The sequence below is a fragment of the Vicugna pacos genome, chromosome 16 (assembly GCF_048564905.1).
Source record: "Vicugna pacos chromosome 16, VicPac4, whole genome shotgun sequence".
Classification (NCBI taxonomy): Eukaryota; Metazoa; Chordata; class Mammalia; order Artiodactyla; family Camelidae; genus Vicugna; species Vicugna pacos.
Genome location: NC_133002.1, coordinates 39,396,366 through 39,973,081, shown reverse-complemented (window position 1 = coordinate 39,973,081; position 576,716 = coordinate 39,396,366). Strand labels below are relative to the sequence as shown.

Sequence of the window (576,716 nt, the reverse complement as noted above, 5' to 3'; positions counted from 1 at the left end):
TCTTTTAAAATCTGTTTTACTGAGGAAAGAGATAAAAGATGCTGGACAAACTTGTTTTCAGAGTCAAGGATCAGAAATATATTGGTTAGCATTTTTCTTTTCTTCAGTCCTGAAAATTTAGGTTTTTTGTTTGTTTGCTTGTTTTTGGTTTGTTTGTTTTGGAGGGGAAGTAATTAGGTTTATTTCTTCCTTTATTTTTAGAGGAGGTACTGGGGATTGAACCCAGGACCTTGTGCATGCTAAGCATGTGCTCTACCACTGAGCTGTTACCCTCCCCCTGTACCTAAGTTTTATAGGCTGTTTTTAGCTTAAAATAAAATAGTTTTTCTAAGTTTTAGGTTCTGTTTGTTTAACAATAAACCCAGTGTCACCCCAAAATAGGAGACTGCTTTGCTATAGGATGCCTCTATCACACCCCAGGAAAGTGGGCTTTTCAGGAAGGTGACTTCCCAAGATCTGGCCTTTGAGTCTTTGGCCTTTTCTCTTCACTTCTTCAGTGGTGGATTAATTTTTCTTTTTATGTATTTTTTTTTTTTACTGAAGTGTAGTCAGTTTACAATGTTGTGTCAATTTCTGGTGTACAGCACAGTGCTTCAGTCATACATGAACATACATAAATTCGTTTTCATATTCTTTTTCACCATAAGTGACTAAAAGGTATTGAATATAGTTCCGTGTGCTATACAGCATGAACGTGCTATCTATTTTATGTATATTAGTATCTGCAAATCTCGAACTCCCCATTTATCCCCACCCCCTTCCCCTACTGGTGACTGTAATTTGTTTTCTATGTCTGTGAGTCTGTTTCTGTTAATTTTTCTTTTTAATTTTTAGTATAGCATTGCTAGCTATCCACATAAGGGTTCAGAAAAGCTTTGTTGTTGTTTTTTCCTTGCCTATCATTGAAGAAGCAAAGTTTTTTTCTGGTTGGATTCCTGGTCCATTAATTAGCTCTAAGTTGAAACTTCCTTTGTCATGGTTATTAAATCTTGGCTCAAGTATTTATCAGATTTTTCAATAAACATATATTGAATGAATGAATTTGTCCCAGATCATGTTCGTCCAGTTTTCTTTTCTGTGCCATTTATAGTGGGTAGATGAATTCTGCAGTATGTTGCTTGTTGCTTTCTAAAAGCATGACAATGAGGAAACTCCATCTTTTATGGTTTTGTGACCTACGCAAAGATCTCTTTTCATTTATTTATGTACTGTGCCTTTGATTTTCTGCAAAATAGCCCGCCCCTTCAGAGCCACCACTTGAATCTTTCTGGCCTTCTTATTAAACTCTCTGCCACTGTCCTTCACACTGCTGCTAGATTAACAGATACACAAGCACGGATTGGGCCCTGTCACTTTCCCTTCAAGGTGGGATAAATCCCAAGCTTCTTAAGCTGGTGTCAGAGGTCACTCATGATCTGCTGTGCCCTGGCTCACCCCCTGCCTTCATTCTGGAGGTAAACCCCAGACCGTTTCTAGTCCGCCTGTCAGGTATCGTTTCCCACTCCAAGCTTTTGCCCGTGATGTTTTCACTCTCTTCCTCCCTCTCCCTCCAACCTAGTTCTTGCTTCTTAACTTTCAAGTCTCAAGTCAGGTGGCAGTGTCTCTCAGCAGTGCTGACACGTTCCCATCCCCAGGCCAGAGGTGTTCCCTTTCACACAGGCTCTCCCAGCATCCTTGGTTTACTGATACTCAGCAGTTGCCGCATTCTCTTGAGATAGTGAGGTTATCTGTTTTGTGATCTGTCTCCAGCTTGGATGTGTTCCTTAGAGGTAGGGGGCCTATCTTGTTTTTATGTCCCTCATACCTCAGTGCATTTGATATGTGTTTATTGAATGGGATTGAGGCTGTGTCAGAGGTCAAATCAGGCAAAAGTTACATCTCTTCACATCATTTTCAAATCATTACAATGTTGATATTTTATGTAGCTCATAATTTTGACTAATAATTGGTTTATAGGAAGAGCAACGCATTACAGTTTAATCAGTGTTATTTGTAAAAAAAAAAAAACTGGGGGGGAGATAATTAAGTTTACTTATTAATTTTTAGAGGAGGTGCTCGGAATTGAACCCAGGATCTTGTGTGTGCTAAGCATGCGCTCTGCCGCTTGTGCTATACCTTCCCCCCTTATAGTTGTAAAATGTAAAACTTTTAACACAACCTGCCCTTCAGATATTTAAGAAAACTGTTTATGTGCCCTTGGAATGAGCACTGTTACGACTCTTCTGAGGATTGCCGTACCACTCCAATGGCTTTTCCCTGGGAAAGTCTAAATGGCTGCAGCAGACATATCTCTGTCATCCTACAAAGAGACTTGTCGCAGTTTCATATTCATTTGTTAAATTTTAGTATTTGTTTAATGGTTTGTTTTACTTTCTTTTTTTTCATCAACAGGCTAAAAATACCTCCTGATTGCACTACTGAATTAAATCATCATGCATATTTGTTTCTCCAGAGTACTTTTGACAAGCACGATTTGGTAAGCTTTTAGCTGCTGTTTTCCATGGTACCTGGTGAAGTACTTTCTTGTGAATGATACAGCTCTTTTCCCTGAGCTCTGGGGGCTCATGTCACATAGCCAGAAACTACTCAACCTCTCTTAACTTCTACTAGCAAAAATACTTTTATTATTGACTTAATTGTTTTCTCAAGATGAAAAAATATAGTTTCTGATAGACTTACATAGGTTGCTTATATATGTGTAAGGGATTTTCCTGACAAAATGTAAAGATTTCTTTTCATTTGCTAGTTTGTAGAAGCGTCTTCACTCTATTTGGGGGCTCTTGTGCTGGGAGTTACTCTCTCGGGTATTTAACACCATGTGTACTTCCTTGTGTGTCTGCAGGACAGAGACTGTGCTTTGTCACCTGATGAGCTTAAAGATTTGTTTAAAGTTTTCCCTTACATACCTTGGGGGCCAGATGTGAATAACACAGTTTGTACAAATGAAAGAGGCTGGATCACCTACCAGGGATTCCTTTCCCAGTGGACGTGAGTACAGAGCTTGCTGCTTTCCTCCCAGGTCACAGCTAGTTTAAACTTACGGTGCATTAGATTCATTATTTTTTACGTTTGTCAGATCTTACGAAATGCTTCAACATAAGTGCCTGTGAGCAGGATTTACAGTGCCGCTATCTCTGACATGAACTATAGGTGTTCTATAAATTTACCAGGAAGAGATGTGTTTGCTTTGGGGTACTATACAGGGAAATATTAATAAGTCATATCAAAATGGAACTAAATTCTAATGCAGTTTTGATTAAGGGAGTTGGAAACATTGTTATCACACAATTATTGTATCTTCGTACAGGGAGAGCGTATTTTACTTGACACTGCAGACGTATTTTGAGGGTTTGCTGTTGTTTGTTTTTAATGCAGTCCTAGACTTAGTGAGGGTGGTGTCTACAATCTAGTTACAGCCAAGTTGACCTTTTTTCTAGGGTGCTAAGGAAATCCTCTGGTTGTGCATAAATGACTTAATTACTTTAGCCTTGGTGAGACTAACTTTCTCAGCACTGGGATCTATGCTTTTTTCAAATCATGAGGTGCCATTCAGTTATTTTTACACCCTTCTTAGACCTTTTCAGATTTAACTAGCCAGTATTTGCAGTACAATATATAACTTGGGAAGCAGAAAATATAAAATATCCCTGCTCTGGATCTTACCAGTATCTCACTGTGCATGTGCTTGGGTTTGTTCTCTCCCGGCAGATGGAGTAGTTACAGAAATTCCCCCCGCCCCCACCTGCGTTCTCCTCCCTTTCTTCTCTGCCATGAGAATGTCAGTGTAGGAAAAAGAAAAGTCATAGTTAGGCACATGGGAAATTAAAGGAGTCTGACAAAAATTATCTGGGTCTGGTAGCAAACTATTTGAGCTGTTATAATTTTTTTTGTATAAAAATATTCACTTAGGAACTTTCCACATTTTAAACTCTTCCCTTTCCTAGGCTCACAACCTATTTAGATGTGCAGCGATGCCTGGAGTATTTGGGTTACCTTGGCTATTCAATATTGACTGAACAAGAGTCTCAAGCTTCAGCGATCACAGGTAAGTATCTGAGTACCATTCAGTTTGTAATTAGAAAATTTTTTAAGATTCAGTTGCATACGTAAAAAGAGTGAAAGAAAACTCATCTTCATACTCTGTTTGCCCACGATTTGGTAATTTTTCTTGAGTTGAGATGTTTATCAAAAAAGGAAGAGTAGAGGTTTTACTTCCACTCTGCCCATGATGGTTCTGCACTGATGAAAATCTGGGAGGGCTGTGGGCATTAAAAGAATTTACCAGTCTACCTTGCATTTTAATTTTCTTTAAACATTAAAAGCAATGCCTGTTAACTCATGATCCTGATACTGAACTGACTGTACATCTCTCATTTTCATAACCTGTCTCCACATTAATAAATTTTTCACAGGTGTTGTAATGTTAACCAGGCATCCTTGCCAAGGAATGTGCTCCACTTAAAGAAAACCCATAGAAACACTAGGAAACAGCAAATAAGGGGACTGATCATTTCAAAGAGTTCTTATATCCTAATTGGTGGGAAAAAATGCCATATCTTACAGGAAACCCCATAACAAGAAGATAGCCAGTGTTAAACTGACAGAGCAAGTACCCCTTAAAGTACTTAACCAATTAGTGTTTAATTCAGCACCAAAGAGTAAGGAACTAATTACTAGACAGCATGAGGTTCTTTTACTCCACAAAATATGGTGAACATCTTTCTGTATCAACAAGTATACTTTATATATTGTTAGTATTAGATAATGTGTCATCATATGGTTACTCTATAACTTAATTAACTATCGTACAATTATTTTGTGTTTTTTTTTTTTTAATCACTTTCAGTTTTTTGCTACTATAGTGTCTCTGGTGAGTCTTCTTGTGGTTGAATCTTTGGGTACATCTTAATGAGGCCTCTTGACCTCAGGAAGAGATGCCCCATTGCTCTGCTGGTACAACATTGTTTTCAGGGTTGCCTTTTACAGATTTACATTTGAAAGGCCAGTTAACCCTAGAGTGCCTATCCCTTCCCATTTGTAGACCTAAGAAAGTGCAGTTTTGAGATAAGATCTTTCAGTTTATAATTTGTTATGACAGTAATTTATAACTGAAAAGATAGATGGGATATAGTGTTGGCTATATATATTGCAATTTTTGTTCATTTTCGGGAATATCATTTTCCTTACAAAAAGGTACTAATTTTATGATGAAATGAATATCATTTAGTTACCAGTTTAATTTACAGCCGATTGTCAGAAATGCATCTTTTCCAGTAAGTGAGGCTCTTCTGTATTATATTTTGTACTTTATTTCACACACAGCTTGACTGTTGCACAGTGTGTTTATTGATCAAACACTTTGTAAAAATGATAAATAGCAATTGCCTATTTTGCAGAAGGTGAAATGACGGTTCAGTAGGTCCAAATAGTACATAATTAACTTTTTTTTTCTTTTTAGTAACGAGAGATAAAAAAATAGACCTTCAGAAAAAACAGACTCAAAGAAATGTATTCAGATGTAATGTAATTGGGGTGAAAAACTGTGGGAAGAGTGGAGTTCTTCAGGCTCTTCTTGGGAGAAACTTAACGGTGAGAGTTCTCAGAAAATAGAACTTTAACCTGACAGATTTTTATAGTCATCAGTTTACATGATTTTTTCATAACCATTAACCTTTTTAGATGGTTGCTAGAACTGAGTGACCTATGGATAATAGTACAGCTAAAGTGTAACAGTAATCTCATTGAGCTGGCTTTGTCTTTGCTTCACTGATGTTAGCTATCATCTGTCTTTTTTTTTAACCAGTGTTTCGATGGGGATTAAATAAATACACATATGACAGCATCAAATACAGTGCTTGGTATGAAGTAAATGTACAGTAAATATTTTGAAGTGATACTGATTCTAATTCTGACTACTGCCTTAAGTAAAGAGACTGACATTTTTCCAGATGAAATAGCAGACCAAATTACAGTGTAGTGAGAATTGCCAGCAGGTGGCTCTGGAATACACTTTCCATAAAACAGTTCACTTCCTTTCCAGCTACTGCTTTCCTTTCATGCAGAATGAATGCATCTTTTGTTTTAGACCTTAAGAACTAAGAAACAAAATCAATATCCCCTTTGTACTGATAAATAATACATAGCGTAGGAAAGAATGTCCTTTCTTTTTTCTCCTGTAAAACACCCACACATATACACAGAGTGCGTGTGTTGATGAAAACTAGTTACTGTAATTTCTTACTGTAAGCACTGAAATTTTTGGTTATTTTCAGAGGCAGAAGAAGATCCGTGATGATCATAAGTCTTACTATGCGATTAACACTGTTTATGTGTATGGACAGGAGAAATACTTGTTGGTAAGAAATTTTCTGGCATATAAAGATGATTAATTATTGGATACATTTTTAAATGACTCTTTGAAAACAGGATTGGATTTAATTTAATGGCTTGTGTGATTTTTTTTTCCACCTGGTTTATTCTTTGAAATTAATTTTAATTCCCTTGATCTGTATGGTGATAACATGGGTATAGATATAAGTGAAAAATTGTCTATTTGTCTGCTTAATTGTATGTTATACCACCATAAGAAAGTTAAAAAAAAATTAAATACTCTTTACCCTCTTTTCTACGTCTATTTTTAAAAATTATGTCCTCTACTGTTGACTAGAAATTAATAATGAAAACCTTAGTGCAGGTGTGTGGTAGTTTATCTGTAATCTGAATCAAGTTTTATCTATTTAGCAAGGAGGAGTATAGTTAACAAATCTGTTAGCCTAAAAAACGATTGAAAGAAGGGTATGACTGAAAACATAATATGAAATAGTACAAAGAAATTTATGTTCTTTTTGGATCCAGTCTGATTTTGGTTTGAACCCTGGTCCACCACTGATTAGCTATGTGGCAAGTTGCTTATTCTCTCTGAGCCTGAGTTTCTCAGTTAGCTAATATGAGACGCTCCAGACAAATAATGGGTACTAAAGAAAATTCATTCCCTTCCTCTTTCTTTTTGGAAATATTTATTCTGCTAGACAGATGATCACGTTGAATTTTATGTATACTTTGCTCTTTATGATAAAAGTTCTTTGTCAGTTTCTTTTCTTTTTTCTTTTTGCAAATAACAAAAGAATTTACTTGGCGGAGTTTTAAGAATTGGGAGACACAGATTTGGGTAAACCCAAAGGAGTATTTGAGAGAACAGAGTCAGTGGCTGATCAGTTTCTTGTTAAACCTGTTTAGCTCCCATCTTTCTCCTCTAAGTGGAATTCTGCATATTGGGTGTGTAGTGATTCTTGCTGATTGTTCATTTCCCTGCTTTTATTTATACAACCACTCTTTGCAAATTGATTCTTTCATGTCTCTGAATATTCATGCTGTAGTAGTGTTTTACTTGGAATATGCTGAGTCACCTCTGACTTCACACTTCCCCGTTCCTCTCCTCAACGAAGATTCACTCTTATGTAGCTCAGTACTGAAGTTTACTCATGTTGGATCATTATCATATCATAGATGGGATATTTCTTTAGAGGTGTTATAATAAACATTGAAAAAGAGTAGGCAGTGAAGTAGAACAAAATAACCTTAATGTACGGTCCTTTGCTTTGTGTTTTTGATTGGTAGGGAGAAAAGGTGATGTGGTAGAAAGAAAAAAGACTTGGGAATCATATCCGAGTTCAAATTTTGGTTTGATGATTAGTTAGAGATTAGTTAGATGTGTTATCTTTGGCAGTTGACCTAGTCTCTAGCTTGTTTTCTTGTTTATAGTATGTAGAGAATTCATGTAAAGGGCCTGCCCAGCACACTTGAGTCGCTCACTAAATGCTACTTTCTGTAGAACCTTCGTCACCATTTTTCATTTACAAAAACCGGAAGCTACTTATGTATCTATACTTCTGACTTCTAAAAAACAGTCTGAAATTATGCTTAACTAGTACTTTTTAATTAAGAAGTCAAATTAGGCAAGTGATAAAACATGATGACTTTAATTATATATGAATATTATGCTTATGTTTCTCATTATCTTTCTTTTTACAAGTTGCATGATATCTCAGAGTCGGAATTTCTAACTGAGGCTGAGATCCTTTGTGATGTTGTATGCCTGGTATACGATGTCAGTAACCCCAAATCCTTTGAATACTGTGCCAGGATTTTTAAGGTTTGTTGTTCTTTTCGTCTGAGTTTAATTTTATAAAGGGTTTAATGGAATTGTAATGTGTTTTCTAACCAGGGAAATACAAGAAAATTATTTACGGAACTTTTTGTAAAGTACCTGTGTGTCCTATACCTAAAGGGTCTGGTTTCATTCTGAGGTGATAGAGTCCCAGACAATTTTAAAAACACTTTTTTCTGCACATGACTCTGATGTGCAGTCCTGGTTAAGAACCTCTGCATTAATGGAGGGTCTTCTTGGCTGTTAGGACTGCACACCAAGAATAATAATAGAGCAAGGGAATAAACCTAAACCAGAGGCTTGGAAAGTTACCAGTTACTTTGAGATCATCAACACAATTCAATAAGAGTAAAAAACTATATGTACAAAGGAATTTGTTCTAGCAGTGTTTTTAATAGCAAAAACCTGGAGATAATCCAAATGTCTAACAATAGGAGGACGGTTTACCAAATTAAGATAAAATAATCCCATGAAATTTCAAGTAGCCATTAAAAATAATAGTTTTGAATTCTGAAAACATGGAAAATTCAGTATTATATTTTTAAATGATTATATCCAGCATGACTGCAACTATATAAACATATATATATATATATATATACACACACACACATATATATATAAAAACATAGGTGCTTAAGGACTAGAGGTAATATCAAAAAATGAAAACAGTGTGCTTTAAGATAGAGGAATGTAAGTGGGTTTCTTTTTATTTCAGAGTATTGTTTCTTTTTAATAATTTCTTTTTCAAATTGTAGTGAATCTGAAGAATTGTTACAGGTTTATATTGTTTCCAGCATTGGAAAAGTGGCCCTGGTCTTACTATGCTGCTGACCTGGACCACTGCGCATCCTTGCCTCTTAGTTCACTTTCTCTTTGAAACGATTGATGCTTTGCCTATCCAGAGAAAATTTTTAGTGCACATTTAATTAAATTTAGTAATTTCTGAACTTACCATATTTTGATTTCATTTTTTATTCTATAGCAACACTTTATGGACAGCAGAATACCTTGCTTAATCGTAGCTGCAAAGTCAGACCTGCATGAAGTTAAACAAGAATATAGTATTTCACCGACTGATTTCTGCAGGAAACACAAAATGCCTCCACCACAAGCCTTCACTTGCAATACTACTGATGCACCCAGTAAAGATATCTTTGTTAAGTTGACAACCATGGCCATGTACCCGTAAGTACTTGCTCTGCCATCATTTTCATGTTGCATGGTTCATGATAACACTGCATGCCATTATTAGCCATGAGGGTGGAATCTCCGTCACATAGAAGTTGTTCAGCAACAGAAAGAGACTTTGTAATGAGAAGGTACAAGTTTGAGTAAATGCAAGTTCGGTCTGGGTACCATAATAAAATTATGTAAATGGTGATTCTGACCATATTTGAATATGTTTGAGCAGGCTGTAACTATCCTAATAGGATAGTACAATAAAACTCAGCCCCTCACCCAGCATTAAAAAAAAAGTGTTAACTGCAATAAAATGGGGTTGACGTCATGTTGTTTTATGCTTATAAGGCATTTTCATATGAACAAAAAGTTCATTTTTGCATTTTTCTGTTGATTAATTGACCTTGAGTATGTGAAAGATTCTAAAATCTTTTATTTTTAATTTATGTTTAAATTATGGGTATGTTTGAGTTCAGGATATAATGTCTTTTTTAAGTGCCATAAAAAGTAGTTGTAACTGGAATTCCCTCTATCATAAACGTTTTACATGAATGTTATGAGCCACAAATTTTATGTACATTTATTGTATATCTATACATGCGTATGCACAAGCACGTAACTGTGGTCATCGTCATAGTTTACTAACTGTCTTAAAATTGCATGGTTCTTAATGGCATTCTCCTCAAGTACTGTGTTTGTACAAATTCTGTTTTGCAACAAGATAGTTTTTCAGGCAGTGCGTTTCTCAGGACTTTATCGTTTATTCTGTGTATTATTATGCTATTCTCTAAATTATTTTTCTTATGAAAACTACAGTATAAAATAGAGTAATACTCAAAAATTGCTATAAACTGAGGTTTCTCAGAAGGGTGTTAATTTGTACAGATTTTTCAAATCAGAGTTAACTTTATTGGTATTCCTTTAATACTTGTTTTAAAAAAATGCAGCAAACCCTTGAAATTCTATTTGTGTTGGAAAAGAAGTCATATCTATTATTATAAGATAAGAAAAATCTTCTTTATGTTTTGACCTTTGCTTTAAAACTCTCGTGTATGTTATCTACAGAGAGGATCATTACAGAGACAGACTCTCCCGAGACACGGGCAACACTGATAGAATAGAGAATTTGAGAAAAATCTGGGTCTTTCTAAAAACTGCTTTGTAAGTTACTTTTTCTTTGTGGCTTCTGTGGGATTTTAATGACATTTTCTTATAGATGACCAAATCTCCTTTCGTGCCATAATTAACACTTTGTAACTATCCAGAAACGCACTGCTTGGTCAGGCTCACTGCCTCCATGTATATCACAGTGTCTTTTTTTTACTATGTAAACTCTCTTAATCTTATACATAACTAACTGCAACTGTGTTTTTAGATCTGCATCTTTAAAACATTTTTACTGCAACGTGTGCGAGTGTGTGTGCGTGTGTGTGTATATGATAAATGTACATACATGGACACTTGTTTACATGGTTAATCCAAAACTACTTCTCTTACGAAGCATCTCCCTGTTGCTAAGCATACTTTGCATCCCTCCTCTTTGGTGGGTGGCGCCTGTGTGTGTTGAAGAGTCAGATTCAACTTATAAAATAACAGATGGATTCCAGTATGACAGCTGGCAGGAACGTAGTAGCAGTGATATGTTCATCGTCACAAGTCAGATTTTAAAAAGGAATGTCTTGAGCCTAGAAGAGTCTTTTTAAAAATTAATTCTTGTTTTTCTTCATGTCGGGATTAGGCATTATTGGGATGCTGCTAATCTCCACAACCATGCCACCGTGTGCTGTGGTCTCATCAGATCTCACAAGCTGAGCCAAGTCAGATTGGGCCAGTCCTTTGACTGAGAAGCCTCTAAAAAATGTTCAGGTGTTACAGGAAGTGATGGCCTTGATTCATCAGAGGGCGCTCTTCTGAGTGGGTTCTGTGCCAGTACCTCTTCAGGGGTGGTGTGATGGCCTTGTATGTCTGAGTGGCTCTGACCACTGAGCAGTCATTGGAGACCCCCTGCTTTGGTCATTAGAGCAGAGATGAAATGGGTTGGCCCATGTGCCTGTTCTAACTAGTGCAACTCCACTCAACCAGAAAGGAGTCAGAAAGCATCCCTAAATTTCACATCTAATATCAATTGGATCCATTGTTGATTTTTACATCCTTACTCAGAGTTTCATTCTGTCATACTTATGCTGTGTTTTGGTAGCAGATGAAATTAACCCTATATTTTGGGTTCAAGTAGAATCTTACAAAGCACTTTGATTTCCTTTTGGAGCCATGGTGCTTAATGAATTAAAGACGATGTTGTTCATATCTCCCCAGGGTTGAATATACTCGTCTTTTGATTCTTGTGTGTATTTGTCTCTCTTCTCCTTCCTGGTTTTCAGGCATGTGTGTATGCTGAGGGAGGAGGAGGAGGGAATGGCTATTTAAATGCTAGCAAACTTTGACCTTTTGGTGGGTGCTGTGGCTTACTCAGTTTTTCTTTTATTAATTTAGATGAGGGTGTCATCTATTGCTGTGCATATTTATTCCACGAAAACTCTTGTAATAATAATTCCATCCCCCCTCCAAAAAAGCAAAAGTGTTAGCTAATTTTCCAGATTTTCTATAGGGTGGGAGGAGGGATCTGTTGCTGTTGAATATATTTTTGGTAAATGTGGAATTCTGCACAACTTTAGCATGCCCCACACTGTCCTTTCCTTAGTGTTGCTTATGCCTAAATCTTTTTTTTTTAAGTTGGCACACTCTGACTTGTGCCATATTTGTAAGTAAGAACTCAACTCCTGTCCTTCTGTGTGTTTTCGCAGCCATGCCCGGTTACGCTGTATGTGCACCTGCAACAGGTGTACATTTTGCATCTGTCAGAACTTCCTCAACTCAGACTTGCTGCAATCTGTAAAGAACAAAATCTTCACTGCAGTTCTTAACAGGTTCTTAACTTTATTTACTGGGTACCAGGCGTTCTGTTCAAATACAAAAGAAAAAAGCGGATAACTATTTATTATACAGATACTCACTACAAAGACAACAAGCCGACTGATGCCCAACTAACTTCCACTAAAATCCTCACTGTAGTGACGTTTAGTTTTGGAGTCTTTCTTAATGTTAAAAATTAATAGATACATTTAGGGGACTGAAAGATTTTGCCTTTTGTTTTTCCATTAAGGAGGTTAAAGTATTTTTTATATTAGAGGATAATATGTGTAGGGAGATTAAAATCTTTGGCTGAGAGTTGTAGAAATAGATGAGGACTTTGGTAAGGAAAAGACACATTGATCCCAAATGTTACGCTGTGCTCAGCTTTTATTCAAATAGTACAACTTACCAAACCATACTAATATGAACAGTATCTTGGGTTTGAAAAACTTCTCTATTTTTGTAATCGCTTACAGTTATAATTTACTTTTAAGTATCTGGAATGTTTATTTGAAATAATATGATTTCTGGAAATGAAGATAATAATCAATATTAAGGATTCAAAGGAATATGGAAAAGAAAAGCAAATCTTTAGGGCTAGTTTTTGAAGTCTTTATAATTGAGTCCAAAACATAAAGTATGCCTAGAAAATAACACACTTTTAAAAAGTAAGAGAAACAAAAACAACCAAAAGATAGGTTATATACATTCCCTCAAAGCAATGAACTTGGAAGGTTATGTTCTTATTCCAGTCATGCTACCTTTGTTCAAATTGATTTTACATTCTGGGGCATTGAAGAGCCTATGTAATATTAATTTGTATCTGATGTCAAATTTTTATGTGTCTAAGTATGAATCAGATTTTTGAAGTCATTCAAATATCATTGAGAACAGAGCTTGATTAAGACAGATGATCAAGCTAAATAGATTTTGGTTAGAAATGGATCCATTATTTGGACTCTCACTGGAGGCTAGGCTCTGGCTGTACCAAATGGGTAGGGTAGTTTGTGTCCACCAGCATGATAGGAGACGTGGCTGTGAAACAGAGAGATCATGTTTTATGTGAGTCAGAAACTAACTTCGAAGACATTCTGAAAGAGTTGCAGTGATGCTTTGAGCGCTGGCAGCTCTGGAATAAGAAAGCAGCCATCTCAGGTGATTGCTTTGAAGGGATCCCCCCACTCATTTGGTGGTAAAGTTCTGCCTCTGTCCTTTGAATGGCATCTTACAAAGAGTAACACAGACAGATTCTCTCACGACAACCGTGAGAAAATGCAAGGCTAGTTCAAACCAAACAACGTTCAGGAGCTCCGGTGTCAGAAATGGTAGAGTTGGAAGAGGTTCTAGAATTCCTCTGGCCTAATCTTCTATGAGAATGCCTTCCTGCAAGCCTTCCTGAGAGCGAGTGCTGTGTATCTGCTGATGGCTTTCCTCGTTGGAGAGGGTTTTTGCTTTTGCTTTCTTTTTTTTTTTTTTTTAACTAAAATGATTTCCCTGTAACTTTCTCTCCTTTAGTTTTAGTTCTACCCTTTAGAACAACATACGACTCTTCTACTCCCTCCTCAGCCTAGCAATCCTTCAGACATTTGAAGACGGCCATCATGTCTCCCCTAATTTTCTCTTCTCCAGGTAGAACATCCCCATTTCTTTCAGCCTTTTCTTGAATTAGATAGCTTAGTGACCTCATCATTCCTGGTTGTCCTCATCTGAAAGCCCCTTAGTGTTTGGAGTACCTTTTAAAAAGTGCCACTGAGAATGGAGAACAGTGCTCCAGGTGTGATCTGACTAGTCCGGAGCAGTGGGCAGTCATGTTCCAGAGTTAGGACAGCACCTGTCTACTAACGTGATGTTAACTTTTTAGCAGCCGCATCCCGCTGTTGATGCAAATTAATCTCAGGGTAAATTGAAATCAAATTTTTTTCATATGAACTGCTATTAAGGCAGTGTCCCTTCCTCTTTAATTGTGCATTTGATATTTTTAGTTGGCTCTTTGAATATAAATGCTGATACATATATATCTCTATTAAACCTCATATTCTTCTTTTCTATCCATTTGTTCTAGCTCAGTCATTTCAAACATTATTTCTGTCACCTGTCCCATTGTATATCTTTCTCAGCACTGTGTCATTTGCAAATTTGGTAGATATGTCTTCTTTATCTTTCAAGTAATTGATAAAAAACAATGTCAAATATCCAGAGACTGGAGAGAGAGCAAGCTCAAGCATGCAAGCCAGCCCCTTAGTGTTCCCCTGGAGAACTCTTTTCCCAATGACACAGTTTAGAATTCTTGGGGAAAGATTATTTTGTCAATTAAAAATATTTTATTATCCAGCCCACATTTTATCTGATTATCTTACAAGAGATTTCATAGGGGGCTCTTTTGAAACCAATATGTAACTTATATCACATTCCTCTGATCTACCAATGTAGTAATTTCATCCAAATAGAAAGTGACATCTATTTGGTGTCTTATTCTTGGTGAACTCACCTTGGCTCTTACTAATTGCTGATCACAAACCATCTATTTTATTCTGGAAGCTCTTGATTGTCCATAATTGCAGACTGATTCATTGTCTGCATCTTGAGTGACAGTTTTAGTTGTAGGTTGGTTTAGTCAGCTCCCCAATGAAATAGGTGGGGTTTGCATTAATGGATGAGATTGCTCATAGGAAAGTACTCTGTATGTTGATCCTCGAAGAGAAATCGGTGCATTTTGGCATACCTATTTATAAACTAGAAGTAATTTGATGGTAATGTCAGCATACATCGCTGACATCTGATAATCGAGAATGGAAAGAATGAAAAAGAGGAGGAGGGAAACCAGCATACTCCTTCCTGTTCCCTGGTAGTATTTCAGTAATTTTTTTTATTGCAGTACAGTGGAAATTTAAGAGTTCTGTACTGAAGTTTCTTTAGTTTGCAAAAGGATTGTAGATGAGATAGATGAGGGTGGAGGCCAGAAACTTAAGTGCCTACTGGGTCTGGATGGATAATGTAAGTGAAAGAAGGTGGCCAAGGATAGGAAATAAAAGAGGTGGGAACTACGACACGTCCTGTCCAAAAGAGGCAGCCACCACTTGGCTCTGGCCATTGGCTGTTGTCCAGGCCTGGTGTTCCCAGGATTTGTGATTCTCTGAGACACTACAAGTCAGGATATTTATATGCAATTTACTGATCTTTAAATAATGATAATTAAATTTTTAAAGTTGGAAGTACTAATCAAAACAAAGAAAGCATGTTTACAGGCCACAAGTTTGCACCTTCAGTCTTAAGATATAGCTTAGAGTTCTGAAAATGCAGGCAAAAAAAAAAAGTATACCTAAGCAATGAAAATGTCTCCTCTAAACACCCCCACATACAATTTTACCTTTTTCTCTTCAAAAACTTGAGTAAGTTGTGAGGTGATGGGGTGAGAATGGAACCACTTACCCTATTATTTTTTGGGTTCTGGCAACCTTTGGTGGTTGGTCACCATTGGTTTGCCATGCTAGGTATGCCTTAATGTTACATAAACTGAAAAAGGATTCATTGATTGAGTAAAAGTCATTTAAGAATTTTTCAGTGTAAATCAATGGGGAGGATTCTTACTCAACAATAAGTCTTAAGTCTTTAGTTTTAGAAATCTGCCATGCCTAGTGTTTGATTTAGAAGTATAAATGAGCAGTTTCATTAAATGTCTGCAAATAAATTAATAGGCAAATATTGGTACCTCCATGTTGGTCTCAAATTAGTACGTTGTCTTAGTGTGCTTATAAAAGATTTTGGTCACCTAAATAGAAATTACTTCCAGAGATAAAACATAATTTGGGGCCACATTCCCCTCTTTATGTCATCTTCCCACCACTTTGGTTCATGCACTCAAGTACTCAAGTACCTACTTTAGATAGGATCCTGCTTTGAGTGGGGGCAAAATATAGATGAAAAAGATACAGACTGTATTTAAATACCTTGCTAAATATTATGTTAAATTTTTTTTTAAACTTTGGTTATATTTCCGTGACATTATGCTAACAAAGGAAGTGCTATATAACCTGATCATGAGAGGATTTATGCCTAATCAATTAATTATACTTAAACATTTTCAACAGTTCCAACATATCTGAAATTGTACATTTTTCCCCTGGCTATCTGTTTTTGACCAGAAGAGGCTGACTTTGTTTTTAGCTTATTTACTGACACTACATATTTTAAGCAGAAAGTAGTAATACATTTTTTTCTTTCGAGTTTAATTGAATGTATATTGATTTCAACATGTGAGAGAAGTGTTCACTTACATATCTGACATGTAACTTTTTCTTTGGTAATTATGGTCCTAGCCTTTAGATCTGGATAGGTTTATGTTTTTCTTTAGAATAATGTATAAATAGCTGGAATTATTTGAATTTAAATACATTTGGAGGATGATTAATCTGTGGCCAGATGATTTAACCTTTGGCAATGCTTTCATTTGAAAAAGTGTAATTCATGTAATTGGAGAAAAATACCTTTTGATTATATTTTAATTTTCAAATACCTTTTAAATCTGAACGGTGTTAAAATGATTTTGTAGGAGTGGGCTTGATTGTTGGTTTGAACTACCCAGAAATTTTAGTTTATTAAGTATTTATTATTTTGACTTCAGAACACTCCGACTTTGCATGAGGATGTTACTATACTGTAGTGTGCTATGGCTTTAATTTGTCCCTTCCTTTAGATGTTCATTTTCATTTGTTTGTGCCACTTAGTCATTTTTTTTAAACTCCTCTTGATCCCTTTCCCAGCTAGGTTTCAGTGTATAACCCTTCCACTTCTAACCTAGCATTTCATCAGCACTGTTTATTTTACAATGTATTATTTTGATGTGGTTTCCTTTGGCGCATATTTTGGTTTTAGGATTTCTTTCACCACGTTTTTGCATTTGCACTAGCCGTATAAATTATTTGTTCATGTTACTCCTTAAGTTTGGCAATAGCATTTTTACTTTAGCAACAAAGTGTGTAGTTGACACTGAGTATTTACAGAGATCCAAAGTTATGATGGACGGTCATCATACCCATTGTATTTTTTATTCCTATTTTTAATGTATTTTTTAAAATTAGATGATGTGACACTTATTTTAATCCATTGATTAATGATGTCATTTGCTCATATTGCTTTAATAATCACCTAAGTTCCTCTACATAGTTTCAGATCACATTATTTAACACAGGAGCTCTTTTTTTTTTGAAGAAGGGATTTTGTTGTTGTTACACCAAAATGAACTGTCTTTTCACAGGATTGCCTTATAAAGAGGATAGGTTCCTAGAAATCTTAACGTTATAGAGATTCTCTTGGGAATGTTGAGTGCTTAGGATATTAAGTTACAGTAAAATATTGTATTTTAAGGAAGTGCATCCCGTGTTTTACTTTCATATGAAATGTCTATGTTCATGTGGAAGATCCTTACAAGGCTTTTCTTTGAATTTGGATACATAATACATAGTTGTACATTTAAAATTACACTAGAGCTTGTGTTACAGAGTCTCATTATGTAAGCTGCTGCTGCTTATAATTTAAAACTTTTTTGCTATTTGGTTAGTATATTAAAGGACACAACAGGGTGGAGTTTACCTATTCTGACCTTTAAGTATCAGTAGTTAACGTATAGATATTGTGTGTTTCCCATGTATCTGCAATCATCTATAGGTTTTTATTATTCTGATGCTTAGTGAAGCATTAGCTTGACATTGATGCACACCTGTGTCCTTTTCCTAAGTATGTTACTATTCAGGCATGCTCAGTTAACAGCTTTCTTACGATTTGTGTTGCAATTCATCTTAGTTGGATAATGTGTTGATTTCTTGACCTATTTTGAGGACTATATTATTAAAATATTTCATGCCTACTAGTTCAATTAAGAGAATTGTCATTGTTAAAATTATTATTAGCAGTAATGGCATTATTATTAGAAATAAATATTTTATAAAGCTTCACCAGGTAGAAACTTTGAAAGAAATAAAATTAGGGAGATCCAGAAGACTTAAAACAAAAATTTGAAAACAGAAAACTTAACTATAGCTTTGGTGACCGCAGTACAATTTTCAACTTGAGATATGTAATTGCAACTAGGGAAAAGCTATGTATGATATCTATAAGCCCTAGTAACTTTGTTATTTGCATATACTGTTTCAAAGTATTATGTTACCTGGGAGGACTGATAAAGGTGACTGGGTGGAACTGCTCCTCCTGCAGTCTCTAACTTCCCTGCTTTTGAGTATGTTCTGAGCTTTGTTTCCTCTGCATAACAGCCTGCAGTCTGAGGCGAGGCTAATAGATGTCTGGAGCTCTCTGAATGCCCCCTCTTCCTCAGATTCTGACTTTTACAGGCGCTTAGGGCTCTGCAGTGCAGGCAGACCTCATTGTATTGTGCTTCACTTCATTGCGCTTTGAGGATATGACGGTTTTTACACATTGAAGGTTTGTGGCAACTCTGCATTTTCAGATGAAGCTTAGCATTTTAAAGCAATATTTGTAGTATTTTTTAATTAAGGTGTGTATGTTGGGGTTTTTTTAAACATAATGCTATTGTACACGTAATAGACTACAGTATAGTATGAACATAACTTTTCTGTGCAGTGGGGAACCAGAATATTCACATGACTCACTTTATTGCAGTATTCACTTTATTATGAAACTGACCCCATGGTATCTTTGAGGTATGCCTGTGTCGTTTCTATATCCCATGTATAAAGTGTTGTAACACATTATATAGAACAGTATTAAAATAGCTATTTGGGACTAGCTAGAATGGGTTTAATTACATTGAACCCTTTAGACCAATTATTTTGTTTCTAGATGTTGCAATTGACAACATTCCCTTTATTTGTTACTGGTTAAATACACTGAACCAACAAAGATTTTAGTTCATGTTCTTATATTTGCCATAAATTGCAGAGTTCATCAAAGCATCTTGTATACCTTCTTTAAGGCATTCTCTGCAAAGTACATAGGAATTTTGGCCACTCTGTTACATACCTTACGTGACCTTCGCACAAAGTTTTAATTTTCCTCTTTATTGCCTGAATTTTGAAGCGTTTCCTTCTCTCTGCCTTAATAAGTAGCAACCTCAGTAACACCCAGGCCCTGGCATGTTGATTGACTCCCACACCTGTGTCAGGAAGCACTTGTCATTCGATCACTGTCTGGGCCCTCGGCACTTCTGAGACGGAAAGCCAGCATCCAGTACACAGAAATTTCTACCTAAGAACTCAAAAGCTCTGACAAGCTTCTCGTGATTAATTAAGGTTATATTTCAGCGTCTAGTTGTTCTTTCTTATGTTCTAAAAAGAGATACTGCTGAACCTAAATTATCTTATTCCACATAGAGTGGGGAAATGTGATTCTGATACATCAGTAGATCAGGAAAAAAGAACCTTTATACACACACACCCACATAAACACACATACACACATTTTTGACCTTATAATACTCATTTTGGGGAAGTCTATCTTAAGGAAACTTATTTTATTTTATTTTTTTTAATGGAGATACTGGGATTGACCCCAGGACCTCATGCATGCTCAGCACGCGCTCTACCACTGACCTATACCCACCCTCCTCCGTGAAACTATTTTAAATATAGAGAAAAATCTTATGTAGAAAGGTATTCATCACTTCAGTTTCAGCCAGCAGTAAATGGAGATAGCCACCAATAGGAGGATGGAATATAATGCAGCTATTTAAAGTGGCATTTCTATGATTTATAGATACGTCCTTAGTTTTTAAAAGGATATAAAATTATGTAAGTAACACACATTGTGTTTGCAGCTATGTCAGACATACATAAATACCCCAAATTTTAATTAGTTGCCTTTAAGTGACTTTAATTAGGTGACTCTAGGTGATTTTTTTCCTTCCTACTTTTATTTTCCATGTGTAATATGTTTATATTTTTTAATAGTCAAAAAAAACAACTTAAGGAGAAGAATAATATGCAATAAGATATTAAAATTTACTCTAAGATAGTTTATGTGAGTCATTTGGAAAGAATTATACTTTTGAATTGTGGGCGAGTTACTTTTGCTTGAGTTTAGACATGAACTAGGAAGCAGCTTTATGAAACTGTTACTCTGCTTCTGCTTGAGACCTGAGATGACAGCTGTGACTCAGTTCTTAATACGTAGGAGGTACAACTAAGACCACACTATGCTCCATTCAGGCATTGTCAGTTGAGCAGTGACAAATGTGCCGTTCATTATAAATGCATTCTCTTTGGTAAGGAGAGCCTGGTTAGTGTAGCTCTTCAATGCATATGGTGAAGGTATAAAATAATTCTCTAAGTAGCTTCCTGTCTAAAAGTAGTTTTCCATATCTAAAAGTATCTTAGCTACCGTGACATGGATGGAGTCATTGAAATATGATTTATGAGTTAATAGTTGCCTCGAGTTTTAAACTAGCTGTATCTTGAACACATACCTATATTGTTTCTCATCAATAAATATGAACCACTGTTATGCCTATTGAAGACTATTCTATAACTTGGGGAAATAATACTTACTGTCTTTAAATGCAGAAGAAAGCTAAGCAGTAAAGTCAGGCAGAATACATTATTTCATGACTGGTAATACTGTCTCAAAATACAGCAAGGGGAGCTGTGTGGAACAGATTCCATACCTGAAGAGTATTTATGAGAAATCATCTCAACTGATGTTATTGCCATTATAGTTAACATTAATCCTAACTAACCCCTTTCTTCCCTAAATTAAGAAATAAGTGTAAAAAAAATTCTCCATCAGTGAAGATGCAGAAAACCACAGAGACACCAAAGCTGATGCAAAACTCTAATGCACTTTTAGCCTGTGCACTTCATAGCACTTTAAGTTCTTATGTCTCTGCTGACTTGGAGTTGTAAACTTTGACACTCTCAGCCTAGGTCCATGACAGTCTCTGAGTTTGGGATGTTGAACTCACTTGTTTTTTACAGATGTGTGTTTGCAGTTTTTAGTAGTCTGAAATTAGAAGCATCTCTACACTTCATGACTAATAGTTGTTAGCCTCGTTTTGAGTGAGGACTTCTGGTCACCACGTATTGCCAGGTACTGGGCTTCTCTTAGTGTTTCAGATATACCGAGACCAGCCTCTGGGGGGCATGTGGAGAACGTATATAACGGCCTTAGGTTTTTTGCCTGGTATGTGAGTGTTTTTAAAAGAGTATATATTTATAGGTAGATTTTTTTAAGTTTGGTACTTTTCTATAGAATACATTTATTTTAAATATGTAGAAAGCATGAGATGCCTCAAAGAGGGTGGCAGCTCTATTTATGTGTGGGATGTTTAATTGAGAGATCCTATTTTCAGTCCCCTTCTTTTGTGAGCTGTGCTGTGAACTACAAACTGTGCATGTGTACAAAAGGTTAAGAGCCCGGGTAGCTGAGTGGGGTGCCGTGCTGTTAGCAGACGACGAAGGCAGTGTTACTCACCAGGTGCACGCCGTCAGCTCTGTAGAAGATTCCATCTTCATGGAGTCATCTCATGGTCCACTTTTTCTTGAAGCCAGGTAACAGCTCCCACAACCAGTGGGTTGGCCTTGTTGGAGTTTTTCCAAGTGGAAAAACTAAAAACCTAAGCTCTTTTCTTCCCTAACTTTTTTTTTTTTTTAATGAAACATTGCCTGTTGGAAGAACTAACTTGCAAGGTGGAATGAACCTGTGTTATTACTTTGCTCTGTAAAATAATAATTATATAAGGAATGATTTTTTTGTTTGTATTTTTGGCTAGAAACTGGGGAGGATAAGAAGTTGAAGTGCTGTGTGTCGTTTAACTGTGGTGATAAGCATGGAGCACTCTGCTTGTGTTATAGACTTAATTCTTAGGGAGGTACTGAGTGCACCTTTTGTGATAACTAATCTGATTGTTCACTCTGACCTTTACAGAGGCAAAGTAGTTTTGTACAGTTTATATTCTTGGCTCTTAACTCTTTTGCATATGTCAGTGTCTTGGCCTTTTAATGATGCCTGACTCTTGCTTCAAATCTGTTTAACATAGTTGTAAAATAAACTAGACAGGCTCTCTAAGCTCTTAACTCTGTAAGTTTTCTACATCACCTCAGTTGCGTTCACTTAACTAAAGTGTCAGTGACACTTGCTCTAAAGCTTTTTCCTCTTCATGGTAAGCTGTCATACTTGAGGCCCTTGAGGGTGCTTAGCAGCGTTATTAACTGAGCATGCTCACAAACTCAGTTTGTGGTACAGGCTGTCCCTGTTCTTGTCATGCATAGTATGGCTTCTTTTATGTCATGACCTTTCAGTCCATCATGTTACATTATGTCCTTTAGTTGGTACCATCATCACTGCCTGTCTGACTAATACCAGAGTTTGGTTTGGTTGGTTTTTTTTTCTTCTTCTTTCTTTAATCAGCAGTAACCAAATTACATGCGAACTGGTAAATCTTCCCCCCTCCCCCTCTGGAATTTTTTTGGTAAACTTTTATGGGGCTCAGTGTTTCCAAAGTCGAATTTAAGCATTGCTCTTGGAAAAGTATTGTCACTTGTCACTTAACTGCTTACAAGATAGCTTTTGGTTGGTTCCTGGGGGGCAGGAGGTTGCACATCAAGTTCCATAAGATTGACTCTCAAAATTGTGAAGTCTCAGTCTTACCTCTCATTTTGAAGGACCATGGTGGTATTAAAAATTGGCAGTTTGATTTGTCTAAGTTCCATTTCCCATGTGAAGAAAATGTCTAACATTTTAGATGTCGCTTCCTCTCAAATAATAACTAATTGTAAAGACATTTGTCTTTATTAATGTGTAAGATAATGGTTATCTAAGCAATGTACATGTGGCTTTATTGATACATGTTTTTGAGGAACAGTACTGTATGCAATTAGCCTGACAAGTGTGCTAATACTTCCCTAAAAATAGACTGTTAATATAACTTTTTTTTCATACTAATCTTGTTTTAAACATTAATTATATTTTTTGACTACAGGCACGTGACACAAGCTGACCTCAAGAGCTCCACGTTTTGGCTTCGAGCAAGTTTTGGTGCTACCGTTTTTGCAGTTTTGGGCTTTGCTATGTACAAAGCATTATTGAAACAGCGATGATTTGAGAAAAAAAATGCTGGCCCTACCAAAAACAAATACTTTTATGTACATTCTGAATGCTTTAAATTCCGCTAGAAATACTGAGATATTTATACATGCAGAGTTACTTTATTAATATTTGTAATTCATGCATAAGAGTATTTTAATGCTAGTTATAACTGCAGTATTGGCTGGCATATGGAAAGAAACAGCTAAACAGCCAAACTAAGGTGGCTGAATTTCAGAGGCCAAAAGGGAATCTTTTGTAAATAATGTACATATTCAGACAAGATATGGTCTCCCAAACTGAGTTCTAGGAATGACGTTTCTAGACGTTTCCACGTGATGGTGTTCGCGCTCAAGTTGGCTCACTCTCCTAGGTTTAAGTCAGCTCAGAGATTGTATTTACTCATTGATCACTTATTTATTTCACATTTACTCAGAATGATCTTTGGGTACTTTCAGTACACGAGGCACAATTTGCCATTTTCTCTCCAGTTTTAAAAAACACAACTTTCTTTCAGTGCCGTCCCTCGCGGTAGTCCGGCCTCAAAGCCATTGTGCGGTCTAGAAAATTGTTCAGCTGAGCTGTGAGGCTCTCCTCGAGGGAAGGAGTAAGCTGAAGGCAGTTAGCAGAGGCGTCACCTGTGCGATTCTGTGGCTTCCTTTGTCAGGACGTTGAATTTTATAGCCCTTTCAATCAAATGAGAAAAAAAGATTTGTATATTATCAATGTTTTTAGTTTAAATAAACAGTCGCCATTATTACTATTGAATTTCCTCCCAAAGTGTAAATCATCCTATAATGGCCCTGTCTGTTAACAGCGTATTACAGTAGCTGCATGTGCCATGAAGTGTGCTCCCTCTGGCTAGGATAACCTAGAAGCAGCCCTTTTTTAAATGGTAAAATAAATCTAATGAATATAAACTCTCATGATAAACCTATTTTTTTCCATCATTGACCTTTTCAAGTATTTAAATAAATAACTGCTGTGTACTGTGATCTTGAGTTTTTTTGTCTTACGAAAGTAAATGTTTCCGTACAGATGTGAATGAAATCCTCTGGTTTTTGTCTTTCTTATATTGCAAATTTTTTTATACAGAAAGATAAGACTCACTAGGAAAAGAAGACCAGTGTGATTTGTACATATAAGAGGAAATCTGTTTTAAAGTTGTGGGGAAATCTATTCTTAGAAAAGGCCAGTTGTTTTTTCCTACACATACGTAACCAGTGTGGTTTTTGCTGTGATTTACATGTTTAATTTCTCCTGTAACGTGGTTTTTTTCCCCTCTGCTGTTCTGAGGGACGTTTTCTCCTAAGACCACATTCCTTGAGCAGCTAGGAAGAGCATGATTTACTAACTATAAGCTTGTCAAATAGTATGTGCCATGTTTACTTGCGTACTTCCCTGCCTCCCTCCCTCCCATTTTCATTCAGAATTTGAGAAGGAAAACTAGGCAAACATGGGGTGACTCCTCATTTTCATTATTTTTTGAGAGTTACCTCATTTACCAGACAAATTTCAGGTACCCAGCATCCAATGACAGTTAATTCTTTCCTTCCAAGTTCTTCCCTGTTCAGACTGAAATATTGTTTTAAGTGAGTATGCCTTGTAGATTGTTGTGGTTGTGAGAACCAGAGCAAGAAGGTGGTTTCTCCAAGAGGAGAAAAGCAGCGTGTTCACACATTTAGATTTTTTTCTCTTCATCTTTTCATCGGAAACTTACGAGTCTGATTCACAGGAAGACAGATTGGCAGCGGCCCTGTTTCTCACCTGCTCTTGACACGCCCCCTCCCTGGAGGCAGCCTGCAGAGGGAATGCCCGCCGGATTCTCCTCTTTAACCCCCAGGCTCCTGCCGATCTTTTTCTTTATTTCGCATCCACTTGAGGGACTGGTTAACGTGGGGAAGCGTGTGGATCAGTACAGTGATGGGCTTCTTCTCATTTCTACCAGTTACTCAGAAGATGCAAGCTGTAAGAGCACTAAGGAAAAATGGGAACGGGAGGACTGAGGGGAACCCTTTCACTTTGTACCAGTTGCGTTATCTTTTAAATGAATAATTCGGAGACTGCTTGCTACAGTGTTTTAATGAATTTTGAGGTGGTCCTGTGAAGAAACATCACTTTGAAGGTTTGTAGTCCCTTGGCAGAATGTAGTAACTTAGCCTTAATTAGCACGTCAAGGGTCCGTTGCTTCTTACCATTCGTACGTCTTTCTCTTTCACAATTTGACCAAAGAATGATCCACGTCGCACATCATCAGAGCTTACGAGTGCGATAGAGCAGTGGGTTCTGATGGTAGGAGTCTGGGGAGCACAGAGCCATCCTGACATGGCCCATGAAAGAAGAGCTAGGCAGGTGGTGGGGATCTGTTTGCCCAGATCTCTACATCACCTGTCAGGGAAAGGCACCAAAGAGGACGCACCCTGCTGAGCCAGTCCTGAATGAAAGCAGAAATTTTCCTGACCTGAGGGAAGGCAGCTGGATGATGACTAGCAGGGGGGAAACGGAGGTAAGTGCTCAAACTGCTTAGAGCATAATCCTTTCCTAAACAGGCCCTCACAATGCGACTCGTGTTAGCTTTGATGCTCCTTTTGGCTGAATTGTAAACGTCAGTGTGAAAGTGTCTCTAAAATAAATGAGCAAATCTTAAAAATGGATATATGACCTAATTTTCATTAGTACACTTATTTATTTGGCATCATCCTCAAATTTTTAATAGTCCATGTGTTTTCAGGAAGCTAATTCGAGACTAGATGCTTTCTGAGAAATACCACGTGTCAAGATGCTAAGTTCAAATTTAACATTTATAGCATGAGAATGCTCCAGGCAGGTAGCCTGACCGTTCCAAAAACCTCGATCCCCAGATTCAGTCCCAGTAGCCCACTTATTAAAACCTCCAAGCTTGCCAACGAATTCTTGTCTTTTTAACTCTATTTATCAAAAGTCTCCATCAATGAGAGCGAATGTCTGTTACCTGTTTGGCTCTCAGCTCTGTGGAGGTCTCTGACCTGTGAGTATCACAGTTACATGTCTCAGATCTCTCTTAGCGCATCCCAAATTCAGAACCTATGTCCCCTTGCCTCCCGTGGCACACTCACACTTGTCACACCATTTGTCCCAGTTATTTTGGATTCAGAAAGCACCGAGCACCTTACTAGAAGGTGAGATTTTGACATCATTAGGAAACACTTCCTACCTTCTGGTTCCTAGCAATTTTTTACAACAATGGTGTTTTGCTCTGCGGATTTTCTCTTCTCCTTTAGCGTAGTCAGTTGCAGAAGTCAGACAGTGAAATCGACAGATTGTCATTCCTTCTGGTTTTGAAAGCAGCGTGTCCGATGCACGCACACAAGGAGGCGTTGCCAGTATTATCTTCACACATTGAAAAATCCAAATTCCGTAAGAACACTTTTCCTCTTCCAGTATTTTCCTATTCATAGTTTATGTGTATGTATTTTATGATCAGATAACCCTTGGAAGTGTTTGTTACTGAATCATATGGGTCTATGTGCTTTGATGTAACTTAGAGGGTCACAAACTTTTTTTGTAAAAGATCTGATAGTACATAGTTGAGACTTTTTCAGCTGCTCAACTGTGTCATTGTAGGAAAGCAGCCATAAACGTTATGTAAACAGGTGGGCATGATTGCATTCCAATAAAACTTTATTTATAGGCACTGAGGTGTGAATTTTGTATAATTTTTACTTGTCAGAAAATATTCTTATTTTGATTATTTTAGCCACTTAAAAATGTAGAAACTATTCTTATTTCACAGGCTGTGAGCCAGATTTGACCAACTCCTGGTGTAACTGATGAAAGCATTAGTAATAAATGCATAGCAGTGGGGGCGGGTACGGCTCAGTGGTAGAGCCCATGCTTAGCATACAGGAGGTCCTGGATTCAATCCCTAGTACCTCCTTTAGGAGAGAAAAATACACATATGGTGGTGCCTAGACCTGCCTTTCAGCAGAGCCTATGAGTAGGGGAATTCCAAGAGCAGGTACCTGTGGGCTTTGCAGGAACCCCAGAACAGTAATAAACGCACAGCAGATTTTTTTAAATTACCTGTAGTTTTGGAATTTGAAAAAGCGTCATACTAGGAAGAACTTAAAACTACTGTAGTCTTGTTTTATTGTAGGGAAACTAAGATTGGAGCTGCAAGAAGTGTTTATCTCACTTTTGCTGATGGTACTGTTCACCAGAACTTGGTGCTCTGGCTGAGCCGGAGGGCAATGTGGCGTCAGAAGGTAAAGGGAGCGTGGATCCCGCTTCCTCGGAGCATTCAGCTGTGCTTTTGGTACTTTGTCCTTGTGTGTTTCCCATTTGTGCGGTTGTGTAATTGACATGCCCAGAAGGTAAAACAATCCCACAAGAGTGTTTAGTTTAAAGTCTGGTTTTCTGGGGACTGTCCCCTTGTGTGCATGACAATGAGATAATGCTTCTTATTTCTTTAGATTTTAAAGTCAAAATTTCAGAGCTTAAATAGACCACAAAGACCATCTGTCCAACTTCATGCTTTTATAGTGTAAACTGAGGACAAAGCCACACTGTTAGTCTGTGCCTGAGCTAGGCCCGGGTACCCAGATGTCCTGGCCCCAGTTCAGCACTCCTTCCACCGTAGGAGCCAGCCTCCACAACTTGCCTGGGCTTTATACTGTTAGTAAATATGCTGGATGTTCTGAGTAAAAAAAAAAAGCCAGGCCTGGGGGAAAAAAGAGAGAGAGAGAGAAGAAAGAAAAAAAAACAGTGAAGAGTTTTGACATTTCTATTACTAAGAAGGGTTAAAGTTGGCAAAGCAAATTTTCTGGACGCCTTTCAGTTCCTCCGAGGCATTTTGCCTTCCCTTCTGGGAGCTGTCACCGGGTAATTGATGGTGTCTATTTAGAGGAGTGCAGGCTTGGCAGTTAGGTTTATTTCAGGTAGAGATAATTGAGGGAGGTACGGATGTTAACTATTCTTTTAAAGGCACTGTTTTATGATTTTTATTTAATTGTTCTAAAATTGTTTATTTTGAAAAAAAATACAGTTTCACTTCTTATTTGTAAATGGAAAAGTACCTTGGAACAGGGGCTTTAGAAGAGGGAAAAGCTCCTAGTTTCTGATTAACTTAACTGTTTTTGTCACTGCTTCTCCTGTCTGCCTCTGGGATTTCTATAATTGCAGCCTCTTTTATCCCAGCCGGTTCTGTAGCCTGTCTAGAGCATAAGGGGCTGACTGTGTCTACATACACTTACTTACTCTTTTGTTCCTGATTCTCTCGGATCTCTTACTTTCCCCCCAGATTCTCAAACTGTGATCACAATGCCTGGAAACTTGAAAGGAATACAGTTTTCAGGCCCCACTCCAGACCTACTGAATCAGAAACTTGGAGACTGGGGCCCAGCAAAATGTGTGCTAACAACCCCCACCCTGTGATTCCTGCAAAAGTTGGAGATCCGCCTCACTGGATGCTGAGTTAGAGGTAGTTCAGTACAACGTCTTTTCCCTCGAAGAAATTACAGTCTGTTTGGATAACTAAGTTAACAATGGTTATGTTTTTTTTCTTTAAGACAATAATTTAATTACGTATAAGTATAATGTTGATTTCAAAAGGGAACACACTTGATGTCTTCCTTTTCCTCTTGTGATAAAATTCAAATCTTCAGGTAGTTTACAAAGCCTAGCAGACCTGGCCCCACACCTTCTTTGCAGCCAAATCTACACTCCCGTCCAACTACACGCTAGTCAAAGAGGTCTTCTTTCTGTTCTAAGAATGCACCTTGGTCACTCTCTGTTGAGTGCTTTGCCACTTGCTGCCTCCGTCTAAGACCCTGTCCTCCGAGCTTCTCGTCACTGCGTCTTGGAGGGTCAAGGCCCTTCACAAGTCCAGTGTCCAGGGGCTGAGTCTTGGTCCACTTCATCCTCCTGTTGGCAGCACAAACACCCTGCCCTTACCTCTGCTTTGTCCGGATACTATTTCTTTTTCCCTCTCTGGAGATTCCATTAAAGGGGTTTAAGCAGTGGGGCGATGTACTAGGCAGGTCTCAACAAACTGCCTTTCCTCTGTCCCTGAGGAGGACCTAGGGTAGCTGACCAGTCTCTGTCCTGCCCAGCTGTGCCCTACTGGCAGTGAACTGAGTCCTGATTTTGCGCCACAACCCCTCCTCCTCTCCCCCTACCATTGTGTGCCTGCCTAGGAGGATACACATCAGTCTGCTTGGGTCTAACTTAATTTTCTTGATTTATGCAACCCTTTCTTGAGAAGCAGCTTTACTCAGTCACTGCAGCCCTTGTGGAAACACTGACTAGCAGCCCTGGAGACGAAATGATCTTTTAATGGTACTGGAAATTCACTACGTTGCTAGGGGAAAAGTAGAAAAGCATGGACTTAGAGCTAAGAGTTTGAATCACAACTTCGCTGCATTCATCGTGCGAATTGCTTGACTTTTCTGGTTCTGTTTCCCTCTCTCTAAAATGAAGACTAGGAACTTTGTGCACATTCACTGAGGTCTGTCCCCAGTGGCATTTCATCGTCCCCCTGCCCCAGGAGAACAGATCTGTGTCCCTACAGCAAGCACCACTGGGGGGCAAGCCTCTGCCGCGCCTGCACTTGAGCAGAGCTGAGCCATTGCTTCGGGGCAAACTGCAGAGGCTTGGGTAACAGCCAGTTTTTGTTCCTACATGTGTCTGACGAATGTCTTGATTAAACTATCTTGAGTATTGGGGCCAATAAAATGTCCTTCACCCCTGTTGTCTTGGCAGGCAGCGCAGAATAGATGACTTCCCTATCTTGATGGCTGCTTTCTCTTTCTCGGTCCCTTGCTGGCTGTTCAACCTCTGTTCAGCCTTTAAAGTGTTAGCATAGCCCATGGTTCTGTCCTGAGCTTCCTTATCCCCTCCATCCATACTGTCTCTGGGTGATCTCACCCTGATTTTATTTTTTCAACTTTTTATTTTGAAATAATTTGAAACATTTTAAAAGTTGCCATAATCATAATAGGGTTTGCCTGTTCTGGGGATTTCATATAAATAGAATCATACAAGGTGTGGTCTTTTGTGACTGGCTTCTTTCTTTTTAGCATAATATTTTCAAGATTCGTTCATCTTGCAGGATGTATCAGTACTTTGTTCCTTTTTTTTTTTTGGAGGGAAGCTGAGTAATATTTCATTGTATGGAAATGCAGGCATACCTTGGCGATATTGCGGGTTCAGTTCCAGACCACCGCAGTAAAGCAAATACTGCAATAAAGTGAATCACTCAAACCTTTTGCTTTCCCAGTGCATATATTAAGGTTATGTGTATACTATACTGTGGTCTAGTAAGTGTGCCATAGCACTATGTCTTAAAAAAAACAAGGTCCATACCTTAATTTAAAAATACTTTATTGTTGAAAAACAATGCTAACCATCATCTGAGCCTTCACTGAGTTGCAATTTTGTGGCTGGTGGAGGATCTTGTCTTGCCTCAGTGTTGATGGCTACTGATTGATTAGGGTGGTGGTTGCTGAAGGTTGGGGTGGCTGTAGCAATTTCTTAAAATAAGACAACAATGAAGTTTGCGGTATTTGTTCACAGATGATTTCTCGTGGCATGCAATACTGTTTCACAGCATTTTACCCACCGTAGCAATTCTTTTATAATTGGAGTCAGTCATCTCAAACGTTGCCACTGCTTTATCAAGTAAGTTTACGTGATATTCTAAGTCCTTTGTTGTCATTTCAACAGTCTTCATGGCATCTTCACCAGGAGTAGACTCCAACGCAGGAACCCACTTCTTTGCTCATCCGTGAGAAGCAGCTTCTCATCTTTGGAAGTTTGCTCACAGATGGTAGCAGTTCTGTCCCTTCTTCAGGCTCCACCTCTAATTCTAGTTCTCTCACTATTTCCATCACATCTGCAGTTACTTCTTCCGTTGAAGTCTTAAACCTCTCAAAGTCATCCATGAGGGTTGGAATAAACTTCTTCCAGATTCCTGTTGATATTTTGACCCCTTCCTCGATAAGCACAAATGTTCTTGCTGGCATCTAGAACGGTGAATTGTTTCCAGAAGGTTTTCAACTTATTTGCCCAGATCTTTCAGAGAAAGCACTGTCTATGGCAGTTCTGGCCTTATGAAATGTATTTCTTAAATAATAAGACTTGAAAGTTGAAATTACTCCTTTATCTGTGGGCTACAGAATGGATGTTGCATCAAGCAGGCAAAAAAAAAAAACACATCACTGGGATTTCAAAATTGTAGAATAAATAAACAAGATTACACTGTATAGCACAGGGAAATATACACAAAATGTTATGATAAATCACAGAGAAAAAAATGTGACAATGAGTGTGTATATGTCCATGAATGACTGAAAAATTGTGCTGAACACTGGAATTTGACACAACACTGTAAAATGATTATGAATCAATAAAAAATGTAAAAAAAAAAAACACATCAATCTCATTGTACATCTCCATCCGAGCTCTTAGGTGACCAGAGCTTGGGTGCATTGTTAATGAGCAGTACTATTTTGAAAGGAATTTATTTTTTCCTGAGCAGTAGTTCTCAACAGTGGACTTAAGATATTCAGTAAATCACGTTGTAAATAGATATGCTGTTACCCAGGCTTTGTTGTTCCATTTATAGAGCACATTCTTTAGGGCCCTTGGATTTTTGGAATGGTAAATAAGTGTATGGCTTCAACTTGGAGTCACCAGCTGCATTAGCTCCTAATGAGTTAGCTTGTCCTTTGATGCTTTGAAGCCAGGCACTGACGAGCCTCTAACTATGAAAAGTCCTAGATGGCGTCTTCTTCCAGCATAGACTTTCATCTACACTGGAAATCTGTCGTGTGACGTAGCCACTTCCATTAATTATCTCAGCTGGGTCTTCTGGGTAACTTGCTGCAGCTTCTCCATCAGCATTTGCTGCTTCACCTTGCGCTTTTATGTTGTGGAGATGACTTCCTTCCTTAAACCTCATGAGCCAGCCTCAGCTAGCTTCCGACTTTTCTTCTGCAGCTTCCTCCCCTCTCTCAGCCTTTATAGAGTCGAAGAGAGCTGGGGCTTTGCTCTGGGTCAGGCTTTGGTTTAAGGGAATGTTGGCTGGTTCGATCCTCTGTCCAGACCACTGAAACTTACTCCACATCAGCAATAGGCTGCTTCGCCTTCTTATCATTCGTGTGTTCACTGGAGTGGCACTTTTAATTTCCTTCAAGAACCTTTCCTTTGCATTCACAACTTGGCTAGATGTTTGGCCAAAGAGGCCCAGCTTGCAGGCTCTCTTAGCTTTTGACATGCCTTTTCTCACTAAGCTTAATCATGTCTAACTTTTGACTTAAAGAGAGATGTGCAATTCTTCCTTTCACTTGAACACTTAGAGGCCACTGTAGGGATTAATTGGCCTTATTTCAATATTGTTGTGTCTTGGAGAATAGGGAGGTCTGAGGAGAGGGAGAGCCGGGAGCAGCCAGTTGGTGGAGCAGACGGAACGCACACATTTATTGATTATGTGTGCTGTCTTACATGGTGCAGTTCGTGGTGCCCCAAAACAATTAAAATAGTAACATCAAAGATCACTGATAATACATCGCTACAACAAATTATAATAATAATGAAAAAGTTTGAATATTGTGAAAATTACCAAAATGTGACAGAGACACATAGTGAGCAAATACTGTTGGAAAAAATGGCGCCAATAGACTTGCTCAACACAGGGTTGCCACAGTCCTTCAATTTGTTAAAAAAAAAAAAAAGAGAATATCTGTGAAGTGCAATAAAACAAGGTATGCCTGTAGCATATTTTATTTTATCTGTTCATCAGCTGATGGACATTTGGACTGTTTCTACTTTTTGACTAGTATGAATAATGCTTCTATGAACATTTGTGTACAAGTTTTTGTGTGGACATGTATTTTCGTTTCCCTTGGGTGTATACCTGGGAGTGGAATCGCAGGGTCACTTGGTAACTCTGTTTTGATATTTTGAGTTACTGCCGAAGTGTTTTCTAAAGTAGCTGCACCATTTTGCGTTCTCACCAGCAGCACTGAAGTTTCTTGTTCGTCTACATCCTTGTCAACACTTATCATTATCTTTTTTTATTGTAACCATTCAACCATTTATTGTAATATTCAACGCCAACCAGTGTGAAGTGGTATCCCATTGTGATTTTGACTATTACTGTTCTTGCCCAGAATAGTTACTACTATGATACTCACCATTCCTACCTCTGTCATTTCTTCTTCATTTATTAGTTGCTATGTAAGGGAGAACAATGCCTTTTCCCAGATACATTTGTTCAGTGACTTATGTGTATCAGTATGTTTCCATATCTTGGCTACTGTGAGTAACAATGTAATGATGAACATGGTGTTACATCTATCTTTTCAAGTTAGTGTTTTTGTTTTCTTCAGACAAATACCAAGAAGTTGAATTGCTGGGTTGTATGGCAGTTCTATCTTTAATTTTCTGAGGAACCTCCATACTATTTTCCATAGTGGCTGCACCAGTTTATATTTCTACCATTAGTGCACAAGGATTGCCTTTTCCCCATATCCTTGCCATCATTTATTTCTTGTCTTTTTTTTTTAATTAAAAAAAAGTCAGTTTACAGTGTTGTGTCAGTTTCTGGCATACAGCATAATAGTTCATGCATATACGTACATATATTCCTTTTCATATTCTTCTTCACTAATATTTCTTGTCTTTTTGATAATAGCCTTTCTAACAGGTGTGAGGTGATAGTCCTTGTGGTTTTGATGTGCATTTCCTTGATGATTAGTGATATTTGAGCATCTTTCCATGTACCTGTTGGCCACCTGTATGCCTTCTTTGGAAAAATGTCCATATAGATCTTCTGCCCATTTTTAATCATGTTTTAATTTGTTGTTTTGCTGTTGAGTTTTATGAGTTCTTTATATATTTTGAACATTTATCTCTTATCAGATGTGTGATTTGCAAATATTTTCTCCCATTCAGTAGGTTGCCTTTTCATTTTGTTGATGATTTCCTGTGCTGTGCAGAAGCTTTTTAGTTTGATACAGTCCCACTTGTTTGTTTTTGCTTTTGTTGCCTTTGCTTTTGGAGTCAGATCCAAAATATCATCATCAAGACTGATGTCAAGGTGTCTTAATCACCACTGAATACTCAGAGCCTAGAACAATACTTGACACATAGCTAGTGCTCAATAAATATATTTTGGGGGGACGAGGGAGGTAATTAAGTTTTTAATGTATTTTTAACGGAGGTACTGGGGATTGAACCCAGGACCTTGTGCCTGCTAAGCACACTCTACTACTGAGCTATACTCTTCCCACTCAATAAATATTTTTTGAATGAATGAGTAAATAGGCAAATAAACGAACTTAGGCTACATGCCTTAAAACTCCAGGGAAGTCATTGCAACTTATTGGACTGAGTGAGGAAATAAAACTAAAGGGAAATCCAAATATTTTCTGCTGAGATGGCTCTGCCAGCAGAGATGCTGGGGGGAGGGGCCTTGGGAAAATCAACTACAGAATGGCACGCACGGACTTAGGTAATTCGGACCCAGTGGCCACAGGTCTCGGAATTGGGGTCTAAGCTTTTCTTTGGGTCATCTGGTCAACTATCCTCCTTCACCTGAGCGCAGCAGTCTCTCCTACGAGACTGTAGTAAGTTTTAGCCGGAGGGATTCCGTACTGCTTGGTCGGCCATTCATTCACAAATGTGTATTTGGAGGCTTCTGTGTATAAAGTGCTGGGCTTTGGTGCTGTGGGAAACAAAGGTGAGATAGTTATGGTGAGGGAAGGCTCTAGTATTCAAAAGATTTTTATCTTCCAAGAGGTAATATGTAAGTGTCTGCTACAAATAGAAAATCAATGGGAACTATAAGAAAGAAAATCAGGTGCAATGGGAATTCAAGCAAAGGGGGAATTGTCCCAAGCTGAGGCACTCCCAAAACACTTTGGGGAGGAGGTCATGTTCAGTTTGGACCTTGAACAGTTGATGCATAAAAAGTATTTAGTGACTATAACTAAATTAAAAAAAGTTAAAAAAAGTATTTAGTCAGTTTCACTCAGGCTGAAGGAGCTAAGTTCCTGTGTGCCTCGTACTTCTGGGGCTGGAGGTCAGCAGTCACCTCTTGGAAGGAATTTCCATCAATGTGGTATATGAAAAAATTTTGACAGACACTTGTATAAAAAAAATGTCAGAGTAGCAGCTGAGTTTGAAACATAGTGTATAATAATGCACTTAAAATGGGCGTTCACATCAAGCAGCATGAGAGCAGTGTTCATACCTGTTAGGTTTAAGTGGCAGCTGAAACACGTGCCAGGTCATGTATCTGCCAGGCGCAGATACAGCATCTTACATTGTAATCAGGATTCTCCCACGTCTTGGGATTCACATTTTGGGAGTGAGAGTTAACTGTTTACCAGAAATGTCATTCAAAGTCCAAATGAAGAAGCTCTGGCTTGCCCAGCAGTTGGTGAGAAAGAATTAAGAGAGGCTGTCACCTGCCAGAGAGCCCTCCTTGTGTGGCCAGGACCGTGGAGTTCCCAAATCCAAGGCAGCTGGGGGGTCGGACGAGGAAGCTTGCCTTTAGGTGTCTCTGGGCTGGTTTCTCTTTGCTGGTGGAGCCACCTATCTTTAGAGCTCCCTGCTGCTCCATCTCTGCTGAGCTGATCTTTATGCTAAATCAAAAATTTTAACTGGCTTTCTCTTTGTGAATCATAAATTCTAGAACAGAAAACGTGTGTCGTTCTGGAAAGTGTGAGAAACGGGGACAGACGTATGTGTTGCTTCACTGGGTGCTCGTTTAGAGAAGGAAGACACTGTCCTCTGGTTGTGCACCAGCCCAGTATGGCTCCTGGTCTTTGCACAGCACCCCTGTGAGGATTAATGTCCACCTGCTACCTCTGAGGAACAGTTCAGGTGCTGCTTGAATTGTATTTTCACTAAAGATCTCAAGAACAAAATGGAAATCCCTAGATTCTGATACTCCAAGCAAACCTAGTTCTGGGAGAACTGACAGATAAGGCTTTAGGTGAGCAGACAGTCCATCATCACCTTGCCTCACCTTAGATCAGGTCACATGTACAGGGATGCTTGGTGGGTGGTGGTCATGTCTTTCCTCTGCGTGTGATATTTAAGAGGTGCTTACATTAAGGGAGCACCCCGTCTGCATATCTTTACCCACTCATCAACACGAGTTCTTAAATTCCCCTCCAGCAGGTTGGATTCCCCTTCATTTTGTGGTTAGGATGGCTCTGTTAGGGTAACTCGTCTCCAAAAACAGAAACAACAAAAAAGGCAACAGACCCTTCTGAGAGAGGGTATGGGGCTGTAGCAGACAAGGGTACAATGTCTGTCACAAACGGTAACCTCTTTTGTTCGTCAATGAGTCGTTTGTGCTTTGACTTCTCAAGGTCCTGGCGAAACAGGAGCCCAGCCGGCAGTGAGCTGCGCGGACCCCTCCATGCACTTCCAGCAGTGGGCAGTTTTGGGTAGAGGGCAGTGCAGCATAGGAAACCCTGGGCTGCAAGATGAAAATGTGGACTAGCGTGCTTCTGCTTTCAGGATCCAGTCTGAGGCCCCAGGGATGGTGGGATCCTCAAGCACTTTGACCTTTTGCCAGGATGGGAACAGAGAAGTGGCTCGAAGCATCAGGATTTGGTAGGTCTCGTTTTCCTACCCCACCCCATGCCCCTCTCCCCACACAAAGCCCCAGAAAGAAGGAGCAAGTTAGCCCCCTTCCCAGCAATGCTGGAGCATCTCCCCCACCCACCTCAGGGCCCCCCGCCTCCGGGCTGTGTGGGAACCCTGACCCTTGAAGAAAAACTGCTGCCCTGTGAACTGCCCCCATTCTCCTCAGATGCACCCAGGGCTGCGCTTTGACTGAACTCATCAATCCTTCCTTTGGAACCTGTTCTTCCAGCTTCATTTTCCTTCCCTTGTTTCCTTTCTTTCTAGAATTCTGAGAGCTGTACTGTTCATTGTTTCTACCCATCATTATTAAGGGAGAGAGATGGAAACATTCCCATGGTAACAGTTTCATCTCAAAATATCTGAATGCCATTAGCTGCTTTCCCACTCCAGGGAGAAGACTAGATTCTTTCTCTTTTCCTTCCTCACCCTCAGAGTGCAGTTGACAGATCTTCTCTGCACTGCAGGGAGGCCTGCCCAGGTCAGGAAAAGAGGCAGGAAAGCCCAGAAAGCCAGATAGATCTGTTTCTTAGCTGACTTCACTTTCTGAACAAAGTGGAAACATTTCAAAAACTTAAAATTATATGGCGCTCACACGGACCCAGAGAATTGCTGGGGGAAGAAGCACTGATGAAAATACTGACTTCTCTGGGGGAAAATCATCACCTGAGCACACGTGAGCAGGTCCAGCACAGACCGAGTTCAGAGCCCGCAGTGCCACACTGTCTTTCTCACTGCAGAGCAGCGTGGTTTGAGCCAATTCAGATGTATACGCTGATCATCACTGGAGAGGCGGGGAGAGAGAGAGTGGGACGAGAGAGCAGTATGCTTTATAGTCACGACAGGCTTTGTGGCTGATGAGGTTTTCGTATTAAAATGGGATGAAATGGGCTAGGAGGATATAGAACACTTTTGTCTTATTTTATGTATATTTGTGGGGTTTTTATCTTTTAAGAAAGTTTTATTTTGAAATAATTATAGGTTCACAGGAAGTTACAAAAATAGTACAAAGAGGAATACAGTTAAGTGGCAGGATACAAAATGAATATACAAAAATCTGTTGCATTTCTATACACTAACAATGAGCTACAGAAAGAGAAATTAAGACTCTCATTTACAATTGCAACAAAAAGAATAAAATACCTGGGGATAAATTTAACCAAGGAAGTGAAAGACTTGTTCACTGAAAGCTGTATTGACACTGTTGAAAAAAAACTGAAGAAGACATTTTATCATACAGAGTCTTTTTGGGTCTTTCTCTGCCATCTGTCATTGGTTTTTGTGGTTTTTTTCTTAATTTTGGGGGGTGCGGGGGGAGGTTTTTTTGTTGTTTTTTTTTTTCAGTGGAGGTGCTGGGGATTGAACCCAGGACCTTGTGCATGCTAAGCATGCACTCTAGCATTTGAGCTACACCCTCCCCCCATAGTCGCTGAATCTTTTCTCACAATGCCTTCCCATCATGAGTGGCTGTTGGATTTTGCCTGCTGCTTCTTCTGTATCTGTCGATATGGTCATCTGATTTTCCTCCTTTAGCTCACTCATGAAACATGTATATTTGTTATCTCACCATTTAGATGGGCCAGAAATTGAGGAGCAGTTTAGTCAGGTGGTTCTGGTTCACCGTCTCTTGTGGTCATCTGAAGGCTGCGGTCGGGCCTCAGGACCCCTTTACAGGACGGCTCGCGCCTACTGCTGTTGGCAGGAGGCCTCAGTCCTCACCACAGGGGCCTCTTCCCACAGGGCTGCTTGAGTTACATGACATCTCCCTTCACCACAAGAGCAAGCAATTCAAGAGATGGAGAACGAGGAGGAAGCTGCATTTTCTTTCATGACCTCAGAGGAGGCATACGTTGCTTCTGCCATATTCTGGTTGTTTTTTGTTGTTGGTGGTGGGGGGGTGTAATTAGGTTTGTTTGTTTGTTTATTTAATGGAGCTACTGGGGATTGAACCCAGGACTTCGTGCATGCTAAGCACACGTTCTACCACTGAGCTATACTCTCCCCCTTGCCATACTCTGTTTATTAGAAGTGAGTCACTAAGTCCAGCCCACACTTAGGGGAAGGGAATCAAACTCCACCTCCTGAAGGAAGGAATACCAAAGACTTGAGAACATACTTTAAAATCTATTGCATCATGGTAGTTATGGAAAAGAATGAGGCAGCGCATCGTGTACTGATACGAAACAATCTCTAGAATACATACCCAGTGAAAACAGCAAGATGCAGAGCAGTGAGTAAGTCTGGATGCCATTTGTGGTTTAAAAAAGCAATGAGGGATATATATGCAAATATACACACACATGGTTCCATATACTGTTACCTCTTAGACCATCTATCTTAGATTATTAACGTCAGATTACCTCTTAGAGAATACACAATAAGCTGGCCTCGAGGTAGGGGGGAGATGCGCTTCTGTCTGAATTTTATTTGTGCAAGTATTACTCTTCTATAATAAAATAAAATTTAATTTAAAAAATAGATGAAAATAACACAGAAATGAATGACATTACTGAAAGAATTCAGAGTAGAAGGATGACCAGTTTGGGTGGTATTAATTGGAAAAAGCTACCAGGGTGGGACATTTTCTGGGGGACTGGTTTACTTGCTTGCTTGCGTGTTTTCTTTGAAGCTTTCCTCGAAGCTATGTGTTGAGACAGGAGGCTGTAAGCAAGATGTTCCAGGAAAATAGACTGAGCTCTCTGGAGGAGGGCACTTGGGAGAGGGCTTCCTCAGGCTCCCACGCCAGGTATACCTGCATTTGTATGTATCTGTTGTACTTTCTCTCCTGTTACTAGGGATAAACTGTCTACAGGGCAGCCCCATTACTTCAGCACTAGATTCCCGCCCCTCTGTCTACATCCTCCAGCAATTCTCTCTGTCTCTGTCTCTCTTCCCACACACACTTTCTCTCTCTCCCTGTCACCCCTGGAAACTTCAACTTTTTTTTTTTCTTTCTCCCGGATATTTCCATACAAATATATTGCTGTTTTTAACACCTGAAAAAATTATCTTGTCCTCATTCTTCTGTTCCCTTTTTTTACAATAGCATTGCTGGAAAGTCTCTCCAATGTTTTCTCCTGTTCTTTTTTTTTTCCCATATCTATAGTTTATTTTTCATGCAAGTGTAATTGATTTATAAGTTGTCTCTTTTTAAAACTTGAGATGTGATTCACCCACCATGAAACTCACCTGTCTAAAGTGTATAATTCTTTGGTGTTTAATGTAGTCACAGAGCTGCACAACTGACTATCACCACTGTTTAATTCAAGAACACTTCATTTATGGGCATTAGGGAGCCAACTGCATTCTTTTGCATGGGTATATTCAGTTTTCCCAGCACCATTTGTTGAAAAAGCTATCCTTTTCCTATTGAATGGTCTTCTCTAGATCCATCCATGTTGCTGCAGATGGCAATATTTCATTCCTTTTTTATAGCTGAGTAGGATTCCATTGTGTGCCTGTGCGTGTGTGTGTGTGTGTGTGTGTGTGTGTGTGTGTGTGTGACATCTTAAGCCAATCGTCTGTTGATGGGCACTTGAGTTGTTTCCATGTCTTGGCTATTGTAAACAATGCTGCTGTGAACATTGAGGTCCATGTGTCTTTTTGATTTAGAATTTTCATTTTTCTGGATATCGGCCCAGGAGTGGGATTGCTGGGTCACAAGGTAGCTTTCCTATCCTGAATCCTTGCTTTATTTTTCTCTGTACCTCTTATCACTATCTTGTATACTTTTTGTATCACTAATTTTGTTAGCTGTTAGTCTCCCCAGCACTGTCAGCTCAGTGAGGGCGGAACTTTTATTTGTGGTGTTCACCACTTTACTCTCAGCTCCTTGCACAGTACCTGGCACATAGCAAACACTCAAGACATTTGTTTACTGAGTGCGTAAAGAGAGTCTGTTTGCACAGTGGTGGGTGGGAGAGTGTAAAAACAGGAGGGGAAATTAGCACATTTTATAGAGCTATTTCCAAAGTCCTTTCCACATATCATTTAATTCTCGTATCCAAGAGGTATAGTATTATTATCATCCCCATTAAAAACAGAACTTTTGCTAAAGGAGTTTGGGTAACCAGTCACAGACCCGGTTAAGTAGCAGGACTGAGACTTGAACCAACGCCCTCTGTCAGTTACCTGGATTGAGGCTGGTACCCCGTTACCTTAAGCTCCTTTCGGCTTTGATTTTGCTCCTGAGCATTCCGCAAAAGAAGGAGCAGAGCTTTTGCCACGGACTTGGTAGAAGCACTTACACATTTCCGAGTTACAGCATCCTATGAAAACTCCAGCCTGACAGAGTGAGCACAGCACCTGCAGATGCCCAGGAGAGCCCGAGACTTATTTTTAGCCAGAATAGGGAAAATGCCGAATATCTTCCAGGAGAGTTGGCAGCTGGCGGACTGCTGATACAGCTGTGTTTATGTAAGCTGGTGGCAGAGGAGAGTACGAGGGTTAGAAAGGAGGCCGGAGGTGCTGAATCCACCTATACGCTCGTTCTGACGTCCAGTGCCTTTCCTTTTTGCAGGAAAGTGGTGGGTGGTTGCCAGGGGTTGAGGGTTGCACAGATAATTTGGAGATTGCAGGGCGCGTGGGCACAGCTGGCTCCCCCTGTGTCAGAGCACTCGTCAGAGCGGTCCCTTAGGAGATCTGTCCACCGGTTCCTGGCCTCTTCCCACCCTGTTATCCAGGAGTAAATAAAAGAACAGAAGCTCATTCAGATGGTACAGCTGTAAAGCACAGTTCGTCTGACTGTGACCGTGTTTCTCAGATGTTCCAGATGAAAGTGATCCCTAACACTCCATCCTACAGAAGTTGTCAAACAGTGGGCTCCTGTTTTCTCATAGAGGCAGAGAAGGAAGCTTTAAAAGAGTCGTCTGCAGGCTCTATTAAGGAGAATCAAGATTGAAGCTTTTTCTAGTAGAGATTTTTTTACCTTTAATTATGAAAATGTTCAAATAGAAACAGAAATAAAGCAAACAGCATAATGAACCCTCATGTACCCATCAGCCACCTTTCACAATTATCAACATGGCCAGTTTTATTTCATCTGTTCCCCCACCCACTCTGAAGTTATTTTGAACTAATCCCAGACAGCACATCATTTCTTCTGAAAATGTTTCAGTGTGTACCGCTAAAATACAGGGAATAAAAAAAAAAACCCACGATACCATTTTCACACTTTAAAAAAATAAACAATTTCTTAAGATCAAAATACAGTGTTCAGCTATCCCCAATTGTCTAAACAAGTTTTTTTTTTTCCCACTTTGTTTAAACCAGGATCCAAAAAAAGATTCATCTCTTTCCCTTTCTCCTTTGCAATTTACTGCTGAAGAAACGAGGTCATTTGTCCTGTAGAGTGTTCCACGGTCTGAATTTCTCTGATCGCATCCCTGTGGTGGTGGTCAACATATTCCTCTGTAAATTTATTTGTTAACTACCAATTTGTTTCCTGTAAATTGGTGGTTAGATCTAGAGACTGGATCAGGCTCAGATTCAGTTCTGTGGCAAAAATACTTCATAGATGGTGCTGTGTACTTCATCAGAGGCAGCGAATGCCTGGTTTCCTTTTGTGATGTTGGCAACCTAGAATCATTGCCTAGACCCCATTAATTGACTAATGAGTGCCTAGTGCATTTTAAGGAACAAGTGTGGCTGCAATGGCTGTCTCTGAGTAATACAGTCAGAAAAGCATTTCCTGGAAAATGCGTTGTTTGTTTCATTGGTATTTCCCAGTCATGAGGACAGCCCTGGACGTCCTGGTGGCTGCACCACGGTGCTGGTCCGGAGCCCCTTAGGGAACCGCCTGCCCTAGGCTTTGTGTGCCTTGGTTGGCTCTGCGTGGTGTTGTGGCTGTTTTCCCCCACTAGAGGACACTGTGGCTCCGAGACTTCATGTGGTTCCCAGCCAGTCTTGGCAACTCTCAGAATCCAAGCCATTGGCGTGCATTTATTCGGCACCAACTGTGTGCCTCGTGTGTCAAGGAGAGAAAGAGGTCAAACACGAAGTCTGATGACACTGTTTCTCAAGCTAGTTTTCTTTGTATTTAGGTACTTCTCCATCTGTTGGAAACCACTTTATCCCCCGACAGGGTGGCTGCCTCCTGCTGTAAACTGCAAATTTGGTTCCTTGGTGTTGGATTTAAAAAAAAAAAAAACCTGCAATAACCAGTATATGAGCTTTTTGGAATGTGAATGTATCCAAGAAAGATGCCAAAGTGTATTCATTTCTGAAATAATATATTCATTTATTCAACACCATGTATTGAAGATCCAAGGGGAAGGGGAGGGGCACTGATGTTGACTGAGAGGTACTCTGTGCCAGGCCCTGTGTCATTCTTCTCACCTACATGCTGGCGAGCTGGGTCACATTAGCCTCGTTCAAGTCCACCGAATCTGAGGCTCACTGAGCCTAAGTGAACTAACCTGCTGGAGGTTATCCTGCCAGATACAAAAGGAGGTCTGTATGAATAAAAATATATGCTTTCCACTAAACCCCTGGATATCAGGCTGACAGGCATGGTTCTAAGTGGTAGAGAGTGTGGGGCAATTCCAAAGGCATCCTGTCCTCTGGGGGCCATGATACAGCACAGAAGTTACAGCAAATGGACAATTACAAGTTCCCTAATAAGTGGTCATCCTCACGACAGGCAGACTCTGCTGCTCTGATGCTGTTCTTAGGCAGGAGGAGGCCAGTAACCACTAGTAAATGAGCATCACTGGGTGCTGCAGTAGGAATGCCTTTGTGTTGACTGCCCACTGCCCTGCGACCAAGGCTTTCGGGGGCATCCATGTGGTTCAGGCAATGACCAACCAATCGACCTGAAATATGTAGCAAAGCCAAGACAGACATACCCCCCTACTGCTCACAGTCTAGTTTGACAGAGGAAGACAAAGGCAGACATGTGTTATCGGGGGAAAGCAATGGCTCTTGAAAATTCTGTGCTGATGTAGCAAATAATTTCAAATGCCCTTCCCATTATTCATATTTTCAAACCCACTCCCAGCCTCATCCCGATTACCTCACAGTTCAGCTCTGCCAGTGCAACCAAACTCACATCGTGGGAACCTAAGCTGTGTAATTGACTAAACACGGTGAGTTACATTAAGGAGAGAGAATGGCAGCTGGCAGTTGGGAAAGTGGACTGGCTTAAGCTGGGAAAGAAGATACAGGTGGCAGGTGTCTAAAGAAAGAGAGCTAGGAGTGCTTGGAGAGGCTCCACCGTGATCACCACATCAACCTCAGGCAATCAGAGCTTCAGGGTTCTTGGGGGAGAGGACGGGCGTGGGTGTGCTCCTCCAGACAAGCCCCAGGATAATGAATGAGCCATCAGCCAGCGCCTTTGCTCTCCAGTGAACGGACCTCCCCCTGCAGACCGTGCCTCTGCAGATACAATTGTGCCCCAGGAGCCATCTGGCAAATGTTCCCACTCCTTCGGCGTTTCTGGTATTTCCCTGACTCGCAGCCCCTTTCTCTTGGATACAAATTGTTGCAGCAAGCCAAGCCTGCAGAATGCCTCACAGGCTTTCCCTGAGCCTGGTTAACCCCATGGCTCACAGCCTATGAGGCTGTTCACAGCTAACCGATGCTTGGATGCGTGCGTTTCTCCTCTGTGCTGTTCTTGTGTATTTGGGAGTATGCAGAGCAGGCATCCAAGCTGCAGACCGGAGCTGCAGCAACCAGATTGAGAGGCTGGGGGAAAAGCGCATTTCCGCTGCAGGACGTCCTTCACGGAGAAGGGACAGGTTAACTCCATCTCTCTGCAGAGGACTCGGACAGCTCCCCGAGGAGCCACAACAGGCCACCACAGCTGTAGGACAGATCACGTGCTCCAGCTGCACGCGGGAGGCTGCCCAGCAAACCCAGACTCCCCACGCCAGCCAGCCACCGGGCCCCATTTTGCACAAAGCCACGTTCTGCCTCTGATCCAGCTCTGGATGGTGTGCAAGGCTAGAGAATTGTGGGTCACCTTGGAGCCACTCAAGCCAGCCCCCTATTTCCACCTGCGTTACTGATCCTAATTTAGAGAACAGATAAAGGCAGGAAATGGAAAGGGAGACTCTTGCTAGTCTCATCTCCTTGGTAATGTGCTTTTATGGACAGGGAGGCTGAGTTGAGCCATCAACCATAAGTCCCTCACCCCCATCCAGGGAGTACCAGATTGTCCCAAAGGGATGTGAGAGGAAGCAGCCAATGCAAAGACTCCCAGAATATCACCATCGCCTGAACAACGAGCGGGCAGTTTCCATGCAGATTCACACCTTCCTGCCTTAGTACACACAGTTCCCTTCGTCTTTGAACGCGTCAAGCCTCATCCACCTGGCCAGCTTCTACTTGGTCTTTTAAGATTCAGCTCCAGCATCATTTGCTTGGACCCCCTTTCTATCGCCACCTGCTTTGCATACATCTCTGCCCAGTACCCGTCATATTATACCTGCAGATTTTTTTTAGCATGTATCCTCCACCCGACTTAGACTTCACTGAGGCCGGAGGCTATGTCTTATTCATCTCTGTATCTGGAGCCTCAGTCCATAAAGATGTTTATCAGCGGGGTTTTGGAAGGAAAAATCAGAGATTATGAAATTTCCAGATAGATTCTTCTGCTGAAATCTCCTAGTCCCAATGCCCTACATGTTTCACAAAGGATAAAACTGAGGCTAGGAAACTGTGCCCTCCCCAGAGCCACATGGCTGAATAGTGACAGAGCTGGAACAGGAACCAGGTCTGCTGAAAGGAATCACGTCCTGACCTGTATTCCCCCATCCAGCCTGGGTGGAAGGGCTGATCTGAAATGAACAGGCTTCTGGGCAAGCGGCTGGAGGGCAAAGGATTAGAGTGATAACAATTGAATTTTAGAGCTGGAAGCGGTGTCACAAGTCATCTAGTCTGACCTCTGCATTTGCAGATGAGAACATGGAGGCCCACGGGGTTGAGCTGCTTTGCCCAAGGTCACACCACAAGCTGGTGGCAGAACCAGGACGAGAATTCCCTAACCCCCGGGAGAGCCAGCCTCCCACCCAAGAAAGCCGCTGGACAAAGCCCCCGCAACCAGCTGCTCTCCGAGGGGCATTTCCCTGGAGTCCTTGACTCTTCTGGGCTTTTCTTTCCCTCTCTTGGTGGCACAGGGCTTAAGTAGGGTGCATTCTGCATAAATAATAAAGCCTGCTTCCCTTCCAGGGAGGAAGGCCACGTCTGGGCGGGCAGTGTGACAGATGGTATTTACAACGTGTGCCGAGAAGTTCTCACACAGCCTCACTCGGGCTGTGTGACTGAGAGATGCAGGAAACAGATTTGAGTGCCCACTGTCTCACTCCTCTGCCTGGCGTTCCCAGGCAGCTGCTGCCGCCGCCGCTGGTTTCTGTTCTGTCTCCCTGCGCTGGGGGCCTCTTGCTGTTCTGGATACAGAGATCCAGGTGGTTTTGCGGCTGCTGCTGCTGCTGCATTCTCATCAGCAGAGAGCCTGCTTCATGGACCTCACGGCATTTCCCACCGTAGCCCCTCGCCAGAGTAGGTGCCAGATGAATTGACATTCTTCCTAAAGGAGGCCAAGGAAGCCCTCTGAGGCCAAACACCGGGCAGAGTTCCCAGGAACTGTGACAGCTGGGGGCTCTTCCCCAGGCCTGGACAAGAGTAGCGTTGGGAGACAGGTTTGCTCATTGAGCAGATAAATGCTGTGAACCTGCTCTGTGCCAGGACTCATTCTAGGAGTCAAAGATTCTGCGGTAAGCAAACAAAACCAAGTCCTCATGGAGTGGAGTGGACACTCGAGCAGGAAGGTTTACCATGGGCCTCATGGCAAATTGCCTCCAGACTCTCCCCGTCCCTTTTGCTCCACGCTGGGCATCCTCATGTCTGGCTCTGGGTGGTGGGGAAGGGCAGCCAACCATTGCCCCTCCTCCCGGCGACACCGATTGCACACGTCGCTTAAGACAGACGAAGCAGAAAAACAATCCAATGGCTTTTGCGCCACAGCCAGAGACACCCCCAGAGTTCTGGCTCACATCAGCCTGGACCGGCCCCACCTGGGCGCCCTGATTTAGCCCCACCCGCTTGCCCTGGGAGAAGAGAAGCCCGCTGCGGGCAGAGGTCTGGGCCAAGTGCTCTCACCACCACAGGGGCTTTTGTCTTTCACTCTTGAAATAAGAAATTTGGTGAGGGGAATGGAGAATCAAACCTGCTCTGGGCCCAGGGATTTTACCTTCCCCGTTTGTCCCTGTTCTGCTATCCAGAAAAGGCCGGCGTTTTGAGGATGAAATGAAATGACAGATGTGTAAGTGCTTTGAAATAAAGGCAGCAGGGATACAACTGTATTTTTATTATGCAGAAGAATCCTTTCTCCATAACATAAAACTTGTTTCCTGTTGAGGGCTGAGAGTAATAACTATGTAATTAGACTCCATGTCAGATCAAGAGACATGCTCTATTTCTCGTTAAACATTTGCTCACCACCTACAGTGTACAATGTTGTGTATTGTGAGAGGTGCAAAACTGAATAATAATCTCACCTTCAAGGAATATATATTCTCGTACAAGGAAGCTAAAACTTAGATAATATAATGCAAGATCAAAAGAAAAAAGTGATCCAGAGGAAGGAGTGGTCCTATCCGGGCACGGAGGGTTGAGGAAAGGCTTCTGTAGGAAAAAGCATTCATCAGAGAGATGCACACGGTTGAACTGGGACGTGCTGTTCACCAAGGACACAGGACCTATCTATGACATAACTAAAGGTCACACAGAGTGTTGGGGGCTCACAGAGAATCCAGAAATGGGGCCCTGGGGACAGCCTAGCCCCAAGGAGCCGGCAGACAAGGAAAATGAGGCCTGGCAAGGCAGCTGAGTGTTTCTCTGAATATGGGGTTGGCTAAATCTTGGACCTGGGAACGTTTCCTCTGTGCTTTTCTGAGCTTCACTCTTGGGTGCCCACGCCTCTCTTTGAAAGGGTTTGGTGTCTATGAACCTAGACGTCTTTCAGTAATGATTTAAGTTCCTCAGAAAACTGGGGGCCCCGGAGTGAGAGAGGAAGAGACTAAAGGAAAGGAGGGAGAAAAAGTCCGTTTAGCAGTCTTGTTCCGTTTGATCTCAGAGGCAGCGGGCAATGATGGAAGAATGCTGGAGCCGGGGATGGAGGGCGGTTGGATTCCAAGTGGCGGTCTCCTCCCCGGGCTGCGCCCGCTGTTCGGACTTGCCGACTTCAAACAGGACTGGGGGATTCCTGGAAGACAGAAGAATTCAGGGCCGGGGCTTGGATCTCAGTCAAAAATAACTCCGGTCTTCATCCCAGGCAGCTTGGGGCTGTTTGCAGGCTTCTCAGAAGATGGAACTCCACGTGGGGGGAGGGGACTGTTAGGGTCAGAAGGGTGTGGGCCTGGCCGAGGGAGACATCGGAATGGGAAGCTGGGCTTAAAGAAGAGGCCCAAGCACAAAGGTTCTGGAGAAAAAGTCACTCCCATTACCCCCCCCCCCGCCCCGGTGCTGCCATTGCTGTGAGTGGTAATTATAGCCCTGAATGTTTCTTCCCTGGTTTCTCATTAGCTCATGATGTCCACAGACAAACTCCTGGGCCCCCCTCACCCCCTCTTCCCTCTCCCAGCGGTTCCTCCTGGCTTTCCTGGCTCACCAATGGCAACCCCATTGTCCTCGCCCCACAAGGTTCAGAACATCAGATCCATAAAGAAATTTCCTGCCTTTCTTGGTAGATGCATCTTAGACACTCAGCCCCCAAGCAGCTCTCCCCTCTCCCTTCCTCTATCCCACTGGTCTGTAATTAGAGGATTATCTAATTTTCTCCCAGGAGGCCAGGGCCTGGGTCCTATTTCCTTTGTATTCTCAGCACCTCAGCCAGGGTCTGGCAAAGAATGGACACTCGCAATGTGTTAGCAGAATTGCTCTCTTGAGCTACTGCCAACTTAATCTTCCTAAAATGCGGCTCCAATTAGAAGCTACCACTGCTTCTCCATCTCCCATTAAGCAAGGTCCAACCTCCCCAGACAGGCACTCAGACTCCGGCTGCGTGGTTCTCGCCCACCTGGCCATCCCTGCTTCGTGCTTACCCACAGAGTTGTTCCCAAGACAGTCAGTGGCTTTCCCAACTCTGTACCTTTACTGCAGTGGTCCTTCCACCAAGAAGCCCTTCCACACTCTACCCAGAAGCTGCCTTCTCAAAGTTCATCTCAATAGCACACTCCTGCCCCTCTGGACTGAGTTTGACCCATCAGAATCTGAACTGCTCTCTCCCAGGCTCTAACCCTGTCCTGCACTGACTTAGTGTCTTGTTAGGAACTTTACAAGAGGTCCTGGATGGAGAGCACTTACAAAATGAAGAGCAGGGTATGAATGCCAATCAGCCCATCAGCAGGTAGCCCCAGGGTACGAACATACAGGAATGCCTGGCCAGGGAGCGTTCAGCATAAGTGAGCATGCCCTTTCTCTCCTCTGTCCCCAGTATGGCACAAAATGTGCTGGCCCACAGGCTGTCTAGATTGGAGTGGGACAAAAGCTATCAGATATCCTGGCCACTCCCACCCCTTAGAGGTTTCAGGCCTTGGGACCCAGGCCCCGGGTCCCACTGCCTGCTGGGAGTGGGCTGTTCCTAGTTGCAGATGCCCCTGGGGCTGAGGGGTTCGGTGGGCTGGCTGGCTGGTGAGGCTGAGGCAATGCTGAGGGCAAAAGGTGAGAGTGTGGCCTCAGGTTCACAGAGAATGTTGAATGTCACAACTTGTCAGAGAGTCCAGATGGCCGTGCTCCTTCCAGCAGGGGCCAGGGAAAGGGAAGCGGTCTCCTGAAGGGAGGATTCTGGCTAGAGGTCAGGAATTCTTCCCAAAGAGACTTTTGGGAACACTGTCTGCCGAGGTGGGGTGAAATGTTCCTAGGGCAGATGGAGGAGTAGGAGACCCTTCTGGATTCTACCCAGAGCCCCCCCCCCTTTATTCTAACCGCTACTGTCCTCATGAACCCATCTTTGGATGGCACCTCCCATGTCCCTGTGCTCAGGCCAACCTCCCTCATGTCTCCTGCACTACAGCTGGAGGGATCTTTTTATTATTACTCTCCTGCTCACAGTCCTTCGATAGCTCCCCATTGCCCTTAGAGTAAAGTCCAAGCCCCTTTCTCAGGAAGCACACAGCCCTTCACACCCTCCCCTCCAGGCTGGGCTCTTTACTTTGAGCACCTTGCTCTGATTTCCAGCCTGCCAGATTGCATACAGTTCCCCTCCCAAACCATGCTGCCTCCCAAGTATGTACTGTTCTCTCTGCCTGGAATGTCTCCCCTCCAGCTTTTCCACTTTGCCTGGTTCTGGGGCATGCCCTTTGGGAAGCCTTCTTGGACACACAGGAACCCCCTCCTTTGGGTTTCTATAACCCTGGACTTCCCTGGCTGTCACCCTCAGCTGAACAGTTTCTGGAGGTCAGGGTCTGGATCCTGTATACCTCTGTATTCCCAAAGCTCTGTTACTGGCACTTAGTAGGAGCACAAGAAATGTTCAGGGAACTGAACTGAGCCTCCTGAGGTCCCTTCTGCTGGAGGGAATGACAGAGTTGGATCGTTTGATAAGCGCTGTCTCTGGGCTGGAGAGAAGGCAAAATTCAAAGGGCAGCTGGGGTCAGAACACTGCCCAGGGCTGCTGGGCACCTCACAGAGGCCAAGACCTTCCTGGGTTCTTCTCCTCCCCTCCCCTGGAACTGCCCATTTCCTGGCCCACTTCACCAGTCCCAAAGATCTAAGTGTAACACAGCCAGCACCCATGCAGGTCCTGTAAGTGATATGGGGTGCGGAAGGCGGGGGGAGGCAGTGACACTGACCTTAGGGCCCCCAGCCACCCCATGTCCTTCTGGGCTTCATTCTGCAAAGGAGTCGATCAGCCTCTCTTCTGTCCCCTGAAGGCTGTTTTCAAAATCACACCCTATGCAGACAGTTTTATTTACAAGAAAATCTTGGCAGGATCTTGACTTGTTAGTAGAGTAGGGATGGGGGGAGGGTGGTGAGAAACAAAAATAGTTGGAATGATCACACTTTCTGAAACCGAGATGAAAATTGGTGTCTGTAGCAAACTCACCTAATTAGAACGGAGTTAATTTCCTTCTCTGCGTTTAGGAGGAACAGTCATTGTCGGGTGGGATGGTCACAGGTTGGATCCTGGGGCCGGGGTTCTGTGTTCACTTTATGAAGATGAGAGCATTAATTGCAACTTTCACCAATGGAAATGAGCATCAGTTTCTGAGAGACAGAACAAAGGCCAGTAAGGGGAGTGGAAGGAGACAGCCTTGGTGTGGGCTGGGGACTGACGGTTGGACAGCACCATAAATGAATCCCTGAGCCCCCTGGGAGAGACCAGCACCTGTCCCAGCCCGCCACTGGCACCGCCTACAGGCAGAGCCTCTGCTTAAGGGAGACTCTCTCCTGGGAGTTCTCTCCTGCAAGGAAGCAGGACCGATTTTGCTTTTTTTCTTTAAAAGATTCCCTACTCCTCTGCTCTAACTTGATTCCTACTTGCTATAGCCCCTCTCCCAGGTAGGGCACTTCCCTGGTCTTACCTTTGCCACCTGGTCAAGTAAAGCCAGGGCACTGTCACACAGCTCTGGGTGTTGGGAGGCCAAGGTTCAGGGTTTGGGGTCTGGGATTCTTCTGACTTCTTCCATCCCTAAACTACTGGGCTACCTGGACCCCCCCCCCCCAGGATCTGAGACCGAAGTGAAGAGAAATAGGGTGGTCGAGGGACGCCGTCCTCCCAGCATCCTGACCCCAATCTATTCGCAGTTAACCCCGACATTGCCAACTTAGTGAGTATCTCGCCCCTGCCTCCTTCACGAGTCTGCTGCCTCCAAGTCATCGTTAACCCGGTGGGTCTCGGCAAGTGGACACTGCACCCTCCAGCCGGGTGCGGAGAGGCAAATCCGGACCCGGAGAGGAAGCAGCTGGTGATGTGGCCGGGCATAGCACAGCCCCATCCCCGCCCTGGGCCGTGCGGCTACTTTGCCCAGCCCGCAGCAGCCCTTCTCCTCCCCGGGCCGCGGCGCTCTGACCGAGTCGGCCCGGGTGGTGGCGCCCGGGGGGGTGGGGGCGGGGGCGGGGGCGGGGGCGGCGGTCCCCCGGAGCAGCCCCGCCCCCGCCTGCGCGCCGCCCCCGAGGAGTCCGCGGGGAGGAGGAGACTCGCGCGCAGAGCGGGGGCCGCGGGAAGCGGGAAGGGAGCGTGGGGAGCCGTGGGGCCGGGGCCGGCCCAAGGGCGCCCTCGCCTCAGAGCCAGGCGTAGGGGCCGCGACGGAGGCGGAGGCCGGCGGCGCAGCGGGCGCCGAGAAGTTTGCGGCTGAGGGCCCGGCGTCCTGGGGTCGCGAGGCGGCGGCGCGGGGGCCGGGGCCATGGGGGCGGGCGCGGAGGCGGCGCGGCGCGCGCAGAGTCCCCCGAGCCGCACGGCCGCCGCGGCGCAAAGTTAGCCCGGCGCCCCAGGAAGAGCCCCGCAGCCGCGGCTGGCCCCGGACGCCGCCTCGGCATGGGCGAGCACCCCAGCCCGGGCCCCGCAGTGGCCGCCTGCGCCGAGGCGGAGCGCATCGAGGAGCTGGAACCCGAGGCGGAGGAGCGGCCGCCACCGGCGCCGGAGGACGTGAGTGCCCCCTCCCCGGCCTGGGCAAACTTTCTAGGGGGCGTCAGGGGAGACCTGCCCCTCCCCCCGGCTTGCCCCTCGCGGGGCAACTGGGAGGTTTCAAGGTGACGCGGAAGCGCCCCGGATTGGCCGGGTCCCCGCGGGCGGGAGGGGGCGGAGGGACCGGTCTCCCCGAAACGCGCGCGCGTCACCCCCTGCTCGGGCTCCCAGGGCTTTCCTGCGGAACGCAGCGCCCGCTGCTGCGCTGGGGACCCGTCGGCCGCCAGAGCCCCCTCCTCGCGGCTGGTGCAGTGCCCGGGACACGGCGTTTTCCCGCAGAGGCGGCCTCGTCACAGCAGTGGCTCCCCTCCCCTCCCACTCGCGACCCGGGGGCTCTCGGAACCCAGGGAGGGGTCGGGCGCCGCAGAGTCCCCGGAACCCAGCGGCGCAGATCGTTCTGGCGACCCCCTTCTCTGCTATCGGATTAGTCCGCACCCGGCACCTGTCCTGTCGCAACGCTGATTAAAATTCCAGCTGGCCCTTGTCCCTGAGCCCCGCCGGAGGAGGGAGAGGAGTGCTGGGAGCGGTTTTGCTCCCAGAGGGGGGTCAGGAGTCCCAGACCGCGTGGTTGCCAGCGACGGCCCCCTGGGTGAGGATAGGGAGGGGCTGCTCCAGAGGGCTCCCTGCCATCTGCTGCCTGAGTCTCCCTTGCTCTGGTCCCGGGAGCCATCGGCAGAGCCAGCCCTGGGGAGTCCTGGGAACTGAAGTTTCTTAAGCTTCTCCCTCCCGAGGTTAACCTGCTAACGGAGATGAAGAACTGGGCAGACGCTCTGCCCTGCCCCTTCCCTCTCAGGGTGGGGACGGGGAAGTGAAGCCTGGCCCGCACAACCTACCAAACCTCAGCCGGAAAGTCTGAATGGGGTTGTGTGCCCCCTTTGGCTCCTGTGCTTGAACCCCTCACTTGTTTCTGGTCCCCTCGTTCTAGCAGAACTCTTGTACTCATCACTTAGACTCAGACTGAAAGAGACTGGGTGGGCTTCAGTGTATTTAGGAGCCCCCGCCTCCCAAATTTCAGGCAAAACGTTAGTGCTTATGCAGGGGTGGGATTTCCTGAGTAGGGCTCTCTGGCTGCCAGCAGGTTGAGACAGCTGCAGCAGCTCTGCTGGAATTGCACCTGGGTGTGCATTCCAGGCCTGGGAGTAGACACACAGATAAGCTTTAGGCAGCAGAAGTTATTAAAGGCTGTTGGACAGAGTTGGACATCTTTAGTAATTGTTGAAAATTACCCTTCTGCTCATTCCTCCTCCTGCCTATCCCAGAATGAGGGACGCTTTCCCTCTCAACCTGAGTTCCCCCAGCTTTGCTATTTGTAGACTTCGTTCGGGAAGCTCTTCCCAGATGTTCCCTGGCCTCTTGTCAGTGGGTGCCTGAATGTGGGCAGCAGTTGGGAGGCTAGGTCAGAAACAGCAGGGGGCTGCAGAGGCCTTGGTGATAAGTGTGTTTCTTTCTTTCTCTCCTCTTCCTCCTCTCCTGCATGGCCTTCCTCTCTACCAGCACTGGAAAGTCCTGTTTGATCAGGTATGTGAGCAGTTAAATGCCCCCCTCCTTCCTTCCAATCCTCCCGGCAATCAGTCTTCCTGCTTGCGTGGGCTTCCCTAGCTCTGCACTCCTGAGATGGTGACGTGGGGTGGGGGTGTGGCTTAACGCATCTCTGGGACCAAAGGAACAGCAATGCTCTCCACTGCTCTCCAGGTTTCAGGAGGAGGTGGAGGGGGCTCCCCTGAGAGATCTTTCCCTCCCTCCTCCTCCCAACTCCACTTCACCAGAGCCGGCTTTATACCATGGAGAAATCGGACAATATGTAGTATTGAAGCCTGGGACCTTCTCCATATGCCAGGGGATTGCAGTTGGGGCTGGGAAGGTGGGGGAAGGGCCTATGTTAACATCCCCTCTCCTTTTCTACCTCCACCACCAAAGATCCACGGCCACCACTGAAGTAAAATCTCTGCCATCCTTGGAGGGTGACTCACAATATGAGCATTTTTTTTAAATTGAAGTTTAGTTGATTTACAACGTGTGTTAGTTTCTGGTGTAAAGCATACCCATTCAGTCATATATATATATATATATATATATGCATACTCTTTTTCATTATAGGTTATTACAAGATATTGAATATAGTTCCCTGTGCTATACTTTTAAGACCTTGTTTATCTTTTTTATATGTAGTAGTCTGTATCTGCTAATCCCAAACTCCTAATTTATCCCTCCCTCTCCCTCTTCCCCTTGGTAACCATAAGTTTGTTTTCTATGTCTGCGAGTCTGTTTCTGTTTCATAAATAAGTTCATTTGTCACAATATGAGCACTTATGAAAGCTGACTCTAATTTTGCCGCAGGGATGCGAGATTTATAGATGGAAAATGGTACATGATTGTTTACAATGCCTAGAGTCTAGGTGTGGGGAATGGAGTTGGAAGTGCCACATGTTGGCTTTGGAACCTGAAGATGGACATTTGACCTTCAGCAAAGAAATGGTTTTCTTCTTTGCTTGGTACTCCTGTTGCATGCAGTTGTGTGTTTCTTTCTCCCTCCCGGGTTCGTGATACAGAAGGAGAGGAGGCAAGAGCTGTCTCAGTGCAGGGGAGGAATGAACGCTGAGGTCCTGGGGTGAGAATGATTACACCAAGAAGCTTGTGTGACTTTAAGAGACCAGTCTGGTTGAGCCAGAGGAAATGTACTGGGTTGGAGAGAGAGATAAAGCTGAAAAAGTACCATTGGAGGTAGGAGAAGCCTCTGAAGGTTTTTTAGCAGGTTTGTTACAAGAGCCAGGCACTGCTTTGGGTAGATCCTGAGTGAGTGGGATAGAAGTCAGGTGGGTTGCAGGGAAGAGAGAAATTAGCCAGGAGCCTGTGGCTATGATTGGATACAAGCACCTTGACTTGGAAGATGATGGTAGGAAAGGAAGGAAAGAGGGACATGGCAGTGGGAGGACTGGAAGCCCTTATTAGACCCTAATAGATGAAAGGACCCGTTCTGAGATTCTGAACCAAGGAGGAAAAGGAAAATTCAGGGTCGGGGTTGGGGGAGGTTGCAAAATTCGGTTTCAGAGCAGTTCAGCTTGAGGAGCCCCCTAAATGCGGATGGCCAAGTGGGACTGAAAACACGGAATTCAGCTTGAAAGACATGCTGGACCTGGGGCGTCATCCACCCTAACATGAGGCCCGGCAGTGGCTTGGGAAGCATCCAGCATCTCCTGTCCCTCTGGGGTGGCGCACCTCTCCCTGGCTCCCGAGTGCCACCCACTCTCCCTCCGGCTCCTAAGAGTGCAGCAGCGGCTGGCCTGACGCCCCGAGGCAGGAGGGGGCCGCCTGCTGCCTCTGATACCACGACCAGCAAGCTGCCAGCCCTTCACACCTCCTGCCAGATTTAGCACCGAAACCTAGAACAAAGTGTATCATTCTTCTTTCCCTCTGTCTGTGTCTGTCTTTCTCATTTGATTCATTTTCTTTGCCAGTCCCTGTGTGTGTGTTTACATTTTAAAAGGAACTATTTGGGTGAACGGAGGAAAACTTTCAGTTGGAAGAATTTGGAACTTGAGGGAGCAGAGAGTATATGTAGCCCCTGATATCCCTGGGTGATCTATGAAATCCAGTTTTTCCCTCTCGAGGGAGACCCTGGGTGTCACATGGAGCACCCCCCGGCTTCTGGGAAGGGCTACCCAGAAACCATTCTGGACAGACAAAATCAATTCTGGGAAAGGAACTCCCGAAACTTACTCTGGACAGTTTTTTCTCACGATTGGTTCCGCCTTGTGTCTGTACTGCCCACCCCTCAAGAGGCATTAGAAGCCTCTTTCTATTATCTTCTTGACCTCTGGGAGATATCCACTCTGTGTCTGTTCCCCTACTTTCTGGAGCCACTCTGGACCGTTCCCCTGATAGGGCTGAATGAAGAGAAGGTATGAAGCCTCACAAATGGACGCACAACTTCAAACAGACGCCGGGTTATTCAGAAAATGGAAGGTTTCGTCCTCTCTGCCTCTTCCTTTGGGCTTATTTAAAGGAAAGATTTGGTGATGGCAAACTTGGTGCACTCAGGAAAGCATGTTTGGCCGGAGGTTGCAGGCAGCCTCCCCACAATTTCTTGCAGACGTTGATGGCTCTGATGGGGCGAACTGTGCTGAATGGAGTGGGATTCACATGACACCTGTCAGAATCCCTGCAAGTTAATGTGGCCCCGGAGCTCACCTTCCAGAGGCCATTGGGTTGGGAGGCTATCCCCAGTCGGTCTTCCTTCCCTTCCTGGGTCAAGATGACGGATACCAGCGGTTGTGGTTTCAAACTGGGGTCTGCTGGGACCTTTTCCCAGGTGTTAGGGATGGAATTGGGCCAGTTCTTCTGTGCTCTCTGATTCTTCAGCATGTAGAGTAGCTTTGACCCAACAGGAAGCTAATTGGACCCAAGGACTAGAAGCTATGACCTTGGTCTTTTGGTCCTATGTGGTCATCCCTCATCTGAATGGCCACATTGCCTTTTGAGAAGTTGGAGGTGAAGAAAACAGGTGACCCCAGCCCCTTGGAAGTTTACCTGGCCGCCCCCTTCCACCCTCCCCAGCATCCTGGGCATTTGTCAGGTCTGCTTAAGCAGGGGTGTAACACGCCACCCTCCTCACCCCCCTCCCTGTGCTTCCACACCAGTCCCAGAAGTCACAGCAGGCAGAAAACCAAAAGCTCATCACTTCGGCCCCCAGATGTTCCAGGGGCTTGTTTCCTGTTTGAACTTCTCCTTGAGGAAATTGTCTTCCCACATCCTTGGGATCTTAATGGTTTTCCTAAGTACTGGATTTTAAAGTTACCGTAAATACTAACCTGTTGTTAGTGTAATTTCGTGGTTAAAAAGGTCCTCTTTGCCTATAGTTGAATCTGTTGGGCTTTTCCTTCACGATTCCTTCTGTTGCTTCGGAGCTAAGACAGTTCTCTTTCCTCTCCAGATCTCATAAATATGCGCCTCTATTTTCTACCACTTTTTCTCTGATTAAAAAAAAAATCGTCTAATCTTTTAGTCCATCCAGATCCTATTCCAAACCAGTTACACTAGCATCACCGATTAAGAAACCCTTCCTTCCTTTATATATTGTTTGAGAAATTTTATCATTTGGTAAATCTTTGTGTGTGGTTGAGTTTATTTTTGATTTCTCATCTATTCCCCGATATTTACCATTTTGCTCAGGTAGCATGTCCTTTGGTTATTGCTCTATATTTGTTCTGCAAGCTCCTCTTTTTCAGGTTATGCTTTGATAGTCTCACTCTCAGTCCCTTCCAGAACTCCAGGGAGGTGCCCTCAAGAGCCCAAGGTCAAATAGCAGATAAGAGACTGGAGCCCATTAACCCTTACAGGGCTTCCGGGGTTGGAAAACCATTTCCAGGTTCACACTTAAAAATGCCTTCAAGATCTCTGAATGTTTAGTGAGCAAGAGGGCTTGGAGCAGAGTTCTGTTAAGTCAACAAAGCACAATTGTTTTCCAAGCTCCAACAAACAGGAGGGAAAAGGGAGAATGAAAGGACCTTGATCGTATCTCCCTTTCCCCTTTCCTTGGGAGCATGCATTTCCCAGACTCCAAGAAGAGACCCTAGCTTCACAAATCTCCCGGAAGTCTTGACTGTCCCTCCAAAATTATGATCGTGCTATGACCACAACCTGGGTCTGCTTAGGTGGGCTGAGGGGGAGAACCCTGGCTGTGGGGTCAGATAGACCGGCGTTCAGGACTTACTGGCTTTGTGATAGGAGTCAAGTGACATTAGCTCTCTGAGCCTCAATTTCTTCATCTCTAAAATGGGGATAATCATCTTTAACTTCTGTGGGAGTTAAATAGAAGTGGAAACTCTTCGTAGTGTCTGATACCCAGTGGACTTTTCACAGCTGTCATTTGACTGGGAATCAGAATTTAGTGGAAGAGACACAGGGCCACTTCTGAGACCCGGGCTTCCCTGGGGAAGGTGGCTGTCTCTCTAAACCAGCTCCTTCCGAGTCCCGGCTCCTGGAGAAAGCCACTCCTGCACCCAGAGGGTTTTTCTGCTTGCTTTCCCTTAGTGTCTCCCCTGTCCAACCCCCTTGTCTCCAGCCTGAGGAAGGTCTTCCCTTAGCCTGACCCTAAGGTCTACCTCATTTACAGTGCTGGAGGCTGGCTTAAGAGGGTTCTGGGAGCTGAAAGGAGGTTGACATAAGACCGCTGAACGGCTTAGTGAGAAAACACCTGCCCCAGAGACGGGGCATTGGTGGTGCCCTCATATCACAGGATTAACCAGCAGAGAGGGGTTCCCTTGCTCGTGCTCTGCACCTCCAACCCCTTCTCTGGTGGCCTCCAGACTTGAGAGTCTATGGACTTGCTTCCACCACAAAGCCAGCTTTGCTGCCCTGCTCCTGCCCCAGTGACCCCAGCAGTCAGGCTGAATTAACCCTTTTATCCCCAACACTGACCACTCCCACAAATACATTCGATGGCAGTTGAGCAGTGGGGCCGTGGGCTCTGAGACTGTATGCTGCCTGGCTGCCTGCCTGACACACACATGCTGGAATGAACAAGTAAGACGACATCCCTGCACACGTTGTCTTGGGTTCCAATGTCCTCCCCAGGAGCAGGCCCTGACTGTGGGGCTGCCTCGCCTGGGTCAGCCCTTCTGGGGCTGCTGCCACGAGGATCATGGATCATTAGGTGGTTAGAAGCATCTTGTCCAATCTGCTCATTTTGCAAATGAGGAAACAGAGGTCAGTGACCTCCTGAGGTCACTTGACGCAGTAGTATCAGAGCTGGTGGCCCAGCTCTGCCCTCTCTCTCCCTCTCTGACCTGTGTTCCTGCCACTGGGCCTTGCAGACCTTCGTCTGCTTCCTTGGCGCCCTCAGGGACTAAGGCAGTGGTGAGGACCCACATCTGGCTCAGGTCCCAGCTCTGCTCCTCCTAGCTGTGTGACAGTGGGGAGGCCAGGTCACCTCTCTGAGCCTCCGTTTTCTCATCTGGAAGCTGCCTGCCCTCAGGGCTGTTGCGAGGCCTGATGGGACAGCGTGTGGCTAGCACTTGGCATGGTCTGTAGCGAGCCCCTCATAAATGTGGTGTTGTTACCCCGTCACTGGGATTTCAAGACGTTAACATCGGTTTGAAGATAGTTCTAGGTCCAGACCCCCTTCTACCATGTCAGGCTGGCTTCTTCAGGGCAGGAGCTGGAAACCCACCTCCCCCCAGACTTTCACAGAGAAAGGAGACAAGCTTTTGGATGGAGGCTCTCCGGGGGAGCCTGGCTGCCCGAGCATTTCCCTTCTGCTCACTCTCTCCACCTGCATGGCCAAGGGCGAGGGCGAGAACCGGAGCGCAGAGCAGGCCTCCTCCACCCAGTCTTCCGACTTGGCAGTTCCTGTAGGTCGGTTGTGAGATTGCACCCAGAGCACTATTCCATGTTATGGCAATGAGCTGCCGTGTGTCTCGGATCGTGTCGAACTAGGGGTAGCAGCCAGCCTCATCCTACCAGCTTCTTTGAAGCAAGGTACAGGTTTGAGTCAGAAAGTGTTCCTTTGAGAGAGCAAGCATTGAGTGTCTGCTGTGTACCTTTATGTCCTCGTCTGGTTTGGTCTCTCCATAGCCCAGTGAGGTGAGTGGTGCTACCCTCTCTTTACAGAGGTGGAAACTGAGGCCCCGGGGGACAGGGCTTGCCCGAAGACACAAAGCAGACGGGGACCCTCTGCAGAGGGGTCTGTGTGTGTGTTTGTACACAAGGCTCCTAGGGGGCTTATGAAACGGGACAGAGGGCCACAGGAGGTGAAGGAGTTTGGTAGCCCTTTATCCTGCCCACTCTGCTCCTGAGCAGAGGTCTGCGTCCCCCTCCCCTCCTTCTCCCTGGGTCTCTCTTTTTTTGGGAAACAGAGGGACCCACTGGCGGCCTCCAGGAGTAGCAGCAGGAGGAAGTGGGTTTAGGCTGAAGGGGGTGGGATGGGGTAGATGGAAAACCCCCTCCTCCCTGCTTGCACACACTCCCTGCTCCCTTCTCCTGGCTCCCCTGGGGCTCCTGCCCTTGTGGCTGTGACTCGGCTCCAGTCCCCGGGCTCCAGTCCCCAGGCAGCCCCGGTGAGTCAGCGCAGGCATCACAGCTGCTCCTGGGACCCAAGGGGCCTCCCTCTGAGTCACAGCACCCGGTGCCCCCTCTAAGTCTGGGCATCTGCACAGCCTTCATCAGGGTGGGAGGCTCTGAAGGGGGAGAAGCAGCATCTTCCAGGAGACTCTCTCTCCAGGTGGAGATGGACAGGGCCTGGAGGAAAGAGGCACCCTACCCTTCACTGCCCACCTGAACTCAGCTTCCTGCGGTCCAGAGAAAGTTTGAGAGCTCTTCCACTCACGGCCCAGGTGTTCAGAGAGCCAGGTAGTTTTCTGGAAATATGCCAACTGTCCAGCGGCTCAGCCTGGATTCAGGCCAGGATGTCCTCTGCTCCTCTGCTGAGGGAAGTGTGCTTTAGCTTTCTAAACAGCCTGCCAACCTCAGATCCTGGGATTCAGCTGTTTGACTTATGGGGGGTGTTCAGGAGCCTGGGTTGGAGCTTCTGGGAGAAGCCCCTTGAGAGGCATAAGCTGCCTCCCTCAAGCCCCTGGGGTGGCAGCTGGAAGGACAGGAATAATATAACCAGGAATCCTAGAATTGCTGTGGCTTCTCCAGCTGTCAGGTGCCTGGTCAAACCCCGGGGAGCATCAGAGCCCCTTGTGTGTCCATGTGGGGAGATGGGGACAGGAGGGGTCAGAACTTGGTTTTTAGACACCACTCTTGCTTCCTCCCAGAGAGGCTTGGTCTTTCAAAATCCACTCCTAGCTTCAGCTTAAAGCCGGCCAGGTGGTGCCCTGTTTTACTTCCTGAATTGCCTCTCGGCAATTTGGTCCTCTCTTTGTGCCTCAGTTCTCGTATCTGTTAAATGGGACAAATCACACTTACTCTAGGGTTGGTGTGAGAATAATAGCAATCAAACATTCGTGAAAATGAGTATTTCAGGTCGGGGGGACAGTCAGGGGATGGTGTGAGGCGCGTTTTCTCTATGGGACAAATTAGCATCCTCATTTGCAAGGCAGGGAACTGCTAGAGAAAGCTGCTACTCCTGTAACCTTGCCTCCTGACCTCAGCAGCTGCAGGCCTGGACCTAATTTATAGGGCTGTAAATATCCATGGTGGGCTCTGGCTGTTAGGTGGGGACTGCTCTCTGCTGAGCCGTAAACCCCTGGGCAGCCTTGTTAATTCCACTCTGCTCAGAAGCCTGGTAAGGATGCAGGGAGCCAGTGGATGAACCATGGTAACTCCCAGTTGGGAGGGGGGCAGCTGCCTGCACCCTCCTCTGCCCCAGCATGCACACCATGTGGTCCTTTACCAGGGCTTTCTGTCTTGGCAGGGATGGGAGCCTTCCTTAGGTTCCAGGTCCCGATTTTCCAGACCTGAGAGGTCTTCACCAGGAGGGCACCCCAGGTGCTGCCTTTGAGCTCTTTGAAAGTGCCCACACCCCTCACTGAGCACCTGGACTTATGTCAGTCAAGGAGAGGGAGAAGGTCCTTCTGGGAGAGAGAAGGGACTGGACGTGTAATTATCCTGGATAGGAGTTTGTACAGATCACACGAACATAATTGATATAAAATAGACTTGTTCCTTTTTTCGTTCTCTTACGCTTTGCTGCCCCTGGGTGGATTATGAAGCCTTGGCCCTGAGGCAGGGAGGGGAAAAGTGGTGCCGCTGTCCTGGGTGCTGAGCAGGCAGATTCCCAGCCCCGTGGGGCTGGTCCCTGAGAGCTCAGCTCAGCAGCCCCTTAAGCCAGTCACTGCTTCCTCGGCCTCTCCAGGGGCCTGGCCCCCTCCTCAACTGGCTGGAGCTTGGATCTGGCAGGCTTTTAGTTTTGCTGGAGGACTCCGGATAAAATGTCAGCTGCCTGGAGGACCAGAGCCACTCATGAGATGGGGGTGAAAGGCTGGTTCAGAATCACCAACAAAGGGGCCAGGTTTTACAAAGGGGAAAAATGACTCTACTGTGGATTCATGCGTTTTTCCCAAAAAGTGTTCCATGGAATGCTGCTGTGAAAAAATACTGTGATCAAAGATCCAGTAAGTTTGGGAAATGCTGGGCTGAACAAAATCAGGAAGGCTTCTCCACTGTAAGATCTTGAAGAACCCTTCATATGTTTTTTGTTTGTTTTTGTGTGTGTGTTTTTAAAAAATATTTTATTTATTTATTATTGCACTATTTAATTATTTTATTTTGGCAGGGATGGGGGAAGTAATTAGGTTTATTTATTTTTAGAGGAGGTCCTGGGGATTGAACCCAGGACCTCATGCATGCTAAGCATGCGCTCTACCACTTGGGCTATACCCTCCCCTCGCCATGTGGTTTTATGCATCATACCCTTCCAAAAGGGTTCCCCAAACTTGTGGGACTGCAGAACTCTTTATTTCAATGCCCCATCTTGGGCCTGGTGTTCCACAAAACACACATTGAGAGACCCTGGGCCAGTTCTATTTTGTATAACTGAACAGGACAGAGAAAAACAAGAAAGAGCAAGGCTGGACCAGCCAACCCCAGTGGAGGAACCCTGAACTGTTCCCATCTTGACCACTAACTTGCCCTTTGTACCTGTTTCCCCGTCCGTAAAATGAGCGTGATGCCTCATACACAGTCACTCCTTAGTAAATACGTGTTAAGTGAACGGATGGGAGGACTGAACTGGGAGTCTCTCAAACTCTTGCCTCCTAATGATGGGAGAGTGCAGGCCCCTGCACCTGGATGTAAACCCATCTGCACCAGTTACCAGCTCTTCAAACTTGGGCAGCTCGGCTCTTGATGCCTCGTTTTTCTCCCATGTAAACAGCACCTACCTCATAGGGTTGTTGTGAGGTTTAAATGGGGGACCATGTAATTTATTATCCAAATTGGGGCAGTATGGGGTGGGGGAAAGGGGCACTGTTAATAGTCATGCTCAGACAGTAGGTGTAAACCATGACTGTCTCAGACAAATCAGGACATAGGGGGACCTGAGGTTTCAGTGAGGTGGCACCTGACACCTAGCAGGCGTTCTACATATAAAGCTACTGTTGTGTTGCTGTTCAGCTGGGTGGGATGCGGAAGGCTAGTACATAGAACACTTCAGAAAGCAGCTGCTCTGGCTGAGGACCAAGGAGGGCTGCTTGGCGACCCCCTCCCCACCTCTCTGGATGTCCCCCACCACCTAGGACTCTGCAGAGCAGCTTAAAAACCACTGAGTTCCTTTCAGCTCTCCTGGACCATGAGTTATCATTTCCTGACCTGCTGCCCTTCTCTGTGGTGTCACCAGCTCCCTCTGACAGCACAGACCTCACCGCTGTAAGTGAGCTGCCTCATCCTGATCCCGAGTTTCCCATCAGCCCTTTGACTGAGCGAGGATGCAAAATTGAAGATCGACTGCCCTCCGTGGGCTGTCTGGGTTGTGGATTTCTCTTCCCCAAACCCCGTTTGCATATGGGGGGTGCTTGTGTGTGCAGAGCTGGGGGTGGACCCCCTTCCGTCTCCCCGAGAAGGGAGAGTTCCTACCATGTGATTGATGAAGAAACTGAGGCAACGTGGTTAATGATCTGCCCAAGATGGCATAATAGCTGGGTGGGGGGGATCTTTCCAGAACTCTCCCCCAAATCCTCCCCCTGGCTGGCAATAATGCAGAATTTGGTGGGTCCTTTCTGAGCCAAGGTCAAAAGTGCGCCAGGAGGGGGCCCAGGCTGGGAGATGGGGTATACAGCAGAGCCTGTGTGGGGCCCCGGGCAGGAGGAAACTGGTGACCTAGAGGATTAAGGGGCCAGAGGGCTGGGTGCTGGTGGGATTAAGCGGCCCAGAGCCTCAGTCTCACAGCTCTTTTCAAGGCCGAGTCAGGTGGGCAGGAGCTGTGGGAGGGTCATTCCTAACTTTGTGCCTTCCTCCTCTTCTGCGCCAGCAGCTCCAGAGGCTGAATGTGGACTTGCCCCCCCCCCCACTCCCCTGACAGCCCTGGGAGGCAGCTATTCAGGAGGCAGCTGCGAGGATGCTCCCGACTCTTGGCTCCCCTCCGCGGGGCCCCTGCCTGCCTGTCTGAGGCCCTTTCAGCCCCATTCCTCCTGCTGCCCTACCACCCCCAGATTAACCCCAGTCAGGCTGTCTCCAGCCCACCCAGCCTAGACCTCATCCTGAGAGCATCCTCCTGTCCAAAGTGGGTGAATTCAGGGCATGGAGCACCCAAGACGGGGAGCTTCAGGGCCTTCAGCACATCATTAATGAGGAAATTACATTTGTAAGGTTTGTTTCCCCCAAAGTTCCAAACAAACCATGGTGCTAGTGTGATCCTGTCCCCATGGCTGCCCTTGAGGGGGCCCAAAGGTGTGTCCCGGAGGGTCTGCTAAGCCTCCATGACATCAGTGCTCCCTCCAGGCTTTAATGAGGCAAGTGGAACCGGACAGAGTCCGGGCGTCCTCAGTGGTAAGTGGCTGAGACATGAATGGGGTTTACCTTGCTCCTTGCAGCCTCGTATAGAAGCTCTCAGCTTCCTCTGGGGCAGTGGGACCCACCTTTCTCCACCTTCTGCACGAATCCTCTCTCCGTGTTTCTTTTTGTCTCCCCATCCTTCTCTCTGTCCACCTCCCTCCACCCCCAACCCCACCCTGGCCAGCTTCTGCTCTTGCCCTCAACTTTCCAGGTGTTGGGGGGGATGGAAGGTGTCCTGTGTACCGCTGTGGAGCCCAGACAGCTGGCCCCTCTCTGCCTCCCACTACCCCCAGTCACCCTCCTTCATCCCTGAGGCCTCATTATTAGGGTAGCGATGACCCTCCATTGTCTGGCCTGTCTGGCCCTGGCATGAAAGGTGGAGTTTTGGCAGAGAAGGGAGGCTCGGCCTGATTCCAGCTCCTTCTCTGCAGTCTGGAGCCTGAGATGTGCTTGGGGCAGGACTGGCAGGCCCTGGTGGGGGGCGGGAGGAGGAGCCACAGCGCGGGCCCCTGTCACTCGGAAGACAGCAGGGAGCCCTGGAGGGGGCGGGAGAGCAGGGGAGCAGGTGGTTCTTTGTCTGGAGCTGGAATGAGGGAGAGGGGCCCTTGCCTGATCCCGGCCCCTCCACCCCGCTGCCCCCCTGAGCCTCCAACGGCCCCTAGGAGCGCATTGGCTTCCTCCCCCAGGCTGGGGCAGGAGAGGCTCCCTGCTGTGTGAAGCCTACTGTCCCCTGTGGTGCTCACCAGGGGACGGCTGGGGAGGCGTGGATTTTCCCAGGGCTCCAGGCTGCTTCTCTACCTCCACCCCCATCAGCGCCCCACCAGTACAAAGGCCACGTGGGACCAGAAGAGGCCAGGCTGGGGAGTCCCCATGGCCAGTGCCAGTGCCAGCCTGTGGGATGGGAGGGGTCCCAGGCACCAGAGAAGGAGACTTCCTGGCTTCCGGGACCACTTTGCCTCTCCAGGTGTCATTTCCTTACCTGAGGAAGGAGATCAGAACCATTGCTGTCTGAGGCTCTTTCCTGCTTTAAAAATCTGTTTAGAGTGGGCCTGTGGGGCTCCCGGAGCCCCCTCCTCTTCTGGGTCTGCACGCACGTCTTCAATCCTGACATTTTGCTTCTGAGCAGCAGAGCAGGCCCTGACGCTGGGGTCAGCAGCAGCCGGCGGGCTGGGAGGCTGTGCAGGCTTGTCACTTAACCTCTCTGTGCCCATTTTCCTGGGCCTCCACTTCCTCATCTGTAGCATGGGCACAATCATAGGACCGACTCATGAGGTTGCTGTCAGGGGTCAAAGAAATCATTTACGTAAAAAGTGCTTGGAATGGTATTTGGCCCCATGAAAACACTCAGCAAATATTTGATGTTTTTACTCTTCAGAATCTTTCTGGAGCAGGGGTAGGTGAGTTTCTTGAAATGCTCAATGGCGTGAACCAAATCGGTGTCATCCCTGAAGTTTGTCATTTTTGCTGGAGCGTGGGGGACACATGCAGGTTCCTCAACAGGCCTCCTTAGAGATGGCTTCTCAGGTCGAGTTCTGGGGAGAATTGAAATGGTCAGGACTTGTGACTCTTGGCTGTTTCTCCTGGATTGTCTTTGAGAGGCTGCACCCAGAATCAGCCTAAAATAGTCTTCACTGACCTTATCCAGAAAAGGGGGAGACGTTGGTTTGGCCTTCCGGGCTCCCTTGTCATGCACACTTGGACGTTGGCAGTGTCTGTTTGCCTTTAAAAACCTAAGCAACCCACAGCAGCGTCTCCAAGTGTGGTGAGTGCGTGGGGAAGCACTTTACAAGGAGGACCAGCCTTGGCATCGCTGGGAGACCGCTTGCGTCTTTTTCTAGCAGGGTGTGTGCTGGGGTGGGGAGGGGAAGTCAGGTGGGTGCTGTGAGGAAAGAGGGGCTATGGAAGAGGGGCAGAGTGGTGCGGGTTGCTCTGGGAGAGATGAGTAAGCCCCTTTTCTCGCTGAACCCATGAGCCTTTCTCTGTAAAATGAGTACCTGCCTCTTCACCTGAACCTGCACTTACTCACTCCACAAATCTCAACTAAGTGACAGTTACGCCGGTCTCTGTGCTAAGGCCTGGGGACAAGCTGTGATGCCAGCCTTCAGGGAACGGGCAGTCCAGAGAGGTGCTGAAAATAATCAGAGGACAGTGCAGGGCGGAGGCCGGAGGGCTGTCCGAGGTCCGGGGCGGGCAGACCGCGTGTGAGGGAAGGCTTCCTGGAGGCCCGACACCTGGTTTAGTTGGAAAGTGTGATCGTGATCGGAGTCTCCCAGGGAGACGCGCGGCAGGGAAGTGAGCCCTAGGCAGAGGCTCCCACGTGTGCAGAGCTGCACAGGGCAAAAGGGCAAAGTCAAAAACCGACCAAACACCCCGAGCCCGCGTCTTCGGGGGGCGCCCCGCGCGGCGGTGTGCGCAGGGCTGTGGGGTGTGCGTGGGTGGAGCCCGCAGCCAGATGTGGAAGGACCGCCCCGGGCTGTGCTCCCAGCTCCCCGGGGTCTCGTGCCTTCCCCACTCGGCCCCTCCGGACCAGGCCTCAGATTTCCTTATCTTCCTCCACTCATCACTTCTTCATTCCTGCTTTCCTCTTGCCCAGGGTCGGCAGTAAGGGCAGAGATTAACCTCTCTGAGCCTGCGTTTCCTTCCCTACGCGGGAGACAGTTGGGCTGGGCAATCTCAAAGGTCTCCGGGGCTTTCTAGGGTTGTAAGTGGTTGTCCCCGCTATTTGGATGTTTCTCATGGGCGCCTTGGAAACATCCCAGATGCCGCCTGGGCCTCTGTTGGCAGAGGGGATGGGAGCCCTAAGTGGTGATGGAGGCGGGGCATGCGCATGCGGCAGTGCGGGGGGAGGGGCGGAGCCCTGCTGACCCCACTGCTGTGTGTGTTTCTCCCTCAGTTTGACCCTGGGAACACGGGCTACATCAGCACAGGCAAGTTCCGGAGCCTCCTGGAGAGCCACAGCTCCAAGCTGGACCCGCACAAGAGGGAGGTGCTCCTGGCTCTCGCCGACAGCCAGGCCAATGGGCAGATCTGCTACCAGGATTTTGTGAACCTGGTGAGCACTCTGGGGCCCTCGCCTCTGGGAGGGGCCTGTTTGGGGTGTGGCTTAGAGGGCTCTTTTGGATAATTAAAGGCATCCGTTGGCCTGCAGCATTGAAAAAGTCCAGGCTTCGGCAGTTGAAAGGTAATCACCAAGAAAAAGAAGCTTCTGGCAATTCCAGACCCCCCATTGTAGCAGCAAAGTGGCTGCAGCTGTTCCAGCCCTCAGCAGGAGGCCTGGGATTTCCCACCTCCCATTGGCCTCGATTAGGTCAGTGGGATGTGCTGATTGGCTCAAACCAATCAGTGCCCACCCCTGGAGCTGCCAGTGGGGTCAGTTCCACCTAAATGAAAGGCTGGGAGTGGGAGGTGGGAGGTTATTGTTGGCAGGAGAGGAGCTGGGGAGCGGATGTTGGGAGGATAAGACCAGACCTTTCAGGAGTGATGGGGCTTGTGGGTTAAGGCTGGAGCTCATCAGACATGCTGGCAGATGTCCTGGGTTGGTGGAGGGGCTGGAGGCAGGAGGCCCGTGAATCCTGCACAGTAGTCTGGTGTCTTGGAGATAGGACTTCTTCCTCACTGGGGGTTCCTGCTATGCTGTTCTGGGGGCTACAGCAGCGGGATTGGAATGGGGATCAGTGGGGTTAAGCAGGAATCATCCCACTCTGGGACAGATGGGGTATGTGTGGAAGCTTCGTGAACCAGCAGGATGAACACAAGGCCAGAAGTCTCCACTCAGTTTCCCTATTGGTGGTACGGAGACTGTCATCTCTCTTCTTGTCACCCATTAAGTGACTGATGTGAAGTCCCCAGGCGCCTAGAATTCGGAGGTATCAGTGATGGAGGACCCAGGACCTGCCATTGTGCTGGGTTTGGGGTTATTTTCATTGCCTCTTGACTAAGGATCTGCCTTTGCCCAGAGGTTAGCATGATTGCAGGGAGCAGCTGTAGAGCTTTTAGTGGTGAAGGAATCTGCTGTTCTGAGTGGATCCAGGGAGCAAACCTCCTCGAAGGTGGGGGACAGAGCTCAGTTAAGCAGGGGGACTGGCAGGATTCAGGGGTGGGCACTGGAGGTGAGCCCTGTGGCTGGACCAGGCCACGGGTTTGAGCCTGCATCGGCTCATCCACAGCCCCAGCACCAGCATGTTCGCTGCGTGCCCTGCTGCAGGGCTCTGTGCGTGAGCTGCTTCTCCAGCCGGGGGTCCGTGGAGTCTTCTGTGGGAACTCACAACAGCAGATTACTTGTTACCATCGAGATTACAGTGTTTGAATTCTGAGCTGGAATGGGCAGTCATGGCCTGGGTTCCTGTGGGCAGGGCTGCCCTGGAGACCAGCACTAAGAGGGGGATCTCCTGGGAGAAGCTCTGGGCCGGGTGGAGAGCTCACGGGCTGGAGTTGGGGGAACCTGTCCTGCTCCAGGCTCCTCCTTTGCCACTGAGTGAGAAGGAGCCTGTGTTTTCCATTTGTGAAATGAAGCCAAAGGATACCCTCTTCAGGGTTGTGGCAAGGATTAAATAAGATGAAGTATTTGAAAGTTTTTGTTGTCTCTGATGTTCTTTTACCAGATTAACTCCTCTGCATCGTTTGTGAGCCCCTCCCCATCCCAACCCAGACAGAACAAACCAACCTTATCCAGAGACCACATAGTGCTTTGTGCAAGCCTCTCTCATAACAGAGACCACTTTGTTACAGCTGAGTGGCCAGGGTTATCATGTACGGGTATGCAGGTTGTGGACTATACAAGAAGGATACTGGGCAGAGATGAATGAGAACTGGAATGTGGCCTGAGCTTTGTTCAGCAAGGCCTGGAAAAGGTGTATCCACCTGGAAGAATAGACTCCCTTATCTAATTGGCACAAAAGCGCCATCTGGGTTTGAATCCTGACTCTGATTTACTAACTATGGGTCCTTGAGAAAATTACTTTCCCTCTCCAAGCTCTTGTCCCCATCTTTATAACGTGGGGATAATATTATGCACCAAATAACAAAGATGATGTCCTCTTTTGCTGCTGTTTATACATCTGTTTGTCTTGTAAGCTCCATGAGGCCAGAGACCATGGATGCTACTGTGCCCAGCACAGTTCTGGGCACACCAAGGGCGCAGGTGAAGGGTGAGTGTGCATGTGCACGCACTGCTTCTCCTGTACTCATGCTGAGCTCCTCCCCACCATGGGTCTTCTGGGTGTGTGTTTGTGAGTGTGTGTGCAGTGCAGGCCTGTGAGCACGTGCATACCTGGGGACTAGGGGACCGGATGGAAAGAGTGGCTACAGACTAATTTGACGACGTGATCCTGTCTCGGGCTTGCAGTGAACGTGGAGCTCCAAGCCCTGCCTGCATTTCCAGAACCACCAAGCCACTAAGAATCAGATGCAAGCTTTGCAGGCATGGGGTGGGGGTGGGGGGTGAGAATAGGGAGTCATTGGAAGGGGTCATCCGGGAAGGCCTGCTGGAGAGGCGAGCCTTTGGCTGGATTTTGAAGGTGCTTACAGAACCCAGGAAAAGGGAGGGGATGCTGCAGATGGAGGCTTATTCCACTTGGCCTGGTCTGAACCCAGCTTCTCCCCAGCTCCCTTCCCCCGTCAGGGCTTCAAAGCCCTGTGCTTTGGTCTGCCTGGCTCACCTCCCCAGCCCGGTCTGGACTCCTGCCTTCAGGTGAATGCAGCCTGATGTCACAGCTGAGCCCACAGTCTCAGGAATACATTGGCAATCCACACCCAGAGATCATGAGACAGCCATCCAAGCAGCACAGTGGGCTCTGGAGCTGGGAGAGCCACATCTCTAGGACATCTCCCCGTTAGAAGGGTCTAGAATGTGGTCACGGAGGGCAGGTGGAAGGTAACGGAGGCCTCGGGAGGCTGAAAGTCAGCAGGGCTGCCTCTGGTCTCCGGGAGTTAGGCTGACCACTGGGCGAGGCAGCCAGGACTCTGCTGGGGGTGAGGTTAGTCCTTGGGCCCCCTGAGCCTCGCAACTCCCTTGAAGGCACTCAGGAGGGATGACCTTCCACAAGCACAGCCTTAGGTTCTGGCTCTGGGGACCTCCCTGCAAACTCGCTTATCTAACCAAGGGCTGCCTGCCTCTTCCCAAGCTAGTGTCTGAGGACATTGACTGCTACTTATCCTTCAGTTCTCACTCATACCACCTCCTCCAGAAAGCCCTCCCTGACCACCGTGGGCCAGGGTTGGGCTCCCTCCTGTGTGTTCCAGTGGCACCTTCACTTGGAACCATGACTGCTGGTTGTTTATCTGTCTTGAGCACCACTGGGTCCCCTGTGTTGGCAGTGTGCCTGACACTTAGCAGTTGCTCAGGAAATGATGATGGGTGATGGAGGGGTATGGTGAACATGAGTACAGGCCCTGGAGCCTTACTGGGTTTGGACTTGATGGATTCCTGAAACTCTGTTCTTCGGTCTCCTCACCAAGAGAACAGAGATGTTCATGGTCTGTATCTAGCAGGTGGAGTAGTTGCATCAAATGAGTGAAGCTGCAAAGTGCTTATGACAACCCCTGACACTGAAGGGCTCTGTGAATACTGCTTCCTGTAACTATGACAGAAGAAAGAGGAAGGTGGGATGAGGCCTGGCTGACCTCAGGAATGGGCTGGCTGGGAAATGGGTCGGGGCTCTCCCCAGACCCCAGTGCTGACCCCTCCTCCTCCCTGTTCCCGGTGTAGATGAGCAACAAGCGGTCCAACAGCTTCCGCCAGGCCATCCTGCAGGGGAACCGCCGGCTCTGCAGCAAGGCCCTGCTGGAGGAGAAGGGGCTGAACCTCTCCCAGCGGCTGATCCGCCACGTGGCCTATGAGACCCTGCCCCGGGAGATTGACCGGAAGTGGTACTACGACAGCTACACCTGCTGCCCCCCGCCCTGGTTCATGATCACAGTCACACTGCTGGAGGCAAGGACAAGGGTGGGGAAGGGCTGCTTGGTCTTGGGGGGACCTGGGGGGGGTCAAGAGGATATCTGAGATCATGAGAGGGACAGGCAGCGTCTTCTCCACCGAAAGGCGATGATTGAGGACCAAACGGCAGTTGTCACTGCAAGTCAGGCCCTGTTACGGTGCGTGCAAGTGTTGTTAAAACCCCTGGACCACAGAGAGATGGCAAAGATGATAGCTTCAAGCCATATTCGCTGCAACCGAATCCCCATGTGACCACCCCCGCCAGAAACAACGGCAAGAAAAACAGTGTCATAAGTTCACTGATTTGGGGGATTTAGCCAGGCTAACTCATTAAAACAATCTATTTTAGTTCCTCCCTGAGTGAGTAACGTGGACAAGTCATTTGCTCCGCAGGAACTCCCCTCTTCCACCTGTAAAGTAGGAATAAGCAGACCTGCCCTCCTTCTCCCACAGGACTCCTCAGTTTAGACCACCAGAACGGCTGGTGGTGCTTTCTGAACACAAAAGCGTTACACAAATACATACGGGAGGGAGTGTTTACCAACAGGCAAATGTGGGCTTAACGTATTTTGCAAGAACATTCTCCCCTTAGGGAATCCTCCATGCCTATTGTTATTCTAAAAGTCTAAGCTTATGCAACAGAATCCAAAGTGCCACTTTCTGAATCAGTGCCCATGTGCGAGGGACTCAGAATTCTTCCTGCTCTTCAGCCCAAGAACCTGTGTGCCGCCCACCTCCCCCCAGCCCCAGCTCTTGAACGGACGCTTGGCCTCCCTTTGGCGTTGATAATCACCGTTTCTCTTCCAGAGCCAGGGGCCTAATTACCACCCCTGCTTATGTTCTTATAACATTCCTGCCGAATCAAACGGCAGGATCGTTAAGCTTCATAGCATCCTTCTTCTTTTTTTCTAAATCAGAATATCTAATCTGCAGGCTAGAGCCTCTCTGTGTTGTTACGGCTTCACCCAAGTACCTGTTGGACTTGTGATTTTGCTGAGATGTTCTTGGACTTGTTCTCCAAGCACTTACTGTGTTGGTCTATTTATTAACTTCTATTTGAGGGCCAATAATAACAAGCTGGCTTGGAAGCTGGATTTGCTGCCAGGCCACCCGCATGCATGGTGTTAGGTGGACAGAACAGCTCCCAGAGACCCCAGGGAGTCCAGCTGCCGTTCCCAGGCCCAGCCCAGGAGGTCTGAGCCCTACCCTGATTCCAGCTGCCTTCCCTGAGTGCATGCCGCACACAGGGCTGGCTTCTCCTGTGCACTTTATCATTTTCAAACCTCACGATCACTGTGGAAGTATGGGCATTCATATCCTCGTTTCTAGATGGAGAAGCTGAAGACCAGTGAATGAAAATAATTTGTCCAAGGTCATCCAGAGGAACCAGATCTTGCGTCCAGATTTGTTATGAATTTTCAAAAACCTCAGCTATGTAAACCCAAACCACCAATCTAAAACTGACAAATGATGAAATAACTGTTTCAGAGACCTCATACGAAAGCTCAAGGCTTTTATTTTACATACAGGTCTAGTCACCTGGTTTTCTGATTCCATAATGGAGTGAAAATAGAAGGAATGTGGTGGGAAGCGACAAGAAGGGGCCCCCACCAGCAGTCGGAAGTAAGAACCTGGTTGTGATACCTGGTTAACAACATGCTGACAACCTGGCAGTGCAGGAGAGGACAAAAGAAAATGTCAGAGCACACCTGACTCATAAAGAAACACAAGAATTTGGGGTCATTTAGTATAGGAGCGAAAACACCATCAGTTGCTGGAGAAGACATCACTCCTCTAGCCTAGACCAACACCTGAGGCATCCTTAAGATTAGAACAAAGGGACATGAATTATGCATTCTAGAACGAGTTCCAGGAAAAAAAATGTAGTTAAAATAAACACCCTTTTTAGGGCTTAAACAAATATGCTCAGTCATCTTCAAAATCAGCTTATGCGGAGTGTTGGTGAGAATGCAGGGAAGTGGGAGTCCTTGGGCGCTGTTGGCGGGAATGTAAAATGGTTCAGCACTGTGAGAAACAGCGTGGCAGGTCCTCAAGATATTAAACCTAGAATGACCACATGATCCCACAATTCCACTTCTGGGCATATAGCCCAAAGAATTGAAAGCAGAGAAGGGTTCGAAGAGATAGTTGTACACCCATATTCATTGCAGCATTATTCACAATAGCTAAAAGGTGGAAGCAACCCCAGTGTCCATCGACAGATGGATAAACAAAAAGAGGCAGATACGTACAATGGAATATTAGTCAGCCTTCAAAAGGAAGGAAATCCCGACATGTTACAGGGATGTACCTTGATGACATTATGCTAAGTGAAATAAACCAATCACAAAAGACAAGTACTGTATGATCCCACTTACATGCAGTCCCTAGAGGAGTCAAATTCATAGAGACACAAAGTAGAATGGTGGTTGCAGGGGGCTGGGAGGTGGGGGGGAGTTGGAATTAATGTTTAACAAGTATAGAGTTTCTTTCAGTTTTACAAGATTAAAAAAAGTTGTCCGAATGGATGGTGGTGATGGTTACACATTATGAATGTATTTACTACCTCTGAACTGGGCACTTAGAAATGGTTAAGATGGTAAATTTTTTGTGTATTTTACTACAGGTTTTTTTTTTTTTAAATCAACCTAGGTGCAATGGCTTCACCCCTCAAGTGGGTATGTGAGTTATTACTGAAATTAAAGTTTAAAATCCTGCAAATTCTTCCTGCTTAGCACCAAGGTAATGTGGAGAGAGACCATGAGACCATTTTGTGAAATTTTAACACTAAATAATCAAACAGAAGTGGGGTGAGAGATGGTGGAACACTCGCTTGGGTGCTGGTCATGGGAGTGTCCCTCATTCTCCGCGAAGGAAAGGCGACAGCTTCTGTCGGGATTCCAGGTGTTAGCGTAAGAGGCATCCGTGGGCGGTTCTGCACCTAGTAATGGGCTCTCTTCCTCCTGCGTTTTCATCCAGGTTGCCTTTTTCCTCTATAATGGGGTGTCGCTGGACCAATTTGTGCTGCAGGTCACCCACCCACGATACCTGAAGAACTCACTGGTTTACCATCCACAGCTCCGAGCACAGGCTTGGCGTTACCTGACGTACATCTTCATGCATGCAGGGTGAGTGCCTGTCTTCTTTCACTCTGTCAGGAGTCCCTATGGGAAAATAAGTGGTCCAGCTAGCCTGGATTGAAATACATTTTTTAGTTTATTTTTACTCTACCCGGACACAGGATTTGAGCAGCTCCTTGAAACTCATCTAATACCAAAACATATGAGTAAATTACGAAGAGGGTATGGGCAAAGGGAAACAGAAGGAGGAGGAGGATGCTAAAAGCCAGCAGTGAAATCAGCTCACACATACACATGTAATTCTGTATACTTGCTAAAAGTGGGTTACAGATTTATTCTGAGCTTCCTAGTGGCCAAAGCAAAGAGGGAAATGTGGTCAGCCACCAGATTCATTGTCCATAAACTGTGTGTGTGACTGCCCCCATAATTATTGAAACCACCTCCCTCGCAAGGAGATCTCCATATATGGTGACGTTAGTCTTCTTGAGGCACTCTGGCAATGCTTATTGCTTCTGTTTATGGAGCCACGTGGCCTCTTTTGGGGCCTAGAGTGCAGTCAGTTCTCACTGGTGCCTTTTACCCCACGATAAGGACCTCCTGGCTGGCCAGGTGCCCACCCAGCTCCAAGTCCCTTGAAGAGCATGGTCTTGGCTGGAGACTGTTTTTATGTAGCAGAAGCCTGGAGTTCGGATATCAGAGTCCTCAGACACGAGAGCTCTCCATTGTTTTCTACCGAGTCTCTAGAGAAGTGAAGGAGCTCACTGTCAGCCTGGGAAAAGCCCTGGGGGTGCCTGTTCCTGGGGTTGCAAATGGGCAGAGGGTCACCCTGGCCCCCATGGCTCCATCACTCCCTTTCCTTGGCAGAAAGACCTATAGTGGCCAAGAAGAAGCTCCACTGTGAGACTCCCTTCCCACTGAGCCTCTAAAGCGGGCACAAGAGCCACCCCCAATTGGCTGCACCTGCTGGGGAGGGGGCTTTGGGTGAGGAGACATCGCGATGGTTGCCGATGGATGTCTCCACTCTGAGCCTAAGGGGATGGTGGGGCCCGGGGTGTTTGCCTTGCCTTCTGTGTCCTGGCCTTTACCTCACGGGGCTTAGGAGTGGAGGTGGGGGGCCACTTCATGCTTTCATTTTCTCCTCTGGATGCAGCAGGAACTGGGGGACAACTTTGATTTACTAAGTTGTACGAGGTATCTTTCATGCCTGCACTTGTTTGGAAAACATCTTTCTCTTTAAATATCAGTAGCTCTTACAAATATAGTAGCAAGCCAGAGTGACCGAGTGGCCTGGATAATGGAGCAGGTCCTGCACATCAGAGACCTGGGCCATGGCCCCAGCCCAGCCACTACCCAGCTGTGTGACTTTACACTGGTCAGTGCCCCTCTCTGAGCCTTAGCTTCTCTTGTGTCAACTGATGGAGTTGCTGGATCTTGCCCATGGTTGGCCCCCTCACTCTGGCAAGTGCAGACACTGCCAGTCACCACCCTGGCCCCATACCTGTGTTCCTGTCCCGACTGGCAGGGAGGGTGTGGAAGGAACCCTCTTTCCAAGATGATCTGTCTGCATTGTAATTCCTCCCCTCCCTTTTCCACCGCCACCCAGACTGTGAGCTTCTCAAAGGCAGGTGTAAGGTCTTCTTCACTACTAGGTCTGCAGCGTCTTGGCGTGCTGAATGAATGCATGCATGCATGCATGCATGTGGTCTCTCCATACAGGATAGAACATCTGGGACTCAACGTGGTACTGCAGCTCCTGGTGGGGGTGCCCCTGGAAATGGTGCACGGAGCAACCCGCATCGGGCTTGTGTACGTGGCCGGCGTTGTGGCAGGTAGGCAGCTGGGCCCCGTGTCCACAGGGGTAAACTTCCCCAGGGCAGGTGGGAAAGCCCATGGGGTTGAGCAAGCCCCAGGCTGCCAGAGGACCCTCATCACCCAGGCTTCTGATGACTAGAGTTGACCTCTATGCACATCTCCCCGCCTCCCAGGGGGGGCTGGAAAGGGGACCGCCACACAGAGAGGGAGGCGTGTAGCAGCAAAGGAGGACAGAGCACAGGGTTTGGAACAGACAGACTGGAGTTTCAGTCTTTACACTTCTGCGTTGTCGCTGTGTGAGCTTGGGGAAATGCCTTAACTTCTGTTGGCCCCGTTAAGCTTTAGGAGGAAAGTAATGAGACCTGCATGTCGACTGTGGGAGGGTGGGGTGAGGTAAAGAGTGAATTAAGCCATCCTAGGGCAGTGAGATCCCTGTGAGGACATCCAAGGGGTAGGTGGAGCCAGGTACCTCCCCTGGCCAGGCTGGCAACTGTCCCTGAAGGGGGACCTAGCATCTGCCCAGGCTGGCCCTTGAGGAACCCGCTGCCTGGCAGGAGGCAGTGAGCACCCAGGCCAGCTGGACAAGTCTGGGGTCCTGGCTGACCCAGCTCACGTGGCGCGTGATCACAGCAGTCGCTGTGGCCTTGAGGAGCGCGGCCGGCCCCCAGCCCCCGCCCCCCAGGGAGGGGAGGCGGGCTGCGATGAGCTGGGGGAGCAGAGCTCTGCAGGAAAAGTCTGCACCAACTGGGCTTCTCCACAGAGGGATCTCCCTCGTGATGTTTCCAACTTTTTTGCTGGCTTTTTTTTTTTTAACAAGGCTTGCCGCCTCAGCTCTTTACCTTGACAGCTGTGCCCAAGGGAGCTTTGTGTGTATGTTTAAGTAAGATCTTAATCCTTTCTGAGTGGCATTAAAGTTGTCATCAGGAGAGCAGGGTAGCATCGGCCTTGTAAACAGTGGGCAGACAGGGACTCTGGGCGTCAGTGAAGTGGCTTCAGGAATCAAAGAGGGAAGGGTCCCACCCCCCACCCCCCCACCCCACCCCATGAGAGGCTGGTCTGCTAATTTGTGAACCCTCAGCCTGGGAGGTTGGCCCAGTGCCCTTTCCTTCTCTCCTTCTGTGCGGAGGTTAAAAACTTAGACCTTGCACACCTTGGACAGCACCCACGCCAGCTTCTCCCAGAATCCAGCACCTTCTGCATCCTTGAACAATGGTCTTATGCGCATCTCTGTGTGCCAGACTTACTCAGCCACCCACACACACTCTGAGTGTCTGCATCTGGGGGTTTATAGCCACATTTTCCGCACCTACATACTCAGAGCCCCAGATGGTTAATGGCGAGGAACAGGAAAGATGCTCGTAACACTTGCAGTTAGTAGTCAATTAGATGGGAGTGCCAGTAGCCTCGAAGAGAAACGTAAGATTCAAGATGACTCAGGCCTTGAACTAGATGATACCCAGGGGGGAGACCTGATACCCAGTGCAGGCATCCCTTCCCAGTGATATCAGCGCAGAAGGGGATGGCGTACAGGCAGAGGGGGCTCGCCATCTAAGCCTGAGGGTGTGGGGCTGCATTGCAAAGCAAATGACGTGCACCGCTCTACCTGAGTCACTCTGCCTTCAGAGCAGAGGGCATTCTGGTCACCACATGTCATACCATTGATCTCCAGGATTGAGTTGATTGATCTGCCTGCACCCTTTCCTCCTTCTCCTCTCCATGTGCGTCCCCCCTCAAAAGGGGGGCCCATTCAGATAGCCAGACCCTGACCGAGAGCCAGTAGTTACCAAGTGCCTGCCCTGTGTGGGCCAAATTTAATCCTCACAACAACCCCCTGAGGCAGGTACTCTTCCTCTCCACCTGTTGCAGATACAGGAACCAAGGCTTTAGAGAAGCTAAGTGACTTATTCCAGAAGACACAGTCATAAGGGGTGGAGCTGGGCTTAATCCCAGACTGTCTGACCCCAAAGGCTGTGCTCTAAACCACCGCCACGGTATTACAAGAACCAAAAGGCAGACATTATCCTTGGTGTGGAAAGGTGTCAGAAACCTAAGGGAGGTCTTAATAGACATCGGGCACAGGAGGTCTTAATAGACAGGAATGAGAGAGGCAAATCTCCCCGCATCCCAGGGTGAAAATATTCCAAATCCAAGGCCGTCGCGTTTTGTCACAACAATAACTGACCTCTGCCGAGCACGTCCGGTAGTCCAGGCATGTGGTAAAGGGGTCACGTGTGCGATCTCCTCTTCTCATCACAACAGTCTTATCAGGGTGCCAACACCCTCATTTTATAGATGGTTCAGGGGTCAAATCACCAGCTGCCCAGCCAAGAAATCCTAGGACTGCAGTGGAAACCCTTCCTCCGCCCCGTGCTTGAAGCCAATATGTATGTATCTCACTTCCGGCTAACAGTTACAGGGCTGACAGCTGAAATACCTTAAAAACCAGTATCTTCACTGCTCTGCCAGGCTTTTATCCTAAGCTACATAGCTTATAAGCTACGAGTGCATCCCCAAGCCTGGCTCAGGGTTTGGCACATGTTAAGCAACAAACAGTTGCAGACTAAATGAAAGAAAACATACATAAGTAAAGTTACATTGCTTAAAGGTAGATGTTCTGCTGACGTTTATTTGGATTTTTTTTTTTTAATGGCCAAGGGAGATGCTGAAGAACACCTGCTTTTAATATCCCAGGCTGGACATTATGGGCATTACGGCAAAGTCACCAATCTAGCCCCGTCCTGGCGCGGATCCAGGGTTTTGGTGGGGTGATTCACAGCCCGGACCAGCACCGGTCCTTTGATCTGCTGCTGTGCAGAGGTGTGGCGCGCCACACTGGCTTGCCTTTCTCTCCTCTTCCTTTGCCCCGACCAGCTCTGTGGGTCACACTGGCCTTTGCTGAACGTCATCCATTAGATGCATCAGGAGTCACGCCTGGCCCAAGCTTCCTGCCCTGGGGTGGCCTGTCTCACTCTGTTGATACGTGTATATGCCCACATTTACACTTGACTCTCCCAGTCCCTCTAGGCCAGGGCTAACCTGCAGTCACTTTAGGAAGGTCTTCCTGTCGCAAATGGAGGGCAGGTGGGTCCCGATGGTTACCTTCCAGATTCTGGAACCAGGATCCGAACCTCAGGCCCTGGATCTTAGGCCAAGGCTTGGATTATTGTATTCTGATCTGGAAGGAACCTTGAGGTCCCCTCCAGTGGGTGGCAAACTTTATTCCCAGGCCCCCCTCCCATTCAGCCAGAATGACTCTCTGTGCTCTGCTCCGTGGGGTAAGGATTGGGGGTCAGGTTTCCTTTGAAAAGAGGGTCTCACTGCTCAAAATTCAGAAAGCCTTAGACCTCGTCATTTCACAAATGTGAAAACTGAAGCCCAAAGAATTCAGGAGCTGTACCCGAGATCACACTGCTAGCCAGTCACGCCCTCGTTCCGTACTCCTGCCATGATCCCTGCTGACCTCTGGCCCTAGGGTCAGGACTCCCATCCATGGGTAGGGTGATGGAAAGGTCAGTGTGTGGAGGCTGGACCCTGGGGGCTTCCCTGATGCCAGGGAGGCTGAGGGAGCAGAATCCTGGCCGGTTTGTAGGGACTCACATGGAGGAGAGAGGCCAGCCCAGGGAGGCTGGGGCTTCCTCTGTCCAGACATTAATTAACGAGGAGAGGCTGGGCAGCCAGCCCTCTGCAGCCCCGCAGTGCAGCCTTCTCAGCCAGCCCCGCCAGGAGAGCGTGGGAATCCTTTGTCATGCAGATCCCGTGGCCTGCCTGTTTGCCACCCTGGGATTTTTTTTCCCTGTTATATATGGCTGACCCGGTGGCTAGTCAGTTAAAAAAAAAGTTATCTGACAATAGATCAATACCTAATTAAAGCCAGAGGCAAGGCATGAAAGGGGAGAAGAAAGATTTATAGCTGCCCTGGGAGGGGAGAAAGACTTGGGATTTCTTAGTTCATGACAGTTTGTATTTTCCTGAGAGATGACATCCCCCGCCTTGAAGCTAAGAATCTGTTGTGAGGACCTCTTCCTGGAAGGAGCTCCATGAGTTGAGGAGCCTTGAGAGCTGTCTGTGGGGGCTTGGGGAGGGGGGGTGGCAAGGTGGGGAGAAAGTAGATGACCTTGCAGGGGTTCCCCAGGCCCAGGGTGTCGGGTACCTGGTTCCCAGGCTGGGCTCAGCTTCTTGCTAAGTAGTGGATCCTCCGGCCCTACAGAACCTGCAGCATCTGGCCTTCTGCCTGTTCCTCTCTCCACCCAGGCAGCGGCTAATTGGCTCATGAGCCTGCGGGCATTTTCCAGTGGTGATTTCTGCACACTCACCCAGGCCAGCCACCTCTCATCCTCTGAGCCCTGGGTTCTATCTCCCAGTTATTTTTAGTCTCCCATGTCTTTCCCTGGAAGCCAAAGCATTGATCACACTTAAATGAGACCAGAACAATACATTTCCCATCTCCTCTTTGCCCGGCTTCCCTCCCAGGACAAAAGTTTGTCATCCCCCGATCAACAGTCTGTACCCTTCCTTTCCCCCAGAGAGGGTGACATCATCTTTTTCTCTTCCCTGGGACTTTTCAAGGACATTTTCCCTCCAGCTGTGGAGATCCCATTGGCCTCTTGTAATTTCACTCTGTTGGACATGGTGCTCAGCAGGTTTCTGGATGCTGTTGAGCAGAGGAGGTTGACCTCGGTCCCAGCTTGGGGCGTGGCTGCTACAGAGCCTAAGAGCACAGGGGCTCCGTGTCAGGCAGACCTGGACTCACATCCTGGCTCCAGCCCTTCCTCCCCATGACTCGGGGCTCAGCCTTCTCATCTGTGCAGTGAGACTGCTAGTGCTGGCCTCAGAGGGCGGTCTTGAGGGTCAAAGGGAAGGATGGACGTAAGACCAATGTCTGGCGCACAGTGCCCCGCAAGCAGTGGCTGTTTCTGCTGTAACTACTACTACTGTTGTTGCTGCTGCTCGAAACTCTGAGAGAGCCCAAGGCAAGGCAGAGCTGGGCGGCCAGGCAGGTGAGCTGGGCTGCAGTCCCAGCTCCACTTTGGGCAAGTCCCTTCCCTCCTTTGCTTCTCGTCTGTAGAAGGAGAAGTTTGCACCAAACGGTTCTTTCAGCCGTAAATGAATCTTCCAGGAGGCTCCAAGGTGACAGGGAATCAAGGGAGAAAGAGAGGGAGCCTTTGCTCTGGGGTCTCAGCCCTGAGGTTGCAGCATCTGAGGGCCTGACTTGGGGTGGGGAGCTGACTCCAGCATCCCTGAGTTCTCCATCTCTCTCTGCACCAGGGTCCTTGGCGGTGTCTGTGGCTGACATGACCGCGCCAGTCGTGGGCTCGTCTGGAGGGGTATATGCTCTCGTCTCTGCTCATCTGGCCAACATCGTGATGGTGAGCACTTCCTGTCCCGGCGGGCCTTTCTTGGCCTCCCCTCTGCCATCACTGGGCCCGGGCATTAATCCGCTGGAGCTTGGTTTTAGATCCTCATCCACACTCCAGCTCAGGCTCGGCAAGCCCCGGACGGCCCTAGCTGATAGCCAAGTTCAAGGACACTCCTCACACTCTGCTGGCCTACTTCCAGTGCAGTCTTTCCATATATGATTCGTATTTTCTCCAGCCATGGCTTTGCCTATGAATTTGCCCAACTCCCTATTTCAACTCTTTCCTATTCACTGGCTTGAAAAAGTTAAACTTCTGGAGCACTAGCACGCATCATAATTGTAATTCAATTATGAATTGAAAATTGTTGTTTGTCATAGATTGTTCAAAGTAAAAGGACCTTAGAGATGACTTTATCAGAATTCTCAAATAGGAAAGAAGGCTCTGAGAACTTAAGTGATGTGTCCAAAGTCACAAGCAAGTTTGTGGCCAAATCGGGTCTTGAACCCACATCTCCCGGTAACCACTGAAGTGTGGAAGGTTCACTACAGTGGGGCACCGTCATTCCCTGTCTCATGCCCTTCCCTACCTGTTCCTGAAAGGTAGTCTTGCTTAAAAGCTAAGAGTGGGGCTGTCATTCAGCCTAGATCTGAACCCCAGCTACCCACTTCCTAGAGAGTGAACTGGGGCAAATGACTTCACTGCTTTGTGCCTCAGTTTCTCTATCTGTGAAATGGGATGAGTTGGGATAAATGAGATAAAGTGAAAATAACCACTCAGTATAAGTGTTACCTTAATTCCCTGCTCCTTGCAGAAGAGTACGGGGTAGACGCAGAGTGGGGACAGGATCTTCAAGGCAAGAAATTGGAAGCAATCTGATAATCTCGGAGGAGGCCAAGGAAAACTGTTCCCTTCTTTTGGAAGCAGTCTGAAGTTTGGAGGCCGAAAGAGGAGTCACTGGCAGCGCTTGACTAACCCTGCTGATTGCGCCCACTGGCCCAGGAGCCTCCAGGCAGGGCCCAGGTCTTCCTCTTCTGTTTCTCCAGTGCCTGGCATAGGGCTGGACACCCGGCAGATGGCGCCCCCTAAATTCTGATGGAGGAAGGGAGGGAGGGGGAGAGAGAGGGACAATGTCCGGAAAAGGCATAACTTCTCTTTGGGGTCCTCTTGCTCTCACCTCCCTCCTCCGTCCCATGGCCCCCCACGTGGCGGGTGTGCGAGTGCTCAGTTACAGCAGTCTGTGGGCTTCCCAACTTCTCCCGTTTCTTCTTTATTATTGCCACTCTCACCTGGCCTGCTCCTCAGCACCAGCCCCTTTCTTTTCACCAAAGTCCCCTTTGTACACTGAGAGAGAGCATGAGAGGGACAGACAGAAAGGGAGAGAGAGGGGAGACAGACAGACACTGAAGATGCTTTCTGCTTGCCTGAATTTTGGCATCTTCAAGCGAGCGCGTGGAGAGCTACAGCAGGGGTGGGGAAGCCCACGTGAGGGTTGTGTGTGTGTGTGTCTGTGCGCGTGAGTGTTTACACACAGGCGTGTACGGCTCGGTCTGCTGAGCACCTGGGAGCCCAGGGCCGCCTCACATGGCCCTTTAAATGGGTCATTCTGTATCAGTGCCACAGCTTTCCCCAGACACAGCGTTTCCTCTGAATTCTGCCTCCTCCACTCCTCCCTCCCCCTGCCCCAATTCCCTTCTGCAGGGGGAGGAAATGCCAGCCCGCCCCTTCCCCTTCCCCTCAAGAGGTGTCTGCATGTTGAAGGGGTCAGAGCAGTACAAGTCCAAGAACGCGGGGAAGAAGAGACCGACAGGGGTTTATAACGGGCCCCGTTTCCAGCCCTTCCCACCGCCTGGGAAGCAGCCCTGGTGTCGCAGAAGTCCCCGTGGTGAGGGCAGACCACCCCAAGGACCCAGGACTGTGGGGTGAAGCAGTGGGTGGAGGAGAGGGGTGTGAGAGCAGTTTTGTTCCTATTTGTGCTTCTTTCTGCAAGAAGCCCGTGGCCTGTGGCGGTGGAGATCAGCTGTCCCGTCCAGGAGCCCGGCGCTCTTCCAGAAGGATGTGGCTTCCCATGGCGTCCCCCTCCCCTAGAAAGCTGTGTAGTGCCTACTGGACAGTGAAACACACCCATTTTCTCGTTAAAAAGGTCAGTTTCCTTTCCTCAAGAGGCTGCCTTTCCCCAGACTAGCTCAGCGCCCAGCAATTCAGAGATCCATTAGGACAGAGCACGTGAAGCGGCCATGTCTGTGGGTTGGAAGCGCGGAAGCACTGGCAACTGCGTGTGGTTCAACCTCATTCTTAATTCCAAAGTGAAGATTTGGTCTGCGTGTGTGTACACAATAAAGCACCTCATTGAATCAAAAAGGAGAAAAAACATGGACTCGATTGCCAGAAAATCTGGATGTGAGGACTGGTGTCACCATCTTATTAGTGAATTCCTTAACTTCTCAGAGGCTCCCTTCTCTCATCTGTAGTCCCTTCTTCGCAAGGTAGTTGAAAGACGTGAAAAGAAATGAATGTGAAAATGTTTTTCACGTGGCAAATCATACAGCAGGGAGATCCTGTATGTATGTGTGTGTTTAGATATTTTATACATATAATTTTTATCCTTATAAATCCCACCTGATGTCTGAGGAGAGAAACATCAGAAGAATCTGTCCTTTTCTGTGTCCTTTTTGACATAGAAAATGTTGAACACTTCTGTTCTCAGGACTCTATTTAAATGAGAGATTCTGCCTTAAATGAAAGTATGTCTTATTTTTCGTAAAAAACATTTTGAGTTTCAAAAAGCTTGTCATTTACATGAGGGGATTAAATCAAGAAACTATTTTATGGATGGCATAAAAGGCCAGCAATCAAGACTTCTTATTTTAAACACTGGAAGTATAAAGACACACATAACTGAATAATTTATTAATTGCCTTTTGCCGGGGCCCCTGGGGCAGTGTTCATTTTTAAATATACAAGATAGTTTCTCATACTTTGCCCCATACGATAGATGTTTTTCTAAACTGTTTGAGATCTAAATTGTCACAGATTGAACCATACCATCACAAAGCACAAGGAAGGATTCTTGTCTAAAAGACACAGAAGACTTCTGTGTGATAAGATTCATTTTATTAAGTAAAAATCCTTCTGTAGGACAAGTCATCACTCCCAAGTTATCTGTGTCATGTTCTCGTGTTTCCTGTGATGGGTTTTCTTGAAGTGATTTGACAAGAAATTGTTTCCACTGGGGATGTGTGAAGCTGCACTAGGACGGAGTATCCTGCCTTGGTTTCAGCCTCTGAGCCCTTCACTGGTTGGGTGAGGAAGACGCCAAGGGGACTGGTTACTACTGCCTTGTTTGCTGAGGTTGAGTTACCGTCTCACCCTGCTAGGCTCTGGGAGAGAATGAAAGTAAAGGACCTGAAAAAAAAAGTCTCTGTTCCCCAGGGGCTCTCAGGCTTTTCAACATTTATAGCTGCAGCAGTGCTGGCTTCGTGTGAGATTTTTTTCCTTCTCCCCTGTTGTTTCACTGTGCTTATTTTATTGGAGGAATCATGGGGATGGGGGGATGAGGCAGCTGGTGGAAAGGAGTGACTGGCTGGTTGTTAACCCCTCAGCTGCTGGGAGGCTGGTCATCTCCTGATGTTCGCTTAGCTCTAGGAGCTGCTGTGGCAGCCAGCAGGGGCAGACAGCACAGATAGACTGTGGCCTGGCCTCGGATGTGTGGGCGGACAGAGCCCTGGATGGGAACCCTATCGAGCTTAACATTAACTTACTGTGATCTTGCACGAGCCCTCCTGGACCCTCAGTCTCTTTTTCCCTCAAGTGCAGATCAGAGGGTGTGACTGGATCAGCTTGGCAAACTCCAGTGCCTTCCAGTGCCTGGCAGGTGTAGTAGGGGAAGCCGGCCTGGGGAGCAGTGGGGCAAAACTGGAGCTCCCCAGCCTCATCCAAGGTCATTGAGAGTCCAAAGATTGAAGTCCACTCTGCAGGGCAAACTCACCATCTTTTCCCCAGGTCTAGATACTGTCACTTACATGACTCCTACCACATGCCAGGCAGCGTTCCTAGTGCTTTACACATATTAATTCACGAATTCATTTCACCTTCACAACAAACCGCAAGGTAGGGAATTGAGACGGATACCGTTGTCATCAAATTTTCAAACGAGGGCGCTAGAAAGAAGGAATTCTGAGCCACCCACCCGTGGTCTTGCCAGACCCAAAATACAGACAGTGCTTTTTAAGACAGGTCCCAGATAGGGCCCAGAGGGGGCCTGGACCTCGGCTGAAGGAGAGAGCAGTAAATGCGATCTAGGCTTACTTTGCCCACCGTGTTATCACTCGGAACACAGTGAGAGATGCCGTCTTCTGGTAACTCTTTTGCTTTTAAGTGTGGTCAGTACATTCATATTGTGCAACCGTCATCACCATCTGTCCACACAACTCTTTCCATTTTTGCAAAACTAAAATGCTCCCCATGTAGCAACTCCCATTCTTCCCTGCCCCCAGCTCCTGGCAGCCTCTGTTCTACTTCTGTCTCTATGACTTTGACTACTCGGTATCTCGTATAAGTGGAATCAAACGTTATTTGTCCTTTTGTGAGTGGCTTAGTTCACTTAACGTCATGTCTTCAAGGTTCGAGCATGCTGTAGAAACTTCCCTTTTGAAGGCTGAGTAATATTCCATTGTATGCATATCCCACCTTTCGTTTCTCCATTTATCCATCCATGGTTACTTGGCTGGCTTCCACTTTGGGGGCCATCGTGAATCACACTGCTGTGAACGTGGGTGTCACTTCTAAGGAGAATGAAGGCCTGTGGATGGACATCAAAGGGAGGCAGAGCCTGGCGGGACAGTAGCAGGAAGAGCTTTTCAGTGATGAGAGCCCCTTCAAAGGGCTGCCCCAAGAGGCAGTGAGCTCCCTGTCATAGGGGCTGGAAGGCCATTTTGTCAGCTTCTTGGCAAAAGTGTCCCCATTAGGGGAAGATGGACTATCAGGTGACTCCCAAAGACTTTCTCTTCCCTAGAGCTTCACCCTGGGGAGGAACTGAGGGGCCACCCACTGTCAGAAAACTGAGCTCTCTCGCACTGGGTTGCCAGATCCAGTGGAGGACACTAACACCCGTTCTGCTCCCTGTCTCCTGGCGAGGCTCCTCTGTGGGCAAATGCCAGCAGGTGACAACGTTGTCCCGCCATCTACTTCTTAGCACAGAACACGTAAGCCAGCAAAGCTTAGACTTTCCCACCTAAAGAGGGGCCGTGTGTCACCCACCTTGCCTTTTGTGCTGAAGGATGTGCAGGTCACTGAGGAATCACGGGGAGAAGGGAGGCGATGGGCACGGAGCCCAGTGCGGCAGGATTTCTCCCTCTTTGGGCAGCTTCCCTGCATCCCACTTGGTCCACCGAAGCATCCATAGGCATTATTGTTGCGTTCAGGGCCTCTGTGAAGTTTCACACGTGTCCTTCAGCGTCAGAGGACTTTGAGACGTGCCCCTGAGCTGGGCTGGGGCCAGGCAGGGGAGGCAGGTGGTGGGGGGACAGAAGCCCCGGCTGTCCCCACTTGCCTCTTTCTGTAGGACTCACGTGTTCCAGGGAGATTCCAGGCTCCTTTCTGCTTCTGGGTAAATGGAATCGTGCTTTGAAAGCACTGCAGGAGTGCCCCTCAAAGGGATCCTGTGGCGAAGTCTTTTGTAAAGCCAACAGGCCTTTTGTAAGGTGAATAATTGTACTCTGATTATCTGCCTTGGAGGTTCAGAGTGTTCGGAGATTCTCAGGGGAAAGAGGGATTCGTCTGAAGACCATCTGCGCCCCCTCTTTCCAATGCCCAATTCTCTAAAGCATCCCCCCGGAGGGACACGTAGCCCTCGTTTGAAGCCTTGAATGATGGGAAACTCACTACCCCCCCCCCCACATAGCTCATTCCATCCTTGGACAGCTCTGCTTATTAGAAATGGAAGCTTATCCTGAACCATAAAAAAAAAAATCTCTCTGAAGTTTTCATCCATTGAGTCTTCCTCTATCAGGTTACACTGAATGTGCCCTTTCTTCGCCGTGACCCACTTGATAGGGCCAACAATGAACTTGACCCCCGAGGCTTCTCTTCACTCATCCCTCTGATGCAGGGCTTTGAGTTCTTGTATCGTCGTCATGGTTCTTCTTGGACTTGGCTTGGTTTGCGATCCCGCCTCCCTGTGCGACCATGGGACCCAGCAGTTGATGCCGCCGTCAGGTGTCTGTCCGGATAGAGGAGGCGGGACTCTCCTCTCGCAGGAGCTAGGTTCCTGTCCTCTGTTAGTGCAGCTCAAGAGCTTTTGTGCCAGTAATAAACCTTCCATTGCCTAACATCTCAAAGCCATGCTGGTGTGACCTGCAATTAAGCCACAGTCGCCTCACTCAGGACTTCATGGACATGATTTTCTTTCTTTTCTTTTTTTTTTTTTTTAATGTCGGGTTTCCCTAAGCGGGATGCATCTGCAGAGGAGTGGTCTGATCTGGAACTAATGGAACTCTCTCTCCTTTTTCCCTAGAACTGGTCAGGCATGAAGTGTCAATTCAAGCTGCTGCGAATGGCTGTGGCCTTGATCTGTAGTAAGTTCTGACGGGGCCGGCTGGAGGCGGGAGCCCTGTCCTGGGCCTGGGGTCGTGGAGCGGGTGGGGATGGCACAGTCCTTGCTCTTCAGGGCCTTGTGGTCAAAAAGCAAAGGGAGACGTGTCCACAGGGTGCAACAAAGTGGGGCTGTTATGAGACAGTCTGGCCTACAGTGCTGCTTCCTAACCTTTCTTCAACTTTTCACTGACCTGTAATGTGCAGACAGAAAAGCACACACAGGGGAAGTGTCCAGCTTAATGGTCGGGCTAAGAAGAAAATAACCTCTTTTTTTGCTCTTATTTGTTTTTTACTTAAAAAAATTTTCTTTGGTGTCAGTATTTTTATTTAAAAAAATGTTTTCCATCCAGTTTTATTGAGGTGTAATTGGCATACAGCCCTGTGGCACAATGACTGGACTTAAACACATCATGACATGGTTAGGACTGTATGTTTAGCAAGCATCCATCGTCTCCTACATATACCAAATGAAAGAAATAGAAAAAATATTTTTTCCTTGTAAGAAAAATAACTTCTTAATAAGCTTTTCAGTCATGGAGTCGATCCTTTGAGATCTCCTGTTGGAGGCTCAGGATGCCTTCCCAGAAAAAGGCTCACGCGCACACACACACACACTCTCTCTCTCTCTCTCTCTAAAACTTACAGTTTAGCAGACTCACAAGCCATAGCTAATCCATGAGCCCCTAGGAACAACTGCAATGGGGCCTTTGCTGGGAGAAGTCAGTCTACCTACAGAGGGTGTTTTGAGTGTGAAAGAGGCGGGTGTTCACCTGGTAGACAGGGTGTTAAGGGGGCATTTCGGGTGCAGCATGAACAAAGACACGGGGGGTGAAGGGTCATGGCTGGCAAGTCGGTTCACCAAACTGACCCATGAGGTTCAGGTCTGTGTATGATTGTATAAGCGATCATAAGAGTCAGATCACGGAGAGCTTTAAACACGTAAGAGAAAGATTGGATTTCATCCTGAAGGCAATGGGAGGCCACTAGAGGGCTGTAAACAAGAGAGGTGCTGACAGCTTTGAGTTTGAGGTGACTGGTCAGGCCGCAGTGTGAAGGAGTTGAGCGGGGGCGGGGTAAGACCTAAGGCCAAGGGGCTCATTCTGAGATGAGTCCGAACAGAAGAGAGAAGAGGGGACGCAGATCACCGTCAGTCCCCGGAACACGGCTCTGAAGAGCGGATTATCGTCAGGATTAACTTACAGCCTCAGAGCGCGAAGTTCTTTGCCCTGGTCACCTCACCTTGAGATGGTAGCGCCAGAATTCAGATCCAGCCTGTACCGTGTCTAATGCCCAGTACTTTAGCCAGGCTGGGCAGGAGCTCCTGGACTGTCACTGCCGCAGTCAGCCACCTGCTACGTGGGGAAGAGGGAGATTGAGCGAGAACAAACGTGGGATGGAGGAGGGGCCTGGGTGGGCCCCACTCACATCCGCTCTCACATCCCTTATAGCCCATGGCTTCCAGGGCCCTCTGATCTCAGTTTCCTGGATGGGGTTGGAGTATCTCTAATCCCAGAGAGGACCCTCCTGCCCTAAAATTCACAGACTCTTTGAGCCAGGGCAGTGGTGGGGGGCAATGGAGGGGCGCATGGCTTCCTTGTCTGCTTAGACTCATTTGTCTGTTTGCAAGGAAGGGAACAGAAGCAGAAGTCTTGCTGTTTAAAAGAATCCAACTCCAAGTATCATAAAAACTAAAATGCTGTTTCAGAGCCGGGACCAGTGCCTTTCAGCCTTCCCTTGTGGACCCCCAGGACCTGGAAAACAAAGGCAGGAAGATAGCCCGGGCCATGGGAGGTGCTGTGGGGAGGGCACGGTGTCCGTCCCTGGCTGCTCCTTTTCCGCCATCTATCGGCCATCCCTGGACTCGCAGGGCCCAGGCCAGGAGCTTAGGCAATTCCCAGGGGAGTGGTGTCCCTGGAGGTGCTAGCACCTCTGGCGTGGTCAGGGTGGAGAGGGGCGCACTGGCTAATTAAACGGTAACTGAGTAAGTGCAGAATTCCCCTCGCAGGCTTTCAGTCTTTCAGATTTGCCTTGGTTTCCTCATCTGTCACGTGGGAATGAGTTTGGGTGGTGGGTGATGAGATGGCCCAGCTCCCCAGCATCTGTCCTCTCAAGAGAGAACATCCCCATTGGATTGGCGACCCAAGAAGTTCGTGCCGGAAGGACGGATTGGAGAGCGGGATGGGGGCGTTTTAGAATCTCTTAAGATTGAATTCTAGCTCCTTGTTGGGACCATTTATTTCCATTTCTTCCTTGCCCTTCGCCCCTTTCATCCCTTCCTTCCACAGAAGCGCTGCTTCTGAGGGTCTTGAGATAGCACAGGAGGCCACTTGATAAACTGTTAAGAACTAACACACACTGAGGTTATTATTGAGTTTCCCAAAGTGCAGCCCGGTTCAGAGGGGCTGAGACCTGATACAGGTGAGGGAACTCAGCCTCTGAGGTTCCGGCCGCAGGGGTGTGAGGGGCCTTTGGGCTTCTGCACGAGAGCTGTTCCCTGCCTGGCATGCTCTTCTTAGCATCTTCTCTCTCTCTCTCTTTTTTTTTTTTTCCGTGGGGGGAGGTAATTAGGGTTTATTTATTTTAATAGGGGTGCTGGAGATTCAACCCAGGACCTTGTGCATGCTAAGCACACGCTCTACCACTGAGCTATACCTTCCCCTCTCTCTTTTTTTTTTAATGAAAGTGTAGTTGATTTACAATGTTGTGTTAGTTTCCTTAGGGTCCTCTCCTGATATTCAAATGTCACCGCTTTAGCAAGATCGGGCCTGATTCCCCAAACTAAAGAATCCCCCTTCTTTAAAGCCGGCATTGATTTTAAATCACCATTCCCCCCCCCCAATAGAATTTCTTTTACTGAAATTATCTTATGTGCTTAATTGTATGCTGGTCGATTGCCAGGCCCTGTAAGCTCTGGGAGAACAGAACATCTCTGTCGTCTCCATGATGACATCTCCAGCGCATCTAGCAAACGCTGCTTGGCCTGATGGGGAGTGAATGAGTTAGTGGGTGGATGGATGGAGAGAGTGCAAGGCTGCCCCCTCAGCCCCCAGCCCCTGGCCCTCCTGTGACTTCTCTGTGCTTCCTCCCCTTGCAGTGAGCATGGAGTTTGGGCGGGCTGTGTGGCTGCGGTTCCACCCATCAGCCTATCCCCCGTGCCCTCACCCGAGCTTCGTGGCGCACCTGGGTGGCGTGGCTGTGGGCATCACCCTGGGCGTGGTGGTCCTGAGGAACTACGAGCAGAGGCTGCAGGACCAGTCGCTGTGGTGGATTTTTGTGGCCATGTACACCGTCTTCGTGCTGTTCGCTGTCTTCTGGAACATCTTTGCCTACACCCTGCTGGACTTAAAGCTGCCGCCACCCCCCTAAGGGACTGGAGGACCCTGGCAGGGGAGGGGAGGGAGACGCTGCATCAGCGAGAAGCAGTTGCTTCTTTTTCTCATCACCAGCGCAGTGAGGCCGGGAGGAGAGCACAGGAGGCGCTGGGCCCCTGTGATATTTGTGTTCAGATTTGCACAGACAGTGGAGCCATTTTTCTGAAAGGCACCTGCTGGAGGAGTTGGATGTGGCTTCCACAGTCTTTCTGGACTGTTCTGAAGACATTGGGCCAGGTCAAAGGCCTGGGGCGGGGTGAGAGTGGCCGTGCGCTTGGGCTGGGTGTGTCCTGTGTGTCCAGGAGTCCCCTCCCTTGTCACAGATTGGGCAGCAGCCTTCTCCCCCATCCCCCACCCTGAGAGACCCTAAGAATGAAGGGAGGCCCGAGGCCGTGGTGGCCAGGCGGGCCCTTGTCCAGCCCAGAGGTAAGTGCTGGCCGGGAAGTGATCCCTCCATAGCTGTTGGGTCTGGAGCTCCGGAGTAGAAAGGGGCCTGGGGAGGCCCAGGGCGTCCTTTCGCGCCTGTTGGTGGGCACTGGGGTGTGGCCTCTAGTGCCTGGGGTGGGCAGAGGAGGGAGATTCTATAACTCCAGGCCCCACCCTTTCCCTGGGGGTACCCAGCAAAAGGATCCCACGTAGGAGGGAAGAATGAACTTCACCCCAAGTTCCGCCCTGGGGAAGGGCGTCAACTGTGGACTTCCCCCGGAGTGCTGACATCTCACGCCAGTGCCCCAGCATCCCTGCCCTGCTTTACCTTTAGGGTCTTTTCCTTCCCTTCCAGTGCCCTGACCCCACTGTGTCCCTGTCCTTTGCTTACAGAGACGATGTTCAAGTATGTGTGCGCGTGCGTGTTTGTGCGTGTGTGTGCATGTGGTTTGGTGGGCAGATGCACACGTGATGGGAAAAACAATGTGAGGCCAGTTGGAGGCTGCAGAGGAGGCCCGGAGGGGCAGTGAGGGGGTGTGGGGGAGTCTGTGTGAGAAGAGGGAGGGCGCTGGAGTGGGGGTTGCTTCCCGAGGATCCTTGCTTTGAGCAAAGCTGGCCCCTTCTTTCCCATCCCCGTGCCTCCACTTCCCAGGCGCTTCCCTGAGAATCGCTGACCAGTGGGAGACTAGCTGTCGGGGAGGGAGACCTGGAGCCCTTCTGGGGACCCTCAGGCTGCTGAGGTTTTCCTTGCCTTTGCCAGGTTCCATTCTGATTCCAATCCAGAATAGCCTTCCTTTCTGAGAAGATTCTGTTCTGTCTCCCCTAGGAGGGAAGGGGCTTTGGGGGTGCAGGAGAGGCTGGAGCAGGAAGGTTGAGGCCAAGCGTTCTTCTGAGTCGGGGGCACAGGAGACTGCAGTGAAAGGAATTCCGATTCAGAGAGTAAACTGCTTCTGGAGAATTGTTGGGTACTTGGATGAGTGTCAGAGGTGAGGGCAGCCTGCAGACTCAGGTGCTCAGAGTTGGGAGGGAACTTGGAGATGATCAAATCCAGCCCCCTACCCATTGCATAAGTGGGGAAACAAGGCCAAGGGAACGACCCTGATGGGAGGGTGTGGGGAGGACACATGACAAACTCTGCCATTCCTGCTCTGGAAACCACTGGCAGCTCAGGAGGACCACAGCCTGGGGGGCAGAGGGACTGGTCTGGGCAGGAACGAGGGCAGGAGTTACCTCCTGCCAGCCACATATCTGTTGGAGCCCTTACATATACTTAGCTCCAGAGTCAGCCGGGCCAGGCATTCGGGGATCTTGGGCCACTGCGTCTTCTTGGCCCCAGTAATCACCTGAAGATGAGCAGAGTTTTCCTACCCAGGGACACCCCCATCACCCCCAGGCTATACCAAGACTTTCCCTGTCTTTGCCCAACGAGAAACAGATTGTCCTGGTCCCTGCACATGGCTCTTGAGGTCACAGTGCACTTGTGCCAATGCTGTGCCAATGACAGCCAGCCCTGGCGGCTGGGCCCAGGTCTCTGGCTGAGCTGCTCCAATGGGGGCATCTTGTCTGTGCCCTGCCAGCCTTTCTCTGCCCTACTGAGAGAAAGGTGTGCTGGAAGGGTCCACTTCTTAGGAGAGGGGGCTGAGATGGAATCGGGGCCAGGGAGACCTGGGTGAGGATGGAGAATGGGGCCTGGGCCGTGGGCTGCTGCCACGCTAACCCTGAGTCATGCTGTCCCCTTTTGGAGGGACAGGGGCAGCTGGTGCCAGATCCTTCTCCTGGCACCCGAGAGTTTTGTCCAGTGCAGCCTGGAGAGGGGCTTTCCTCTCTCAGGGGTGAGAAGACTTAGAACCAGAAGGTTCTAGAAAGCCCTCAGAAAAGCACCCAGTTCTGTCAGGGCTTCAGATGGAAGCCTGTTATGGAGAAGGACTGCCTGAGGCAGAAGTCCCACCTCCCATCCTATTAAGCCTGCCCTGCAAGGTCTGGGATGAGCTAAGGGAGCCTCCTCTGCAGCTCAGGCCACCAGCCCCGGCTGCTCCCTGTCCAAAAGCAACCTTGAAGCCCACCTCCACCGCCCTCTCCCTGTATCCCTGCCTAGTTGGGAAAACAGTTTCTGTGTTTTGGAGACAGCGCTACCTATATATATATATAAGGGGAGGCATTGTCTCAAACTCAGATTTACTGCACAAACTGCTTTGCCTATAAACCGGCTCTAGGAAACATGCTGAGAAATCAGCATAAATGTTTCTATGACGTCTAAGCAGGGCCACACAGTGGTGACATCAGCCACTTCACATGATCCAGGTCTCCAACTGAGGGCCAGGAGACAGCTGTCTGGTAAGGAAGGTTTACTCTTTGGGGCCTGGCTTGCTCCTCAGCAGGTCCCTTTGTGCCCAGCACCTGCCAGAACTCCATCCCCATCCACCCTCCTGCCTCAGCCAGTATTCTCCACCCCTCAACCTCCCCTCTGAACCCCCATGGCCAGCGTGCTGGGAAGCAGAGGGTGGAGTGAATCTTGTAAAGGCCAGCCGGCCTTTCGTCCACTGGATACAGAGATTGAAAGCTGGGGATTCCCTAGTCAGCAAGCCTAGACTCACTCCCTCCTCAAATGGAACAGGAATCACAGAAACGGGCGGAAAGGGAAACAAACCTTCAAAGGAGAAATTTCATTTTAATGACACCATTAATCACTCGTTTTTTAATTAGGAAAAGGTCCCTAATGAGACGCTTTTGCCAGCTAATAGGATTCTCCATTTCCATGAGAACCACGCTTGCCCGGAGGATTAGGGGAGTCGCTGCTCACCAAGCCAGGATCCTCCCCCAGTGTCCAATTTTGTTTGCAAATAATGCTGATTCCCAGGTGCGGCGGACGCCCTTTCCTGGCATCACTTGCGTTGCTCCCTGTGCTGGCTGGAAAGCGCCAACACTCCTCTGCCTTAAAAGACTGCCAGACACAGATCTTCCCCCCCAGGACTTGAGTAAGTGGGAGAACACAACAAAACACAAGCTGCAATGTTTGTTTCTAAGTATTTTTGTATTGTGTACATTCTGTATATTTTTGTTGTAACATATTATTTGAGCACAGATTCCATTAAAGATTCTTTTTTTCTTTAAGCCATCGGTCATTCAGGAAGTGACCTGGAGGGCTGGCATTGGAGCCTGTTTCATCTGGGGCCGGGTCAGGGCGGGTGGGAGAGGGCTGACGGCAGTGGGGGTGGCGCTCTGATTTACGCGCTACAGATGGGGCGTCCATGCTCAGTGCTGGTGTTTCCAGCTTGGTGGCTCTTAACCTTTCGTGAATTGCTGAATTCTCTTGAGTGGTTGCTGAAAGCTGTGATTTCTCTTCCGATAAAAATGCACAAGTAGACAATGTTGCATACGACTTAGGGAGAGAAGGCTGGGAAATAAGGAAGCTCATCCACAGTTTCAGGTCAGGAATCTCTGTGCCAGCGGTCCTGGTGGGTGCCCCGCCTTCCCCTCCCACTTTACACTGTACTCCGATGAGAGATCAATATTTTCACTGTTATCATTGGAGAAGTCTTCTTCAAAATACCCTAGGTACTTCCTTTTTTACCCCAGTAGCCTCGTGTTTAGGTCTTTCTCGGGGCCGTCTGCACTGTGGTCTTGAGGAAGGGATGGGAATGTTCTCAGGGTAAAAGGGCATGGACAGTTCATACAAAAGGGGACGATAAGAGGAGCGTAAATGTGAAAGGTGGAGCCTGGTGCTTGGTGAGTGGGCTTTGGCTGGGTGAAGCCTGGGAAAGTGAACTTGTGCTCACCAGTTTTCTAAGCTCATGGCGGTGTGCTGTCATTTTGCCATTCATTTCTGTCACTTGAGGATTAAACCACCCTGTTAAGTTCGCAGTGGGAGTTATTTCCTCTAATGTTTTCATATCAGCTTCCTGTGTAGCATTTAAAAATATTTCTAAACGCTGCAGAAGTCATCCCAGAACAGACTTCAGAGCACAGTGCAGGCAAAACGTCCGAGAACCCAGTTCTGTTTGGAGTGTGACGAACCGGCTCCCCTAGAAGGGAAGTGGGGACCCTGTGGGAGCATCAGTGCTCCTGCACGTCTGCTCCAGGCTCCGACACCCAAAGGCAGTTGAAGGTAAGCTTCCTGGCAGCCAGAAGCTGTTTCTTTACCTTGCCTTTGGCCTCCTGCACTTCCCTCTTCACTCTTCTGCTTCCTCCCTTCTACCAGATTCTCATTCTTACCATAACTTAATGAGTTGTTTTCCAATAATGCGATAATTATGAAGACAATCTACTGGGTTCCTACTATGGGCTAGGGCCCTGGCATATCTTACTCTCATTCAATTGCACAGGAACTTGGTGCGAAACGGGGAGAAGTACACCCATAGTTAACACACGAGGGGATGGCTTAGAGAAGTTTAGCAGCTTGCTAGTAGGATATGGCATGGCTGGATTCGTACCCAAGACTGCCTGGCTCCACGTTCTCAGCCCTCAGGTATTTGTATGTGACTTTAAGGACACAAAGTCTGTAGACACATCAGGGTGGTGGTTTAGAGACCCAGTCTCGTTGCGCTGGGCCTAGGCCCATTCGGCCATAGTCGTGAACCTCGGAACATTCATCCGGTGTTCACTTAACAGGATCTCCGCTTTGTCAGCCCTCTCAGAAGCAGCTGATGAGAAAATCCACAGGTATCGATTCATTACTGCTCCCTATCACCCCCGATTTCCAGAATCTAGCATTTATGCCAATTCAGAGTGATTTAAAGTCTGTAAGACACATTTAGGAAGTTTAGCAGATCAAGGACTTGGAGCTGCCGTCCTAGACCTCCAAGTGGAAGGACTTCATTGAAACCAGCGGGGTTTCCATGGCTGAGAAGATACGTGGTTGGGAAACTTTAGTCCTAGTAACTGAATCCTATTTCTGAGAAGCCTGCAGGCTTTCTTGGCAATCTAGTGTAAGTGATCCTCTGGTCAAGGACAGACATTCTGTCATCGTTAATAATGAATGAGAGAGAAAGGAATTGACTTGGGTTATTGAGTTTGACACGTGTAAATTTACTGGACAATGAATAAAACATCGTGATGGAAATTGCTCTTACCCTCTTGCCTGATGCCTCCTGCAAGAGGCAGAAAGGTGTACCCCAGCAGGTGATTGATTTCCTTCAACAAATTCCTCAGCAGAATAAGTACAATTGCCCCATAAACTTGTGAATTAATAAAAATGTCAGGTTGGAGAATTGAGCTCACTGAGTAAAAATGACCACGTTGGTGAGAAGCTAAGATGTTTTATTATTACTATTAAAAATATAATTACAGGTAAACTGAGACCAACTGAGATGCATGACAGACATTTCCTTTGTACGTACAGCACACAAAGAGTACGTAATGTATTCCACACCTGAACAAATCCTTTGTAAAACTTTAAAAGTTAATGTATTAGCTTATTAAAATGTCAGTACAGTGCATGTTTCTAGTCATGAGCTCTTTGAGTCTCTTCTCAGGGCCTGCAGGATGTTCACCTCCGTCTCACTAGTCGCCTCACCTGCAGTAGTGATGCAGCAACCCTTTTAAAATGAGGCTGTACTGTATACAAGTGTGTCATGTAGTGAGCCGACATTACAAAAAATAGAAAAGTACATATAAAGAGTATGTAGTTACGCCTTGACTCGATCCACAAGTGACTGGAAGCAGGTAATACATTTGTCTTCAAATGCTATTTACAACATGGATCCTTGAATGATATGTGGATTTGAAGATGAAAAATATGTTTTCCAGACTCAAAATGTTGATGTCCTAATGTTGTTTATTTAAAAAATTGATTTCCAAGTGAGCAACCCTACATCAGAAAAGGTCAGATTCGAGGGTTGTGCCATAAAATTGCTTGTTTCCCATAGTCATTCTGAGTTTAATACTATAAAAAAGATGCTACTTGGACTTTTTTTCCTACACTGACTACAATCCAAGTTATTAAAGTTTAAAACCACATGAAAGCCTTTCTGAGGATCCTGAATTGTATTTCTCGTTAAAAGAAAAGAAGTGGCTTGGTGAGTCATGTCTCCAGACTTCTACAGAAGAGAAAGCAGAATCCTGTTGTCAGTCATTTTGAAAGTTAAAACTCAGCACTTAATGTGAATTTAGATGAGTTTAGGAGAGGATTTTTACAAGCTTGTGTTCCACGGAGCAGTCGGGGTGGGTCTCCCGAGGGCAGTGAGAACACAAGACTTCTGATCTTCTAAACAAAAATCATTATCAAATGGATTTATTAAAGAGCTCTGCAGAACAAACTGCAGCTGTATGTGTGCAGCTACGGTCGGCTTCTGTGGGAATTATTATAAATGGCTCTAACGGAGGGCACTTTCGATTGATTCAGAGTAAAACAATATAAGGCTTATAACAAATGTACAAAAAACTAAAATCAATGAGTAAGTCTGACATGAAGAATCTCTGTTTGCTTTATGTAATAGTTTGCTTGTAAAATTTAAGTACTTTGTTTCTTTCTTTAACATTCTGCTTAAAAATTCCAGCATTTCCATATAACAGAAAAAAGAAAATACAGGCTGTTGGCAAACACCTGTGAACAAATGAATGAAGGAAAGTGATGGGGCCAATTCTGCAGTAGTTTTCCATCAGAGATGTTTTACCTTAAACTAGTGTGTCTATTTTTAAAGCTCATTTCATTCCTTACACATTCATGATTTATTTGCATATTGACATCAAAGCTGGCCTCATCATCCATGCCATTATCAATCAGACCAAAAAAGTCTATCAAGCACCCACAGGATGCACAGATCTGTCTTTGAAACGATGTCTTATTGTTAATTTGTCCTAAAATTAGGAATACATTTTTTTAGAAGAGGCTATAGAACATTGAGAAAGAAGTATCATGATCTTTCTGGGAAGAAAAGTTGCTAAATATTGCAGCAAACTCCTCAGAGAAGCCACAAAATCACCTCTGAAGTTTTTTAAACAATAGCTCTCTGAAGTCTAGAATTTATGGGTCCAGCAAATGTAGAAACTTCACAACTTGAATGCACACCTCTCTAAGACTCACTGAAGACGTTCCTCAGATTCTTATGTCTAATTAAGTTCAATCTTAAAAGTACAAAAGAAAAGCTAGAATGTTTCAAATAATCTTAAATAGCAGTCCTACGACAACTGTAACAATTGCAGTTTCGAACACCAAGGCTTGGGTAACTTCACAATACAATTTTCTCAAAACATGTGATCAGAAACTTTGGGCAAGAGCTTCCTTCATAAATTCTTCAAGGACGGCTACCACATTTTTGGCTTCAGGCATTTCTTCATGTTCCACCTTAACAATCTTCAAAAGGATGTCTCCACTACCACAGTTCTTTAGGAACAGGAAACACTTAAACAAAGCGTAATGATTCGTTTCTGCCTGCCGGATAAATCTCTTCAAATTATTTATGTCTTGTATGGCCTAGAGAAAGATTACCCAGTTAAATATGTATTTAGTGAGGTAATAAAGCCTGAAAAAGATCTCCTATCTAGCTGAGAACTCAACATATGTTGCTGAGATTTTTGCTTTTTATTTTAAATATTTTCATCATTTTTTTTCTGCTAATATGCTTTGCCCTTGGGAGAACAAAATCCCTTATATAAAGTGAAAATAGTTTATAGATCTCCTAAGGTGACAACATGCCTCCCCACCAGAATTTTGAACCCTTAGGCACAGAACCTCTTTTTTTATGCTTTCCAACGAGGATATGTTACAAATTATAAGCCTGATGTTCCTGAGAATTGGAAATGCAATGATACGTATGCAGGATCCACTGAAAAATATAAATAAATGCCTTCTAATGATTCTAGTTTTTGTTCTATTTAAATTAGAAAATTATTTTAATTATTATGAATAAAACTTATGGTACAAAATAGATACAGAATAATGCAAATTTATGGTTAAGATCTGGACCCTATTTGACAATTTATCAAAAAAAAAGATATTGTTTACATATAAAGAATGACAGGTAACATCTTTCATTAGCATTGCCTTTACAATTTATAATGTCATTATATCATCATAGTGGATAGATTTGCTCCATCTAAATGTCTATGTTTATTTACAAATAGTAAACTAACTTGAAAAAGTGTTCAGCCTGAATAATAAAGACATACAGATTTGAACAGCTATGGAGTGCCAATACTGAATTAATAAAAATAAATAAGATGGATAAAAACTGTTATATTAGGTTCTGCATAGAAAAGCCCCACACATTGCTAGCCATTCTGGAATTTGCTCCTATCTTTCTGAAGTACAAGCTGGCAATTTGCAATAGAAACCAAAACATTCATATCCTTTGACTCTGTAATCCCACTTTGGGGAATATACTCTACAGTGATAATCCAAGTGAAAAAAATATGATGCAGCAATGTCCCTTCTGAACATCTATCTGAAGAAAACAAAAATACCTACTCAAAAAGGTATCTGCACCCCCATGTTGACTGCGGCATCACCTACAACAGCCAAGACATGGAAGCAACCCAGGTGTCCACTGATGGATGAGTGGACAAAGAAACTGGTATATACACACAATGGAATACCACTCAACCATAAAAAAGAATGAAATCCTGCCATCTGCGACAATGTGGAAAGACCTCAAGGGCACCATGCTAAGTGCCAAATGAAACAAGTCAGGCAGAGAAAGACAAATACCACATGATCTCTCCTACATGTGAAATCCAAATAAATAAATAAAAACATGCTCCTAGACTCAGAGAACAGACTGATGGCCACCAGAGGCAAGAGGTATGGAGTGGGAGAAATGGGTGAGCTGTTTGGTTTTGGTTTAAATAACTGTATGGGGGGGGAATGTACTTTATTTGTTATTTATTTTTGGTGGAGGTACCAGGGATTGAACCCAGGACCTCAGGCCTGCTAAGTTCGTGCTCTACCACTGGAGCTATACTCTACCCTACCCCCGTAAATAAACTGAATTTTTTTAATGCACATAAAAACAGTGATATACCATTGTCACCTGTCAGATCAGCAAAGATAAAATGTTTTGATACCCAGTGGACTGGGTGTGAGGAAACTGGCACTCTCAATGCTGTTGGTATGAATGGAAATTGAGGATTCTAATTTTGAGAACGTCCTAGTTAATAGACGTCATAGCTGTACAGCAGATCTGTTACTCGGTCACTAGTACCAACCGAAATTTAGACAAAGATTGTATGTGGCACTTGGCAGACAGCCCATTAGTTACCTTTAGTTTAAAGTTCTCCAGGACTTGTCGAAAAAGAAAAGGGTTACCTCCTTCAGCACCATTCAAAAAAGCCTGCATCCAATCCTCACAAAACCGATTGCTTCCTAGAAAATATTTTAGAAAAATTACATAAATGAAAATGAAATCCTACAAAGCAGAAGACATTTATTCTTCCTTTTTATTTATTTTCTTTTTTAATTGAGGTATAAGAGACATATAACATTATATTAGTTTCAGGTGTACAACATAGTGATGCAGTATGGGTATACATTGTGCTATTCTTTCCTCCTTTAAAAAAAACACTTGTAATGAATTATTTAAGACTTCTATAATGGTCTAAAACAAGTGTACTCACCACCAAAATGGTCGCAGCTCCCGTGTGCCTCTCTTCCCAGGTGCATCCCCCTCCCTTCCCATCAGAAAGGTGTATCATACCCATGTCTTTCTTTAAACTTCTGCCACACACTTTTTTTCATCTCTAAGCCCTATATAGTATTGTTTTGCATATGTCAGAACTATGTATTTTTCTTTAATGGCTCTTTCACTATGTAGTAGGTTTGTGAGCTATCCTGGGACATGTGGCTCCGGTTCCCTCATTTCATGGCTACGTAGTATCCTATTGTGTGAATACAGCAGTTTGTCAATTTTCCTGTTCATGGACATTTAAGTTGCTTCCAGTTCTTCGCTATTTCAAAGTGTCCTTATGAACATCTTGTATCTGTCTCCTTATGTACCTATACAAGTGTTTCTCTCTATACCTAGGAGTGGAATTGTCAGGCAAGGCGTGATTTCCATGTTTCTAGAATAGCTATTGTTTTTGGCGATTCGGGGATAAACATGTAACACTGCACAAGGCAGGAAGGGTAAGTTTGTATTGCTGTTCTCAGGGCGAAAGCTGAGATCCACAGGCGCGCCAGGAAGGCTGCTTCCGAGGTCGTGGCTCACCTGCATTGTGGAACTGAGGCCGGGAGCCACTGCAGTCGATGATCACAGACCTATGCTGCTCCTCCGTCATGGCCATGCACAAAGATGTCATGGTGCCTTCGTGAATAAGGCCTTGGAGACTGGCCACACTCAGAAACCTGCCATACACACAGTCCTTTTCCACAAACAGGAAGGGAGGGAGAAGCAAATTTATTCTGCACTAGGGGACATTTAACAATGTATGTATCAGGCTTGCCGTGGAAAGGGTCTCTCTCGGCGAAACTGTTCTTTACCTGTTAATGTCTCTCTTTGTTTTTTCATCTGATTCTTTAACCTCAACAGGAGTATAACTCAGAGCCTATGAGAGAAAAATAAAGCCTAGTTCATCCCTGTATCCCACTTTTTCTTGTTGAGCAGCTACTTGTGACTAAACGTCACCTCCCCCAGTAACCACCAGGCTAAACGATGCTTGCCGGGCATGGCCCTGGAGCTCTCCAGGGCCTCGTCCCCCTGTTGCTCACTGATAGTCTGAAACCTGGCTTTACCCCCGATCTCACGAATCATCCAGCCTTACTGCATCTACCCGCCACGCATATCTGAATGAAAAGCCTGACCATTTACTCAAGCCTTCCCCATTGTCTGGATATTTTAGTGAATTTTCCATTTTTCATTGGCACATTTTGAATATAGTTAAAGTCAGTTTGAATTTTTGTTTTCCTTCACAAATTGTTTTGGAAATTACACCTCTCCCAGATCACTTCAAAAAGTACTTTAGAATGTTTCCTCCTATTAGGAAGACTCAGTATTTGCAATTCCCCCTCAGTAGTGCAGCTTCCTAGATCTGAGTAAATAGAGTGTGGTCCATCCTGATTGCAAGCATGGTCTGAATGAATATTCAGAGGAGGGAAAGTAATGTTTAGAGAAAATAAGTATGTCTTTAAATAATCCAAACTCTGCCAAAGTGATTCTCAATTAAGGAAGTGCTTTTGTTTGGGCAATACTTACAGCATGGAGCAGAAAGCTAAGCTTCTCCTGAAAGAGAAGAACCACCCTTTGGATTGGGCATACAACATCCTCAAACCAGCTGCTCAGGTAGGACTGTGTGTGGTTCTCCCCGGCCCTTTCCTAGACCAAGAGAGAACGTCATTTGCTTTAATATAAGCCTTCACCTTAGTGGACTTCACATTTCCTTCATGATACTCTTGACAGTGATTTCAGAACTGGAGACAGACATCCCCTTCTTTTAAACTAACACCACCAATTCACAAAAAGGAATTGTGATTTAACTTTGCTGGGCTTGTTGGGCAGAATGAGGATTTATTCGGTACTGCATTTCTTAAGAACACACTAAGAAACACATCATATAAAATGAAGAGATGGAACTGATAGGGTTCCGTGCTATTTCTTCACCGAGAGGAGTTGGGCATTTGCACGCGCCTCTCCTCCCACTGTACTTCGTACTCTTGGAGATACTCTCTCTCTGATTCTCGTCTCCCCAGCACTGGTGCAGTGTCTGAAGCAGCCATGTGTGAGCTTATAAAGTGCCTGTTGAATGACTGAAGGAATGCAGACAGATGTGAACAGGGAAGGACACAAGTCCAAGCATCAGAGTACTCAGCCCATTCCAGGTGTCAGAACCGCTGCCTTGCGCTCACCTGGCTCCCTGGGCGGTGCTGCTCGCCCTTGAACCCATATCCCCCGCTCACTCCTATGCTATCCTTTCTTCTCCTGCAGTGTCTTATAAGCACGTGCATGACAAGTAAAAGGAATTATTACCACATGTAATGGGTAGAAAATTTATAAGAATTGTGACTTAAGCTACTGCCACAAACTGTGTAGTTTTTAAAAGGTACGGATAGAGGAATCGATATGGATTGTATCCAATTCATAAAAGATTGATTAATGAAAAATGGTATGTTTCTGAGAATCTTTTTTGTTGTGTTCAAGGACAGTCATACCACTGCATAGCATGTCTCTGGTGCCAGTGACCTCATGGGCCATTAGTCTGACCAAACTATAAATCTCACGTGTCTAGAAATCAGGAGAAGAGCACCCTCTTCCTCACTTGGCCTCAAATTCAATGAATTGAATTTTTCATGGATACAAAACAACAGAAGCAATCTTGTGAAACTTAACAGCACTTATAGGACTATGTTCCCTGCTTCCCTTAACAAGCACCTTTCTACTAGCCCTCAGAGTAGCACATTTTCAGAATTTAAGTGTCTGTGTCCACCTGGATGATTCGACAAGTACAGCAGTTACATAATGTTAGTCACCTCAGTCTTTAAAAATATTAATGCAATCATCTTACCTCACAGTTCATGATTTTCAGCCCTTGAATGTACTTGTCCAATTCAAGCCTGAAAGTATGTTCTTAAGGAAGCAATAAAGGATGAATCAAGACAGGGTTTTATCTCTCAAAAGGTAATATAAAATCTCTCAAATAATTGTCAGTTCAAACAAGCCGAGACAAACTGGTCATCTGAAGGAATGAAATTCAAGTAATAATCCTCCACTTGCCTTCCAGCATTTTCTCACCTGCTATCCTTAAAGACCAAAGAAAGGATATAGCTCAAGTCCTTTTTCAGACCCTCCTAAAAAACAGACCACGTACTCTGAAGAATTATGCTCCAAGTCCATTGTTGCTGTTTCAGGAAGCAGTTTTTCTTGTTGGAAAAGGCAGTAGTAACAACCGACTCGGTAACCTGGAATTCTAGAAAAGGGAAAAAAGAGGTAAAATGTATTACTTTGATAATTCATGCCTGTAATTTTGTAGACTGCTCTGAGCCCTGGTCATCTTGCCCGGGCAGCACCATTGCACTGCTCAGCAGGTCAGAGCTTCTCAGGCTTTGTGGTTTAGTCATAACAGCAGAGGAAAACGAACAGACACCACCACGGGCTTCAGCTAAAGCAGCACCCAACTAACATGGAATGTCTTTGAATCCTCCTGTCTTACGTGAAACATTCATGTAAATTTCAGTCTTGTTCATAGTTTATCCATGTTCACATAAATATAATCATCTTTTCTCCCTCCCTCAAAACTTCATGAATCACAGAAGCCCTAGGCAGATGGGCCATGTTCACCCTGTGGCTTTATCTTTGGGATGTGGTCTTATACTCCTGAATTGACTTGATGCCAATATCATGGTCTGAAGTGAACTACAAGCAAGGGGTGTAATGGAAGTGTGGCTGGAATGCAACTGAGAACACCTATATTTAAACCTGAGTTCCATCAAGGTGACCAGCCTTGGGACCTGAGGGCGGGACCCACCTCCTTGGGTAAGGTAAGTATGATCCACTTCATCTGTTCAAAGCAGTCCTAGCTTTACAGCTTATTCTCCCTAGTCTTCTGACTCCTCTGGGACCCCAGTCCACTGACCTTACCTCTTTTTACAGTCCCTCAAGAAGGAGTTTATTTCCTCACCCGAAAATGGGATTAAGACTGTCTGCTCTCTCACCCCTTTGCAAGGAGAATGGCATCAAAGTTTGTGCATGCACTTTACAAACTGTAAAGTATACAATTCGAGTTTTGCCAGTGAACTCTTTTCTTCCGAGTACAAGAATACATAAGTACACTGAGGAGGCAGAGTCCCTGTCATTCATTTAATTCCATTCCACAAATGCTTGCGTATGAGGCCCAGTGCTCAGCTGCCAGGGAACAAAGATGAACTCGCAGGTCCAGCAGGAGCTGATCTTTTGGGGTTTCTCATCATTTCTCATATTCAGCTCAGAAATAAAATCTCAGGGCATAGCACATTTTACACTTACCTCAGCTCCACAGATGCAACATTACCCAGCCCTTCAAAGACGGCTCCCTTAGAAAGACGCTTAGCAATGAAACTGCGCAGCTCTGGCTCCACTTCAGATGGTAGATTAGTATCCGCCAAGGAGAGGCTTGACGAAGGAAAGACACACATTCCTTACCAGTGGACACTGCATTCACACTCCGTAAGTCAGACAGGATGTCGCTAAAAGTCCTCTTTAAGGACCTGAAAAAGCTCCCTATCTGACTTCTGCTGGTGAGGCTCCTAGGAATGTTTGTCACCCAATATGATCTACCTCATCTGTTCAATAATCTTTCCAGCTTTTTCTCTCTAGTATTAGGACTCCACTGCGCCTTACCTCCCTTTCACAGTCCCTCTAGTTTCTCATTCTCACTTCCCTCCTTATCTAGCTGAAATTCCACAGTCAGTCATTATAATCACACCCCTGCATACATTCTCAGTCAGCCTGTTTATTTTCACCTCCCTGTACTTGCTCAGCAAAACTTCAGCCCTGCTTAGTCCGGCTTTCTCCCTACTCTGCACCAGCACCTATGCAGGTGAAAGTAGCTGGACAAAAACCTACATTCACAGTGTCTAGTCTCATTTTACTTACTTTTTTTTTGAAGGGAAGGGAATTAGGTTTATTTATTATTTTTAGTGGCGGTACTGGGGATTCAACCCAGGACCTGTACATACACTCTACCACGAACTGTACCCTCCTCCTTCTAGTCTCATTTTAAATTAATGACCACTGACCTCAAGTGGGCCCTCACTGCTGCCCAGCTATCACTACCTTGCCTGGTTCACTGTCTTCTACTCTCCTAGATCACTATTTCACACCTCTTCTTCTCTCCTCAGTCCTCCCACTACCTACTACCCATGAGTAACCACACCAGCTTAGTGATCATTTTTATGAGCTAAAAATAACAATTTCAGCTTGGTTTAGATTAGAAAATAAACAGAAACTATAATTTGAATATGCAGGAAAAAAAAGATCTTCTAGCACCAAACTTCCCAATAGAGAATCTGAACTTCTCACATCTTCGGTTTCATATTATGGAAAGTTTCAAACATATAGAAAGTAGAGAGAATAGTATAATGAACCCACATGTACCACCCAGTTTTGACAATTATCAGCTTATGGCCAGTGTTGTTCCACATGTACACCCCTGCATTGTGCATACCCTCTCACCTCTCAGAGTTATTTTGAAGCAAAGTTCCAGGCATCGTATTATTTCATCCCTAAATTTGCATCAAGTGTTAAGGTTCATTCATTCACTTATTTAATAAATATATATGAAATGTCTACCCTATGCCTGGTACCACTCAAGGTACTAGGTAGAGAGAGATCAATTAACAAAAGAAAGAGCAGTCTCTGTTGTCTTGGAGTTTACATTCTAGTGTGAAGCAGAGAAGCTATGAAAGGATATTAACAGGGAGAAAAAAGGAGGATATTAAATTTCTTGATCCCCATATGATATTGAATATTTACTGGAGTCCCAATCAGGAAGCTCAGAATAACTGGCTGGCTAATGGCCAGGGGCACTATCAGTATCAGGATCTGCCCCAGCCTCGAATGAATGAACTAATGAGGAAAGCGAGATGAGGTCCCTAGGGGGCAGGTGGGCTTGATGGATTGACTCAGGAAAAGCTGAGTGGGGATAGGGTACCCACTGACATCTGCAGGCCAGAGATACCCTCAAGATGAAAGCACATACACGGGTTACGGCCAAACTGTTTTTACCTGAAATCATCACCAGATGGAGTTTCTGCGTTTGTGCCGCTAGGGCTTCCATCATCACTGTCCGCTCGCTGCTGTGCCAATCTGCACGCCACAGAAGCAATTCAGCTATTAACTATGGGCTCTAACTCAAGTGGGGTATGGGGAGCCCCGCAAACAGTCAACTAAAAATGCTGCAAGACAGAAGTGCGTGAACCCTCCAGTGCCTATTTTCATTGACAGGGAAAACCCACAGAACAGTGCTGACCAGAGTCCCTTCTCTCTCTCGGCCACCTAAGGGGTGGAGGAAAGGCTTAATCAAATATTGGGAAGATTCAAGGAAATTTTCTGTTAAAAACAGACTTTACAGGGCCAAAAGAGCCCCAAGAAGTCTGCCCGGGTGGAGGGAAAAGAGGCCGCAAGGACAGAGGGTAAAGAAAAGGTGAGGGTGGCGGTACGGATGTGGGGACTGGAGATGGAGGGAAGAGGGGGAGACAACGACAGGAAGGACAGGCGACGGGAATCGACATTATTGAGCATGCAAGACTGAGCTAAATAAAGGGCAGGGGCGACAGAAAGGGGCCGAAAAGATGACAGGGAAGCACAGAGCGAAGAGGCATGGGAGGGCACAAAAGTCCGGGACGGGGGCGGGGAAGTACGGCGTGAGGCAAGGACTGCCCTGAGGGCCAGAGCTCTTGGCCCGGAGGGAAGAAGACGGCGTTCCGGAGCCGCCAGGCTGCGGGGCTGGGGGTGGGCTGCGGGGCCGGGGCGGGGCCACACGGGCGGCCGGGCGCTGCACCTGCTTCCGCGGTAGCTGTAGAGACAGTAGTGGCTGCTGGGCGGCGGCTCGAGTCTCCGCTCCTCAGCGGAGCCACCCTCCTCGCTGCTCTCTAGTTCCTTTTCATCCCCATCCAGCGATTCCCGCAAAGAGGGGAGCATCGCGGCGGCCTCGGCGGCCTCCGAGCGGCCGTGTGTCCCCGCCAAACCGCTCCCCCGCTGCCGTACAGTCCTCGGTGGCCGGGCCCGTCCGGCTCCCGGCCCTCGCGCACGTGCGTTCCGTTGGTTTCCCGGGCCTCAGGCGAGGAAGCTAGTCTGCGGGGTGTTTCTCCCGGCCCGGGGCCAGTGGGGTGTTAACTTACCTCTGCAGAAAGACTTTACCACTTCTGTTTTATCTTCTTCTTTTCTGCCTCCAGTTTCAGACGTCTAGGTGACTCTGTGTGTGATAAAAGTGGTGCAACTAACCAGCCGCCTGGAAAGGAGTAAAGCTTCTTTCCTCTTCCTTCCCGGCGCGCGAATACACAAGCACCTACGCCAGTTTGAGGAAAGATGGAAGAATTTACGTTCTTAAATCTCACCCTCAACACACACACAAAAGAGGTGAAAACATGGGAGACTTAAAAAAAAAAAAAACTTTTGAAGGAGGCCTTTCTAAACATTAACGAAACACTTAGAAAACCCCAGGAAAAGATTAATAAATCTGACTAGTAAAAAACTCTTCTGTGTGGCCCAAAGTCAAAACACGAACAACAAACTGGGAAAAATATTTGCAACTTACATGATAGATGAAGGGCCATCATTTGTCAATAAACAGAAAAAAAATAAGCAACAGGCAGTTCACAGAAGAAGAAATAAAATGAAGGATACATTAACTTCAACTAAAACTGTACAACTTTTCACCTAGCAGATTAGCAAAGATTTTAAAGTCTGATAATATTCTGCACTGGGATATGTAAGGAAGGAGTCATTCTCAAAAACAGTTCATAGGAATAAGATTAATGCACATGCTTTAGAAAGGAATTTGAAAATATCTATCAATATTTTATTATTTATTTTTATTGAAGTATAATTGATTTACAGTGTGTTAGTTTCTGGTCTACAGCACAGTGATTCAGTTGTACATATATATCCTTTTTCATTATAGGTTATTACAAGTTATTGAATACAGTTACCTGTGCTATACAGTAGAACCTTGTCATTTATTGTGGGAGCACAATCATGGGCAAATAAATTGTAGGGTCGCATTGCACGTTGCTTAAAACAGCAGGGCATGCTTCGCTTATCTAGAACAGGCTGTCTTTGATTCCTGAGATTCCTACGCTTCCCTTTTATTATCTCTTAGCATATCTTGAGCATGCGAGACTGTTTAACCTTTTACTTAAATTGCTTAAGATTTGTGACTTATGCCTTGCTTTGTTCAAATTCCAATTACGTATGTTACTCTGATTGTTTGAAGAATCATGCTCGGTAAATTTGAGAGTCTAAGAGGGTCTCGCAGAGTTGATCTAATCAAGATGTCAGCCATCCTGCTGTGGTTCCTTCTTTATGTTTCCAGTTGCAGAAGATCTTTTTTGCTAGGTTCCAGTCTTTTTTCGATGGTTATTTAGCAGTCAGTTGTGGTTTCATTGTAGTCACGAGGAGAGGCAAGCTCGTGATCCTACCACTCTGCCCTCTTGACCGGAAATCTATTCAAACCTGCTTTAAATGTGGCCAAACAGGTCATTTTCAGAGGAAATGCCACCAATCTAAAAAAGGAATAATTAATAAGCCTCCTACCAAAGACTGCCCTTGATGTAGCAAAGGAAAGCATTGGGCCAACCAATGCCATTCTAAATTTGATAAGGAGAGGAAACCCCTTTCTGGAAACAAGAAGAGGGGTGCCAGCTCCTGTGCCCCCAACCCCAAGTGGAGTGGTGCCATAACGAAAACCCCATCTCAGACATTCCTAACTCAGGCCACAAAAGGGTCTCTGACCTGTGAGCCTCCATCTCAGGGAGCTCCAAACTGGACCTGTACACTACCTCAGAATTAATTTTAAAGGAACAGGACAATATATACACTGTCCCCATAGGAATTTGGAGCCCTCTGCCACCTAATTCCAAGGTTCTTATCTTGGGAAAATTAAACCTTACAAAAAAGGGAATTATAGTTCTTCCCCACATTATTAACTCTGATTACATGGGTGAAATTCAAGTTTTATTAAAAGCATCTGGGTTGCGTGTTATACCCCACCCCAAACCCAGATAGCACAGTTACTCTTAACTTCCTCTTACATTCCTGATTCTCTCCTGAGTAAAAGGGAAAACAAAGACTTACATTAAGTCAAATAAACCTTTGTTAACTATCTCAATTAAAGGTAAATTCTTCCAAGGTCTTATTGACACTGGAGCTGATGTTTTTGTTACTGCTTCACATGAATGGCCCAAACATTGGGAAAAGATTTCAGGCCTTATGACCGTTACAGGGGTTGGAAGGACCCACCTACCATTACAAAGGAAAAGACCTCTTAAATGTGTGGCCCAGAGGGACAAATAGGTTATATCCAACTTTTTATCCTACTCATACCTGTTTCTCTATGGGGCAGAGACCTTTTCCAACAATGGAAAGTAATTATACAGTCTAGATAATGTACCTTAGATTCTCCCCGAAGCTTGACTTAGGAAGCTAAAAAGAAAATAGCTCTCATTGAAGAGGCCATCCAACACAGGCAGTTGCACAGAAGGCAACCAGGCTATCCCATGTTTTATTTCTATTTCCTACCTTCCGTACCCCCACAGGGTTATTAGGACGATTCATTGATGGTATTGAATGTTTAGAATGGATATTTTTATCTCATTCCCTTAAAAAAGCTCTTACTTCATACACTCAACAACTTGTTGATCTACTGTATAAAGGCCGATACCTTTGTCAACAATTAACTGGTTCTGACCCATAATTTGTCCAGGAATATCTTTAGAAGACTCCCAACACTTACTCACACAATCTTTAGATTTCCAGGCCACCATAGCTGAATTTACAGGACAATATATATATATTCATTACCCTCTGATAAATTACTTCAACAGTTAGCCCTTATTAATGTCACTATACCTCAGAAGGCTGTGTCTACACCTACTCATAGTGCTATTACAGTCTTCACTGATGGCTCTGAAGAAACAACTAAATCTGCCACGATTTGGTTTGACCAAAAATGGCACAAGGTAGTTTCTACAGGACAAACCTCTACACAAAGAGCAGAACTTAAGGCTGCCATTATGGCACTCCAACATGTCTCTCACCAGCCTATTAACCTGGTCACTGATTCACAACACGTAGTTTATGTTATTCAAAACATAGAACAAGCCTCCATCAAAGGATTAACTGATTCTTCCCTCCTTTCCCTTTCCCTTACTTTGCAGTCTCTTATAGACAAACGACAACACTCTCTCCTGTTTACACATATTAGATCTCATGCAAATTTACCTGGTCCCTTAACCACTGGTAATGCCATTGCAGATCACTTTGTCGGTTATAGCTTAGCTTTTAAAGCAGCTCAACAATCACATGAGTTCTTTCATCAAAATTATAAATCTCTTGATAAACAATTCTAGTTAATTGTACCTCAGGCAAAACAAATCGTTTTAGCCTGTCCAGAGTGTCAATTATTATCTGGAGGACAAAAATCTTGGCTGGCATAAAGCCCAATCAAATCCAGCAAACTGATGTAACCCATTATACTCCTTTAGTCGACACCTTCTCCAGATATATCTCTGCCTCCATTCACACTGGAGGAAAAACAAAACGTGTCATCAGTCACCTCTTACATGCTTTCGCACACGTGGGAAAGCCACAACAAATAAAAACTGGTATTGGATCTAGTTATATCTCCTCCAGATTCAAACTTTTCTGACAAAACTGGGAATTACAACATACTGCAGGTATCCCTTACAATCCTACTGGACAGGCCATTATAAAACATGCTCACTCTACATTAAAATCTGTGATTAAAAAACAAAAAAGGGGGAATACACCTGGCATGTCCTTCTCAGATATATTACACAAAGCAGTATATACTTTAAATTTTCTGAATTGCGATTCTCAAGTCCTCACAGCGGCAGATCACCATTTTAATATAATTATCAGCAGCCTCTATAAGAGCAAAAATATTAGTAAAAAATGTGACACATGAAAACAATTCCTGGGAAGGACGTTATGAGTTAATCACCTGGGGGCGAGGCTACGCTTGTGTTCTCTTACCTACAGGACGACATTGGACACCAGCCCGTTTTGTCAAGCCCTACCATGAGCTGGAAAGATCAGCCCTGCAATTCTCTTCCTCAGATGGCCAATCTCTCCTTCCAAGACCATCGACTGAAACCCTGTCAGAGAACAGCCAAAGCTGCAGATGTGATCTGGGGACAACTTAAAAGACTCGATCAACAAGCCACTGAAGTCATGCAATGAGTTGGAGCACCTCCCATTCCAGATAACATGTTCACAGCATACTTAGCAGTGGTAAGGTAATACCGTTCCTGCTCTTTGCTTTTCTTTTTATTCCCTCGGCACAAGCCCACTTATACTGGACACACATTATCAACCCTCCTCTCTTCAGACCTGTTTCCTTGTGGGGTGCTGATCCTCCTCTAAGCAGCAATGACACCTGGTGCACAGAAGGCACTTGGCTCCCACCTCAAGGACCCCTTCTGGAACAACGTGATTGGTTAACTCTAAATGATTCTCTTTCCCTTTTTAATGCCCTTCCTCCAGTATGTTTTACAACCACCTATACACCTAATTGTCAGTCTGTCAAATCTCGAACCTATTTACATTATCTCCCCAAAATTAATAACCAAGAGGCCAACCTTACCTTTATTTTTGCAGCAGCAGTAGATGAGAACATTCCGTCCAATCGTTCGACCCCTCCACCTGTAAACCATTGTCAGATGACTAGGGTCTGGTCTCCTAACAGTCAATCCATCTCAACAATGTAGATCCTCTGTTGCTTACGAGCAGCCCCTTTCTCCCAACTACACCCTTTTTGATTGGGGCCCTCAAAGTTATCTATCTTCTATGGGGAAAAGATTAAATTTTACAGACTCAAGTAACTCTTCCATCTATTGGACTAATCGGGGCCATTCTGGCCCCATTTTAAGAACTTCTAACAGTCTTATACATAGCCCTTGGCATTCCACTTTGTGGCACGTTGCCCTTCCCTTTCTTCCTCGGAATACTTCTCATGGCTTACATAATAACCATAGCAGTAAATTTGCTGTTAATCTCACCTCTCATATTTCTGATCACATTCTATCTTGTACTCCACATCCTTATTTTTTTTAATGTCTTCTCAAAAGATCAATATTACCTTTGATAACAATCTTTATGTTCTAAAAGTACATTCCTCTGCCTGGTATACATCATGCGTAAGTTATTTAAATGCTACCAAATTAAATATCTCTCATGTTGTCATGTTAAAGCAACAGCCCCAAGTGTGGCTACCTGCTAATCTAACCCGTCCCTGGGAATGAACCAACAGTCTCACTAGATTAACTCAAGCCATTTCCAAATGGAGATCTAAATGTTCATTGGATGGCTCATTGCTTTTGTCATTTCCGCAGTAATTATTCTTGCCACTGCTTCTGTAGCCGCAGTTTCCCTTACTAAATCTATACATACAGCAAAAATTGTAAATCATGTCATGACAAACATTACTCATGCTATGCTTGCTCAAACCCAAATAGATAATGGCATTATGCAAAGAGTACAAGCAGTTGAAGCATCCCTTGAATGGCTTGGAGACAGACAACAAGCCCTGACTGACAGACAACTCATACAGTGTGATTGGCAACATGATAAAATATGCGTCATCCCCTTGCTCTACAACAAGTTGCAACATTCCTGGGATTTGGGTCAAAGGCATTTACAGGGAGCTTTCTCCTCTAACCTTCAGTCCAGTATCGAGACACTGTCTACCCAGTTACATCAACAATTGGTTTACATACAAAAGGAAATTCAAAAAAATATTGAGTAAGAAATGTCTGATAATTTAAAATGGCTAAACCCCACCAACTGGTTTCATGGCATCAACCTACCTATTGGATTATCGGAGCTTTTTGCTTGTTAATCCTTTTTGTTTTCTCTATAGTCTGCAAGTTGATCTTCTCTGCAATTACTGCCTTAAAGCATCAAAATCAACTGATGATCGCCCTTCTATTTATCTATTATGTATATAGTAGTTTGTATCTTCTAATCCCAAACTCCTAATTTACCCCTCCAACCCCCACTGGTAACCATAAATTTGTTTTCTATGTCTGTGAATTTCTGTTTTGTAAATAAGCTCATTTCTGTCATTTTTTAAGATTGCACATGTAAGTGATATTTGTCTTTCTCTATCTGATTTAGTTCACTTAGTCTGATAATCTCTAGGGCTATCCATGTTGCTACAAATGGCATTATTTCAATCTTTTTTATGGCTGAGTAGTATTGAGCATATATATCACACATACACACCACATCGTCTTTATCCAGTCATCTGTTGATGGACACTAAAGTTGCTTCCGTATCTTGGCTATTGTAAATAGTACTGCTGTGAACACTGGGGTGCATGTGTCTTTTGAATTGGAGTTTTCTCTGAATATACGTCCAGGTGTAGGACTGCTGTATCATAAGATAAATCTATTCTTAGTTTTTTAAGGAATCTGTATAGTGTTTCCAGAGTGGCTGCAACAAATGACATTCCCACTGACAGTGGAGTGGTCCCTTTTCTCTACACCCTCTCCAGAATTTATTGTTTACGGGCTTGTTAAGGATGGCCATCCTGACTGGTGTGAAGTAATACCTCACTAGAATTTTGATTTGTATTTCTCTGATAATTAGTGTCTATCAATATGTTAAATGCATATACCCTTTGACTATCAATGCAATACTACGACATCATCAAATAGATACCTTCATGTAAGTGTGAAAATACGTAAGTCCAAAGATACTCCTTGCAGCATGGTTTGTAATGATGAAAAATTTGACACAATCTGAATGTTCGACAATGGAGGACTAATGAAATAAGTTAAGGTACATGTGATGGCAGGCAGAATAATGAGCCCTCTCCAAGCACTTTCACATCCTAGTCTTTGAAACCTGAGAATGTTACCTCAAGTAGCAAAAGGGACTTTGCAGGTGTGATTAAATGAAGGATCTTGAAATGAGATTATCTTGGATTACTCAAGTGGGCCCAATGTAACCAAAAAAGTCTTTATAAGAGGGAGGCAGATCAGAAAGAAGGCAATTATGATATCTAAAGCATAGATTGGAGTGATTTGGGACCACAAGCCAGGAATTGGGTGTCCTCTAGAAGCTAGACAAGGTAGTAAACAGATTCTCTCCTTTAGCCACAGACAGAATGCAGCTCAGCCAACCCATTTCATACATTTTTTTTTTTTTGGTTTCCATTACTTTATTTTTTTATATATATAAACTTTTTTATTGAATTATAGTCATTTTACAATGTTGTGTCAAATTCCAGTGTAGAGCACAATTTTTTAGTTATACATGAATATACATACATTCATTGTCACATTTTCTTTCACTGTGAGGTTTTTTAATTTAAAATATTTATTTATTTATTTATTTATTTATTTATTTATTTATTTATTTTTTTGTTGGGGTAGCTAATTAGGTTTGTTTTCTTTTTTAATTTTAGAAGACGTACTGGGGATTGAGCCCAGGACCTTGCATTTCAGACTTCTGAACTTCAATACTGTAATATAAATTTGTATTGTTTTAATCCACTGAGTTTGTGGTAATTTGTTATAGCAGCAAGAGGAGACTAATACACATATGTACCAGAAAATTATGCAGCTGTTTTAAAAGGATGAATTAGAACATGTGCACATTTAGAAAAACAACCCAGTATTTAAGTTTTTGTTCTAAAGGAGCTGGCAACCCAACTTAGGAGACAAGGCATGCACATGGGAAAGGGAAGAATGTAATTACTACCAAGAAAGTAATGTGGAAACCTAAAATGAGCTTAGACGTCTCATTACTGGCCTCTTTACTACGAACATAATCTGAAAACATTCATCTTTGGAAGTTGGTCTATAAAATGCCAACAGAAATAAACATCAAAATAGCATTTATAGTTTTAGTATTGCCATTTATTTAGCAGTAATCGTAGGTCAGGATATTTACCTATTTTATTTCATTTATCTTTGGACCAGATCTGTCGATGAGGTTTGTCCTTGTTTTACAGCTGAGGAAATTGAGGCTCAGTCAACATAAGTGATCAAACTATGTCTATCTGACCCCCAAATGCATACTCTTAACTGTTATTTTAAATTGTATTCTGCTTGGGTCTCAGAAACAACTCTGAATAAAAGACTATGATGGTGAGTTGTAGAGGGGCTTTATAATCTATCTTCTATCTCCTTCTGACTTCGTTTCCTATCACCTGCCCCCTTGTTCACTCTGTTCAGGTCACATTTCTTGGTGTTTCTCAAAAGCTCTAATTTTTTTCTAATTTAATAATTTTCTAATTGCTCTTCTCTCTCTGCTTGGAATGCTCCCTGATTTTTATGTCTTATTCCCTCACATCATTCAGATCGCTGCATAAATGTCAGTTCTTCAGAGTGAACTTCTTGACTGCCTAACACAAAACACATCCCATAAGCACCTCCACTGCAGTCCCATTAATGACTCTATCCTGTCCCCTTAGACTGTTCAGTCCTTCATTTGCACTTGTTACCTCTGATGTTAGGTATTTATTTTCTGTCTGCCTCCCTCAGTAGAATGTCAGCTTGTTCACTGCTATATCCTCTGGCCTAACACATGGCCTATAGTGCTCAATGACTGTTTGCTGAATTCGTTTTAAGACTTTTTAACGCCTAGGCATCTCTTTCTTGCTTGTTTCACCTTACACTATATTAAAGATATCAAAGTACACCTACATCCCATGTTAACGTCATACAGAAAAATAGCTAACATTTATTGAGCACTTATTTTGTTTGAGGGCTCTTCTTAGTGCTTTACAAATACTTGTTTAATTCTCACAACCCCATGAGGTAGATATTATTGTCCCACGCTACAGATGAGTAAGCCAAGGCCAGATTTTCTTAACTTGTCCATGGTAAAATAGCTAGTAAGTGACAGAGTGGCATTCAAACCCAAACACTCTGACACTAGAACTCCTAATACCACAAAATTGAGTTGAGGATGACTTGTTGACCTAGAATTATGCATTGTAAACCATTTATTTGAATAGTTATTAATCTCAGGGTTGTTTTGTTTGTTTTTTGTCTTCACTTCTTTAGAGCTCCTTTAATTTCTTACAATGTTTTGGCTTTTCAGAATATAAATTTTGAACTTCTTTTGTTAAATTTATTCCTAATTTTTATTCTTTTTGATGCTAGTGTAAATGGAATTGTTTTCTTAATTTTATTTTCAAATTGCTCATTGCTAGTGTATAAAGTACAATTGATTTTTGTTCATTAATCTTGTATTGTGAGCCTTATTGTGCTCTAACTAGCACTAGATTTTTAAAAATATATATATTCCTCAAAATTTTCTATATACAAATGTATTAGTTCTCTAGGGTTGCTGTTAACAAAGTACCACAAACTGAGTTGTTTAAACTACAGAATTTATTGTCTCACAGTTCTAGAAGTTAGAAGTCCAAGGTCAAGGTGTCGGCAGGGTTGGACCCTTCTGAGGGCTGCAGAAGAGTCTGTTCCAGGTTCCTCTCCTTGATGTATAGTGGTCTCCTTTCTATGTCTCTTCATATTGTCTCTGCATGCAAATTTCCTCTTTTTTTAAGGAATCAGTCATATTGGGTCAACCCTAAAGATCTCACCTTAGCTTGATTACCTCTGTAAAGACTGTTTGCAAATAAGGCCACATCGTGTAGTGCTCAAGAATAGGATTTCAATATATTAATTTTTCTTTGTGGGCTTTTTCTTTTATTCAATCATGCCATCTATGAATAGAAATGGTTTTACTTCTTCCTCTCCAACCTGGATTCCTTTTATTTCTTTTTCTTGCCTAATCACCCTGATAGACGTGCAGTACAGTGTTGAATAAAAGTGGCAAGAGTGGACATCCTTACATTATTCTATCACCTTCCTCCTACATTTTTGGTTTTGGTAGAGCACCGGGCACCATCTAAAATTATCTTAAGTAAACAAATAAACCGAATTACCCCCCCCCAAAAGAAACAGAAAAGGAAAACGGAAACACAAGTTCATGCTGTATAACACACGGAACTCTGATATCTTGTAGTAACTTACGGTGAAAAAGAATATGAAAACAAATATATGTAAGTTCAAGTATGACTGAAGCAATGTGGTGTACACTAGAAATTGAATCATTGTAAACTGACTATACTTCAATAAAAATATATAAATTTAAAGTAAAAAAATTATTTATTATTTATTTTAGGAAGAATGAATAAATAACTTCTTAGGATCACTGCCCCACTTCAGACCAGTTTCACCTCTCACCCAGATTACTGTCACATTCTCTATGACTTGCCTCTAAGCTTCCACCAATCCACTGTTCACCCTGGAGCCAAAGTGATTCTTCTAAAATTTAAATCTAATTTAGCTCCATATTTACACCTCTGTGACCTTGGGGGTAAAGTACCTCAACTCCCTTAAGCCGCCTTTTCTTCAGCTATATTAACAGGGTGATGATAATGGCAGTAAGTCACATGTTAGTAGAGATAAGCGATGTAAAACCTAGTACCTCGTCTGGTACTCAATAAATGCTCCGTGGATGTCTGCTATTATTTTTTCCTTTTAATAGTAGCATAATAATAGTAATAACTTAACATTACTAGTAACTTCTATATGCCAAGCTGTGTTTTAAGTGCAGCCAGTGGAAGTTTGAGCCTTGTCCAAAGACATGCAAGTAGGCAGTGGCGCTGATGGAAAATGAACCCAAGCACTGGGTTCTTAACCACCTATACTCTTATTTGCGTTATTCTCTAATCGCCCTTTTAAAACTCTCCTGTTGCTTCCCAGAGACTTCAGCATGAAATCCAATCCCTCAGACTGCTCTAGAATCTCCAGAAGTCGCCTTTGCCAGCCGCCCTAGGATTCTCTCTTGCTACCAGCCCCTTCACTACGAGCTCCAACACTACTACCTCTAGCTTTTTTCCGGTGCTCAGCCTCAAAGACTTGCACTTCTTGCGCCCTTGGTGAGGCGCCTTCTCCACTTCCCTTGTTCCCACTGACGCTTTAGGAAACTTCCTTGATACCCCCAAAGACCGCCAAATTCCTGTAATCCGTTCCCCTCCTCTGAGGTCCCCCAGCACCTCGTAAATCACCATTTAAAATTAAAAAAAATTTTTCCATCACCGCGCTGACCACGATGCATCGTCTGTTTATCTGTCACCAATATGTGAGTTACAAGGCAGACTGCGACTTCTTTGACTTAATAGTAGACAAACGTTCAGCACTTACTACAGAAAGGAGTAATCCGGCATGAAAACCTGGGGGCTGTCTCAATTATCCTTTACTTGTGGTTAATTGTTTGTACTTAATTACGCTGATAAACTTTAAAGTTTTGGGATTTTTTTCCCATCAATTCGGGAGTGTCTTGGCGTACCGAGGTCACCCGTCCTTTACGAAGGAAACAAAACCGGAGGGATTAGCGTCCTTTACGAAAGAAACAAAACCGGAGGGATTAGCACGCCCAGCGAGCGAGAGCCGAGACTACTCGCACCAACAAGATGGCGATCCCCGCTCCCCCCCGCCCCGTAGCCGCTAGTCTCCACCCACTCAAGGCGGAGGCCTGCGTCATGTGACCCTGCCCTGCCTGGCACCGCCTCCGAGCCGCAGTGCCTGACGGGAGACAGAGCAGCGAGCGAGAGCGTCGGCCATTTTGTGGCTGTTTCCTGTGGGACGCGGTGGTGGCGGTTGGATCGGAGGAGTGAGCGAATTTCGACTCGTTTTTTCTGCTTGTTTTATCCTCCTTTTTTTTTCTTTTTTCGGTAGAGGGCAGTTATGGGACGCAAAAAGAAGAAGCAGCTGAAGCCGTGGTGCTGATATCCTTTGTCGGTTTGAAGTCGAGGCCGAGCGGGGGCGCCGGTTGGTGGTGACTGGGACGGGGAGGCCTGGCTTGGGCCTATGGCGGCGGGTGTCCGGGATCTAGGCCTTGGGTTTGGTGGCTGGAGGTGGGTTTGGGAAGGCTTTTCGGAAAACGGAGTCCCTTGGGCGGGAGATTCTGGCCGTTGAGGGTCGTGGGACTCCGTGACTCAGGAGGTTCTTGCTTCGGTGCGAGCGTTGACTCTCCGGGAGGCGGCTTGGACCCTTTTCAGCAAGGACAGTGTCCCTGAGGACTTTTGCCACACTCCGTTGTTTTGGTGACGATTCAACAAAGGGACTTTTCCTCGAGCAAAATATGCTAATTGACTTTGGAGGATTAGGGGAGAGCTTCCGGAGTCACTCACTTTTTCCGTTCTTTGTAGAATCGGTGGTTTAGTAAAGGCTTACGTTGGTTAACCCTGAGTTAGACCCCCCCCCGGCCTTTTTTTTGGGGGGGGGCGGTGGATGGGAGTTAGCTTCCGCGTCTCACCCACTGGCGCCTTGATTTCAAGGAGCGTTCTCTTACAGGGTGGGGTTTCTTGCTATCTTTTTACCTGGCTTTGTTAGACTGAAAAAAATGCCTCCTGTTACTTAGTAAAATAAAACGTGGCGTCCTCTTAATACTTTTTTTCCCCCAGAGTCGGTAATATACGTTAAAATTGATTTTATTTACTGTCTTGTACCTAAAAACGGTTTATTACAGAACTGCGTTTATTTCTATAATAGTTGAAAAGTGATTACGGATTTTGTACTTTAAAAAAAATGACTATCGAGGTAAGAATTCTCAGAATCATTAATGTAACTCGTCTCTGAGTTGAAATACATTGCTTGGCAGCATACATTCATACGGAATTGCAACCAACTTTATGGATTGTTAATAGAAAATTGTCTTTTTTTTTTTTTACTATGAACTTATTTTCAGATTCTAATAATGTAAATGTTAAGTTTTAAATATGAGGTAAATTTTTACTATATCTAATTCTTGAAATTTTGTTAACATAAACTTTGGTTTTGTTTTATCAGTGAACCCTTCCAGTTAACAGTATGCGTTTGTAAATGTTGAAATAATGAACTAAAGAAACGTTAATTTCACAAAAATTTCTGTTAAACGTGGGAGTTTGACAACTACATTGCTTACTATGGTGGTTATTTAGGAGTGGTGAAGCTGTATTATGGGCCTCCAGGACATTGAAGATTCTGAAATTATGTGGCAGGTTAATCCGTAGTGAGTATAATAAATATAAACAGCGAAGTTTATATAAAGTATTCAAAGAGGTTTTAGCTGTTCCCATTTTTAGTGTTACCATTATTCTCTTTCATGATTTATTTTTTTATACAGTGTCATTATTTTGCGATTTTTATGCCTTAACAGTAGTGATTAGGTATTGTAATAGAGATTTTGATGATGAGAAGATCCTTATACAGCACCAAAAAGCAAAGCATTTTAAATGCCATATATGTCATAAGAAATTGTATACAGGACCTGGCTTAGCTATTCATTGCATGCAGGTAAGGAGTTTTCTTCTGTATTTAATTTTTGCTTTCTTGTTTGGAAACAAGGTGTGTGCCCGGGTTGGGGGGAGTCTTGAATTTCTCTTTGATAGCTGTAGGGTTTTTTTGTTGCTTATTGCAAAGGATTAGATAAGATAACCAGTCAGCTTTAAAAATAAGAAAACCTGTTTCTTAGCCATTGAAATAAACAGTTGATTTTTAATGTTTACAGAGAATTTATATCAATATCTTTCAATTATGGATAAGGTCTTTCATCCTAGGTTAGGTGGATGACAGTTTGGTTGAGATCATAAAGTATTTCCTCGGTACTTGGAATACAGAACAAGGATCAGTGATTAAATTTTGTGGGCTGTGTGACCAATTCTAATCCCATAAGAATTAATCCATAATTAACTGCTATTACTCACTGCCTTTTTCAAGGATTTGTTATTACCAGTTGCCTGGGGCTAGGCTTATTTCAAGCATCTATTTTATGGACCTCTTTTGGAATGGTAGCATGGTGTCTCGTTGAATAATTTCTAGGTTTCTTGAGTTCTTTACTACGTAGGGAGAGCTTTGTAATTTATACTTTTAAAGATCAAATAGGTACGTTTATATCTTACTCAACATTGTTCTACTTTTGTGAGTCCCTGAGCTGCCTGAATTTTTGCCTAATTGAACCCTAGAGAGCTGTGAGATGGGCAAATCCTTATTCATTGAAAACTACTGTTGGTAGGAGGCAGGGAGGTAAATTTAAAACCAGACATTGCTTCCCCAAGTTTAAAAGGAAGTTTATTTAGATCTTTTTCACTCCAGTAATTTTACTATAACAACAATTTAATATCCATGCAGAAATATGACAGGCTGCTGCATGCTGGACCCACAGTTTTCCACTGTGGCAGTCACTAGTTACATGTGGGTATTTAAGAGAAAATTTAAAAATTCAGTTCCTCAGTCACATAGCCACATTACCAGTGCTCAGCCACATGTGGCTGGTGGATGACTATTGAATAGTAAAGATAACAGAACATGACCATTTACCAAAGGAAGTTTCTGTGAGTGTTTTAGGAACTGATTATACAGCAGTGAATAAAACAGTTACCTTTGTGGAGTTTAGATTTGCATTGTGGAGGAAAATAACCTATAAATATTTAGTTTGTCTTACATTGATAGTAATAGAGAAAACTAAAACTAGGTAGGGGGTGTAGGGGAGGGCCACAGCATAGTTAGGAAAGGCCTGAATGAGAAGCTGACATGTGAGCAGAGAGCTGAGAGGAAGTGAGGGAGAGATTTCTGGGAAGAGCCAATGAAAGACCTTCACATCAGGAGCATTCTCCCATATTGAGGGAAAGCAATGTGCTACTTTTATATAGGAGGGCTTGCAGGCTATTGTAGGCCATTTTCTTTACATTTGAATGAAATGGGAGTTTTAATTGAGATATATAGCATGCTTTGGTACATTTTACAGTCATTTTGGCTGCAGGGTTGAGAGTAGACTGTAGAGTGCAGTAAGACCACTTAGGAGACTGGAGTATTCCATCTTACGGGTGAAAGTTGATGGTGGCAGAAACCAGAGTTTGCTCATGGGTTAGATGTGGAGTATGAGAGAAAGTGAGTGAAGAATCTAAAGGTTTTTGGTTTGAGCAATATGAAAAGTGAGTTACCTCGTCTGTGTCTGTGGATTCAACCAACTGCAGTTGAAATTCTGATTGAAGTTCGATTGGTTGAATCCACTGGTGTGAAATCTGTCGATCGAGAGGGCTAACTATACTATGCCCTTTTATATAAGGGACTTGAGCATCCTTGGGATTTGGTATGGAAGGGTATTCCTGGAACCAGTACCCCATTAATAGGGAGGGACGACTATATGGAAATGTGGAAAGCTACGGGAAGAATAGGCTTAGGGATGAGGATATCAAGATCATTTTATGTTAATTTTGAGGGTGAGTATGTCAGTTTGGAGACTGTTGAATATCCAGATGGAGATGTCATATAAGCAACTGAATCTACAAGTCTGTAGTTCAGAGAGGTTGAAACTGAAGATAGAGATTTGGAAGGATACAGTATAAGGATAGTATTTTAAACTAAGATACTAGATATCCTTCTTAGGGAGTAAAATATAGATGAAAAAGAGATGCAGGAACTCTGCCTTGGGCCACTCCCAGCATTTAGAGGTCCAAAGATGAAAAGAAACCTATCAAGGAGATTGAAAATGTGGGCAAACCAATTCAGTAAGCGCAGCTAACAAGTAAGCGCAGAACTAAGATTGGATCAAAGTGGAGGTCATTGGTCACTTGCCAAGAGTGATTTCCTAGAATGATGAGGCTGATTGGAGTGCTTTCAAGAGAAAATGGGTGGGAAAGTAGAGGCGCCCTTTCAAGGAGTTGTACTGTAGGGAAGTGCAGAGAAATAGGGTGGAAGCTAGAAGGAGATTAAACAACGTCTTAACTTTATTTTTATGTTCTTAATATAACTTCACAGCAACCTGTGAGATAGGCATGGCTGTTAAGTCATGTTAACATGTTAAGACGTGCTCCAGTTCTATATTTGATTAGCCTAGGGCATTAGTAATTTAGATGTTTCACATCAGTACTAGCTCCTATCTTTTCAACCAGGACTGTATTTTTACTAGGCAAGATTCTAAGAAATCTAACTCTGGCTGTACCATAGTGTTGGGACGATTTTAAGTAAATTGTTATTTTCCTTCTCTTTCCAGTATCTTTTAATTAATTTAATCCCGTTCTTACCACTTAGAAATGTAATGAAAACTAATGTGTATGTGAATGTAATTATTTCTTTAAAGGACATATGAGTTACTTCATCTGAGTTTATCAGGAAAAGTAATACTTAAAAGTATCAAGAAAAGTTTTTTTTCCCAAAAAACTTAGGAATTGGTGATTAAGTCTCTTGTTGAATAACTGTTCATGGATCTTTTAATCACAGTAAGATAATTTCTAAATTTTTGATTTGCATGTCGCTGTTTAAAATCTTTGAGGTACATCTCTAAGAAGAAAACAGTTTTCTTTAGTTACCTGTTTTTTCCATGAAAGTGTCTAGGAAGGAAAGAAAAATTGAGTATTACTTTGACAGATACATCCAAGTCATTACGCTAAATAAGTGGTTCTCAAGCTTGAGCAGGCATCAAAATCACCTTGAAGGCTTGTTAGGTAGATTCCTGTTTCTACCCAAGAGTTTCCAATTCAGTAGGGCTCACGTGTAGCCTGAGAATTAGCATTTCTGATAAGCTTCCAGGGGTTGCTGATATTCTAGGCAAAATATTTGGACATACTTTAACCTAAGTTAATGCTTTTTGCTGAAGAAGCCCAAGACTGACAGGGATTTTACCATATTGACAAAAGTTACCTACATTTGAGGGAACGTTAGATCTAACAAAAAACATACAGTGAAAAAAGTCCTAGATCTCCAGGTTTCAAGAACTTCTTTTCATGACCTACCAAATAAATTCAGCTAGATAGTGACAGGATCACTATTGTGGTAATGTTAAGCACCTCAGATGATTATGGGTAATGAAATTGTAAATGTCACTTTTATGATTTGTAACCTCAGGCTTGTTTCAAAATCCATTCTTGGAAAATTTACTTTATTCCAGTACTTAATAAAACTTCATAAGCTTTACTTAATTGAGGAACTTCTTGGGACTTAATTTCTGATTTGTGGAGCACTATGAGTTTGTTGCTAATAATTTAAGCAAGTGAGATTATATGGTAAACTTGAAATAATGTTTATTGAGTCCTATGTATTACTCATTGCCAAATGCTTTTTATGCACACAGTATTTTATTTAATCCTAAAAAGGACCCCAGAATTTAGGTAATATATAGGTGGAGTAAATTGAGGCTTAGAGAGGTCAAATGATTGGCTCAATCTCACATAGCTAGTAAGCTGTAAAGCTGTGGGGGTTGAATCCATGTAGTCTCACTATAGAACCAGTCATTCTTAACCATTATACTAAGTGGTCTCTGAGTAATTTGAAGTTACTCTTTAAAAGACGCTGTCTTTCATGAAGCGCTTTTGTCTTTCTAATGGAAGTTTTTTGTTTGTGTGGGTTTTTTTTGTTTGTTTTTTACTGTTAGGTGCATAAAGAGACAATAGATGCTGTGCCAAATGCAATACCTGGGAGAACAGACATAGAACTGGAAATATATGGTATGGAAGGTATTCCAGAAAAAGACATGGATGAACGAAGAAGACTTCTTGAGCAAAAAACACAAGGTAGGTACTAAGATGTATTTTTTTTTTTAATATAGCTTCACTAGTAAGAGTATTATTACTACTTTCAAGTATAAATTTAATGGTAGATACTAGATGTATTCATATTTCCAATTTTGAATTTTATTTTTCTTTATATTATGCTATAAGTTATATATTTGATTTGTGTATATGATACTATTTGGATCGTTCTGTACATTTTATTTTATTTTTACTTATAACTGAATTCCAGATGGATTTAGCAAGTGTTGAGGCCTTTGAAAATGAAGGTAGCTTGTTTAGATTTATGAAACCACTGATTGTAAATTTTTTTTAGTACTGTATTTGATTTGGGATTTACAGCCCTGTTCTATCCAGATAATAGAAACTGTTATTAATTGCCTATTAAATTTTTTGTTTTGAAAAGGATTACAGAGAGGTCAGATTGGTTTATCATAATTTACCTTTTGGGGTGAAATAGAAAGCTGTTTTTTACTTTTTTAAATTTATTTTTAGTTTTTAAATTTTGGGGATAAAGGGCTTTTTTTTTAATTAAATTTTTATCCTTAATTGTGGTACTGGGGGTTGAACCCAGGACCTTGTGCATACTAGGCATGCACTCTATTGCTGAGCGATACCCTTCTGCCTCAAAAACTGTTTCCTAAAATAAAACTGACTTAGGAAAATTATTTTTACTTGCCATAGAATAGGAGAAGGATGTTGTCCTTCTTGCTTAATATAGAGTGAAAAAACATTTGAAGAGAACAGTGTTAACTGCATTTTTTGGGAAGAAAACTCTCAGGCACTAATTGCACTGAAATAAATTTTTTGAATGCTGGATGTCTTAAACTTGCTTAGTTTTTCTTTCTTTTCACTCTATTAGAAAAACTAATTAAAACTTTTTTAGCAGAGAGTCAAAAAAAGAAACAACAAGATGATTCTGATGAATATGATGATGATGACTCTGCAGCTTCAACTTCATTTCAACCACAGCCAGTTCAACCTCAGCAAGGTTATATCCCCCCAATGGCACAACCAGGACTACCACCAGTTCCGGGAGCACCAGGAATGCCTCCAGGTAGCCCATCAGGTTTCTTACAATTTAATAGATTCTTTGGTCTTTATTGATACAGTTCAGAAGTACTAATTTTTTCTTCTTAACCCCCCCTCTTTTTGGCTGAAATTCTTGTTTATAGGCATACCTCCATTAATGCCAGGTGTTCCTCCTCTGATGCCAGGAATGCCACCAGTTATGCCAGGCATGCCACCTGGGTAAGAAAACTCTTAATTGGCTTGTGGGCTTGTGCCTGGTAATCTTTTTCATCTTGGGTGTTACATGAATTAAATGTTGCTTTGTACTTTTTGCTTCTAAAAGGTATGGGCTCTATAAATATTAAGCTTATCTAATAAAGGGGTCTACTAATAAATTTAAGGAATATAAATTTGCCTCTGAAAAGAATAGAATTTGGGGTTTTAGGGTGTATGTAGGCAGCCATCTACTTCAATTGCACCTGGTGTAATTAAAGCAGTTGGTTGTAGGTTTTGAGTTTCTGAGATTCAGAACTGTCCATAACACTTTATAGTTGTGACAAGAAGCAAACTCTGTAAATGATTTATTTGTCAAATCATCAAGAACTAAAATGAATATGAGGTGCCCGTGCCCATCACTTTTACTTAAATATTGTTGGATATGAGAGGTATACAGTACACTTTCCCACTGTATTTTGAAAATCACAGTTAGATTTTGATTTTGTCATACATTTTCACAGATTGCATCATCAGAGAAAATACACCCAGTCATTTTGCGGTGAAAACATGTAAGCATCTCATTCATAATGTAATTCAGGAGGTATAATCATAATGTCATTTTCTTGTGTGTTTAATGGTATCTATTCAGTTTACTTCAGAAGTTTTCTAACTTTCCTTACTAAAACTTCTAAAATTTGCAGACTGATAGACACAGATCTCTTGAGGGAACTAAAACATCTGTGAGGAAATAGTAATAGACCCATATAAATAAGGCATTTTCTAAGTGTGCAGCTGTTTTCCTCAAACTGCTGAAAGTAATGGGACTTAGTAAAAAGGATTGGTATTAAGAAAGAATGTATATTCTTTTGCCAAATTACATACTTTATTATTATAGAAGGTAATTGAATTTTTTCTAATAAAATCTATATATAGAAGTTATTCTTCTGGTAAGGGTACTTAAGAATTCACTAACTTGTAATTTTTTAAGTGAATTGGACACTGATAATTGAAGGTGAGATTTTTTTAAGGGAAGAAAGATAAATTGGGTTATGTTTTTAAGTCATGATTTAGTGTTAGATAGCTTTCTGCTGTAAAAGGAGGCAGTCTGAGTTTACTTTTGATTATCTTTAATTATGATGGTAGTCTTCTGTGCCCCTCCAAAAAAGAAATCTTTATTCCACGGAGTACATTCAATATTTTCCTTTTGAAAAATCTGACAACTCTAAAATAGTTCTTTTTTTGTATTCTGTGGATATTTTCCAAGTGAGACAAAAGGTGATTTTGCTTTCCAATTACACATGTTTTAGATAAAATCTCTTATTTATATTGAGAGTATAATTTTTGTCCTCAATGGCTTTAAATGTATTAAAATGCACTGTTAACAAAGATTGAATTTTTTCCCCCATTTTACTGGTAAACCCAAGAGTTTGCTGGTTTTTAAGGAATTTATTTTGATAGGATTATCCTAGTGTGTTGTGTTCTTTCAGTATTAGAGGTCACATTCAAGTCTTACCTATTGTTTCAGGCTTTAGCCAAAATACTTTCTAATGTTTCATACTGTTAATTAACTTTAGTTGTCTCTTGAAATTTGCTTTCTAATAGAATGATGCCAATGGGTGGAATGATGCCACCTGGACCAGGAATACCACCACTGATGCCTGGTATGCCACCAGGTATGAAATGTTAGATAATTGCCTTTTTAATAAGGCAGGCATGTTTTATTCTTAAGTATTTTGGACAGTAGGTTTGTAGGCATTGGAACAGTGTAATTATAAAATTCCCATAGGTCAGTGACTTCTTTTTAAAAATACTGTGAGAAGTGTTATGATGGACTTCTTTCTTTTTTCTTTTTTTGTTTTGAAATAGATAGTAAAAGTACTCTTCCAAGCAACTGGAATGAGCCTATGCACAGAGCCTGTGCACTGAGGCTCACATATTTAAGGGTGGTTGTTGTATCTGTTAGGAATATTTTAGATGAGTAATGGAGACTCTTAGCAAGTAATAGAGAAATCCAACGAACTATATTAAACAATGTAGGCATTTATTATCTCACTCAGTGTAGGAGTGGTAGATTCAGTGGTTCTAGTGATAATCAAGAACCTGTGCTTGCTTAATTTTCGCTTTGCCGACTTTAGCTTTTTTCTCCTTCGTACGTGTCACTCAGTGGTTACAAGATGACTTAAGAAAGGATGTCAGCAGTGTACACTCCTTTTAGGGAGCAAAGTAACTTTCTAGAAGCTCCTTAGCTTCTTATACATCATTGACCGGAAGTAGGTCTCATGAACCCTCTTAAGTGCAAAGGTGCCTGGGAAATAAAGTATATTGACTTTATAGCCTGTAATATGGGGAAAGGGATTTGGTTAGCCCAGTAAGTGTGCCACAAAGGCCTTCATGAGGCGCTCTGAGCCCATTGCCTAGTTTTTAATCCTAGCAAGTTTGGTTTGGAATCCATAATGGAGTTGGATGTACTCAAGTGATAGTTGGTGTAAAAGGAACAGGAAAAATAAGGTAGCAGCAAAATTTGAATCATTGCCAGTGTAGCCATTAATTTGTAGACAGCTTTACATACGTTGTGCTCTGAGATGATTTTAGGCATTTGAAGGAATACAGAAAAATAACCAATGTTCATTTGATAATGTGAAGTCAGTAAGAGTTTTAACTTACGTTGAGGAAGTTTAAAGCATACACTAGTGGTGCATTTTAGGAAAATTTATTTAGTGTTTAAAGGAATAGCTTAGTTTCTGGATTAATATTTATAGCTGTATGTATTTATTACAGTTTTTACTATAATTTGCATTAGTTCAGGAAACATCTATCTGGTAGGTGATTGAAATAATTATCTTACATGTTTCAAAAGTTTGCTGCATCAGTAATACCAACAAGCTTAAGTGTTGCTTTACCTGTGCATGGGGTCTCAAGTGGTGTATTTCACTTCCCCAAATTCTGAAGAGACATGAAGGAATACAAAGTTTGAGGCAAAATTGTTTCAAGGGGCAAATGTCTGGAGTTCTTTGGGTTTCATGCAGTTCAGCAGTCAATTGTAGTATAGAATCTTTTTTAATACAGTACATTTTAATGGCAAAGTTTGGGGGAAATATTTTTTTCTGAACTAAATGTGTAAACAACTGGGTCCCTCTCCAATATTTCTTCTCTGCAGGTATGCCACCTCCTGTTCCACGTCCTGGAATTCCTCCAATGACTCAAGCTCAGGCTGTTTCAGCACCAGGTATTCTTAACAGACCACCTGCACCAACAGCAACAGTTCCTGCTCCGCAGCCTCCAGTTACTAAGCCTCTTTTCCCTAGTGCAGGACAGGTAAGGTGAAATTCCTGAAAAGGGGTGCACTTATATTTAAAGGTAAAGTACAGTTGTTTACTAAAATCTTTGAAATCATCATAGGTCGATTTTTTTAAATTTGTAATCTTTTTAATACAACTTATTAAATATTACTAAGAAGTGGCTCTTCTATTCCATGTCTGCACATGTTGATTTCCTCTACTCATAAAAGATTGACTGGAACCAGAGATAGTGTAGTAGGTTATTTTTCATAGTTGTGAACTCTGGTTATTTTTATCTTCAGTTAGAAATGAATGTTTAATTTCTGGGAACTTCAATACATGTTTTTAGAGACCTTCCTTTACCTAATGGACTATTGAGTGGAAAGAAACCAAAGCCAGTGATGAAAATCCTGAGACCTTAGCAAATAATTTTTGGGCTCTTCCTTTAGTCTAGACTAGTGACAAACAATGCTGCACTGTTACTGGAAGGGCATCATTTAATGGCTTTTGACCTAGTCACACTTGTATTTCCTACTGGTCTTTTTTTTCCCTCAGAACTCAGAAGCGAAGATGCTTCTTTTATATATAGTATGTACGTGACTGTTGCTTTTGCTTTTTTTTTTCCAGTTTCATTCAGAATTAAGGGGATCAGGATGTATGTTCTTTGTTGTTCACCTTACAGTTACTCCTTAGATGTTTTCTTCCATTTTTTTTCTTTGTAGTTGCTAAATTAAAAGCATTACTTTTAAGTGCCTTTTAAGCACATTAACTTACGTTTTCGAGGTGGTGTGGGGGATCTGTTTATTGAGAGACGATCTTGGCAAAAATTGTATTCATTGATAGAGAATTGGATTGAAATGTCAGTAAGAATGCATCATCATTCTCAGTTTAAGATAATCAGTTTTGAAGTATCATAGTGCAGAACACATTAGTTTTAGGGGGAAAAAACCTGTGGTTAATTAGATTTATTGGTGTAGAATTGAAAAACAACTTTCTGAGGCTCATACTGTCACTCTGTTTATTGTAAAAGCAATAACTGCCTCTATATATAAAACGGATTTGATTGCATTGTATTTTGCCTTTACAAAAATGCAATCTATACTGAAAAAAAGTCTACCACATGGCTTATTTTCACCCATTTGTTTGGAGACTTTTCATTGTTTCCTTTCTTTTATGCTACAGATGGGGACACCTGTAACAAGCTCAAGTACAGCTTCATCCAATTCAGAAAGTCTGTCTGCATCTTCTAAAGCTCTGTTTCCTAGCACAGCACAAGTACGCAGGAAGTTGCAGTTTAAAATTGTTGAAATGGCTTTATAACTTAACCCTTTGGACCCTACTTTAAAACAAAATCTTTTCCCAAAAATACACTATTTAATTTTTTTAAGTACAATTAATGGCATATAAATCAATGGTTTTTGAAAATTTGAACCTCATACTAATAGAAAAAAATGTACCCCAAACTCCTATGGTTCTAAAGGGTTAAAAGCATGTAAGCAGTAAATGCATTATAGTGGCCAATGGTTAGCTTGATGCATGATTAAGCTATTCTGTTTTTTGCTGTTTAATCTAATGCATCAGATAATAACGTAAGGAAATTTAGTACTCTGCATTTGGTTCTAAAAGTTGGCCTAATTTACATGTTTCAGATGTTTGGTGTTACGAAAGGTTAACACTTTTATTACCTATAACTTTATACTTAAAAGCTCTACTAAACCCTTTTGTCCATCATAATCATCCAGCCATTGTTAATTGGGAGGGCATTGTATTAGTATATAAGGGATACTTCTGAAGGATGTGTCACCATTGATAATTGTTTATGCTATTCTTAGTAACTGAAATTCATCCAAACATTTGTATTCTGTAACTTTTTTTTTTGAGTTGGTTGATTAAACAATTTAGAGTAATAAAAATAGAACATATGCTGTTCCATTATATGATACTATATTTCATCAATTGGGAATAAATACAAAGCTTTGTAAATTGAGTAATTTTTGGCAGGGAGATAGATGACATCTGAGAAGTTACATAAGCAGTTCTTGTTTCTACTGCTGTATTTTGGATGTGCTTAAAAAGACTTCAGCATCCTTTAATAGTATTTGTTACCTTGAATTTTGTGGATTGTTTATGATGTTAACTTTGTTTTAATTTCAAGTTTGCTGTCTTGTTGAATGTTGGTGTCTTAAGTTATATTGGTAGTAAATAAATTCAGTTTTGGGTTTTGAAGTTTTGTTGATGAAAGATTGTGTTTTACAGGCTCAGGCAGCTGTCCAAGGACCTGTTGGTACAGATTTCAAGCCCTTAAATAGTACCCCTGCAACAACTACAGAACCCCCAAAGCCTACATTCCCTGCATATACACAGTCTACAGCTTCAACCACTAGTACAACAAATAGCACTGCAGCTAAACCAGCAGCTTCAATAACAAGTAAGCCTGCTACACTTACGACAACCAGTGCAACCAGTAAGTTGATCCATCCAGATGAGGATATATCGCTGGTAAGTTGTTTACATTTTTTTGCTAACAGAGTTTGAGTACTGTTGTAGCAGTGTACCCATTTAAAAAGTTGTGATTTGTATAGTGATGGTCTTATGATCTGACTGAATGCTTGCTAAGTGATATTTACTATTCTGATTTTTAAGAACCACCAAACAAAGTGAATATTGCATGTTTTGATCTTAGATACGTTCTCCCCCTTCCCTCCAGACTATTTGTGAAAGAAGACAGTAAGTTGGGTTCTTACTCTCTTAAGAATTATTTTTGTTAGACATAAATTTGGTAAATTAATTGAAGAAACAGTGAAGTGTGAGGTAGAATCTGCAGATCACTAACAGTCCGTATGCTTTCTTCATTAGACACTTTTCTTGCTGAAGCAGTTTATAATTCCTGGAATGTTGTTCAGATATCCCATGCTTCAAGTATAAAAATAGGTGAAATTTTTTTAAGGCGTCAAGATTTTAAGTAGTTGGACTGGTTTGTGGGATAAAAGTAACTGGGGTGTAACGGTACATTTAAAAATTTAGGCTTACTCATAAATTATAAAGACTTTAGATGCTTGCATTATGGTTAATGAGCCTCTGCATTCAAGTGTTTCACATTTTGCTTATTTTTATTCCTAGGAAGAGAGAAGAGCGCAGTTACCTAAATATCAACGTAATCTTCCTCGACCAGGACAGGCTCCCATTGGTAATCCACCCGTTGGACCAATTGGAGGTATGATGCCACCACAGCCAGGCATCCCACAGCAGCAAGGAATGAGACCCCCAATGCCGCCTCATGGTATTCCTCTTTTTATGTTTTTTATTATATTTAGTGGATTTTCTCAGTATACACGTAGTATTTATCTGCAAAATACATTGCAGTTAAAAGTACCACGCACAGACCAACTCAATCTGTTTTTATGTTTTAAATGTGTTTTTTAGGTCAGTATGGTGGTCATCATCAAGGCATGCCAGGTTACCTTCCTGGTGCAATGCCTCCGTATGGGCAGGGACCGCCAATGGTGCCCCCTTACCAAGGTGGGCCTCCTCGACCTCCGATGGGAATGAGACCTCCCGTAATGTCGCAAGGTGGCCGTTACTGATCTTGCTTCATCCAGTCTAATAGGTTTGGAGATTAAACCTTTTCTCAACTTGTGCTGTTTATATAGCCAAGCTTCCGTCAATAAGGCTTCATTGTGACTTTAACACATATTATCTTCCCACATACCAGGAACTATTGGACATTTATTTTACATGGGAAAAATTATTTGGAATAATAAAGCAGGAACTTTTCCTGAAGTTGCAATTTATACTGTATGGCTTCTTTTTCATGTTTCATCTAGGTTTTTAGAAGTGAAGTATAGTAAATTTGGTTCGTTATATTGTGAAGGCGCTGGAATTACATGAACATACCACCTTAATAAAGGCAAGTTCTGTAAGCTTACATTGCTATTTGTAAAGTTATGCCTTCACAGCATTTCATATGCTGTTGGACTTCATGTCCCCAACCTTGCTTGGTGAGGGCTGTAACTGTCTCCAAGTACCTGTACATTGGAAGTCTGAATGTGTAACAATATTTAATGTATTTAGAGTTCCTCATGTTGCAGGGTTTAAGAAATCTGACCCACCAAGGTCATGTGACTTTTCTGTACTGTTAAACTTCATTGTAATAAAATGAGAGAAAAATTTATGCCTTTTTATTCATAACCCAGCTGTGGACCACTGCCTGCAAGGTTTGTACAGATGCATGCCACAGTAGATGTCCACATAATAAAATTCAGTTACCAATGCAGTTTTGATATATCATTGGATTCTGTCTTTGAATTGTAGGTTCCTTAGCTGCATGTTTTAAACTGGATAGTGTATGTAGAATTGTATGTTAGTCTTATACTTGACGGAAAAACTTAGATATACATATGAGTCACTACATGGGTATGAAATCTTTATAATGTGTCACCTTTCTACCCCCTTGGTGTCAATACGTGTTAGATACCATAGATGTTTAAGATGTAAACCCTGATACTCCCTCCCTGCTGATGATGTTTAGAGCCTAGTGCCAGACCCACTCATTTCTTGTTGATTGTTTTTGAGACTGCAGTACTTTGTGGACCTCAGAAGCTTGTCAGGTGCAAAATTCTAGAAGCTTAGGTGCATGCAGTAATAATAGCCTTTTGTGCTGTTAATGATTAGCATATATTCTAAGTGTATTGACAAGAATCTAAATGTGCCTCTCTTAGGATGGTTAACTGATGGATTTGAAATTTATTTGGTTTCTGGAAGATTACATTATTTCTTTGATTAAATGGCTACCTTTTGTTCCTGTTCAGCCTAGATGGCTTTCCTGTTAACCTTTTCATCCTTGGAAATTCAAATGTTAAACTGTGTTCCTGTGAAGAACTTTTCTGTAGAGATGACTACTATTATTCAGTATCTTGTGTTGCAGGTGTCATTTAATAGCTCTTGTTGACCTCTTTTTTTGCATCCATTTTTTTATCTTTTGCAGAGTAGTTTTATTATTAAGTATCAAATGGCCTGTACAAAGTATAATAATATAATGAATTCAAGTTCCTTGGTGTAAAGTTAAGACTTCTAAGAAAATAATGTTTTTTTGTAACCTTTTTGGGAAGGTGTAGATAGGAGATATAGAATCTGAAGTTTTGTTAAAAGAAAAGCTTTAACTTTAAAAGAAAATATTGAAAAATATTTTAATCGTAAAAATGTCTGTGTATAAACGACAAGTAAAAGTCATTCATTTAAACAAAATATTGTAAATATTTTAAGCTGATTGCTATTTTTAAATGTATTTTGCTCCAGTGGTTTTATAGCTCCTGGGCTGTGGTACCGTTGAGGTTGAGAAATTTTCATAGTTTGAAAGGCAACATTCATGTATCACTAAGAATGTATTTCTTCCTTCTGCCAAGCCCCTACCCCTTTCCCAACAAACACCTGCCTACCTAAATAGTTTTAAAATTAATACCTTAGATTTGACAGCACATATATCATACTGTCAAAGATATGTGTTGAAAATCTTTAAGGTAAAAATGGCATTATTAAATTTAGAATGATTAAATAGGAATTGTTCTGCCAAACCGAATGTCTCAAGCATTTCATGTACAAACTACAAATGGATTACAGCAGTTGGGGAGAGAGAATAGGAAGAGGAAAAAATGTGTTAGTAATGTTTCAGATGTTATCCAAAGCATGATTTGTATTTAATGGAAAGAGAACCAATATACCAAGGTCTGTTGTTTTCTGAGGTCTGAAAAGAGAAAACATTGCTACTTTTAAGTAAATGATAGAATTCTGGTTAAAAGTTAACTCAGAATGTTATGCTTGGCACTTTAAAAACTTAAGCACACCATCTCTTACAGTTTAGTATATGGCTCAGGTGGTGCCCATTTGGTATATTTAATGTGTAATTTTTGCATGCATCAGAACATAATTAAGCTTCTAGAAAATACTTTATACCTAACTGCTTCTGGGGTCCATAGTGTGGTTATCACAAGTGGAACAAATTATGTTGAAATAATTAACTCTTACTTTGACTTAACACTTTCTTAAGTGATAAATGGGGTTGAGTTGAAGTAAACTTCATTGGCCCTCACAGAAGACTGCTTTTGGGACTTGGTATAGGCAGGCAGGCATTGTGATGTCACAATTTAGAAAGTTATAAGATTAATTGGGCTGCCAGCTTTGGCTCTACCTTACATCCACTGTTACCACTTAAAAAAAAGTTTTTGTCTGGCACTAGTTTCTACTGTGTAGCTTTTATTACTGTTACCACAATAACAAGACCAGCAGGTGAGGATCGACTTTTGAGTGGCCGCTGGAATATCATTTGGTTTTATTAATACTTAGTATTTTAGTAATCTCTCACACATTTACCATTAAGAATCAGGTAAATATTCTTTAAGTACTTCTGTTCCACTGATCAAGTTGCATATTGAACTTAAACTCAGTTGAGTTAAATTTAGTTATTTGGAGGGCAGAGATTCCCAATAAAACTATGGGCTCAGAATCGAATTACAGTGACAATAGTTTTTTTTTTTTTTTAAGAGCTGCTCTTTTTTCCTTTGCTTGCTTGATCATTGGGATTAAAAAAAAATGCATGTCTTTTAAATTAATTGGGTAATGTTTTTCTAAAATTAAAATTTTCTTCTTCCTATAGCCCTGCCATAGGACAGGCTGAGGCTGAGTCTCAGTGTTGCCCTGTTCAGTCTGAGGCAAGTGGGATTTATTTTATTCCTTATAGGGGCTTTCACAGCTTTATGGCTGTTGGATATTTATGTCCCCAAACTTGCAGCAAGTTTGGTGAAGGCCCCTAAATTTAATTAAATTTAGGATTTTTATGATCTTTTGGCAGAGAAGGCTCTATATTAATATTCACGTTTGACTGTGGTGTTAATAAAAAGTATTTGATACATGTAATTTTATGTAATTATCTTGTGTTACATAATACTTAACAGCCTCAGTAAGCTGGTATTGTTGAACTTAAGTAAATTGACAAAATTTGATGTTCTTGATTTGGAGGCATGAAATGTTTTTCAAATTATCCCTTTTACTTTTAGGAAAAATCTTACTGGTTATTTTCTCCTTAAATTTAACCTCAAGGATAAGTTTAACATTGGAAATGCCACTGGATACTGAAATCTGCATTTTTAATCCCAAAGTTATGCATTGAACATTACGGTTTTGAAATGTCATCTGGAAATGCTTGTGATTTTTAATATTTTCAAACTTCACCACATTAGAGCAAATGTTAATGTAGAGCCCTGTGAAGAGTGGGAAGATGGTGTGTGTCTGGTATATATGCATATACACTACACATTGGATATAATAAAAAAGAGTTTGGGTATTACAGACCTACCAGAATGGATGGATTACTTTTTCAGGCAGTCAAACTGAAATTGTATCACATGGTAAAGTTAGTATATTGAACAATGGTTTTGGGATGAGTATTCTAAGTTTTATTTTATCCATACTGAGCAATATTTGATGTAGTATGCACACATGAAAAGAATTTATGTTTGTTTCCAACTAAAAATTGCTTATTTTGTTTTTTATGTATATATGTTGTTGGAGGCAGGTAAAGAGGGAACTGGAAGGGAGGCCAGAACAAACTTGGATTACTTTTTGTTCCTTCCTGTGTTAAAGCCATCATTCTATGCAGATAGCATTTTCCTCTGAACAGTAATGGTTAACATATAGTAAAGTGTTTAGCAAATCCAGGCTTGTGTTTCTATGCAGTTTTAATTCTTGGAAGCATAAAGAAAAAATATGCATTAAATGAATTCCAAATTTTCACCTGTGTAATTAGAACATGTTTTCTCTGTTACTGAATCATGGAAAAAAGATTTTAATGTTTTTAAGAATTACATCACAAAAAAAAATACCATTGGAATAGTTTATAACTTGCACCTTTTAAGACTCTTAGTTGGAGGTGTTTTCTTTTGCATCCACCATCCCCTCATATTCTGAAATATTCAAAAGTGAAGTTGATTGTCCTAATTCTAAAGTGATTGTTGAAATAATTATAATTGAAATACACAATTACACACTTGATTACTGGGTTGGGAGGGATTTTCAAAGGGTGACTGTTGAAGGTGATATAGATATCTTAAGATGTAGCTTCTTTGATCGCTGTAGTTCTGTGACTCAGAATAATAATTTTGAGAATTCCTTAATTTTTCAGGTGTCTATTACGTCCACTGGTATAACTTAGTAAACTGCTAAAGGGAAATGTTGAAGCCACTTCTTTACTGAGATAAAATTTTGAGTAAAAACTGACACTTGTTTTGGTAGGGGATTTTGAAAAAAAAAAGTAAACATGTACCCTAAAATTTTGTGTGAATCAGATATGTCTCTTTTAAAAGGTGGTATTTATCTACCTAATATTGCATAACCTTTGTATGTTACTCCAAAATGAAACTGATTCTTACTGTAACTTGGAAGTCTTCTAAAAGAAGGAGTTCATTATAAATAAGACTTGACTATTAAGACAGATTTTTGTAAGTAATCATTCTCCCAATTATACTTCTGCTTGTTATCTCATTTGAATATTAGTGTAGGTACTCCTATTAGCCTTCTTAATATTTTGTTTTGTGTAATCTGAATCACTATAATAAATAACCTTTTTTTTATAGCATAGGAATCATTTAACTTTTCTGTGTGGTATTTCTTGGCAAAATAAAGTTACTTTAATGATGTGTAGTATGCATATAGTGGATATCCACAATTTTGTAATTAATGTTGAATTTTCAGAACTATACTTTTTAGTATCTTGGTTCTTTAGACATCCCGTATCATGAATCTAATTCAAACTAGTCCACAGCAAATGGGGAAAGCAGGACCTCAGCTTGAGCTCCCTAATCCTCTAAATATCTTCAGCAATTCCGAATTCTTTCATGTTCTTGTCATTTTTGTTGAAAAGTAAGTTTGAAAGAAGCTTTTTTTTTTTTTTTAAACTAGACTTCTTCATTAAGGACTCAGAGAATTGCTTTTTATAAGCATTGTTTTTTCTGCTCTGGGCTTCATACATTTTTGCATAATTGGCCATGAAAGGAGGAGCCTTTCAGTTTCTTCCCAGCTCTGGAAAAATAATAGTTTGATACCAGTTTGAAATTTCTGAGTGACCTCTCTTTTAATCTGTTCAGTTAATCTCATGCATTCTCATAATCAGGATGTAGAAATCATACTAAAGCAGAAATGGAAGACCCAAAGGAGATCTTCACTGAAGCTAATTCGAATTATTTCTATTTGAAGCAAATTGAACAATATTACAAATGATGGATTTATGGTTAAGTTCTTTAGGAGGCATATGATCACTTGCTATATTAGGAGAATATGTTTGTGAATATGTTGTAATTTTGGTCAGATTTAACTATAGAGAAGATGCATGTGAGTAAACTTTATTAAAAATGATTGCTTGGACCCCAGCCATTAATTCCAAATGCTGTAATGATGTGAGGTTGTAATACAACACAGCTTCAGTAATGTGCTGTGCTTCTCCCAGGGGTTTGTGTAATGCTTTGTTTATAAACCAGGGGTTGAGGGGGGAGTCCTTTTTTCTAATTCTCTAGGCCCTTTAGCTTTCTTGTGTCTCATTTTTGTTTTGTTTTTGAACCATTAATACAGTTAAAGGTCATATGCCTTCACATTTGGTTAAATACAAGGAACTGGCAGTGAAATTTATTGATGCCCAATGTGGATAAAATGAATGTTTTCCCAGCTTACTGTATACAGAGTAGTAGTGATTATTTAGGAGAAAAGCCATTCATTGGCCATTGTATTGTTAGACCCTAGATGTAATGAAAGGTAGCAACATTCTGCCCTTGGTTTGCCTGTGTTAAGGCTTCACCAAGTCATTTGTTATAATGTAGTTTATTCTTAGCGTTTTATTCATAAGTAGTTCCACAGTCATTCAGAGATGAAACTAAACAAAATTTGCCACATCATTTTCTAGTCTCTACTAATAGAACAAGGCTGCTTAACTATCCAAGTAGACCAAGGAAAGAGTTACTAAAGTTTCTGTAAGTTTGAGTTAGAAAAATACGGGATATACACTTACTGAGCAAAGCCTCCCTTTTAGCTGTTAGCTTGTTAGTGTACTTCTGGAGGAGCAATAGAATTTACTTTTCAGCCCATGTTTTTTAAAATTGAAAATCTTAAATGAAGTCAGGTATTTTGGAAATTCAATTTAAAGTGTTAAAAATTGTGTATCTCTGTGGGATATGGCTACATACACTTAAATTAGAAATTCTTGTGCAGAGATTTTTTTTTCCTAGTTATATGTGCCCCCCTTTTAGAGTAACCCAAATTTTTGTAATGCACATATTGGAATACATAGTTTATTAAAATTGAGATGTGTCCAAGAGATACGCAGTGTCTTTAACTCATTCTCTAAGGTCACTCTAAATTTAATAGCCAATGTAAGGTAATTTTTGTAAGATTTAGGGAAAATTTTTTTAAGTGTATTAATGTCAGGCTCTGAGGAATTTAATGCACATTGACTTTTTAAACTATGAATTGAACTCCTCAGTTTAATACAATTTGTGTTTTTGTTAACTAGCAGCAGAATTTCAGCATTTGCTACTTACTGGTAGAGAAGAAAAATCCCACAGCCCTGCCAGTACAGGTTAGTTTAATCTGTAAGTACCTGATGTTCCTATTTTTTTCAAACATATACATATAACCCACACAAGGAAGAAAGCTGTGCAGTTACTTAAATGTGAGTACAACTAATAGTAGAACCATTGGACACTTTCAAACACTTGATACTTGGGCCGAAGTAGGTATAGGTTTGCTCACCTCAGTTGTAATAAAGGTGTAATGCTACCCCTTTATTATGTGGTTATGGTTGAACCTAAATAGATACATTGAATATAGAAGGAAAAGGCAGTGAAAGTTTCCATTGGCTATATATATGCTTATATTGGTATGATACGGAGTGCAGGGTTTGGGTCCAGGGTCTTCTACTTAAGCCACTCCTGTGGTGGTACTCATATTTACCTTTAAATTTTTTACAGTTCAAATCAACCTAAGACAAAAGTCAAGTTTCCTCCCCTCTAGCAGTCATGAATGGTGTGCAGTCATAAGCTAGAAAATGTGTTTATATTGCTTTTTTGTTCTTAAATGTATTTTATTTACTCTTGCTGTAAATAAATACTAATTTTGTTCATCTTTTTTGTAAACTATATAAACTATTCTGTTGGTGCACCACCACTGTGGGTTCATTTTACTTTGAACTAAGAATAACCTTACTTTTTAATGCTCAAATGAAAGCTGACTACCCATCAAGAAATCTAGACAGATTCTTCGTGTATTTCTTTTGAGGGGCAGTGAGACCGTAACAGGTTATGAAAGTTATGTTAAGACTTTTTATTGTTGTTTTTGTTGGTTCTACCGAAGTTATTATCTTGAACCATCCTTGAGAAATTTATTTTAACCTTTAAATACTGTGCACTTAATAAAAAATTTTAAATACTGAAGAGAAGAAAGTGTATAATTTAGTGTATAGAAGCCTGAACCATCCTTCTAATCTGTAGCATTAACCAGGACGTGTTGCTTCATCCTTTTCACCTTAAGTGTAACAGTGTCTCATTTGAGATCTGTCTGTAAAACTAGCTGATCATCTACTCCTGTTAAACTGAGAGTGGTGATCGGCCACTGGAAACATCATTTTAATGTTATTTTATATGGAAGTCATGCGTCCAGTTTTTAAAACTCAATTATCATCAGCTGATTATTTTATAAGATACCCATTTGTCTTTATATATAAAATTGCCTAAGGGCTCAAGTTTCATTGCCTTTCACAGTTTAATCTGTATAAGAAATGTCGTAGATGCAGTGGAAATGGTTTTCCTTAAAACCATCTCTTAAAAGCTGCTTTACTGGTGAGTACTGTTTTATACTTTTATGTGTCTTTATTTTTCTTTTTAAATTTAACTTGTTGGACGCTTTGATCAAAGTGTCTGAATTTCTGTACTCTTCAGCTATTACCTAAATCAAGAATATTAAGGTGATTATTTTACTTCCTGACGTTTCCCTTATCTGAGCTCACTTTTTCCTTGACCTTCATTTAGTAGATTATAATAGCAATAACTTTAACATATAGATTGTTCCCTTTTGTTGAGATAGGAAAAATGTTTTTACTCAGAACTATCTAGCATTTACAAAGTTTTTTTAACATACGATTTTTTTGTTGACAGCCAAAAGCTGTTTTTGTGTTTTCCCCTCCATGCTTTTGGTTCCCATGTTGCATAGGTGTAACATTTTAAAGGCCAGATTTCTGTTTGTCCTTGTTGAAGCTGCTGTTGAACAGTTAAGCTGAGAGTACGGTTGAAAGAAGGTTTGTTTGCCTGAGACGGTCATGCAGACTAATTGCTTGCAAGAGTCTCTTGGGTGAGGTTTGAAAATTTCAAGTGTATTTTTAAGTCACTCTGACCTTGCATGAGGAACTTAGATTGGAAATACGGATTTCTGGGACTGTGTGTATCAGTGAAAGCCTCTGAGTATATTTCTAATTACTTTATCCCCTGTTTAATCCCTTCCTTCGTTGTAACCGTGGATTTTTTTCCCTCTACCTTTTAGCCACATCCTAGCTAATGTCAGCATATGCTAAGGATGTTTTCTCATTGTATTTCCTGCCTTTGTAAGCCAGTGATGAAGAGTCAACTCATACTTTTTAGTGTGAACAATAATAGTCTTCTAAAATTGAAAATTGGTATGAGTATGTGATAATGGTGATATATTCTTCTAGATAAGCACTAAACAAAGTACAGATCGTCAGTTTATGTCTTTAAGATTTAAAGTGATGTAAGTTTCTAAGGAACTCTGTCCTTTCCTAGCAAGGATAAGCAGACATTGAAAATTTGGTAAGTATGTAACTTTAAATGCATGTAATAGTGATGCGAGTTAAGTAGCCAAATTTCCATAGTTTAAGATAATATTTAGAGATGAACAAGAATTCTTCAATCCCCTTTGTGACTGTGTGTGTAGCATTTTTACAAATTTGTGTGCACACTGATTAAATTGAAATGTATCTTACTCCTTTGTCTGGGTCATTTTTTATTTTGTATGGTGCTTTACTAACTTTATATTTCAAGCTTTTTTCAGGGTAGAAATAAGTGATGATGGGTAAAGAAAATATCTTCAAGAATTATTATTTACATGTCCCCATCTTAAAATCCAGTGATGCTTTTAAGTTTACTTAAGCCTTTTGTTTTTCAGCTCCAGTTAAAACTGACAATAGGCAGCTGATCAAAAATGGGAAAGAAAGCTTTGTGCTCTTTCCGGAATATTGTAGGAGTCATCGTATAATAGCAAAATGTTATTAAGCCAATACTGGATTTTCATGGAAGCAGTGCTTTTTAAATTAAGAGGAAAAGGAATCTCCCTGTGACACTTACTATTAAGAAAATAATAAATAGAAGTTAAAGTGAAAACATTTTATTACTACAGTGGGGAAGGTGATTTTTATCTGAGTGATATGTCTGCTTCTTTCTGATCTGGTATATAGCGTTATTTTGTGAAGTGGTGCAAGATTGCAAAGAGTTGTAGGAAGGGGAGAAGCCCCCCGCCCCCATTCAGTCTCTATGCTTCACTCCAGCATTGTCCTGGCAAGGAGGGAAATGAAGAGCAAGTCATGCATGGGATATGATGGTAAGGAGGACCTGAACAAAACAAACGAAAGAATAAATGCTAGTCCAAGTGTGTGATTAAATGGTTTAGCTAAACAAACAAGTGGTGACTAGTAGCATGATTTTTAATGTAAGTAAATGAACTCACTGATCTTAAAGGTAGTAACTAGATACTAGCTTTAAAGTTTTACCAACTTTAACATTCTACTAATTAACACTTGGATTTTGTTGATGGGGTATTTTAAAATGAACTTTTCTTAACAAATAGTACATTCTGTCACTCTGACATACCACCTGGAAGCGAGTGCATAAGAAAACAAATGAATGGCCACGTTTATAGTGTTCAACTATGTTAGATTTTATCCTACTGGTAGGGTTTGGGTGAAAGAGATGTTTCTAGATGTTCCTTAGTGTATGGAGCCATGCATTAATCAGAGCTCACAAAAGGTATTGAGGTATTTTTTTCTCTCTCTCAAGGTGGTGTGGGGGTGTTTGCTAGGTTTTAAGAAAGTCAAAACTACCATCTGAAAAATGATGCTTTCTTTCCATATCCAAAGCAGTTTTCAGTTTGTGTTTTCATCTTAAGGTTGAAGGATTTTTGCTTCTTCGTTATTGAAAGCAAGCCTCTTTGCTCCAGGATAATGATTGACCGTTAACAAACATTTGAGTGCCTGTTTATTTACAATGAATAAAATTTTTCATTTCTTATATATGATATTTGTCTGAGCCCATTTTGTTAAGTTGTATCCAGAACAGATTACATTGAGAGTGAATTATGATTATAATGATACACTTTAACTGTCCTTCACAGTTTTTGGTGTGCCTTGGGAAGTAGAAGGCAAAGTTACTTTTATTAAATATGGAATATGTTTTGAGAGAAAGTAAAGGGTAAATGAGTTTTGGACTGTGGGTATGAGGTAATTGTGAGAAAAGTATTAAAGTTGAACAAGTAGATGGAGCCAGAAGCAGCATAGTAATTTAGATGAAGCATAAAACTAGACCTTGCAATCAAATCCTTGCCTGCTATTTAGTAGTTCTATGATCTGGAACAGGTTAACTTCTCTAAAATGGTGGTAATAAGTTTCCTAGGCTTTTGAGAAAAAGTTACTGTATGTAACAACCTACCCTTGTCTGTCAGACCAGTGGAAATGGTGGGACTAAGGTTGGGGTAAGCAGTTACTGAAAACCTTAAGATTTTATTTCACTTGGTAAATGCATATGAATGCCTACCATATGCTTGGACACTCTTGTTATATACGGGGAGACAGGAAATACATCTGGAAAGAGACCTTGGAGCTGAGGATTTAAGAAGCCAGCCCTTGAGAAAAGTCCTGTTGATTAACAGTATTACAGGTAGAAGGGAGAGTAGGTGCAGAAACTGAGATGAGAAAGCATAGCATCTTGGAACAAAAAATACAAAAGTATGAGTAATGGATTGGGAGGGTGTGTGAGAGAGATGTGAATAGTGATTGGAAAGGTAGACCAGATCACAGGTCATGATTTGAGTTTCATTCTAATGGAAGTCGAAGGGTTTTGAGCTGGTGAGTAATATATAATTTTTAAAATCTTAATTCTACATTGTGTGAGGGTGGGGAGTTGGGCAGTATGGGGACTAGTAGAAGGCAAGAAGAACCTGGCTCTGTAAATAGATTTCAAGAATAATCGATGTGCATTACTGTGACTGCATGACCATTGGAGAAGTTAGATGATGCCAAACCTAAGAACAGAAGAAGTACAAGAGATTTGGAAGTTAAACTTTTTTATTCATGATTTAGTCCACACCTGACCTATTGTAGGACTTTGATTTAGGAAATGTTTATTAGGGTCTGGTAAGGCATTGAGGTGGAAAAACAACAACAAAAAATAAAACAAAAAACTAATTAGAGACTTAGGAAGGATAAATGCTAGCACGAAGAAAGTGAAAATGCCCTCTGAACAAGTTTGGAGGACGGTAATTCCACCTGCATTGTGTCAGAAGAAAGGTGGCATTTGAACTAGGTTTTGAAGGATGTTAGGGTTTGGACAAATTGAAGAAAGTGTTAGGAAAACAACTTGAAAACAATACGGAGAGATGTAAATGAAAGTTGTAGAGAATGAGGTAATTTGAAGTGAGCATATAAAGATCCTTGAACATCACGGGTACGCATTTCCACTAGGAATTTTGGAGTGCCTTTGATTTTTAGCATAAAAATAATGAGAGCTGTGGATTTGGTTTGTCTTCAGAAGCATCCAAAATCTCCAAGATCATCAGATGCTGTCGTCATTTCCTCACTGCCACTATTACTCTGGTGATGTGGAGCAGTAGGATTCAGAAACCATAACGGCCTGACTGCTATTGACTTAGTCAAGTTACAAGAATTCCTTCTGTTTACCAGGGCTAGGTTAAAACATTTTGGAAACCCTCTATCTCAGACCATTACTTTCCTCAGTCACTTTCCTGTAAATGGCCTCTATTTTTTCTGCCATTTTTTCCCTCAGTGGTAAGACATTGATCCTGTCCCTCAAAAACCTTTGTTATGCCCATTTAAATCCTGTTTTGTACAACTATACTATACCTGAATTTTTCATAGAATAGAACCTTACTGAAAACTAGTTCTCCACAAAGGTGTAGTTTCTAATAGTTACCTGAAGTGAATGTGCTATTCATCCAGATTGTACCTGGAGTTTGAGAGGATCAGTGAACTGCATATTACCAAAAGCAACACAAGTTACCGTAAGTATTTGCTCCATTTGGCTCTGACTCTTACTCTGCTTTAATTTACTGACTCCTGAAAGTTCCCCTTTGTTGAAATCTTTGGCATATTACTCAGATGCTAAATTTTTTAAATGAATGATTAATCTTTGAAAAATATTACAGTGCCATACTACTGAAGGCAATCACAAAACTGCAAATTGGTGTAGAAGCATATACTGTAGATGTATAACAGATCCATTTCAACCTTTGGTGGGCCCAAAGCAAATCTGTGTAAGGGTATAGTCACCTTTTCCACTTACTGCGTATCTTTTCAAGTCCTTGTTTGCCTCCATCATCACCACCTGCCACACCTCACGTGCACTTGTCTCATGACTTTGCTTCCTAATTCATGAAGATAGTAAAAGCCAAAGCCTTTTATTTTTAGGTACCATATCTGTAAAGTAACATATTTACACACTTTTATGTCTTTAGACTTGATATCCAATTAATTGCTAATGCCTTTTACTATGCTCTGAAATTCCACCAACTGCCCTTTTTTGGGGGGGGGGTGGTTTTTTTTTTTTTTTTTTTTTAGAGAAATTCCAGGTTTACAACAAAATTGAGAGGAAGGTACTGGGATTTCTCAAATACCCTCTGCCTCTGCCCGTACATAGCCTCTTCCATTATCAACATCATTCACCAGAATGGTACAATTTTTTTTTTTACCATGGATGAACATACACTGGTTCATTATAATCGGCCAGAACCCATAGTTTAACATAGGATTCACAATTGCTGTTGAACATTCTGTGGATTTGCGTAAGAAGAGTGACATATATTCGTCATTGTAATACACAGTTAAAAATCCTCTGCCTGTTCATCTCCCCCACTCCCACCTCTGGCAATCACTGGTCTTTTTATTGTTTTCATAGTTTTATCTTCTCCAAAATGTCTTCTAGTTGGGATCATACAACATGTACCCTTAGATCAGCCTCTTTCAGTTAGTCAGACATATTCGTGTCTTCCATTGTCTTCCTGGATTGTTAGCTCATTTCTTTTTAGCGCTGAATAATAATCCTTTGGATTCACTAGTTTATCAGACATTCACTTACGAAGATGAAGGACATCTTGATTGCTTCCAGGTTTTGGCAGTTAATGAGTAAAGCTGCTATAAACATCCATGTGTAGATTTTTGTGTTGATGTAACATTTCCAACTCCTTTGGAATAAGTGCCAAGAAGAGGAATTGCTGGATTGTATGCTAAAAATGTTTATAAGAAACTGCCACACTCTTACAAGTGCCTGTGCCATTTGTTCCTCTTGCTCTGCATCCTTGCTAGCATTTGGTGGTGCCAGTGTTCTGGATTTTGTCCATTCTAATAGATACGTAATGGTATATCTCATTGTACTCATTTCCCTCATAACATAATATGAAGCATCTTTTCATATGCATTTATCTTGAGTAAGATTTCTGTTAAGATCTTTGGCCCATTTTTAAACTGGGTTGCTTCCTTTTTGAGTTTTAAGAGTTTTTTGTATATTTTGGATACAGAGTCTCTTATCAGATAAGTCTTTTTCAAATATTTTCTCCTAATCTGTGGCTTCTCTTCTAATTTTTTTTAGCTTTTTTTGGGGGGGGTGGAAGATAATTAGGTTATTTATTTTTAATGGAGGCTCTGGGGATTGAACTCAGGACCTCGTGCATGCTAAGTATGCTTTGTACCACTGAGCTATTACCCCCCACCCCCATTTACTAGATAATGTTTTTCACAGAGCAACTCCTGCCTTCTTAGTGCTCTCTAGATTATTCTTTTTGGTGCTTCTTCAGCTGCTTTTCCTGTTTCTCATTCTTTTAATGACTCCTCTAGGATAAAACCTGAGTGATTGAAAGTGTCATAAAGGATAGGGTTCAAGAGTGATTCCCAGGGGGAAAGGGGTAAGCTTGGGAGTTCAAGATTTCCAAATATTAACTACTATGTATTAAAAACAGATTTAAAAATATAGCACAGGGAACCATATTCAGTATCTTGTAATAACCTTTAATGCAAGAATATGAAAATGAATATATGTATCACTGGGACATTTTGCTGTACACCAGAAATGGACATATTGTAACTGACTATACTTAAAAAAAAAAAAAAAGACTATGGCCTAGAGTTGCGGGCATTGGGTGGGGCAGAGTGATTCTCAGGTTTTACTTCTCTATTTGGCTTAGACGACCTTTTGTAATCTGACCCTTGCTTGTCTCTGGTCTCATTTTTTCCCATTCCCCCGTGGTACTCAGTTCAGACTTTCACTTCTCTCTGCCTAAATACCATATCCTCTCCCTTTACTTCTTGTCTTGGTTGACTTCCTCATCTTTACACTTACCAAATTTTAGTTTAGAGATTATTTCCTCTTATAAATCCCTGAGCCTTCATGATGACCTTCATATGTGCTTTCATTATAGCAACTACTCAACTATTAATCTTGCTTGTTTGGACTGGACTGTAATCTCCTTGAAAGCAGGTGTGTGTCTTGTTCACTGCATTCCTAAAACCTAGCATGCTGCTTCATGGCACTTAATTGCTGAACTCAACTAACTTGCCGGTAGTGGGCTGATTGATTTCATCAGAGCGGACTGTCCAGATAGACACGTGCCTTTATTTGAGCATTGTGCAATTTAAATCTGACCAACTCAAGCTGTTCTTTTGAGTAGGATCTTTAAAAAGTGCTTATTGACTGTCTAAAGAATAACCCTTTCCGACAGCAAAGGTCTCCCCAACAGAGCTGTTCTGAGAAGCAATGTAATTTGTGTTTTTTCCAGGAAGATTAGAAGGACTTCCTTTGGGATGTCTGCCAGAGTGAAAAGTTCGTGTTTCCTACGTGGTGAAAGATTAGCTCTAGTTTAGAAGAGAGGTAGACTAAACTAGGAATGCAAACTAAAATACCTAGAATGAGATAGGTAGTAGAAATGACGGAGGTGAGCCAGTTGGAGAGTGGTGAACTTCATGACCTGTCTACGTGAGGTTAATGCCATGTGCAATGTTTGGTCAGGGTTGCCAGATTTCATTTTCCTAGAAAAGTTAGACATCTTGTTGAATTTGGCAAAAAGATCTGTTTTAAAAATTAAATGAAACACTATAAGCCAAACACATCTGCAGGCCAGTTCTCCTGTGAGTCACCAGTGTGAGACTTCTTGAATGGAAGCTGACGTTTGTTAAGAATTTATCTGTCAATAGCTCAGTGGTAGAGTGCATGCTTGGAGTACATGGGGTCCTAGATTCAATCCCTGGTGCCCTTGTTAAGGGAAAAAAAAAATCTAACATGAATCAAATGAAAAAGCTCCCTGCCCCACCCCCAATCACAGTCCCAAGGAAGAACTGCTTTTAACATTATTTGTTTTGGCTTCATCTCTGTATATCTAAATAACATCTTTTTGTTGTTGACTTACAAATATTAACATCCATTGATTTCCACTGTCTTAAATAAGGATTTAACTCACTTGTTCCATCTTTACCACACCTTCCTTTATGTAATTGTATCACTTTTCTGTTCCACTGTTTATTACATCTGTAATGTATCTTTATTCCTTGTCCCATTAATTAAAGAGAGTATCTCACCTCCTTGCTTAATAAATATCATCGTTTGCTCTTCTGTTCTTTTTCCACCTTTCACTTCCAACTTAGGACGTTTATACTTTATGCAGTGTCAAGGTTTGGACATTTGCATTTTGTTCTATGATCTTAATGCATTTTGTCTATAGATTAGATTTTAAAATTGGAAATCGACAGAATTCTTATGATTGTAAGTATTACTCAAAAGGCCAAGAAGTATAATGTGATTACATTTCCTTTATAGTAAATTTGTTTTTCCTGAAGTCAGTCAGTCTCTCTTACTTTGTCTACCTTTATTATTTATTTATTTATTTATTTTTATTTATTTTTGGCCTACTTTTATTATATCCTGTAGTTCTTCTGATATTTCAAGGACGATGTCAATCTCTGGGATTCCTCTTTGGTGGCTTTTTGTTTGTTTCTGGTTGTGTGCCTTTTACAGGAAAAAAACAACATGTAGTGTTTTAGAAGTTTGTTTGCAGATCCTGGGTGCTTTCTGTAGGATGTCTTCATATTCAAAACTAAGAATTACGTTCCTAGCCTGCTTCAAATGACAGATGCTGTAAAACCATGTGAACTTCCTTGTTTGACAGTTAGGAAAACTGAAATTAGCCCACCAGTAAGCTTAAGTCAGGAAGAAGTATTTTGCAATGTATGTATATCCAGAATATTTAAAGCTTTTAGTTGACATGAAAAGTATCCAGTGGAAAAATGGGTAAAGGGTATCAACTGGCAGTTCACAAAAGAGAAGACTAGAGTGGCTAATAAATGTGAAAAGAGGACTCAGCTTCACCAGTAGTCATTAAAATGAAAGTTAAAACAACAGTGAAATACCATTGCAAAAGCCTGGATCAGTTTGGCAAAAAATTAAAGTCTGATGATAAAAATGTTGATGTTGACGTGGAACGGCATATACTCCTGTGTGCTACCAATGGGAATGTGTTTTCATTGGGATACAAGTTCTGGCTGTCAACAAAAACCCAACTATAACGTGGTTTAATAAAGTGGAAGTTTTTCTCCCATAACAATCCAAGCTGAAGGCTGATACAGTGTTTGTGACACAGGCTCCTTTTAGTTTTTTGGTCTGTCAACTTTAGTAGGCATCCTCATTCTTTGGTTTCATGATAGCTACTCCAGGTATGGCCGTCATATTAACATACCAATTAACAAGAGAAGGGGAGAGACCATTTCATCTTTTTAAGGGCATGACCTAGAAGTGGCCCAACTTCTACTTCTATGTCATTGGTCGTAACTGAGGCACATGGCCACAGAGAGTTACAAGAAATAATGAGAAGCGGGGAGGGTATATCTCAGTGGTAGAGTGCTTGCTTTGCATGCACAAGTTCCTGGGTTCAGTTCCCAGTACCTCCATTAATAAATAAATAGATAAATAGATGAATAAATAAATCAAATTCCCTCCAGAATACATTTTAAAAAAAGAAATGATGAGAAACTATATATTCTAGTTGACTATGCACCCATCTAAAATTTGGAGGATCTGTTATTAATATTTTGAAGCCTGTTAGCAGATATCGCCATGTAGAGTAAACTAGTTTAATCACTTTAGTGAGCAGTTTGGCAAGATTCAATAAAATTGGAGATGTATTATTCCTCGATCCACCAGTTCCACTTCTGGATGTATGTCTTTGAGAAACCAGATGTATACACGAGGAGATGTACAAAAATACTTATTGTGGTAGTACTTGTAACAAAAATTTGAAACAACCAAAATGTTCATCAATAGAGGATGGATATTTTAAATATGTATAGGTAAATGCGGAAAAGTCCAGCAGTTAAAAGGAACTAGCAACACGGAACAATATCAGACAACATTGTGTGATAAAAGCAAGTTGAGTGAAGGTAAGTACAATATTATGATATCTAAATAATGTTGGAAACATGCAACACGGTAGTATTTTTGCACACAGATATATGTAACAAAAAGTAATAAGACCTGCATGGGAATGGTAAATACCAAGTATGGGGTATAAGTTGCCTCTTGTTGCGGATGGGGGTAAACAAAGTGCTTCGACTGCATCATGCTTTTGTTCTTCAAGATCTGTAGTAAATACAGCAAAATGCTATAGCTGAAGAGGAAAATGCTAAAGTTGAAGAGGAAAGACTACATGGAAGTGATACATGATAAAATTGGGGTATTTTTGGAGACCACTGAGAGCCCTTTATACCCAATGATGCCAGCCAAAGGCAGAGGAAACCCCAAGGCTGCTAAGACTGCAGACTCCAGAGAGCTGGTGCTGCTCTCACTGTTCCTTGTTAGCTCAGAAGCTGTAGGTAGCCCTCTCTGGCCCACTGCATGATGGCCACACGTCTCTTTAGCCTCTCATGGCCTCCATGCTCCTTCATGCTCTCTTTGACATATCCTATGGTACAGTTACCCAAACTGAATTTTATTCCCTGTGCATTTCTATAATCTTTTCTTAGTTGTTGTCTATTTTGCTATGGTATATGAAATGCACGTAGAGAATGTCAAAGTTGAAAGCAATCTTGCATATCCTGTCAGTGACTCCCTCCCAATCCTGGGTATATATCAGAGTCACTTGGAAAGCTTTTAAGAACATGTATTTCGAGGTCTCATCCCTAGAGTTTTTTTGTTTTTGTTTTTGTTTTTTACTTCAAAAGGTCTGGGGAACAGATTTGGCATGTGTATTTTTATTTTTCAAATTTTATTTCTGTATATTCTGCTTTGGTCTTTGTCTGCTCATGTGTATGTTTACAATAGTGTGATAGTTTTATAATTTTTCTATGTTGCTACAGTATCCACAATTATTATTAGAAAGGTTGTGTAATAATTTATTTGCCCATTTCTTGATTGTTGGTAAGTTACTTTTATAAATGATTATGCTGGGACTATTTTCCTGCATATAGCATACGTATTTTTTTAATGAACCACACTGGACACTACGTAAGAATAACCTGAAGCCTAGAGATGTAAGTGCCTTGCTTCCTGCCACACAAGTTAAGAGAAGGAGGAATAAAGCTTGAACCTGATCATCTGACTTCCAGTGCAACACCCTTTCCACCACTCATATTTTTACACCTTGTCTTTCATATCTTCTCTCTGTACAGCCAGGTCCTATTCATCCTCCAAAAATTTGTGTAAATATTGCTTATTTCACATAAGCAATTCTTTGCTCACCCACTGGAAGAAATTTGTCTTATTGAGTGTCCTTAATATCTACAGTTCTTTTTTCATTTTTCACTTTTGACCTTAGATGATAATTAGAATTTTTATGTCTTCGCTTCCTTACTAGAGGCAATGTGTACAATGGTTAGGATTTTAGGCTCTGGAACAGCTTGAGATTTCTAATTTCAGCATCATGTCCTAGCTATGTGAATTTGGGCAAGTTACTCAACTTCTAAGTCTGAGTTTTCTCACCTTTAAAATGGGATTAAGTGAGACACTAAACGTAAAACACCTAGTACAATATCTGGCTCACAATATGCAATTTAATTGTTTTGGTAACATTACTATTTAAAGTAATAATATAATTCCTGGTTAGCTCCTTGATAGAGCTAGTGCTTTAATACAGTGTTTGGGTACATAGTATGCACCTAATAAATATTTGTTGAAAAAATAAGAAAATTAATATTTAAGGTATGTCACCTCCCCAAATATCCTACAATAAGAGGCCCTCGGTAAATGTTTAATATGACACTGCTTGTACCCTTGCAGGCAATAATTCAAACTCATCTCACTAGCAGCCATCCTGACTAGCTAGTACCTTGTCTGTAGTGCTTTTTTTTTTATTCTTTTTTTTTAATTGTGTTATAGTTTACAATGTGGTGTCAATTTCTGGCATATAGCACAATTTTTCTGTCATACATGAATATACATATATTCATTTTTACATTCTTGTTCAAATGAGCTACTACAAGATCTTGAATATATTTCCCTGTGCTATACAGTATAAACTTGTTTATCTATTCCATAGTGCTTAACCACTCAGGCCTCAGGACCTTGGATTATGTCTATTTTCATTGGGCGTTTCTGGTCCAGATACAACCTTTGTGAGGCCAACTCATGAAAAAAATTTTCTTTTCCAACTCACGAAAATTTTATGTTTTGGAATTGGTGGGAAGAAACTAAAGTTGAGATTATTATGTATGCATTTGTTTTTGTAATTTAGTGACTGATCTCTTAGTTTTTTACTTGGCTAAGAAATTTGGATCCGAAGTAGATTTTTTTCTCTCTTTTTTGAAAAAGTTAATAGTACCCTTGAGTCTAGGGTACATTGTTTTAAAGTTTTACTGTTTTAAGGAAATTGATGGGGGAAAAAGGAATGAACTTGCCTTTACTAATACCTTGAATTTGTATCTCTGTGTGCAAATTTCTTCTTTCTTGAGGAGTTAAGCAGGTTTCTGTAGTGTGCTCTTTGTGAATTAATGTCCACTTATAATACTGAAAAACAGAACTGGAGCATAGCACTAAAATACCTGAAGTTTGATTTTGTGGACCTTCATCCATGTCGGTGATAGGATCTAATGCTCTGAGTGAATGGACTTACACTGGGAGCACTGTGACTCCCTGTCTGACCTGGGTCCTTTGTCTCCACTGCTGGGGCTGCTCAGTCTCGAACACAAACCCAGCTAAACCTCAGGCTTGGGACTGACTTCCTCCCTGCCCTCATTTCTTGAGCTCATTCTGACTTCAGTGTGGTTTTAGGATCCGAGCACATGTCTTGTTTCCACCTTCTTTGACACACTCCAGCTTCCAGAACGGACCCTCTTTCTTGGTCTACGAAGCATCAAGTTGATTGGGGACCACTTTGCTTTCACCACTGCTGTTTGTGAGCCCCCCAGCCCAGCTGATGCTTCCCTATCTGCTGCCAGCCTTTCAGATGATTTTTGATTGATTTGCATATATTGAAAAACCTTTGCATCCCTGGGGTAAATCCCACTTGATCATGGTGTATGATCCTTTTAATGCATTGTTGAAGTAAATCTGTTAGTATCTTGTGGAGGATTTTTGCATCTATATTCATAAGTGATACTGGTCTGTAATTTTTTTTTGTGATATCATCTTTGTCTGGTTTTGGTGTCAGGGTGATGATGGCCTCATAAAATGAAGTTTGGAAGTGTTCCTTCCTCTGCAATTTTTTGGAATAGTTTCAGAAAGATAGGTATTAACTCTTTTCTAAATGTTTGGTAGAATTCACCTGTGAAGCCGTCTGGTCCTGAACTTTTGTTTGTTGGGAGTTTTTAAATTATTGGTTCAATTTCATATTGAATTGGTAATTGATCTGTTCATATTGTCTGTTTCTCCCTGGTTCAGTCTTGGCAAATTGTACCTTTCTAAGAAATCGTCCATTTCTTCTGCGTTGTCCTTTTTGTTGGTAGATAGTTGCTCATAGTAGCCTTTTACGATCCCTTGTATTTCTATGGTATTGGTTATAACTCCTTTTTCATTTCTGATTTGACTATTTTGGGCCCTCTATCTTTTTTTCTTGATGAGGCTGACTAAAGGTTTATCAGTTTTGTTTATCTTTTCAGAGAACCAGCTTTCAGTTTCATTGATGGTTTCTATTGTTATTTTAGTCTCTATTTCATTCATTTCTGCCCTAATCTTTATGATTTCTTTCCTTCTACTAACTTTCTTTGCTCTTCTTTCTCTAGTTGCTTTAGGTGTGAGGTTAGGTTGTTTATTTGAGGGTGTTCTTGTTTCCTGAGGTAAGCTTGGATCGCTATAAACTTCCCTCTTAGAACTGCTTGTGCTGCGTCCCAGAGGTTTTGGATCGTCGTGTTTTTGTTTTCATTCTTTGATTTCCTCAGTGATCCACTGGTTGTTTAGTAGCATATTGTTTAGCCTCTACGTGTTTGTGGTTTTCGCAGTTTATTTTTTCTTGTAGTTGATTTCTAATCTCATAAGATGCTTGATATGACTTCAGTTTTCTTAAATATACCAAAGCTGACTTTGTGGGGCAGCAGGTAATCTATCTTGAAGAATGTTCCATGTGCACTTGAGAAGAATATATATTCTGCTTCTTTTGGATGGAATGCTCTCTATATATCAGTTATGTCCATCAGGCCTAATGTGTCATTTAAGGCCTGTATTTCCTTATTGATTTCCTGTCTGGATGATCTGTCAATTGATGTAAGTGTGGTGTTAAGGTCCCCCACTATTGTTGTGTTACTGTCCATTTCTCCTTTTATGACTGTTAACAGTTGCCTTGTATGTTGAGGTGCTCGTGTGCTGGGTGCAGATATGTTTACAATTGTTATATCTTTACAATTGTGAGATAGGGCAATGCCCCTGGACACCCAGAACCCCATGAGTTTAACACTGAAGGTGGTCTACTTGCCCCAGACATGTTCTGAATTCAGCCTCTAGATCAGGGGTTTATGAGGACCTTTAAGACTCATTATGCATAGTACCCTGGAGCAAGGATTGCCCACACTATGGAAGAGAACCCCAATAGAGAGAACACCATGAAAGTCTGGAAGAATTACACTGTCAAAGATGCCATCATTGTGCTGTGGAACCATTAAGCACAAACAATAAATTCCTACTGGAGAAAATTATGTCCAGGTGTTGTGCATGGCTTTATAGTATCAACGAAAGAGCCAGTCAAGGAAATCATGGAAGAGATTGTAGTTCCTCAGCCCGCCGTGGACTTTGTTCTGTCTTCCTTCAGATGTCACTCCAGTGAGCCCTTCCCTGACTATCCTACTTAAATTTCATTGTCTAGCTAGCACTCCTTACCCTCCTGCTCTGCTTTGTTTTTCTCCAGAGCACTTATGACCTGTTGTATCATAATTTATTTTATTGCTATTGTCTGTCTCCCCAGATAGAATTTAAACTTCATGAGGTCACGGATTTTTGCTCTTTGGTTTCCCTGCTGTTTCCCCAGAGTCTAAAACAGTGCCTGGCACATTGCAGGCACTCAGTAAACATTTGTTGAATAAATAGTTTGTCAGAAAATCTACCAACAGATTAAAAGAGAAAAAATATATGATAAGCTCATATGCAGAAGAAGAATTTGATAAAATTATTCATTCATGATAAGGACTCTTAGCAAACAATAAATAGAAGAGAACATCTTTAACTTGCTAATGATAAAAAAAAAAAACCCTAGGGTTAATGGCTTACTCGATGTTAAAACTTTAGGAACATTTCCATCAAAGACAGAACCAAGACAAGGAAGTCCCTGCTCTCACCTATTTGGTTTTGTGCAAGGACAAGAAAACGAACTAAATGATACAAAATTGAGAAGTAAAAATAAAGCTGAACTATTTGCAGAAGTCTACACTAAATATTCAAGAGCACTTACAAACTATTAAAACTATTAGAAATTCAGTAAAATGACTATTATATAAAGATCACATTCTTTCAGGTAACAATTTGTATGTATCATAGAAAATGATCTGATTTATAACACTGACCTAAACTATAAGCTACTCAGAAATTAATCTAATGAAAGATGTGATAATTCTTTCATGGAAAATGTGTGGAAAAATCACAAAATATTATTAGGGAACAAAAAAGTTCTGACTAAATGGAGATATATTCATAGATGGGAAGCTGGAATATCTGGAAAAAATCAATTTTCTCCAAATCTGTAAATTAAATGCTATGCCTAATGAACTTCCCTGGAACTTGACAAGCGTAATCTAAAATTTATATGAAAAAGCAAAAAGCCCACAATGTTAAGACAATTTTAAACAAGAATGATGTAAGGGACATGCCCCCATGGATATCAAGACTAATTCATAAAGCCATGGTAGCTCTCAAGTCTAGTAAAGTGCCTGACAGTCTTCAATGAAGTTTTGCTGGGTAGATTGATGGTGAGTGGATGAACGGACTCGCGGCACACACATGTGCAGGGTAACCCTGGGTGTTACCACTTGTCTGAGGTCAAGATCAACTGGAACTGACAGGACAGAGAAAGAGTTGAACCTGAAATTGAAGATGACTCAGATTGCAAGGACCCAGGAAAACTGGATCTGCCAAAAAGCAACGCATAGGGCTGACTGACTCATTTCATTTGTCTATAGAGATGTTGGTATCCTTAAGCTAATTCTATCTTGTACAATTTGAATATGGGATATTAAATGTGCTGTCTGTTTGGCTGAAGTGTAGGAAAATTTTTTTATTCAATGGAAAAGAAGTCCATAATTATTATTATGAAACTATGTTGGGAAGGTTGCTATTACATACATTACAGGGCATGGAAACTATGAAAACGTTCCACTGTATTGTTAATCATAACGTATTTTTTTTTGATTTTTTTTAACATTTTTTATTGATTTATAATCATTTTACAATGTTGTGTCAAATTCCAGTGTTCAGCACAATTTTTCAGTCATTCATGGACATATACACACTCATTGTCACTTTTTTTCTGAGTTATCATAACATTTTGTGTATATTTCCCTGTGCTATACAGTGTAATCTTGTTTATCTATTCTACAATTTTGAAATCCCAGTCTATCCCTTCCCACCCTCCACCCCCTGATCATAACGTATTTTTGATTTGTATTTTATTGTTACCACCATACTATTTTCCAGAGCAGCTGACTGGTTTACATTCCCACCAACAGTGTACATTTGTTATTTCTGGGGGTTGTTTTTGATATTGGCCATCCTAATGAGTACGAAGTGGTATTTCATTGTAGTTTTGATTTGCATTTCCCTAATGATTTTCCTAATGATTAATGATGTTTAGCATCTTTTCATGTGCTTATTGACTATCTGTAGATCTTCTTTGGATAAATGTCTATTCAAGTCCTTTGTTCATTTTTGAATCAGGTTTTTTGTTGTTGTTGAGTTCTAGGAGTTCTCTGTGTATTCTGAATATTAATCCTGTATCAGATATATGATTTGCAAATATTTTCTCCTATTCTGTGGGTTGACTATTGATAGTGTCTTTAAAAATTTTTTTTTTAATTTATTTAGGGGGAGGTAATTAGATTGATTGATTTATTGATTTATTTATTTATTTATTTATTTATTTAATGGAGGTACTGAGGACTGAATCCAGGACTTCATGCATGCTAAGCAGTGTGCTCTACCACTGAGCTATACCCTTCCACTGACAGTGTCTTTTGATGCACAAAATTAAAAAACTTTTATGCTGTCCAGTTTGTCTATTTTTTCATATCCAAGAACTCATCGACAAATCCAATATCGTATCCAAAGTAGTTCTGCATGCCTTATTTCATTTGTGCCTCAGAGATACATAAAGGAGGTTTGTTTCAATTCAGTGTTCCCTTGATATGTGTGCTGCCGAAGTGAGCACGAATTCAGTGTTCATTTGTAGAGCAAGTTTTGTGCCAGGTTTTTGTACTAGATCTTGGGGAACCAAAGATAAGACGAGGACTCTGACCTCAAGTAATAACAGACAACACTGGAATTTACAATCAGAAATGTGTATATGAAAACAATGATTAAGAGAGAGACACAGATTATTGGGATGTGTTAATGAGAGTGATGACATTTATACTGTCTTTGTTATATATTGTTTCCTTTTTTTTCCAGCTTTATTGAGATAAAAATAATTGACATGCAACATGGTATAAGTTTAAGGTGTACAAAGTGCTGATTTGATATATTACATTTTTTTATTTCAAGGAAGAATTGATGTTTTTTATACTATTTTGAAGTTATACTTCACAATTTATATGGCTGATTTGCTATACTTTTAAAAATTGTATTTTTCACAGTTATGATTTTTTGTCCTTTTCAAAATCTGAGTGATATATTAGGACATTCAGAGTAAGCCACCTTCCTTGACATTGTGTTTGTGGAAGGAAGGATTAATCTATGTACATAATTTGTCCCCTTGCATCCAAAATGCAATTTGGTTTATTAGAACTGTTTTAGATAATCAGTGCCTTGTAGGTTGGATTGTTATTTTTAGATCTGAAAAAGATGGAGAGAAATAAAATACGACAAGTCTCAGTGCTTGAAGTACGTGAAACAAATCAAACATGAACAAAAACAAAAGTCCCTGAGATGAAGAACAGAAAACCTGTGATTATTACCATTATGAACTCCACAGGGGTATTGAAGTGATCAGCATATCAATAAGATGATTAAGTAGAAATGTATTTTTAAATTTTAAGAAATAGAGAAGCCATTCTTCTAGAGTATGTCTCTTCTATACTCAGAAAAGTTTGCTTTTTTTTCCAGTTAAACATCAATGATGAATAAACAGTCCATTCATATGAAATACACTGTGTGCTCCTTTGGCAGCTCATATTAATTACACTGATTGCAAATCTGTATACCAAGGAAAAGTATACAAGCCTGTTGCAGACTTCTGTGTGTTGTGCAGAATTCCTCACTTCATGAGAAAATGACCCTTAAACACCATAACACAAGCTTTGTTAGGAGTTGGTTTTCTTTTAGAATGGGATCCCTTTATTCTGATAATTTATTCCAACAGAAGACCTCTACCCAAAGCAGTAGTGGAATTATTTTGAGCCGTGCTACCATCAAATCAGGGTGTACTCACCTTCAGGAAGAGCCCCTAGTTTTGCTGGTCTCCTTACCAAGGCCAAGTCAAGGTTTTCCAGCAGGACTGGCCTCTGGATGACAGATCTGCAGTACCTGGTAGGAGGCATGGGTCAACACTGCCTAGTCATTTCTGGTTGTTTTTGTGGAATTCAAATGCAGATTTGATCAGTGACCAACCATGATCCCACATGTGGGGATATTGTGAGATAATGGATAGTTTGGGGGAAATCTCATGTTGGTTCTGTAATTTGACCTCCTCTTTTGTGCAGGATTTGGAGAGGAAGGTACCATTCTGTAGACGAAAGAACAGAAGTTTTGTCATCAGAGTGATCTGGCTTCAAATCAAGAGTGTTTGAGTTCAAATCCCGACTCTGACTAGCACTGTAACTCTGGGCAAGTGACTTAAACTCTCTGAATCTCAATTTCTTCATTCGTGAAAAAAGGCACTACTTTATAGGGTCTTATGAAAATTAAATAAAATCTTAGCACAATGCCTAGTGTTAGGAGAAGTACAGTTATTTCACTGTTAATGATACAAACATTTGGGGCATATTTGGCACATTTTATTTCACCTCAAAGCTATACAAACTCAATAAATATGAGTTCCCATCTAACATTAATTTTCCATTGTTAATATAGAGAAATTTTTGTGAAAATGTTACTGTACCAGTTATTGAAATTGTGTGTTGTTAACATTTGACTCATCAAAGCAAGTGTAAACTTTACTGCAATCTGTTTTTTAGTTTTGTTGTTAGACCTCTTTATCCAGCTGATACTAAATTTAAATACATCCTTATTTCTAGTGCTTTTGACTTTTAGACTAGGAATTGCTATTGAGGAGGAATAGAGACCAGACCGTATTTACAAGTGTTCTGAAAGAAATCTTGTAAAGTATAAACCAAGAATAGGCAACAGTAGGCAGATACAAATGAATCAGAATGCATGGGATGAGCACAATGCAGAGAGCTGTTGAAAAGTCTTATGCCTCACAGCTAATTGGCTATTTTTAAACCAGGTTGACCCTAGGTGTCCTGTAAAAAGTTATAAAAGAAAGTTTAGTTTAGGGTAGGGCTCAGTGAGCATTTGCAGATGGAATGGAGAGAACACTGAGATGAGCAGGGGTTAGAAGTACTGAGGATTTCTCAGAAGAATGGTAAGACTGTGAGAGAGAGTCTCTGTGAATCTTATGGTGAATTTACTTGATGGCTACATTTCAAGACCTGTTGACATTTTTATCCATCCTTAAAGGCCTCTCTTAGTTGCTATTTCCTCCCAAAGTCTTCTCTGGTCTTTCTACTAGCTAATAAAAGAATCCTTTCTCATTATACTAAATAAACTGTGAGTTTGGGGGACTGTTTTATTTATACTTCTCCTATGAGAAATTATGTGACAGTTGTTTGCGTCATATTGTTACATGAATGTATCTGCTTCTTAAATCATGGTCTGGTAGGAAGAACATGAGTTCTTAGGTTGGAAATACGTTGATTTGAATACTCTGATCTTTTAGAGCAGTATGTCTTTTTGGTTGTTGTTACATAATATCTATTTCCATAGGGTTGTGGGGAGGATTAAATGGAATAATATAGAGTACTTTTTACCTTCTGCTGATCTGCAGGTTAAATCTAATGGCATAGAATTTCTGTTCCTTGCTCTCTGCTAAGGATTCTAAAGAGGTGATTTGAAAAGGGAAATTTATAGATACTAAATGAAATCGAAAACCCAGGTATATGAGGAGTCATGAGTAAGATTGCTGACTTTTAATCTGACAAATTAAAGTGATGAACAAAGAGAAACTGTGATATCAAGAAAGACTGTTACTAGTCACGCAGATTATAAATACATTTACTTTATACATTACATAACGGAAATGATACTACCTGGTACCGGAAACAATTTCTACCAGAAAAATTCATTCTGACGGCACAAAGTTCTTGTTTAAAATTTGGGCAGATATCTATTACTGAATTAGCCAAGCAAGAAGAGAAACATTCTAAAAACGTGCTTTACTGAGCTAATGCAGACTGCTTATTTGTCTAGTAACCATTGCAGTTCTGTCAAGACTTTGCACATATGTCAGAATCATTTACATAAAATGCAGTGTGGACTAACGCAGTGACCCTGGGCTAGAAGTCAGAAGAACTCGATACAAGTCCTGATGTTATGTGAGGACAGGCCTCTGTTACATGGGTCTTGTTACTGTGGCAAAAACAATGATAAAATATAGGCTGATCAGAAGCATTGTGCAGGATGAAACATTGCAACTCTAAATGTATCAGTGTGTGTGTGGTGGTGGTGGTGGTGGGAATATGAGTTATTAAAGATGGCTAAAACTGACTGAAGCAGTAACTTTTAATCTATATGAAAAAGCAGACTCCCTATAATGCCTGAAAATAAACATGAGTTTGAAAAACCCTCTGTGAGATAAACCCTGACTAACTTCACAGATCTGGTGATATGCTGGTGGTTTTGTGTTGTCATATATCGAAGAAATGTTCATCAGGTCCTGAGAAGCAAAGGCAGGGAAGAGATCCTGGAATTTACCAGCTTGCACCAGACCATCAAAGGTAAAGGTAGGACATTTATTTGGCTAAGACGATTCTTCAAAAGGGGACAGTAAGATGCTCTTGAGACAAATCTAGGTAATAAAAAGGTCAGGAATAATTGTCTCTGAAAAAAAAAGAATCAAGGGAAAATGGAGACTTCTGGAGAAGATAAAGCTATCGTATGCCTGTGTTATCAAAATGGCTGCCAAGAACACAAGCATCGAATGGGGACTCCTGGGCGTCGTTGTTTGTTGGCATTGTCCTCAGGTGAGGTAAGTTTGTAACTTCTCACTCTCCTTGATCTTTGTATAATTTCCTGGTGCTTTACACTGACTCCATAACTTCCTAAGTGTGGGTTCTGGGCAAATTCCTTAGCTTCTCTAAGCTATCCTCATTTCCTCATCTGTACAACAGAGATCTCCAGCACCTGCTACTAAAGATTGTGTTAACGATGGAGCAAAGTGATGTATGTGAACGTTTCACCCTCAGTCAGTTGATAAGCTCCCTCCTGCTAAGGAGCTCCTTAGATCGACAGGCAGAGCACAATGTCACTTCTCTGCTAGCCTCTAGCTACAGTAATACTACCACTTGGAGTCCTGTTCTGACTTGTGATCCTTAGTTCAAGTCATTTCACTTCTTCCCAGTGGAGGAAACACAAATGAAGCAAGTTGTGGAAGCCACGAAGGGTTGTGATGCTCGTAGTTCTTACACAGAATGGGTTTCCAAACAAGCCTCCCTAGTACAGAGTATCATTTCAGAGGCCCAAGAAGAAATCTGAGTACTCCTCACAGAAGCAGAAACGTTAGCAACCAGTTGATTCTCAAACGAAAGAAAGAAAAAGGCATTGAGGTATAATTGACATACCATACAATCGACCCATTTAAAATGTAACAGTGATTTTTAGTATATGCACAGAGCTGTGCAACTATCACCACAGTCAGCTTTAGGACATTTTCATCATCTCCAAAAGAAACCCCGAACCCACTGCAGTCACTTCCCATTTCCCTCCAGCGCCCCCAGCTTTAGGCAACAATCAATCTATTTTCTGTATCTATACATTTTGCCTTCTCTAGACCTTCATATAAATGGAATCATACAATATGTGGTCTTTCTTTCATTCAGTGTAAAGTTTTCAAGGTTCACCCATATTATAGCACGTATCAGTACTCTGTCTATTTTTATTGCTGAATAATATTCCATTGTATGGATAGACGACTTTTATTTATCCAGGTGTTAGTCATTTGGACCAGTTCTTCTGAACTCCCTTTTGCATTTGGTTTTCACAGAGAAAGGACTTAAGAGTGACTTGATTGCACTTATAACTCAACAGTGAAAGCCTTGTAGGTGTTTCCTATGTGTACGTGATTTAGTCCATTTCATTGCCTAAACCAAAATGTGAAGACTTGAAACATTCCTATTTGAAAGTAGCAATATTCTTCAACTCTTCTAGTATATTGAATAGTACTGTTGAACTACTTACTGGTTCTGGTGGTTACTAGTTTTGGATTAATCACCTTTGGAACTTTTTTTTAACTTTTTTTATTGATTTATAATCATTTTAGAATGTTGTGTGAATTTTTTTTACAGTTATATCAAAAATATGAGTACACTGTTGAAACTGGGAAATGCAGATAGGCAAAATTAAATGACCTATCATCTCAACACTCAAAGACAGCTAACCTTAACATGCCTTTAAGGATCATTTATTTGTAAAAATGGTATATATTGATTATAAATTAGAAGAATGTAAAAAAAAAAAGAAATCACTTTAAATGCCACCATGCAGAAATAACTACTTAATATTAAATTAAAAGTATTGCAGATTCCAGACATCTCTCCCTTTGTGTATATATAGACAGAAGGACAGATGGATGGCTGAACAGATAGGAAAAGAAATACATAAATGAAAATGTTTTTCTTTTTTTTTTTGAGGGGAGGGAGGCAATTAGGTTTGTTTGTTTATTTGTTTATATATTTTTATTTTTAAAATGGAGGTACTGAGGATTGAAACCGGACCTCGTGCATGCTAAGCACACATTCTACCACTGAGCTATACCCTTCCCCCTAAATATAATATTATAATGATTTTTAACAAAAATATTTACTTGAATTTTACAGAAGCTTTGTGTTCAAAATAGTGATCTGAGCACATCTTGCAATTTCAGTCCTTTTCCCCAAACTCTAGAAATGATAGGAACAATATATATTTAATGTATTTATAGATGTGCTCCGAAACAAGACGAGTCCTTAGAGATTGCGAGAAATTCCCAACAAAAATCAGATGGGATTCCGCTGAAGAGGGAAACGGCAGTCCGTTGCGCACGTGGGAATCCACCGTCTGCTTCTACCGCAAGAAGCGGGAGCGCGGCTCTCGGATGGGACGTGGTGGAAGGTGGCAGCAGAGCAGGCAGAGTCCTGGCAATCAGGGCTGGCAGAACAGGCGCGGCTTCCGGTGCGTCCTCCCTGCCCGCGCTCCGCTGTGTCCTCCCTCCGGCAGGTGCTGCGGCTGCGGCCACTGTCTCCAGATGGGAGCAGCGTCTCAGAGCCCAGGCAGTGTCTCAAGTGGCCGGAGGAGCAGGGAGAAATGAGGAGCACCTCAGCGCTGAAAGCCAGCTGCTGAGGCATCTTCCCTTGGGCTTGTTCTGCCCGTCTTCCAAGCTCACTGAAAACCGCGTGGAGCATCAGCTCCAACAGTCAAATCCGACCCGCTCTCATCTACACCCCTGACTCCAAGGTCAGCTGCCAAATTAGAGAACATTTCAGTCTAGTAGGAACCTCAGTGGAAAGACTGGATCTGTGGTAACTAATCCCCAGATAGTTGAGTAGCACCTTGAAATAGAGTGAATAAAACAGAAGAACTTCAGTTTATACTGTATAGCACAGGGAAACATATACAAGATCTTATAGTAGCTCACAATGAAAAAGAGTATGAAAACGAATATATATATGTTCCTGTATGACTGAAGTATTGTGCTGTACACTGGAAATTGACCCAACATTGTAACTGACTATAATTCAATAAAATTTTAAAAATTAACAAAAAATAAGGAAGGTATAAAACAAACAGAAGAACTTCACTTGAGGAAACGTAGCTAAGAGAATTGGACAAAAACTTTAGAATAAGCATAATTAATACTATCAGAGAGATGCAAGGACGTTGTATCCATGAAGCATGAACGGGTATCACACAAGTGAACTAAACTGGAGAGCGTAACAATGAAAAACATAACTGTTGAAATAAAACAGTAAGTGGGTTGAATGGCAGAGTGGAAACACTGAAGAGGGAATGGTGTGCTGGAAGACTGGACGGAGATGTCTTGTCAGAGAGCAGTAGGAAGAGGAAGCAGGTGCAGGAAAGAAAGACATGGAGGGAAGGTCAAGTGTTAACATCAGCCTAGTGGAAGTGACAGGGGAAAGCGGAGAAAACGGAGGGCAGGTATGGCAACTTTTTTCTGTTATTCTTACAACTGCCATTCTCTAACCCTTCTTCCCTGCTGGCCAGGCTTCCCACTGTAGACGCTGACCATGCCCACCAAATGCTTTTCCAGCCACCCTTGCGCCTGGGGCATGGATGTGTGATCCAGTCCTGATCAGTGGGCCCTGACGGGAGTTCTGCGAGGAGACTTCTATGAGTATGTCTCCACAACACCAAGAGATGCACGAGGAACAACAGCTTCCTGTGTCTGGATGCAGTTGTGCGAGGATACACTGTCCGGAGCTGCAGTGGTCATCTTGCAACCACATGGAGACAAAAGCAATGCTGAAAATGGCTGAAAAGAAAGATGGCCCTTGAGTACTTGTATACTTTAGGTATTAATCCCCTGTATATTTTAGACATTGCAAATGCCTCCTTCTATCCTGTCACCTGTTAACCTTGTTTATGTGGTCTCTTTCATGGCTAGAAATCACTTTGATGTAATCAGATTCTTGTTTGTTTTCCTGTACGGTTTGTCCTTTTGACGTTTGAAGTTCTTCTCTAGGTCTCAAAGTTCATCCTACATTTTTTTTTTCATCAGTTGGCTTGATGGCTTTATATTTAGTTCCTCAGCTCATCTGGAGTTCACCCTTCTAGATGCTGTCCAGTTTTATTTTTCTCCCTAGAGTAGACAAGTTTTTCCAACTCCAGCTAATGAACAATCTCTTCTCTCCCCACTGATTTGTGGTGCCTCCTTTATTGTATATCAAGTTCCCATTATAAATGGGTCCTCAGAGTTCTCTGCTTTGTTCCTTTTGTCTATGGCACCGATACCCACCTATTAAGGCCTTGCAATGTGTCTTAATATCTGGTAGAGCAAGCCTCCTCTTCTCCATTTCCCCTTCTTTTTTAAGGTTATCTCAGCCGTTGGTGAACCTTTCTCCTTTACATAAATTTTAGAGTATTTTTATTGTTTTTAGTTAAAGAAAAACAACTTGGATTTTTGTTTGTGATTTGTAGATTTGGAGAGAGATGCTGAACAGGGTAAAGAAGAGAAAGCCTGTGCAGAGTCATGTCATAATGACATTTCAGGGCATCAGAAATAAAAGAACACTCTCAAAGCTATCAGAGAAAGCAGATTTCTGGGAAAAGAATAAAAATCATATTTTTCTTCAGCAACATCAGACACAAGAATGCAGTGCATCATGTGGGAAAAACAGAGCTTCATTTTGTGTGTGTGTGTGTGTGTGTGTGTTTCCAGAAGACTTCATGATGTACCTTTAAATTCAAGCTTGATAGCACAGGGAGGCCAGAAAACTCAACTCTCTCTGCCCAGAAGTTTCACAAATTATCTATACATTCAAGGAAGAAAATGCATAAATAAAATAATTGAGACCATTTATAACTTAAGTGAATAATAATAGGCATATGTTATGGACCAATATTACTTACATTTGATATTTTGGTTTTATACAATTCCATGTTTTATGAGCCTTGGAGCTTACCCAAACATTGGAGTGAGGAGATCTTATTTCACATGTCAAAAGAAAAGTTTTGACATAAAAGAATTTGATATCTCAAGGAGCTATCTCTGCCAAGAAACACAGCAAGGAGGGCTACAGCTTATGATAGAAAACAGGGAATGTCAAATTTAACTTGAGACCTTTGACTCTGCGTGATCAAGGCTCTTCCTTTAGCTGGATGGGTTTTAAATATTTTGTATCCTTGTATTTCTTATCGGCATAAAGAATGGCAATTCACTCACACTGAAACTCCTGTATAAACAAAGTATTTCTAGATGAAGAATGAAAGCAGGAAGAAACAATGAGCTACAAGAAGAAACCATGAGCAAATAAATGAGTGGAATTTATCACCTAAGTATCGATTGGATTAAAAAGTTTAAACATAGTTATGAACCAACATTCCCATCATACCAGCGTGGTAGGTATATTATAGTGGGGCAGGGAGCTCTCGGGATAAAGTAAAAACATGCTAAAGGATCTTGGAATCCTGTGTTTTTAAGAGGGAGATATAGATTTTGATTAGTTCTAGATATCATTAGAAAAACAATGTTTAAATTATGTGGGCAACAGTTTAAAGGTAGCCACTAGAAGATTTAAAGTTGAGTACAAAAAAAATTGAAGAAATGATCAATCCAGTAGAAGGCAGGAACGTGGCAATGAGGAGAGAAGAAGAAAATACATGAACTAGAACACCCCCAAAATGGTCAAAATGAATAAAAAATATTTTATAGATTATCATCAAGAAAATGGGTTAAAATGCTAATTTTAAAAAAGCTCAGCTTGGATTAAAATCACCCACACATATCACAAGCTATCTGTGTGATATTTATAGGAGACACATGTCAAACAACATAGAAAGCCCGAGTATTAAATAGAAAAAGATATAGCAGGGAAATGGTAACTAGAAGACATCTGGAGTAGCAATTTAATGCCAGTCAAAATGTGATGTAAAGGGAAATAATTTTTAAGAGGAAATTTCATTTTTTAAAAGGAAGAATCCATCTACAATCATGCAGGTAATCTCAATGCTATTAATATTAAGTAGATACAAAATAACAAGATACTACTTCACTTAGATTGCACCTTAAATTTACACAATGTTACATGCCACTTAGATTGCCCAAAATGTCAAGTACTGGTGAGGATATGGAGAATATGGTACTCTGTCTGGTTGTTCAAAGAATTCTTTCTTTGATGCTTAGTAACTCAACTGGGATACAGATCAGTGTCACCATTCTGCATCAGTTTTTTTTTTTTCCTTCCTGGAACATGGTTTGCTATTTCCATCTGTAACTAATTTCTTTATTTGTGAAAGAGAAATTTTTAAAAATTATTTCTCTGGATAAGTTTCCTATTTCATTTGTTAGGTTCTTTACTTCAGGGACACCAGTTAGCTTTACGGTAGATACTTTTGTTCTTTGTGTCTGTTATTATCTTTATAGTCTAAGAATTCCCCAAAGTCTGTAAACTAACAAATTACAGTCATGGAACAGTGATATCAGGACAGAAGCAAGCTCGACCCAGGTCTCCTAGGAATAAGGAAAATAAAACTCTGCTGAAGATGAGCTCACAGTCCAAAGTTACGAACACATGAGAAAACAATCCTCCAGGAGGGAGAGGCAGCAGACACAACAAACTGCAGGAGCAGATCCCCAGGAATACCAAATGATTATCAGACACGGATTATAGGCTTTAGTTTAAATGATTAAGGACGTGAAAGAAGGAACCCAAAGCGTAAGAAAGTAGTACAATTCTTTGAAAAGGGGACAGTTTTGGAAAAGGACCAAATAAATCTTGTAGAAATGGAAATCAAAGTTTCAACTTGATTAAAATGATTGCTTAGTAGATGGACTAAACAGCAGATTGGAAGCAGCTAATGATATAATCAGTGAAATATTAAATAACTTTTTTACAAATTACCTAGAATGTAGCACAGAGAGATAAAAAGATAGAAAATATAAGAAGTGTGGTGAAAAGCAGACAGTCGAATGGTGCTGTCCAATAGAAATATAACATAGGTATATAGCTTAAAAATTCCTAGTACCAACATTAAAGAACATAAAAAGGAACAGTGAAGTTAATCCAGAATGTTATCATTTCAACATATAATTGATATAAAAATTATAAATGTTCCCTTTTTTTAGACCTTCTTTAAAATGCTGTGTGGATTTTGAGTTTACATTAAGTTCAGTTTGGACCAGCCACCTTTCAAGTGCCCAATAGCCACATATGGCTGGTGACGACTGTATTGGACAACATAGATCTAACTTAACATCTTAAAGGGTTTCCAGGAGAGAAGAGACAATATTTGAAGAAATAATGGCTGAGAAATTTGCCAGGATTAATGTAAGGCATGAATCCTCAGACTCAGAAAGTCTTCATCAGAATGTAAATATTTTGTAGTGAAACCTTGGAGAGCCTAGAACAGAAAAGACGTTAAAACTAACCAGAGAGAAAAGACGGATTACCTACAAAGGACCTTCAGTTCAACTGAAAACACTTGTTTTCAATATCTTCAAAATACTGAGTCAAAATAAGTGTCAGTGCAGGACCTTTATATCCACTGGAACTATCAATCAAGAATGAGAGTAAAATAAAGGCGTTTTCAGTTAAAGACGAAGTTTATCAGCGGCAGACTTTCACTGAAGGAGAACCGTAATAAAACACAAGTACAACAAGGAGGTCTGGGGACAGGTGGCAATGTGAAAGAGGATTTCTAAAGAGAGACGGAAAGATAATAATGACATACTTTGTGTACTCCTTAGGGTTTTTTTGTTGTTTTGTCTTGTTTTTTTCTTCTCTCTGTCTCTAGAGCTCTGATGGCAGGGAGTGGGTAGAGCTGAGAAGTCAGTGCTAACTCTGACCTGCTGCCCTTAGCTCCTGGTCTGTCTTCTGCACAGAGTATGAGGCAGGGAGGGCAGTGGGGGAGTATATGCTGTTGAATTAGCAGGATAGTACATTATAGTCTTCCCCTATTTGCTCAATAATGGGATACAAAGAAAACAGTGAAAAATTAACAGGTATATAGAGGAAAGAAATCATTTTGGAATACAAGGTAACATGGAGGGGGTGGAGAGTAGGGCTTTGTAGCATGTTTGGGAGTTGAGTTGAGACAGAAAGAAGATTGACAGAGAAGGGAGAGAGGCAAGACTGAGGGTGAGGAAGTTTAGATGAGAAACAGAACCAACAGTTGCTTGCCACGCTGTTGCTATAAAAATCACTAGTTAAAGATTTGTTTAGCCCTCCAAGAGGGCTCCCTGAGGAGGAAGAGGAGTGGGTGCCACAGCTAATTTAATCAGCAACTTGATTATGAATTTAATAGCTGCCATTAAATGAGCACTTACATGTGTCATAGTGGTGAAGTGTTCTACTGTCTTTGAAAATTTAACCTTCAAACAAGTCTGTGAAGTAGTTTTTTTTTAATTGTGGTGAAATACACATAACAAAATTTACAATTTCAAGTGCAGAGTTCTGTGATATTAAGCACATTTACATTGTTGCGCAGCCATCAAGTGAAGATTTTTCCAAAAATTTTACCAATGACCAAACTTAGTCTCAGAGAGTTTAAGTGATTAGCTGTTAGTCGGTAGTAGAGTAAAGATTTGTGCTCCCTGTTTGTCCAACTTTAAATTCCATACTCCTTTTCTACAAAATCTAGTGCCTTTGCTAAGAGTAACTTGAAAGTCTTCAAAAATTATAAATCTAGGGCAGGAACTTGAAGGACTTACTGGTCTTCCAATTAGAAATATGATTTGGGAATAAAAAGAAGGCTAGTGAAATGTAGACGGTTGGCTACACAGTGATATTGAAACCAGGATTTGGTTTTCTGGCCCAAATAATCATTGAATGGCTAATCATATGTATTCCTGATTTTTTCCCGTGCACCACATGCCATATGTACTGCTATTTAAATTGACCCACTTTGTTTTTCATTGTAACTTTATGTCTCAAACTTCAGTGGAAAACCTGTAATATTATTTGCCATAACTAGAATGGATTGAAAGTATAGGGGATTATTTTTAATGGGATGGCATGGAAGGTCTCTTTGTAGAAATGATCTTTAAGCTGAAACCCACGGCGGGAATATAAAGGCTTTGAGGCGGAAAACAACTTAGCATATTTGAAAAAAAAAAAAGAGAAGTAAGAAATAAAGGAGCCGGCTGAGCAGAGTGAATAAGGGGCAAAGTGATGAGTTGGAGTCAGAGAAATAGGTAGGGGCCAGATTATGGAATACTTTGTGGACCCTAGTAAGGGGGTGCTAACCAGATTCTCACAAGGACCAGAATATCAGATACATGTACAGAAGGTGTGAAGAAGCCCAATGTAGAGACAAATGACAAGTCAACTGCCAGAGGGTGAATGGGAGCTTTTGGTGACGTTGAGAAAGCCATAATCCTGAGAATGACTTACACGTGTAGTACTGCTTAGTTTAGGAACATTGCAGTCAGGGGAAGGCAATTGACTACTAAGCAGTAGTTAGTGATCCCCACGACGTAACTTACTTGTCACTGTTGCGTAATGAACATACCAGAAGGAAAGAAAATAACTTTCATGCAACATGTCCCCATATTATCTTAGCTCTTATCCTTTCAACAACCTTGAGAAGTAGATTTTATTATCCCTGTTTTCCAGATGAGAAAACTAAAGATCAAAGAAATTAGGAAACATGTTAAAATCACCAGCTACTAAATGGTGGGCCTGGAATTTGCGAGCAAGAGGGTGACTCCAAAGTCCATGGTCCTTTTATTACATTGTTTGCTTGATGATACAGTTTGAAAGATTATGAAAAATGTACAACTTAGGCTTAGAGATCACTGTCTCGGACTTCGGGGGAAGAAAACCGACTGATCAAAGGTAACTGGTGCAGAATGGCCATCATTCAAAAGTCCACAAATGACAAATGCTGGAGAGGCTGTGGAGAAAAGGGAAGCCCCCTACACTGCTGGTGGGAAGGCAGTTTGGTGCAGTCACTGTGGAAAACAGTATGGAGATTCCTCAGAAGACTAGGAATAGACTTACCATATGACCCAGCAATCCCACTCCTGGGCATATATCCAGAAGGAACACTACTTCAAAAAGACACCTGCACCCTGATGTTCATAGCAGCACTATTTACAATAGCCAAGATATGGAAACAGACTAAGTGTCCATCAGCAGATGACTGGATAAAGAAGATGTGATATATTTATATGGTGGAATACTATTCAGCCATAAAAATAACAACATAACGCCATTTACAGCAACATGGATTTCCCTGGAGAATGTCATTCTAAGTGAAGTAAGCCAGAAAGAGAAAGAGATCGCTCATATGTGGAATCTTAAAAAAAAATAAAAGAACATAAATACAAAACAGAAGCAGACTCATAGATATAGAATACAAACTTGTGGTTGCCAAGGGGGCGGGGGGTGGGAAGGGGCAGACTGGGATTTCAAAATTTGTAGATACTGACAGGCATATGCAGAGTAGATAAACAAGATTATATGGTATAGCACAGGGAAATATATACAAGATCTTGCGGTAGCTCACAGCGAAAAAAAATGTAACAATGAATATATGTATGTTCATGTATAACTGAAAAATTGTGCTCTACCCTAGAATTTGATACAACGTTGTAAAATGACTATAACTCAATAAAAAAAAAGTATTAAAAAAAAGGTAACTGGTGTAATTAACTAGACTCTTGCATCTCCTGGGAGATCCCTGCCTAGCTCCAAATAGTAGAAGCACTAGGGAGGGGCTCATAAGCATGACCATTCATTCAGAATCTTAAAAACTATTACAGAAGACAGTGTGGAACCAGTAACTAGGGAACATTTTCAGGAGATTAACTAGTAGGTAATAATTAGCTGTGGTAGCAGTGGTTGGACAAAATAGAGGAATCAAGTTAGGGGCCCAGGAAGCTGAGCAGGTGATGGTATTGTAACAGATATGCTGATGGACTTCATGTCGGTAAAAAGGACATCCATTCTCTGTGAATCTCCCCTCCCTTCTCCTGGGTGACTTTTGGGCAAATCTAACTTTAAGTCATTTATAATGATTAAATGCCCAGTCTGTCTTTACTTTCTGCTCAGTTTTGCTGTGAAGCTAAAACTGCTGTCAAAAACTTAAGTTTATTAATTAAGAAACAAGTCCAGTCTAGCCTAAATCAAAACTTTAATTTTATATCTCATTTAAAGCTTCTCCCCTCCCTAACTCTCAGAGAGCTGAAAATTTGTGTTTAGCCTGTACTTTCACTCTTTTCTTTCTTTCTCCTCTCTCACTCTGCTGTTTCTGGGTCTCTTTCTTATAGATAAATAAACTGCCCAACCCAGACACAGAGGAGTGCAACCACTGGTTCCCTTTGCAGGTCCCTTTAGGGGACAGTATATTGCGTATTTGGATTGTCTTCACCTGGATAAAGATCTTCCTCAAACTGAACTGCCTCTAGACACTTTTAGTATCTCCTTTAACACTCAGTGGGCACATAGAATGTCTTTTTTTCCTTCCACTTAACAGCTTTTCAGGTATCTGTGATTTTAGTTGAAGGCACTGGAGGCATTGGAAAGAAAAACCCGTTTTTTCTTTATTGAGCTGGGGAGTTCGAGTAGTTGTCAGATTTCTTTGTGACCCCTCATAATTGAGTGAATGGAAAAAAGATATTTCACTTTCTAAGGTCTGTTTTCTCCAACACTGGTGCTTTTAATCACTAATTGGCGGCTAGGAGTTTAGCCTGGAAAGAGTGTGTGTGTGTGTGTGTCCCACGTGTTGCTGGACACTGGAACGCATCTGAATGGTGCCATTCTTCGTCTGCCACATAGTGAGCACTTTATAAGATCGTTTATTGCCCTGAATGAATGGCTAAATGTGGAAGCTACAAAGAAAGCCGAACAGCTTTCACTGAGTACCTAGCCCGGTGCTCAAATACTCCTCTCAAGGGCAAGCAAAGGGAGTTGGGGTGTTGAGGTCTCTTTTGGGTTGGGTGGGGACTTCCCTTGGGCTCCTATTGTTAGGCACTGCCTCTTTAATTCGCGGGGAGCCGCTAGGCGGTGCTGGGGAGCCTTGCATGGGGGCAGCAAGCTCTCCAGCGCCCCTCCTCACTCCTCTTCCCCCGCCCCTCGGAGAGACTACAACTCCCGTGGTGCTCTGGGAGTGGGAAGGCGGGGCAAAAGGAGAGGGACGCGAGGGCGGGCCTTCCGGGCGTGTGCTTCCGGCGTCGGCGGCCGTGGCCGAGGACGGTGTGAGAGCGGTAAGATGGCGGCGGCGGCGGTGGTAGAGTTCCAGAGAGCCCAGTCTCTACTCAGCACCGACCGGGAGGCCTCCATCGACATCCTCCACTCCATTGGTAAAGGTCGCCGCGCCCCCTCTCGGGCCCCGCCGGCTCAGCCCGGCCTGTGTCGGCCGGCGGCGGCGGAGCGGGGCCGGGCTAGCCGGCTCTGGTGCTGCTGACTCACTGTGTGTGTGAGGGGGGCCGGGTCGGGGGCCCAGGCCGCTCGGAGCTCCCTGGAGCCTCCTGGCTCCCACCCCGGTGGGAAGCCCCCAGGCAGCCCCGCCGTCCACTCGCCGGCTGCTGACTCATGGTGGGCTCAGCGTGGGGTGGGAGTGGGCCGAGCCGGGGCCCCACCACTCCCCGGTGTGGTCTCCCGCTCTGGCCCGTGCGGGCTGGCCGGGGACCGTGAGCGGTGCCGGCCGGCGGGCTTGTTGCGAACTGGGCTGAGAGCCTCTAGTTGCGGGCTTTGGTGAAACCCGCTCCGGACAGGCATTTCCCGCCGTTGTTATCAGCACAGCCTGCTCGGGTGGGAGTGCGAGCGCTCTGCTCTTGGAGTTGCGTTCCGCGGGACGCTGGGAGCTGCTACTTCTCCCAGCCCCACCGCAGAGGCTCCACTACGAGGGGACCTCTTCCTGAGTGTGGTTTGAAATACCGAGGGGACACACACCTCACATTGGCATTTGGTTTGGGGAGGTGGCCAAGACGTTCCTCTGCCCCCGTGTAGGGTGTAAGCGAGATGTTTGGGGTGGGACCGCCCGGCTAGAGGAGATGACTAATCGCCCTAGTCTCCCTTATTGAGGTTGAAAGTGAGTTCGGGGAGTTAGTTGTCAGCCGCGGAGTTCAGGGAACTCTTTGGAACCGGCCGGCTGCACATTGCTGGAGAAAATTAAAGATAAATTTCTTAGCACTGTAGTATGATTGTCTTACGCCTTGCACACAACAGGAAAACTGAAATGGGAGCCCCAGCCGATCGCTTCCGACAGTTTTCTACTGGGATTCAGGTGTGAACAGAAATAAATTTATGATGACAGAGAGGGCTTTTAACATTCATGCATAAAGGGTTCAATTAGGGCAGGGGCTAGCTCTTCACTGCCCATGTAGTAATGTGACATTTTAAGTGTAGCTTGAGAAGATTAGAATCGTATCAACAAGTAGTATGAGAATGCACGTGTAGGTGGGACCTCCAGGATGTTGGCTTTTATGTTTACTCACTAGTTCGTTGGTACTGCTGAGTTGCCTGGAGGAAGGACAGTGACATAGTCTTGATGTCTTTATTTTGAGGCGGGGGTACTAGGAAAGAGGAAGTGATGCATCAGTGAATGGATGATATTGGTAAATAAAGGGTGTTTCAGTTTAAAGTTCTGGTCTTGACTTAAGTCAGTTACAGTTACAGAACCAGTATAACAATCACTGTTATGCATTATTTTTAGCCCGTGAATACGGACTATTGTTTAGAACTAATGTGAGAAGCATGGATTTTAATTTTGTGCCTAGTGCCTAATATTTTGTCTTTTATAAAGTAGGAATTATGGTAAACATTGTAATTAGAATATTTCTTGCTTACCCACTATATTAGGAGAGAGTTCACTGAAAGCTTCCCTGTTAGAGCAAGCTTGAGTCATGATGGTTGACAGCCTTACTTTTTCCGGACTCCATCATGGAGTATCAAAAGCTGGGTTTTGTCAAGTCATGATGCTTTGTAAGAGAAATGATAACTAGTGATGATCACTAAAATTATGACTACAAACTTGAAGAGGCTGTTCAATGTTTGAGTGGTGGAATAGTTATTATTAACTGTTGAAAGTGGAGCAGATAGCACAAAGTTATTTTAACAGGTCCTGAATCCCTTATAAAGTAGCACTCCCTCTTAAGGATCACACTGGAGCTTTGACAGGATTGCTTTTCCTGAATAGCTTTGTAGAATTGTTTATCCCTACACACCCATCAGCCAAGTTTATTGAAAGACCTTTGACTTTATAGTTACCAGTAACTAGGTCACTTGATTTTAGTTTGTGGCATGTAAATGCACAGGTATGTTTAGTATTTTCACGTAACATAGCGCCTAGCAAGGGGCCTCCCCCCACAAGTGTGAACAACTTGTTTTGTTGGAGTTCTGCACCAACTAAAGTGACTTCAACAGAAATCTCAGGGTATGTGGGTAAGGGAAATTCTAAATGGCAGAATGAAAAGTCACATTTAAAATTAAAAGGAATCCATTTTTATGATTTACACGGGGCATGTCCTAAGTGATCATCTTGCTTTTTCTTGTTAGAGGATTTTTGTTTGTTTTTTAAGGCTTTCTTGAATTTGTCTTTTGGCAACTGCTTAAATTTGTAATGGATCTGGTGAGGGTGAAATTTCCCTGAGTCCTCATTTTCTGTCAGAATTTTAAGAGGGTTTGCGTTTTCCTCTCCCAGTGAAGCGTGATATTCAGGAGAATGATGAGGAGGCCGTGCAGGTCAAAGAGCAGAGCATCCTGGAGCTGGGGTCTCTCCTGGCGAAGACTGGACAAGCTGCGGGTAAGAGCTGCGGATGGGTTGCTTTCTCTTGTACCTGAAATGCTGGGTGAAGTTTTGCTTTTTCGTTGGGGAGTGGAGGAACATAGGAATGCATCCACACAGTTTATTGATGGGGTAATTTGATTTTATGGCCAACTTGTTGAGCTTCAGTTTTCTATCAGGAAATTAAGAGGCCTTTAAATTCAGTTCTTTCATGGATGAGTTTTGTCCTGCAGATGAGGGGAAAATCCTGTTCCTATTGGGATATAGTGACCTGTGATTTGTTCCTGGTTTGGGTTTTCACTTCATTCCCTGACATGTGGTCAGCAGCAGCGGCAGTCTTCAGTGATTTCCACAGAGCTGTTCCAATGTGTTTAAGGTGGATAGTGACTCTAGGCCCCTGCCTTGAAAATGACTAGGGATTTTGTATCCAAGGAAGTGGCTTGCTGTTCTTTTTTCGTGATACACAATGAGTAAGAATGGAGAGAACCTCCCCAAGATTTCTCCACTGATACCTAGCGCTTTGTGCCTGTTGTTGCCTAGACTGAACTTTTGACTTTCCTGGCTTGAGATGCTATTCTGATGATGGGTGTGTCCTTGGAATGACAGAGTCCTATTGACCAGGAAGGGCCTTTGACCAGTAAAGTGGTAATAGTATTTAGAGAGAAGCCTGCTTAAATTTAAAATAGATGACTTTTGTCAACTTTAAAGTGAATTTAGAGCTTGTCTGATTAGAATGGATTAAGCTTTGGTAGTGACCTCATGAATTACTTTGCCCCAAATTATGTTGTTATCCAAGAGAATGATAGGTATAACTTAGCAAAACTTCTTGCACTTGAGAATAAGATCTTTCCCAGTTAAAGATGATAACTTATTAATTATTAGGCTCAATCAACAGAAAGTTGAGTAAAGTTTTATAAAATTGGGAGGATATGTTTATATGGATCTTGTATCATATTTAAAGTATTAAAAATACCTGTAATTTAAAAAAAACAGTTTTTGAGTGCTTACTATGATTTAGTTACTGGTTTAAGCAGAAACAGAATTTAGCTTATTGACTGCTCGAAACAATTTGGTAAGGTAGATACTGTTACTCATTTTATACCTGAGGAAACTGAGCACAGAAAAGTTAAGTATCTTGCTTAAGGGGACTCAGCTAGTATGTGGGAGAGTTAGGATTTGAATCCATGGATGGAGTCCTGCTTCAGCGCTCGTGACCTCGGGGCATAATGGCTGTTGCTTTTCCATCATTATTCACTTACGGGTTATCAATGGTAGGTGCTGGTTTTTTTGTGTTAGGCTGACTTGTTTCCTGTTTAATGTATTTCTGGATTCCTTTTGCCTGTCAGTTAATTTGAGCTTGAGGGTTGTAGAACAGTTTTGATAATTAGTGCACACAAAATATAATTAATGAGGTAATTTTCCTGAGATAATTAGAAAGCCAGGTGAAATGATTTTTCTTCTGTTGAACTATCCAAATGTCTGTTTTCCTCCAGGAGCATAGATAATTAAAAGCAGCATGTAGTATAGTCAGTGTTTCAGAAAATTTGTCCCAAAATGTTACTATTTTGCTTGGAATTCCTGTTGCATGCTTTACTCTCTCCTTATTCCTTGCCCTTCCCTGCCTGTGACCTATACCTGAGAAGTCTATAAGTGTACAGCTAAACCTATTGGAATTTGACAGATGAGTCGTTAAGAAGTTGCAAAAACATTTCCAGGTTCCTTGTCATTGTTTTCTAAGAAAGACTTTGATGAGTATAGTAAGGAAGCTTTGGGGCCTGTGTTCATTTACCTGTCTTTGCTATTAATAGTTGATCAGTTTGTGGTGTTTCCTTTGATTTTGGCTTTCCTGAGAACAGAAAATATGTCTGTTCTATTAATTTTCAATTTTGCTTTGTTATGCTTTTAGTATATGGCTAGCACTGCGCTATGTGCTCTACTTAGAAAATTTAAGAGAGGGTTCCTAACAGACAGCAGTCACTTGGGAATTAGTGAATACGACAATGTCTGATGGATAATAGTGACTGAAGATAGTGCTGATCATCGGCAGACGTGATGCCTCAGCTCAGGATCTGTCGATTTCATAGCCTGAGACTCTTAAAAGAAATATGTTGAATTCTGTGAGGTTCTGAAAAGGAATTTCTGGTCATACAGTTGCAAATAATTTCAGTAAGAATAGGATGAAGAAGTCAATATGATTCTATGAGAATTAAAAAAAAAAGAAAACAGCATGTGTGAAAATGGAAAGAAATAGGGAATATGCCCAAGAATGAGTAAGAAACAGTAGTAGACTAAAATGAAAAATGAACTCTTTTGGCAACTGAGGGGTCACTTGTTTCTCTTTTGGAGTAAGAAGAATAGTGCTTGGAGAAAATACTGTAATGCGAGCAGATGCTAGAGAGAAGGGCAGACTTCTTAGCTCATGTTTTACTTCTGCCTTTTCCAGGAAGGAACATGATTTTCAAAAAAAAAAAAAAAGATAGAAATAACATCAGAGAGAGAGAATTAAAGCCAAAGCAGGTGAGAGGAGAGAATCTCTTTGAATAAGTTCAGGGCTCTAGGCTCTGACAACTTCTGTCTTTTACTGTCAGAAGAATAGTTCTAGCAGGTGTATTTTTAGAACCACTATTATTCTGAGAAAAATCATGGAGGATGGAGAAGTGTAAGGAAACTGAGGATGGGCAGACATTATTCCACTTTTCAAAAAGGTAATGAAAAAAAAAATTCTAGACACTGTAAACTGGTAATCATCAGTAAAGTTCTGGGACAGGTTATTTGATAAGTAGGTTTTAATAACTTAAAACAGTGGGTTTATTAAAAATAGACTATTCCAGACTCACCTTAGCTCTCTTCGGTTGGCCTTATCAGACCAGCAGATCTATAGGGCTTCACAGACAGTGGCTTGTCAGCTGTTGTTGTAAATAAAGTTTTGTTGGAACATTGTCAAGTCCACTTGCTTACATAGCACCTGGGACTGCTTTTGCACTATGGTGGCTGAGTTGAGTACCCACCACTGAGACCATACAGCTCACAAAGCCAAAATCTGGCCCTTCCCAGAAAAAGTTTGCCAACCTGTGGGTTAGAAGAATGATACAGACTGCATGTCTGATGTAAGCAGGGTATTCAACAAGTGGATCATTTGTCAACCTGGAGGGATGTCTCTAGTACCGTGTCATAGGGGTTTGTCCTTGTTCTTCTGGTCAGCATCTGGCATTATGGCTAAAGCCGCGTCAGAAAGTACATGACTCAGTACAGTAGGGGACAGGATCAAGATTCAGAGTTAATCGCCAAAGGCCAGCAAGGTTAAATTCAGTATGGTAAGTATAAAGTTATATATGTATACTATTTATCAAAACAGGAAGCGGGGGAATTACCTGTCTATGCGAAAAGATCTTATGGACTCAGTCTGAACAAAGAGTGCTATCAGAAAAAGCGAAGCATGTTGTCTTGTGTTACATGTGGTAGTCCGATCAGGAGAATTAAGCTATGACTGTACTGGTCAGACCCTATGTGGAACATTGTTTTGGGTACCACAAGTGGTACATTTGCAAACTCGAGTTTATTCAGAGGAGGGCAGTAAGGTGATACGGAATCTAGAAACCAGGACATTGGATGAACAGTTGAAATAGCTAAAGATGTTTAGCTTGGAGAAAGGGAAAGTGAGTGAGATATGAGTGACAGTTATCTTCAGATACTTGAAGCCAAGTGGAAGGAGGGTATAGACTTGTGTTTCAGAAAAGAACAGTTTAGTTTGACCAACATAGGAATTGTCTGCTTTCTGAATATTTCTGTCACTAGAATTGTTCAGAATTGTTTAAGCATAGTAGGAAATGCTGTAGGAGAAGGCACATTGCACTAGACTACTTTTAAAAAACCATGATTATATAACGTAATTGAAGTTTGCACAAGTGCAAAAGGAATTGGAGGGAGAGAAATCAGTGTAGCCAGGAGTTGGCATGGAAGATTCAGTAGGACTTTGGCTGGATTTAAAAGGATATCTAAAATTTCCATAGATTGGGGTGATGAGAGGGATTCCAGGTGGGGGTGCAGCATGAGTGAGGCATGGAAGTCAGTACAGGGGTGAATGGAATGGCAGGATGGGAGAAAACTCTCAGATTGTGGGAATCACAGGTCAGCACTGGGGAGTGAAGAGGAAGATGAACTTTTCCACTCTGTATAAAGTTCCTTTTATACCTGACACAGTCCCGTGCATTCTGTGACCACTCAGGCAGGTGAGGATTTCAGGACCCTGAATTAGCGTTCTCAGGAGGGGGAGGTTTGCTTGCCCTGAATTAGAGTTCTCAGGAGGATGAGTCTACAATTGGAGAATATTAAAGAGGCAGTGGCACTAAGGTAATTTTAACCTACATTTCGAAAGTACTTCCTTAGTTGTTTAGTTGAAATATTCTCTCATTTTCATTCTTGTTTCTAAAGGTGCTCCCTTAGAATTAGTATACCATCCTCTTTTCTTATACAAGGGGAAAAAAAACCTCTGTGGTGGACACCTTTTCTGTCATAGTTTAAGATTTAGGTTTTGCAGATTAATGAGGAATTTTAAAAGGTATATTATAACTTTAAGGGGCAAACACTCTTAACTTTTATGTGAAAAGTTGATTCATAAGAGTGCCGTGGAAATGACATTGGTAAAAGGCTAACCCGGGGAGACTTGAGGAACGGAGGAAAAAAGGGAAACTGGAATGGAAAATCTGTTTAAGGGGAACAGCTAAGACAGACTTGGAAATTAAAAATAAAAAATTTACTCCTATACTGTGATAATTTTGTTGGTTGTGGGGAAGTGATTTTAGTCCAGAGTGGCAGAGACATAGATATTTCATGTTCTAGAAAACTACTCTTTGAGAGTGTGAATATTTTGCTGTTTATCTTTCATTAAGATGAGTAAATGAGACAGAGGCACACGAGCTTTTCCCAGGGCCCTCACAGTAATCCAGTGGCTAGTTTTTGTTGTTAACTTACTTTTGCAGCTCTGTTACCTGCTAAGAATGCTTTAAATTCCTACTAAGTTTCATTTTGACTTATTTCAGTGACATAAGTCCTGATTTTATGTTCTTGGGTATTTTTTAATTGGTATTTTGTCCCTAGTTATTGACGTATATTTTTCCTGTCTGAATTGCCTTCCACACAGAGCTTGGCGGACTCCTCAAGTATGTGCGACCCTTCTTGAATTCCATCAGCAAGGCTAAAGCAGCTCGCCTGGTCCGATCTCTTCTTGATTTGTTTCTTGATATGGAAGCAGCTACCGGGCAGGAGGTAAGCTACTTTAATAACAAGGTAGACAATATGGAGCAAAGTCTTGTTTCAGTGGAAGAAATGCCTGCACTGCGGTGCTAATGTGGAAGGGACAGCTGGGAGGCCAGCGCAGGACTTATCATATCAGTTTCTCTTTGTTACAGGGCATTTGATATTTTGGGTCTGTTCTATGCTTTGCTTTGTAAGTGGAGATTGTCAGTGGTCCCTGGAATCCTCATTACATCAGGGTCACAAACTGATTCTTGTCTTTGAGGTATTGTATTGCCACACCTTTGTAATGTTTTCTGTGTCTGTGGTACCTTTCATTCTGTGTCACAGAGCTCTTTGTGAGCACTAATTAAGTCTTGTGGCATCCCTTCTTGGCATATTTTGTGCTGCATTGACGCCTTTACTGAGGCGTGAGCATCCATCTGTGTGTGTCGCATGTGTGCGGAAGTGACTGGTATACCTGTACATGTCCTCTACAAGTTCAGAGGAGACCCTGAGATGTGTTGAAGGGTGCCTCTTTGGAATCACTGAGCCTCTTCCAGTTCTTTTCAAAGATTACTGTATTTTCTGCTGTTCAGAAGGAGATACTCCCAAAGTTAAAACTCATCTGTAAAATATGGCAGATTCAAGCAGGGTGTATGGTGGTTGCTTGAATGTCTTTGTAGGGAGAGTATAGTCTTTTCTATAGATGTATTGATGAGCACTCATTGAGCGCCTGCTATGTGTTAGGCACCGCTGCAGGTACTGGGGATGCGTTTGTATTAACATATAGTTACTGATCATGAGGATTACATTTTAATGAGGAAGGAAGGTAATAAATATATAAAATGTCAGATAGTATAAAGACAGGGGTAGGAATTGGTAGTTGGTTGTTTGCCGTAGCCTCTGTGGATGTAAAAAATACAAAAGGGCTTAGTGGATGTTTGGTAAATAATGAGGAACCTCAGAAACCTAGGACATATGGATCCCATTTTGAAATCATGTCTTTTGTAAAATGTGGTTTCTTGCTTTAATGATTCTGAAGCCTAGTTTAAATACCATTATCTAACTTTGTAGAAAATTCATTTGTTTCTGGCAGAACTGTTTCGTGATAGTAGATCAAAAGTAGATGATGTTTAGATGTCTGCCTTTTGAACCAAACTATTAGAATTATTTTTAAATTAAACTAATTGAAAAAGAAATTTAAAAGAAAAAGTGTTTTTTTTTTAAAGGATATTAGTCTTATCTAACCCTAACTTTTTTTAAAATTGTATTCTCATGAAAAAGTGGTACTCCATCTTTTGTTTGAATTAGGGTGCCTTAGAAATGTCAGCTTGAAATAGATTAATAAATGTTACTCGGAACATTTTAAGTAGACAAAATTAATTATCCAGACTGCTGCTTTGATACTGAAGTCTCTGGAATTTGTCCCTTCCCATAACATGGAGCTGACTCAGTGGTTAAAACTACATTTGTGTAATGATCGGTTCTCCTACTCCTGAATCCAAATCATCCAGATCACAGTGTAGTACTCTCCTGTGGTTGACTGGTGGGCTTGGCTGGCCTTTATCATGTGGCTCCATGTCTGGTGAGGCCCTCCCTTTAACTGTGTGTGTACATTGCAGTTGTTCATCGTGCTTTACTTTTTTGTTGGCTGTAAACCTTCCTTCCTGTTCTAGGGTGGAGGGAAACACTCAGCTATTGTGTCATTTTATCATCAGTGTCATCTTAGTGCTAAGTAAGAGCTTTCAGGGTTTTTTTGTTTGTTTTTGATGATTAGCAGTTTAGCTTTTCATCAAGAGCCAGAGTCTTAATCCACTTAGCAGGACTTCTTTCAGTAATTATTGTGGATTTTAGGTTATTTGCTTGTTTTGGAACAAATTATGAATCATCCAGGTGGTTTTACCTGCACCTTAAACTCAACATAGCCAACTTCAGCATCCAACTATTTTATTAAATTCTGTCAGTGCAACTTTCTTCAGTCTCTCTTCTCCATTTCTTTTGTATTTATTCTCTGTACAACTACCATCTAGTTTGGGTTCTAATTATTTCCTTTCTTTCCCCTGAAGTGTAGTTGATGTAAAGTGGGCTCTTAATTATTTCTTTCTTAAACTACTGCAGAAGCCTCATAGCACCATTTTCAGAGGTATCCTACCAAGTAGCCCTCTGAACATTTTACTCCTCTCCCTGTTCACCCCACCCTTCAGCAGCTCTCCATTGCCCACAGAACTAGGTATTTCATGTTTTTCTACAGTATGACTGAGCACAGCAGCCTCATTGCCTGATATTCTGCGAAGTGTACCAGCCATGTCCGCCATGTTGGATACCTGGCTGTTTGCTGAGCAAGCCCTGAATGTTGTCATGATACACCCTTCCCTTCTGTGGTCCCGTCTTGAGTTCCATCTGCTCCAAAATCTTCCCTTATTGACATCACTGTGATCTTAACTCTTTCAGTGATCCACGTTGTATTTTGTACATTATATTTCTGATTATTTGGCTTTGTTTGATGGTCACTTGAACATTTTTTTTATCTTCTTTACTGTAACATAGTCTCATTGAGATGAAGCACTGTGTATCTAGTACCACAGTGCCTTTCTCATTCCTAATTCATGACTGTTCCTTTAACCAAGGCTATAGCTTTAAACTGTTCTAGCCTTGAGGCATTTGTTTTTAGATCTTTTTAAATTGAGTTATAGTCATTTTACAATGTTGTGTCAAATTCCAGTGTAGAACACAATTTTTCAGTTATACATGAACATACATATATTCATTGTTACATTTTTTTTTGCTGTGAGCTACCACAAGATCTTATATATATATTTCCCTGTGCTATACAGTATAATCTTGTGTATCTATTCTATATATGCCTGTCAGTATCTACAAATTTTGAACTCCCAGTCTGTCTCTTCCCTTCTTGGCAACCCCTTCCCCCTTGGCAACCACAAGTTTGTATTCTGTATCTGTGAGTCTGTTTCTATTTTGTATTTATGTTCTTCTATTTTTTTTTTAAGGGTTCCACATACGAGCGATCTCATATGGTATTTTTCTTTCTGTTTCTGGCTTACTTTACTTAGAATGACATTCTCCAGGGGCATCCATGTTGCTGCAAATGGCGTTATGTTGTCGTTTTTTATGACTGAATAGTATTCCATTGTATAAATATACCACCTCTTCTTTATCCAGTCATCTGCTGATGGACATTTAGGCTCTTTCCATGTCTTGGCTATTGTAAATAGTGCTACTATGAGCATTGGGGTGCTAGTGTCTTCTTGATGTAGGGTTCCTTCTGGATGTATGCCCAGGAGCGGGGTTACTGGGTCATATGGTAAGTCTGTTCCTAGTCTTTCTTTTGAGGAATCTCCATGCTGTTTTCCACAGTGGCTGCACCGCCTTGGGGCATTTTTATACATCTTGGTTGCTCTCAGCCTGATCTTAACACAGTTGTTTTCTTCATATCATTTCATGTCTTCACTTATATCTCATTCCTCAGAGACCTTCCTTGATCACCCTGTCTAAAATACCCTATCTCTGCTTTACTTTTCTTCATATTTATTTTACTTACTAACACCTGTTTCCTACTTAGACTGTAAGTTTCATGAGGATCACTCCTGTGTCCTGTTCACTGCTGCATCTTTTGCACTGAGAGTAGTTTGGCTCAGAGAAGCTACATAACTAGGATTTGTTGAAGGAATGTATGGATTATGCCCTCTTCATGGTAGATGCTCAGGGGATAGTTTGTTGAATTAAGACTAAGTTTATTGACTTCAGATATAATAAGCTTAGGGCATTGTTACTTCATTTGTCTATGTGACTCAATAAATAGAAAATTGAGTATAGAAAATTGAGTATAGATCTACAGAACACTCTTCGGCTTGCCATATTCCTAAAACTGATAAGATTCAGGTTAGGTTCTAGTTAATTGCAGTACTTAGGTTTAGAGCCTAGAAAATGAGGATATATGTTGGGTGGAGTGGGGAGTGAGGACTGGGGTGGTTGGCCAAGGGAGGGGAGTAGAGAATTGGGATCAAGAGGGGAGAAAGAAGACTGAACCAGACGCTTGCCAAATAGTGAACTGAAATTCCAGAATTAATTTTACCTTCCAGGGATCTCTAGGGAGTTTCTGTGGGAAGCCATTTTTTGGTGTAGTCTATCCAAATGGAACACAGTAGCACCTTTTAAGAAACCTTACATCAAAAATTGTATTACCAAAACAGTTATTTCAATGCAAAAAGGGAGTTTGTGATAGAGAATTTCAGACTTAGAATAGTAGTTAATTTTTTCCCTTAGAAATTTAGCTAATATAGGCATTTAAAAAATGGTTAAGTGTATTGATTTGAAACTTAAATATCCAGTTTTGACCATGTCAAGCTTTTGGACTCAAGTAAGGGCTTCCTCCAGAAGCATGGGCCTCCTGTGTATTCTTATCCCCTTTCTCAGTCATTGTTAGCATTAACAAAGCACAAAGCCTATCATACAAAATAGCTGTGTAGCAAGGGCAACTGGCCTTTAAAATCTTTTCCTAGAACTGAAGCATTGGTTCCACCAGTTACAGTCCTAGATATTGCAAATATCTGTACCCAGTAATTGATGACAGATACACAGTTTATGTTGTAAAAATCTTCTACTCTAGGAGAAATGTCTGTATTGACCTGAATTTATTAAGCCTGGGTTGAGATAGAAAGAGCACTGAAGGAAGAATTGAGTTCAGGTCCCAGCAGCTGAACTTGGGCCAGTACTTAACATCCAGACTATGAGGGAAACGGGGACAGTGAGATGCTGGAATAGAATCCGGGGCCTCTTTAACAAGGGCTGTACATCAGCACGGCCAAGCTCTTACTCCAGACTACTGAATCAGGAGCCTTGGCATTCGTTGCTGTATTGTTTGAAAAAGCTCCCTGGGTGAAACTGATGGCAAGCATTTCTTAGCTCCCTGAGTCATGTAGGACTAAAGACTTTTATTTTTGTTTCTAAAAGTAGTCAGCAAAATATTTTCATTTCTATTCATGTCACAAAGAGATCTTATATTGAGTTTGACTTTTTAGGACATAACTCAAAACTCTGAAATTGTGATTGGTTTGCTTTTATTTTAGTTTTTGTAGAATTTATGAGGGCAGTTGAGCCGAGAGTTGGAGATTAAGTAGCCACCAGGGGGCTCTAGTGAGTTGTAAAGAGTTCATTGAATCTCTTAACTCGTGAAGCCTCCAAATTCCATGTAATGTCATCCATTTATCTGCTGAGCTTGGACTTAGGATCTAAAGGCAGAAGGTCTGTCAATTTGGATTATGTCCCTTCACTTTTCCCTCATAACATCTCTCAAGAGAACTTTGGATTTAGATGAAAACTTGTATTAGCGATTAGTTCTGTGGAAAGCTCAGTTTCTTTTACCTTATGCTCTGATTATGAATCTTAATATAAAATTTGGAGTAACAGAAGGGATACAAGATCTGCAGCACTTAATATGTTCTTTGTCACAGCTAATGTGTCAAGGATACCTGATGGTATGTCGACCATCTAGCACAGAACACTACTTTAAATCGGTTACTCTACATGTTACAGTATCGCTTGGGTAGCAGATAGAACTTAGATAGCCTTTAAATAAAGCTTAAAAGCCCTTTTAGGTGTTAGGCTAATTCTGATTTCTTTTTACTCCCTTTAATACAAGCTAAGTCTGCTGTGTTCTGATAGTGAGTTGTTAGTTGGCATTTCTTAGAATCTGAAAGAGAAGAGCCAGCTGGGCCTTTTGAGTCTTACAGGCAACTGTTAGGAATAAGACACCTGTGCCTAGGCTGAGAATTTCTCCTCTTTATGACCAGTGTATTCACATTAATATATTACTGTTACTATTCAGGGAGAAATTTCTGCTTTACAAATTCCTCAGACATCATAGAAATCTTCACTCCAGAGCTAGTGTGTTGGAAGTTCTGGATCCTTCCTGGAAAGGTAGAGGAGGAATCTTGAAGATGAAGCTCTTTCCTAAAGGAACACAATCTAAGTACAAAGATACTTTGTGTGTAAAAAGCCAAGTTGATTCTCCATTGCGATATAACCATTATATATTGAGATACTGTGGATCAAGGCATGTCCTGTGAGACATGGGTAATGTATAAGGAGGGAATGAAAGGTGTTCTCCAAAGCGAGGTTTATGGGAAGAGTGTGGGGACATAATGCTGCATGTACTGTCTCCCCCTGTTGCAGGTCGAGTTGTGTTTAGAGTGCATCGAATGGGCCAAATCAGAGAAAAGAACTTTCTTACGCCAAGCTTTGGAGGTATGTACCTACAGTAGTACTGCTTTCAGTTCTCTTAGGCATTTGACAGTCTGTGAATGTAAGTTAACACTATCCTGATCAAAGGTATTTTCAGCAGTTTTGTACTACTCTGGCACCCAAAATTATTGGTAGTAGTCCCACTCATGAGAATTGCTCTAGTTGAAGTTTTGAGACAGCTAGCAGTACCTAGCTCAGAGAAGTAAGCAGCAACATGGTAAACAGTCACTGGCCATAATAGGAGATAATACTGTGGACTAGATGATTTTTTAGGCTGAATTTGATGCTATCATCAGGCCTTGAATATTCAACAGTAACAGTTCTGTGACTGTCAATCTTTGATTTCTTTCTTTGGCTTTTTTTATCCCCTTTCCATCAGTCAATGCCTTTTCTTTTTCCTAGGCAAGACTGGTGTCTTTGTACTTTGATACCAAGAGGTACCAGGAAGCGTTGCATTTGGGTAAGTAAACTGGTGGAAGCTAATAAGGCCTCCAAACTGGCTAAATGAATGTGTTCTGAACCTAGCTCCTCTTATTAGTTATGTATTAGTAATTCAGTTTGTGCCTGCTTCTAAGGATTTAAGGTGGCTTACATTTACTGAATCTGTCATGGAGAAACGCCATTTAGACGTTCTGAGAAACTAGAGTTGATCTGTGAATTTTAGAGAACGAAAGGGTCAGATTGCAAGTGTTTACTGACTGTCACATTTAGACTCTCTGTTTATAATTATCCTTATAATCTATTTTAAACATCAAGAAATTAATTGAGTGCAAATACATAAGGAAGCTGAAGTGGGCCAACTAAAGGCTATTCCCATTTGACCTTTATAAATATTCTGAAATCTTTGCGTGCTTTTTTTTTTCTTTTCATTTTTTAAATTTATTTATGTATTTTTTTTTACAATGCCGTATTTTTAAAGTGAAGTATAGTTGAGGTACAATGTTATATGTTACAGGTATACAATATAGTAATCCACAATTTTTAAAGGTTATAATCCATTTATAGTTAATATAAAATATGGGCTATATTCCCCATGTTGTACAGTATATCCTTGTAGCTTATTTTATACCTGATAGTTTGTGCCTCTTAATCCTCCTCCTCCATCTTGCCTCTCCACCTTCCCTCTCCCCACTGGTAACCACTACTTCCTTCTCTACATCTCTGAGTCTGTTTCTTTTCTGTTATATTCACTAGTTTGTTGTATTTTTTTAAATTCCACATGTAAGTGAATCTTACAGTAATGTCTTTGTCTGTCTGACTTACTTCACTTAGCATAATGCCCTCCAAGTCCATCCATGCTGTACACCAGAAACTAATACATTTTAAATCAACTGTACTTCAATTGAAAAGCAAACAAACAACCAGCCCATCTAAAAGATGGGCAGAAGAACTGAACAGACATTTTTTTTACAAAAGGAAATGAATATGGCCAACAGGAACATGAAAAATTGCTTAACATCACCAATATCAGGGAGATGCAAATCAAAATCACAATGAGATATCTCACACCTGTCAGAATGGCCCCTATCAAAAAACAAATAACAAAGGTTGGCAGGGATGTGGGAGCCCTTGTACACTGTTGGTGGGAATGTAAATTGGTGCAGCCACTATGGAAAACAATATGGAAGTTTCTCAGAAACCTATAAATAGAACCAGCATATGGCCCAGCAGTTTCACTCTTCGCCATATATCTGAGAAAAACAAAAACATTGATTCAAAAACAAAAACAAAAGAATACATACAATCTGCTATTCACAGCAGCATTATTTATAATTGCCAAGATACAGAAGCATCCTAAGTGCACATCAATAGATGAATGGATAAAGAAGATGTAGCATATATATGTGATGGAATACAGCTCACCCATAAAAAAGGATATTTTGCCATTTGTAGCCCTTCACTTTTTTTTTTTCACTTCTAAAACCAGAATTTTATAACTGTCTGCTGCTTTTTTAAAAAAACCTAATGGGTACCTCTGGACTATTATCCCTGAATGGAAGAACTTGGCTTTCATGGTCTATTAGGTTGAGAAAAATGACAAGATTCAATTTTTATCCTGCAGAAATGATAATTTCATATGGTTTAAACAAATAGTAGCATTAAAAAAAGTTGAGATATAATTCATAGGCCATAAAATTCACCCTTTTTAAAGTGTGCAGTCCAGTGGTTTTTAGTATATTCACGAAGTTGTGCAGCTGTCACCACTAACTGATTTCAGAGCATTTTCATCACCCCAGAAACTAACCTTGTATCCATTAGTTGTCACTTCCCATTAGTTCTCCATCTACTGTCTTTGCCTGTCCCCTTTCCTAGGCAATCACTAATTACTCTTTGCCTCTGTAGATTTGCCTATTCTGGACATTTCACATAAATGCATACAGTTACGGTCTTTTGTGATTGGGTTCTTTCACTTAGCATAGTGTTTTCAAGGTTCATCCATGTTGTGGCATATAGCAGTGCCCCATTCTTTTTTGTTGCTGAATAATATTCCATTGTATAGCTGTACAACATTTTATTTATCTACATTCATCAGTTGATGGACATTTAGATTGTTTCCACTTTTTGACTCTTGGGAATACTGCTGTGAACAGGTTTTATGTGGACATGTTTTTCTTTTGTGTATATACCCAGGGGGAGAATTGCTGGGTCACAAAGTAAATCTGTTTAAAAGCTTTTGAGGAACTGCCAAACTGTTTTCCAAAGTGGCTACACCATTTTACATTCTCAGCAATAATCTATGAGGGTTCCAGTTTCTCCACATCCTCACTAACACCTGTTAATATTTTCTTGTCTTTTTAATTTTGGCCGTCTTAGTGGGTGTGACGTAGTATCTCACTGTGGTTTTGAATTACATTTCCCTAATGACTAAACTAATGATGTCGAGCATCTTTTCATGTACTTTTTGGGCTGTTTGTATATCTTTGGAGAAATGTCTATTCAAATCCATTGCTTATTTTTTAATTGTATTAGTTGTGCTTTTATTATTTATTCTGGATACAAGTCCCTTACCAGTTATATGATTTGTAAATTTTTTTTCCCTGTCCTATAACTTGTTTTTTTCAATTTCTTGATGGTGTCTTTTGAAGAACATTTTAATTTTGATCGTCTCATTTTTTTTTCTTTTGTTGCTTATGCTTTTGGTATCATATTTAAGAAATCATTGCCTAATCTAAGATCACAAAGACTTACTCGTTTATTTTATATATTTAGCTCTTACATGTAGGTCTTTGATTCAGTTTGAGTTAATTTTTGTATATGCAAGTCTGGCTGGATTTGATTTTCATCTGTGCTGGGGAAGAAGGTGTATTTGGAGAACATTAGTAGGTGCAGAACTCTTTCCTTCCCCCACCAACCCTAGTGCCTGGTGTTTCTTATTCAGTCTTGTGTTTGCTGGGTGGAAGAGAGTGAGATCAGGTACCTGTCTGGATAAGTAGTTTCAGCATTTTCTGGGTGGGGATTCCCACTGTATTCAATCTTAAGAGTAAGCTTATAGGACTCTCGGCTCTGATGTCCCTTGTGTGCATGCAGAAGGGCTTCAGAGAGATCTGTGTTTCTCTTTTGGAAGATAGCACATTAGCAGAAAATTTAATTCTTGTAAATAGATAACCTTTTGTGAGGTTTTTGAGTTCAGGCAGGTTTCTTTATCCTGAATGTGTTTGTGAGGGTTAGTTAGAGAGAGATGATATTAAAGTATTAAAATTATGGCTAATAAAGGAATATATATATATTTTTCCTTTCTCCAGGTTCCCAATTGCTGCGGGAGTTGAAAAAGATGGATGACAAAGCCCTTTTGGTGGAAGTACAGCTTTTAGAAAGCAAAACATACCATGCCCTGAGCAACCTGCCAAAAGCCCGAGCTGCCTTAACCTCTGCTCGAACCACAGCAAATGCCATTTACTGCCCCCCTAAATTGCAGGCCACCTTGGATATGCAGTCAGGTAACACCCGTAGCTGTTCTTGGAATGTTTTCTTAAAGCTCCTCTTACCCCATAGGTGGAAGGAATGGGGGGTTGGGGCTGGAGAATAAAATTGGCAGTTTGGCTCACGATTCCTCAGAGAAACCAATTGCAAGACTACTTCTCTAGCTGTCCCTTTTCTATTCACTTGCTGTTTACTGCCTGAAATATATTAAGAACATGCTTAATCTGTGGTTGACTGGACAACCTGACTGTTAGAGCCAACACCCTAGTGAGGTCTCACTTAGGTTTAAAAAGATCTCCCGTAACTTCCATCTTAGTCACTCAGGATGGTAGCACTTCTCTCCAGGATTGGACTAATTCAAGTCTGTTATCACTTGGAGACCTTTGCAAAGCATGTTGGATTTTTCCAAAGGGCCTCAAATCAAGGCTGAGGAAAGACACCCCTCACCCCCATTTCAGTTGAGAGTAGTGGACAGCTTTCTGATGGAGTGTGTGAATGTTTGGCTAGGAGGCCATGGATTGGCAGGAAGATACTTTTTCTTATCGTCATCAGCTTTTATTAGTTATAATTTATTATCATTGGAGGAGCGTTGGAATTGAAGGCCGAGGACTAGTTTAAGCCTTGGTGTCACCTCGTTGCAACTTTTGTTTCCATGTAACACTGTGCAAGAGAGATAATAGCTGCCATGCCTGCCTCTCAGGTGTTGTGAGTATGGAATGGCGTGTTTTGCCATGCAGAGGTTAAGAGCAGAGGCTCCAGAAAACAACTTTTCTGGTTGGAATTTAGTTCTGCCAGTTTCTAGCTATGCGACTGGGCAAGGTACTTAATTTATCTTGAGCCCGTCTATGAAATGGTGATGATAACTCTGCCCCCTCACAGTATGTTGGTGAGGACTGAAGTGAGGTGGAAAGTGTCAGCTCTCATCCCAGCACCTTGCTTTGGCCAAATACTGGCACTCTCTTTAAGCCGCTTCTCTTCATTATGCTCTGGCTTCATGGTCAAGAGATGAACTTGCATCCTGTTTCTTAAATAGAGGCCATTTTTATGTGAACCCTCTTTATTTCTCTTTCCAGAATTTGTATCACTACCTGTTTTTACCTGTTACCAAGAGTGGTTCTTCTCCCTGTCCTTTTGTTCGATTCTAAGTCTTTGTTTTCCTTTTCCACTTGGATCCTCCTCTCAGTCTTCAAACTGCCCCAGCTGAAAAGGCACAGCTGTGTCTCCTTTTTAAATTGCTGTCTTCTCCTTTTCTGTCAAGCTTCTTGAAAAAAGTTGAAAGAATATTATTACTTTGAGTTTTTATCATAAATGGATGTTGAATTTTATCAAATGCTTATTCTGCATCTGTTGAAATGATCATGTGATTTTTGTTCTTTCTTTCGTTGGTGTGGTGTATCACACTGATTGATTTCCGTATGTTGAACCATCCTTGTGTCCCTGGGATGAATCCAGCTTGATCATGGTGTGTGATCTTTTTTATATGCTGTTGGATTCTGTGTCCTAATATTTTGTTGAGGGTTTTGCATCTATGTTCATTAATGATATTGGCCTGCAATTTTCCTTTTTGGTAGTATCTTTGTCTGGTTTTGGTATCAGGGTGATGGTGGCTTCATAGAATGAATTTGGTAGTATTCCCTCCTTTTCAATCTTTTGGAAGAGTTTGAGAAGGATTGGTATGATCTCTTCTTTGTATGTTTGGTATGATTCCCCAGTGAAGCCCTCTGGTCCTGGACTTTTGTTTGTAGGGAGGTTTTTTCCATTGCTGATTCTATCTCATTTCTAGTGATCAATCTGTTCAAGTGGTCTATTTCTTCTTGATTCAGTCTTGGTGAACTGTATGTTTCCAGAGACTTGTCCATTTCTATGCTGTCCAGTTCGTTTTCATATAGTTGTTCATAGTATTCTCGTGTGGTTTTTTTGTGTTTCTCTAGTATTGGTTGTAATTTCTAAGGATATTATTACTTTGATTTCTCTATTAACTCCTTGAAAGATAGTAACTCCCCCCAACCTCTGACTTTTGGGGAGATTTGACCCTGTTGAGCACTCCTGGCTTCTCTGACAGCCTTGTCTTCTTGGTTCTCTTCTCTTGACTGCTCCTCCTCAGTCACACTTTGCTGTTTCGTCTTCCTTCTGATGTGTCTTAAGTGTGGGTGTGCTCAGTGTTATTTTCTCAGTTCTTTTCCCTTCCTGTCCTTCTCCCTTTTTCCTGTCTCACCCTGCACTCTCCCATGGCTTCAGCTGCCATGTAGCACACGAACCGTCTCCCCCCTAGAGCTTCAGTAGCTTGTCTCCTAAATCCCATTTCTAAATGTCTCACAGGTCTCAATCTCAGCATGTCAAAACCAAGATTGTTACCTAACCCTTCTCCCCTCAAACCATCCTTTTCTACATATCCTGTTTTAGTTAGTGGTGTCATTGATGCAGCTGCTCAAGCTATTATCTTTGAGGTAATTTTGACTCCCTTCCTCTCCTTCACCCTTCATATCCAATCAGTTGCCAGATCAGGTTGAGTCTGTCTCCAAATCTGCACTTTCTTTTCCATCTCTGCAGTCACTGCTCTAATCAATGCCACTGGACCACTGGAGTAGTCTTTTACTAATCTGTCACTTTTCCCAGTCCATCTTCTCTACTGGTCTTAAAGTCATGTGTCTGAAACACAGATCTGATCATGTAACTCTTTTGTTTAAAATTTTCCAAAGGTTCCGCATTATCCCCAGGCTGTTTTACTTTAACAATGCATTCTAAAGGGAGGCTTTCTTTCCTTTTCGTGCTCATCTCCGGTTTTCAGTCCTAGCCACCAAATGACTTCATGTATCCCTGCTTCTGTGCCTTTATATATTTTGTCTTTCTGCTGGAATTCTGCTTTTCATCTTGTCCCCTTGGCAAACTGGTCTGCATCCCTTCAGATCCAGCTCACATGTCTCCTTTATAAACCCACTTCAGTGCCTCCTTTACTTCGGACTTCCCTATGAAAGGTATATTCTTTTGTACATATTATGGTACAGGTCTCCTTGTTACTGTTTTGATGACCGTCTTTCCAACTGTGAGACTAGGATTTCCTTCAGGGCCTTATAATTACTGCCTCAATAATAGTCATATCAGTGCTTGGCACATGGTAGGCCCTCATTAGTATCTGTGTTGAATGTGTCTAACCAGCTATGATGCATGTCATCCTAATGTGGTCTCTATTTGCTAATGTGTTTGGGAAAGCAGTATTCCAGTTCTTGGGCCTTATTTTACTTTTTTCCCCCCTTTTTAAACCAGTCTTACTTTGGGTCTGGTGTGTGCTCTTCACACTTTGGACTGGGAGGAGTGGAAAAACGGGAGTTTGTCTCACGTAGTTCATCAGTGTTAATAGTTTGTTGGGTATTTTTGAGGGAGGTCCCCTTGACTGCAGGTTTTCTCCAGGCCTCTGTAGTTAAGAACAGTAGTAGAAGAAGGAGTTGACTCCTTCAGCCTCAAAATGGGAGGCTTTTTGGGTGGGGTGAAAGTACTGGGGTGTGGAACATATCACTCACTAATGGTTATTAAGTCAGAAGTTTCCAGCTGGCGTGCCAGGCACACAGGTATGTGACAGGTGGGTTGAAAGTATGCTCAAACAGTGATCCCTTGAGGTCATGTGTAAGGAGTTTCATCCTTTCACTCCGGTGTGCTGAGTACTTCCTACATGTACCTTGATGTGAAAAAGCTGGGAAGCCCTGTGGTGAACAGATGGATGGGACTAAGGCAGAGTGAGAACTAATATACAGAATCTTAGGGCTTCGATGCCTCCCAAACTAGAAAGAGCCAATTTTCATGTCATCCCAAGTCATAGCAGAGGTTAGAAGGAATAGCAGGTTTAGTCAAAGCCAGGCTTATTGGGAGCAACCCAGGTTCTAAACAGTAGAGAATTGATCAGATGAAGTGTAATGTATCAGCCTAAGGAAATACTGCTTTACTGTGTACAGTCAAGTTCATGGATTTGGCATTGCACACAATCTACACACTGATTGCATCAAGGCAAAAGCACATCCATAAATGACCAATATCTAAAATGAGAATATTAAAAGTTGGATTTCTGTTTCTCCCATGAAAGCTGCTTACAGTTAAAAACGTCAAGCTTAGAAAAGCTTTCTTAAAGGAACGGTTGATGTTATTAAAAGAGGTAATTTGTACAGACCAGGGATGTTTGGGTCAACTTCCTGACCTATGAAGATAATGGCCTTTTCTGGTGGCTCTAAAAGGTAGGACTGCTGTGATGGTGAGAAGCCTGAGAAAGGTGTTATTGTACGCGGTTTTTAGGATCCTCTTTAGTTGGGCCTCTAACTTCTTTGGAATTAATACTTGCAAGATGGCACTGAACTGGGAGGCCAAAGACCTGGGTTCTAATCCCAGCTCTGCCACTAGATGGCAGTGATTTGGGCAGGTCCTTTATCCTTTCCTGACCTGATGAATAAGTCGGCTGGGATAGATTTCTGGGATCTATTCCAGGGTGGGATAGATTTCTGAGGCCCTTCCCACCTGTGAGATTTTGTGGTTCTTTTATTTTATATGGTTCTCACTCCTTTCTTTTAATGCCCAGGTATTATCCACGCAGCAGAGGAGAAGGATTGGAAAACGGCGTACTCATATTTCTATGAGGCGTTTGAGGGTTATGACTCCATCGATAGCCCCAAGGCCATCACATCTCTGAAGTACATGTTGCTGTGCAAAATCATGCTCAACACGTAGGTGCACGTTAACTTTGGGATATGAGAACTCAAGTCCTTTATCTAGATTTTCCTGCTGCAGCAGAGATGGCTTGGGCAGGGCATTTGGCTAGGTACAGAAGCAGCACCTGCTGCCTCGTGGGGCTGGTTGAGGTGGAGTGGGAGGGTTGACAGTAATTGAGAATACTTTTGCTCGCTGATGTTTCAGATTCGGGGAGACAGATTTTAGAAATCTCTTCCCCAGCCCCTCCTCTTTGAGTATTCTCCTCCTCTTACAAATATTCTGTCCAGAGAGTTGCTGAGCACAGGACAGAGGGCCAAGAAATAGCTTACAGACTAGCACCAGCCATGGGGCCACCCAGAATGGGTGTGGATAAAGGAAGAGGTTAGGGAGGGGTTTGAAAAGCTGGCAATGGCAAATGTGACAGATCTTTTTATAAAGAATTCTACAGAATTTATCCACATTCTTTTGGGAATAAATGAGATACTGACTGGGATTCTGTTTGGATCTTAGGAGTGTATAGGGCTTGTGTTTTAAAATGACCTATTATACTGTGATTGGATTTATACTTACCATTTTGCCTGTTGGGTCTTTGGCTTTTGGTAGGTTCATTGTGGCTTTCTTTTTAATGTGGAGTTTTTCTGCTCTTCAGCACTGAGCGCAGAGTGGAGAAAGCCTGGCTTCTGTGGTGTAAGGGGCCTGTGGGGTTAGGGGTGGGGGCTGATTACCTCTGTGGGCAGAGTCTTTTCAGTGGGAATTTTGAGAAAAAGAAATTTGCCTTTACATACACTTAGAAGCATAACATCCTGGAGCAACTGACCAAGAATGTCTTCTTTTCTAGCCCAGAAGATGTCCAGGCGTTGGTGAGCGGGAAGCTTGCACTCCGGTATGCGGGGCGGCAGGTAGGGGCGCCTGGGCTGCGGCTCTGATCTCTGCTCGCTCTCAGGCAGCGTGTTGTCCAGCGTGGTGTGCGGTGAGACCATGCTCTTCCGACCTCCGTTCTGCTCTTCATTCTTTCTTACCTCTCTGTTTTCCTTAAGCTCATTCAGTATATTTCCTGTACTGTTAATTCTTGGCTTGGAAAATCAGTGTTTGATGCTCTTCTGGGTATCAGTCAGTTTGAGAGACTTACAGAACTCAGAATTGAACTGTAGCATTTTCAGTGAGTTAGGTTGCATTTAAGTTTCACCAGAAAATGTATCTCCTGTGCTCTTGGCTTGCAAAGTTGACATGCGCAGAATATGAAGTCTTGGGTTCTCTAAGAGTCTGGAGCCCAGTAAGCTCAGGTGCACGTTTGCTTTAGGGAAATTGGATTGCTTGGTGCAGAGACTAGGTTTTGATGACGCATCAAGTGCTTCTCACATCAGTACCTTTCTACTCATGTCCTGAGTTTTGCGTGTGGTGCAAGAAGAGGCCCTTGGTGGTCGGTAGCCCTATTTGTGGTGCCTCTTATACCTGAGTAGGTGAGAGTGACCTGTATAAAGACGATGACTCAGATGTGCGCACCATCACTTCTTTGTACTTGCTTGATTATCACTAGTGAAGTAACAGTAATCTTCTAGATTCAACTGCACTTGACTCTGAACAGCAGACACATTGGCTTTCTCACTGTATCTTTGGCAGAATGTCCACAGCAGATGATTTCTTCCTGCTCCACCAGTGGCCCTAATTGGCTTTTCATTAGAAAAAGTTTCAGATTAGCTCCTAGTTTTGACCAAAAGAATACTGGTTTATTACTGTAGTGAAAAACTCACTGTAATATCTAGAACTAGAGTTGAGGAGATGGGCTAGGAGGGATCCGGTGTCCAGAACAAGGTCAGGTAACTAATAATGGTGAAGCCAGACTTTGATCTTGGGTTATCTGGTTCTAAGTTTCAGGCTTTTCTCATTATGACGTTTGTTTTGTTTATAGGACATATGCTGAAAACAAACTATATTAATGATGAGGTTTGCACCATTTTTAAAGTCTCCTGTATAAGACACACTCTCCTTATTTAAGTGCATGGGCTGGTATAAGAGAAGGTCTTTCTGTCCTTTGCACTTGGATGAGAGATTTCAAGCAGGAGTCAGGCCCATCTCTAGAAAGATGAATGTAGATTTCTCACTGAGTAGAGATCTGATAGCTTGGTCAGGTGCCTTTTATAACCAGGTTAGAAGTTGCCCCTCAACCGTTGATTATACCTTCGTCACTCTGGGGTTTTAATATTCAGCATAATATGTAGAATTTTGATGCCTCAGCCTCAATGAAAGTAGACTGGCCTGTGCCGTGCACCAAACCCAGCAGAATGAGGCTGGATAAAGCACAGGTGTGATCAGGTCTCAGGGCAGGAAGGCATTTGGGGGGATATGGTGATAGGGAGTCTTCGAGGAGGGGAAAGAAATCACAGTTCCCTGGCCGGCTTCCCTTTTAGCTTGTCCTTTTTGGAGAGTGCTGTATCAAAATCTGTTTTTTGGAAAACTTTCTATTTCCTAGTGTTTTTAAGTTGCTTCAGATTTCAAAGGGAAACCGGTTGGCACACATTGGTATTTTTCTAGGTTTTCTTCCCAGGCCTCCAAGAAGAACAGTGGTGGGGCAGGTTCTTCTCTGCAGCCAGAAGTTGTGCGGACATAGCATGTTTCTCCCCGCAGCCCCTCGCGTGTTTCTTATGAGACTTGTTGGGATGTGAGTGTGCAGAATAGGTCACTTTCACTATTTTTCTCTTTATTCTTAGACAGAAGCATTAAAATGTGTGGCTCAGGCTAGCAAGAACAGATCACTGGCAGATTTTGAAAAGGTAAGCATGGAATTGAGTTGGTAGGGAGTGGGTGGGGGAGAGAGGTACTTTAAAAAAAACTTTCTTTAAAAATCTTAAATGATTATAGTTTCACAAGAAGTTGCAAAGATAGTACAGAGTGATTCCATGTACCATTCACCCAGCTTTCCCCTGTGGTAACATCTTAACTATAGTACAATGTCAAAATGAGGAAGTTTAAGCACTTTTGTACAAGGAACCTTTTTTGAGTTGTGATATCTCATTTATGAACTGTACCTTTCAGTGTCAAAAAGTTGTCATCCTTCTTTTGCTTGAGTTTTCACAACACACTGTTAGCTGCATTTTATACTTGGGGGAGCTGGGATTTAAAGAGGTCCAAGTGGCACAGCTGATGGGTATCAGGTGTGATTCCGGGCCTAGTTCTTGTCCCACACAGCATGGTCTTAGGTGTCCCTTCAGTTCCAGAAGTGCCAGCTCTGCTTCTCCTCTGCGGACAGAAGAGAGGCTTTGATGTGGGCGTCTGGGCTGAAGGACACTTCCTCAGGATGGAGCTCTGGGCCTGCTTTGCCTCCTGTGCCTTTCGCTCAGTGTTTGCAAAGGTTTGGAACAGGAGAAGGACTTACCTAATCAGTAGGGTGAGACTTGCACTTTTCCAAGCCTCTCCCCTCTTAGTCTGAGTATAATGATCAGCTTAATGAAAACAGACCTAGGTCCAGGGAGAAAAATAGTGTGGACAGAGACTAGATTGTGTGTCTCTGACTGCCTCCCAAGAGTCATCATATTCCTGGAGGTTTCTTCCTTACGTGGCATGATTTGCTTGCTTCCCTTAACACCTTATAGCACAGCTGACATGATATTGAGACCATTACTAAAGGTAAATAAATCACATACACGAATAAACGGTGTAGATCAGTTTACCCCAAGGTTTAGGATGTTTGATGAAACACTTCTGTTAGGGATTCCTTAAAAAAAGGGTTTGTGATCAGATATTTGGGAAACACTAGGGCTAAACAAAATTAGAAAGATGCTTTGTTTTCTAGTGACTACAGTGTGGTATTCCTTGTAAAACCCCAAGAGCTAGCTGTGGAATTCAGCATTGCCCACTTACTTAACCTCAGAATTCTTTTTTCCCCCGTGGTGGCCCTATTTGTTCTGTAGCATACAGACTGAGGACTGCTTGTGCAGCTAGCTGGGCCTGTCAGCAGAGCTGCTCTCGGGGCTTACTTGATTTGAGCTGTCCATGTGAAGCTTTAGACGGAAAGCCTAGGGTGGCTCCATCTTTCACTTCTTGATGTTCCTTTTCTTCTGCCTTCTGTTGTGGCTGTTCTTTCATCTCCCCCAAATCCTCCAGAACTTCAGTCAATCATGTAGTTACAAGGGCCAGCAGACTGTTTAGGAAGCTGGGAGTAGCGTGGCTTTCAAGTGCTACTCTGTGCCAATCTCGGCTCTTTTGGCAGGCCCTGACAGATTACCGGGCAGAGCTCCGGGACGACCCCATCATCAGCACGCACTTGGCCAAGTTGTATGATAACTTACTGGAACAGAATCTGATCCGAGTCATCGAGCCTTTTTCCCGAGTACAGGTAAGAACCCTCCTGGGGGCTCTTGCCCTTCTCTGGTGGGAGGAGGTTTCTGGCTGGGCATCCTCACTGTAGCCCACCCCCTTCCCACGCCCATCCAAGAGTGTGTGTGGTGGGCAGGAGATTCTCAAGAGCTTGGGGTTTTCTTGACAGGGAATGAGAGTTGAGGAGAGGGATGCTGTGGGGTAGAGGCTGGTGAGCTTGTCCCTGCTTGTTTTCAGTGCAGTCTCCTCCTTGCTTTTGTAGTCACCATGCATGTGGTAAACTCTTTGTTCTGGGTGTGTAGGACAGGAGTGTGTTCATTGTAGTGATGAAGGGCAGGCAGTTGGACCAAGCACAGGAGACTCAAGAATGTCTAAAGAGAATCTCGCCCTGTAGAGACATTTGGCAGAATTCCAAGAAACAGCACCACCCCAACTGTAACATTAGAGGCAAAAATGAAACTGTCAGTGTTGGTGTCTTTTTACCTTTCCTTTTAGATCGAACACATATCTAGCCTCATCAAACTCTCCAAGGTAAGGAGTCCTGAGCTTGTCTTGGGGGTAGGGATGGGGAAGGGGGCATGCTGAGGGGCGGCCAGTTAAACCTGCTGGTCCTTGTTGGAAAGCTCCCAAGCTTCTCAGGAGGGACTGGGGACTGTAGCTCAGAGCTGGAGTTGTATTGTTGCTGTTTTGTTTTCATTCCATTTGCCCTAAGACCCTTTTTGTACGAGGCTTTTGTGTCAGTGTGATCTCTGACTAGTGGATGCTGGTCCCTTTAATCATGTGCTTTGATTTTAGGCCGAAGTGGAAAGGAAATTATCACAGATGATTCTTGACAAGAAGTTTCATGGTGAGTAACCATCATATACAGGCGAGGGGGCTGGTGGTGGTGATGAAATGGTGAAGAGGCATCATGTTCTTGTTTATCTTGAAAGAAGGTGCTCCATTTGTGCCACCTGGTGGTTCCCTGGGATCCTTGTCCCTCTTATCCCTGTGATGAGAGTGTATAATAAACATGCACAAATGGAGCAGGAAGATGACTTCTGTTCCCCTCCTTTCTGGAGAAAGTGAGGCAGCTGGGGAGTGGGCTGCTTCCCAAGTGCTTGTGTGTCTAATCCTTTCTTCTGCCTGGGTTGTGCTTGTGTCTCCTACAGGGATCTTGGACCAGGGGGAGGGTGTCTTGATTATTTTCGACGAACCCCCAGTAGATAAAACTTACGAAGCTGCTCTGGAAACAATTCAGAACATGAGCAAAGTAGTGGATTCCCTCTACAACAAAGCCAAGAAACTGACATAGGTGAGTGCTGGCTCCGGGCCCCGGGCCCGGGCAGCGCTGTCTTCTGCCTGTCGAGACTGAAAGCCTCCTGGTGGCCTGGCGGCTTCCCCGATTGACACTGCTCTGTCTTCTCTTGCAGAGTTGGATCTGTAGCGGTCCTTTGGAGAGTGTGTGTGGCGGGAGAGTGAAACCTTTGGGGAAAATGCTAGGAGATTCTTTTTTCTTTCTGTTCTACTTTTCGCTCGGAAAGTTTTTAAATCCTCATTTGGTGCATCTGTATTCCAGCCGATAGGTGTGCCAGTTTTCATGTAATCTTTACTGGCCCAACTTGGGAGTGGGGAAATTGCTTAAAAAAAAAGAAAAAGAAAAAAAAAAGGTTATTCTAAATAAAAGGAAAAAGGCTTACACTACCTAAAGCTGTGCTCTCTGCCTCCTGGGAGAGGGCCGCAAAGCCAGGCGCTCCGCCAGCCACGGGGGCTCCTAACCCACCGCTGGGCGTCACCTCTCCTCTTCAGAATTGGGTGTTTGCCTGACCATCAAAGCAACGACTTTTTATTCTGTTTGTACTGAACCAAAACAAACAACTGTGTATAGACTGCTGTTTTCTTTTTTATTTGAAACGAGGCGTTTCGGTGTTCTTTCCCCTGCCATATGGCCTGTCCACTCACCCTTCCCCTGAACAATGGCTCCAGCAGACTGGCCGAAGGTCCCGCCGCGCCACCGCAGCAGCAGCGCCCGCACGGCTCCGCTCCGACCTGTGAAGGGATGGGGACGAGGCCGGGAGCTCGTGTCCACTGCGGCCACATGGGGAGCAGGGTGGGCCCTCGGGGGCCTGCTGTGCATGTGGCCCTTTTTAACACAGTAAACTAGATTAGACGTCAGTGTTTTAATTGCCTCCCTTCTCTGCTCTTTTCTCCCCTCCTCTCTTTCCTCCCTCTCACCCAGGAGACCATCCCATTGTCTCTCTTCCTCCTTCCTCCTTCCCTTCCAGGGGAGTCAGGCTGTCTGAAACCCTTCAGCTTCTCTCCCTGTCCCACTGCTCCTGTCCTGCTGTCAGGTGGATTTATTCCTTTTTTAAACAGTGAACATCAGAAATGAGACTGTGGGGTGTGTGGATTTTTCCCCCCTCTCTCTCCCAAGTTTTGTTGTTGGGTTTTTGAGCAACCTCATGTCCCCCTCCCAGGGAGCTTCTTTATTTACCTCTTAGAAATGGAACGAATGGGAGGTAGGGCACTGTACTTCAGCATGCTTTGTTTTATGATGAGATTACATAGCAAGGCTTTCGTGCCATCTGGGCAGGTAAGCTTCTGCACCTCTGTCGTGCTCAGCTATCTTTTCTTCTTCTCATTCCTCTTTGTTTTCTGTTTTTTCCTCCTCCTCCTCCTGCCTCCTTCCTGCTGGCCTCCGTTTATCTTTCTCTTCCTTTCTCAGATTATCCTTCCAGGTTTCCGTAATAAATTTATATTTTGTAAAAGGATTTTGTTGTATCAGGTTTAGCATCCTCACTGAATCTGACTGGCTTTTATTTTCCTCTCCAAAATCAGGTTTTTGTTCTCAACATCTTTCCCCATCATGTCCAGTCACTGTTTTGGTTTTGGCGCCATCAATATCAAATGTACAAACGGTTCTTGCTAACCAACACCAGGTATATCTGATGTTCAGATGAGTTCCAATAAAAACAATTTTTTTTTCAAAAGGTGTCCTTTCTTGAGTGCTGGAGGGCTTCTGATCAAGTCCAGGCAGTTCTGTGTAGCCCTCTAGACTGGACAAAGCCCTACTATCTCATTTGCTTCATGGGAGACCTTTAGATCTGGGGTCAAGTGGAGGGCTTTGGGCGAGAAAATTGGTCTGTAAGGTCTGAGATGGGAACTAGGATTCAGTTATCTTTGTTTTTCCAAGGCATCGTGGTCCAGTGAGGACACAGGGCTTGGGCTGTAATATCCTCACAGCCTGTTCCTCACCTGCATGACGAGAATGGTGCTTCCTTGGCAGGTAATTGTGGTGGGAGGTTACATGAAGTCATGGAAGTACAGGTGCCCGAGAGCCCTGGCATCCAGTTGTGGTTTGGTTTTCATTTGGAATCTTCAAAAGTGTTGATTTTCCTGCTGCCCTTCAGACCCCAGGAACAGTCTGTCCTGAGGGGCTCTGGGCTGCTGGGAGGGGAGGGTGGGCTCTAGCCTTTAATGCCACTTGGGGCTGAGTCACTGTTCTGTGTTTCAGTGTTGTGTCTCTGTGTATAGTTTTACTTAAGGAAGAGCTGTGCTTCAGTAAAGGACTTTGATAATCCAGAGGGATCCAGAGCCAGGGCAGCGGGGAGGGGAGGGCAGCCCAGGAGCTCAGTGGGGCAGCAGCCCTTCCTCTGCTGACTTCCTCTAGACCTGCGCTGTCCAGTGTGGCCACGAACCCCACATGGCTGTTAAGCCCTTAAAATGCGGCTATTTCTAACTGTGTTGCCCTGCGAATGTAAACAAACCAGACTTTGAAGAATGTGAAGAGAAAATGAGAAATTGCTTAACTTTTTTATATATGTTGAAATATTTTGAGCATTTATTGGGTTAAATAAAATTTATTACTAAAATTCACCTGTTTCCTTTTACTTTTTTAATGTGGCTGCTTGGAAATATTAAATGACTTACGCGGCTTGTATTTGTGGCTCACGTTAATATTTTTTTTGGACAGCGCTGCTCTAGACCTCGCAGGACTGCTTCCCCTCCCAGGCTTCAGATAAGCTGAGTCTAGGCGCAGCCAAGAGGGTGGGGTGGCCCATGGGCTGGCGCTTGCTTGGCTCCCTCACTTAGGGACCCTTGCTGGCACCAGCCTTCATGGTGCCAGGGCTTCCTTATGTGTTAATGAGATACTGGTGGTGGTGGGAGTGGCTGGGGCGGGTGGCTGTGGAGCCCCGCTGCAGGTGAGAGTTATGTAATCTGCACTGCCCAGAAGGGCCGCTAGATGCTGCTCTGTGATGCCTGAGAGAACAAAGCGCCACTTCCTCAGGAGCCAGGGCTCAGCCCTGCTTTATTTGGAGCCCTTTCTGGGAGCTGGCTGGCAGGGATCTTGACCTCCCTTCCTGAGAGTGGTATGGGAAGGGGGCATGCAGAGGACGGCGGCTCTCCGTGGACATCCCAGCCCAGCAGCGCATGTGACCAGCAGGCTGGTCCTTCCGGCAGCTAGAGATAGGCTATAGGATAAAGAGGCTGATTGATGGGGGTGGGACTTGGAGAGCTTCCCTGCAGTTCTCTGGTGAAGACTGGGAAGAAAACAGCTGTGCCTCATTCAGCTGGGTCTGCCTTCTGGGCCCTCGATTCTGCCATTTTTGGCAGATGGTTGCCCTTCCTTTCTTCGCTGTTGGAGCAGTGATGGGAGCTCGAGGCTGGTGGTGGTGGTGGGGTTGAGTGAGCAGAGGAGTGGTGTGGTGCCTTGAAACAAGCCGAGCAGTCACGGCACAGGGGACAGGGGTCCAAACCACCCTCCTCCTCAATCACGACAGCCAGTGTGCTGGCAGTGCCATGCCATTCATGCTCCTCTGCATGTGACTTTGCCTCTGACATGGGTGAGGACGTTAGGGTAGTTCTGCCAAGAGCTCTTTCTGAATGAAGGTGCTAGGAAAGGGCGTCCGGACAGAGGCAAGAGGGGGACACGAGGCTGGAAAAGGCCCAGGCCAATGCAAGCTTCCATGGGTTGTGAAATGGGGTGGGGTGAAGTGTAGGTTGGTACTGCTGCCATGAACTAGGATAGTTAGAACTGAAATTTGTAGGTACAGGTAACAGGGTGGGTCCAGATCGTTCTAAGGGGTGTATTCCAGGCTCAAAAATCCAAGCATATTTTGGAAAGTGGAAAGCATTTTAACCTCTGCTCAAATCCAGAATCTGAAGGGGAACTTGAGACACAGGAAAGGCAATGTGGACATGGGCCTCCACTAGGGGCAGGATGAAAAAAGATTGGGGTTCAGCTTTGCCTTAGGAAGAGAGTCACTGGGCCAGTGGACCTGGAGGAGATTAATTCTTGGCGCTTAAAGTAAACTATAAAGGAGGGCTGAGGACAGCTCCATTTGAATAGCAGGTTGGGGTTGTAGACTGAGGAGCCTCCAGAGGAAGGGGCACATTGAGCTAAGAATCTGCCTTCATCTTCTGAGTTAAGATGGAAGCTGCTGTGGATGTTTCTGAAGGGTCCTAGAAGAAATAGCCTTCTGGGTACAGAGCAGTGTGTTTTCCCAAGGTCCCCAAAGCTTTCAGTTGACACTGTTGACAGAGAAATCTCTGGATTAGTACATTCGCAAATTCTAGTACTTTCTGATGATGGTAGCATTGTTTTGAATGATGCCAGATTTCTGTTCTGCTTAGGGCAGTAGGCAGAGCTGGCACAGGTTCTGTGCTGGCGTGGTTGGAGTCAGGATTGGGTCTTCTCTGGATTGCCACTTCCTCATCACTGGTTCCAGAGGTGGTAATTTGGATTGATAAAGATTAAGGTTCCTGTTTCGCAGGTTTCTGGTCAAATTTGAGTCTATCTCCAGAACCAAACTAAAAGAATAACAAATGAATGGCCTTTGTGAATGATCTGGATTCTTGTTCTTATGAGAGGAACAATTATTAGAATTTTACTTGGAACTTAGTAATTTTACTGGTACCAAGTCTTCAAATTTATACACACTTAGCATGAAGAACATTTAAATCAACAGTTCAGAGGCTGGTTGGAGGAGCATTTGCCTGAGTTTTATTATAACAGATAAGAGGGAAAGTGGAAATTTCGAGGTCACAGTTGTGATGGGCTCAGTTTTGGCCCATCTCTGGGGCAGCGACCTAGCCAGGAGCCTCAGGGCCTTGTCCCTGGTGTGGTGTGGGAAAGTCGCTCTTTGTGGAACGGCCTAGAACTGCCTACGCCTCTGGCCTAGATTTCTGAGACCTACCCGGGCCGTGGGCATTCCTGGAATGGGGCAACGGAGGTCCCGCAGGGAAAGGCCCTCAAACTGATGGGACAGCGCCTTCGGGATGCGCATGGCCCTCAGACGGCCTCAGCAAAGGCTTCGCCTCTCATCTTTCCCAGGGGACGAGGATGTTAAACTGAAGGAGGCTGCTCAGGCCCCGGCCTCAATGGGTGGCTTCGGGGGTGGCAGCCTCAGCCCGGGCGGGCCGCGCGTCGCCAGGGCGGGTACGCGCCTGAGAGCGCCCCCGCGGCCTGCAGCTGCGGGCGCCGCGGCGGGAACAAAGGCAGCACGTGTCTGGGCGGGGCGGCAGGCGGGGTCGGCCCTCGGCCCCGCCCTGCCCCGCGCTCCCTACCGGCCCTAGCTCGGCTGCGCTGTGAGCCCGCGACTCTCACGCGGCCGGACTGCTGCTGGCGCGGCGGCGCCGAGCGGGCTGCGAGCAGTGCGGGAGGGGGCGGCTCCGCGAGGCGGGGCGGGGCGGGGCGGTGCCGCGAGTGCGCGCCGCCCGAGTTCGGGTCCTGGATGGGGCGCGGCGAGTAGAGGCGCCTCGGGCTCGCGGCCCCGTCGCTGCCCGCACCGCGCACGGCTCGCACTGAGCATCGCGGCGGCCCCGGCTTCCCCGCGAGACCAGGCCCGGCAGAGCCAGCTGGTGGCCTGCGCGCGCGCCCGAGAGGGAGGCCGCTGAGGTGCGCGCCGGCGCGGGCGCGGCGGCGGCGAAGGCGGCCGAGCGGGGGGCGGGGCCGCGGCGCCTGCAGAACCTTGGACAGAAGCTCCGGAGTCGCCGCCGCCGCTGCCGAGCGCGAGCCCCGCCGAGCCCCGCCGAGCGCCGGGACCGCGGCGCCGAGCCGCGGCGCGCATTGCGGAGGGCGCGGAGCGCCAGAGCCGCCTGCCCGGTAAGCCTGCGCCTCGGGCCGCCCGCCGCCCCCGGGGAGACCGACCGAGGTCGCGACCGCGCGCTGTGTCTAGGCGGGGTCTCCGGCCACCCCTGCCGGTGCCGCGACCCCCGTGCTGTCAGCTGGACCTCAGCGGGCACGGTGCCGCAGTGGAGCGGCCGGGCTGCGGCGCGGGGGCGCGGGCGGGGCCGTGTCGACTGGGGAAGGGCCCGGTCGGGGGCCAGGTCCGCGGGGCCGCCGAGGCCAGGGCGGAGGAGCGGGGCGCGGGCCCCGCCTGGTGCTGAGAACCATCTTGTTTTCCACACAGATCCAAAGCGGCGGCACGCGACCCCGGGAGCGCCCCCGCCTCCCCCCCCGGGCCGCCGCGGGCTCGCTGAGCGGTTTCTTCCCTCCGGCCGGCAGGCTGGGCGCGCAGGGGCGCGGGCCCCCGCCCGGCGCGCAGCGGCACCATGGGCACGGTGCTGTCCCTGTCCCCCAGCTACCGGAAGGCCACGCTGTTTGAGGATGGCGCGGCCACGGTGGGCCACTACACGGCCGTGCAGAACAGCAAGAACGCCAAGGACAAGAACCTGAAGCGGCACTCCATCATCTCCGTGCTGCCTTGGAAGAGGATCGTGGCCGTGTCGGCCAAGAAGAAGAACTCCAAGAAGGTGCAGCCCAACAGCAGCTACCAGAATAACATCACGCACCTCAACAATGAGAACCTGAAGAAGTCGCTGTCGTGCGCCAACCTGTCCACGTTCGCCCAGCCTCCACCGGCCCAGCCGCCCGCCCCCCCTGCCAGCCAGCTCTCAGGCTCCCAGACCGGGGTCTCCTCCTCCGTCAAGAAGGCCCCACACCCTGCCGTCAGCTCCGCCGGGACGCCCAAACGGGTCATCGTCCAGGCGTCCACCAGCGAGCTGCTGCGCTGCCTGGGCGAGTTTCTCTGTCGCCGGTGCTACCGCCTGAAGCACCTGTCCCCCACGGACCCTGTGCTCTGGCTGCGCAGCGTGGACCGCTCGCTGCTCCTGCAGGGCTGGCAGGACCAGGGCTTCATCACGCCGGCCAACGTGGTCTTCCTCTACATGCTCTGCAGGGATGTCATCTCCTCCGAGGTGGGCTCCGACCACGAGCTCCAGGCCGTCCTGCTGACCTGCCTGTACCTCTCCTACTCCTACATGGGCAACGAGATCTCCTATCCGCTCAAGCCCTTCCTGGTGGAGAGCTGCAAGGAGGCCTTTTGGGACCGCTGCCTCTCCGTCATCAACCTCATGAGCTCCAAGATGCTGCAGATCAACGCCGACCCCCACTACTTCACACAGGTGTTCTCCGACCTGAAGAACGAGAGCGGCCAGGAGGACAAGAAGCGGCTCCTCCTTGGGCTGGATCGGTGAGCCCACTAGCCTGCATCATGGCTCAAGGATTCAATTCATTTTTAAAAATTTATTATTAAATCAGATTTTGTGTACAGTATGTGTCTAGCAAAGCCGCCGAGGGCCTCTCCCTTCCCACCTTCTTTCCTTGGGGTTTTCTCCAGCCCTGCCAAGAACTCTGGGCTCTTCTGAACTCCCGAACCTGTGCAAAACCCAGAAGATGTATTCAGAACCACCACGGCTCCTGACCTCCCACTTTAGGAAATTCAAAGGACTGACCTGCCTCTGCCGCCTGTGCCCTTGCTGGACCAAGGCAGGCGAGACTGCCCGCTGCTCCCTTTGTGGGAGCTGGCGAGGGTCTCTGGCCAGGCAGCTTGGGGAGGAAGTGGAGTTTCTAGTTGGAGGCTCTTTTCTGGCTCCCGTTTTGGGCCGTCTGTTCTCCCAGAGGCTCCTGGAGCCGGCCTCCCTGACTGAGCCGCACGTGGGATTGTGAGGCAAGTTGCCCGTGGCCCTGGGACAGCCTCTTCAATCAAGGAGAAGCCGGCCTGGTGCAAAGACGGTGTCCTGTTGTTTTGACCATGCACGACCCTGGTTTGCTCTTTTTTCTGTTTTAGGGAGAAGGGCTTTCCTTTAGTGGAGACATGGAAGTGGAGACGTGGAACTTGCTCCCCTCCCCCCCTTGTCCTCTGTTTCCGGCCGTGTTGGTACTGTTGGTTAATGAGCTGGTTTGACTCATTAAGTTCTTTCGTTTTGGGTCCCAGCTAAAGGGGTGGGGTGAAGCTGGGGACAGCTCCTTTCCTGGGTGAATTTTTCATTTGAATCATGCAGCTTAGTCACCCTGTGGGGAAGGCCCAGGCAGCTGCAGGTGCCCATTGTCAACAGCCTGCCTTCTGGGCAGGTGGGGTGGCCATGCCTGGGACCAAGCCAGAGCCCACCTAAGGGCTAAGGCTTCTTGCTGGTGCACATGACATCTGTCCTGCAGAAGTGCGGGACCGGGAGGGTGTGATGTCAGGGATCAGGGTGATGTGGTAACGATGTCCCCCGCTCTCACCCCTTGATTTAAGCTGTTTCCAAACAGTTCAGTTTCTTCTGAAGATGATGCCTTGCCCCGCAAGGCCCAGTGAGACAGCTGCATCTTGGAGACAATTACAAGACGGGAGTAGAACTCCTGATCGCCTGCTGATTCTACAACTGATCATTTGCAGCTGCTGGTTTTGGTTACCACCTGACCCTAGTGGCTGTAAAAACACATGATATGTACTTAATCAATTTTCTTTCTAATTCTCCCAGATTGGTGGCTTGGGACTTGGGAGAGGACCAAGAGAAGGGAGCAAGTCTTCCTCCATGGCCCATCCCTCCGGCTTTGGGGAACAAAGACTGATGCGAAGACGCTACAGAATTCTCTCTTCCAATCCCAGTCCCCCAGAGGGTGCTGGAATGGGGGCTGGGGGGGAGGCAGAGGGCCCGTTTACATAGGATTAGCTTCCAGGTGGCTGCCCATTTCAGCGCAAGCACTACTGAAATTCACATAAAAAGAGAAAGCTGTGAAATTGAGGCCAGGGTTTAAGAGGCCCAGAGCCGAGCCCGCCCGCCGGCCCGTGTTCTCCCGAGGAAGTGGGCCTGCCCAATTGGGAGAGCATTTGCCCCAGCTGCGCCCGGAGGCCCACGCTGAGCCATTCCCAGGGCCGCCAGATTACCTGACCTGCCGCGGGGCTGGAAGCAACCCGCGGCTGCTGGCACAGACCTCGCCGCAGCACCTCTTCTCCGCTGGAGTTGTCACACAGCCTGTCTGTTCAGATCCTGCTGCCATGTGTGACCCGAGGTAGGAGGCCCGTGGGGGCAGCGGGCGCTGGCGGCTCGGAATTGGGAGGTTCGGGTGCCAAGTCTCAAGAGCAGGGGTGCGCGTCTGTAGTCGCTCGTTTGGCGGGCCGAACTTGGCCTGAAACTGCGGGAAGTTGCATCCGCAGGATTCCAGTTTCGTGTGTTTCCTTCTCTCTCTCCATATTTATTTTTTTATTTTTGGAGGAGGTGCAAATTTCAGGAGTGGTTGGGGACTAAGGAAAAAACTCTAGTTCCATCAGTGTGAAACCTGGCGGGGTCTCCTCCCTCCCTCGCGCTGGTCATCAGTATTGTGTAAAGGAACTGATAAAATACTTGAGTGTGCAAGCAATGAACCCATTTGACATGCTGCTATGAAGACTACTTTTAGAACAACAATAAAAAAAAAAAAGGAAAAAAACTAACCTAAAAAAAAAAACCCTTTATTCTTTAATTGTTGCTTTTACAGTGATATTGTGCATGCAAACCAGGAGCATTTTGTGTCTTAAGAAAAAATAATCTTAGAACAGATGGCTGTGAAAATTACACCCGTGCACAGAACAAGTCACAGGAATAATAGTTCAGGATTTGGTTTTTCTCTATTCCTTGTAAACCTGAAGGGTTGATATATTCTTTCCATGCAGTTATTAGAACTTAGTTTTGTTCCGACAGTTGTTAAACTTGCAATGAAAAGAAAATGTGCCATTTTTTTTTCCACTCGGAATTATTCATAGCTGTATATTTGAAACTGCTAATTACACACGTGCGATGTATGTTGGTTTTTTAGTGCAATTTCTTCTGTAGCTATTCTTTGACCAAACTGTGGGTATTGTTAATATTAATTTATATTTGTCTCCTTTTGTACGTATGCGTAGCGTGTTTGTAAGTATGTGTGGTTTATAATCTGACAAGGTCACGAAGCTCAGTTTGGCTGTAATTTAATTCCCCTTCCCTTATTTTTATTTATTTTTGTACTGTGCTGATTAAATAAAATGCACTGACCATCCATTACATAGACCTCTTTTGTGGGCACATCACTGACAAGCAGGCTGGGGGCCCTTTTTGTAAATGGTTCCTGCACTCAGAACGTAATTGGATTGCACTATGGGGGAGGGGAGCGTGGGAGGAGGGCAGTGTTGGGGAGAGGGCTTAACGAGCGCGTTCACGTTAAGGTGATTAAGAAAGAAACACAGGTTAAGTCAACTCTGGTTTAGTGGTGGGGCGGGGGCAGTTCCTCCCCAAAGGCTTCTGAGGCTTGGCCGAGCTGGGTGGCTGGGACCTCCGGCCAGGAAGGATCAGGCCCGAGGCGTGTGCTGGTGCAGGGGTCCTGCAGGGCACCGGCTTGGCTCTAAGGCTGCTGCCCTGAGCGTCGTGGGCCTGGCTCTGCTCCAGCCCACTGCCGGGAGGCCCCCAGGCCGGCAGGACTGGGCTCAGGGCGTGTGGCTCAGCCCTGCCAGTTTAGTTCTGTGCAGTGTTCCAAGTGAGAGAACTCCAGCCCTGGGGCTCCCAGATTAGCAGCCACCCCAGCCCGTCATCGTGGCAAGCGCGAGGCCCTCTACTGGTTGTATTGCCAGTGGTCTGTGCCCGTTCCTGCCACCAGCCTGGGCCTCACGGACCAGGTGTTTTGGACTCAGCCCTCCCCAGGCCTTAAGCCGCATTGGCTGGAGCTGCCCCTGGGCCCCGGGGAGGCGGTGCACCTTGGAAGCTGTCAGCTTTGTGCTCAGGGCCACTCGCCTTCCTCAGGGCACCCTGTTTGCGTCAGAAGCCATCACTGCACCCACCAGTGACCGGTGACTGGGTGGCATCGTCTGGTCTCCAGGCCCTTGGGTGATGAGGATGCCCTGTCCCCTGCCCCACCCCTCCCTCACCTAAGGGGTCCTGATCTCTGGCTCAGCCGGCTCCGGGAGAGGCTGACCAGCCACGGTTCGCTCAGACCTCTCTCCGAGCTGCAGCCATGGGGGTCCAAGCTTTGCCTTTACTATACAGGTGCTTTAATTTCAGTTAATGTGAAAGCAGTGAACTTCCATTCTAGTGCACAGGCCTCAAGGTGGTGGAAGAAAGGGTCTGGATTTAAGTCTACTACTGCCTGTCCCCTCTCCCCACTCCTTACAGCTTTTCTTGTATTTAATATTTTTGTTCAAAAGCCTCAGGTAAATTATCCTCCATTTTTACCTTATTTGTGCTTAATGTTCCCTTCCCTCCTCTGGGAGAGCAGCTGACTTTATACAAGTCAAAATTTCACAATTTTCGATATAGTGTCCAATTCAATAAGCAGAACACCTTTAAAAATAAGATTTAATGCTTTATTGCTCTTGATGGTAAATCAAAATATGCTTTAGAAATAAAGTTAATTTAATGGAAAATAGGAATATACGCACCAAACCATAAAACTGCATTTAATTAAATCAAGAGAAACACTTCATTGCGTACAATCACCAGGTCCTCCTGCGCTCCTCTCGCACTGTGATCACACCTGCAGTTCCCTCTTCAGTTGCCACACACTGGGACTTCTTTTAGGACATCATGAAAAAGTGCTTGTCGGCCGGCCGGCAGTGCCCTGGCCCTCAGCCGGGAGGCGCTGGGCTCAGGGACCAGAGGCAACACCGAAAAGGGGGGGAGGCAGGACTCCAGACCTCCCTCCTCTCCTGCCTCTGAAAGGCACTCATTTGGCATGTTCTGTTTTGGTGTGTCTAGGACATACATTTGCGTGTATCTAGTAAAGCAACAAGTTTGGGGAGATAAGTGGAAAGGAGAGGTGGCGTTCCAGTTAAGGTGGTTCGACTAGTGTCCGGGCGACTGGCAAAACTATGGGTGTTGCTGAACTGGGGTGGGGGCACCTCTGCCCTGTGCAGGCAGCTGACCAGGCCTCGCGAACGAGAATGGGTTTCTAAGGCCAGGATACCGACAGGACTCGGCTGCGACCTGTACGGGGTGCAAATGTGCTCGAGCCCTGGAAGTAGGGGTGGGGCAGCCGTGAGGCCAGGCTGCTGGGACCACCTGGGGGCCGGCCAGGGGACCGCGGCAGGCACCGGGCGAGGCACAGGCGGCAGCACTCAGGCACTTGAGATGTGTTGCGAGGTCGGGGTGGCAGGAGGCGGGCGGGGTGGGCCGCGTCTGTGGCAGAAAGTGAGGAAAACATCAGCACGCCCCTCTTTCGCATCCTGCCTGGCTCCTCCTGGGGCCTGGGCTCGTCCTCAGCCCCCTCACCACACAGGGTGTCTGAGTGTAATAGGGCTCCTGGCCGGGAGGCCCCGGATGCCCTGAGGTGTGCGGCCTGCTGCTTAGCCGAGGCCGGGAGGAGGGCGGGCTGAGGATGGTGTCCGGGGCACACGTGCTGTGACTAGGCGGGGGCCGGCAAGGCCCAGTGCGCTCCATGTGCCTGGCGGCCTGGGCCCCGGCTGCGGGGTCGGGGGTTTCTGTGCAGGGCTGGGGTGGGCATCCTGGCCTGGCCTGCAGTGCCAGGGCCCCTCGCTCTGTTTTCTGTTGCTCCACTGCCCCAAATTCCTGTGTACTCCTCCCCTCCTGCCCCAGTCCCACTTTTCCAAATAGGTATGAGGCCGAGGTGTTGGAAGGGGAAAACTTGCAAGCCCCACAAGTGCTCCCCAGCCCCCGATGCCATCTTCTTATTAGTGTTCCTGGCACCAGTGTGGGCACAGCGGACGTGGTGCCTGACTGACCACCCTGCAAACTGTAAATGTAAGTGTAAGACAAGTGTGGGCCCAGGCTGTGCGGTTCAGTAAGAGGATCCCTGGAGGGGGAGGCCGGGGGTGGGGGCGGGGGCAGGCACTGGGCAGGCAGACTGCTGGTGGGGGCGGTGGTTTTGCTGACCAGAGGCTCCTGGGCTGAGAGGCTGGCCCTACGGGTGAACCTGCTCACCTGGTGGCTTTGGTGGCTGCTGGGGGGGAGGGGGTCCTCAAGGAGCTCCGAGAAGCTCCCTGAGCCAGGGAACAGGGCCTGCCATCAACCTGCGGAGGGGGGCGACCGCTTGGGCCCAGGGAGGGAGCAGGACTACCTCCTCAGCTCATCTCCCCTAGCCCGGGGCACATCTTTGGTTGGAAACTGCATCCGGGCTCCCCAACCCTCCCCTCATGGGGCCAGCCGCAGCCACCGGGTCGGCTGGGGAGGCTGACCTGACCTGGCCATCGCGGCAGCCTTCGCTGACGGGAGGCGCCTCTGAGAGGAGCTGGGGTCTGGGGGTCTCCTGGGGCCAGGCAGGGCACGGGGGTCTTTGGTTTGTTTTCTTGAGGGGGGCTGTGGAAGGTCAGGACAGAGGAAGATGGAGAACAAAGGCAGAAAGCTAGAGGGAGGTGGGGAAAGACCTCTGAGAGGAGCCGCGTAAGAGGCAGGGGCCCCTCCCAGCACGACCCTGGTGAGCGAGTGGGCTTCTGGCGGTGACAGTGCCGGGTGCCGGGCTGGGCGGCCCCCGCTCCACGGAGCATCAGTTGCCGGGCACGCTGAGGATGAAGCCCGAGCGGTTCTTGGTGAAGTCGGGCTGTGGCTGGTTGAGCCGTGTCTCCACGGAGACGGTGCACTTCTTGCCGTGCAGGCTGCACTGCACAGGGTTGGTGACGTTGACTTGAAGGTGGCGCTTCTCACTGGAAGAACCAAAAAGGAGACAGGTGGTTAGCAGGCGGTCGGGGTCTGGGAGTCTCCCTGGCAGCCCCTGGGGTCGGGGCACAGAGGGTGAGGCCAGGAGAGCGGGTGCTGGACTGCAGCCCGGAACCAGAGCCGTCAGGGAGCGAGGGGTCGAGGTTCAGGCGCTGCCTGGCTCCAGAGAGCCTGATACGTGGGGCAGGACAGAGGAGGGAGCCTTGGTGGAGCCATAGCCACCACGCCACTGGCCTATGGCCGAGGACCGAGCCACTGGGCTTTAAATGTCAGTGGGGGGATATCACGAGGGGCTGGGACTCTGATCCTATCATCAGTTACGTCTGATGGCAGCAGGGCACCCTGGGGGTGCTGTGTCCAGGGATAAATGAGACTCTTCAATACATGGTCCTGACAAGAGAAATGTCTTCTGTGAGTCCCGGCTCTGCCCTGCCTGTCACTGGTCCAGCTGTTAGAACCAGGCTGTCCTCTCATGCTGGGCAGCTCTGCGGCCGGGAAGGCAGGAGGGAGTCAGTGAAGCTTCTACCTGTGTGTCCCGGGGTCACGAGGCCCTGGTGGCCCAGTGCGGGCTCAGCTGAGCCTCTCTCTCTGGGGTGGGGGGTCCACCTGCTGGCTAGGTCCGAGGGGGCCTGGAATGCAGCTAGGGAGGCCCGCGCACCCGCCGAGTAGGAGCAGGACCCGTCCTCCGGCACCCTCGCTGTGCATTGATGCGCTTCAGATGCTGCTTTTTTCAGAGCCAAGAAATAGGGATAGGCTGGCCTCTCGCGTCCCCTCGCACCAGCCGGCACAGCCCCGTGCTGCACCTCGTGCCTCGTCAGCTTTCTCTGTGCTGGGAGGTGGGAGGAGAAGGGCCTGCTGGCCGGGAGCCTCATCGCGGGCTGGGCCTGCTCCGCCTGCCGGGACCCACTTCGTTTCCCCTAGGGCGCGCCGAGTGTGGTCAGGCTGGGCTCTCTGGATGCTGTTGCTCTTGGCGTTGGACAGGGGAGGCCAAGGGTCTGACTGCAGGGGACGCCAGGCTGAGGCCAGCCCAACTGTGCTTTCGCCCAGCCTGGCCCATGGGACGGGAGCCCCCCTCACTCAGACCCCTTTGCTGCAGGTGGTGCTGGAAGGGGGCCTGCGGACAGTGGGGTCTCGGCCTCCCTGTTCCAGAACCCCATGGCTTTGCTGGAACCTCTGACCCCGGTGCCTGGTGGGCAGTGATGGAGGTGCTCTTAGGGGCCTTTCTCATGGCTGGTGTCTACCTGCTTCCTTGTTAAACACACTACAGAGGTAGAAAATGCACACAGGAAGAGACCCACGGTTATCACTGTGGGCACTAAGTATCTGATGCTTAATGTCTTGTCAGCTGCAGCTAAAAACCTTGGCTTAGATGGCTATTTTTAACCAGACTTGGACATAAAAATAGCAGAGCCCACTGGAGGCAGTGACTTGGGTACCTCTCCATTCCCCCGGGAGCCAGGATGCCATGCGGGGGGACGCTTGGCCTGTAGTCTGGGTGGGGGGGCCCTGTGACCCTCGTCCTGGCTCTGCTGCCGGCCTGGAGTGAGCCGGGCCCTGGTGCTGCAGCCCTGCTTGTAGCTGGAGGTGCGCGGCCCAGCCCTCAGCAGCCCTGCCCTGGTTCCCTGCCTGTCTTCATGGGGCTGCTGTGGGGTTGGGGCAGCAGAGGGGGCTGAGTGGCTCTCTAGTCTGAAACGCCAGGCAGCTAAGCAGTGCCAGCTGGGGCCGGCCACACCGCCACTGACAGCAGCAAAGGAAGACGGCGTGGATTGAGTCTGCTTCCTCCACACATCAGACAATTACCACATGACCCAGCAATTCCGCTCCTGGAGATACACCCCAAAGAGGTGAAGACAGGTGTTTCACACAGAAACTTAGGGAAGTTTACAGCAGCATTATTTACAGTAAGGAAAAGGTAGAAGCAGCCCAAATATCTAACTGATGAATGGACAAAATGTGGTCTATCTACCCAATGAAATATTATTCAGCCATAAAAAGTAATGAAGTAATGATACCTGCCACTACATGGCTGAACCTTGAAAACATGCTAACTGAGATAAGCCAGACACAAAAGTCACGTATTGCATAATTCCACGTACACGAAACATCCAGAACAGAGACAGGAAACATATTAGAAGAGTGGGGATATTTCCTTTTGGGGTGAAAATATTCTGGATCTAGAGAGTCGTGATGATCGTACCACTGAGAATGTGCTAAATGTGACTAATTGTACATTTTAAGTTATGGGTGTTTTACCACAATTTTTTAAAAAGGGGGTTGATCTAAAGGAAAAATAAGAACTTGCCCATAAACCATGTTATCGCTCCCCATTTCAAGTTTAATCCAAGATGGTTTTAAGCCCAGCCAGGGGTTTCTGGAGACAAAGCAGGCAGGGCCCAAGTGGCAGACAGGGAGGGGACACACCATCTCCTGCTGGAGCTGCAGCACATGGGAATCTTTATAGAACCAGAGCACCCTCCTTAGTTTTTTAAGAAAAGAAAGTAGATTTTATAGCTGCCAATGACAGCTGCTGATGGAGGCTGGTTGGCTGTGAGGGGGAGGGGCTTTCCACCCCATCTTCTGTTACAGGATTTAATGGCTCAGCAAACTGGAATTCAGGGACTTTCATCTTGTTTCATCTGTTCCAAACTATCACTGCAGGCAAATGGCCTTGATCAAGTTGCTTTCCTTCCGTTTCCTCCTGCCCTCTGCTCATGAGAGAAATCCATGGGTCAGCGCAACCCCGGCTGGGCTGGAATGTCCATGCGGCCGTGCGTTTTAAAGCCCTGCACAAAGTGGGGCAGCATAAGTCTCTCCAGGGGCTCAATCAGCCAGGAACATGTCCCCTCCTGTCCAGACCCCTTGTCAACTGGGAGCAGGAGACTCTCGGCCTCTGGTTTGCCCTAAGCAGCCCAGGACGTGAGCCACCTTCTCTTCGCGATGGCGTTGCCTCCTGGAGTTCTAATACGTGCACTTGACAGGGAGCTGGGATGGAAGCGAGGTCAAGTGCAGCAGCCCGGTGACCCGACCGCTAGGGGCGTGGCCAGGGGTTCCAGATTCGGGGAGGCTAACGCAGCGTTCTCTGTGTTTGGTCACAGGATGTGATGAGGGGAAGCTCGCCTTGCACCAAACACGGGCAGGTGGTACACAGATGCTTTTCAAAGTGGTGACCCATGCATGTATCAAGTGTTTCACGATAAACCCGAGAGTCATCAGGACAGGCCACTTTCCACCAGATGCTGCTGGGACACAAGTGCCCAGTCTCCCACTCTCCCTGAGGACGACGGCCGTGGCCGGGGTTTGTGTCTGAGCCGCTCAGGGTTTCACTTCCGTCAAGGAGGAGGCCCCTCTGCTCATATCAAACCACAGAGGGCAGCTCTTGCAAAATCCTGCTTTAGGAAATGCTACTTCTGTTTCTGTCAGGGTCGAATGGTCACTTGGACCACAGCTGCTTCTAGAATGAGTCTGAGAGCCCAGCGCGCATGCGGTCCTAGTGGGCTGTCACCTGCACTGGCTTCCTGAGTCCTTTCTGGGTTTGTAGCTGGTGAGGGATGACAGCAACACCATTTCTACTGAGAAAAGAAAACTTCTCCGGGCACTAGACGGTTCTAGGCAGGCAGCACGTCCTGAGGCCCCAGTGTGGCCTGGTGGGTGCCTCCAGGACCACGTCACCCAACGGATTGGGCTCCCTGTCCAGTGGGGCATAACCTGTCCTGACCTGTGTTACCCTCCGCAGGGACACCCTCCCCCACGGCTCCCTTCCCTTGGCAGGCGTCTGCGAGCGCCTCTGATGGGCTGGGCTCTGCCTAGAAAAGGGAACACAAAAGGAGGCACCCGTTCTTCTTAGGAGTAGGGGCTCATGTTAACCCCCTGCCATAAGCCCAGGGGGCCACCTGAGTGGGGGTGGCTGGCCTGGGCTTCTGGAGGGGGTGACGTCAGACAGACACCCCAGGAAGCAGCAGGAATCCCGCAGGAGCGTGCTTCTGTCTCCTCACTCCCTAAATCCGGGTTTACCTTCAGTCCTTTCCTCTTTAACCGTTCTCTCTCAGTGTGTCACCTATGCTGTGGCTTCAGTGACAGACAATTACCCAGTCAGTGTCCCCTATCCCAGCAAGAGGTCCCAGGATTTGCAGCCACTGGTGGGACAGATTCCCCCGAATGTTCTACAGTGGCTGAGTCTTCCTGTGCCCAACCCTGAGCTCATCCTCTTCCCTCCTCCTGTCGGGTGTCCTCATCCACCTGTCCCAGAGGCTGGGAGGCCGGGGTCGGCCTGGTTCCTGCCTCGGCCCACAGCAGGTCACCAGGCTGTATTGATTTCATTTTCTTGGTCTCTCTCTGCTGCCACCGCCACCACCCCTGTTCCTGGAAATGGATGTAGCTCCTTAACTGGCTCCTCTGTCTTCACTTTGCCCTGCACCCCGCTTCACACGCGTCCTCCACATTGTCATCAGAGAGATATTTAAAGGCACAAAAAAGATCTTGTCATTCCCCAGAGCTTTCCAGAACTGCCCGCCTCCCACCCCCACCCCCAGGCTGAGCTGGGTGTTCATCTGTGTCCCCCGTTCTCTCAGAGCTCTGAGCAGGCAACCGTGCTGGGCCGCTTCCAACAGCGTGATCGGAGCTGACAAGCTTTCCTGACTGCTTACAAGTGTCTATGATGTGAATCAGATTCCCCAGAAAGAATACTTAAAATTCAAGTGGAGGCTGCAGGAAAGGAAGGGTAACCTCCAGGAGTCAGGAGGGGATGTGAGGCCAGTGTGAGAGGGAAGGGCCGGCGGATGCCAAGCCCAGGGCGTGCTGGCCTGAGCAGGAGTCATGCCGGGCCACCGGCGAGGGAACCGGGACTGAGGTCCTGCGGGAGGCTGCCGTCCGGCCCGGCAGAGAGGCCAGGAACCACTGCGTGGAAAGGTGCACACACACAGCTTTTCAGTTAAAAAGAAACCCTCCAGCTTTCTTCTCTTGACTTCTTGAAAAGCAAATCCACTGCAGGTCACTAATGGCAAAGCAAACGTTAAGAACAGCCAGAGACAAAAGAGACATTCCTTGCAAAGGAAGAGTAGGCTTTCTCATCAAATATGAGGAAATAACGATCACACAGACTCATCAAAGGCTTTAAGGAAAATAACCGTTAACCTAGACTTCTCTCCCGGACCAATCCCCGGAGCACGAAGGTGAAAGGCAGACTTTCTCAGACGACAAGGTGAGCCCCGGGGCGTCGGGCAGGCTCAGCTCTCGGGCGAAGAATTTAAGGACCCCTCATCAGAAAGACACTGAATCCAGAGGAGGAGAGTGGCGTGGGGGACGCACAGGGGACAGACAACCAGGCAGACGTGCAGGTCAATCTAAGTGAGCCTTTGCTGCAGACACAGCAATGACTGAGACGACTCATTCGAACTAAAATCCTGGAGAAGAACAACACGCAAGGTGGGGTGTGGTCCAGGAAAGCGTGCCCCAGGGTCCCGGTCTCGCCTGGGAGGAGGCTCCACAGACCAGCCAGCAGTGAAGGTGGCTGATGGTAAATGAGCCGGAGAAGGAGAAGGAAGCGGGAGCAGAAAGTCTGCTTCCTTTAACGGAAGGAGGACAGGGGGACCAAAGGAGCCAAGAAGGAACGTGGGGACGAGAAAACACAAGCTGACACGGGTGTGAGCCCGTCAAAAGGGCCTTGTCGGAGTGAACTGAGAAATGTGGCTATAAGGCTGTTTGCAAGAGACCCATCTAAATCCTAGAGACAAAGAAGAGCCAAGGGGATGGGACGAGATCTTACAAGGCCTACGTCAATCATAAAACTGGCAAACGGCGCTGCTGGGGAAACAGGCCGTGAGGGAACTGTGTTCTTTATGAAGGAGTCGCTCGCCAGGAAGATGCGCTCCAGAAAATAAAAGTTAATACATTTGTGTGAGATGGCGTAAGACTTGCAAAGATATGACCTGTCGGCAGATAGTCAATGACCTTAATGTATTCCCCCCACAAACGTATAGATCCACAGACACTGTTAAAAGAACACAGATTTGAACACAATTAATAAGCTTGTGGGCTTATTAGAGAATACATGTTATTTTAAAGTCACTTGGACTAGGTACCAGGTCCTAAAAGGAAGTTCAATAAATAAGTAAGAATTAGTATCAGGCCGAAACTATCTTCTCTGTCTATAATATAATACAAATAGAAATCAAAGGAGACTAACAACAGAAAGTATTATATGCTTTTTTGCTAAGTGCTTACATACATATACATACTTGTTGAAGTATAGTTAGTTTACAATGTTGTGTGGATTTTTGGTGTACAGCACAATGCTTCAGCCATATACGGACATACATGTATTTGTTTTCATATTCTTTTTCACCATAAGTTACTATAAGACATTGAATATAGTTCCCTGGGCTAATACAGTATAAACTTGTTGTTTATCTATTTTATATATAGTAGTTAGTATCTGTAAATCTTGAACTCCCAATTTATCCTTTCCCATCCCTTCCCCACCTGGTAACCATAAGTTTGTTTTCTATGTCTGTGAGTCTATTTCTGTTTTGTCAGTAAGTTCTTTCACCTTTTTTTTTTTTTTTAGATTCCACATGTAAGTGATATCATATGGCATTTTTTTTCTCTTTCTGGCTTACTTCACTTAGAATGACAATCCCCAGGTCATCCATGTTGCTGCTAATGGCATTCTTTTTGATGGCTGAGTAGTATTCCATTGTATAAATATACCACAACTTCTTTATCCATTCATCTGTGGATGGACATTTAGGTTGTTTCCATGTCTTGGCTATTGTAAATAGTGCTGCTATGAACATTAGGGTGCATGTTATCTTTTTGAATTAAGCTTCCCTCTGTAGAAAGAATGATTTTTTTTTTTTAAAAAGACATAATTAAGAAAGCAGCCTGGACTCATGTCAACATCAGACACTAACCAGAAGACTAGAGGACAGTGTCAAGCATCTTCAAAGCCCAGCTGTTAAGAAGTGAGTTGGAGCCGTGGGTGAGCAGGGGCTGGGCTTTGGGGCACACGCACTCTGTGCAAGGGTGTGTGGAGGTGTGGACTGTGAATCAGGCATGGGGGAGGCTCACTATTCCAGGGGTGCTTTTTGGGAACTGAAGAATCCTGCAAAGTGTATCATTGCTTTGCTTTGTAAATCTAAACCTTCACATATTAGGTGTTCCCTCCTCATGGCTAGTGAAGTTCTCAGGGAAATAAAAGTGTTCACAGGATGACAAACATTTGGACTGATAGGTTTTGGAAACACACATGCAAGGCTGGAGAAGTTCCAGGAATGACATCAATGAACTTTTTTTTTGAGGTTGAATGGAGATGAGCGGACACTGGTTCCATGCAAATATCTTAGTAACATCCTGAGGAATGTGCACAGACACTTCTCAGGATCACTGGGCTGTCTGCTGGCTGATGCTACGCAGCAGCGTGACTTGTGCAGGTGTAAAGGGGTCTTGGATTGGGCGAGGGGAGGCTGACAGTCAGCATCCGCTCTTGGAGAAAGTACCATGTACCAGGCACTGTGCTAAATACACTTTGCACGCATCTTCTCATTTAATCTTCACGAGGCACTGTCCTCATGCCCACCATGTAGATGAGGATGCAGAAGTTTAGCAAGGTCTCGGGGTTCCACATGGCTGGAAGGTGGTGAGGCTAGGGTCAAGGCTAAGGTGTCTGTCTACTGAGCGACATGTTGAAGCCCTGTCCATTCAGTCCTCACGTTGAGATGTCTGTCTAGCTGTTGCCTGTGGCACTGACTTGGCAGCATGGAATTCTCTAATACTTGGTGCTTACATGTCAGGAAACAGCATTGGTACCTGCTGTCATGGCGCTAAGGTCGGGCGTCCTGACCCACAACCATGACCCCTACTGTATGTCACTGTCACCACTCGTCTCCCTTCCTGGGTGTTTACAACATCACACTGATGTTTCAGGCCTGGCTGATTCCGAGCTGCCAAAGAAGGGGCATTCTCCCGGAGCCCGGAGAACTCCTGCACTTTTTGGACTATTCCCTGGCATACGCTGCTGTCTTGACTTGCCCATTGGAGTCCCTGAGGGAGGCTGTTGCTCTGTGGGGACTCCTGGCTTCTGTTTCTGTCAACCAGAAGGTCCCTATTCTCCGTGGCGGGGTGGACCAGGGCCCGGCCTCCACGTGCTGGATGTGGCCTGGCTGAGCGCCCCCGGGAGGCCCAGTGACTGCTGCTCGGGCCTTTGCTGTCTTTTCCTTCTACCAACATCAGAGACCGAGGAGGTGAGGAGGCTCCATTTTGCTTTATATATATTTGGAATCTGGGCTCTTGAGAGGCTGCATTCCTCTGTCCCTCCCAAAAGGTCCAAATTGATGCTTTATGTCAGGGATAATGAAACCTTTCAAAACCAAACTAAAAGAACTAAACCCTGCCCACAGCTCCCAAAATATGAGGCAAGAACAGAAAACAGAAGCAACCAAACAAAACACCACCAAACCAAACAAAAACCCTGCCGCAAAACAAACAGGACGGCAGCCGTGGACGGGGTGGCCTCCTGGGCCGGGGTCTGGTGCCCCCTCGGGGGGTGCCTGGGCCCCCATCAGCCCCGACAAGAGGTCCCCTGCGTCCATCGCATCTTCCTCGCCTCCTCTTTCTCCTTCCTCGCCTCCTCTTTCTCCTTCCTCCTCTCCCTCCTTTCTCTCCCCGCCACTTCTCACCTCAGTGTTTTACGCTAATGTCCTTGGGGCTTCATTTTATCAAAAAATATCTGTTTGAGAGTTTTTTTTCCCCTTCGCTGTGTTAAGCTTTTTCTTTCTATTTTTTTTTTTTTTTGCATCTTTGCAGTTTCCTGCTTACACTTCTGCTCCTCCTATCCTGGCACTTCTGTTAATAGCACCTCCAAAGTTAGCGCCGTCTGCAAACACGGGAGTTTATCTTCTCTTCACATCATTAATGAAGGTGCTAAATAAGACTGGATGGAACACGAACCAGGACCCACGTCTTCCTATGAACAGATGATTTTTAGTGGCTTGTCAGAAAACTGCTCTGTCTGCTGTTTAATCTAAACTGGTTTTTACATGTGGCGGTGGGTCACTGCACAGAGAAGCTGGCAGGTCCCCAGTCTCCACCAGCCGAGCACTGGATGTTTCAGGCAGTTTATGGCTACACAAGCTGGTGTCATACATACTAAAAAGAGCATCATCAAAGAAGGCATAAATGAGATGAATGATTTCTGGGTTCTGGGTTGTAGGATGGCTTTTTTTAAATAACAGATTTATCAAGATATAATTAACATACCATAAAATTCATCCTTATAAAGTATACAAGTCACTGATTTTTAGTAAATTTACAGAGTTTTGCAACCAATGCCACAGTCCAATTTTAGAACATTTCCATTCGTCTTTTAAAATTTGACTTCATGGTTAAATACACCATTCCATATGATTTTTTTTTGCTCTCATAGACATAGTATTTTATATTTCTAAATATATTTTAAAAATTTACATTATGTACTGTTCATTGTTTCTAAGAACTGTTTATAGCTTTAGCTTTTAAAATCATAGTTATAAAAGAATAAAGCCAACCACAAAATAAGAACCAACAGAAAGCAGTAATCCAATCATGAAGGACAGTCAGATGTGCTTACACATAATCAAGAAATTAGTCACCTAAGTTATAAATCATAAGTAGTTCATTTGTGTCTTTTTTTTTTTTTAGATTTTACACATAAGCGTTATCATATGGCATTTTTCTTTCTGTTTCTGCCTTACTTCACTTAGAGTGACAATCTCCAGGTCCATGTATGTTGCTGCAAATAGCATTATTTTATTCTTTCTTATGGCTGAGTAGTATTCCATTGTATAAATATACCACATCACCTTTATCCAGTCTTCTGTGGATGGACATTTGGGTTGTTTCCATGTCTTGGCTATTGTAAACAGTGCTGCTATGAACATTGGGGTGCAGGTATCTTTTTGAATTAAGGTTTTCTCTGGTTATAGGCCCAGCAGTGGGATTGCTGGATCATATGGTAGGTCTATTTTTAGTTTTTTAAGGAACCTCCATGCTGTCCTCCATAGTGGCTGCACCAACTTACATTCCCACCAACAGTGCAGGAGGGTTCCTTTTTCTCCATACCCTCTACAGCATTTATCATCTGTAGACTTTTTGATGATGGCCATTCTGACTGGTGTGAGGTGATATCTCATTATAGTTCTGATTTGTATTTCTCTAACAATTAGTGATGTTGAGCATCTTTTCATGTGCTTACTGACTATCTTTCTGTCTTCTTTGTAGAGATGTCTATTTAGGTTATCTGCTCATTTTTTGATTGGGTTGCTTGTTTTTTTGATATTAAGGTGTATGGGCTGTTTGTATATGTTGGAAATTAGTCCCTTGTTGGTTGCATCATCTGCAAATATTTTCTCCGATTCTGCAGGTTGTCTTTTAGTTCTGTTGATGGTATCCTTAGCTCTGCAAAAGCTTTTAAATTTAATTAGATCCCATTTGTTTACTTTTGTTTTTATTTCTATTACTCCGGAGCTGGTTAAAAATAAATATTGCTGTGATTTATGTCCAAGAGTGTTCTGCCTATGTTTTCCTATAGGGGTTTTACAGTATCTGGTCTTACATTTAAGTCTTTAATCCATTTTGAGTTTATGTTTGTATATGGTGTTAGAGAATGTTCTAATTTCAGCCTTTCACAGGTAGCTGTCCAGTTTTCCCAGCACCACTTATTGAAGAGACTGTCTTTTCTCCATTGTATATTTTTGCCTCCTTTGTTGTAGATTAACTGTAAGTGTTTTGGGTTTATTTCTTGACTTTCTATCCTTTTCCATTGATCTGTGTGTCTGTTTTTGTGCCAGAACCATACTGTTTTGATTACTGTAGGTTTGTAGGATAATCTGAAGTCAGGGAGCATGATTCCCCCAGTTCTGTTCTTCTGTTTCAAGATTATTTTGGCTATTTGGGGTCTTTTGTGTTTCCATACAAATTTTAACATTTTTTGTCCCAGCTTTGTGAAAAATGTTGTTGGTAATTTGATAGGGATTGCACTGAATCTGTAGATTGCCTTGGGCAATATGGCCACTTTAACAATATTGATTCTTCCAATCCAAGAACATAGTACATCTTTCCAATTGTTTGTCATCTTCGATTTCTTTCTTCAGTGTCAGAGTTTTCAGAGTACACGTCTTTTGCCTAGGATGGCATTTTTGAACAGGGTTGGGAACTGAGAGGAAGATTTGCCATTGGCTCAGGAATTCCTCTGCATTATCTTGAAACATATTCTACGTCGAACATCTGAGTCTAAGGCTCTGGGATGCAAAATAAATAATAAAACAGCCTTCATTCTCAAAAAGCTCTGAGTCTGGGGAGGGTGGCTACTATAGACGGCACAAACGCTGGCGCCATCAGAGGCCTAGAGAGCGCTGAGGAAGCACAGAGCCAGGGGACGTGAAGGCCGCCTCCCTGCCCTCTGCCGGGGTGCAGCCCCTTGGGCTGTGTCGCCTGTGGCTTTGATACACAGATGCGTCGTGGGAATAAACTGGGCTCTCGGCACCCTGGTCCAGAATGTGACCTGATTTCTCATCCTCACTCTCCTCCCATCGGTAAGGAGGAAGGCAGAGCCACGGGCAGGGTGTGCAGTTCCTGGGGGATGAGCGCACTTTTGACTCAGTGGCCTCCCCCAGCGTGGCCGCATCTCCATCCCTCTGACAACGTCCCTTCAACACTAATTGTCCTTCCTCCCTGCAGCCAACCTGGGCCTCCCCAGCCCGGATCTCCAAAACCCAAAGACAGGAGGCAGCGAACTGCCCTTTGGAGGGTGAGGACTTAAACAGAGATGACCCTGAAGCCTAAAACTGAAGTTAGAGAATTGCGGGGAACAGCAGGCGTGGGGCTGGTGTTCAGGACACAGCTGTGTTTGGAGAGTGTGGTGAGAGAGAGGCCGGGACAGATGACAGGCAAGGAGGTTAGGCTTAATTCTGTAGGCAGTGGGGACACCCTTAAGGATCCCTGAGTGGAGAAGATAGGTAATACTTTCTCTTCAATAGCACATGTACTGCTGTCCTTCACGGACCTGTTCGACCCTTGGCTTGTTTACTGTCTGTCTTCCTCTGGCTCCCAGCCCCTCCCCAGAGCTAAGCTCCACGGGGACAGGACCTTCCCCATATGGCTGTGCCTAGAAGAAAGTCTGGCATAAAGTAGGTGCTTATTTAATAAAAGAACGGCTGCATAAAATGGATGGAGAGGAAACAGGTGATGTGGAAGGTAGGCTGACGGGGGCATGTGAGGCAGGCAGACCAGGTAGGATACTGTGGACCAAGAAAGAAGGGGCTGTGATGGTGAAGAGGGTCAAGTCAGAGATGCTTCAGAGCGAGAACTTGGGTGACTGACTGAATGTAGATGGTAAAAGGGACAGTCTCCTGTGTCCCTAGGTTTTCAGTGTGGGTGATGGCGAAGGAGGTAGAATAAGTTTGGTTCTGGACAGTGTTGAGTTTCACCTCTTCTGGAAGAAGATCCAAAGAGTTTCACTGCATATTATGTCAACTCAGGAACATACGCCTCATCGCTCTCCCGCACTTAAAGGAACGCGTGAGCCAGTCCAGTAGATCATACATCACAATGCTCAAAACCTATTGGCAAATTTTATTATAAAACCAGTATTTACAATGTTATGGTTGGTGCCGTGCTCTGTGAAGCCAACAAGCCTGGAATGTGACAATTTTAGTGGTAAAATGGCAAGTGAGCAGCCTGGCCGCCAGCCTCACCAGCCGCCCGACAACAAACTCCTTAACATTTCTAACTTTTTATTCAGTGTCCTTTTTCATACTTTTCCTGCCATTCTTTCCAGCAATCTGAAAACGTGCAAACTTTAAGAGCAGATTTCCTAGGTGCACTAGTGCTCATAAATAACAGGGTGGGGTGGGGTGAGGAAGAAAGCCCTAATTCCTGCTGTGCAAACAGAAGGTCACGTTCTCTAAAACTGTGGTGACCTACAGAAAACTGGTCCCTGTCCAGCAACAATCAGCGAATTTACTGAACGGTTAGTTCAGGTCCCCATTTAGAGGTGGTCTGCACATCAGACTTTTGACGAGCCTGGAAAGAGTGATTTCTCACGGATACTAACCAGCCTTTTGGAACTTTGGCTTTAACACCCCGGGGAGTCTGACACCCCAGCTGGCAGCAGCAGGAGGGAAGAGACAGGGACCGGGGACTTCCAGGTTCTGTGCATGTCTAGGAATGTTGCTTCATCAGGACAGGAGAGGACGGGGCTGGTGGAGAGAAGAGGTCTTTGGGCTCTGCTAGTCTAGGGTGTGAATCCAGCTGGAAGGCTCTGGGCGATCATTCGTCCCCTGACGCTTGGTTTCCTGAACTGGGGTAGTTAACACCGGTAATGCTTTCTTCCAAAGGGTTGTGGTGAGTGTTGAAGGAGAAAATATTCATACACCCAGTGGCCAGGGCAAAGCCCGGCTCTGGGTAAGCGCCCCTTGACATTAGGTGCCTGTTAATGGAGTCAAGTGCTTGAATGACGGAGGTTCTTCTGTTTAGAGTGCTGGTTAAACAATGGATACAAGGGCTGAAAGGACCCTTGCCCTGGGGGCTCAAGGCCGTTACTTGACCAGAGAGAGAGCCCCTTAAGAAAAAACTGTGCCACCTCCTAGGGCCATACTGGTGAAAAGGCTGGTTCCAGAAGGCCTTTTAACTTGTTCGTGGGTGTGTTAAAATCCCATCTAAGCTGACATCTTCTTGGGGGCGGATGACACAGTTCCTTTTATGCATTTTTTTCCACCTTGCTCTCAGGAAACCTTACCGCCCATCCAGGCCACTGTCATCCACAGTGCAGAATATCTGATTCGGTAGCAAGGAAGCTGGGGATTTCTGTTCTAAGGGGAATTCGAGGCGGTTAAAACAGAAGCAACTAGCTCATAAACCAACCCCAGAACACTGAGATGAAAAGAAACAAATTGCCCACTTTCCACCACCTGTTTGAGAACAGAAGGGTTTGCAGTCAGTTATGTCAGCTAAAAAGACGTACCCTGGGTCAGTGTGGTACAGAAGCCCTTCCCGCACAAGTGCTTTTGATGGAAAGTCCACCCCCTGCTCCGATGCACCCTTTCATGCTGGTGGTAACAGAGGCAACACAGGCCTTTCCATCAACATGTTCTGCACACTTCTTAGCAGCTCTGCTTTTCCTTTCTGCATTTGCTATTTTAAGCGAGTACATAATGCATCAATTTTCAGACTCTTGCTCAACGCCACCGCTACAGAACTGAGTACTCCGTAATCTCGTCAGGCCGCGCAGAACAGTATTCCAACAGATGAGACACTCCATGCAGCCTTACCTCTCCTTTCCTGGGGTGGGGCATCTATTTCTGGCCCTTTAATGAGAGAGGAACCAGTGGCGGTGGTCCAGGCCCACTTGCTCAGGAATCCCACATCACAGAAGCCATCCACCCTGTCCCTGCCGCTGGGAGACACATCAAAGGCCCCGTGGGGTCTCAAGCCCATTCAACTGCTCTCTCATTTTTTATTTTAAGTGCCCAGAAATGGGTTGTTTGGATTCAGGCTGGTGCTTCCTGGCTGGGAATGAGATTGTGGGATCGCTCAGGCCACATGGGTGCTTTTCCTGCCAGCTCTGAAGTGCTGCTCTTCTCCCCATGATCCCTGGCTTGATGGAAGAGGCCCAAGGGTAACCGTAGTTCCCTGCCCCCATCTCCTAAGAGATTTCTATGTGACGCGTCCCCCATGTGGCTTCTTGCCAAATTTGGCCCTCGAGTGTAGACACATTTCGACTAGAAAGCCAACTGCATCTGGCTCTCTCGGTGGGCGGTGTGGAAAGGCTTCCCCGCTGTGCGTGCGCCGTGGCTTCTCATACAGGCCCGTTCACTGCCTGCAGGGCTCCCTGGGGTACGGAGCTGAGCAATCCGCGGCTCCACCCGCTGGCTCGTAGATGAGTCGGTCACACTTCCCAGAGGTCTACCCTTCCCACCGGGCTGGTATAAATGGGCCGGGCCACTTCCACCAAGTCCTCCAGGTCCCACTCCTTTTAGCCCACATCAGAACGGGCGCAACAGACGAGGCGGAATGAGTGCACAAGTGAGTGATTCTACTGAAAACTGAGTAATTCAATAATAATCGACACCACAGTCCCTCGAAAGAACTAAATCATGGCATCGAATGATTCAGCCATCCGGATGGGGACCTTGAATTACTGGCTCGACTTCATCAGCATAAAAACCATCAAACCAAACACACTCTTCCTCTGGGGCGGGAAGTCAGACTCCCTGAGTGATATTTAGGTCACTGCTGCCTGGGCAAGTCTGAAAAATGGTTCGTGCCCTGATTAGACAGGCTTGTTTTAAATGACTGTCAAAGGAGGGGACCTGCAGGCTTCTGAAGGCAGACTGGGGCTGGAGAGCAGGGCCTCTCCCGGAAGTTGGCGGAAGCACGGCAGCTCTCTGCCCGGCCTCCGGTGTGTCGGCCTCCGGTGTGTCAGCCTCCGCTTCACAGCTGAAATCGAATCTCTGGGTTTGGTGTGAGTGAGTGTCCCCGTTTCCTCTTGCCTCCATTCTGGCTACATACACAGCAACATCCTCAACCCTGACTGAGCAGCAGGCCTGTCGAAGGAGCATCAGAAAAGTGGTGGTCAGTCCCCACTCAGAGAGGCTCTGATCCGTCGGGCCGCGTGTGGCCCCTGGATGTTGGGTGGCTCTCCTGTGCGCTGCAGAGCCCCGGAGCTGCCCCTTCCCCGGGGGTGACCCAAGGAGCGCTGCCTTGCCTTGGGTAAGCACTCCAGTCAGCTGCTCAGGAATCGGCCTGGCAAATGACAGCGTTCCCCTTGTTTACAATGTGACTGATGATTCAAGCTTTTCATTATGACGAATTTCAGACATACACTAGAGAGAACAGTTACGCAAGAATTATTTAGAACACTTTACAAAGGGACTGCGTACAGGAAGGGTTGAGCCCCTGGAGGGTCATGAAGCTCACAAGAGGACGGGGGCAGTGGGCACCCCTCCTGCCATCCTGGGTCACCCTTTGGACAGCACCCAGGCACTGTCACTCTGTCAGCACCCTCTTTCTTGTTCACTTCTCCTCTCTTTATTCAACAGATACAGACTAAGTCCTGAACGGCCCTTGAAGATACAGTGGTGTAAAAGACAAGTGTTGCTCCTGCCCTCACCAAACTCACAGTCTGGTGCGGAGACTTGAATTACACATTCACTGTCTATCCCTCATTCTGGGAAGAGATGCTCTGTAAAAAGTGCAGAATCACATGGTGGGGGACCTAAACTAGTGTCATCTACTCTTGGAGGAACTGGGGAGCACTTTCTTGAGGAAGTGATAGTGATATTAAATTTTAATACCACATTTTATTTGTAAAGGCAAATACTAAATGCACATGGTGTAACATTCACAGGTAAGAGGGTATACGTGGGGGAAGGTACATTTTCCTTCTAGCTCTATGCTCTGGCCTCCCTGTTCCCCTCCCTATAGGCAACCACAGTCCTACTTACTGTGCATCAGTCCAGACGCTGTTCTGTGTGAATATAGTCAATAAATATATATGTATACATGTATATTTATGGGGTGATTTAAAACCCCAGTTTTTAACCATTTTAAAGGCATACCTTTCATTCCGGATGCAGGGATGACAGTGATGGGACCCTGGTATGTTACGGAAGCAAGGTGATACTGGAGAGCCACTGACTTGTGACCCTGGTAAGTGGTCTAAGGTTTCTGGCTGTTCATCAGTGTTCCATCATTTAAATACTAGGTGTGACCTTCAGAATATGGGAGAGGTCATTCCAAAAAGATCCTGTTAAACCAAATATCTCACTATGTGTTGGGTATGGTTGGTGTCTAGAAAATGCTTTTTATTTTAAAAATCTAATTAGACCATGGTGTGTCCTTTTTATGGACACTCCACTAGAGTAGCACACATCTGTTATCTTTTTGCTCTCTCTTTTATTTTTTCCTCTCAGAGGCGAGGGGAAAAACTAGACCATGAGCCTGTCTGACGTTTTAAGCCAGTACCATTAGAGCGGCTATGTTGCCCCGGGACAAGGATGGATGACAGAAGCATTATGGGTTGGGGGTCATTACTGTGGCCCCAGCGCCCTTCATTACCAGCTTATGTGGATGCTAAATGCAGTACAGCAACCCCTCCTCCCCCAGTCAAGAGTTCAGGTCCTGGAAGCCCTGGTACTTCTGCTCTAGGGGTAGTAACCCCATCCTGATGAGTTCTCTAGAGGCCAGATGAGGCACGTGCCTTTCCATGACTCTTAGCTCCGGTGACTCTGGGGATGTGTAGGTGCGCAACGCAGGGCGGCTGGGGGCCTCGCAGGTCCTTTCACACCAGGGTGACAACGGCGGGCCACAGCCACAGACAATGAGCCCGAAGGCAGTCATCCAGGTGCGGGAGGAACAACAGTGCCTAGTCTCTTAATCCTCTTTTTAAAATATCGGTTTCAAGTGAGGCGTTAAGGTCCCCGACAATAACAAACGGGCCCTGGGCCCTGGGCCCTGACTATGCCGCTGGGTTGAGGGAGCGGCCCCTGCTTGGTCCAGCTCCAGCACCGGCACCTGCACCTGCACCTGCGGGCGAGGGGGTCCACGACCTGCGGCAGCTCAGGAAGGGCTGCTGTCGGAGCGCGTGGGGGCGGGGCGACAAACGCGGGGGCCGGGAGGGAGCGAGACAAAGAATCTGCACCCGCCCGGGTGGGCTGCGGCGGCGGGGGTGGCGGCGCCGGGCCCAGGCAGCCGCTTTTAGCTCCGCCGCTCCCTGGTCGCCATGGCAACGCGGGCATTAGCGATTCCATCTGACATTAAAACGCCGCCGCCGCCGCCGCCGCCGGCCCGGAGCGGGGGTGCCACGGCCGGCGGGTGGAAAATGCGCGCGCGCGCGCACACGCCCACCGAGGCGGGCGGCGCGAGCTCCTTTTAGGCGGTAGTTTTATGCATCATTTATCGTGCCCCCCACCATCTGCCCTCCCGCCTTCCGGCTGTTTTTGTTTGTTTGTCTTTCTAGAGGTGATGATTTGGGGCTTAGATCATCTGCTGGCATATTGATGAGCTCACTGGGTCGCTGGAAAGGGAATGGGGATCTGGATCTGGGTTAGCTGAGGGTATGTGACTGGTTTAAGACAAAAACATTAAGAAACGGAGTATCTGGGCAAATAGCAGGCTTTCTTTTTCTTTCTTTTCTTTTTTAAACCAGGACTATGAATTAGCCAGAAATAGTTAAAAGGAAAGGGAGCAGAAAGGGCTACCCTGCAGACATGTGAAACAGGATTAGTGGAAACCCTAAAGACCGGGGCCCACGGGAACCATCCTGCAGCAGTTTGCTGCACGTGACAATTTTCCTGCTCAGACCTCTGCTCTAGAAAAAGAAAATCAATCTGTGCACCTTTTTTTTTCCGGGTACCTGAAGCCCAGCCTTGTGGTATTCTCTCAAACTGCATTTCGGCACGCACAGGGAAAGGCTCATGAAACTATACTCTGAGAGGGGAAACTGACCTTAATCATCTGTGTAACTGGTGAGCCCACAATGGGGATGGCCACACATCAGGCAAGGGTGGTGGCCCAGCCACTGTGCACAAGTGGAGTCTGCAGAGAGGACCTCGCAAGGCCAGCCTCCCGAATGCCATAGAGACCGGACCCAGAAACACCCCGGTAGCCTGATGCCTCACTGTGAAGGCAAACAGAGACCAATGGGTGTGGCTGGGAAGTTTCTGAAAACTCAGCAAAGCATGGGCAGGAACATATGCCTTCTCAAGCCACCAGGTGAAGTCTCCCCTGTGTGACACAGCTCTCCTGCATCTGGAGCATCCCACTTGGTAAGAACATAAAGAGGGATGTTGATGAATAACTGGCGTGTGATGGGGTGGTGCTGGCTGGCAGGAGCTAGCTCCCAACTGCTCTCCTCTCAGCTGCCGGGTTCCCAGGAATGAGACGGTATCCTGTCTCCGACTGCATCGCCCTTTCCTGACCAATAGAATGGGGTCCATCTATCTGGACAGAGGCTGTGTCCATTCCAAGAGAAGCCTCTCTGGTATCCAAGGGTAGGGGAGGAGTCTTCTCAACTCGGCCTTGCCACAGCTGAGGACACAGGCCATGAATAAAGACAATAAATGTGAACTGTGATGGTTCCTGCATCCCAGAATTCTGACCATATTCAAAGATGACTGGCAAAGTTCATCTTCCCAACAGGTAGAGATAAACAATGAGTAGAAGGACTAAGATGCTGAGAACACGGGGCAGGGAATTTGTCCGCTCTGTTCAGCAAGGCCTCCAGACAACACACTCTTTGAACAGATCTACTGAAAAGACCAAACCTCGATTCTGGAAGCTGAGAGTTCTAGAGCTGGGCCTTGAGAGATGCTCTGACCTTGAGGGTTGCTTTAAGCAGGGAAACATCTCAAGCATTCTGACCAGAAGGCGGTCTATTTATTTCCTCCAGGCCTCTCCCTCAGGGACAGATGGCCCGTGCCTCCCTCTAGTGTTACTGCATCCTGATGGCGGCGAAGTTCTTCCAAACCATGACAACCAACCTACTCCTTAGAAACACACCGAAAATAGGGGTGAGAAGGCCCAGGCGGTGCACATCATTTCTGCAGTCTAAAATGAGTGTCAGGGCGGTGAACGTTAGGGCAGCCTCCTTTTAGAGGCCGACTTTGTGTGATAAAGGCCCACAGATTCCCACACAATCACGAGCAAAATGGAAAGAACTCTGAGGAAGTTAAAGGAAGAGGAATTTTCATGGCCTCATATACGTTGTTCCTTTGGTTGCTAGCCGGCGCTTCAAGGAACATTTAAATACAGATAATAGTGAAACGAATGCCCGATAATTCAAAGTGATTTGGAAAAACCTTAATTTGCTGAGATATGGGGTGGTGACTGCTGCTCTGTCCACAGAACACTAGCCAGCCACCCTGGATTAAATAAACCCGTTTCCCTGAACTGTTTCAAATATTCATGTCTAACAAAAAGGTGCATATCCTCCAGGAGCAAATGATTTTTTTGTTTCATGGTTAAAGGAAAAACTGAAAATGATAAAGGTATCAAGTAAATTCTCTTCATGGGGTATCTATTCCCCCACCACTTGCCACCCCGACTCCCCCATCTCACCACGGGGGGCCTGATTCTGTCTCCTAACCACAAGCGGAAAGCACTGAACCCAGGGTCAGATGCCTTTGGACCAAAAGTAGGTCCCTGTTGGTGGTCAGAATGAGAGAATTCTGTCCTAAACCACCCAAGTTCTTGCAGGCCTTCTTAATTTTTAGGTACTCCTTAAGACGAGTTAAAGCATCACAGTGCTTGGAGAGGGGAATCAGTGAACGACGTATTAGGAAGATGAGACATGCTGTTTCCTGAACAGGCAGCAGAGTCTGGAGGGAATGGGATACGGAGCAAGTATGATGTGATGCTAAGACAGGGAGGGGTAGGAGGGTGGGATGGCCCGGTACCAAGGGGCCTGGGGCATGAAGCTGAGGGGCCGTGTGCGGATGCTCCGAAAGGGAGACCAAGGCAAAGTCACAGCAGAGCAGAGGCGTCCCGCGGCCAAGACTGACACCCTGCGCTTCTGAGGGGGGGCCAGCCCCGCTGCACGGCATGTCCATCTCTTCACTGTCTGAGTCCCCAAGCCTCGTGACAACAGTGTGGTCACGCCACGTCGCCCACCTGTCTGCCATACACAAGACAGGAGGCTAGAGACGCAGCCGAGGGAGAGCCTGCGAGTGGCCAGGAGCGAGGTGGGAGGAAAGGGAACGTGGGGTATTCAGCGTAGTGGTGGGCCTTCAGGTGTCCCCCTACAATTTCATTTGCTGGATAAGGAACTGGGCCCCAGCAGGGCCGGCTCACTCACGGAGGTGATGGCGGAGGCGAAACTCTCGCCTACACTCAGATTTCCGACTCGGCGTCCATTCATCTCGTTTCTGCGAGGGACGGGAAGGGCAGAAGGGCCAGGTACCACCAATAACGAAACAGCAAAATGCAAATGAAAACCAGAAAAACTCTCCAGAGGAAACCAAGACGACTCTAAAAATCAGTCCGTTTAGTCTCTGGGACAAAATAACAGAACCTGAAGCAGTTCAGCGTCGAGACGGCCAGCGCGCAGCGGCATTGGCCGAGGCGAATCCTGGCTTCTCCACTGACTGACAGGCAGTGTGTCTGGGGCCAGTTTCTAAACCTGTCCCAGCCTCAGTTTCCTCAGGCATGAAATGGGGATAAACACACCTTGGCAAAGACTTCCTCAGCAAAGTGCCTGGAGCCTAAGTACTTCCTAAGAGTTCGCCGTTACTGTAATTATGATCACTACCGAGCTGCCACAGCAAGGGACACGTTTGTTTTTCTTACTAAAAAAAACGCAGTTTAAAAAGAAAAAAACCAAACTTACTGGCGGTTTCTATGCATGGGAAAGCATATCTATTTTCTTTGGGGCTCGATGAGTATATATATTTCTTTTTGAATTTCCCACAATAAAAAAAGCACCTGGTTGCTTTTGTCTTCGGTGGCGCGTGCTTCCTCCTGAGGTCAATGTACTTTTTCCTCCGTTGGTGAGAAAGTCCCAGTCTCGGTCTCACAGCTGAAAAAAGGGTTGCTTCTTAGCAGAGCGGCACAGACTTCACGCGCCCGGGGCCGAGGCGGAGGTGGAGGATGGGAACATGGAGCAAGCTGCCTGCTTCCATGTGTCAGTAGTTTTGTGTTCCTTAGGAAATCAGTTGGACTTGGCTCATAGCTGAGACTAGGAATTCTCAGTCTGAAGGGGTGCAGGTGCCACCACACTTTTTTCCTCATCTGTAAAATTGGTACTGAGGTTTAACACGTTAATACGAATGGGGAACGGCAGACCCCTGGGGTCCAGAAGTGTTATTTCTTTGGCCTCTCAGGTGATGCTCCTCTGACCACTGGTCCAGCGGCCCAGAGACAAACCTCCCCTCTCTCCTGCCCCACGTGGATTTTCAGGGCTGTCTCCTCTAGAGACTTCCTGAAGGGTTTTACATTGCTGGTTATTTTTAGCCTCATTTAGTTGCGCTGTTCAAACGCGGGCAGGGCATGGCACGCAGCTGTGGGAAGCAGCTGCCATGGTTTGATTTCTAGTGAGTACCACCTGACATTTCTTGTCGGTGACTGCTAAAATTCCTTGTATTTTTTCCAGGTCATCTCAAGAACTTTTTCCCCCTGGAGCGTTGGGTGTGACATCTGAGCTGTGTATCTGATAACCCGCTTCATGTTGGGTATGAACCTGGAACCCTGCTAGCTAGAAAGGTAGACAGATTTCAGTTTTGGGGGACCCAGAAGGAGCAGGTCTGGGACGAGAGTAAGTGCGGTGGGCTCTGGTCCTCACAGCTTCCTTCAGGCCCTCCCTCTAGCTTTCCAATTTTAGAAAGGGGTGGGGGCCGCTGTCTCTTGAGGTCGCAGGGAGGAGGCAGCACACTGGTCTGAGGGGAGCCTCACTTCAGTGACAGCAGCTGAAATGGACAAGAGGCCGGGCTGGGCTCCTCGGCCAGGGGAGATCTGGGCTGGGCCATGTGCTTCTTCCTGCTTCTCCATCCTCTCTGCCCCACACGTGCTTACCTCCCTGTCTCTCTGGGTCGTTCAGTTATTAGCTTCTCGGTTCACCCGCACACACCCACCTGCCACGATGCTTCTGCCTTGCGGCCTTCTGCACCCTGTTGTTGCCTGGACGGCCCTTGGTCCATTTTCCAGACCAACGTGTCGTTTGATTCTCAACACCAGCATCCCTTTTGGGAGTCTTTTCTGATCCATCAAGAAAGCCTTAACTGTCCCTTTGATGTATTTGACACATTGGATTGTAGCTGCCCATTTACTCATCCAGTCCCCCACTAGGCTGCAAACGCCGGGCAGGCTCACGGCGTGGTTCACTGGTGTATCTCCACTTCCCAGTCCCTGTCTGGCCCAGCACACAACAGATGCGCTGTAAGTATTTGTTGAATAATGTTTCACACTCACCGAGAACGCCCTCTTTTTTCCCCTCCCCTATATATTTTTTAGACCGTAAACTCTTTGCTCCTCAAATCAATTCTCTAAGCCTTCTATTTTATCACAATATCTATTCAGCTCAAGTCCTTTGTTGGTTCTGCGTTTGAAGGAATCTTCAATTATGCATATAGGTATGAAAATGTGATGCTACAGACTTCTAGACAGAGTCTGTGTCTAAGATAAATACATCAAGGGAAGGTGGAAATCTGGGCTGGATGACTGAGGCTTTTCCTCTGTATCCTGGTCATTCTCCTTTGTGAAGTCTTTTTTTTTTTTTTGTGGGCTGCTAAGGTCGGAGCCCTTTTTTCAAGTTCTTCTTGACAAGGAGATGGCACAGGTGTTCTAACCAAGAAAAAAACCTTCCATTGATCATCTGGAACTGTTTTTCATTTCCTTTCAAGAGAATTCTTACAGTAGTGAGAGGAAGTGTTCGGTTGCACACAAGTCTCCACGAAGGCACCCTGTCCGCCCCAGCCCAGCCCTCCGCGCCAGCGAGGAGGAACTAACCCCACACAGCAGCACCGCGGGTCTCTCTGCAATGACTTTTCAGAGGGCTGTTTTTTGTACTGTCACAACGGGTGTCTTTCCCCAGCCCTCGCCAACAAGTGGTATTTTTAAGCAGCAGTATACAGGGTGTGTAGGATGACAGTGCGTGCCTCCTGTACCTGCCACGCAGCATCTGGCATAGGAGTCAACCTTTGGCCTGAAAAGAGGCCACAGGAACAAGGTCTCCATCCAGACACAGGGCTGCAGAACGGCACTAATGGCATCTGGAGCCACGCCTGGAGCTGCGGGATCCACCCTGCAGGCTGCTGAGATAACTGGCCGGTGGCGGCTAGTCGCAGTGGGGAGAGGTCCGTGTGGCTGTCCCAGGGGTGTGTGCAAGATGAATGGTGACTGAGCGACTGGTCTGCTGAGATACTGCGTGCACTGGGAGCCGAGGCTCTGCTTCCCGCCCTCATTGACTATGTTCCAGAGATGCCTAGACAGCCAGGAAGAGGCAAGATGATTCCCGTGTGAATCAAATGTAAGCAAAAGCAAAACAACTCGATTCTTAGGGCAACAAAACTGGCCTCTTTGGGATCCACCCAGTTTAAGCGGGTGCCTGTCCTGCTCCTCCAGCCAGTGGTTTGGGGGGAGAAGGCAGCCTGATGGAGACGTCTGACGTCCTCTGCCCTTTGGAGTGCTGCTTGCAAGGCATCGAGGACCCTGTTGCTACTGCAGGTGGCAGAAAGTGAGAAGGTCGGAAGCACCAGGCCAGTGCTGGGAAGCTGGTCTCCTTAAATCAGCAAGTCGGGAGGGAGGGTAGCTAACCCTTCTGTAGAACTTGGGGGTATGTGTGAGAATTATGGGGATGGGTGGCAGGATAGGCTGATGAACGGCCCTGAAAAGATAGCCCCGTCCTAATCCCTGGAAGGTTATGTTATATTGCAAAAAAGGCCATTGCAGATGGGATTACATGAGGCTCCTGTGATGGGAGAATAGCTGATATTACCCAGGTGGCTCCCACATGCAGTCACAAGTGTCCTTATAAAAGGGAGGCGGAGGCAGCTCTGACACAGACCAGAGAGAAGGCGACGTGATCGGGGTCGGGGGGGGCAGGGACTGGAGGGATGTGGCCACCGACCCCGGGATGCCAGCTGTCCCAGAAGCTATAGGAGGCGGCACGGGGTGGATTCTCCCTTAGAGCCTCTGGAAGGAGCACCGTCCTGCGGCCCCTCTGACTCTGGGCCCAAAGCAAATCAGCGATAACTGATTCTGGCCTGCTGGCCTGCAGAATGGTGAGAGAACAAATTTCAGCTGTTTAAGCCACCAAGCTTTTGGCAATGTGTTACGGCAGCCAGGATAAGATACAGTTTGGGTAGACGTGCCACTCAATGAGGCTTCCGACTCTGTTCCAACAAGCAGTATAAGGTGGGGCCAACGAGAGAGAAGAACAAGCATTTCTCAGTGTTCTATTCACCACGTGGAGCAGTAGCAGGGTTCTGTATGAACGCACACCCCACCTTCTCCTGGATCTGAATCAGCCACTGCGCTTACCTAGCTCTGCAGTGTTAGGGCGTCTCTAGCGTAATCCATGGCCAACTGAGGCAGGCAGCTGTGAACTGAGGGAAGGAGCTGTGAAACAATCTCGCCCAGCTTCGTCGGGGAGGGACCCGGAAGGCGTCCCACACGCATGGCGGGGACAAGGCGGGGAGCAGGAGGAGGCGGGAGAGGCTGACCTCTGAGGTGCAAGCAGCCTGGACAGAGGGGAGAGGAGCACGCCCTCCAGAACGAGGAACAGGGAAGAATCCACGTGCAGCTCTAGGAAGCTGCTCCCTCAGGAAGAAGAAGGGGTAAAGGAAGACCTGGTCCTGTTTCTGTTCCATCTTCACTCTCTCCTAGGGATGAGTTCTCCACCTGGGTGAGTGATTTACTTTTAAAAGGAGGACCACTGGGGCATCCACCTGCTAGGTGCACTGTGCAGATGTGGCCAGGACGGGTGGTGGGGGCACTGCTTTGGGTAGGGGGCCTCTTCGGGCTCCTGCGGCATTTTGGATGGGAGATGTGCCATTGCTTAAAGAATGGCTTCAGGTTTCGGATGCCAAGGTGTTCCTATGGTCTCTCCAGGGAAGGACAGAGAAGGGGCACAAGAGGTGAGAAATCCTCAAAGGGAGAGAAGCACACGCTCTCCTCGGTCTGGGCTCTCCAGACAGGCTCCTTGCTGTGAAGAGGCCCTGCGCTGACTCCGGGTGTCAGCGATGCGGGGGAACCCGTCTCCTCCCCGTGGCTGGCCCCCCAGCCCCAGGCTCCTGGCTGGATCGACACTTGAACAATGACGTCTTAAACCCTGGATTCATTACCGGTCCGCACCACTGACCGAACATGCACAGCTGCCCCAGCAGTAAAGGAGGTCATGGGGGTTCGCAGTAAACGTACAGCTGACCCTTGAACAACCCGGCTGTGAACTGTGCAGGTCCACTTACCCGGGGATTATTTTCAACAGTAAACACAACCGCCCGAGGCTGGGTGAACCCGCCGATACAGAGGAACGAGGCGCACAGAGGGCTGGCTGGAAGTTACACCCGCCTGGATTCCCGAACACTGGGAGACTGGCAGCCCCAATCCCCGTGCTGTTCGAGGGCCAGCGGGAGCTGGCACAGCCTTGGATCTCTGGGGAGAAACAGACACAACCGAGAAGACCCAAACCAAACAAACAGAAACGCAGGTGACAGGTATCTTGAGGCCCTGAACCCACGAGGAACTAGCAGAGAAGCTGGGAGATCTGCGTTCATCCAACCCCCGATTAAACTGCCTCTGTCATCCTGGGCTTTAAATCTTTTGTCTGTCGGTAGAACAGGTTTGATATAGTAACAAATGGCTTGGAGTATTAAAAAAAAAAATTAAATGAGACAATGTACGTGAAAGCACGTTTAAAGCTATAGTAATTGTGTCTCAAAAGATGATATACAGCATAAGGAGATATAAAAGATTACGCTGATGAGGGGTAGGAAAAATACAGACTGTCAGCTTACTTCCAGGAATATAATAATTTCATTGTGACTCATCAGGACGCTCTGGGACAATAGTGAGAGATATCATTCAAGAGAAAAGAGCATCTTGACACCGAGTGTAGCCGCGTCGGGTTTTGCCCGCCCCTTTCTAGAAGTGCTCCGCCTTCACTCCCCTTACAGAACTGATCAGCCATCCCAGGACCTCGCTCCCCGGCCTCCGGGCTTGAGCCTGGGTGGAGGTCATGTGATCCCGAGCGGGCCAACCAGAGACTGGCCCTGGGATTCATCTATTTTGAAGCAGGAGAGGTTTTCTCTTTCCTTTGGGTTGCTATGCTGGCATAACACAAGCCTGGGGCTGCCCCTGGCCACGATTTCCCCTGTGGAGAAGCAGCCTGTAGTAAGAATGAGGCCAACACACAGAGACCGGGGGGAGGGGGCGGGGAGCGAAGCAAGAGAGCCGGGTTAGGGGAAGAAAAAGGGTCTTGACCAGAATCAAGTCCTGGCTGCCAGTGCTTAAGCCCCCAGGGCCCTTCTGGGATATTTGGTTTTGGGTTTAAATCGGCCGCTTCATCTGAAAGAGTTCTGATTTATGGGGTGGGCTTATTCTGCAATAAGAAATAAACCTCGATGAAGGGCAAATAAGTACGTTGCTGGAAAAAAGATTCTATAAAGGTCATTGTTTTTCCTGAAAGAAACGGGATGAGCTCAGCATTTGGAGATATTAATCCCCAATTTTCTAAACCTGGCTCAGCACTGACAGACAACCTTCTGTATTAATCGAACAAAAAAAGGCCACGTGCCTGCGGCATGATGAACACCAGGAGCGGCATTCAGCGACGGTCTGGCTAGATTATTCTAACGCCTGACGGGCATGACCAGCATGGGGAATATACACAGAAGATAATGCTGAAGTGGGGAGAAGAGTGATTGGGACAACATTTAAGCTTCGAGAATATTAAGCACCAGTTATTTTTCATACCATTTGCTTACTGAACAGGAAAAACTCATGTTTCAACAGCAGCAGCAGGAATCACAGAATGGCACTGTCTCAGAGGTCACTGCACTGAAAGCGCACACTCGCCCTCAACGGCTACATCATTATCTGGCTGCAAACAGCCGTCACCAAGCCGATCAGCTGTGGAGTGCTGTCTAATCCACTGCGCACCCGGCAGGTGAGAAGACCCTGAAGGGCCTGCCCTGCACCACCTCTGGCTCCATTATGGCAACGGACACTTCCATGGACAACTCCCAGTCGAAGTGGTTAAGAAGGCAGTTCCCTGAAACAAGTATCAGAGACAAAGGGATGACAAAAATGGGACTTTCTCCTAATCCTTTTCTGATCTCCATCTTTCCATCAGATATGACCTGCCTTCTCTGGAACCTCTACACAAGTTTATATCTGCTACTAATAGAGCCTGCTCAACGACACAGACTCAGAAATTAAGAGACTGTCTGTAGCAGATGAAATGGCATAGTGCCAACACTTTATGATAAGTCCTGGCCTAAAAAGAGGTGCCCAGAGTTGGGTATTTGGATGAATCTAAGAACTACAAATGGGGGAATATTCAAAGTCCAAGAGAACCAGGACTGCATGGATGGGCTCACTAAAAATTCCATGTATGTCTCAGAGGGTAGACTGGTGTGGCCATTCTGCCACAGAAGAGCTGACCCCATTTTGGGGTAGGAAACAATTCTGTTGACCTTCATCCACACTAAGGTTATTTTGCAGGGTGGTACCAAATGAATGGGAGAGGTTCTCTTTGAGAACCTTCATCATGGTAACTTGCTTCCCTGGGTTTTCCAGGTCAATGGATTCAGAATTTTTGGTTTTCTGCCTTTGTTCCTGTTCCTTGATGTCCCTGAAGTGCCTGGCGTGGTGGCTTTAGAACCCTGTCTCACGTGGCCCCCATCTGCAGCAGGTTCTTGTCTTCCTGCTCTTTAACTTTCCTCCTGTCCCCTCCATCCTCCTCGCCCTTCACCTGCACGGCTTCAGGTAGTTTCTACATGCTGACAACTCCCGTGTCTATACCTCTAGCCCACTGGAACCCCCAGCCTGAGACTCAGCCGCCCCCCAGGCACCTCCACTTGCACGGTAGGCAGTTTTTCTGTTGTGCAACCACCCACCTGAGAAGCCAGCAGATGCTCCTAGACGCCACCTTCTCTCCCACGCTGCAGCTGTCCATCACCATGTCCTGTGGCTTTTACCTTTTTAATCTCTTCCAAACCTACCTTTTCTCCTTTCATCCCTACAACCACTTCACTATCCAGACTTTCAGCAAACCTCACTGAAATCCCTGTAACGATCTCCTCTCGGGTCTCCCTGCCTCCCTCTCTGCTCCTCAGGCTACAACCAGAATGATCCTACAAAAATATAGACTGGAAGTTACCAATCTGATCTCCAGCTGGACACTCTCTGTTGGGTCCTCACTGCCCTCAGGAGAAAGTCCACGTTCTTTCTGATGTCTCTGATCCGCGCACTCTCCAATTCCAAGCTTCTCACTCCCTCCCAAGCTTCCAGGGCTCCAGCCCCACTCACCTTTCTCTAGTTCCCCTGTGGCCCCGCGTCCCTTCCTGGCTGTCACCTGCTTTTCCTCTTGCCAGCACACCCTTTCCTCCTCATGCTTCCCTAGTCCAAGTTTATCCTAAGGAGATAATCTGAAACGCCAGCATGTTTTATTACAGGATATGTATTACTAATGCACCAATTACAATTAAAAAACAACCCCCCCCCCGGAAACTGCCAACATGCCCAATAAACCCAGTTTTTAAATGACCGCATGAAGTTTTGTGTGATGGGGCAATCACTCCTCGTATATTAGATGAGAAAACCAAAATGTGACGCTCACTTTCCAGCACAGCGTCATACATACGGAAACAGCAGCAGTGGTCATTATGTCCGCATGGCAGAATTACTAGTGATTTTAATTCCTTCTTTAGACTTTTCTATGTTTTCCAAAAATTTACCCATGAACACGCAATAATTAGTTTTGTAACTAGGAAAAAACTATATCCATATACTTTTTTTTTTTTCCAAAGAAGAACATCTCTGAGTGAGGTAATACAAAGGTGGATGCAGACAAACTGTGAAGATCCTATTTCTCGAGGGAGGGGTGCTCGGCAGGGAAAGCTTAAATCCTTGGCTGGCACGACACCGTGTCAGTGAGCTCAGTAATAACCCGTTGCAAAGGGTGAAGTGAAAAGACAGCTGAGGAGGGCGGGGGAAGTTCGTGCTGATGCTCCAGTGACAAACGCACGGGCTAATATTAACTCCTCATTTCCATTCCTGCATACATCCCTCAGCTCTCTCCTCTTAGCCCTCTGTCGATACGGGCATACCATACATTTGGGGGCCGCTCAAGCCGCCGGAGGGCCCCGAGCACCGAGCGAGGGAGATGTGGTTAACTCCCTGAGCCCCAGCTGCTGCGCCTCAGTCAGCGGGGAGCAACAGGTGGCCTCCTCCCCACTCTGTGTCCGGCCACGGACAGAGAATGGAAAGTTAACACACAAATGTTTTGTTCTCCAGAAAAATGAAAATCATTCAGCTAAGTCCATACAGCTGTACCCAGCAGCCATTTGTGATACGTTAGTCTTTGCAAAGCAATAGGAGACACTGAGCGCCAGCCTGAGAATATTACATATGAGAGGAGCTTCCCACCCAACCAAGCACATATGCTGTTTCCACTGGAGGCTCTTTTCTGTCTTAATTAAACTTGGAGTTTAATCGATAAGCAGTGTTAGAAGAGAATGGTGTACTTTTGGGAAAATGAGACGAAACTTTCTGCTTACACAAAAACATCATCTGAAAGCATAAAATTGAAAATACAGCATCTTCTGCTCACTGAAGCATAACTGCTGATTAAGTTTTCACACTATGACCTAGCACAGAGCATTTGTTACCAAGCGTGTATTAAACAGGAATCCAATAAATAATTAAAAAAACCCAAACTTTTGAAGCAGAGAAAAGAGTCTAATGTTCTCTTTTTGAAGAGAGGGAAAGAGCACATTGTATGTATGTGACATTTATATAAAACCCAATCACATTTAGATAAAATCTTTGAGGATCTCAGAGTGTTTTCCCTACAGACACAAGACCACAGCAACTTGAGGGAGAAAGGCAAATTTCTAGTGCTTCATCCTATTCCTGCGAAGAGCGCCTGTTCTCAAAGACGAGAGAGGCAGGGACGGTATGAGAGAGAGCGGAGCAGGGAAGGGTTACAATTCTCCCCGCTACAGACTCTGATTCTGTTATTTTCTAAGTCTGGAAAAGAAACCAGCATGAAATCACAAGTCAAATCTTGATGAGGGACAACAAAAGAAGATCCTATTATGTCAGGTCATTCAAAGCTCCAAATTGACTTTTGTTATTACAGCTGGATAAAGTGAGTGACTTCTTATTGGTTTAGGTATTAAAATGAACCATACACATGGCTGTTTGGGTTATGTGAGTGATGAATCTTATGTGCTGGCTTAATTTCCCGGGTTTTCCAATGGATAATTCTAAGGGCAATTCCAATTTGTTAAGTTTCTCAGAATTAGATTTGAGTTGGAAGAAAATGATAGTATGAATAAGAAAATATTATTATGCAGTATATATTTCATTTTAAAGTTTGAATTATTTCTTGGAATCAGATCTGGGTCTGATCTGTAGAATTTTCTGCTGGATAGCCTTAAACATTGGCAGTATTCCAAGAATCGTTACTGACTCCTTTTAATCTTCGTTACCCAGGATTTCATTTTGGTGGTTTGAAGAAAAAAAAAAAAAGTCCCATGAATCGCATCCTTTCACAGTTTGAAATGGAAGGGTTCACACTTCTTGTCAGCAGGAAGTGGAGGTTGGGAAGAATTCTATTTTTGGAGTTAAAAGGCCACCTTTGACCTAGAAATGCGTGGTTGGATGAAAGATGTTTCTCTGTTCTGTCTTACTTGATTTACCCAAGGAGCAGAGAAACGCTTCAGAGTGCAAACTTCAGCAGACTTGTTTCCTCCTACTGCCCTAAGTCTCGAGAACTTTAGATTTTCAGGTGTTTATTTTGGTCATGTGTGATCCATGTCGCAGTCATTTAAATTCACATTACTCAAAACACTCCAAGTTAAGGTCTTGACTCTTTCCCAAGATATGAGGATCAGATTTATTCTTCTAGATCAGGGGATGGGAAATGAACAGTGTGAACCGAGGGGTGGCCACTAAGTAACACAGGGATCCTGGAGAAAGAAACCGAGAAAGAAACGACTCCCCAGAGAAGTAAATGTATCCTGGCACACTACTTGGCTCTGAAGGAAACAACGTTTATAAAGTTACAGTGATATAAGTGCTAGTTCTTGGTTTACAGTTTAGAGTCAATCAACAAAGTGTAAAACAATGCAAATATTAACAATGTAAAGGTGAAGCTACAAGTGCCTAAAGTTCAAACAGGAGCACTGACATCTTCATTCCACATAGGGGTGAGTTTAAGACATGGTCAGGTCTGAAGTCGATGGAGGATGAAAGAGAGGTTCTTGCATATTTGTGTATTTCACGGACGCTAAAAGCTCACATCTTCTCAACCTTTAATATATTTGAAACTGGGATGCCCCTTACTCTTGAGGATATCTTAAAAGTATAACTGGCAGTTCTGTTTTCCTTAGAGGAATATAAAATAATGGTGCACCTTACAATAGATGGCATCTCAGATTTGATAATGCAGTATTTTGAGTTGTAAAAATAACTAATAGTAAACTAAGGATAATGAAAAAACTAACAATAATTGGGAGGGAGTGACCAAAGGCAGCTAAATAAACCATCATCTCTTAGAATCAAAGGTCAAGAGGTAATATCTACACAGGATACATTTTGAAAAATGCCAGCACAAGCATGCTGTTTGTGCATCTTTTCATTTTAAACCCTTCCACTATTTGATTTCTTAAAAAAAAACAAAAACAAAAACAAAAACCACATTGTATTAGTTTCTTGTGGCTGCTGTGACAAAGTATCACAAACTTGGTGACTTAAAAGAACAGAAACTTATTCTCTCATAGTTCTGGAGGCCAGAAATCTGAAATCAAGATGTTTCCAAGGCCACATTCCTTCGGAGGCGCAAGGGTTCTTTGCCTCTTCCAGCGTTAGGTGGCCGCCAGCATTCCCTGACTGTGGCTACATCACCCCAATCTCTGCCTCTGTCTTCACGTGACCTTCCCTGTGTGTGTCACGTCTCCCTCTGCCTTTCTTTTATAAGCACACTTGTGGTAGCACTTAGGAGCCACCTGGATAAGCTAGTATAATCTCCTAATTTCAAGATTTTTTAACTTAATTATATCTGCAAAGACCTTTTTTTTCCCCCCAAATAAGTAACATCCACTAAGACATGGACATACCTTTGGAAGCCATTATCAGTCTCTCATATATTAGTTTGATTTTAAAACAGATACAAATCTTAAGTCATTATACAACTCAAAGACTTTCAGTGGCTACTCATAATTTCCAGGATCGAGTTCAAATGATATATTGGTTTTATAGATAAATATACATACACACACATACACACACACACGCACACATACGCATTTATATTTATATATATGGGTTAAGTTTGTGTGTGTGTGTGTGTGTGTGTGTGTGTGTATAAATATATATATTTAACCAATACAAAAAGTATATGTTTATATTGGTTAAAATATATACAAATGTAGTCTCTAAACCAAAAGCACAAGAAACAAAAGAAAAATAGATACAGTGGACTTCAAGATTAAAAACTTCTGTGCTTGAAAGGATACCATCCAGAAAGTGAAAAGATAACTCATAGAATGAGAGAAAACATTTGCAAATAACATAAACGATAAGGAACTTGTATCTAGAATATACAAAGAGCTCTTAGAACTTAATAATAAAAAGACAGGTAATTTTTAAATGGGCAAAGGACCTAAATAGACATTTTTTTAAGGGAAGATAAAATACTAGTCAAACACACACGAAAAGATGTTCTACGTTATTAGTTATCAGGGAAATACACATCAAAACCATAATGAAATACCACTTCATACTGACTAGGATGGTGATAATAAGAAAGACAGATAACAAGCATTGGCAAGGAACAGAGAAATTGGAACACTCAGACGCTATTGGTGGAAATATGATTTGGCAGTTCCTCAAAATGTTAAACACGGTGTTACCCTATGACCTAGTAATTTCACTCCCAGGTATATACCCAAGAAACATGAAAACAAATCCACATAGAAGCTTCTACAGGAATGTTCACAGCAGCATTATTCATAATATCCCAAAAGTGGAAACAACTCAGATGTTCATCAACTGACAAATGGATACACCAAGTGCAGTATATCCATATAATGGAATATTATTTGGCAATAAAAAGGAATGAGGAAGTGACAGGATATACTGCTATAATGTAGATGACATGTTGAAAACACTACACTAAGTGAAAGAGGCCAGTTGCTGAGGACTACATGTTTCTAGTACATATGATTCCATTACATGAAATGTCTAGAGTAGACAAACCTATGATGAAGCAGATTAACAGTTGCCTGGGGTACAGTTAGGGGTTTAGAGGGAATGGGGTCGGGGTGGCTACCAGTGGGTATGGGATTTCTATTCGGGGTGATGAAAATGTTCTAAGTTGATTGTGGTGATGGTCACACAACCCTGAATATACTAAAAACCACTAAAATATGCTTTCAAAGGGAGAATTATATCTCAGGAAAGCTCTTTATAGACAGACAGACAGTCAGTCTACAGAATCACTATCTTTGGTCAGTCTCAGCTCCAAGAGTACGTGTAGACGGACAAGAGAGAACACGGTAGATACCCTACGTGTGACCACTGTTACTACCGGCACCTGAAGCTTCACAGGACGTGGCCCTTGCTTACCTCTGGCCCCTTTTCATCCCTTCAGTCCTCTTTCAGGGCAGTCTGCACAGCCCTCTCCCACCCCCACACAGCTATATTACTTCTCTGAGTCCCTGGGAACAGGTCCAGCACACCCTGCTTTTACTAGAATACTCTCTTTCTCTCCTCCCTTCGCCTGGCTAATTCCCCTTTTCTCCCCCTTCTGCATTTCCTCAGCTGTAAGTCTCCCAGGAGGTGTCCCCTACGGGCTCCAAAGACAGTCCTGCCCATCCCGCCGGGTCCGCTGTGGCTCCCACGAGCGCCCACAGCTCTCGGTACACGGTCTGTCCCAGCACTCACCATTCCCCACGGCATCTGTCTGCCACGGCTCAGTTGTCTGTCTGCTCAGTGCAGAGCAGACCACAGTAAGAAGCGGTTGTGCTAAATAACCACTGGGCCTACAGAGAATTACTGCAGCACCAACAGAATCTCTCCCAGTAAAAAGGGAAGATTTCCGAGCTGGCTTTCCAGACTAGGGAATGTCTCCGTTCCTCTGGGGTGGGGGGCCCGGCGTGGCTGCACTCGGGCCTCACCTTACACGTGCAGACCTGCCTGCCACCTGCCTCCCACCGTATGATGGAGGAAGTGATGCATGGCCTCTCTCGTGACCCTGGTCAGCCCCACCTCCGCGGTGGCCCGGTCGCCTGGTTAGCACTTTACTGATGCACATGTTCAGACATGTGTACTTAATGGAAGGGACAGCTCAAGAGCAAAAACAGCCCGACGTTTACACCTTGCAGCAGAGGGAAGACGCACTTGCAAACCCTGTAGGAGGGAATGCTCGTGAAAAGCCCACGGTTTGGGGAGGTTTGGGGACGAGAAGGAACGATGGCTTTCTAAATATTCCGCAGATCGTAAGCACTGTTGGTGCTGAATCCCGGGAGGCCTGTGTGAAGTGCCCTCCAACCCCTCCCCCCTCACTCCCCACCTCAGGCAGTGAGTGTCCCAACCCAGAGGCACTCACGTCAGGGAGGGCAACGGGGGGAGGGGGGAGACACTGCAGGCAGGCGTCCTGAGCTCCACTCCAATGACTGTGACCCATGATACACTGACTTGGGTGGCGAGAGTTGTTTGGAATATGAAGGCTGCCAACCACACAGCTCTGGGGTGCCCTCCGCATCGCAGTGCAGATGCCAGGCACCCCACGACCGGCGGCCCTGCAGAGACTCGCAGTTGCCTTGGGCGGCCTGGCTAAATCTCGACTGCGTCTACAAAAGCAATTTCGGGCTTGCTTCGTTTCATACAATATTGACATCTTTTTTTTTTTTTTTAAACAACACTGTCTAAATTGTACACGTGACTTAATGGAATCGTGATGTATTTTAAAGGGAACTCAACACGAGGAGGAGCTGAGTTGGTCAAAAGTTTCTTCGCTGGTCCCATCTTAGGGCAGTACTCTTAGCAAATACTAGCAACCGTCTCTTGCCTCTGGCGTATTTTATTGGTAGGAGTTAGAAAAACAATGAAAGGCCAGTAGCTTCCAGGGTCCCTGGAAAATATGCCAGTTGTCATTTCTGAATGACGGAACATTTGCCTTTGGACAAATGAGACTCAACTATACAGGCGTCCTATCAGTCAGGCAATAGCTTTTCCTTTATCAAAACAAAAAAGGATCAGTACTGGCCCATGCACACAAGTGTACACAAACACACCCCCTTTACCTTCTACGCTATTCTAAGCATTATATATATATTGAAATGAGCCTAATTTCCTACCTTATTAGTTGATTTGGTAAACTATGTGATAGAGGATAAAATGAGTATTTTTAGTTCTCTGTGGTTTTTCCCTTTCTACATTTCCTCTTCCTTGTAACTGGGCACAGGCCCGGCCCACCCGCCTTACAGCACCAACGTGGACCCACTGCTTAACGCAGGGGGAGGGAGGGAGGGAGGGAGAAGGAATCCGGCCACCTTCCAAGTGCCCACTCCTTCCCCACCTCTTCCCCCTGCACGCCGCGGGCCCGAGTCTGCACCTCTCCTTGGCCCGAGGAGTCAGCGCGAACGAGCTGAAGTCCTGACTCCGCACTTACTAGCCGTGGGCACCTCTGGCAAGTGACACAGCCGCTCTGGGTCTCAGCTTCCTCCTTTGAAAAATGGAAGCAATACCCATCCCAGAGGGGTTAGGAGAAGCTTAAAGGAGAAAAACGTACGTAAAGTACATGGCTTAGAGGAAGCGCCCAGCCAGCAGTCTGAGAATGGTGGCATCTTCTTTTCCTCTATCGTGCTTCCTTCTGAATTTATTCTGCCCCCGTTATCAGACTGTAAACTTTATGGGAGCAAATATTTATTCAACAAATGGGGAAACGTATGTGAGAGGAAGGGAAAATCACTACACTTCCTACTAGCAAGGTGCTCCTTGAAGCATCATGACCTCACTCTGCCCTCCTCTGGCTCCCAGGTCACCCATCAGGCTACAGCTCTACGGCTCTACCAGCCAGATGGCAGACTTCTCACCAACAAAGACAGCCAGGTATGGAGGGTTAGTCACAATACATCCTCACTGTAAAACATTACCTCTCTGCTCAAATTTCATCTGCATTTGACCATAGGAAGGACGCCCCTGATTGCTGAAGGTATGCAGATGATTTTTTGTTGTTCTCTATACCGAACTGCAGAATAGAAGTAGTCTGACGCCCTACTTTCCTCCTTTGCTTTGGATTGTCCACGATAAGAATTTAAGGTCTGTTTCTCTTCCCTCGGTTTTTTTCTAAAGGACTTGGGATGCTTGCGGGTATGCATCTGAAGCCCTGGGCTAGATTCCTGTGATCATTAATCTCATCAGGTTTGAACAGGGCAAGCTTATAACGGAGATGCGTGCGAGTCTTCTATATGCCGAGAATAACCAGCACCGAGGCCCTCACAGACCACGTGGCTGCAGGTTCAGTCACGGATTCCCTTCCCAAGGGATGCTCACCCTGGAGCCCCCAGGCTGCTTGTATCATGGCCCTGAGCAGTTATCCACTCTGACGCTGCACTGACAGAAACGGCGCTCCCACTATGCATTTAGGCACTTTGAGGGCTGAACAGGAGCTCATCCACTCTCTGGTTTTCCTCTGGAATTCAGTAATGAACTCATTAAATCACCAACTTGTTGTGACAGGAAGTCATTCAGATGCTGATGCTGTTGCCATGGAAACCATCCCTCCACTCGGAGCTCTGTCTGTCTCTGCTAGGAAGCACCCCAGCGCCATAATTACTGTCATTCCCCAAATAACACAGAGCCAGCATGGCTCTGAGCAAGTCCAGAAGCAGGGCATACAGAGACTCTATCCTGCTTTCAGGCGAATCCTCGTTGCTTTTGGTATTTTTAGCACATACTTCTGTTCTCTACCAGTTGTCTATTAAGTTCCTACATGCTGGCTCCTTTCCAGCACCTTTCCTAGAGAAGCAGACAAAGGATTTTTTTTTTTTTTGGAGAGGGGAACAGCTGTCAGGGATATTGGTGAGAGAGAGCCCACTGCTTCCCCAAGTCTTTGTGCTTCCAAATATGGAAAAATGAGTTCTCCTGCCTCTTGAGACCCCGAGAGACAAATCCTGAATTCTGTTCCAGTTCACAGCCTATAAAAGCTAAACCTGGACAGATCAGTGATGCCCAAATACAAGTTCAGAGATGCAACTCCAAGTACAAAGTGGTGTTTGCTTTATTTTGTTTGCACTGTCTAGGCTGTTGCTGAGTGCCAGTACTGAGGGCTGACCAAGTCACAGAAGGGATAAATGCCCACTCTTATCCAAAGCAGCAAGCCAGTCTCTTTTGAATATGTTATGGCACCTGGTATACAGGGAATCTTAAACAGAACCAGCACTTAGCAAATGAAAGACACTGTACCAGGCATTCCTCATTCTGTTTCATGATTCAAATTAATCTGCATGAAAATCCCACGAGGCAGGTATTTTTATCCCAATTTTACAGCTCAGGAATGTGCAGCTCAGAGCAATTAGGTAAATTAAATAAATGCCATGCTCTTTCATACTGCATAGATATTACCCTGTCACACATGCTGAGCCCACAGGCATAAAGGCGACTTCTGCTGCCTTAAAACCACAGATGCCCAGATGAGGAAAAGCCTTTCATGATTCTCTTTTCCCATCAACCAGCCAACACCTTCGAGGACATCCTAGGTGACTGTCTGGTCTCAGCTTGGGCACAGCCAGTGATGGAGAATTTACTAAGAGCTGTCTGTGTCTGGACAGCAGTCCTGATCTGTTCCTCACGTGAGTGAACAATAGTCATTGCTGGTGCTTCCGCTAAACTGAGGCAATTTGGTTCTGGCTGAGAGTCTGCCCTTGAGTATCCATGGGTGGACAGGAGAAGAGGGAAGTGATAAAGAACTAGGTTAGGGGCTGTCTGAGCTCAACAAGAGCATCTCAGCCGACCACTGACTCAATGATCATCCGCCCGGTGGGGAAGAAACCTGCTCCCTGGTGTCCGCGGGAAGCCGAGCTTTGGATGAGACTCGCTTTAGACACACTCCCTCCACAAAACGCATAGCTGTTTGTTACAAACAGAAACACCAACATTTAAAGAAGGGCAGTGAGCAGTGATCCCTGGGCCACCTGCTGACAACGTTAGCAAGGTCAGAGGGGAAACACAACACACGAACCTTCCAACTTTATGAAGCTCTACATTTAGTGCCATTAAGATAGTTTCTTTCTGCTCATGGGAGTGAGATTTACTCTTATAAATGCTCATTTGCCTCTGCCTTAGACTATAGAAAATCTTTGGTGGCAAGATCTGTGATATATGCACATGTCTGTTATGTGTATGACCTGGGGCAAACCTCTTTAACCCAAGTGCCTCCCCGGTGGGGAGGATGTAGCTCAAATGGTAGAGCACATGCCTAGCATGCACAAGGTCCTGAGTTCAATCCCCAGTGCCTCCTCTAGAAAGAAAAAAATAAACCTAATTACCTCCCCCCTCAAAAACAAAACCAAAAACAAACCCAAATGCCTCCCTTTCCTCATCTGTCAAATGAAGGATACTGTTAATTCCACTATAACCTTACCGGAATGCTGCAAGGTTGAACTGCAAAGTGCAAAAAAACCAAAAAATCCTGTGAAAAGTATCAAATCTATAAAAGTGTGCCTAATTCAGTATTCTATGATAGTGAATACTTAAATATAAACCATTTAAAGCTTAATATGTTAGGTCAAGTCTCTTTACAATTACCATGAAAACCAAAATGATTTTTAAAGCTTTGAGCAATGATTTATTTTAAGTAATATTCAATGCCAAAATTTCGATAGTACAGAGTTGTATGATTATTATTATTATTATTTTTTTGGTGTTCACTGTCTCATGATCTAACCTGTTGCAAAGATTAAAGCAGAATTTCCCACGGACAATCACAGAGGATTAGCAAGGCCTCTGTAATACCGCATCACTAAAAATGAGCAGGTCACATACTCGGAGTCCAATGTTTTTAGTCTTCACAGATTTGTTTTCTAAGTAATTTAAAAAAGGTACTTGTGAATATACTCTGCTTACTTCTAAAAAACTATTTGGGCATAGCCCACAATACGAGGAACAGAAATAAAATGGAAGTAATTAAAAAATAATCTTTTCGTCCAGTTCACAGCCATTTCTTGTTAATAACATCTGTGAAACAGAATTCATCTAGAGTTGCAAATGCGACCTGGAGTTTCTGACACTGAAACTATTTTATTCCCCATAACTGAAAATGGAGCTGGTAATAAATGACTTCTGTGGGTTGGGCACAGGTGTCCGTGGAGCAGTCCAAACCATAGGACCCACATAAAAATCGGCTAAAAGAGAGTTTCTTCTCTACAGCACAGGGAACTATGTTTAATATCTTGTAGTAACCTTTAATGAAAAGGAATATGAAAATGAATATGCGTATGTATATGCATGACTGGGACACTGTGCTGTGTACCAGAAACTGACACATTGTAACTGACTGTACTGCAATTAAAAAAAAAAAAAACACTATGGAACTCAAAGAGAATGAACATTAGTATCATTATGAAGTGGATTAAATCAAGATGCAGCACATGCCCAGATCACATGTTCTATTTCCATTTGGATGCTGCAGCTAGTTTTATGCAGAATATGCTAAGAAAACCACACAAAAGGGAAATGAGTCACTTACTGAATGCCAGAAAAGCTTCGGCTCACTGGCGAGACAGAGACTCAACCACGTCTTTTTCTGCCCCTGTTCCCCTCCTAGATCCAGAAAGCACCGCCTTGTCTGAATCACAGGAGAGAAATGCTTTTGGCAAATATATATTGGACCCATCCAGCGTTACTCCTGCTCTTTCTCTGTGTCTCACACACACATACACCCCCCCCCATATCCAGGAGGCTTTGGAATGCATGTTCCCCACCCCCCCCCCAGCAGTCTTACCTCCATAATCATGTTTGACCAAGACTAACATTAAAATATTTTGCTGTTCCTGAGAAAGCAGCAATCGGCGTGAGGTTCCATCCTCTCGTGGATGACAGCCCATTACCCTTCTCCCTCTCCTGTGTCCCCACACTAGGATAAAAGCCCTGGCATAGGAGCTCTGTCTGTCTTGCTTACTCCCTGGTCCAGTGCCTGGCATATTGCTGGACCTCAATAAACATTTCCTGAGGGAGCTGAATAAATATTTTCAGTCTCTCCTCCACTGGCTATCTGCTTTTCCCTCAGCCTTAAAAGCATGGACAAGTCTCCTCATTAAATAAAAGACCCCAAAGCCCACCATTCTTTTCTCCCCATGAGCCATGAAATGCCCCCAAATTAAAACAAACCGTCCTTAATGCCAGGGCCCTCCCAGCTGCTGGCCTCTCTCTCATAGCACCACATCGTCAAGCTTCTTCAGAGAGTAGTTTATATACTTTGTCTTTACTTCTTTTTTTATATGGAAGTATAGTTCATTTTCCATGTTGTGTTAGTTTCTGGTGTACAGCATGGTGATTCAATTACACACACACACACACACAAGCACACATATCATTTTTCATATTCTTTTTCATTATAGGTTATTACAAGATACTGAATGTAGTTCCCTGTGCTATACAGTGGGATCTTTTTGTTTACCTATTGTCTTTACTTCTGTGCTGTTTATTCTTCAACCTTGGAAATCCATCTATCTGTCCATCCATCCACTCCCTGCCTCCCTTCCATCCATCCATCCTTCTGTCCACCTAACTTTTCCCTCCTTCCTGTCCTCTTATCTGTCCATCTGTCTTCCATTCCCCTTCCTCCCTCTCTCTTTCCTGTGCTTCTGTAAATACACACCAATGCCTGCTATGTACTAGGCACCACACTGGGCCCTGGGAATACGGTACTGAAGAAGACACAATCTCTGTAGTGGGCGGGCTCTTGATCTGGTGGGAGATACATGCGTGTAAACGTGAGATTCTTAAACTGGGGTACAGTTCCCTTGGATACTGAGAAGTGTGCTATAGTAAGTGGGGCCATAGAACAAACAGAGACTCTTCCAAGAGGATCAGCTTTACTCCATGTAGATAACTGGAAACATTTCACACTCAATTAAATTAAGGCCAGTGTTTAAAAATGACAGAATGAGAAATAGCATGATAAACAGCATTGATGGTTAAAACGAAATACAAGACTTTAGAAGAAACATGCCATAGGCTGTTTCGGGATATGATTCCAGTGAGTGCTGAGTTTACCCTTCTGCTGCGGGGGGAGTTTCTGTAGAAAGGTCTGAAAAGCAGATAATACCACACAAGGTGACACATTGGCCTTGAGGTAAGAACTTGAGCTCTCAGGGAGCTCTGAGAATGTGCAGTCTTGGGGAGGGGTGGACGGGACTGCCTTTACCGAAGACATGACACCGGAGGTCGATCCTGGAAGGCGAGTGGTTTGCCATGGGGAGGAGGAGGGGACAGCCACAGTGGGCAGAGGAAGCCGTGTGCACAACTGTAAGGAGCTGTGAATGGATCGGATATATGAGAAGAACGAGGAGTTTAGTGGCAGCTGAAAAAGGAGGGAGGTTCTGACGTTCAGAGAAGAGCCCAGGTATTGTGCCAGAAAGTTCCCGTGCTGGAGACCATTCTCTGTGAAACTCTTTTCCTCTTGGGACCACTGTACCCTGGTCCTCCTACTTCTTTGACAGTTTCTTCTTAGCTCCTTTCGCTTGTTTTCCCTCTTCAGCATGCCCCGCCCAGCCCTGGAATTTTAGCATTTCCCCAGGATTCCTTCTTGGCTGTGTTTGCCTTCTTATTCTGCACACGTGGGCTGTTTCATTCACTCCCTATGCTTCAACTTCCTTTAAGCAGCTGACTTCCAAATCTACATCCCTCAGTACAGACCTCCGGGCTCCAGACACCCACGTCTCACTGCATGGTTATTTCAACCCGAAGTGACCTACAGCCTTTCAAAGTGAGTAGTCCTGAGCTGTCTACAGCATCTTCCATGCTCCTCCCCTCCTTTTGGCCAGTCTCTACAGTCTAGGTTAATGGAACCACAAACCCACTCAACCAACCAAATAAAAACTCAAGAGTCACCAGTTACTTCGCTCATCACCTAAAGCCAATCAGCACCTCTCCTAAACCTCTGTTAAAATTCCCTTTCCTTTAAATCTCCATCAGGGATTCCCAACTAAGCTGGAAGTTCTCCCACTCCCTTCACCCCAGGTGAGTATCACTGCGTGTGATGATGCTTTACTGATGCACATATGCTGTGCAGTTGGACTCTGCAGGGGCAGAATAAGGTTAGTCTCATTGGCATGACCATGTCCCTCTTGGCCAACTGCAGTGACTAGTTAACTGGCCTCCCTGACACCAGCTTCCTTCCGTCTAAAACCTCCTCCACAGCTCTCCAGTTGTCTTTTTAACAGAGAAGTCTGATTAAAGATGACAAATTATTGAAATGTACAGAATAAAATTACTGCAGAATGAGAAGGAAACAGAAGTGAATCTCTGGGTGGGTAAGAGTTTTTAAAGCATTCATGCAAAGGCTGAAGGAAAAGGCAGATCTGACCACACAAAAATGCAAAACTTATGTAGAAAAAAAAATGATGCAATTAAAACAGACAGATGGGGAAAACATCTGCCACGTAGGAGAGTTAACAATCCTAATATGTAAAGAGCTCTTACAAACTAATAACCAAAGGATGGAGGAACCAAAGACAGAAAGAGGCAAAGGACGTAAACAATTCACAACACACGTCCAGATGACAAGTAGGCTCATGGGAGAAAGTGTTCAACTTCATTTAAGAAACACAGATGAAACCAATGGATACCCAAAGTTTTCTTCTCTGTCAAACTGGCAAATGAAATCCAGTGCTGAGTGAATAATTTGGTACATGAGACACGCTCATACTTGGCTGATGGGGGCATAAAGTGGCACAAGCTTTAGAAAGCGAATCTAGAAATACATACACAAATCCTTGAAAGATATATATCCTTTAACCCCACGATTCCATTTCTAGCAATCCCTAAGGAAACAATCATGTATGTAAATAAATAGCTTCCTCTAAGGACAATGATCACAGCATTGCTTAAAATACTGAAGACATTCTAGATGCTCAGTAATAAGAGTTGACAGTGAAACAATATAGATAAGTTTTAGCTCATTTTTAGCCTGAAATACCACCCAGGTATTAAAAGTGGGGCTGGAAAACAATACCTAGTGACACAGGAGGACATTTTCAGAATGTTTGCTCTACATTAAGTGAAACAGCAACCATAAAATAGACTATATTTTAAAAAAATCTTATTTGGGGAAGACTGTATGCAAAAGAAGATCCAAAAATGTTAACAATGGTTTGTTACATGCCTACAGATTTTTTTCCTTCAGTGTCTTTGTGTACATTTTCCAAAATTTCCACATATAGAGTTACTTTTGTTATCAGAAAAAATATTTTTAACTAGAAACACAAAAATTCCCCTCTGTTTTGGCTGCCTGTTGTCTACTGGATGAAACTCAAGTCCCTCTGCCTGATATGCGAGGCCTGTCACAATCTGGCTCCTCCTCGGCTTCCCAGCCTGCTCTTCCGGCTCTTCCAGACAGAGTACCATATTCATGGCTTACCGTGTCCTGTGCATATCCGCCAACAAACCTTTGCCTGAACAGCCACACCTCTCCTTCCTCTCTGCCGTGCTCACAGGATTGCTTAACTCCTCATCCTTCTAAATGGTCTGCCTTTCCAAGTCCTGGTCTTCTCTCAGTTCCTTTAGCCTGCCAAATTATTTTCTGCCTCAGGACCTTTGCACCAACCATTTGCTTATCTGGTTCAGTCTTTATATGACCAGCTCCATTTCATCTTCCAAACCTTAACTTAAATGTCACCTCTTCATGTGGCCTTCTCTGATTACAATTTTCAGAAATAGGTCACCTGCTTGAATTCTGTCTCAGAACCCTGGTTATTTCTCCTTAGCAGTTACTGTGATACAGAACTGTTTTTATTCATTTGTTCACTAGTTTTTGGTGGGGGGGTTGCCCCACTTGAGCGTAAGCTCCAGGAGGACTGGGGCTATGATCTGTCTAACCCAGGGCCTCATACATGGTACAACACAGTTCTTTATGGAGAGGGCAGACAATGGACAGACCAGCTGTGCTAGAAAGCACTCCTCCATCTTCCCATGGGGCTCTGTACGCTCATCTCCACCAATGTATTTTTAGAAACACGACCCCAGGTATTTCTTTACAGCTGCTCCCTGAAATGGACTTTAGGTGCTCTGAGATGGAGACTGGGTACAGGGTCAAGGTCTGGTGTATTCTACGTGCCCAACAAGGATGTGCTCTGAATGATGGATGAGGGGCACCCAAGGCTCCAAGTGGGTGGAGGAAACCATTCTGGGACCGAGCACTTGCTACAACCCATGTATATGACGAAACACTGCCTACAGGTCCACTTCAGCTCAAACAAGACCATCATATATTGGGCAGACACAGAGTTTGTGGCAACAAAAACTTTTAACTAAATTTTAAAACGAGTTTTAGCAATTAGTTAACAATTAATTCTTGAGCTTCCAATAAAAAAAAAAATGAACAACAGCACATCTAACATTAAGACCACAGAATAAGAAAGGAAAAGAGGAATGCCAGAGTGCCTCTGGGTCTGTCAGAAGAGTGAACTGTGCTCAATTCCTTAATCTAAGGAATTTGTAGGCTCCTTGTGTGGAACCCATAAACTGATGTTTGTTTTCTTTTCACAGTGTGCTCCCAGGGACCTCAAATATTTTACAGACAAATAATGTGGGGCAGTCACTCCAATTAAGGCAGCTTAAGAGTGAGATGGTCTAATTTAAGGATGCTGAGTACAGAGATGGTTAGTGACTTGTGGGACAAAACGTCAAGTCCCAGGTTTCAGTAGGGCAGTTCTTATTCAGCAAAATAACGTGAGCCTTTTCAACTTGGCAGCCTTAGCCTGTCTTTGTAAAAGTGGCGAAACTGGATGGGGCCTGAGATGTCGTGTTGTTAGTTAGGGGTTGGCAAAGTGTGTCTCTGAGGGGCCAGATGGTGAACATTTCAGCTCTGTGGGCCACACGACGTGGCTGCAACTGCTCAACCTGGCCATCGCTGTGCAGATGTAAACAGAGGGGCATGTCTGTGTTCCCATGAAGTTTACTTTGTGGACAGTGGATTTGAATTTTATGTAACTTTTAGGGGTCACGAAATAGCATCCTTTTTTTGATTTTTCTGCTAACCATTTAAGAATGCAAAACCACCTTGGTGGTGGGCCTGATTTGGGCGGTGGGCCACAGTGTGCTGAGCTCCGGGCTAGTTTGCGACAGTTTATCTGGATAGGCAGCTGTGGGACAGGGAAAAGACACTCTCCGAGAGGCAGAGCCCTGATTGCAAGAGTGAGTTCCAGCGCTTGAGCAGCTAGGCCCAACAAACTATTTCTGAGCACAGCCATTCCAGAAAATAATGTCGGGCCCTGAACCGTCAACATTTAACTTTAGATGGAGCAACAAGGGAAAAAGACTTTGCTCTCAGAAGTGAAGAGGGTGCTCTGGAGTTTGATTAGAAGTGTTCTGTTCACACTTGACGGAAGCACATTATATTTGTGCCTTTTCACTGCAGGATAAATGGAAAACAAGTTCACATGCAGCGATCCTTACATGGTCACACCTGTGGTTTGAAACTGCAAACAAAACACTCTCCTCCGTTCAACGGATCATTGTCAGATGACTCAAACGCTGGCAATAAGAGAGCCCGGAAATGTCCGTTCTTTTCACGAGACAAAGGCTTCCTCCACAATTCTCACTGGTTTGGCGACAGAAGGAATCCCCACAGAGATGAGAGGAAGCAGAGGTCACTGACAAGGTCTCTTGGGCCCCCCCTCATTTCCTCTTTTAAAGAGTGCTTCCGTTCTAAATATTTCACTCCTTCTGCCTTGAATAACACGGGTGCCTCACCTTGGAGAGGCAGCAGCGCCCAGGGTACCGGTTGCCTGGATGCTGGTCTGCTGCTAACTAGCCGTGACCTTGAGTAAGTCACTGAACCTCTCTGTGCCTCAGTTTCTTCAGCTATAAAATGAGGGTCATCATAGCACCCAACTTCCAGAGCTGAGGGGCTTACACGTGTTGGCACACGTACAGTGCTTTAAACAGAGCCCAGCGCCCTTCGTGTGCTCACCAAGCACCTCAGCATCTGTGCACACAGATTTAACCTGCTCTGCTGGTTGGGTGTTCCCCTCTTTTACAGGGAATACACTGAGGTTTCATGGCCCAAGGCCATTCAGCTATGGAGTCTCTTTTGATTAGGAACCAAATTGTCCTTCAAGGGCATTTAAATTACTGAACGTGATCCGGAATTTCCAGGCTCTTGGTCTATTACGGAAGCTCCTTAAAGAAAAGGCTGTATTAAAAAAAAAAGTCTTAAAAAACCCACATACTTGTAATCCATATACAATAAGGGATCTAAATTGTTTGAAGTTACATTAGTCTTTCTCCTGTGCTTTATTACCACTACCTTTTTATCGTGCTTCGTTATTTCCCTCCCTAATACTTTTTACTATCTGAAATGTCTTCCTCTTTTATTGATCACCTCTTATCGATCTCTTGAAATGTAAATAAACCACGTCCATCCCCAGCCACAGAACTTTAAAATAAAACTATTTCTTGACCTCTCAGTTTCACCTCCTGTATTTATCAACACTGTGCATGTGACGCGGTGACAGGATAGTTGTCCTGTAGTAACCTTCACCCAACTGCAGAAGAATGTGTGTGGCAAACTGAACGTGCCTGTTGTTAAAATATTGAAGTATTCTGGGAAAAAATGTAATCCCACCTTATGTGTAAATATAGTAACTAATTCACACAGCCATGGTAGGTCACCAGAGATACAGCTTCTAGTCTGCAAGGGGAGCTGAGGCCAAGCCAACCCAGACGAGTGGTGCTCCCAGAAACCTGCTGCAAGGAAAAAAATGGATGTCACGGAACATTTGAATTAAAAAGAAATTTTAACACCCAGAGATGACTGAAAGAAACGATCCCTGATACAAAGCTTTCACACCTGAAGTTAAAATTCTGACTCTCAACATTAGTTGGTGAATCATTCAGAGAAACCTACGTTTTTGAAGCCCGTTATTTTATAGTCTAAGTAACATTTGTAACTACTGTCACTAACTCAGTGTTATTATATGTTCTGTACTTTTTGTTTTTTCTCTCATTTTTTCCAACTATTTTTTTCCCCTAAAGTTCATACATGTTCATCGTAGAAAATTTGGAAAATGGAGGAAAGAAAAAGCAGTAGAAACAAAATTTTACCTATAATACTATCTTGCCATCTTGGGGGAGAGCTCTGGTTAATATTTTGACATATTAACATAGTAACACCGATACTTTACACACCCTTCTAGTGATTAACTTTTGTCATAAAGTTAAAATAATCTTTTTCTTACAGTTTTCCCCTGATTGCCATTGAAATAAAGCTGGAAAGCACAGAAAAACTGGAAGAAATAAGAATGAAAGCACTTAGGATGAACCATTTTAGTATCTTTTCTTCTGCTATTTATGCCTATGTTCTTTTCAAAGTTGTGATCACAATTTGGATACAATATTTCATACTTAAAAAACTTATTATATCATAAGCACTTTCTTTTGACATCAAAAAGTTTGTAAGGATTAATTTTAGGGCTGTAAAAAATTTCATCATATGGTTATACCAGTATTTGTTCAAATATTCTTTTGTTCATAGTTTTCACTATTTATAAATAACTGTTCTATACATCTTTACACATAGATCTTTGCCCACATTTTTAATTCCTTTCTTAAGTCATATTTCTTGAAAGGAGATTGTTAGGACAAAGAATATGAGCATTACAAGATTAGTAATTTTTTTCCCCCTTCTGATTCTGAATGTATAACATAATCCTTGAAATAAATACTATTAACATTGTATCATATTTCCTTTCATCCTTTTTAAGGGCAGAAAGATTTTAAAGTCTTTTGATTAATGCTTTCAGTTGGTTTTCCAGATCTGTATCAATTACCTGTCTCAATAGCAATACACTACTGCATCCTCATTAGTGTAACATCAGTGTTACTAAGTTAACGTGTCAAAATATTAACCAAGGTTCTCTCCCAAGATGGTGAGGCAGTATCATGGGTAAAATTTTGTTTCTACTGCTTAATACTTTCCTCCATTTATCATTAAAATAAACCACACTGACTTGGACGGAAAGGGAGTATCTTACCATTTTGTTAACCTACCTTTGATTATTAATGAAGTTGAAAATTTTTCAAATGTGTATCACTTTCTGTATTTTTTTGAGGGGGGTAAATTGTCCATCTTCTCTGCTATAATAGATCTTTCTAAATACTTACATAGTGACCAGTGGAGGATGAAGTTAATCTAAGGCTCATAAATACGGATCTCAGCCCACACATTTGAGTACCCGTGGGAACCACGTCAAACTGAGTAAGAGGCAGAGAGTGAAGGGCGGCTTCACCCACGAGGAGCCCAAGAGTCACACCGCTGTCGTTCCTCCCCCTCCCTCACTGCACGCCTGATATTCGATCACGTCTCAAACTGCTGTGTGTCGGTTTAAGATGAGCTACTAAGTATCTGATTTAATGTATTTGGTTTTTTTAAGCCCTTTCTTGTGTGATGTTATTTTGCTTTGCTAAGATTCTTGCTGGGCTTAAAAAGGCTACGTGGGACTATAAAAGTAGCAAGAGCTAGTGAGATGTATCAACAATTGATTAAAATCTGCTTGGCTTAACTCAATCCCTTGGAACCTGGAAGTCAGTCTGCTGCATCCAGAAGCACTTTCTGTCTGAACATCGGCTTCCAAGGACCGCGTGGAGTCCCCGCGGCTGCGGGCGCTGCAGCTCCTGTGAGCAGAGCCCAGGCACACGAGGAGAGGAACCTCACACCTCAGCCTCTCCATCCCTTCCAGATTTGGTAGAAAAATGGACTGATCAGGGGGCTGTCCATCAGCAGGCAGATTTTCCTCACGCTCGCTCTGAAGTTTCTAATCACTCACACAAATCTGGATCTGAAGCTGACGTTGGCTTCCTTCAGAGTCACTTAGGAAAATCTCGGTCAGCATGGGGTCCCTTCCTTTCTAAGCTGACATCCTGTACTTAGCGATTACTGTTAAGTGGTTAAGTGGCTCTGCAGTCAGGGCTGCAGTGTAGTGTACAACCCGGGGTGAGGTCCCACCCTCCCTGCCCTCTAACCGGAGCCTGCTGACCTGCCGACACCCACCTGCCTCTTTCCCTCCCTACTTTGCTATGTATTTAGCGCTTCCTGCAGCGGATGACTCAGATATGTACACGGCACATCCCCTGTTCTTAGTGAGTTTACAGTTTAATGGGGAGACAGACATAGCTGTAAAATGAGGGGAAAGTAACAGTAACTGCAAGAGAACAATTCCATGTAGTTCCACTTCCAACCCTCACTCTGGGGAGTCACCGGGACTCATGGCTACGTGACGTTTGAGGAGGAGAGAACAGATGTGGATGCCAACAAGGCCTGTGTGCATCCTGTTGTCATGGTTGCAAAGGGAATATGTACTCCTTCTAGAGACAACACGACCCCCTACCCCCAGCCTCCCAATTACACAAGACAGTCCTGCACCTTCGATGCCAGTGCCTCCTGTTGTATAATGCGTAGGACTAGAAATATCACCATGATCTAGAAAAGACTCGTGTGCTAAGTCTGTCCCTTAAAGATAAGACTCTTCTTTGTAGCAACAGAAGGCATCCTGGCAGCACCCACGTTTTACAATGCAGTCCCCATCTGTCCCTCTTAAACCTCACCCCGCTGGACCTTGGAAACCTGACCACAGGGAGCGGCCACTCAGCTTCTTGGATCTCTTAGCTCTCCATCATCTGCTCTGCCACCTCTGCCCCTGGGAGCAGCCACACTTCATCCGGCCAGCAATGGTTTGGGACCAAACTGAGCTAGCATGTGGCCGTCACTAAACACACTCAAGGAAGGACTGTGTACCAATGGCATCTGAACAGGGCGTCCAGCACTGAAGGTCAATTCCACACACCTGTTTCAGAGTCTCTCATTAAAATCAAATGCATTCAGTGATAAGAAAGCCATCCATGGCTTCCTAAATAAATATTCATTCAATACATAGTTTCTGAGCATCTAGGCTGGTACACAGACACAGTCCTTCCCTCATGGAACTCCCTGAAGCCTCCTGAAAGTGACAGATGCTAAATTAACATGCATACACAAATTAATTACAATTGTGGTGTTACGAGGAAAAAGAATCGGGTGCTATCAGGTGACACCAACACCAGGATTTAGACTTGTCTGGGGAAGGGGTCACTTGAGCTAAAACCTGAAATAAGCGGTGGGGATGGGTGGGTAGTTCCCAGCAGAAGGCGCAGCACCCAAGGCGTCTCTGAGGCACACAGTGTGGGCCGCTTGCTTGAGGAAGTGCAGATCTTTCTCGTTGTACGATGGGGCTACATCCTTATCAGATAAACCCATCGTAAGCTGAAAATATCATTAGCCAAAAATGCAATGAATACACCCAACTTACTGACATCACAGCTAAACCCAGTCCACCTGAAATGTGCTCAGAATGGTTACATTCGCCTACAGCTGGGTAAAGTCATCCCACACAATGTTAGTTTTACAATAAGGCACTGGATGGCTTGCGCACCTTACTGAATGCCACACTGAGAGTGCAGAACAGCAGGACAGTCGCCTGGAGGGGAGGGCGCGACAGTACACGTGTCAGACGGCGTGTCTGACTGGAGCTGCGGCGTCACCTGCCCAGCATCACAGACAGTGCTGGATGGACATGGCTAATGTGCCCGCAAAGAGAGCAAAATTCAAAATTTGAAGTACGGTTTCTACTGAATGGCCCTTGGGGAGGTTAACGGGGTGAAGCTCGTGCAGAGGCAGCAGTTTCTGGCTGAGGGTGAGGGGACACCGGGAAAGGGCAACTAGGTGGCAGGGTCGGGGGAGAAGCGAATACCTTGAGAAGTACCTGGAGAAAGAGGGGGTGAATCAGGGTGTTGGTCTAAGCATCCTGAGGACAGAAGCCTGTTTACCTTGCTCATGGCTGTAGCCCTGGTGCAGAGAACACAGCTTGGCAAGGAACACGTGTTCGACAAGTACCGGCTGAATGAACGGCTGCACTGAGACAGAGCCGACCTCGTAATCATCATGATGGCAACAGGAGCAAAATCAGCCGCCATCACCTGAGCACCTACCACGTGCCCCACCTGTGCTCAGTGTTTGGCTGGACTAACCCAACTCCACCAACGTGCGAAGCAGGCGTTGTTTCCCTCCCGTCACGGACGAGGAAGTAGATGGTATGCAGAGGTTTAGGAAAACACCCCAGGTGTCTTGTTCAGACAGAGAAGCAGGGAAATGCAGGCCAGCCTCAGTCTAAAGCCTTCTGCCACGTCATGCTGCTTCTCAAGCGTGAACGTGTTAGGCAGCTGGGCTCCAGGCGCTTCCAGATGACTCGGCCACTGTGGGGTCTCAGGCTGTCACGGTGCTTAGTCACCACGCCCAAGCAGCCCCGTAGGAAGGAAGCAGGCGTGCACCTGAAGCAGGTGATCGCAGGATACCTACCAGCTGCATCTACCCGAAGCGCCTTGTGAGATGAGGCTGTGCCTGGTTAGTTCAAGGGTGCGAATGAGGCCACTGTTCCAGGGTAGTAGTCTCCGTGTCCAATTAACTCGGCTCCGTGGCTTAGAGACACACCCCAGTCCGAGTCATCCCTCCCCGAGATGCATTCACTAGTTTCAGGGAAGACTGCTGAGAAGAGTGGGTGGCTTGGTAAAACCTGTTTGTAAGACTAGGAAAGTCATTCAAAGTAACGTCACAATAATGGCCAGGTGCGGCTTCCTACCAAAAGATCATGCAAACTTCTAACCCAAACTTCTGTGCCCGGAGCTCCTCTACCTTGCAAAGACCTTTTCTCCAAAAAACTCTTGAGATTTTTTTCCCAAGTATTTCTCAGAATCTTCTTTGTCTCTGTGATATTATTTAAAAAAAAAAGGAGGGGGGTCAGGTTGGTAGGTGAGTAGCTAGCATAATTCCTGAAAATTGCTAAGAACTTAAAAGACTGAGGCACATTCATAACATCTATGTAACCCGGATGCTGTTCAAAAAATTATAGCTAGAGACAGAGATATGACTATAACTAACACCTGGGCAAGCTTGTGTTTAGTATACGGTTAGAACAGTTAGTTTTCTAGGCAAGTGGTATCTAATTCTACTTCTCTCTCTGGTGAGGGGAGACTCTCCACCTCTCGTCTCTTCGCTCTACAAATTGTCCTCCTCGGGGCTGCTGCACTTAACCTTTCCAGAGCACAGATCTGATCAGTTCACTGCTTTACGTAACTTACCAACCCCACTTGCATAGCATGTAAGTCAGGTGGCTGTGTGATTTATTCTCTGTCTGGGATGTGCTTGAGAGTTACAGGAGGCAGCTCTATTAATTATAATGTTGGGGCCACAGCCATGGACCAGGAGGGTCCCTGGCAAGTGGGATGGTCATCTCGCACAGAAGGTACCTGACAATCTTTCCTGACCCCATCCTGCCCAGATCAGCCTCTGAGAGGCACCGCCTTCCCTGTGCTTTCTGGCTCCGTCCCTCAGCCCTTCCCTGCTTCTCAGAGGGACGGGTGCTTCCAGACTAGCTGGAAGAACCACGCTGCGTACTCCCCACAGCAGAGTTAGGGGTCTGGCCACCAGGCTCCAAGCACCTGCAACCCAGCCTTCACTGGAGCATCGGCACTCATTTCTGTGCACATTGCCTCTGGAGACCGTGAGCTCCACAAGGTCGGGGGCTGAGAGATGCTTGTGGTCACCGCAATGTATACAAGGGTGTTCCCTGGGTCTTAAGTGCTCAGTACATGCTAATTGATACGCAATCAATTCCGTGACTAGAGAATCTGATAGCTTGTTTGCAAGTACACTGAGCTCTGTGTTGTAAACAAATGTTCAGACAGCAGCGTTGTCTCACAGAGCCTCTGCCTGTCCGGTGTCACAGAAACGTCGGCTGGTTTCCGCGTTAAGTGAGCGTATGGAAAAATGACATGACATGAGCAGTTTGTTTTCTCAGCGGCAGAAACCGTCACAGGCAGGATTTCACTTCCATTGTTCGCTGGGGACGGTGCTGCCAAAACGCTGAGCCTGAGGTGACTGATCCCCGCAGTGGTCTGAGCTGTCGCAGACCCGCGGGCACCGGCTCGGGCCTCCGAGGTGGCACCTCGCGTGCGGCGCTCTCAGGCCTGTGGATGGACTCCGCGTTGGTATCTGCCACGGACAAGGCACCTGTGACACTTCTATGCGGCCCCCTCCCTGTCCAACCTGTCTCTTACAATCGGGAACGCCCAAGGGAAGTGAAAGGAAGTTCCCCAGACTGACACATAAAGACACCACCTCCCACTGGGTGAGCCACGGCGTGCAAGCCCAGGAGCCTGAGTTCCCCGTCTCCCAAAGCGTGAATCCTGGAAGTGATGAGCAATGACAGGTAAGCTCTTACATCGAGCTGAAACTGCATGTCCAGCTTTACAGAGTGAGGAAGTCAACACAACTCAGTAGTCATCCCACTATGACTGTTTCCCGACACTGTTGATCTTAGCACGGACAATCAGAACATCCTAAAGAGCCAGAGAGTCAGATCCATGAACAAAGGACAGATAAAAGGTCAGATGAGTATATGGAGGCATCATACAGTGAGTCACTGGACGGTGAGAGCTGTTCCCACCGCCCCCGAGAACGAGGAGAAGCCACAGCACAGGAAATTTCGGTTTAGGAAGAGGACCACACTTCCTGAGCAGGGTATTTCAGATCATTAAATAAATCACCAGGGCAGCTGTGGAATATATTTCTCTGGAGGTCTTTAAAACCAGAGCAGTTACTAAGTGTCCAGGGATGAGTTCTGCTGAAGTGTGATTGTTACCTTGAACTGGCTAGAATCTTTAAGCTCTTCCTAACCCTACCATCTCGAGATCCTCTATCAACTGCCAGCAGAAGATGAGAGATAAGCAGAACCCAGAAGCAGAGGGGCCACAAGAAGCCACCTGATCTGCTCTCGGGCAACAATACAAGACTTCTATTTTTAGGTATCACTGAGGACAGAAAGCAGTGATACCTGGAGTCTCCCATTATTTAATCAGTCTCTGACAGTCCAAAGCTTGTCCTGAGCGTAGTCAAACTTTCTTGGTTGTAAGATGGGAACCAGTTTCCTCATATCAGCGCTCTTATCCAGTAAGCTAAGGTTATCACACTGCTTAAGGCTCTTCTAACATTCCTCATGCTTTCAACGCTCCTGTTGTAAAGGTCAAGAAACTCTCCAAGACTGGGTGAAATTTGAATTTGACGTGATTATTCTGTGCTTTGAATTTGACGTGATTATTCTGTGCAGAGATGGATGTTATAATGCCAAGCTTGGGCGTCTGAGGTGTGAAATTAAATATTAAGGAGTTCGGGATGGAACCTGGATGGAATTTTAATACAACATCCCTCTTCTTAAAACACACGCATCCTGAGGGTGTCCATCCACGCTGTAACTAACCCTCCACGGGTATAAGCCGCTCAGTGCACATGTCTGTCGGGGAGGAGGAAGGGAGGGAATGAAGCAACAGAGGAGGGTGGACCCCAAGCTCCAAAAAAGGGCTGGCCCCAGTGAGGAAGGGGTCTGGGAGGGAGCATGCGGGGCAGAAGGAGAGTCAGAATTCCCAGCACCACGCAGGCGTGGAGGGTGGAGGGAAAAGTCAACAAACACACGCGGAAGGGAATTTCTCCTGACAGTAACACAAAGCATCACTTGGGAGAGGCCTCAAGAGTCTTCTTCCCCGTTCACGCTAGAGTAGGTGAGTCAGTGTGAAGTGTGTCCTCTGCCGGCTGGGCTGGAGGGAGGTGCGGGGCGAGGAGGGTGGGCTGCGGAGGCGGGGGTGGGGGCGGTAAGGACACGCGTGCTGACAGGCCCCTGGCCAATGCACTGACCACAACTCTCTAGCTAAAATACATGCTTGCAACCCTCCACGTGGCCCTCTCTCCACTGCCACTTTTTAAGTCTCTCTTCCCGTGGCCATGACCCTTCTGTTCCTCTGCACTGCTTCCTGGATCAAGCCTTTCTTTCTTCCTTGGAACTCTCAATTCCAGGAAGTTTGTCAAGTGGCCCAGAGAAACTGCAAATTCTGGTAGGCACTCGAATGGTTCTCTAGCAGGTGGTAGAGGACATGGAACGGGGCTTAAATTAGAATTAAATTACATCAGAAGGGTTGAAACTTCTATGCTCAAGAAAGGGACTAACCTCTCCCTTGACCCCTGCTGGCACACCCACCACCACCTTCCAGTACATTTTAAAGAGGAAGAGGCTCTTGGTATTATTTTGGAGAAATAAGACATTGAACACCCTCCTCCCCTCCATTCAATTAACTTAGGGAAATCAAAAAGCACTCCATTCTCCAGGCAGAAAATCTGATTTTGTGGAGGTCACGAAAACATTACCCTTTTATTCTTTAACAAAGTAGCCCACACAGAGAACTGGGGGAAAAAAACAAACTAAAGGCAACAGTCCCTTGACCTGAGGCTCCCTTCTTTCATGCTTGTTTCAAACTGCTTCTATTTTTAATTCTCTGCTGGTTATTAGCTCCAATCACTACGTGATACGCTTATGCTGTTCCTTCTTAACTTACCAACATTAAATATTATCCACTGACTTCCTCTTATGTCAGATCTGCATTTGTATCACTAATAACCTCCTCTCTCCCCCTCATCTATAACTCAGTCAATCGAGTTATAATCATTTTGGACTGTCTTTATTACATTAAATAATATATATATCTTTGGTTTTGTTCCAGCAACAAGAAACTATTTGTTTGGGGGGGACAGGGTATAGCTCAGTGGGAGAGCGTGTGCTCAGCATGCATGAGGTCCTAGGTTCAATTCCTAGTACCTCTATCAAAACAAACAAACAAACAAACCAAACAAATCAATAAAGCTAATTATTCCCCAAGCAAACTGGAAAAAAAAAAGGTAAAAAACCTAAAAAAGGAAAAAACCCCGTATTTTTATTGCCTCCCTGTATCAGGTGAGGCTATCAGCATCTCTACCCTCTTAGCACATCTGTTTCCCTCCCAACTGTCCTTCCATATCCTCAGGGTGAGGATACTTCTTTTGTGACATCAACCATAAGCTCTTGATTCTACCTCCAAAAGGTGCTCCTGTCCCAAGTATTTCACTCTCAGTCAGTGTTACTACATCATGTGCTCCAGCCAGAAAGGAATCCTGTCCTTCCCGTTCACCCCACACAAGTCCTGTCATCTCTGCTTCCAAAACACCTTCTCACCATCTCCACGCCACCTTCTCTCTCCAGGACCAGCTGCTCTTACCTTGCTACAGTCTCTCCTCTACAAAACAGCCACAGCGACCCGAGACAGCATCAGATCCCACCACATGACTCCTCTTGCTAAGAAGCGGTCTCTCACTGCAACTGCCTCACCACTGCCCATAAGAGCTCCAGTGATCCGGCCCGGGCTCCCTCTAACATCCATGCTCCTACCCACTCTGCTCCAGCGAGGCTGAGCCTCATCTCTGGACCGTCACAAGCTAACTCCTATGTCAGGGCCTTTGCTCTCCTGCTTGGTAACACCCCAGGTCTGCTTCTCACCCTTCAAATCCTCACTGAAGCGTCACTCCTTCCAAAACGTCTTCCGCATGAGCAAAAGCAGCCTCCGATCCCCACCTATGCACGCTCCTGTTATTCTGTTTATCCTCATGCTCCTCTAGACATGACCTTACTTATTTGTATGTGTTTACTGCTTTCCTCCCCTTTCTAGAATGTGAGTGCTGAGAGCTCTTTTGCTCACCGCCTGTACCCCCGTCATCTAGGACAGTGCCTGGAACACAGAAGGCATTACAAAAAATACTGGCTATTATCAACTCAGTGTTCTGTAACATTGCTAAGGCTTCTATGCTTAGCAGTTGCTTTGACTAAGACTAATTCCAAAAGTTGGAAATCCTGCAGTGTTTTATGACTGCAACCATGTAATTATTATTCACTACTTAAGCAATGTCCCCAAATATATCCTCTCTTGAATGTTCTTTTCCCTTAGAATGTATAATTGCCTTTTCTCTCCATGGTCTCACATTTTAAGGATAGAACAGAGCCCTGTGAGTTCCCCCTTCCCCCAGGGACCACACTGAAGCCCGCCGTTTTCTTGCTCTGATCTGGACGGATGCCTGGCCAAGTCTAAACCACAGTGGCCACTCCGGCTTTATTCCCTTCCTGACTTGGAGCTACTACCTCTTGGCTCTCACGTCTTCCTCTTTCTTGTTTTATTACCTTAGTTTGCTGGAATACAGCCTCGGAAAATTTCCTATGAAAGGGCGTGCGGAGACCCCGTGCCTGTCTGACCGTGTTTTTCCCTCTTGTTCATTTGTTTCGGTTTTTTAACTTCACACTTGATTAATACTTTGGCTGGGTAAAGAATTCTAGGTTGACAATACTTTCCTCTCGGTGCTTGAAGACAATTTTCCATTGCCTTTTTGCAGCTGGTGTAAGTGAAGAGAATTCATGTACGTACGTACTCTTAGGGATAACCTCCCAACTCAGACTTCCCGAAAAAGACGTTTACAGTAGACAAAGCAAACAATTGTATCCGTGCTGGCAAAGACGACTCGGGTGGATGCGTACAAGACCAAGTTCTGTAAATTACCTCAATTAGGTTGAATTATAGTATGCTGAGTCAAGAAAGTCAATTCTGTTTCTTCCAGATAGGCAGTTCTCCACAAATTCTTCTCTGGATCAGGCTAAACACTTTCCTACAAGTCTTTTCCTAAGGGTTTTAAGCAACCTCTTACTCATAGCACCCCTTGGTTCATCCTCGTGGTTCTCAGCACAACTGTAATGGCTTTTCGTTATCTATTTGTAAAGTCGGTGCGGGAAGGAAGAGCACCTCGCTTACGGCTGTGTCTCTGGCACCTGGCTTGTCTACAGAAGGCCTGGCATTCTGAGTGGGGGCTCGCTCTACAGGCCCAGGAGATAAAAGCAAAGCCCTACAAGGTGCGGAACTGTCTCCGAGTCAACACGCCCATGCCTGCCGGGCGAGTCAGGCTCCTGCTCTTCACACACAGACATGCGCTTTCAGAGATCATGGGTCTTGGAATCTGAGAACTTAGGTTTGACTCTGACTCTGCTACTTATTAGCTACGTGACCTCGGGCAAATCATTTAAATGCTCTGAACCCGTTTTTTCACAGGTAAAATGGGGATAAGAATGTCTACCTTGCAGCAGAGTGACTCTAATGATTAAATCAGATAATGTATGCAAATAAATGGACATAACAGTGGGCCCTTAAGAACCGGTTATTACTTTTATTTTTATGAATAAAAGCAATAAAAAGTTATTAAAGATATCAAACTTAGAGCATTCATTTTGATGAAAAAAATTCAGCATTTTTCATCAAAAGATTATACTGTTTCACACAATACTAAGCATGACAAAAGTATTCTATAGTAAGACTGAAATAATTAACAAGTTTCTAAATCTGAGCCTCCTTTTGGTCAAATGTCCTCCGTGCTTCCTGCAGTTCCACCCCCGTCACCTTTGACCGACCTTGTCTCTATAGCTCAGTCCATTAAAAAATCGTTAGGCAAAAGTCTCAAGCTACAAAGTCCCACATTTGCCTTCTTTTGCATCCTTTTACTTACTGATGAAAAATCCTGAATGAGTAAAACAGACATAAATGAGGTTTTTTTCTGTTTTATGTTTATAATACACATCGTTTGCTTAAACAACATCAGTTCTGTGTGTGGCGTGACAGTACACAACTAGAAAAGGGGCTTTCCTGGGTGACTTGTGCATGTTGATCTTATTATTTTAGTCCCACTGGATGCACTGAGCTCAGCAGGCTCCCTCTTTCCATCTCACGCCGTGACCTTCACTCACTGATCCCCCTGGGAGGGTTTCTCCTAACTCTGTTTTCCATCCATTGTCTGTCTTTTCAGGATTCCCGTTTCCTTCTTTGGAGTGTGCCTGGATGATCACACTTCAGGGAAATCATAGCTGGATTGAGGGTCAGGGATAAATTCATCTTATAGGCTCCAGAATTCCCAAGACGATTTGCAGCTCACCTACCTCTAATAGCCACCAATCCATGGTGTTCACATCCCACAGCAACGGAAAAGAAGACAGGACTTCTTAAAAGCTAGGTTCGTATTATGCTTATCATCGAGGGAGCATCTTTTTGTTTTGGTTTGTGGTCAATCAATGCCCTCATCTGAGGGATCTGACAACGGCAGAGGTGCAGAAATGAGGCAGACAGGAACCTCAAAACCTCAAAAAGCCTTCTATTTGATTCCTTTTTACCTACTAAAGGGAATCCACTAATAGAATCTGAGAACAAAACTGCAATAAATTTAGCTCATTGCTAGGTAGATCAGGGGTGAGTCAGGGAGAAGGAAGGGAAGCGTGTCAAAAAATCTATTTTCCCAAATGTGCAAGACAAAGAGCCCTGCAGAACTGGCAAGCTTGCCGCCCTGCCCTATTTGCTATTTAGGTTCTAAGCACTACAACTGATGTTAAGTTTTTAAACCATAAGGTTTTAATTTAAATGAACCTGCAGGTCTCCTGACTTTCTTACGCCTCCATCCACGATGGAAGCAACAAAGGACAGCAAATTTTGGAATCTGCATTTAGAGTCACCTGCCAAGGCTCTCTGAGGACAATTGTGACTGTCTAACTCTAATCTTTAATAAAACGAAGGTGAAGAAGTTTTCTGAACAGTACAAAACTCCAAGGAAAATTCTGGAATACGTAACATAAGCACCTGACACACTGCTCCGGAAAGCAGAACCTCTGACCTGGACTAAATGTGATGACAGCAGACCATGTGCTAAGAAATGTGCTTCTGTGAGTTAATATTCATATCTTCTCAATCTGATAAACATCAGCTTTGATTTATGACAGCCTCCCTTCTACAAAGGAGGAGTGACTGAGAACAGGAATAATGTGTAGTATCTAACAATTAATCAAAGTTTGTCAGGTGCTTAGATGTTTATTTTTACACCTTTCCTTTTGCTAAAGGTATACTTTCAGGTTTGAGTTCTGCTCTTCTGAACAGATGGCCATCATTTAACTAACAATGCTGAGTTTATTTACCAAGGATTCACAGTCTAGTCACAAAACAGTGAATATGATTTAGCTTCCACTAGTGACAGCGGAAAATAGTGCTTAGGTAAGAATCCAACAGATGGGATGACTTTTAAGATTCATAAACAAGTTTCAAAGAGACCCTGGAGGTAGCTATTAGAACGCTTGGGTTTATAAAACATTAAGAAATGATCAGCAGAAACTGTATATAAAAAGGTAGCAGAATATGACTTTGCAACCTCATGTACATAAAATAAGTTACTTGGTAAAAATATTTCCTTTTGTTTGTGGTCTTAACTTCTTTTTTCAACACATTTGAGAGGTCCAATCAATTGCCATTAGATGACAGGGAGTCCCATGGCAGATGGGGTATCAGCATTCCTAGGTGTACCAGGTTTGAAAATTGTACCCCGATCTTCCCAGGATCACCCACTATTTCCTGACTGCAGAATTACTGCTTCCACCCAGCAGCAGAAAGCCGACTTCAGAACCTAGCTCACCTGGGAATCAGCACCGGCTGATCAGGTTTAGAACACGTCTATGCCTGGCCCTGCAGGTTCTCCCTTACAGAACGGGCACCTGCAGCTGGTTTTCCTGAACTGTTCCAGCACAAAAAAATTAAACCTTTGAGTGTACAGTCATAGAATTTAGCATAGAAAGAGATAAGCTAACATTTTAAAGATTGGAATGTACTTCCACTCAATCTTTTAAAATTTTTTTTCTTTTTTTGCAATTTGGCCTTCACCTTCCAATACTTAAATAAAAGCACATTCTAAGGCCACCAGGTCAAAGGGGCTTTTCCAGGTCTTAACCTCCTTTTATGTGGAGGCATTTGACCACACTGTCCTCTTCTTCTTTCCAAGAGATACTTCCCCCAAGTCTCCCGCCTTTCTGACCTCCCTCCCTTTCTTTCAGCACAGGATCTGCCTAGGGTTCCCATCTGGTCCCCCTTCCCACTCTCCATGTCCTCCGTGGTGACTTCCTCCTGCTTTGGCCTACCTTCAAACTCATGACATTGCCTTTAAGCTCCTTGACAGTCTGGTCATACCTACATACCTTTCTAGTATTTCTTGCCACTCCCTCTGCACAACCTCTGAACTTGCCACACTGGACTGCTTCCCACTGTTCTCAGAGCAGGGCCTGTGTATTTGCAAATATCCCTTCTATGGCTTTGTTCATGCCGTTTTTCCTACCCCAGACACATCTCACCCGTCTCACCCGGCCCTCCTTCCCTAGACTCTAGGGTCCAATTTCAAGCTTACTAACAGCTTCATTGTGGCATCACTGACATCTGATCAGCTCCACACATTCAAAGTGTACTACATGAAAAGTTTCGAGCGGTGCATGTACCTGTGAAAGCATCGTCGTGCTCAAAACATCCACCACCTCCCCAATTTCCTTGTCCTCCTTTGTGAGCTCTGCTTCTTGTCCCTCCCCATCCACTCTCCTTTCCCAGACAACCCCTGATCTGCTTCTTGTTACTATAGACTAATTTGCATTTTTAGAGTTTTATATAAATGGAGTCGTACAGTGTGTACATTTTCCAGGTGGGCTTTAGCCATGTGGTAGTGTGCATCCATGCCATTCTTTCTATTGCTCAGTAGGAGTCCGCTGTATGGATACCACCGTCTGCTTATCCGTTCACCTGTTCACGGACATTTGGGTTGTTCCCAGTATTTGTTACAAATAAAGTTGCCATGAACATCTGTATGTGGGTCTTTATGTGGCTATACGCTCTCATGCCCTTTGGTAAGTTCCTGGGAGGGGAGGTATGGTTAACTCTTAAAAAAAAACCTGCCAAACTGTTTCCCAAAGTGACAAGATAAAGCGACAGTACTAATTATCCAATGAATACAATTATCCAAAATGGACAATGTTAACTATCCAGAAATGATCCAACAGTGCTGGATCCTGTCTTGGGGGGCGGGCATTCAGCCTTGCACCATAAGCTACGAGGTGAGTTTTAGATTTTCCACAGATGCCCTTTATCAGAGTGAGGAGGTTACTTCTACTGTTGGTCTGCTGAGAGTTTTTATCAGAAATGAATGTTGGATTTTGTCAAATGCTTTGTCTGTGTCTGCTGAGACATCATATGGTTTTTCTTTTTAGTTTATTCATATGATGTATTACATACATTGATTTTTGAATATTAAACCAACCTTGCATGCCTGAGACAAGTCTTCCTTGGTCATACTGTATTACTCATTTTATATATTGTTGGCCTCGAATTTTCCTTCTGTATACTGCTTTTTCCTTCTGTATAATGCTACATACTGCTATTTCCTTTCCTATATACTGCTGAAGTGGATATACTAAATTTTGCTCAGATTTTTTACATGATTGTTCCCAATGGATATTGATCTGTAGTTTTCTTGTAATATTTTTGTCTGGTTTTGGTGTCACGGTTAAGGCTAGCCTCCTAGACTGTGTTGCGAAGTATCTCCTTTTCAATATTCTGGAAGAGTTTGCATAGAACTAGTATTATTTCCCTTAAATATATAGAATTTATCAGTGAAGCCACCTGGACTTGGAGTTTTCTTTGTGGGAAAGTTTTAATTACTAATTCGTCTTCTTTAAGAGACCTAAAATGATTCTAGTTGTTTCTTTCATCTTGGGTGAGCTTTGGCAGTCAGTGTCTTTTAAGGAATTTGCCCATTTCATCTAAGCCATCAAGTTCATTGGCACAAAATGTAAATAACAACATTCCCTTGTTATCTTTTTAAATTGTATCTACAGAATCTGTATGGATATCACCTCTCTCACCCTGATATTGATACCTTGTCTCTTCTGTTTTCCCTCCTCATCTGACTGGATGCTTATCCATTTTATTTTGATCTCATTGATATTTGGTACTGTTTTTCCATTTTCTGTTTCATTCATTTCAGCTTTGATCTTTATTGTTTTCTTTTTCCCATTTTGGTTTAACTTGCTCTTATTTTTCTAGTTTCTCAAAGTGGAGGCTGACCTCACTGATTTGAGACCTCTCTTCTGCTCTAGGTACTTCATGCTATAAATTTCCACCTACGGATTGCTTGAGCAGCATTACATAAATTTTGATTATATTGTGTTTTCACCTTCATGCAGTTCAAAATACTCTCTATTCTATGTTTTAATTACTTCTTTGACCCATGGGTTACTTTGAAGCGTGTTATTTAGCTTCTAGTTATTTGGGGATTTTTTTCAGAGATCTTGTTACTGATTTCTAATTTAATTTCATTATGGCAGGGATGTTGAATCCTTTACATCACTTGTGCCTTATGTCACGGCCCAGAACATGGTCTATTGTGGCAAATATGCACCTGAAGAGAGCGTGTACTCTGATGCTGTTAAGTAGGATGTTCCCTAAATGTTAATTCGGTCAATTGAGTTGGTAGCATGACTCAGGTCTTCTATATACTTACTTACTTTCTGTTGACTTGCTCTACCAATTACTGAGAGAGGGGTAATCGATGCAACCATGATTGCAGATCTGTCCATTTCTCCCTGTAGTTCTATCGGTTTTTGCTTCATATTTTTTGAAACTCTCTTACGAGGAGCATGAACAGTTAGGCTGGTTACAGTCTATTTATTAACTGACCTGTGCTACTTTGTTACTGTTGTTCTGTAAACATGTGCTTTTTAAAAAGATTGAACTAACAATGAAAGAAGCTGATATATTTACGCACATAGCTGTCATTTCTATCGCTTTTTATTCATTTGTGGAGATATGTATTTCTATCTGGTATATTTATTTCTTCTGCCTGAAGGACTTTCTTGAATGTTTCTCGTACTGAGAATCCACTGGTAATGCACTGTTTCAGCCTTTGTGTGTCTGAAACATCTTTAGTTCACCTGTGTTTCTGAAAGCTATTGTCGCTTGGCATAGAATGACACGCTGACAGTGTTTCCCTTCAGTAGTTTAAAGATGCTGCTCCTCTGCTTTCTCTCTCTCACTGTTAACTGGCGAGAGACCGGCCACGCAGCTTCACCTTCATTCCTTTGTGTATAATGTGTCTTTTCCCTCTGGCTGCCTTTTAGATTTCATTTTTATCACTGCTTTTGAGCAACTGGATTGTGATATGCCTTAATGTAGTTTTCTTCATGATTTTTTTTTTCAGTGTAACTTCTAGGAGCTGTGGTTTTATAAGGTTTTCATTAAATCTGGAAAGTTTTCAGACATCATTTCTTTAAGTATTTTTTCTGTCTTCCCCCTTTGGTTGGGGCCTTCATTCATCCATCTAGGAGAGCACCTGAAGTGGTCCCACAGTTCACTGATGATCTGTTCCTTTTTCAAGAACCTGTTTTCCTTTGTGTCCTTCATTTTGGATAGTTCCTGTTGGTATGTCTTCAAGTTCACTAATCTTTATTTCTGCAGCATCTAATATGCTATTAATCCCACTCAGTGTATGTTCATGACAGATGTGGTTTTCACGTCTAGAAGTCTGGATACCTTCCACATCTCTACCTGTTTGTTGTAATACAGTGATGATAACTACTTTATTGTCTCTGTTGGCTATTTCTAATAACTGTGGCAGTTCTGGGTTGGGTTTAATTGATTTTGCTTCTCATAATGGGTTGTATTTTCCTGTTTCTCTGCAGGCTGGTTAATTTTTGACTGAATGCCAGATATTGTGAATTTTACCTACTTGAGTGGTGGATAACTCTGTATTCCTATAAATATTCTTGAATCTTTTCTGGGTTTCAATTAAGTTCCTTGGAAATAATTTGATCCTTTCGGGTCTTTTTAAAAATCTGTCAGAGGAACCCAGAGCAGTGCTCAGTCTAGGGCCAATTATCCCCCACTGCTGAAGCCAACCTTTTGAGCACTGTACTTAAATGCCCCGTGAATTACGAGGTTTTCCAGCCTGCCTGCTGGGAACTTCCCCTACGTACCCATCACTCTGTGAGTGCCAGGCCTGGTCACCTCTCATCTTTTTGGTTGTCTGTCCGCAGGTGGTCTCCTAACAACATGTGCTGATCAGTACTCAGAAGAATACTTAATTAAGGGACCCTGCACATCTCCAGAGTTCTCTGTCTGTGCAGCTTTCTCCTGTTACTGTGTCCCGTAAACTTTAGTGGCCTTAGTCTACAAGCTTCCAGGCTCCACTATGGTCCCCGCTCCCTGCGCCATGGCCTGGACATTCCCTCCAAGCAGGAAGCTGGGGCAACTGCAGGGCTCACCTCATTTGTTCATTTGTTTTCTGTCTCTGATACCCAGTGTTTCAGAAACTACTGTTTCATCTATTTTGTCTGTGTTTTGGTTGCATCAGGTAAGAGGATAAATCTCCTCCTTGCTACCCTGTCTTGGCTAGAAGTGGAAGGGCTACTTCTGAAACTTTAGTGATCTGTGAAGCCTGGTACAGACACCACTTCTCTTCGATGAAGTTTCCCCAGAACATTCCCCCTCTCTCACTCTGGTGTAAAGGTGCACTCTGACCTCTGCGAGTTAAGCCACTTTCTTTCTATTCTCATAAGCCTATTCTGGGTTATGTAGTCATCTGCTTTGACAGACCGCGCACTCCCTGATGGCAGGAGATACCTGGGACAAGGAGTGATATATGACTAAGCCTCAAGAAACACTCTCCTTTCCCCATTACAATGGTGCTCACTAGCCAACACTGACTTCTATTTTATTTTTACCATCTTAACCATTTGTACGTGTACAGTTCAGTAGTGTTAAGAATAGTCACACTGTCATGAAACACCTCCTGAACTTTTTCTATCAGACAAATAGAAATACATATTTTTTTAGGGAGGAGGGTATAGCTCAGTGGTAGAGCAAATAGTTAGCATGAAAGAGGTCCTGGGTTCAACCCCCAGTACCTCCATTAAAAAAAAGAGAAATATGTGTGTGTGTGTATAAAATATTATATATATAATGTGTGTATGTGTGTGTGTGTGTGTGTGTGTATGAATGAATGAACACATTTGGTGGAGACTTTTAATCTTGATTAAAAAAGGCTGATCTGCTCAAAGGCTTACAGAGAGCTGGTGGTGTAGTCAGGACCAGAAGCCACACTGTCTGTTTCCTGTCAAATACTCATTTCTCCCAGGTCTGTTAATTCAATGCATATGCTGAACAGAGAATGCCAAGTATCGCCATGCATCAAAGAAACCTCAGATGTGGAAAGCCAGAAATTACTGATTCTGAATGGCATAATTTAGCTAGGCAGAACTTGGGTTTTTTTCCATTTGTCTCGGTTAGAAAGCAATATAATATCCTCTACAAACTGTTCCTTGATTCCTGTTTTCTGACAAGGAGCTCACTGAGTCATCTAGTGCTGTAAGGCTGCTTTCTTATTCGATTTGATACCAAAATTTCTTTTCTCCTCATATCCTCAAACAAATTCCTTTCATTTCCTTTGCTATCTCTAGGCTTGGCATCTTTCTCTCTAAGGCCAGGATGTACAGCCCTGCTTCACTTAGTAATGATTCTACCTCACCAAGGATGGATACATGGATCAAGCTGATTTTTTTCCACTATGAAAATTTCATGGAGATTTGCTGGCTATTAATTGCTTTGTTTCTGGAAGAAAAGATATTCTAAAATCATCTCATAACTTTTAAATATTTTTTTCTGGTTATAAATAATGACAATTATAGAAAATACGATATTCCATATATTTTTAGACAATAAAAGGCCAAAAATAAAATATTAAATGCAAAAACCTTTAAAAAAAAAAACCCCAAACCTCTGTAAATGTCATGTTGGCTCTTTCTTTTGGTCTCAAATATGAAGAAAAGGGGGCTTGGAACAATTTTTCTTTGCACCAAAGAGAAGCTAAAGGAAGTAATTGCTGATATCTTTTTAAGAAAGGATGGAGGAGGGGCTTTGAATTCAACAGAACAAACCTTTCTCCTTCACACGGAGAAGCCTAGAATCTACAGAGGGTCGGACCAGGGATGCATGCCATGTGGAAACTGAGCAAAATGTAAGAGTTTCCTAACACTATTTCATGTCCTAAGCTCTGGAAAACACCATGCCCCCGGCCCTCTGAACATTCAGGGATGAAAACGGTTCTAACTTAACGTGAAAGAAGGATCTCTTACTCCCCTCTCTAGTGGTAAGTTTCTTACCTGCACCCCAGTGCTGCACGTGCCTGAGAGAATCACAGACAGAGTCTCGCGGTCTCAAGGCCCCCGCAGAGGCTTCCCTGGGCCACACGTACGCAAATGACATTTTGAACCCAAAGGCAGAACTCTACATTTATGTCATTCCTTATTCTAGCCTGTCCACATCTCCCGAATCCCGACTCTGTCATCCGAAATACAAGTCATCCTTCCTGGGTTTGTGTGACCTGCAAACTTGGCCAGTAAGTCTTTTATCCAAGCCACTGTCTGAGGGGAACCATTGAAAGCTGAGCTCTCACAATGTCTTCTCACGGAAATTTTGCTGACTTCTGTTGCTCTTCCCCCCCGCCCCCCATGCAGTACTTAGAAAATATAACTGCTGATTTTAGAATTTTGCTGAAAAAATTCTGTCAGGTTCAACAAGAAGGGTCATTTTTGGATCTCTGTTCGCATTTGCAAACCAGGAAAACTTTCCTGTTCAGTTTGGGGCGCCGTCTCCATTCCCCGTGGCTGCTCAAAGATCCCTGCCAGCGGGCGGGGCTCCTACTGAACGTCCTCAGCATCTCAGGATGTGGGCTGCCTGGCTTGGAGGTCTGAACTAATACAGCACCCAGTTGTCTCTTTTTCCTAGTTGGGTTTTATGTCCCCTAATGCTTGTTCTTAGTTTCAAAAACGTCTTCCTCGACGGGTGAAATGAAAACTCCTTCTATTTATACAATACCGGTTGCCCATCCTTGTTCAACCAAGCACTGTTCCTCCTTCGTATTTGTTATTATTTCCCCCAAGCTGTGACATCCGTCTTCCTGACAATATTTCTACAGGAAGCTGACATTTTGAATCATGGTGGTGACAACCTTCCTTCTGTCTTTCCCCTGGTTTTCTTATATCTGAGCTCAGGTGGCCTTAGGTTCAACCACATTGGTTTCTTTATCTTCCTCCCCTGTTTGTTACATGAAATTGTAGAGATCTCATGTGTAAGGGGAAGGCTCCCTTTCTTGAGCTTATTTTATTTTAGGGGGTTTAGTCCTGGGTTAACACTCAATGTTTTCTGTATTTTTTTTGAGACCTGCTTGCTAATGTCTCAAGTTTAGCTATCCTTGGACCTGCCTCATTTGTCATTACAAAACCCGTTTGCTTCCAACAGACTCAACAATCTACTATTTTCATTTCAATTGTGTATTAGTTTTTTTTTTTATTTCACCCCTGAGGAAAAATTAAGATAATGCTGGGAAGACTTTAAAACACAGAGACAAGGATATGTCTCTGGATGGAGGAGAAAAAAATGGAATTACATCTGTCTGGCAACGTAGACACTAACATAGCAATTAAGAATTCCAGATCACTGATGTCTTCAATTTTGATGCCCAGAGATGAGGAAAAAACTACAACCAACAACTGGCAGATTCTCAAACATTTTTTTTAAAGCTCAGTTACAAAATCAGCAAAGTTAAACTGGATAAAATACAACCTCACAATGTCAATTTATAAAAGAACGTCTCTAATACCTAGAGAGGAGTTTAACACCCCAATATTTACAAAATGGAGACACTTGAATCTGCTAAAGAGACTCCAGTAAGAGTTTAGAGGCAGGTTCATGAAGTATTTTAAGAGAAATACTAAATGTTGGCAATGAAGGATCAACTATATGTTTTACCAGGATCGAACAACATCCACTGTATTATTTACCAGTAGGTACCAGTGTATCACAACTGCTGACTTTTGCAGGACTTCAGCGCGTTCGGTTAGGACTCTCTTGGATGCAAGGACAGAAACCTGATTCCTATTAGCTCAAGCTAGGGGAACTTGTTATGAACTAGGACAATTCACTGAGGAAAAGTGATCTACCAAATGGTGAATTCACCAAAGATCAACCTGCTGAACAATGAATTTGCCGAATTTACCAAAGTTGCATATTTGACAAAACCGGTTTTTATTTGTCCAGTTTTCATTGGATAGATTGGCTGGACGTTTAGGGTTCTTGGGTGGTCGGGCTCTCCCTCGCCTTCCAGCCTGTCCCCTTTGCCCCTCAGTCTTCCCCTCTCTCTGCATCTCAGCCTCCCTCCTCTGTGGGATGGGCACTCAGACGTCCTGGGCACACTCCCTCCTCTTTTCCTTTCTCTCTTCCTCTGTTCTGGTACATCCGGCTGCAACAGCAGCGCCAGAAACAAAGGGACTACTACTTAAACTCTTGTTAGGAAAACGGATCAACTAAACTTCATGGAAATTCTCAAAAGCTATTAACTGCCATCTCCTCTAACCGAATTGCTGTAAACTTTATGAAGAGTCAAAAGGAATAAATTTTTGGTAAGTTGGTAAGTTTGGTAAACTAGATGAATTAGTCGTTTGGGCAGATTTGATGGAAGAATACCAAATACCAGATGGAAAATAACTGAAGGAGGATTTGAAAATTTAGTATAAACTGGATTTCCCATAAGGAAATGCTAAATGGATTCTGACAATTGCTTGTGTGGAAAGTGGTTGGTGCCAGTTTCTAGGAAAGGCTTGGGTCTGGATGACCTGAAATGCAGGCTGCCTCTCTGTGGTAGTCAAACCATGATACTTGGCACTGCTGTTTGGGAATGATGCATGGACTTTTGAGGCCCTTAAGAGTGCAGTGCTTATGTAAAACACCCACGTGCTTGCTAGTTCTTCGGAAGTACCTCATAAAAGGACACCCTTCTTTAGCCATTCTAAATAAACTCCAAACAACACATGTGCAAACCGAGTGAAGTCCATTTTTCTGCTAAAATTCACAAAAAGATTAAGCCAATTCAAGAGCTCCGGCGTTCTTCAACCTGACCATGCCTTAAAGTGCTGTTACAAGGAATGTACTCAAGAAGGATATTCCTTGAAACCAGTTTTTGGTAACTTTGCAAATTCTTGCAAATTCAGAGAATCGGTCATTTGGCAAATTGACTTCTGGGGAATTGGTTTTTTAAAAATCTATTTTTAAAATACTGAGAACACCCCCCAACTCCCCCCCCCCACAACAATTTCTAAGTGTACATACAGTACAGTCCTGTCAGCCACATGCATGCTGGTGGACTGAGTTTTGACAAATCAGCCTGTATGAGATCATACAAGATCTTAGCATCAAACAAGGTCATACGATGTAAAGGCCACATGGAGGCTGGCCCCAGAGTTAGGCAGATGCAGGGACCAGGAGCTTCAGAGTTTGCCTCACCGCTGTCTCTGCTTCTCTGTGGGTCAGCTATGCCCTTCTCCCTGAGACCAGCCTTCTCCACTTTGGGAAATGTGGTCACTCCGACTCCCAAATATCTGGAGAGGCAATGACCTGTAAGGCTTTTCTGATCTGAAGCCCACTAATCTTGAGGAAGGGAAAAGTGGTGCAGTGTAGGTCAGGAGCCAGCCCTGCACCACCCAGCTCTTCCAGGGAGTCGGGGGATGTAAGGATGTGGTGCCTTGGGGGGAACCATGGAGATAAATGACAGAGGGGAGGGAGGGTCCAGAAGAAGGGGCTGTTGGACAGGCAAACAACAAGAGTTCCCACACTCTAGCTCCTCCTCCCGTATTCAGTACTACCATCATTCACTCCACCCCTGGAGAATCTTCTCTCCCTTAAAAACCTCTATACAGTGCGAAAAAGCTTCTTTAATCTCTTACTTCCTTGCTGTCCCTGAAGGCACAAATCTAGGTCCTTCCCATCTTCTTAGAGATTTTTTACTGCTAACAACTATATATTTTGGGTAGCCAAAATCACAAACAACAGAAAAGTTACAAACGCTAAGGAATTTTGTTATAGTTCTTACTCCTCTGAGGTCTTTTGATTTCTGGTTTTATTACTAAGAGTTGCAACTTGCCTTTCTAATCTCTACCTTGCTAGCTCTTTCTCCATCCAATTCATTCTTTTTTGGTATCTGGGGGCCACAGAAGTATTATATGTTAACTAATGTCCTCAAGTTCCCATTGCCCTGAGGTGGACAATTATTTTGCATTCCTGAGCATCTCTAGGATGGAAGTATGTGTCACCAGGCTTCGTCTCACTGGGCAGCTGTATATTTTTATAATTGCTTTCTCCCCATAACCTATATGATAAAGTTCAAGTTCACTGGCATGGGGGCTTATAGGCTCCTACTTCAGCTACTTCCCTCCACCAAGCTTTTGCATATTCTGCTCCCTTCTCTGGGGAAAATCTTGCCCCATTCCCAACTGATAAAATACCAGCCGTCCGTGAAGACCCAGCTCGACGATCACCTGCTCTTATCAGGGCTTTCTGGACTCTCACAGGCAAAGGGAACTAGTTCACCCCCCTTGCTTCCGTGGCCCGGTCCTCTGCCCATGGCCCCATCGTGGCACGTTTATCAGGAAATGGACGGCATGTTCCATCTTCCCTATGAGATTAAGAGCTGTTTGAGGAAAAGGACCCAATGATCCATCTTTGTAACCCTCCCACCACCCTTAGCCAGATCTGCAGTGGGTGCTCAGAGAATACAGGCCGAAAGATGGTATGAAAATATAACAGTGTTTGTTTCAGATAAAATACTTGGTTAAATACATTATGCTTCCTGTCCAGCTGATAAGACTTGAAATAAACACATGGAGAAAGCTTTTAAAAAATCCACTAAGCTAAAAAGTAGTATCTGACAATTCAGGAAAAAAAGAGTCCAACAGATAACACAAACCAGGGGATTATTCACTCATCATTCGGTCAATGAACACGTCACGGGAAGATCACCATTTTAACATACAATACTTATTTATGTTAATATTCAGTGCGGTGGGCCTTCTAAAAAAGTAATGTGATTACTGTAAAAGTACAAGATGTCCCTGTGGAGATGCTGAAAAGATGATCAGTTTTCCAGTACTTTTGGTTTCCCTCTTTCAACATGAAAGGCAAAGATGTGGACATGTCATAAAGCAAATAAGTATCATTGATCTGCACAAAAAATCCCCAGCAAATCTCCACCATAAGAGCAGGTAAAGCTGAGGATGACCGTGCACCCCTGCACATCATCTGAGGGGGCTTTGTCCAGGGGCAGCCGCGTCTCAGGGCAGACGGGCACAGCTCAGAGCGAGAGAAATGGGAAGTCGGGAGATCGCTCACAGGCCACAACAGCTGTGACACCTTAATGCTGTTTGATTTTGGTCCTGGCTTAGTCACACTGAAAAGCTTTTAAGACTCCTCCCTGTGTTCTTTTGTGCACAGCAGACGGGTATGGCTAAATATAAACAGGTTAAGTTCACTCCATGGAAGTCTGCTATCGCAGGTGGGGTGTCCTGTTGGGAAATGGGCAGACAGGTTCTCCCTGCAAACTTCTTAGGGTAATTAAAAACCATTGCTTAGAACAGTATTTTGCACCTTACTTGGTAATAATAATTTTAAAACATGAAGTTTTAATGGTTTGATTTTTTTTTAATGCTACTTTTGTCACAATGTCTTCAGCAAAATGGCCATATAAAATCAAGTGCTCATCCTGGTAATCTTCTGTGTCAGTTCTTGAAACCAGTGGGAACCACTAGGGTAGCTTACTAAAGAGGTAGATTCCTGGAGATTGGGGTTTAGAAGGCCTGGGGTGGGGCCCAAGGACCTGCCCTCTGAGCAAGCACCTCCAGGTGACCTCAGGGCAGGTGCTGCCCTGATACAGAAAGGCTATTGTTGTTTTTCATGGCAAATGCTATTTCTTTGCATGGAAATACCATACTATGTTGAACCACGTTTATTCTGATGGACTTCTATATGGTTTATGTGTTTTCATAATTAGTGATGATGCTATACTATCTGTATTTTCTGCCCGGCATCACTTTCTGCTTCTTTTGTGGAATGTCGGCCTCATACGCTTCATCTCCAAACACTCCCACCCAGCTCCGGCTTGCCCTCTTCCAAAAAATGCTCTTCTAATGGTCCCCTGGTCTCATGGGAGACTTCCAGATTCAGAGAAGATTCACTTCTCTGGTTAAAGTGACTGCATTTGGGGCAGGTCCCTTAGCCATGTGGTGCCCATCTCATTACTCTGACACAGAACGAGTCTCTTCTAGTATGTTTTGAACTAACACATTTACTGCATATACGATGCCTTCTTTGTAAGACGTACCCTTATTTTGTGTATCGCCAAGAAAGATAAGATGTTGCCCATTATCGCTGTAAGACTCCAATAATTATAAGTCACATCCCAATTTCAGGGATACTAACATTAAAAAAAGTATTCATTAGAATCAGTGAAACAGTCTTACTTTTGCTCAGTGTAGTTCTCTTTTCCATGTACACCCGTTATTTGAATGTAAACTTTATGTTCTCTGTCTTCTGTATCTTTCAACTTCTTTGTTGTTACCCCCTTTCTCTGTACGCCAGGAGACCTTCTTACACTTTTCTCTTGCATCAATTTTATTTTCTGCAATAACCACTGTATCATTTCTACATTTAAAGTTGATTTAAATTCTTTAGTATCTTTTCTCACTTCATTCAAATAATTGAACATTTTTCTTTCTCAGCCAGGCCCCTCTCCATCATGGACTGTCATGTAATCTTTGGTCTGTTTATGCAGAATCCAAACTTTCTTCAATTTCTTTCAGAATTCAGTTTCTAGAATGTGAAATTTCTATTATAATCCTTTTCAGAAATATGCTTTTCTTTTTCTTTTAAGTCTATGGTCTGCACCTTCCTCACTACTACTGGCTTTCTTTATAGGTCTCATAACTAAGGAGACATCTGTTCAGTTCTGGTGTCCTTGCAGAAAAGGGGCATACAGATCTTCTGGGGCCCTTCTAACAGTCCATTTGTTTACAGTTAGAATCCATTTCTCAGCTTGTAAGCTGGAGAGCTGGCTTTTGTACACAGCCTCTAGATGTGGTTTTGAAGTCTTTTACTTATTATGAAGCTGCTAATCTGAGCAGGAATTCCTAGATTTTGCTTCCTTGCCAGCCTACTGACAAGGAGAGTTTGAAATTATTTCTAGTTCTTAAGTTGCTAAAAAAAAAAAAAAGAAAAGCTGTAACCCCCAGCATACAACATACCCATGGCTCTTCCAGCCCAGAGTTCTTTTAGTGGCTGATTCAGTGTCTTGAAATACCGTTTCACTCCTGTCCCCAGATGTGCTCCACTACTTACAGGTGCAATCCTCTAAGATCGGTACAAGAGGAGAGGTATTCACAAAGGGAAAGGAACTGTCACAGAGTTCTTCCTTTCCCTCCTACAGAAGGAGGACTAAGTTACCATTCTCTGGTGGACAAGACACACACATCAGTGAGGAAGGGCCCACAGCCAGAGGGCCCCAAACAGCCAGCCCTCCATCTTCAACATGTATCTGCTTGGGAGTTTTCCGAGTGCCAGGAATGTTCTGAACACGAGGGAAACTGCCGTGAACAACAGAAACAATGTCCCTGCTCACATGGGGCTTATAGTCTAGTTGGAATATATACAGTAAGTAAATAACTGAAGACACAGTGTCAGATGCAGAGGAAAGCCATGCGGGAAAACCAAGCAGGGTAGGGGTCAGCCAGTACTGGGGCGGAGGAACCGGTACTCTTTATAGGATGGTCAGGGAAGGCGTGGGGAGGTGACATGTGAGCAGGGGTGAAGGATGTCCCGCGTCCCTCTCAGTGGGCCTCTGGCTGAGCAACACTTCTAGTTGCCAGTCCTAAGGAAAGCTGCCATCTCTTCCTGGGTTTCTGTGTGTATCTCTATTGGAAAGCAGAGGACCTCGAATTGTTCTTTTGTCACCACAAATGAGATGACTTCAATAATTATCCTTTTAAATGGCTCTAATACTCCATTAAGCAGATGGACCATAATTTAATCACCCAGTTTTCTATACAGTTGATCCTTGAACAATACTGTTTTGAACTGGGTGGGTCTACTTATACATGGATTTTTTTTTTTCAGTAAATACTGCAGTACCACATGATCCACGACTGGTTGAATCCGTGGATACAGAACTTCGGAGACAGAGGGCTGACTTCTGCTCTTGAGCTTCTGAGGATTTTCTGCCGGCGGGTCCTTGAGCCAACCCCCCTTGGATTCTGAGGGACAAATGTAGTTGTCTATCTACATTATTTTCAACTATCTTTATTTTACTTGTATATTTTTAGTTGGAACATTAACTATTACAATCAGCAGCCATGCATTCAAGGAAAGCAGTTGGGGGCTGCAGAGTAAGAGCCAGGAAAACCTGCACCTGGGTTCCAGGTGGAAGAGCAGGGCGTTAAGGCACTGCCGGACGGGGAGGGGCAGAGGCTCTGCCAGGTGGCCTCACTCCTCCACTTCCTGCCCCTCTGGGCAGGAGGCCCCATCTCCCCTGGCCCCTGCAGTGCCTGGGCCACAACCAGTGGCCTGCTTATTACTCTGGTTCCACCGATAGTTTTAGTGTGAGTTAAAAAAGAACACAAGCAAACTACAACAGAGAAGCAGGTCAGGTGTTCAGTTAAATTCAGTAACGGTGCTCCTTTAATCAAGCAGATATTAAAGAGACTCCTTATGAAAAACAAGCAGCAGACGGCACCGACTTCTGGCTTTCATCCACAGAAAGAGAACGGGAAAAATAGGAAGTTTCTGTGCCTGAGACTGGGGTTGTCCTGAGGTTCCCAGCATCCAGACGGGCAAACGCCTGGGCAGCTGCTTGGGGCTCAAGGGTCCTCTGACAGCTTAACAGTGCGGAGTTCCTGGTGACTCCGCAGCTGGGGCGGCCAGCGAGAGGCCATCTGTTTACCAGTGGGCAGAAAGGCTCACCACCAGCAGGTAGTCACCGCTGAGCGTGAGCTACACACTGAAGGTCGAGCAGCCTGGCCGGGGGAGCCACTGGGGCAACGGCACAGACGAAGAAACCTCACCGCAGCTTCTTGTGACCTGCACAACGGGACCCCACCGAACGGCGGTTCTCCAAGAGGCTTTACTTCACCCTACTCAGTGCCCTGAGAGAGATGATTCACTCAGAAGGCTCTTTTGTTCTTTTCTACTTCTCTCAACAGGAAAGGAGAATAACCATGAACTCAGAGCCACCTATAATACACCTAGAAACCAGCTGCCATTTGTTTATTTAAAAGAAAAAAAATTTCTAGGTAAGTAGTACATATACCTGTTGTCTAAAGTGTAGAGTGAAGAACAAATAAAACCTCCCTCCTACCTCTTTCTCCCAGTACCCGTCTCTCCTCTCCAGAGACATCCTTTCCCATTTCCCGAATGTCTTTCTGGATATAGTCTATAATGTACATAATACTGTGTGTGTGTGTGTGTGTGTGCGTGTGTGCGCGCGCGCGCACATGAAAGAGATAAATACACACGCACACACACACACATATATGTCCTTATAATTTTTTAATTGTGTGTATTTAAAATGAACAAAGCATATTAAAAGCTCTGAGAAGTACTGCAGTGAAGAAACCTGTCTATCGTCATCAGCATATCTGAAACATCCAACTTCAGGGCCCCTCCCTTTCTCCTTTGGTGCAATTCTGGTGTGTGGAAGGTAGCCAGGACTTGCTGGTACAGCAGGATCAGGTGTTTCTGGAGGGTGTCAGTTCTCAATGGTCTGTGCTTGAGCCATGCTGGTTGTTAAATAATCTAAATGTCACCCTTTGGAATAGACTTCATTAAAAGGCTGCCTTCAAATGTTCTAGAAAATGTGAAATGTGTGGGTGAGTTCTTGCAGAGGCAGAAATAATGGGTCCAGGTTGCATAAAGACTGAAGGAAGTGAGAGAAACTTATTCATACTTAGTTAGAGAAATAATTTATACTTTGCTGGATTTCGTTTCGGATTAGGATGGAAGGAAGTGCCAGGAAAGGGCTGGCTTCAGTTTGTGAGGGATGATGGTCATGAGAAATTCATTACGTAGAGGAGAAACCCATAAGCTTTATCTTTTTTGTTTTCATTTTGAATTATGATTATTTCAAACATTTTTCATCTAGAAGCTTGATTTGGGTCTGTTTTTATATATTCCACATCTCTAGCTAACTTCCGAATACCTGAATTTAGCTGTAATGATGGTTTTCATGTCTGTGTCTGCTGATTCTAAGCCCTTTGTCGGCTCTGGGTTGGTTTCAGTCAGGTGATGATCGCTTCCCCTCATGATGGACTGCACTTTCCTGCCTGTCTGTACGCCTGGTAATCTTTGATGGGACGTCAGACACTGTGAATTTCACCTTGGGAGAGGGGTGGATTTTTTTGTACTGCTATACATATTCATGAGTTCTGTTCTAGGACACAGTTAAATCACTTGGTAGTGTTTTGATCCTTTTGGCTCTTGATTTTAAGACTCATTAGGCGGGACTTGAGGGGGATCCTACCCAGATCTCAAGCGTTCTCGCTCTGTGCACGCCTCTCCTCCCTGGTACTCTGTCCTGCAAACTGTAGCTGCCCTGGTCTCCCCCAGACTCTTGCCTCCACCTCCCGGACTCAGGGAGTCTCTGTGCTCCTGCTGGCTTTCCCCTGCGTGCACCATGGCCTGGAGCTCTCCCAAGGCAGGGTGCTGGGGTGGCTGCAGGGCTTGCCCTGGTAGATTTTCTCCTCTCAGGGGGGTCATCGCTCTTCACTGCCTGACGTCCAGGGTCTTGAAAACGGTTGTTTCACAGGTTCCGTCTTTGTGTTGTTGTTGCTGCTTCAGGCAGGAGGGTACGGTAAGGCTAGTCCCGCCCCTGTCCTTTTTTTCTTTTTTCTTCATTTGCCTTTCTTTACTTCCTTTGCTGATTTTTGTATTGCCAGTGCACAGTTCTCTTGCTGATTTCTTTCTGGTTTATGATTTGCTGTGAGTGGGGGCAGCTGTTGGCTGAAGTGCGGCCCCTGAAGAGGTGACGTTATCATGCTGGGGTTGTCCTAGGGTTTCGGCTCAGGTTGCTGACCTCCTCTCATCCTCTCTCCAAACTGCAGCATCCTCTGCCCAAGGCCACTTCTCCCCTCAGTCGACTGTGTCCTTCCTCTTCACCCTCCGTGCACCGGGGTCGGCATGACTCACACGTCTCCTCAGGCTGTAGGCGCTCTGGGTGGTAACCCTGTAACCGTCTTTGCTCACGTGATCATGGTCGGCAGCTGGAGGTCTGCTTCATATTTGTTCCTATTCCTATTTCACTGAAGATTTATTCATTTTGTTTGTATGTTATTTATTGGGTGTAATGAATATTCAATGTTATCAAATAGTACTTTTGTCTTCTCTGAAGAAGCATTCAGTGAATAGGTTAACAGACCTTTCTAATGGATAACCACCCTTGTGTTCTCAGGGCACAGCCTCAAGGGTTATGATGCATTGTTCTTTTAAAACACTCTTGGATCCAGTTTGGGGCATTTTATTTAGAATCAAAAAGAACTCTCTGCAACAAAGTGGGACTGGACTGTAATTTTCTTTTCTTGTGCTGTCCTTCTTTGCCTTGGGTATAGTGTTTTCCTGGCCTAATAAAATGAGATACTCTCTTTTCCACGCCCTCCTACCCCTGCCAAATTATTTACCTCTCCCTCTTCTCTCTGCAACTTGGCCAGAACTTTGTTCACGGACTTTAAGTCCTAATCATCTCTGTAATTTTTCAAGCAATGACTCCTGTTCAAATCCAGTCTATCAACAGTATATTTTGTTATTTTGAGCCCTTTCCTCCCAACTTCTAACTAGAGAACTCTTCAGAATGTACTTTAGGGAAATCACCTGAAAGATAAAGAACTGGCCCAGAGTTAAATCCTTACCACCTTTGGATTTACAAAGTTAACCCAGGGACACATAAGACTACGTGACACATTGTTATGCTTATAGAATACAGTATGATTTTCAAAGTCACACCAATGATACTGTACTTGACAACAAAGGAAAATAGCTAGGGAAAAATCAAATTAACCTTTTCTCAAGAAGTCAACAGCAAGTAGAGGACTACAGCCCTAAGTCCAAATTTCAAGCCGGAAATTTCTCTGGCAGACAGGAAGGGTTTTTTTCCCTCTCGTTTGAACTTGACTTTTTAATTCACAGGATTAAGGACACAGGATAGGGTAATCAAGAAAAAACTGGAAAAAAACCCCCCAAAAAACCACTTAAAAAACCCCCAAAACCCCACCATCTCGACAGCCTTCTTCTCTTCCTTCCATTTATAAATTTTTAAAGACAGTTGAAAGTCTTACAGATATTAGAGATAGAAATGTATCTCAGAACACAGAGGCTAGGAAAAAAAAGCAACTGATGGATTCTAAGAACAAATTCACTTATCTCCCCCACTTGTAGAGGCGTTTAACAGAGGCTGAAATTTGCTAAACAAGGGCACAGATGGAGAAAAAAATACTTCAACTTCCCAGGCAAAAACTATTAGTATAGGCATCCAAATTCAAGGTAATAAGTTAAAACCCCTGATTAGCCATACTTTGCTATAAGTAAATATTAGGAGGAAAAGAGACCTACTTATCCAAGTTGCAGACTTAATGGTAGAGATGCCTTCTCCATGTCTTTCCCTTCCATTCTAAACTCTTCAGTATTTCTCTCAGCTTTATGTTTGGCAGATGGAAGGGACTTTTTCAAAGGCCTTTATGTTTATTATTATTTTTTGGTAATTCCTTAGTTAGATTCTTATTTTTTTCCCCCACCGGATGACCACTAAACATCATTTTGCGTATAGCATTTAAAAGCATTTAATTATATAAGCTATTTAAAGATCTGTTTTGATGCACAATATGGTTTTAACATAAAATAAATGGCCTACGCAGCTCACTGCTAAAATTATACTCCATACATTTATCAGCCATCATGAACACAGTAGAATTAGACGTTTGGACATCAGATTCTAAATACACTTTTGTGAAGAGAAAAGCCGTATCAAAATTTAAAGGAAAAAACCCCAACACTAATAAGGAATACTAGATGACTCTTGGAAATTTAGGAAATGTCTTTTAGGAAGAAAAGGAACTGGATATTGGGCTCATTTCTCAGTCCCTGAGTTTGGAAGAGCAGTCCCCTCCTGGCCTCAGGGTGGTGGTGGTGGTGGTGGTGGGTGACAGTAAGTCATAAGGGGAAGAAGTGGGAAGAACATCTGACTTTGGAGCCAGAGAAACACCCAGCTCCAAATACTCCATGACCTTCTTTGGGAAGAAAAACACCATCTTTAAAATGACTCCAGGAAGTAACCAGACAAAAATCACTCCCCACCTTAAAATGACCCACTCACTGGTCCCCATCACCATCAGGATCTGTTCCGTTTATATTTCTCATATCACTATTCACTACACAGACGTACACAACCACCTAGGCAGCATCTAGGTTTCCCATGAAGTTCTCAGACAATGCCACATTCCATCACGACCCCATGGGTTTCTGCAGAGGTTACTGCCTCTTCAGAATTCCTTTACTCTTCGTGGACCTACATGCCATTCTAGGCCTGCCTTCTAATTTGTTTACATTCCTAGTTGATACTCTAACTGACTGTATTTGGGGTACATGAGAAGCTGTGACAATAAGGATGTAAAGTAAGTTTTCTGTCTTTTGGATTTAATGACATTGGGATTGGCCGTGAAGAAATCACCATTAGGGAAAACTCTCGTTGTTGGTTCAGCTGGAGGCTAGAAAAGTAGAGGATCTTTCCTAATCTTGAGGCTAAGCCTGGATATTAATTTTGTCTTCTGTGAAACAGATGACTTAAAAGTTGTCCTCGAGAAGGAAAACAACTCAATATACTAAAATTGGCACAAAACAAGTTCAGTGAGAATAACGATGGAAAGAGTTCATATATTTTAAACTTGTCTTAGTTATAAAAACCAAAATTTACCTCTTGAAATGATTCACCAGGACTCCAACCAGTTCTCCAATTCGACTCTCGTGGGTTGGCTGTTTGCTGAAGAGGCAGACAATGAGGTCTTTGTTGTCTTTGGTATGGAACACCACAAGCTGGTCCTTTCCATTGGAGACGCTCAGACCAGTCAACTGCAGAGAGACAAAGCGTGGAAAACTATTAGGATGGTTTTCAAAAAGAGGAGCTTAAAAATACACTTTGTAATGGTTTTAGTCAGTCACTCTGATGACATTAATCTTTATCAAGTTCCATGAAACACACAGATGGAAGGAAATAATGAGAACGAAAATGAACGAAACCGAAAACAGAAAAACAAGAGAGTAAAATCAATGAAATAGAGAGCAGGTTCTTTCAAAAGACAAATGAATTTGCTACACCTCTAGTCTGAAAGAGTAAAAGAGAGAAGACCTAATTACCCATATTAGGAGTGGAAGACGGGCTATTACTACAGACCACATAGACATTAAAAGGATAATAAAGGAATATTTTCAACAACTTTATACACATAAATTCAACAACTTAGATGAAACCAAACGATTCCTTGAAAGCCACAAATTACCAAAACTCACCCAAGAAGAAATAGATAACCTGAATACGGCTCTATCAAAGAAATTAAATTTGTAGTTAAAAACCTTTCAGAAAAGAAAACTCCAGGCTCAGATAATTGCACTGGTAAATTCTACCAAATACACACACACACACACACACACACACACACACACACATTTAATTGAAGTATAGTTGATTTACAATATTGTGTTAGTTTCTGGTACATAGCAGAGGGATTCAGTTACATACATATATTCTTCTTCATTATAGGTTATCACCAAATATTTTTTTTTATTGATTCATAATCATTTTACAGTGTTGTGTCAAATTCCAGTGTTCAGCACAATTTTTCAGTCATTCATGGACATATACACACTCATTGTCACATTTTTTTCTCTGTGATTTATCATAACATTTTGTGTATATTTCCCTGTGCTATACAGTGTAATCTTGTTTATCTATTCTACAATTTTGAAATCCCAGTCTATCCCTTCCCACCCTCTACCCCCCCCCTCGGTAACCACAAGTCTGTATTCTCTGTCCATGAGTCTATTTCTGTCCTGTATTTATGCTTTGTTTTTGTTTGTTTGTTTTTGTTTTTTAGATTCCACATATGAGCGATCTCATATGGTATTTTTCTTTCTCTTTCTGGCTTACTTCACTTAGAATGACATTCTCTAGGAGCATCCATGTTGCTGCAAATGGCATTATGTTGTCGGTTTTTATGGCTGAGTAGTATTCCATTGTATAAATATACCACATCTTTATCCAGTCACCTGTTGATGGACATTTAGGCTGTTTCCATGTTTTGGCTATTGTAAATAGTGACCAAATATTTAAAAAAGAAATAACACCAATTATCCATACCTCTTCTAGAAAATAGAAGAGAATACTTTATAACTCATTTTATGAGCATTGTCCTGATACCAAAAACAGACAAAGGCAGTACAAGAAATGAAAGCCACAAACCCATATCCAATATCCTTCATGAACATGGATGTATTCAGGATGGCCAACAATGTATCAGCAAATCGAATCCAAAAATATACAAAAACAATAATACATCAAGACCAAGGAGAGTTAATCTAAGAAATGCATAGCTAGTTTTGTATTAAAAAAAAGCAACCAATGTAATCCATCACAGCAACAGAATAAAAAAGAAAGCCACATGATCATATCAACTGATGCAGAAAAAGCATTTGACAAAATTCAGCATCCATTCATGATATAAATCTCTCAGCAAACCAGGATTAGAAAAGAATTCAACCTGATAAATAACATCTACAAAAACGCCACAGCTAACATCACACATAGTGGTGAGAGACTGAATGCTTCCCCCAAAGATCGAGAGCAGTGCAAGGACTTCTACTGTTACTGCTGCCGTGTAACCTCTTACTGGAAGCTCCAGCCAGTGCATTAAGGCAGGTGTAAGTAAATTAGAAAGTATACAGATTGAAAGGGACAAAACAAATGACTCTATTTTCAGATTACACAATCGTCTATGTAGAAAGTCCCAAGGAATTTACAAAACAGCTCTCAGAACTAGTAAGTGGGTTTGGCAAGGTTGCCGAAAAAACAAAGTGAACAGACAAAAATATATTGATTTCTATATACCAGCAATGAAAACCTGGAAACAGAAACCTGAAAACAAAACCATCTGCAGCAGCTTCAAAACCAAAAATACTTAGATAAAAATCTAACAAAATATGTGCAGACCTGTAGGCTGAGAAGTACGAAATGCCGAAGAAAGAAATCAGATGAAAATGCCGATGAGAGAAATAAAAGAAATCTAAATAAATGAAGAGAAATAATGTGTTTGTGGATTGAGAAACTCAATATTGTTCAATATTGCCAATTTTCCCTCAATTGATCTATAGATTTAATGCAGTCCCAACAAAAATCCCAGAATTTTTTGTAGATATTAACAAGCTGATTCTAAAATGTATATGGAGAGGCACAGGAACTAGAAAAGCCAAACAATATGAAAAAAAAGAACAAAGTTGGAAGACTCACAGTAGCTGATTTTTTTTTTTTACTATAAAGCTACAGTAATGAAGATAATATAATTATCAAAGGGATAAAAACACAGGTCAGTGGGAAAAGAACGGAGAGTCAGATACGGTCCCACAGAAACATGAACAACTGGTTTTTCGCAAAGACGCAAAGGCAATTCAGTGGAGAAAGGGTAACTTGGACAGGACATTTGGATAACTCAGAACATTTGGACACCCACTTGCCAAAAGAAATAAACATGGACCTAAATCTCACACCTTATGAAAGATCAATTCATCATGGATTAGAGATCTAAATGTAAAAATGTAAAACTATAAAACTTCAAGAAAACATAGGAGAAAGTCTCTGCAACCTTGGACTGGACAAAGATTTCTTAGAAATGACACCAAAAGCACAACCCATAAAAGAAAAAAAATGTTAAGCTAAATTTCATCAAATACAAAGCTTTTTGCTAAGAAAGATATTGGTAGGAGAATAAAATGACTGCCCACAGACTGGGAGAAAATATTTGCAGAGCTCCATCTAATAAAGTACTTGTGTCCAGAATATATACAGAACTCTTAAAACGCAAGTAAGAGAGCAAACAAGCCAATGTAGCATGGGCAAAAGATCTGAGGTCACTTCACCAAAGACCTATGGGTGGCAAATGAGCACATGAAAGATGCTCAACAGCCCTAGCCATTAGGGAAATGCAGACTCAGACTACAAGATATCGCCACAAACCTATCAGAACGGCCCAAATAAACAAGAAACAAAGAGGAAGAAGAACAACAAAAGTGATGGCACCAAATGCTGGTGAGGCTGCAGAAGGACTGGAACGCTCCTCCATCACTGGTGGGGATGATAATGGCACAATCACTGGGAAGCCAGTTTGGCAGTTACTCAAAGAGTTAAACACAGAATTATCACATGACCCACAAATCTCACTCCTAGACATTTATTCTAGAGAAATAAAAACTTAATGTTCACACAAAAACTTACACAGGGATATGTACAGCAGCCCTATTCGTAAGTGAGCCAAACTGAAACCAACCAGAACATCCATCCACAGGTGAATAAACTGTGCTACATCGATACAATGGAATGCTATTCAGCAATAAAAAAAGAATGAACTAATAATGCAAATTACTGACATGCAACTACATGGATTACTTTCAGAGGCGTTATGCTGAGTGAAAGCAGCCAGTCTCAAAAGGTGACATATTGTATGACTCCATTTATACGATATCCTAGAATATAGATGTCAGCATTTGGGGTCGGGGGGAGGGGGCCCTGGTTGGTATAAAGGAGTTTTTGGGGTTCATGGAATGACTCTGTATCTTCACTGTGGTGGTGGTTACAGTAATTTGTGCATGTATGAAGACCCACAGACTGGTATACCATCACCACCACCAAAAGCCAATGTTATTTATTATACGTCAATTAAAAAAAAATAGCTCCTTGGTTGCTTTGATCCCTAGAACTACTTTGGTCAATAAAGCAGGAGCCTGAGTGATTTCTCATTGTGGTTTGTTCTTCTATTGCAGAAAATACCAAAGTGCCACCTCCTGGCTGCCATCGGTGCTGTCAGTCAGTCTATAGCATTGACAGGGTATCCACTGTGGGCAGCGCAGAGTGCCGGGCAGCTGGGGGTGGGGATGGAAGTACCAAAGATGCAGACGGTATAATCCCTGTTCCAGGGAAATTCATAATCCAGTTGAGCAGCAGAGACAAATATCAAACAACCGAACGCTTTTAACACTTCTAACAGTTCATACATTTGGAAGACCGTTTAGTCCCAAGCTCGTATTTCACAGATAAGGAAATTGAGGCTAGGAAGTTAGCTGATTTGTAGGCCTTGAAACTGGAACTCAGGTCTGCAGACTGACCCAGGCCCATGTTCTTTCCATCATGGTAGGCTTTTCCAAATATCACATACAAATGAACATAAGCTGTAAAAATGTGTACCCCTAAATGTCAAGTAAATAAATTTTCATTGAAGGTGAGTTTTAGGTTGATTCTAAAGGATGCCTGGGTCAGAGCTCAATGGAGGGAAGGGAAAATATTCAAAGAACTGGAAATCATTTCACAAGACTATGTAGATCCTGGGCTTTCCAAGGCCCTAGTTAAGAGGATATATCAGTATTCCTGCCACTTAGATGTACCCTATTCAGACAATTTTCTATGATTAAATTAAATATACCATTTTCATTAAAAAACATGTTATGTCTATGATGCTTCACTCTCATTTGATTATTTTATATGCAAAATCCAAAATTGAGTTTATGTGGCACTTCACAGGAGAGCTTGATTAAAGCCTAATAAAATGAGACTTCTAACATCAGTAATTCCGCTGGCATATCTCGGGAACATTAGTTGCAGGGGTTCTGGGAAAGGGACGGATTCAGCAGTGAAAGCTGGAACTACCCGGACAGAGGAGCCCTTTCTCAACGCCGTCAGGCCAGAGCACAGGCGCCGTGCCTGCTTCCGCAGCCACCTTCCTGCGGTGTGGGCGTCCCTTCCTGTTCTCCCCTGTTCTGCCCTGTCTGGGTGGCTTCACCCTGCGGAGCACCGAAATTCTTCATGCGTGCTCTCAGGCCTTCGGGTGTGGCCGGGTCTCAGCAGAAAAGAGGGAGGCAGCACTTACTTTTCTCTGCTGCACACATAATGAAAGGTTAAGTCCCTGTGTCACCAGGGCAGGACAAACAGCATCCAGGATGTCTGTTTTCTTCTGGGAGACAGGATGGCAGGTGGGGAAAAGCAGTGCAGTAAGGGACGGCCTGAGTGTGCATCTCAAATCCGTCATGTGAGCCTGAGTGAACCATTCCCTTTCTTGGGGCATCTGTCTCCTTTTCTGCAAAATCAGGACCCTTACCAGATGCCTTGTCTCCCTCATGAGATGGTGGTAAGGATCAAATAGGAGCAATTCTCTCTGGGGTTTAAAAAGATAAATAAATAAAACCCGTCTGCCTTCCAGGGTTTTTACACTCTAAGATGAGATAGGATTGGTGAAACCTGAAAACCTTCACAGAAGCACCACGCCAAGGGAAGGTATCGTAGGCAAATATATCATTAGGGAAGGGGTGTCACGTAGGGCAGGGGCCACACACAAATAAGGTCTCTCAATAAAAGTGAACCTGCTTATCAAGACTTCCCCCTGCTAGCTGCCTTCTTATTTTTCATAATTCGTGAGTGAGCTCTACGCTATGATATATCTAAACTTTCCTCCTCTTTAGTTTTGAAGATCTGAGCAGGGCAGATACAGTCTCGGATGGTAATCCCTCTCAATTCTCCCAGACCCTCCGCAGGAAGGAGGTTCACACAGTGAACACAACAAGACAAGTAACAAGGTCCGGAAGTCCTGAAGGAGGGGGCTGGTCTGGGGGGTCAGAGCAGATGGACTTAAGTGCAAGAAAGCAGAGAGAACTAGAAAAGGAAATCTCGAATTTGTACTCTCATTTATGAAATAAGTGCAAAACGGACCAGTGTTAGGAAGAGAAATGACTCTGAAAAATAAACGTGATAAATTAAAAACACAACAGAAGCAGTGAGGAACAGAAGAGATACTACAGAAATGAAAGAAATGGTTGAAGAAAAAATTTTCAATGTCAAAAAGATTTGAGTCTTCAGATCGTAAGGAGTCTGGGGTACCAGCCCAATTTGCTTTCCAGGGAATCATACGGAAATGTAACGCAGAGAAAAGTTTTGAATTTAAGTGTTAGAGACTAAATATGTTAATAGATATTTTCTATCTTTTACTATTTTTATAAATAGCAGGGGAGAGAAGAATTAACTGGAAATTAAAGCATACGACCTTACTGACACCAAAATACTCCATACAACTTGATCCATCAGTCAGAGGATTTAAAAAATTCAGGTATAATCTACATGCAATAAATTTAACCGATTTTTAAGTGTTTAGGTGGATGACTTTTGACGCTCAAATCAAGACACAGAATATTTCCATCACGCCAGAGTTTCCTCTGATTGTTCTTTTTAAGTCTTAGTTCTATATTTGTAAGTCAAATTGGCTTATTTAGCTTTTGAGAGCTTAAAAAGATTAGCTCATTCCTTAAGACCTAGAAATCCAGAGGTCCACTGTGGTAAGAACAAACGCACAAAACACTGAATTTTCTCCTAACCTTTTCTCTGTTTTCATGAATTGTGCCATTAGGATTATGAAAATTTTACAAATAAAATCATTAATCTTTGAAGGTGACAAATCAGCCAGATGCTATAATGGTGACCTTAAAGGAACTATTTAAACTATTATAACAATAAAATATGGTTTATTCAAGTTACTTGAAATAGGTGGTTTGGAGTTTAAACCATTTTTGTTTGCCCATCTCTTCATCTTACAGTACGATTCCTTGTGACGGAATTTAACTTTATTTAGATTTCTCTTAATGGACAGATAATCCCTGGTTTCCAATCTCCAGTTCCAAATAATTCAAAATAAATTATGCTGAGGCTGTAAACCCACAGCTGTTGGATGAGACTCAGTCTCACGTTGTAGGACAAGAACCAACACCTAGAATACAGAGTTGCAAACCTGCACCCTGAGGTCTAACCTCGCAAGAGCTCAGGGGTGGAGTTAACACCCCCAAAGTCCACCGTAACCACAGGTCATCTTGCCTACTGTCTCTTTTGCTCCAGATTCCTCTTTATTTCCCTGTCTGCATCTTTATGACTCTGCATATGTGTGCACAAGCTTTGCCCCTGAAACTTGTGGGGCCTCAAAATAGGCCAGGAGCCCTTGAGTTCTTGTTACATTGAAAAGAATTAGTCTTTTGAAACGGTGATCAACTCCTAGAAAACCACCAAGGGCTGACCAGGGAGGAGAACGCAGGCCTTGTCACAGGGCCTCCATCTAGTTTTCACTCTGGGGCCTCCTTGGTCCAGACGTACTCCCAGGAGGCAGCTACTCCGTGCCTTCCCGAGTACGAGGGTCTCTTCTCTTCCGTGGTTAGTGCCGTCTACACACATCTCCGAGGGACTTCATTAACTTGGGGTTTCCCCCTGATTAGGGATGTGCTTAACACACAAAAGCTGTCATAAAATCATGCTGGTCACCTCACTTCTTCAGGTTTCGGCTTGTGTGCCGATACATACTCTCGGCCTTTTGGATCTGCCACTCTCTCTTTCAGTTCTTTGGTTTGACTGCAGAGTTACAATATTTATGCTCTTCTGATCTCAATTAAGAAATTGATTCTGGCTGCTCAGCGACGGAGGACATTCTGTTCATCCTGTTTTCCATGCAGAGACGTGGAAGACAGACGCTCTGACTTTTTGTAGGATGCCTGCTGGCTTCATCTCTTGCTTTGTCTCTCTGTCCTCTGTTCATCTGTCTCTCCTGACCTCCCTTCTTCTGTCCCTTTCCCTCTTTCCTTCTCCTTCTCTTCCTCTCTCTCGTTGGTCCAACCAGCTACAAATTAGGGATCTTAACTGTACAGATTCATCAGGGAAATAATGCACAGTTTGGGATAACTAAGAGTTTATCCCTCTATAAACAATCGTCATTTGGAAGCAAACAAGTGCTTGTGCTCTGAGCCACTGTGTAGGAGGACTGACCGTCCTGAGGCCGCTTTGTTGGGAGGAACTCGAGCCTCTCAGAGAGGTCAGGTGTTGATCCTCTGATCAGCAGTCCTGGTACGAGTCCCCCCAGCCTCAGTGCCAGACAAATGGGCGTGTGAGGGTCCCAATGATCCCAACACTCAGCTGCTGCTGAGGAACCCCTAGCCTGTGTGTCTTCCCAACCAAAGCCCTTCAGACTTTGGAGCAAAGGCGAACTGGCCCTGTTGTGCCGTTTCCAAATTCCTGACCCGTGGAATCCATGAACGTAATACAGTGGTTGTTTTTTTCACTCCACAATATCTGGGGTGGTGTGGTACACAGCAATAGTTGACCAGAATAGAAGTTTGGCAGCAGCAAGGTGTCACTGTGACACATCCTAAAACAGCTGGCAATGGGCTTGGGAAGTGGGTGGAAGCCGGAAGAGCCCCGAGGAGCCTGCTGGTGGAATCACGACGGGCTTTAAGGAGGCGGGCACGCGGGCTTGAAGGAAAGCAAGAAAAATATTATTTCAAATTTGAGGAAAGGGGACACTTATTACGAAATGGCAGAAAATTTGGCAATGCTGTTGCCTGTGGGAAGGTAGAGAATGGAAGATGTAACTAACAAATTCAGTGATCTAGACGCGGATTTCTAGACAGGATCCTGAAAAGTGCCATCTGGCTGCTTCTCGCTGTCTATGGGAAAAAGGGAGAAGAGGAGATGATTCTAATAAGAAGATGTTCAGCTTTCATGCAAAATTTAGAGGAAATATGAAGGAGCCTGCACTTGCTGGGTTTGAAAATAAAACTGGAGAAGTCCCAGCTTCTCCAGATGGCAGATGACTCTCAAATTGAGAAAATGGATTCAGGGCAACGATCAAATCCAGAGTGGGAATGTGAAACCCCTTGCTAAAGCCTCAGAAAGATCTAAGGCAGTGCTACACAGAAGTGCTACACAGTGCCAGACAGATGAAAGGCTCTCCAAAGACCTTCAGGGCATGCCTTACAAATTTTCTCTATTAAACAGTGGGGCTGTTCAGCGTTTTAGGGCCTTGTCCCACAGCAGCTCACAAGGAGCCCAAGGTACAGGACAGTTTATTTGCAGAGATTTGTGGGTGTGCTTTTCATGGATTACAAACTGATGCACAGTAAATCCACTAAGATTTCAAAGGAATTGTATCAGGTTAGACTGAAAGGGACAGAAATGTTACAACATCTGCAGAGGTGTTTGGACCCCCAACCTTTGGTGGGCAGGAAGCTGGCTAAGAAGTCTACTTAGCTGCAAGCACAGGTGGCCTGTGACTGTCATGTGCCTCCTATTTCCCATCTCTGGGGACGGCAAGTGTCTACTAGGGTATCCCACCCCTGGGTCACCACTGTATGTTGGGTATGTGGGGCAGATAACTTGTCCTTTTAAGGACCTGAGATTCACAGGTCTTCAGGTTGAAGGAACTCTGGCTGAGGAACTACACCTGGATGGACTTAGACAATGAGATCCTGGACCTCAACCCTGAACCTGACGACCTACGAGGATGAGGCTTTGGGGCATCTTGGGAAGGGGTGAGTGCATTTTGAATGTCAGAGGAATGAAAATAATTTTTGACCACAGGGTAGACGGTGGAGGCTTTAAAATTTATTCCTAAGTCCTCTGACATTCTGCCCATTGAGAGATGGGGGTCTCTGTCCCCTCTCCTTGAATCTGGGCTGATTGTACTACTTGCTTTAAGCCAATAAAATGCAACAGGGGTGATTCTGTGTGACTTCCGAGGGTAGGTCATCAAAGGGGATGCAGCTTCTGCCTTGCTCCTTAGGATACGCACGCTCTTGTAAGAAGTCTGACTACCTGGAGGCCACCATGTGTAAGGAAGCCCCCGAAGGGGCCCATAGAGCTCTCCAGTCCGCAGTCCCAGCCAGTCACGTACCCCCAGCTCAGGGGGAGAGAATGAGCCTTCAGAGGATTCCAGCCCCCAGCCCTGAGTCACCCCCAACCTTCTAGTCTTCTCAGCTGAGGCCTCAGATACCGTAGAGCAGAGACAAGCCATCTGCTCTGCCTTTTCTGAATTCCTAACCTGAAGAAACCGGGACCACAATAAAGAGAAGGTGGTTGTAAGTTTGGGGCAGATCGTTATATAGCAATAGTGGCCAGAAAACAGAGAAATCTTAATTATATAAACACATTATGGAAAGAATGATATGTTCAGGATAAGAGGAGTCTATTCCTTTATAAACAAACATCACTTTCTTTCTTTCTTTCTTTTTTTTTTTTTGAGTAAAGGTAGATTTATTATGAGAGATGCATACAGCATAGAGTGTAGGCCGTTTCAGAAGGCAAGAGAAAGGCCACGAGGTGCGGGGGATGGGTGCTCAGGTTAGAGCAGAAGTAGGTACACACTCCACAGACAGGGTGCGTGCCCCGAAGATGAGGGTGCAAAAAGGGCGGCCCAAATATCACTTTCAATAACAGCAAAAATTGTAAAAAAAAAAAAAAAATTTTACCACATTGTAAGAGCATCTAAGAACACACTATGTTTTAGAACTGTTTTCAGCTTCATGAAACATAATAAAGTTATTATTTTACTTTCAGAGTAAAATTCAGAGTTGTTATGGTGAACATTACTTAGCAAACATGCTTTGAAACAGATGTGTCTGAAAGCTACTGGTGGTTCCTGTGACTATACCCTGGAACCACATGCTCCAAAAATCACACCAGGACGTGTAAAGCATATGACATTTTAATGGTGAAATAAAGCCTTTTATACAAAATACGGGTCATGAACGGTAACAAGAAACTGTCTTAAAGCCAGTGTAATCGACTTTCGGCACCAGCGGCTAGTTATGAGCCTTGTATTACTGATCGATATTATTCAGGTCAATAAAAACAACTGTGATGAACGGACGAAAGGGCCAAGTTTACATTACTGATTGACAAGGCCTTTCAACTCTTGATTTTAACAGTTTGATAAAAGCAACTCAGCAAAACTCTTTCATAAATTTCCAAAAGCAATCCATCTAACTGCACCGAGTAAGTAACATCTCCACAGTCAACTTCAGTTTCTTCCAAAATGCTCCTCACCCTGGCAGGGATTAAGGGCACCACCAAGAAAAAAAATTTACCGCCTGGATAATGTTCTCATCACAAATGAAATTTGTACTTCACGACGTTAAATACAAATTCCTTTAGAGGGAGCTGCACAGGAGCTCAGGCCGGCCACAACCTTCTCTATTAACTTGAATGCACGAATCATTTCCTCCTTTGGTTGCAAGTACCCCGTTTGTGGCATGCAAATCTGGCTTTTTCATATTTAGATTAAATGAGTCAAATTCCTTAATGAAACAGTGGTTAGAACCTATCAGTTCATGGGTGTCAGCCAAATGGCCAATTGTTTTCTTTTTGCTCAAAGTCTCAGACAGGCCGGTTGGAGGTCTCTCTGCTAGATTATCTGGCAGTTGGGAGTTCCCGGGTTTGTCTTGCAGCTTGAAATTCAGTAGTCCCAAGAAAAAACGAATTCTAATTCCGAAAAAGACTGCTCTGAGGAGACAGCTCAAGAAGTCACTTCGACAAGTTTTTAATATCAAGCCATCCAGTGGAACCGAACTCAGCCTCCTCCTAGTCTTCCTGCACTCTCAGTTTTCATGTATTGCAACCATCAGCACGCCTGCCTGCCTGCGAGAGACTGACTCCCTTTTAATTACTGCCTCAGATTTATTGTTGTGGGCCTGGGGAGCGGATAATCAGATTCATCACAAGGGTGCATGAAGCAAGATAAACGGCCCAAGAGGGCACTCCTTTAGAAAGAGCATGCAAAATTTAGTGCACAAACTCCATCACATCTATTTTGAGTATTCAGGACTTGTGAAATTTCTCCACTTATATTCTGTTTATCCCCCATGGTTCATTCAGGCTGACGGCTGTCAACCCTGCTTGCGTGTTACAGCCACGGGGGACACTCTGCTTTATCTGGTGTTGGATGGGGCGGGACATCTCCAGTTTTTGACGCCTCCTCCCTCCAAGTGATCACACATGACCCCTGATTCAGGCATAACTGTTAGATAACTTCATCCTAGACAGTCAAATTATTATTTTATAGAACTAATTGTCTTATTAATTGAATCAAGTTTTATATGATCCATTTTGAGTTTATTTTTTCTCCCTTTTGAAATACCAACTTAATGAAGTTACTTTCCCTGTTGGTCTTTCAATTGAATTTTTTTTTTTAACCTTACAAATGAGTGATCCTCTTGATGCAAAGATCACTGACTCATAATTGTAGGTTTATTTTCCTTAACCTACGTTTGCCAACAAATTGAGTCCACGCACACTAGTGGTGCTCCACTTCAGGGATGATGAGTGATTCTGATCACATCCTGGTCATTTTGGGTATTGTGTTATCAGACTCTGGGTCTAATTTAAACCCTCTATTTTAGGAGGCTTCTGCTAAAAATGGGAGAATCAATGCTCTACTGCTGGGTGGGAGTGGACGTCCACGCCCCACTTGGACTCCTTGACTCTGCTTGGTGGGGAGTAGGAAGGGCACCTTGGAGCCACCAGGAGCGGGTGGAAACCTAGGCTGCCCATCCAGCCTCCCCTGGAGGCCCTATGAGAGGGGAAGGGGCACCTCCTTCCCGCTTGGAAGGGGCAGAAGTCCAGGCTCCTCGTGGGGCCTTGGTTGAAGGAAATCTGCAGACGGGTGAGGGAGGCCTGCAATCTTCCCTGGTGTTTTTCTGGAGAAGTGCGTTTATTGTCAAAAAAGTTTCTGTTTTCTTAGGCTTCCCATTTCCTGGTCCTCTGGCAAGAGAGAGCAAACATTTCTTGTCTGTGCCCATTGGCACTTCTGGGCAGGGGACTTCTCCTGTACACAGTTCGGGATGTACAGAGGCAAAAAGAAATCCCAGGGGGCTCACTGCCATGTCGTTTCTCAAGTCTTAAGGTCCCTAGCTAGTCCACTTTCTTGCCACCTTTCAGGGTCTTCTTAACATTTGTTTTATAATATAATGTCCAGTGTTTTTAGGTGGACTTAGAGAGATGAGGTGGGCGCGAGGAGAAATGCATCTGTTCTGTCTTGCCCAGTACTGGAAGGTCCAGCTCTCTGTTCCAGATGATGCGTGCAGACAGGTTAGAAAATGCAGCTTTCTCCTTAGGGAGTCTGCAACGCAGCTGGGGAACCAGGAGGCACACATCGCACGAGGATGCAACATGGGCCTAGTGGGGAGAAGGGCTGCAGGATCCCCTCTCTTTAAAATACTGACAATTCTCATATGCGAACGTCAAGCTTAAGCCTTTCTTGTAGCGCCTGATGGGGAAAGCGCAGACAAGGGTCCCTGGGGACCGCATACTGGACTCGACCAAAATGAAAGTCATTACCCTGCCTTAACTACTGTCCTTCTCATTCCGGCCCTATTTCCATTAAGTGCCACCAGTCACGCCATGTCCCAGGCCCCAAGAGTATTTACTGCAGTGGTCTTTATTTCACCAGCCTCTTCCCAGTTCAGTCCATACTTTTAAACGCTGTCAGGGAGGGTCAGCTCCCTAAAAACCCAACCTCATCATGCCACTTCAAACCTGTTGCCCTGCGTTGCCAAAAACATTCATTCACGCATCCCTTTAAGAATCTGAAAAAAGCCACAGGTACACTGTGCAAAAAAAAAAAAAAAAAAAAAAAAAAAAAAAAAAAAGCACGAGTGTTTGCATACACTTATGAAGCCTCGAAAGGCTTCCTTGTCTGGGAAACCATCTCCACCCCGCTCCCTGCTCTCTCAGCAGTTCCCGCTGCTCTTTGTTTCAGGATTTAAGAAGCTGCACCAGGATGGTTTCTGTATATATCTGCCTCACCCACTGAACAGCTGGCAGAGGCTCTGTCTCGTTCACCTTTACCCCCAGGCCCTGGCCTAGTGCCACAGCAGGCAGCAGATGATCACAACTCACAGAATGTGTGGAGGACAATGAGGGTAAAGGTGCAGGTGAGGCCGCAGGGTTCTCTCTGCTCAGGACGCTCTGACGGGTCCCCTGCGTTCCTCTCTACCAAAGCCACCCACTTCAGCATGGCCTTAAAAGCCCCGTTCTCCTGGTCATTTCCCTTCGCCTCACCCGCTCTCATGGTTTCAGCTACCACACGTTCCCAGCTTCCAAGTCTATGTTCCTGTTCTGGATTGTTCTCTAGACAGTTAATTGTCTACGGGGCCTCTCTGTTTTTCCTTCCCCAGGCTCCTTAAATGAGTGCAGGTAGGACTGAGTTCACGTTCACACTCTGCTACGACGTCGCTGCTTCCCCCGCGACGTCTCCCATCTTGGTGAGTAACCAGCAGGCCCACCTTGTCCAGGAAAGAAGCCAGGTAGGGGTCTAGGCCCTATTTTCTCAGTGCCCGCAGCCTCTTATTTTGACCACTTAAACAGCTCTTGAATCCAGCCCCCCTAACCCCTCTTAACCGTCCTGGCTTGAGTCCAGGCCCTTGTAACTTCTCCACAGAATCAGAGCCGCAGCCTCTCCACTGCCTTCCCCGTCACCAGTCTCGCCCCTTGGACTCATCCGTCCGCACCCATTTACTGAGCACCTGCGGTCCGGCAGTAGCAGGCGCCCACAACCCCCCTGTCTCAGCGTCTGTGTTCTACCGGGGAGCTGGGGAGCGCACACAACTGTGTCTTGCGACAGAGGTGACATGTCTATGAGGAAGAACCAAGGAGCAGTCTAAAGGCACAGAGAGGGAAGCATGGATCCTTCTGGACAATCCCTTGGAGGTTATTCTGGGCAGAGACCTGAATGGAGCGAGGGAGCCATGCGGTTATCTGGGAGAAGGAAGAAGGAAAAGCGAGAGGGAAGAACGAACAGTGAGGACACTGAGGGCGGCCCTCACCCCACCCCTCTGGTTTCTACAGGCACAGGACCGCCAGCCCACAGGGGGTCAAGAGCAGCTGATAATTACTGAGCGTTTTACTACGTGACCAGAACTAGGCTAAGGACGTCACACGCGTGACTTCAGGTTAGTTTACATGCATCAGCTTTCAGGCTTCAAGGCTCCACTGAGGGGGGCGCTGTTGTTACAACGGGGCGTAAATTCAACAACTACCCATATGCTTCCACGCATCCGAACACCCGTGCTTGTCACACCCACTGGGATGTGGTTCTTTCTTTTGTCCTTTACCATTTACAGTGAGATGGTCTTGAAATGCAATGGGAGGTATTTTTTTTTTTACAACTCAACAAGCGTTGTGAAATGGGAAGGCGTGGAGGAGCAGGGAGCAAGGGCAGACATGGGAGGCGGCTTCCTAAGGAGCCAAGTGACTGTTCCAGGCACAGAAGCCAAAGAAGTAATTTCGCAAAGTCAGGAGAGAGAATCCTGAACTTGCCCACTTCACTCACCCTGCAAGATCTACCTCCATCCCTGGCACATCGTAAAGATGTCTTTATTTAGATATGATTCCAGTGAAATAAAATCTATTTTTTTATGTCAGTTATATCAGAAAATCAGACTCTCCCTGCAGTGTGCTAGAACTTCATGATAATTCATTGTAGAGAAAGTTTGCCCTGAACCTCAACCATTAATAAAGGAACAGGCTCATTTATTTAATACCTATGAGTTCAGGACCAACGTAGATTGCCTCCCAGTGACGTGGGGAGGGCCAAGTGAGACAACGTACGTCGATGTCCATTAAGAGGGATGGAGGGACTTCCGGGCAAGATGGTGGAGTAGAAGGACGCTTGTAAGTCACCCTCTCCCACAAATACACCAAGACCCACATCTACAGACCCACTCAGCCAACCAGAGCACCTGCGGAACTCCGACAGATCATCGCCCTCTTCAAAAGATAAAGACGCCAAAAATCTGGTAGGAGAAAAGGAAAAAAGAAAGAACAAAAGGCAAAGCAGCGCGGGACGGGTCCCGCGGGGAGGGAGCGGCAAAGGAGGACTGGCGCTCGCTCGCTGGGTCTCCCCTCTCCAACTGAGAGGCCGGCGGGACGGAGGGGGAGCCTCCGAGGCTCGGATCTGTACAGAGCAGCCCTTGTCTGACAGAACTAAGTTAAACAGGCACAGAGCGTCCCCCCGACACCCAGCCTGAGACACGGGCCGGCAGCGGCGGGCAGGGTCAGGCTGCACAAGCCGGGCGGAGGACGGGGGCGGCTGCACAGAGGCAGCTCCGGGGGACTGCAAGGGGCTGGGCGCTGGGGCTTTGGGTGCACAGGGCAGAACAACCTGGGCCCTCCATAAAGCAGCAAGGTTGATGTGCTTTCGGGGGAAGGGTGCATACCCCCATCTCTGAAAACCCGCGGAAACTTTTCAGGGGAAGAGGGGCGGGGCCCAGGCAGAGCCGCCATATTCTCCGGCGCTTAGCACCCAGGCGGGGGCAGAGGCGAAACCTGCCTCCGCACGGAAGGGCTTAGCAGCCTCAAGGGCCAAACTGAGACGGGCCTACAGCCCGGGGCAGATAGGATCCTTCCATTCTGGTCCCCCAGAGAACTTGCTCCACAAAGACAAACAAGCAGCTGGGTCTTGGCTCGGAGCAGGGACAAGGCTGCCCCTCGGTCTTCCCCGAGCCCATCCACGGAGCGCGACCAAGGCCGAGCGCCGAATGGGGTGGAGCGCGACCGGGGCGGAGCGCCTACCTGGACGGAGCGCGACCAGGGCGGAGCGCCGGCCAGGACGGAGCGCCGGCGCAGAGCGCACAGCCGCACAGAGCAGCGGAGCTACCGGCGGCGCAGGCAGGGGGAGAGCGGCCCCCCGCCTGTCGAGCATGAACACAACCCCTGACCGAGGTGCTGGGAGGGGGCACGACCCGCCCTCCTGCCTGGCCAGTCTGCAACATCTGACTGCGGCATCCGGAGGGGCAGTGACCCGCCCGCCCGCAGCAGAGGAGAGCTGCATCTGACCCCTTGTTAGGAGGAGGCGTGATCTGCTTGCCTACAGGTGCTGGGAGCAGCACAGAACAGGGCGCCAATGGAGGGCCTATGAAAACAAGCTGAGCTTCCAAAACAGGACGAAGACAGAAGGACATCACATTAAAAGCACACACACTCCAGGAGAACACCGACAACCCCCTTTTTTTCTGTTGTTGTTTTTGTTTTTGTTTTGTTTTGTTTTTAATCTGTTTTTACCTGTTCTATTTTCAATTACTCTCTTAATTTTTACTTCTTAATTCATTTCTATTTCTCTTGGGTTTTGATGTCCTGTTATTGATTAGACACAGGCTTCAAACACATATATTCATCACCCCACCCCCCCTTTTTTTTAAAGGTTTTAAAAGGACGTCTCCACCCGATTAATACTCTGCTTCAACCCGCTCTTCTATTATTCATTATACATTGTTATCAAACCCTTTTTCTTCCTTCTTTTAAAAATCTTTCTCTCTCTCTTTTTTTTCTTTTTTTTCTTTTTTCTTTTTTTTTCCTAAGTTCTACTCCTAAATAGGCATTAGATAGATAAAATCCTTAAGATCCAAAATAGACAACTGATACTCCATAAACCACAGTGCCAGAGAGGTATGAGCAAGATGAAGAAGCAGAGAAACCTTTCCCAATTAAAAGAACAAGAGGAATCCCCTGAAAGAAAGCTCAATGAAATAGACATTGATAGCCTACTAGATGAAGATTTCAAAAAAGGAGTAATCAAATTGCTGAAGGAATTAAAAGAGATAATGCTTAGAGAAATAAAATGTCAAAAATGAAATTGAAGCTATAAAGAAGAGCCAAGCAAAATGGGAAAACTCATTGACAGAGATGAGGAATGATCTAACAGCGGTGCAAAGCCGACTAGTTAATGCAGAGGAACGAATTAGTGATCTAGAAGACAGGGCAACAGAAAGCACCCATTCAGAAGAACTACAAGATAAGCAAATAAAAAATAATGATAATAGCATAAGGGACCTATGGGATAATATAAAGCGTCCCAATCTTTGCATAATAGGGGTCCCAGAAGGGGAAGAAGGATCAAAGGGGATTGAAAAGGTTTTTGAAGAAATCATGACTGAATACTTCCCAAACTTAAAGAAGGAATCAGATATACAAGTACAGGAAGCTCATAGGGTCCCAAACAGGAAGAACCCAAATAGACCCACACCAAGACATATCATAATCAAGATGGCCAGAGTCAAGGATAAAGAAATGATTCTAAAGGCAGCAAGAGAAAAGCAAAGAGTGAACTACAAGGGAACCCCCATAAGGCTCTCAGCTGATTTCTCTACACAAACACTACAGGCCAGAAGGGAGTGGCAAGATATATTCAAAGCCCTGAATGAAAAAAAGATGCAGCCTAGGATACTTTATCCAGCAAGGCTATCCTTTAGGATAGAAGGAGAAATAGAGTTTCACAGACAAAAAAAAGCTGCAGGAGTTTAGCAACACTAAACCCATGCTAAAAGAAATATTGAAAGGGCTATTCTAAATAGAAAAGCAGCAGGATGCTACAGAAATGAGAAACATACAACTGGAAAGGTGATAACTCATGAATTACAAATAAAGAAAAGACGAAATTATAAAAGAAGACATACAAATCACTGAGAGTGGGAGAGGGAGGCAGGGAAATATAGAATTTTTTTTCTTTCTTTTTTAAAATTTTTTTAACAGTAGGATGGGTTTGAGATCATGTTATTATCAGTTTATTAAAAACGGGTATAGGTTAATAGATTTACAAAAAAGGGTAACCACAAGTCAAAAATTTACAAGGGAGTCACAAAAATTAAATAAAATCCATGATAATACAAAGGAAAATTACCAAACCACAAAAGGAAGAAGAAAGGAACAAAGAGGATATACCAATTCAACTGCAAAGATAAGTTCAAAATGGCAATAAACACACATCTATCATTAATTACTGTAAATGTTAATGGACTAAATGCTCCAGTCAAAAGACATAGAGTGGCAGAGTGGATAATAAAGCAAGAACCTTCAATATGCTGCATACAAGAGACACACTTTAGGGAGAAGGACACATATAGATTGAGAGTGAAAGGATGGAAAAGGATATTCCATGCAAATGGAAAAGCCAAAAAAGCAGGTGTTGCAGTACTGATTTCAGACAAAATAGACTTTAAAACAAAGGCCATAAAGAAAGATAAAGAGGGACATTTTATAATGATTAAAGGAGTGATACAAGATGAAGACATTACACTCGTTAATATATATGCACCCAATATAGGAGCACCTAAGTACATACAAGAATTACTAACAGAGATAAAGGGCGATATTGATGGGAATACAATCATAGTTGGAGATTTTAACACTGCATTAACATCACTAGACAGATCTTCCAGACAGAAAATAAACAAGGCAACAGAGAAATTAAATACTACAATAGAAAAACTAGATTTGGTGGATATTTTCAGAGCATTACACCCCCAAAAATTAGAATATACATTCTTTTCAAGTGCACATGGAACATTTTCCAGGATCGATCATGTACTTGGACACAAAAGAAACCTCAACAAATTTAAGAAGATAGAAATTATCTCAAGCATCTTTACTGACCACAATGCCATGAAACTGGAAATCAACAACAGAGAAACAAAGGAGAAAAAAAGAAAAGCATGGAGATTAAACAATATGTTATTGAAAAAACAATGGATCAATGAGGAAATCAAAGCTGAAATTAAAAAATACCTTGAGACAAATGATAATGAAAGCACAACCACTCAAAACCTATGGGACACAGCAAAGGCAGTGCTAAGAGGGAAGTTTATAGAGATACAGGCCTTCCTCAAAAAAGAAGAACAATCTCAAATAAACAAGTTAACCCACCACCTGAATCAATTAGAAAAAGAAGAACAAAAAGCCCCAAAAAGCAGCAGAAGGAAGGAAATAATAAAGATCAGAGAGGAATTAAATACAATAGAGATTAACAAGACCATAGAAAAAATCAACCAAACCAAAAGCTGGTTTTTTGAAAAAGTAAATAAAATCGACAAACCTCTGGCCAAACTCACAAAGAAGAAAAAAGAGAGAGCACAAATTAACAAAATAAGAAAGGAAAATGGAGAAATTACAACAAACAAAATAGAAATACAGAATATCATACGAGAATATTATGAAAAACTATATGGAACCAAACTGGATAACCTAGAGGAGATGGACAAGTTTCTGGAAACATACTGTCCACCAAAACTGAATCAAGAAGAAACTGAACACTTGAACAATCCGATCACTAGAAAGGAAATAGAAATAGCAATTAAAAACCTCCCTACAAATAAAAGTCCAGGACCGGATGGCTTCACTGGGGAATTCTACCAAACATACAAAGAAGAACTCATACCAGTCCTTCTCAAACTCTTCCAGAAGATTGAAAAGGAGGGAATACTCCCAAACTCATTCTATGAAGCCACCATCACCTGATACCAAAACCAGGCAAAGACACTACAAAAAAAGAGAATTATAGGCCAATATCACTGATGAACATAGACGCCAAAATCCTCACCAAAATTTTAGCAAATAGAATCCAACAACACATAAAAAAGATTATACATCATGACCAAGTGGGGTTCATCCCAGGGACACAAGGCTGGTTCAACATACGCAAATCAATCAATGTAATACATCACATCAACAAGAGAAAGGACAAAAACCACATGATCATCTCAATCGATGCAGAAAAAGCATTTGATAAAATTCAACACCCATTTATGATAAAAACTCTCGCCAAAGTGGGTATAGAGGGAACATATCTCAACATAATAAAAGCTATATATGACAAACCTATAGCCAGCATAGTTCTCAACGGTGAAAAACTCAAAAGCTTCCCACTAAAATCTGGGACAAGACAAGGATGCCCACTATCACCACTCCTATTCAATATAGTCCTGGAAGTCCTAGCCACAGCAATCAGGCAAGAGAAAGAAATAAAAGGGATCCAAATTGGAAAAGAAGAGGTAAAAGTGTCATTATATGCTGACGACATGTTACTATATATAGAAAACCCTAAAAGGTCCACAAAAAAGCTACTAGAGCTGATCGAAGAATTCAGCAAGGTAGCAAGTTACAAAATTAATGTTCAAAAATCAGTTGCCTTTCTTTACACTAACGATAAATCAACAGAAAAAGAAAGTAAAGAAACAATCCCCTTTAAAATAGCACCCAAAGTAATAAAATATCTGGGAATAAATCTAACCAAGGAGGCGAAAGAATTATACACAGAAAACTATAAACCATTGATGAAGGAAATTAAAGAAGACTTTAAAAAATGGAAAGATATTCCATGCTCTTGGATTGGAAGAATCAATATTGTTAAAATGGTCACACTGCCCAAGGCAATCTACAGATTTAATGCAATCCCTATCCAATTACCCAGGACATATTTCACAGAACTAGAACAAATCATAATAAAATTTATATGGAACCATCAAAGACCTAGAATTGCTAAAGCATTACTGAAGAGAAAGAAAGAGGCTGGAGGAATAACTCTCCCAGACTTCAGACAATACTATAGAGCTACAGTCATCAAGACAGCATGGTATTGGTACCAAAACAGACATATAGACCAATGGAACAGAATAGAGAGCCCAGAAATGAACCCACAAACTTTTGGTCAACTCATCTTCGACAAAGGAGGCAAGAATATACAATGGAATAAAGACAGTCTCTTCAGCAAATGGTGTTGGGAAAACTGGACAGCAGCATGTAAAACAATGAAGCTAGAACACACCCTTACACCATATACAAAAATCAACTCAAAATGGATTAAAGACTTAAACATAAGACAAGATACAATAAACCTCCTAGAGGAAAACATAGGCAAAACATTATCTGACATACATTTCAAAAATTTTCTCCTAGAAGAAATAAAAGCAAGAATAAACAAATGGGACCTAATGAAACTTACAAGCTTCTGCAGAGCAAAGGAAACCAGAAATAAAACAAGAAGAAAACCTACGGAATGGGAGAAAATTTTTGCAAGTGAAACCAACAAAGGCTTGATCTCCAAAATATATAAGCAGCTCATACGACTCAATAAGGAAAAAATAAACAACCCAATCCAAAAATGGGCAGAAGACCTAAACAAGCAACTCTCCAAGGAAGACATACAAATGATCAAAAAGCACATGAAAAAATGTTCAATATCACTAATTATCAGAGAAATGCAAATCAAAACTACAATGAGGTATCACCTCACACCAGTCAGAATGGCCGTCATTCAAAAATCCACAAATGACAAATGCTGGAGAGGCTGTGGAGAAAGGGGAACCCTCCTACACTGCTGGTGGGAATGCAGTTTGGTGCAGCCACTGTGGAAAACAGTGTGGAGATTCCTCAAAAGACTAGGAATAGACTTACCATATGACCCAGGAATCCCACTCCTGGGCTTGTACCCAGAAGGAAATCTACTTCAGGATGACACCTGCACCCCAATGTTCATAGCAGTACTATTTACAATAGCCAAAACATGGAAACAACCTAAATGTCCATCAACAGGTGACTGGATAAAGAAGATGTGGTATATTTATACAATGGAATACTACTCAGCCATAAAAGCCAACAACATAATGCCATTTGCAGCAACATGGATGATCCTAGAGAATGTCATTCTAAGTGAAGTAAGCCAGAAAGAGAAAGAAAAATACCATATGAGATCGCTCATATGTGGAATCTAAAAAACAAAAACAAACAAAAACAAAGCATAAATACAGGACAGAAATAGACTCATGGACAGAGAATACAGACTTGTGGTTACGGGGGTGGGTAGAGGGTGGGAAGGGATAGACTAGGATTTCAAAATTGTAGAATAGATAAACAAGATTACACTGTATAGCACAGGGAAATATACACAAAATGTTATCATAAATCACAGAGAAAAAAATGTGACAATGAGTGTGTTTATGTCCATGAATGACTGAAAAATTGTGCTGAACACTGGAATTTGACACAACACTGTAAAATGATTATGAATCAATAAAAAATGTAAAAAAAAAAAAAAGAGGGATGGAAGTCAGCAAATACAAAGTGATGATCTTACACTACTCTTGTTGGTGGAAAATCTTCCAACAAGACCATCGGCAAATATGAAACCACAGTCAGTACCTTAAAGAAGATTTAATTTTTGATATGAATCACAGGATTATGAGGCTTTCTAGGAAACACACTCTCTCTCTTCCCTGTGTGTCACTGTCCCCTATATACACACGCAACGTGCGCACGCACACACACACACAAACACACACACACACACAGGGGAAAAAAATCCAAAGGCAGAATTTAATTTGGGGGCAAGTCCAAATTTCAATATACGTCTCCAAGAAACATATAGAACAACAAAAGCGAATAAATGTGGGGAACAGAAGAAGAGTTAGATCAGGGATCTCCTCCCTGGCTGCACACTAGGGAGCTTTAAAACACGCCGATGCCTACCCCCAGAGATTCCACGTTACCGGTCTGGGATGTGGCTAGGGTATCAGAATTCAAAAAAAACTCCCTAAGCTATTCCAGTGTGCAGTCAAGGCTGAGAACCCCTGAGATAGAAGCTACTAACATTTTTGATTTGGGCTTTAAAAGTGGAGACTAAATGAAATCAAATCCAAATCTCTGATGAATCAGGTTAGCAATGAAAGCATTTTTTTTCTGGCCTGAGATTGTGGTACATTTTCCTACATGTTTCTTCTTGGAAGAGATAGGATTGCAATTAAGAGAGAAACAGCTGTGTAAATGGAAGTACAATGTGGCAGCTGTCTTCAAAGATACTGCCTTTTTTTCCCCCTTCCCAAAAGGAGTAGAGCAAAAGGTTTTCTTTTTCCTTCTGTATCCTAGTGTCTTGCCCTTGAGAGCCCTTGACATGTGGAACATGGCTAGTACACAGGCTCTAGTCTTCTCAAAAAATTATTATTATTTTTTTAATGGAGACACTGGGGATTGAACCCAGGACCTTGTGCATGCTAAGGAGGCACTCTTACCACTGAGCTAAACCCTCCCCAGACAGGCTCTGGTCTTGATTATGTAGTTTCCTGGGGGATCCCCAACGTTTGCAAGTCACTTATCCTCAAAAGGTTAAGATAAAATATTTCAGAAAGCAATTATCCTTATTAAGAAAGACTTACATAAATAAACAAGAGGAATGGGAGAGAGAAAGAAAGAGAGACCACCCTAGGCAGCTAAGCCAGAAGATGTCCAGCCTTCCATCTCATTGGGGCTTTCGGGCTCTGGTGTCTGAACAATTTGTATGGAAATCCTGCACGAGTGACCAGCTTCTCTGGGAACTGATGTAACGGTTAGAGACAATAGCTTATGGTAAACAGCTCTAAGCAAATTGAGTTATAATGTCAAAAGTCAGTACTTTGGGGCAGGAGGTAAAGTCCATTTTCTTCAGGACTATCCTTGGAAATTCACTTGATTCATTGATAAAAATTATGCTTAACTTCCTGCACAGGACTCTTAGAAAGATGGAGACACAGTATATCTAAATCACCCAATAAATGCCTGACACTGGGTACGCGACAAATGTCAGTTCTGTTAGTTCTTTCCTCCTCTTAAAATAGGATCTTAGTTAGATGTGCTACTCATCATAAAAGGGAGGCAGTCATAGGAAGTCACCATCAGGGTTGTGACTCTGAGGGCTCCAGGGTCAAAGAGAAGCCTGGCGCCATTCCCTGTGAGCTGTGTGCCCTTGGGTGATTACTTGACCTTTCTGAGCAACAGCCCTTGCGAGAGAGGTATTATAATTTGTACCTATGCCGTTGCGTGTGCTGGGTGGGCTGGTTCCCTCCTCTGCCTCTCCCACAGTGCTGCGGGCAGACTGTGTGATGGACTATGCCACTGTTAGTGCCTGACAAACGCAAAGCACATAGTAGGTGTTCAAAAGTGCTGACTGTGTAAAAGCTCTGATGAGACAGCTGTACAGGAGGAAGCTGACTAATGCCTCAAGTTAGTGGCACCCACTTCTGCAAGCGCAGAGATCTTTTACGTGCACGCCTTCTTTCGGGGCTTTGTTTTAAAAGGATCTCCTTTCTAGCAATCTGACCTCTGGATAAATGAGGTGGTCTTGGACTAATTTGCTTACACGTTAATTTTACAAAGGCTTTGTGGTTCTTTAACGAGAAAGCTTTTCAAAGGAGTCATTCGTTGGCTCTAATGACTATTGCTCTCAGACACTGCTTCGATACATCTTTTACATTTGTAATTGCATTTCCAAGTATAGTACTGATGAAAATGGATTCTATCTCCTGCCCCAAAGCATCGACTTTTGACACTGTAAGTTGGTTTGCTTATTTAATACAGCTTAGCGTAAGCGGCAGTCTCTAACCCGTACGACAAAAGGCATTTACTTCTAAACACATGTCAGGAAAACAATCAATAGGAGAGCTCTGAAATTCTGATTTTTTTCTCCTGTTAAAAAAACAAAAAGAGAGAGAGAGAGAACATGGCTAGATGCCACATTTCTTAGAAGTATTTTAAAACCCTGTGGCTCACTCAAATCAAATAATAAAATAGTTGAGTGTTAAAAGAAATCATAAAGGGAGTGGACTGTTTCATTGCCAAAGCATCAGAGCAAGAAAAGATTCTTGAAAAAATTAAACTGAAACCCTAACATTTGCATCTTTTAAAGAGGAACAGAGGTTTGGCCAAATAGCCAATATTGCTAAGGAACTCTCTTTATTATAACAGGCAAAAATATAAACATTTGCACAAGATGTTCAAAATAATACAGCTTGCAGGAACTGCTGAGAATTAATTAGGAAGGTGAATTTATTACCTAAATAAATAAATAAACAAACCCGAGTGCCACTCAGTGTCTGACATTAAGGGGTTATACACTTTTCATTAAAGAGGACTAGTAAATATAGTTTAAAGGCTCGAGGGAGGAGTGAGAGAGAGAAGGCTGGCGCACACCAGCTCAGGCTGTGCCAGACGTCAGCTGACTGCCTCCATTGAGATTACCATGGAAACACCTTCTCCTGGGACACTGCCAGGAGGGTAGGGGTGCTTTAGAAGTGGTGATGGGGAGCAGAGCCGGTAGCCGATGGATTTTAGCAGGGCTCACCCCTGTAACACTACAAGGACAATCTACCTTCCAAATAATACGGTATCTTTCTAGCAAGTCACGTCAGATAGAGTCATAAAACATGAAGCCTGACATAATTACAATCCATTTACCTCCACAAAGCAGTCACATCGGTTCAGATAATTGTCTCTTTTCTCTCCCCTGCTTGCTTTGTATCCTCCGTAGAACTAGAGGAGGTGTTTGTGTAAATTAATTGGCTACTCCCTGAGCCATCAAGCCCATACTGATGAAAAGGGACTATATCAAACAGCATTAATGGGCAGATTCAAACATCCTTCAAACCGACCCATCAGGCAAAACCAACACATCTCACCAACAAAAGGGTAAGAGGAGTTCCAGCTGAGGTCAGGTTAAATGTTTCAGTTTATGCGGTCTCGCTGGAAACCAGTGAACAGATTTTATGTTTACGCAAATTAAACTCAGTCTTGGCAACCAGCTTGTGGAGCGCTGGCTGGGGAGAGCCAGCGTCCACGTGCACTTGAATGGCAGAAGAGCAGTGATTCAAGCAATGTGCCTCAGCCACGGGGTGCAGTTTTTCCCACTGATTCACAGCGATCTCTAGGATGGCGCTCAGCGTTAAAGAGGCTGTGATCAAAGCTGTGCACACGACATTACTAATTGTGCGGGCCACCTCTTGCCTTTGTTCTCCGCATTAAACCCTGGCTACCATGCGTCTTTCTGCTTTGCAAAACATTCAGATTCTGACCCCACCGCTCCCTGTACAAATTTTAACCTTTCTTGACAACCGTATTGGAATGAATGCTTTAATTTGGTATTCCACTTACAAAATAGAGCGTAGAGGGTGACTCAAGGGGGATGACACTAATTTGACAATAACACAGATTCCCGCGGGCTGAAATCCTAACCTAACTATGCGGCATCTGTACACAGAAAGTCACTCTGTGGCTAATACAGGGGTCATGTAACGTGAACGTTTCATTCTCAGCTTGCTGTGCGCGATTATCTGACCATACCATTTGTGAGAATATTCTTAAAAACCTATCATGGTTTTCTACTTTTATCTTTCCTGTGAAAAATGACTGGCATCATTGTTAAATGATACATTGGCTGAATAATTTTTGCCAATGGAAGGGAAAAAATGTGTTAAATGTATCTTTTAATTATATTTTGCTTAGGTTTCTGTAAAGATCAGTCTTCATCTCCTGAACACAAAGCAACAGACAGTGGGGGAATGATTCTTGTAGTTGAAGACTGAGACCCCCAGGGTGTGTGGAGGTTTTATAGTTTAAAGTAATAGAAAAATACATGATCCCACTACACACCTATTAGAATGGCTAGAAAAAAAAAACTGGTAATAGCAGATGCTGGTGAGGCTGAGGAACTCTTGATCACTGCTGGTAGGAATGCAAAACGATACAGTCACTTTGGAAGACAGTCTGGTAGTTCTTACAAAGCCAAACTCAGTCTTACCACGTAAGCTAGAGCTGCACTCAGAGGTATTCACCCAGATGATTTGAAAACTTGTGCCCATACAAAAACCTGCATGTGAAGGTTTGTAGCAGCTTTATTCACAACTGTCAAAAACTGCAAGGAACTAAGACGTTGCAATAGGCAAATGGAGAAACAAACTATGGTACATCCACACAATGAACTATTTTTCAGAAACAAAAAGAAATGAACTATCAAGCCATGAAAACCCGTGTAAGAACCTCAAATACCTATCGCTGAGTGAAAGAAGCCAGACCAGAAAGGCTACATACTGTACAATTCTAATGACAGGATATTCTAGAAAAGGTACAACGAGGGAGACAGCAAAGTGATAAGTGGTTGTCAGAGGTTTGGGGGAGAGAGAGAATATAGAAATATATAAAAAATATCAAGCTCTTCCTTCCTGGCTGCCCGAGGACCCACCATTATGAACGACACAGTAACTATCTGGACCAGGAAGTTCATGACCAACTGACCATGCAGCAGAAATGAATGGTCACTGATGTCCCTCATCCTGGAAAGGCAACAGGACCGAAGATAGAGATTTGGGAAAAGCCAGATAAAATGTGCAAGACTAGATGTCATCTTTGCATTTGGAGCCAGAGCCATTTTGGGGGTGGCGATGGTGTGATTTACAATTCCTTGGATTACGCAGAGAAAAACAAATCCAAACATAGACCTGCAAGACACGTCCTGGATGAGAAGAAAAAGGCCTCAAGCAAACTGTGGGAGGAACACAAGCACAGAGAGAGCAAAGTCAGGGGGATTGCAAAGGCCGGTGCAGGTGCTGGCAAAAAGGCCGAGCAAAGATTCTGCAGTGACTGTGCAGATTTTTAATGAGAAGATTAATAAACTGTAAAAACTTGAAAACACAGGATCTAGTCTACCAGCAGTTAGAAATCTAGGGTACAGTGAGGGCAACTTAATAATAGCTTGGCTACAGTGAAACATTTTCCAGAGATGAGTCACACGCCAGAGTTAGCTGTATGTGTGCCATCTTAGTTGAGATGCAAGGTATAGTCTTAAGTATGTGGAAGTGTGCTACTGAAATAAAATTAACATTGCCTGATTTAACTTCTGGTTTATAGGACATACAGGGACTAGGAGAGTAAGTTAACTGAACCATGAGGAACCAGTTGGACAAATCCAGATGAGACCAGTCCTGGGTCCTTTAAAAACTCAATGTCATGCATACCGAGTGTTGGTGAGGATGTAGAGAAACCAGAACTCTCACAGACTGGAGGGAACATAAACTGGAGCATCCGCTTTGGAAAACAGTTTGGTAGTTTCTTACAAAGTTGAACAAATGCCATACGGAATAATTCCACTCCCAGATATCCACCCAAGAGAAATGAAAACATATGCCCATGTAAAGTCTTGTATGGGAATGGACTCGGCAGTCAAACGTCCATCAACTGGTGAATGGGGAAGTGAAATACGGTAGATTTGTGGAAATATTACTCAGCAATGAAAACAAAAGAGCCAATGATGTATGGAACACGGACGAACTTCAGAAACATTATGCTGGGTGAAGGAAGCCAGACACAAAACAGTATCTATTGTATGATTCCATGCATATGAACTTTCTAGAAAAGGTATAATTATAGAGACAGAAAGATCAATGATAGTCTAGGGCTGAAGTTGGGACTGAGTGCAACTGAGCCTGAGAGAACTTTCTGGGGTGCTGGAAATGTTCTGAAACTAGAAATATATGATGTTTGTACAACTGCATAAATTTAAGAAAAATAACTAAACTGTATTTTACAATGGGTGGCTTTTTTTTTTGTAAGTCCTCTAAATGTATCAGTTTGCTAGGACTGCCATGCAAAGCGCCACAGACTGGGTCACTTTAACGACAGAAATTTCTCAGTGTTCTGGAGGCTAGAAGCCCGAGATCAAAGTGTCGGCAGGATTGGTTAATTAATAGTAATTAAAACAGTCTTTGGCATGAAGATAGACAATAGGCCAAGAGAACAGAGGAGAGAAACTAGAAAAGACATATGCGCACACTTGACTTACGACAAACGTGGCACTGAAGAATAATGGGCCCTCCTCCTTGACTTGTAGATGGCTGTCTTCCACCTGTGTCTTTGCGTGGTGGTCCCCCTGCACCTGTCTGTGTCCCAGCTGTCTCTTCTCATACGGACCCCAGTCATAGCGGATTAGAGAGCACCCTAATCTCTCACTTTAACCGAAACCTCTCTTTAAAGATCTTGTCTCCAAATACAGTCACATTCCGAGGTACTGGGGGTGAGGATTTCAACAAATGAACTTTGGGGGAACACAATTAACCCCTAGCAGTAAATTATACCTCAAGAATGCTGTTTTAAAAAGTTATTATCACGCAAAAAAGTGTGTGTGTGTAGAGGTACAGTATTGGATTAAAAAAGATGTAACTATAAATCCGAAATATAAACCTAGACAGGGTTTTAATAGGTACAAAAGACATTCTTTGAACAATTGAGGATACTTGAATAAGAGTTCTCCAACACATAAGGGATAATGATAATGTTTAATATTAAATATTATGAAAATATTACTTTTTTTAGATGTGAAAATGGTATTGTGGTTAGGAAGAATGCCCTAATTCTTAGGAGAATGCACCCAGGAGCATCTTAGTGGTAAAGGGTCATAAGAGATAAAACAAATATGGCAAAAAGTGAACACTTACTGAATCTAGGCGGAGGGCACACGGTGTTCCCTGTACTGTTCTTTCAATCTGTCTGCTCATTTGAAAAATGCTCTAATTAAAAGTCAGAAGAATTGAATTACCAAAGAACTCTGAAGGGGCAGAAAGTTCTCGAGGTAGGAAAGGCACCTAAATGAAAGATTTCTTTTCTTCCTCTCCTTCCTGGCTAACTGAAGTAGAAAATTATATTCTGTTAAAGCTCACACCCAGTTACAGCTTTTTATAAATGAGAAGCAGTTAGTATTTGTACTACACAAAATCTAGGAAAAAAACATATCATAGATTTTAGAATTTTTAAAGTTTGGCAGGGAGGAGGCCAAGAAGTGTGGCTGCAGCTCACTCAGAATAACAAATGGCAAGCAAAGGCCCTTTCTAACAGGAGTAGCAGACTGGTGGCCTGTGGGCTGAACATGGCTTATAGACACGTTTCATTCGGCTTACGTGGCGTTAAACAACCAGGAGATTTTATATATAATACAGACTGCAGCTTTTTCCAGGTGAATCCACAGACGTGCTGTACTGGACTCTGGCGTGGTCACAACGGATGAGAGTGGGGTGGTGGCTGGCCCGCGATGGGTCTGAACTTCATTCGTTTCTGAACCTGACTGACTCCTAAAGGAATCTGACTTTTTGGCAAAGAAAATGGGTTAAACGGCAAGCTGTCCCTTCTGCTGGCTTTGCTTTACCACCGTTCTCAGCTCTATTTCCCTTCACATGGATACAGCGAATGAGAACATTATATTGGCGGTGTATGTGTGTGGGGTGAAACTGAAGAGACGGGATTTGGAAGTGGTAATTTTAGAGTTCATAAAATCTTTGCCCAACAATAATTAAAACAGTCTTTGGCACAAAGATAGACAACAGACGAAGAGAACAGAGGAAAGAAACTAGAAAAGACATAGGGACACACCTGACTTACGACAAACGTGGTACTATAGAGCAGAGGGAAAAAGACGGTCTTTTCAGTAAACAGTGCTAGGCTGATCACTTATCCATATGGGGGTAAAATAAACCCTGGGCGGCTGCCTCGCATAAACACAAAAATCAATTCTAGGTGGACTGTGAGATGTTAGTGTAGGAGGCACAGCAATAAAGCTTATAGAATGTAACAGACGAGGATGTCTTCACCATCGTGGGGTAGGGAATGATTCCCCAAACAAAAACAAAAAAGCACCAACCTTAAAGGAAAAAAAACCTGATAAATGAAACCACATTAACATGAAAAATGTTGTTCACAGACACTGCTGAAAGAACCAAAAGGCAAGTCACAGAGTTGGAGAAGATATTTGCAACACAGGTAACTGCCAATGGGCATGTATGCAGAATATAAAAAGAACTCTAGGAAATCAATTTTTTAAAAAGTCAGCCCAATAGAAAAATGGCAAGAGACTTGAACAAGCACTTCACAAAAGACATCCAAATGACCAATAAACACACAAAAAGGTGCTCAACCTTATTGGTAATGAGGGAAATACAGATAAAACCCACAATGTGTACCCATCCACGGATGAATGGATAAAGGTGTGGTATACACACACGATGGAATGTTATTCAGCTGCGAGAAAGAAGGAAATCCTGCCATTTGCAACAACTTGGATGAAACCCGAGGGTGTGCTAAGTGAAGTAAGTCAGAAAGAGAAAGACAAATACTGTACAATATTATTTACATGTAGAATCTCAAAAAAGGTAAACTCAGAGAAACACAGAGTGGAGTGGTGGTTGCAGGGGCTGGGGGAGAATGGGAGAAATGGTGAGATGCTGGTTAAAAGGTACAAATTCCCAGATATAAGATGAGTATGTTCTTGGGATCTGTTATACAGCACGGTGATTACAGCTAATAATTCTGTATTATATACTTAAAAGTTGCCGTGTGATCAGATTTTACATGGTCTCACCCCTAAAAATTTGTAATTATGTGATGTGGTGGAGATGGCATCTGATGTTAAAGTGGTAATCATACTGCAATAGATAAATGTATCAAATTGACACATTGTACACCTTACACATACACAATGTTATATGTCTGTTATATTTCAATAAGACTAGGGGAAAAACCCCCCACAATGTGTAACTACCACACACCTACCAGAATAGCTAAAATTCAAGACTGTCAGTATCTGGTGTTGGAGAGGAAACGGAGCAACAGGAACTTCCCAGTGTTGTTGGTGGGGGTGTAAACCAGTATTACTGCTTTGGAAAACTGGAATTATCTACTAAAACTGTACAGCAGTTTCACTCCTGGGTATTTGTCCCACAAAAATGTATGCATACAAACACCAAAAGATATGCACAAGAACAATTTTTAAAATCTTAAATATCCATCAACACAGGAATGGATAAACGAAACACCCATTCCTTCTGGTATATACCTGGTATATACTCATAAGGAAATACTATACAGCAATGAAAATGAGAGAACCAGAATTACACGAAATAATATGGAAGCTCTTGTGAACATAATGTTGAAAGATGTTAGCCACTATGCATGAAAATAGATTAAAAACAGTTTCACTGTACAGCACAGGGAACTATGTTCAATATCCTGTAATAAGCTTTAATGGAAAAGAATATGAAAATGAATATATATATATGTATATGCATGACTGGGACATTGTGCTGTACACCAGAAATGGACACATTGTAACTGACTGTACTTCAATTAAAAATAAATAAGTAAATATTTTAAAATATCCAAAAAAAACACAAAACTGCTGCATCAGCTGAGTTCTTATCCACGGTGGGCATCAGTTTAGCTCCTGCTTGACAAAGTCTGGGATCTTGGCAAGTGGAATGCGGGTAGGTGGAAAGAGTCCAAGGACCCAAGGATGCTGCATGAACATGGACTTTTTGAAGCACCGCTCTCCCACTGACTTCCTTCTCACTGGGAAAACCTAATCACCCACCCTAGTATTCAGTATGATCTGTGACCAAGGTCCAAACGTGACTTGGGCCTAAGGACAACACTCAAAAACTGTAGAAGGGGACTGACCATTTTTACCCAAAATGAACTGCAGTAATTATCCCACGCTATGCCAGGAAAAGTCAGGATAGACTGCGCATCGATTTGCAACTGCCTGACGAGGAGCTGAAGCTCCAACCTGGATCATGCAGAACTGGTTGCTATGGTGAGGCCTCATCGGAGACACTGTGTTCAGTATGTCTCTGCAGGATCAAACTCGAATGGCTTGTTGTTGGGTTGGCTGATTTAGACCTCAGCCTGGCCCATGTTGTCTGGCAAGAAAAGTGATTGTTAATAAGAAAACAAATAAAGAGAGATAAAGACTGAAAAGAATGGCAGTAACTTAGACCATCCAAGCACGGTGTTGCTGAGGGAGTCACAGAATAACGTGGTTCCTCAGAGCTGCCTTTAAACTGAAGAGTTTCCTGGGTGTCTATGAAATACCTTTCCCTTACTACCATGTGCATCTTAAAAAAATTTTTTTTTATTAATAAAGAAAATTTATTTTTATTTTTTTGAAGTATAGTCAGTTTACAATGTCGTGTCAATTTCCGGTGTACAGCATAATGTCTCAGTCATACATATACATACATGTGCATCCTTAATTAAAAACAAAATATTACTTGAGATAGTATTTGGTCCCATTGGGGCCCAGGGCAGGCCTCAAAATATGCCTCAATGGCACATTGATCATTTTGAATTCAAGATACTTAAAAAACAGCCAATGCAAGAGGGACACTTTGACCCCCCTCTCTGTCTCCCTGAAATCAGGAAAGAAACCTCCTATGTGAAAGGTATTCTGCCTGCACTGGGAGGTGGCAGGCAGTCACTATCGCCAGAGATGGGGAACCCAGGGCTGAGAAGCCTGTGTGGATAAACCTTGTTACCTCTTTACTGCCCAAGGCCAAACGTTACTTAAACTCCTTATAATTAAGCACCCAAACCTAAGTTTCTTTGTCCTGTCAGATCTTCCCAAACGCATTGTTTCTTTCTACAAAAAGACATAAAAGCTACCTGCTTTCAATCACTCTCTGAGCATCATTTTACGATCTTCCGCACACACAAAATCGAACTGGGTTTTCTCCTGTTAATGCGTCTTGTGTCAGTTGTACTACTGGTCCAGCCACAAGAACTCAAGAGGGACAGAGAGAAACTCCCCCTCCCCGATAGGCACAATCCGTTCCCTGGAGCCAGAGAAGCCCAGGGAATTCAAACAGGGGCCTAAGCAGGAGGAGAAACGAGACATGTGGGGATCCTCAGCTATGTGTGTTTATTGATCACTCTTTATTTCTGAAAACGTTCTAATCTGATTCTGAAACACAGCGGTCCCAGGATTCTTCTCCTTCCTGGAATAATTGATAACCTCGCGGAACTGAAGGGAAATTGGAGCTCATTCGCACATTAAGAGAGAAGGGAAAATGGAGGCCCATAAAGACAAGAGATTTCCTTTTCATTCCATTTCCTGCAATGATCCTCCTTTTTCCCACCATTTAAGTGTGGGTGCTCTTTTTTTTTTTTTTGTGGGTGCTCTTGAATCATCTGCCCGCTTCTCCCTTCAGACTCATAATTTCAGCCTTCGATTATGTGCGCATCTGCTCTAAAAGTTTTATCTTACGGGCTGAATCCTTCCCCCCCTTTACAGTATCAGACTTCCAGTTACCCGTGGAGGGTACATGTAACAAACTGCATCAATACCTGAAACTCGACGTGGTTAAAACTGAAATCATTCTCCTTCTTCCCCCGGCTGCCAGGTTCTTCCTCTTGGTTATTATTAGCCATGTCATTTTCAAAGGTTCCTTGTCTTAAATGTTGTTTTTGATTTCAAAATATTTCATACAAAAAGTGTGGAGAATAAAATAACAAGTATTCATGTCCCCATTAGCCAGACTTAATATTGGGTCATACTGGCCTCAGACTGAACAACATTTTTACAGACACGGCCGCAAGTCCCCCTGCCCCATTCAATCTGCTGCCTCCTAAGAGGTGACTCTCTCCTCAAAGCAGGCCCTGAGACAAAGACTGAGGAGCATCAGAACTGATCTGAGAGGTGCAGGGACACCAGCAAGGGTGTGAGGAGGTGGCTCAGGGAACGGAAGGCACCCCGAAGGGCCCATTATTAAGCAACTACCCCAGGGGGCAGCTGCAGCTCATCCCTACAGACAAGCTCCAGCAAATGGTGTAAAACACACCTCAGAATGATGGGGGCCAATGAGGGGCGGAGTTGGAGTGTTTATACCCCCACACCCACTCGTCATTTGGGTGGCTGGGGGGTGGTAGGTGGGGGTCTCCAGCGAGCACAGAGGGCTCTGGCAGCCTTTTGACAAAGAAAGGGAGCCTTCTGACAAAGACACTGGCTGCTGGAAGTTAGGCTGGTGTGCACCAGGACGGGAAGGGAAGGCAGAGCACTGATAGCATGTGTGACACGGTGCACCCATCCTACTGGCCTGGTTTTACCTTTATGCCAATTGTTAGACATGGTTCACTTCTGCATTACAGGACACAACTGATAACATTGATGATGATGATGATGACAATGGTGACGATAAACATACACCAGCCAACACAGACAAGGAAGGTAGTTTGGGAAAATAACTTCAGTTGAAAGACCTGTTTAACTATTTATGGAATTCATATTGTGTGCTTGATTGATCTCCCTTTAACAGAAAGTAAGGAAAAGGACTCAGACACTCTCTTTTAGACATTGACAAAACTTGATTTTTCTCCCTTATCCTTCATCTCCTACTTCGAGACTGCAGGGTTATTAGGCTTAAACTCTGATTGATACAGAAGATCACACGTCTTTGCTAAGAAGGCTACATGAGATCAAGAATATCTCAGAACGTCATTTTCTTCTTAGCTGCCACCCATCAGCCTTTCTGCTGAAAGGGAGAGGAGTGTGTCTGCGTGTGCGTGTGGGGTGGGGACTACGTGGTGGAGATGGATCCCAACCCCTCAACCCCCTCACAGGGTGACGAGCCTGCAGAGATGTTCTAAATTATTTAGCAAAGCCAGGAATAGTTTGCCTTCGATGTACCTCACAACCAACCGGACTCCTGATTTAACAAGATAAGAGTACAAAACAGTATGTTTCCAATTCCCTTTTGCAGAGGCCAAAAGGATTTAAAATAATTTTAAATGATACTCTTCATAGTTCCTATTATTGGACAAACACAGACCTCCCTCTTTAAGGACTAGCAGACAGAGAAAAATCCCCTGACACGTAAGAGCCAGTCATCCAGGAGGGTCATTCTGAAGAATCAGAGCAGGTGCTTGTAAAGCAGACCCCATAAAGCAGGAAAAAAAATAAAAAAAAAATCTATGGAGATTCGAGGAAACACCCACCAAATTTCGTATTTCAAATAAGGAATGATTACAGAACTTGAAAACCCCACAGAGAAGGGAACACCTAAGTGGGTTTAGATCAGAGGTGAACCATATTGGTGAAAAGTCTGGAAGCAAGCCTCCATTCTACATTTAAAAGAGAGATAATGTTTTCAGAAAGCAATTCTCGAGTGTTTTTCTACCTGATACCATTTCCACGTAAAAACATGTCTTATGAAAATAAATCAGAAAATACGCCTCGTGTCACAACATTTAAGCAGTGAGCAGGATTAGGAATAAAGAAAAGTCATGTAGAACTCAGAGTCCTACACTTTAAAAAAAAGGCTTTGTTGTTCCATTGGAGGCTCTGGATCCTCCTTCTAGAAAACAGTACTTTTGTATAAAACATGCAATTGGGATAGAATTTCAGGAATTCACAGGCTTCCTAAAGCCCCGACGGTTCTAGGGATCAGTCTGTTGACCCACTAGGGGTCCATGAACGCCAGGCTGAGAACCCCTCATTCAGAGAGAAGCAGAGGCACTTACATTGTACAGAGGGATGGTCTTCATCACTTTGTAATGCTTAGTGGGATCCATTTTATACAGGTGACGATCAGTGACAAAAATTGCTCGATCTTCCACCTTACTAAATCGATTCACCTGTAAGAAAACAAAACAGTAAACCATATTATTGCATCAAGAAGGAAATCAAACCGTCTGTCAGGAAAACATCCGGGGCAGAGGTGGCTGGCTGTGGAGCCAGGCTATTGGATGCAACAGGGAGCTAGAAAGAGTAGATGTTTCCAGATCTGTGGAATGTTACAATGTAAACTGCACAATTTTACAATTTAACAGGGGAAAAAACCAAGAAAATTGGAAAGGACTAAACAGAATTAAAGGACTAAAAACATATAACCCAGACATAATAAAGAAAGTGAAAAGGGTTCAACCCACAGAAGAGGAGAAAATTCATGCAAATCATATATCTGAAAAGGGATTTTTATCCAAAACATATGAAGAGTAGAAGGTATGTTATACCTGGAGTATATAATTCAATAATAAAAAGACAATTTTTTTAAATGGGTAAAGAATTTGAAGAGACATTTCTCCAGAGGAGGATACACAAACGGCTATAAAGAAACACTGAAAAGATGCCTGACTTCATTAGCCATCAGGAAAATGTAAAGTCAGAACCGCAGTGAGATACCACTTCACACCCACTAGGGTGACAATAATTAACAAAGACAGATAGTAACACGTTGGCCAGGATGTGGAGCAATTGGAACCCTCATCACTACTGGTGGGGATCTAACGTGATGCAGTGGCTTCGGAAAACAGTCTGGCAGCTCCTTAAACGGTTAAACATAGAATTACCACATGGCTCAGAAACTCCACTCCTAAGCATATACCCAAGGGAACTGGAAATACATCCACACGAAAATCTGCGCCTGAATGTTCACAGCAGCCTTAATCGTAACAGCTAAGAAGCAGAAACAACCCAAATGTGCACCAACTGACGAATGAACAAATAAAACGTGATCTATCCATACAATGGAATATAATTCGGCCATAAAAAGAACGCAGCGTTGAGACAGGCTACAACACGGATGAACCCTGAAGAGACCATGCCAAGAAAAAGCAGCCAGGCACAAAGGACCATATGTTGTATGACTCCATTTACATGAAATGGCCAGAACAAGCAAATCTATAGAAACAGAGCACAGATTAGTGGTTTCTTGGGGCTGGGGGAGATACGAGGTTTGGGGGAATGATAGCTAAGGGGGTGTGGGGTTTGTTTTTGGGTTAATGAAAATGTTCAACTGATTGTGGTGAAGGATATACAACTCTTAACTACACGAAAAAGCCACTACATTGTATACTTTAAAGTGAGAAATTGTATGTTAAGTGAATTTTATCTCAATAAAGCTGTTAAAAAAAAAGTTATCTCTATTTGAAACAATTCATTCTGTCCCTTTCCTCGTGCACTGGGCAGGTGTATTTCAGATTAAATTCCCTGAAGTATGTCGTTAAATCTACATGTTCTACATGACATCTACTTGCACCAAATGACGTGAGTCAGACGGAGAAAGACAAACACTGTGTGATGTCACTTATATGTAGAATCTAAAATAAGACAACCAACCAGTGAATCTAACAGAAAAGAAGCAGACCCAGATATAGAGAACAAACTAATGGTTACCAGTGGGGAAAGGAAGTGGGGCGGCGCTGTGCAAGGGTGGAGGTTACGAGGCACAAACGATCAGGTATAAAATAAGCTACAAGGATATACTATACAACATGGGGGATAGAGCCAATCTTTTATAGTAACTATAAATGGAGTATAACCTTCAAAAATTGTGAATCACTACAATGTACACCTGTAACATACGTAATTAAAAAAGACCCCATGTTTGAACGTGGGTAGTGCCTTCCTATTGCCTAGAGAGTAAATAATTGTCTGATCATCACTTCTGCTCATTAAAAAGAACGCACCATGTGAGAAGGCAGTAAGGGCCCCACGTGGAACGGATTCAAGCAGAGGCTGAGTGGACATGTGATGTAGGTGTGGGTAGAACAGGCAGAGTCTGAGGGTCTCCAAGGCCCCCTGCCACTCAGATTCCACCGTTCTTTTACCCGCCTTTCAAGAGTTCTCCTATCTGCCACTAGTCTTCTTATTTAACTTTATTTCTTCACGGCCCCTGGCTCCCTTCTGACAGCTTTCCTTTCTCTTAAATGTTTATGATTTTCTCCTCCCTTTTCCTCTTAAAAAATTTTTTTTTTTACTTAAAAAAATCTTTTTTTGGTGGGGGGAGGGAGGTAATTGTGTGTGTGTGTGTGTATATAGTTTTTTCTTTAATGGAGGCACTGGGGATTGTACCCAGGACCCCATGCATGCTAAGCACACGCATTACCACTGAGCTCTACCCTCCCCAACCTTTTCCTCTTTATCCGTGTCTATTTCAAGACAACACTCAAATTGTCAGTCTGCTATAAAACCTCTTCAATTCCTCCAGTGAAAAAAAGAACAATCACTCTTTTCTCTGAATTTCTACAACATGGTTGTAGAATCAATACATAGGATTTACAAAGAATTGAGCATGAAACAAAAAATTAACACTGAAACCAAAAAGCACAGGTTTTTTCTTTGAAAGCAGGATATGTGAGGACAGGAGGAACTACTGGCTGAAGTGTTTCTGCTAATGGAAAACACTGGGCGTGTCATCACTCTTTGCTTGGAAAGAATGACAGGAAGGAAGGCTGGCTGATGCTGATAAAAGCAAGACAATTCAGTTACATCTATCCTTGGTCTCTGGGCGAAGTGGAGTTACCATTTACATATCTCCTACTAAAAGGGCAGAAGGTTTCACTTAATAATTGAAAAGTTTTAGTGAATTTTAAGGACAGTTGACTTGTTTCTTTTAGAAATTTATCTTATTTTCTAATTGAAGTGTAGTCAGTAACTTCAGTTGACTTGTATCTTGTAGACCATGGATGCTTGGTTATTAAAAAAATACATACTTGCTACAATAGTTACGTGGAATGCTGTGCTTTTTAAACTTTCAGTTGAAGCTATGTTTGGCAAAAGAGGTTGATTTTACTTACTAATCCTGTGATCATTAATCTACTGACTGTATCTTGCTAATCTGGCTCTAATGACCTGAGCCAATATCAAAGGTTGTACAGACTGCCTTAAAATTAGAAGTCTATCCAAAAGCTGCTCTCCTTGTCAAACAGCTACAAATAAGTTACCAAAACAGTTATAAATAAGACTAACAAATTTACTTCAACACAAAGTAAAAAATCTTACATACAACTGTATGATTTCTTGTTTTCAGTGAAGGTTAAGAAAGAGCAAAACGCATCTGCGGTAAAAGAAATCAGAGCAATGGTTGCCTTTGGTGGTGGTGGTGGGGTTCTGGCTGGGAAGGGGGCCGCAGGAGCGTCCTAGGGTGATGGGAACATCCTCTATCTTGATGAGGTTGTGATTTACACATGTGTGTGCGCTAGTCAAAACTCACTGAATCATATACTTCAGACCTGTGCACTTCACTTGCACATAAGTTACGCCTCAATACAAATGCGAGAACAATGTGGAACCTCAGCTCTCCAGGGCAGGTTTTTACTGATTGCCTATTATTTCACGGACAGTGAGTCTCTCTTCCAGCCTGCCTGGAAGTTCCTTGAGGGTAAGGTTTTTAAGGTGCCTGTTCTCATGTACCTGACAGCCCCCTGTGCAGAAGTGGGCAACCTGTAGTGTTTACTACACCCTTGCTGATCAGTGGGCTTCGAGAGCGCTTTGAATCCCACAGGACAATTTCAAGAAGTCTTCTTCCCCACATGAGCCAATCCGTGTTGACAACGGGAACTGTCAGACAGGAAACCAGACGGAAGATGGCCGCAGCACACTGGGGAGGCTGCATTATGTAAGGAAAACACTTCCCAAGTGGCAAAGGGAAGCACGCTTGCTCAAGAGCTTCAGTCCCCGTGGCCCAAGTTGGGTCGTGGAGAAAGTTTATGTCTGCACTGAAAAAAGAGCAACTGCGGACTTTGTGATTTTTTATTTCTGAGGCTGGAAACCGTTTAATTAGTCAGCTATCTTTGTAATAAAAAGCTCTCTCACGTCACAGGCACTGTATAAGCACCCGGGTTGCTGATTTGGAACTTTTTATTCTCCTTGTTGGAAATGTTGATACTTACTTGTACATTTTCTTTTATCTCACAAAGTCTCTTCTCCATGTGTTAATTTTATTTTTCCCTTTGGAGTCTAAGTTTCTGGAGGGCAAGATTTTTACACCAGCCATCACGACTAGATTGCCCACAGAATGCTGATGGGCGGGATGAACTGTTCTGAGCGGATTCGAGCCTGTATTTGCAATGATGTACTACTGGGTAGTAGCCACCCACAGAAGATCTCTTGTAGACTCACAATTTCATTGAGAAATGTATCCTTCTAGAATTATAAATCTAGAAGTGGGATTGAACTTATTTTTTCCTACATTTAAAAATCCAGCACATGACTTCAATTAATTAAAAAAAATTACATTGGTAGAGCAATTACTCAAATTAAATAGTTTGATAATTTTTTCCCCCTAAATTTACAATGTGCATTTTCAAGCACTTTATAAACTGCTAATGATATACAAGGAAGCCCATTGTTGCAAGAATCTGAAACTAGTAGATGGGGTTGAGATAGACAATAAACAAGTAAGTGAACGTAATTTCACATAAAGATAGATATAATATAGATAAATATAAATATAATTTCATATAAAGGAAACAAAACTAGATAATGGCCTTGGGAGAAAAGGTACATGTGTGTGATTCTGTTGAGTGCTACTTTGCTATAGAGTCAGAGAATGCCCACATTTGCAGGTGAATCTTTTCCTAACAGACAGAATGAACCACAGGATTAATCTTGTAAATAAGTAGTTAATGATTCACTAATCAGACGCTTCAGTTTTAGACTTGGGTAATAGCGATACCTGAGTACCACGCACTAAAAATTTCCAAACAACTCCTGTGTCATATTTCTCAGTGACTGGAAAGAAAAGGAAAGGAAAACAAAGCAAAGCAACAGAACCCACTAAGACCCCTCTCCCTAGCAGACTGTAATAGAAAAGAACAAATCTGACTGCATACTAGAACTGTTCCTTTGGCTTTAACCCTGTGCCCTGTCTTCCAGGCTAGGCTCTGCACCTTTTATAAAAGAATGTTGCCTTTAGCCTGAAATATACAGGAGAGCCTATTCTCAAGGCTTTGACCTTTAAAGATATTAGCTCTTTTGCACTTACATAAAGATAACAAGTTGCAGAATAGAAAATAACATTTGTTTTGTTGGAGGTTTTCCAGGGGCAGGTGACCTGACCCACGTGGACAGCTTCCTACACCAAGAAGTTTGCAACAACCAACCACAACTCCCCCCTCTTTTTAGTATAAAAGGAGCCTGTATTCTGACTTGGGGAAGATGGTTCTCCAAGACATTAAGTCTATCATCTTCTCGGTTTGCTGGCTTTCTGAATAAAGTCGCTATTCCTTGCCCCAACACCTCATCTCTTGATTTATTGGCCTGTCGTGCGGCGAGCAGAACGAGTTTGGACTCGGTGACAAATTAGAAGGCAGAGCTGTGACACAGCTAACTAAATTAGGACAGTAGGGTAGGATCCAGTGGGACATACTGCTATATAGGTGGGGCACAGCAAACTAAAATTCAAGTTTCAGTTTGCTTTTTATTGTCTCCTCCCTTTTGCCTTAAAGTTTTAGAAATCAGTCAATCCTCTAAACATGTCCTTCATAAACCAAAGCAGATTTTCCAGCCTTCAACTCGACAGAAACGGTGTTTGTAATAACTGCTCTTGGTAGTAACTGTTTACTTGACATGGCAGCGGTTTTTGCCATAAAAGAGAACTGGCACTTGTCAGAGGACCTGAAACAAGGTGGCTGTGGAGCTCCTCCATCAGCGTTTTTCTAGGTTGTTTTGCACAACCCCTGGCTCACACGGTGCTTGGTGAAAGACAGGGTTCCAGGCCAGGCTGGTTTGAGAAACGCTGCAAATCACAGCCACCCCTGCGGCATTCAGAGCCCACGGATACATTAAAGGCTTATAGAATTCTGCACTTAAAGAGCATGTTTAACTGCTGAACCTAGCCTTTCCCAAATACATTTATTTATGGTACCCTTGGGGGAAAAAAACCTAATAATCAACAGAACACTGGTTTGTGAAAACCCCCTTGGAGAACACTCATCGTTTGTATCCACCGTAGAGTATGGAAAACAGAGAACATCTAAGATGGAATCTGAATCATACACAAAAGTAGGAATCTGAATCATACATAAAAGCAGGACTCTCATCTTTTGTGAAATCAGACTGAGAGACGTATGAGTGTGTTGCAAAAGAATGTGGAAGAGAAAAACTTGCTGCGTAATTTCATGAGGTCACACAAGATTCAACACAAAACAGGCCATGGGGCTAAGGTGGAGAGCACGGCCCTTCTGACAATACGCCCACGAGTAGTTCGTCTAGAAACCCGCAAACAAACCCCTCAAAGCGGCAATTACATTGAAGCCCTGTGTAGAAATGTTACATCCTTTTTAATGTATAAATGTAATTTCTAAAGAGAACAGGTGGTACATCTTCACCTTGAGGTTTAGCAACCCACCTCATCTTGAAAGCATGAATCAAGCGACTGGGAAGGACATGATGTAACAAAGGAAAAGCTTTGAGTTGCATAACTTAGCCAAAGCGAAATGGCAAAGGAAAATGTTTTACATACGTACGTGAATTTGTAAATTCAAACTTAATGAAAGCAGCTGTGGCACAGGAACCCCATTTTCCTTCCGCTTAAATTCACAGTCATAGAAAAACTAAATCAGAGACTCAGTGTTAGCTGAGATCTCATCTCACTCCTTCTCTTACCCAAGCTACCGCCCTCAACCAGGGAGCAATCCCTGCCAGGGCGCTCCTGCCTGGACACGTCTGGGGGCTGTCTGTGGGTTTTGTCAGCTCCACAGCCGGCCAGAGGGCAAGTCTCCCTGGAGCCAGACCAGGAGAAAACACAGCGTGAGGGTAACTATGGGCCAAGTCTCCCACCTCAGAGAACGTTTTATAAATGTAGCCAGTGGCAAGTGGCTGCTTCAAAAACAACCAAAGCATAAAGAAGAGGGTTTTGTTAATTTGTTTTGCTTTACTGAAATCGTATCAAGTTTACCTTGGTACACCCTTGGGGATTGAAACATTTTTAAAGACGGTATTACCTAAGCTGTAGTGTGAAGAAACCTACTGCATTATTTTGCATTGAACTTAGAAATACAGAAGCATGACAAAGATTTTTTCAGTTTTTATCTAGTTTTTACCCCAGGGAGAGCCATGCTGTCAGACATCAAATTGTTATCCCTGGAAAACAGAAGCAGAGATGCCAGGCTTTTCCATAGCAGACGACATGATTCTCAAACCCGTCCAGCTCTCTTTGATCAATTGTTCAGATGACTAATTTGACTCCCCAGGTAGCATCTCAGAGAGCAGACGTGAGAATTCACCACAATGGTACGTTCCTTTGTCAAATTCAAAAACTGGCATCATGGCTTACACTGTTTTGTGTGGGTGTGTGACTCTGGTTAGCAAAAGTCCTTTCTTGATTGATCGACTCTAGGTATATGTGCAAAATAGAGTTACTGGATTAGGAGTTCAGAATTAGACTCTACATTATGGTGACTACCCCAAGACACTGCCAGCAAGCTTTCCTTGGTGTCATTTATTTCATTCTAAGTTTAAAACGAGCTGCTCTCTATTTTGTTAAAAAGTCTTTATTATATTGAGTTGGTATCTTTTTTCTTAGAACATTTATTTGAACACTAACACCCACTAAACAATAATTCCCTGCTGCTCCCTGACCCCAGCCCCTGGTAATCAGTATTCTACTTTCTGTTTCTATTAATTTGACTATTCTCGGTATTTCATATAAATGGAATCACACGATATTTGTCCTTCTGTGTCTTACTACATAGATAGTATCGTCAAGGTTGTAGCACGTATTTCATTCCTTTTTATGGCTGAATAGTATTCCATTGTAAGGCTACACATGTTCGTTGTCCACCTACCAATGGACATTCGGGTTGTTTCCACCTTTAACTACTGTGAAGAATGCCACTGGGAACACTGCAGGGCAGTCAATTATCTTTCAAAGAGATTTAAGTGGTAAGAAAAATATTACTCGATAGCTCCCATTTCCCTTGCTCTTCATTCTCTGGTGTATTATGTTCATATTTCCTTCTACCTGAAGGATTTCCTTTAACATTTCCTGTGAGTTCATATCTTCAGATGTGTCTGAAAAGATCTTTATTTCACTTTGGTTTTTGAAATATACGTTTGTTGGGTATAGAGTTTTAGGTCAAGTTTTTTTTTTTTCCTTTCTGTAATAAAGTTTTAAAGTTAGTGCCCCACTGTTCTCATCTGCACTGTTTCTGATAAGAAATCTGATGCATCCTCATCCTTTTCCTGTGTCTTTTTCCTCTTTATCACCGGCTTTAAGCAATGTGATCATGTTGTGTCTTGGTACAGTTTTCTTCAAGATTTTAGTTATTGAGGCTTGCTGAGTTTTCAGGAGTCTATGAGTTTACAGTGTTCATCAAATTTGGAAAATTTTCATCCATTATTTTTTCAAGTATTTAAAAAATATCCCCTTCTCTTTTCTCCTGTAAGGGACTCCACATGCCCTTGTATCAGGCCATTTGAGGTTGGCTCACAGCATCCTAATATTCTGTTTGTTTTTTTGGAGGGGCATTATTTTCCCCTTCTCTGTGTATTTCACTCTGGATAATTTTATTGCTATATCTTTAGTTTATTATTTGTTAAGTTTACTATTCATCTGCAAATATCTAAATTGCTGTTAATCCCGTGAAGAGAATTTTTTAAACATCAGACAAATAGCGTATTATCTCTGTTCATTACATAGCCTAACAACTGTTTCAGTGACCTTGTCTGTTAATTCTACAATCGATGTCAGTTCTGGATCAGTCCAAACGATTGATTTTTCTCCTCATTGTAGGCTGTAGCTTCCTGCTGTTTTGTATGCTTGGTGATTTGTGATTGGATGCCACGCACTCTGAACTTCACCTTCCAGGTGCTCAGGATTTTGTTTTCCTATAAATACTTTTGGGCTTTGTTCTGGGACACTGTTAGGTTACTTGGAAACAGCTTGATTCTTTTGGGTGATTTGTTAGGTAGGATTGGAGCAGTGGTTAGTCAGGGCCAATTATTCCCCATCACTGAGGCCAAAATTCTAGTCAGGACTCTACCCAATGGCTCATGAATCATGAGGCTTTCCAGTCTGGCTGGAGGGAACAGGCACTTCTTGCAGCCCCGTGTGAGTTCCGGGTATCATCATCTGTAGTCCTCTGGGCGGTTTCCTCACATGCGTGTGCAGAACAGTCCTCAGCTGAACACCTGACGTGGACCCTCTGAGGGTCCCTGGAGTTCTTTTCTCTCTGTGCAGCTCTGTCCTCTGTGGGACTCTGCTCCGCCGACTCCAGCTGCCTTGGTATCTCCCAGCTCACAGCTCTGTCTTGTCAACTGGGCAGCCTACTGAGTTCTGCCTTGGCCGCCCCGGCCCATTTCTCTCTCAAGGAAGTAAACTGAGTAACTGTAGGGCTCGCTTCCTTTGCTTCTCACACCTCTGGGTTCACCGTCCTTCCTTGCTTGATGTGCACTGTCTTGAAAACCACTGTTTCATATATTTTGTTCTTCTTTTTTTTTACATCTTTATCCTTCTTTCATGCATTTCAGTAGATATGTTGTGTCCTATTATGTCCACACATGATTATTTATTAATCCAATCATATACTGATGGAGATTCATGTCTTTTCCCTCCAGTTTTCTGACTGTTACAATGTACAAAACTATCTATGTATCTATCTCTGGATATGTGTATATCTACTGCAGGATAAATCCTGAGTTGTAGAATTCCTAGATAAAGTGGTCTGGGCATTTTAAATTTTGATAGGTACTGCATGCAAGTCCACTCAGAAGGACTGTATCTTACACTCCTACCAGTACTAATTCCTTAAACCCTTGCAAACACTGGTTGTTATCAGCATTTTCAAGTTTGCCAAATTTACAGTTGAAAAACAATATTTCATTATTTTGATCTAAATAATACTGCAATTATGCACTTTTTAAAGATTTGAAACAAAGCACCTCTAAAATCACCTAAACCTGGGCCTTTGTTATGACATAATTTTTTGATAATTTTCTTAATTCCTCCTTTGGATATTGGCATATTATGTCAGTATCTCTTCTGGGGTCAATCTAGACATATTTTTCTTAAATTCATCCATTTCATTAATCCTTAAATTGCTTTTTACGTCATCTTGCAAAGCACTCTTGTATAATTATTTCAATTTCCCCTCTGTGTTTTGAACACACGTTTTAGGGTTTTAAAAACCAGCTTTCTCCCTTTCCTTCCACTTTCCAGCTTCCAGCTTTCCACTCGCTCAACTGCTCCAACCCCCTAGGTAAGTAACAATCCTCACATGTCCTGCTTCAGAGAAGCGAATATATTCATAGCACATAACTCCATCAGCCCCCGCTTCCAAGTCTCACCGTGTCCTTCTCCCTTTTCTAAACTACATTCTTCCTCCTGTTCCCCTGTTTTTTAAAAATACTAATAAAACATGTATAAAAAGTACTGAATGACCATTAACTACAAGGCAGACTAATACATGCTATGAAAGATACACACAGTAAAATACAAGCCCCTGACGTCAGAGAGGTTCCCCTTCTCCTGTTTTAAAAAGAGATGGTTACCAAAAATATTGACTTCCCTAATTAGGCTTTACAGCCTAACCCTGAGGTCGCAGTCAGCTCAGCCATTCCATCGGTGCCACACCCCACAGGGAGAACTCACTGGTGACACGGCCGGGGCGCACCTGGTGTTATGTTTTCCCGGGGCCGCAGCCACGTCAGTTTCATCGGCATCACTCTGTTCTTTCCAAGGAGGTCTGTTTCAAGCTTGCCTTACCTTACGGACGTGACAGGAGAAGAGGACGTTCATGTATTTGTCCTTCCGTTTCAGTTCGTTTGCGACGGGGACGAAAGTGCCTGAGGTCTGAGGTGTATCTGGCTTCTGAAAGAAAAGGGAAAGACGAAAATATGAGCACGCTTCACATATTAGATGACAAGGCAACCTCTCACTGCTTTCTAACTACATGCGGATAGTTTCACACATGTACTTTGGACCTCCCCATCCCTGACGACTAGCTACTGAAGGGTCAGTGTAACACCAAAGGTCCTATAATATTTTTGAAATAAGGAATGGGAGAGAGGATGAAATACAGCTTTAGGAATAATGGATACAAAGATGCGAATTAAAAACAGTTGTTGAATTACGTAAGGGAAGGTTTAAATGGTCAATGCCAGGTTACAGAATGTACCTAATACATGTGGATACAAGACAGAGGACCCTTTAAAGTGAGGGAAACATTTATTTAGAAGCAATAAAAATCTTTTAGTCTAGAGTCTCTCATAGAAATTTAGTTTCTGAAGATGTCTTAGTCCTTCTATACATTCTTGGAGAAAAATTCTTCTCTTTCTCTGGGCAGGGGAGCAGGAGTGGGTTCCACTTTGTCCTCCTGGACTTACCGAAGCAAGATAGTTGCCCTCCCAGGCCCTCTGGAGCCCAAGGTCAGCCCTTTGACCCTTCAGCATCTCCACGGCTGCAACCTTCGCCCTCACCTGGGGCAGGTCTGAAGCAGGTATGGTCTTGATGAGCTGGGATGCTCTCCATCTGTTAGAAAATGAACCAAATGTATATGAGACTTTAGAAGCACCATCCTTTTCCTTCTCAAAAGTAACCGAACCTGCCATTAAGTACAATTAAATCACTTGTGCGCTATCTTAAAAAAAGTAAAATGCCTCCAAAATACACATAGAACTTGTTAAAATACACATAGTTTCCTGTAGACAGAGGTTTTTGTAAAACTTGTTTTGCTGTTCACGTGTTTTGGGAGCAACTAGAATTCAATGATATACAGTCTCATAATATATATATAGTTAGGGCGTGGGAACTTTGGATTCATCATTCATTCATTCAACAAATGTTTTCTAGGCACCTCCACCTCTTGTTTATGCTGTTTTCGGGAGGGGAGGCACAGCAGTAGAGAGATGCAGGTCCTTTCTGCCAGGTCCTTACGTTCTAGAGAGCAGAGACAGACAGACAGTAAGACGATGAGTAAATGCCGAGCATGTCTGATGTGATACGTGCTGTGGAAGGAAATAAGGCAAGAAAAGGGGGGCAGGAGAGCAGCAGAGGGAAGGGACGGGGAGCAGGTGTTAGGTGCGCAGGGTGGTCTGGGAGGCACCAGCTGTACAGATGTCGGAGCAAGTGTTCCAGGAAAAGAGTGGGCACAAAGGCTGTAAAGCGTGAGCTGGTCCCGTGTGTCAGAGGACCAGCCAGGAGTCCCGTGAGTTGGGGCAGGAGCATGGGGGAGAGGACCAGGACGGGGGTCTGGGGGAGAGCCGGGGCCAGGATCCACGGAGCCATGGAGGCACTCCCAGGACCCTGGCCTCCACTCTGCAAGAGAAGTTGGTGGAAGGTCTTGAACAAAGAAGGGACGTGGCCTGACTCTCGCTTCACAGGCTCATTCTGACGGCTGTGTGGAGAAAGGCTAAAGTGGGGCTGGGCTGGGCACGGACGCCCACTTAGGAGGCTGTTTCCATCAGGCACGTGGCAGAGGACAGTGGCTTGGATCAGGAGGTCACGGCGGAGGTGGGGATGGGTGGGGTTCTGGAAGAAGTGCCAAGAGCATCTGCTGACGGATTAGACGTGGGGGCAAGACAGAAACAGAGGATTTAAAGATGACCCCAAGGCCTTTTGGTCTCAGCAACTGAAAGCATAAACTAAAAATAATCTATTCCTGATTGAGAAAAACAAGCACAAGGTCTTCTGCGCTCTCAGCAGCATCCTAGAATTGCGTGAGATGTACGCCCTCGTTTCTGCCACCAGAGGATGACGCAGGGAGGCTGGAACTGAGCACCTCCCTCTCGCAGATGAAACAATCAAGGCCGGTGGTTCTCAAACTATGCTTCCGTGGAACACTAGAATGAGATTCAACTAAACCTGGATAGTGGTGCTCTTTCCCCAATTTACATACAACGCTAGGGAGACGGTTTTCACCTAAGGTTTTTCCTGGGGTGTATGCTTGTTTCAGGATGGTGACTGGAGCCTACATGTTTGTTGTTCTGTCTGTCGAATTCCCACCAAAATAACCCAATAAATATAAGGAAAAACCCACACCGCCACCAGACCACAGGAGTGATGTCAGTACACTGGAAGATGTGGCGACTTTCTGGGTGGAGAAGTGGCTCCGGGCAGGGCAGTCACGCTCAGTGGGAGAGGAGCCCCCTGGCACACGTGGTCCCGAGCACCCCAAAGCCTGCAGCAGCAGGGCCGGGGGCAAGGGCTGGAGGGGAGGGGAGCTGGGCCCCTCCCCGCACGTAGTGACTGGCCAGGGTGAGACGGGACACCGGCCACGGCAGACAGGGCCCGAGAGAGCAAGGTGCCAAATGACAACCATGAAAACGGAAAGGCTCAACATGACGGTGAAACCCTCTTTACTTTCTAAGGCCAGCCAGCACTCCACGAGGCAGACTGTCCTAAGATCATTCCTGAAGAGGCTGGAAGAGTGACAGGTAAGGAGTAGCTTGTGGTCAAAGTCAAGGACACCAGTGACAGACAGGACGGTACAACACGAAGTAGCTTGTCCCAGGGAGCCCTCCAGCCCCAAATTTCTCCTCGGCAGGGAGGTCCTTGCCCCATCTGCTGGTCTGTTTTTAACCTATGTGCTCGGTCAGCCTGTCCCTTTGTCACTGCTCAAAGTGGCCCAGGACAGGGTCCACGGCGGACTGACTCCAGGGGCCTCCGGCAAAGAGCTGTCTGTGGAGGGAGCTGGGGCCTGACCTATGCAGCACAGGGAGAGCAGCACACGCTTCTCGGCCTGCAGGCAGACGGCCACCTCTAAACACGCGTCGCTGACAACAGCTACAGCCTTGACCCCGTGAAGCAGCTGGGCAAGAGGCCGCGTCCAGCCTTCCCGGGGTGAGAGGGAACTGCTGTGAGGAGCAGGGGCGAGCCGAAACACGATCAGACGCACATGGGGGTGCCAGAAAAAAGACAAAACCGCAGTCACAGCTAAATCCTGTAACACACGTCTCTCGGTACTCCGCAGATCAAAAACTCAAGCACAAGTTAAAAACGACACAGTGACTAGGTCAGGGGTTGGCAGACTATCGCCGGTGCCCAGTCTGGCCCATGGCCTGGTTTTGTCCTGTTTCCAAGCTAGGAATAGTTTTTACATGTTCAACAAAGCAAAACATCTGACCACGGCCACATGTAGCCCCCAAAGCCTAAAGTATTTACCACCTGGCCCTTTTCAGAAAAAGTTTATCTTTGAGCTATATTAACACAGCTGGCAAGATTCATTCAGTGTGTGCGCGTGCGTGTGCGTGTGTGCAGTCAACTCACAGAGCAGACGCAGAATGTTCAAAATGCTCATCGATTCTAAGCCCTAAGAAGGCTGGCACTACCTTTTGCATTGTTCTTGTTTGTCACCATATCCCTGGGACCTAGGTCAGTGCCTGTGATACAGCAGGTGCTGAGTAAATATTTGCTGAATGAACACACTGTAATTTTACAAAAAGTAATCAATTCTAAGCCATACATAAAGCCTCCAAATCTAAAAAGAAGACTGCACAGGCCACAGTGCAACATTATCAAGATCAGTAATTCTTTGTATCCATTTAAAATATCACATAGATCTTGATTTACTCTGCTGAACAGGCCTCCAGGACTTATTTCTAAGTCAAGTCACAGAACCATACATCTAGTCCTGCTTGTGGAAACAAGAGAAGAAAAGAAACCCAAATGCATACACGCTCACAGTACGACTGGTCACCTCCACAGGACTTAACTACATGTCAGGCACCATCTGAAATGCTTTACGTGCATTTACTCATAACCCTTTCAACAATCCTATGAGCAGGTGCTATTATTACCTCTCTTTTACAGATAAGAAAACTGAGGCACAGAGAGGTCAACTCACTTGGCCAAGGTTACACAGCTAGCCCGGGGCACAGCTAGAATAGGATCCCAGGCTCCAGGGTTTGTGTTCTTAACCACTGTAGCACGCTGTCTCTTACGTGTGTATGTGTTTGTAAATGCACAAAGATTTAGAAGGATACAAACTGTTAATGAGTGGTTATCTTAGGGGAAAGAAAGAACACAGGGAGAGACAAGAGGAGGTGTAGAGGGTGTCAGCTTTATGCCCTCTACATTTTCACATTATGTCACTTAAAAAATGAGCAGGTACTCATGGATCAATTACTTTTTAGATTATGTCAAAAATGCGAGTGACAGATGATACAACTCATGAAACAAATTTATCTGTGCACTAAAAAGGCTGCCAAGATTTACAGCTAACAGTATGATACACTGGAGAATGGAGGGTGGAGGTGCTTTTGCCTTCAGTAACTCTCTACTGTTCCATTTTTTTCATTTTATGAGCAATCATTATTAAAAGGCAAATGAGATATATATTAAAGAGTTTTCCTCTCATGCCTTTTTTTCTCCTGGTATCTGCTACCAGCTTACATTCAATATATCAGTTAGTTCATGGTGTTCTTTGCGGAATATCATGATGGCAAACGACCATATGTGGGAACCATTAGCTTAGTTTATGTGACTAGACGGCTGTATCTAAGACATAGCTAAATATATCTGGTGCACACTGGCAACAAATAAGCTAAAAAAAATGAGGAGAAAGGAGCTATGAATAACTACAAAGTCAGATTCAGGGCAATTTACAAAAAAAACTGGAAAGGAATCAAATGTTACATGGGTGTTTATTTATTTATTATATATTAAAAAAATAGCTTGCTCTAATAAAACAATTGTTTTCTCCCTTTCACTTTAAAGAATCACTTGGGAAACTTTAAAAAGGACCTCCCCTCGGCCCCCACTCCCAAGCTCTCTTAAACAGGACTTTCTGGAGGTGGGAGTTGGGCATCGGTGTGTTTTATAAGCTCCTTGTGAGTGTTGGGGTACCAGGCAGAGAACCACTGTTCTGAAAGAATGAACATATTCAGTTATATGTGGTGATTATTTAATAGTTACTTTTGGCCAATGGAAGAAAGGAAAGACATCATGCAAATAGCTTTCTTGAACATGGCTTGATGCCGGCCATGTGGCACACTGCTGTCTACTGGCACCGGAAAAGGGAACTGACAGCTCGATGATTCTGGGGGGTAACCAGATGCCCTCTGAAAGTGAAATCTGTGGAACTGGAGACGCAAGGTAGAAGCAAAGGTCACACAGCAATCATTGGCGCTAATACCGTGGTCTCACATTTGTGACTTTATATATTGAGTGTACTGCTGTAAAATGGATGCAACACACACCAACAAGTGCTTACCGGTTAAAAATGGCCTGCAGGGCCTCCTCGAAACGGCGCAGAACTTTAGGTGGGGTCGGCCACTTCACGTGCTTGCCGTAGTCCCTCATTGTCCTGATGCCCTGGAAGCGTCTGGCCACCTCATGGATGTACGACTTGACTTTGTAGCGACGGTAGTATCGGAGAATTGTCAGAGCCGCCTTGGTCCTCTTGTACCGCATGCGGGCCAGGGTGCCCCGCCACACCTTTGCAGCAGAGGAGAAAAAAAGGAAAACGTTGCTGGATGGCCGAGTAGCAGATCACTTTGAAATCACAGAAACTCCTTTACTTATAAGCTTGTCTGCGGAATTTGCCTGGGTCACAAAATTCAACCCAAAGCATCTCAATTCTGCCTGCCACCAACAGATGGCGCCAGGAGTCATGTCTGTCATTTTGATTCCGCGTCCAGCTGTTCATTATCCTCATTGGAATATCTGTTGAGTTTGAAGCAGAGCCCTGTTCTAACTTTACGGTCATGAACAGAAGAAAGCCAAAATACAGTGATCTTTGGATAAATATGTATTATTTTTTTAAAATTTGCATTCTTGTTTATTGAAGTATAGTCACTTTACAATGTTGTGTCAATTTCTGGTATACAGCATAATGTTTCAGTCATACATACACATACATATATTCGTTTTCATATTCTTTGGATAAACATTTTCAGAATGTTGAAAGGAAGCAAGATGAGTCAGAACCAAAAGCCATCAACATCTATAGTTCTCTTATGAAACCTAGCTCTACACAGATTATACATATTGGCCATTGGCGTGATGTCGCATTGGATGTACGAACTGACTCACACACAGTCTGTTCAGGCTCTCTCCCCAGGTGCTTTGTAAACTCCCAGGAATTTAGATGTATTCCTGGGGAGAGGGTAAAAGCCAGATGACTAATATCACACGAATCTTTATTTTTCCCCAGGGCTCAGAGATCAATCAGATGTATATAAATGTCCCAGTGCCTGCTTTATCCAAGCATGGTGAATTGAGAGATACTTGTATATATTTTTTTCCAGATCCTTTGTCCTGGTTCCCATAGTTCTCAGTCTTTCAAGTAGAAAGAAATCTGGTGTCACCTTCGAGGCTTCATCGGCTCTTCCCCGAAATATGCTGTCTACCACCAGACACACTCTTTCTTCCTCAGTATTTCCAGTATAAATCTCTTTCTTTTCCTTTCTGCTACTACAGTCTCCCAGACCCCAAACGACCGACCTGCTTCCTTTGATAAACTCTTTGTGCAGACCACCATCATGCCGCAGCTGATCCTCACGGCTGCTGTGTAAATGGCTGTTCCAATTCTCAGGTCGATGGTACCACTTCCCTCCTGTCTCTGGCCTCTCAGGACTACGATAGTCAATCTCTAGCTCAAAGCCACAGTGTGAGTTCTCCAGGCTCCCTCAGGGGACTTTTCTTTCTTCTTAAGCCCCCATCTGTGCCCACCAATTTCCCTCAGCAAAACCCGTGTGATGCCTCTTCCATTCAGTCATTTCAGGCTGGTCTTCACACACTCCTCCGACAGGCACTGTGCGCCCGCAACGCCCTCCTTTCCCAGCCTGCTGCCCAAGAGAGGCAGACTTGTTTGCACGCAAATGTGAGAGGCTCATCCAGGGACCCCAGAGAGGAATTAACAGGTCAAGGGAAACCAGGGTACGTGAGGGACACATGACGTGGGAGCGAATCTGTGATGGAACCTGGAACTCACATACAAACAGAACATATACACACACACACATATATATACACACACATACATATATACACGGGGGGGCAGTGAAAGGTAACTCAGTCTTGCACGTGGCATCAGCACAGTAATGCTTTTTAGTCAAAATGGCTCTTTTCCTGTGGCCGAATCCATCACACACATGGCTCTGTTAGGCCCCCACCCAAGCACTAAAATAAAGGTCCCTTCTTTAGTATCTTGAGAAACCAAAAGAGCACAATTAGAGGGTAGAGGTCTGTGATTCTGATTCTTAAAGAAAACACATTTTTCAAGTTTCATATTGTTTCTTGCTTTTTTTCCCCAAAGAAGAAAGAAATGACTTTCTAGAACCACATCTATATAGGAAATCAATCTTTAATTTTCAAGAAATATTTTATAGATATTTTTATTGAAATATGTCTGGTTAGATTCTTCAGTAACTTGAAAAAAATTATAAGTAAGTGCTTTGTAAGGGGTAGAGTTTTTTTGTTTGTTTTTTACAACCTTTAAGATTTCATCTTGTCCTTGGTTTATTTAGGTTTTGTGTAGCTGAAAAATCAAATAGCACAAAAAAGTATAAAAAAGACAGCAGCCCTTCCTCTTGCCCTCCCAAGCCTACTTCTCCACCTTGCAGTCTCATTCCACGCCAACTGTTTTAACTGCTTCTTCTGGTATTTACAAATAATACACATATATGTTATTTCTCGGTAGACCATTTTAGACAGCACCCAAATTACAGAAGTTGGTACATCACTGTTACTTCTCTTCTAGCATCCCAGTAATAATTACGTCAACACGTTAAAGTCAACAGTGCTTACATTATCACATATGTTAACTATATCACACACTGCAGAGGCAATTTACGTAATACACGTATGCATACTCCACGTCGTATACTGCATATGCCTTTGGTTCATCACTGTGCTAAGGAGCATAGCATGGCTACCATTCCTTCACGCTGTCATGTAAGCTTGTTTTTATTTATAGTTAGTAACTGTCTCAGTTTTAAAAAATCTGCTTTATTTTCTAAATACTGCTAATTTTGACCATATGCTCCAAAAGACCCATCAAAGGATCAGCAGTCAGATCTTTTCCTTTGCTATCCCCGGGGTCCTCTGCTCTCTCGGCCCACTGCAAAGCTCCTGTCCTGGGACTTTTAAAACTACTCTTCCGTGTTGGATCCCTGATTCTTGAGCTTCTGTCTTCCTTTTTCTTGGTTTCCCTCCTTCCAGTAGCTTCTAAGAAAGGGTGTGTGGTGAGTAAATTTCTATTCTGATTTCCTTGGAGAGTACAAAGCAGTTGCCTCAAATGTCTGTTTCCTCAGGTTCAGGAGCAGAGTTGCGGAGAACAGGCTGGGGACCCAGACTGCCTGTGTTCAAACCCCAGCCCACTCTTACCAGCTGGGTGAGCCCGGGAGAGCTTCTTAACCCCTCTGAGCCTTTGCTTCCTTATCCGTAAGACGGGGACAGTAATGGTGCTTATCTTGTAGCGGTGATGCGGGGTAGATACACACAGGACACTTAAAGGAGGGCCCAGTGGGAATCTGGAACTCAGTGAACACTGGCTGTTAAACGGCGATTTGAAATCTGTTCTTTGTCTTTAGCAGACCATGCTCCTTTCCTTTTTGTATGTGCAGATGTTCTGTCTCTGTCACGACTACTGCTAGGTGGGAGTAGGGATGGGGTTTGAGCAAGAGACTAGGGTTCCAGGCATCAGGCTAGCAGGGGTCACTGTCTCTGACCTGGAAACTCTTTGATGAATATGAACTATTCCTTCTCAGTGTGCCATTTGCCCCGGAGAGTGTTTCACTGGGTCGTATTTTATTCTTCCACTGATCATATGGACTGTACGTCTGTGATTGATATGCCTTATCTGGTCTTTCAGCTGCCCAAGAGGAGTGGAAAGAGAGCTGGGGCTTTGGGTGGCTGCCATCGACTTCCTTCCTGATGCTAATGAAGTCCGCGCACCAGAGCTTGGCTCCCCTGAGCAGGCGTGCATTGTGGGCTTCTGGCGTGGTGGGTGGGGGACACGCATTCTTTCTCCAGGTCTTGTGGAGCTTTTTCTTGGTCTGTCTGGAATAATTATTCCCAGCAGATGCTGCCCCTATTCCCTGCCCAGTTACTGACCTAACAGAGGCAGGGAAGAGGGCAAATCTTCTCGACTCTTTTTGCCTGGAGGGGAAGAAGTCTTCTTGATGGAAGAAAGGGTCCCCGTCAGGGGTGTTACTTACAGCCAGAACCTTCGAAAGCAGTGAGACTTTTCAGAATTCCCTCCTTGCACTTTTCCATGTTCCATTCTTCTCTTTTGAAGAACACATGGATTTTTTTTTTAAAGCATCTTCTTTTAGTTTGGTCCAGTTTTTCTTTTTCTGGACGACACTTCACAAAGTTTATAGCATGAAGTTGGGATCTTTTTTTTGTTTTGTTTCGTGGTTGATGGCATGCTTGTTTTTACATTTAAAATGAACACTTTAATCATAACAATTTGTTTTTAACGTTTTGTTAATTTCAGCAAATTTGGGAGAAAGGAATTTCTTGAGCCTGCCCCCGTATTACCAACTTTGTCAGAAGTCCCTCAGGCTTTATTTTTCCAACATCAGAGAAAAAGTAGCCTTGAAAAAATACAGAGGCAAATGATTCTATGCAAAAAAAAAATTCATGAATTTTTCCTTATAATCTTAGCATATTTGGTTTAAACAGATCTGCTCCCACAGTAGTTTGTGTGTCTGTTGTGGGAGGAGGGTTGTTGATTTTCTCACCAAGGGTCTGAAGGTTCGAATTTAAGGTATAAGACAGATTTTCCTCCCTCTTTGTTTTTTTTAAAAAAGCTTCAACTGCGGGGTTTTTGAAGTCATACAAAGCTCACCTCCACAGAGGACTCTGCCTGATGATGGAGTGTCAGAAAGGGGAAAATTAAATGCTATATTCGATCAGCAAATGCTTCATGCTTACTTGAATGCCTAGAGAGGTTTCAGCAAAAAAAAAAAAAAAAAAAAAAAAAAAAAAAAAGGGCGCCAGAGGGGCCCTCACTGGACAACATTCACACTAAAAGTGGAACCGACCAGACACTTATGTGTTTAAGGATATGATGCAAGAGAGCGGAGGTGGAAAGCTGCAGGAGATGTGGTGGGAGCTGGGAGAGGAAGTTATCAGAAGATACGAGGCAGGGGCGGCCTGGCAGAGGTGAGAGCAAGCAGGCCATTTCTTAGGAGGAGTAGAGGACAGGGGCAAACAGAGTAGCCAACTGGACAGAGAAAGACAAATATCGTACGACATCACTTACAAGTGGAATCTAAAAAAAATAACACAAGCGAACTTATTTACAAAACACAAAGAGACTCACAGACATAGAAAACAAATTTATGGTTACCAAAGGGGAAGGGGGAAGGGATAAATTAGGAGTTTGGGATTAGCAGATACAAACTACTATATATAAAATAAACAACAAGGTCCTACTGTGTAGCACAGGGAGCTACATTCAGTATCTTGTAATAAACTATAATGACAAAGAATATAAAAAAGAATAAATATGTATAACTGAATCATCATGCTGTACACCAGAAACTAACACAATATTGTGAACTGACTATACTTCAATTTAAAGAGAGAGAGAGAGAGAGAATTAGCACCATAGGGCACACATCCCTGCTACTGAGTTTTGGATCCAGTTCCTCCCTTCAGTGCCCCTGACCCCCTATACTCAGGTCTCAAAACAGCAGCCGAATGATCTTTCTAAGACCAAAGTCAAAACGTGTCACTTCTCTGCCTGACACTGTGCCAGGGCGGCTCCATCTCCCTCCATCTCTCCCTGAGTGGAAGCCAAAGTCCCTCCCCTGCCCACGAGGCCCAAGTGATCGGGTCCCTCGGCGTCCTGCTCCTCCCACCGCCCTCTCCCTGGCTCACTCCAGCCGCACTGGGCCCTGCTCTGCCCTGCACAGGCTTCCTGTCTCAGGGCCTCTGCCCTAAAGTTGTCCCCTTGGCCAGGAAAGATCCTTCCTCCAGATGGCTAGTGTCCCCATTCTCCGGTCTTTGCTCAGTCGTCACCTTCCCAATAAGCCCAGCCCTGCCCATCCTGTACAGAGGTGCCCCTTGTCTCCACCCTCTCCTGGTACTCTCCACTCTCCTTACCAGGCTCTATTTTCCCCCCTGCCTCCAGCACTTCGCACTTTACGACCCACCTAATGTACCTGTTTTGCACTGTGTACGCTCGCCCCTCCCCTCCCACTGGAATTTAAGCTCTGCTGGGCCTGGGATCTTTGCCTCTTTGGCTCACTGACGGGTCTCCACCGCTGACAACAATGCCAAGGACACAGCAGCCACTCAGGAGCGTTTGCTGAGTGACAGTGTTTTCAACTTTATCTTCCCAGCCCATCCTTGTTTTCCAGCTACTCCTTTTAAAAGCATGTTGCTCTGACTTCACACGAGGGATGAGATGTTTTACAAGAGCAACTTCTCATCCTTCCTCTCTGAGTATACGAATCATGGTTTTACTGGGGTTTTTTTTGTTTGTGTTTTTGTTTTGTTTTTAGCTGCTCCCTGCATTATATGCGTTATCTTGAAATCTCCTCTTCTTCCAGTTGTCTTGGTCTCTTGGCCTTTTGTGCTAGAGGCCTTGCTCACATGACTGGGGCTCCTCGGCCATCCATTCACTGAATCCTGAAAAGCCACTTGGAAGCTCTGTGCATGCGCTTCACGGGTGGGGACCTTCACTTTAGGGAGATTAGGTGGGGACCAACCATCTGCGGGGACCCCAGAAGGTCTGTATCTGAAAGTGTTTTCTCTTTGTCACCAGAACTCTGAGTGAAGGCGAGTGGGGAGAATCTTTAGTATTTAGACTTTTACTTAATTTACTCGGTTTCAGTATGGTGTCTGACCCCTCTCCTCCACGGGTGCCTGGTGTCTCCAAGCCCAGAGCTTCTCTGGTTCAGTTTCTTCAGAGGAAACTTCTTGTTTTCTGTCAGAAGGGGACTGAGGTAGCCCCCTGACTCTGCAAGGCTGGGAGGAGACCTGGGTTATAATTGTTCTTTATACAGACTTTCAACCAATATCTTCCTTCAGCTCCACCCCTCACCCGTACCTGCAGAGGGGTCTTTGCTGAACCTGCCTACAGCCCAGGAGCTGGGTGACCTGATTTGCTTGTCTGCCATCTTCTCTGCAGGCACTTAGATTTCACTTTCTCAGCCTGCTTGGGGGACTCACCGCATGTTCACTTGCTTCCAAAATTATGCTGATGCCTCTTGTCTGCTGTTTCCTTTCCACTACGGTTCTGTGTGTCCTTGTGGGTTTCTCCAGCTTTTATCCCTCACTGCTGATTGAGGGCTTTGAGAGGGAGTGGATACAAACACAATCTGTCATGTTTAACCAGAGGTCTTATAACGCCGTTTTAATTCTACCATGTGTCCTCTGGCGCACACCTCCTCAGTGGTCAGGCAACATCTGGCAGTCATTAAAGTACAAGATACACTTTGCAAAAGATGCAGGATTCTAGGTTGCACTCTATTGTGCAGTAGGTCAATTATGGACCTTCAGTTCAGCTTCAGAAACAAACACAGGTCAACTTTCCTTTTTTCTCTAGTTTTCCATATTTTTCTCTTTTCTTGTCATCATAGGTGTTGGGCCCTTTCCATCTGCTCTCAAACAGCTCCCTGTTGCTCAGAATTGGACATTCTCTTGGTCTCTACAACCAGAACCCTTTAAAATTCCAGCTTTCAAGTTTCGCAGACTCTCCATGCCTAGGGACAGACTCTTTTGGGGGGAGATGCAACTTTCTTCTGTTTCCATCCTCCGAATTGTTATTCTGGCCGAGTTCTAACAATTTATGGTTGCTAAAGAGTTGTGGTGGAGGATGGAGGAGAATCGATTCAGGTACCAGGCTGAACTCTGAGCAAACTGTAAAACACACAAAATCTATCTTGAGTACCCAAATACCCCCATCAGATTTAGAATACTACGTCCATTCTGGGATAGTCCGTGATTGATTCATGAAGGCTTGGCCCCCTTCTTGGAGTTATTTTAAAGGAAGACTCAAAGCAGAAAACTCTCCCCGAGTTATTCCTATTCAACTCAAATATCTCTTTGAGCGACAGAAAGAATAAAGACCCGATGTGCTATTTTTAAAATGCTAGTGCCCGTGTTTTTACCAGAAAAGCAGGTGCCAAGAAGAAAATAAGGCCTAGTGAATGTCATCTGTAGGTTTGCAGCATAAATTTTGAGACAAAATTTGGTTTTCTAGATCAATTAATAGCATTTTCATGTGACTTAGGGGAAAAATTAAGGAATAATAAAATAATCAAGTTTTCAGTCAATAAACAGATATAAAACCATTCAAATAAAGAGACCAAAAGAAAAAAAAAAACACGTGTGAGTCTGATCATTATAAACTATCCTGATGAACTTAGCTGTATATGTGGGGGGTGTAATTTAGAAATGATGACTCCTGAGATTTTACCTTGGTCTGGGAGACTAAGCTGCCAAGTTAGTGGACTTGTGAGCCCTCACTTAGGATTCGTGTGTTTTGTATATGGCCTTGTCCAGATGCATCAGCCCAGCAATTCTTCAGTGCACACAACTGTTGCCTATTAGCGATTTCTTTATGAAGATGGTGCTACAGTCTGACAACCTTCTTATAACTGTAAACTTCAAGCAGTTGAACCTCTTAAGTCGATTACTGTCAGAGGACCAGCTCAACATTAACTCTGTCAAAACTCAAATTGCGATTATTTTGAAGATAAATGAAAACAAAATTATGCCAGCTAACAGGTTAAGTCTCTCTGATGAGCCTTTCAGGATTCAAGCTTGTTCAAAAATAGACAGTCTGTGGAGCTCTACTGAAGTGGTTGCTTTCTTCTGTTAATTTTTTTTTCCTTAAAAGAAGAGGTACAAAACTGACAATTCATCTCTAAAATCTCTCAGGCCAAGGTTATGTCAAACCTGCTTTTTGACATAAAACTTCAGGGTTTTGGTCAAGTGTCCGGGGCATTTCAGCAGATCTGGGGAGGTGTCTGGGGATGTTGTGGCTTTGTGTAAAGACGCCTGCTGCTTTCTGCACCCCTAGATCCGCTGTCACCCAAGACGGAGGTGGCTTATCACCTGGTCAGGGGACAGGCTGGGCTTTTATGTTATGGAACAAATGCGCTGACTTGTCTTCCTTTATGTCTAACATCTAGAACATGCAGAACTCCTTAAAGAAAACCAACTCAGTGCACCTTTGCTTCAGATGCTTGCAAATGACCTCAATTTTGAATGGCTCCTAGATCGCTCAGAAACTCAGATAATAACTGGTATTTGAAAGGAGTAGCCAAAGGTGCACCCTCACACTCTCTTCTGTAGAGCTCCAAAAGTGAATTCGGGAACACAGGTCCTTTGAAATGCTTCCTGAAGAAGGACTTCCATTTTCAGTAAGTTCAGGAAGGCTGCACACTGCAATTCCTTTCTGGAGATTTATGCTGTACGGTAGCGTATTAGGGGCTCTGAGAGGGGAGGGTATAGCTCAAGTGGCAGAGGGCGTGCTTAGCATGCACAAATTCCTGGGTTCAATCCCCAGTACACCCTCTAGAAATAAATAAGTAAACCTAATTACCTCCCCCAACACACATGCACACACACAAAAGAAGGTCTGAGCAGTTCCATGTAAATAAACCTATTTTAACTTTGGTCAACAACAACAACAAAAAAAAACCATAGTTAACTAGAGAATCCTTTGTACACAGATTACTAATTCATTTTATCCCCTATCAAGATATGCCATCCCAAAAGATGCTACTGTGACATCAGCATTACTGAGCCCTTGTTCACTCTACAAGGACCTCCCCAATTCCTCTGTTACATGTCGGTTCTGTAGGGAAGACAGAGGAAAACAGGAGACAACTATGACATCCTAGGAAAAACCAAATATGCTTATGAGATAACTATAACCCATTCCCGAAAAAAGCAAGATCTGGTCCAACACCACAACCCTGTAAGCCTCCATGTAATGAAGCCGGAATTCCTGTCCCAGTGAGGCTCTTTCAAGGAAGTCCAGCACCAGCAGAGGGACAGCTCCCTGGCTGGCACAGTGTGGGGGAGGGGGGGAAGTCTTGCCCCGAGGGAGAGGCCAGCCTTCCCTCCAGACGACTGGGGGAACCAGGCAGTCAGACTTTGTGGGGTTCAGGTTGTTTGCTTGTAAGGCCAGGATGTTACAGTCGGTGATTTGTAAGAGTGCACACTCGTAGTCTGCCATAACAGCTACTGTTAATGAGCAAACATTTAAAAATGTTGAAAGGTTCTTTCTGATCCAAAGTGCACATGGAATGGACAACTGCACTCTTTGATCTGATTACTGCTATCACCACTCAGGGACGGGAGAGAAAACATTATTTCATTATTACGTGCCAGGCGTTATGCTAGACACTTGACGTACATTAAAAATAGGTATTTTACACATTACAATATATAAAATAGATAAGCAAAAAGGATCCACTGTATAGCACAGGGAACTATATTCAATTTCTTGTAATAACAAAATAGAAAAGAAACTGAAAAGAAAAAAATGTATGTATAACTGAATTGCTTTGCTGTATACCTGAAATTAACATTGTAAATCAACTACATGTCAATAAAAAATGAAAAAAAGCACCCCAGAACAAAAAAATAGGTATTTTAAAAGTACTTATTCTTGACATATTTTTGTACCTTGCTATGTTTCTCTTGCTAATAATTCAACATAAAAAAAAAGCAGGGAATACATTTGACATAAGTTTCTCTAAGTCATTCATGAATACATTTCTGCTGGCAAATGCTTGGCTGTGAGAAACTATCATTTTTCAGACCTAAAACCCTGCTTCTACAGAGGAATGCAATTAATAGTCACAGCTCTTGTGAGTAGCCTGGCTCTGGTTGTGGGCAATGGGAGACAGTGGTAGCAAGGTTCTGTTTAAACCAGCATCCTCCAATGTGTCTCTGCATCCCACCAAGCCATCAGTTCCCAGTTTTCACTCCAGTGGTGATACTGGGTAATGATGCTTCCCAGAGGGGGATTTCAGAATTTTGGAAGAGGGAAATAATCTGGAAAAGGTCCCTTAGATTACCTGGGTAAACATCAAATATGCCTCCTCTTTTCATTTTTCTGTCTTAGATTGTGATTAATGTAAGGGGGAATGGCAGGATAAAAAATGTACACTTATTAAGGGCAGATCCTTTTTCAACAGTTCAAATTTACACAAGTTAAACAAAATATGGTTAGATAACTATGAAGACCATTCCTGGTCATAACTCAATGCCAAGAAAGGAGAAAAAAAAGTATACACCTGCACTGGGACATGATTTACCATAACAATAGGCGATACACATAATCAGAGTAATAATGTAGCTCATGCCGGGATAACGCGGTGGTGACACAGACAGGAATGTTACTACTCAGAGAAAAATCTAAAGTAAAACGCTAGATTTTCTCAGTGATGTTGAGGTTTTATATTTGTACACATAGCTGTAACTGTATTATTGAAAATCCCACCAGAAACATAACCTTGTACTTATCCTACTACCATTTCTTTTCCAAGAAATGTTTTATCACATAATATTTGAAGACTAAAGTTTCTTAGTTATACACCAGTCACGTCAGAAAAGATTTTAAGTGGATGTCAACAGGAATAGGATTAATTTTTCAACAAACTTCTCTAGAATCTATTCAAAAAATTTTATATTTTTTACCAGTCATCTTAAATTCTTTTTTGTAAGCTGCATATATCTATCTTAAAAATCCATTTTCTTTGGACTGCCTTTTTTGTTGATTTGTATGAGCTCTTTATAAATTAAGAGAATCATCCTTTTGTTATTAGTGTTTTAAACATTTTTTTCCAGTATGCCAATGATCTTTTGATACTGTTTATGGTATACTTTCACATGGAAGTTTTTTTTTTTTAAATTGTGTGCAGACAAGTGTATTCATTTTTCTTTTATGATTACATACATATTTTATATAAAACTGAGATCATATAATAATCATACAGTGCTTCACAATGTTTTTCATTTGATACCTCAGGCACATTTTCCCATGTGATCAAATATCCTTCTCGAATGTGATTCCGAATGGCCTCACAGTGTTCAGCCAGATAGATGCACATAATTCAGCTAACTAACCCCCCTCCTGCGAGGTACTTCTGGTGTTTTCTGTAACTGTAAGTATCGTTTTGGGAGTACCACTGTACATAAATTCACTCGCACAGATGATTAATGGCAAAGTTCTAGAAATAGATTTGCGGCTGTGTCCCATCTAGGTTTCCAACTGCTACATATTAAAGTACTCATTTCCAAGCTCTACTGTGTGAATAGTTAAAAAGAATTAACTCAGTTGATAGGGTAACATATTGTTGCTGCGATTAAATTGCTTTGATTTTGAATGTTATTCAACTTTTAAAAAATCCACTAGCTATTTGAATTTTTTCTTTTAGGAATTTTCTCTTCATTCCTTTTTTTGTCCATTACATATTTGTAATTTTACATAATGATTTGTAAGGGCTTTTTGTACAAGAAATAAGCTAACTTTTTATTACGTTTACGAAGACTTTTAGCATTTTGCCTTTTACCATTTCCTGGCCATGGCTACTGGTTCTGGCCAATGAAATATGAGAAGACATTTTCTAGGTGTTTCTTTTTTTTTTTTTAATATTTTCTTCTTATTGAGTTATGTTCAGTTTACAATGTTGTGTCATCTAGGTGTTTCTGAGCAAGAAAAATTCTCACTCTTCAGAGAAAATGTCCAAGGACTTCTAGAAGAGACTCTTTCCTTGAATGAAGAAATGTGGCAGCCGTTAAATGTGAGCAGCTGTCTTGCAACCACAAGGGGGAGCCACACTGAGAATGAAGATGATACAAGAGAAGGCTTCCGGTTGTAGGAAATAAATCTACACTCTGACAATCTGAATTTCACGTTCCTTTTCTCTCTCCCCTCCTTTCTTCCCCTCCCCTCCCCTCCCCTCCTTCTCACTTCCTTCCTTCCTGCCCTCCTTCCTTCTCTCTCACTCCCCCTTTCTCCCTTCCTTCCTTCCTTGCAACTGATGACACAATATTTATCCAGAAACAGAAATTTTAAATGCTCATGTGGGGATATCTATCAATCTTTGCCTTTATGATTCTCCTTTTTCTGCTGTTAAGCTCAGAACGGCTCTCTCTACATGAACATCAAATAGGTGCCCATAAAATGACTTTGTTTCATTAAAACATAAGCTCAAAGTGGTTGCCAGGGGTTGGGGGGTGAGGCAAATAGGGAGAGGCTGGTAAAAGGGTACAAACTTTCTGCTCTAACTGAATAAGGTCTGAGGATCTAATGTATAACATGGAAAGTATAGTTGATAACACTGGCTTGTACAACTGAAATTTGCAATAAATATTCTCACTGATAAACAAATACATAAAAAAAAAAAAAGTAAGCTCTATGTTGGGGGAGGGAGGATTCAGTCACAAACCGGAGAGAGCCTTTATTTCATGATCACTCCATGAATGGCAGGCAACGGTGTCTACTCTAGCAGGTTATCCATTATTAAAGATGTGCGAAATGCCCACTAGAGCTCTGGATTCTCTGAAACACAGACGTGTCACCAGCTAAGGAAGATGAATCTGACAGGAGAGATGTTCTATCTGGACCAAACTCATGTGAGGGAACTCACCTGGTCTGGCATAAAGAGTTAGTATCAGAAATCTGTATGACGCTGTGTCTTCCAAAAACAGTTGCGTAAAAACCCACCGGGAAATAATCAGAGGGAAAATATATATGCTCACCCACTCACACACACACACACACACACACACACACACACAAAATTACTTGACTGCAAAAGGCATAATCTCTGGTGAAAAGGGTAGACAGTCTATGGAGTTTAATATACAAGTCATAATAAATCAGGAGTTTCACAGAATCAGAGCAACCTTATCGTGAATTCAAAGAACAATCAGAGCGCTTTTCGAATGAACACCAGCATTAGTTACACTGCCTACACAGTCCCTTCTGTCTGTCAACCTTGGAAATGTTTTAGGATCATCAAAAATCTGCCTTTCTTTTCTTGGCTTTTTTTCCCACTCATCTCAACCGGCTTGTGATCAATATTTCATGGAACTCTTCTCTAGCTGCCCTCCAGGTATTCTTCCAGAAAACCCAAGCCCAAATTTCAGCTGAAAACTTCACAGACAGAAATCCCGCTGTACTCAGTCTTGAAGAAAGGAATGTGCACCAGTGACAAAAAGTGACAGAAGCACAGAGACCAGAGTGACACTGCTTATTTTAAATGCCCCCTAAATGTTTGTGCCCTTTCTTGCTGCAGTTTTTTTTGTTTTTTTTTTTTGTTTTTTGTTTTTTTTTGCTTATGTAGGTCACTCTGCTTGTATCTCCTCTCTGGACTTGTCCTAGAGTCAGACCCTTGTCAATCTTTAGGTCTCATCTTAATGTCACCTCCTCCGAGAGGTCTTCCCTGACCGCCCCATTTACATTTCCCCTGTCCTCTGAAGGACCATCCCAACTCAGCCCTTTCTTTCTGTCAAAACTGTTACACAATTTATAATTACTTGCCGACTTATCTTTTGGTCTTACTCTTCTATTAGTGTGTTTGCCATGCGAGGACAAGGGCTATTTCTATTACATTCATCACTGTGTTTCCAAAGGTGCCTAGCAATAAACACTTCTGTTGAGTGGAACAGATACTTACTGGCTTGAAGACACTAAATATCTTTTATGGTAATAAATTTAAAAGAAGACTTGCTTCTCTGTGAAAAAGGCCCCATGGAATGTGTTACGTCCAAGAAGGGCTCAGCAAAATTAGGGTTTAAGAGCTCACTGAAGAGAACTAGACAGCCCACTCTGTTACACAGCTGCGCAGACAAGCCAAGCAAATAATGAAACATTCAAGGAAGAAACACATGGCAGCTGCCACACAGTTCTCAAGTCTTAGTGGGATTTCAAAATCAACGCTGGTGGGTGACGGTTCTAGAGCGGTCTAGCCGGAATAGGCACCCACTTGGAAAACTGCTGCCCATTGGCCAGGGAGGAACTGGATGCATGGTAAAGTCTGGTTTTAAGTGAATGTTCAGTTCGTGTTTTAAAAATTTCACTAAGAATGTGAACATCTTCATCTTAAATAAGTTGGTTCTGTTCGAGCTATGAAACTGTGGATTTTCTACATTAAGTGCCGAATTCCTTGTTCATTCCAGTTATTGGATTTTTCATGAAAACTTCCCCCTTTGCCTTCTTTTTTTTTTTCTTCCTTTCTCCCACCTTTTTGCTTTTGTTGACAGAAGTCAGCACCTCATTTTTTGTCAAGTGACCAAGGAGAAGGTGACATGGTACAACCTTCTCTCCTGGAGCCAACGAGACGGAGAAAGGGCCCAAACACTCTACTGTGTAGCATTCCTTTTCCCATGGGGCTTGTGAGAAGGATCTAATTCCTCTATCACTGGCACGGAAGAGGGGCGAACCCCAGACTGGGAAATTCTATCAAATTCGAATATACAAGTATTGTGTACTAGTTCTCAAATTAAGAACAATCAGGTTCCGATGAATGTATAAGGAACCAGCTCTTGGTTAGATCACTTAGGTGAACGAGCCATTCAGGCTCACAGGCCAAGGGTGACATGAGAAGATACTGTAATTAATGTCACTTTGGCTTTAACTCAGCAGCTGATGGGTGCCCTCTGGTCCCTTCTCGAGAAGCTACCCAGCAGACACTCTGCTCTTCCAAAAGGATGGAACACTCTTGTTTCTTTTTCCTACCTCCATGGAATCCATCGAGTCACTGCCTTACAGCAACAGGAGCTAGGCAGCTCAGAAGGGTCTCAGACTGTCCATGTCTTAGGGTTTTACCCCCAGATCAAAAATCATGGAACAAGTCTTCTGGGATCATCAGATTCAGGAATGCATTTACAAACCACAACAGTCATAACTCCTCGACCTCACCATCAAATAAGAATTACAGGAAACTGTCTTATCACTAAAGAACTTTGCTTTGAATCCTGGATTTTCGTCCTCTTCCAAATAACTATATTGTTAACGTAGCTTTTAAAAAAACTATTTATTTATGTTTTTAATGGAGATTCTAGGGATTGAACCCAGGACCTTGTGCGTGCTTAGCATGCGCTCTACCACTGAGCTATACCCTCCCCTGTGAACATAGCTTTAAGTTAACTGTCACTTATAGAGAACCTCGTGCTAGGCTGTTTTTATAACAAATATTCATTCCTTCCCACTTGACCTACATGGGCCACCCCACTGATGTGACCTACTTTCAACAACTGGATATAAGCGTATGTGACTGATCAGTTTGAAATGTGTTTGTGTGGTCAGTCTCCCCCTCTCAGGCTTTGGCCCCTGCCCCAGGGGTCCACGGACTTCAGGAAAATGAGCAACACATGGAACCAATCTGTACTCAACCCACGGCCTGGATGGGCTCAGCCAAGAATGGCCAAATCCTGGATGCATGAGGAAGACGTAAATTCTGACTGTTATGTCTACTAAATGTTAGAGTGGTGTGCTGGACTGAATAATGCCCACCCCCCCTGCCCCGCTTGCCCCACCCAAAGATATCAACCTCTTAATCCCTGGAACCTGCAAATGTACCCTCAATCTGGCAAAAAAAAAAAAAAAAAAAAAAGGACTTTGCCGATGTGATTAGGGGAGGGTCTTGAGAAGTGTAGATTATCCCAGATTATCTGGTTGGACCCTAAACGCAATCTCATTTATGTTTATAAGAGGGAAGCAGAGGGAGACCTGAAGACAGAAGAGGGGTGGCACCGTGACCACAGAAGCAGAGACTGGAGCCATACACTGTGGAGTTCTGGCAGCTACCAGAAGCTGAAAGAAGCAAGGAATGGAAAATCTCCTACAACCACCAGTGGGAGCATGGCCTTGACCACACCCTGATGTTGGCCCCGTGAAACTGATTTCAGGCCTCAGGTCTCCAGAACTGTGAGGGAATAAATTTCTGTTGCTTTAAGCCACCACGTTTGTGATCATTTTTATCGCAGCCATAGGAGACCAATAAGGTGGTTTGTGGCATAATTACAGCCACTGTTAACTGACACATACCTAGCCAGTAATAATCAACAATGATCAGGTTTTCTTTTTCTTTTTCTGAGAGAGAAGAGACAACAAACAGATTCATCTAGAAGAAGACCAAAGTCTTCCAACTGTGTTCCAAGGAACGCCCAGATTCCTTAAAGGGGCTTCTGATGCTGTGACTTGGGGCCGTGGTTCCCACCTCCCTCCCCAAGCACACCAGATCTCAGTTCACATCTGTTCTCTATTTTCAGTTTCTACCATGAGTTTCATTTTGAGAACTGATAATAATATTAGTATTAATAACACCAGTGTTAATAATAGCAGCAAACACACACACTAGGCACGCGCTAGGCACTGATCAAAGTATGCTGAACACACTAAGTCGTTGAATACAGCCATACAACAAGGTGGGTTTTATTTCTCTTTTTACACCTAAAGAAACCAAAGCACAGAGAGGCCCCGAAGTTTCATCTGGTGAGTGTTGGAACTGGGACTGGAACCCCAGTGCCTTGTGCTTGACTGAAGCCAAGAACCACCTGCTGGTTAGGCCAGCAGCAGAGTCTAGAAATTACACGGAAGTTAGCGATTCTTCAATTCAGAGCAGAGTTAACACTTCAAGGCTCCTTTCCCAATTGGGAATAACTCTTATGCCTACTAATCACTCCATTTACTTGGTGTTATGAAGGTACCTCATTTAAATGCACACGACCAGCTCTCAAGTATTAATAAATACAACACAGCTAATAGGAAACTTCCTAACTCCCAAAGCACCTAGCACTGAGTCATGATAATATGATGATATTACTGGCTAAATACCACCCTGAACGCCTGTGCACAGAGCATTATTCTGGGGCCCCTGGGTGGGTAGAAACGAGCATGAGGACAATTCAGAATCTAGCCGAGGAGAGAAGACACACGTGCAAACTTAACAGATGATCCACAGACTACAGAAATTACAGAACTCAACAGGAATCTCCGAGCTGAAGACTTCTCACAGATGGCCAGCCGGGAGGTTCTCCACCCTGCCTCTCCCGCGGCACACCTGAGGAAGGACGGCCACACGTGCGGCACAGCTCCTAGGCTCGCAGCCTCCCCTCCCCGGAACATGCCCTTCTCGTCCACCCAGGAAAGCAGATACAAACTTCACAGAAATCACCTCGCATCAGCACCTACTTAGAAATTAACTCACTATCTTTGCTGACTTACTATTAGTAACAAATTACTCCTGATGCACCTCACACCTGGTTGTGACAGGTGTGCCCACATTCAAACCTATCACTTAATAGATAAAGCAAGTGATGACCTCACACAAACCCCAAACTAACAGCAGGCCCACGGTTCCCGCCTCCTGTTGAAGTGACTGTCCAGAGAGCCACACAGAGTCGACCAGTGGATGCTGGTGAAGGAAGTAAAGATGACTTTATTCAGACGGGTCTGGCCAGGGGGGTGTCAGTGAGGGGGTGGAATCTAATCTGAAGACACTAAAGGCAAGGTGAGCAGAATGCGCAGAAGCACACAGGTGGGAAGAAAGGTGTGTGTGTGAGTTCAGGAAGAACACGGTGATGCTGCCTGGTGGCTCAGAGAAGATGCTGGGAGAGCCTGGTCTTAATTTTGTAGGTGGTTGAAGGGTTTTCTGAACAGAGGAGTGACATCATTAAAACTAAGACTGTGACGCTTCACAGATGTGGGCCAAGGAGGAAAGCCTGGGAGATCACACAGAGGTGGTTCAGGGGCCCAGCACCACGTCCATCGCCATGGTTCTGCCGATTTTCAAATGGGAACAGCCCTTTACAGTGTACACAGTATGACTTCAATTTAAAACAGAGAGTGTGTGTGTGTGTGTGTGCGCGCATGAGCATGCACGTGCACGCATGAGTAGGTATTTCTAGAATTAACAATGTGGTTAATAAGGAATCGTCCTGAACATCCTGTTTTGTAACATATATTCTCACTTAACATTTATCATGAACACTTGATGTTATTCAATTTTTTTATGTTGTCATTGTTAATGGCTGCTTAGTTTTCTACTCTATGTAAGTACCATAATTTATATAGCTCATTTCTTAACATTTTTCTCCATTACTTTCCATTTTCATGGGAAATGCTGAAAAGAAAATTCTTACAACTAAATTTTACATAAATTCTTAAGAATTTCCTTAGCGGAAATTTCTAGAAGTATAATTACTAGATTAGTGGCAAACCCAATTTTAACATTTTTTGGAAAACGCTTAGCTAAACTACGCTCCAGAAAGTTCTCCAAATGTGCTCTCATGCCAGCACTAAACATATCCTCAGCAACACTGCGCAGGATTTTTTTTTTTTCTTAAAACCCTGAGTATTTGATAGATGAAAATACGGTTGTGTGTGTGTGTGGATTGACTGTTTACATTTCCCTGAGTTTTCTAGTGAGGAATTTATTTCATTTCTCTGGAAGGGCCTTTTGTACGTTAAAGGCATTTATATTCTGCGCTTGCTGGAATTACAGAGTTTAAATCCACTACCTGTCTTCCCACGAAGAGAAAGTGAATGCTCTAAATATATGCAATAAAGAAGGATACATTTCCCAGAACATGTTGAATATTTCATAAACTTTTTTGGTTAAACTGTCCAAGCAGAATGTGTTTGCATGTGCCATGGCAAAGAATGTGAGCCATTTCTGATACACATAGATTTCTTGGCTGTAGCTACACACATGCGCTAGGGTAAGAAAAGAATAAAGCAAACCTTAGCACCATGGCTCTTACCCTTAAACCATGTACACTCCATTATAAACCCACTAGGATATTAGGATATTGCTGGTCACCCATAAAGTGTCCTAAGCTTAATGAAATATGTGGCCAAACTACTACTTTAGACAGGCTTTTTTAAAAAGTCACTTATAAAAATCATCATTTGGGGGGTGATAATTTACATTAAATATCAGCATTGTCACTAGGTAGTGAATGCCCATTATAATATTTTCATCATTGCCTTAAATATTTTCTTCTCAGTTATTTTTGAAAGGATCGGAGGGAACTTACATAAATCGTACATAGATCACAGGGTCACCCAAGTAAGGACAAAAGAAGGACAGGTAGGGAATGGGGTGCAGGGGTGTCAGTGGGAAGGGGGACAGTCACACTCGAAATCCCCACAAGCATGGCTCCTGGATTTGAGTACAAATCTGAACCCTAAGCTTCCTGGCAGCTACAGCAAACGGGAAACCTAACGAGTCGCACAGGTTTCACTATTTAGTAAGGTTGGTAATTAAACACTCCCTGCACCCAAATATACTTTTAATTTTTAAATAATAATTTTTGTTGCAGAGGAAGAAAAATTAATTGCTCAGCAGTGATTCTAGGGTACCCTGTTTGGCTTGGCCGTGCACACTTTTTGCCATCTGTGTAATGCAGTCTTCCTCCAGACAAGCTTTTGGTGCACATCTCCTACCTATAAGACCTTCCATTGGAGTCTGGGATGACAATTCTCGCTGAATTGTTCACACGTTTTTAATTTAATGTAAACACCTATTCATCAAATCATTTCCCCTTCACTAATTAATTCCCTACCAAGAGTCAATCTCTTGAGCTTCCAGCAATTAAAAAAAGAAAAGTGCAATGAAAACATAGCCATAGGTTCCTTTCCTTCCTTTTTTTCCCTGCCACCACCTATAGGGGCCAGAAAGTGTTGTCATGGAGACAACAGCTGCTGGGTTATGAGTGACAGGTCTCAAGAGAGAAGTGTCTTGGAAAGGGAAGATCTCAAGTTAAAAAAAAAAAAAGTGGTGCAGGAAAACCAATGCAAGGTCTTTTGCGAAGCATGGCGGGGAGCTCGGGTGAAAGGTGTATTTGAGCAAGCAAAGAATAAAAAAAGTATTTTCCCCTTTCTTTCACCTAACATAGGAAATGTTTTCCTTCCAAAGGGGAACAGATTTCTTTTAAGCAAATCTCAAGCATATGTACATATCTTGGCATAATTACATTTTAAAATTGGGATTCACACTGATGCACCAAATTGGTTGCCTTAGTAATGAGATATCACCCGGGCAACGGATTTGCTGCTCTTTCAGGAGAGCAAAATCATCTGCTTCCAGCTTACTGGGGAGCGGGCTCGGGAAGGGATGGCAGTGGTGTCTTACTGGCAGTATCTGAGAGGAGATACATAAGAAACAAATTATTTTTGACATGTTGTCATTACTTTCCAAATATGCTTTTATCTTTTTTATTCATCAGTTGGGTGGGAGGAGGAAAAGGGTGGGTGGGTGAGAGGGAGGGAGCTGGGGAGGGAGGGAGAGACTAAAACAGGGAGAGAGGGAGGGAGAGAGGGAGGCAAGAAAGGATGCTCTGTCATTCTAATGTTAAATTTTTGCCGAAGCATTTTCATTGTTATGAAAGGGCTTTGCATCTGTCAATATGTAAATACTAAATGGCATCAGTTATCGGCTTTACACAGTATAAATCAACAGAGATTTTCTTCACAATGATAAAAATCAATGACTTGCACAGAGTAACGTTATGGTAAGAGTACTGCTGCGTCACACGCGTGGGAGTGAGGCTGCACCGGTCAGTAATCATTTACTAAATGTCCTGCAGATGATCAATACTCCTCGGTTCCTTTACTAAGAACATACGTCCTTTCCATACCTATTTTCATTACCATGATTTATCAGTAAATGTTCAACATACTTTCCTGCTGGAGGATTCTGGTCCTTGGTGTTTCTTCTCCTCCTGTACTCTGCTTTCAACCAGACCAACTTTAACGTGCTGGTTATGCTATTTTGTTATTAAAAAGTCACTATTTTCCTGATAATAGTTACTTAGTGTTTCAGTTTTCTGATATTGTAAGTAACAATCATTTAACAAACCAATGATTTCCCGAGTGACAGATTCAGCCGATACTTTCAGTCCTTATTTTATTGGACGTTTCGGTTTGACACCACTCATCATTCTCTCTTACTTGAAATCAGCTACTTCCTTTGCTTCTCTGACTCGCACATGCAACCTGCTGGTCATCTTGACTTGAATGCCTTACAGGCACTTTGAACACATCATGCTCCAAACTGTTAACTTCCTCCAAATATGCCCCTGCTTCCGCACCCTTTCTATTTCAGCTGTTAGTGGCACCAGCTATCCAGGAACCTCAGTTGGAAACCTAGGAATCAATGCTTCCTGCCTTTCATCAGCCTCCCATCCAAAATGCTACCATGTCCTGAAAATTTTGGCTCCTAAATATTTCTCCCCATCTCAAATACCATAGCTCTGATTTAAGCGTCCAGTAGCTTTTCCCCCAGATGACAGCAACAGGCTCTTAACTGGCCATCCTGCCTCCAGTCCTGGTTTCTCATTCCCCCTTGACACAGGTCTACTTCAAACTTGAAAACTGTGACCACATCACTTCTCTCTCCTAATCTTTTCAATGGGACTTCCACCAAGTAAGAAAAAAAATGTGGCCGAAGAGGTAATCTGGTATCCCTGCTGCCAGAGAAATGTGAAAAAACACCCCTATGCAGAGCTAACGTTGCAAGAAAGTAAAGGACATATTCAGATTGGTCAAAATGAAAAATTCTGACAATCCAAATGATCGATAAGGATGCGGAACAATAAAAATTCTTACATGGTTCTGGGTAAGTGTAAGTGGGTACAATGCTCTTGGAAAGCAACCGGGGAATCTTCAGTACACTTAAAAGTGTGCAGACCCTACCACTCAGCCTTTGCAAACCGCAGTATCTTTCCTAGGCTGGGGCTCTCAAGGTGTGGTCTGGGAACCTGCGCACTGCTGAGATCCCTGCAAGGGACCTTCAAGATAAAAGCTAATTTCATAATAATCCCAGGAGGCACCTACCTCTGTAATTCTCTTCCTTTCTTAAGTCTACACTGGAGTTTTCCAGAGGCTACATCCCATGGGATGACATCATCAATCTGAATGGAATGTGCACCTGTATATTCTTGAATTTCCCAGAATTCTGAGCTCTTTGGGTTCTTCAACGTTTGGGAATAGCTGCCCTACAGAGACGTATCCACTTGTAGATAAGGAACTATGTACGAAAATGCTCACTGCAGCGTTACTTACAATAACACAAACTGAAACACTAACTAACTATCATCAGGAAAATAGTGACTTTTTAATAACAATATAGCATAAAGAAGTAAAAGTAATTAAATTAGAGCTGCAACTATAGACCTGGAGAAATTTTAAAAACACGCTGAGTGGAAAAATCTTAGTCTCAGAGACTCTGTACAGTATAGTGTGGAAACGGAGTTAACATGAGCCATGACAAAATAACAGAACATTGTAAAATGATTATAAATCAATAAAAAATGTTAAAAAAAAATAACAGAACGATCAGATCAGAGGCTGCCAGTGTAAACTAGCAGCCATTCACAAGGAACCACGACAGAAGGGAAGTTGGTTGCTCTGGGTACTTTGAGAAGACAAGGCCTGAGCTAGCTCTTTATGTCTTGTTAGATAAATAAGGGAAAGCTTAGTAAACATCTATAAACTTGTGATAAAATTTAAGTCAAATCTAAATTTAATTCTGTCATCGTGAGCTGCAGGACTGCCCTGTACGTCTGCCTCCTAATTACCCATGTGGTGTGGCTCTTCTCTAAGAGCAAAGAACTTTCTTGTAACATTGAAAGGGCTATTTCAGTCATTTCAAGGACAAGGACTAGTGTATGTTTATTATGGAAAACGTACGTTTGAATATTTCTGCAGAAAATTTTGTTTCCTATTTTTGTCACAGGAAGTTTATTTTACCCGCTAACCTTAGTGACAATTAACCTGCTATAACGTCAGTGATCCAGCTCTGTAACGGTTTATGAAATACACACTAAGATCTGTCTTCCCTGTAAATGGGCGTCCAAGTGAAATGTGGATCTAAGAGTGGTTCTCAAACTTTGTGGCACCTCTTCTTCTCCCGGAAAGCCTTCTCTGCCCAGCTCAGGAAGGGGGCTCTTCTTTGAGCCCAGCTGGCAGTCGTTGTCTGCCCAGTGGTGTCACAGTTACCGCACCGCGCGGGTTTGAGTGCTAACATCTCTCTCTCCTGACGGGGTTGTTAGCTTCCTCTAGGTGGAACCTTGTCTTGCTCATGTTCACATCCCTATTCAGTAAAGGATGGGCAAATCCATGTTTATCACTCATTTAAACATGCATGTGAGTGCCCTTCTTCCACATCACGGTGTTGGGAAGGACAATTGCTACCCATTTCTTCTCACCTCATACTGAAAGGACATATAGTCAATGGCCAGCATTTAATCAAAGGCACATTTTCCTTATTTCTTTCAATACTTAGCTAAGGTCCAGCTGCATATTCTTGACCATAACTATCTCCCTTGGGAAAAAAAAATAGATACATAGACTAGAAGTTAGAGACAGAGAGGCTTATCTGTGCTGCCCAATATGGTAGCCATCGTCACATGGAGCTAGGGAGCAGCTGAGATGCAGCCAGGCTGAACTGGGATGAAGTACACACTGGATTTTAAGGACTTCATTACTATTTTGGATACACTGGGTTAAATAAAATATATCATTAGAATTACTACCACCTAATTATTTTTACTTGTTTAAATGTAGCCACTAGAAAATTTGAAGTTACACATGTGACTTGCATTATATTTCTATTGATCAGCGGGTGTTCTGGGGATTTGGATGAATCTCATGGCTGTGGTTTCTGACATAATTACTGTGAAACCTGAGTGGCGTGGCCCAGGCCTTCTGCCTCCAGCTCAGATGCTTCTGGTCCCTGTGGAGTACTCCAAGACGCTGCCAGAAGGGCCAGTCCTGAACTTCCCTGAGCCTCCCTGGCTTGAGTCTGGGTATCCTGCCTGAAGTTTTGCAAACTTAAGTTGTAAGGGCTGGGGGCTATCTTTAAGGGGAAAAATATATATATATATATATATATATAAATATTTATATATATAGCAGTGCGGGGACTGGTGCTGGGGACAACCTCTCTTGTCACCCTTCCTGTAATTCAGTTATGCTTTGTCCACAGTCATCCAAATATACCTCTCCCAACCCACTCACGGCTCAAAAGTCACTTTTACCAAAGCAAATACAATATCTTCTCCTGGAGCATGTATTCTCAGTAAGAGAGAGTCACTGATCACTTTTCATGATGGTACACATGTCAAGAGCTGATGCACACGGTTTCGTACAGGAAACATCAGTGTTTCCTTACAGTTGTGGTAAAGATATGTCTTAGTTCACGTACTCAGTGGTAAATGACTCAGACATCACTAGATGTTGACCAAGGTCATTCAATAAAGGAATTCTGCCGAATCGCATTCTCCTTTTTCTCTGAGCACGATGCCATCATCATCTTTGTGGCAGTTTTGTGAACTTCTCTCCCACAGTGTGACTCACGCCCGTGTTTCCTATGCAGAGTGCATACCGACTGATGCCACAGGTGAACAGTGGGTTAAGAACTTGTGTGCAGAAGGCTGGACTCCTGGGTTCAAATCCCAGTTGTGGGATTTGCCATCAGTGTGGCCTCCAGCAAGTTATTCAGCTACTCAGTGGCTTCTCTTTCCTACTAGATGAAAAAAGTAACAGACAAGCATTCCCAGGGCCCTTGCAAAGATTTAGTTAATATATGTAAAGTGCCCAGAATAGAGCATGTCACTCAGTAAAGATTAGCTAATATACTAGTAGTTTTTCTTTTTTCTTTTTTTTAACTCCAAGGTCAAAAGCAATCAGCTTCCTATTAGAGATAATCATTTTGCTTTTAGCCCGAGAAATAAACACTTGATTGGTTTCACAAAGGAGCCAGCGAGCTGTCTGAAGATGATGTGAAAGTCCCGTGGCTTCACGCCACTGCCTGACAAAGTTTCACAGCAAACAGTACATCAGGGAGTAGGGCACGCGAAGCACTACACCAGGACAATCCAATTTTCAGACAAGGATTCTATTCACACTTTTTCTCTGACTGGTTTACAAAATTACTATGCTCAGGACTCTACTGACCTTTGAGACTACTTACAATTAACGGTGATGACACCGTTCTCAGTTTCAGAATTTACTATTTTCATTATATGTCTGTCCTCTAATGAGTCCCTTTTAATTCTTCCCAAGCTCCTTCTTGCCACTGGGGCTGTACTATAACCCAACAATAAGCATGCAAAATGCAAATTTAACCAATAAATACAAGAATGTACAAATAATGTTAAATCGTTAATTAGGACAAACCAACCAGGGCAGTCCTTGTGATACGTGAGCCGCCTTTAAAACCTACACTCTTAAAGGATAAAATGATATGTCACTGAAAAATCATAACATGATAATGACGAGGGTGTTCCCTTCTCAAAAGGGCCTCAGCTCCTGCTGCTATCTGTGGAAAGACATTTCTAAGTCAGCTGGGAATAATGTACACAAACTACACATTAGGTGATGTAAAGGAATTGTCAACTTTATATGATGCGATAGTGGTCTACGAAAGTCCTTCTGTAAAGGTTATACTGGTATGTAAGGGCAAAATGATAATAAATCTGGGATTTCCCTTAAAAAGCACCAAACCAAACAAACACACATAGAGCACGAGGTGTGTACTGGGTAAAATAAGAATGGCTAAACGTGGGTAATTGAGAGATGGGAACATGGGTCTTTCTTTCTACTTTTGTGAATATTTGCTATTTTTCATAATAGAAATATCAAGAAAGGAAAAGAAAAGACACCTTGTTTCAAGCTGTACTAAAAAAGTGACCTTTAAAACACTAGACCCTCAAAATTCAATAAATTCCAGAAACTAGAAATAGTACATTTAACATTCCATAATCATAATTCAGTAAAACTAAAAATTAATAACAAAATTGGAAAATGAAATAAAACACTCAAAGCATGAATCACTTGGAAATGATCTTTACATTTCTTTTTTAAATAACTCTTTTGGGAAAGAGGAAATCTAAACATTAAATAATGTATGAGGTCCTAGAGATTCAGCAAAAGTAGTGCTCAGAACAAATTCCATAGCTCACTATTAATAACTATGAAAGAAAAACATGCATGAAGTGCCGAGCTCCAGAAGTTAGAGAAAGATAATCTCCTGCTTGTGTCTTCTCTTTGTACTCCAAAAAAAGAAGAAATCGATGAAGATAAAAGGCAAAATTAATAAATCAGAAATAAGAAAATGGAGGAATTAATAAATGAGAAAACTGATTCTTTGAAAACACAGTAAAATGCATCACGAACTAAAGTTCATCAAGAAAAAAGAGAGTGACTACCGATCAAACACACAAAAAATAAATGATACGAGGGGCTGACTAAAGATACAAAGGAAATGAAAAAAAACATGAGCGATTACTTCGTTTAAGTCTGTTCAATTAAATTTGAGAAACTGGATGATTTTCTAAGAAAATATAAATTCAAAAACGGATCCGAAACAGACCAATTCTTACAAGGAACTAGAGAAAGCCTCTGAACAGCTCCAACAAATGCCCCCTTTCAGACGTTTTCATACCAAATTCAACCTGAACAGATGAACCCCAACACTGTCTAGACTTCCTATTTTCCAAAATATGGAAAGAGGAGGAGTATGTCATCCTGCTGAGACCTACATGACACTGACAGTGAATTGATTTGTAGAATTCTCCATAGTGATAGCTCAAAGAGAAAAGAAATTACATGTGCATCTTGATATCTAAGACGTAATTCTATTTAGTTCAACATCTATTTTTTTTTAAATTGAAGTACAGTCAATTTACAATGTTGTGTTAGTTTCTGGTGTACAGCATAGTGGTTCAGTTACATACATATACATTCCTTTTCATATTCTTTTCCATTATAGGCTATTAAAAGATATTGAACACAGTTCCCTGTGCTATACAGCAGGGTCTTGTTGTTCATTTATTTTATATGTAGTAGTTTGTATCTGCAAATTCTGAACTCTCAATTGTCCCCCCCCGTTCCCTGTGTACCATAAGTTTGTTTTCTGTGTCTGTGAGTCTGTATCTGTTTTGCAAATAAGTACACTGGTGTCATTTTTTTTAGATTCCACGTGTAAGTGATATCACATGGTATTTTTCTTTCTCCTTCTGGGTCACTTCACTTAGTATTCTTGAATTTAAAAGTACTCTTAACACAACTGGAATAGATGGATTCCTCCTTGAAATGTTCAAATGTACTAGCTCAATCAGTAGCACGCATAAATAGAAACCATTAGAAGCAGTCCCATTAAAAATTCAGGAACATTTCAAGGATGTTCAGTATCACTCCTCCAGGAAATATCTTAAGGAGGTTTACAGCAGTGCGGTCTCCATCCCATACTATGACTGCCAGTCTGAGGGCAGCAGCCCAGTACAACAAATAATGGCATAAGAACAAAAAGAAATCTTCCCATGTGCCCTCTTATAAGGACACTGGATCTTACGTGCTTCTGTTACGACCTTTATCAAACATCATACGTGGTGTGCTTAAAAACACGGAGGATTTATAGATAAAATCAGGTGGCCCTATTTTTGTACAATAGTCACACAATACCAGTTTGCTAGTGGACTGCCAAAGTTACTATTTTGTATTCTTAAAAAAAGAAAAGGTCATTAGCTGCTCTACAATTTCATGTTGAACCGCACATAAAACTAGAAACGATGGTCACATTACCATTTTAGCCCACATTCTGAGTTATTTTACTTCACCTCCTTGAGGTCCTTCCTTCCTTTCTCAGGGTTACATTACCTCTTTCTCTTCCACATCTTTTCCACACTTTCTCCTCCGCTCATTCCTCTGTACTCTCTCCTATCCTGCCCTTGAGATTGCTCCCATTTTGCTATGACCTAATAATCAAACCACAACCATCCTCTAATCAGGCAGCCACCAGACAAGCAAAAATAAAATCCTGGGAGCCAAGGGACCTAGGTGGCGGATGTATCTGAACATTTATAGCACGAGGCTTCTGTAATTTCCCATGTAAACAAGCCTGTGCTTTCATGTAACTATGACAGAAGAAGGCCGACTGGTTCTAGACTTGAGCTTGAATCTGAACCGCACAGCTCGTTGGCATGGCGTGACAACTGAGAGCCGCATTTAGGACTGAAATAAGAACCAGAAAAACTCATGGCGTGGAGTGTGGAACAGGTCAGAGGCTAGCACGATTTAAGTTTCCAAAGGGCTGGCGGCTCTTGCTGCTGTGGAATTTGGGAGCTATAACTGACCTCAGGGTGACCACAAACTGCCTGGATGAAAATGATTAAAGCCTTATTATTTTAAGAAGGGAAGTCTATGTTTAGAAGCCTTTGGTACGTGATACAGGCAGGACTTCGACTTCATAACCACAATATGGCACACTGGAAAGGACAATGTATTCCTAGAGCTAGGATCAAAGCTGTGCGATCTGAATTGGCGCCAGTATGGGACGTGGTGACCAATTAAGATCTTTGTCTTTTTTTTTTTTTTACAGTAATTAATGAAAGATGTGTGTTTATTGCCATTTTGAACTTACTTTTGACAATGAATATACGTATGTCCGTGTATAACTGAAAAATTGTGCTCTACAATGGAATTTGATACAACATTGTAAAATGACTATAACTCAATAAAAAATGTTAAAAAAAAAAAGATCTTTGTCTGTAATCGATGCTAGACATCCTTTAAGAAAGGCCTAGTTCCCCCAAGGGGAGACACAGTTCACAAAAGCGCCAACCTGTCTCACAGGTGGGTCAACCAAGTCACTCTTCAAATCCATCAGCTTATTCCAAATTTGCTGGTAATGGTCACACAAAAGATAAATTTCCCCAATACTTTTCCAACTACCTTTGAGAATCCACTTTTCGTATCACCTTATATGATGATTTTGATGTTGCCCTATGATTCTTTCGGATGAGAACATACACTTAAAACTGTACATGAATGAAAAAAAAAAAAGGAGTTTCTTGAGAAGTTCCATATCCCACTCCTCTTCCAAGACAGCAAAATATTTTAAACAAAAGGGGTACAGAATATCAGAGAATCATGATGCTTTGTAATGCTTTTCATATGATATTTTCATTAAAAATCTATAAAATTTATAGCCTTCTTTCAGGATCTCCTCAGCCACACAACAAGAAAGTGTCTTATTTTCTGGGAATCAATGAAAACAACACACAGAAGACACATGATAAGAAACCCCAAACCAGAAAGGTCCAGGGTGAAGAAGGGAAAAAGCTACAAGGAAATCAGCTTGGACAGATCTGCCTCACAACACACTGAATAACAATCATTACACACGTCGACTCAGCCCCATGTGTTTGCTGCTGAACTGACGACTGATGTCTCAGCACCGCCCTGCTTAAGGCTGTAATTCTGAAAACGTTAATTTCTCCTGTGCTGTCTAGAAATACCACCTTATTTGATTTCTCACTCAAATAGGATGTAAAGAACACACACAAACTCCCAAGTGGAGGGTGTGTGGGTAAGTGAAGCAACCGCATACGATTGAAAGAAAGAGAGAATGACCTTCAAGAAAATCCTACTGGCTACACCGACTCATTTCTTTTAATTCAAAGATGCAAAGATGTGGATACTACAACTGGGGATTCCTATAAAAAGATTTTTCCAATACAGGCACACATCAGTTCACTGACCTTTACAGATACTGAGTTTTTTTTTTTTTTACAAATGGTAGGTTTGTGGCGACCCTGCATCGAGCAAGTCTATCAGCATCATTTTTCTAATAGAATTTGCTCACTTTTTGTCTCTGTGTCACATCCCCCTCAGTAGTTTCCACAATATTTCAAGCTTTTTCATTATTATTAGATTTGTTATGTGATCTGTGATCAGTGATCTTTGATGAAACTACTGGAAAAAGATTATGACTCGCTGAAGGGTCGGATGACAGCATTTTTAGCAATGAAAGCATTTTTAAGTTAAGGTATGTACTTTTTTTTTTTTTTTTTCGTTTCCAGGTTTTTATTTGTTTTTTGTTTTTTTTTTTTTTCGGGTATGTACTTTTTAAAGACATAATTCTATTGCACACTCAGCACACTACAGTACAGTGTAAAACAAATTTTATATGTGTGGAGGGGGAGGGTATAGCTCAGTGGTAGAGCACAGGCTTAGCATGCACAAGGTCCTGGGTTCAATCCCCAGTTACTCTAAAAATAAATAAGTAAACCCAATTACCTGCCCACCCCCCCAAAAAAAGTCTTATTTATACGCGTGGGGAAATCAAAAATCTGTATGACTTGCTTTACCGTGATATTTGCTTTATTTGTGGTGATCTGGAACCAAACCCGCAGTATCTCTGAGGTCTGTCTGTATTCAGGCAAAACATTTAGGGTTTAGGTCATTCACAAAGTGTATTTTTAAGAATGAAAAGAGCCAGCCAGTGCTCTAGTGAGACAAGCTCTTTCACTCATTAGTCAGTGGGAGCATAAACCGGCACAACCTTTCTGGAAGGCACTTAACAACAGGTATAGAAAATCTTAAAAGCGTGTATTTTTTAAACCAATAATTTTGTGTCTGAGAACTTATCCCAAGAAAATAATCAAGGATGCTTGCAAATCCTTAATAGTAGTAATAGCAGAACTAGAAGTAGTAACGACAGGTATCATTATTGAACTTGGTGGCAGGCCCTGCCCTAAGGAAGCAGAGACGTGCACCACGGTGGGACCTGCCAGAGTGAAGCACTGGAAATTGCCAGATGTCCACGAATAGCAGGCGGACTGAAGAGACTCTAGTAGATCACAGTAAGGGTCAAGCCAGCTATTGCAAACATGCAAGTGTTGACACTTGTAAAGGTACAGCAGAAATACTATACAACAATGGTAGGATATGATTTAAATTCACATACAACATAAAATCCTATTTTAAAAATATAAAATGATTTCCTTCACGATTCTACATGAACTTGTATTGCTACTACTTATATACTATAAAACCAGTAAAACTCTTTAAAGTCGAGATGGTTACTTCTTTAAAAAAAGGTAATTCTAGCAATGTCAAAAATCCTCTAAAATGTCAAGCATATGACCAAGTATATGAAGAGAGACAAAATGCACTGTACAGATTACCAGCAATTCTTGACACTGAGGGGTTAATGGTTTAGATGGTGAGAGTGGAGAACTATAAATTCTTTTTACGAATTAGAAAGTGACACACTTTCTGTCTCCTCTGTGATCTTTGTGGTTATACAGTTTATTCCTTTAAGAACAAGCAATTGCCGCTTCCAACTTGCTGCTGAATCTCTATTAAGGCACAGAAAAGGTATAAAGATACACTAAAAGCCAAGTTCTCACCTGTTAAAACCTCTTATGAGGTACTGTAATAAACACAGTATGATACTGGCATAGGAACTGACTATGGAACAAAATAGTGAGCCCTGAAATAGATTCAAGCATAGACGGGGATTTAATATCAGACAAAGGTGGAATTTCAGTTTAGTGGAAAAAAGAGAAATTTTTAAAATCAATGGAATTAGAATAGCTGGTTATTTACTTGGAATAAGACAGAGCTGGACCCTTAATATCACACCATGTACAAAACTAAATCCCAGAGCTGTAATTTTTTTTGGGGGGAAGAAACTCAAAAGCTATAAAGAAAAAGACATATTTCATTATATTAAGTGAAAAATCTTCATGTCAAAGAGTATACCATGAACAGAGCCAAATGACAAATGATAGCTTGGGAAGAATAGTTGCAGCACATGAAGATAACAGCTCCCACAAATTCACAAGAAAAAGACAAGCAACTCAACAGGAGAATGGGCCAGTGATACGAATAAACAGATAACAGAGGGAGCAGTCCAAAATAAGCCAATAAACACACCCTCACCAGCAGCCAAACCCTGAGCCTGGCCAACCTCTTGGGTAGGTATAAAGGAAAAAAACCCAAAGCATTACATCTGTAAACAACAACAAAACTACCAGTGGCAAGCACTGAAGATCACAGGTAGGGATCTGACCACACAGAAGAACACATGCATGACAGTAAGCTACCACGGCAGACAAAAACAGTCAACTTGCAAACTTACAAGCTGTCTTGAGAAAGAAAACAGAACTGAGTAAAAGCAATATTTAAAAAAAAATTAATAGAAGGAAACTGTTTTAAGGTGAAAAAGAATTTGGTATTCCACTCCAAAAGTTTTCCTGAGTTCTACGAAAAATAAGTGAAAGAGATGAACACTTAGAAACATCTTCTCAATTGGAAGGAAGGGAAAAACTTCCATTATTTGCACACGATTATTATTTCTTACCAAGAAAAACTAACAGAATCAACAAATATGAATCAATAAAGGTTTCATTCAACATAAGACAGTATTACTTCTCTATACCAACACTGCCATGTAGAAAATGTAATTTAAAAAATTTCACAGCAGCTACAAAAAACAGTATCTAGGAATTATCCATGAGTTCCTAAGGCCTTTCTAAGTCTAAAAGTCAACGAAGTGATTTAAATAAGCCTATTCCATACTCTTAAGATGATTTAATACTATAAAAATGTTAATCCTTTCAAATTAATCTATAAATTCAGTGCGATTCTAATAAAAAGTATTGTTGAATTTAATGAACTCATTAAACACCCATTAAAATTTATATTACAGAATAAAGGTCTATGCATAAGGTAATCAACCTTAATAAAGAAGAGAAGATGGTCTTATCTGACCGTGTACTAAGACATACTACCAGAGAACCAAGTGGCATTAGTGCAGAAACAGGCAGATATAAAAGCAGAACAGAGCAGAGTTCTCAGAAACAGAACACAGTACGTACAATATATAAAAACAGAATACATAATAGAAGTGGTGCCACAAATGAATGGGAAAAGGACAGACTGTTCAGTAGATGGTATTGAGAAAACTTGCTCACCATATAGAAGTGAAACTGGATTTCTATGTGAAACCACATACATAGGGAGATTCTGAATGGATTAAAGACCTAAAGTGAAAGGTAAAACTGTACAGTTCATAACAGAAAATATACGACAGTCCCTTTGTGACCTAGAGACAAGGAAAGCCCTCTTGCACAAAATTCCAAATCACAAAACATAAGGCAAAAAAAAAATGAAGAATTTGACTATGTCAGAAAGAAGGATTCTCTTCAACAAAGCATACTGGAAAGTTCATAAGAATGTGTACAGAAAAGGAGAATATATTTATAATGTCTAAAGTGAGTAAGAGATGAAAGTTTCAAATATTTAAGGAATTCCTCTTAATCAACGAGAAAATGGTACCACTCCAGTAGAAAGACAGATAAAAGAGATGAACAGGCAGTTTATAGGAAAATCCAAAAAGCAAACAGACATTTAATGAGATGCTCAAATTCAACAGTAACCCAAGAAACACAAAGTAAACAGCAACGAGTTATCATTATATTTATTAGTCTGGTAAAATTTAGGTATCTGGCTGATACTGGTGAAGACATGGGCAAACAGTAACCCCCACATACGGCTGGTAGTGTGCAAACTGGCAGTCATTCTGGAGAGGAGCTTGGAACCACTCACACCAATTAGGTCTGCCTATACCCATGACTCAGCCACCTTTCTCCTGAGATACACATCCCAAGGTCATTCTCACAGAGGCACGTGATTTCTCTTTCTATGCATATATAATTTTTTCCATTAAAGTGGTTCATGTAGAAGGTATGAAAATGGGTAAGGAGGATAAAAAGAAACACTCGAATGAGTGAATGTAATGAGAAGGGCCCCTGCACAGATCAATGATGACAGATCCCATGATCATTGATCCCATGTCATCATTGATCAACAGATCCTATGATCTTATGAGCATCGCTGAGTCAGCACTCCACACATTGGGCAAGGGCTCGTGGTGGGTCATGATGGGGGAGGGAGGTGGTTTCAAACATGCCAGCCAAGCTCTTGAATTACAAGATAGAAAAAGTTCTTTATGCAATTAAGCTGAAACAACTCAGTTCACTACAACAGACAAAAAAAAAAAAACAAACCAGACTGCTTCAGACATCTCCCTGATTTTAAATACCAGAAGACAAAATATCTTCAGAGTTTTGAGGATAAAATAATGCTGAGCTCAAGCAGCCAAGTAAGTTTCCCATGTGTGAAGGCAACAGAAAATGTTCTAAGATATGCACAGATGCAGAAAATATACCATCGTGAACATTTCTTGAATCAAAGAAAGCATTCAACTAATCTTTAAGAGCATGAAAGCAAAGGATTATCTTTATGTGTAAACTATAAAATTACCTTTTGTAGGAAGAGGACAATCCTTACGAGCATCTGGGCACGGAGTTCTTCCAAGGTAAACAATGTTCGGGGTGTTCGAATGAAAATTTTGGTTTTCCCATAAGCTACATCATCCTGAAAACCACAATGTTCAATCAGTTTCTTAACAGCCTCTTTGTCTGAAGGAAGGTCATGGTTGGGCCAGGTGAACTCAGAGATCATTTTGTACCTGGATGAAAAAAAAGACCAGGGCACAGATTAAGGGAGAAAAACTATACGTTATCAATAGATTGAGAAAAGCTACTCAATAAAATTCAAGATGCTTCATAGAAATTAAAAAAAAAATTCTTAGCAAACTAGGAATAGTGGTGAATTTCTTTAGCCTGATAAGAGACACAGAAAAAGCCTTCAATAAGATACAACACTCCCTCAGGATAATAATAATAGTTACTAAACTGGGGTTAGAAGGATATTTCTTAACTTAATAAAAGCTATTTACTAAAACCTTGCAGCAAATATTATTTGTAAAGGGGGATCCTTGGAAGCATTCTCTTTACAAACAGAAACAAAACAAGGATGCCTTTATCATGGGTTTGTGAGTTGGTCAATGACTGGAGAACAAACAAAATTAATATTGCTTATGAGCAATACAACTCATTTCAAAGGAAATCAAGCAGATCTTCAGACAAACTATTGTTGCTAAAAGAACACTACACAGTGTTCTGCACATAAGGTCAATACACAAAAATCATTTTCAAGTCTCGACGCAAGCAGCCAATAGTTCCTTGATACATGGGGCTGTCACAGGTTAGTTCAGTACACACCAGCTTCCTCATGAGGGTGAATGTGAGCAAGACGGAAGTCAGAGAGTCACAGCCTTTTGCAGCCTAATCTCACAAGTGACATCCCATCACTTTTGCCATATTCCATTTTGCCAGAAGCAATTCACTAGGGCCAGCCCACACTCAGGAGAAGAGGATTCCAGCAGGGCATGAATACCAGGAGGTGGGGACAGATCACTGGGACCAGATTAGAAGGCTGCCTACCACAGTACTTCCCCCCCTACCCTTGGTAGAAAGTTGTTTAATACATGTAGTCAGATTTAGTAATGTTTTTCACATGTTGCATCTGAAATTTTAAGTCTTCAGTGAGAAGTGAAAGGCTCTCCTCACGCTCAGGTTACCAAGTACTCCACCTATGTGTTCTTCTAGTACTTGTATGTTTTCATTTTTTACCTTTAGGTCTCTGATCCATTTGGAGTTTATTTTGGTATATGGTGTGAGGTATGGATCCAACTTTACCTTTGGACAAAAGGCTATTTTTGATACCATGCACTAAAAAATCTTTCTTCCTCTGATTTAATATGCCATTTTCCTCATATGCTAAATGCTAATGTGTACTTCAGCTCATTTCTGGGTTTTCTGGTCTGTTTCATTGTTTTGTCTTTCCATCTGCCATCAGTACTGCACTGCTTTAATTACAGATGTTCTAAGTATATTTTATTATCTGGTGGTCTCTTCTTTTTTAAAGGTCTTTCTAGCTATTCCTGCATGTTTATTTTTCTATATGAACTTTAGAAGCAATTTCATAGTTCAGGGAAAGGCAATCACAAGACAAACACATCCTTGCTGGTATTTTTATTGGGTTCCCACATTAAATTCATTAAATTTATCTATGATGTTAGATTGTCCTATCCAAGGACAAAGGACACCTTTCCACTTGTTCAAGTCTACTTCTGCACCTTTAAGGAGTCTTCATGTTTTCCTCCTAGGCCTTTGCACATTTCTGGTAAGACAATACACAGCTAAGAGGCATCTGACCCCCGCTTACTCTCTCTCTCTTTTCCTAATTTTCCACCCCAGCTTCCATGGCAGCATGCTCTTCCTGGATTCCTTCTGTCTCTCTGAATATTTCTTCTCTGGCTACTGTTCTTTCACCACTGGACCGTAAAATGCTGGAGTGCTTCAGGGCTCACATCAAGTGCTCTTCTCTCTGTGTACACCCTCCCATGTCACTTCATCTAAAAATCCACTTTATTTTTCAACTCATGCATTCATTATCCTGAGCCCAGTTCTGAGCTTCAAACTCATGTATCCAGTGCTTACAAAGATCTCAAAGGCATCTTGAACTCCTCTTTCAGCCTTTCCCACCTCAGTGTCCTCTGTTACTAAAGCTGGAATCCCGGGAATCATATCTGATTTCTTCTCTTTTCTATCACCCCTTCTAATCCACCATCCAGTTTACTGACTCTACCTCCAAAATCTATTCAAAATTCAACTATTCTCATCATTACTGCCACAATCCTGATTCAGGCCACCATCAAGTTTACTACAATAGACTCCTAAACTGTTTTCCATTTTCTCTCCAATCCATTCTGCATATTTAGCAGCTAGAGTAATTTTCTAAAAAGCCTCTCATCAATTTTATTTTTTACTACCCTCCTCCTTCTGTTACTGTATGCCAATCACCTTAGCCTTCTTTTTAGGGTCCGATGATGTGGTTGCCTCCTTCTTGCTTTGGAGACTTTGCATATGCTGTTCCCATTGCCTGGAATGCCTTTTAATCTTTGAAAGGCTGAGACTTGTTCTTATCCTTTAGCCTTTGTTTGATCTTCTTTCATCAACCATCAACCCTCATCCCCCTTACTCCTCCCTAAGGCAGCCAGCTGGGTTTTTTTTTCCCTCCCACTATTCATCATCATTCATAATCATATTGACTTGTGGGTTGACCAGTTGAATGTCAGTCTACGGGTACCACGAAGGCAGGGATTTTGTTTTGTTTCCCACCATATGCCATGTGCCTATGACACTGTCTGCCACACTATGAGGAAAGAGATATCCATCTATTGAATGAAAGGAAGAACAAAAGGATACACATTTAAAAGGCTTCTCACTTGCCAGATAAGAGACAGAAACAGAAACCAAATGGAAGAGTTCTAATATGAAGAGAGAGAGATAATACTACACAATGTCACATGAAAAAAAGGGAAACAAAATTAAAAACCTTCCAAATCTGTTATAAAACTAGAATAGGAGTCAACAGGCAGGAATGGCATGTATGTCTGAAGTTTCAGCTACACTGCAGAAACCAGAAGCAATCCTACTGCCAGCCTGCTCAGCGGACACTTCAGGGTAACGACACCCTTCCTTTCTTCCCCATGGTCAAGGGCATGCCCCCAGTTCTCCAGCAAACCAGCATCCCAAACTTGCAAATTAAAAGCTGCACTCATCAGCTTTCTGACAGCTAGTTTTACCTCCCTCAAAGACTTCAGCAGCTTTTAAGGTTATCAGTACCTTTAAAATTATTCTCTCTCTTTTCCAATAAAAGAATGAAAATCAAAGTGACAAGTAAAAATTTTAGGTTCAAAACTAGCTTACAAAAAAAAAAATCTGCAAACTCTAAAAGCACAAATTCACTGTGGAAAATAATACTTTTTCTCCCACCATGACTGAAAACATTAGCCCAACATCCTACACATCTTCTATTCTACCCCACGTCCCACTGCTAATTAGTTCAATCAGTGTGACAACAAAACGCCAGTTCCTCAATTTGAGCAAACGCATTTTACGCTGAGCGGAAGGTAAACACAGCCTGCAGGGTGGGAACAGACTGTCTCCCCAGGTGCACAGCCACCCCCTCATCCAGCGCTCTTCCTACATGACTCCGGAGGGGACCTCACCTCGCCGGAAATCATCATCAGTTAGAGAGACATCAGTCTCTCATAATTCTTTTACATCTTGAACACTTGTACTGTGATTATTAATGTTTCAGTTTTCTCGACCACTCATTTCATGTTTTCGATTAGGTGTGCTTTCTAGTTGTTGCTTTTCACCCTGTCTTCCCTTGGACAGACTGAGTTTTCTTTATTCCATTTTATTCTCTCCTTTGATTTGAAAGCCTCAGTCATGAGGCAAAGCAGCCTTAAAGGCTGTAGGCTCAGGAGCCCACTGTCCGAGTTCAAATGGGGGTAGAAACTCCTCTCCTCACGTGGTTGTGAGCTTCAGGGATTTATTACGTGCAGACTGCTTAAAACAGTGCCTGGTACATACAGTGAGCACTTCACGATGTTAGCACTATTACTGTTACTGTTATGAAAATTTTAATAGGTAAAAATTATATTTATAAGAAAATACATACTCCCCTGTCTAGTTAATTACCATATATAAACAATACAACTCTTCATGCACCCTTCATGTACTTCTGTATTTCTCACTCCCATTTTGATTTTTGCTGCAAATGATCACAACAAACTTCCTCTCCCCTCTCCCAATTGATACTTGTTCAGATTTCACAAAAAATTTTACTGACTTGTTTACTGTTCAGTGTTGCTTTTTTGCATTCCATGATTTCCCTTCTGCATTTACTTGCTAAATGCGCCCTCTAGAAGGTTTTTCAGAAAGGGTCTATGAAGAGAAAACTTTCTGAGCGTCTATATGTCAGAAGACGTTTTTATTTTACCCACACATCTGAATGATAACTTGGCATGGGATAAAATTCTAAGCACAAAGTTCATTCCTCCTCATTGTGAAGATTTTGCTCCTTTGTCTGTTTGTATCAAATGTTGCTAATGAGAAGTCTGGTGTCTGTATGAGCCTCACTTCCTTATAAGTAGTTTGCCTTTTTTCCTAAGAGCTCTAAGTATTTTTCTTCACATCTAACATACTAAAAGTGAACATAATTTACTTAAGTTTCATTAAAAAAAAAACATGTTTTATCCTCAGTGTATTCTTTCAATCTGACCCCTGTTCTCTCTTCTATCCTTCGGGTGCTCCTGTTGGATGGCTTTTGGCCCCCCCCGGATCAACCTTGCACACAGCCTGACCTTTCTTTAGTACTTCCCATCTCTCTTTCTCTGTGATGAGGTCTGGAAGAAGTCTTCAGCAGGAAGAGACTTCTCTACAGAAGTCTCTAGCTCATTAACTCATTTAAAAGAAGTTTAGTTAAAAAAATTTTTTTTTAAAAATTTTTAAGCTTTGCGTACAGTAAAATGCACACGTTTACGGATACGATTCAGCAAGTTTTGAAAAATGTGTGCAAGCACTGAAACTGACACCCCAATCGAGAGAATCCCCAATCCCCATAATCTCCAGGAGACTGCCCTCTGCCCTTCTCCCTTTCCAAGCGCTGCTCGGATGTCTGTCTGTTCTTGAACTTCACAGAAATGGCAGCATAAAGTATATCCTCTTCAGTGCCTCCTTTTCAAGATGTTTTATTCATCCCTGGTGGTGCTGTAACAGCCGCTCATTCTCTTTAATGGGTATCAGTAACCATGGTATGATTACACCACAAACTGCTGACTCATTCTACTGATGGACAGATCACTCTTTCTTTGTGCGTAATCTGCTTTTCATTCTCTAAATCTCTAATTCTTTTTAATAACTACCTGTTCTTGTTTTTAACCTCATATTCCTATTTTAGGGCCATAATTCTCTCCTCTGTCTCTGAGAACATGAAGTAGGCTTATTCAAGTGCCTTTTACTCCTTGCTCCGGTTCCTTGGGGGTGAGGCTCTTCACTTGTTGAGCATATTGTCTCTTTTTCACGGGCGTGGTCTTTCTCAGATGCCTGCCTGTCACCTCCTTCCCCAGAGCCCCTCCATGCACCTCCTGGCCTTGGCTGGCCTCCTGGAAGGTGCCTACTTTTGCTTCCTGAGTCTTGGCCAGTGTGCCTGTGAGGTCTGCCTTGCAGTTGGTGAGGTGCTTACTCGTCCCGGTCATCACGGTGGCCTCCTGGGGCTGCAGGGGGGGGGGTAAACACGGGCATGGCAGCTCCAGCCTCGCAAGGCTGTCTCTCCCTAGAACTGCGACCCCGGCTGGCTTCTGGGTCTTCATGTCTACTTCCTTCCGTATTTCAGAGTGAGTCACACCTTCAGGGTTCTCTGAGAATCCCTCTTTTGATGTGTGGCTTTAAATACATATATTTTGCATTATTTGGGAATGTTCTGGATGGGAATGGGAGATTTAAGCTTGTACCATACTTGGCATTCATGGATTCTTTTTAATCCTTTCTGTTTTTATTTGAGTATTATAAAACATAATTCAGCCCTTATAGTATGTCTTCCCTGCCAAAAAAACACACCAAAAACTTTGAGTTGAAAGTAAAACAGGCACAAAAAGAGATTAAAAGTGGGTAAAGATATGCACTTGCAAAATTCCTTGTTCCCTCCAAATCCAGTTTGCTTACTCTCTTACTTCAGCTATGCGCTGAGGCTTCCACTTTGTCTCGTGGTAATATATTTTCAGTTCAATAAATACATATTTCAGATAAATACACTTTGAATTCAGCCTCATCCTATAGGTACCCATCCCCACTCTCTGCTCATCCTAATGTTTAACTTCTGCCGATTTTACAGAGGGAACAACACAAAGACAAATACTACAATTGAATAGTTGCTAGAATTCTAAGACTAATGGTGAGGGACTAGTAATCTTTCTATAACAGAATTTGATACTGTTTGAAATCAAGACTCGTTATGAACACATCTCTACTTATGAACATATTCCTACTCTACAGCCTCAACAAAAAAAAATCAAATGTAAAGAGCAGCATGATTTCAATAAGGAAAATGATCAGTTTTGAGCATAACCTTTTGATCAATATAAAACTGTTTCAGTTTTCTAGGCTCTTCTGCTATGAAGTTTTATTCATTCCCGGAGTCTCCAATGAGTGCCCATCCCTTTCAGCTCTGCCCCCAGGTAGCTGAACACTGGTAGAGGACAGCAGGCAATGCCAGGTGGTCTCTCTGTACACGTTTAACCTCACATCTCACGTGGACACTCAGATCTTCCTGGCAACAATCCTCCTACACAACCCTGTGCTTTCCCAGTCTCCAAAATGAGTGTTCTCATTTCCCCTCAAACCTCCTAAACCACCTCTCCTAGTCCTCACGGTCAGCTCATGACCTCGCCTCATACTTTACTGAGGAAATAGAAGCCGTCAGTTAGGAACATCTCCATCTTTGCCATCAGCTGGCCTTTGAGGTTTCCTGCATCTGCATTCACAGCCTCTGCCTTTTGTCTTGTAGCTGTGGGTGGAGGTTCCCTGCTCCCATCTAGAGCTGATAAACCTTCCACTTGTCCTTGGGGTTTCACTTGTTGCCTTCTCACGGATGTGCCTGTTACAATTACCTCCTCTCTCCTGCGTCCCTGGTTCCTCCCTCTGTTCTGAATCATCCCCACCTGCACGTGAACATTTTCTGGTATCTCCTTGACATCATATTCTGGCTACTGCTTCCATTTTTCTCTGCCCTTATTCAAAGCCCAGATCCTTGACTTGTCTACAAGCATTCAACTCTTCACTTCACTTTCGCATCCTACTCGAACGGGGCTCTGCCCAGCCCTTTCTCCTTGGATCTCTCTGTTGCCAAGTCTACGGGGTAAGCTTCTGCTTTTATCTTACTTGATTTCACAGCAGCATTTAATATGGTAACTGCACTTTTCTTCTTGAAATGCCACCTTCTCTTGGCTTCTGTGACATAACCCTCTCTGGCGGTTTCTTCTGTCTCGCTGGTTGCTTCTTCTTTTCTCTTTGCTGGTTCTTTCATGTCAGACCACAGACCTGAAAGGCTGGCATGGGCCTCCTCCTCTTCTCTCTCCAGTTCCAAGACTCTATATATAATCTATATACCCATGGTTCCAGAATTTCTATTTGCAGCCTGGACTTCTTCCCAGAACTCCAGATTTGTATGTCTAATAACTTATTTAAGTATTTCTACCTAGACGTTTAGCAGCCATTTCAAACCTAACACAGTCAAGAGACAAATCTTGATTCCATCTTTGTCCCCAGTTCCATGTCCTCCTCCTCAAACTTCTCTTACCTCGGCAAAAAGGACCATGCTTATCTCGATGCTCAAGCCCAAATCTACCTTCATCCCTCTCTACTCCTCTCTCATCTAGCTGATCCCTGAGCAAGTCTTGTCCACTTTCCCCTGAAACACATCCCGACTCTGTCCACCTGGATGCATGATAATTCCTTGTTTCAAGGCACTATCATTGAGCCACAACAGCAACTCTAAATGTCTCCTTGCTTCCTATTCACACAGCAGCCGCAGTGATCTCTCTCTCTCTCTCTCTCTCTTTTTTTTGGGGTGGGGTAGGGGGAGGTCATTAGGTTTATTTATTTTTAATTAACCTTCTTTAAATGGAGGTACTAGGGGTTGAACCCAGGACCTCATACATACTAGGCATAAGCTCTACCACTGAGCTATACCCTCTTCCCCACAGTGATCTCTTAAAACATCCATGAGATTGTGTTGCTCCCTGCTTAAAGCCACCAATGGTTTTCTATCACACTTAGCCAAAATCTAAACTGTTTAGTCTGGATTACAAAATTCAGTGTGATCTGGCCCCTGGCCATCTCTCTGGTCTCATCCCACACCACTGCCCTGTCACTCAGCATCCTCCAGCCACACTGGACTGTGTTTGGTGCCAAACTTACTGTTGCAACAAAGGTTTTCCCTGGCTGCTGCCTCAGCTCCACCTGCTCTTTTCTCTGACCTGTGTATGACTGGCTCCTTCCCGACACTATAATCTCCTTAGAGACTCTTCTCACCAACTAATATTTTATGTATTTAATCATATTTTTGTGTGGAATCTGTAGTCTAGAAACACAGGAAATGTGCAATAAATGTTTTAAAATAAATGAACTGACGGAATTTAAAACACCATTCTTATGAGTCCCAGGTGTCAATTATCACGATCATTTTTAATAAATAACAATAGAAATAATATCTTACACACGTATTGAGTAAAGACTGTATGTCAGGCACCAGCCTAAGTGCTTTATATTATCTCATTTAATCCTCCAGCAACCCTGTCAAGTAGTTACTATTATTAGCCCCCTTTTTACACATGAGGAAACAGAGGCAGCTTATATGATTTGATTTGCCCAAAGTCAAAAAGCTACGAAATGGCAAAGCCAGGATTCAGGCAGGTGGATGGGTTTTAGGGCCTCTATGAACTACTGAATATTTTGTTACTATTGTAGCTACTAATATCACTAATGACAAGCAGCATTAACTGAACATCTACTGTGTGCCAGCCCCTGGCCATCTCACTTAGGGTCATCGGATCCTCACAACACCAGCTTATGAAGTAGCATTACCACACTCATTTTACAGATGCAGAAACAAAGTCAGAGAAGTTAAATTTCTAGCCCAAGAGCATGCAGCGAACGAGTGGCATAGCCAGGGTTGCAACCCAGATGTGACTCCAAATCCTCGTTTTCTCCCTACTCTACTACACGCCCACATTTTCCCCGTGAAGAATAAAACGTTTTCCCCGCCATGGTCCAAAAACCACAAACCCAAGGGGACCTCCCGCTGATCCTGGGGAAAGTCTTTCACATCTTCAGCTTCCCCAACTCTGCTTTCATGCACCAGATAGTCAGACTGTCTGCTGTGAGCTGATGCATTGTGAAACCCGGGGAGGACCCGTCAGGTTTCTTCGCTCAGTCCCGCCTCACCTGTGAAGAAACTTCTCGTACGTCTGGCGGAAGGCGAACCCTGCCCGGCGCACCCTCACGTTCTCCAGGAGTCCCAGGTACTCCACCTGGTGCCGGCAGCGCTCGTCGTCAAATATCTGCGGGGACTTCATGTCGTTGGGTTTGATGCAACGTACGTAATATGGTTCCTACAGAAATACCAGCGGCAGGTGGTTAAGTTCTGGTGGAGAAAAACCCCAGACTAAGGACACTAATATGCAATCAGCGTTAACTGTGTCAAAGCCAGCTCTGTGCCTCTGGTTCCTCAGGCATACTCTTACAAATAAAGCAGTTACTCTCCCTTTCCCCTCCCTGTAAAGGCTGGAAGCGCTCAGGCATTCCGCAAAAATTTTGTTTTATTATATTGTAGGATTCATCAGAAACAGGAGCAAGGGGATAAAACTAGGGTATAAGTAGTTGAGATATGTAAACATCAAGGTTTTTTTTTGTATTTATGGAAACTCGGTTAAAAGTAACAGAAGGAGTCATTTAATAGGAAACTTAATTTTAATGGAAATTTAATAGAAAGAGGCAGGAGCTGTGGTAAAGACATGCTATCATAAAGAATGGGAAATACGAGGCACAGCCCTGGGACACAGGTAGTGCTCCGTAAGTGCTGTTATCATCCTTGTCATCATCCACCGCCATCATCACCACCACTACCACGTTAGCCTGGACTTTCAAAAAAGAGATTAAAATATATAAGTAGAGAAGTTACAAAATCACCTGCAGGCATCAGTGACTAAGAGAGAGCCTAGCAATAAATCGTTCCCTCTGTGCCAATTAAGTTTTGAACCTTGTATTAGGTCATAACTCTGTTCAAATATGAAACTGTGTTTGGCACAGATCCTGGTACAGTGAAGATAACAGGTCATCACTGGATGAATCACTGGGGTCAAATGTATCCTACTTATTGGTGTAAAGAGTTATTTTCTTCTCTGAATCTGTTATCTATCAGACACACACAGTAGCACTTTAATTAAGAAAGAGTCTTCTGTACTAGGCAGAAGACTACATGAGGCAGTTTTGAGTTCCACTGAGGGCTGGAGGTCGGAAGTAGGGGAGATCTGCTGAATGTGACTTGACTTGTACTCTGAACAGAATAACAGTTTTGACACCTAAACAGGAAGCTCCAAGTGTATAGTGATCATGCTGCCTTCCATGATGAAAAGCAACGTACTTTTCTTCCTTTTTCAAAGGAAAATAGAAATTTCCTACTGTATCAGTTTCCTACGGTTGTAGATTACCACAAAGTTTGTGGCTTAAAACAACCCAAATTTATTCTTGTACAGTTCTGGAGGTCAGCAATGGGTCTCAGCGGGCTACAGATCAGGGTATCACAGGGCTGTGGTTTTCTGGAAGCTTTGGGGGAGAAATCATCTCCTTATTTTTCCAGCTTCAAGAGGCTGCCCACATTCCTTGGCTTGTGGCCTCCTCCCACCTTCAAAGGCAGCAATGGCCTGAAGAGTCCCTTCTCAGGGTGCCATCTCTCTAGATCTGACTCTTTGCCTCCACTTTCCCTTTGAAGGACTTCTGCATTTAAACTGGGCCCACCTGGATGACACAGGATGAGCTCTGTATTTTAAGGTCAGGTGATGAGCAACCTCAGTTCCCTCTTTGGTGTAGATCAAAGACGGGCAGAGGACTGACACGGCTATAAAGCACAAGCAGAAGCTTTCTTTAAAATAGAGTGATGGGTGGCCAAATGTTCATTACATCCAAAATGGTTTTCCAATGGAGCATTTATAGGGGGAGGTACGTAGCTTACTTTTAAAAGGGGCTTATACCATTTTAACAATACTGATTCTTCCAATCCAGGAGCATGGGATATCTTTCCATTTTTTAAAGTCTTCTTTAATTTCCTTCATCAGTGGTTTATAGTTTTCCATGCCTAAGTCTTTCACCTCCTTGATTAGATTTATTCCTAGGTATTTTATTACTTTGGGTGCTATTTTAAAGAGGATTGTTTCTTTACTTTCTTTTTCTGTTGACTCATCATTAGTGTAAAGAAATGCAACTGATTTTTGAACGTTAATCTTGTAACCTGCTACCTTGCTGAATTCTTCGATTATTTCTAGTAGGTTTTGTGTGGACCTTTAAGAGTTTTCTATATACAGTATCATGTAATCAGCATATAGTGACACTTCTTCTTTTCCAATTTGGATCCCTTTTATTTCTCTCTCTTGCCTGATTGCTGTAATACATTTAAAGCAAACAGTGTGATAGGAAAATGAGGGATTTACTTGAGGATTTGCTGAGTTTCTTAGGATACAGTCTTTACTGCTTGGTGGATAACCTAAGAGGAGTAGCACTGAGCACAGTAAATACCAAAATGCCAGATCTGTCTGTGTGCTTCGGTGCTGTTGTAACAGAATATGCCTTATACAGAATCAAGACACTTGGGTCTTAGTTGTCTCTGCTCTTAACTAGCTATGATAAAGTCTTCATGGACCTAATAATTTAATGAAATGAGGATATTTGGAATTCTACTTACATAAGGACAGATGAGGCAATTTAAACCAACACTCATGCTGGGGACACCAAGGACAGGCAAACAAAACAGGCAAAACATCTGCTTAAAGACACTGGAGAGCTAACAAGGTAGTGGAGAACCCAGAACCCAGAAGAGGTTTTTTCCTTTTTTTGGGGGGAGGGCGGGATTTGCCAACTCCAAAGGAAGTGAGGGGATCTGAATAATGGTTCTGATAGCCTCATAAGCAAGTAGGACAAAGATTAGAGACTAGGGCCTGAAAAGGAGGTCACAGGTAAACCCCTCTCACTTTGGGTTGGGACCCAAAAAGGCTGCCACTAGCAATAAGGGTGAATCAGAAGTAGGCAGTCCCTCCCAGGCACAGGGATTCAGCTTTGAATCATTTTAGTCCTTCAAACTGGGATAGCTTCTTTGGAATATCAGTGCTTTTAGCGGCCTAAAAGGAGCAAAGATAAATCTCCCCTAGAGAAAGATTACATAAACTTGGGCCTCCAATTCTTCCTGTACACAGTTTTGCAAATAGAATGTTTGGAACAAAATAAAAATTAACCAGACATATAAGGAGCCAAGATAACATGAATTGGAAATAGCAAAACAACAAACATACAAAACAAACAGACCCGAAGGGGTCTAGATATTGGAGTTATCAGATAAGAATATTAAAATAACTACGTCTAACATGTTCAAGATGATAAAAGACAATATTGAGAAATTTTTAGAGAACCAGAAACTATAAGAGCTAAACCAAATGAAAAACCTGAGACTCAAAATGCAATAGCAGAAATCAAGAACTCAGTACTTCAGTTAAAGAGTAGATTAGAAATAGCTGAATAAAAAAATAATGGACTAGAAGATAGGTGAGAAGAAATTTCCCAGAATGGATCATGGAGAGATAAAAAGATGGAAAACATGAGAGGTTAAGAGGCACAGAAGATAGAGTGACATGGTCTAAGTAACTGGGGTCCTGAAGGAGAGGAGACAGAAGGGGCAGAAGCAGTATGTGAAGAGCTAATAGCCAAGAATTTTGCAAAACCAATGAAAAACAATCAAGCTATAGCAAACTGAAGAAGTCCTATACATTGCAAGCAAGATTTAAAAAAAAAAAAAAACCCTACACCTATGTGCATCATAGGAAGACTTCTGAAAACCAAAGAAAAGCAGTCAGAAGGAAAAAGTCAGATTACCTTAAGAAGCAACAAATAGACTGACAGCTGACTTCCCAAAAGAAACAATGGAATCCAGAAGACAAACGAGTACTTCTCTGAATTGCTGAAAGAACTGTCAGTGCAGAATTTTACACCCAGCAAAAAAATATTCTTCTAGAAGGAAAACAGCATAAAATATTCTCAGGTAAACAAAAACTGAGAAAGTGTCAACATCGGGCCTCAAAGATACCAGGATGAAGTTCAGGCAGAAGAGAAATGGTCCCAGATGAAGGTCAGCGACACAGAAAAAGGAAGGAAAGAAGTGATAAATGAGGAAATCTAAACAGATACTGACAATACCTAGTAGTAATAATAATAATAAGATGTCATCATCTTACTGGCCTAATATATATATTTAAATATTAAGTATATTTAAATATAAATACATGACTAAAAGAGCACATAAGTGGGGAGGAAGATGAATGGAATTAAGATGTTTTATGGACCTTGCATTGTCCAGGAAGGAGATTAAAGCACCAAATATTAGGTTTTTACGTTCAAGAATGACACTGTAATAACTCAAGTAACTGCCAAACAATATTATGATATAAATCTTCTAAAATAATACAGGGAGTAAAGGGAGTGATAAAAAATTGAAACAGAGCGGTGGGGGGACGTGAGAGGAAAGGGTGTCCTCCTAGGCTTAACTAAACATTCTGACTCAAAAGATTCGTGGCCATACTTGGCACGAGTCTACTCGGAAGACCAGAGCCTGGCTCGCCAGCAGGCAGCGTCAGGGCGGTGCCGCAGTCCACACGGCAGGCCGGCGAAAGAGAGCGCAGGCCCACGGAGATGGGGTCCACAGCAGACACGTGTGGGAAGTGCCCTTGGTTTAAAAGCCTCACACCCCCTAGCATTCAACATCTCTTAGAACAATTCTAAAGACATAGCTCCCAAGTCCTTGACAGGGACATGCCTAATACACGAGTCACCACACTTGGGAAGCCAAAAGTATGTCATCCCCACCAGGCATTTATCATTCTCCCAGTTCAGATGCAATTTACGAGTTGGGTAGTTTTTATCATTAAGTGATGCTGCCTAGTAATATAGTTCAAATACATCTTCCTAGATTACAGGGGAACAGAGCTGGAAATTTAACTGAGGTTAAATTGTCAAGAGAAGGCACAGAATTTTGCTTACTTTGTGCCCAAAGTAATCAATCAAAGAGATTAGAAAAACAATAACAGAAACATAGAAGAGACAAGCAGCATGAATGAGATGGTCGATTTAAGTACAACATACAGTAGCTATGTTAAGAATAAATAAGCTAGATGATCTATTCAAAAGACAAAGACTGCCAGAATGGGTAAAAAACCAAAGCTAACTTTATGCTACTCATACATGAAACGTAACGATACAGAAAGGTTGAAAGTAACAGGGTGGAAAAGGACAGACCATGCAAGCCCTGGCCAAAGGAAAAGCTGGATGAAACTGTTTTATTTGTGCAAAGCTGACTTGAAGGCGAAAAGCAACTTAGAAATAAAGGCATTTCATAGTGATAGATGACTCAAACACTAGGAACAAATAACAGCTCTAACTTGAATAAGCCTAATACATTCTCAAAATATTTAAAGCAAAAACTGAAGGCACAACAAGGAGAAATCCAGAATCAAAGTAGGTTTTATCACACATTTCAGCACTGACAAACAAAATAATTAGTAAGAAAGCAGAAAGACTGGACAATAATATGACCAGTAAACTTGACCTAATGGATGTGTACAGAATATGAAATGCAAATGATGTTAATAAACAAAACGTATGAAGAAAATTTAACAAATTTTTAAGGACTGAAATCACACAGAGTATCTGACCAAATAAGATTAAGCTAGAAATCAAGAGTAAGAAGATAATTAGAAAATCTTACATGACTGGAAATTAAGAAATATACTTCCTGGGTTGAGAAGAAAATTACAGTGTGAATTAGAAAATATTTTGAACTCAGTAATTTATGCAATGATGTGGGCAAAGCAGTCTTAGTGTAGGGGATCCTTTCAGTAGTTAAAGTAACTCCACTAAACAGAAACCAGTTGAATGGAATTTTACCAGTATTGACAGATTACACACAGGAAATAGTAAGACTGGAACGGACACTAATGACCAAGTAAGAGGCTGGGAATGCCAACTGCTTAGTAATATAAAAACCTTCAGATAAGGAATCTAGTGGAAATACTTCCTCTATATTTACTCAGCATTCTGTCTCAATTTATAAATGCCGCCTCCTCTCTCTTTTATAAATAGCCGGACTGACTCAGCCTAAGAAATCTTAAATGTGACAAATTCTTAAGGGTCTTATTGCGGTTAAATCACAAAAGCTAATAATGATCTTATTCTCTTGCACTTTTTAACCTGCTTCTCCCTGTATTTTATGTGAAAAACATCCTCTGTCAAAGTACGCCAATCAGTACACAGATGAGCTGGAAAACAGTTGATTTACATGTTCATTTATTTAACCTGCGTTGAACACAATCGGAGCCAAAGGCAAATTCAGGTTCATTTAATAACATACTGACCATCTGCTCAAAGTGCTTTGTGAGCTATCAAGAGGTATACAGAATTATCAGAACTCATTCCTTAGATTCAGAAGACTTATAATCTAGGCGGGGAGATAAGATATGCATTTTAAATCACCGTGTGGACTCTGAAAAAGGGAGGCGTCAGGGACGTGCACTTCTGGTGATGGAGGACTAGGCAATTTGTATCAATCAACCTTCCTGAGGAATTCACTGAAAAAAAGTGCTAGTCAAAACACAGCACGGAGAGGAGAAATCTTGAATGCATCAAAGAGCTAATGATGCAGCCAAGATGAGACTAAGACTAAAGTCCAGAGGGGCGAGGCCAGCTTTCGGGGCTGCTTTTGTCTGAGAGGTGACTAGAGACCTCGAGAGGCAGCCATGAGGCTGAGCACAGCCGCTGACAGACTTAAGGGGCTCAGGGAATGAAAGCTGGAACCCACGGCCCTAGGTGCAGGACCACGCTTGGGTCTGGAATCCTGAACAGCCAACCTTGGGAGTTAAAGGTGAATGGAAAGGGGTTTGGCACTTTTAGGGATGGCAGGTAGCTGAAGGTTGAGCGACTCCAGAAGTTGGACTAAGGTGACTCCAGGACGTCGGAACTGGCCTGATACATCTTTTTAAGGTTAAACGTTCAACTTTTCTGTTATGTTTAGGAAAAGGATGAAAATATTGGCTAGCTTATAATTCTCACGTCATTAATGAATGGTAATATATCTGTATTCTTTTCCTTTAATCTGATTTGACAGTTTTTCTCCATTTATGTTTGCTATAATTACTAGTACATTTGGATTTATTTCTACCACCTTGATTTGTCCTAGCTTTCCTATTTTTTTTTGTCTCCTTTTTCCTATTTTTTTTAGAACGGATTTTTTTTTCCCCTCATGCTGGCTCTCCCCACCCTCAATCACTAGTTTGGAAGTTATAGCCTCATTTCTATTCTTTCAATGACTACACCAGAAAATTTAACAAGGAGTTATAAACTAACTTATAACTATATTTTTATCCTTTTCCTGAACAACCAAGGGCCTTAAACCCAAACCTTGCAATTTACATGCTACTGTTGTACTGTTTAATTCTAATCAGCATTTTTAATCCGCTAAAACATTCCTTCACAGTTTGTTTACGTGCACCCGCATATTTACCAATTTCTTTGCTCTTCTTTTTGCATTTCTGACTTGCATGTAGTAATCAGACTTCCTGCCACCGATATGCTGCCTTCACTCAGTGCCCAGCCTGCATCCTCCGTGCTTTCTTGTTAGTTCATGACTGCACTCAGGGAGCTGGTTTTTATAATTTACCTAACTTTCTGTTTGTTTTCAGTTCGTTTTAGTGGGTACCTTGCTCACCCTGTTGCCAGAAAACGCATTGTTCAGGTGTATTTTTAAAATCTTCACGTCTGTGTTCCTAGGTTTGCCTCATCTCTAGCTTTTAACTCATCTCTGATTTCATTTTCTCATGTTAACTTTGTACTAAGGTAATACTAATCTCATCAAATGAGGTGGCTTCTCTTCTTCCCATCCTTCAAAACAGCTTACGTATGATAGGAATTACAGGCTCCTTGAAGGATTTATAAAACTTATCTGTAGAACCATCTGGGTCTAAAGTTCTTGGCAAAGTCTGGGGAAGGCAGACTTCTGATTAGTGATTCAGAATCTCTAATGTTACTGATTTATTCAGGTTTTCTATTTCTTCTTGAGTTAATTTTGATAACATATTTTTCTAGAAAACTAATTTTTCAAATTTATTGGCATAGTTCAAAGTATTCTGATGCTTTAAAAAAATCTCTATAATGTATGAAGTGGTATCTTTTTTCATTCTTATTATGGCATTCTCTTTTTTAAAAATCTGTTTTATTAAAGGTTTATCTACTTGATTAATTTTTCTAGTCTATTACTTTCAATTTTTGCTATTTGAAGATTATTTTCTTATGACTTTCTTTAGATTTTCTTTGGAGTTCTGTTTTTGGCTTCTTGAGTTGAACTTAACTCATTTACTTTCTATTTTTTTCCCTTTTTCTTTTTAGTAAGGGCATAACAAGTGGACCACTTTAGAAGAATTCTACAAATTCTAATAGATTCTTTGTTATGCAGTTCCAGATATTTTGTAATTTCCATTGTGATTTCCAATTCAACCTGTGACTTATTTAGGAGAACGTTTTTAAGTTTCCAAGCACGTTAGAAAAGTTTTTAGTGCTGATTTTTATTTCACTTGTTGTGAGGATGGAGAATACATCTGTACATCTGTTAAAATAGCTGGGACTTCCTTTGTGATCTAGCATGTGGTCAGTTCTTGTAAATGTTCCATGTATACTTGAAAGGACTATGTATTCCCTGCTCCCTGGGTACAGAGATCTTTTGATGTATTAGATAAAGTTTAAATTTGGTTTTCAAAGCTTCTGCATTCTTACTAAGAATTTTGCTTGATCTATCAGTTTCTGGTAGAGTTGGTTTTAAACCTCCCTCTAGGATTGTGGACTTGTCAAGTTTTTCTTTCACATTTTTCACTTTTTTTTTTTTTTGCTTTTTTTTTTTTTTTGCTTTATAGAGTTCATGTACCATCATGGCTACTTAGTTGTAAATGGTACCTAGTTCAAAATGGCTTTACTGTCTTTGGTATTTCCACTTTATTATTATTAATCTCTTTATCTGCATTAATACTTTTCCCCTTAAATCCTATGTTCTCTCACGTTAATATTATTTCACTAGGTTTTTTTTCTTGGGGTGGGGGGTTGATATAGCTTCATCCACCTCTTTGTTTTTAATCTTTCTGCCTAGTGTAAATTAAGTTGCTCTTATCAACATCAGGGCAAAACTTTGGTGGTACTGCAGGTTCAGTCAGACCTTGGCAATTAAGTGAGTATTGCAATAAAGTGAGTCACAAGAATTTTTTGGTTTCCTAGTGCATATAAAAGTTATGTTTATACTTTACTGCAGTCTGTTAAGTGTGAAATAGCATTATGCCTAATAAACAAGGTACATACCTTACTTAAAAAATATTTTATTGCTAAAAAATGCTAATCATCAGCTGAACCTTCATCAAGTCACAGATCAAAGATCGCTGCTCACAGACCACCCTAACACATCTAGTAACAATGAAAACGTTCAAAATATTGCAAGAATTACCAAACGGACACAGGGACACAAAATGAGCAAATGCTGATGGAGAAATGGTGCCACTAGGGGTTTACCTTTTGCAGGGTTGCCACCAACCTCCACTTTATAAAAAATGCAATATCTGCAAAGTGCAATAAAACAAGGTATGCCTGTACCTGGATTTTCTTCCTATCCAGTCTGTTTAATCTATTTACATTTACGGTAAGTACCAATTAGATTTATTTCTAGCATATTAATTTGTATGTTCTAAATGTAACATTTTTCCCTTTGCTTCTGCCCTGCTCGCCTTCCTGCCTTCTACTGGACGGGTAAGGTGCTTACATTCTTTCGCCTGTCCCTGCTCTCCCCCTCATTCCTCCACCTCTGCAAACACAGACTGCGCGGCTTAGCAGGGTCTGCTAGGCCAGCTGCCTACCTCACAGACAAGTACTTTTTATTTCCCTACTTTGAAACAGAGTATTTACTTCCAGCTGGGTGCACTGCTGACCAGAACAAAAAGGCACTTCCCAGCTTCCCTGGCAACTAGGTACAGCAAAAGAGAAGTAGCGAAAGCACTGTGTGAGACCTCCAGGAAGTCTCTTTAAAACAGAAGCTCCGGCTGCCATTTTGGACCAGGAGGATGGATGCCAAGCACTAGTCTGGTAGAGCAGAAAGACAGAAGGAAGCTGGGTCTCCAGTAACCTTAGAGCTGCCACACCAGTCCTGGGATACCTTCTTCCGTACTTCATTTGCAGGCGAGAGAAATAAATGCCTCTCTTCTTTAAGCCACTAATTTGGCGGGGAGGGAGTGTGTCTCTTGTTTAGTAGCTGAATGCAATTCCTGATATGGGAATTATAGGTAGTTCTAGAATTTTTATTTTTAAAAAATGCACATTTAACTACGAAATTTAGAAAATAAAAAGTGATCTGTTTCTAATGAAATAAATCTGATATAGCTTATAAACAATACGCTTATGAGTCATGTATTTTAAAACATCTATTTTGTAAAATTCTGTGTTCATCCCTGTTTCTTGTGTCACACGCCTTCCTTCTAAGCTCACCTCCCTTCTTGCTGGATGAGGCAGGTTGAAGCCGACCTACCGAGAGAATCAGATGGACAAGAGGAGGAGTCCTAATTGTATTCTCACCCCCAGCTCTGGTGTCCCTACCCCGGCCTTGCTGGAGGTTGGATTATACAAGCCAACGAATTGTACTCATTTGCTGTCACCTGAGGCCAAAGAATCCTGACGAAAATAGAAAGCTATTGAAGAGACGTGTTCTTGTGGCACCTGCCTAATTTATCCACAGAGAGGTAACCAGAAATAATACAGATTTAAATTTTTAGAGAGGAAGTTGATTAAAAAAAAAAGATAAAAACGAAGAAGAAAAAATACACTGGAAAAGCACCAGAAGAGAAAGATAAAAATGAAGGAACTAAAAATAATGAGTCCTAGAATGCTGCCTAATTTATCAACTTGTCAATGGCAGCAGTTAAGAGCAGAAATCTGTTCTTTAAGGAAAAACACTGGGGAAAAAACAACCCAAAAACCCAGACTAAAGTTATCAAACAGTATTAGACCTCAAAGGAACAATAAAAAGCAGAAATAACTGTCAATAATACATCTCTTTATTTCAGTTATTTAAAACAGCCTATGGATAAGACTTAAATATTAAACTTCCTCTTAAAACTTAACCTGGTTATTTTGCATTCAGATACAATATTAGGATAGCATATTATAATTTAATTCAAGATTAAAAACAAAAAAAGCCAGGCCCTGTCTTCAGCACAGGGCTGCAATTCATTTTGTCAGGCACATACTAAGCCATATATATATATATAATTTTTTTTAAAAGATCTCACTAAGACTTTTCCCTTGATGACAACATTAGAAGAAAAAGCCCCAACTTAAGAAGAGCATTTCACATGGGACATGAACAACTGTTTCATTAAGCCATGTTAAAAAAAAAATTAACCCGAATTAAGAATTCCATTATAACATTCACTTGAAATACATGAATGTATGTTCTTCAACATGATTTATTTATTACAATAACTTAAAGAGCAAATCATACATACATTCTCTGTAACATCTCTCAAGAAAGAATCTATGAAATAAAATGGATATTTAAAAAAGAAAAGAGTTACCTTTGATGCAAGGTTGTCTACTAAGGCAATCATAGAATTCTTAAATAAGGTGGCGGCGGTCAGGGGTCTCTTGGTCACCTCTGTGATGCTCAGTTTGCCTTCAGGCCACATATTCTTCAGCACAGGATTTGAACTGAGAAGCACAGAAAGAGCGGTTTGAATGTTACATTCAAATAAGCTGAAAAAAAACTGCTAAGCAGTCCTGCTGAACTGTACCAACTGCACAGCAGACTGAACTCACAAGGCCCAGCTGGAAAAATGACTCCATCCAGAAAATTAGGCTGAAAGTATAATGACAGGTACCACACCACAGAGCAAGAGGATGTGTCCAAACTGGACTACATTCGAAAAAGTCTTTAACCTTCTTTAAAGTGACTGGACTACATTCAAAAAAGTCTTTAACCTTCTTTAAAGTGACGTCGGACGAGTTACCGAGGACCCTCAAATGGCTTACATGGCTCTTTTACCACATACCTACAATGAAATGGTTTTGGTGGTCATTTTAAGAATGAGAACAAACTGCCAGCAGGAAAATGATTCTCAGTGTCCCGGCAGAATTCACGAATGTGAGAGCATCTTCCAACTGAAACAGATCTTCTTACAGTAGAGGTCACACCACAAAAAGCCAGGTCTTTCGAAAATCCAGATCAGAGTATAACCACCTTTACATTGTCTTCTAGGAAATCCCTTTACTGCAGCTGAATTTATGAACACATTTATAGGTGGCGCTGGCAGTTATAATATTTTATTGATGTGACACTAAGACGGGTTGTGATCCAATTCTTAAAGTGCACTTCAGGCCAGTTTTCAGGCTAAAAATGATATATTCCTTATTTGGCTCCATGGAGATATTTGTATATACATGTGTGGTGGTCTCCGCTCTGATTTTCCTCCTATTTCACCTTGGGTGCTTTTGATTTGAAAGTAAAGGAACTGAAAAATGTTGCTTGCTTCCTGGGAAACTTCTCTCTTATTGAAACTTTTTTTTTTTCAATTGAGGGTTGAGAATAGGAAAGACTTAACACGGTTTATTGTGTTTCCTGCTGCCGTCACTTTGCCCACTTTTCCCTCCCTGGTATAAAATTAAGAAAACTGAGTTGGTTTCCCAAACATCTAGTCAATTTCTGTATACAGGGGCTCCAAATAATAGCAGCAAACTGCCAGAACGGATGACAAAGGTGCAAGGAGCATAAACGGTGAGGTGCAGGGTGACCGGGTCTGTGCACGAAGGCAGAGCAATACTCCGAATCCTCTCCGTTGCCAGGAGGCTGTGCCAACTACCATCAAAAGTGGCTATAAAATAATGCAAGGACCTGTGGCTTATGCACCCAGTTTTACTACGTTCCAGTCCTATTTCATAATTTTCCAATGATTTACATTATCAATAAAAATGACCACATAAATGGATATTGCTTTTCCTCAACTTTTCCATTTCAGTCTTTAGCAGAGAGACAACCTGAGGCAATGGTTCTCAACCTTCAGTGCAAATGAAGCCTGGATGCCTCCCTAACACCTATGGAACAGAACTGCCAGAAAGCAGAGCATGTGCACCTTGAAAATCACTGGTTTTGGGTCTATGCAGTTGCCACCCCTAGTTCCACCTTTCTGTTTAGACACTTTTCCTGTATCACCTTGTAAGTGGAGGGAGGGGGGAGTGTTGAAAATGAAGGAAATAAGATGGCTATTATTGTTATTATTATATTATTATTATTAAACAGTAGAACGGATGCATAATGAATCAAAACAGACACATACTGTCCTTTTAAAGAGAAAGAGCTTTCAGGCCAGTAAGTCAACATAGTTTTCAGACATTTAAAAGACACTTTTTCTTAAAAGGGAAGCTTGTTTATCCAGAAATCCAGCATGCACTACAGATAAGGCAGAGTGTACCTGGCTAACGAGAGAGGTCAAGGGTCATCCGTGTACCTGACACGCCACCTGCTTGCTCCTTGCCTCCTTCCATTTACACGCATGCACACACACCCACTGAAATTTTGGGAGGTCGTTTAGCCATGAAATCATGGAACAGTGTCCAAGCGCAAAGGCAGCCCATCCGAACACCATCTAGGAGGATAGTTTTAATCAAAATAATTCCCAGATTTCGCACCCCAGTGGCAAGGCCTTTCCTACTAAGGACATATACACAATAAGTTGCAACAAACAGACTTTTAATCTTTTTACACCTTTGGCAAGACCATCTCTGTTGTGAAATGGATTCATCTTAGCCCGATGCCTTTAATTGCTGGATTTCTCTACGTTCCTTTGTTCTGATTCCATGCTTACCAAGCAACTCAGCAATTCATAAACTAGAGTTCCATTTGACCCCCCAGGCAGGTTTTCCAGTAGGGAAGAAGAGCCCCTCATACCAACGCAAGTGTTCCATACCGCGAGACTGCCGGATTTTGCGCTGGAAATCAGTCCACTTGCTGCTTTGTTTCTGCACTGGTCCTCGGAAGATGGGGTTCCCTGAATCCACCACTAGAAGGGGGAGCTGAGCCTCTGGGCTGTGACGAAGGCCACCTTGTGCAGCCCCCTGGAAGCCTGGCGGCCTTCCCGAGGCAACCCGCCCTGACTCCGCCACTGGCCAACTGAGGCCACTTTTCCAATTTGACTTTTTGACGTTTTCGACACAGAGCAATGCCACACTCTTTCATTTCTCCCTCAAAATGAGTGCATCTTACCTGACAAACCAAGCACCGAAACTGCTTTCTGAAAGCCTCTGCCCTCCACAAGCAGCTCGTGCGTGGGCCCTTCCCACATTCCCATCACTACAAGGCCTGCGTCTGTCTAGTGACGATGGCTCCATCCCTGCTCTTAGCCACTTCAACACCCACACAGATGGACCACTTTATAGCAAAACCTCTTGAAAGAACCATTGAAACACAAGGTCTCCACATTCTTGTTTTCTGTATTCTCTTGAGCCCCCTCCCATCAGACATCAGTTTTCATGACTCCGTTGAAACCAGTGTTGCCAAGAGTCCCACCGACCTTCATGTCAGCAAATCCAGTGGTCAGCTTTGGTCCTCACATCACTCTGTTCTTGACAGTAAGACACAGTTGATCATTTTTCCTGGCTTGGCCTCTCTGACACCAGATTCCTGGTTTTCTCCCTATGTCACTGGCAAGCTCTCAGTTTCCTTTGCCAGCTCCTCCTTCCTTGCTTGACTCTAAATGGTGAAGTGTCTCGGGGGATTCACCTTTCAACCTCTTCTTTTATTTTTTTGCCCATGCTCAGCTTAGATAATCTCACCTAGACGATGGCTTTAAACACTATCAATATGCCGACGACCGTGAATTTACGTCTCTAGCCCTGCCTGTACCCTGAGCTCCAGATGCAGGCATACGGTCACCTAGTGGGCATTTTCGACGGGATGTCCAGTTTGCATCTCCGGCCAAACGTATCCAAAACTAAACTCCTGATTTCCCCCCATGAATAAGTGCCTCCTCTCGTCTTCAGACATCGAGCACCCCTTCCCCACTGCTCAGGCACCATCTGCGATTTCTGTCTCTGGCACATCACACGTCCTATCCATCAGCGATGCCTGTGGGCTCTACTCTCACAGTAGCACCCGCTCGGACCACTTTTCATTGCCTCGGTCACCACCATCCAGGTCTCAGCCTGGATTACTCGATGAGCTGCTCACCGGTCCCCCTACGCCCGCTCCCGCCCTTCACAGTCTGTCTTTACACAGCAGCTCTGCTGGCGTCTTTAAAATAGAGATCACGTTGTACCACACCCTCCAACGGTCTCCCTCCATCTCTGGCTCTCACACTTGTCGCGAGCCAGGCCCTGCTGACCTCTCCAAAGTCACCCCCGTCACTCTCCCCTCCCCTGCTTCCAGCCACACGGGCCTTCCTGCCGTCCTCAACACACCCAGGCTGGCACCTGCCCCAGCACCTTGAGACCAGCTCTCCTCTGCCCGAGCGCTCCCTCCCTCAGCTTCATGGCTCATCCCCTCACTTCTCGGAGGTCTCAGCTCCAACGACACCTCTTTGGAGATGCCTTTTCTGACCACGCTGTCTGTAACGCCTCCCCTGCCCCTGCCGGTCCGCACCCTTCCATCTCTCTCGCCTACTTTATTTTTTCTCTGCAGCACTTGTCAGTAACTGAAAGCTCACTGTTTATTGTTCATTAACTGTCACCTCCACTAGGATAACAGACCTCAGGAGGGCAGGCGCTTTGCATCCGGAGAGCGCAGATGCACGTGTGGCTCAGAGGTGCCCACTACACTTTTGATGATCTACTGACCAACCGACCGAGTAGCCTTAATACGTGAATGGCGACACTTCTCTAAGCCAAAAGGAACCAGCTGGCAAGGAAGCCTTTCTCCTTCACGGGTCTTCTTTCCGAAGTTTATCTGTACTGGGTGTGAACTTGCTGTCCTTTGGCTGGTTTTATTTCTCTACCGCTTTTTCACATTTTCTTGGATTGTGAGACGAATCTGTCCAGCCAGGACCTATCGCCACTGATACTAGACGCCACTCTGATATCAAGGTGGTCCCTTAGCTGGAGCCAAAGACACACAGTGGGAACCTGAGTGTGTGAAGCTCTCAGCTGGGACAGAGGTGATCTGACACTGTCCCATCACCGCTGGCCTAGCCTGGGGACCGCTGAGGACACTGGTAGGGGGTGTCAGGAGGATGGCAGCAGGGAACAGAGAAACCGCGGCAACCCAAGGGAAATCAAGGAAAATCATATTCGTAGCAGGGTCCCTGACCTAAGTTTATAGGTTTTATCATCGTAAAATAACTTATTATCTCATTCAGTACGTATGATCCAACAGAACTAGAAAAACTGGCAGAAACATTTAAAATGGTCACGTAAAAGTAATCATGTGCAAACACATTATGCAACACGTATGTCAATGAGCTTACCATGAAGAAAATTAATACAATTTCAGTCCTACCTGTTATACATCAGGCGTTTGAAATCTTGAAATAAAGTGTCTTTGTTTTTGTCGATAAAACCAATGACAGAATAGCTAGTTGAGGGGGAAAAAAAACACAAGAGAAAACACATTATTCACCAAGGAAGAGCCACTTCTAAGCTTTTCTGGAAGTCTACAAGCCCTTCTACTGCAAAAACTTATGCACCAGTCATCTCTAAAGCTGATGCTGCCCACCTAGTTCTGGGTTAAAGAACATCAAACCTGCCTGCCACCCAGAGGGGGTGCTCGCTGCCTCTCCTTCTCCGGAGGAGCACGAACCCCAACATCCTCATTACGATTAAGATCACCATTTTCGCCTGGCTTGTTGCTTACCTCAGGAAGATGCCTTTTTAAAAGACAGCTGTGTTTATCATCTGGCATTCCTAAGATAAAAGCAAAACAGGAATGTACAGGAACTAACCGTCTCAGCGGTAGGGAGGTCAAAGGGCTCGCCTAAGGTTGGCTCACTGTACAGGGTGGGAGAAAAGAGTCCTGAAGAATTGGAAAGGACAGTGAGAGCTGGATATGCAGAGGAGAGGGAGGCAGGCAGGTCACACGGGAAACAGGTGTAGTGAAGAGGCGGGAGCAGGCACACGCATGGAGGTCTTGAGAGGAAATGAGGAGGTCAGGACTCATGGTTCGGAGGCAGGGACGTGAGTAAGGTCTTGGAGGTCCAGCTAAAACTGCAGCTGGTGACAAAGGTAGGAATGGGCGCTGCTCTGCGGCAGTGCTGGGCATGGACTCAAGGGGGAGTGAACTGCGGGGGTGTGTGTGTGTGCGCGCATAACAGTAACCTAGGATTCCCCACGACTGAGGCTAAGAGGAGGCTGGGGACACAGTAACTCTAGACGCAGCTGCTCCTTGCAGCTCTCCGGTCTTGCCTGTCTGTGCTTCCTTCCTTGACGATCCCGCCAGTGTAGACCATTCTCATCTCTCCAGCCCTGACCCCTCAACCAAAGTTTCAGCCTTACACATTTAATTCTGCAAAAAAGTTCCTTCGGGCTGCGCTGCCCATGGGCACTTCAAGGCCACCGGGTCCAAAATGATTTCCCTGCCCCCTTCCTACCTAGGTCTTCTTCCTGATACCTTCATGTCACTTTTAACTGAATCCTTGAAGTTGCCTGACTCTTAATCTACGGTCAGACCCATACAATTCAGACTTCAGAGGCCTTGTTCGGGCCTTTAGGGCTCATTGCGATTTGGTCTCAATCTGCTCTTCTAGGCATTTCTACTTCTCTTCTGCCACCAAAAGGACATGTTCCAGTCAAAGGGGCCCAGTTGCTATTTCCTGAAATTTTTTTTTATTTTTAGCACCCTTCCCACTTTTTCCTATAAAAATAATTCCTAGCACCCAAGGACCAGCATCTGCCTTCCTGGGTTTATTACACACACAGTTAGAAGCATTATATCATTTGCTTATTCTGAATTCTTACAACACATGTTATTAATCATATTGCAATTATTTTCAACCATCTTTTGTTGCATCAATGTATATAAATGTATGTGTGTGTATATATATATATGTTAATAAATATACATACAATCACATATGTATGAATGCATCTTAATGGAAAAGCTCTTTGTAGGCAGGGACCATAGTTTATAAAGTATTGTGCAGATAGAAGATATCTAGCAAAAGTCTAGAAAAGGGTTGAAGGGCTTAAGGAGAGAAGGGGAAATCTGAGGCATCGAATATTTCTCCAAGGGTCTGGAAACCTAATTATTATCTCAACTAGTCCATAAACTTGCTGTGTGACCTTGGGTAAGAATTTTACACACTCTGCGTAAGTTCTTTTATCCATAAAACAAAGGGCCGGCCCTACATGGTCTCCAAGGCCAATGTCCAGTGATGCACTTAGCCAGTCCGAGCTGCACAGAAGTGCCCTGTGAGTGGGGCCTGGATTTCAGTGGCAGGTATCTGTATGGAACTGGGTCTTCCCTCTTCAAAGTGTTCTGGGGCCTGGGAACAGGCCCAGGAAAAGTGGGTAATGGTGCCATTCCAGCCTTAACGGCTAGTTTGACAGATGGGGTGATAATTTGGAGCCATATTATTTTATGATTCTAGAGTTTTAACTTAAATCAGGAATGGCTATTAACATTTCTTCAAATGTCTTTTTGACATTTACAGAGACGATCATTCGCTTTTTTGTTGTTGCAGTTTTCACTCTCTTCCTGTAATGGGTTATGTGAATAGAATTCCTAATGTAATAAATGAGGAGAAAGGAAAAGAGGGGACTTCAAACAAAAGCAAGGTAAGGAGCAGGGTTCGGTGGACAGTCAGAGCATCTAAGCACAGCAGAGGGGGAAATGCCTTCCTTGAAAGACAACCACGTCAAATTCCCTGGAACCTGTCAATGTAACCTTACATGGTACAAGATGTGAGTATGTTAAGGATCTTGGGAGGAGAATCTAATTCTGTATTACTCAGGTGGGCCTTAAATGCCATCACAAGTGTAGCTTTATGAGATGCAGAGGAGGATTTAACCCAGACACACTGAAGAGGGGGAGGCAATGTGACCCCGGAGGCAGAGATCAGAGTGATGCAGCCACCAGCCAAGGAAAGCCACTGGGAAAACCAAGGAACATTCCTCCTCTAGAGCCTCCGGAGTGTGCCCTGCTGACACCTTAGATTTCAAACTCCTGGCCTCCAGAACTGTCAAAGAATCAATTTCTGTTGCTTTAAGCCACCAACACGCAGTAATTTGTTATGTTAGCCCTAGGAAACTAAAATGCTAAGGTAGTTTATATATACATATATGTATATATATGTGTGTATATATATGTATATATAAATATGTATTTTTTTAGTTATTATTTTCCTACGACTTTCTACCTTTATTGCATTGTAACCAGAAAATGTAGCTTATGAGAATTTTACGTTTCCAAATAACATTTGAAAAATACTGCAGTAAAACTGGTTTTTGCTCACAGAGTTAGTAGTTTGTCACATACAATGATGACCCTCACCTCGGGGCCCGAATACCTGCTGTCTCTTCTGCTTGGAATGCCCTGTCTTCTCCGTCTCCTCTTCCTGATCCTGTCCCCTGACTAAGCCTCTTTTACGTTCAGGACTCAGCTGGGATACCAGTTCCTCCAGAAAACGGGGCAATACTCCTCACCCTGGGTTAATTATTCCTCCTCAGAGTTCCCACAATGTCTTGTGTGTCTCCAGTATAACCCTCTCCATTCTTCACTATAGCGACTTATCGCGTACCAGCTTGCACCCTCCACTAAACTGTCAGCGTCTTCAGAGTGAGGCCCGTGTCATCCATCTTTCTCAACGTACTCTGAAGGTTTATTTATCCATCAGTTGACTTAGACTGAGGGCCAACTATGCCAGGAACTGTGCACGCCCACGTGGTGCGCGTTTAATAAATGTCTGAAAAGCAAGGGATGAGTGATGCGATGCCAATGTTTGAGTGCAGAAATTAAAATACGTTGGCATGAGAAACGGCTAAAAAATGCAGACGAATAGGAAAACAGTTTATATCTTTCCCGATTATGTTTTCTGAAGTGAGGCTGCACGCAAGTCATCACGCCAGGTTCCAGAGTGAGATACTCACACCACGTCCCCAGCGTAATGTCGGATCCGAAAGTCTCGATCAAACTCCAGGATTTTGTCCGAGGCGCAGAGCTAAGAAAAATCAACAAGGAGATGGTTTTGATAACAGAACATTTTCACTTTCCTCCAACTTAAAAGAAGATGATGAGAATGTCTCAAATCACAATATCATTATGAATGAAACCACAGTGTGCGGGGCCTAATACGGCAAATGTGGCATAAAGACCGTGAGCGTTTCCCGGAAGTGCAGATGGCTAGGCTTCATTTCCCAGCCACCCTTGCAGTTGGAAACGGCCAAATAGCCAAGTTCTGGGCAATAGTAGGTGAGTGTAGGTGAGGGGAGGTGAGGCTCTTCCAGGCCAAAGCTCCTAAGAAGTGGGTGATTGATTGTCCTCTGTACTTTCTTGTCACCTCCCACCAGCTGGATGTAGAGAATAGTCCTGAGGGGATGGAAGAGCCAGGAGAAGGAAGAACTGGGTACCTGATTGGGAAACAGACTTGTACTGTCCATGACACTTAAACCTTGGCTGCCACCTTAACCCACAGCCCAGCCTCCCCTGACTGACAGAGCTGAAGGAGGCCCGTGCTGAGGGGGTGCCGTCTCCAAGTATGTACATCTCGCTCAACACCCACACCTGATATCTGAAGGAAGCATTATGGGCTCTCCTGTGCTCACATGGAAACGGAGGCTCAAACCGGCTGGGTAACCGGCCCAAGGCCATGGAGCTGGTGTGCGGTAGCTCTGGGAAGGATCTGTGGGACAGAACGCAATGCCTGTTCTCTCCTATGTACACCACAGCCTGGCTCGCCCGCCTTCCGCTAAGCTGGGACTCCAAGCCTATCATTGCACAGAAGATCAACCTTCTGTAGCTGCTGCTTACTGAAGAGGAACCTGATGGAAAGGTGGTGTTTACGTAGCCCTGGGACTCTTATGACTTCCTGCAAGTTCCTGATGACAGTAGCACCTAGATTCTTTGTCCACTCTGTGGAGGATCACGCGAGACCCTACAGGTTGCAAAGACGTCGAAGAATCCACAGGCTTTGAGCATGGTTACGTACAAAGGCCACTTAGCCTGGAGTGTTAGATGACGACTAACCCCAGCCCGGACGGCGGGTTCTACGTGGATGTCGGGACTGTTAAAGGAATAATCAGTCTACTCATTCAAAAAGTGAGTAATTTCAGGAAGCAAGCGTCAGGCTTCTGAGGTTCAGATCTTGGCTCTACCATCCACGTGTTCTGTCTCCTTTGGTAACCACTTATTTCAGGGAGCTGTTCTGGACGTTAAATGAGCTATGGATACCAAAGTGCCTAACATGCAGAGGGGTCTACAAAATATTTAATTCTTCTTTCTTCTCTCTCTCATTAACCACTTTTTACAACACCCCTTTTACTTGGAGACCCCCAAAGGAAAAAGACTCAATAGACATCTATAGTAATTGAATAACTCTTACATTTGGATGCTGCAAAGTCTTCACTGATCTAAGCACAGAAGGCTTTCAATTTTTCTTTACTTTCAAATTTATTGAATCATCTGCCTGCCTCTCCTAACTTTAATGCATAAAAAAAATTTAGCCCCTAAATAATTATAAGCCAGAAACCTCTTATTTAACATGTCAGTGACACTGGCTGATCATTAGTAACTGATAATACCTAGTTTGACATGTACGATAAGAGCATTGATTTAACAGAAAGATTCACATTGATGAAAACATCCTAACAGCTTGGGTATTTCATTTCTTTCCTTCATAAGGCAAAAGTCCCAGAAAAGAACACACAAAAAATTTCCATCTCAGGATCTGTCCGAGGGATGATGCTGAGAAAGGCAGGAGCCACCTGGTTTCAGAGCTGGGAAAACCTGGGCTCCCATATTAAAAAAAAAGAAAAAGAAAAAGAAAAAGAAAACAATTTCCATCTTCACAGACAAATTACTATTTAGCATTTCCTATCAAGTCAGTGGCAACTGCTTATAAGTTCATATACAGTTGCTGTGTTAAATATGAAACTGTATTTCAGAATAGTGGGTTGATAATTCACTAGAAATGTAGAAATGGCCAAGGTGAAACGTAGCAAAATGAGGTGATTTCTCACAGGAGAATCATAGTCATTTACTTAAGTAAATGAGCCTTACCGGTTTCAGTTTAAAATTCAGTATTTCAGAAGATTTATTTGGTATGATCATGACCAATTCAATCTGACAAACACAGATTGTCTAGCATCTGGTGGGCACAATCTAGGCAAGTCTCCAAAACCTGAATTGTGATGATGAAGGACGTTTATAACCAGCCCCTCAAAGGTGGTGGGACATTCACCCATGTAAGTATGCCACGTTTCAGAGCACCACTCAAAATTATTTAAGTGGCTTCTAACTTTGCTCACTGCTCTGTCCCCAGCACCCAGGGCTGTACCTGGAAAAGGAGAGTCACTTGTTAAGTGTTTGTGTTATACATGGGGAATGACTGAGAGACTAACTCTAGCTAGAACCCTCATGTCAAAGGTCAGACCACAGTATCTGAAAGCCAACTTATAGCAGGCTACAAGTTAATTCTCAGTAATAGGCCACAGAGGGTATTTTAGAAATAAACTGGTCTACAGTCAATATTCAGCCAGTAATCTATTACTTGATGATTTGTCCTTTCTTGTAGCTAACTGTGGAATTCTACTGCTCTGATTACATAATTTCAAAAGGGACAAAGTTAGAAAACAGATTTATTCATGCTAAGAAATGACAGTGCGTCATGGATTTATATGGAATTACGGAGGAGCAGAAATGTTTGCCCCTTTCTTTACGGAAGTGAAGAAGCACGGGGCCTGTCTTTCCTTCAGCTGATGGCTGCGGGGCCACCACTGGGGGTGGCGGTGTGTCTCTCCTAGGACAAGCATGATGGCAAACACACTACATGCAAGGCCCACGGCTCGGCAAAGGTCTGACAACCTCCGCTGCCACCAATGATCATGGCAATGTGATCTGCTGAGAATGTTTTTAGAATGTGAGAAGCAGGGACTGACAGGGATTCCCATTCATTTAAGGATCAGGTTTCCTTACAACAGCTAGGATTACAGCTAGAATTTCTTGTTTTCAAGAAAGTCACAGAGTCTGAGAAACCACGGCAGAGCCCATGTACCGTATTTTTATAACGGGGGATTACAGTAAAAAGTCAAGGACAAAAGCTATTTCAGGGCCAGAATTATCAGATGCAGCAGCAAAATTCTAGCACAGGAACAAGGACTCTGTACCTATTGGTTATAAATGACATCATGCTTTCTGAAGAATCATGTTCATTTTTTCCTATTTCTAGCAAATCAAATAGTCTAGAGCTCCCTCTTGTGGACGCTACGATTTTTAATCAGTCTCGTCAGAATCTGTCCATAGCAGTGAATCACTTCATGGATGCTGATGGTCTTTCTTCGTCGAGTGGGCATTCTTTCAACCCAATCTATAAAATCGTTAATTCTGTCAGACAGTGAGGGAAGTCTTAGAGATCAAAACGAGAGGAAGCTCTCATCATGCACACTACCTTCCGGCTAGAAAAATGACCGTGTTTGGCCAGTTTACTGTTCAGCGCTTCCAGGAACATTTCATCGGTGACTTTGCCCACATTCATGCAGGCGTCATCTAGGATGGGAATGATCCCCTTGTGCTGCTGCTCCACCAGGTCCACGATGATCTGATTGTTGAAGTAATCGATCTGTAGGACACAGAGAGAAGGCAATTCCAGAGGGGACAGCGACCAGGAACAGGCACAACACCAACGCCTCCGTGTCAATCAGGAGTTTAACTTACTTTGATGGCAACCACACGAACAACATTGGGGAGGTATAATGCTACAATGAGCACACATTCTTACAGAGGCTTTTTTAAAAATCCATTTGTTGACTTTTCATCATAAAACACTTTGTCTTAAGTGAGTACAGCTCAAGGCAAAAATTATAAAGCAGATAACGTTTCTCCCATCCCTAACTCTTGTTTTAATCCTGTCTCCATACCCTGCACCTAACCTTTCTCTTCAGACTCTCAATCCCCCCATCTGTTAGCTGTTCACCACGAGACCCAGATTCCACTAAGTACCAACAAATAACCTAGAGGTGTTATTTGAGCTCTCACTTGGCAAAGTGAAGGTGTTACGCGGAACCTGCATTTTTAGTTATACGGCCCTGGGTGACTAAAATCCCAAAGGGCATCTCCTCCAGCTTCCCCAAACTTAAAAAAAGCATCCATGGGACTAACAGAGTTTTTCAGGGTACCATACAAAAAAAAAATTAATTCTGAGATACAAGTATTCACAAGGATAAGAATAAGCTTTTCATTTGCCTCCATAAGCTGAACTGAGTTATAACTCTTGGCTCTTTAGCAACTCCAGCACACACATGGTTTGTGTTAACAATCCTCTGCTACACCTGTTTATTCTGAGCCTGCAGCACACATATACCCCCACACACACGGAAGTACGCACGGGCCTGACTCAGGCAAGCTGCACATCATTTGAAGACGGGCAGGTCACCATGCATTTCAGTCCTGTGTGTTGATATGTCCCATCCCATCTAGGAGGCGCCTGCACTTAGAGTTGTCTCTGTTACCTTTTGTAAGATCGACACGCTAACAACAGACTATTACAGCGTCTTGTGTATCCCTGTTCCATGCTATGCGAAATCCAAGGACTCAGGCCAGCTATTCAGCTCTGGCTTTCAGCTCCATTCCTGGTCTTCCAAGTCCTCCTCTGTATTCCATGGACTGAAAGTCTGCCAACTGGATGGCTTCTACGTTCTTTTTTATGCTTTTCTGGTTTGTCTAAATCAGTGATTTTTTCAACAGAGGGCGACTTTGCCCCCTCGGGGCATCTGGCAATGTCTGGACACATTTCTGATGGCGATGACTAGGGGGATACCGCTGGCATCCAGTGGGAGAGGCCGGGGACACTGCTAGCCACCCTACACTGCACAGGACAGGCTCACAGCAGTTATCTGGTCCAAGATGTTAGTACAGACACAGAGAAGCCCTGGTCTTAGTATTTACTTTTATTGTGGGCACTTACTACATTTCCAGTTAGGGAAAAAAGTTGTTTTTATATCTGGAAAAAATATTCTTAAAACGCTCAAAAAGCAGGAACTCTAAATTAATAGCTGAAATCTGAGACTTTGGGACTATGGAATTAAAGACTAAGTCTTTTGTCCCAAGGACAAAAGAATTAAGTTCCCCAAATTCCAACTGTCTAACCTAAAAGTGATTAGTCTTTGCCAAAAAGTCCAGGAACTTTTAGTTCACAGTTTAATGTTCCTTCAAACATCACTTAAAATCATGGTTTTCCAACCAGGTTCTTCTAGCTGATTGACATTCCCAGGAGGTTTTTCGTGGGATGCAGGGAACAGAGAGATGTAATAGGATAGCTCAGGGACATGGGTTCTGGGCCTCCCATCCCGACTCCAGACAGAGCAGCTTTGGGCCTGAGAGTCAAGTTCTCAGCAGCTAAAAGTGACTTGTAAACCAACGTACCAAAAGCATGTAAAAGTGAATCAACTAGACATTAGGAACCTCCTGATGGACGTTCACACACCACCTATGAAACAGGCTGGCAGAAAAACACTGACTGTGAAACCACTTAAGACTGTAGATCTAACAGCAGATGTAAAGGACACACAAGGAACAGAGAAACATAATTAGATGACACCTCGGGAATCGGATTAGCAAAATCCAGACAGCAGGAAACTCTGCAGAACAAACAACCCGTTCTTTCAACAAAAGATTGCAAGGGAAAAAAAAGAAGTGAAAGAGAGAGGATAAAATCTATGGATCCATGCGAGACTTACCAACCAGTCACAATGTAAGAAACTTATCTGGATCCAAATTCAAGCAAACTGCACAAATAAAACCCAAAAAGACAACTGAGGAAATGTGAAAATGTGAGCACTGGCTGGATAGTTGATGATATTAAGGGATTACTGATAATTGTTTTGGTGTGATAATGGTATTGCGGTTATGGTTTCGATAAAAGTCTTTGTCTTTTAGAGAAGCACACTGAAATATGTAGAGATGAAACAATGCGATGTCTGAGATTTGGCTCAAAATAATCTAGGGGTGGACGGGTGGGATACGAATGACACAAGAGACGCAACCCACGGGTAACTGTTAAAGCTGGGTGATCGGTACCTTGAGCTTGTTACACTGTAATCTCTGCTCTGATGCATGCCTGAGATTTTCCATAATAAAAAAAAAGTTTAAAAATGAATCACTATGTTCAAAAGTATGGGATTTTTAAAGGAAATACTTGCCTGGGATAGAGATTCTAATTTGGGGACCTGGCACGTGGTCAGTAACTGTTATCTTGGGAGTTAGCCGTCTGTTCCCTCGAGGAAAGATATTTCTTGGTTGATTTCATTAGAATTTTTGCAAAGGGCTTTTGCTCCTTTTTCAGATGTTTGAAATACCCTACTGCAGTTGTTGACTTTTCCCTTTATCAACTATGCCTGTGGGATTTCATATTCTGATCGTTAAAGGGTATTTTTGACCAGTATCTTTGAACCACATCTGAATAATGAGTTTTATGATTAAATTTGCTATAAAAATCTAAGTCCCATTTATAATTGTATATTATATTATACAACAGATTTGTTCTAAGAAAGCTGTACATAAATTTAATTACATCTTTGAGTTTACTCTTTCAATTAAAATTGTAGGTAGTCCTATTATAAAGTAATAATGCACCCTTTGACTTACTTGTAAATAGGTAAAATTTATACTAACACCCTTGAACAACATTTTTCATGATATTCTAATATTTAACCCATGATGGAAGGCAAAGAAGCAATCTGAAGCAGGAAAGCTATTCATTATACCGCTCTCTTGTTCTACATGAGCGGAGATAGAAAGGAGGAGGTAGGAAGGAATATAAAAGTAATTTAAATATAGCATTTCAAATAGCTTTTCACTGCTATTACATTGGCTATCAAAAACAAATACTGGCTTTTATTTTTATTGTCTATACTATTTGGCAAAAGGATAAACACAGAAACTTACAGAAACTCAGAAGTCTTTGTATTTTTCAAGTAGTTATAAGAATTCTTTAAAAATACAAATTTCAAAGAAAGTTACTTAGTCCCATTGCTGTCATGAGCAGGACGTGGTCATGTTTTTAGCTGTGATCTGTGGGACTGTTCCCTGGCTACCCAGTCATACAGTCCGGCTCTGTCTGACCAGACTACGGACAAATATTAAAGTTTGCAAAGAGCCATGAGGAGAGAAGTGATACCTGGAGTGTGGCACAAAGGAAAGGAAATGGAGATTAGAGTTAATACAGCTGTTTCCATGCCTGGGTCTCAGAGAATATGGACCTCATTAACTAAAGACAAGAAAATGCCACTGGGCTTACAAAAAAAAAAAAAATGGAGGGAGAAGAAACTCAACTTGGAAGCAAAGTTCAACCAATGTCAGGCAAAAGTTGCTGCTCTGAATAACCTATAAATGATGCTAAACTCTAAGAGATAGATGTGAATCAAGAAGCCCACGTGGGATCAGCTATAAAGCGAAAATGTTAAGTTTACTGATTTTAACTCGGCATTTTCTGGGCACCAGCCGGTGGGGGGGGGAGGCTGTCAAATCAGAGAAATCTCAGCTCTCAACTCCGAGGTATTTACATTATCTCAGAAAGGCAAGCGAAGGTGTAGGTGTTTCAAGCACCGAAGAGGGTCTGAAGGCACACCTAAGGCGGTAAGACTGGACAAGACCATGGACACGCGACGCACGCTGCCTGCAGGAGGACACTCACGTGTTTCCAGGGGATCCCCTCCCGCTGGTACTCCTCTTGTTCCTGCTTCAGGACCAGCTGGATAAACAGCTGCTGGAGTTTTTCGTTGCAGTAATTGATGCAGAACTGTTCAAAGCTGCAAGAAAGGGGGTCAACGAGGCTCAAACAAGTTAAAAAATTAAAAATAAACAACAGGGTGTTTAGTGTCTTCTCTGGTTTACCTGTTGTTGTCAAAGATCTCAAAGCCATAGATATCCAAGACGCCAATCACCGTGTTTTTCCCGTGGATCGTGGTGTCAGAGCTCTTGACCTCAATGATATCGTTGATGCGAGAAACAATCCAACAAAAAAGGCGCTCATAGATAGCCTGTGAGGAAAATGACACAGTAAATCCTTGCCTGTTTGGAAATGAGTCCTCTATTTGGATCTGCGATAAGTTTTAAATTCCTAGCGACCTCCTCCTTACCATGTAGTGTAGCCGTCATTACCCTAAGCTGAAAAACGAGAAATGCAGAACATAAAAAAAAAAAAAAAATTGCAAGATCTCTGCAAAACTAAAGAAAATGGTTTAGATTTTTTACAAGATTATCATCGGACGCGACACGTGTCGTAGGCTAACAGCGTTCCTTAGGTGTGTCCCTCTGCACCACGACACCAGTAATTTGCCCACAGCCTCATATAAGTCACTACATGGCTTTATGCCAATCTCATCAACTATAAAAAGCAGGGAACCAATGAGTTTCATGTTCCACTAAAGCTCTGTGGATTCTGTATATATCAACATTGATTCATAATGGAACCAGAAGGTCACCCTTTCAAATTCCTTGAGAATCAGAACCACATCCTGTGCACAAGGACACACACACCAACACACACGTGGACAAAGGCACCACGCCCTCACACTCATTCACATCTGACAAGCGTGCTCTGCAACGTCACACCTTTACAAAGCCTCTCCTTTACATCCCCCTGCAGCTCACCCCCTCCTCACCTATAGACAGCTATACACATCACCTCCATTCTCCACCTCCCTGCTATCCTTCCCTCCACTCCAGTCTTCCCTCATCTCCCACTACTCCACTGAAATGGCTCAAGGACCACCAGCAGCTCTATGTGGACACTTCCTTTGCCTCTATGTGGACATCTCACTCGGACACTCAGCATCACTCAACCTAGTTTCCCACTCTTGTCTTGAAAGCATCCTCCTCTCTGGGATTCAGGGTACGCTACTTTCTTAATTTTCCTCTTATTCCACTGGCTGCTCCTTCCTGGTGACCTTTAGTAGGTTTTCTTCTCTCCCTAACCTCTTCGAGTTGGAGTTCCTCCTTGTCTTCATTCCCTGTCATCTCCTCTCAAGTCATCTCATCCAACACTACAGAACAGCGACATACTACTACTTCCAAATGGACCATCCCAACGCAGACCTCCCCTCTGGGCTCCAGGCTCCTGTGCCTGACTGCCGACACTCAGATGTCTCACGGCCACCTCAAACGTATGTCCTGCCAGGACCACTGAGCTCCCCACCCCCTGAAACTGCTCCTACCCTACTTTTAACCATGAATAAATGGCAACAGAAATCTAGGAATTCATTCATTCATTAAATATTTGGTGAGTACTTATGATGTGCAGGTTGTTGGAGACACACTACTTAGTGACATGAACATTGTCTCAGTCTCCAAGGAGCTCAGGGGGTAGAGTGAAGGGAAAAAATCCACACACACACAGACACACACACAGATGAGGTGCATGGGATCTGAGGAAAATTTAACCTCTTCAGTGTTCAGCAAAGCCAGGGATGGCTTGTCCGAGAAACTGGGCTGACATCAGAAGGATGAGTGAGAGTTAACCAGGTGAGAGGGGAGAGCAGAGCAAGGAAGGGAGAGGAAACAGCATGTGCAGAGCCCTGTGGCTGGAAGGGTAAAGGGATAAAGACAATGTGAAGTCTTGAGAGAGGTCTAATGGTGGCGTGGAGAAAGGAGGCTGGAACATGACATGAAATGAGACAGTAGAGGTGGGCTGGAGCCAGACCACGTCAAGGAATTACCCTTGATTCCATCATTCCCCAGAACAACAGGTCCTGTGGATTTTATTTTCCAAATACAGTCTGTCTCAAATCACCCTCTTTTCTCCATTTCCATCACTACCTTCCTAGTCCAAGCTGCCCTGGTCTTTCTCCTGGATTACTGAAATATCCCCTTAATTGGTCTCTCTGCTTCCACCCCTGCCCTACCCACCATCCCGTAAAATTCCCCATACTAAGGCCAGAGCGAGCGTTTAAAAAATTCAAACTTGATATTATTCCTCTGCTTAAAACCCTCCACTCTCTGCTGCACTTCAATAAATGCAAATTCCTCCCAAGACCAAAAACTAAGCCTGAGATTTACAAGAGTTAAGAAAAAAAAAAAAAGGAAAATGAAGCAACCCAATCAATCAGCAAAAAGGAAAAAGAGAAAAATCTAAACTTGGGAAAATAAAATATTCGCCAGAGGGTAACGGACAAGCAGGTTAAAGAGATGAGCTCTTACAAATGGACAATAAAAAGCTAACAGCCCCAAAGAAACACGTACAACGCGTACACATTCTCAGAACAGATTAAAACACGTTAATAAAAAAAAAAAAAAGAAAGGATGCTTAAATACACTAGCAATGAAAACTAAAGGAACAGTCAGGTATCACTGTATACCCGTAAAATCAGTCATTTAAAGTTTAAAATCAGTGTGTCCTTTGACCTGGCAAGCTCCTTCCAGGGAGTACATCCAACAGAAGTAAAAGCCCTGGTGTGTAAGGAATGATGTGCGAGGACTGCAGCACACGGCGGCAAGAAAAGGAAACAAGGTAACAAGTGGAGTGACTCCAGAGGTGGATGCTGGCTAAATCATGGCGCCATCACCACACACAGACGCTGAAAACAGCGGGACCATCAGGCGGCTTCCATGAAAGGGGGCCGTGCAGGCAAAGAGCTCTGAGCTTCCCAATCCATCGGCTTCTGCTTTTCTGAGAAGGTTTTCTGGCAGTGATGCTGTCATGGTGCTGTTGAGATGTGATGGTCAAAAAGTACCACTATTGTTTCTAAAAGCCTTAGCGCACTTTCAGTTAACGACTGGACACCTTGTCACAGAACTTCACTGAAAATGAAACTGAGATCAACACTAGGCTGTGAGATAACAGGAAATATACAGCGGTCGGTGCCCCTGGTTCCTGGCATGGAGCTCTTGCAACCCTTGTAATTCCCTATGTGATAAGAACCCAAGAAGCATCTCTTGTTCTGGTATTTGTCTTTGACCTCACCCCTGGCACAGGGCTCCTGAAACCCTTGTACATTCCGCAGTGATAGGAGCATCTTTCGTCCTGCTGAGGTGACACTCAGTGGGCTCCCGGACGGCTCCTGTTTGGGGGCTGGTCACCAGAAACATGGAGTCATGATTAGAAGCCTGGGGTTTTCAGCCCCACCTCTCATCCTCCAGAAGGGGAAGAGGGGCTGGAAATGGAGTGCATAACTGATCATGCCTATATGAGGAAGCCTCCAGAAAGTCCCCAAAGTAGAGGGTTCAGAGACCTCCCTGGCCGACGAACACATCCACACCCTGGGAGGGTGACGCACCCCAACTCCATGGGGCAGGAGCGCCTGCTCTCAGGACCCTCCCAGACCTTGCCCCGCAGATCTCTTCATCCAGCTGTTCATGTGTACCCTTTTTCGTATTCTTTAATAAACTGAGAGATGTAAGTTAATGCTTCCCTGAGTTCTGTGAGCTGCTCTAGCAAATTAATTGAATTCAAAGGAGAGGTCATTGGAACTTCCCACCTATAGCTGGTAGGTGATTACAAGTGGTGTCTGAAGCTTGTGTGTGTGTGTGTGTGTGTGTGTGTGTCGGGGGTGGGGGGTGGGAAGCAATCTTGCAGGCTGAGCCCTTAACCTGTGGGATCTGACACTACCTCTGGTAGACAGTGTAAGAACTGAGTTACATTGTAGGACACCCAGCTGGTGTCGCAGAGAACTGGTGTTGTGTGGAAACACCGACTGCCCCAATGTTAGAAACCGTGGCACCAGAGCCCTGGCGAGGCCGACAGGCTGAGGCTCCCACCTTGGCGAAGGCGTCCCTGCCGTAGCTGGCTTCTTGTTCCGTGTGCTGTTTGTCGATGACATCTCGACCCGTCGCCACCGTCCGGTAAAGGAGAGCTTTCTCCACCATGTCCGTCTTGGTCGACAGCAGTTCCGCTATGATAGACACAACCTTGCCATTTTCAATCAGAGGCGTGTCACCATCCACCACAAACTTTAAATTCCCCTGTGTGAGAAGAGGAAGAAAAACAAGACACACCATTTGCAATGAGATGCTGAAACGTGACGTCAGGGATCTATATGCCAATTTGGGGGAGAGATCAAAGTGACCTTGACTGTAGCCCTGTTGTCCTAAATACATTAATCTCTCAACACATAAAAACCTAGTGCTTCATCCACTTTTTTCTTCTTCTCCAGACACTGATCTATCTTTTAATTTCCAGTATGTTTTTGATGGATGGAAGTTTTACATTTTTATGTAGTCAGACCTATGAATCGCTTGCTTCAGGGTTTCTCTTTCTTTGGTGTCATCCTTAGATCATTCCTACTCTGAAGATTATATGAATATTTAACATTTTCTTCCATTACTTATCCAGGTTTTTCTTACATTTAAGCTTTTAACCCACGGAGAATGTAGGTTGGTATGTGGTGTAAAGTAAGAATCTATTTTCTCAGATGGTTATTTGCTCCAGTTCCATTAACTGGCTTTTCCTCCTGATTTGAAATATCACCTTTATTATGTATTAGTTTCCACCAAGTTTTTAAGTCTATTTATATCCCACTCATTCAATAAGCAATAAATACTTATTAACCATCTACCAAGTGTCCAGCACGTGAACTAATCTGCTGATTAATCTGGTGCTGAATTTGTGCAACGAGTTTTAAAGCACTGTAGCTTTTACGACCATTTTAAACCTGGCAGAGTTAGTCATGCCTCCTCCCCTCTGAGCTCCTTACCCTATGACTCTCCTTTAACACATTTTATTCAGTCTTTGTACATATTTATTGTTTTGGTAAATTCTAGAATCATTATGTCAGCTGAAAAACAAAATTCCTCTTCAGATTCTGGAAGATTATTGTTGCACTGTATTTATAAACCAATTGAAAGAATGAGACAACTGAGAACGTTAAAATCTTCCTAGTCAGAAACACTTATTCAATTAAAAAATTTTTTTAATTTGATTTTTTTGGGGGGAGGGATGGTCAACAGGTTTATCTACTCATTTGTTATTGTTAGTGGAGGTACTGGGCATGGAACCCAGGACCTCGTGCATGCTAAGCACGCACTCTATCAACTAAGCCATACTCTCCCTCAGAAACACTTATTTTAAGATAGTGTTTATATGCTGCTGTCTAATATTTTTCACGTAGGCCCTGCACATTTCTGATTTACTTAGAGTTTAGATCTTGTCACGGTAAAGTGAAAGGTAGTTTTTATTCCAGATCTGCATTCATGTTGTCACTCAGTTAGTACCAGATTACATGTTAATTATATTTTCAACATCTGTAATTGTACGGACAGTAATGAAAGAACTCTGGCCCACAGCTCTTCACTTCTCAGTTGGGTTTGATGTGCGGAAAACAGCTTGAGCCTAAGTCAGCCCATGTGGTCTACGGTGTTGGCTGCAATGAACGGGCTGAGCTTCTGAGCCAGTCAACTCCAACCTCTAAAATGAGACGATCAAAATTCTAGCTGTAATAACCTATGATTCTGTATTTCAAGTGCCATTAGAAATACACTCTGTTCAAAAGATTTTAGCTTATACCATCGGTGGTCACATCACCATGGAATTCTTTTACCCTTGACATCAACCAGTGCAAAGTCTGACATAGCAGGAAGACAGTGAACTAAAGCCACAGCCTCAAAGCCTGCAGTGGCTGGGAAAAATCTGCCACGACAAAATGATGGAGGCAACTAGAGATATGTCGTTTCTTCAAAACGTCAGAGAGGTTTTCTCTACAAAAATTACTTTTTACAAGTACAGGGAAAAATCCAAAACCTTCTGGAAGAACACCCCGTCTCCACAGGGAGACAAAGCAGTCTGAGAGGTGTCCCGACTCACCAAGTGAAGAATAGCGGCCAAAATTTTATACGCTGTTTGAATCTCCTCAGGTTTGAAGCCAATTACTTTCATGGCATCAGCTACTACTTTGAATTCTGCAGCATCATTGATAGACGACTAGGAATGAAAAACAGGGAACTTAGGTCACAGACATTTCACGTGAGCAGTAAGATCCAAACATTGCAAGACTACATCCAAGCGTAGCCAAGGTCTTGATGCCTTTGGAGAAAGTCACCCCAGGGATGATGTGTAACCAGAGGAAATAAAGATGATCCCAGGGGTAGACACATAGTGCTCCCTCGTGTATGAGAGCCACCGTCACCCAAACCAAGCAGCAGGCACTTTTCTGGCACCTTCGGTGAGGGAGCAGGTCCTGAGCCGGCCTGGAGGAGCTCCGGGATGAGTGAGGGAAATGGCGTGGGATGTGAGCTTACAAGTGGAAACTCTGACTGAGGGAGCCTCCAAGACACAGGCTGGGCTATTGTCGTCTGTGGCTTCTTGTCCCACAATTAGTCCTGTTCAGCAACAACACTCTCACGCTCGTACGGTCAGGCTCCCTATTCCACAGGTGAGGGAGGGCAGGCCCCAAAGCAACGTGCCCTGCCTTAGTCATTCAGCAAGTCAGTAAACAGCCTGCCACTAGAACGCCACTTTTTCCAGCATTCAATAAACATTCAGCATGTCAGATCTAACTGGGACCGGGGGCGGGGGGGGGGGTGCTGTAGAATGAATGTGTTCCCCTGCAATATGCACATGTCAAAATCTTAACCATCAGGGCAACAGTGTTAGGAGGTGGGGCCTCTGGGAGGTGACTGGGTCCTCAGGGTGAGGCCCTCATGATGGGATGAGTGCCCTTAGAAAAGAGGCCCCAGAGATCCCCGATCCCTTCTGCCCTGTGAGGACACAGCAAGAAGGCACCGTCTTTGAACCAGGAGGCCTACCCTCACCAGAGGCTGACTCTGCAGGCACCCTGATCTTGGACTTTCCAGTCCCTACAACTGTGAGAAATCAACATTTGTTGTGCATAAGCTACCTCGTTTATGGCATTTTTCTTGCAGCAGTCCGACTAGAGTAAGACACGGCTTCACAGATGAATCACCTGCCTTGAGGATCTGTAACCCTCAGCCTGGAAATACAAGCTTGTCAATAGAAATTCACAGTAAAGCAATGGTAACTGCCTGTCTTAGGAGTTTTCCCAGAGCAGCAGCTGCAGAGGGCCTGATCCTTTCCTTGGCGAGTTTCCCCTCCAGCCAGGACGCAGAGACCTGGCCTGACGCTCACCTGTTTAGGAAGAGCACAGGGGGGTCCTCTCTGCCTGATGCGCACGTGTTTCTCTAACGTCCAGGACACAACCAGGCCGGCTCCTCTACCTCCCAGGTCTCTGAGTGAGACACTTAACCTTGTTGAATTTCAATTTCCTTATGGGTACAGTGGCCATAATAATGGTCTTTCTTACAGGGCTGTTGTGAGAACTGAATGAGAATTTATATACAGCCGCTCTCCCGTTCCTAGCACATGAATACCACTCAAGTATCAGATATTACTACTATTAGAAGCTGCAACCATGTCGAAATTGCAAAGAAACCAGACCAAAAAAAAAAAAAATCTACATGTCCTACTGAGGGGAACTGTCAGCCTCTGACCTAACAGCCTTTCCCCAACCCCACTCCTTCCTTGCTATGAGAGCCCTGATGTGTTTACCTCTCTGTGAATGCATGTGTTCTTCATGACCGGTCTCTCCCAGCCTCAGAGGTAAATCTTCACTGGTCTAAACTAATCTCAGGGATCTTACTTTCAAAGAGTGACTGGTCAGCCTGGGCATGCGATGCCATTCTGGTCAATTAAGACATGAGATTTCCCCAACTTATCAAGGGTTATAAGCCAGGGACACTTCCTCTGCCTGTGACTCCTGGAACTGCTGCTGCCATTTTGGGACCATGAGGAAAATCAGCCTAAGTAGACCAGCCAAATCCAGGGAGGATGGCAGAACTGTAAGTTGGAGAAATAAACAAAGATCAGGGGCTCAGTCGATGTTGTTAAGGGACTGATTTAACCGACTCTGGAACGGCTTCTTCTTAGTGAGATATTTAAGTTCCTTATTATTTTTGGAGACTTTTATTTGGGTCTTACCTTCCCCGCAGCCCAGAGTATCTTAATCGTACATGAGTCTTATATTTTAGGATAGCTAAGTAAAATTCTCTGATATACAGAGTGCAATACTGACAGTTATTAAGGTCATTCTATTAATTTATATTTGTTTACAAGGGAAGATATTAATGATTATACTGTAATGTAATAAAAGGTTTATTTACTCAGGATTTTGTGTGATTTCGTGTATAAATATATACACATAAACTGCTGTTATCAATAATTATCTCTGAGTGGCGAGCTTTAGTATATTTTTGTTTCCTTCTGGTCATCTTTATTTTAGGTTTTGACTATGATCAGCTACTACTTCTCTGTTTTTATTAGAGAGGCAGAGAAAAAGGAAGGGGAGGGATAGGAATGGAAAACTTCGATGAAAAGGGAAACTGAGCTAAAGTCAGCTTAGGAAAAACGCTAAAAATACTTGCTTTCTGTGGGGGTTCTATATGATCTGGCCAAAAGTCATTTGGTCAATAAGATAATTTGATTTAAAAAGACTATTTCCAGTCGCTGGCTTTTTAAGTGTTGATTTTACAACCTTTTATCCACCTTTAAGCACCTCGGGCCTACTCCCAGAAAGCTGGAGTGTCTCCCTCTGTTGTTTTGTTTGCTTTCAATTAATTTTCAGCCAAACATCCTGCTCTCAGATGACTGTAAAAGTAAAAAAAAATCATGCAACTTAAATGTCAAGCAATGGAAAATTAATTGCAAAACCCTAAATATCATTTGTTTTTATGCATGATAATAAAAATACAGTTAAACCAGTAATGCGATAGAATTAACTAAAGATGAATAGCAAAAATTAAAAAAAAAGAAAAAGAAAACATCTTCCACATCTTAGATTCTTTCCTTTTATAAATTCTTTTATCCTCCCCACCCCCCAACTACAAAAGCAACACACTTAAAAAGAAATTTTGGGGGGTGCGGGAGGTAATTAGGTCCATTATTTATTTATTTATTTTAATGGAGGTGCTGGGGATTGAACCCAGGACCTTGTGCATGCTAGACATGTGCTCTACCACTGAGCTGTACCCTCCCCACCCCCTGCACTTCTAACTATAGAAGAAACCTGAAATAATATGGAAGAAGCAGAAGAATGCAAGTATCCATAACCTCATCCATCCAAGGAAACAAGTAAAACCTTAGTCTATTTCCCTCCATAACTTATTTCATGTCCTTACATACCTTTCCCTCAACAAAAATGGATAACCCTATAGTAACTGTTTTATACCCTACTATCAATAGATTACTGTATTAGTACGACCAGTTTCAAAATGGCTAGTAGAAATTACACATATAGCAGAAAACTAATTAGAAATAAAAGCGGAAAAAGATCTGCCTCTGTGTGAGCAGGGGCTTACGTGCACAGGAAGGGGGGAAAAATGGAAAAAATCTGAAGGCTGACCAGAAATGCTCCAAGGGTCACAAAACTATTTCCGGGATACATCAAACTCAGTATCTGAAGAAAATACTGAATGGAGATCTTTGATACTCATTTTCAACCAAAGTTGCTTTTAAGTTTTCTCTTGTCTTGCCAACTTGCCTTTGGCCAAATCATATGGTACCTTCTTTTGAGGTGGATTTCCTAATTGTAACAATATTTTTATGGTGTCAAAATGAAAAGGAATATGGTTAAAAACTAAAAGGAAACACAGGATCACGGGAGAGAAACTTCTTTCCTGTCAGGTAGAATACAGTAATGGGTTATGAAGCAAAGTTGTTGAGTCAAAAATATGTTGAATCTCTCTCCCCGAGAATTTAAAAAGTAGAACAGAATAAAAGAGTCATTTATTTGCCTAAAGGCAGCAGGCTGGACCAGATAATTATTTAATGTCCTTTCTGGATCTTTGATTCTGTATTTGAATCACCTCAAAAAGGAAACCTTTACCTTTAATTGGGCTCCGACACGAATGTAGTTGTAGGATGAAAGGGATTTCTGGAGATGTAGCGAGTGCAGCATCTGCTCTGAGCCTCCTTGCAGTAGCTGAAGAGTTATTTAATTAAAAGTAAGTTAGCAAAATACATCAAACTACATACTGAATCCAATACACTCTACATTCTAACTTACTGATAGTCTAGATTTTATTCTCTTTCTAGGCTAATTCACTTAGGTCCTCCTGCTTCTAGCTTTGAAGATTTTTCTTTTTCACCTTGAAAATAAATGGCTTCAATGTCATCAGTGATGGAAAATATTACACAGCCATGTGGACAATTACTGAAAAAGTCTTAGCCCTTTCGCAACGTAACTGGCATGAAAGGCTCTTGCTTTGACTTCAGCTTGTTTTGCAAGCTGTGCTCTGTGATGGTCACCTGCTTTTTGGCAGCCTCATTATCCAGACAGCAGAGTTGTGTTTTGAATTCAGAAAAAAAGTCAATATTGCCTCAGAACTAAGAGGTGTCAGCAGCCAGTCATATGCTGAACCACACTGGAAACAAACAGCTCTTCCCCATCAGTCTCTGTATCTCAGGAAAGGACAGCTGGGTAACCAGGACTGTCCTGCTGGACAAAGACAGAAGTTTAACATGTTTACCTAAGCGGGGAAAAAGCGACGGTTTCTTGAAATAAACAAAACTCTTTTATATGTGGTAGAAAACTAGTTTACTGGAAAAACGGCAAATTGTTAACAAAAAACACAAATACAATATGGACGGTCCTTTTATACAGAGCATGAGATTTAGAAAGCACTACGTTGATATTCTCTATATTAAGCTGGGTGCTTTGGTTTATTGAAAAGATAAAACTATTAGATTTTAAAAATTGTTTTTCCTAACCAAAATAACCTGAATTTGTATTCCCATCTCTAGAGAGCCTTCAAATGGGAACAACAGCTTCAATTCATAAATGAAACAAAATTTAATTTAACATATTCAGAATTTACCATTTCAAAAGCTTTTTACGGTCATTAAACTGGCACCTACACTGCAAAGAAACATAGCGGGTGCTCAGCTAAGGGGGTTAGCTGACTGATTACCCACCTGCCAGCTCATTTTAACAGTCATGCTTGCTCAGTCTCTGAAGAAGCCCGTGGGGTAGGGTGTATGCGTGTGCATGTCATGTTTTGTGGGCCAATGGAGACACAGGACGGGGGGAGCCCTGAATAAAAACATTTATTTCCATGCAACTGAGCAAATGATTGATGATCTGGGTACCAGGAGCTCACTCACCTGATAGAAAGAATGAAAACTTCTTTCTCCTGGTTGTTGCACAATCACTCGGGACTAAGAAAAAAAAAAACATTAAAATTGTTAATTTGAGAATGTACTCCTAAAACAAAATGAGAGAGCCACTTTCCCAGGCAATCCTGTATCAACAGTGCACTGAAATGTCCTTAGACCCCATAGATGGGACCGACCTAAAACTAGGTGGTCTCCACGGGTTTTCTGTGCAATTTTTTTTAAATTGTTTAAAACAGAGTTCCTTAAACTTTCCGAAAATGAAGCTATTTTGTCTTTTTTAAACTGGGAGACTAAAGATAGGATTTTTTTTAGGGGGAGGGAGTTGGAAGTGGGGCAAACAGGGAGGAATGTTTAGAAAGGAGTATTCCCTTCCTCAGGGTCTACTGGCATTTCAAAGAGCAATGCCTCATATCCTGCAATAAAGTCAGTTGAGCAAGACCCGTCTATAGAGACCTCTGCTTTAGACTGCTCTTAAGCGAGGACTCAAGGTGTCTGTTCATTCCAGGGGATCCTTTTGACTGAATATATACACAAAGTTAAGCCATGAAACATTTTGGGAAGAAAGACTGATAATAACTGGCATTTCTTGTCCGTTTTCAACCAACTCTGATAAAACACTTATTTCCTTAATAGTCTTACTTCAAGTTAACAAACATAAAGATTACATTGCCTTGTGCTGCCTTAAAGGTTGCTAAGGTGGGACTGGGATGCAAAACACCTGCACAAGCCAAGGTGGAGACTTAACATGGTCAAGTTCAATCTTCACTGCAATAACCAGGCGAATCTAATCAAGATCAGTGCGAACACAACCTCTCTGGCAGTCCCCAAGAGGAAAGTGTTGACTGGAATCTTCTATAAATTGGGCCTATCATTCACATGGGCAGATAAAAACATACAGCCAGTTTCCACAGACAACGCAGTCTGCCTCACAATGAGGCTGTTCGATCAGGAAGTACACCTAGGCTACTAAAAAGCAGTGAGCAAACAGAAACTACAGGGAAATGAGATCTCAAGTTAATTAAAATAAAAACACGGGAGGACGTGTAAAAACAGTAGAAGTGGTTAGTCCCAAACGAGTTTTTGTTAAGCTGTATCCTAAGGTTGACATTTATAACCCCTCCGACCCTCCCACACCTAAATCTTTATCTACAAAGTCTGTAACTTTTCCCAACTTGATACTGCAAGTGCTAACAAGAGAACACAAAAAGAGATGATCTTGTCATGGGAAGCTAACTGAGGAGCAGGAAGGGACAGCGAACAGGACTAAAAGCTATTTGGGAGCAAGAAAAGAAATTCTATAAATTTAATCAGGTGTTTTACAAAGCATTCAGTATTAACAGACTCAAAGATACAGAGAACAAATTGGTGGGTGCCAGAGGGGATGGGGTTGTGGGGGATGATCGAAGTAGGTGCAGGGGATTAAGAGGTGCAACCTTCCAGGTATAAAATAAACAGGTCACGGGGATGGATTGTACACATAGGAAATATGGTCAGTGACACTGTAATAACTTTGTGTGGTGACGGATGGTACATGGTCTAATTGTGGCGATTCTTTTATAATGTATGAAAATATTGAATCACCACATTGTACACCTGAAACTAATATAATATCATATGTTAATTATAACTTCATGGAAAAGAGAAATCTAGGCTAAAAAATTTCAGTATTCACAAACATTACCCTAAGGAATTAAGCACACTTTACCTTTTCCAATAAGTAGTTATTGATATGTCCACCAATAGGGTCCCCTTTGAAATCGAAGTTGATATCCATGTATTTTCCAAACCTGCTTGAGTTGTCATTGCGGTTGGTTTTGGCATTTCCAAAAGCTTCCAGGACGCAGTTGGACTTCAGCAACATATTCTTCACTCTTTAACACAGATACATGAAAGTCATGGTAATCAGTTTAAAAAGCTGGGCCTTTAAAGGCACTAGATTTCATTAAAAGACATGCAAATATTTCTACAAAGATGATGACTGTTCGCAATATCAAAACAAAAAAATTGCAAACAGCCTAAATATCTACGAATAGGGATGGAAAAAAACAATTTTTGTTTCCCAGTACGATACATAACTGACATAGAAGGATGTCCAGAATATATTCATGAAAGAGAAATTAACTTGCAAAATAATATGTATTGCATGCTCTGTGTGTGTGTGCCTGTGCACACACATGTGTTAATAAATGCTTACAAATCTGGAGGGGACATCATACTTCACTATGGTTGCCTAGGTTGATGGGGTACATAGAGTGAGATTTCAGGGAAATACCATGTTCTATATAATGCTGTATTTTTAAAAAAAATTTTTTTTAATGAACGTATTTTATTTACATACAAAAAAAATCTTAAAAAGAGATGCTCTGAAAAGAAAGAATGGGTGATACAGAAAACGATTCCATTTTTAAAAGTACTTGCTTATAAACTCTAGAATAATGAAATTCATTGCATTTGGGTACACAGCACAAAGGTGATCTTGATTAGTTTAGAAACTGCTCATCATTTTGTCTGAAGCTGTATGGAATCTCTCCTTGGTACCAGGTATTTAATTCATTCTTTATTCAATGAATGTAACTCTCTCTAGAGCAGTCCTCCCAATGGATACATTTTAACTTCATTCTAAGTTTATGTCTTTTGTTTTTATTTCACTGACAAAATGCATCTGATGCGGGCATACTGCTGAAACACCCTCACGTACCAGATCCACTGTTCCTTCCACGACAACTGTAAGCGACCCTACCACCTTTTCTCCTCGCCAATGAAGGTACACTTTTAAGTGGCGCAGGGGAAAGCTGCTTGCTTTTGGTCAATAAAGTGTCTATGAAACTATGGTAAGATACGCTCTTAAAAGACCAGTAATTGTCAATGCGCCTTGCTCTACTACACCAACTGGGCTTAGAAATAAAATTGATTTAGTTCTCAGCCAGCTCCTCTCCTGAGCTCCTAGGGAAATTTAAAAAACATACTATATCCCTGTCCTTGTCACTTCAGATTGCAAAGTCAGAGTCAGAATTGGGGATGGGTCACAATTACAAAAAATGCCTCTTTTGACCTGGCAATCCAGACTACTGCTGATGAAAAGAAGAAAGCCCACATAGGGTGGCCTAGTCTAAGTTCTCTTCTTTCAGACCAAACCATCTTCCTTTCTGTCTATTCATACACTGAGGACTGAGCTCTGTGCACGGGGTGTGACTCCTCTGCATATAAATACTGAGCTTCAGAGCAACTTCGGAAAGCTCTGGTTTTCCCTCCTCAAACAGTCTACACTACATAAGAAAGTCAAGACATGTTGCTTGATAGCCACATTTCCTACTTTCCTTTTTTTTTTTTTTTAAAAAAACAACCATTCACTTGTTCCTTACGTATTTAGTATGTAAATACCGTGTACCAGACATCCTGCTGAACGCTGGGCCCTGGACAGCGCACCCGGGCTTCATCACTCGCCCTGCTGTGAGCAGAGCACAACGTGGCATGGACACCCTTTCAGAAAATGAATCGCACTCAGAACATCCAATGTCAGGTCTCTGGTTGTCACAGTGATGGGGCCAGCAGGGATCTGCCTCCCAGAGACCCCTTTCACTCTAGGGAACTTGGGCTCCTCAGAACACAGTTGAGAAAAGATGCTGGTGTAGCAGAAAAGAGCAAGAAACCTGTGCGAGTGTGGACGATGCAACCTACCAGTGAAGTGTGACATCTCTGCTGACCACACGCGGCACTGAAGGCGGCAGCTGCAGACTAGAATGAGGACACTTTCGCCTGTTGCAGCATAATTTTGCTTTATATTTAGGTAAAGCTTATCACAGTAGTAGTTTTCTATTAAAGACAAACGTGGAAATAGAGTCACATAAATCCAAGCACAGGGACAGTATGCAGTAAGAGAATCAAAGGAGTGAATCAGCCGTAAGTGGTCGATGTGCACGAGACGTTAGGCCTAACCCAGTCACATCCGCACAGGACGTGAAGCTCCAACGGGACCTTCTCCCGCTCGTCAGCCGGCCCTTACCTCTCGATCTCCGCTCGCTGGCTGGGGTTGGTGATGGCCGCGATGTACTGCATGATGTACTTACTGGCTTCCGTTTTACCAGCTCCGCTCTCCCCTGGGGGCGAAATCGTGCAAGGCTCACCGTTACAAATGGCATCGACAGTGAGCTAGTTTTTAAACAGAACAATTTCGAATTCTGATGTTAGTTATTCATGGGAAACCCGTTACGTTTCACTGTTTGCTTTTTTTTTTTTTTTGAGTTATTTCACCCTGTCTTGATATGGGATTGGTTCTAACAAATCTGAACATGTCGAAAAACATAAAACCAGGGTGGAAGCAAAATAACAGATTACAGATTAGGATTTACTTAGCAAACATATCAAGGGGGTAAATCGTGGTAAACTAATTCCTTAGACTAAAGTCTGAGGACTTGGCAGTGACTCTGAAAAGTCTGGCGGAGGAGAAGCAAACTAGGGACAGACAGCGGCCACGGGTAAATTCACACAACCTTGTTTTCTACAGCAGGATTTCTTTTCATCCTTATGGGGAAGGAGTAGTTCTTTCAGAAAAGTACAGCAATTCTAGTGAAAAAGTAAAACAAAGCCACAAGCTCCAGACATACGGTGTCACAGAAAAAGCATGACAGGTGACACAGGGAGGGCAGAAGAGATGAGTTTACAATTATCTACCCAGACTTCTAAATGTTCATCCCTTGTGACCCCAAACTCCACTTGTAGAAATTTATACCATAGAAACACTAGAAATACTAATATAATCCAGTAATAATCTTCAAAGGCTTTAAGAGAATTTCTGCAGATTATACCATGTGTTACAACTAAAATCTGAAATAATAGCCCCATTAGCAGAGGACTGGGTAAATAAACTATGATTCAACTACTCAACGGGACGTGACACAATGGTCAGAGAACAGACTACTTCTGTGGGTGCTCTGATGAAAAGATGTCCACTCTACATTGTTAAATGGAAAAAAAGTTTTGTAATGGTAGTTACAATACAATTCTATAATGTAATTAGACCTTTTAATATAATGACACAGGCACGTGTGCTACATGTATTTGCACACACTGAGAAAATGTATCAAAGGATGAACACTTTATTGTTCACAGCTGTTACAGCTAGAATTTGGGGAGAGACCAGGTGTTCAAGGGAGAGTGACTGTCTGCTTCTACCTCATACACTTACGTAATTGCTTCCCCCACCTCTTTTACAGTCGGGCGATGCCACCTTCATAATTGGTTTTAGTGAAAATATAGGCCCAGGACATAGCTCTCCAACTCTAACACTAAGCCAAGTTGCCTAACTCCCTGACCCTTAGTGTTCACATCCATGAAGCAGGAACACAACTGTCCTACTTACCAATCAGAGGGGTGTCCTGATAAGCAAAATGGAATAAAGATCACAAAAGTGTTTTAAAAATATAAAGCCACTAATGCAAATGTGAGACATTATTGGCACGAAAAGAAATGCCCATAGTTCGGGAGAGGTTATCCTGAGAGGGGGATATGTTCTTGTTCCCATTTCACGACACGATTCCGTGAAGAGCTCAGCTTTATGTGGAGAGCTCGGCTCCAGTCCTTGGGAGCCCAGGGCCTGCCACCTACAGGCTTGAGAGTTTGGGCCCCCAGCCCCGGGTCTGAGAGCCTGTTTCCAGCCCCCACGTCTCTCTTTGTCCCTTGACATTAGCTCCCACCCACCAATCTGAGTTCATCCCTCATTTCTGGCATCTCAGGATTTCATTTTCCTGGTTTCATTCTGTTACCATCTAAAATAATTTTTGTTACATTTTATCCAGTAGTTTGAGATGAGAGGATGCATTTCCCAGGTCAGCTTAGTCTACAAAGTTAACCAGAAGTCCAACCAAATGTAACAGGTAGTGTTTTTAAATGAACCAAGAACTAGTGGATGGCCAGAAATAATATAAACAATTTAGCATTTAACATTTCTTACATTTTTTTCCTATAAAATTATTTACGTTTCTAACTTCAAAAAAGACCTCATCGATCATGCGGACCCCTGAGTACCAAATAAGTTAAATACATGTTGACTGTTGGAAGTACAGGGGATTCCTTAAGTACCTGATATCACAATGCAAGTGTCCTTCGATCGCCTCTTCATGGCCTTGTAAGCAGCGTCAGCGATGGCAAAAAGATGAGGCGGTCTCTCGTACAGCTCACGGCCTTTATACTGCTCAATAGTGTCTCTCCCATAGATGTTCAACAACTTGTAAGGGTTCACGGAAACAACAACTTCTCCAATGAAAGTGTAGATGCGTCCTTTTTCAAATCTGCACAGAAACAAGAGAAAAGGAAGAAGCAGGTGCTATTATAAAGAAATGCTTTTTCCTACAAGTCTCTTATTTCCAAAAAAACCCACAAAAAACAAAAAAAAACCCCAAATATCCCAGGAGCAATTTCTGAACTAACATTTCACTGTTTTGAGTTCACTTTTATTTATTTTTAAATTTACTTATTTATTTTGAGTGGAGAGGTAATTAGGCTTATTTATTTATTTACTTAATGGAGGTGCTGGGGATTGAACCCAGGACCTCACACATGCTAAGCAGGCGCTCTACCAATTGAGCTACAACCTTCCCCTCTGAGTTTACTTTTAGAGATAACCCTTGAGGCTATGTCCCTTCAGATGCTGCTCATAGAGAAGACCAGTAGGGGTGAAAAGCCAAGAGAGAAGATAGAATTTAATTCTTTGGAGGCTGGAGATTTCCTGTGTCCAAAATACAGAAGGATAAGAACGGGAAAAATTAAAATAATTGAAGGCAAGCTAAGAGCTCTAGGAGGAAAAGATACAGAAGCTAAAGCAGGTCCTGAAATCCATTTAGTCAGATTTTCAATGGTAAAGAAAACTGTCCAAATGCATTTATTTCTTCTCCCTCTTAAAACCCCACTAAAATGTCAGCAGAAGAATAAAAACAGCAAAATCCATACCAGAGAGAATGGTTAGTGGAGACAGTTCCGACAAAAATCAAATTCATTTAAAAAAAAATGACTGCCTAAAGTTTCATGGTGCAGATATATCCTTATTTATTCAGTCATCCTCCTTTCTTCCCGCTGTTATGAACAATAATGTAGGGAACACTCTTGACACATAATCTTACAAATCAGTGCTTTTATTTCTGTGAAACAGATTCCCAGGAATGGGACAGCTGATTTAAACGCATGTGTATTTTATAAAGTTTAACAGGATCCCACCACTCACACATATAAAAGGCTAAAAATCCACCCTGTGTATGATTTGTACGTATAGCTGTGCATAAATATAGTTTGTAAACGATTACATGAGTGTGGAAAAATACGGAAGAGTGCATGTGATATTTTATGTACCCTTTAAACACATAGTAGGGTGAGGAGGAAGAAGGCCATGTGGGCAGTTGGAAGAAAGTCATACGAACTAAGAAAAAAAAAAAGAGTAAAAAAAAAAAAACCCACACACAGTATCAATAATGTGACTGGAATTGTGCAAAATCATGTGTCCATACTTGCAAAGAAAAAATAATACCAATGGAAAATTTAGAAAATCCATGCATATATTCACTATTGACACATTAACTCACACATATAAACACACATGAACCGGAGTGAGGACGACACCCAAAGGGATGTTTCCACACCAGTGGCTGCCCCGGTGCCCTCCACCTGCCCAGAGGCACAGGCAGACAGAGCTCACTCCCAAGAGCGGAAAGAAACAAGCGCAGAGACTGGAAAATGCTGGTCCATGGAAGCGGCCGTGTGTCTAAGCTTTCTTGCTGTTGGATCAGTGCAGCAGAGAAATAACTAAAGCATTTGAGACCAAGAGGCAAGAACCTTAAACCTCCCCTACACTGGAATGAAGGCTACCAGCTATAACTGGGAGTGGAAATAAACATGCTGATAATGTCAACAATAAATTAAAGCCAAGATTTTTATCAAGTAGTTATGTTTAAATAAGAGTTACTGAGGTTTTCTGTGCATTTTTCTTCTGTTGTTCTCCTCTGCCTCCCTTCTGTTGTTAGACAGAAAATTTGCTTATGTGGTAGCTAAGCACACCAACCCCGGAGTCTTTGACTGGGTCCGAAGGCTCCTATTACAAACTTGAGAGCAGTGAGCCTTTGTGAAAGCTGTTTTACCTCCATGTGTTTCAGCTCCTTCTCCTGTAAAATGGTGGTAATTACACCCTTCCCTCCCTCTGGCATCGAGTAAGTACTTAAAAAAAAAAGCAATTAATCTTCTGCATCCAATTACGTTCTGCATGAAGGAGATTTTTAATAAATGGTTTTATTTTATTAGCATTGCTACTAAAATCACAATAATCCCTACCCACGAGGAATTAATGCAACAATCATGATCCGTTTTCCTGCCTCAGCTGTCAAATGAACACAAGTCACAAGCAAAATGTCTACGTAACTCATGTTCAAAGACCCACAAAAAGAAGCAGCAGCTAAGAGTCACCACCCAAGCCTTTGTGGCTTAACCTGCCGATCTGAAGGACGTGTTCTCATCTTCAAAGGTGAGAACTGAAAGGACAAAATTCCTTAGTTTAAAAAACACTGCAAACAGAACAAATAAAGAGAAGGCGATGTTAGGGGGAAAAAAAATTACCTCATGAGTCTGGAACTCTGTGACTAAGAAACAGCAAATAACATCTGAGATTAGAATGTTGTTCTAAGATTCCAGGTCTGCCCAACCGTGTAACTCTCTGAAATTCCACTGCATTTCAAATAGAATACTTTGTTTATCGAAATGTCTAAGCATCATGTTCGTAAAACTCTATGTATAAAGCCATCTAATGTGTGGCTATGGACTTGAGGGCACTGGCAAAGGCTGGATAAAATACACAGTGCTTCAGAAAAGTTTGCTTGTTAAAGATGAAACTTTCAATTTGGTTAGGCCTTAAAACCACCACTAGATGGTGCCAGCAGACACCTTAACGCCAACCCAAGGTTTCTGTTTGCTTTGGAGAGCCTCAGGGTGTGAAGCACTAAGGTAATTTACCTGTTTGCTTAGCCTCCAGGAGGAATGGCAGTAAACATCCTAGATGACCAACAGGGTGATACCATCTCTTACGACAGACCAAGGCAGGCACTCCTACGACCTCTGTGTGCAAACCTTTTATGACAAACTTCTACCGTTCATTCCGCATATTTGAAATACTTCATACATTTTATAATTCATCATTCAATACCTGCTTTGTGACAGACTCTGGGTCTGATCCTGGGAATTAAGAAAGAAAGAAACCCTCCTACACTGTTGGTGGGAATATAAATTGGTGCAGCCACTATGGAGGACAGTATGGAGATTCCTCAGAAAACTAAAAATAGATTTACCATATTATCCAGCAGTTCCCGTTCCTGGGCATACATCCGAAGAAAAATATAATTCAAAAAGACACATACACCCCAATGTTCACAGCAGCACTATTTACAACAGCCAAGACATGGAAACAGATGACTGGATAAAGAACTTGTGGTATATTTACACAATGAATACTACTCAGCCATAAAAAAAAATGCCATTTGCAGCAACATGGATGGACCTGGAGACTGTCATTTTAAGTGAAGTAAGCCACAAAGAGAAAAAGTGCCATCCGATAGTGCTTATATGTGGAATCTTAAAAAAAAAAAAGACACAAATGAACTTATTTACAAAACAGAAACAGACTCGCAGACATAGAGAACAAACTTACGGTTACCAGGGGGTAAAGCAGGTGGGAAGGGATAAATTGGGAGTTCAAAATTTGCACCGTGCTCGGGGAGTGATGGAAATGTTAGGTACCTTGACTGTGGTGGTAGCTTCATACGTGTATATAGCTATCAAAATCCATCAAGTTGTACATCTGAAATATGTATAGTTTGCTGTACAGAAATTATGCCAAAATAAAGGTTTTAAAAAGGAATAAGGAACAGGGAGGTGTTGTAAATAGATAATAACAAGATGGTGTGATAGGTAACATCATGAAAGCAGGTACCAGGAGGGCAAAGATTCTCACGACAAACTCCATGGGACGTAGAGCCCAGGAGGGAAATACACACACTGGACAGCAGCACACACAGGCCCCGTGTGTTGTGGCCGCTACGTTTCTCCTCACTTGACTCTCCTAGCTCCCACAACACTTCCAGCCATCAGAACTCTGCCCCTCCCCGGTCTCCCCCCCACGTCACTCTCGCCTTCACTTTAATGAGCTACCTCCAGTTCCCCAGACCACCAGGCCTTCCTGGTTCGCCCCTGGGGTCCGTTCTGCCTCGAATACCCTCCCCACCCTGCCTCTTCCTGCCCCCATCTGTGAGGCAGATTCCCACTCCTTCAGAAGCCTAAAGCAGCAGCCCCTCCAGGAAGCCATTCTTGCCACCCCACCTCCAACACTAGGATTATGGTCTTTGCTCTGTTCAGATTTTCCGTTTTCCCTTTGAAACTTCCCAAATAGTGAAAATAGCTTAACAGCAATTGATTTTTAAAACTTAAATTATTTAAGGAGTTTATTTAAAATATTTATTAAATGGGCTGGATATTTTCACTGACTTCTGAATAATGAAACAAAGAGGTTCTAAAAAGTCTATGAATTAACGAGGAGCAATGGAGAAAATACAAAGGTTACGCCTTTGGAGAACAATAGTCTTTTGTACATGAGTTCTGAAACATTTATTTAAAAAAACATAGCCTCGTTGATTTGCACATGTGCTTATATAAAAGACTGCCTATGGGGGGAAGGGATAGCTCATAGCGGTAGGGCGCATGCTTAGCAGGCACAAGGCCCTGGGTTCAATCCCCAGTACCTCCTCCAAATGTAAATAAATAAATAAATAAACCCAATTACCTCTCCCTCATAAGCCAAACAAACAAACAAAAAGATTGCCTACAACAGGAAGTCAAGACATACGCAGCTCCCTCAAATCAGACACGGGCAGACTGTGTGTGCAACTGGACAGAGAAGTACGATCCTGGGGTGGGGACACGCACACAAAACTGCACTAAAGAAATGAAGCACTAATTGTGAACATGAACTTAATGTGAACTTAAGCAAGAACGTAAGCAAGAACCATGTGGCAGGATTAGAAGTGTGGGAAGGAGGGTGGCTTAGAGTAGAAAACTTGTATTAGGGAATGAATGCCAGGGAACAGTTGGGTAAGTAGGAGGGAGTCAGATTTGATATGATACCATAGGCTTTAAAAAAAATGAAGTCTACTTTACATACAACACTATATGTTTCACCTGTACAATACAGTGATTCAGTATTTGTACACACTGCGAAATGGTCACCAGGGTAAGTCTAGTTAACATCTGTCACTATACAGAGTTACAGACTTTTCTCTTGTGATAAGGTTTAAGGTCTACTCTCTTAGCAGCTTTCAAATATGCAACACAGTACTGTTACCCACAGTCACCATGCTGTACGTTGCACTCCCATGACTTATTTATTTTATGACTGGAAGTTTCGACCTCCTGCCTCCCTTCACCTGTTTCCTCCCCACCCCAACCCCCACCTCTGGCAACCACCAATCTGTATGTATCTATAAGTTTGGGGGTGTTTGGTTTTTGTTTTTTAAGATTCCACATATATATGAGATTTACAGTATTTTTTTTCTTTTTTCTCACTTACCATAAAGTCCTTATTTCATAAAAGGCAAGATTTCCTTCTTTTCTATGGCTGAATAGTATTCGTGTGTGTGTGTGTGTGTGTGTATCTCACATCATCTTTATCCATTCATGGACACTTAGATTATTTCCTGATATGACAGGCTTTGAAAGCCAGGCTGAGAGAGTCTAAATTTGATGCAACTAGAAACAAGGGAAAAAGTGAAGCCTTTTCCAGCTAAGGAGATCAGTAAGACCTGCCTCGGTGGAAATGAGGGAAAGAGATATTTGAGTTGTTTCAAAGGGAAACTGGGCAGAATTCGAACACTTACTGAACACGAGGGTCAAAAGTACATTTAACTTCTGAGTTGTGCGGAAGGAGAAGGAATTCACTTCAGATGATGAGATTCCAAACGTACTCTCGAGGATGCTAAGTTCCCCCACTAACAGAACGCAGTGTCATCCTTGACTGGCTTCTTCAACTATACGGAATCAATTACCATCAGAAGGAAAATTCTCTGTGAACGGTCTACTGTGTATTTAATAAAATTTTTATTCATGAATAAATATTACTTATTTCGCGAGAACATACATTTTCAAATAGCTGATGCTTAACCGCATTGATGTGGCCTATTTTCCTTTCCAATGCAAACGAAATTTTAAGTTGCTATGAATGTTTATAACTCTCAGGAGAGGTGTTCACCCACACAGGCCGTTCTCTGTTATCTCCTCAAGCAGCTCCAGCCTGGGTTCCACCCCAGCACTTCAGCAAACCTTGATCACACTTCCCAAAGTGAGTCCCCAGTGACACTGCTACATTCACCGATGACTGTCTGACCTCATCTTAGCTGGTGTCCCAGCAGCACTTGACCAGAACTCCCATTTCCTCCATATGCGCTTCTCTTGGCTTCCGGGAGGCCACATTCTCTGGGTGTTCCTCCTCGGCTCCCTGTGTCATCTACTTCTTCCCAGTGATCTCTAAACACTCAATTTCTCCCGGGTTAGGTCCAGCATCAGCTTCGAATACCATGTAAAGGATGCCCATCTGAGGAGGAGGGAGTAAAGATCTCTTGGCCCTCCTCTACCTTCTGAAAAAAGCCAAAACAAAGCCGGAAAAGAAAATGTTACCTCTTAGGAAACAGAAAACTAGCTACAACGCTGAAACACCATCTCTGAAGCAAGGCTGTGAAGTGTCAGAAAACCAGACCTCGCTGAGGGATGCTGCTCAGAGCGGGCGCGTGCCTCTGCAAAGCCCAGAGGCTGGACCACGCTCTCCGGAAGCAGGCTATGGTTCCCAAGGGGCCAAGCCAACAACCTTTGGGTAATAACAGCAGGGTCTCGGGAGGCAGGGGTCTGCAGAATGAAGTGACGCTTCAGAATAGCTGCAAGACAGAGCTAAATGAAGAAATGAGTAGAAGTTACATTTTTACAAAAAAAAGCAGGCTGTCAGAGCGGCGAGGCACCAAAAAAAAGGAGGTACAACTGCTCTGCGGCTGATACTAACTCACCTCCCAGGAGTCTCACGGCACACGTGTGGGACTTGCTTGCTAGTCAGGCAAAGTTCTGGCCATTTCAGGGCAGACTGTTACTGAGAAAGGGTCCAGAAGTGACAGATCCCAGCCTTGGTGACCCGATGGCCATTCTGCACACTTTCTTTCAACAACTAACCAGCTCAGAATGGAACACGCCTATTCAGAGACGGCAGGAATCAAAAAGGAACCAGAATGAGGCCCACGAAAAGATGTTACAGGAAAAAAGTAGGCAGTCTGACTGACAAAAGCATACCCACGGTAAGAAAAGGTGCATAAAGGGAAAAAAATGATGACAAAATATTTCTGCATGAAAGCAAAGAATGTAAAGAAAATATAGCCCCATAAACCAAGAGATCAAAGGAAATACTGGTTTTTAAAAAGAGAAATCATATTTAAAAACTATTTACTTTTTTTAAAAAAAGGAGATGAGAAACTAAAAGAGCTCAAGGAAAACCCCCACACAAATGAAGATCACATTAAAAGACATCAAATGGGAAATGGATGCTGCTGAAAAGACAGGAGCAAGGGAAAACGTGGAGAAAAGTAAGCAAAATGAAATGGGGAACAAAATTAAGGTAGAAAGAAGGAAATTATAGAAGTGGAAGACAATGGAGATCACATGATTGGTGTTCCTGAACGCTTTAGCACGTAATAACGGTGACATTTCAAAACAGCTAATACCAATAATAAAAGTCAATAAACAGTGTTGGAAAATGGGCTAGCCACCTGGAAAAACAGAGGACAGGTTATTCGTGTGACAGCTGGAAAACTGTGTTCCCCCCCAAAAGATATGCTTAAGTCCTAACCCCTGGTCCCTGTGGAGGTGACCTTATTTGGAAACGGGATTTTTGCAGACATAATTAGGATGACTGTCATTAGGTGGACCCAAAAACAGCATGACTGGTGCCCTTCCGAGAAGAGGACAAGGCCTTGTGAAGACAGACAGGGAAGACGCCATGCGATGACAGGCAGATGCAGCTACAGGACAAGGAGCGTCAAGGGTTGCTGGTCACCCCTGGATGCTAGGAAGAGGCAGGGGAGGATTTCTCCTCTATGGGTTTCAAAGGAAGTGTGGCCAGCGGACACCTTAATTTCGGACCTCTAGTCTTCACAACCGTGAGACAGTGATTGTCTGTCATCTCAAGCCACCCAGTTTGCGGTAATTTGTTACAGCAACTCGAGGAAACTGATGCAACGAGTTATACCAAAATAAATGCCATGAAAACATGTCGCAATTCCACTGGAAGGAAAAGCAAGTCAAATCAACACTATGACACAATTTTTCACCTACAGATCAAGCGTTTTATTGTGAACAATGTTAGCAAGAATACGAAGTCACAGGCACCTTCCCCGTCAAGGGTATCGCCTTAATTGGTCTGACCTCTTTCAATCTCCATATAGCAGGAGGCATGATCTTAAAATATATACCTAACTGCTCATTCCTATCTTTAGATCTTTTCAGTGGGAAACTTCAAAGTCAGGCCAATCTGACATTCAGATATTGGCTCATCTCATGCCAATCACTGTGTGCACTGACTAAACTGCCCCCACCCCCGACCCTCCCACACTTGTCTGTTTCCTTTACAATATTTGCTACAAGTAATATCTTGTTTACTTGTTTACTATCTGTCTCCAGGGGGGTAGAGACTACGTCTTGATCACTGCTTTATCTTCAGCAGGCAATATATGATCCTAGAACTTATAGGGGATGCTTAACTATTTGATGAACGAAAAAATAAAGGAATGAATGAATGAATTCCTTTAGCCCACCTCTACTCTCTCAGAAAGTGGTTTTGCATTCTACTTACACAGAAAATCCAGGTGTGGAAAACTTTAAATCGCCTACTATCATTACCATTTTTTTCTATATATGTACTTAGTTTCATTTCTCTTATTTCCTTGTGACTTCCAAAAATGAAGAGTGTGGGTTAAGTACAGCCAAATGTCACCTGGTTTCTAAAAGATGGGCCATATCCCCCTGTCTCAACACAAAATCATCTTTCCCTTCATGTGGGCAACTTCACATAATCCAGATACAAATAATAATTTTTATTCCAGGAAAATACAATTGAATGGTCCGTACTTTGACTCACCCTCTGAGATAGGTTTTTCACTGTTAGAGAAGGAAGTTGCAAAACTTGTGGGGATGACTTGGAATTGGAGGTATCAGTACAAACGCATGGTCCAGGGGGATGAAGGGAGGGTGGGGTGGAAAGAGAAGTATGTGCACACACATTTCCTAGCTCTGTCTGCTGAGACAGCTTAGAAGCAATGGCATCCAGAAGCTGGCCTGTAAATACTCCTCTTCTTAACCAAAAGGACCCAGCGCTCCTTAAAGAAAAGTTGGGCTGGGACAGGGAAAATAGATGAGCCTGGAACAGCTTGTTGAGTCAGAAAGCAGTGAAGTACTTTAAAGCATGACAGGAACAGAGGAGCCAGCTTTGAAAGGGCTCCTGGCCAAATGTGGGACCACATGAGCATTAAAATAAGGAATGTCTGTGACATTATAATCCTTTGAATAAAATAAGAACCTGTAAGTCCACACTGACATTAAAAAAAGGGGGAATAAATAAAAGAGAAGGAAAAGCTATTTCTTAGAGTGGAATGTCCCCTAAGAAATATGGAAGGAATGATGTGAATTAGAAAATTATCAGTGCACGCTAAAACTTTGAGTTGAAAGCGTGACAAGGAAGAGGACATTTACACAGCTTCAAAGGATCTTCCACAAGTTACTTATTAATTACAAATGGGAAAGATAATAATTTTACACTGGAGAAAGCTTGTAACCACCTATACCAACTGATCAAAATTAATAGCCCCAATATTGAAACAAACTAACATATGTGTCTGTGATGGTTAATTTGATGCGTCAAGGCATCTGGCAAAGGGTGCGAGACATCTGGTTAAACATCATTTTGGGTGTCTGTGAGGGTGTTTTTGGTTGAGATTACATTAGAATTAGCAGAGTGAGCAAAGCAGAGTGCCCTCCCCAATGTGTAGACCTCATCCAATCCATCGAAGGCACAATTAGAATAAAAGGGTAAGAAAGAATTCTTTCTGCCTGACTGTCTTTGAGTTGGGACATGGGTCTTCTGCCTTCATACACAGACTGAGACTAGAACTCACATCATTGGTTCTCCTGATTGCACTTCTCAGTCTCCATAACTGTGTAAGCCAAAAACCTCTTTAAACACACACACACCCACCCTGTTGGTCCTGTTTCTCTGGGCAACTCAAACTAACACAGATTTTGGTACCAAGAGTGGTTCCAGAGGAACAAGATTTTAAGGATGAGTTTTCTGAACTGGGTCTGGGGGTTCTGGAATTGGTTATCAAATATGATTAGATTTAAAGCCACCAATGACTCTATTTCCAGGAGTAAAGACAGCACTGATGGTCCATGGTGTGGTCTGGCCATAGAGATACATAAATGTCCCCACTGAATACTCCAATCAACCTCTTATAAGCAACAAGGAGCTGGGCGACTATATACATGATAATTCCAGACATTCTTGGAAAAGTAACAAGTATGTAACAAGAAGTTGGCTGGTAGGCTGGCCTAATGTTGCTGGACAAAGAGGTGAATGAAAAGGATGATCTCAGGGGTTAAAACTCCCAGCTCAAGAGCCATGAAATGACCTGAAAGCTTCTGTGTGGGCCCTGAAGGAGTGTCGTATCTCTTGCATCCTCAGGGCTGAGAACCTGGAGAAACCCAGGGCCCCCTGATAGGACGCAGAGAAGGCACAACAATCACTCCTGCGGCATCTGCCGAAAACATATATCCTGAATCTAATCAGGAGGAAACAGAAAACCAACCTCAATTGAAGGAGAGTGGACGAAATAACGGGAAAATCCCACAGTCAAGAAAACAGACAAAGGCTGAATAATATTCCAGCTCAGAAGAGACATAACAACTCAAATGCAAGGCGCACTCCCAGGAAGTTTCCTGTAGTATTCTTGTAATTTTTCTGTAAATTTGAAATTATATCAAAGTCAAAAGTTGCTAGTAAAAAAATCCTACTTTCAAGCTTCCTGATAAAGTAGGTTTAAATTTTTATTAATTTGTTAATTTTTAATAGGCAACACAGACTCTAAGTAAAAGATTCAAAAGATATCAATGAATCGGTAGTAAAAAGTATTTCTCTCATCTTTCCCATAGCCTCCCTCATCAGAGGTAACCACTGCCACTGGTTTCCTGTGATTTATTCTAGAAACAATTTACGCATACACACATATATGCATACATGCAGCTTTTTCCATGAATGACTCTTTTTCTCTAATTAAAAAAAAAGTATATATATCTTGGCAACGGTTTCATGTAAGTAAACAGAGAAAAGCCTCATTTTTTAATGCCTGCAATAGTATTTCATTTTGCAGGTGAATATACAATAATATATTTAATCAGTCCCTACTGGACATTCAGGTCACCAACTGTTTGTTACTATGAACAATGCAATTACAAATATAATGGCATATATTTCTTTGTGCATATGTGTACATATAACTGTAGAACACATTTCTAGAACTGAAACTGCTGGTTCAAAGGACACGTGCATTTTAAACTTATTTTAAATTAGTTATTGCCAAATTATTCTCTGAAGAGGTTGCAGCAATTCACACTTCCACTCACAACATATGAGAGTTTCTGTTTTCCTTCATGTGGGTTTTTTTAACCAATGATGCCAGCCCATTTCGAAAGGACAGCCTATACTGCAGTTTCATTTTCAAAATACACAAAACTTTGACCCTCTCCTTAGTGGTATGCCAAATTTATGCAACACTCATTAGCTTACTGCCAACTTCCAACAAGGTGTAGCTCACCTTCCCCAGGTCTCAGATAAGACTTTCTCCCAAGGGTGAAGGCACCTTTGTTTCTGCTTCTGGCAAAATCACGGTCCCCAGGTGATGGAGTCAATTCATTTTATGCCCTGGGTTAGACAGTGTGTTCCTGAGACAGGCAGGGACTACCCTGGAACGATGGCGAGCTTCAGAGTCACACACAGTCCTGGGGCCCCGGGTTTGAATCCTGCTCTGCTAGTTACAGACTGTGCACATTTGTAAACATCTGAGTAACTAAAACGCGCCATGTGCCGGGCACTGTGCCAAGAGCCTGAGTTACAAAGAAGAATAAGGCATGGCATTGTTGTCCTAAAAGCTTTACATAAACACAATGTCATGTAGTAAAGCACAATGACAGAGTGTTTAAAAATTACATATTTTTTAACCATTCTCTTCTTGCTCCCATCCTCCCTCCCTCTCCCTCTCTCCCTCACACTCAGACACACACACACACACACAACCATGCTGTTTCAGAAAAGATTAAAGGCAATAACAACATAGAAAGGATGCTATGGAAACTCAGAGAAAGGGTACCTAATCCAGCTTTAGGAGGCACCCTAAAAATTAGGTTACTTGACATTTAAATTATGTCTGCGATTACACAACCTCCATACAAGGTAACTCAAGGAATCTCTTGGTTTACACCACCTTAAGAGCATCTGGTCCAGGACGCTCTATTTTGACTCTGTATTAACACAGTCAAGCCGTGGAAGAGAACACTTGAGCAGGAGCACCACCACGGCCCCCAAGCGCAGCGCAAGGACCACCCTGGGCACTCCCAGCACAGGAAAGGGTGCATTAAGAACGTGCGCGCTGTGACCTGACGGCAGTTTAGCACCAACTAGCTCTACCAGCCCACGCCAGTGATCTAACCTCTCTGCTGGGGAGGTTCTTCATCTAAAAGATGGGACGATGCTAGCTAGTATCCACCTCACCGGACTGCAATAAGAAATGAGACTCCACTTGTGGACCCCTCTGCGCACTCTTAGCACGTGGTAAGAGTGCAGGAACACGAGGTACCCCCCCTTTTTTTTTTTACCACGAGCAGTTCTGCAAGCCCAGTGAATGGCAGGAAGCGTCCTTCCTCCACTCAGGTCCCATTGTCCCACGCGCTGCATCTGTGTTGTGCTGTGTTTATCCCCAGGCAAGGGTCACTTCTGTTAGCATGATGAGTCATGACCCGGCGTGCCATCATGTCCGGAAAGCATTCTTCTAGGACGGACCCTCTCAAGCCAAAACCCCTCCGTAAAAAATGTCCTGGCTTTTCATAGGACATAGGAAACCAGCTAGGGCCACTGGCAGTGGTTTTACTGACTTCCTGACTTCATCTCCTGGTTCTCTCCTCCAGAGCAACATCTCTTCACTTGAGCAACACAAAAGGTAGTCAAACCACAAAGTGTGCTCGGGAGACGCCTGGCTGAATTACTTCACCCCTTCCTTCTCTCTTCCTCTCTTTCTTCCTTCCTTTCTTTCCAATGGAAATCATTTGCTTTTTATTTATACCTTATAAGATAATGATTACTTTTTAAATACTATTTTGTTACTTAATATCTTGGGGGGGAGGGGACCCTGACTTTTAAATTTTATTTATTTTTATGTATTTTATTTTTTAATGAAGGTACTGGGGATTGAACCCAGGACCTCGTGCATGCTAAGCATGTGCTCTACCACTGAGCTATACCCACCCTCTTCCAATGATTCCTTTTTCAAAACACATTTCGATTATATAGTAAGGCATGTAGAGAAATATTAATTTAAAATTTTCTCGCTGCCGTTTTGAATTTTATTTACATTCATTCGTTCATTCATTCAATAAATAGTTTTTAGTGCCCATGTTCCTAGCACTGTGGTGGGAGCCCTGGGTACAGGAACGAGCAGGCAGACCTGTCTCTGCTCCAATGCAGGGTAATGAGAAGGCCAGCATTAAACAGGGGCTCCGGGAAGAGGCAAGAGCAGGTGTACCGCGCGGGTGGAGGGAGGGGACACGTGCTGGAGGAATCCAGAGCGGGACAACGTGCCCACATCACAGCAGAGAGAGTAAGGGGAGAGTGATGTCAGGGGTGTGAGAGGGGAGGCTAGAGTGTGCAAGCCTGGCAGGCATGTTATAAGGCTTTGGGACTTTATCGCCAGGGCAGAGTTGTAAGCATTGATTACATCTGCTTATCTGCAAGCCCCCTCTGACCACAGGGTGGAAAGGATTGAGTGCCTGGTGGTGGAGCAGGCAGGAGGCTACTGCATTAGCCCCACCAAGGGGTGACTGGGGCTTTGGACAGGATGGAGCAGTGAAGAAATGGAGATGGGGACAGGCTTGAACAGCAGAAGCAGAATCGATTAGACAGGATGACTCAGATGGGATGTGAGAGGTGAGAAAGGGAGGGGCCAAGGTTTCTCACAACCGCAACTGAGCAGACCATGATGCTCCTGTCAATGAGAATGGGGACTTTGGAGGAAGCACAGCATTTCAGGAGGGGCCCGGGATTCAGACAGGCTAACACCTGAGAGAGAGCCCAGTGCAGGTGTTCCTCTTCCCCTTCTCATAGTCTAATTACACCTGATCCCCTGGACACAAGGGGAACACAGAGGGCCACCAACAAGGTATCAAGAAAATAGAGGGCGGTCAGAAATCTTTACCTGTTGCAAGGGGACCATGTGATCCGCTGACCATTTAAAAAGCAAGAAAAAGATTTTAAAGAGATAGTAGATACCTGGGTTCTATTTAAAAATTTTTACTAACTGAATTTGATCACGTCAAGTCACTCAGTGGTTCTACCTGCTTGGACTAAGAGAATGGTAGAAACAATCCAACACCCTCCCATATAAAGGCTTTCTCTCTGCTAAGGTCCCTGGCAATTTCACTAAAAGTAAAAATACTACGGCTAGCTCTCAGTGCACGGTCTAAATCTCTTGACTATGACAGAAACTCTTACCAATTATCACAACTCATGCAACCTAGCAAAAGGAAACAAAACATTTTAAGGTGTATTTCAATGAAAACAAGATATGTCTCGAGGATATAAAAAATAATCTGTCAAATACAGCAGCTGGGTTGACATCTATAAATGGATTGCTTCTCAGCTTGTGTTGTTTTGTCTGCTGGGGTGTCTGGAAAGGCTTCAAATTTCAGGTCTGTCACTGTGATGAGAAGGATACCGGCCATTCATAGGGCACTTGGTCAATCAGTCACTTTACTATTGATGAGTCTCCCCTACTGGTGTCAGGACACTTCTATGCTGGGTAGAGTCGCTGGTAGGATAGAATACCAGTAACTCCAGGTTTCAACACTGTTGGAAATGAATCTGAAATGGTTATGTTTTGATCTTGCAAGGAAAGCTATTTTTCCCATGAGTTAATAAAGGGGTTGTAAGCTTACCAACCCCATACCATGGAACACAGATTCTGTTTTGGCCATCGTTTGCCACCTTATAGCCTTTAAATAGTATTTAAATGCTTAATTGACTGACTTTTCCTGAAATCTTGGTAGAGGAAATAAAAAGACTGGTGAACTGAACTGTAGTAAAATCACCAGCAGGGACTCTTAAGAATCCGTAGAAACCACAGACCCTCAGACCAAGAGAACGGACGCTTAAATACTCACATGCATTTAAAAATCAGTAAAAACAAAAAACAAAACAAACAACCCCCCCACAATAAAGATGTTATATATTTTACAATGTCAGCATATGAATAGGTCACAATAGCATTCTTTAGCTATGAAATGCTGAGCGCCTGTTAACGACAGGCAAGATGATTTAGACCAAAACAAAAAGGAAACGTTCCTATTAATAACATGACACAAAATTTTCTCTTCCAATCAACAAGTAACAAATATAATTTCTTTTTTTTAAATTTTTTAATGAAGGGAGGTAATTAGGTTTATTTATTTAGTAGGGGTCCTGGGTTAATTCCCCATGCTAGGCATGCACGCTACCACTGAGCTATACCCTCCCCCTATAATTTCTGCAACACAGGGCTCAACTCTTACATATTTATTCCTTTCATCCATTTCATTTAAAAATGGTTTCCCATTACAGTAACCATTTGGCTGGCTACCTGGCATGCCCAGGGAAATAGTTAACTGCATTTTGCCTTAACCAAAGGAGCTACCCTATGACTATAAATCAACACTGCTTGGGAAAATGAGTCAGAAAACCCTTTGGTAAGAATGCGCAATTATATAAATGGGTAACAGTTATGCATTGTAAATAATACTACACACCACTTAAACTACAGTCCTGAACACTTTTAAAAAAAGAAACACATAAATCCTACAGATGTCTGAGGACTGTAACTAAACAGGATAAACTCAGGACCCTTATCCCACTCCATCCTCAAGCTTACCCTGGTACGAAGCCCCGCTACCCTACACTGTACCCAGGTGTTCCATTCCCTGGGCTTTCTGGGTGACAGGAAAGTTAACAGCTATATCCTGCCACTTTTCTCCAACTATGCCTAATTTAGTAAATGACAGAAAACCTAGTCAATACACTGCCATCACTTTTTAAAACCTATAGTTCCTTAGCCCAGTTTTCATAACACATGAAATCTTTGCTGTTCAGTCCTGGGGCAACCAGACAGGCTTTGGGGACAAGCTGGGTACCAGTTGTAGCTGAGACACTGAAAAGAACTACATGGTTATGCAGCCAAGTGAATGAAGTATTCCCTTTTCACATTACTGTCACAATACCCGTTTTAAGTTCAATAAACAAAGTCACACGAAACTAATACTTTTCGTGCACCTACTGTGCCAAGAACTACGTTAAATATTTTTCATGCATGCTTACATATTAACAGAAAATCTTCTCAAACATTCTTCTGCTGACATCACATGTCCAGTTACAGGTAAGAAGGAAATGACCATATACTGAAAACAATCACCTAACCATTATCTCTGCTTGGAGAAATGTGAACTACAAAGCTAAGCTTTCAGCGGCCTGGGAGGGAGATCTATTTCTCCCACAGAAGGGATTTCATAAGAGTAAGGAAACTGGAAGGCTTCCCAGATGCTCCTAACTTATGTGTTCAGCTATCGTTTCTGCTGAGGGGAACTAACAGCCACCACTGAACTGAGCAGAGGATTTTAAAACCAGCAAAAATATTTACTGAATGAATGAATGAATGAACGAACGGCCAGAAACTTGGTCGGCTGGCTCTCTCCTCGGCTTTCCTTGTCAGGAGTCTGCAACATCCATTAAGGCCACATCTCCTCATGAAAAAGCTTTGAATTTTGCATCATCCTCATACTTCTTCTATTTGGCATTTTCTCTTGGCTTGAGGTTTGTTTTTTTTTAAACAACCTTCCTTGTGTCTAAAGTAGACTAAAAGGTTAACTTCCTTTCCCTTATCAGTGGTGTAGGATTTGTGTCCTTTAGGCAGCCTGACTTTTGCACAGGGGCTAGCAATCTCAGAGGAAGGAGGAAGGCTAAGTTGGCACACTCCCTATTCCAATGTTGGAGGTGTCTGGGGGGCATACAGAACTGCCACCGTGCTAACCTGGTAGCACTGTCACTTCTCTGACGCCAAGTCCCTGAAAGGACATGAAGGCTGTCAGATGTCAACTCCAAGTGAAATATCAAGAGCTGCTCACTGGGGCCCATCAATAATGCCTGTTTATTTGGGGATGAAGTTATTAGGGTAAGGAGAAAGGAGCTGACCCTGGAGGGCTTCAGAGAAGATACAAAAGACATAAGACATCAATTATTACTACTCTGCAAAGGGTTTTCATCTTTACATGATATTTGATTTCTGTTTTGGGGTTTTTTTTTTGGAGGGGTGGGGAAGGCAATTAGGCTTATTTATTTATTTTAATGGAGGTACTGGGTTTGAACCCAGGTACATGCTAGGCATGTCCTCTTACCGCTGAGCCATACCCTGCCCCTTTTTACATGACACTGGAGATGTTGCCTTTTACAGCTTTACTTCTAAATAGTAATCAAGTTCCCTAAGGAACTGTGAGCCAGATTCCTTTTCAATTTATTTTTTGCTTATTCCTAGTACACTCCTGTGGGACCCAAGGGACTATTTACTAAGGAAGGAGGGCCCTGGCACCAGTAAGAGATTCATTATTAAAACTGCAACGTATTAAATGGGCCCGTATACAGATGATACAAATCAACACATTCCAAAGACAAACAGATATGGATATTTGGCTGCTCTGCTTGAGCCAGCCAGTCCTTCCACACTTGTGAAAATAACCAAGTGTTGCCTCCACTCCGGCACGGCAGACATCAGGAAGTGAGCTAAGAGAGTAAGAATGTGGTGGCAAAGAAAAGAGTCAAAAACTAAAAACAGATCAAATACATCAGGAAATGGAAAAAACAAATAATTCTCCCTATTTTTTCTTAGTTCCTAAAAGCAGAAATTCCTTTTTACTGCTAGATCAAACAGAGAAAGGAATTTATGTGAGTAGATTACTTGCCAATTCAAGATAAATACTATAATATTTATTTTTTTGGTTTAAGTGTCACCGCCCCCCTCAACCCAGGCCAACAGGAACGGTTCTAACTGCCCTTAGGAAATAGCTGCCCCTCTGGTTCAACCTGGCTCATTGAAGCAGCAGTTTCTCTAAATGCCTGTTACTGTTACCCTTTAAAAAGTAAAAGAAAAGCTAAGCCTACTTATAAACAGCATTATTTCCAAATCTTTAAATAAATTCCATCGTCCTCTGCAAATAAGAATTGAAACTATGTGATTGAATAACTGAAAACACCAATCCTCTTCTAATTTCAGGAAATACTTTGTCTCAAGTTTTTGCTTATAATTCATCTAAGTTTAAAAAGTCAAGGGTTTGGCCAGCAGGGCCAGTATATTTGGCAGAGCCGGGACTGGGGATTCAGCTGGCTCAGTCACTGTGTGTGGTGGGGCCAGCTGGGGGTGTTCAGCAGGGCAGGGGCCGAGGAGGCGGCCCATGTGGTGGGGAAATTAGTCACATACAGGAGGATTAAGAAAATAAGTAAATATGTTGAGGATGATGACAGCCAGGTTTCTTCTCACTACTGCAGAAGGAAATTACAAATCTGGAAGGGACAAGGTTAAAATAAACTCTGGGGTGTCGGACTGAAATGTGAGATATTGGGGTGAACTCACGATATTTAAAGTAAATAGACAAAGAAGTAGTTACAGACACATGTACGTGCGTGCCTGCAAGTTCCCGACCTCAAACTCCACTGAGAAAGCCTAGAAGCCTTGACACACTGGCATGGCAGCAACAACCAGACCTACCACCAGGATCTTGGTTTCTAATGCCACATGCCACTCACAGGAATCAAGGCTTTTTTTTTTTTTTAGAGAAATGGCTGAATCCATCACCAGGCCAGGGAGAGCCCTACGTGAGCCTGGAATCAGTATTACTGAGCCAGAAAGTAAGGAAGGTCTCAAAGAATGACTGCAGTATGTCAGAAAGGATACTGCAGCCAGCAGAAAGAGGCTTCCACTATCCAAGTCTGGGACCAATTGGTTTATTCGGGAAAATAGGAGCATGAATTTTGTGGTTGATTATGTATCTGTGTTCTCTGTTGTGGCTGTGTGCACTATAGCTTTTATCCTGACCAGCCTTCTAGGAGACACATACCATTGATTAAGCCAACGTGTGGGACAAATTCATCACCACAAATGAACACATAGCTCAAACCTGTGCCCTCTTGACAATATGGCTGCGTGCTGAAAAACAGGTAATATGCACACACTTTCCTGATAAGCTCTTTCTTTGGTTCCATAGAAGCATTCATTTATTAATGCTTTGAGTGCTTTCTTATGTCAGGGTACTAACAGGGGACTAACAGAGACAAATTGCTTTGGTTGTTAATGCATACAAAAAAATCTTTTTTTTCTAAGTTTTATTCTGAATATCAACTCGCGGAAAAAAAATTTTTTTAAATAACTTGTGAGACATGGTATCAATTAGGTTGGCCTTAAATGTTCCCTTTCTCTAAATTCAGACTAAAAGATTAATCACTTAGAGGAAGAAAACTCTTTCTCCCTGTTGACAATCTGTGGCTTAGAGTTAGCTTTGACTTTTATAAATAATTTTCATATTGAAATAATTTCAAACTTGTAAGCAGTACAAAGAACATTAAAAAAAAACCTCCCAAATATCCTTCACTCAGAAGATACCCCAGTTGTCACCATGTTTTCAGATTTGTCTTATTCTCACAATTATATGTGTGTACATACCCATATACATACAGTATTTAATGTTTATACCAACTGTAATCATCTATTTCTGAGCTCAACCAACGTATTTCAACCACAGATTTATACATAATTTTATTCTTCAAATGACATATAAGTCAAGTTAGGAGGGGAAATGGATGGTGCTGATAAAGCTGAAGGTTTTGTTTTGGTGTGGTTTTGGACTCGGCGGGTAACCCATGCTTGAATAAGGCACGGTGGGGACTAGACAGGGGTGTGCTCTGTACAAAGGGAGCAGCTGTTACTTTCATAGATGGTTCCTGCTCTGAAATGCAGATCCAGTTGTGCCAGAAGTTCTGAGTTTTTAAGAGAAGGTAGAAATAAGGATTTTTCAGGGCTATTATCCTATTTTAAAATGTTTAAAAATAATAAAACTGGTTTCAGGAAAAAAAAATCATCTCTATCTTGTGTGCAGCTCACCATACTGCCAGTTGACATGTGAAGTAGTAACCCACTGAATTCTGGGTGATGACTAATAGAAAGTTGTAATTCCATAAATAGGTAATTAGACATTGTGCAAAAATAATTTTAAAAATGACCCTACCCTAGGATCCTGCAGTCAATTCCCTCGCAAAGGAAGTGATGCAATATAAACTACATGCAGGATAAATAAAAAGGAAGACTGAGCTGGCAAGAACCAACCCCGTATTACAAAACAACATCTGCAAAGCAGAGCTTTTTAAGGAACCTTATGGAGTAGCCCCACTTATAAAGAATCTGGTGCAAACACAGCAATTACCAAGAAGTTTGTAATGATTTGGAAGAACAAAGACTTAAAACATTTTTTTAAAAAAAAGAACACAAACAAAGGCTTTGCATTCAAAGGCTGACCTTAAGGTTTATGTAGTAAAAGCAGTATTTCTATACTACTAATCAACATGACTAATGTTTACATTTACCTCTGGCTTATAGAACAATTAGGTAATCAAGATACTACAATGACTTGAAATTAAATTGACCCAAATTATATCTGGAAATGTCTCATTATCCTTTAAGAAGTATTTCAAGTCCTGCCCTCTCCATAAGGCTCTCTCTCCTCGACACCTCCAGTGCGAAGGATTTCTCTCTTCACTAGACACAGGATAATTACCGTCTCTAAAACTTATTTGTCAATTAACCGGATGTTGCACTGGGGCACCTCTTCTATGAACCTTTTAAGCTACTGAATTTTTTTTATTGCTACTTAATATTTCAAGTGTTTCTACATTTCTTTATATTCTCCAATAGTTCCTAGAAGTGTTACTTGCAGTGTTCCATTCTGCAAATTGTGCGTTGCTGGGTCTGTAGTAAGTACGGAAACAGAGAGTTGAGAAACTTTTCATGGCAATTTGACAATACAGTGACAGCCAAGAGCGAGATCAGTGAACCCACTTTGTTCAACAAAGTAAAGACCATTTCGGAGGCTGTTAAACTATCATGGTGAGGTCGTGTGTGACAGTGGCTGCATGTTAACCGTCCAGAAGCAGGACTATGATACAACTTGCAACCTTTAAGAATAATTTACTAACTCAAAAGTACATAAAAACCTCAGAAAATATAAGCATGTATTTATTTGTATTACTTGTTAGGTTTCCAATTGTTTAAAGTTTTACTAAGGCCTGTTTTTAAATTTATACTTTAGCATGATCAGCTACCTTAGGAAAGTAAAATTTGTATTATTTATTTTTAATCCAATTTAACTTAAGCCTCATCCTTGGCAAAACAAGCTTCACAGTCTTTTATTCTGTCCAGAAAAGATGCATCTTTTCTGAATAGAGCAGTTGCAGTGAACCAAATTATGATGATGGAAGCGGGTCCAGAGAAATGGAAACCAAGAGAGTTTGTCCCAGGTTCACTCGGAGGTATGACGCCCTCATACACCGAGTCTGATCTCTGAGCCACAACTGCCAGTGTGGTGTGTTACTGGCAGAGATGAAGAATGAATGAAGTCATAAAACCATCAGAATGAGGCAGCATTTAAACATAAGACATAAAGAAATAACCTCAAAACCAAAAGAATTATTTGAATGAAAAAGCTGACATCTACAGGACTGTGTCGCCCTGGTCACGACAGTCCGTAAAGACATCAAGATAGGAGTCAGGCAAAGAAGCACCAGCCTTGGACCAGATCTGGGAAGAGCCATCTCAGAGGCTGCATGCTCTTCTCTTCCCTGGGGTTTCGGAGACTCGCTGGTAGACACACAAGCTCAAGCCACGCTGTTCTTTTCATGCCACAGGCAGCTTCGGCAATTACATTGTCCTCGGAGGGTTTGACGTGAGACAGATGATGACAACTATAAAAGGGACCCGAGGCCACCACAAGGTGTTATGGGTGCTGTTTGTTTTTTCAATCAGAGTTTAAATGCATTTTTTTAATGTACACTTAACTATACACCCCATGTGTAAAGAGAATGTCTGGTTTTATAGAAAGAGGGCATTGATCTGTAAAGGTGAACCTTCAGATTTTGAATTCCTAAAGAGATTAATACAATTTAAATATATTTCTCTTAGGAGTAAGGATTATGTCATCTGTTACTGTACTTTTATAGCTCACTGGGCGTTTGGCTTTCCAAGGCGGCGCGAGGCAGCTCCTTGCTCGTTCACGATGAATGAACTGCTTATTCTTTCGCCTGCCCTTTACCCCAGCACAGTCAGGGAAGGAGGGGTGCAGAGTAAATGGCAAGGGCATTTCCCATTTCATAAAACTGGCAATATGTGAGGCTTAACTAAATAACGCACGGAAGTATAGCTGTAGGTGGACTTTGCTATTTTCTCCGCCCTGAACATATTACAGACGTCTACACATACACGTGAGAGCTCTACATTCGTTTCGTTTAAGGTGAATTAACAGTTGCACAATTCAGATTTCTCAAAACTCAGTTTTTTTTCAGGAAGTATTTCATGGAGTCAATTTAGACCAGACTGAAAAAACCCACAAAAATTAATATATATTAATTCTACTCTATATATTCACAGAAGGTAAAGACTACCCTATAGTGTTTAAGGCAGTTTAAACATATCATCATTAGACTGCGAATATTTAAAAAATGGGAAGGGGGTGGGAAGGGATAAACTGGGAGTTTGAGACTTGCAGATATTAACTAATGTATATAAAATAGATAAACAACAAGTTTATACGGTATAGCACACAGAACCATATTCAATACCTTGTAGTAACTTATGGTGAAAAAGAATATGAAAACGAATATATGTATGTTCCTGTATGACCGAAGTACTGTGCTGTACACCAGAAATTGACACAACATTGTAAACTGATTATTCTTCAATAAAAAAATATATAAAATAAATAAATTTTTAAACAATTGTAAACAATTCGAACAGGATAACCTTAGTCCCACTCTCCAGAAGTGCCTATTGTGAGTAACTTCTTATATATCCTTCCAGAAAATGTTATGTACCTATGCTCCATATTTTTATTTTTAAAACATAATTATATATGTAACACATACACCATATAATCTGATTTATACATTGCTTTCTTAAATTAGCATATCCTAAATCTTATGGCCAAGATGGTTGCACCCCAAACACTGCAACTGTCTTCCCGCATCGCAACGTGCCCCCCTGCCCCTTGCAGTTAGACAGACCATGTTACTAGTTGCGGCCAATGGGCTGCAGGGTACACACACTCCTGGGCCAGAGAGAAGACAGAGAAGCTGGCGTCCACACTCCCCAGGTGATGGAGGAAGCTCTCTGTTTGAGATGGCAGAGCCACAGGGTCAGAGCAGCCCAAGTGCTCAGCGGCTGTCTGGAGAGTCTCCCGGAACCACAGGGTTTATGTGAGTGAGGCATCATCCTTTGTTACATGAGGCTGCTGCGACCTGGGGGTCGTCTGTGACGGCAGCGTGACCGACCCTCCCCTAATTCAGCAATCCTTCCACACTGGTACACCTCGCTTTGCTAAACGGCAGTACGGGTAAGTGGTACCTGATGTACCAGCTCCTCCTGATGGACTCTGAGGTCGCTCCCAGTTTTGTTACTGTCGTTCATCGTAAACATCAATAACATCATTTCACATGCTACTCTGCTAACACCTATACAAGTATTTCTGTGGGATAGATTCCTTGAAGCAGAGCTGCTGGGCACAGAACAGTACACTAAAAATACTTTTTAAAATAAGTCATACTTCAATAATCAAAATTCAAAAGGCACACAAAGGAATGCAGTCAAAGTCTCCCTCACACCCTATCCCAGAACTTCCAGTGCCTGTCTCTGACTGCAACCCATGGTGTCAATTTCACCCGTATCCTGAGAGATTTCAAGCACAGATATGTATAAGCAATTGTAGACTTCCTCATACACCTGTATGGATACACGTATATGCACATCTAAAGACACACAGGCACATATGCATAGTTAGGGTAGATCCTGAGATATTTCTAAATTGCCTCCCAGTGCAGCTGTTTGTAAAAATAAGAGATGTTCGTGCCGTGTTTCTGTGCTCAGCACTAAAAACAACTGCTGACATTTGGGCAGGCCTTTTGCGTCATCTTAATAGAAGAGGTCCGACTATAATCGTCAGGTGAATGAATAACCTACATAGTGTTTGCAAAACAAATTCACAGCGATCAAGTGGCCCCAAAGGCGGGCCCAAACTAACGCTTCTGGTCTACCGAAATAGGCTGGGGAAATGGGCTAAGTAAAGTAACATAGGGCGGGCAGGACAAAGCAGCACAGGGGCGTGTAGGTGAGCAGAGAGGTCTGACCGGGAAATAGCAAGGAGACTGGGGTGGCCGAAAGGTTTGTGCAAGCACTGCAAAGGATGCTGAAAGTAGTGACCAGGGCCAGGGACTGATGTGACAGTGACTGCGTAGGAAGGGCGAGGAAGCTGGAGGGAAGAGTGCCCAGACACTAGATGTGAGGACGGGGAAGGAAGGGCTGGGGCGCTGTTAGCAAGAGAGACGGAAGGGAGGGTGCAGAGAGCGGTGAGCACAACCCTGCCGTCCAGGTCCACAGACTCAGCAGAGGCGCAGATGCCTGACTTCCCCAGGCAATGTAGGTGGAAATAGCCAATCGAAAATGGTTATTTTGATCACGCTTTTCATGGGGAACTGTAAGGTTAAGTCTGTAAGTTTTAACACGCCTTTAAAATAACTCTGTCCACTCATCACAATGTCCTGGACAGGAGGGCAGAGGTTACTTTGGTATGGGAGCCGTTTTTGTTTTTCGTAATTTAATAATGTTTATGGGCCTTTTAAAAAGTAGATCAACGAAATCATTCAGCTTTTGTAAATTCTGAACTACTTTTGACGGGTGACTTGCATCATTACACTGAAACCTTGTCGCAAAGACAGTGGTTAAGGCAATAGCTTCACCAAATGAGGTGGATTACTTAAGGAGAAAGGGAGAAGGCAGTCACGTAGGAGAAGGCCACTGGCCTGAGGCAGGCAAGCAGGGAAGAGGAGGGCTCAGTGCTGAGAGTGAAGGACGGGGGGAGGGCAGAGAGCAGCGCTCTGAAATCTACATTTCCAGTTAAGACATTTCTTCCAATTGCCTATGGAATATTTCCACTTGGATGTCTCACAGGCACCTCTCAGATCAATCTGTTTAAAACAATTCACTTAAAATCCTATTAATGAAACCCGCAACCCCTGTTGTACTCATCTCCATGAGTGGCTATCCACTTAGCCAAGACGAAACTGGGAAGCTAATGAGGCCCTTCTTCCCCATCCCTTTGCCAGTCACTGCAGATGCCAGAGGCATGGCTCACATCCCTCCCCTCTGCTCCAGCCTCATGCCGTGGTCTGACTGGCATTTTCCTGACTTTACCGTGTTCCCAACTCTTCCTCATTCTTAGATTTTTTTTCTTTCTAAGTATGAAATACTTCAAACACAGCAGTATGGTTTCTACCCAAATTCACCCCCTCAGCCCTTTTTCTTTGCTAACAGTGCCCTGATTCTGTTCACCTCCCCCTGCCAACACATATCTCTCTCTCTCTCTCTCTCTCTCTCTCTCACACACACACACACACACACACATACACCCTCTCTCTCTCTCTCTCTCTCTGTCTGCTTAGGGAATAGAATTCTACCCCCAGGTCCAGGAGAACAGATCTTGGTTGGTATAAGTTAAACTTGGGAATCCCAACCCCCTTGTCAGTGACCAGATGAGGAAAGTTTCCTTGATCTGAGCGAAGAGGACGGGGAAATCCTTTTAGAATGCTGTCATTTGCACACGGTGCCTGAATTTTCATCTTGAGGTGAAGGGAGCCAGTCTAAAAGGACAAGTCAAACTGCTGAAGGAACAGAAAGGACCCGCGTCCTTGAGGACATGATTGAGCAACTGGGTTATCCAACCTTGGCTCTATCCTACCTTCAGACTTGCTACAGGAGAGAAATAACGTTCCTTGTTGTTTAAGCCGCTTTTATTTGGGTTTTCTGATGCTTGTAGCCAAAGCATCCTGCTGCAGAGAACAGCCTGATAAGCTTAGTTATGAATACTGAGTTTGAGTTTATTTTGGGACATCCAAGTGGAGACAAGATCAAAAGGTGAGAAGCGGGGAGAGGCGCGGAGATTCAGGTACAGAAGGGACACAGTTACATAAGAGTGGCTGCAGCCCCCAGGTGTGACTATGACTACTGATGGCCGACATTATTCAGCGCTCCTTACGTGCTGAGCACCACTCCAAATGTACTAAAAGAACCTCTCTCTTATTCTCACAACTCTAAGAGTTTCCACTCCTACTTTGCACACGGCAGAAATGAGGACTAGAGAGGTTTAGTAAAGTTGCTAGAGGTCACAAAGGTTGAGGGTGGTGGCGCCCTTAAGTCTTTATGCCCTGTGACTTACGTTAAACCACAGGACAAGAAACCAGTGGAGTCATTAGTGACAGTGGTCAGAGACATAAAGACAAAGCACAGCATTTCTAGAAGGAGCAGTTTTGATTGGAGGGGAAGGAGGCGGCTTACCAAACTGGAAGTGAGGGAGCTGGGGAGACAGCCAGAGCCCCAGGTCAAGGGCGAGGTGCTGGCCCCGAGACAGTCTGCAGGTCGTCTGTACAGGACAAGGGAGAGGAGAAAGGACTGCACAAGCGCAGGCTGGACACGACCTTCACCTGCCGCACATTTTGGCCGAGGAGCCGCAGGCTTTATATAATGCATTTCACCTTCTTGTCTTAACATGGTACCAAGTCACTTACAAATATGAAAATAATATTTATTATGCCAAACACTAGGCTAGGTAGGAACTTTACATCTATACTATATTTGAATTCAATTCTCAAAATTACACTAACTAGAATTGTGACCTTATCCTTTCATGAATAGTTTCACCATGCAAATATGATTTGTAAGGCGTGGAGTCCCTTACATCTATCAGCAAATCCAACCCCAAATCCTATCTATTCAACCTTCAAAGTAGTTCCAGAATCAATCATTTCTCTTATCAATGGTCTTCAGAACTGATGATTTCCCAATATCTGGAAAGACATTCTGGCATTGACTTTAGTCGTCCTTAACATATCCTCAAATAACACTTCGTAGACAGATCTGATAAAGACTGTGCTCTTACACATCCTATTACTCACTTATCCAAGCTCCTGTGCTACACAATATGCTACGGGCTTAGGTGCAGTGGTCACCAACACAATCATGTTGAGATCCTGACATCTCAGCCTGAGCTGCTCGGGACAGCCTAGTAGCGGAAGGAGACAAGTAAGCAGGAGGACATAGCTCGGGAGCTCTCATGAGAGAGGAGACGCAGGGCGGTCCTGGAGCACAAACGAGGGGCAGTTACCCTGTACCTCGAGGATCTGACAAGGTGATCCAAGAAGTAACATCTAAGTTGAGAACTAAAGGATGGGTAGGAATGACCAGGTGGGGGGAAAGAGCAGAAGTCACAGAGGGGGTCACAGCAGGAACAAAGGCTGGGAAGGCTTAAGAAAGAGTAAGGCTGGAGCACAGAGCACAGGAAAGGCAGTGCAGGTGAAGAAAGGGAAGAGAGAAGACAGGGGAACTGATCGCTGATGACGCAGGGCCCTGCAAGTCCCAGTAAGAAGTTTAGGCTTTATCCCCAAGGCAAGGGAGAGTCACTGAAGGACAGCAAAGCAGAGCAGGTGTTGAGTTTTGCAGCTTAGAAAGTGAATTCTGGCTACGGCATGGAAGTATGAAGACAGGAGTGAAGAGACAGCTGCACCTGTGGGACCCTTAACAGACACCTAAACCAGAACGTGGTGGGAGGCAGATTCAAAAGAGGCTTAGGAGACTGAACTGACCTCACCTGGTGGCTGACTAGATGGGGATGGAGACGGTAAAAAGAGAGATGAATCAAGAACGCCGAGGTTTTTGGCTTGGGCATTAGTGTGGAAGTTGAACACAGAGCAGCCTTGACCTGTTGGTAAATTTCTCAAGGCAGCAATACTTTTTAGGAAAGTGACCTGCCAGAGCCCACATCAGCCTAAATTATACTTTCATGTTGCTGTTTTAAATGTATCCCTTCGCTTTCTCCTACTGCACTTGTAAGTTAGAGTAAATGCTCTCTGGGTTTGTAAACACAGAACGTGACCTTATGAAATGGTGTGAGAGGAAAGAGGATAAACAAAGGGCCTACTTAATCAGAGGAGCCGTGAGCCAGCTGTTTCAGGAAGAGTCAAGTGATTCGGAATAATGAAAGACGAAGAATTAGCTGATTATTTTAAAATGAAGCCACTGTTTCTTTTAAGTTACGTTACAAACTAACGCATAAGTTAATCATTCTTGGAAATTTAAATATTTACCCTGAAATTGCTATATTCGCCATGAAATGTGGCCTGAGGGTAATGCTAGTTGCAACAATGAACTCCAAACTCCTAGTGGCTTCACAAGAGAATTTTGCCCACACATTAGCCCAACACAAATGCTTCTGGGGAGAGGGAGTGGGCCTTTGCCCCGGAGCAGTCAAGTCATACAGTCTGACACAAAATCTTCCATCTTCGACTCAGGACTTCCTGGTCACTGTGGGCATCAAAAACCAGCCAGAAGTCAGCAGAGAATGGAGAATCACACGGGGGTAAGTTTTTACGAGCTAGACTGGGAAGTGGCTGGACCTCACAAGTTCCACTGGCAGGTACTCGGTCACATGCCACGCGTAACTGCAAGGGAAGGCGCGCCGGAAAAAAAAAGAGGAAACAAAGTTTTGGTGACTAGTTAGCAGTCTCTGTCATCAGTGAGAAAATTCCGAGGACAAGACAGCTGACTCACTCATCTTTGCCAAGTGGCAAAGCCTAAAAGTATCTCAAAGAAAACTGGAATTCAAGTACTCAAATATAATTCTTTTGAAAGAAATACCTTATGAAAAAAATTACCGTATCAAGAGATCCAAATGATGGCATAAACTACTGCTAAAAGAATCGTGGGATACAAAAACTGAAGGAATGGATGGAAAAAGAGAAAAATTCCTAAGATCTTGATTTATAGCAGTTGCTCATTTCAACCCGAATTTTCCTTACTCACCAAGAAGAGACCAAAAATATTATGGTGGAAGAAACCATTCCAAACCTGTGGTTCAATGAGAATCACGAACACTGTTTCTCAAGTACTACACAATCCCAGTGAGTGGCTATGGATTGCTTAAATGTTTTTACATTTTCATTTTTAGCTCTAATTCTCATCATTTTTATATAAAGCATAGTTACTATTTTCGGTAGCTCAAAGCTCAAGGAAACAAAGGAGATCCAAATACAGAAGTTTTCCCCAAGAAACAACCTCCATGTTTGTAATTTGTTTCTATGAATGGAAATTTATAAACCAAGAGAAAGTTTCTAGTTTATTAATCAAAGCAATCTTGAGCTATGTTGTGGTAACACATAAGCCCCTGGAATCTCCGTGGCTAACACTCCCTGAGCTTTATTTCTTGCCCGTGTAAGTCCAGTCCTGGTCAAGCAGTCCTCTTCCATTCCATAGATCTGCCAACTAGAACACGTGGCTTCCGAAGTTGCCACGGCAAAGGAGAAAGAAATGAAGAATGCACAGTGACTCGAACTGCCTCGGCCCCGGCGTGACATCCAACACTCTGGCTCCGAGTTCATGGGCCAGTCCTAGTCAGATGGTCCCAACCTAATGGTAGGTGAGGCTTGGAAAAGCAGAGAAGTAAGTACAGGGTTACTCAGTGTTTAGTATCTCGGCCACACCTGGACAGACCATAAGCCCGAGGTCTCATGGTCATTTCCTGCTAGAAGCTGAAAAATGGTCTTCTGGTATACAAATGAGCTTCCTGTAAGTTTGTTTCCTAGCCCCAATGAATCTGATCATCAAAATGATCAAACTAAATTTCTGGACCTGCAAACCTAACCAAATCCTTTACCCACGGGGACCTAGTAGCAGTTAATGTGACCTGAAGCCCTATGTGATGTAGCCAGTTGATTCCTCTCAACGTCTCTCAGCTACCACGTCCTGAACAAGGGCCCCATTCATCCATCACTCAATAAATACCTACTGAGGATGTCTGTGTGTCTAGTGTGATGCCTGACATGAAGGATGTGGCAGTGAAAAAGACACATTTGGTTCCCACTCTGATAGAACTGACAGTCAGGTGAGGAACACAGCTTTTTCAAAAACAAAACAAAACAAAACCCCCAAAAACCCTACCAATAACTATATTATTACAATCCAGATAAATCAGAGATACAAAGGAGAGCACGATACTAACAGCATTGAACCTGAGACCTAACTGGTTTAGAGAAGGTTCCACTGAAACAAAAGCAGGGCCCTGAAGGTAAGTAAGGGCTAGACAGGTGAAGAAGGAGGTTAAGAATGTTCCAGACCAAGGGAATAGGACAGGCTGTGGGAGGAAGGGCTGGAAACCTAGTCCAATATTACGACTTCTGGTCTTGAGCTCTGAAATAGTCTGAATAATTCTTTTGGTTTCTCTCCATTTGATCGCTGTAGCACTATTAAAACTGAATTTTAAAGAATTCACTATGGTCCTAACCCGTCAAGTTTGCAATACACTTCAATTCTTTAATTGCAAATCTTCAAATACTAGGGGAGGGGGAAAAATTTGAACACAATTTTTCTTTGGAAATACTTATACCATTTATTTGCAATTAGTAAACCCTGAGTTAGTTCTGTTTTACAGATTGTTTTATATTTTAAAAGTGGTCCAAATCTGATAGATGGATGCTCTTAACTGCAGATATTGGATATATATATATATGGATCCTCGATGTGACATTAAGTATGAGTTTAAAACTCACTCACAAAACCCTCATCCATCTTTATCATTAGAAACAGTATTAGCTTTTCTTCTACAAAATGCTATCTTGTTTTTGGATTTTTAAAACAATTTTTCAAGTTAATACTTTTAACAAAAAGAGGGAAGACAAACAGCAAAAGAAGCCACAACATAAAAATATTCTGGAAAGGAAAAGTAATCACAATTCATTTATGTAACTTAGAAAAGTGAATATTCGTGTTTTAATTTTTTATTTAATGAGGTACTAGTCCAGAATAATTTCTAAATTCCCTTTCCAGGTCAACCTACTATGATTTTAACATGCATGTGGAATTTTTTTATATCTGTCAAATGCCAGCCTGTCAAATTTATGCATAACTCTGCCCCAATCACCTAATAATAAATTATATATTATTGTGCTTTGTAAGCTTGTACAATTTGCACATTACATGATAGTAAATTGTACACTGGCACAATTTATACAATAACTGGTAATGTACTATGCAAATCAAGACTTCCACTGTAAGTGGAAATGCCTAGGAAACTAGAAAAATCAGCACAGCCCTTCGAAAATCATGTAGTCTATGAGGACAGAAATATTTGAAAATTATTCATCTGGGTAGTGAACCAGAAGAGAATTTTTAGTTATTGCTTAAAATCAAATATTGGTATACTGTTATAAATAAAATACAAATAGCATTCATCTGCTAGCCACCTCACAGTTAATGTCACAAAAATGCACAAAAAAAAAATCTGTAAAATGTTTGCAGAGACATGGGCACTGAAGCTTCCTTATTATACTGAGGAACAGGAAAACAACAGCCATATTATTTAATGGTTTAGCAACAAAAAAAGAACTTGGAACAAGAACATATTTCTACCTCTCTTCATTATAGCCACAAAATGCACATGCATTTGCTGCATTTTGAAATGAACACCGTACACTCATAAAATGCCTGCAGTTTCAAAAACTGGCCTTAAACTAAACTTAAATTGGTCTTAAACTGGTCCGTAACTCTAAAGTCACAACTTGCTTTCAGTTCAAAAACTTTAAAAAATTAACCAAAAAAGAAGAGAATTTTAGGGAGAGGCTACTGCCACCTCTTCCTCGCTGTTTCTGTAAGCCGTTTTCAAGTGGTATAAACAATGGCCAACATCTGTTGAGCGTTCCTACTCCAGGCCCTGTGTGAAGTGGTTTACGTACAAGACTGCATTCATCCTCATGATAACCCGAAGTATTCCATGCACTCTTACATTATGGATAAAGAAACCAAGACTCTGCGAAGCAGTACCTTCTTGCTCAAGGTCACACAAGCATTAAACGGAAAGGCTGGGACTCACCCAAGCAGACGTCTGCTTCTACAGCCGGTGCTCTTAACCAGCCCTGCACCCTGCAAGGGCTCTGCAGACAAACACTATTCATGTGATGCTCCAACTGTGGGTCGCTGCTGTGCCCCCAAGTCTCTGACCAGCCTCCCCCGCGCCGCCCACTTGTGGCCCCCAGTGAAGGTCTCTGCGCGGATGAAAGGTTAGCTAAATATCCAACAGCGGTTCCTGCTCAGGGGAAGGATTTCTAACTGGTGGATACTTCACTGCTTTGGAGGCAGACGCAAGGTGGGTACATTCAAGCCCCTCCTAGCCCACGGATTAAAACAAACTGGGGATCGTACATTTCCAGCCTTCTTCTCTAGAAGAGATGTTGAAAGAAAGACCATGTGGAAGGAAAAGAAGTGTCAAATAAACACCTCTTCTCTAGTCTGGGTTTCAGAGCCCACAGAGGCATTATAACACATTCTTTGCAGTCAGAAAGACCTGGGTTCACAAGCCCTCGTTTCACCACTTGCTGTATCTTTGCTCTTGGGTAAGTTCATCTCTTCAAGCCTGTTTCCTCATCTGTAAAGGGAGGGTATTACACCTTGTAAGGTTGCTGTGAGTATTAGATGAGACAGAGCGTGCAAAGTGACACCAGGGTCCAGTTTCCCTTATTTCTGAAAGCAGTGGGACTAGAAAATCTGTAAAAATCCTTCCAGCTATAAAATCTTGTGAAGTTCTGCCCCATTTTCAGCTCAAAAGCTTGAAAAGATTAACCAAAATAAAAAAGAATTCTATTGAAGGGGTTGATGTTACCTCTTCCTTGCTTTTTCCTTCAACTGGAATATTACAAAATAGGATATGCTTGGAACATATTCAGCCTACAAAAAAAGGAAGTCAGCAGCCGCTGAAAAGTTGCGGCAGCTGGATATTCACTTTATTCTGAGAACGGGGGCTGTTGATATAATCACGCCACAGGAAAACTTCATACTGTTGGCTAAAAGCAATCTGAGATGACACAGCAATAACTCTTCATCATGTGTGAGTCGGCTTCATTGTTGCTTTTGCCTGGGTAACTGGGTTGCAAGACATAAGAGCTACGCCAGCGTGGTGGTGTCTAGGGCAGCGAGCAGAAACGCAGGGACGTCAGAAGAATCCCGGGGGAGAGATGGCGGGACCAGGAACTGAAGGGCGTCTCCCGGCTTCTGTTTCTCTCTACTCACTCAGCACATCTCCTCCCTTTATGAAATCACTCCCTCTGCTTTGATGAGTTTCTATTCCTTCATAAAACTGATTTGTACACGGCTTTACTTGCCATCACCCCCTTACTTCCTTCTCTGCGTGAAGTGCTTTCAACCTTCACTCTGTGTACGTTTATGTACGCCTATGTCCTTTTCTGCACAGACCTGTCTATATCTTTCATCAGATTCCTCAAGGAGACAATGACTCCATAAAAAGAGTAAGGGACACTGTTCTATCTCATGACACCCCTGCTTTAGTTTCTACTGGTAACTCTCACAGTCCTTCACTTTCCAATTCCAAATTTCTCGTAGAACAGTAATAATGGCTACCATTTATGGAGCTCTGAGTATGAGCCAGATACTGTTGTATGAATTTTAAATGAATTAAATATTTTTTATTAAAGTATATATAGTCAATTTACAATGTTGTGTTAATTTCTGGTGTATAGCATAGTGATTCATCTGTACATATATTTATACTCCTTTTCATATTCTTTTTCATTATAGGTTATTAACAAGATACTGAATATTGTCCTCTGTGACATACAGTAGGATCTTGTTATTTATCTGTTTTATATATGGTGGTCTGTATCTGCAAATCCTGAACTCCCAATTTATCCCTCCCCCCAACCCCAACCTCATTACCGTAGTTTGTTTTCTATCTCTTTGAGTCTGTCTTTGTTTTATAAGTTCATTTGTGTTTTTTTTAAAAAAAGATTTCACATATAAGTGGTATCATACGGTGTTTTTCTTTCTCTTTCTGGTTTACTTCACTTTAATATGATGATCTCCAGGTCCATCCCTGTTGCTGCACATGGCATTATTTTCGTCTTTTTTGAATTAACTGTTTTTCATTCTCAAAACAGCATATAGGATCTAATATTTGCCAGAAAGGAACCCTGAGTAACGTGCTAAGGGTTACACAACCAGCAACTGGCTGAGCTTGAATGTGAAGCCAGACAATATATTCACGGTGCTCAAAACAGGCTGAGCTGAACTTTCCGAATCATGGTTGTCGGTGAGACTGCAGAACGGCTGTCTTTGGATCAAGTCCTCTCCCAGTTGTGAGAGAGTCGGGGCGGAGGGAGGCAGGGGGATCAGATGGCTTGAAACACAGCGACTGCTCAGCAAGGCCACAGCAGAGTGGTTACTCTTAAAAAGAGTGTAGGTGGTAGGCAGGCTTACTTAATAATTAACGTGTAGTGCAACCATCACTTTCACTGTTTGTCTTCTAAGAATTTTTTATAATCAACTAAGTGAAACTCATCTTTAAAAATGACAAGTAAGGTAAGGGTAATACTGTGGTAAAGAAATAAGGGGTGGTCAAAAGAAAAGAAATCGAACTATATCTCCACACACACACACACACACACACACACAAATACACACACACAATGGATGGGGGCTTCCCTGTGGATCCAGGGAGATCAGGTTCTGGAATGTCCGTGGACAGGTCTAAACTCAAACGACCAGCTCTGTTAGCTAATTCTCCAACCCATGGCCCACATTAATAGCCTGTCAGGGACAAATTTCTCTTTCTTAAGAATGAACATAGAAGGATTTCTAAATACTGGGGAAAAAAAATCCACCAACAATGCACTATCAGAAAGAAAAAATAAGGAAACATTCCCATTTACCTTTGCATCAAAAAGAATAAAACAGCTAGGAATGAACCTGCCTAAGGAGATGAAAGACCTGTACTCAGACTGTAAGACACCGATGAAAGGAGCTGAAGATGACACAACAGATGAAAAGACACACCGTGCTCCCCGCCTGGAAGACTCCATACTGTTAAAACGACCATATGGCCCCAAGGCAGTCTGCAGACTCAATGCAGTTTCAATCAAAATACCAAAGGCATTTTTCACAGAACTAGAACCAAAGATAATTTTAAAATTTTTATGGAAACACAAAAGACCCCGAATAGTCAAAACAATCTTGAGAAAGAAGAACACAGCTGGAGGAATCACACTCCATGGCTTCAACCTACACGACAAAGCTTCAGAAATCAAAATAGAAATCAAAAAACAAAGACACACAGATCAATGGAAGAGAATAGAGCCCAGATATCAACTCACACACTTATAGTTAATTAATCTACGATAAAGGAGGCAAGAATATACAATGGAGAAAAAATAGTTTCTTTAGGAAGTTGTGCTGGGAAAAATTGGACAGCTACACGTAAAAGAATGAAATTAGAACATTCTCCAACACTATATACAAAAAAATCCAAAATGAATTAAAGATCTAAATGTAAGATCAGATACTGTAAAACTCATAGAGGAAAACATGGGCAGAACACTCTTTGACATAAATTGTACCAGTATTTTTCACATCTGTCTCCTAAAGCCAAGGAAACAAAACCAAAAATAAACAAATGGGACTTCACTAAACTTAAAAGGTTTTGCACAGCAAAGGAAATCATCGACAAAACGAAAAGACAACCTACAGAATGGGAGAAATTATTTGCAAATGATGTGACCAATAAGGGGTTAAAATCCAACATATATAAACAGCTCCTACAACTCAACATCAACAAAACAAATAACCCAATTGGAAAATGGGCAGAAGAACTGAACAGACAATTTTCCAAAGAGGAAGTGGAGATGGCCCACAGGTACATGAAAAGATGCTCAGCACCACTAATCATCAGAGAAATGCAAATGAAAACCACAGTGAGATGTCACCTCACACTGGTCAGAATGGCCACCATCAAAAGGAACACAAATAAGAAATCTTAGTGAGTATGTGGAGGAAAGGGAAAACTTGTACACTGTTGGTGAGAATGTAAACTGTGCAGCCACTGTGGAAAACAGTATAGAGGTTTCTCAAAAAACTAAAAACAGATCAACCATATAACAAGGAATTTCATTCCTGGGTATGTATCTGAAAAAAACCCCACTTATCTGAAAGGTTACATTCACCCCAACGTTCATAGCAGTATTATTTACAATTGCCAAGATATGGAAACAACCTAAGTGTCCATTAAAAATGAATGGATTAAGAAGATGTAGTGTATATATACAAAGGAATACTACTCAGCCATAAAAAATGTACAAAATTTTGCCATTTACAACAACATGGATGGACTTGGAGGGTATTATGTAAAGTGAAAAAAGTCAGACAGAGAAAGGCAAACACTGTATATCACTTATATATGGAATCTAAAAAATGCAACAAACTAGTGACTAAAACAAAAAAGAAGCAGACCCATAGATACAGAAAAGAAGCTAGTGGTTACCAGTGGGGAGAGGGAAGGGGAGGGGTCACTTGGGGGTAGGGGAAATAAGTGTTATTATGGGATTATATAAAATCACGTGTGTGAAACTTTTAAAAATTTTGTAAAGCGCTATAGAATTTAAAGAATCTTTCATCCAATTAAAAAAAGCAAAAAATACTAAAAATGAAAAAAAGTAAGGCAGAGAAAGAATATGAATATGAAAATAAAAAACATATGTGTGTGTATATATATTTTTTGTTTATTTTATTTTATTTATTATATATATATACACATACACACTCCCTACGAGATAATTTTGCCAGACCAGGTAAAAATCATGGCCAAAGACATTACGTTTTAAGTGATCTTTGGGGTAGGCAGTTATGCCTCATTCTACCTGCAAGATGTCCAGGTCCTAAGCCCCGTGGATCTGTCACCTTACATGGCACAGGGGACTTAATTAAGGTTGCTCATCAGCTAACTGTAAAATACAGTGATTACCACAGATTACCTGAGTAGGTCCAACGGAATCAACAGTGCCCCTAGAAATGAGAGGGAGACACAGCAGAAGTCAGAGAAAGAGGCAGGTTTGACTACGGAAGAAAGTCAGAAGGTTGGCACTATGAGACGTGAGAGGACTTGACCTGCCTTTGCCGGCTCTGAAGGTGGAGGAAGAGGACCCTGAGCCAAGGACGTGGGCAGCCTCAGAAGCTGGAAAAGGTGAGAAGTTGAGGGTTCTCCTCTAGAGCCTCCGAAAGAGGACCCCTGCCCTGCCAACACCCTGATTGCAGCCCAGTGAGGTCAGACTTCCAACCTCCAGGCAATAAATCTGGGCTGTTTCAAGCCATTAGGTTTGTGGCAGTTTGTTGTTATAGGTTAACTTTTAAAGGCTTTATGAAACAAGAGCTTAAAACAAAGATAAAACAGCTCTTTAAAAAAAAAGACATGATATAACTAAAGGTGGGAGGGAAATTAGCTAGCAGAGCTCAGAAAGGAGAGAGTAAATGTTGTCACGTAAAAAACGGTCATGTTGAAAGCGAGAAAAAGGCGCAAAGCCCCTGCTGAAAATGCTTGTGGGGCAAAGAAGACAGGCTTGAGAGAAGAGAGAAAACGCAACAGAAAACAAAGGGATGTGAGAGAAAACGACAGATGCAGAGAGAGACCCCGGAGAATCAACACACGCCTGATGGACACCTCGGAAGAACACAGACATGAAAAGACGCCAAGGGATAATTCAAGAAATTCAAGAGGGCGTCTGACACATCATAGTGAAGGGCTGCACCTGCTCTAAGATAAACTGGTGGAGAGGAGCACACACCGAGACCCACCCTCGCAAGTTACCGTGCTTCAAAGATAAAACAGCCGCAACAACAAAGTAATCCCATAAACACTGGGACGAGGTAAAAAAAAAAGAGGAAACTCAGGCAGGCCTCAGACTTCCACTAATACTCCACACCTCAGACAGCAGCACAGCAATGATCACAGAGAAAGGAAAGCACGACTGCGGAGTTTTATACCCAAACTATCCCTTTAGTATAAAGGCATCCAGCAGTGATTTCAAAATGTGTAGGACTGGAAATGATAAAGCTCACAAGAGTTCACTTTTTTTTTTAATGGAGGCACTGGAGATTGAACCCAGGACCTCGTGCATGCTAAGCACGCGCTCTACCACTGAGCTCTACTCACCCACCCACCCACCCACAAAGAGTTCATCCTGAAGAATCTCACAGAGCGTAACATCAGCCAAGGGTTGAAGGAATTCCTGGATTCATGAGTGGAGAGCAGAACAATGTTAGAAGAGAATGATAATGTATATTAGAAATAATGATATAATTAATAGAATTCAAGAGCGGAGAAAAGGTAGAAGGTCATTTAAATATTCCGATTTCCTCCTCTTCCACGACGGGGGTCAGCAGGTACTGTGTACAGTTCACAGTCTAAGCTATGAACAAATATGAGTTAACAGATATGAACTTAAACTGTGTCTGAATTAGTTAACTCCCTGCCCGGTGTCCTTCCAACTTCCTTCTTTCCTAACAGCAACCCAATTTGGTTCAGGGAGGCAATGCTTCCCGTTTCCCAGCCAGGGTGACAGCCAGGGGTGATGGTGTGACATAGTTCTGGTCAATGAGACACAGAGGAGGGTTTCCAGGAAAGTTCTGCTTCCACAGTACAGACACCCCTTTTCCTTTTCCTCTTCCCACCTAGAATGCAGATGAGAGGTGAGAGGTGGGAGGTGGGGCGACCAGAACTTGACCTTAAGATGAGCATGAGCACCAGAGCCAAGGACAGCCTGGGTTGGGGGGTGGGGGGGGTGACCAAGAGCCAGGACACTGATGACACTGGGTAGCTGCAAAACCAGCCTGACTGCTGACCTCTGTGCTGCTCGTTTTATAAGGAAAATAAACCCCTCACTGATGTGGGAGTTCTATTCCATAAAAACCAAACACAATCCTAAGTGGAATATCACTAGAAAATCGACTAACAGTAATGTAAAAAATCAAAACTTGGGTGATGACAGGGAGAGGGTAACGTAAAGTTGCAGTCATAAAGAAGGAACTATGAGGGAGAAGGCACTACAAACTAATCATAAGTGTTCAAATTAGCAGAAGGAACATACACACAACACAAAGCAATGCAAACTTGGAATATGGGGTAAAAACTATTTAAGAAGTATTAAAGGCAAAAAAAAAAATTACACAAAATAAGACAGAACTAAGACCAAACGTATCTGTCATGGCCATCAACGGCCATATAAAACCATTTAGAGCAAAACTCAGAATGGTCACAAAGTAAAATCAAACGATCTGCTGAACACAGGAGACTCACTGGAACAAAGCAACTCTGGAAGTTGGTACCAATTCTCCCAAGATTGAATTTATAAACATAATGCGATCACATCTGAACTCTTAGCGAACTTTCCTTTTGAAACTTGAAAAGCTGGCTTTAAAGTTTGACTTTGGTAAAGAACAATGAAGAGATTTTTATCTGTTCACACAGGAAAACATAGCATAAAAGGTGGGCTATCCTAGTTAGGGCAGCCGCAGTGAAAAATACCAACAGTTTACCGTCTGTCCAGCACTCGGCATGTGCCAGGTGCTACCCTAAGTGCTTCATCCATTACCTCATTTAATCCCTGCAAAGCAGCCAGGGTACTCCCCCCATTTGGCAGACGACAAGACTGGGATTTAGGAAGAGTGCATCATTGTCTGAGCTCACACAGCCAGCAGGTGGCGCTCACACAGACACACTCACTCCATCTCTCTCCCTCCCCCTCTCCTTCCTCCCGCACTCTCTCCCACCTCTTATATATGTAACTAGTTGGTTGTCTGACTGTTTGCACACTCTGGAGAGAGACACACCAAACTTCCAGTGTTTACTTTTGGGGAGTAAAACTTAGGGAGGAGAGGGGAGGGAGGAAATTTCACATTTTACTTCCTTTACTTTGAATTGCTGGAAAGATGTTTTACTTTACTAATTAAAAAAAAAAAGCATATATATAAGGATTAAAAAGTAAACCAAATTAAAAGTAACTAAGATGTAAAAAAATTAATTAGAAGAGAAAGTTTATTCACAGAACAGCATATCTTTGTTATCTCAGCTGTGGCTCATCTGAACTTTGTGATATTAGAAATACTTGAGCTTATTCAGCTTATATGGAACATTTTCACACCCAAATGAAGTATTACTAAAATAAAAATATCCATATTACATTACTCTGTAAAACAGGTTATTTCTTATTTCAGGATGAATTTTAATTAAGGTAACATGCTCATGTTCACAGAGCTCTGAAGTGCTACTGGTATTTTTAATTACCTGAGCATGATGGCAGTGAATTGCCGCTTCCTTAACAGAATACTACTATATTACAAAGCTATGGAATCAAAAGGTATATAGTGTTGGCATATAAACAGACAAACAGATCAATGGAACAGAACACACAGCCAGAAATACACTCAGGCATATATGGTCAATTAATTTACAACAAAGAAGCCAAAAATATGTAATATGGAAACGACAGTCTCCTCCATAAATGGTGTTGGGAAAACTGGAAAACCACATGCAAAATACCAAAAGTGGACCTTACACCATGCACAAAACTCAACTGAGTGTGAGACCTGAAACCATAAAACTCCTAGAAAAAAACAAAAGGGATAAGCACCTTGACACTGGTCTTCGCAATGATCTTTTTGGATTTGACACCAAAAGTAAAGACAACAAAAGCAAAAATAAACAATTGGAACTATGTCAAATGAAAAAGCTGCACGGCAAAGAAAACCATCAACAAAACGAACAGGCAATAGATGGAACAGGAGAAAATATTTGCAAGTCTTATATCTGATAAAGAGCAAACACCCAAAATTTAAAATAACCCATGCAGTTCCACAGCAAAGAGCCAAATAATCCAATTTAAAAACGGGCAGAGGAACTGAATAGACATCTTTTCCAAAGAAGACATCCAAATGGCCAACAGGTACATGGAAAGAAACTCAACATCACTGACAAAAGACAAATGCAAATCAAAACCACAATATCAGCTCACACTTGTTAGAACGGCTGTCATCAAAAGGATAGGTAACAAATCCTGGTGAGGATGTGGAAAAAGGGGAGTCCTTGTTGTTGTGTACTGTTGGTGGGAACGTAAACTGGTACAGCCACTATGGAAAAAAGTATAGAAGTTCCTCAAAAAATTAAAAATAGAACTAACATATGATCCAGCAAACCCAAAGGAAACAAAATCACTATCTTGAAGAGCTATCTGCACACCCATGTTCACTGAATCATCACTTACAAGAGCCAAGATATGGAAACAACCTAAGTGTTCATCCGTGGATGAATGGATATAGAAAATGTGATATACATATAGATATATAGTTATAAATATATATGGACATTGCAGGCACTGTGCTAAGTGAAATTAGCCAGAGAAAGACAAATACTGTATGATCTCACTTACATGTGGAACCTAAAACAAACCAAAATCATAGAAATAGAAAACAGGTTGGTGGTTGCCAGAGGTAGGCATTGGGGGTAGAAATGAGTGAAGATGGTCAAAAAGTACAGACTTCCAGTTATAAGATAAATATGTTCTGAAGACATTACGTACCACATAGTGACTACAGTTAACAATACCGTATTACATATTTGAAAGTTGCTAAGAGAGTGGATCTTAACAGTTGCCATCATGAGAAAAAAAAGCTGTACTGCAGGAGGTGACGGATATTAACTAAACTTGCAATCACCTCACAGTATCACATGTATCAAACCATTCTGTAGTATACGTCAAACTAATTCAAGTTTGCGGCTTTTGTTTCTCTCTGCCACATAATTTAGCATTTCATTATTGCCTAGTTGTCTTTTGTTGCTGTTGTTTTGTTTGTTTTGTTCTGTTTTGTTTGAGTGGTCACATCTTTATAACCCAGTTTATTTTTTTTTATTCTTATTTTTTATTGGAGTGTAGTCGATTTACGATGTTAGTTTCAGGTGTACAGCAAAGTGATTAAGTTTTACACGTACATACATGGTTTCTTTCCCATTATGGCTCATTACAAGAAATTGAATAACGTTCCCTGTGCTATAGAGGTCTTTGTTCTTTATCTATTTTATATATAATAATGTGTATCTGCAAACTAGGACAATGTTACACGCCAATTATATCTCAATAAAACTGAGGGAAACGTTCCCATAATACACTACCTTACAACACAGGTTATTTCTCATTTCAGGATGAATTTTCTTTAAGTACGGTAACATGCTCACAGTTTGGACACTCTCTTGGTATTTTAATTGCCTGAGCATGATGGAAGTTAATTGCTGCTTCCTTAACAGAATACTCATTTCACAAGCGAGTGACGCTGTGAAAATGTTTATTATTACTTTATCCTGCGAGAATATACTTCCTGAAGGGTTCTGAGGTATTTTAGGCATCGTGGTGAGACGCTGTCCTCTTCTTCTCAATCTTAGGTGGCCTGCACACTCCCGCCTTCTCCCCACACACTCTGTACGTCCCCTTTCACAGGACTGACTGCAAGGACTTGTCTGCGTACTTGTCCGGCAGCAGCAGCGCATCCAACCCATTTAGCACGGAGCTGGGCACGCAGCCAGCCAGTGAAAGTTTGCTGACAGGAATGAACAAACCCTCTCAGACACATGTGTAAAAACATACAGTGATATTCCACTTACAACAGACAATGGCTGAGGTTCTTCACTCGACCAAACTTTAACTGGACTCCTGGACCCTTCCCTAGGCTCCCTTGCTCACTTCCTGGTGAAACCTAGTTTTAGCAAGAACCCTCCTAAGTCAGTTTAACCAGAACCCCCCACCCTTAGACGATCACCCTTCACATCTTCATCAGGTTCCTCCCCATCCCTTCCCGCACAGCTCACATCTGAGCACCCTGGCCTGTCTGCAGCAAGAATTCCGTTAGGTCGGTTTAGTCAGAACCACCCCCTCACTCCTAATGTCTCCTCTTAGTAATTTTCCATCCACTGACCCCTACCCTGCTCCTTGGCTAAAAATTCCTAGTTGCCCATGCCGTTTTTAGCGTTCAGCCCAGCTTCTCTCCCCCACTGTAAAACCCCACTGCAGCCGTGGTCCCTAACCCCATGAAGACAGCACTCCCTATGTGAATAAGGTCTATCTTACTGTGTTTAAACAAGTGTCCCTGAACTTTTTTTCTCTTTAACACCAGCTTATTACCTCAGAAAGAATAGACACTTAAATATTTAGCGGCAAATCAGCCCATCTATGGCTTGAAAAGTTACCTGTAGGAAAATGTGCACCCCTTTAGTAATTGCTACTTGCTATGCTTAAAATCTGAAATCTATCAAAACTTGGTATTTAATAAAACTGAACACAATGCAATCTACATAGGTAACACAGCACACCAAAAATCCTGTGCTGAGTTAGAACACAGTGGATACCAGATCTTCCACAGCCTTGTGATAGGAGAAAACTCCTATTTGAGCAGAAAACAGCTCGTACCAAACAGTAAACTAATTGGATGGACATACAACTATCTTGAGGAAACATGAAAGAGTGCAGTGTTTAGTTATGCATTTCTCATGCTGTTTCATGATTCCCTGTTTCATGATTCTATTTAAATTCTGATAGAACCATAGTTGGAAAGCTATATACTATTGGTTTTTCAATGTTTCTTCTCAAACGTCTACATGATTTTATTAGGAACATCCATGGGAACATACAATGGTACAGCCAATTGTGGAAGACAGTATGGTGGTTTCTCAAAAAATTAAACACAGAATGACCCTGTGACCCAGCAATCCCACCTGTAGGAGTACACCCAAAAGAACTGAAAGCAGGGACTCAGACAGGTAGCTGCACACCAGTGTTCATAGCACCATTATTCATAACAGCCAAAAGGTGCAAACGAATGGAGAATGGTAAGTAGACAATGGGATATTATTCAGCCTTAAAAAGGACTGGAATTCTGACACATGCGACAACATGGATGAACCTTGAAAACATTACACTGAGTGAAACAAGTCAATCACAAAAAGAACAAATATTGTATTATTCCACTTATTTGAGGTACCTAGACTAGCCCAGTTTCATAGAGACAGAAGAAAGTAGAGTGATCGCCAGGGATGGGGACGGGGGGGAGGGGTGACGTGGGGACTTCAAGCCTAAAGCGAACAGAGGCCCACTTTGGGACGATGAAAAAGTTCCAGAGATGGACAGTTGCGAGGGCGGCCCAGTCACGTCAGCGTACTTGACACCACTGAAACGTACACTCAAAAGGGTTAAGAAGGTGCATTTTATGTTCCGCTTACTTTACCACAACAAAAATTTAGTAGGAAGCATTTCATTATTTTGAAAACACAGAAGTTTTTATTTACTTCTCTATATTTCTAACCTCCAATTTATTCCATTAATGTGTACCCCAAAAAAGAGTAGGAAAAAAAAAGACATCATTAAGTTTAAAGACAAACTCTCTAGAATCCACAGCCCACAAAACAGATGGTCAGTGACTATGTACACAAGGAATTGTCTTCGGTGCCAAGGCAGTGAGTGAGGGAAAAGTGAGCTTAAAAAGAAACTCTCATTTAAGCAAATATTCGCAAAAATATTTTCAGAAATCTGACTTGCAGGTAAAATATGCTGACCATTCTCACTTATTACATTTTCACCAAAGGGGGGAAAAAGGATAACACTATAAAGCATCAAAAAAAAAATAACCCTTACCAAGTCAGAACCACACCATTGGCGAAAGCACACGATCACTAACCGCGAAATACCGGGCAAAGAACTGAATGCTGAACTTGGGAGAGGCTAGACGCACGCTGGAAAACACTTCAAGTGAAGGCCTCCGAGGGTCGAGCTGACGTGGAAGCCAGTAATACAAATGGCAGGCATTACTTTCCAGAAAGGCTCTGGGTAGGAGGCAATTGTTTTGTGTAAGTAAATCAGACTGTTTTTATTCTTCTGTGTTATTCAGAGGAGACAGGAAACAGGTGCCTATGTGGACAAGTCACCCAGAGCATGAGCAGGCTCCTGGCAGTGGGATGCCACGTTCCAATGTCCTCTTTAATTCTGCGTGCAAGGGCAGGATTGGGCTGGAGACCATGGGGATATGTGGCGTTAAGCCACTGGGCAAAATCAATTACTCCATATTGCTTAAAGAAGTAAAAGGGGTAAGAGCTAAGTTGTGAGTTCATGCTTTGTGCTAAGAGTCAAGTTGCTACTTCCTATGTTTTTCTCATTTAAATGTCATGACGACCTTCTAGGGTCATGTTCCGTATCATGCGTTCTCCCGATTCCGCACGACTACATCCCGTGGAAACGGAGGCACATACAGGTCGGCTAGACTTGCCTGAAGCCACGCTCCACAGTAGGTGAAGGAGGCGGGAGGCAAAGCCGGGTCCGACTCCGAGGCCCAGGGCTTCCCGGGCTGCGCGGCCTAAGCGCCGCACACAGCAGGCCGCAGTAAGGCAGGGGCAAAAATGGAAACGACAGAACGAAAACATGCTCTGGTGGATGCCAAAACAAACGTACAAAACGCTTACTTTTAAGATGAGGTCCTGAAATAGCAAAAAAGAATCAACTCACAGGGAGGGGCTGGGCAGGCACTGGACAGGGAAACTGGACTAAGGGCGTTTTCGAGAAAGGTCTTCTCGGGGCACGTTCATGCCCTTTCAGTGGGCGTCGGGGATGGTGGCGGGGAGGGCTGAGATTTATCAGAACACAAGGCACACCCATTTCCAAACGAACGGATAAAATTGTTTTTATTCCAAATCAAATGTTTTCTTTTTTTTCACTCTGAATTACACGTAGGTACATCTCTGCATGAATCCTAGAACCATGGGCTGTGCCGTCATTCCTGAGGTGGCGCCCCTGTCCCACCACTTGCTAGGAACGGTAACAAGAGTCTCATGTTGCTTTCTAAACAAATGAGGAAATAAAAAGAGACAGAGGTCCCCCCCACCCAAACGTGGAATACGTGCCTTGGGGTGGGGATCGGGGTGGAGGGGGGGTGAGGCTGTAATGAAAACGCTAGCATGAAAAGGCCTCTCCATTCCCCTTACCATTAACCAAAGAAACATTTCTTCTATGAATGTATTTATGTGTATGTATGACTGAAGCATTATGCTGTACACCAGAAATTGACACAACATTGTAAACTAACTACACTTCAATAAAACAAATATTTAAAACAAACACACAAAAGACCAACATGAACAACAAAAAGCCCAAACATTTCTTCTAAGGATAAAAGAGTTGACTTACTAGCTGTGGTTACTTTCATTACGTTATCATCAAATTTTCTGAGTAATTGAAGCCCATAATTTCTAGGGTAATTAGCCCCAGAGTCATATCTAAAGTTGGAGAGAAAAAAGCGCCAAATAAGGGCGTGAGGCGGTCATCTCAATGAGATGAGTTGATTACAATTTCTATTTGAGTTTGCATGAAATAAATTTTACTCTTTTCACCTCAATTGTGTTCTAAGTAACTCAGTAAATAGAGAAAGTCCTAACATTTAAATCAAGATACTCGGCGGGAGGGTGTAGCTCAAGTGGTAGAATGCACGCTTAGCATGCAGGAGGTCCTGGGTTCAATCCCCAGTAAGTACCTCCTCTAAAAATAAATAAACCTAATTGCCTCCCCTCGCCAAAATAAATCAAGATATTCATCATTAAAGCCAAATGCCCTATCCAATGAAAACGACATTATCACGATGTAATCATCACTGAATATAATATGCATTTTTAATGCATAACAGCAGGGTACCTCCAGAAACGCTATCACTGGATTAAAGTAGGGATGACTGAAAGCAAGGCAGGCAGAGGCAAGGCTTGGAAACAGTGGAGAATGAAGCTGATCAAAATAATGCTGAAGAGGCATTTTCTATTGACATAAGAGAACATTTTTTAAAGAGCAATAAATGAAAGGTACAGCTTTGTACCTATTTATGGTATGAATCCATTTTTATTTTTAAAAAACATATAGGCATTTCTCTTACCTGTATATTTATATCTGTCTGCAGCAAAGGTCTGGGCAGATGAACACTGAGTAGTAAGACTGGTTATCACTAAATGGAAGAATTACAATTTTTCCCCCTAATGCTCAATTTCTAACTTTTCTACAACAAATTAAAAAGGTTTCAAAAGATACTGACATGAGTGCAAAGGACAGGAAAAGGTGACTTTTTATAAATATTGACTTGTGACCAATACACAGATAGAGGAAATGGTGTCAAAAATTAAAAAGTGAATAGAATTTGGCACAATTCTAAGCAGCACTTTTGATCACAGTGTTAATATAATCAGAAAATGCTTCAATTTTCTGCTGAGAAAGAGAGTAACATTTTTTTCAAAGCACACAGTACTCAACTTGGAGGAAAAAGAAATCGCTTTTTGACACTTCTTTGCTGTGCTAGATCATGCTGAATTTTTATTGCAGGAAATCTATTTTAAAAAAAATACCCTCTCCTAATAACACTCAGGTAAATCCTCACAGATGGAATTTATTTCACCTTTGTTCTATGTAATGTGTGAACGTTGCTTCAGGAGAACCCATGCTGATAAAGTGCTTTCGGATAATGAAACCCTTCGTAATCGCATTAAAATATATTTAAAGAGGAATGTGATCATCAAGCTTCCACTAATTTGTTTTTAAAATGAAGGCTTAGGGTCAATTACAATGTAGCATGCTCAATTCTAGGTAAACAAGGTAAAAACAAAGTAATTAATTATTGATGCAATGCAAATAACTGGAATTGTGTGCTGTTAAAAAAAAAACAAACAAAACTGTATTGTATTTATTAACTCAGTTTGTGCCCCCGGAGAATTTGATTACTTTTTTACACACTTACAATAACATTTTGAAGTGTCTGGACTTAGGCTTACATATTATTCGTAAATGAATATTTACGTCAGTTCACACCGACCAGCTGCTTTCTCTTCCTGGGGAATGTGAATTGCTTGATCAGGTAACCAGGCATGCCTTTGTCACTACACATAAATGTTAGGCATCTTTCACCCCCTCTTGACTTTTTCTAGCTGTGGCAATGCAGTGGCGCAGATTCTGAGCTAGACTTGGGCCCTTAGCTCAGCTCAGCCACTTACCAGCTGTGTAAGTTTTAGACAATCGCCACTCTAAGCTTCCAAGGCCTTGTAGATAAAATTGGGGGTTGCAATCTCCTATGTGGGGTAAAGGATTCATTAGATGAATGCATATAAGGCATTTGGCACAGTGCCTGGCAGGAAGGAAGCACTCAAGAGTTGCACCTCCCTACTCAAATCCTGGTTCTACCACTGAGATGTGAACTTACGCTGCGAACTTGAGTACACATCTCTGTCTCCGTTTCCACAAGTGCAAAATGGAGACAACGTACCCACTTCAGGAGGGCTGTTGTGCAGAGCTGATACATGTAATGTGCTTAAACTGTGCTTGACACATACTGTCCCAGGAGTGTCAGCTCCTGTCCTCTGCTACTGCCACCTCTCAGCACTTCAACATTGTATCTTCCTCCAACGGAGTATGTGAGTTGTACTGTGCGTCGCTGTTTCCAGACTGTCTTTTCGTTTCTCTACATCCTAACACCTATTAGACGAAATAAAATGCCTGAAATGTAATAGGTTTAGAAGAAGAAATGAAGAAAGTTTCACCTTTTCACCAACTCAATCTCTATATTTCTCTGTTTCAAGTGGTGCCTGGGGCAACTGCCCCAACCCCAGGCATGGCCAAATGCTTTCCACGGAAGATACACTTAATAAATGCTAATTTTATGTGCAAAGCTAAATAGTAAAACTAGGAGAAAAGATTTCACCTTCAAACCCCCATTTTATTCCACTGTGTCAAGATGGCTATTTTTCATAATTTCTTACTAAAGTAAATACTGCTTAGGGTCTTTAAAGCAGTGCTATAGTAAACAGGATCAGTGGTTATATATTGTTCAGCTATAAAAATGCTTAAATGTGACTTACAGCTCCCAATCTTCTTACGGTCATCATTCACAAATTAGGAAATTACATCTGGTATACTCTGCGTTATTTCCTAATTAAATTATGCATTAAAAAATTAGCCTGCAGTCTATGAACACACTAATTAGAAGGGCAAAGCAAGATAAGAAAGGAATGGGTGTTTAAAGGTAGCTGCATTAAAAAATTGTTAACTTCACCAATTTTATCCACTTGGAGGCATGTTTTATTTAAAAACAACGTTAAACTAAAAAGCAAATGGCAAAAATGACGTTCTACGTGATTTAAGAATGCACTGCCTTTGAAACGCAAACAACTTTTAACTTGGGTACAAGTTGGCAGCTTAATTTATCTGACCTACAAAGTGCTTTCGTGCCTACAAAGTACAATCCGAAATCTTCTCGAGGGACCTTTGCGTGATTCTAAAGGAGCGCTGTGTATGGCACTCCCCTGAGCCCTGGGTGTTCAAATCATAAGCCACACTCACAGCAGCAAGTTTTCTCAGAACTGAATCTGTATCTGCAGCCTGGCTTCTCCCCTGAAGCTCCGAACGGTATATCCAGCTGCCCACTCAGCATTTCCACTTGGACGTCTGTTGGGCATTTCAAGCATAAGACATTGAAACGGAGCTCCTGGTATCACCTCAAGCCTGCTGTCTACACCCCACACCGGATCTGTGGCAATACGTATCTTCGAACAATATCCAAAACCTGGCTTTTTCCCACCTCTGCTGCTGCCATCCTGGTCCACGCCACCATCACCTCTCTCACCTGGATCTCTGCACAGCCTCCCATGGTTTCCCTGCCTCTGCCCTCACTTCCTCTTCAGTTTATTCAGCTTAAAGCAGCCAGAGTGATTCTGCTACCATGTAAGTCAGGCCATGTCATTCCTTTGCTCAAACCCCTCAAGGCTTCCGAGCTCAGGAAAATGCCAAATCTTTCCATCAGCCCTCCCGGCTCCAACCCGTCTCCAGCTCTGACCACATCTCCCCTCCAGCCTCACTGGCCTCTTCACTTCCCTCTAACAGTGTTCGCACCCAACAGGTCTTTGCGTCTGCTTTCCCCTCTGCTTGGAATTCTCTCCTCCTAGCTGTCCACACGGCTCATTTTCTCACTTCCTTCAGAAGTCACCTCGTCCGCAAGGCTTTCCCTGACCGCCCTACAGAAAACTGCAAACCACACATCCCCACGCTCCCTCTCCCGACTCTGCTTTTCCTCCGCAGCCCTTGTCTCCATCGAATGCTCTAGACATTTTGCTTCCTTATTATGTTATTATCTGTCTCTCCTCACTAGAATGAAAACTCCATAAAGGCACGGATTTTGTCATTGTTGCTAATATCTTTTTCGTTGCCTCTGGAGCCAAGAATGGTGCCTGGCATGTGGCAGGCACTCGATAAGCATTTGTGGAACAAACAAAGGAGTCAACTTCCCAAAATTTAATAACATTTGATATCATGCTTAACCTGATCAACAGAATTAAGCACAAAAAATGGAACTCCAAGAATTGCCGCTTAATTTGGTAGGACAGTTTGGGAGGGATGGCAAATTGTTCACTCATTCACTGTCACAGTCACTGGGAAGACAGCAGTGAGCAGATATAGGACCTGCCTTCATGGAGCCGACAGTCAAGTGAAGGTATCCACTCCCCCGCCCCCACAACCACGACCAAAAGGTGCCTGCGGGTAAGGTCAGGATCAACAAGCCCTGTTTCCCAAGCCAGCACTGGTGAATTCTCCTCAATTCTTTCTTCTCCCTTACCTTCTAAACCAATGACCCAATCTGTCATCAAGACCTCAGGAATGTGTCATACACAGTCAGACCTTCTAACTCCACCATCACTCAATTCCCCAGCCTTCACTCGGCCACCTGAGAACTACAGTATTCCCCGAACCAGCATCTTGCCACCGGTCTCTCCCCACCCAGTTACACAATGCGGCTGGAGTTACTGCCCCCCAGCTACTTCCTTCCCTAAATTTCCTTAATAGCTGCTCATTGCTTTCAAAAGGACATACAAAGTCCTGAACAATCTGGTTCCAGAAATACCTTGGTAGGTTCATCCAACAGAGCTCGTTTTTTTTTTGTTTTTTTTTTTACCCCGATACACACCCTGCCTGGCTCCTTAGCAAACATCAATTAACCCATCATTCAAGACTCCACTAAAAGGTTACCTCCTCCAGTTCCCTGCAGAAGAGAATGCTTCCCCCTCTATGCTCTCCTTGTATTGGTTCATACTTCTACCACAGACAGCACTGAAAAACATTATCGGTTACCATCTGCAGAGCGTCCTTTGTTACTATGCAAGTGCACTGAAGGGGCCACCACGTCTTTCTTATTTCCCGAACTTGACACTAAGGAGCGTGCTACAGCAGAAAAGCACTCAATCAATGTCCTGAAGAAATGGATGCAATTGCCACAAAGGGTTTTCGTATATAGCCCTGAAACTGGGTGCCTGGAATGGCCATGACCTGCTGGTATTGGTTCTGCCTGAGACCACAGAGAACACAGCACACTCTTTGTCACATGAATGCCTTTCTAATTTGAAGACAGCCATCAGATCCTCCTGGGTCCTCCTTCTCCGAGAGAAGCATGTCCTGTTCTTTCAGCCTTCTTAGTGGCCGTGTTTCTTCTGAATGCATTCTAGGTTATTTACCTCCCTTTAGAGCAGTGGCACCTAAAACCGAATGAGGATCACTTCCTTTGCTGTTAGCACTCTTGAATGAATCTAACCTAAAAGAGGATTAATATTTGGGGTTCCCACTAATTGTTGGCTCATATTGAGCTTACCACGACTGAAAAATGTTTACTGTTCAAAGTAAGATTCGTAGGTTTCCATTACGAAAACAATGCTCACCAGACACTTTTAAAAACTAAAATTAGAGGGGAAAAAATCCCATCAACTAAAGACATCTAATCCACTGAATATATTTTGTGAATTTTTAATGCATATGCATAATACATAACTTTTTAATGCATAAGGGAGTTTTGCTTGTTTTCTTTCTCCAAACATATTACATATTCAACTTATACATATTTCATCATCATTTAAAAATATCTCTAGTTGATCATAAACTGTCACACATTACACATTGACCATGTGCTATTTTAACAACGAACCTGCAAGTTAAGTATCTTTATGATTTACAGGTAAGAATGCTGAAGCTTAGGAAAAGGAAGTGACTGGTCCAAGGCCACGTGTCATTTCCCAATTTTTTTTTTAATCACTGAGAAACGTAAAGGAGTGCGTATGTATGAAGTGTATCGTTTGTTGAATTGGGACATCGGTACAGACCGATGTAACCCCCATGCAGACTAACAAAGAAAAATTTCATCACATCACATGCGTCTCCTGTGCCTGATTCAATCAGTTCTCCCACCCAGGGGTGACCACTTTTCTGACTTCTACCACTACCAGTTCGTTTGCTTGTTCGTACATCCTATAAATGGAATCATTTAGTACACACTTCTTTGGTCTGTCTTCTTCTGTTCAAGACACTGTCGGTGAGGTTCATACACGTTGTCATGTGCATCACCAGTCTGTTCTCTGGGTAACTGTCTCACAGTATTCCACACAGGAACAGACCTCAGTTTATTAATCCATTCTTCTGTTCTTAATATCACTTGGGTTGTTTCCAGTTTGGAGCTCGTTTGAATAAAGCTGCTCTGAACAACCATGTGTGTGTCTCTTGGTAGACATTTGAATTTGTTTCTCCTGAGCATATACCCGGAGTAGAAGTGCTGGGTCACAGGGCAGGTCCACATTTAGCCTGAGGAGACACTGCCAAAGCGTCCCCCGAAGTGACTGAATTAAGGTGTGTTCCCCCAGCAACAGGTAACAGTTCCAGCTGCTTCCTCCCCTCACTAACATTTGATTTTTGTCAATCTTTTAAATTTTAGCCACTCTGATGAACGTATAACACTACTTTGTGGTTTTCAGCTTGTATTTCCCTGATGTGCCGTGATATTGTGGATATTTTAAAATGTTGGTTATTTTTAAAGTGCCTGCCTAATTTTTAATTGGGCTGCCTTTTTTTTTTCTTTTCCTGGTAGGAGTTCTTTATATGTTCTGGCTATGAGTCTTCTGTCAGATACATGCATTTCAAAAATCTTTTCCCAGATGTGGCTCATATTCACTCTAAATAGTTATGTGTTATTCTATCAATTAGATACATCATCATTGAACTGTTTCCTACTGCCGGATATTCAGACTATTTTAAATTTTTGCTGTAATCGAACATGCTGCTGACCAACTGGGGGAGTAAGGAAACAGTTCATGGAGGATGTGACAGCTTACGGCTGCACAGAAAGGACGTTAAAAAGACCTGGAGGAGAAAGAGAAAAGAGCACTGGAAGTAGAGCGCAGGGCAGAGTGTGGCCGGAGCCGAGGCTGAGGAAGTATCAAAGGCGAGATCACGCAAGACTAAACACACGATTCTGTACTTTATCTGAAGGGCAAGGTAAGCCACTCAAGTTTAATTATGGGCCAAAGTGTTCAGATGTGCATTTCAGAAAGACCACTTTGATTATAAGAGGATGAAAAATAGTTTACTAGAGGAAGTCAAGGGTACAACCAAAGAGCCGACTTAGTCCTGACTCAATAATCTTCTTTTTCAAACTTTCTATGCCACTATCACGTTTATTTTTCCAGATAAATTTTGACATTATTTAGCCAAGCTCCCCAGCTCATACACCAACTCCATTCCAATCCAACTGTGACTTTATTTGAAATGACAGTAAATGTTTAAATTAACCTAGAGAAGAATGGCAACTTTATGTATCATTTTCCCTATGGTTCTTAATTGCTGCTAAGCCATACCTCCCTCCGTCATACACTTTTGCAAAGATAATGCATGGCTGTTAGCAAAACAAAAATGAAGGGGAAAAGGCAGGATAGGAGAGTCTTAATCTTGACCAAAAGCACAGGAAATGTCAAAAACCAAAGGGAAGCAAAAGCAAGAAGGACTCAGGTCTAAGCCAAGAGGACCAAGCTGTTGGAGAGAGCCACAAGGACTGTTTTGAAACACAGTGTTAAACAGAAGTATGCCGTGGTCCCAAGGAAGAAAGAACCTTATTTTTCCAAAAGCCAAGAAGTGAATAAAGAAAAAAATTTTTTTGAACAGAATTCAAAGCATGCTGGAGTTTTACCAAAATAACTATAAGGCCTAGTAGTGGAGTTTCAGAATCAAAGGAGTGAAAAAGACCCCAGAAGAGACTTCAGGTGCTTTAAAATTGGGCGAAGTGAAGTGGTTAGTGTCTGTGCGGGGCTCCACCTAGTCAGTTCTAGTCTGGATTCTCTCACACCAAAGCCAAGTGGAGCTGGTGAACCCAGAAATCCTAGACAGACAGCAAAGGGGGCGGGCGGCGGGGGAAAGGGCTACCTCCAGAGAAAGAAGGGGAGTGAAGGTCACCTGGGGAAGGAGGCTCAGCCCATAAGAACCTGCTCCTCTTAGCACTCCTCAGTGTTGATAAATGAGAACGGACACATCGTGCTGCCAGCGGACAACACAGAGGACATGCTCGCACTTGTGACATCTGTATTTATTCTCAGGATTTGTAAAATGCATTTTTTTTTTCGCCACAAGAGATCTGTTATTCTGGAAATGGTCTGAGTGCTATTTTTCAATGTGAATCCTGAGACACGTAATTCAAGTCTAACTATGAGAAGATGAAAGATTTCATAGTCTGACAAAACTACCAGAGAGATAATGACAAACAGACACAGTTCTTGTGCCCTGGGCCTTCCACGGCTCCCAAAGTTGTCTCTGCTAGAAAGAAGCAGCATTTACACATGAGACTTTGTTTCAGTTACAATCTTCTTCTTCATCTTTTTATCTGGGCACAGCATACTTCCTTCATTCCAGGGATGTTTACCACACTCACGGCACTGCGGCTGTCCTGATGAAAAGGTAGAAGAGCTTCCCGCCCTCCTGCGGCTCACAGCACAAGAGAAAAACAATTAGATACTTAGAGTACAGGGCCCAGGGTGCCACCGGAGCAACCAGGAGAGGCCTCTGGGGAGTTCAGGAAGGCTGCTTTGGCGGAACTGAGTGTATGGGAAGGTTATGTGGGTATTTCACAGGCCCCGTAGGCTGGGACCCAAGCTAAGACCTAGAACTGGATACCGGGGAAGACAGTAACTGCACCTGGGTGTGGGTTACAGGTGCCATCTCCCAGAACACTGTACAGCACGGCTTTCTAACCTGTGGGCAGCTTACAGATGTGCCCACCAGTGGTGAGCACGGCCTTATTCACTTCCCTCAATGGACAGCACTGATATCACCATTTTCTATGAGTCACGACATGAAAAAGGCTGGCAATCACTGCCTGGAAAGAACTCACGCAATGCTGTGTTTGCCTCTCTGCTCTAACGCATTTATATTCATTCATTCATATTCTCTCTCTGTGTTACCTCGTTCTTCTCCATTATTTTTTCCTACTCTTCAATACTCATGCAGAACTTGATTCCCAAGAGGTCCAAAATACACAGTCTGAATGTCAGCCACCAAAAGAGAGAGAAAAATGATTTCGTTTCAAATACAAAATCCTGGTGAAGAACAGTGATTGGTCCAGTGTGAGTCAGGTGTCCACTCCTGGACCAATCAACTGTGGTCCCAAAAGAGGAATATCTTGCATTTAAATTGTGGCTCCGGAAGTCATCACTTGACTAGACTGGAGGGAGAGGTGCTAGTTAGCAAGGCTATAGGTGTTCACTACAAGATGTGAAAGCTGAAGGCAAGAATTCTGGAGAGAGGGCAAGGATGAAGATTCAAAAGAGCAAGAGATAACAGAGAAGTCAGTGTCCCTGTGAGGGTGACAAGAGACGGGAGCCATGGTAGGGCAGGTGGGACTGGCCTAACAGAGGAGGAAGAGCACACCTAGTGTGACAGGAAGGACGGAGAAGAGAATGGGTGAAGGCACAAGGTTTAAACGTGCTGGCAGGAATGGTACAGCCAAGATCTAAAGAACTATTTCTCTGAGCAGGCAGGAGGGTGGTGCAGGAGAGAGGAGGCCAGATCAAAATATGAGATTAGTGGAAAGAATATGAAATAGATGCTATGTGAAATGAGACAGAGCCGCCTAGGGAAGCACAGGAGGAATGCACAGCAGTTTTAAGACCTGAGTGAGGGCAGCAACTCTAAGTGGACGGATACCTGTCTTGTAAGGTAGCATAATTTTCTCCAGCCAGTCTCAGCAGCCCCGTATCTGTAGACGCAAACGCAAAAGAGCAGTTCAGCGGGTCCAGGGACGTGTTTCTGCCAGACAAGGGTCCCTGAAGGAGACTAGGACAGTGAAGTTCACGGTTGAGAAGTAAGGGGTACAACGGAGCTTGGGTTGATATTCCCAGGCCAGAGAGAGCAGGAATAAGCAGTAGAACAAGACAACAGGTGACATTTGGGGAGATGACCGAGAGCCCGGGGACGTGGAGCAGGATCAGCGGCTCCTCAGTTGGCAGCAAGGGTTCTGAGACGGCTCATCCCAGCAGCGCCCCGCTGGGCAGGAATCACTGAGGCCTCCTACGAGCCGGATGCACACTGGATTGATGATTTCTCTGATTTTTTCATGCTCAGAAATATTCAGTTATTCCTCAGATTCTTTATATACTTTATACACTTAAAGGGGGCGGTACCTCTCCATCTCGCCCCCCTCAAAAATCTACCTGCATTCTTTCTCAGGCCAGATTACCTACTCCAACCAGAGAAAGCAGCATGCTACTTGCAAGATGCTGCTGGGGTCTCCACTTTGCACCCACAGTGTTTCACGTGCCTTCTCCCTGCTCTCATTCAGAACACACTTCCCGTTCCATGTGCCCAGACTGCAAAATCTCTCCAACTTTCCTAACCCAGGTGAAGTTCCCAGCTTCTCCAAGGAAGGTGCCCAAGATTCCACCTAACACAAATCACTATTTCAATACACAGATTTTTAAAATTCCACATAATTACACACACACACACACACACACACACATATATAATTCCCAATTCTTCTTAAGGGTAGAAATTCTTAAATTTGATTTTTAAGCCAAAACATGTGTGTGCACTTGGAGCCTATGAAATACTCTTGATTTAAACGACTCAGACAGCCAAAGAAGCAGGCAACCGTGCTCTTATTCTAAAGCTCACACACCACACTGGGGTTCTGTAAGGAACAAACCCCTGTGACTAAGGAGAAAACGGGGAAGCGTTTCTATAAAATGTATTCAAAGCTGCACAGCAACCTGCCAAATCAGTCACGGAATGTTGAATGAATCAAACGGAATACTTAGCTCTGACGACCAGCTGTATGTCTCTTAGTCACTAAGGGTTTTCTGTGTGGTGTGCCAAGGAAATCCAAAGTCACCAACTTTTCTGTTCCCTACCTTTTAGGGGAACACAAAAGATGGAAATAAGAACGGAAGAAGCAGTTTACAGATTCAGGAAAAAGGACTGAAGGAAAGGCAGTGGGCTCAGCACCACAGGCAAAACGGGAGTACAGCTGCCTAAGGACACGTGCACAGAAACTCATCCAGTTCAATTTCAACCGAGGGTGAACATGAAGAAAACCCATTAACAATAATAAAACTTTTTTTTTGGCCCCAAATGAATATGGCAATACCCATTTTGAAGACACTCTCATGCTCTGCTGAATTAATGCTGTTTTAATTATAGAGCAGTCTAGCAATAAATGTCAAAATGTTACATCTACACACATTTTGACCCTTATTTTACTTCTAGGAATCTGTACTAGGGAAAAAAGACACACACACACATGATATATACACACAAAGACATTTACTAGCACAATTATATCTTTATTAGCCCAAAAACCCTGAAATGCACTCACCATTCAATTGATTAAATATTGTATCACAATATTTAATTGTATTATGAAATACAATAATATATAGAATAAATGTATTAAACATATGTTGCTATGTGAAAAAAGCAAGTGTAAGAAGAATAAATATAGTGTCATCTAGTTTTTATAGAAGTAAAATTTAAAATAATGTTAATATGTATGTAGACATGCATATATATGTGTGTGTAAAAAGACAGAAGAAATACAGACCAAACAAGCATTAATGCCATGAGGGTTGTGAATTCTGGGAATTTCTCATTGTATATTTCGTATTTATACAGTGCTTGAATTTTTAATTTTGTGTAACTTTGTGTTATGTTTGTAATTAGAAACCTATAGATATTTCAAAGTAGATGTATATCTATTGATGTGTAAAAATATCAATAATACATTAAGTGAGAAATGCAAGCTAAAGCAATATGTCCCCATATTTGTATTTTATAAAAAGTTACACACATACAAGAAAAAGAAATACACCAAGACATTGACAACAGCTTTTCTGGGTGGTGAGATTTTGAGTGACTTTTTCTTTCTTCTTTGTAACCTTGTCTTGACTCCATTTTTAAAAATAAAGATTGTATATTATTTTTACACATAAAATTTTCATTAAAAAAAAGTCTTCACTTTTCACTTTCAAACCTTTTTAAGGGTCAATAAGGTTCAATCACAGTTCAACAATAATAAATAATTTTAACTTTGCTTCCTCTCCCTGTTTACACAATAGACTCTAGGTTTATCCATGCAAAGAAAAAAAAAAAATCAGCAGGAGAACAGGAGGAATAACAGCAGAGATAACCAGCAAAAAGTGGTTGCTTCTGGCTTTGCTATGAAAAAAGACAGGGCGTCATAATGCCGATAATGTCACTTTATATTTCCAATTTATGATTTTAAAGAGCTTTTAGGTCCACAATCTTATCTGGTCTTCACGTCTATGTAAAAGGCAGGGGAATCAGAATCCTCACTTTTAAGGTAAGTGGCCTGCGTTGGGAGAGGTGGAGGGATGTGCCCAGGATCTCAGATTGGTGAATGACAGTGCTAGCTTGCACACGCCCAGATGGCAGCCAGTAACTACATGTGGCCATTTAAAGGTAAGTTAATTAAAATGGCATTAAATTTAAAATTCAGTGCCTTAGTTGCACTAGTCACAATTTCAAGGGCATTTCAATAGCCACATGTGGTTAGTGGCTACTGTACTGGACAGTGGCAGATAACAGAATATCTCTATCACCATAGAAATGATGCGATTTCCATGCCAATAACATTTGCCACTCATGTGGTGGCTTTCTACTCCCTTGCTTTGCCCTGTTGGAAAAAGGGAAGATATTATTTGATGATCTTACTGTGTAAGACACAACTCTCTGAAAAATTATAGGAAAAAAAAATTAGGATAACTGAAAAGTGGCTGGGAAAGCTGGCGAAGAGTGAGGAGCGAGAGGCGCACAGAAGAGCCTGAAGGGTAGGTGGTACAGTGGCCTCTGGGGGTTGCCCACCTGGCACCTACTCACCCCCTTCCTCCTTCGTAACAGAGCTAAGATTTGGTCTAGGTACCTATCCCTGCCCCACACAGCCTCTGTGCCTCAGAGCTGGCCTACCATGCAACTCGGGCTTGATGAAAACAAGATGAGACGTTAACTGGCAGGGTAACACCCTACTGTGGCTTTGGTCTTGACTTCTGAAAGGTCAAACAGCACAATGCCTACTTCAACATCATCTCAGGCATTCCCCACAAAGTGCACGAACCTCATGCGATCACACACGTTGCTGTTAAAGTTACATCTGAGCAGCGTGGCCGGGTCAGCAGGATGGACCCAGCATGACATTCAGACTTGCTAACACAGGTCCATCTGCAGGTAAGTATCCTCATGTGTCTCAGGGTGAAAAATCTCATGTTGCGCTTTATGTGTTAAGAGTCTATCATTCGAAATAGAAATACAGTCTTACAAAAAAGTAAAAGACAACAATCAGTGATCGTTTGAGAAAACTATTAATTTTATGTATCAAAACTATCCAAAATTTTCAAATCATTAAATAACAAGGGAAAAGAATGCCAATATGAATATGGAAGCACATTCGCAGGTAAACTCGGGAAAGAACATTATATCCTTTTGCAGCCAAACATATACAAAAATTTAAACAAGCAAGACCATACAGACATGAGATGACAGCATAATTCTCATCTTAGTAGAATTATTAAGCAAAACAACCCTTTAAAAACTGTACTAAATTTCTTAGATATGTGATTCCATTCAGGCCATGTGTCTTTCAAGAAAGATCTCATTCTGGGAATATTTCATATCTTGTGAGAATGCACTGGGAGCAGAACGCCAAATCTCCCACACCTTGTAGAAGGAAACTCCAGAACAGAGAGCTGTCATGCAGTCTGCAATGGAACGAATGTGGTGACGGTTATGAGTGATTCTGGAATCACAAGCATATGCTGCTTTGTTCACTGGCTCCGGAGAATAATTACAGTCCGATGGAAAGGAATTGAACCGCTGGCCTACAGCAGAAAAATGATGGCTGCCTGTCATCTTGCCTCAGCTCAAGACAGGCTGCAGACATACTTTGGAACTATCTCACGAGGAACTTATATGAAATATTCAACGGGATGAAATAGCAACTCTCATACATTAAAAAGACAGCCTTAAACCAAAAAAAGCTTGGTACTGTACTCGGCACACAATTGTACCCATAGCAAGACTTCGTGAGAACCAGGGGGTGATTGCATGGGAAGTAATTCATCTGCTGGAAGAGGTACTAACTCATGAGCTACGAGTACAAGTACTTCCCACATGACACCTGTTCATAAAATCTCCTGTCCTGTTTCGGAGAAGATGCTGAAATGGTTATGCTGCAACAAAAGTGTAACGAAAAATGTACCCCCCTTCTCCATTTTACTCAAAACAGTTAATTCATTCAAGATTAACTGAGACCAAAGAGATATGATATGAATCCTGGACCAGGAAAAAAAAACTGCTATAAAAAACATTATCGGGGGCAACTGGCAAACTCTAAATACGGACTTTGATACAAAACTATTATCTAACCCAGTGTAAAATTTCCTGCTTCTGGTATCTGCACCATGGCTGTATAAGATTTCTTGTTGTTAGGAAATACACACTGAATTATTAGGGGCAAGGGGCATGATGTCTGCAATTTACTCTCAAATTATTGCGGGTGGGGGCAGTGATAAAGCAAATGCCAAACTTGCTGGGTGAAAAGCACATGGGAGGCCCCGTAACTTTCCAGAAGTTTAAAATTATGTCAAGGGGGGAGGGTATAGCTCAAGTGGTAGAGCGCATGCCTAGTGTGTATGAGGCCCTGGGTTCAATCCCCAGTACCTCCTCCAAAATTAAATAAACCTAGTAACCACCCCCCCCACCAAAATACAATAATAAAGAAAATATTTTTTAAAAAGTTAAAAAAAAATCATGTCAAACTAAAAAGTTAACCCAAAACACAATTCACCTCTCTGTTTAAATCTCGTTCAGAAAACACGTGGTTTCGTGGTGGTCAAGTCTCGGAGTGATCAAGGAAACAGAATGTTCTGGATGGTGCAGAGACTTCTGAGTTCGCTTCAAGAGTCACCGTATTGTGTCACTAGCTCTCACGGTCATGCCCGATCCAGAGCCGTTTCACTCCCGACAGCAGAACACAGGGCTGTTCAGCGCGGTATCATTCGGTGCCTGCTTCCGGCCGGAACTCCGGGCTGTTGCTGTCTAACCTCGGTCTCCTGCACCTTATTGTCAGGGTTATGTAGCTCGGCGCACTCAACACAGCAGTCCCAAATCCCCTATTTGTTCCTTAAAATACACTTTTTAAAGAGAACAGCCCTGTAATAAAGAGGATCCTAGAGGACCATTTCAAAGGCAGCGCCAAGTTCCCTAACATTCCCGTGCATCCATGCAAAGTCAGATGAACACACGCCACACACGAAGAGAAGAAAGACATTGCGAGAAAGACATTATGGGGCAGGACATACACGCCTGGAACCAAGAGTCCCTTAAAAAATTAGGTGTGCTCTTCTCACAGCTGTAAAAACATGTTTGAAGCCCGAATTGTGGCATTTTATGTACCTTGTATGGTTTGAAACAAAACATAGAAGGAAATGCACTTTACTATCATGACATGTCATCCGCAAATTACATGTCTAACCCTCGAGCCTACTTTAGAAACTCTCCTCACTAATTTGCTTGTGTTTGAATAGCAAGTAATATGTTTTCAATCATGAAAGGTTACAGGGAAATTTTTGTGGTAAAAACTGGCCTTCGACTAGCATAAAAATCATCCGTCTTACTGCAGTCCTTGGGGAAATGATATTTTTTTTCATCATTGTCGAGCAGCTTTCAAACCAATTTTAATAGCTACTGTTCCAAAAAAAAAGCTGTTTACGGCCACTGAAAACTGATGTCACTCAAAACCACGTAAGAGGGAAAAAATGACAGTACGTTGGATCAAGAAATTATTATTTCTTTCTGATACTTTAAGAGTGAATCAAACTATGTGAACTTTTCTCAAAACACAATTATTCACTAACGTTCAGACGGACAACTGTCCACCTTGTAACACAGCACACAGTGAGCCCCGAGCTACTGCACTGCTCTTTTCTGACCCGCACGGCAATACTAACAAAGAACAGAGCTATCTTACTTTGATACAAAATTGCATTTGATGCTAATTTTTTTAAAAGTTCTCTTCGGGTAAAACGGGCAGCACAGAAACGAAATGGCTCTTGTGAGCGGCTCTAATGCCTTCTCTTTCATTGTTTCTCCAAAACTTCCACTGACTAAATAATTACTGGCCCTCCCATAACATATTCAGCAATTTTGCACAGTAATGCTGGATTTTTTTTTTTTTTTTGCTTTTGCTTTCTCCTAACTCAAACTTATGTGCTCTGTTTTTCATTTTTCTAAGATCTATCAGACAAGGATATGCCAACTTTTCTTTTATCAACCTTTTTCTTTTTAAACCAAATTTTCTGAAGTTCTAAAAACTTCACTAGCATTAGTGAATTTGAAGGGAACAGAGGCGTTAGCATCGTCTGGTCAGAATGTGATTATCAGCTAACCATGGGAGTCAATTTCTGTTTCTTTTTCCTTGTTTACGAGAGATGAAACCTCCCCGTACATACTTTAAAGCTATTTAAATACACTTAAAAGGAAAAACATTTTCAAATGACCAACCGATTTCTTTGCTTCTCTCCTGCACCTGGGCTGCTACGTACTGCCAGAGAAATCTCCCAGATCAGCAGACGGAAAACTCTACAAATATGTGGTTTTCAACCTCAGGAGAACTTTCGACATTGCGTAATGATCCTCAGAGCCATCCTCAGGCAGCTCCCGGGATCGTCACCCACATTAGAAGGTGAACCTGTTCACCCTCACCTTGAGCTGATGCTTCTGCCACGCCCTTCATTCTCAGCCAACGCCTTGTCTTCTCTCTCACAGAGAAAAATAAATCTGCTAGACAGAAACTCCTCCAACTTCCTACCAGCTTATCTGCATCCATTCCCATCCTCACCACCCTTCCTCCTGTCCCTTAATGAGGGGTGTCCCTAGAGCTCTGGACCCATCCTCTCTCATGTCCTCGAGCATCTCCAATTTCCACAATAAGCCTAAGTCTCATCCATCTTTAAAAATAAACAACATGATACCTTCTATCAATTTTGCAGCCCCTCTGTCTAATAACCCTCTTTCCTGCCCTTCGCAGCCATGATTCTGGAATAAACCGTAGCCACTTGATCCATTTCTCAGCTCACTGTAAACCTGGCCAACACCCTACCATGACACCAATGCCCCCAGGCACCCAACCCAATGGATTCATCCATCCTTTGCTTGTGTGATCTCTTTACAGCAATTACCACTGCTAATGCTTCCTTCTAGAAATCCTCTTCTTTATTAGTCTCATATCATTCTTTGATTCATCTATTTCTTTTATTAACTCTTCCTCCAATAAAACCCTGAAATGGCACAGCCATCTGTCAGTGGGAGTAGAAATTGATAAACAATTTTGAAAAACACTTAATAAAACATAAGACTCTACATTGTTCATATCCTTCACCCCAGTCATTCTACCTCTAGGAAACCATGCTAAGAAAACAATCATAAATAATGAAAAGAGAAACAACCCTGGCACAGAAAACATTAAATCCAACGGAATATATAACTTTAATAAGATGACAGCAAGCTTGAACTAATGTTAAATGGGAAGGAGAATATGATGCAAAGTTGCCTATACAGTGGTGTCTCACCTTTGTGGAAAGTGTATGTACAGGAAAGCCTGGAAGGAAATATCCCAAACGTTAACAGTGATTTTCTTCGGAAATAAGAATGGCATTATTGATGAATCTTATTGTCTTTATATATTTTTGTACTTTCCAAGTTTTTGACAGGGATCATTTGTATTTTGAGACGGAAGAAAAACCATGTATGAAAAACAAATTCAAGAACAAAACAGATCTCCTCCTTGCTCATCTATTCAATATTCCTCACAAGTGAGCCAACCTCCTCCAAAAAGGCAATGTTCCACCCGAAATAAACCATAAGCCAAAAGTGATGTTCGCCTTCACCTGTTCCCCTGCACATTCTCCAGCAGGTAATCTCATGCACTCCAGAAGCACCCAGTATTATCAACAGATGGCTGACACCTATATCCCTACATGTCACTCTTCTAAGCTTCAGAATGTGTTTCCATGGGGCGTCTAGACAATTCCGTGTGATCACAAGACCCTGTTGTCTTTAGCTTTCATCCCACTTTCCAAGTCTTATTCTCTCAGTAAACAGCCCCACATGCAAATTCCTACTTTGAGTAGTAAGATGAGTAAGACTCTCACTCCACTGACGTCCAGTCAAATACAAGGCCAGTCAATTCTACCTCTTCCATACATATGAAAACCATGCCTCCTCCTCCCTCCGCACCTCCTCACCAGCCTCACCTTTCAATAATTTTCTAACTGGTCTTCAGCCAGGTGATAATACAGCCCCTTCCTAATACCACAGTCATTTTTCTAACATGTAAATCTGATCCAGTCACTTCCCCACCTTAAATCCTTCAACGGCTCCCTGTCGCCACATAATAAAATAAAAAATCCTGAGCATGGGATTCACAAATGTATTCTTATTCCCTTCATGTCCAGCTCTCCTCCGGAAAGCTTCCCTTAACCCCAACCCTCCCCCCACCCCCAAATCAATAGTTAGTTGTGTCCTCTTCTGAGTTCCTGCAGCACCCCATCCACTTCTCCATCACAGCATGGGTCACACTGCTGTAATTATTTCCACGTCTGCCTCTTCCTCTAGATCTGGGTTAAAGATGGGCATGGATGAGATTCTATCGTTGCATCTCTAAACACAGCATATACTTGGTGAATAATCAGATGTGCTAAATGCTTAAAGGAATGAATAATTTGGCTCACAAACAAAAAAGTACATGATGGATTAACAAAGTATGGATTTTTTCCCCCACACAACAGAACGAATTCTCTAAGAATCAATATGTGCAAGATGGAAAATTTAATAAATAACTGAAACAAGTAGTAAGTCCAACACGATGAAGTTTGGTATCTGCCTTAAGTTTACATAGCTGTCTTGCAGTTACTTTGAAAGTACACATTTCTAAATTAACTCGTAAGAATCTTTCCCTAACTTTTCTTTTTTTTTACCCTCTCTGAGGCATATGTTTGAAAGTCACCTTTCATAGCTACTGATTTCAAATATAGGCAAAAATTATCTTCGTTCCCTAAAAATAGAAAAAAGTCAAATGCTCTTTTCACTAGCAATGCCAACAACTGGAATCAGTCTGAACCAAAGAAAAACAAAATTTCCTTTTCAATTCATGGAGAGTTTCCTTTCCATTCATTCCAAACACATGTAATAGGTAACCCCTGGGAATCTTAGTTTATTAATCAGAATGATTACAATGATCTAACTCATAAGGGGTTATGAAGAAATAAAAATGGATTCTGGCAAAGTAGAGACTACTGAAAATTTATGAAACTCTGCAAAACAGATCTTTTCTTTTCCTTGCTCAACTGTTCAAAATTCCTCACAAGTGAGTCAACCTCCTCCAAAAAGGCAATGTTCCACCTGAAATAAACCTGCCTGCAAAGGAGCGTGCACATCTAAGGAAAGTAACTTTTGAGTTTTTCTCTGGCCTAAAGCTGGAAAGCACTGATGAAGCCAAATGCAAACAACAAATTATCCGAAAATAATTCTGCTTCACGTTGGGATACACTATATACTTTATGCAGTGGTGATGGATTTAATTTTATTTGACGAACTAATATTAGAATCAGTTTGCACTTCCTGCACACAAACCAACTGAGCCAGTTCAGAAGAGCTGGGATTAAAAACTTCCCAGAAATGTGCAATTCTTGACGGTGTCTGAGACTCAAAATGAAATCAGAAAGTAATGGGAAGAGAAGTAATAAACACAGGGTAAAGGTTGCAGAGGCCCAGGAAAATCTGTTCTTGCAGCTACAGCACACAGGAACGGGTGGGGGGGAGCTGGGACACGCTGCCGGGTACGTGTGCACCGGCTGAGCCCACACGCTATATACTGAGTAACTGTACTGTGGTCTTTCTGAGACACCAACGCACGACATGTAAACGGGCATGTACACATGTGTGAATGTCCCCTCACACACAAGCACACGTCCCATATTGACAGTTGCTCTTCCAGTCTCTGCAAATCCACTGAAGTCATGACATCCTTCAACTGGGGGTTGAATCAATCGGGCGTTAATCCCCACCAGCTGCAATGGGGTTTATGAGGCCATTCATAAGGTTAAAGGACTTCCACCCACTCTTAACTGCTTGCTTATTTTTATACTGCATCCTCAGCCATTTCCTTGAAGGCTCATTGTCTTTAAAACACACACACACACACACACACACTTTATTGACGTGTAATATGCACCCATAAAAGTGCAAAAATCCTAAATGCACAATGTGATGAATTGCCGAAGTGAACACACCCGTGTGACACTCCTGTGTGAAGAAGGCTCCCACCAGCGCCCCAGAAGCCCTCCTTTAGCCTCCTAATCTCTGCCCCCCTCCCCCTCCCCGAAATACCCTGACTTCCAACACCACAGACCAGTGCTGCTTGTTTGTGAATTTCATGTAGATGAAGGCATACAGTGGGGATTGTTTGGCGTCTGGCTTCTTTTGCTCAATGTTATGATTGTGAGATTAATTCATGCTGACGCACGGAGCTGTGGTTGGTGCCTTTCTGTTGTTATCTAGCTGCTCTGTCGTAAGAACACCACAAGTTACTGTTCAATCCCACTCTGGATGGAAACTTGTAGTCATCCCAGGTGTGGGCTCTGACCCCTTGCTTCTTGCATTTTTTTTTCTAGTCTTTTTTTTTTTTTAATGGGGGGAGGTAATTAGATTTATTTCTTTATTTTACAGAGGTACTGGGAATTGAACCCAGGACCTCATCCAGGACCTCATCCATGCGAGGCATGCACACCACCACTGAGCTATTATACCCTCCCCGCTCCTTCTTGCATTTTTACATCTAACGTAACACTTTCCCTTTATTTCTAGACTGCAGGTCTAGAATTTTTTTCTTACATGCTTCATTTATTCAAAAAATTTCTGTCCACTATTACAGATCAAGACAGTTCTTCAGATGCCAAACTAAACGGTGGGAAACGAGGCCACGGCAAAGTAAACAACACATGTTGCAAAACATATTCCACTCTGAGAACTGTGGTCTAGACCTCTTTGGAGGAGGCCGAGGAGGCGCTCACCCTCGCTGGCCCCTGCTGTGCCCTCTGAGGGACGAGCTTTCTCTTCTGCCTGACAGTGTATTCGTTCTCATTCCCTCTTTCTCCTTTTATATCCATTTTAAAAGAAGCTATTTCAGACCAAATAGCATTGTAAAGACAGCACTGAATTGAGTGGCCTTAAACACAATATATCTACACTGCCATCAGTTCCAAATGTGCAGCATTCATGGAAGATGTGTTTTGGAAATGGCGTGGACCACGCAGCTATGCTTTGGTCAGTGAGACCACCTTGCGTGGACACAGACTTTCGGTGCAGGGCTGGGGCGAGGGGCGGGGGGCAAGGAACTCAGACAACAAGCATGGGTGCCTCCACCTACCTCCTCAGCCCACCCGTCTCCTCAAGGGTCTCACCTTTTGCATCAGACCCTCTCCTCTCTCAAACTTCTCTTTCCTGCCCCCTTCCCATCGTTATTTACTCATCCTCAACTCTCCAGGCTGAAAATAACAGAAGAGCAAAAACCCACCTACAGCCTCTTGCAGCTCTGGCCTTCTCTCCCTCCCTTCAGAGCAAAGGCCTTCAAATCCTTCTCGTCTCTCCCCGTTTCTAGCTCTCCACCCGCTCTGCACTCACTGTTCAGCCCACTGCGACTGTCTGCCACCTCTGCCCCTCAACTGAAAACACTCTCATCTAGGTCCCTGGCGCCCTGGCTGATGCCGTGTCTAGTGGACACTTCTCCACCGTCATCTTCCCGGACACCAGCAGCGTTCACTCTGCTGACCGCACCCCGCTTCCCGTGACTTCCGCGGCGTCACGCTCTCCTAGTTACTTCCTACCTCCCTGGACGCTGTCTCTTTAGCGTCCTGTTAGGCTGCCTCTTCTGACTGTCTTGGAAGCATAGATTTTCTCAGGATTCAGTCCTTGGCCCTTTTCTCACACCTTTATGCTCTTTCCCGATAATTTGCAGCTCACAGGCTTGTCCCAGAGGTACCTCAACCTCAGCATGACTGGAGGTAGTGAGAGACATTCTCCTTCCCCAACGCTCTTGCCAGTATCTTGCACATGCAGGCAGTATCCCCAGAGTCCGTATCACTGCCCTCTATTCCTTTCCACGTATAAGAAGCAGAGAGGGTAGCAGAAAGGGCCTGGGCTTTGGAAGTCATGCCAATCTGGCTTCAGATTCAAACTGCCTCTTCAATCAGCTCTGTGACTCTGAGAGTCATTTCCTCCCTCTGATTACAATGTTTTACACTGGTATCATGAGTAGAACACCTATCTCGTAGGACTGAATGGATTGAGAGGTAAATGAATGGATGAATTTAACCAATTAAAACCCATCTAACCCAGTGCCTGATGCCTGGTAGCTGCCCCAACCCTCAGCGTCCTCCCCGTTTTCCCTTTTATGGAAGCTAGTCCTGTCACCCTAACTATACTGTCTCTAAAGCATGGCTCTCCTACAGGAACCCTCCAAACCTGTCAGACTAGTCCTCTCATTGTCCCGAACACACGGTGCCCCTTCAGACAGGCACCAAGGGGCACCGCTGCACGGAATGCTCCCCTGGCCGCTCTTACTCCATGCATACCTAAGTCTTCCTCCGGCTCCAGCCCCAGCCCAGTCCCAGACCTCTATAGAAGCCTTCCTTTACCAACATCAGAGAAGCATCTCCTGGCCTGAACTCTAGAATCTCAGCACCAAGGATCTGGTGTTTACGACACACTACTTTATGGGAGGTCAGATACTTTTCGTTACCTCCAAGCCCTTTTCCCCAAGCACATCACCACTTTCCTTGCAGGGAGTTATACACAGCCCTTCATATACACAGTACCCAGCAAAGAGATTTAAATAATGCCTGCTGATTCGTAGGGGAGGTCAGTCTCCTTTGCTTTGTAATACCTGAAGGCGTAAACACCATTCAATAAATTTAACTATTACTTTAAAATACGTGTACCGACACCCAGAGTCTTCAGAATTGGGACTTCAGAGGCTGTGAAGAACAGCCTTCCAGATACACAACACCCCTTCCCAACAGCCTTAGTAAGTGAGCTCCCAAACTCCGCTGCAATGAATTCCCATAACCAGAGACTCACTACATCATTCAGGAACCCATGTGATGTCTAGGGGTACCAGTCACTTTTTTTTTTTTTAATGTTTTACTTAAAGCAACCTCAAACTTAGCAAAAAAAAAAAAAAAAAGTCACAAGTACCTTTTTTCTCCTGAACCACTTGAGAAGAACCTGCTGCCCTGCTGTCCTACCACCCCTTCTCAGGTACTTCCCGCAGTGACATTCTCCTAGATGGCCACAACACCACCAGAAAATTAACATGTAATACATTTACCAACAATGAACTCTCCAAACGCCCTTCAAATTCCACCAAGTGTCTCAATAATCCTTTACAGCAGAAGAATCCAGCTCAGAATCTTGCTTTACTTTTAGCTGTGATGTCCCTTTAGCTGCCTTCATTCTAGAATAGTTCCTCTGACTTTCCTTGATTTTTATGAATGTGACCTTTTTAAAGATGACAGTTATTTTATCCTTCGATTTTGCCAGATGTTTCCTCTGAGTACACCCAGGTTATGCATCTTTATTCAGCAGGAATGTCTCAGAAGAAGCAATGCTGTGTTCTCACTGCTTCCCACGGTATGTGATCTGACTTGTCCCCTTACGATGCAGTTCCTTCTCATCACTACTTTACACAGTGTGTACCAGGCTTCTCTACAGCAACAATATTCTATTTTTCCTTTGATATTAATTAATGAGGGCTTTGTAGGGAGATACTAAGAATGAGATGCTAAGATCTCATTCCTCACCAAACTTCAAGTTATTCACTTATTAGTTTATAGAAGTATGGACTCATGGTTGCCTACTTCAACTTGGTGCTCCAGCTGACCCAGCTTTAACCAGAGGGAGCTCCTTCAGGCTGGATTTTGTTTCTTCTCTACATTGTCCACCATTCTTTGAGGACTTCCTTGCTTTTTGGCATAGCAAGATGCCCCAGGCTCATCTTGCTTTTTGGCATTTTATTTGTTTTAAAATAGGAAGGGATACCATTCACCTATATACAAACATGGAATTATACCACCTATCTCATTAACTATACCGTGGCATACTTACAGGCCAAAGCATACACTGCCTTCTTTCAGTTTGATCTATACCATTGAATAGTGTGCGTGGGCAGAAGCTCCTGCGTTCAGGATGCTTCCAGACCTCATCCTATGTCCCTCTTCATCTGGTTGTTCATCTGTATCCTTCATAATGAACTGGTCAACATAGTAAATGTTTCTCTGGGTTCTGTGAGTCACTCTAGCAAATTAATCACATCTGAGGAAGGGGCTGTGGTACCCTCCAATTTACAGCTGGTTGGTCAGAAGCACAGGTGACAACCTGGACTTGCAATTAGTGTCTGAAGTGGGGGGCAGCCTTGTCGGACTGAACCCTCAACCCGTAGGATCTGACACTATCTCCATGTTGATAATGTCACAACTGGGCACATTAAATCTGTAAGACACCCAGTTGGTGTCTGCTGAGAACTGCTTGGTGATGTTGGAAAACATACCGGAGTTATCATGTCTAGGTCTTATTCCTTCAGTCACTTTAAAATGACACAGTTGCAAGTGTCCTCACCACCCCGAGCATTCTTTTCTGAATTAACACCATCCTGTCTCAACAGCTTATAAAAGCATACAGAGTAGGCACTCTTGGTTGCCTATCCAATATCCTTTGCTCCCTCTAAAATTCATCCCTCCCTGAAAGAATCTGGTTTTGTTCAGGTATCTGCTCCCATATAACCACGCTTCAGGACTTGGCTGTTCTCAATCGATCATGATAACCACATTCCTCAGAGCCAATGATGGGTTTACTAATTTGCAGCTGAGCAAATGCGGACCACTGAAACACAAGGATGTCTTCCAGGGGCTTCCTGAGAAAGAAGCAAAGACCAGCAGATGGTTCCCTCCTCTTCTTCAAAGGGTGTAGTGTCTGGATGAGATGCACAGAACTGCTGCAACGATCTCAGCCAGTGAGGATGCAACCAGCGCAAGCAGGACAGGGCTGAGATAACCACAGACCGGTGGAGCCAGAGCCTCTCTTATCACTGACTTGTTGCGGGAGATAATCTGTTTCCTTTTTGTGTAAGCTGGTTTGGTCAGGTTTTCCTTTAGCTGCAGCCAACAGCATTTTAACTGATAACGAGCGGTTAGAACCACACACAAGGGAAGTGGGATGATCCTGAGCAGAACTTCCAAGTCTCCTTTCTTCTCAGTAGAGACCAGGTAGATGTTGGTGCCTACTACAGGCTACTAAAACTCCCGTCTTTGGCATTCCTAAAATGTTATTTTGTATTTGTATTGGTGCCCTTCAGTAACAGAACTAGAGATTTACTTAGTATTTACATTGTTAGCTTTTTCATTGTTTCGACCTGCTTAGATCTTTTTAGGTAAGTTTAAGTGGGGAAGGAAAAAGGAAGTTAAAGAGCTGCTACTTGATTGCAAAGCAATAGAGAGGAGAAGTAAAGAACAAATTCAGAGCTAGGATATCAGAGAGTTTTTGCTCCAATAATAACTGCATCACTAGACTAGTGAAGAATCCTGAGAAATAATCACACGTCTATGTTCCTAACTCCATGTATCCATACATCAGGGAGATAACCTCCGGGTTCCCTTCTGGCATTAAAATCCTATAATGCAGAGATTTCATCAGGGAATTCATGGCTCAGAATCCCTCTTCTATTGCTAGAAGCATAAAATCAGAAAACGCAGCTCTCAAGAATCAGCTGTAGCCTACTAGTCATCATTGAGATTGATCTCAAATCAAAACACTGCTTTTGGGCTGCCTATTCCAAGCGGCAGCTTTGTTACACCACACACAACACGGGGCTATACTTGTGTTCACCCCTGCTGATGGAAATGTGTACAAAGCAACCGTCAACTCGGTACTCTATTCACCAACTTGACAAAAACATTCAGAACAGCTACCAGACCTGGGGAGTTCTGGCAGCTAAAGTGAAGGAAGCCCAGACACTTAAAAGCGAGCTATCGACCTGAAGTGCCTGCAAGATGCGTGAAGCCCTTCAAGGCTTCCCAGCGCACTCAGAGTCTGAGCCCTTCGTTCCCAAGTCCTTGGCAAAAAAAAGCGTGGTCCTGACTAGTGCTCCAACGCCAGCTGGCCCCGCTCTGCCCAGACTCCAGCCTCACTGGATGCCCTTCAGTTTCTGAAACACACCGAGCGTCCATCTGTCTTTCTGTCCCTCTGTCAATGTCTCATGCTCTCCCTCCCTCTCTCTAGTGATTCATTCCGCCTGGCCTGTTCCACCCTTCCCTGTCTGATTCCCCTTCCCTACACCTGCCTCCCTCCCACATCCTCCCAACCCCATCCCCTGATTCCTCATCCTTCTGATTTCACTTAAAGCCGATGTCCTCAAAAAATGCCTTCTCTGTGGCATGAACACACACCACTGCCACTTCCCCCACGAGGGAACCCTGCTCTTTCCTTCATGGCACTTACTACCACTCGTAATTACTCTTTGGTTGTTTACCAGCTTTGCTATGTCTCCCCAGCTGGTATCCCAGCTCTGTGGGAGAAGAAATCACTTCTGTTTGGGTTGTCCCAGTATATCCAGAAAAGGGTAAGGATGACATGGTTGCCAGCACACTTTCAAAGACAACTTAATGACAAACACATGCAAATGCTTAAGACACTATGTTATAAAACTGTTTACAAAAGTATACTTTGTACAAGCAGGAAGATTCCAAATTTTTCAATATATACATTTATATAAGTACCCCATATTACAAGGAAATATATCAAGGTATTAGCAAGGATGGTATGACTATGTTTGGGGGGGGCATGGAGAATCTGATGACAGAAAAATAATACACAGTATGCTAAAAATGGACAATCATAACCATAGGATGAAAAAGATGTGTTGCAAAGATGAAGGATAAACTATGATTATCAAATAATTAAATTGATTTAATAATCACAACTAAGAATTCTAATTATTTGGGTAAGCTGTGATACATCTGTTAACATACCAGTCAGTTCACACTGCAGTAACACTCCCATATAGCTTCAATAGAAAACAGCTATGGGTGAAAAAAAACAAAAAACAAAAAACAAAAACCCCCAAAATCAGTAGCATAGGACAGTGGTTCCCAGCCTAGCTGTACATGAGAATCACTTGGGCATTAATGAAGCTTAATAAGATAGAATTTCTACAAGGTAAAGTCCAGGGAATCAAGATATTTTAAGAGCTGGGTAACTCCAGTGCAAAGCCAAATTTGGGAGCCACCAGCCTAGGATCAATGAAGAAGTTAAAGCACAGGTTTATTTTCAGTAAAGGTTTCAGATAAACCAGGAACCTAGGAGGCAGAGATGCAGCCAGTAGCTGCTGCCTCCTGCAAATCAGCAAGTAGCCATACAGTGCGCACAGTGTGGAAAGACCCACTCCGCATGCACTGGTTTGTTCAACTACACCAACAATTCAAACACCAAGGGCAGCGGTAAGTTTCAGAGTAGCGACTTACCTGTGACTCAGAACTCAGCCTTGGTTTAACATGCCTTTCTGACCAAAGACACCAAAGCAATCAAAACATACTCAGCAGAGAAGGCAGCAAAAGCAGATGTCTCAAAACTCACGCCCTACGATTGATACAGTCAGGACAAACCCTCAGTCTTCATTAGAACTCGTTAGCTCCTTCTTCATCTTCCTTTCTATGAGTGGGTCCAAGAGCAGATTAGACTTGCAAATTACTAAGAGGGGACAGAGAATTCACAGGGAGGCACACTGAAAGACATGATAGAAACTTAACCATATATTCTAAAATGTTAAATTGTTCAGACCAATTTGCTGCATGACAGGGATTCAGATGTCCGAGTTCCACAAGTCTTTTAAAAGAAAAAAAAAGATGCCGACCATTTCACAAGGACCCCGAATATACTGTGGCACTTTCTTCCCCCTAACAGTAATGGCAGTTTTATTTTCCTGTCTTCCCAAAGACTGGGGTTACAGCCACAGGAAAATCAGACTACATAAATATATAAGATACAATACACAAAATACAGAAAATACATAACGCAGGCAGGAATCAAACGTGGAAATATTATGCATTCATTTATTCATCCATTGATAGAAGTGAAAACATTTTGTCCTTTAATGCTTGGAAAGAAGCCTTCAGAGGTAAAGAAGATAAAAGTTGCCCTCGGGACTTGGAGACTAGGCACAGGACATAAATATACAGTGACAGCGCAGGCTGAAGGCAGTAACAAATTTCTCATAGTTGTTCTCACTGACATTTAAACTACTCTAGAGATTTGTTATTTTGAAGTTTTTTTTTTTTTTAAGGTTTTCTTCCTAATTACAAGAAACATAGGCTAGGATGGCAGAATCAGGCTAACTCAACCTCATTATCAAGACTATTCTTGTAAGAAATTTTAAATGTCCTAGATGTCCATAAAAACTGATACATGATCAATTTTAGGGTTATCCAAAACAAAACGTAAGGCTTTTTTTTTTAATGGAGTCTGATCTTTTTTTTTTTAATTGACTATGGAATTTTTCTTGACTTTATATTGAACACAAAGCAGTGGTGTAAGACAGAGCCCTTGGGCTCACCCTGACCCCGCTACGGACGGTCCTCCATTGTACAAGTCACTCAAAGCAGACTTTGTGGTCAGAGGGGGGGAAAACTGTGAGTTTTCTCTTGGTGTTTGCTTCATTGTTTTAAATGAAGCCTTCTTCTTCTTCTTTTTTCTTTTTTTTTTTGACTCATTCATTTGCTTCCAGCGCTTCTGGGACCTGGTGTATGTGAGTGGCGATTTCCTCCCAAGGCTTATTTATAGGACTGTGGAAGACAAATGAAGAGGAGGAATGAAAGCAAAGTTGTGTTTGCTTCTTGATGTATTTTTCCATGTATTCCATAAGAGGTTTTTTGTTTTTGTTTTTTTAAAGAATCTTGAGTTGGCTTGTGTCTTCTTTGGAAAAAAGTTATGCTCAGCAGTCAACAATCTTTTTATTAAGGCAGAAATAGTTTTATAAGAGTTAATGCTTTACTCCCTCTAAAGTGAAATCCATTTCCATACTGTGCACCAAGGCGCAGAAGTGCAGGGGGGAACGGAGGTGGTCTCGTTCAGACATCAAGTACCTCCTCCAGCATGAGCAGGTGTGTCTGGAGTAAAAACTGGGATATCTTCAGCGGTGAGGCTGGGACAAGAAGCAGCTGGGAAGGTGGACAAAGTATCCAAAAGGAACCAGCTGAGGCTCTCCAATCCCTTCTCCAAGTCACTTACCAGAACCCTTTACTTTAACACGGTCTACCTTCCAAAAGTGGACCATTCTATTTCATCAAGAAATGCTGGAAGCCATGACTGGATTCACAGCCTGGCTTGCATGTGTCTCTAACCCGCAGTGGGATGGCCATAGTATTCACCACGCAGTCTGGGTGCTGAGACTTGAAGTTCTGTAATCAGGCATGAGATAAAGGAAGAAAAAGTATTTTCCATTTCCTCTTCTAGGCCTAAAGATAAGCCACACATTTTTTTTAACTGAGCAGAGGTTTTCTCTGGCACCTTCCCTCTCTGTCATCAAAGCCTACCTCCCCAAGAATAAACGAGGCTCATACTGTCTCCTGCCCATCCATCCCTTTCCACCAGAGCTCAGCTCCACATCCCAGCCCTTGCCCCTTACAGTTACATGCTGCAAAAATCACTTCTCAGAAATGAAATCCTCGGTTCCTCCTTCTCACTGAGCTCACTGAGGCATGAGAAAGAAAGAACCCAGCAAATTCACAGGACTGTGCCTGTGCAGGCTTAGAAGTCTGACTTTGTAAGGGGATTCTTATCAGCCTAACTCAGTCTCCAGTTGGGAGAACCTTGGGCAGCGTATAAGACAAGATGGGAAAAAGTGCAGACTGTGTTGGGGGGAAATGTTTTTGAGCGATGGAAGCTGGCGAGCAGCAGGGCCAGCCCATTGGTGCGGGGAGCGGGTGCACAGAGAGAAGAGGGCAGGGCTAGGATGGTGCGGGGCATCGGGGCCCACGTTAAAGGGGTGTTTCCGAATGAGAGACGCTCTCTCCTTCCACCAAGGGTCTGCTCAAGCTCGACCTGTTCCAGAGCACTATCCACCTACTCCTATCCCATTTTCTCTTTTTCTGAAATCCCCGAGAACTCTAGTATGTGACACACACACACACACAATTCTTAATTACACTGTCACCAGTTCTGTTTTTTAAAAATATGGTTCATTGGCTCCTTCTCTCTAGGAAGCCCTCAAAACAACTGATTGTCTGCAACATTCGTTTTGGCTCAGTCATCTTCTACTTCACGTTTATACATTTTTTTTTAAAGCATCTTTTACTCCCAATTAAGCTATACCACAAAGAATAACTTTCTAAAAAGTAACCCCCACCAAAGTGCCCAACATAGTGAGAAGCACACAGCAAGAATTCAGTTAGTTGTCACCTTTAGAGCCAGGAGTTATCTTAAGGTCTATATATAAGGTCTATAGTTAAATAAGGAAATGAGTTAGTTTTTTTTTGTTTTTTTTTTTTTTAAAGACTACACTTAAAGTTCATCACCCAGCTAGAGTGCTGGAGATTTCAGGCACCAATGTCACATCACCGAATTTCCTGAAAGCAGAGAAGAGTAAATGTGAAGAATAAAATATTTTGGAATATTTATGGATAATATGAGCAGATTATCTCCTTTTTCCAAAGAGTTTAAAACAATGTTCAGAAGCTAAACAGTGGTAACCCTGGAGGGAACGGGTATGAGCGTGCTTACCGTGACAGTGATGGAGAGCTGGGATAGCAGGGGCGCTTGGTCCGCAGGGCTGCACTGGGAGGGGGCTGAGAGGAGAGACAGAGGACCATCTACTGAGCACCTACTATGCTACGGATACCACATCGGGCGTTTCACAGGTAGTAGAGTTTAATCTTCACAATAATATGTCACCTTTACAGATGAAGAAACCGAGGTTCAGAGAGGCTAGTCAACTCGTCTGAGGCCACATGGGTGATGATAAGTAGTCAGAGACAGAATTAAGGTCCAGATCTGTGTATCTCCAATGCGTTTGCTCTCTCCAATAGGTAACTCCAACCTCTTCTAGAACATTTTTCATCCTTGCCCCCTCCACCCCAAATAAAGCCAAAACAAATGATTCTGTCTTTCTGAGGAAGTTATGGAGTCAGGACAGGGATGTGAGGCCATTTGGGAAGGATTCAGGAAGAGAGTTAACATTAATTGAGAGGAAAATGATCTACCAAGCACTGACCAGGCACTTTTTACACATCATGTGATTTCACCCCAACAACCCTTTTACATATAAGGAAACCGAGGCTTAGAGAAGTTACCTTACCCTAAGCCATCACGCTAAAAAGAGTGGCAGTGCAGCTGGGACTTGAACTTGGTCAGTTAGGTCTCAAAGCCTGTGCCCTCTCCACTGCTCCCTGCTGCAGGCACGCTCTCCCCTCTCTTCTTTCCATAAATGCCAAAAACTAAAGTTTGGGAAACGTCGTTCTGCTAAGAAATCTACCCAGTAATTATACAGCCGTTGAACCGAAAGGAGCCTGTGTCCCACAGGAAATAAAACTGGTATTTCAACCAAGGAATTGAACAGATGAAAAGAGAGAGGCTTGAAGTGTCTTTTTCAAACCGCTGTTACCCTCTGAACCCATTCCTGAACACAGCTGACTTTTTCACAGGCCATGTCAGTGAGGCTCATGGACAGGTGACCTGCCCAGTGGGGCTGGAGCCTCTGCTGACAGCAGAGACCTTAGATGGGCTCGGCAGCCAATGGGCAGTGGCACAATGACCCAATCCAGTCCCAACGGCAACTCAGCAATGGCCGCCAGAGTTCTCATAAAAAAGATGTTGGTCCCCGAGATCAGGTCCTTTCTGCCAAGCTGGCTTGGACTCAGGTGAAGACATCAGCAGAAAGCCCTTCCCGTCAGGATAATTCACAACGCTGACGTCACATGAGTCACTAAACAGACACATTTCTATCTCTACCAGTGTCACATTTTCATCTCCAAGTTAAGCAAAAAGCTCCTCTCTTACATGTGGAAGCAGAACCCCCTCAGAACCAGCGATGAAACGCACCAGTAGCAGCTCCTGAGGGCTCGATTCCACCCACATCTGGCTCTATTTGGGAGCTAAATTCAGAAGTCGTCTCCAGGGTCAGCAAATGACCCTGAATAAAAATAGTCTTGGAAAGCTGTCACGGAGTAGGAAAGGAAACAAGACGGCAGGGTGATTCACTCCAAATGGCAGCTCCGAAACCCAAATTCTCATTTTTTTGTCCCAATATGAAGCCAATGTGCAAAACAGGCCCAGAGCAAACTGTCCTTTTCCGAAGGCCTCTAAAAGTGGTTGCCAAAGAATTTCACATGGAAGCCAAAAAGATTTAGCGTGCCATTCACCTCTCCTACAAATCTAACCATAGCCACTCTGAACAAAAGCTCTGAATCAATCACAGACTGACACTGGCTTGAAGATCACCAGAGTATCTAAGATCTTGTCCCCAGCAAGAAAGAGGGACCCTTTGTCCTACAAGACTTTCCAAATGGCCAAGCAGCCACAGAGAAAGAGTACAGAGGTTGTGTGGTGAGTGTGAGTGTGTGTATGCGTGTGCACGTGTGCCAGTTCACTGTCTTTCTGTTTACAACTCATTTCTCCTGCCCTCCACACAGTTGTATTAAAATAAGCACAATATTTTGAGACAACTGTATGCTTTTGTAAAGTTAAGAATCCCACAGGCTGGAGAATAACCAGCCAACACTAGCTGGCCTAGTTCACTCATTTAAAAATGTACAGAACACATGGATGCCCGGCTCCACAGCATGACAGAAGAACGCAAAAGGGCTAGCGGCGAGTTTGCTCCCCAGCCACTGGCTCGCCCTTGCTCCTCCAAAGCCGTGTATCTAATTTTGCACTTGTAATTTACATTCTTTTTCTTAGAGATGGGCCCCTCTCCCCAACTGTAACGAGTTTCAAAGGGTCACAAAACCTGGATTCGCCTCCGGACAGGCTTTGAGGATCGCACAGTCTGGCGAGAAGGCAGGCATGCAGAGAACAAGATAACATGATAAACCCTTTCTAGCAGTGAAGACCAAGTGTCCGTGTATCCTGGGAGCACAGGTGAGGGCACAGTTAACCGCCCCCTGCCCTGGAGGATTGGGAAAGACTTCTCAGAACTGGTCGGTCTCACAGGATGAGTAAGAGTGCGACAGGCAGGGAATGAGGGCAGAGAGGAGGGAAGGAAGAGGACGTTCCCAGGAGTGAGAACAGCCCAGGCCAGTGGTTCTCAACTGGGGACGATTTTGCCCCCTCCTCCGAGGGACATTTGGCCGCATCTGGAAACATTTTTGGTTGTCATAAATGCGAGGGGAGTGGTGCCACCGGCATCTGGTGGGTCGAGGCCAGGGACGCCGCTAAACATCCTACGATGCACAGGAGAGCCCCCCACAGCAAAGCATGACCGGCCCAACATCAACAGCGCCAAAGCTGAGGGGGGCCTGGTCTCAGCAAAGCTACAAAAGACGTGCTGTTTAGGTTAAAGGTGAGAAGCTGCCTGTAGCTTTGGCAAACACGGTGCTTCAAATGGCTGCTTTCATGGAAGAGAAAACCCAGTAACAAAAGAGGACAAATTAAACTTCCAAAGAGCCAAGAAACCAGTCTGAGCAGATGCCTTATTCTAAAAACGGGTCTTGCACCAACAGTGTTAGAAACTGGGAGCCTAAGGTGGGTTTCCTCCTCCTGTGGCATGAAAAGCACATGTCTCAGGGATCCTGTCCTCAGCTCAGAGCAGTGGCCCACATCCTTCCTTCCTTCCAGGATGGCCGAGCGAGGAGCAAGGCACAGGGAGGACCAGATGTTCCACGGGGCGCGGCCAGGAGGGGTTCTCAACTGCGACTGGGCGCAGAGTGGATGTTACTTTTGTTAGAACTCAAGTACGAGAATGGCCTGAGCAAGGAGAAACAGAACCAAAGGGCTCCAGGTCCAAAAAGGAAGTGGTTATGAAGAAGGAAGAACATGGTGGGGATGCTGTGGCCACTGTCAGGGTGGGGGTGGGGGCTGGTGGGACCCAGGCCTGACCACGAAGGCAGGAGGTGCTTGTGTGGGAATCTTGGTCCTGGGCACGGACCCTTGGAAATGGAGTGCGGAGCTTACCACCGCCACCAAAACCACCGACACCTCTGCTTCCATCTCTGCCAAAAGGAAAAACAAACAAACAGAACAAACCTCCCCTAGCAGGAGACTTCCAGGAGGCAGAGAAGGCAGCCCTCAGGATGCTGGAGGTTTTTGATATAAGGGTGAAAAGCACAGCCTGAAGCTCCTTCTCAGATATACTAATTCACACTAACCCACATCCCCCTTAAGCCTCGCCTCAACCAGACCCACGTGCACAGACACAGGCCTACACTGATTTTTAAAAATAATAACAGTGAGGGAAAAGTTACATCAGTTGTAGCAGATGTCTGGAAATCAAGCTTTAACCAAGAGGGGAAAAGAAGGCCAGACTAGCAGCAAAATAAGAAGATAATTCTAAATGGACCTCATCATAGAAGCTTCAAAAAAAAAAAAAGTAACTGAAACATTCCCTTTCTTTCTTTCTCTACAAAAAAAATGCTGTCACAAGGAAGGTCCTTCGTGCCTAGCATTATGCTGGGAGCTGCCGCCGGGAAAATTAAAATTCAGTTTGGATGACACAGACCCCTGAAACAACAGCAGCCTTAAGTGCCTAACTGTACGTCACAGACTGTAAATAAAGGAAAAGGGCCTTGCAGAAGAGCCAGGCAGACAGCAGAGGACAGGTCATTCTAGACGGGAGTGAGAGGAGAAGCCGCAGCTCGGGGAAGGCAGGAGGACGGGGCAGGTGCACACACATGCACTGAGAGATGAAATACACTCAAATCTCGCCTCTATACAACCCTAAAGATACACCCAGTAGGGTCCAACCATCCTTGTCCCAGGAGATGAAAACACTACATCACGTAAGAGCACCTGGATTTGCAAGTGGGTTTCTGGTCAACTTCTGCGAAGGGAAACAGCTACCCAAGGGTCGCAAGAGCATGAGTCCAGTAGCTCACACAGCTGAACACTGGAACAGTATGGGGGGACATCAGGGTGATAGGAAATTCAAACTATCAGGGAGAGAGGCCTGCCTGCCACTGGGTCATCAGGGCTCACAGCTGGAGAGGGGGAAGGGCACTGCTCCCCTTCGGCTGTGTTTATGGCTCCTGAGAACAAACCAACTACTCCCAATTTACAAGTAAATCAGGAACAATCGCTGAACCTGTGCCGTGAGAATTGCAGCCAGTTCTCAGTGGTTGAATACACACACAGGTGAAGACTCACAACATCCGGAGCTTGACTGACCTGCTGACTGGGTGCAAAGGTGGACCTCGAAACCTGGGCATTACTAGCCAAGGGTGGTACTAATGAGAGCTGGCGATTCCTCCCACAGCTCCCCAACACCTGCTCCTCCCCCTCCAGACAATTTAGTTTATTCACTATTCCCCAAACAGATCAGCTTTGAAGCCTCCACTCCTCTGCTCAGCCACCTTATCCACCTGGAATGTTCTCCACTTACACAAATCCTATCCATCCTCTCAACCCCTCCTCTCCTCCTCTGGACTGTGTTTCTGAGCCGGCCTAAGGCATCTCTCCTTCTTCTGAACTTCCAGAACAATTAGTTTGTACAACTGCTTGGCAAAGAATCTTCTGAACTGTACAAAGCTTAACTCCTCTGTTGTTTTCCTGACCTGTTATTTAAATGAATGGAAATATTCACCTTGCCTCTTGTCTTCATTAACATGCCCCCTCTTTGAGAGGTAAGGACACACGTGATAGTTCTCTGGACCCTCCCACCTTACCTCCTGGAGTATCCTGTGCAAGGCAGAATTAAACTGCAAAGTTCTCTTCTGAGCAAAGTCAGGCTCACATTAATAATCTTTCTTCAGATTCAAGCCTCACACTTAAAGACATAGCAGCCAATGACATGTAAAAGCAAAAAACAAAACAAAACAAAGCAAACCCACCAAAAAGCACACAAAAAAGAACTAATGTAAGTACTGAAAAATCCTGGAGATCGTTATTTTACAAATTAGAAAACTCAAGACACAATGACTGGCTTAAGGTCATTTGAGGCAGGCAGGTGTGGAACCCAGGTGTGTGACCCTGCTGCTTACTCTGGGACCTAATGAAGCCAGGCCTGGAATAGATGAAGATTTGGGGGAATGCAATTTCAAAGATTAAAAGACTTTAAAAAATTTTTAAACTTAACCGGGGTAATTAATACTGAAAAGTGGGGTTAATTAAGCACCCAAACCTGGATTAAGAGTTCCACTTTATAAGCTTACGGAGTGATATTTAGCTCTAAACCCTACAAGAGATGAGGCCAGAACTTCCAGGAAACACACATACACGTCAAAACCCAGTTATTTTGAAACTCCATTTACTGTAATGTTTTCTTTAAAAGCCCAACTACTTTAAAGCTCTGCTTACATATTGCTTTATCAGGAATGAAAGAATCACAGGTAGAAGCCTCTCTAAAACAAATTCGTCCTGGAAACCCATTCCGGCGCGTTGACTTGTGACTACATTCTCAAGGATGTCAGTAACACAAGGGCTCCATCCACAACTCCTTGAAAAAACTGAAACCATGAATGCCTTGTCAAATTCAGACAGTTTATCTTGGCACTGGCAAGCAGAGCAGTCTCTTCGATGTCTGGAAACGTGTCTAATTACGTTTAGAGAGTAACCAAAAAATAGCCAGTGTCCCGGAACAGACGGCTCAGGGATCACTCCACAGCATCCTGAATGACGTGGTGGAACCACGCCAGGAAAAAAATAAAGGAGACCAAGAAAAGAACCAAGTGTGAAACCGGGATGAGACCCTAGCCTCTCTCCAAAACAACCCTCCAGTCTTCCCAGGGCCTTCGGGGCCGCCACGACTCTCCCGAAAGTTTTTCTTTCCCTTTACTTTGGTTTCCATTAGGTCACCCGGCCCGCCCACTCACTTACCTGCGGCAGCGCACTAGCCCGCCCGGCCCCCAGCGCTGCCTCCAGCTCGGCACAGCCCTGACACCCACCGTCCGGACAGCACCCAAGGACGCCCCCTCTCAGGAAGGCGCAGCCCTGGAGCTCGGCACGCCCCTTCCACTCCAATTCGGCCGCACCCCAGGGCGTACTCTCTCGGCAACCGTCGAGCTCAGCGGACCCCGGACACCCCAATCCGGCCGCACTCCATCCCTCGCGCTCGGCGCACCCCCGACATCCCCAGCCCGGCCGCACCGGGTTGCAGGGGTGCCCCGACCTGGGGAAGCGCAGGCTCGCGGCACTGCGCACCGCCCCTCCGCCCTCACCTGAGCCGGAGGTTGGCCATGAACTCGGGCATGGAGACGGTGTCCATCAGCACGAAGTCCGCCTTGCCGAACTCCAGGCTCTCCTGCTCCGCCATGGCGCCGGCGCGCGGGCTCAGGTGGGCGCGGAGCGGCTCAGGTGGGCGCACTCGGGCCGCGGGGGCCGGCCCGGGGGCACGCGGCGAGCTCGGGCGGGGCCGGGGCGGAGCGCGGGGCTGCGGGGGAGGGGGCGCCGCGGCCGCGGGGCCGCTCGGGGCCGGACGGAGGCCGCCCCGCTGCTCCTCGGCGCGCTCTCGGACGGCGCGGCGCACCCGGCAGTTTCCGCTTCTTCCGCGGCGGCCGCCCGGCGCTGTGGGGGACGGGACACCGAGACGGAGACGGAGACGGCGGCGGCTGGTCCCGCCTCTGGCCTTGGTCTGGCCCCGGCCCCGGGAGCCTCCCGCTCCCGCCCCGCCCCGCCCCGCCCCAGCCCGGCCTTTCCGCCCCGCCCCGCCGGCTGAGGAGCCGCCCCCGCCGCGGCGCGCAGACCGCCGCCTCCTCACCTGGGCGGCGCGCACGCGCGAGGCGGCCGGCGCGGGCGCGCTCCGGGCCGGGCCACGGCGGCGGGGCGGCAGCGCCCCCTGGGGGCCGGCGCTGGGAGCTCAAGGGGCGGTGCCGAGGAGTACGGACGTAAGAGGGTGGGTAGAATCAAGCTTCCAGGATTGCCGCCTCCGCCCGGGTTTGGTAAATGCCAACAAAGTTACAGAAGTAGCTCGTGGAGCTTCTCGAGTGGGTAATTCATTATGATTCTGACAAACTGCTGCGGAGCCCGCTCCTGCTCCTCTGCTCACACCCCGTCCATCCAATGAAGGTTCACACTCAGACTGAGAAATAGTAACAATAACATGTTGGGAATAGAACTTTAGTAGCTCGCTACATGGCTACGAAGTGGCGAAGCTGCAGTTTCATCCAGGTCGTTTGACTTAGGAGCCCCAGCGTTTACCCACATGGCAGACTGCTTTCCTTCTCCAGTGTTCCATGATCCATTTTTCTCTTCCGCTCATCTGACCGTGTCATCAAACATTACCTTATATTGTTATTAAGTTTTTAATCTGTGTATGTATCATCTCCCTGGGATTATTATGGGCTTCTGCAGCATGGGACCACGTCCTGAACTTCTCCGTTTCCCCCTTGGCATCCCCGAAGCAATTATGGTTCTGCCTTGCACGTATATGTATGAAATACACACTGGTTCAATGGGATGGAATGAGTTGTAAGTGGTCTCCAATTTATAGGTACATTGGTTGATCTTAGAAAATTCTTTCAGAACTTAGACTGCATTTTCCCAGTGAAAATCTATTATAAATGGCTTTCTAAGGGAGCTACATCTCTTCAGTCTTGTGTTTCCATTAGGACCATCTTCTAGTCCACAACCTACTAGGAAATCTAGAAGCCCTCAAAGACCTGGCTGTACTCAAACACTACGAGTGAATGTGAAATGAGTAAACCAGATCTAAGGAACCTGCTCACGGTCTGCTTCAGCTGCCAACAATCCACCCTGGCCAACAAAGAAGGGAAGACAGCTTGATCGCCTCCCGAGGGAGCATGTCTGCCATCAGAAAGCCACCCCAGTCTCTGGCACAGGCAGGGATGGGTTGCAGTCTGACTAGCATTAGCAGCTCTCCTCCAGAGGACACCACCTGGATCTCAGTGTCCTCGTCTGTGGAATTAGAACTCTGGGCTACACAGTCTCCAAGGTAGGACTGCCCTTTGCTTGGGTCATTTGTGTGGGTGAGTCAGTGGATAAGCGGGGAGTTGTAGAGAGTGTGGTATGTTCCTAAAATGTTAGTATCAGTACATTTTAACATAAATAGAACTGAATTTCAAAAGGAAAGAAAGGAATCTCAAATTCTGTGCAATTTGGAGCAACCAGGGACCACAATTCTCAGAAATGATCATTGGAAAATGGAAGTATGTGTATTCCCTGAGCCCTGGGGTTATTTGAGCAAAAGGGATTGTACAGTGGGCAGGATCTTTGGTAGGATTCAGCTGTGGCTTTCAAATAGCCAAAGCAGGGAAACTGTTATTTTAAGCAGTATCTTGTACAGGAGCCCAATGTATAGAACATACACCCAACATATGCAAAGGGTATTTTATCAATTTATAATCAAATTAGTGTCAAATCAGGCATCAAGACCAATGAAGCTCTTTTGATGAACCAAAATCTGTCCAGTGGGGCTCACTGTCACCTTAAATCAGCCTCAGGATTTCAATTTACTTTCGTATAGTGTTTTGGTTGTACAGTGCCAAGAAGATTTCTGATTTACATGGCTAAGCAGTAATCTGTTACTCGTGCAATTTTACATCCAGCCTTTTGAAAGACCAGTCCACAGCTATAATCTTATTAATCAGTGACATGTTTATGAGAATTTCCAATATATTTAGAATTGGCAGGAGAAACTAAACAAGGAGGTCTGCATTCAGACAAGGTCTAGAGCAGGTTAGCTTGTTACTATCTCTTTTGTGATGAAATTTGGATATAAACACATTTGGTTGTGTATGTTTGTGTTACAGTTTGAAACATACTAAAAACCAAAGTAACAGTTAACATCACCAGTTACAAGACACAAGGACGTCACTGAGTGATGTGATGAGTGATGTGATCTCCTGAAAAAAGGCTGTATTCCCTCACTTGCCTGCTGAAAATGCATCCACTGAGTCTCATCATTAGGAAACATCAAATCGACCTGCCTTAAGGGGTGTTCTACAAAACAATCAATCGGTGCTCTTCAAAAATATCAGTGGCCAGAAGACAAAGACAGGTTGAGGTGCTAGACCAGGTTAAAGGACCCCAGAGAGATAGTAGCACAGTATCCCTGTTGGTTTCTTTAGAGACACCTTCTAAAGTATTTAGGGGTAAAGAGTATGATATCTCAAATTGTTTGGCAAAGATAATAATAATAATACATGGATATATAGGTAGATAGAGAGAAATGGAAAAAGCAGATGTAGCAAAGTGTTGACTATTAATGAATAGAGTTAAAAAATATATGGGAGCTTTTTTTTTTCCCTCTTCTTGCAACTTTTCTGGAAGTTTGAAGTTATTCCAAACTATAAAGTTAAAAATCAAATAGAACTGTTCTAAAATTTTTAAAAGTTTGTTTTGAAGAAATCACATAATATTTAGAAATAAATGCCACATCAGAAGTTTGCAGACGTTCCCAACTGAAAAACCAGCACATGATTTGAAAGCTCTGATACAGACTGTCTATTAGCTCTGATTGCCATAGATGTGCTGGGAGATTATAAACACCAAACACACGATTCAAAAAACAAAAATAATTTAAATAACTTCTGTTTCAAATATATTTTTATAATTTGGATTAAATAATGTTTACTTAGATGTGATCTCTGCCTGAAATTCTCTTCCCTCTTGTCCTACTTCTCCCCACTCTGGCCTAGCTAACTTCTGCTCATCCCTCAGTTCTAAACCTCAACATCACCTCCTCCAGGAAGGCTCCCATGATCTCCTAAGTCCAGGAAGGCTCCCATGATCTCCTAAGCTGACTCCTGTGTCAGCTGTCCCTCCTCTGTCCACTGCACTCTAGATGTGTCATCCTTGTTAGGGGATGAATGCATCTGAATGAACCTGTGGTCCATATCTCTCATTAGACTGTCAGGGCCATGAGGGCTTAAAGCTGTGTCTGTTCTGATTTCAGCTGTAACTCCGGCACCTAGTAACACAGTGCCTGCGTGTGACACTCTTAATAAATGCTCGCTTGATAAATGAATGTAGAATGGTTTGTGAATCTATGGATTATGTAATGTGGGGTTGTAAAGCCGCCCTCCTGGGTAGATTTTCTGCATTAAAATCACTTCTTTGTGCAGTGTTTATCTCATTCTCATCTCCTGTCCCTGGAAGCAGGTCTCAGGGCTGTGTTCACTTCTCTTCTGGGGCCAGGCCTGCATGTTGCAGGTTCACACTGAATAAAAGCTGTTGTCTGGGAAAAAACAAAAAGCTAAATCCCCCCCGAGACCCCTCAAAACCTTTTGCAGTTGACATGGGCTACAGAGAATCTGCTCTGGGTTATCCGTAAAAACCAACCCTGAATCTTCCACAGCCAATATTTGCTCCTGTTCAGCTTTCCCAGAATACTTCCGGGCTGCCCCACCCTCCATCTGTTTACCAGGTGCTCTGCATCCAGGAAGACAGCTCACTTCAGCATAAGTCCCACAAGACAGAAGCAGGAAGGCCAGAAAGAGCATAGTCACAAAGCATATTCAAAGGGCGTTTTATAAATGTATTCTGTAAGCCCAAATTACTCTGCAGCGGAAGGAGAAAGGCAAGTTTATGTTGCATAACCTCACGGTGCACTCACAACCACACAGATAAGATACGGAACTCTTTGCCTTAGACAGTGTCCAAAGCACATGCCCTCTTTCATGCCTAAGGCTGGATTTGAACTAAGAATGATACCATCAAAGACAACATAAGTCCTCTCTACAGTTTCTGAAGCCTGATTTTTTAAAAAGTAAAAACAGACCCAACAGTTGCCTCCCTGGGGTCACTGATGACTTGTCCACCTGTGGACCCCCCTCCCACCCCACCTCCACTCCCTCCCCCCTGCCTTTCACTCTGTAGTCATCTCACAGCACAAAGGAAAGGGAGTTTTCAGCCGAGGTCACCATCACAAACCACCTTGAACGCCCGGAAAGTGACTTTAAACGCTCACCTTCTCCCCTTGAGCTCTGAGAGAGGGTTCAGCCAACCAGTCGCCAAAGACCTGGTTCTGGGCACTAGGGATTTCTTTCCCGCTGTGCCTGTGGCTCAGCTGTGCTTACCTGGCACACGCTGAGTTGGGGACAAGGATCTTTCTTTTGCTCTTCAGAATGGCTGATACCACAGACAGAGCTCCTAACGTGATCAACCTCAGCGTGCAGGAAGTTGAGATACCAGCTGCAGAGTGGGAGGGGGACGAGGGGAAGCGGGGAAGGAAAGAGGCCGCTACTGCCAGGGGCTCAGGGCAGCAAGACACTGGCTTCCAATGTTTAGGTGTCACTGTCCTTTGATGAAAACATGAAGACTTTCTCTCCCAAGACAAATGTAAAAAGCACATCCACAAAACCGTTTGCATGTGGACTCCCCGGCCACTCCGCCCAAAGTATCCTGTCTATGGATCCCAAGGCAAGAACCCCTGAGCTACAGGAGGATCCCACCACAGGTCCTAATCACTGGGGAATGGAGGAGAATGTAGGCAAGTCATCACTATCGGTATCCTGTGAGTCACCAGACAGAAGCTATCCCAGCAGCGCATCCCCCAGACTGGGCACAGGAGCCACATATTTAAGGCCACAGGAAAGACAGAGTCAGAGGGCAGAGGAGGACACAGCCTGGGACTGCCTCCAGAGTTTTCCTTGCCTGCAACAACATAGTTTCTGACTATAAACATTTCACTGGAATGTGTCCTCTTTACTAATTACAGAAGTGCTTATCACACTGAGCTGGAGTTGGCTGTCCAGGCCTGTCCATAAACTTTCTGGAACAAAGGCCATGCCCTAGTCTCCCTTTTATCTTCAGCCCTCAAGCTGTGCCTGACTCCCCCTTAGATGTTTCTTGAATCGAGTAGGTGAATGAGGTAGTGAGTGAATGTATTAATAAGTGAGTGTGTGTAGGTGTAGGGTGATATTTCAGGGAGCGGGTGGCATTTCGCTATGCCCTGTGCCAGAAAATCACTAACTCAAGCTATTCTGGCCATTAGAAGTAGTCCTAGCACTCGAAATTTTGGGAGTGTGATAGGAACATACCAGAGGGAAAACGGAAAGGCACATCCACTATCAATTCATGGATTGACGGTGTCTTAAGGCAGGATGTCTCCAATTTTAAAGTGGGTAAGAATCACTTGGGATCTTGTTAGAAACGTAATGTCTCAGGTCCCATCTGAGTAGGTCTGAAATCACTGAATCATAGTCTGCACTCTGACGGGATCCCCGAGTGATGCTACTGCTGCTGCTGGACTGCAGATCACACTTTGAGTAGCAAGATTCCAAGGAATCGCAAAGGCCATGTAACCAAACATGCACACCCCTTTACAGATGGGGAAACTGAGTCCCAGGAAGAGCTGCTGACTTTGACTAGGTCAGAGTGAGGCACTGGCACAGCTGAGACAAAAATTTACAGCTTCAGATTAGTGGGTCATCTCCACTCCCCAACATGAACATCCACTTGTGAGACACGTACAGGGAAGGAGTAAAAAGAAGCAAGGGAGGGCAGCACCCTAGATCTTCCCTGGGTAGCTCCAGCACCTGCCCACCCCATTTCTAAGTGGGAGGCTGATGTCCCCCCTTTCCCCCATCCTCCTTTTCCTCCTCTTGTAAATGCCTGGAGTAGAGCTGAGAGAAGATACTGCTAGGGTCAGGGAAAGTCCAATTCCTTTCTTCCCTCCACCTGACAAAGCAGCAAGTTGTTAGTACTGATAACATCCACCATTAATGTTTGATTAGTACCTGCAGAACTGACATTCCAGGAAGAGCATGACATCATAATCAAGGTGACATCTTCTAATCTGCCTCCCAGATCCCCTCTCCTCCTGCCATTCACCCAAACTTTCTCAGCTGGTGAGCTGCAGCTGGCCCCATCTCCTAGAGTGAAGATCATAAAATAAACTTGACATTAAAATGTGCAGTGTGACCCTCTGACTTTTTCCGACCAAGCAGATTAATTTCTTCAGCCTACCTAGAGGTAGAAAGTATATGAACAGTACTTCTGTCCAAATTCTGACACCCTGAACCCTAAAGAAATGATCCAGGAGGAAAGTTTCAATGATTTAAAATAAGAACCCACATACCACCTCACACTAGTCAGGATGGCCATCATCCAAAAGTCCATGAACGATAAATGCTGGAGAGGCTGTGGAGAAAAGGAAACTCTCCTACACTGCTGGTGGGAATGCAGTTTGGTGCAGCCACTATGGAAAACAGTATGGAAATTCCTCAAAAGACTAAAAATTGACTTACTGTATGATCCAGCAATCCCACTCCTGGGTATATATCCAGAGGGAACCTTAATTCTAAAAGACACCTGCACCCCAATGCTCATAGCAGTACTATATATGAAAGCCAAGACATGGAAATAACCTAAATGTCCATTGACAGATGACTGGATAAAGAAGCTGTGGTATATTTATACAATGGAATACCACTCAGCCATAAAAATGACAACATAATGCCATTTGCAGCAACATGGATGGACCTGGAGAATGTCATTCTAAGTGAAGTAATCCAGAAAGAGAAAGAAAAATACCATATGATATCACTTACACGTGGAATCTAAAAAAAAAAAAAGACAAACTTATTTACAAAACAGAAATAGACTCAGACATAGAAAACAAATGTATGGTTACCAGTGGGGGAAGGGTGTGGGAGAGGGTAAATTGGGAGTTCAAGATTCGCAGATAATAACTACCATATATAAAATAGATAAACAACAAGTTTATACTGTATAGCACAGGGAACTATATTCAATATTTTATAGTACCTTATGGTTAAAAAGAATATGAAAACAAACCAAAGAGAATATGAAAACGAATATATGTATGTTGCTATATGACTGAAGCATTGTGCTGTCCACCAGACATTGACACAACATTGTAAACTGACTGCATTTCAATAAAAATATATTTAAAAAAGGAGAACCCACAAGACCTAGGAGACCCCAGAGGCCGTGTGATTGAATATCCCACCCAATGCCTGAATCCCTTTTACCAGATGCTACAGTGCATGGATCTGGGCCATTTGACTCATTAAGTCTCCCCCATGCCCTGCAGACGTCTCCACACAAAAGCAGGCTCAATACCCTTTCACTCAATCTTACCCAAGTCACGGCACAGACTCACTCCATGCCCTGTGTGTCAACCCACTCCTAGATGTCCCATCTTCTCTTGTTGTCATTCATTATCCCCATTTATGAGCTTGGTCTGTCCTTTGGAGATGATTTTTTTTGCACCCAGGTGGGACCAGGTTGAAGTGAACTGTAATCAAGGAGAGGAGGCAAGGCTGTAGCCAGTTAAGGAGGAGCCTCCTGTTTTCCCTGAGCTGAGCTGCCTTTTAGAGTTTCTAAATCCATCGCATCCCAACACTGTTTTTTGCTGATCTCTTTGAATTCTGCCCTCCCAACGTTAAGGGCTGTGACTGACTGTGCTGTCTCTTAGCCATGTCACAGTCACTGTCTCCCCGTGTTCCCTCCCATCTTTCCCAAATCTCTAATTAACCCTTCTGTACCAACTAGGGTTCAGCTGAGTGTAGCATCTTCCCCATGCTCGAGAGGCCGTGGTGCTACAGTGGTACACAAACGTTAGATATCTGTACCAGTGGCACAGGATAGGGGTTGGGGTCAACCTTTAAATAAGCAGCCCAAGAGATTCTGCTGCAGGTGGGCAGGGGTTCTAACTTAGAGAAAGACTGATGGGAATTTTGGTGTCAGATACATCAGAGTTCAGTTCCTGACTCTGCAACTTTCTACCTGTGTGACCTTGAACGTAGCAGTTCATCATTATAAGCCTCAGCTTCCTCGTCTTTGTTAAAGAGATGCTAAAACCCACCCCTGAGCGTCAAAACTATGAAATGAGATGACATCTATAAAGCGTTTCGTATAATTCGAGGCAGGCAGTAAGCAAGCACTCAGTGACTACAAGCTAGCGTTGCTACTGGTGTAACTGCTTCTTTTGTCTTCAGGATTGGGAAATTATTAGCAGGAAGTCATCAGTTGCATGTCCTTTTTGGCAGACTGAGACTTCTCATAGACGCTGGTGAGCCTCCTTACCATCCTGTGACTTCGCTCCGTGTGAGTTTTGGGATCCCTGTTGGTGGTTTATTACCACTTCCAGGCATGGCCGTGGGCCTTACCCTTAGTAGGGGATCAGCATTTGCTGACTGTTTTGGACTGAGTGAATGCCTTCCGGCCAGGCCTTAGGTGCTGTGTTGCCGTGGCAACGCCACATCTGTTCTTCTCACCTTCCCCCCAAACGCTCTCCAGCATCTTGACATTATGACTTTGATTCAGTTCCTTCCTGATCCAGTCTGACCCTTCCCACTGCCCTGCTCCACTGAAGAGCAGCCTCCCACCGAGCCTTGATGGTACCTGCCAGTTTTTATTTATTTCTTGCCGTTAAAACTTCCAGCTCACTTGATCATATCATCTGTGCTCTATGTATAGATTATGTTCTTAAACAGAAATGATGAGAAATGAAGCTGGTAGTAGGACTTGCAGTGGTGGGTGGGACACGGCTTTGGCAACCAGGTGGGAGGGAACCAATTTTTCCTCTTGGAAGGGTTCAGTTTAGCTTCCGTTGCTGTGATCAAATGATTAATTCAGAAGCATTGAGCCTACACCATGGATAACTTGCATTCCGACTTCTCCATCAATGGATGAATACACGTGGTGACTGAGCAGAGCACACCTGGGTAATGACGAGGATTGTGGGGCTCCGGGGCTCGGGTTTGGGAGGTGGTAGAGCATGGGTTAAAAGCAAAGGCTCACGGGCTGGTTCTGACCCTTACGCAGTGTCTGTGACCCCAGGCAAGTCACGGAAGCCCTCTGAGACTCAGTTTCCTCTTTCATAAAGTTAGAATAATACTAATATCTCACCTCCTGATGTTTCTATGATAACTAAGGGAGATGAAGTATGTCAAGCGCCTCGCATGGGGTGCGGGACATGGTTAGGGCTCAATAATGTGAGCTGACAGTAACACCTTAGTCACCTGTCCCTCCTCTGGGGCTTTGATACAGCTCCTAACCAGGTGGGAGAGGAAAGAGAGTCTTGTCTGGGCTGGCCCTTTCCTCCTTTTGAACCCTGGCTCTCTGGTGTCCTCTTATCTGTTGTTCAGGTCAGGCTGGTCACTTCCTCGTAGCTGAGCTCACACACTAATTGCAGGGAGTTCACAGCCTCTCTGTCTACAATTTCTCAACCTTCAGTCTTGAAGGTACAGTGACTTCCTGGCTTTCCCATTCATGCTTTGTTGCCTGAGTTCCTAATTACATTAGCATAACCAGGCATTTCAAGAGATACATTTCTCCCCCAAGGCAGATACAGACACACGCGACCTAAGCATCACATCCATAAAGAGCCTGTCCTCCAGCCCCAACCCCAAATCTGGTGTAGGTTGCTTCAGGAAGGTCTTAGGAGCCAACGAATCCCGAGTCTGACTGGTCATTTGATTCACCCGGGATCCTTCGGCAACCTACAGCTTCCAGGATCCCACTTGCAGTCCCTTTAAGTTGAAATCTTGGTGGCTCAGAACCACCGTAGGAAGAGCACTGGAGTCAGGCACATACAAAGAATAACTTCTGAGGCGAGTGTTGCCTGGGAAACTGATGGCCATGGCATCAAACAGGATGCTCTCTTTCACATGGGGTAGAGCCAGAGGAAGCTGCTGAGTCTCCCACGTCTCGCTCCGTCAGGAATGTAGCACAAGCCTGCTCGAGACGCCACACCTGCTAGAGACGCAGGCTCTCAGAATCCTCACGAGAAATACCAGGTTCAATTACTAACCACTGATTTTATTAGGAAAGAGCGCCTTCCCGCTTTCCCTGTAAAACCTCTTCCGAACGTGCCCTTGTCTGTGGCCACGGCTCGGAGCTAGAAGTGTGAGGATTAAGCCTTCCACGTGCACTTCATTTGCTTCCATGGCCTCCGATGCCCTAAGAGGCTCACAGTTCATATCCCAGCCAAAGAGAAGTATGAGCCGGAGGAAGGGGAGGAAGAAGAAGAAAGCCCATTTCAGTTACATGGGGAAAATCCTAAAGCAAGTGAGTTGGGGCTCTCTTTAAAGAAGCTTGGAACGGCCAAGACGGGTGTCCTGGTGGTGGCCTTGGCTGTGATCTTCACTTCAACTTCTTCTGAAACAGGAGCCCTTCCTCACCCACTGAGTTCCCGAAAAGTTGGCTGCCAACAGCTGCTCTAAACCAGATCTGTGGACGGCTATCTTCTCCCGCTTGGCTTTCTTGCTGCTGGCAGCCACTCTGCACACCTGAGCTCTCGGTGCCTCTCGTATCTGTTGACAGCCACCCTGTAAACTGATTCTGAAATGCCCTCCCCTTTACCCGTAGAGAGAGGATTCGCCGCCTCGTCTGGTCTATCACTCTGAGGAGTTGCAAATATCAGGCTTTCATTACAGGGTCTTAAGTTCTTTAAGTGGGTAGGTACGCTTATTCCTGCCCACCCAACCTCACTGCAGAGCATGCAGATTCTAGAACACAAAGTCAGGAAAGTCTTCCCCTCCGAGAGAAGCTGTGGGGAAGAGAGGAAGGAGGGTCTGTGAAAGACGTGCTAAGGTTTGATGTGGGATCGGACTTCAAGCCAAAAAAGCAACTCTGAGGGTTCATGTCTGTTGTTGTACCAAAGCCCCCTGTGTTCCAGTAGTATTGTTTGGAATCTGTTACGTATCCTGGGTGAAGAATGGAAAATGAGATTTAGAAAAGATTGGAGATGGTGTGTGATTCAGAACGGGGTTCTCAACCACGGCCCTGGGGGGCAGGGTGGTTCTTTGTGGGGCTGGTGCCGGGGAGGCTGTCCTGAGCATTGGGATATCGAACAGCATCCCTGGCCGCTAGCCACTAAATGCCAGTGGTGCCCTCCCTCCCAGCTGCGATGACCAAAATGTCCACAGATACCCGATGTCCCCTGGAGGGCAAAATCACCCCCTGCTGTGAGCCACTGCCGGAGATCCGGCGTGTGGCCGGACAGGCCCTTGGGGGGAGTACCTGGACTAGGCAGCCCCCTGATCGTTAGTCTCTCCTTGGCCTGTCCTTAACCTGGTGGGTCTGGCAGGCCATGCTGCTTCTTCAAGCCTCCAGAAGGTCAGGTCTGTGCCTTGCTTGGCTCAGCCCCTGGGGTGCTGTGAGAATAAAACCAGACGCTGGCTGGATAAATGCATTGAGTGCCTGTGTGCCCACCAGGTCTGCAGCAGGAATTCAGATGAAAACGACGTGGGCTCTGTCGTGAAGGGGCTCACAGTCCTGCAGTATGTGTGTGTATGTGGGGATACTGAGGAAATAGGACTTGCTTACGTGATGTCTCATGTCCGGACAGTTAGGATTAGAGCCCTGGATGGGTGATTCTTAGGGCAGAGTTCTTTTGACTGTTCCCACTGCTTCTCCAACTTTAGACAAGGGCAGTAATGACACAGCAGTATGTGACACAGGCTCTGAGAACAAAAGGGCCCTGGTCCTTAGTGGGAGATGGGCCACAGATAAGCCAGAGGTGGTACTTGGGGAAGAGCCTTAAAAGATGGGTGGGATTTGAAAGGTGTAGTTGGATGAAGGCATGGGAGGTAGAGGTGATAGAGAAACAGTGGCATGGGGACTGGAAAACCTAGGGACACCTCTGAGGAAGAACAAGTGTTCCCAGCTTGGCTAGAAATCACATTGGCCAAGGAACGAAGGCTGGAAATTAAGAAGTGTAAAGTAAAATGCTTACTAATGTGAAATATAGAGTGTGAAAGTATACTAGAAGCTAAAAGTATATTTTCCATCTTCAGAAGGTGTTGGATGTTAACTCTGCTTCTAATTAGGAAAAACCAAGGCACAAAAGTTGAAGCGACCAGGCTTAGGTTGTATTATCCAGACGAGAGTTATCTTTCTCACACAGCTACAAATTCCCCTCCTTCCCTCTTGCTCAGAGACAGCCGATAGGTATAATGGCCTTGTTTATTTCAACACATCCCTGTCAGCGTCCCTTTGGGTGGTTTGTGTGTTTCCACGGATGCATGAATCCGCAGAAGCCATGGGGATACCTGGGTGCTGGGTCAGACCATACGTTCCTTACTATAGGAGCCTTCACACCTCTGTCTCAGCCTTGTGCTGTTTGTGTTCCAGACCCACCCAGACTTCAGTGGGAACTCCTGGATCTTGGATGCACTGGGAGCTCTGGAGGACTGGCGGCTGGAATGCGTTAGCCGGGAGGCAGTTAGGTTGTCCCTCTACAACCACAGAAGAGCCATCACCAGCAGAGAGATCCTGGCAGCAGTCAAGCAGAGATCCTCTTGGAAGAGCTTTTGAATTAATGAAGTGTGTTTGAATGGCCCTGTTGTTGAAATGACTGCACTTGTCAAAAAATGAAGTGGAGGGGAGAGGCACGTTGGAGGGCTGAGTTAGAAGACGAAGTATCTGAGAAGTACCCGCTGCGACAGGGGTCTTGGTGCTACACACCTTGGGTCTGGGTCCTGCGTTTTTAGCCTCTAACTTAATTTATGGAAAAAATAAAGGAAAGCTACTTTCTCTTGTGTGTGTGTGTGTGTGTGACGCTTGTTTATGGTTTTCAAGTTTTTTTGGTAAGCATGCTTCTCTCCTTTCTTGAGCTTACCTACTGCCTTTTTGGAGGACACAATTGCCCCCATTACACTGTGGACTCACCACTGCTGCCCTTACTCCAGCCCCAGGGTGGCGGCTGCTGCAGTGGTATGAACTGATGATTTTTTTCTTAATTTAAGCACCCTACCTTGATTTATAGGAACTAAAAAATAAAGGGAAAAGGCAGTCTGTTTGCTTTTCGACTATAAGACTCATGGTGTTGGTTGTCTTTGTAGCACTTAGCATAATAGCATATAAGTGTCAAATGCAGAAGCTGGTCCCAACCACGGGGAAGCAAAATAATAATAAATAATAGTATTAAAATACAATAAGTTAGGAGCAGAAAGAATAAATGGGCTGGTAGATTTTAGACATGGTATGCTGGGAAAGCCTGGAGAGGTGACATGAAAGAAGAGGATGGGAAGGACTCTGGGTGGAGGGAAGAGCCCGAGCAAAGATCCTGAGGCAGACAGGCAAGCTTTTAGCTTGTTAGAGAAACTAAGTGAAAGTCAGGGCAGCTGGGTTCTAGGAAGCAGGGGAGAAGTCCAGCAGGAGATGAGGTTGGAGGAAAAGCCTGGACCCAAGTCAGGCAGGGTTTGTTTTTCATTCCGAGGACAGTGTGAAGCTGTTGAAGGATTTTAACTGAGATGGAAACTGCCATCCTGTTTAGGCTGTGGTTTTTAGTTGAGGTTTGTCCTATAGTAAAGTGTACAAATCTCAAGCATACCTCAAAGTTTCACATCACTGTGTATGTACATACCCAGATGAAGATACAGAATATTTCCTTCACTGTTGCTCCTATGTCAAGGAGAGATTGGAGACAGTGTTGGAGATGTTTTGCATGAGTTTAGTTGAGGGATGACAGTGGGCTGTGGGAGTGTGGGCAGCAATCAAGATGGAAAAAGGGAAGAGGTCTGAAGTAGAATTTAAGATCAAATCAGTAGGATTTGCTAACAGAATGGACACGAGAAGGGAAGGAAGAAGCGATGACTCCTAGGTGTGGGGCTTGAGTAGCGTGGTAGGCCATGTGGCCGTTCACAGAAACGGGTAAGACTAAAGGAGGGACAGGTGTTTTGGGGGAGGTATAAATTGACAATTCCATTCTGGACATGTAAGTCTTAAATACCTATGAAATTTGCAAATGGAGGCGTCAAATAGGTAGGAGGACCAAGGAGACAAATTTAGGAACCATCAATATAAAATAGTGGCATATATATAGATCAGCAGGAATGGGTGTGATTACTTAGGAAGATGGGATAAAAAGGGAAAAAAGAAGACGGTCCAGGACCAAGACCAAAGAGATCCCACTATTTAGACTCAGATAGTGGAGAACAGACAAAGGAAACCAAGGAGGAGAAATCTGAGAAATCAGGAGGGTGGTGTCATGGAAGCCGGAGGGGAGAACGTGGTCCAGCCCACGGTGCACAATCCTGGGGAAAGTATTAAAAGGACATGTTTATGTCTGTTGCCCTTGGTGATGCGGCGATCATGGCAACCCTGTGAAGTCAACTCGCTGGAGCAGGGTGGGCATCAGCCAGATTTGAGCAGGTTGAAGAGTGGATGGGAGGTAGTTCGTGGAGACAGCATTTTTTTTTTTTTTGGATGGTGTTGAGACCAAAGGAGAAATTTAGTGCTGAAAGGGAACAGAGACTTGGGCTGGAAGCTGGAGAGTCACTTGGTACAGAGAGATTTTGAAGATGAGCGGTTCTACAGCTCAGTGGTTTGCTGATGGGAATTCTCCAGCGTAGAGGGAGATATGAATGCAGAAGAATGTAGAAAAAGGCAAAGGACCCAGGACCTTCAGAGGGGTGAGAGGTGAAGGGATGGGATTCAGAGCAGGAGTTGAAAGAGGAGATGTATACAATGTGGGAAGTGTAGAGATCTGGTGATGAAAAATGAGGAAGTAAGCACTTTTTTTTTTTTGAATCAAACAAGTGAAAGTAGAGGAGGGGCATGGGAAGTTTGTAGATAGGATATAAAGTCGTTGTCTAAGAGAGTAAGAGTATGAGGCTTGGACATCTATGGACAGATGGCCCACCAGGAATGAGTGCCTGCTTAAGGTCTGTGATCGTGAATTGAAAGCAAAGCCAGTCTTCTTAATTTCCAGAATATATAGACAGCTCATTCAACTTAATAACAAAAAAACTCAAACAACCCAATCCAAAAATGGGCAGAAGACCTAAACAAGCAATTCTCCAATGAAGACATACAAATGATCAATAGACACATGAAGAAATGCTCAATATCCCTAATTATCAGAGAAATGCAAATCAAAACTACAACTAGGTATCACCTTACACCAATCAAAATGGCCATCATTCAAATGCCCACAAATGATAAATGCTGGAGAGGGTGTGGAGAAAAGGGAACCCTCCTACACTGTTGGTGGGAATGTAGTTTGGTGCAGCCATTATGGAAAACATTATGGAAATTCCTCAAAAAACTAAAAATAGACTTACCATATGATCTAGCAATCCCACTCTTGGGCATGTATCCAGAGGGAATTCTAATTCAAAAAGATACATGCACCCCAATGTTCATAGCAGCACTATATACAATAGCCAAAACATGGAAGCAACCTAACTGTTCATCAACAGATGACTGGATAAAGAAGCTGTGGTATATTTATACAATGGAATACTACTCAGTGATAAAAAGAATAAAATAATGCCATGTGCAGCAACATGGATGGACTTGGAGATTGTCATTCTAAGTGAAGTAAGCCAGAAAGAGAAAGAAAAATACTATATTACTTATATGTGCAATGTTAAAAAAAAAAAGAAAAAAGAAGACATTAATGAACTCATCTACAAAAGAAACAGACTGGCAGACATAGTAAACAATCTTATGGTTACTGGGGAAAGGGGGTGGGAAGGGATAAATTGGGAGTTTGAGATTTGCAAATGTTAACCACTATATATAAAACTAGATAAAAAATAGATTTCTTCTCTATAGCATAGGGAACTATATTCATATCTTGTAGTAACCTTTAATGAAAAAGAATATGAAACTGAATATATGTGTGTATATATATATATATATATATATATATATATATATATACATGACTGGGACATTATGCTGTACAGCAGAAATTGACATATTGTAACTAACTATACTTCAATTTAAAAAAAATAAAGAAAGCAAGAAGGGCCAGTCTTGCTGTGTGACCTTCTCCAGCCACATGTATTTGCCACGGTGCCTGTCTGGGGAATGCAGAGTCTGGGTTCTGCAGAGTGAGCTAGGAAGTGGGGAGGGGCAAGGGAGCTACTCCACACTGGACCATGCAATCCAGGCCAGCCAGGAGGGGTGGAGGATGAGGGGGCTGAAAGCCTCTTGGGGTTCAAAAGATGTCGGGCCTGTAAACTGAGTCTCAAAGGGGGAATTTTCTCTCTCTGGGACCCTTTAGTGTTAGCTAACCCACGAGGACAGTTGCCTAAGAAGCAGGGGTGACACCCAGTGACCAATCCTTGAAGTGCACCTTCTCACTTTTAGATTGTCAGCTGACCCCGAGGCAACCTTGTATGAGATGATTCGGGGAGTTCTGCTCTACTTGGGAGGCGCACAAGCCCTCCCGACTCTCTCCACAGTTGTCCCGCTGGCCCTGCGCTCTCTCAGGTGACGCAGATGCTGCTGCTCAGGTGGGTAACTAGATGTGGACAGTTGAGGCACTGAAGGCAACCTGGGGGCTGTTAGCCCAGATGTGGGCTTCCCTGCTAGGTTTCTGCTGTCCTGGGAACCCAGAACAGGCATCTTAGGATGGCTTCAGGCATTCTGAAATCCTTAGGGTTTAGATGAATGCCAGGTCATGACACAAGCCTCTTCCAGCCCACAGCTGTCCTGGGGAAATCGTCAACTCAGCCGACTCAAGACCTAAGTGAGATCCCATCCTCCTAAACCTTCTTTCAAGAGTTGATTATCCTCAAGATCTGAGAGGGTCCTAATGTCTGACTCTGCCTAGACTCTCCTGCCCCAAGCACTGGGGTCTGGCTTAGTCTAGAGGGGAACCTGGTATCTCCCCAAACCCTGTCACCCACTGGTACTGGGCTTGACTTCTGGGCCAGGAAGTTGGGTGTCCCTCAGTTAGGGGCTGTTCTGTTCTCTTGGCAAAAGCACTTAAAATTATCAAAGTCAAAGTCAAAGGATTTTTTGGAAAGAGCTCTAAAGACAGATTTCACAGCCTTCCCCTCTTGTCCATTCTAGTATCGGACTACCCCTCTTTATTATTTTTAAAATTTCTTTTCTATTGAAGTGACGCTGGTTTATAACATTGTATACATTTTATGTGTACATTATATTTTCACTTCTGTGGACACTACAGTGTGCTCACCATCTGTCACCATATAGTTGATCCTCTTTACTCAATTCATCCTTCCCCCTGCCCCTTCCCCTCCGATGACAACTACTCTGTTCTCTGTATCGGCATTTGTGTTTGTCTGGTTGGGTTGTTCATTCCTTTTCTGGCTTTTGTTTTTGTGGTTGTTTTTTAGATTCCACACATCAGTGAAATCATATGGTATTTGTCTCTATGTGACTTATTTCACTTAGTACGATACCCTCAGGTTCCACCCATGTTGTTGCAAATGTCGAGATTTCCATTCCTCTATGGCTGAGTAGTATTCCATTGTGTAAATGTATATTCCACACCTTCCTCATCCACTCATCCATCCATGGGCACTTAGGCTGTTCTCGTATCTTGGCTATTGTAAATAACGCTGCAATGAACATAGGGATGCACGTATCTTCTCAAATTAGTGTTTCTGTATGCACAGGAAATACAAAGAGGACCAAGATGGCACCTCTAACTCCCTTTGTAATGACCTAAGGTACCTCTTCTATTCTAATTACCTTTCACTAGGACCTGCTGTTTGTTTTTCACTTTAAGAGTTAGCCAGTCAGGCACAAGAGGGTGAAATGAGGGTGTACTGCTGAGGCACGGACCCTGGAGTGGAGCAGGGGAGGAAGATGGTCTCTAAGATGGTCAAGAAATGGAGGAAGACTGACTCACCTCTAATCCTCTTCCCCATCTCTTAGCTCACGATCACCAGCCTGAACTTGACTGAACTGAGGGGCTGCCTGGTGCAGTAGAAAGAGTCCACGCCGAACACTTGCCCATGTCTGTTCCCACATCTATAAAATGGTGATGGTAATGGCTCCTGCACACGGCCGTGGTGAAAGTAGAATTAAATAATGCACATGAAAATGTTTCTTACACTGACACAGTATAACTTCCCTTGCTCACCCTGCACCCCACCACCACCCAGACTGCCCACTGCACATGCCCTAAAGCCCCCTGGGGGGAGTCCTTGTTAATGGTCTCTATGTCCACTGGTCCAGTTGCTCTGACTTTGAGGAAATGCAGACTTGGCCTTTGTTCCCAGTAGGGATCCTGGCCCAGCCCTGCTCTGCTAACTCACCGCCCTCCTCCAGCCTTCTCCCCACGTCCTGGTCCTGCTCCCCCCGCTCCCGCTCCCGTCAGCCTCAGCAGTTCTGAGTGCGCTGGCTTTTGCTCCTGTAAGAGGCACTGGCTTCACTGCGGTCTCTGCCCCCACCCACAGCTCAGAGGAGGCCTGACCTGTGTGTACACAAACCTCTCCCTGCTGGCCTCTCTTGGAAAGCCATTCACTAACCTATAAAAGGCCCCAAACACTTAAAACAAGCATGCACTCAAAATCGAATCAGGGATTTAAAGCTGGGACTCAAATTCAGATCAACCTTCCTTTTTTTCCATTGCTGGTGCCTTACCCTCTCTGAGGGTTTCCCACGGGCTTAACTCTCCTACTGTAAGCCTCCCAACGGCTGCCACACCCCAGCCAGCTTCCCAGCACCCGGGATGGGTCTAGAGTTCCTATCACCACTATAGAACGACAGTGACAATAGCTCAGTTTTATTTTCATTCCTTCCACAAGTGTTTATTGAGCACGTACTAAATGGCAGGCACTGTTGTAGACACTGGGGGGTCAGCAGAGTAAAGTATAAGACAGTCAAGTCCCGGGACTTATATTCTGACAGGAGAGAAGCAGTAAACAAGTATTTGGTGCACTGTCAGGTAGTGAAAAGTGCCATTTAAAAACACATAAAGGAGGCAAGAATACACAATGGAGAAAAGGCAGTCTCTTCAGCAAGTCGTGTTGGGAATACTGGACAGCTGCATGTAAATCAATGGAGTTAGAACACTCCCTCACACCATCCACAAAAATAAACTCAAAATGGCTTAAAGACTTAAATATAAGACAAGACGCTATAAACCTCTTAGAAGAAAACATAGATAAAACATTTTCTGATATAAATCTTAGCAATGTTCTCTTGGGCAGTCTACTCAGGCAACAGAAACAAAAGCGAAAATAAACAAATGGGACCTAATTAAATTTATAAGCTTTTGCAGAGCAAAGGAAACCATAAACAAATCAACACAACCTGCAGAATGGGAGAAAATATTTGCAAACAATGTGACAGACAAAGTCTTAATTTCCAGAATATATAAACAGCTCATGCAACTTAATAAGAACAACAACAACAACAAAAACCCAACTGAAAAATGGGCAGAAGACCTAAACAAGCAATTCTCCAATGAAGACATACAAATGGCCGATAGGCACATGAAAAAATGCTCAATATTGCTAATTATAAGAGGCATGCAAATCAAAACTACAACCAGGTATTACCTCACACCAGTCAGCATGGCCATCCTTAAAAAGTCCACAAACAATAAGCGCTGGAGAGGGTGTGGAGAAAAGGGAACCCTCCTACACTGCTGGTGGGAATGCATTTTGGTGCAGCCATTATGGAAATCAGTATGGGAGATTTCTTAAAAAACTAAAAACAGACTTACCATATGATCTAGCAATTCCACTCTTGGGCATATATCCAGAGGGAGCTCTCATTTGAAAAGACACATGCACCCCAATTGTTCACAGCATCACTATTTCCAAGAGCCAAGACATGGAAGCAACCTAAATGTCCATTGACAGATGACTGGATAAAGAAGCTGTGGTATATTTATACATTAGAACACGACTCAGTGATAAAAAAGAATAAAATAATGCCATTTATAGCAACATGGATGGACTTGGAGATCGTCATTCTATGTGAAGTAAGCCAGAAAGAGAAAGAAGTACCATATGATATCACTTATAATGTGAAATCAAAACAAACAAACAAACAAAACAGGTGACCTTGTTTACAAAATAAGAACAGACTCACAGACATAGAAAACAAACTTAGGGTTATTGGGGGGAAAGGGGGTGGGAAGGGATAAATTGGGAGTTTGAGATTTGCAGATGCAAACTACTATATATAAAACAGATAAACAATAAGTTTCTACATGGAACTATATTCAATATCTTGTAGTAACCCATAATGAAAAAGAACATGAAAAAGAATATATGTATGTATATGGATGACTGAAACGTTATGCTGTACACCAGAAACTGACACAACATTGTAAACTGACTTTACATCAAGAAACGAAAAAAAACCAAAAAACCAAAAAACCAAAAACCAAAACCAACACATCAGGCCAGGGGAGCGTGGATGTTGGGAGGTACTACTTCAGATGGGGTGATCAGGGAAGACTTCTCCGTGGAGGTGACTCTTGAGCAGACACCCAAGCAAAGGAAGAGAGTGGGAACAATAACAGCAAGGATTCCAGGCATATAGGGAACTTCAAAGAAGTAGATTCACAAATTTAACTAGTACATAGACCAAGAAATGGAAATGGAGCATGGGTCCTGCCCTCCCAGGGGCAAACTGCACCCTGACTTTTGAACAAAGCCCAGCCCTGACATAGGATGAGCTGGGCATATTGGAGGAACATCAAATTTTTCCATGTCATACTGTGATGAACAGTTTTTTTTTTTCAATTGTGATAAAATATACGGAGCATAAATGTGACCATTTTAACCATTTTTAAGTATACAGTTCATGGCGTCAAGTACCTTCTCACTGCTGTGCAAACATCACCAATCCTCTCCAGCACTGTTTTCATCTTTCCACCTGGAAACTCTGCACCCATCAAACAACAACTCCCCATTGTTTTCTCCCTCCAGCCCCTGGTAGCCACCATTCTACTTTCTATGTGATAAGCGTTTTAAATGCATTATCTCATTTAGGCCAGGATTTGGCTGCCTTAAACAATTTAGGCCATAGGTTTGGCTTTCATCCCCATTCTAGGGATGGGGGAGCTTGGAGGGACCTGTCTAAGATCACACAGCTCCCAAGTGGAGGAGTTAGACCTCTGATCGTGGTTTCCCTGCTCCGGCTCCTACTCTTAACTGCCTACCAGGTCGGGGTGAAGGATGCTTTTCTGTTGTCCCTCTGATGGCCCGGAGGTGGGTCAGGAGAGTTTAGCGAGGGTTACAGGCCATGTGAGAAGCCTTTTTTTTTTTTTTTTTTGTGGCTGCCAGAGGGTATTTTTGCCCCTGACTGGTCCTGCCTGTCTGGAGGGAAGGGGCTGCTGCCCAGAGCCATGGATTGGGGGTGGAGGGGAAGGTAGGTGATCACCATCTGTCTGCTACATTCCTTTCCCACCTTGGTCTTTGGAGCTGCTTTTCAGGGAGGGTTCAGCTGCCCTGAGTGGATACACATGAGCATCTTCGGCGCCTGATGCCCAGTCCACCAGCCCTATTCCCATCTATTATTATTAGGACATAACACACCACTAAGTGCTACAAAAAGAAATTACCTGGGAGCTTCAAATGACACAGATACAACTCTGCAGCAGACATCAGAAGGCAGAAACAAAACAAAGTGAAAGGATATCACGATAGGACAGACTCAGTCTGAAGATCAGAGGAAGTGTATTTTTGAGGATGGGGTGCATGCAAAGTCGGGACAGAGTGGTTCTAGCTGTTGCAGCCACTGCTTGAGCCATGACAACCTGCCTTGTTCTGATACCTAGGTCACCAGAAGAGCTAACGGTTTCCTGGTCTGGGTGGTCTAGGCTATGGTGCCAGGGTGTCTTGGGTTCCACTCCCTGCTCTATGATTTACAAGCAGAAAGAGCTCGGTAAGGTGCCTTACCCTTCTGAGTCGATTTCCTCCCCTCTAAACATAATCATACCATCTTTCCAGGGTTGGTGGGAAGATCAAATGAGATAAGGCATGTGAGATAACTAATCAGTGTCTGATACATAGTTGGTGATTAACAAGTGTTCACTCCCTGCCTGGGTGGAGCACCAGCTCGTACCCACTGGCCAGGAACCAAGCCTCACCACGGTCAGAACCACTGTACACCTGCTGGCTTCTCCTCTCTGAGTTACTGGGTTCAGTCCTCGACTTGGGAACTCTTGCTATATAATTTGTTGTTCAGACTGAATAGGGGAGAGGCCATCTGTAGGGGTGTTTGAATTTTGGGGAGCAGTCTGGCAACTCTCCCTTTTATCTTTATTGGGGGAAACGCCCCTCGCATGCAGAGATGCGGGAAGGCAGGATCCACAGCACAAGCAGATGGGGCGACATCCTGCCCAGGACTCTGTATCCGGAATAAGATAACGTAGAAGGGAGACTCACAATCATTTCAGGGCAATGGAGCCCCTGTGGTGCCTGCCCATTTCCTAATCTGGGTCTTCCGTCTCCCGCTGATTCTGCGGGCACCCTGGGTCCTCTCAACATGACCCCTTTCCACGTGGGGCAATCAACCAGTTTCTATTGCTTGCAAGTAAGAGCACTGAATACCAACGAGGTCTTTTCAGGTCAATCCGGGGAGACTTCAAGGGGCATTGCGAATGACAGGAGTTGCTAGAATGACGGGACACAGCTGAATAGGAGAGACACTGGCCCGACCTTAGTGCCACCCTGTCTTCCCTGCAGCTGGGTGGTGGGTGGTTAACTGAGGCATCTGCACCCTCAGCTCCAGGCAGCAGCTGAGATACACACATAGCTGGGATGACCATCTAGGGTCCGTAGTCCTTCCAGACCATGCTCCTGATACTCTGGACGTCTCTGCTCAAATGGCCCCCAGCCTGCTTCCAGGGCTTATGTGGAACTCCCTCCTTCCAAGGCAGCCTGTCCTGAAGGAGGGCCAAGGGATGGCTGTTCACAGGGAGGGGGCTGTGTCCCCATGAATGCACGGTGACTCCCCTTTTGGTATGGGATGGAGTAGAGTTTGAACAGAAGGCACAGGACTGCCAACCGGTGTCCTGCATTTGTACTCTTGCCCGGCCAGGCAACTGGTGGGGGTGGGCCTGCTTGTCACTGCCCAGTGTGGCTCAGGGGATCATAAGAGCTTTCACTGAGTCACCGATTACCCTGGGCTCGGCACTCTTAAACGCACTGCCTTCATCATGGCATGAGACGGTACACTAACTCAGGATGCTTACAAGTCATAGCCCCTCTTCAGAGGAAAGAACCAAGGTCCCGAGAAGTGAAGTAAGTCGCCCGCAAGCGAGCGAGCGGCAGAGCCAGGATGTACAGCAGACAGCGCGCAGCAGCACAGACTCGCTCCCGGATCAGACACACACGCTGCGGAGACCGCTGGTGCTCCCAGCCCCCACCCCGGACGGCCAGACCCTCCGGGGCCCCCTCCCCGCCTGGCCCCCGCGGGGGGCGCGAGGACCGCCCGTCGGGTCGCTGAGCGACAGTCTCGCAGCTGCCCGGGCCTCCCCAGGCCCCAGCCCCCGGCCGGGCCCGGGGCCTGGCGGCGACGGCGGCGCCTGGCAGCGGGGGATTTGGATGCTCGGCCGGCGTCTCCCCCGCCCGCACCACCTCCGGGGGTTTGGCCGCGCCGGGACTTATCTCGGTTCCTTCCCGGCATGCCCCGCTCGCGGGCGGCCGCCAGTCCCGCGCCCGGACTTTGCCATCGCGGGGGGCCCGGCCGCGGGAGCGCCCCCGCCGACGTCCCGGAGCCGCAGCCTCAGGTGGGTGAGCCCGGCGCGCCGCGGAGCTCGGGACCGGGGCTCCCCGCGAGCCGCCCCGCCAGCCCCTTCCGAGCGGGACGCGCGTGGCGGGCGGGGGTGCGGGAGAGGAGGGGCGGGCAGCCCCGGCGCCCGCGACTGGGGAGAGTCGGAGCTGCGCGCCCCGGAGCCATCGCGCCCCGCGTGCCGCGCGCCAGGGCGGGTTGGAGAGGGGTGTCCCTGCCAAGGTCCGGGGTGTGGGGTGGGTATTTGGGGTGGCCGCGCAGGGGGAAGGAGGTGGGGTCTTCGGTCTGTTGTATCCTTGTGGACTTAGAGCCCGATAGAGAGAAACCGAAAAACTCATCCTGAAACACACACACAGAGGTGAGTACACAAAGAAAAAGGAAAACACACGAAGAAACACTCATACAGACCGATCACGGAGAGAGACAGCGACAGCTCACAGAAAGCTCATACACGCTCAGAGAAACACACCCGAAACGCACGGGAAGAGGGGAGACAAAGCGGGTGGTCTTGGAGGCCGTGGGCAGGGGGAGGGGAAAGGAAACACCGAGAAAGCATGAGATGGGGGAAGGGGAAGGAGAGACCGGGAGTGGAGAGGAAAGCCGAGAGAGGGGGCAAAATGAAGAGAAATCAGACAAGGAGGAAAGAAAAGGGGCCAAAGGAGGTAGCTCCTTAGGAGGGACAGTATTAAGAAACGCATCTAGAGAAACTGAGGCACTACACCCCTCTTCTCCCCCCAAAACACAATCAGATACAGAGATGAAAAAAGTAGATCCCAGCCTTCTCATCCTTGTGGGCAAGTGAGTCCACAAGCTGTGCTGTGAGACCTCTGAGAAGCCCTCCTTGGCGCTTTGAGTCAGCCAAGTCCCCACCTTATCCACTTGGAAAACTCCTACTCATCCTTCAAAACCCAGCTCAAGCATCACCTGCCCTTTGAAGAAATCTTTCCTAGAAAGTGTTGTGCAAGCACTGGTACTCCCATTTCTGTGTACTTCTGCATGTGGTACAGGCACTCCGAGTTGAAATGGTTTGTCTGCCTGTCCACCTCTCCCCCAGTTCCCCAAGTTTGGGGGGCCCATGTCTTCATTTATCTCCAATCTCCAGAATCCAGTCCTTGGTACATAGTCAATGGTTAATAAATACTCACGGAATGATGCTCAGGAGCATTTAGACCCTCAAGACATGGAGTATAGAATTAAATTCAAATAGAGGAGTTGTACTTACTGTCCTAGAGTCAGAGAGAATTCCAGGTCAAAGTGCCTTTTTTTGCAGGTGGAGAAATCAAAGCCCAGAGAGGAGAAGAGACTTGCTCAAAAAGACACAAGTGGGAGACCTGCAATGAAATAACATTGTGAATACATACTTCTCTGAGATGCCATTGTCCCTTCAGCCTATGTGTTTAAAATAGGCATGAAAGACTCCCCAAAATGAAAGCAGGCAATAAATAGGCAAGGGAAACTTTAATACCAGTTGTAAGTTACCAGCATTGAAACTGGCAATCAAAACTTTCTCCAGAGTTTTTAGAATCCTCTTTCCTCCTTAGAAAGAATAGAGGAGGTGAATGTCCATCTCAGTTTGTGTGGATGGCTTTCTGCTTCCTGACTCCAAAAACTTGGACGAATTACTTAACCTCTGCAGACCTCAGTTTTCTCATCTGTAAAATGGGGAGACTGATACCTGCCCCATAGGATAATTAGAAGAGTTAACACGTACCAAGTGCCTGGCACAGAGTAGATCCTCAGTGAATACAGGCCTGCCCTTCTTCTTAGGTGGGTATTTGTTCATGTGCCTGGTGCAGAAAATAGTGCTAGTGAAAATGTTTCCTTTTGTCCTTGGTTGCAAAGGCCATCCTGGTCCAATGGGGGAGCAAATGCTTTTAGGGAAGGAAAATGCAAGTTTAGAGCATGACATAAAATGCGTTGCGATTCTGTTCAGGCCCTCAGGTCTCTGCAGGTGACTTGGGGGAGCCTAGCTGCCCTCCCCGTTAACCCACCAGCAGGTAAGACCCCCCCCCCCCGCCCCGCTGTCTTTCACTGCTTCTTCACCAGGCTGTTCTCTCCTTGTGTCTTGCAAGCTTCAGCCCATGTGGGGGATTGACTGGGACTGAGGGAGCCACCTGGAAGCATGGAGACCGTGGTGATTGTTGCCATAGGTGTGCTGGCCACTATCTTTCTGGCCTCGTTTGCTGCGTTGGTGGTGGTTTGCAGGCAGCGCTACTGCCGGCCCCGAGACCTTCTGCAGCGCTATGATTCCAAGTGAGTGGTCCAGGGAGGGGAAGGAGGAGAGATGGGCTGTGCCCTGGGGCTCCGACGAAAGAAAAAAAGAAGTTTGGTGCTGGGCAACTCTTGTTCGGCTTTCTGTCTCTAAAATGGTACCCAAGGCTGTCCTCAGAGCTTAAGGATGTTCCTTAAGCCCCGCAGTGCCCTGAGCCACCTTGGACTCTGTCACCGAACGTGTTCATCTAGCACAAATCTATCCCAGACCCACCACCTCATTTAGCATTTGTACAAGCCAAGCCCCTTTCCAACAAAACTTATAGGAACAGAAATATGATGCCCCCACTCCAGCCACATATCTAAGCAAGGGACACTTAGTGCTGTGAAACCCCAGCCTAGGACCATCTCTCTGTGTGCACATATTTCCTCATGATGTTCTGCAGGTGAAACACAGTTTGCCAGCAAGATCCTATCAGCAGTTTAGGGATATTTTAATTGTTAGAGCCTCAGGGACCCTGACCAGTAACCCTTAGTTCTTTTACCCCTTTTTTGAATCCTATCAGCATCTCTGTTGAGTGGTTAATAATTAGTAAACGCACATTTATGTGATGCAGGAAAGCTCTGCTGTGGCATCTCATGTTTTCAAGAACCCTGTTGTAAAGAAGAAGGTGTTTTCACTTCTCCCACTTCTCTAGTATAACTGGGAAGGGGTGGGACTATGCAGGTGGACCAGGGGGGCTCCCAGGAGAGATTCTGCAGGACGTGTAGGGGGTTCAGGTAAGTTTGGCTAATTGGAACTTTAGCTTCTCCATAAAAGTTAGGCTTGAAGGAGAAGTTACAAACAGATATTGTCCAGAAGGAGCAGCCCGTCTAATACGTCTTTGTAATGATTATGGTTGTGGCCGTGCTCTTTCTCTTAGAGGCTCATCTTGTTCTGTGCCGCTTTTTTGTCTTCGTGCCCCTGCCTCCTTGACTCACCGTCTCGCCATGTGCCCTGCCCACACTGCATGTCACTAGGGTTAGGTTTGGATCGAGGCCAAGTCCCTGCTTTGACTCACTCACTCCCTGCATTCTTTTGGGGGGTATGTGAGCGTCGAGAAGGAGAGGGTCAGCAGCGGTCACCACTTACCTGGGCTTTCCCTCCAGGCCCATTGTGGACCTCATCGGCGCCATGGAGACCCAGTCCGAGCCCTCTGAGCTGGAGCTGGACGATGTTGTCATCACCAACCCCCACATCGAGGCCATTCTGGAGAATGAAGACTGGATTGAAGATGCCTCGTAAGGCCTTGGGGACCGTTTGCTTTCCTCCAGCCGCCTGGGGATGGTGCACCGGGCTGCTGGGTATCCTCCCCTGGCTTCCCCTTGCCAAAGCCATCGACTGAGTACCTAGGAGCACTGCTGCCCTTTCCCCTGCTGCCACGGGTGGTGGTGGGGACCTAGAAGATGACATGACACTGTTTGTCCTCACCCTCCCCATTTTGTAGACCTGAACACTGAGGCCCACAGATGTGTGGCAGAATTGTTATAAAGTCACCCTGAGGTGTTGGATTCTCTTGGAGGCACCCGTGAATTTGACCCTCAGGCTCCTCAGGGATCCCTCCAGCCACCACAAGACATTGTGGGTTGAGAAGTGTATACCACCCCCTTCCCTTTGGCTCAGCCATTCATCTACTGGGCAGGTGTTTACTAATGTGATGTGCGGGCACTGGGCCCGGCACGGCAGCTATTAAGTTGGTGGTGGAGACAGAATTCTACTAAATGCCGTATTTCAGAAATGATCAGGGGTCTGTGCATGGTGCCGTGGGCACACGGGGGAGGCAGTGTCTGGAGTTGCCTGGGGTCTGGAGGTAGGGGTGGAATTCATGAAGACTCTCCCAAAGTGTCTTGATGTGGGTTTTGAAAGATGAGTTCACCAGGCTGAGCAAACAGGGAAGAAGTCCCTGGGTGGAGGGAGGGAGTGGCCTCAGAAGCTCAGAGTTAAGAGAGAGCATGACCTGATGGGTGGGGAGTCCTACCACCTGGAAGCGCAGGGTGGGCGTGGGAGGGGAAGGGAAAGAGAGGGGAGGGAAGGTGCTTCCCGGGTTAGCTCCCGGGCTTGCTCACTGTGTCACTGAGGCCTTCCTGCTCTCAGGGGGCATCCAGCTGTGCCCACAGGTCAAAGCTGGTTGAGGCCGGAGGTGGTAGCTGGAGGGAGGTGGGTCTCTCTGGAGAAGCGCTTACAAATTCTTCTTGTCTCCCCAGGGGTCTCATGTCCCACTGCATTGCCATCTTGAAGGTAATACTCTCCAATTTCCCCTTGAGGATAAGGGGATGGTCCCCAGAGCACCCTGTGCACAGACTCTCCAGGCGGGAGGGACTTTGGGAAGAGCCCTGCTTGGGAGGCCTTTTGTGACATGTGCGACATGGTGTGTCTCCTCTTCACTTCTGCCCCCGCCTGGATGGTCTGTCCTGCTTTACAATTCTTGAGGCCCTTTCAAAGGCTTGATTCCACCTGGTCCTCATAATAGAGTGGCCTGCGGGAAAGACACCACAGGCCGTCACTAAGCACACTGTCCCTGACTGCGGAGAAAGCTGTGCGCCCGAGACCGAGCAGCTGCTGAGGAGGAAACGGGGCTTCCCGGCTTCTCCCGGGCACTTTCTCTCATTCACGGAGAGCTCAGCCCTCTACAGGGAGCTGCGTTCTGTCTTGGGGCTTCTCCAATTGCTAGAAAGTTCCTCCCTGGCCCTCTTGGGCTGTGACGGTAGTCAGCCAAACAAGACGGTCGGTGTTAAAAAAAAATCCAAACCGTGAGTATTTCAACTTGAAGGTAGACTTTTTTCTTTTAATACCCGCAGCCTCCAGAACTGGGTGGAAAGTTGGATCCGGTTTGCATTGTGGGTAATTTTTAGAGTCTGGGGTAATTTTTATGGTTTCAGCGTGTTTTTGAGTTCGTGCCTTGTACTCTCATCCTTGGTAGGATAATAATAATACCATGAGAATATTTGGCCAGTGGCAAATAGTGTTCATTTCGGTAACCTGGGAAACTACACATTTCTCTCTCTGTCTAGTAATTATTCAAGATTTCAGAAAAGACAGCTTTATCTTTTCTTTGGTGTCATTCAGTGCAAGATATTAAAAAGTCTCTCATCCCCCCTTCCTTCAGCCATCTCTCTTGGGGGACAAAGAAGTGCCTAGTAGGACATTGTTGTCCTAGGGTCCAGGCTTATTACTGAATTCCAAGAAGCTCTTTATCCATAGATATGGTCATAGGTGGAGCTAGATGGTTCTGAGCAATAATGCCGTATTACATCTCCCTTCTTCCATCCAGGATGTGCCCTGGTTCTGGGTTTTGTCCCCTGCCCTTGCCTCTTAAAGGAGCAGGATGAATGACAGCTGAGTTACGGGATGGCTTATTGTACTGAAGTCAGTGGTCCATCCTGAGATGCTCAGATCAAAGGAGAGGCTCTTACCTTCCTCTTGGGATCTCGAGGCCATTTTGCTTGGCCACCTGCCCTTGAATCTGTGTGGTGAGGCCTTGAGGGAAGGGCCTGGGACATGCTAAAATGTCACCTTAGAAAATTGTTGAAATAAGTTCCACTTTGGGAGGATGTGCTTAAAGGAACAGTTGCCTTTGTCCGGCCATGTTTCTGAGGGTGCCTCTGGAGATCTTTATCATTTTGGAAGGACTAAGCCAGGAGGTGAAGGAATCAAAAGAGAAACGGGTTTTTCCCCTTAAGGGAGAAGGTGAAATTCGAGCACATGATTTTTCTTAGACAGATTATTTCAGCTTAGACTTCTCTAAGCCGAAACCCTGACCCCGATCTGAGGTTCCGACCCCTCCCGCCTCGCTGGCCGTGTTCTTGGATTTGCCTCTTCCACTCCATTTCCTCTCATCCCTGTGTACTTTCCACTTCAGTCTGTCTGTGAGGTTAGGGGGCCCAGCTGTGGGATGGGGAGGTCCGTGTTTGTCTTTGTGGGGGCGGCAGGACCCTCAGGGGAGTGAGGTCCCCCCATCACCCCATCACCTCTCTCCTTCCTGCTGTATTAGATCTGTCACACCCTGACGGAAAAACTTGTTGCCATGACCATGGGCTCAGGGGCCAAGATGAAGACCTCAGCCAGCGTTAGTGACATCATCGTGGTGGCCAAGCGGATCAGCCCCAGGTGAGCCTCGGGGCCACGAGGTCCCCACACTCCATGGGGAGGGGAGGGGCCGGAAGCTGAGGTGGCGGCAGGGCCAGGCTCTCCTAAGAAGCTACGTGCACAACTTCAGGGGTTTACGTCCCACCCATTTCCAGAGCACCCGGGAGAGTTTAGACTCCTCTCACCTCCAGCATGCCCCCTCCCGTAGGCTTTTTGGGAATTTCCAGCAAATGACTAGTGCTGACTGTCTCCTGCTTCCCCAGTCTCGTGCCAGCTGGGGCTGCTGGCCTTGCCTTTGCCACACCTCTGCCTGGGCTCCGGGCCAGCCAGCACATCACCCACTGGTGCCCACACCCCTGTGTGCAGTGACCTCCTGGCCATTCCCCGTCCCAGCCCTCATCTGAACAGGAGACCAGCTCCTTGTCTCTGCTGCTCTGGCAGCCTCCAGGACTGGGTGGGAGGTGGAGATGGTTCAGATCTCCCAAATTCCAGGCTGTCTGCAAAGTCTCTTGTAGGAGGCCACCAGCAGGATTGCAGTCAACAGCTCCACCCCCTCATTTGGGCTCTTTGTGTGTGCATGAAGGAAATAAAGCTTTTTTCTTAGAGGGAAGGGTGGTACTAAGTTTGTGCTGCCATCTGGTGGCTGGTATGTGGATGTGCCTGAGGCTGGGGTTCCCAGTTCAGAACGTTCTCTTAATCAGCCATAGAGTTTCCAGGGGTCCTTGTCTCCACCGGTAGATCACAAGGACCAGCCGTCTGTGGGAAAATGACTGTTGGTGCCCTTGAACTCTGTCCAGGGAGTTCAGTGAGTTGAGAAAGCAGGAGGGAGATAATCCAGAAGAGTTCTTGGCTTCCTCTGGAGCTGTCCTGGGCGGGTACCTGCCTTGGTGGGCCCCTGTCCTGGGGACCCGCCACCCCAGGCTCCGGGCAAGCCCTGGACACTCCTTGGGCCACCTGTGACTGGCAGAGCCTGCATGGCTTATATCTGCTGGACCCTCCTCATGCTTCCTGTCACTTCTAAGAGCCACCGCAGGGGCCAGACACATCACGAGACCCCTGCTTATAAGACAGCATTGCCGGGAGGGGTCGTGGGGGAGAGAGATGGAGAGATCTGAATCTGAGTGAAGTCCTGGGTGGTCAGGATTAGCAGTGGTGCTGAAGCGAGGCTGAGGCGTCGTCCAGAGGGTGGACTTGACCTGGTGCTCACTGGCTGGTCCTGCAGAGCACCTCGGACTGCTTCCAGAATGATCTCTGCCATCAGTCAATCAGGGTCCTTGCTTGGTCTTTTTGCCCTCACACTTCTTTCTCCTTCTGGCCATTTTTTTTTTGTCCCCATTGCTATTCTTGCTCCGTTCATTCCATATAGCGTGTTGATAGCACATTAGTCTCAAGGAGAGCGGCTTCAGCTGCGGGGCAGAGGGAGGGGCCGGCTGAGACGGGCGCTGAGGGCTACCATGGTCCTGCTCTTCCTCACAGCCCCTCAGCCCCAAGACAAGGATGCTTAAGGGCATCTGCTTTCAAGCGCTTTTGGAAATCAAACAATACATCATTAGTTTTTGCTTCTTTATCAAGTGATCCAGGAGCAAAGATTTGGATGAAAACCTTAAACCATGCAAATGAGCATAAATAGTAGCTCCTTTCTGAATTTGATTAAAGGAAAGTTAACCATGAACTATACCAGGTGCTAAAAGAAATCCAATGGGAGCAATCTGAACCTGAGTTAAACTTGGAGGTTTTTTAGTGTTCTAGGTAACTACTTTTAACCATGGGGTTTTTTTAAAAAATATAAAAGTAATAAATACTTGTAAAAGTTAAAACATTGCAGAAATTGAATGTCTGAAAGTGAAGGACCCCCTAATTCTACCCCAATCCCAATTCCTGGAGGCAGCCACCACTGAATGGTGAGTGGTCTTCTAGACTTTGCCCTCTGGCATTTCATGGCTTTTGTTTATTCATTTTTAAGCATTTGAGATCGATCAGACTTTATATATTGTTCGGCAGTTTGCCTTTTTAATGTAGTAGTCTGTCTTGAATGTCGTTCCAGATGTGTGAACTTGTATTTTGTAAACCACTGAGACTGAAAAAAAAAAAAACCCAGAAAAAAAAATTCTCTACACGGAACCTGAAGTCTTTCTAAGTCTCTGCCCAAGAATGCAGTTAGAGAAAGTCACTAAAGATTGGGTCTTGACTATCAAAAGACAGGACTCCGGATAAGGAGAGGAAGGAAGGAAAAGGGGCCACAAGAAAAGCGAAATACTGAGAATCTTTTGCCTTCCCGCAGGGTGGATGATGTTGTGAAATCAATGTACCCGCCGTTGGACCCGAAGCTCCTGGATGCGCGGTGAGAGAGCGAGGAGGGCTTGTGGGCCCCTGCATACCGGAGGCTCCCCGTTTTCTCAGATCTGTGGGGTGGGCTGTCGGGTTGTTGAAGAGAGGGCTGCTTTGGTGGCTTCCTGAGGCTGCCCTGGCTTTGGGCACCATCCCCTTCAGTGTGAACGGTCAGCCAGCCAGTGAGCCGAGCCTGGCTGGGTGCTGGAGGCCAGTGCTCTTCCTGGAACCCCGGAGAAGGAAGAGCCAGGCTTAGATTTTGAATTTCTATGAATAAACACCCGGCCAGGCTGCGTGATATCTGCACCTTCCCTCCATCCCATCTCCCCGCATTGCTCTCCCTGCTCTCCGGACCTGGGGAGCAGACGCGCCTCAGCGGTCAGTGCCACCCAGTGGTGGGCGGGGCCACGAGGACGGAGGTGACGGGTCAGCTCAAGCTGCACTGCCCTTCCACAGGACACACCCAGGAGCCCCTCTCTCATGATCCTCCCCTAAGACACGAGCCTACTCAGGCTTCTGAAATTATGTTCCTTTACCAGGTGCAAACCCAGTATATAAAAAAAAAAAGGTTCTTTTGTCTCTTGGATGGACACGACCGTTTCACAGACCCATAGAGTGATAATTGCCGGATATACATGGTCACCGCCCTTCGGCTGGTCTCTCTGCCCCGCTCCTGCTGCTGCCCGGCCGTGTCCGTGGGCTCCTCACCTGTGATACCTTCGCAGATGCGTTGTGCACATTCACTCACTATATGCAAGATACTCCGCAGTGAATCTCTCAACAGTGAAACAAACAAAACAACAAAAAACCTCCTAGTCAATTTGTTTGCAGTTACATTTCTGTTTTAGAGTGTGGTCAACCAGCCCTGGGCCTTGCTGATTCAGAGTCAGTAAGTGATGCTCAGACTAGGGGTATGGGTATCCTGTCTTCAAGTGGCCCCCGGTCGGAATGGGCTTATGCAATGGACTAGGTCTGAACTGTCCCACAAAGCACGCTCTGGGCGGCGTTAGTGAACGTGCTGCAGACAGTGGGCTCACAGGCTTAAGTCAGTCAGTGAGACTCAGTATCAGAGTCTCCCCTTAGAGCTGTATCCCGTGCACCACCTGAGAAGGGCTTCAGTTACCTTTGTTTAACCCAGACTTTCCCCAAATTATTTGATAGTGGAAACATCTTTAAATGACACACAGCAACCTCCGAGGGAAGGGACTCCAGCTTGGGGAACTTAGTCTAGATCCTACCCCTTTGAGCTTTGCTTCCTAGTCCCTTATGTCCTAGGGAACCTGACCCTGTTCTGTTGTTTTTTTTTCCCTAGGACAACTGCCCTGCTCCTGTCTGTCAGTCACCTGGTGCTGGTGACCAGGAATGCCTGCCACCTGACTGGGGGCCTGGACTGGATTGACCAGTCACTGTCGGCTGCTGAGGAGCACTTGGAAGTCCTTCGAGAAGCAGCCCTGGCTTCTGAGCCAGATAAAGGCCTCCCTGGCCCTGAAGGCTTCCTGCAGGAGCAGTCGGCCATTTAGTGCCTTCCGGCCACGCAGCCGGTCGCCAGGGCTGGCGTGCTGCCACTGCCGGGTGGCTCAGCCGCGCCCTCCACTTTCCCCTGTAGAGTTAGTTGTCCTCCAGTCGAGTGTGTGTTTAGTGAAGCAGGAGGGCCCCGTCTGTCAGTGCCTCTGCTGTAGTTGCGGAGGGTGGCTGGTGAGGGGCAGTGTGACGCTGCAGTTCCGGGAGGTGACAGTCGCCGTCTGTGCAGTAGCGCTTTGGAGACTGGAGGGCCTTAAGCTTTATTTAGCTCACCTAGTGTTTTCAGGAAAATCGAGCCACCATCTGAGAATCAGGAGGTTTCACATTAAAATCAGAATTTCTGGCTTCTCTCGAACAATCAGACGACGAGGCAACTTCATCTGCATTTTCCAAAGAGGACAATCAGTGGGAACTAAGGGGTTGCCTCTCTTGACGACACATGTTCTCTCTCACTTGGCCTGTTTCACTTATTTTTTATTATCTGCCTGGTCCCTGAGGCATCTGAGTTCCTCCTTCCCTTTACAGGTTTGGGTTTGAAGGTGAGCAGTGTAGAGGATCCCCGTTTTATCATTATGCCTGCAATTTTACCTAGCCACCACTAGGTGGAGAGTAAATGTATACTTAGCTTTCCCGCAAGCGTGTCGTTACTGAGTCAAAATCAAATGCGTGATGGATGGGGGGACACAGTTCTCTGAGAACTGAGGATGGAAGGAGACAGCCTGAGAATCCTGAGGGTGCCTTGTGTGTGTGACTCCAAATGAGATACTCAGAGACCCCTCACAGTTCAGGCAGAGGTGAAGATACCGCCGTGAGGTAGTTCCCACACTGGCAATGACTTCCATGACGGGTGGGTCCCCTTTCTTTTGATACCTGTTTGTTTGGCAAATATTGAAAGAAGAGGGGCATTTTTATGACTTGAGACCTTTGTGGGACCCAGAATCACAATCCCATAACCCAGACGTGCATCCAAATCCCATAATTTCTACCACAAGCATATAGGAACCCCTGAAGTACTTGGCCTCCTCTCAGGATCTCAGCACCAACCTCACTCTTGGGAGAGGGACCTGACTTGGGGGCTGCTTTGGTTTTATCCCATACTGTTAAGCATGTTTGGAGCATGTTAAGCATGTCTGTTCCCATTTCATTTTCTGTACCCTAACTCAAGTCGGCAGATACCTCAGCCTCAGTCTAGAGAGTCAGGAACTCATATTCCCAAGTCTAAACTCAGGACCTGGTTTGTCATTGAGATGTGTCGTCTGCTCCATTTCATTCTCTCCTGGAAAGCAGGCTGCTCTGACCAGCACAGTGTACACCAATTCCCACCTGGGGAGATGGAGTCAGGAGAGGGAAGTTGGGCTGGGGCTCAACTCTCTGGAAAGATGGAGAGATTCCTGATTACCGGGGACACCTTATTGGACTGTCCACTCCCATCAACCCTCAACACATGCTAGGGAACTTCCTGGTCCTACTGGCGAGCTGTGAATGGGAAATGTCCTCGGAGTCACTTTGACTTTTTTTGTGGTCTGCACCAGTAGACGTCCATAGGCCTCCTGCTTTTGTCTTTTCCCCTCCGTTCCAATACCTGCTTTCATAACCAGACTGGAAACCACCATGCTAGGGCTGCTGTGGCCGCCACAGTTGTAAATGTCCTTGCATTTTAATCTGGACCAGAGCCCTAAGCCAAATAGAGGCAGCCTTGAATTGGCCTCTCAAATACTGTCCATGAGTGTGGGGTTAGGGATGGAGAAGACCCCAGCACCCCTGAAGTGACGCCCATTGTCACTTAGCACTCCTGAGCCCTGGCCAGTCCTGGTGCACTGAGACGCTGCCTGAGGCACTGCTTCCTGAAGCCCTGAGACGCTGCCCTTGTAACAGCAAGGAGAGGTTTCTGAAGACCTCGGAAGCGTCTGCTAGCCTGCAGAATCTCTGATTCCGCTGCTGTGTAGTTTTTCTTTTGTCTCCAGTGCAGGACAAGCAAGAGTCTTCTGGATAAGTCTGGGGTACCAAGGCTGATGGTTGAGGTGGAAGCACTGTTCTTGGGGTGGGAGGAGATCCCACTCTTCTAACCCTTGAGTTGGCTGAACTTGCCTCCTCACCTGGGAGGGGCTGGTGGGTAAGCACTGGGGATCCCGCCAGGTGTGGTTTCCCAGAGGATGGGCACATCCCACGTCCCTGGTTCACTAGTGTCTGTGTACATGGTCATAGATCTTCCCTTCCAGGACTCCCACTGGCTCCTACCCTGGAGGAAGAGCTTCCGACTCAAATTCTGAATGGAGAAGGAATTAGGGATAGGAATTGAGTGTGAAAAGAGCAAGCTCTTTGAAGTCAGACAGAATTAGGTTCGAATTTGGGCTTAAGTCATGGACTGTGTGAGATTGGACAGGTTTCTTAACCTCCCTGGTTCTCAGCTCTCGCCTGTAAAATCAAGGCTACTGCCTCACCGAGTTGGTATGTCAGTCGAATGAAGCCGTGTATGCAAAATACCCAGTTGTGTGCCTGGTACTGATTAGCAAATGTTAACCTTTCTGTCCCCAAAGCCCCCTCTGCCTTGATGCAGCTGACCCAGATAGTGTCACCCCAGGTACCAGGGAATCTGTCCAAGCAGGGGCTGTGGAACCAAGTAGCCAAAATTCTGAAATCACTGCAGCCAGGAGAATGGCCCAGCCTTTTCCCTGCCCTACCCCAAATGCATTCACAACAGGAAGGCAATCAAAGCTCTTAGCCTTTTATCGGCGTTCCCAGGGTTGACTGCCCAAGCTCACATTCCTGTAGAGTGTGCCCAGAGCCTCCTCCAGCTTGTGAAATCTCCCAGACGGAACACGTGTTCCTGGCATCCAGCTTACCGTGGTGCTTACCCTGACCGCCTCATTCCAGGAGTTCCTTCTCTGCAGAGACCCTTTCCACTCTGTGTGGCCACATGAGTCTGATTTTAGAAAACGACTTACAGTTCAAAGCCCCTGAGTTGCCTTAGGACCTTGGATGTTTGGGGAAGGTGTCAAATGAAGAGTTTCCATCTATTTCCTCCTTCACTCCCTCTCTCTTCCCCTCCGTCCCTTCTCCTCTCCTCCATCCACCCCTCCCTCCCACAAACAAGTATTTTTTACTTACTCTCGGGGAAGCCTTGAGCTAGGTGCTGGGGGTTTGGGACAAAAGCCCCAGCCCCTGTCCTTAGGAGCAGGGGCAAGTGAGCTTGAGACTGAACCATGACTGTGGCCAGTGCAGTGAGGGAGGGATGCATAGCCGGGGGCCATGGGGACACAGAGCAGGAAAGGGGTGGGGTCGAGATAGAGGAGAAGCCTGGGGAGAACAGATGTCTGTGCGGGGACGTGACAGAGGGTCAGAGAGGTGTTCCGGGCAGATCAGACCACATGGGAAAAGTCCAGGGCCAAGTGAGCATGATCCACTTGAGAAATGCAGGTGACTGGGGAGGGCTGGCGTGTGGGATGTAGGAGTGGGTTTGGATCATAGAGGATCTTATAGGTTATATTAGGGGGTTGAAGCTTTATCCTGAGCATAATGGGGACCATAGAAGGGCTTTAACTGGGGAGTGGCTTGGTTAGATTTGCGATTTAGAAAGACAGTCATTGACTTCCTACCCTATGGCGTTAGACCCATAAAGGTGCCTGATGCCACACAGTGCAGATTTCCTCCTGAGTCTAAAGCCACGGTGGGCAACTGGTCAGGAATGGAGGAAGAGAGGGGCTTGGTGTCAGGACAGGAAGTGCCGGGTAATAATGTGTCTGTGCTGGGTCTGTTTCTGGTCGGTACTTACAGCGTCTCTGTATCAGAAATGCTGATGAGCAGTTTTGAGAATTTGCAGCCTGAGTCCCTCCTGTTTCATTCTGCCTGTGTGTGTGTGTGTGTTTTTTTTTTAATCATCCCCATTTTACAGATAAGGAAACCAAAGCCTAGAGAGGTGAGTGATGGCACTGGTGTTATTAAGCATCAGAGAAGGACCGTTTACTCCCCGCCTTGTGTTCTGAACCACCACTCCTACCTGCCTGCGTGTGGAGGGTGGGGAAATCCACAACAGGAAGGAAACAGCAGATACCAGACTCATTCTCTTCTCTTCTAGTTTGAATAATTTTTTCATTACAAAGATGGCGATCGTGACCCATAAATGAATTTCATGGCCCACTAATCGTTACAACCCACAGGATGAGAGAACATGGGCATTAAAACGAGGGCTCGGGCATGGGCGAAGCAGTCTCTCTCCATTCAAAATGACTTAATTTTATCCTTTTTAAGTAAAACATGCATTTACCAGAATAGTGGTAAAAAAACTTATGGTGTAAAATGGGATAATTAATTTATTACATGATTGATTAGTTCAAGAGTCATCTGTTGAGCATCTACACTGGATGAAACCCTGGGATCCAGGAATGAATAAAAATGGAACGTGTCTCTTGAGGTGCATATCATCTAAGGTGGAAAGAAACCCATAGTCAATTTCAATGTGACTGGGTAAGTGCTGGGTAAGGGAGGGTGTGTGTACAGAGAGCACAGAGCAGGGCCACCAAACCCAGCTCATGAATTTCCCAGAAGGTGATGCCGTCAGAAGAATGAAGGAGGAGGAGGTGTTGGCCGGAAGAAGATTGCGTGGGGTAGCGGAAGGTGGAGCTGGAGGAGGGCAGAGTCTCTGTGCAGCTGGCGTTCCATGCTGGGCTCAGAGAATTAGCGCTGGACGTGTCTGAGGGGAGGTGGGGCGTGGTGGGAGACGATGGAGGAGGACGGTGAGGACTGGAGTCCAGGCTTTTCCTCGAGGTAGTAGGGAGCTATTGAAAGTTGAAAAAGCTCTTATTTTCTCTTGGAAAACAATCAGATGCTCTCTGCCCCCTTATCTGCCTTTAGCGTTATGGGAATTTCACAGGGGAACCGTGGTTTAGTGTTGTGTTAATTTGCGTTTCTGGTGAAGTTAAAGATTTTTCATGTGTTTATTAGCTATTCATACTTATTCATGTCCTTTGCCCATTTTTCTTCTGGGATTTTAATATTTTTCTTATCGATCTCAGTGAGCTCTTTATATATTAAGGATAACAACACTTTGTCATATTTATTGCACATACTTTCCCTAGCTGTGTCATTTGCCTTTTAGTTTTGTTTAGTATGGTTTATGACGTCCAGAAGTCTTAAATTTGGTGCAGTTGAATGTATTGATTTTTCTTTCCCTTAGTGATTTCTTCCATTGCTTTTATGCTTAGAAAATCCTCTCTCATCCAGAGAGCAAATAAATATCATTGAAATGCTTGAAGTAGTGAAGTACCATGGGTGAGTGATTAATAATAATATTCACAGGTTAGATGTAATGGTCAAGCAGAAAAATAAACTGGGCTAGAAGAAGTCAAACTTTCCCTTATTCACCCCAAACCCAGCTCAGAGTTAAAGGTGGGAACAGTCAGCAATTAAAGAGATGGGTGAGGGTGGTGAGGAGGGGCAGGGAGACTCTGGAAGGATCAGTAGGAGGTGGTCAGGCAGATGGGGTGGGTCAGAAAAGCATGGAGAGGAAGCTATGTGTTCCCGGGTCAGGGATGAAGCTGTGTGGTTAGAATCTTAGATGAGAAGCAGCAGTGATGGGAGAAGAGGTTGGGAAGGGAATCAGGGGAAGCCAAGCAGGGTCCATAAATCGTGCTTACTTTATTCTGAGAACAAAGGAAAGCCACTGAAGATATAACCTCAATAATTCTTGGTACCTCCTGGAGCCATTCTCCGTCCAGAGTTTCATTTGAGTGGGCACAGTCTGGCAGCCAAAAGTAACTAAAAAGCAAGACTGGAGACAAGATTCCATTGACAATGGTGCTCGTCTGAACTCCCTTAGAGAACAGCCTCTCTTAATCTGGACCAGATGGTGGAGAGCTAACGGCATCTCTCATCCTTCTTTTATCCTCTCTTCCCCGTTGCTAGCAAAGAGTCTGCCTTTGGAGGGAGTCAGACCTAGATTTGGATCCTGACTCTGCCCCTCCATGGCCATCTCCTTTCCCACCCATCTGACCCCTTTCCTTGTGCAAATTCCATCAGACACGTGCTATGTGCTAAGCATCGTCTAAATGGTGGGGGGAGGTATGAGGCACAGATAAACCACACAATTTCTGCCTTCATGGGATTATAGACTAGTGAGGAAAAGGTATCAAGCAAATGATTGCTTAAATAAATGGAAAATGAAAACTTTTTAAAGTATGTTAAGAAGAGAGAGAAAACCTCATGAAAGATGATAAAGGAAACTGATCTTTCTAGATGTGGAAGAAGGTGTCCATTAAAAGGGATCTACTCTTTGAAGGATCAGTGGGAGTTCAGAGGTGGAGGACTGGAGACACAAGAAACAGTCCATGCAAAGGTCCTTCTGCAGAAGGACAAGAACTGAGACAAGGCCAGTGGGATTGATGAGGAGAAGGCGAGGAAGGTGACAATGAGGGAGGAGGTCAAACCATGCCAGACTATTTTGTGAAGGACATTGGTTTTTATCTGAAGAGTGATGTGAATGCATCCAAATGGTTTATTCAAAGCTGGTGAGGCTGGAGAAGCCTGGAGGTAGAGACATGAGCAGACCTGTATTTTGAAAAGGTTTTTGTGGCTTCTTTGTGGAGAACCAGTTGGAGGGAGCCAGACTGGATAGGAGACCCAGTGCTATTGCATTAATCTAGGCAAGAGAAGATGGTAGCTTTCTCTAGGCAGAAAGAGGGAGATGGAAGTTAGGGGAGTGGCTACGTTGGAGAGATATTTAGGAAGTAAAAGAAATTGGACTCCAAGTGGATTGGATATGGGACAGTGATATAACATGATGAGGTGTCCAGAAAGACGCCTTGGTTTCAGGTTTGCACACCTACATGGCGATGACAGTTTGGGAATAGGGCTTGCTGATATAGGAAACCCCAGAAGAGGATCACGTTCAGGGAAGAGGTTGAAACCATCTGCTCTGGATTTGAAAAGTAGGAGGTGCATTTGAGGTATCTGAGTTGAGTTGGATCTAATGGTTGAAACTCAGAGAAGACTGGGCTGGAGATTTTTCATAGGTCATTACTATGAGAGTCATGGCTAATGGTGTGATGCTAGTGAAAGGTACAGAGTGAAAATAGAAAGAGAACCATAAGGCACCCTAACATCTAACATGATCCTGGGCCAGTCTGAGGCTGTTGTTGAGTTATTTTGATGGTTAAGTAAAATACCATCTGCCCAGTGCCTGGCACATAGTAGGCACTCAATAAATGCTAGATGCACTTCCCTTCTCTTCTTTTAACTACTCTGCTACCTTTATTTTATTTCTATTTTCTGACTGTCTGTATTGCAGCCAGACTTTAGCCTAACTCTTCTCACTTGCGATGGCCTCAGGGTACCTAGCATCTATATCAAACAAGCAGTGTTCTCCAAGACCCAGCCCTGGAGATCCCCCCTCTTGAGAACTGTCCAAACTCTTTAAATCCAGAACTAAGTAACAGACTAAGAGAACTCTGGACCTTTGATTAAGTTGACCGATGACCAACGCTTGGAGAGCCACTTTTCTCAGCACACACAGCAACATCTGCCTTGATGATACCGTGATAAATAATCACGCCACCTGTCATGTCTAGAACGTTCTGCATTTTTTTTTTCAGATAATTTTCACAGCAAGTATCTCCCTTGCTCATCACAGGATTTTTCATTATGAAGTGCATTTGCATATTTTACTTACCCCTAATTCTTTTCCCCACTGCTGAAATAATAGCATGTTGAGCAAATACACATATGATAACTGAGGAATTCACTCCTCTTTCATTCTTAACCTTGCTTTCTCTTGCTTTCCCATTTTCTTTCCAAATTGTGAGTTTTATCTTCCTGGTCCTACCTGTCCCATGTCTCAGTGGTTCTCAAAAATCACAATTCTGTCCTTTTTTCTTTCTTTTTGGCCTTTGCTTGCTTCATTTCTTTTCCCGGATACCCTTCTGGCCCCCAAAGCCCAGTGTTCCAGCACATTTAGAAACTCATGTTTTTGACTCCTCTTCACCTCATTTCTATCTGAGGCAGGTGCTGTTTATTCTCTACTGAAGCTTCCTGTTAGCTTTAATTGGAGATGTGTTATGCAAGACAGCCTCACCCGGGTCCTTCCTTTGCCCCGGCATCTTAGAAGCTTCTCTCGGCTTCTCCGTCTCCAGTCGCTCCCTTCTCCCCGCTCTTCTGCATAGTACTTCCCTGATTCTCCTTTCTCTATTCTTGATCTTCATCTTCTGATGTCTGTTCACCCTCTCATTAAAAGTGTATTGAGCACCTACGATGATTCGGCTTCTGCTGGGCTCTGGGGATGTGGGTACCCATGACCTGGTCCTTGACCTTGAAATGCCCACAGTCTGCAGCAATGGACTGCAAACCCCTGGCACATTTGAATCACTGAATTAAAAAAAAAAAGAATGGCATAGTGATAGCTCTAGAGATTCTGATTTAATTGGTCTTGAGGGGAAGCCAGGACTTGTTATTTTTAAAAAGAGACTCTAATGTGCAGCCAGGGATGAGCACCACTCACTGGTCTCATGGATGAGACAGATGTATAAACAAATAATTATAACACACTGTGAAGGCAGAAGGAGGCAGAAGGGCTGGAGGAGAGTGAGAAGAAGCCCCTCACTCAGCCTGGAGCAGGCTCCTCAGAATGTGGGGGAGCCTTTGCCCAGAGCCCGCCCTTCCTCCCAGATTTCCAGCCGGAGAGGAGAAATGAAAGCCTCTTTCAAAGCAGTGTTACCTTCTGTCCACTTAAGGGACGGCAGAGCAATTAGGATCTTGGCCTTGGGAGTCAATCGCAGCTTTACCACTTATAGCTGTGTGGCCTCAGGCAAATTTCTTACCTACTCTTAAGCCTCAATTCTCTTGTCAAGAAAGTGTGTGTGTGTGTGTGTGTGAGACTGAAATGAGTGATCTAATGTCTGTCGCATGCCTAGCCCACTGCCCTACACCCAGTAGGTGCTCAAAAAATCGTGGCTACGTCTGCTTTGAGGTACCAGACACACACTAAGGATGCTCAGCCTTTCTTCCAGCTACAGATACTCAAAGGACCTACTGAGTCGGCCATATCGGTCCACCCCTGCATGTGGGTAACACCCTTCACTTGGTCCACCTCTGGGCAGTTTTCAAAGGCTAATATCTGACCCTCGGCACCCTCTGCTCCAGGTTCTTTCTTTCAAATGTTTGGGATTTGCTTTGCCTCCAAAGTTCCCGCTGACATTTCTCCTGGCCCAGCCTCTGGTCCAGTCTACTGTGGGTCTGAATGTGATGACCCCCCTGCCACTTCCTCTGCGGGTCCCCCTGTGAATTCTCCTACGATGGTCCAGTGGTTCGCCGCCATCCAGCGTGGCAGCCACAGCCCCGTCGGCTGGTGCTCCCCGCTCAGGCCAGCCTTGCACAGAAGCCTTGCTGCTCCTTGGGGTGGGATTTACCACAGCAGGGGCTCCGGCTTATCAGAGCTGCCCACTGTTCCTTCCACACGTATTGCTTCCTTGGCTGGCCCTCTCTTTTTCCTGCGACAGCGCTCCAAGTTTTGCTTGTCTTGAAGTAGATTCGAGAACTCAACAGCCAGACCCTCAGTCCCTGGGGCGCCATCTTGGTTTCAGGGCTTGATCGGCTCTGGAATTATGATGTTAGCTGGGAAACCATATTCTCCCTCCACATGCTGGTCCCCACTCTCTCTGAGACCTCCTTGCTCCTGGAACAGAGCTTGCAACACTGCTTGTGGTCCCTACTTCTCATGGGCGCCATCTTTATCTGTCTCTTCTCCTTTGGCTCCACTGCGGTCCTCTGACCCTCCCCGCATTTCCAAGGAACATCTGCGTGTGGCATCCACCCTGCCTGCTACTCTGTCTTTCTCTCCTCATCATTATTCTGTTTATACAGACTTCTCACTTGGGTTCTTTGCAGTTTTTAAATTTTTATTGATTTTTTTTTTAGCAATTTCTATTTCAATCCATCACTTGGTCATTTCTGTCTCTGCTCTTCCTTATTTTCTTCTGCGAATGGGATACCTACTTTTCTCCTTACAACTCTTGTCTATATTGTCTCCTGTGAGAGGGTTTGCTCATATTGTCTTCCCAGGGGACCGGGCCCCGTTGGGCTAACGAAAGATGAGCAGAACTCCCTTTCCCTTGATCGCTGTTGTTAGGCTGGTGATCCCCTCCCGCCCTGATGGGGCTTTGTGTATCTCCTGCGCCTTCTCCTCGGGAGATCACATCCCACACCCACCTGGCTGGAGTCCATGGGAGACAATGCCTGGGAGATCCCTGGGGGTAGTGATGGTTATTTATTCCTGTTATGAAATTAGCAAAACGAGGCTAAGCAGGGAGGGAACTGAAGCCTAAAAAGAGGCAGTAACTCTCCAAGTTCATGTGGCTAATAAAGGAAAGATGGAGAAGAGAAAGCAGGCCAAGGGATTCCCAGTTCATTGTCTGCCCCAGGGCTCCACTGGGACATGACAATTGGGCAGCCAGGCCGTGGGAGGCTGAGCTCTGGATTCTGCTCTCAGGAAGGTACCATAAAACCCCTGGCGGTGTGAGCTGATGGCCCTGGCCTGCTGCTCTGTTGGGTTAATGTTTCAGAATGGCACACGAGTCACTGTGTTTCTATTATTTTACGGTGTCAGCCACAGGGACTCTGGGAGCAAGATTCAGCAACGTCTTCCCTTGTACACCAGACATAAAGCATGCGATACCAGTGGTTTTCTGGGTTGGATGTGCTGTTAGCTAAACTTCTATGTCCTATTTCAATAAGACACCAAACTACGAGGCCAGACCCCATCACTCCACTCATGCACAGGTGGGATCACGCACAGGTGGGGTGTGTGTGTGTGTGTGTGTACGCACATGCACATGTGTGGCTGTTCAATGGTAGGGATTTGCTCTTGAGTAAGGTAAGAGTCTCCCCGAAAAGGGGGAGACCTGTGTTCGTCTGTCAAGATACAGTATTGCTCCTTCTCACCTTTCTTTAGAAATTCCACTCAAATGAGCTCTTCTCATGAGCGGGGCACGTGAGAAGATGTGTAGTGTCTCCCTGCTGTTCTTTGCTCCTGCCCGGGAAGACGAGTGTCCAGACTGGCTGGACAGTGGTGGATATTCACTGGGTTACCTTTTAGGGGGCAAAGCTGCTGTGACTCAGAACCGGGAACCAGGTCAGCTGCTTCCTGTCCAACTCCCCGCCCTCCTTGGCAAGCCCTCCTCCTCTCACCGTCTCAGGGGAGAGGACATGTGGTCCAGACTCAGGGCTCCCTTCTAGAAGGCTTACAGCTTGTCTGTATAGTTGAGCTGAGCTTCCCCTGAGGCCTCATCGTGATGTCTGCAGGCAAGTTTCAGGGCATGTGTATGGGGCTATGTCCCAATGTCTAGACTTGGGAGTTAAGAAGCCCCATGTTATATATACCCTTGACCCGATCTGAATTCCCTAACACAAATTATAGGTTCTATTCTGGGACCTACCAGCGTAGGTGAGTAAACTTGATATTTGCTCCCCACTTGGCTCATTTATGATCCTTGCGTGTCCATGTCACTGGCGGATCTTACTGGAGCTTGGGGAAGAGCCATGGAGAGCCCCCGGTTGGGCTCTCCTGGTGCCCCTGCCCTTGGTCATCATGTGAAAGATGTGATAAAAAGTCATAAAAGCATAAACAGTGTGGAAGAGTTCAAAGGTAAACTCGTCAGTGCAGAAGCACCAGGTATGCTTAGGACCAAAAGAGAGAAGTCACCTGATCACTTAAGGCGCTCATCCTCCCGATGTGGGAGTGAGCGGAAGTTGAGCGAAGCCTTCAGAAACAAGGGGCCTCGCACGAATGGGTCCTGACGGCACGCCGAGAGAGCTCATTTAAATACCTGACAAGCATTATTTCATTTAACCTTCACAAACCAGTGAATTCTTATGGGAAGGATATGTATGGCTTTTCCCACCAATCCTAGACTCAGGGCCATCAAGGTGTTAGCCCAAGGACACAAAGTGACTTCTGGGATGAGCACAGGTCTCCCAGATCCCATTTCCAGGTGCTTGCCTGCTATCACGGCTTACCCAACTTCATAAAAGCCGGATCTGCACACGGTCCCTGACAGAGAGAGTGGCACACTTCTCCCTGGGAGGGGTCCGCGTGGGGAGGCCAGCCCCGTCCCCCAGGCCTCTGGTTGGCTGCACCACTGTGGCCAGATGGACTTGCAGGTGTGACACTGTATCGCTGTCCCTTTCTTAAGTACACAGAGGAGAACACTTTCCTGCTTGGGGACAAAGTTCAGAAGGTGGGGCTGGGTGCTGGGTGCTGGCTGGCTGCCCGCGGTGATTAACAAGACACAACGCCTGGAATATGGCAAGATAAGGGCCAAGACGGAGCAAGGACCCAAGTTCATGGGCTTCTCTCTGCCTGTTAGGCTGCCTGCCTTTTCATGCTCCTAGAGCCACAGAGAGGTCGCGTTTGGAAGTTAGCATACGTTCCCCTTCCGTTCAAGGTAAAATTCGAGATTCATGGCGAAAGACTTTTCTCATTCTTACGGGCTTTCCTGAGATCTCTTCAAATCAAGTATGTAACTAGTAAAAACCTACCCCAGGCTGGCCCCGCTTAAGTACTGAAGTTGGAGAGAGAATCACGACTCCTGCTCATGCCTTCAGACTTGACTCGGCCATCACTGTGTCCCAGCTATGGACTGCGCTGTTCCCTCTGCCTGGAACACCCTTCCTGTTCCTCAGTTTTCCCCAAGGAACCTCTCAAATGTTGCCTAATATAATCATAGCTAACACTTACAGACTAATACTATGTGCCTGGCACTGTTCCAAGTATTTTATGTTTGTTCACTCACTGAATCTTCCCAACAACCTTGTGGCATACGTACCATTATTATTCCTATTTTGCAGCTGAAAAGAATGAGGCACAGAGAGATTATGCATCTCATTTAAGATTACAGTTAATAAGTGGCAGACCTGGGAGTGTGTTCCGATCTATTTCCAAATACGGAAATTGGCAGCATGGTACAGTGAAGGAGCATGGATGGGGTTCAGATCCTGGTCCCATCACTTAAAACTGTGTGAGCTTGGGAGGTGGTTTAGCCTTTTGGAACCTCAATTTTCTCATCTTTTAAAGCAGGTAATACATCCAACATCTATAGTCACTTCTGAGGTTTAAAAGAGATAAACAGAGAAAGAGCTGATCATTCATGAGTCAGTAATAGATATTAGTTTCTTCCACTTGCCTCTTCCAACTTTGGAATCGATGAATTACACAAATATAACACTTTAGCATAGAACAGGATGTCAGATCTGGAAAGGATCTTAGCTATGACGGCACATGCTCAAAGTGACAAAGTCAGTTGGCGTTCGTGACAGAGACTGCAAGTGGCCTTCTCTAGTATCTATTCTCCTTGTCTTCCTTAGTAAGAGAGCCCCTGGTTTTTAGGTGGGTTCATGGCTTCTCAGAAAAAGTCACTTTCTAGCTTTTCTTTGAGTAGGTGTGGCCATTTGACTATGTTCTGGCCAATGAGATGTTGGTGGAAAAATCCTGGGATGCTTTCCAGAAGACTCCTTTCAAAGAGAGGAAGCACATTCTTCTCCCTTTCTTCTGTCTTGCTTCTTGGAAGGCAGATCTGATGACTGGAGCCCCAGCTGCCATCTTGGAACAGGAGGAAAAGTCACACCCTAGGAATGACAGAGCCTTCACACTACCCTGAGTTATCTACCTGTGGATTTATTTCACATGAGACAGAAATAAACTTCTGTCTTGTTGAAGCCGCTGTTGTTTGAGTTTGCTGTTACTTTCAGTCTAATCTAATCCTAATTGACAGCATTAAATACAGACTACAACTAAGGTCAATCAATGTTTGTTGACTTGACGACAGGTTTCCAAGAGAAGTCTTGGGAGGTGGCCTGTCTTTTTCCATCTCTGCAGGTACTGGTGAGAGAACAAAGGTTTTCACAGTCAAACATCTTGAAGCCCTTATATGCCTTCTTGTCCTTTACAGGTGAGGGCAGTTTTGCCTCTGGAAAGTGAGTTGTGGCTGGAACATATTTCTCCGGGATGGCTGGTCTGGGATCTGTCAACCATCCCTCTCAATCCACAAGGGACAAACTCACAGGCAGAGCCATCCAGTGGTTCTAAACATGGGTCTTTGAGTCGGGTTCACCCCGAGTTCTAAGCTGGTGAGCTGAGGAAGTCCAAGAACATGGAAAGATTGAGTGAGGTGAACTGATAACCTCTGCTGGTTGTCCTCTGTCTGCTATCGGCATGTTTTAAAATTGATGGGTTTTTTCCCCTGAAAAATTTGTCCCTTCCTTTGCTTTTTTCTCCCCTTTTATGAATTAATTTTTTTCCATCACCAAATATTTCAAAGACTAGACAAGAGTAGAAAGGAGCATAATGAATACCTCTTTACCCACCATTAATCTTGATCAAATCTTAACATTGTGTCATATTTGCATCCGATCTCATTGAAAGAAATGAAACATTACTGATATAATTGAAGCCCCCTGTATTTTCCACTCCCATTCTTAGTCTTCTCCCTCCTGCTCAGAGGGAACTATTACCATGAATCCAGTGTTTATCATTCCTAGGTATGGTTTTACACTTCCCCTGCATATCTATTTATCCATTAATACCATAGAGCATTATTCACTGGGGTTTTAAGTTTTATACATAAATTGTAGCACACTCCACTCATCCCTGGGTATCCCATTGAATAATTATACCGCAGTGTATTGCTCCATTTTCCCACTGATGGATATTTAGGCTATTTCCTTTTCCTTTCTTTCTTTTTTTTTTTTTCTTAAATAACTCAGACAGTGCTGTGATGAACCCCTGTGCTTATGTAACTACGGCCCCTCGGTCAGACCTGGCCACCACCTGTTTTAGTATGGGACTGTAAATTAAGAATAGTTTTACATTTTTTCTCTAATTTTAATTTTTTAAAATCACATTTAAAGATGCATAGCATAAATTTTTTTTTTTTTTACCATTTTAACCATTTTTAAGTGTATAGTTTAGTGGCATTGAGTACATTCACATTGTTGAATGACCATCTCCCCCGTTCATCCCCAGAACTTTTCATCTTCCTAAACTGAAGCTCGGTGCCCTTTAAACGGTAACTCCTTAGGTCCCTCTCCACCCACCTACTTTCCGTCTCTATGGATTTGAGTACTCCAGGTACCTCGTAGGAGTGGAATCACACACGATTTGTCTTTTTGTGACTGGCTTACTTCACTTAGCATAGTGTCCACAAGGTTTGTCTACATTGCAGCCTGTGTTAGAATTGCCTTCATTTTAAGGCTGAACAATATTCCCTTGCAAGTATCTACCACATTTTGTTTATCCATTCACCTGCTGATGGATGGTTTTTACATTTTTAATGGTTACAAAACAGAATATTTTGTGACACATGAATATAATATGAAATTCAAAGTTCAGTGTCCATAAAAAAGGTTTATTGGAAC

General features: G+C 43.7%; 9 protein-coding genes, 2 long non-coding RNA genes, 1 other non-coding gene and 1 pseudogene across 26 annotated transcripts in view; 11 read left to right on the top strand and 2 right to left on the bottom strand.

The window, feature by feature from the left end:
* Positions 1 to 24,303, top strand: part of RHOT1 (ras homolog family member T1) — a 57,466-nt gene extending 33,163 nt beyond the window's left edge. The window contains exons 12-21 of one of the 4 annotated variants that reach the window (XM_006211988.4): positions 2,392 to 2,476; positions 2,843 to 2,988; positions 3,945 to 4,045; positions 5,459 to 5,589; positions 6,273 to 6,356; positions 8,033 to 8,152; positions 9,153 to 9,355; positions 10,415 to 10,510; positions 12,151 to 12,273; positions 23,205 to 24,303. In XM_006211988.4, coding sequence (XP_006212050.2) covers positions 2,392 to 2,476; positions 2,843 to 2,988; positions 3,945 to 4,045; positions 5,459 to 5,589; positions 6,273 to 6,356; positions 8,033 to 8,152; positions 9,153 to 9,355; positions 10,415 to 10,510; positions 12,151 to 12,273; positions 23,205 to 23,322 — 1,207 coding nt within the window. In that variant the 3' untranslated portion in view covers positions 23,323 to 24,303. The remainder of the gene's footprint in view (positions 1 to 2,391; positions 2,477 to 2,842; positions 2,989 to 3,944; positions 4,046 to 5,458; positions 5,590 to 6,272; positions 6,357 to 8,032; positions 8,153 to 9,152; positions 9,356 to 10,414; positions 10,511 to 12,150; positions 12,274 to 23,204) is intronic. The other 3 variants (XM_015245831.3, XM_015245829.3, XM_006211989.3) reach the window with 3 other exon arrangements.
* A 27,780-nt stretch (positions 24,304 to 52,083) lies between these two features.
* RHBDL3 (rhomboid like 3) lies at positions 52,084 to 95,685 on the top strand. 4 transcript variants are annotated; one of them, XM_072938945.1, is made up of 9 exons: positions 52,084 to 52,532; positions 54,066 to 54,089; positions 67,897 to 68,055; positions 71,710 to 71,934; positions 74,917 to 75,065; positions 76,734 to 76,846; positions 82,095 to 82,195; positions 88,698 to 88,758; positions 91,872 to 92,331. In XM_072938945.1, the coding sequence occupies exons 1-9, from the start codon at positions 52,422 to 52,424 to the stop codon at positions 92,141 to 92,143; spliced, it is 1,215 nt and encodes a 404-aa protein (XP_072795046.1). In that variant the 5' UTR covers positions 52,084 to 52,421; the 3' UTR covers positions 92,144 to 92,331. The 4 variants fall into 4 exon arrangements, with proteins under 4 accessions (XP_072795046.1, XP_072795047.1, XP_072795048.1 ...); XM_072938946.1 differs by lacking the exon at positions 54,066 to 54,089 and having other exon boundaries at positions 91,872 to 92,293; XM_072938947.1 differs by lacking the exon at positions 71,710 to 71,934 and having other exon boundaries at positions 91,872 to 92,293.
* A 2,128-nt stretch (positions 95,686 to 97,813) lies between these two features.
* C16H17orf75 (chromosome 16 C17orf75 homolog) lies at positions 97,814 to 109,211 on the bottom strand. The gene is made up of 10 exons (XM_006211991.4): positions 108,976 to 109,211; positions 108,201 to 108,281; positions 106,461 to 106,586; positions 105,262 to 105,405; positions 105,004 to 105,058; positions 103,698 to 103,817; positions 102,986 to 103,050; positions 102,714 to 102,850; positions 101,769 to 101,872; positions 97,814 to 99,985 (listed from the first exon to the last, which is right to left on the bottom strand). The coding sequence occupies exons 1-10, from the start codon at positions 109,113 to 109,115 to the stop codon at positions 99,770 to 99,772; spliced, it is 1,188 nt and encodes a 395-aa protein (XP_006212053.2). The 5' UTR covers positions 109,116 to 109,211; the 3' UTR covers positions 97,814 to 99,769.
* Positions 109,212 to 120,773: 11,562 nt separating this feature from the next.
* ZNF207 (zinc finger protein 207) lies at positions 120,774 to 135,501 on the top strand. Of its 6 annotated transcripts, none has more exons than XM_015245843.3 (12): positions 120,774 to 120,963; positions 122,386 to 122,512; positions 126,588 to 126,726; positions 127,613 to 127,780; positions 127,899 to 127,974; positions 128,472 to 128,519; positions 129,553 to 129,623; positions 131,108 to 131,265; positions 132,411 to 132,503; positions 133,485 to 133,727; positions 134,349 to 134,508; positions 134,652 to 135,501. In XM_015245843.3, exons 1-12 carry the CDS (start codon positions 120,923 to 120,925, stop codon positions 134,810 to 134,812), a joined length of 1,485 nt encoding a protein of 494 aa, XP_015101329.1. In that variant the 5' UTR covers positions 120,774 to 120,922; the 3' UTR covers positions 134,813 to 135,501. The 6 variants fall into 6 exon arrangements, with proteins under 6 accessions (XP_015101329.1, XP_015101328.1, XP_015101331.1 ...); XM_015245842.3 differs by having other exon boundaries at positions 127,610 to 127,780; XM_015245845.3 differs by lacking the exon at positions 128,472 to 128,519.
* Positions 135,502 to 166,372: 30,871 nt separating this feature from the next.
* Positions 166,373 to 168,956, top strand: LOC140686317 (uncharacterized). Its single transcript, XR_012060047.1, has 3 exons — positions 166,373 to 166,935; positions 167,639 to 167,946; positions 168,572 to 168,956. It is a non-coding gene; the product is annotated as an uncharacterized lncRNA (long non-coding RNA).
* Positions 168,957 to 176,245: 7,289 nt separating this feature from the next.
* PSMD11 (proteasome 26S subunit, non-ATPase 11) lies at positions 176,246 to 204,928 on the top strand. The gene is made up of 14 exons (XM_006211995.4): positions 176,246 to 176,396; positions 178,739 to 178,840; positions 183,963 to 184,087; positions 190,250 to 190,321; positions 190,721 to 190,778; positions 194,062 to 194,256; positions 198,801 to 198,945; positions 199,770 to 199,830; positions 201,640 to 201,702; positions 203,139 to 203,264; positions 203,741 to 203,776; positions 204,041 to 204,092; positions 204,397 to 204,539; positions 204,658 to 204,928. The coding sequence occupies exons 1-13, from the start codon at positions 176,306 to 176,308 to the stop codon at positions 204,537 to 204,539; spliced, it is 1,269 nt and encodes a 422-aa protein (XP_006212057.1). The 5' UTR covers positions 176,246 to 176,305; the 3' UTR covers positions 204,658 to 204,928.
* A 4,627-nt stretch (positions 204,929 to 209,555) lies between these two features.
* Positions 209,556 to 214,500, top strand: CDK5R1 (cyclin dependent kinase 5 regulatory subunit 1). Its single transcript, XM_072938943.1, has 2 exons — positions 209,556 to 210,329; positions 210,637 to 214,500. The coding sequence occupies exon 2, from the start codon at positions 210,779 to 210,781 to the stop codon at positions 211,700 to 211,702; it is 924 nt and encodes a 307-aa protein (XP_072795044.1). The 5' UTR covers positions 209,556 to 210,329; positions 210,637 to 210,778; the 3' UTR covers positions 211,703 to 214,500.
* Positions 214,501 to 215,788: 1,288 nt separating this feature from the next.
* On the bottom strand, positions 215,789 to 527,419 carry MYO1D (myosin ID). The gene is made up of 22 exons (XM_072938959.1): positions 526,957 to 527,419; positions 442,630 to 442,838; positions 440,555 to 440,648; positions 438,257 to 438,422; positions 436,540 to 436,593; positions 435,263 to 435,358; positions 431,230 to 431,346; positions 429,189 to 429,392; positions 425,328 to 425,473; positions 425,128 to 425,242; positions 420,886 to 421,056; positions 417,371 to 417,441; positions 413,787 to 413,861; positions 408,880 to 409,012; positions 397,415 to 397,581; positions 387,975 to 388,182; positions 353,136 to 353,359; positions 348,310 to 348,454; positions 347,690 to 347,794; positions 336,723 to 336,836; positions 299,679 to 299,833; positions 215,789 to 218,094 (listed from the first exon to the last, which is right to left on the bottom strand). The coding sequence occupies exons 1-22, from the start codon at positions 527,049 to 527,051 to the stop codon at positions 217,938 to 217,940; spliced, it is 3,021 nt and encodes a 1,006-aa protein (XP_072795060.1). The 5' UTR covers positions 527,052 to 527,419; the 3' UTR covers positions 215,789 to 217,937.
* Positions 327,635 to 328,044, top strand: LOC102543410 (small ribosomal subunit protein eS24 pseudogene; annotated as a pseudogene).
* On the top strand, positions 504,140 to 504,213 carry TRNAT-AGU (transfer RNA threonine (anticodon AGU)). Its single transcript has one exon. It is a non-coding gene; the product is annotated as a tRNA-Thr (tRNA).
* On the top strand, positions 526,989 to 530,705 carry LOC140686133 (uncharacterized). The gene is made up of 3 exons (XR_012059673.1): positions 526,989 to 527,092; positions 528,329 to 528,689; positions 529,507 to 530,705. It is a non-coding gene; the product is annotated as an uncharacterized lncRNA (long non-coding RNA).
* A 5,689-nt stretch (positions 530,706 to 536,394) lies between these two features.
* On the top strand, positions 536,395 to 539,986 carry H2BN1 (H2B.N variant histone 1). The gene is given in 4 exon segments (XM_072939087.1): positions 536,395 to 536,425; positions 537,587 to 537,671; positions 537,673 to 537,736; positions 539,804 to 539,986. Coding segments are annotated over 4 exon segments (363 nt in total).
* A 10,833-nt stretch (positions 539,987 to 550,819) lies between these two features.
* Positions 550,820 to 561,951, top strand: TMEM98 (transmembrane protein 98). 4 transcript variants are annotated; one of them, XM_072940039.1, is made up of 7 exons: positions 550,820 to 551,132; positions 553,213 to 553,387; positions 554,495 to 554,626; positions 555,590 to 555,623; positions 557,377 to 557,492; positions 559,753 to 559,812; positions 561,112 to 561,951. In XM_072940039.1, the coding sequence occupies exons 2-7, from the start codon at positions 553,257 to 553,259 to the stop codon at positions 561,317 to 561,319; spliced, it is 681 nt and encodes a 226-aa protein (XP_072796140.1). In that variant the 5' UTR covers positions 550,820 to 551,132; positions 553,213 to 553,256; the 3' UTR covers positions 561,320 to 561,951. The 4 variants fall into 4 exon arrangements, with proteins under 4 accessions (XP_072796140.1, XP_006212058.1, XP_072796142.1 ...); XM_006211996.4 differs by having other exon boundaries at positions 550,821 to 551,132; positions 553,207 to 553,387; XM_072940041.1 differs by lacking the exon at positions 550,820 to 551,132 and adding an exon at positions 551,430 to 551,492 and having other exon boundaries at positions 553,207 to 553,387.
* Positions 561,952 to 576,716: the final 14,765 nt, after the last annotated feature.

Excerpts from the sequence above, each read along its gene's own strand:
- RHBDL3 (XM_072938944.1), top strand. The coding sequence starts at position 52,422 with ATGGGCGAGCACCCCAGCCCGGGCCCCGCAGTGGCCGCCTGCGCCGAG. Across the intron at positions 71,935-74,916 it reads TCACAGTCACACTGCTGGAG|GTTGCCTTTTTCCTCTATAA; the intron begins GCAAGGACAAGG and ends GTTTTCATCCAG. Across the intron at positions 88,759-91,871 it reads GGCTGTGGCCTTGATCTGTA|TGAGCATGGAGTTTGGGCGG; the intron begins GTAAGTTCTGAC and ends CTCCCCTTGCAG.
- C16H17orf75 (XM_006211991.4), bottom strand. The coding sequence starts at position 109,115 with ATGCTCCCCTCTTTGCGGGAATCGCTGGATGGGGATGAAAAGGAACTA. Across the intron at positions 108,282-108,975 it reads TACAGCTACCGCGGAAGCAG|ATTGGCACAGCAGCGAGCGG; the intron begins GTGCAGCGCCCG and ends TGTGGCGTGCAG. Across the intron at positions 103,051-103,697 it reads TTAGCTTTCTGCTCCATGCT|GCTCTGAGTTATACTCCTGT; the intron begins GTAAGTATTGCC and ends TTTCTCTCATAG.
- ZNF207 (XM_015245842.3), top strand. The coding sequence starts at position 120,923 with ATGGGACGCAAAAAGAAGAAGCAGCTGAAGCCGTGGTGCTG. Across the intron at positions 126,727-127,609 it reads TCTTGAGCAAAAAACACAAG|CAGAGAGTCAAAAAAAGAAA; the intron begins GTAGGTACTAAG and ends AAACTTTTTTAG. Across the intron at positions 132,504-133,484 it reads TGTTTCCTAGCACAGCACAA|GCTCAGGCAGCTGTCCAAGG; the intron begins GTACGCAGGAAG and ends TGTGTTTTACAG.
- PSMD11 (XM_006211995.4), top strand. The coding sequence starts at position 176,306 with ATGGCGGCGGCGGCGGTGGTAGAGTTCCAGAGAGCCCAGTCTCTACTC. Across the intron at positions 178,841-183,962 it reads GAAGACTGGACAAGCTGCGG|AGCTTGGCGGACTCCTCAAG; the intron begins GTAAGAGCTGCG and ends CCTTCCACACAG. Across the intron at positions 203,265-203,740 it reads AGCCTTTTTCCCGAGTACAG|ATCGAACACATATCTAGCCT; the intron begins GTAAGAACCCTC and ends CTTTCCTTTTAG.
- CDK5R1 (XM_072938943.1), top strand. The coding sequence starts at position 210,779 with ATGGGCACGGTGCTGTCCCTGTCCCCCAGCTACCGGAAGGCCACGCTG.
- MYO1D (XM_072938959.1), bottom strand. The coding sequence starts at position 527,051 with ATGGCGGAGCAGGAGAGCCTGGAGTTCGGCAAGGCGGACTTCGTGCTG. Across the intron at positions 435,359-436,539 it reads GTTTTCATTCTTTCTATCAG|CTACTGCAAGGAGGCTCAGA; the intron begins GTGAGTGAGCTC and ends ATAACTCTTCAG. Across the intron at positions 218,095-299,678 it reads CTGGTGAATCATTTCAAGAG|TGAGAAGCGCCACCTTCAAG; the intron begins GTAAATTTTGGT and ends TGGTTCTTCCAG.
- TMEM98 (XM_072940039.1), top strand. The coding sequence starts at position 553,257 with ATGGAGACCGTGGTGATTGTTGCCATAGGTGTGCTGGCCACTATCTTT. Across the intron at positions 553,388-554,494 it reads CTGCAGCGCTATGATTCCAA|GCCCATTGTGGACCTCATCG; the intron begins GTGAGTGGTCCA and ends CTTTCCCTCCAG. Across the intron at positions 555,624-557,376 it reads ACTGCATTGCCATCTTGAAG|ATCTGTCACACCCTGACGGA; the intron begins GTAATACTCTCC and ends CTGCTGTATTAG.